Genomic DNA, 576,716 nt, shown 5'->3' with positions numbered 1-576,716 from the left:
ACACAACACATTGCCCCAAGCTTAGTGGTCTGAAATGCATTTTTTTTTTTTTTTTTTTTTTTTTTTGAGACAAGGTTTTACTCCCATCACCCATGCTGGAGCACAGTGGCACAATCTCAGCTCACTTCAACCTCTGCCACCTAGGCTCAAGCAATTCTCCTGCCTCAGCCTCCCGAGTAGCTGGGACTACAGGCACATGCCACCACACCTATCTAATTTTTTAATTTTTTTGTAGAGATGGGGTTTTGCCATGTTGGTCTCAAACTCCTGCAAAGTGCTGGGATTACAGGCATGAGCCACCATGCCCAGCCGGTCTGAAATACCTTCTATCTCAGTTTCTGTGGGTCAGGATCTAGCTATGGCTTACCTGAGTCCTCTGTGTCAAGGTCTCTTACAAAGCTACAGTCAAGATATCAGATGAGACCACAGCCATCTCAAGATTCAACTGGGAAAAGATCCACTTCCAAACTTACTCAGTGTTGTTGGCAGGAGTTCCTCCCTGGCTGTCGGCCAGAGGCTTTCCTCAGTTCCTGGTGGGTTGGGCCTCTCCACAAGACAGCTCACAACCTGGAGGCCTGCTTCATCAAGCGAGCCAGGGAAGGAGTATGGGCACTGGGAAGATGGAGTTCCTTTGTAACAAAATCATGGCAGTGCCATTTCTCCAAGCTAGGCTGGGAAGTCACATACCAAGCAAAGGGAACAGGAAAACCAGTCTGGGCTTAGACCAGTCATTCTCCTCAGCTGGTTTCTGTCGGCAGCTCAACTTTTATCAGATTACCAACTAAAGGTGCCCATCACACCAGGCTTTCTTCCAGAACACCAGGATTGACCAAGACGGATTCTTCGCCCTCAGCCTTGCCCCCAGCCCTGTATCTCCAGAGGAGACAAGTTTCAGAGTAAGGCAACTAAGCTACAGTTTGGGATTTCCACACACTGCAGCTCCATGCAAGAAGGGAGGACACTGAGTTTTCCAAACCAAGGCAACTCAGGCTTCTGCAAGACCAAGCAAAGGGCTGAGTTATGGAAAAGATTCACAGTTCCTATTCTGACTGGACACACTTTGGCAAGGGCTGTGCTGAGCTGGCCCCCTCCTACAGCCCATTCTGAGCCAGAACTTCAGGGATGAAAGCAGTGGGGATCCTTTCAGATCACCCCTTGGCAAGGCACATGAACAAGTCACAAGCAGAATTGGCCCAAAAATAAATCAGACCATATAGACCTGGGTTCAAGCCAAAACCAGCATGAGAAGGATCCGTGGCGTGTCTGAGCTGGAGGGATACTTGAGAGCCCTTACTCAGTGGTTCCCAAAATGTGTTCCATGGCACCTAAGGGGTTCCTATCCTTCTTCAACCAGGGAAGATCAACCTTCTCATGTTTAATCCATAAAATTTTTATGAAATATGTCATCTGAATAAAATACATTCAGAAAGAGGGAGGGAGGGAGGAGGAAAGAAGGGAGAGAGGGAGGGAAAGAGGGAGAGAGGAAGGAAGGGAGAGAAAGAGGGAGGAACATTCAAAGTCATAATCTTTGTAGAGATGGGGTTTCACCATATTGCCCAGGCTGGGAAGGAAGGAAGGAAGGGAGGGAGGGAGGGAGGGAGGGAGGGATGGAAGGAGGGAGATTTAGTTCATCCCACTGGTTTGATAGATCAGGTATCTGAGATTCCTCAAGAGGAAGCAATTTACTTCCTCAGGTATCTGAGATTCCTCAAGAGCAAGGAAGGAAGGAAGGAGAGGTTAGGGAGAGAGGGAGAGGTTAAGGAGGGTGGGAGGGAGGGAGGGAGAGTTTAGAAAGGGAAGGAGAGAACGGTTAGGGAGGGAGGGTTTAGGAAGGAAGGGAGAGAGAAACAGAGGAACATGCAGTTATAATCATTAATCAAAAGGTCTCATACTCAGAGTTCACAAGGAGATATTATGAGTAAATCTTCCTGATGTGGGTTAAATCATATCCCCCCAGAAGGTGTTGGAGATCTATCCCCAGTATCTGTGACTATGAAATAGGGAAATTTGGGTCTCTGCTGATAATTTAGTTAAGATGAGGTCATGGGCGTGAGTCCTTATAAAAGGGGGCCACGTGAACACACAGAAGATACCAGGAGAGCACCATGTGAAGCTGAGGGCACAGCAGATGATGCTTCCACAGCCGGGGATGCCAAAGATTCCCAGCAAAGCACCAGGAACTAGGAGAGAGGCACTCTTAGACTCCTCACCTCCAGAACCATGAGAGGATGCATGGCTGTTTAAGCCACCCCACCTGTGATCCTCTGCAGCCCTGGGAGACTCACCACCTCCCTACCACAGGCCTGGCACTGAGACAGACTCCCTCCTCCTGCCCTCTTCAGGCAAAATCTGGCAATAGAGAATCTGATGGAGGTGATCGCCGGAAATCTACAGTGGCAGGTGGCATCCCGGAGGTTGTTATCAGATGCCAAGACCTCACCTTGGTTCAGGGATGTGGGTTTAAGGATGAGACGCGAACTGATATTCAACCAATACACACCTGTAAAGGTGTTAAAATAATGACATACTCTCATACCTAAGTGGCTAGTTGCCACTATCCCAAGCCTGGCAAAGGCACTGTCCATCCCAGCTACCCTGTCCCCTCCCCAGCACCCCCAGACCACCCACCTCTAGCATTCAAAGGGTCAGTGTGTACCCTAGAAGGGGAATGCTAGGATTTGACCAGTGTCCCTTCTAACTGGTCACTACCTGCGCTGAATTACTGGTTTAATATTTGAATAGGACTCTGACCCCAAATGGGAGTGGAAGAACAAGTCCAGGTCTAGGTGCTCAGAGGAGCCCAGAACAACAGGATCCCGGTGCCAGAGCTCAGGACAGCCAGGGCCAGACTAGCAGCACAGATGGCAGGGCCAAGTCCCCGAAGACAGCCCTGAGGGTTTCAGTGCCCAGGTCGGGGCCCGGCTCGGCCTGCAGATTTAGGGAGAAGGGAGAAGAGGAAGGCCATGTGCCAGGCTGGGGTTGTCCAGGAAAGTCCTTCCCCTCTCTGGACCTCAGTTTCCCCAACTATAAAATCAAGAGGCTGGATCAGCAGACTCTTGACTGCTCTGTGGCCCTCAACTTGAAAATACAGAGAAAGAGCAGAGGCACCATCTCACCTCTCCTCCTCTCCTCTCCCCTTCCCTCCCCTCCCCTCCCTCCCTCTCTTCTCCTCTCCTCCCTCCACCTGTGGCTCCTGTTACAAGAACCTGCCCTGCATGTCATTTAAGAAACATGTCAATGTGTTTGTACTTCAAGAATAGATGTACATGAATAAAGACATCCTAAAATAATGAGAGTCACTGGGGCCTGGCAGCTTGGGTAAACTCCCACCCGGGCAGGTGTGGGGATGCCAGCCCCAAATTCCCAAGGGTCTGACAAAGTGTTCCCATCATACTTCATCCTACCACACTGCTCAGTGAGGCTGTCCAGAAAGGACGTTCTGGAGAAAGCACTGCAAATCCAGCCCACTGGTGTCCGTGGCAGCCTCCCTGGAGGCAGATGAAGCAGCAAGTGGGTGGGAATGGAGTGTCGCCAGGAAGGGTGAGGGCTTGGCCATTTGTCAAAGTGACTTCCAGAAAAGAAACTATTCTGTTTCAAGAGTATTCCCAGCACATACTAGGCACTAAATAAAATGTTATTTATTGTTGGTGAGTTTGGAGCAGTACAGCCTAGAAGAGTAGTTTTCAAAACACTTTTGGCCATGAAGTGTATTTCACATTGTGACACAGAATATACTTTATATATGTGCATATATCCATGTGAGTGTGTGCAAGTATATGAACCTAGGGTGTGTGTGGACACACAAACCAAATTTTTCAGAAACCAGTCTTTAGGGTTTGCCACAAGTAATGCACTCTCATCTTTTCTAGTCTATTCGCTTTTTTTTTTTTTTTTTTTTGAGATGGAGTCTCGTTCTGTTGCCCAGGCTGGAGTGCAATGGCACAAATCTCGGTTCACTGCAACCTCCACCTCCCGGGTTCAAGTAATTCTCCTGCCTCAGCCTCCCAAGTAGCTGGGATTACAGACATGTGCCACCAAGCCCAGCTAATTTTTGTATTTTTAGTGGAGATGGGGTTTCACCATGTTGGTAAGGCTGGTCTTAAACTCCTGACCTCAGGTGATCCACCTGCCTCAGCCTCTGAATATTCTAGCCTTTTTTTTTTAGATGAAGTCTCACTTTGTCACTCAGGCTGAAGTGTAGTGGTGCAGTCTCAGCTCACTGCAACCTCCACATCCCAGGTTCAAGCAATTCTCATGCCTCAGCCTTCCCAGTAGCTGGGATTACAGGCACATGCCACCAAGCCGGGTTAATTTTTGTATTTTTAGTAGAAATGGGGTTTTGCCATATTGGCCAGGCTGGTCTCAAACTCCTGACCTCAAGCTATCCGCCTGCCTTGGCCTCCCAAAGTGCTGGGACTACAGGCATAAACTACCAAGCCCAGCCTCTGTTCACCTTAAAATGATGATCATGATCTTCTATTTGCTTTCATAACCCACCAATAGTTAATAATCCCCAGTTTGAAAAATATGGGCATAGAAATTCACTGGGTTTGGGTTCAGACTCTGCTGCTTCCGAGCTGAGTGCCTTTAAGCAGGGCCCTCAGGCTCTGACTCTCCATCTGTAAGCCAGAGATTTTAATCCCACCTACTGGAGAAGGTAGGTGTGAAGATTAAACATATATAAAATCCAAAGCTTCACAGCTGGGCATAGTGAGCATTCAGTAAAAGGCAGAGATTGATATGATGTCACATTAGAAACTGAGACCCTCAGCAGAAGGAATGAAGATCCCTCATCTAAGCCTCTAATATCGTCATCCTCTCCACCCATCAACCATCACACGTGTATCCTTCCCTGCCAGTGGCTGACAGCAACAGGGAACTCACTACCTTACAAACCAGTCAGGGTGGCTGGGTCAGGTGCTGAGCCACATGCTTTAGAAGAGATATCCACGAACTGGGCACTAATCCTGCCCTGGAGGAGCTTAGATTCCAGAAATGAGTCCTTAATCCAATTAGTATATATATGGGTGGTGTCCTACACGGAGCAAAGGCAACAGGTCTGCAGTCCAAAGACGAAGGCTGTTCCTTCTAACTGTGGAGATCAAGGTAGTGCCCAAGGGCAGGATCCACGTCTACCTTGCTCAATAAAGGAGCCCCAGGTCTCACTACAGCCCTGGGCACGTAACAAGTGCCTTGTAAATACATATAGATTAAATCATTGAAGACGTCGAAAAGAAGATGGCCTGGGAAGAATCCAGACATGGAGAAATGGACAGAGGGAGAACATTCTAGACAAAGAATTCCATAAAGAGTCATTTTCAGGGAGATCCAGAATGACATTTAACTTAATGAATCCAAACCCATCCCAGGGAAATCCGAATTAATTGCCCTACCACCCGCTTACCACCACAGACCTGGATTGGCAAAGAAAAACTGAACACGGAAAATAGAAGTCCAGATGTTGGAACTTGGATGCCAGTCCTGAGTCTTTCCCAAACAATCCCAGTGACCCTGAGCAAGTTATTCCCCTCAGCCGTCAAAAGGATTTGGACAAGATCATCTCTAAATTTATTTTCAAGTTCATAGGCCCTTTTTTCCATGAGGCCCTTCTTCTTGCCCTCTCTCTCTTTCAGCTACCCAAGGACAGCCCATTCTGAATTGCTATTAGCATTTTGTTTGGCCCATAAATATGAACCACAAAGAGCTGGCTGGATACAAGGCATTCTGGTTACGATTGCTATGAAATAAATTAGTCCAACATTTAACGGTATAAAACAAGCAACAACCATTCTATTTTGCTCATGAATTTGCGGATCGGTAATTCAGAAAGGGTTTGATGGGCAGCCCTTGCTTAGGAGCCTCTCATGAAATTGGAGTCGATGCCAGTCAGAGCTGGTATCTGAAGGCTCAGTTGGGCTGGACATCTCTATTTGCTCAGTCACATGAAACCTCAGTCCAAGATGGCTGGCAGCTGAGGCTGGCTCTAGGCTAGGTGCCCAGATGTGCGTCTCCAGCACGGCAGTCTTGGGGTTACTGAACTCCATGCAAGCTAACTGGCTTTCTCCAGAGTGAGTGGCCCAAGAGAACCAAGCAGAAGCTCCATGGGCTTTTATGACCCACACTAGGGATCACAGAGCAAAACCTCTGTTGTATTCTATTGCTCACCAGAGAGTCACTAAGGCCACCTCAGATGCAAGGGGAGGAGACATAGATCTCACCTGTTCATGGGAGAAGTGTCAATGAATTTGCCAGACTTGTCTTAAGACTGCCACACCAGGCCTCAGTAGAATATGACAGAGCCATCTGTGGCCTTGGCCTTCCCTGCCTGCCCCCATCTCCACAACCTCAGTGCCCTCATGCCATCCTGAGCTACAATGGCCCCAGATCTTATCCTATTAGTTCCCGCTTCTCCTCTTCAATCAAACCTTGCCTGCCCCATGCCCTACTCCATTAAGATCCCAGTCTATGCAAGATCCTCGGGGATCTTAATAGATAACAGAACACCTGAACCTTGTTTAATAGGCTTGTCTCTGGAAGACCTGTCATTGAGTGACCCAAATAAGGCAATTACAGACACTGTGGCAGGTAAGGAGACGCGACACATATTTTGAATTCTGCTGTGTTTCTGATGTTCATTGACCCTGAGTTTGGAGTACACGATCAAATAAAAGACCCATCAGATCGATGGGGCTGCACATGGGGAAATATATCTGAGAAGTCTAGTTCCTAATTTCTCTCTAAACCTGCACATGATTTTAACACATGGTTGTCAGGCAGAATGCCCATCCAGATATGAGCTGAGCCAAACTGAGACAGCACTATTTCCATCAGCGATACTCCAAATTAGCATTTATCATATCTCCAGCCTCCTACCCAATATGAGGCCAGTAACTCAGATGGCTAAGCCAAGTCCAAAGAAACTAGATAGGAATGGGTGGATGGTATTTACTGGATACACTGTAATGTGTAACGTGGAGTAGAATGGCATGCACTGGAAGGGAATGTGCTCCACATTCGCTCCTCAGGGTCTTGATAATTGCTTCCCTTTCCAGAATGTTCTACCTCACATCTCCATATGAAGTGGTTCCTTCACTTCATTCAAGTCTCTGCTTAAACATCACCTTTCCTGATGACCCATGACTTTCACATCCCTTTCCCTGATTCATTTTTCTGATCTCTACCCATGAATATTCCTTTTTATTTTTATTTTTTGCTTATTTTCTGTCTTTCCCACACATGAACATAAGTTTTGGCCAGGTGCAGTGGCTCACACCTGTAATTCCAGCACTTTGGGAGGCTGAGGTGGGTGGATCACTTGAGGCCAGGGAGTTTGAGCTCAGCCTGGCCAACATGATGAAACACTGTCTCTACTAAAAATACAAAAAGTAGCCAGGCATGGTGGCACATGCCTGTAGTCCCAGCTAGTTAGGAGGCTCAGGTGGGAGAACTGATTGAACCCAGGAGATGGAGGTTGTGGTGAGCCAACATCACACCAATGTAGTCCAGCCTGGGTGACAGAACAAGATTCCAAATAAATTTAAAAAAAAAAAAAAAAAAAAAAAAAAAAAGAACGTAAGTTTCATAAAAGCTGGGTCTTTGTCTTTTCCTGTTTACTGCTGTATCTGCCCTTCCTAGACCAGTTTCTGGCCTACAGCAGGCCTTCAATAAATGCTTTTTGAATGGCTAAATCATTCAACAAAAGGGAAAAGATAGAATGGAATCAGCTGCATTGGGGTGCGATGGGGAGCCACAGGTAGTTCAAGATAAAAGAAAGAAAAAAAAATCTCAGTTCAGAGAAGAAAACTGGAACCATCTGGGGAGCTTTTATACCACGTAATGCTCAGGTCTACCCATAGATATTCGAAGTCAATTGGCCTGGGGTGCAGCCTGAGCACCATTATTTTTAAAAGCTTTCTCGGTGATTCATATTTGCAGCCAGGAGTGAGAAGCACTGTATTACCACATTCTGGTTACAGAAATAGGTTAACTTCAAGCTCAGCTGTAAGGCTTATGCATAGAAGAGATACCAGCCAGGACCCAGAGCCTCAACAGCATGTCTATAAGAAAGCAGGTTCACCCACAGCAGCAGCCACAGAAACTCTCTCGAAGTCTTCGCCACTGCCCAGCAGAGTGTGTTGTTCTGAGCAGTGCCTGTGTGGAAACTCTCATTTCTCAGCTGCAGTACCTGATTCTGCCACAGATCCAAGCTCTCTGCTGGGGTATCTTCAGTGCCCTGTCTGCACGCTGAATTGGGCAATTCTCAAGGTCATTCCATCTTTGCAGAGAGATGAATAGCACACCCTGGAACTTCCATGTTCTCCAAGACAGACCGTCCCCCCGTCTTTCTCCTGCTGTCCAGCTCATCGCAAAATCTCCCTCTGCTTTGGATCAAACTAAGCAAAATGATGAAGGAGACCCCAAGTCTGACTTTCACGGTGACTTCAGGTTTTCCTCTCCCCAATGCCCTGTAAGCGCCACCCCCCACCCACCAGCTTTTATCCAAATCTACTTCAGCTCTCTAGAAAAAATAATGACAATGATTCATGATGATGATGATGATGGCAAGTACCCTTTCGTGGGCTCTGACTGTAATAAATCTACCACACCTCGCTATGATGCTTACTTCACATAGCAATAGCTGGCCCTGACCAAGTGTGCATTATACACACCAGGCACTCTTCCTTTCATTTTGCATCTCTTAGCTTATTAATCAACTCTATGAGGAAGGCACCATTATATTATCCCCATTTAAAGAGGAGGAACCTGGGGCACAGAACGGTGCAGCTCCCTGCCCGAGAACACACAGCTAATCATTAGCAGACCAAGGCCCAGGTCCCTGGCTGCAGAGCTGGGGGTTCTTTGCATTATGTCTGCTGCCTCGGGTAATCATAATGTGTTTAGATATTGTTTCCTGATTTGACAAATGAGAAAACTGAGGCTCTGCTATGTCCTAGGACTTGTTCCGAGCTGTGGTATTGGTTTGGGGCCACAAATCCAATATTGTCCAATTCTAAAGCCTGACGGCTCCCAACTACCCTTCCACTCTCCCACTCACTCCTCACGCCTCTGAGCTTGGAGAAGTTAAGAGCAGCCTCCCCTACCCCTAGCAGGTGTAGTCTGAGCCTTCTCCTCATGGTGGGGAGTTTCTCCTATGGCAACTCAGAGAAGGTGCAGCCTCTGGATTTCTGGATTCAGACCCTGTGTGCCACCATTTGAAAGCAGCTACACTAGGCTGCACCCACCCTCACTTTCTCCCTGGACCCCAGCAAGTACAAGTGACTGCCCCGGATGGATGGAGTGTCCGGAGGTTCCAGGTGCCAGGCTCAGGTGGGTGAGGGAGGACCTTTGAGTCCCTGCAGCCCCCGCTGCCAGGCCCAGGCGACCGCACCCCAATACTTTGGAAATGTGTAATTCACACCCTCATCCTCCTCCCACAGACCTGGGGTTCGGGCTCTGCTGATTCATTTTGAGAAGCTCCACTTTCCACGGCAACATGAGGAAGGGCTGTCCCTCGCCAGAGCCATGTGTGTTTGCTATGATTCATCAGATGTCTGCAATCTCCTCAAAAATAGCCCTTACGCAATCCAGGAGCCGCTGGGAGCCTCTCCGTGCAGGGGCTTCCCCTCTGAGTCACCCTCTGGGCCTCGGTCCATTTCCACGCAGCCACGAGAACACAGAGGGACAAGAACATGCCCGAAAGAGGAACTTAGGGAATTAGCAAATGGGGTGAAGGCAGCCCCTCGGTGTTGGCAACTGCGATGAGGCAAGATCACAGCTGTGAGGATCCTGTAGAAGTGAAATGTGCACCATAAACAAAACCTCCCAGGGCCCAGGGTCGTCCCTGCCTCTTGCCCTCTGGTTGCGGGGGTCTGTAGAAAGGAAGAAGGGTCAGGGCTGATTTGCTCTTTCTGAAGATTTGGGGGTTTGGTGTGGGACAGGCTGCAGGCTGATGCAGCTAGAACCCTAGGCAAGAGGCAGAGATGGATAGAGTTGCTCCCAGCTGGTGCCACCCCTGCTGCCCTAAAGACCTTCCCACTCTTCCAGTGTTTCACTTCCCGCTGCTCAGAGTCAACTGGGTGAGCTTGGAATACACACAGTGCTCAGGCCCCCATTCCAGATATTCTGATTCAACTCACTGGAGTGGGGTCTGAGCAGGGGTACTTTTGAAAGCAGATATTGTAGGAGTAAGAGCTACTAGTCCAGCCTCTCACTTGCCTACAAAGAAACTAGACCCAGAGAGGGAAAGGGATGTACCCAAGGTCACACAGCATCTAATGACGAAGGTTAGACTTGAGCAAACTTTACATTGGCCTGCAAAGCCCTGCATGGTCTGACCACCCCATGACCTCTCTGGACTCTCGGACTTGGAGCCTCTTCTCTCAATCTCCCTTTCTCTCTCTCCCTCTCTCTCTCTTTCTCTTACAATCTCTCCCTTTTTTTTTTTTTTTTTCTTTGAGACAGAGTTTCGCTCTTGTTACCCAGGCTGGAGTGCAATGGCACGATCTCGGCTCATGGCGACCTCCGCCTCCTGGGTTCAGGCAATTCTCCTGCCTCAGCCTCCTGAGTAGCTGGGATTACAGGCACGTACCACCATGCCCAGCTAATTTTTTGTATTTTTAGTAGAGATGGGGTTTCACCATGTTGACTGGGATGGTCTCGATCTCTTGACCTCGTGATCCACCTGCCTCAGCCTCCCAAAGTGCTGGGATTACAGGCGTGAGCCACCGCACCCGGCCCACTCTCTCCCGCTTTTATCTCCCTCTCTCCCCTTCACTCCCCATCTCTCTTCCTCTCTCTCTGTCTCTCTCTCTCTCTCTCTCTCTCTCTCATTCCCTCTCTGTCTCCCTCTCATTCTCCTTCCATCTTTCCTCTCTCTGTTCCCCCATCTCTCTCCCTCTCTACCTCGTCTCTCCCTCTGCCTCACCTTCCTGCACCACTCCAGCTGCCTTGCTCAAACACACTGAGCACTCTCCTCGCTCAGGGCTCTGTACTATCCCCTCTGCCTTTACCCTAGCAGCCTCCTGACTCACCTCTCTCATCACTCCAGGCTCCATCCCGGTGTCAGCTCCTCACACCACCTTCCTTGGCCACTCTTCCAAGTCAGTGGCCCTCCCGTCACTCTGCATTCCCGCACCTGGCTTTCTTTTCTTTCCTGGCACTGCCTGACCTTATGTCTTTGTTTATTGCCTTGTCCCCCATGGGATGTTAGTCCCAGCAGGGTCAGGCTCTGTCTCCGGCTGCATCCCAGCACTAGCTCAGTGCCTGGCACGTGGCCTCTGCTTAGGACACACTTGTGAGACGCATGGATGGCACCCTGCGGTATTCACAGCAGTCCCCACGCCCCTGCCCCACACCCTGCCAGCCCCATGCGCCGGTTCTTGGCTCATCCCCAGGATCACACATTTCTCTTCATGGACCAGCTCGTCAACACCGCAAATCAAGCCCAGAACCCCAACCCTTTCTCAGCACCAACAGTATCTCTGAGACACTCCCAAGAAGAAACAAGGACTGCTTCCTAAGCAGCATATGGGGGTAACCACAGCCAGAAAACTTGTCCCAGCCCAGGAGCCTTTGGGGGAGGCTCTTCTAATAATGTTACCACTGACCCAAATGTGTTCAGACTCCCATGGGGGCCTGGCCTTCACAATCAGCTGGCCCCTACCTCTTTAACTTGCAGCCACCATCATAGCTCATGTATGTACAGCTGTTTATCCATCACAAAACGGTCGCACAGTAAACCCAGGAGCTAGGTGTCACCACCCTTCATTCTACAGACGAAGCTTCCGGGGCCTAGAAAAGTCGCCTCACTGGCCCCAGATCACACAGCTAAGGATGGGACCAACATCACCCCTGAAGCCAAGTCTTGGCCAAGTCTAGCCCTTCACTCTGGCCTCCAGCCCAGCTGTCACTGCATATGGAATGTGTTTGATCACCCAAGCTTGATACCAAGCTTTGCTCTGGATTGCATCTGGCCATTGGCAGCAACCAACCTCCTCCAGAAGATGGAAGGTTGCTGCATTTGAAGAGATACAAAAGGTCAGGCCTCTTTCAGCTTCTGAAAGAGTCCAGAAGAGGAAGTGGTGATGCCACAGGCAATCCCAACTATTTCAGCTTTTGCTCCCCAAAAGCAGAGCCTGAGACAAGGACCAGGATTCAAGCCATTTATTTAGGAGATGACCCAGAGAAGCAGGAGTGAGACTTGGGATGGTAAGTTGGGGAAGAGGAAAATCAATGCAAGTGTGCACTTTTTTTTTTTTTTTTAAGACGGAGTCTTGCTCTGTTGCCCAGGCTGGAGTGCAGTGGTACAATCTCGGCTCACTGCAACCTCCGCCTCCCGGGTTCAAGAGATTCTCCTGCCTCAGCCTCCCAAGAAGCTGGGATTACAGGTACGCACCACCCCACCCAGCTACTTTTTGTATTTTTAGTAGAAACAGGGTTTCAACATTTTGGCCAGGCTGGTCTCAAACTCCTGACCTTAAGTGATCCTCCTGCCTCGGCCTCCTATAGTGCTGGGATTACAGGCATGTGCCACAGTGCCTGGCCCTAAGTGTGCACTTTTGAAGTCACCCTTGTAGGCACGGAGACAGATTCTCTGGGAACCTCTGAGATCCCCGCTGTGCTTGCAGTAGGCTGAGTGAGTTCCCAAAGCCCAGCCTGAGGCAGAAAATCAGAGTCACGCGTCTCCAGCACCTGAGGTGGGAGGCTGTGAGCAGACGACTGAACTCAGAAGGAACCATCCGCCCACCTCAGATGCAGCTAAAAACTAGCGACAGGCAGAGGAGACGTGCCGCAGAGCTTCAGACGCATCTCCTACAGCAGCAGCGTTGGAATAAAGACTGTCCGCGGTCTCCCCGGTGACAACTTGAAAAGTAGTCCAAGTGTGTTTGCTTAAAAGGAAAAGCTGAGCACACCTCCCATCCAGTTATGACCATCAAAGAGTCACGATTATATATGTCAACAATTTCTCAGCAACTTCCTGTGACTAATAGCCAGAGCAAGGGGCCTTCCGCCAGCCCACAGCCACCCAGAGGGCTCCTGGGTCCCCTTTCTGTGGTCTCCAGCCCCTCACTCTAAAGCTCTCTCAGGTACCCAGCCTTCCTCAGTGAACCAAGACTCCGTCTCCATCAGGCTTCTCTTCCCACAAGGTCTTCCCCAAGCCCTCGATGCTCAGGCTCTGTGATTGGGAAAGCTCAAAAGGTGTGAGCCACTGCACCTGGCCGTAAGTCGAAGCCTTTCACCTAGACTCCTGGGGAAGTGTCCGGCCAAGGCCTTCCACAAGGTAGAGGTATCTGGTCCTATAGGCTTTTGTGCATAGATCCAGGACTAGCCACATAATTTGTAGAGCCCAGTGTGGGGCGGGGGGGGGAGGGAAGCAAGGCCCCTTGTTCAAAAATCATTAGGAGTTTCAAGATGATGGCAGCAGAACCAATGAAACCAAGTGGGTGGTCCTTCTGAGTGTGGGACCCTGTGCGGTCACATGAGTCACATGCCCATGAAACTGACCTTTGCAGACCTCAGCTCTCTCAAAGAAATTCCAAAGAGGCAGGATGGGCTACTTCAAAAGCGACAGCTTTCAAGCCAGATGATCTTGGTCAAAATCCTGACTTTCTGTCTCACATGCTTTGCAACTCTGATAGAAATGACTTCGTTCTGGGCTTCAGTTTCCTGCTCTGTAGAGTACGGATGAGATGGCAAACTGCATGTAAAGTAGGTGGCACATGAAAAGCTCTCAGCAAATGCAAGCTCACTGCTGTCCCTCTCCTCCTCCCTCCTATCAATTTCTTCTCTTTCAGGCTCAAACCAGGACACACACCACCGCTACAATCACCACCATCTTGGCCAAGGTCTTAGCCACAAAGTAATAGCTAGAGACATTTGCAGGGGACAGTGGCCCAGGAATGCCACCTAGGGTTGGTGTCCAGTGTGGAAGGGGCCTTGGACCCCAAGTACTCATTTGTCTCCACCCCTACCCAAGGCCAGGCTTTGTCAGGCTGGAACCATCAAGTCTGGATGCACCTTTCCCTCTCCAGGGAAAGGCCAGAGATTCCCAGCATTGCGGTTCTTTTTTACCCTCCATTTCTCAGGCAGGAAGGAGAACAAAGGCACAGCAAGCTTGCATTGGGCTTCCACTGACTCATCATGGCACCGTGGGCAGGTCACAAATGGTGATGCTGGGCCTCAACTTTCCCATCTCTAAAATGGGGCTAATGATGCCTGCCAGTGGCCCCGGTGACAGGATGTTGGGAGAGCATTCATTACAGCCGCTGCTACTGTCATTGTGCTTCAGCTAATAATATGCTGCCCTGATGAGGCCCCAGAGGGCCCTGGGAGCTTTGGGAAAACATTCTCCTCCATCTTCAAAGCATCCCTAGAAGCAGGTGGGAGGCAAGTTGTAGGTTTTGCAGAAGGAGAAAAGGTAGCCCAAGAGGCAAGCACCTGTGAGGCAAAGAGAGGGCTGGGGATGCGTGCCTGGGAAGGGTAGAGGAAGGTATTTAACCTTAGGTGATAGGCACAACCAAGTTCAAATCTCTCCTCTGCTGGGAGTAAGTCAGACAGCCTTGGGTGAGTCAGCCTATTTAAGCTCCATCCTGAAGTGGGAAGAGTGATGCCCACTTCTCAGAGTCATGGTAAAGATAAAATGAAAGCACATGAGTGCAGATGTCAGCACCTAGTAGGTGCTCAGGAAACGTGTCCCCTGACTGTCCTGTTCCTCCCTACGGAGTAAGGAGTATCACGTGCAGGATGACCTCAACTCAGTGTCCACACTGGATATCTCCTGGAACAGTGGTTTATGGAATCACCTCATCTTCAGAATTGCATTTGATATCTCCGTGAGGCCACACAACATACAACTCTGGATTCAGAAAGTGTGGTGACTACGGGTGACTGCGTTTTCGTGGTCCTCCTGGGAACACCTGGCTCTGATCTCCCTGCCCAGAAGAAATGCCAAGAGGTGGGGGTGGGGGGAGGAGAGGGGAGACCCGAACTCCCGTCACAAGAAAAGGCTGGTGCAGACACAGATATTTATGAAGTGTCTGCTCAGTTCCCTCGGCACCACAGGCCCCGCATACCCATCTGATTGACTCCTCTCACTTGAGAAAATGGTGGCCCAGAGAAGTTAAGTGACTTGCCCGAGGTCACATAGTTATTAAGAAGCAAAGCCAGGATGTCCCATAAGCCCATGACAATGTGACACCTGGGGCCAGAAACCTAGCTTGAATTGGCAGCAGGTTGAGAGACTGTCTTTCCCAATCTTTCAGCTTAAGGCTGAAAAAGGTTGCTCAGAGCAGACAGGGGTGACTAAAATCAAGCCCGGGACTGTGCTGAGGGCCTTTTCTTCTGCCTTGGTTGGGGTGGGCTTGGGAAGTGAGTGGGTGGGGCCTCTGGGACACTAACCGCAGACACGCACTGGTTTCTGGTTCAGGCACCCGGAGCAGCGGGATCCCCGTGAGTGCAAACAGGAGTGCCTCCTTCAATCCTAGCGAATGTTCTTTTTCTTTTTTTTGAAATGGAGTCTCGTTCTGTCACCCAGGCTGGAGTGCAGTGGCGCAATCTTGTCTCACTGCAACCTCCGCCTCCCAGGTTCAAGCAATTCTCCTGTCTCAGCCTCCCAAGTAGCTGGGATTACAGGTGTGCGCCACCATACCCAGCTAATTTTTTTTTTTTTTTTTTTTTTTTTGTATTTTTAGTGGAGACAAGCTTTCATCATGTTGGTCAGGCTGATCTGGAAAGCGAATGTTCTTTAGTCAGTCATCAGCCCGCTAAGCATCAACTATGCCAGGCTTTGGGGATGCCAACAAGAAAAACACATGTTTCCTCCAGGTGGATGGAGCTGGGGAGACAGAAACTCAGAGAGGTGATTGCTCCAAGGCCACACTGTGCTCGGTGGCAGAGCCAGGACCAGAATCCAGAGCAAACCTTGCATTTTCACCTCTACACTAGGTGTCACTGGGCCAACAGAAGAACTCCGGCAATTAAGAGAGTAACGACAACGAAGTAATCTATCGTCCAGACCGGTACCCCTTTGAGAATAAAAGGCAGTGTTACATAATTACACTGAGGCAACAGCACAAACCAGACTGTCCCTGAGCTACTGGGACTCATGCTTACACGAACCATGAGGCTGTGATGTGGCCCACAGAGTGACAAGAGCTTTGTCCCCACTGGATCCTCAGACCAGCCCTGAAAAGGAGATGTTAGTATTCTATCTCCATCTGACAGATTCTGAGCCGTGATAAAACCTGCTCAAGGGCTAGGAGCGGCAGTTCACGCGTGTAATCCCCATACTTTGGGAGGCGGAGGTGGGCGGATCACCTGAGGTCAGGAGTTCAAGACCAGCCTGGGCCAAGATGGTGAAACCTCGTCTCTACTAAAATACAAAAATTAGCCAGGCAGCATGATGGTAGGCACCTGTATTTTCAGCTACTCAGAAGACTGAGACAGGAGAATTGCTCGAACCCAGGAGGCAGAGGTTGCAGTGACCTGAGATTGCACCACCGCACTCCAGCCCGGGCAACAGAATGACACTCCATAAAAAATAAATAAATAAATAATAAACCTGCTCAGGATCCCAGAGCTAACAGGTGGGTGGACAGGCTCTGTGTCCTGAGGGAAGAAGGGGAAAAGCAGAGTGAACCATCAACAGGTCCAGTTCACCTTGGAAAGGAGTTTGTGGCTGCTGTCTGTTCACTGCGCAGGAGCGGTGCCTTTGGCAAGCTGGTTACTAGATATTTTAAGAATTACCCTCACTAGAAAGGGAGCCCAGGGCAGCCCAGGAGAGCAGAGGGCTCCCTAGGATCAGGGCAGAAAGGGTCTCGCAGAGCCGGGAGGGCCTCTCATTCCTGGAACTACAAGGGAGCTAGAAGGAGCTGCTGCATGTGGCTCAGCCCCCTTGGGTGATGGCCTCTCTGAGAAGGAAGTCCTTGGCTTCCTTCCTTTTTTTTTTTTTCTAAACTGGCTCGAAAGCACATAGTGGAGGGGTCTAAGGACCATGAGGGCACTGAGATGGAGCAGCCCCAGCTGCGGTGGACGGAAGGCCGTGCCTGGAGTCAGGCAGGGCCAGGGGAAGCACAGAAAGAGGTCTGCAGGCCAACCCTCGCAGGTCCGGCCAGACCCAGCCAGGGGAGGCCAGGCCAGCCCTCTGCCCATGGGAATGGAGGGGGGATCTGGGGTCTCCCAAGACCCCACCACAGTGCCCTGCAGTTTAGGGTCCAGGGAGCACAGCACCCCGCCGGCCCACCTCCCAGCCATTTGCTTTCTAACAGGAAGTTCCTTCCTCTTTCTATGTTTCCCCTTGGCTGTACCCAGCTATCCTCAGGCCAGAGCTTGGGGTGACTTTCAGGAACCTGTCATTGTGAAAAACTCAAACCACTCCCAACCGGCCATCTCTAACCACCTGGGGCAAGAGAGGTCCTGTGCATCCGGGCAACACGGCCACTGAGCTGTCAGGATGGCCCCCGACGACCAAAGAATAAGAGCTCGCGGTCATTGCAGCCCTCTCCCCAGCGCCTCTGAATCCCCACACACGCATTACACACAACCCAACTAATGGAAGGAGCCCAGGCGGGGAGTAGGGCAGAGCCTGGCAGGAGACGCAGGGGGCGGGAGCTGGGGTGTTAGCTGCAGAAATGAAGAGGGTGGACAACGGTGCCAACAGGACGTGGGACGGATTATATGAAGTTGCAGTATAGGTCTCTGGGTGGCCTTGGACTGACCGACTTCTCCCCACTTTCTTCCTGTACTTCTCAAGAATTCCTATAAAACCTAGATGTGAGGAATAAGGTCTAGGGTTCTGTAACCCTGCGGAGTGAATATGGTTAACAATAATTTTGTGTACTTTTCCAAACAGTTAGAAGAAAGGATTTTTAATGTTCACAAAACTGAAAAAAATAATCAATGTTCCAGATAATAGACATGCCCAGTACCCTGATCTGATCATTATACTTGTATTCCATAAATATCACACTGGCCGGATGCGGTGGCTCACGCCTGTCATCCCAGCACTTTGGGAGCCTGAGGCAGATAGATCATGAGGTCAGGAGTTCAAGAGCAGCCTGGCCAAGATGATGAAACCCTGTCTCTACTAAAGATACAAAAAAATTAGCCGGGCATGGTTGCACATGCCTGTAATCCCAGCTACTTGGGAGGCAGGAGAATCTCTTGAACCTGGGTGGCAGAGGTAGCAGTGAGCTGAGATCATGCCACTGTACTCCAGCCTGGGCAGCAGAATGAGATGCCATCTCAAAAATAAATAAATAAATATATATATATACACACACACACACACACACACACACACACACACACACGGTCAACAACAACAAATATATATTTTTTTTTTCAACAAAAAAAAAGAAAAGAAAAAAGAATAACTGGTAACTGTAGAATGTGCTGGGAACGCAGTATGTCTTCCATATATGTGCCTCCCTAACCCACTCCCTTTGACAATAAGCAGAAGACGAAATTCTGGCCCTAGAAACATACAGAGAAGAAAGGGCTGGGAACTTCCAGGGAAGGTTTCTTTGCTGATAAATAGACATTCCTGTGAAGAGACAGTCCCTCATCCTCGGCTGACCACTGTCATGCCTGTATGTGACACCTGAATCAGAAGCAGCCCTTCTGTGGCCATGAGGGGACATGGCCTAGGCCAAGCCTGAGGGCTGAGGGAGGCAGGGCAGAGGGACAGAAACTGAGATCCTGGCCGGGCAAGGTGGCTGACACCCACAATCCCAGCACCTTGTGAAGCCAAGGCAGTTCCATCACTTGAGGTCAGGAGTTCAAGATCAGCCTGGCCAACATAGTAAAACCCTGCCTCTACTGAAAAAAAAATACAGAAATTAGCCAGGCGTGTGGTGGGCATCTGTAATCCCAGCTACTCGGGAGGCTGAGGCAGAAGAATCACTTGAACTCGGAGGCGAAGGTTGAAGTGAGCTCAGATGGCGCCACAGCACCCCAGCCTGGGCAACAGAGCAAGACCATGTCTTAAAAAAAAAAAAAAAAAAAAAAAAAGAATGAAACTGAGTCCCTGGCAAAAGCATTGAGCACCATATTGGCCAAACTAGAAATACTCAACTTCAGGATTTCTTCCTGTATGAAGTGAGTTGAGGCTTTCTACAGCTTGTAACCAACAGACATCCTCATCCAATCCCCGACTCCAAATTTAGGCCACCCCAGGGTTCTGGATTCACACTGTACTTTCCTACTTCTATGCATGCTCTTCATGTGTGTGTCTGTGTGTGCATGTGTGTGTGTGTGTGTGTGTGGAGGAGTTTTGTTCTTATTGCTGGAGCTGGAGGGCAATGGCACGATCTGGGCTCACTACAACTACCGCCTCCTGGGTTCAAGCGATTCTCCTGCCTAAGCCTCCCAAGTAGCTGGGATTACAGGAATGTACCACCACGCCTGGCTAGTTTTTTTGTATTTTTAGTAGAAATGGGGTTTCACCATGTTAGCCAGGCTGGTCTCGAACTCCTGACCTCAGGTGATTTGCCCGCCTCAGCCTTGCAAAGTGCTGGGATTACAGGCGTGAGCCATCGCACCCAGCCTTCTGTGCTTTTCTTTGCATGGGTCTTTCTGCCCATCTGGGAACCTTGTCTTTCTCTCAAAAACCAACTCAAATACCTTGAACCCATGGACCAGAGGCAGCAAGTCCTTCCTCTGCACTTGATTTACAGCTTCCTCCTAGTGCTTTCCACTCCACCCCATTCCTTAGGCTCATTCGCATGATGTCTTAGTCCCACTGCTAGACTGTCAGCTCCAGGACAGGAGCGCTCACACGTTATTCACACCCTGAGAACTCGCAGCACTCTTAGATGTATCTACCTGCCACTTGATCAGCTTCTGACAGTCCCTTCTCCCAAATGTATTCTCTTTCTATCATTGCTGTAACAAATTACCACAAACTTAGCAGCTTAAAACAACACAAACTTATTTTATGACAAATCTGGAGGTCAGAAGTCCAAAATGGATTTCACCGGGCTACAATCACAATGTCAGCAGGACCGTGTTCTTTCCCAGAGGCTCTAGGGGAGAATCTGTCCTTTTGCCTTTTCCAGCTTCCAGAGGCCACCTGCCGTTCTTGGCTCATGGCTCCTTCCTCGGTCTTGAAAGCCAACAACCACATCAGTCCATCCTGCGCTTCCATCACCACGTCTCCTCCTCTGACTCTGACTCTCCTGCCTCGCTCTTCTAAGGACGCCTGTGATGGCATTGGAGCGATCAAGAACACCCAGGGCCATCTCTCCATCTCCAGATCCTCAACTTAAGCACGTCTGCGAAGTCCTTCGTGCCATATGAGGTAGCATATTCACGGGTTCCAGGGATTAGGATATGAACACTGGGAGGCGGGGAATTATTCTGCCCACTACACCAACTAGAACCCTCAGCTCAACAATCAGAAATTCATCAGACGAACAGGCTGGGTGTGGTGGCTCACAAACCTGTAATCCCAGCACTTCGGGAGGCCAAGGCAGGTGGATCACTTGGGATTAGGAGTTCAAGACCAGCCTCGCCAACATGGTGAAACCCCATTGCTACTAAAAATATAAAATAATTAGCCAGGTGTGGTGGCAGGAATCTGTAATCCCAGCTACAGGGAAAGCTGAGGCACAAGAATCCCTTAAACCTGGTAGGCAGAGGTTGCAGTGAGCTGAGATCACACCACTACACTCCAGCCTGGGCAACAGAGAGACTCTTGTCTCCATAAAAATAATGAGAGAAAGAGAGACGGAAGGAAGGGAGGGAGGGAGGGAGGGAGGGAGGGAGGGAGGCAGGAAGGGAGGAAAGAAAGGGAGGAAGGGAGGAACAAAGGAAGGAAAGGAGGAAGGGAGGGAGGGAAAGAAATAAACAGCATCCTCAAGATTAGGGCATAGTCTCAGCGTTAACTCAAGCTTCTGAATATTACAACACAAATTTCCAACTTCGCTTTCTCAGAATTCAGCCCAGTGGAGTCCATTTATCTTAGGTCATAAAAGAATTGGACCCAGAGTTGGGCCAAATAAAACAAATGGCAAGTTATGGGAGCTGAGGGATGGGGAGAACTGATGCTAAGTGTCCAATGCTTCAAATCTTAAACCTGTCATCTCCAGCACTGGTCCTAATACTCGGGCTGGGTTAAAGCGGCCCCCAGGAGAAGGCAGAGCAAAGGTGCGGAGGCCGGAAACTCAGCAGGACCTGTGGCATTCGGCACTTATCTGTCGTGCGCTACATGGCCCCAAGCCTTGCTTTTTGCTATCAAATAAGTAAGTCCACCGTGAGTGTCAGTAGCTAGTGACAAATTGTTCTCTTATTCATAACTTGGGTAGAAGTTTTCCAGGAAATAAGAGCCTTAGCCCTGAGCAAAATACCTCCCGTGGTAAAAATAGAGGTGCCATCTCAAGCTGATGGAGGAGCTATTTGGCTGCCCCAGGACAGTGTATTCGCATCAAAGCCCCCCACTCAGCTGGGCTGGTCATACCTAATGCTGGTCCCCTTGAGCGGTCAGAGCCATATCCGAGCCTTGGGACTCCCAAGGCTGTGTGCTCCACAGACATGACCACCATTTCCTCTGAGTGGGCCCCAGCCCAGCAGGGCACAGCGCCTGGGCACCCCAAGAAGGCCCCTTCATTCATTAATAAGCAAGCAAGAGAGAGAGGCAGTAAACACAATTTTACAAAACTTAAAAGTGGTTACGATCCAATAATCAAAGGCAAAACACGTTGCCTCCAATTCCCCTTTGAAGCTATTTCACAAACTAAATTCCTTTCCTTTGACCAACTTTCCCAATCCTCACATATTTACCTTGCGGGGGAGACTGGTAACATACTCAGAGCCCCACCCCCTGTGGCAGGACTCCACTAATCGCACACTCCTGGGGGCCACTCCCAGCTCTCCCCCAGAGCCAGCTACCCTCCAGCGGGACACGGGTTCCAACCAAGGAGCTGAAACTCTCACAGTCACCCTCTCAGCAGGGCACGAGGCTTCCATTTTACAGATGAGAAAATTGAGGTTCTGAAAACGTTAAAACCTTTCCCAAGTTTCACAACCAGCTGGTGATGGACAGGGCTGGAACTGGAGTCCAGGCTAGTCGTCTTCCACACCCCGGCCTGTGTCTTCCACGCGAGTAGCTCTCCAGCTCTCCGTCTGTACACTCTTCAATATGGCAGCCCACAACAAGCTTTATTTTTATGGATTATATCTACTGACATTTGCTGTATTCAAAATTTTAAATAAGAAATTTTTAATCTTTATTCATTTACTTAAAATAACAATGACGAGCCAATTCCACATAAATAGAAACTATATATATATATATATATATATATATATATATATTTTTTTTTTTTTTTCTTTTTTCTTAAAAGGGAGTCTCGCTCTTGTTGCCCAGGCTGGAGTGCCTCGGCTCAGTTCAACCACCACCTCCTGAGTTCAAGTGATTCTCCTGCCTCAGCCTCCCAAGTAGCTGGGTCTACAGACACGTGCCATCATGCCCAGCTAATTTTTGTATTTTAGTAGAGTCAGGGTTTCACCACGTTGGCCAGGCTGGTCTCGAACTCCTGACCTCAACCGATCTGCCCGCCTTGGCCTCCCAAAGTGTTGGAGTTACAGATGTGAGCCAACGCACCTGGCCAAGATCCTCTTACATAGCCTGGGCTACCTCTGGACCAACTACAGACCTAGCAAGTGAGGGCAGGCAACCGCATGGGTTGGCACCCACTGTATGCACAGCCAGTGTAGACCCTGGAAAAGCACGCCAAAGAAACAAGCAGTGTGGCCTGCTGTTCTTTGCTGTGCTGCAGTGTTTCTTAACCTAGACGTATTCTGTACTCGGGACATTTGCCAATGTATGGAGACACATTGGGTTGTCACACCTTAGATGTGGGGCAGCGGGGAAGCTACCAGCTTCCAGGGGATAAGAAGCTGGGGATGCTGCTAACATCCTGCAAGGAAGAGGCCATCCCCCTCCCCCAACAGCAAAAAAATTATCCTAAAATGTGAATATTGCTTAGGCTGAGAAACCCTAGTGTGATGAAAAGAATATGGGTTCTAATCTCAGAGGGACTGGGTTCAACTCCCAGCTGTGCATCTTTCTAATTCTGTATCTATAGGCAGGTCACTGACTTTGCTTCCCTCTTCTGTGAAATGGAGAGAATAATTCCTACCCTGCAAGACTGTTGTAGAGATCAAATGACAAGTGCTGTTTCTACGCTTGCCAAATGAAGACAGCGGCCCCGCCGACTCCGCAAGCTGTTAGCAGTAGCAATAATCACAGTAGCCCGTACCCAGTGTCTGCCATCGGCCGGCGCTCTGCTAGCTGCCGGGGAATGACATCTGTCTCTATTTCCTTTCCGGAAGTTCACAGAGCCCAGCAGCCAAGCAAAAGCTCCACGATCGCAGCTATTTAAGTCAACATGCATGTGAACAGAGAATGGAATGTTCAAAAATAAGAGGGCTTATGGGTGGAAAAGTAGGGGTTTTTTTCTCTTTTTTCCAAAAAAAGAAATCTTTCATGTTATTTTTATGTTGTTTTTTCCCATCAGAAGAAAAAAAAAAGGGAGGAAAAATGAACGCAACATGTTTTCAAAAAAGCATGTAAATGATTGGATACGAACAGAAGTGCCCCTCAGCTTAGACCTAATAGGGATCTTGGTGTAAATCTAATTTTCATGTCTCAAGTCATTTTCTAATGCATTATTGATATTTAGCAAAGGCAAGTAGCTGGGTGCAGCGGCTTACACCTCAAATCGCAGCATTTTGGGAGGCCAAGGCGGGTGGATCATGAGGTCAGGATTTCAAGACCAGACTGACCAACATGGTGAAACCCCACCTCTACGAAAATATAAAAAATTAGCCGGGCATGGTGGTGCACACCTGTAATCCCAGCTACTCAGGAGGCTGAGGCAGGAGAATTGCTTGAACCCGGGAGGCAGAGGTTGCAGTGAGCCGAGATCTCACCATTGCACTCCAGCCTGGGCAACAGAGCGAGACTCCATCTCAAAAAATTAAAAAAAAAAAAAAAAAGCAAAGGCAAGTACTGGACCTTTGGGAAAGTGAAGAACAGCCCCTTCATTGGTCTGCTATGAACATCTGCACTTGGCTATTTTGTAAAGCTGGACCCACCTACAGAACCCAAGTTCTCTCTAAATGCCAATCGGTAGCAGGTCTGTGGAAGCAATCAAAGAAGGCTTCCAGGTAGAAGCGAGGTTTGTGCCAGATTTCTGAAAGCAGAGATTCATGAGAAAGAGGGAAGGCCACCTCAGGGCTGAAATGATGCAAAGACTCTGAGACAGCAGCTACAGGGAGGCCAGCCCTGGGGAAGCCTTTGAAGTCACCTTCTGAGCAAGGGCTCCCAGCAGTGCTCAGGCCCCAGAACTCACAGAGGGAAAAGCTGGTGGGTCAGACAGAAATGAATCACAGAGGGCCAGACGCAGTGGCTCACCCCTGTAATCCTAGCACTTTGGAAGGCCGAGGTGAGCAGATCACTTGAGATCAGGAGTGATCAACTGACCAACATGGCGAAACCCCATTTCTACTAATAATACAAAAAGTAGCCAGATGTGGTGGCGTGTACCTGTAATCCCAGCACTTTGGGAGGCTGAGGCAGGTGGGTCACCTGAGGTCAGGAGTTCAAGACCAGCCTGGCCAACATGGCAAAACCCTATCTCTACCAAAAAATACAAAAATTAACCAGGTGTGATGGTGCATGCCTGGGATCCCAGTTATTCGGGAGGCAGAAGAATCACTTGAACCTGGGAGGCAGAAGTTGCAGTGAGCAGAAATTACGCCACTGCACTCCAAGCTGGACAAGAGAGACCCTGCCACCAAAAACAAAGAAAAAAAAAAAAAAAAAAGAAATGAGTCACAGAGACTTAATCTCTGCAGTGTCCTTCAGAGGAGACTAAGGCAAGGCCACTGCTGTCACCTCAGTCTCCTCAAGGCCCATGCTGAGAAGCTGGGAGCCTCCCCTCTCACCCCCTGGTCTCCATGCCTGGCCCACGCTGGAGGCCTCCCTGCCTTGCTGACTCTCCGCCCCCGGCATGCCCTGGATTCTCCTCTGTGCGCCGACCCCGGCGTGCCCTGGGTTCTCCTCTGTGCCCACAGTCAGGAAGCTGGGGCATCCTGGGCAACTCATTCCCACTTGCTGAGCCTTGGCTTCCTAGTTTTTTGGGTGAGGTTGATGACAGATTTACCTTCTAGGTCTGTTGGAGGAACCTCAAGATCCTGAGGAAAGTGCCCCTGCCTGGTACCCACTGGCTCTTAAGGAAAGATGCGTGCAACTCCCCAGCTCCCCAGCGCCCCACTCCCCACTCCTACGCCCCTTCTGGCTGCCTCTCCCACACTCAGGGGCCAAACACCACCACCTCCCTCACAACAAACACTTTGGGGAGACTCTGCCTTAAACACAAAGACAGAAGGACCCAGGGGGTTAAAGCTTGTACAGATCATGCTTTAATCAAGATAGATGGATGGATGGGCACGGTGGCTCACGTCTACGATCCAAGCACTTTGGGAGGCCAAGGGAGGTTTATGGCTTGAGGACAGGAGTTCAAGACCAGCATGGACAACATGACAAAACCCTATCTCTATTTCAAAAAAACACAAAAATTAGCCTGTATGTGCCTGTAATCCCAGCTACTCAGGAGGCTGAGGCAGGAGAATTGCTTGAACTCAGGAAGCAGAGGTTGCAGTGAGCCGAGATCACACCCCAACCTGGGTGACAGAGTGAGACACTCTTCATCTGCTATGAACATCTGTACTTAGCTATTTTGTTATATATATATATATATATATATATATATATATATATATATGGAGGAAGCCTTTGAATCCCCCTCCCTCCTTGCTAAGCCCACCCACAATCCCACAATCCCCCACATACAGTCACACAAAGAATAAAAATAAATCCATTTCTGCGTGCCTACTAAGTGATAGGGCCCGTGCTAAGCATTGCACACACCAGCACATCTGCCCTTCGAGGAAGGCACAGACATGCACGGAAATCAAAGCTTAGAAAAAGTGAGTAACTTGCCAAGGACTGGTGGCTGGCAGAGTTCAATGCATGATGTCTGTTTCTTCTGCTAGACCACCTTTCTAATCTTCTCACCTGCCTGCAACCCTCCCCCACGTGCATGTCAATCTCCCCATTCATGGCAGCATTGGAGTTTGGCCCATCTATGCCCTGCCCACCCCCAACCTCCTTCTCCCATGTCCTCCTCTATTAGAAAGGCTGGGAAATTAAATTCGCAGCTTTCCCCTCTCCCTTACAGTAAAGGGTCACCATGTGGCCCAGTCATGACCATCAAAATCTAAGCAGAAGTCTACTGGGAAGGAAGAGGCATCTGGGAAAGTTTACGACTTTCCCAATAAAAGTAAACAGCCCCAGCTGGTGTGATGTCCTGCTCCTTCCTTCTGCCTTGTCTATGGCCATGAGGCCTGTGGGTACAGCAGCCCCTTCCCGCAAGGATGAAAATCAATACTCTATGGTCCTACAGCACAAGATGAAGAGCCTGGATCTCGGTGCCATGGTTGAGTTTCTGCACCAGCTCTTGCCTACCTCCAGATTTCTTGTTTTATGAGGAGAACAATCCTCTAATTATTTAAGCTGCTGGGGACCAGGTTTTCTGCTGAATGCACTTTTTTTTGAGACAGGGTCTCACTCTGTTACCCAGGCTGGAGTGCAGTGACACGATCACGTCTCACTGCAGCCTCTACCTCCCCAGGCTCAAGCAATCCTCCTACCTTAGCCTCCCAAGTAGCTGGGACCACAGGCATATGCCACCACACCCAGCTAATTTTTGTATATTTTTTTTTTTTGTAGACACGGGTTTTGCCATGTTGCCTAGGCTGGTCTGGAACTCCTGGACTCGAGCAATCTTTCTGCCTGGGCCTCCCAAAGTGCTGGAATTACAGGCTAAGCCACCACATCTGGTCTGAATGCATTCTTCACGCACTATTCAAATCCTAATCCTACACCCCAAACAAAACACATATATACCCCAAGTCTCACCTAAGCACCGTGTAATACCACTGTCTTATATAACACTCTCCCACTCCCCGCACCCCCAAGAACAACCCCCACTAACGCCAGCGTCCACTGTGTGCATCCACCCCTAATCCTAATGCTGGCTGAAGCATTTATTCTATTATCCACTGCGGTTTTACAAGTCCTCACCACGCAGAACCCAGCAGCCTCTTCCCTTGCCCTCCCTACTTCGTAACTGAGCTTCAGAAACCACCTCCACCATCATGCAATTACTTTAGGAAGAGAACTGACCTCTCCTGAAGGCCAGTGAGAGTCTAGCCACACTTCTTCTTTCTGAGTTAGGACAGATTTATCTACCTGAGATTGCACACCCCTCTCATGATGCAAAGAAATTCTGCTCTATGGGAAAAACAAAGAAAACAAAACAACCACCCCCACACAAAAAAACTTGCCTTTGCCTTCTGTTTAAAAACTTCATTTCAAAACATTGGACCATGTGGATCATTTGGCAAACATGGTGTTAGGCAATGCCTCCGGGGGCCAAGAGACACCCAGGGAACATCCTCCGTCCAGGGTGAGCTAATCAGGGTGACCAGTGCCTCTGAAGAGGCTGGGCCAGGCTCCCTCAATTAGATGAGAGCAAGGGAACTGGAGAACGTGTCCAGACACTCAGACCCAGCACCAGCACCCCTCTTTCTTTTGTTTTCTTACAGAGTTTTGCTCTTGTTGCCCAGGCTGGAATGCAATGGCGCGATTTAGGCTCACTGCAACCTCCACCTGCTCGGTTCAGGTGATTCTCCTGCCTCAGCCTCCTGAGTAGCTGGGATTACAGGCATACACCACCACACATGACTAATTTTTTGTATTTTTAGTAGAGATGGCCTTTTACCATGTTGGTCAAGCTGGTCTTGAACTCCCAACCTCAGGGGATCCACCCACCATGGCCTCCCCAAGCCCAGCACCCTTCTTTCTAAAGCCGCTGCCCCTCATAATTAACACACACCTTGCCCTGAAGACAGCATGAGTCTCTGCTGCCCTTGGGGTGGAATGGGCTCAGACCAGCCCCCTTCCACCACTCTACAGTACCATGTCTCACCACCAGACACCTCTGGGCGTTGCATCCAGATCCCGGACCTCCATCTGTCTACAGAGCAATTTCATGACCTGTTACCCAGGAAGGAATCTACTCCACTCACAACTCTGCCCTGCCAGTGGAGAACTGGGCTGCTGGGCACAGACCCAGACCAAGAAGCCTTGAAGAGAGGGGAGGAAAACCAGGGCAGACCAGGGCAGAGTTGCATGACCTCTGAAAAGGTACTCTGAAGGGATTATACATGCCTGATAGCTACTCAGGAGGCAAGGTGAGACCGGGAGGGGACTTGGAAGATTTACAGTAACCAGGGAGGTGCTGGGCAATGGGAGGGGAAAGGAAAAACCCAGAAAATCTTCAGGAACATCTCCTAAAGTTTCAAGTTCTTGGGGATTTGTGACATACAGAGACCAAAGAAAGAGCTATGAGGTTGCACATGGAAAGAAAAAAAAAAAAAATCCTGGGAGAGCTTTGTAGCACCATGAGCAAAGAAATGGAGGATTTGGTCCAGGCACGGTGGCTCATACCTGTAAGCCCAGCACTTTGGGAGGCTGAGGTGGGTGATCACCTGAGGTCAGGAGTTCAAGACCAGCCTGGCCAACATGGTGAAACCTCATCTCTATTAAAAATAAAAAATTAGCCAGGTATGGTGGCAGATGCCTGCAATCCCAGCTACTTGGGAGGCTGAGGCAGGAGAGTCACTTGAACCCAAGAGGCAAAGGCTACAGTGAGCCAAGATTGCATCACTGCACTCCAACCTGGGTGACAGAAAGAGACTTCTGTCTCAAAAAAAAAAAAAAATGCATAAAAGACATGGAGGATTCAAGAGATTGGCTCTAAGGAACAAGCACATCATTTGACAGTTGGAGAAATGGAGGTGCTATCAAAGTGGCTGAGGAGGCAGTCACTGAGGTGGCTGGGCAGGGTCATGAGCATTCTCTTGGGCTGGGACAGTCAAACTTTGCTTAATCACACAGCCCATGGTCAGAAACACTTTTTCTGCAGTGACCCAATATCCACACATAGACGGTGACCTGTGTGCATACACGTGTGCCTATCTACATACAAAAGAAACGAAATGGAGGAGATGGATTGGAGCTGGAGTTTGGGGCATCTGTGGCAACTTCATCTGGCCCATAAGGGGCAGGATGACTTCCCCACGACATCAGTTACACACAATAACACAAAGAACATGCTCAGAACACCCCCCGGGTGCTGTATCCGCCTGTCTTTGTTCCTGTGGGTCATGCAACCGTATCTGGGAGCCTACAAGTCCTCCTGTTCGCGTGTGTGTATCTGTCACTGTTTGCCCCTGTAGGCCATGAGGGAGGAAGCATAAACTCCTGGTATGAATGTTTTCACAGTTCTTTCTCCGCATGTCTGGGACCTTCTGTGTCATGGGTCTAAGCGGAGCCTGGGCAGAATTCTGGCTTTGCTCTGGAATCAGAAAACCTTAGAACTGAAAAAGACCTTGGAAACGCCATGGCCCAAACACCCCCTTTTAGAAATCGAGAAAAGATGATGTATATGATGGAAGAGCAAAGAAGCCTTGCGGAAGGATAAAAACATCAAGAATTGTGTCTTCCCACACAGCAGCCACTAGCCATCGATGGCTGCTGAGCACTTAAAATTTACTAGTCCAAATTGAGATGTTCTCTAAGTACAAAATATGCCCCAGACTTCAAAGACTTGAAATGAAAAATGTAAAATTGCTCAATAATATTTATATTGATTGCATGTTGAAATGATATTTTTGATCTATTAGGTTAAAATATAGTATTGAAATTAATTTTACTTTTTAAGTTAATTTTTAACTTATTTGATTAATTTTACTTTTTAATTTTTAATTACTTTTAATTCAAGGACTTCATATGAAAAAGTATGTAAAATTGCTCAGTAATTTTTATATTGATTGCGTGTTAAAATAATATTTTTGATCTATTAGGTTAAAATATATTGTTGAAATTAATTTTACTTTTTAAAATGTCAAATTACGTATGTAGCTCTCGTTTCTGGCCCACTTTCTATTTCTAGGGGACACACTGACTGAGAGAGTCTTGCCTCAAACATTTAACGTCTCTGAGTCTCGATTTTCCCAGGTATAAAGTGGGTGTCATGATGCTTATCTCTTGGAGTTGCTGTGAGGATTAATTGAGAAACCATGTGAAAGAGCTTTTAAATCTTAAGAAGCTATTCAGATACAGGAGGATATGGTGGTGGTGATGATGGTGATGGTGGTGGTAGTGACTGTAACTCAGATCTTGGCCAAGAGGAAAGGGGTGAAAGGATAAAGGATTTAATAGCTTGACCTTCAGGAAAATACCCACAGGGCCAGCCATATGCATGCTGTCACCCACCCACCACGGTTTTGGTGCTGGAGAAACAATGACCACTCCCAAACTCATAGAACCATTACCCAGACCAAGCCTTTCAAAAGCCCAAGTCGCTATATTCTTGCTCAGAACCATACCACGCTGTCCTCTGCTTCTGCACATCCAGCCACCCCTACAGCCTCCTCTGACACCGGAGGCTGTCTCCTCTCACGGTAGCATGAAGCCTTTCTCCCCAGGGCACCCTTCCTTACAAGGACAACTCCACATCTGAGCCGGATTTCCCAACAATGCTTTTTCTCTGCTCTTTGCCAGAGACCCAGGGTCCCAGAGGACTCCAGAAAGAGGGAGATAGCCCCAAATTTGGCCTGAGGGGACCAGCACCTTCCTGGGACCATCACCCAGGGCAATCCCTGTTGCAATGGTGGTCTCGTAACAATCGCTTACAAACCCGGTTAGGCAAGCTGCTTTTGCGTGATGGGCTATCTTGAGTAAACAGCATCCTATGTCCCCTGCCGGTCACTTGCTCAAGACATTGCTGGACATTGCATTACAGCCACTGACACACAGAGTTTTGAAAATGAAAACAGGCCCTCTGGCTTATGATCAGATAGCATTTAACTCATTTATGATTGCACCAAGTTTTCCCAAGACCCAGTGGCCACAGAACGGATATTGTCACAAATACAGACAGAAGGTGCCGAGGACAGTTGGAGCCTCAGGTCACCTACAAGATGAGGCTTCCAAAGGCCAACTGGGAGGTGATGTCTGCAGCGTCCTGGGTTCAGATACCCAAACATGGGCATCTGGGGCTATTTGGCTTCTTAGGCTAACCTGGGACACAGGTTCAACCTTCAGGGCATTGGCAGAGTTAGTGTTCCACTTCATCTATTTTACCCCTTATTCTGGCTACCTTCCCTGCTGATACAGATCGGGAATTGAAAGGGGTGGATAAGGTCTATTTCTGATATCTATTACCATGTAACAAACCCAAACATACTGGCTTAAAATGACAATTTCTTATTTCTCACAATTCTTCTGGTTGTCCAGACAGTTCTTCTGCTGATTCTGCCTGGTCTCACTCACACGGCTGTATTTGCTGGATGGTCAGTGCAAGGGACTCTGGTCAGAAAGTGAAAGATAGCCTCACTGAGTCCAGTGCTGGTTGTTGGCTGGGCACCTCAGCTCTCCTCCACATGGTCTCTCACCTTGCAGTTTGCTAAATGCCTCCTCTACCTAGTGGTCTCAGGAGAGCCTTCCAAGAGGTGAAGTTAAAAGCCACAGAACCTGCTGGTCAGAGCAACTCAGAGGTCCAGCACAGGGTCAAGAAGAGGGAAACAGGCTCCGCCTCTTGATAGGAATTGCCAAAAAATGTATTTTTCAAGCTACTACAAGGCAAAAGAGTATAAATGGCTCCTTGGAAAACTCCCCAGCATAGAAAATAATCTGGTAAAGTTGTATTTTCTGCATCAACAATCCAGAGCCCCAGACTGACAGAGGTCTTCCCTCCAGTTCACAAATGTGTATACAAAGGTGAACCAACAGGCTCATAACGAGTTACTGAGTCCCATGTTTCTCAGCCCTGGGTGAATATTAAAGTCACTTGAGGAGCGTGTCCAAATCCTAATGCCCTGCTGAATGAGAACTTTGATTGGGATGGTGAAGTGGGAGGGGATTGGGCCTGGTAATCTGCATTTTCAAAGGCTTTCTCAGTGATTCTGATCCACAACCGAGATTAATAACTGCAGGACTAGCAAAAAAGCTCTATGGGAAATAAGATCAAGGCAGGATATCTAGAATTGTGGGTCATGACCCTATCTATCTTTTACAAATAGGCTCCTCTTAAATCCAATTTAACACATCATCATTGGAGCTATCAGACTCCAACACTAGGATGTGAACTAGACACATGCCCTGCTCTCGAATTACAGCTGATACTCACCATGGACCAAGCCTTTTTCTATGGACTTTCTATGCTTGAACTCATTCTCTCTCCACAGCTCCATGAAGTGGACACTATCATAAGCCCTATATTATAAATAGGGAAACTGAGGCTCAGAAAGTTTACATGATTTCTTCTAAGTCACACAGCTGCTAAGATGATAGGGTTGGAACTGAAACTCACCTGGCTTCAGAGTCCATGCTCTGAGCCACTAAACATTTGCCTCAGAGCACGCTGTCTGGGGTAAGAAGTTGGGGACTGACACCAGACTATGAGCATTCGGAGGAGAAAAAGGAAGGGGCAAGAGGAGGGCTGTCTGTTTTCTTGGCTCATTGGCTGTTCTCAAAGCAGTGGTTTTTCACTTTGTTTGCACATTAGAATCACCTGGGGGAGCTTTTTAAAAATAGGGATGACCCATCCGCAAAGATCGTATTAACTTGCTTTGGGTAGGGTCAAGTCATAAAAGGTTTTTAAAAGCTTCCTAGGAAATTGTAGCACATAGCCAGAGTTGAGATCATAGGCTCCATTCTTGGGCAGGAATTTCTCATTCTCAGCAGGGAGGAGGATGGTGGCCCCCGTGTTGGGGGCCAACTGTGACCACCATAACCCATGAAATTCCTAAAAATCAAACAAGCTAAGCCAAGAGAAACCTTTTGTATCACCTGGATCAGATATTCCCAATCCTGATTCCACATTGGCAACTACCTGGGTAGCTTATAAATGACCCTATTGCCTCACCCCAGATAGTCTGCTTGAGCAGTTCTGGGATGGAGCGGGGGCATTGGCATCTCCTGTATCCATCCCCTCAGGTTGATTCTTTTTTTTTTTTTTTTTCCCAGACAAGATCTCACTCTGCTGCCCAAGCTGGAGTACAGTGGTACAATCATGGCTCACTGCAGCCTTGACCTCCTGGGCCCAAGCAATCTTCCTACTTCAGCCTCTCAAGTAGCTGGGGCTACAGGTGAGTACCACCATGCCTGGCTAATTTTTGTATTTTTGTTTTGTTTTTTTTTTTTCAGAGACAAGCTTTCACCATGTTACCCAGGCTGATCTCAAACTCCTGCACTCAAGGGAGCTGCCCACCTCAGCCTCCCAAAGTGCTGGGATTACAGGTGTGAGCCACCGTGCCCAGCCCAGGTTGATTCTAACATGTATCCAGTTTGGGAACTACTGATGCAGTCCCAGAGTCTCAGTTTACAGATGAAGAAAAAGGCTCAGAGAGGAGCAGTGACTTGCCCAAGGTCACACAGCATGCTTGCTCCAGAGGCAGGGCTGTTTCCATGCTGTGATCGCTATGGTATGCAAAATTATTTCACATCTATGACCTGGTTAGTCTACACCTTGCCAGACTGCATTGCTTCCTGCTGCCATCCTCTCATTTCACAGCAGTTGAGATGGGGCACAAAGAAGTGACCTCCCCAAAGCCACACAGTTGTAGAAGCCAGAAAAGAACTCAGGTCTCCTGACTGCAGATCGTGGGGATGGCCTCACCCCACAATGCCCATGGCCAGTCATCTGCCTGCCAAGTTCCAGCATGTGAGGTTTTCCTGAGCCTTAACACCAGGAACTGAAGGTCTAGACGCCTCCTGAGGCCAGGCTGTGCAGAAATCTCACAGCAGACAGTTGCCTGGTGCCCTGGATGTTCCACTCACCGATAATCCCTTGCCCACTGTTCTAAACATACTGAGATTTCCTGTTTACAACACATTCACATCTATGATCTCCAGTGGTGTGTTAATGACAATTCCCATTTTACCAAAGGTCAGACTTAAGCTCAGAGAGCTTCAAGGACATTGTCCCAGGACCAAAGCTAGGCCTAGAACCGGAATCAGGTCTTTGGACTCTGAGTGCCATGCTCATTCTGCTTTAGGCCAGCCCCTGGGGCCTGGGGCATAGGGCCTGGGGGCCTGGGGGCCTGGGACCTGGGACCTGCCTGCTTTGTGAAAGTTTTCCCACCCTGCCTGAACTGATGGCCAGAAGAGCTTAAACAAGAGATTGGACAGGGCGGTGCGTGTGTGCACCAGGCAGTGCCCCAGTTTGACCCACTGTGGTTACCTGTTGCCAAAAGACAAATATTCCCCAAAGTGGTAGGTGCAGGAAACAGACCTTATTTTTTACTTAAGGTAAAGCCCAAAGTAGGCAAGCCATCTCTACCTTCCTCTTTTTCTCATCAAACCATCTGAGGATGACAGTGATTAAACACCTGCTTTCTGGCCAGGCACAGTGGCTCACACCTGTAATCCCAACAGTTTGGGAGGTCAAGGCAGAAGGATCATTTGAGGATAGGAGTTTGAGACCAGGCTGGGCAATATAGTGAGGCCCCATCTCTACAAAAAAAATATATAAAAATTAAAAATAAGTCTTGGCACAGTGGCTCATGCCTGTAATCCCAGCACTTGGGGAGGCCAAGGCAGGCAGATCACTTGAGGTCGGGAGTTCGAGACCAGCCTGGCCAACATGGTGAAACCCTGCCTCTACTAAAAATACAAAAAAAAAAAAAAAAATAGCCAAATGTGCATGCCTGTAATCCCAGCTACCCCTGAGGCTGAGGCAGGAGAATCGCTTGAACCCAGGAGGCAGAGGTTGCGGTGAGCAGAGATTGCGCACTGCAGCCTGGGCAACGGGGTGAGACTCCATCTCAAAAATAAATAATAAAAGTCTGCTTTCTCCCTGTCTACACCCAATGACAGTGCCAGTCATAGGGAGCTGGGCCTTGAGGAAAGGCCCAGGATGACCCGTCAGTTATTTTGCTTCCCAAGCACTGATACAACTCACTGTTCCAAGTGCTCTGAAACATTCATTAACTCATTTCACTTTTCACAATAGCCCTATGGGATGGGGGAGGGCACTGCTTCTCTCCCCACTTTAGAGATTAGGAAATAAAATACAGACAGGTTAACAGACTTGCTTAATGTTACACAACTAGGAAGAGGCTGAGCCGGGATTTGAACCTAGGCAGTCTGGCTCCGGAATCCACGTTCTTGACCAGTGTGGTTTACTGAGCAGCATTTGCCTGAGTATCTGGTGCTAGACCAGTCTCCCTAGGGAGACTTCTACACACAGTGCAAAGTGACACCTCATGCCAGACTGCTCTTAAATCCAGATGAAGGAGTCTAAAAGACTAACCATTCTCTGGGATTGTCACAGCGCATGCAAGTCCACATGGATGCCCATTTGAGGACCTTGACACTGCCTTCTACCTTTCATCACAGCAGTGAATGCACAAACAGAGTCTGCACACCACCTGCATCCACCCTGGCAATTGGTGTTGTAATCTCCCATTGCACAGCTGAAAACACTGAGGCTCGGGGAAGGCGTACTCCACCACAAAGCTAAGAAGTGGCAGAGCTTGGAAGTCAATCCCCCACTTCTGCTCAGCACATCATTTGAGTCTTCCCAAAAACCCTCAAGAGGGATTCAGGAACTGTGGCCGCTATTCAGGGAAACTGAAGGGAGGAGTCATGTGATCGGTATGAGGGTCCAGGCTTCTGAACTTCTGAGCCGATTCTCTTCCGCCTCCTGCTTCCACCACATGTCCAGGTCCACTGCCTCCATCCAACATCTCGGTTCTTGGAATGGAGGGACACATTTTACTGTTGAAACCTGCTCAGTGTAGACTCCAGAGCCTCCAAATGGCCCAGTGAACCCTCAACCCAAAGGAAAGAAGCCAAGTCTTGACCAGAAACTATTTTAAGTTCTGAGAGCTCCCCCTGCCCATCTCTCGGGGTGTCGGGTTGTCCGAAGAGCCAGTTTTACCCTCCTGTGGGTGCACGATGGGACCAGTCACCAAGGGAGGCAGCGTGGGGTACAGGTGGGCTGTGCTCTGATGGAGCTGTTGGGTGGCAATGCCAGCCACAGAGAACTCAGTAATGACAGGAGCCAGCATAGGCGAGCACTCACTAGATGCCAGGCATCCCTCTACGAACCTCAAGCCCACAACCACCTGGGCTGTGGGCTCTACGGGGCCCTCAGAGCTTCGCTGCCCTCAGAAGTGATGAATCTGAGGAACGCCTATCACCTAGATTGGCAGGGCACTGGGCCATGGCCTTAGGGTCTGCTGGGGTCCAACCCTAGCCCTGAGATCCTGGGTCCTGCCCTCTGCACCCTTTCCCAATCTCCATTTTGCAATCCCTCAGCCTGACCCAGTAAACATCTGTAGCCCGAAGAGAACCCATCTTCCCGACCCTTTTCTTTGTGTTTCGAAAAAGAACCGAGGGATGTGGGGGAGGGAGGGGGCCTCAGCCATCCGATGGGAGGCTGGGAGAAAGATACTGAGTTCTGGTGGGCTGCCTGAGTACCAGCCACATCACCAAAGCCTCATGACCAGTACCAAACAAAGGAAACAGAATCCCTGGAGAGGAAACTAGAAAGCGGTCTTGTCCATGGCTTATTTGTTGGGGGGTAGAAGGGTGCAGGAGGGAAGGGAAACTGTAGGTCAAAGTTCAGAGAAATATTTTCCAACTGCCTCTGGCTGGCTGTGCAACCTTAGACAGGTCACTAAACATCTCTGGGGGAGTTTTCCCTTTTGTAAAGTGATAGATCATCCTGGCCCCCTCCCTGTTTCACAGGATTAATGCCGCACTGCTCTCACGTTATTTCCATGAGAGCTCCATGAAGTATACAGGGTATATTATAGCTTCTTCACTGTACGGTTGAGGAAACTAAGACACAGAGAGGTTTATTCCTTCCACCAAACATTTCAGAAGGATCCACCAGGTACACGGGATTTGGGAACACTTTGTGGGAGCCCAGAAAAAAAAAAATGAATAACTTATTAGAGGCACCAGGTAGAGAAATCGCTGGAAGAAGACCCAGCCTCTAAAGGGACGACCTCCCTGCAATGGCAGGTCCCAGGTTGATGGTGGCATCAGCCTGCTGGCACTGACACAGCCCTTGCTGCTCTGAGCACTCCGAAATGTTCATGAACTCATTTCAGTTTTCACAATAGCCCCATGAGAGGGGCAGTTCTGCCCTTCCCACTTTAAAGATGAGGAAATTAAATACAGAGGGACAATCAGATGGCCTGAGCGCAGGAGTTCGAGACCAGCCTGGGCAACATGGCAAAACCCCATCTCTACAAAAATCACAAAATGTAGCCTGGCGTGGTGGCACATGCTTTTGTGGTCCCAGCTACTTCAAGGATTCAGGTGAGAGGAGGTTCACTTGAGCCTAGCGGGTCAAGGCTGCAGTGAGCCAAGATAGTGCCACTGCACTCCACGAGTGACACAGTGAGACCGTCTCTAAAAAAGCAAAATAAAATAGAGGGGCCCACTAACACTTCCCTCGTCCATCCATATATTACTACGCTGTGGCACACTTACTGTTCAGACATCTGTTTTCCTGAGTTCTAGCCTCTTTGAGGGAAGGCCCATGACTTTTATTGATTATTCTCATGCCTGGGGCCTGATAGCTAATATCTAGTCCTTTGTGAGTAGTATTTAATAAATGCTTGTTGTATGCATGCATGCATGAACGAATGAATGAACAAATGAATTGCAATAAGGGAAAGTGCAGGAGGGCATTCTAGTGGAGGAAACTGAGTCAACGTAAGTGTGGAGATGGGAAAGCCACAGCCCACCTGAGTAGAGCTCTCCCCTCCCCCATCCCTGGGACACTACATGCTGCTGCCTTGAAAAGGCAGACCACCCTGCCTGAGAAAAGGCAGGGAGCTGATGCAGGACCTGTGCCCGGGAGAGGGAGCAGCTCTGCTCGGTTCATCACCCTCCCCTTTCCCATGCCAACCCCCTTCTTTAGATGAGAAGATGAAGGCTATACTTAGAATGTGTTGATATTGGCCTAAGATCTTCTATGAGCCTGGTGTTAGGGGCTTTACATGTCTATTTCATTACTGTTCTTCCTAACACTTCATTGAGGTTGGTGAGACATTTTTAAATCATCATTATTATTACAAATGCAATACGTGTGTTTTTTTTGTTTTGTTTTTGTTTTTGTTTTTGTTTTCGTTTTGAGGCAGAGTCTTGCTCTGTCACCCAGGCTGGAGTGCAGTAGCATAATCTCAGCTCCCTGCAACCTCCACCTTTGGGTTCAAGCCATTCTTCTGCCTCAGACTCCTGAGTAGCTGGGACTACAGGCATAATGCCAGGTTAATTTTTGTATTTTTTGGTAGAAACAGGGTTTTGCCACATTGGCCAGGCTGATATTGAACTCCTAACCTCAGGTAATCTGCTGGCCTCGGCCTCCCAAAGTGCTGGGATTACAGACGTGAGCCACTGTGCCTAGCCGCTTAAGAAATTCTAATAAAGGCCAGGCATGGTGGCTCACATCAGTAATCCCAACATTTCGGGAGGCCAAGGTGGAAGGATTGCCTGAGCTCAGGAGTTTGAGACCAGCCTGGGCAACATAGTGAGACTCCATCTCTACAAAAAAAAAAAAAAAAAAAAAAAAAAAAAAAAAAAAAAAAACTTATTTTTGAGATGGAGTCTCGCTCTGTCACCCTGGCTGGAGTGCAATGGCATGATCTCGGCTCACTGCAACTTCCACTTCTTGGGTTCAAGCAATTCTTCTGCTTCAGCTTCCTGAGTAGATGGGAATACAGGTGCATACCACTATGCCCAGCTAATTTTTTTTGCATTTTAGTAGAGACAGGGTTTCACCATGTTGCCCAGGCTGGTCTCAGACTCCTGAGCTCAGGCAATCGACCTGCCTCGGCAGCCCAGAATGCTAGGATTATAGGCGTGAGCCACAGCGCCCAGCCCCCAATTTTTTTAATTCTAATAGTGGAATGGAGGGAAAGCACCATGCCAAAGCTAACACAACTTCAGCCTGGTGACCAGGGCAGCGAGAAGGTGTGTGGGTCCCAGACCTTCTCTTCACACCTGCCTCCCTAACATGGGTCTCCATCTCCCTAGCACCACCCCCGACCCAGCCAGTCCCAGGAGGTCCAGAATGGAGCAGGATGGTCCATACATTCTTCACGGATGTCACATCCATCCCACAGAGGCATCTCACCACTGATACTAAGTTATATTTGACACAATAGGGTAGCCCACTGTACTATCAATTGGCCTAAACAGGGATCAAGATTCCTGAGTTCTAGCCCCACAGCTCTGCCAAAACCTTACCGAGTGACCTCAGGCCAGTCTCTGAATCTTTCAGGCTCTATGACATCCTTACCAGCACAATGTTCATTCTAATACCTCTTCCCAAACTAACTTCACATGAAGTTAGAGTGATTTTAATTTTGCGCTACAATCAAGCTGTAAGCAGTTACTAATTTTAGAAAGTAATCCCAGGACAATATTAAGCAAATAGTCTGCAGTGCATCCTGTGAATAGTGACGGAGGCATTTCTGTATTCCAGGACTTCTTGGGTTTCAGAATGGGGTTATATGATTTCCTTTTTTCTTTTCTTTTTTTTTTTTTTTTTTTTTTGGTAGTTTTATTTATTCTATCATTCTTTTAAACAAATGTTTATTGCTGCATATTTTTCTAGTGTATCATTGTTTTACTGTCCTTGTAGTACTGAAATTTAGATGGAAGAATAAAACATTTACTTCTAAAAAAAAACAAAACAAAAAAAAAAAAAGGCGGCCAGGAGTGGTGGGTCACGCCCGTACACCCGTCATCCCAGGACTTTGGGAGGTCAAGACAGGTGAATCACAAGATCAGGAGGTAGAAACCATCCTGGCAAACACGGTGAAACCCCGTCTCTACTAAAAAATACAACAAATTTGCTGGGCATGGTGGTGTGCACTGTAGTCCCAGCTACGCAGGAGGCTGAGGCAGGGGAACTGCCCGAACCCGCAAGGCGGAGATTGCAGTGAGCCAAGATCACGTCACTGCACTCCAACCTGGGTAACAGGGCAAGACTCCATCTCAAATTTAAATTAAAAAAAAAAAATAGCACAAAACAACTAGTTTGCCTTAAAAACATATAAAGCGTAAAACAGTATCAACATTTATGAAATATACTTGTCCTCTCCATAGGACAGTCCACCAATCCTTCTAGGCAGAACTTGGAATCAGGAGTGACATGATCTGATTTCTGTCTTTGAGGATTCCTTGGCCTGCTGTGTGGCTTTTACGAGGTGAGGATGGGAGTTGGGACCCCCGTTAGAAGGCACCATAACAGTCTAGATGGAAGTTAAAGACACCTGGGGCTAGGCTGGCACTGTAAAATGCCATTTGCAGCTTTGTGAATGGTGCTGAGCTTTAGTTTTATATATATATATATATATATATATATATATATATATATATATATAAATAATATTTTGTATATTATATATGTATTTGTATATATATTATATATTTTTATATATTTTATATTTTATATTATATATTTTTTATGTATTATATATTTTTTGTATATAGATAACTAAAGTATGTATATAAATACATACATACATATATATAAATATATAGAGAGAGAGATGAAGGGCTGTATTCTGAAAGTGAAATTGATCGAATCTGCTGGTGGTTCAAATGCAGGATGTGAGAGAGCTAAGCCCAGGACAGCTCTTTGGTTTGGGGCTTGAGCCCTTGGGTGTCATTAACTGAAAAGGGGAGCATGTTTGTGGAGGAAAACGCAAAGTTTGCTTCTTAATATGTTAGGCCTGAGGAGAGTCTAAGGTGTCCAAGTGAAGCTGTCAAGACAAACGCGTTGGGAGTCATCGTGTGTACAGGTGATACTTAAAACCAAGAAGCTGGATTGGATCATCCGGAGACATTATGCAAACACAGAAGATGAGGGCTCAGGACTAAGCCCTGGGGCACCGCAACATGAAAGCAGAACGGTGAGGAGGACTCAGCAAAGGTGGTGGAGAAAAAACACATCAGTAACAGGGTAAGAGAAAAAGAGAATTGTGTCCTAGAAGCCACGGGAAAAAATGTCCTTAGAAAACAGACAAACCAAGCGCTACCAAGACCCTGACCTGTGCCTCTTTTTCTAAACAATGTTGCTTCTGAGACCACCTGAAAATGTTGCTGAGTCCCTTCGATTCTAAGACGTGTGATTTGTTTCTGAACCCTAACATTGCTGAAATCAGGGTACCACTTACAATCAATATTTGTCCCGATCACACACACCAACCTTGCCAAAAAATAAAGGCTGTTAATAACAGTATGGCATCTTACAGTCCATCAGCGGGGAGATACGCTGTCATGATGATGAGAGATCAGGCGCCAAAGAGAGGCAAGAAGGTAGCAGCATTTATTTAGCATCTACTGGAGACCAAGAATCATCGTGCTGAAGGCTTCACGTTTGGCCTCATCTAACAGCTGGAGAGAGGAAGAAACAAGGGAAGGAGAAACATTTTCCAGCCTAGCATGATAAAGGAGTTTGTAGTGCCTTATCCTCAAAAAGCAATAGGCTCTCCAGCTCTAAAAGAGGAGAAAGCCAAGTTCATTCTGGTTTGCACATTCCTTATCCTCATTCCCCTGAAACACCACCAAAGCCATAACAATTTCACCCAATGCAGTGCTTTATCAAAACTTGTAAAAAAAAAAAAAATTTTTTTTTTTTTTTGAGACAGTCTCACTCTGTCACCCAGGCTGGAATGCAGTGGTGCAATCTTGGCTCACTGCAACCTCTGCCTCCCGGGTTCAAGCAATTCTCCTGCCTCAGCCTCCTGAGTAGCTAGGACTACAGGTACATGTCACCATGCCTGGCTGATTTTTTGTATTTTTAGTTTCACAGTGTTAGCCAAGATGGTCTCGATCTCCTGACCTTGTGATCCACCTACCTTGACCTCCCAAAGGGCTGCGATTATAGGCGAAAACCACTGCACCCGGCCACTTGTAAAAAATTCTTAATAGGTGTAAACACAAGTGTTTCCTGCAGTCAAAGATGCTTGCAAAAATTTAGGGAACAAAAAAAAAATAGGAGTTAGTAGATACCGCATGTGGTTTTCTAAAGTGGGCTTAGAGGCACTTTCCAAAGTTGGGGCTCATTTCTGCTTAACTGACTAGACATGATGACTGGCTTTTGAGCGAGTTTGCTCAAATCTCAAATCCACTCTCTTTGAATAGAAGACCCTACAAGCTTTGTGTAATGAAGGGAGAGATACCGAAAAATAAACCAGATTTGTTCTGCTAATTTGTAGTTGCTGATCCACTCTAAAATACCGTCAACAGCTTTGTAAATGGCACTGGTATTTGGTTTTCTTTTTTTTTAAGTCCCAACATGAGATCGTATGTTGACTGATGAAAGTTAGGTAGATAGGTAGGTACATGATAGATTGCTAGGTAGATTAATCAATTGATTGAAAAAAAGAAGGAAAATAGAAATTAGATGACAGCTAGGCATGGGGGCTCACAGCTGTAATCCCAGCACTTTGAGAGGCCAAAGCAGATGGGTCACCTGAGGTTAGGAGTTCAAGATCAGCCTGGCCAACGTGGTGAAACCCGGTCTCTACTAAAAATATAAAAATTATCTGGGTGTGGTGGTGGGTGCCTGTAATTCATCTATTCAGGAGGCTGAGGCAGGAGAATCACTTGAATCTGGGAGGTGAAGATTGCAGTGAGCAGAGATCACACCACGGCACTCCAGCCTGGGCAACAGAGCAAGACTCCATTTCAAAAGAAAAAAAAGAAAGAAAGAAATATAGATGATAAATAGACAGATAGATAGATAGATAGATACTTAGTCACTAATCCCAATAGGACTTTTTAGGTGTGTTCAATTACAGCCATAGGGAAAGGGAAATAGAACCCAAAGCTTTATTTCTTGCAGAGCCAGAAATGAGGCGAAGTCAAGATGGAAGGCAAAGCCGGACTCCGCATCTCTGGATCAAATGTAGTACCTGACAAAGACACATCCTCGGCAGTTTTCCTTTCTGTTTCCAGGGGGTGACATTTTCCTCCTTGCCTGGCAGGTGCATCTTTTAATCATTATCAAGCCATCTGTCAGCACCACTCTACCTGGTCCCGGCTTTCTCCTCCCAGAGGCCCCATCTCTCCCTCTGTAGCCACACCAAGATCATCCCAGAGATGCAGACTGTCACTCAGAGCAGCTGGGAGGGACCAGCCACTTCAGGAACTGGCCAGGGCACCTCAGCTTTCCCAGACAGAGCAACAGTGAGCACACCAGGGGCTGGGTCCCACGGGGCCTTCCCACTGGGACTCCTGGGGCCAATCCTATCTCCCATCTCCTGGTGAAGCAATCCACATAATTAGCCACATGAATATCCAGGCCATCTGAGGCTGCCTGTCTCAATCCCAACCTGGGCGCCTGTCGCAACGAGCACCTAAATAATTACTCAGCTCCCTTCCAACCAGCCAAGCAGAGAAAAATGGGGTCTCCCTCTAGGACAGTTGCCTAGTACCCTACACCCCCGGGCTAGACTCCATCTCCAGGACAGGTTTTTCCAGAAACCCGACCCCTACGGCCACAAGGACATCATTTTGACATGGCGGCCCTAGGGACTCTAGACTTTGCTTTGGGCTCTGGACATTTTTTGAAAGGCTATTTTGTTAACCAACATCTTTTGAGCCGTTTTTTAAATAGGCAAGGCCCCACAAGGGATTACTGAAATATACTAAAGAAAACGCTGACCTTCAATTTCCTATGATTTCATTGTAGAAAAAAAAAGACACATACACACCTGAAGAGATACATGGGTTGGGTGGGGAGCAGGGCTAATGCCTCAGTTGACTGAGTGCCCTGCTCCACACCCTTTAGTAAGCCTCTCTCTCTAGTCCACACAAGTATTACTAGCCCCATTTTAAAGGCTCAGATTGGTCAAGCACAACCAGGACAAGAATGCTCTGATAATAACACTCTGTGTGGCCTGGGAGATCTGCTTCACCTCTCTGAGTCTCTGATCCTGATGAAATCTAGAGCTCGTTAAGTCCCTGTCTTGGTTATTCTGCCAGATTCAATCCAGGTGGGTCTATCCCCAGAGCCCAGATGTCACCCAGACTCCGCTGGCCCTTCAAGAGCAGTGCAGGACTGTTCACAATAGCAAAGACACGGACCCAACTTGGCGCCCGTCAGTGATGGATTGAATAAAGAAAATGCGGTACACAAACATCGTGAAATACTACGCAGCCATAACAAGGAACAAAATCAGGTCCTGTGCAGCAACACAGATACAGCTGGAGGCCATTAACCTAAGCAAATGAATATAAGAACAGAAAACAAAATATCAAATGTTTTCACTTATAAGTAGAAGCCAAACACTGGGTACTCGTGCACATAAAGATGGCAACAATAGTCACTGGGGATTACTGGTAGGGGGAGGATGAAAGGAGGGTGAGGATTGAAAATCCACCTTTTGAGTGCTATGCCCACTACTTGCGTGATGGGATCGTTCACACCCCAAACTTCAGCACCACACAGTATATCCAAGTGAAAATCCTGCACATGTACCTCCTGAATCTCAAATTAATTTAAGTCGAACTTTTTTTTAATCACATAAGTGAAAAACAAAAAAGAGTGATGCTGGAAATGGTGTCCACAGCCAGTTCTGCACTGGTCAGGAGGGATAGGGCTGTCACAGACAGTGAGGGAACTTGATGGGCAAACAAGAATTGGATGGGGAGGGGGAGGGGGGCTGCATTTGACAAGTCTAGGCAACAGCAAAGGCTCAAAGTGGACGAACAGGCAGGGCAGATTCAGGGCAGAGCAAGGAAAAGCAAGGGACTCTCAGACCCGTGGCTCTGTCTCTCCAAGCTCCTAGAACCTTCCTTTTCAGAATTTTCCATTTCCTAAGAGTTGAGGCTCCATTGCTCAATGATTGTGCTCTATTTCTCACGGGTGTTCCAGGCCCGTTCTCAGAGATGATATCAGACGCAGGTCGGGGATTGCCACATGGATTCAAGTCAACAAGCATTCCCAGTCAGTAAGGGTGTGCAGGGTACCTTCTCCTTAGCTGTGTCTCCTGGCTGCATCCAGCTCCCCCTGGCCTTTTCCCTCCCAAAAGCCATTCTACATCCTGACCTCTGGCGTTACACCACCCTGCAAAGCAGCATGGCATCGTGGCTCTGTGTTCAAATCCAGACATCACTACTTAGAAACTGTGCCCTTGTGCAGGCTATTAGCCTCAGTTTCCTAATCTATAAAATTCAGGGAACCCTAAGACCTATTACAAACGTTTGCTGTGAGAATTCAATAAACTTAATACCTGCAGAGTCTCTAGGATTGCACCTAGGACAAGTCAATAGTCCACAAACTCGCACTGGCGATGACTAATCAGCATGTATGTAGGCTTTCTTGATTCCTTCCTCTGCAAATCACTGAGTCTCTGTATTAGCATAATGCCTATGCCAGAAGATGCCAAGGAAAGATGTGCTAAGTAGCTGATGTGACTTAAATTGGAAAGACTGAGAGGACAGCACCGCCCAGAGTGTAACGCACGGGCTTTAGAGTCCCGTGTTTGAATTCCAGGCCTGCTACTTACTAAGGATAACCTTGGCAATTACTTGATCTCCATTTTCTCATCTGTAAAATAAAGATTAAGAGAGTTCCTATCTGTAAGGGTTTTTATGCAGATAAACACAATGATACCATGAAGGGCTCAGCCCAGCACAGGGTTGAGCTGGGTTGGAACGTAGCGAGCTAGCACTGCTCTTGTTAGTACATGAAGTTGTTCTCTGAGAGTTCACCCACTCTTTAGAGAGCCAAGGCTCAGGCACAAGCTACAGAGAACCAAATTAAAAAAAAAGGGGGGTTCGGCCGGGCGTGGTGGCCCACACCTGTAATCCCAGCACTCTGAGAGGCTGAGGTGGGTGGATCACCTGAGGTCAGGAGTTCAAGACCAGCCTGGCCAACATAGTGAAACCCCATCTCTACTAAAAATATACAATTAGCCAGGCATGATGGTGGGTGCCTGTAATCCCAGCTACTCAGGAGGCTGAGGCAGGAGAATCGCTTGAACCTGGGAGGCAGAGGTTGCAGTGAGCTGAGTTTATGCCACTGCACTCCAACCTGGGCAATAGAGAGAGACTCCATCACAAAGAAAAAAAAAAAAAAAAAAAGGAAGGAAAAAGACATTCGGTCTTGGTATCTTCTTCCTCCTCTCTTTCTCAAACCTCAAAATTTAGAAGTAGTCAATCAGGTGGCTGTGCAGGAGGCAGCCTAGGTAAGAGGACAGAAGCCCTCGCTCTGCCTAATACCATCTGTGTGGGCCTGCGCAGGTCACCGCACATCTTCAAACCACCGTTGCTAATGAAACACACCGATTAAGTTATTCACATAGTTGGTCTACCTAACCCTTCCTTTCCCTTTGCCAAGGGAAGAGCGGGGGAAAAGAAAGACAGGTAAGAAGCGCCTAAGCTTTGGTTCCTGCACCTTTATTGATCACCACTGTGTCTCACCACCGGGCTGGGTGCTGGAGATACGGTGCACCCTAGGGTCTTTGGCAAGAGGGCGGAGACTTCGACAGAGAATTACTTAAAGAGGGCTAAGTGGTAACAAGTGTTGAGTGCTTACTCTGAGCAAGGCCCCATGCCAAGGGCTCCGCAGGGATGGTCTCTTTCCATTTTGCTGCCCTTCTGTATTATAAGTACAATTATTATCACAGCCATTGTACTGATTGGGGAATTGAAGCAGGTTATATAATGTACACAGAGTTACACTGTCAATCAACTGCTCTGAGAAAAGGAAGTGCAGAGGGGGAGTGTGGTACCGAGTGGGAGCAGAGGATTCATCAGGAGAGGAGGCTTCCTGGAGGAGGTGATGTCTGCATCTTGAAGCATGAGGATGAGTCAGCAAAGAGGCAACAGAGGGAGTATTTGAGAAGAGGGGACAGTAAAGGCAAACGCCGAGAGAAAGAGAGACCATAGCCCATACTAAAGGGAGGGGACACAAATGAAACAGATGATGGCAGGTCAGGTGACTAAGGACTTGATGGCTAAGCTACTGAGGGTTAGACAATTTACGTAGAAGGCAATGAGGGCCCCTTGAAAGGCTGTCAACAAAAGGAAGATCAGATTTACCATTCTGGAAGCTCTGTTCACTGCCCTCACAAACACCCAGGCTCCTTCAGGATCTCATCTCCAAGTTGGAGTGTGCCCCAAGCTGTGGGCACCTCTCAGTGCCAGCCCATTTCTTTCAATTCCATGCTGTGTACTGGCCAAGCAATGTAAAAATGACAGGTCTGGCCAGGAGTGGTGGCTCATGCCTGTAATCCCAGCACTTTGGGAGGCCAAGTTCGGTGAATCATGGTAATGTGTGGCTGTATTCTTAGCAGCTCGGGAGGCTGAGGTTGCAGGATCACCTGAGCCCGGGGAGGCAGAGGCTACAGTGAGCCATGACAGCGCCACTGCACTCCAGCCTGGGTGACAGAGATCCTGTCTTAAAAAAAAAAAAAAATTAATAAAATAAATATAACCTTTCTGCAGTAGGACTCTCATAATAATAAATATGGGATAACACATGCAAACGCCCAGCCCGGCACCTCCTACATGCATGTGCTCGGCAGAGGTGCTTCCTTCCTTCCTCGTCCTTTTCCTAAGCTGCATTTTCCTTGTTTCTACACTGAAAATAAACACTTTATGTGCATATGATCTGACTGATCCATGACTGATTGATTGGACCTTTGGTATTTTCTGCAAATCAGCAGTTTTGACTATTGATAAGCACCCCTGAAGGCCCCTGACACACAGTAATTTTGAATTTAGTGAAGCTCAGATTAGAATTGCAGGAGCACTAAGGCCTGCATCAGGCCTCCATGTGCAAGCCCAGACCCAGAAAGTCTAAAGTCCTGCCTGCCTCGTAGGATCAACCCCCACCCTCGCCTGTGTTATCATTATCCCTGATGCCCCAGCAGAGATTCCCCACATAAGCTTTCCCTCACCCCACCCTGCCATCTTAACTACTCTTACCCCACCCGCCATTGTAACTGAACTTATAGTAATATATACTCCTTGCCCCTACCTCCACCACTGTAACTGATCTTGCTCTGTAACTTTCCGCTGCCCACCCCAAACCTATAAAACCAACTCCTGTCCCACTGTCCTTTGCTAACGCCCTTTTCAGCCTTAGCCCACCAGCACCCAGGTGAATAAATAGCCATGTTGCTCACACAAAGCCTGTTTGGAGGGGTCTCCATTCAAGGTGCACGTTTTTAACAGCCTGAGTAAGAGGCAAGACGTTTATCAATTAACAGAGTCCGACCACATTAGTGAGGGTAAGACTGAGCTGCTATGACAAAGGGGTTCTAAAACGCAATAGCTTAAACAATATTAAGGTATCTCTAACAAAACAGTCCCAAGATGAGCTGTCCAAGTCAGCAGTAAGGCTCTGCTTCATGTGGTCATTCAAGGACCCAGGTTGCTGCATCTTGTTGCTCCACCCTTCCCTAAACTAGGATACTGCTACTGTCTGTGTAGTCAAAGGGTCACCATCACAGCTTGGTTCCAGTTGCAGAGCAAAGAAGAGATCTGACCAGTGATTTAAGACTTGGGCGCACCAGTGGCACACTTAGCTTCCACTGGCAAGACCTCAGGCACATGGCCATACTTAACTGCTGAGAATGCCGGGAGGTGGAGCCTAGCTAGGCATCCCTGTACCCAGCTACAATGCTAATAATAGGGAAAAGGAAAGAATGGATGTTGGTAGCCAACCAACGAACAGAACCTGCCTCACTGGCTGGACCATTTGCAGGATACTATTACTTCTTTGTAAGTCACAACAGGTGGTCCACAGATGCATTTTGTTCATCCAACACAGGGTTTACAACCTGGGGGAACTGATGGGCCGTTAGGCAAGATATGTTCTCTCCAGTTCAGCTACAGACCCCATGACCCACTATGTTTACATCCCAGGCCAAATTCACCCACTTAACGCTGTATTCTTGGCCCCTGTAAGCCACTGTATACCAGCATTTGCATCTAGGACTCTTTGTTCTAGAATATTAACAATAATAATAATGGTTATGAGACTAGAATATTATCGAAATGTCATAATTTGGATTCATACCTATTACCTTGCCATTTCTTGTGATCATTATGAGTCATATCCTTTTACCTTCATCTGCTTGCTGCTTACCAGAATCCAAGTTCTGCTCTTCACCCTGGGCACACAGCTAGACCAAATCTTCCAGCCTCCCCTGCATTGAGTTGTGGGCATGTAACTGGGTTCTCTTCAGTGTAATATGAATGATGGTAATACTTAGGCCTGGCCCATAAAGACCTCCATGCATCCTTTTAACATCTGGTTGGCTTGGTGGCTGATATCAGTCCCCAGGTTAATCTTGGAAGTGGCATATTTAAGATGGTAAAGCCACTGGAAGCCAGCACCTCTAAATGACTGCATGGTGCATGGCCACCTCCAACTTAGAACCACTTTAGATGGCTATGTGACCCAGTGACACACATCCTGAACCACGATACATTTCAGGTCTATTTGTTACAGTCGTTGGCCTACCCTAACCAATACTCCATTTTATAAATGTAGAGATGGACACACAGAGGTCCCTGGGAGGAATAAGCTTAGCCGTTATTCCTATGAAGTTGTCCATGAAGCTCGATGGCAAGGACATACTGGTCACATCAGTGTTCATCATGGACATCAAGGCCAACAGGAACCAGATCAAAGAGGCTATGAAGGAGCTCTACCCGCTTGACTGGCCAAAGCCCGCACTCTGATCAGGCCTAATGGCATGAAGAAGGTATGCATTTGCTCCCTGGCTATGAAGCTTTGGACATTACCAGCAAATTGGGATCATCTCAACTGAGTCCAGTTGCCTAATTCTAAATATGATAAACATTTTTAGCATCAGTTTAAAAGGTAGGTTTCCATTTTGTATTCTCACCAACCGTGTGTGAGAGTTCCAGTTGCACCAAATCCTCATCATCGGTTGGCACTGCCAGTCTTTTCATTTTATTTGAGACAGGGTCTCACTCTGTCACCCAAGCTGGAGTGCAGTGGCATGATCATGGCTCACTGCAACCTTGAACTCCTGGGCTCACGCTGGGACTACAGGCATATGCCACCGCACTTGGCTCTTTCATTGTTATTATTATTTTTGTAGAGATGGGGTCTCGCTACGTTGCCCAGGCTGGTCTCAAACGCCTGGCCTCAGGCAATTCTCCCACCTCAGCCTCCAAAAAGCACTGGGATTACCATAGTCTTATACCTCATCCAGAAAACTCTTTGCAAGATGAAACTGAATGACCTTAGCACTGGGATTAGCTTGCCTGGCCCAGTCTCTTCCATTTTAGAAATTTTAGCAGGTATGTATTGGTATTTCATTGTGGTTTTAATCTACATTTCTGTGATGACTAATGACGTTGAGCATCTTTCCACGTACTTATTAGCCTTTCATCTATATTCTTTGGTAAAGTATTTATTAAAAATCTTTTAAGCAATTTTTAATTAGATTGTTTGTCTGGCAAATATTTTCTCCCAGTCTGTAGCTTATCAACTCATTTTAATAGTGTCTTTCAAAGAGCGTAAGTTTTCATCTCAAAGAAGTAAGTGTATTCTTATCCTATATTTATTTTGTGGTTTGTGCTATCACTTTTTTTTTATGATTTAAAATAGTTTTATGCCTCATGCAGAAAACTCTTTGCAAGATGAAACTGAACGATCTTAGATTTTTACATTTAACATCAGAAGTTATTCTGGGGGCAAGGGGCTAGGTTTTCATTTGGTGTGTTGTGGCTTTCCAAAAACCTTTGTTTATGACAGCGGCTACCAGATGTGACAGAAAAAAATGAGGGTGATTCAAAAAAGCCGTTCAGAAGTCGTGTGAACACAAGACTCTCAGCGGAAGAGTGACTCAGGAGAAAGCCAGGAGGCATGCCTGTAAATTGAGAGAACTAAGAAGATTTGAGGGCAAACTCCCTTTGAATGTCAGGTGTCCAGGACAGTGTCTTTCTTAAGCAAGCCACAGTGTTAACAGAGGAAAGAGTGTTACTGAGTGAGCAGGAGAATGTGGCCGACAAGGTCCATGGACCTGGCACCAGCCACCTCTTAAACCCGAGGGCAGTCCTCCAACTCCCCCCACCCACCACCAGTGCTTGACCAAGAGAAAACTATTTCTGCTGCTTAACGAGGCTCCTGGAAGGGCCAATTTATTCCCTCCCACGTTGAGCAGACTTTAATAACTAAAGCATATGGCTTCCTGCAAACAGGCCCAGCCAGGAATTAACTCCTTCCTTCCTTCCCCTGCAGTTAGAATCAATTAGATCATTCGGGCCCAATGCACGTCCCAGCTCACCAGGAAGGAACCATGGCTTTCTCAGTGTGCTGCTGGCCCTGGATCTCCCTGGAGTCAGCCCAAGGTATTTCAGGGTTGACACTGCATGACATTCTATGGCTGTTTACACCCAAGCCTGCAACTGCTGACCCAGTCTAATTCGAGACAGCGTTCGTGCTGGCTGCGGTTATGGGCCCATGCTGCAGGTATTCCCATCGGGGTCCTGTCCCAAAAGACAGCATAAAAGGTCACCAGGTTTGGACTAATTGAATTTAAAAGGCTATCTGTTTGAATCTGGATTTTTAAAGAGAAAGCTATACAGCGTAATGAAAAAGAAAGTAACTGGGCCGGGCACGGCGGGTCATGCCTGTAATCCCGGCACTTTGGAGGGCGGAGGCAGAAGGATCACTTGACCTCAGGAGTTCGAGACCAGCCCGGTCAACATGATGAAGCCCCATCTCTACAAAACATACAAAAATTAGCCAGGTGTGGTGGTACACTTCTATAATCCCAGAGGATCGGGAGACTGAGGCAGGAGAATTGCTTGAACCTGGGAGGTGGAGGTTGCAGTGAGCCAAGATCTCATTACTGCACTCTAGCCTGTACGACAAAGTGAGACTCTGTCTCAAAAAAAAAAAAAAAAAAAAAAAAAGAGAGAGAGTGCCTGAACTTTGGTGTCAGTGACCTGCAATGAAAGGCCAGTTGTACCAATTACGAGCTGGGTGACCTAAGGTAATTTATCCCACCCTCCCAGGCCTCAGCTTCCTCTCCTCTAAAACAGGATTAATGAGATAAGGATTAAACGAGACACCACTAAAGTGCCTGACACAGTCCATTGCAGGCACATAGTAAGCTGTCAGTAAATAGCGCCCATTGCTGCACCTTCCCTCCCACAGCAAATCAAGCGGCATGCATCTTCTGAACAGTTGCATGACCACGGACATATCACTAATCCTCTGTGGCTTTGATTCCATGCTGGGAACAGAGAGATCTGGGCAGGAAATAGCAATCTGGGCAACATCAACAAGTGGAAGGAGAAGAAACTGTTCAGATGCACTATGTGTCAAGGAGAGAAATACAGCCAGGTGCAGTGACTCATGCCTGGAATCCCAGCACCTTGGGAGGCCGAGGCAGGAGAAGCGCTTGAGCCCAGGAATTCAAGATCAGCCTGAGCAACATAGGGAAACCCCATGTCTACATAAAATAAAAAATTACACCAGGTACGGTGGCTCACGCCTGTAATCGCAGCACTTCGGGAGGCCAAGGCAGGTAGATCACCTGAGGTCGGGAGTTCGAGACCAGCCTGATCAACACGGAGAAATCTCATCTCATCTCTACTAAAAATACGAAGTTAGCCAGGGGTGGTGGTACATGCCTGTAATTCCAGCTACTCAGGAGGCTGAGGCAGGAGAATCTCTTGAACCCAGGAGGCGGAGGTTGCAGTGAGCCGAGATTACGCCACTGCACTCCAGTCTGGGCAATAAGAGCGAAACTCCATCTCAAAAATAAGTCAATAAAATAAAAAATTAGCCAAGTGTGGTGGTAGGTGCCTGGGGTCCCAATTACTCAGGAGGCTGAAGTGGGAGAATCACTTGAGTTCAGGAAGTCAAGGCTGCAGTAAGCCATGATTGTGCCAATGAATTCCAGCCTGGGTGACAGAGGCCAGCATTGAAGGGTTAGCTGGAAGATGAAGTGACAGCTGAAGAAGATGAAAAATGGCTGGAGGAAGAGAAGGGAGGTACTTTGTGGGCCCCAAAGAGTAATATGGAAGCCATGAGAAGCAGCAGGAAGAGAAGACCTGGCCTTGTCGGGGTGCTTGGCCATTGGGAGGTCAGTTACTGCAGAGAAGTGATAGGGAATGAAGCCACATTGATGCAGGTGGATGCATGCGTTACAAACGAGGGGAAAGAAAAGCAGCACAATAAAAAGCCAAAGCCAGTGGAGTCAGGTGATAGCATCAAAGACCGGGAACATCTTGGTACATTAAACAGCCACAGGAACGAGCAGGGGAAAAATGAGGCCAGAGAGAAACAGAAAGAAGTCAGAAGCCAGGAGCTGCATGGGTCTGTGGATGGAAGCCAGCACCCAAGCCACAGTGGTATTTGGTGAAACCCTTCACAGGGGGCCACCAACACCGAATGAATTCAGAGAACTTAGACTCGTGAGTGAAAGAGAGCAAGGGCAGAGAGGCGAATAGCCCTAGTGCTAGGAGGTGGCCAAGGGAGAGCAGTGTGATAAATGGTATTTCCCCGAGTTCCAGAATCTAGAAGTGTGCTAAGGGCAGGGCGGGGTACAGGGGAGTTGGAAAATCGCTGCATTGGGCCACAGGAGTCTCAGAAGGAGGTGAGGGTGAAGTCCAGGCAGGAGCTGGACATGATCTCGATTCTTCCCTAAAATGTCTGAGTCCTCTTCAGCCATTGAGGGCAGCAGTAAGGAGGAGCAGACAATTTGAGATCTGAAGGGAAATTCTAGTCTTTTGAAATTTCATGGTCATGGCAGCTTTGCCTAATATTTGTCTTAATGCTTTGCAAAGTGCTTTCACTAACAGTTGTTTTCATTTAGAATGAGTCCTCTTTGACAGAATTGGGGGAAACTGAGGTTTAGAAAAGTTCAGTGGCTTATTCAAGGTGGGAATAGCAGGGCTGGGGCTGAAATTCATATTTCTGTGATTCAAGGTCCAACTCTGTCTCCCCCACCCAGAGAGCTGTTAAAAGCACCCGACCATGCGTTTCTTAAGCATCCCTGTGTGCTAGACACCAGGCTAAGGCATTGCCAGTGAATTTCACGCTAGCAGACATGTTTCTTATTTGCTCAACACCTGCTACACTCTCCTGATTTTACTTACCCAAAACAGCACAGAACTGGAAATCATTCATATGTCTGTTAGCAGGTGAGTGGAGAGGAAAACTGTGATATCTCCACACAGGGGAATGCTACTCAGAAATAGTAAGGAACCGTTTGTTGGTCTATACAAAAACGTGGGTGCATCTCAAAAGCATCACTTGGTATGATGCCTTTGGTACACCGCAGCACAGCCTCTGGATAAGCTGGCTTCCCTCCCTCACACGAGTCTGGGTACAAAGTAAACCAGTTGCCATCACACAGGCAGACCCTGGAAGAGAACAGTCACCTCTCATTCACCCAAAGGTCAATGGCATCTGAGAAAGGATGGGCCAGTCTTGGCATGATGCTTTTGAGATGCATCCATGTCTTTGGATGCAGCTCCAAAGACCACACATATAGGCTTCCATTTGTATGAGGCTGTCGAAGCAGGTAAATCTAACATGTAGTAGCTGAAAACAGATGAGTGGCATCCGAGACCAGAGTAGGATGGTGAACTGACCAGGAAATGATACAAGGGAACTTTGGAGTAATGGAAATGTATCCCGTGTCATTATGGTGGTAGTTACATGGGTATTTACATCAAACTGTACATGTAAAATGGATGTATTTTATTTTTGTAAATTATACTTCATTAAAGAAGACGATGCAAGGACCGGGCGTGACGGCTCAAGCCTGTAATCCCAGCACTTTGGGAGGTCGAGGTGGGCAGACGGCGAGGTCAGGAGATTGAGACCAGCCTGGACAACATGGTGAAACCCCATCTCTACTAAAAATACAAAAAAATTAGTCGGGCGTGGTGGCACATGCCTGTAGTCCCAGCTACTCGGGAGACTGAGGTAGGGGAATCACTTGAACCCAGGAGGTGGAGGTTGCAGTGAGCCAAGACGGTCCCACTGCAGTTCAGCCTGGTGACAGAGTGAAACTCCATCCCATCCCAAAGAAAAAAAAAAAAAAGACAGTACAAATTTAGCATTTGAGATGAATCACAGAGATAAATATAATACAAATATGTATAAAAAAAAGAAATGGAGGAAATAAAGGCTGAACTTAAGATGAAGCCAGAGACGAAGTGAATTTACAAAGCCCACATCAATCACTTAATTGAGGGAAGCTACAAATTGGGCTCTGAGATTCCCAGAAGCTAAAGCAAAAAAAGGTAAAGAAATATTCACAAACCTTTATATGCCTGTAAGAGAAAATCACAGTGTTCAAAAGATATAGTGGCTTGTAATATTATGGGAACACACAGAAGGAAGTGACTAACTCTGTTTAGGAAAGCAAGGAAATGCTACAGAGATAAGGGTTTTTATAAAAAAAAAAAAAAAAAAAAAAAAAAAAAAAAGCCAAACAAACAAAAAACCAGGGAATGCTGACTTCAGGGAGGTTGGATGTGAAAAGGGTGGGACTGAGCCACTGAATGGGAAACGATCAGCTGAACTCATGTCCTTGATGTCCTTCAGCTCTGAAGAGGTGAGATCAGAGGCTGTGGTCTCAGAAGCAGGAAGGAGGCTGGGGCCCAAGGAGGGAACCGTGGTCCCACAGCCAGGAGAGGCATTTAATATATTTACTTGCCAGTTTGCCACGGATCTGTCCATACCAGCATCAGGCCCCAGCTGGACCATGTCTGGAAGGCCTTGTCATGTGGGTATTAAATCTTTCACGGCTGGATCGTGGGGAGGTGAAGGTACCAGAGGACAGAGGCAGTTGGGGAGGTGAAGGGAGTTACTAACCCATAAAGAGCATGTTAGTATTTCAGCAACAACCCAGGCTGATCGCGCCCAGCTATCAGCGGTGGGTCACCCCTGCCCACACCTATGACCGCTCCTCCCAGCTGCCTTCCACAGTCCAAGTCATGCCTGATTATCACCAGCTAATGAGAATTCCTGGCCTTGGTCTACTGCCCACACTCAGGAATTCGCTATTCGTGAGAAATGTCAGCTTTACGAAAGTGGGCCCCGTGTGTCAGCTTTTTCCCACATTCAGGGTTTACAGCTGACAGTAGTTTGTTTCACATGATTTGCTGATGGGGGAAGAGGCCGTAATCCAGGAAACTGCTCTGGCAAATCACCCCTGGCCAGCAGAGCATTCTGGAACATTCTGTTTATGTCTCCCCTTAGAAATCATTTGGAAAGGGAAGTGTTGAGATTTAAACAAGGCTAGAGTGGAAGACTTTGTGCCTGAGGGAATAATAGAGTCAAATGCTGAGGCTGCCGCACCTCAAACTCAAGCTTATTTTCCTGGTGCACACGCAGAACGGCTACAGGATTGGGATGGACCCTTGGGGCTTTTGCAGGAAGCCCCGTAGAGTCCTATTACAACCCATGATATGATTTCACATTCATTCATAGGATTCAAACTAGAAGGCCAGCTTCATAGATGACAAATGCTAGTTTTCTGGCACTGGATAAGTAATAGACACATTTTCACAAAGCACCAGCCCGCTGGAAAGCACACTTCTCTCATCTCTAGTCACTTGACTTTTTTTTTCTTTTTCTTTTTCTTTTTTTTTTTTTTTGGACACTAGAGTCTTGCTCTGTCACCAGGCTAGAGTGTAATGGTGCAATCTCAGCTCACTACAACCTCTACCTCCCAGGTTCAAGCGATTCTCCTGCCTCAGCCTCCCGAGTAGCTGGTATTACAGGCACCCATCACCACACTCGACTAATTTTTGTATTTTTAATAGAGACAGAGTTTCACCATGTTGGCCAGGGCGGTCTCTAACTCCTGAACTCAAGTGATCTGCCCACCTTGGCCTCCCAAAGTGATTGGATTACAGGCATGAGCCACCTCACCCAACATCAAATGACTTTCTTCTTTTCCTCCTAATCAAACTGCGGGACCAACAGTTGACAAATTTCATGAATGAGGACAGAGGCGGCCCTATGGAAGGATGATTTTCTAGGGTACCAGACTGGGAAGGAATATCCTAGAATGCAAACTTCCTCAAACACAGAGACCCTGGATTTGAGGTGTTTAACATGGTGAACTCTGGATGGCGCTGAGCACAGGAAATATCAAAGAGCTGCAAATTCAGAGAGAACAGGAAGAGCTGGGCTCCCATTGGCCGCTTGACATGGCGCCAGCTTTCTACAGGGTCCCACCCCACCCTGCATGCATGAACCACATCATAGAATCAATGACATGCTCATGACTGTGAATATGGCACCGTGAGGTTCACACAGGCGCTCAACCAAGCCTTCCACCACCCCAGCAAGGAAAATTCAGGAGGCTTTACTGAGACTGGGAAACTGAGGCCCAGAAAGACGCTCTAAGACACACAGCTAGTCAAGGGGAAAACAGGCTAGCAGTCAACAGCTTGGTCTTGCAGTCAGAAGAATCTGCACTGAAGTCCTTCCTGGCTCCCCTCAGCTTGCTCCCTTCTCTGAGGTTGTTTCCTCCTCTGCAATATGGCACTCGCTTCTGGAACAAGCCTCCAGGGCCACCCCACCAGGGATCCTAGCTCCACCCCTTCCCAGCTGAATGATCATGGGCCGGTTACTTAACCGCTCTGTGCCCTGGTTTACTCATCTATAAAATGAGGATAATATCTGTACCCACCACACACACAGCATGCATTACTCTCACAGACATATGTTGAGAAAAAGAAGTTGGACCCAAAACCGGCACACCCTGCATGATTCATTTATCTGATGTTCAAAAACAGGCCAACTGAGCCGAGCAAGGTGGCTCATGCCTGTAATCCCAGCACATTGCGAGGCCAAGGCAGGCAGATCACCTGAGGTCAAGAGTTCAAGACCAGCCTGGCCAACATGGTGAAAGTCATCTCTACTAAAAATAAAAAAATTAGCCAGGTATAGTGGCAGACACCTGTAATCCCAGCTAATAGGGAGGCTAAGGCAGGAGAACAGCTTAAACCCAGGAGGTGGAGGTTGCAGTGAGTGGAGATCGCACCATTGTACTCCAGCCTGGGGGACAATAGCAAGACTTTGTCACAAAAAATAAAAATAAAAATAAAATGAAAAACAGGCCAACTATTTAACAGGAATGGAGCTTCCTTTTAGGGTGATAAAAATGTTTTGGAGATAGAGATGGTGGTTGTACAATATTGTGAATGTGTTAAATGTCACTGGATTATTTTCTTTAAAATGATTAATTTTATAAATAATGTGAATTTCACCTTAATTTTTAAAATAAGTTATTAATTTTGAAAGTGAGCCAAACTAATCAGCCATGCTGGAAGTCAAAAGCGGTTACCTTCTTGAGGGGAGGGTGGTGGTAATGACCAGGAGAGCCCGGGAGGAAGGCTTGAGGAAAAGGTCTACAGCTTAATCCAGGTGGTGGGTACCTGGGGACACATAGGTAAAAACTGATGAACTCTGTGCTTAATATTTTTGCACTTACAGGGCTATTGTGAAATTAAGTGAGGTAATCCATGTCAGGCTCTTTAAACAACTCTGGCACATAATAAATGCTCAATAACTAGTAACTCTGGCCAGGTGTGGTGGCTCATGCCTGTAATCCTAGTACTTTGGGAGGCCAAGGTGGGTAGATCACCTGAGATTAGGAGTTCGAGATCAGCCTGGCCAGCATGGCAAACCCCATCTCTACTAAAAATACAAAAATTAGATGGGCATGGTGGCATGCACCTGTAATCCCAGCAACTCAGGAGGCTGAGGCATGAGAATCACTTGAACCTGGGAGGTAGAGGTTACAGTAAGCTGAGATCACACCACTGCACTCCAGGCTGTCCAAAAGAGCAAGACTCTGTCTCAAAAATAATAATAAGGAGGGGTGCAGTGGCTCACGCCTGTAATCCCAGCACTTTGGGAGGCTGAGGCAGGCAGATCACCTGAGGTCAGGAGTTCAAGACCAGCCTGGCTAACATCGTGAAACCCGTCTCTAATAAAAATACAAAAAATTAGCTGGGTGTGGTGGCCTGCACCTGTAATCCCAGCCACTCGGGAGGCTGAGACAGGAGAATCGCTTGAACCCAGGAGGCAGAGGTTGCAGTGAGCCAAGATTACGTCATGGCACTCTAGCTTGGGTAACAAGAGTGAAACTCCGTCTCAGATAATAATAATAAATAAAAGAATAGTAACTCTTATTAGTGCCATGATCGCATACTCTTTGGAAGGCTAGATGAGGCAATGCACATTAGGTCCTGCGGCAGGAGTTTTGTATACGCCCCAACAGAGGCAATTTTCATTAATATTCAATCAAACCCAAACCTCTGGCTCAAGATTCAGAGCACTTTGCAAAGTGCTGTCCTGCCTACTCCTAGGAATGGGTTTGACATGTGCTATGTGGAAGAGAGCCAGGGATTTAAGGATTAGGGCTTGGTACACCGCAGTACAGCCTCTGGATAAGCTGGCTTCCCTCCCTCACACGAGTCTGGGTACAAAGTAAACCAGTTGCCATCACACAGGCAGACCTTGGAAGAGAACAGTCACCTCTCATTCACCCAAAGGTTGACAGTATCTGAGCCAGGACGGGCCAAGTTAAATCCTGCTCCTACCGTCCCCCGTCGGGTGGGACCTACCCTGCTCATTAATCTGCTCGTTTGACTGGCATCCTTTCCTGCCCAATTCCATTTGACCGGTGAAGTTCATGCAGACCCAAAAGAATAACCTTCCCTCCATTGGGCCATAGAATCCCAGGTACATATCCACCTCTCCGCTGCCTATGACGTGGGGCCGTGCTCAGACATCGGGTGTCTCTCCTTCTAAACCCCAGGCAAGAGCCCTGTTTCAATCAACTTTTCAGCTCAAGGATGGCTCTTAGAACACAGCAGGGACTAAATGTGTGAGGGAGAAAGTGACAAAGGGAGGAGCTCGCTAGTTGGGTAGATCCTTGAGAACAGAATCAGTTCCCTCCCTTCTGATTCTAAAAAGATTGGTTTGGGCCCGGCATGGTGGCTCTCACCTGTAGTCCCAGCACTTTGGCAGGCCAAGGATCATGAGGTCAGGAGTTTAAGACCAGCCTGGCCAACATGGTGAAACCCCATCTCTACTAAAAATACAAAAAATTAGCTGGGTGTGGTGGCGGGCGCCTATAATCCCAGCTACTCTGGAGGCTGAGGCAGGAGAATCTCTTGAACCTGGGAGATGGAGGTTGCTGTGAGCCAAGATCGCACCATTGCGATCCATCCTAGGCAACAAAAGTGAAACTCTGTCAAAAAAACATATATATGTATTTGTTTGGGTTGAAAGCACAGAAGCAGATAGGGGTTGAACATGCAACTGCTTCCTGGTTCTGAGTCAGTTCAATTCTGTTTAGAAAGGGCTACCAATATCCAGAAATTGCAGCGTTGTTGCTTTGTGGGTGGGAAAATGAAGTCAGGGGTGGAAAACATTTGGGACTTGGGGTAGGTGGGGGACGTGTGTCATTTTGCTTCATTTTGTTTTACATTTGGGGATTAAGTCCTCTTACCCCTTATCAGCATGGCAATTTCGCAAGCGTACTACGTCAACCACAGCACATTTTCATCTAAACTAATAAGCTCCATTTACATCTGAAAAATCGGTGCAGCTCTTGACCTCTGGGACTTCCCCCCGCTCCCCACTGAAAAACCCCTGACTTCAGTCTAATCATGAGAACGACATCAGGCAGATCCCAGTTGAGAGACATTGTAGAGAATATTTCAGCAAAGCACTCCTCCAAATTGCCAAGGTCACTCAAGACAAAAAAAAATCTGAGAAACTGTCACAGCCCAGAGAACCCTAAGGGGCACAGTGACTAAATGTAATGTGGGAATCTAGATGGAATCTGGAACAGAAAGAGGACCTCAGATAAAAGCTAAGAAAATCTAAATAAGCTGTGGACTTCAGTTAATAATAATGTATCAGTATTGGTTCATCAATTGGAGCAAATGTGCCACCCTAACCTAAGATGTTAATAATGAGAGAAACTAGCCGCAGAATATATGGGAACCCTCTGTGCTATCTTTGAAATTTTTATAAATGAAAATCTGTTCTAAAAAGTCAGATTTTGGGCCGGGGCACAGTGGTTCACGCCTGTAATCCAGCACTTTGGGAGGCTGAGGCAACAGATCACTTGAGGTCAGGAGTTTGAGACCAGCCTGGTCAACATGGAGAAACCCCAACTCTACTAAAAATACAAAAAAGTTAGCCAGGCACTGTGGTGGTCGCCTGTAATCCCAGCTACTCAGGAGGCTGAGGCAAGAGAATCGCTTAAACCTGGAAGTCGGAGGTTGCAGTGAGCCAAGACTGCACCGTTGCACTCCAGCCTGGGCGACAGAGCGGGACTCTGTCTCAAAAAAAAAAAAAAAAATCAGATGTTAGTGTTTGTTTTTTCCTAAATGAAGTACTGCAGAGCATTCTCCAAAATGTTAGTAATAGGCTGGGTGCAGTGGCTCAGACCTGTAATCCCAGCACTTTGAGAGGCTGAGGCAGGAGGAGTCTTGAGACAAGCCTGGGCAAGATAGTGAGAGCCCATCTCTAAAAAAAGAAAATTAATCATCAGGGCATGGTGGCATATGCCTGTTTTCCCAGCTACTCGGGAGGCTGAGACGGAAGACTCAGCCTAGAGCCCAGGTCATTGAGGCTGGTTCTCCCTGTTCCTACTAAAAATACAAAAATTAGCCTGGCATAGTGGCAGTCAGTTATAACGGCAGCTACTTGGAAAAATGAGGTAGGAGAATCGCTTGAACCCAGGAGGCAGAGGTCGCAGTGACTCCATCTCAAAAAAAAGAAGGTTAAGATGGTAAATTTTATGTCTTGCATATTTTTTGCAATTGTTTTAAAAGGACCAAGGAGTCTACAGCCATACCACCCTGAACGTGCCTGATCTTGTCTGATCTCGGAAGCTAAGCAGGGTCGGGCCTGGTTAGTACTTGGATGCGAGACCACATGGAAATACCGGGTGCTGCAGGCTTTAAAAAAACAAAAGAAAGAAAAAGGACCAAGGAAAGTGACTCATGCAGGTGGGAAGAGAAAGAGCCATAACTTGAGAATCTGAGTGCTGTGTTCTTTCTCTAATACAACATGGCTTCTCATCATGTCTGCCTCCATCTCTGTATTAACTTCACCCACGGTCACCCCGTGTGGAATATCTCCCCTCCCCAGCCCTAATCCTACTCAGTGGCTAGAATATAGTGTTCTTTGTCATTGAATCATTCATTCATTCAACAAACATGACTGGAACACTTATTACATGCCAGATACTCCTTCTACTCTAGGTGTCAGCCACAGAGTCCAGTCCCTGCTCTCCAAGGACTCTCAGGCTAGCAGCAATTTCAGTGTGCAAAGCATTGGGAAATAAAGATGAGCAGGAATCTTCAGGCACACGGAGGAGGAGGGCCTTAACTCTGCCTGGAGATATCAGGGAAGGCTTCAAGGTGGAGGGGACATTTGATCAGAGCCTTAGAGCACGAGTAGGAATTTTCCAGGAGGCAAAGGAGAATATATTCGATGTAGAGGGAACAGGGTGTACAAAGTCATGGAGAGAAGAACAAACAGATGGTCAAGGAATCCCGAGTTATCAAAGTTAAGCCCAGTATTTGGGAAGTTTGCAGAGATCACATCATGAGGAACACAGTACGCCAAGCTAAAGAGTCTAACTTTCTTCTTCTGGCCAACGGGGTATCATCATCAGATTTGCATTTTAGAAGGGTAGAGAATAGCTCATAGGGAGAAGTGCAATGACAAGAATATTGATAAAGCCCAGGCAAGACGTAAGGAAAGCCTGAGCCAGGGAAAGTCATGGGGGATGCAGATGAAAAGTAGAAATCATTTAGCGACCTCTCCCATGGGGTTCATCTCTGTTCTCTCCTCCCCTCTTTTTTGTTCCCACAGAACACTATGCATTCCTTTTTCAGCTCTTCCACACTACTGTGGTGCACTGCTTACTGGTGTATCAGTCAGAATGAGCTAGGTTATGCTGCATTAACAAACAGCCTCTAATTCCCAGTGGCTTACAATGACAAAGTTTCATTGAACAGATCAGTGGTGTCCATCACGCCACCAGAATATCAGCAGCCTAGGACAGGGATCTTTGCTGGTTTTAGTCACTGCTACATGCTCAGTATCTGGCACATGGTGGGGTCTCATACATATTTGTTGAGGGACCAATAAATATTTGTTGAATGGTCAACACCAGAGGTAACTAGGAGAAACAGGACTTAATGAATGCTGCAAGTGAGAAATAATGGGAAAAGAATGGAAAATTACTCCCAGGTTTTTGTGTTGAGCAATCAACTGGGCTAATGGCTGTGTCTCATCAAGCTAGGATAGCTGGTAACCCGAGAAGCGTTCAGTATGATGATGATGCTTTCAGCTTTGGTTCTTTGAGTCTGAGCTGAGACAGCTGTCATCCAGGTGGAGATGATACGCACCCAGGTGTATTAGGTTTACAGGCCTGGCGTTGGGGAATAAGATTTGGGCTGAAGATAGACACTTGAGAGGCCAGAGTGGCATTTGAAGCTATCTAAAGCAGGCTGTGCTCCAGGGAGGTGTGTCCTCTCCTCTGGAAACAGCAGGCCTTAACTTTTCTGCCAAATGTCCTTTTCAATCTAGGGAAGCAGTAGCATCCCTGCTATTATCCTCTCCCAGAAAAATCCCAGAGAAGACCTCACACACATGAGCCTCTTGCAGATTCGGCCTCCCAACCTCTGACCAAGCTTTTCCATCTTCAACACAGGCCTCTTGCTTGGCTTCCTCCTTCCACCTGCCCTGACCCCCAGGCAGGGCCCAGCTTTGTCCTCTGCCCTGGAGCTGCCTTCAGCCAGGCCCAGACCAAAGAATTCTGATCTTCAGGATTCCAGCACCATTTGCAGTGGACCGTCACCCCCACGCCCGCACCCTTCCACCACAGCCTTTAATGCGGAATTGCCCTTCTTTGTGATTTGAGCACATATCACAACTCACGGAGCACCGACAGCACCCACTGCATGCCAGGCCAGAGCCTGGGGCTAAGTCTTCTCTCCCACTGCCCAGCCCTGGTGCCGGCTGCCACCACCAGTGCCCTCTGGGGTCAGGACAGCGGCCTTCCATCCCTTCTCTCAGCTACAACCTTGTCCCCCCTCCTGCGTCCTCAGCCCTCCTACCAGAATCATCTGCCTAAACACAGGCCTCTCGGGTCTGCTAACATCACGCCCTTAAACCTCCAAAACCTCCCAGTGCTCACAAAGGCCACAGGACAAGGGCCAGACCCGACCCCTCGGCCTGACATGCAAACTCTCTTTCAGTCCTCCCCAGCCTACCGTTTTTTTTCAGGCGGAGTTTCAATCTGTCGTCCAGGCTGGAGTGCACTGGCGCCATCTTGGCTCGCTGTAACCTCCGCTTCCTGGATTCAAGTGATTCTCCTGCCTCAGCTTTTCAAGTACCTGGGATTACAGGCACCTGCCACCACGCCTGACTAATTTGTATTTTTAGTAGAGATGGGGTTTCACCATGTTGGTCAGGCTGGTCTTGAACTCCTGTCAGGTGATCCACCCACTTCGGCCTCCCAGAGTGTTGGGATTATAGGCGGGAGCCACTGTGCCTGGCCCCAACTTACTTTTTCATCTGACAGTCCACTATGCTGCCCCCACAAACACGAAGCTCCTGCTAACTCTGCTTCCTCCTCTAGAGCCTGAGTGTAACACCTGGCTCTAATACTTACCAGCTGTATGACCATGGGCAAGCTATTTAACCTCTCTGGGCCTCCATTTCTAGGTCTCAGTAGGATAAAGATCATAAAAGTATCTACATCTGGCCGGGCAAAGTGGCCCATTCCTGTAATCTCAGCACTTTGGAAGGCCAAGGTGGGTGGATTACCTGAGGTCAGAAGTTTGAGAACCAGCCTGGCCAACATGGTGAAACCCTATCTCTACTAAAAATACCCAAAAAAAAAAAAAAAAGCCGGGCGTGGTGGCAGGCGCCTATAATCCCAGCTACTTGGGAGGCTAAAGTAGGAGAATCACCTGAACCCAGGAAGTGGAGGTTGCAGTGAGTCAAGATCGCACCACTGCACTTCAGCCTGGGCCACAGAGCGAGACTCTGTCTCAACAACTACAACAACAACAACAAAAGTACATCCTAGGGCTGTGGAAGAGTTAAATGAGTTAATGTGTGCAAAGCACAACAAGGCCGGGTGCTCGGCAATAGCCGGGCTGCTGCTATTATTCCCACCACCAAGCTTCTGCTCAGGCTGTTCCCATGATCTCAGTGTCATGGCTGCTTCTGTTTGCCCTTCATCAGACAGCAAGGGCCTGCAGTTAGACACTGTCCCTCATCCCCCTCTGTCACCGCCCCCAGCACCACCTCCCACAGCCCCCAGCAGAGCTCTTGGCGCATCCTATCGCAATGTGATTAATAAAATGTCACAGGCTCTGGAGCCTGACAGTCTTGAGTTCACATCTTGGCTGCAACACTTACCAGCTGTGCAACTATGGGCAAGTTACTTAACCTCTCTGAGTTCCAGTTTCCACACGAGGAATGAGGATGCCCATCCCACTCTCACAGAGTTGCTGTGAGAATAAATCCGACAAATATCTGAAGACCGCGGCCAGTGTCTGACACAGCAGAGGCCCTCAGTGAAGGTTAGATTCTTTCTACCTCCAATACTTGCTGAATTCACATCTTCCACTGTTTGGCACGTAGAAAGCAGGGATTAAGCCTAAGTCCTGTGAATGAGAAAATTTGTGAGCTCTTTGGTAGCTGCTTGGCTGAAAGCAGGGGCTCACACCTGTAATCCCAGCACTTTGGGAGGCTGAGGCAGGTGGATCACTTGAGGTCAGGAGTTTGAGACCAGCCTAGTCTCATGGTGAACAACAACAACATGGCGAAACCCCATCTCTACTAAAAATATGAAAGAATTAGCCAGGCATCGTGGCACGCGCCTGTAGTCCCAACCACTCAGGAAGCTGAGGCATGAGAATCACTTGAACCAGGGTGGCGGAGGTTGCAGTGAGCCGAGATCATGCCACTGCACTCCAGCGTGGGTGACAGAGTGGGACTGTGTCTCAAAAAAAAAATAAAATAAGACCAGGCGGGGTGGCTCACACCGGTAATCCCAGCACTTTGGGAGGCGGAGGCAGGTGGATCACCTTAGGTCAGGAGTTCGAGACCAGCCTGGCCAGCATGGAGAAACCCCATCTCTAGTGAAAAATACGAAACTAGCCGGGCGTGGTGGTGGGTGCCTGTAATCCTAGCTACTCAGGAGGCTGAGACAGGAGAATCGCTTGAACCCAGGAGGCGGAGGTTGCGGTGAGCCAAAATTGCACCACTACATTCCAGCCTGGGAAACAAGAGGGAAACTGTCTCTAAAATAAAATAAGTAGATGCTGGACAAGTATCTGAGCCATGATAGTCCTGCGTGAAAGGAGCAGCCTCCTTGGTCCCTGGTTTGGGGTGGTGGAGGTCAACATCTAACTGGTCCTTACTAGAGGTCTGGCCACATGGGGACTGGAGGCAGGAGGTTAGCGTGAATTGTTATTTGTTGCTAACTTTCCCCTGGGCAAAGGCTCTGTAGTCTGCCTCCTTAAAGTGGAAAGAATTATGTGGCTCCCAAAGGCTCCCGGCTTCCCTCCCTGCTTCTACCTCCGGGGGCTGTGAGACACCAAGGAGACTCCGGAGGCCCTGTTTTCCTGGCACCAGCCACCAGCGGAATCTCACTCTGGCTGCAGCAGGGAGAGAGGAAGCCATCTCTGTCCTGGATCAAGCTATATTTGACTTGCTAGGCAAGGCCAGCCCCGCAGGCCACATTCCGTGGCCCCAAGCCAGGCTGGTGTGTAATACGCTCCGGCCACCCTGTCGTTACCTAATGCTTTCCTAATCTGCAGCTTACGCAAGAGGAGTACAAATCTCTGAGAACACCAAGAGAAACACCCCACCAGGCACCTCCCTGGCTGACCTGCGTGCTGTTTTCGGGTTGGTGGTTTCATCAGAGGTGCTTGCTGTCAGCTACCATGAGGGCCACCTCGGTAGGCCATTTGGAGCCCCACTTCTCCAATGAGGACTCCTCCAGTCTGAACCCCTCTCTGCCAACACTCACACTGCACTAGATATTCTATTTGACACAGAGCGGGGGATGAAGTCTTGCATCTTTCTGTCTTGCTATCTATGAAGCAGATCTTTCAACAAATGCTGCTGGAACAATTCGACAATTAATATTTAAAAAATGATTGACTCGGCCTGGCACGGTGGCTCACGCCTGTAATCCCAGCACTTCAGGAGGCCGAGGCAGGCGGATCACAATGTCAAGAGATCGAGACCATCCTGGCCAACATGGTGAAACCCCGTCTCTACTAAAAAAAATACAAAAATCAGCTGGGCGTGGTGGTGCGAGCCTGTAATCTCAGCTACTCGAGAGGCTGAGGCAGGAGAATTGCTTGAACCCGGGAGGCACAGGTTGCAGTGAGCCAAGATAGTGCCACTTCACTCCAGCCTTGTGACAGAGCAAGACTGTCTAAAAAAAAAAAAGAGATTGACCCTACTTCACATCGTATGTAAAAATTAACTCAAATGAATCACTGACCTAAATGTAAAACCTAAACCTACAAAACTTTTAGAAGAAAATAAATACGGGATATAATTTTGCAATCTTGGGTTAGGTAAAATTTCCAAGAATAGAAAATACATGAATACATGGCCCATAAAAGAAAAGTGTTGATAAACTGGACTTGGTAAAAATAGATAACCTTACTTCTTCAAAAGACACTCTTTAAGACAACGAAAAGACCAGCTATATACTGAAAAGAACTATTTGCAAAAACATATATTGGACAAAGAACTTGCATCTGGAATATCAAAGGAGTTTCTACAACTCAGTAAGAAAACCAACATCCTGGCTGGGCACGGTGGCTCACACCTGTAATCTCAGCACTTTGGTAGGCTGAGGCAGGCAGATCACCTGAGGTCAGGAGTTTGAAACCAGCCTGGCCAACATGATGAAACCCTGTCTCCACTAAAAATACAAAAATTAGCCAGGCATGGTGGTGTATGCCTGTAATCCCAGCTACTCTGGAGGCTGAGGCAGTAGAATCCCTTGAACCTGGGAGGCGAATATTGCCAAGAGCTGAGATCGCTCAAGTGCAGTCCAGCCTGGAGAACAGAGCCAGATTCCATCTCAGAAAAAAAAAAAAAAGAAAAGAAAATCAACATCCCAGTTTAAAAATAGGCAAAATACTTGATCAGACACTTCACTGAAGAAGACAGGAGGGTCCAGTCATAGTGGCTCACACCTATAATCCCAGCATTTTGGGGAGACCAGCCTGGCCAGCGTGGTGAAACCCCGCCTCTAGTAAAGATACAAAAATTAGCCCGGTGTGGTGGCATATACCTGTAGTCCCAGCTATTCAAGAGGCTGAGACAGGCAAATCACTTGAACCCAGGAGGCAGAGGTTGTGGTGAGCTGAAATTACGCCACTGCACTCCAGCCTGGGTGACAGAGCAAGACTCCCTCTCAATAAACAAAAAAAGACCAGAGAATAAACATTTGAAAAGATGCTAAACCTTAATTAGTCATTAAGGAAATGAAAATAAGACCACAATGAGTTACCACACACATCTACTAGGATGGCTAAACTATAAATAAATAACTAAATAAACCTGACATGCTGAGTGCAGGTGAGGATGTGGAGCAATTAGAATTCTCGTACATTGTTCGTGGGGAATGCAAAATGGTGCAACAACTTTGGAAAACAGTCCAGTGGTTTCTTATCAAGTTAAACAAATGGCTGGTGTGATGGCTCACACCTGTAATCCCAGCACTTTGGGAGACCAAGGCAGGAGAACTGCTTGAGCCCAGGAGTTCAAGACCAGCCTGGACAACATGGTGAGACCTCATCTCTACAAAAAATAAACAAAATTAGCTGGGCATGGTGGCGCACACCTGTTGTCCCAGCTACTTGGAAATTTGAGGCAAGAGGATCATGGGAGCCCAGGAGGTCAAGGCTGTAATGAGCTATGATGATGCCACTGCACTCCAGCCTAGGCAAGAAAAAAAGACCTTGCCTCAAAAAAATCAATGACCCAGCAGTGTTATTTCTAGGTATTTACCCAAGAGAAATGAAAACACATGTCTGCGCAAAGGCATGTACACACATGTTTGTGGCAGCTTTGTAATAATCTCCAAATGGAGAAAGGCAGATATCCTTCAACTGGTAAAGAAATAAACAAAATGCGGGGCCAGACACAGTGGCTCACGCCTGTAATCCCAGCACTTCGGGGGGCCGAGGTTGTTGGATCACTTGAAGTCAGGAGTTCAAGACCAGCCCGGGGAAAAGCAAAATTCTGTCTCTACTAATAATACAAAAATTATCCAAGTGTGGTGATGCACACCGGTAGGCCCACCTACCTGGGAGGTTGAAGTGGGAGGATCGCCTGATCCCAGGAATCAGAGGCTGCAGTGAGTCATCGTGGCACTACTACACTCCAGCCTGGGTGATGGAGTGATCAGAGAAAAACAAAATCCTCTCCACCTGTACACTAAACAAAGATGAATTTTATTACAGTGAAATTCTACCTCAATAAATATGACATTTAAACTCACATAAAAGCCGGGCCTGGGCAACATGGGGAAATCTTGTCTCTACAAAAATACAAAAATTAACCAGACATGCTGGCCCATGCCTTTAGCCACAGCTACTCAGAAACCTGAGGCCAGAGGATCGCTTGAGCTCTCCTTAAGCCCAGGAGGTCAAGGCTGGGGTGAGCCAGAGATTGCCCCATGGCACTCCAGCCTGGGTGACAGGGTGAGACCCTGTCTCAAAATAAAATGCGAATCTAATAGTACTGTCCTTCTCATCATGAAGATAAAATGACATCAATGATAGTCACAGCCAATGTGTCTCAGGCACAGTCCCAAACAATGTACAACATTGTCTGACTGAAGCCTCAGTTTTGCTGTCCCCAACACACACTGTTGGAAATAGATGCTCGGTGCCACAAAGAAAAATTAGCAATGAGACAAAGGATCTTTCGGCAAGGCAATTTTTACTTCCTGGGCTGCAGGAAGTGTACCCTCGTTAGCTATTGTGCCACAAGAGTACAATGAACAGACGAAAACACAGAAATTCATCCCTTACACATTTGGGGGTCATCCTTGCTGTGTCTAATTTCCATTGGCTGGAGCCAGAACTCACAATCTAAACTAAAACCTGATTGGCTAATAACTTAAAATTTTTCTAAACTGGTCTGGTAAAAGCAATGGAGAGCTGGGACCTGCCTGTGCGCACATCCAGCACAGATATCTTGGTTACAAGGACATAGAATATACTATGTGCCTGTAAGCATGGCATATCTAACAGCGACATAGGATAGGGCTTAACAAAGTTATTAGCACACTTAAGATTTATTCTTTAACAAGAAAGGAAACCTTAAAAAGGAACTTCTCTACTGCCCACACACAACAAGCACTTTCTGGCTCCAGGACCTTTACACCTGCTGAGTTCATTACCTGGAACTCTGTCTCTGACTCTCCTCAGGTCTCTACTCAAATGTCGTCTCCTCAGAAGAGGCCTTCTCTCTGCCATTCTATCTAAAATAGTGTCCCCAACCTGTTACTCTGAGTACTAGAGGTGCTGATAGCTGGACAAGATCAGAGAAGCCAGATTGCTCTCTTCATGTAAGCAGGAGGCTAGAAGATGGCCTGGCTTCCATGGTTCCGTGGCATGTAAAGCACGTAAATAAACACACAAAGCATATAAATCAGCAGGACTCTGGGCAGGAGAAAGGAACAGAATGACACTTTCTCTAGTGTTTCTCCTCACTCCCTCCATCCTGCCATCCAGTGGCACCTAGGGCCACTTGGAACACAGGTTGAAAACTACCACTGGCCAGGCGCGGTGGCTCACGCCTGTAATCCCAGCACTTTGGGAGGCCAAGGCAGATGGATCACAAGGTTAGGAGTTCGAGACCAGCCCAGCCAACATGGTGAAACCCTGTCTCTACTAAAAATACAAAATTAGCTGGGTGTGGTGGCAGTCACCTGTAATCCCAGCTACTCACGAGGCTGAGGCAGGAGAATCATTTGAACCTGGAAGGCGGAGGTTGCAGTGAGCTGAGATTGTGCCATTGCACTCCAGCCTGGGCAACAGGGCAAGACTCCTTCTCAAAAAAAGAAAAAAGAAAACTACCACTCTAGAACCTTGCTGATTTCGTGCTCACTTTGGCAGCACATCTACTAGAACCTCCCTGATTTAATCGTTACAGAAATATTCATATTTACCACCGTTAAGCACCATTCCTGGTACTAGGTGTCCAACAATATGCAAACAGATAGACGTGATGGATTTCACTTTTTTGGGATGACTTGCATGCAGTGAGTGCTTACCATGTGCCAGGCACTGTTCTGAGAGCTTTTCATGTATTATCTCATTTAATTCTCACCACAACCCCACAAGACAGCTACTGCCATTGGCTTCATTTTAGAGGCAAGGAAACTGAGGCCTAAGGAAATTAAGTAACTTGTCAAAGGTCATACACTAGGAAGTGGCAGAGCAGGATCTGAACACAGTTAGAAATCCTGCCTAGTTCTAGCTGATGTATGATCTTTCTTTCTTTCTTTCTCTCTCTTTCTTTCTTTCTTTCCCTCTTTCTTTCTTTCTTTTCTTTCCTTCTTTCTTTCTTTCTTTCTTTGACAGAGTCTCACTCTGTCACCCAGTCTGGAGTGCAGTGGCATGATCTCGGCTCACTGCAACCTCTACCTCCTAAGTGCAAGTGATTCTCCTGCCTCGGCCTCCCAAGTAGCTGGGACTACAGGCAAGCACCACCATGCCCGGCTGGTGTATGATCTCAGGAGGTACACGTGAGCCTGTCTGAGAAATGTAGCCCCTCTGCCTACCTCTCCAAGACTGGGCTCCAGGTGACACTGGATTTCATGTGACTTTGAGTTGATGCAAGTGGCATTTTGTGCCTGCAGACGCTGAAAGGCTCATCTCTGGGTATGGGATAATGTTCCGTCTGGCCCAGGTGCTGAGTTTATTCTGGTCACCGCTACACCGTTTCGTCTGCTGTTGGGAAGATGACTGCGTCCAGCAGTTCTGCTGGTGTTACTGACATGACAGGGTGAAATTGATATGTCTGCAACCAGAACCTCAGCACCAAATTAGGAAGCAGAGTGGGGACACAGCCAGATGAATGCTGAGTAAGAGTAGATAGCACAAATTCTTCCAGCAGGAGGAAGGGAGGGAGCTTGGAGGTCGTGTACATCCAAGCCACCCATTTTGCTAACAGGGAAGCTGTGGTCTCGAGAGAGGAGGTGGCTTGCCTAGCATCCTCTCGACTGTGTTCCCGGGCTCCTGCCATTGCGTCCAAGGTGGAGAACAGTGGTGGGATTGGAGGCAGGGAGGACAAGTTCTTCCCCACCTTCACCTCCGTGTAGCTGTGTGAACTTGAGCAAGTCACTTCACATCTGAGTCTTGGTTCCCCATGTGTACAATGGAAATGATAATATCCCTCAGGGAGGCTGTCAGCATTCCAGGAGGTGATTCATTCAACTGTGCCAACACCAAGCAGCTACTCAATCGTACCAGCTCCTTTCCACTCCCCTTCTCCTGGATTTACCCCAAATATACTGATCTTCAGGATATTAGCTCATCAGAACCAAGCCTTAACAGGTCACTGTTTGCAAATGGCTTTTGCTGGGCTTTGTGACTCACGCCTGTAATCCCAGCACTTTGGGAGGCTGAGGCAGGCTGATTGCTTGAGCCCAGGAATTAGAGACAAGCCTGGCAACATGGCAAAACCCCATCTCTACAAAAGATACAAAAATTAGCTGAGTGTGGTGATGCATGCCTGTGGTCCCAGCTGCTTGGGAAGGTGAGGTGGGAGGATTGCTTGAGCCCAGGAGGTCTAGACTTTGGTGAGCTGTGATCACGCCACTGCACTCTAGCCTGGGCAACAGAATGAGACCCTGTCTAGAAGGAAGGAAGGACTAAGGAAAGAAGGAAGGAAGGGAGGGAGGGAAGAAGGGTGGAAAGGAGGAGTGGGTTTCAACCTGGGCTGTTCTAATTGTGTTCTAAAGGCCAGCAGCAAAAGCCTTGCCCAGGAACTGGCTGGAAATGCAGAGTCTCAGGCCCCACCCCAGCCCTGATTAACAGAATCCTCATCTTAACAAGATCCCCCAGCCCTACTTACAGGAAGCACAGCCTAGCACATTTGTAATGAATTGACGCGTTGATTTTGACCTTCTTTGACCCCAGTTTTTTGTTTTTCAGTTATTTTATTTTATTTTATTTTATTTTATTATTTTTGAGATGGAGTCTCGCTCTGTCATCCAGGCTGGAGTGCAGTGGTGCGATCTCAGCTCACTGCAACCTCAGCCTCCCGGGTTCATGGGATTCTCCTGACTCAACCTCCTGAGTAGTTGAGACTACAGGCACGCACCACTACTCCCAGCTAATTTTTGTATTTTTAGTAGAGACAGGGTTTCACCATATTGGTCAGGCTGGTCTTGAACTCCTGACCTCGTGATCTGCCTGTCTCAGCCTCCCAAAGTGCTGGGATTACAAGCGTGAGTCACCACACCCAGCCAACCCCAGTTCTTGAAAGCCAACATTCTTAGCTGGGCATGGTGGCGCGTGCCTGTAATCCCAGCTACTCGGGAGGCTGAGGCAGGAGAATTGCCTGAGCCCAGGAGGCGGAGGTTGCGGTGAGCCGAGATCGCGCCATTGCACTCCAGCCCGGGTAACAAGAGCGAAACTCCGTCTCAAAAAAAAAAAAAAAGAAAGCCAACATTCACCGAGCACTTTGTACATGTCAGGAGTGTGGGAACTACTTTACAGGCATGATCTGATTTAAACTCCAAAATGATCTCAGGAGGTGGGAATTCTCGCCACCCATTTCACAGATAAGGCAACTGAGGAGGAAGCAGTTCATTTCCTCGGCAGGCAAGTACTAAAGCCACACTTCACACTTAGGGCCTCTGTGACGCCAGTGCTCTCACTTAACCACTTCTCCCCACAAGGAAGGTTTCTTAGCACTGGAGGTGCTGATGGCTGGACAAGGTCAGAGAATCCAGACTGCTCTCTGCTTTCCTGAACTAAGATCAAGGTCAGCAGACTCTCAGGCAGGGGAGGCTAGAAGGCTGCCAGACAGCCACGGTTTGGTGGCTCCTGGACACTGCTCTGCTCCCTGCCACTGTCCTCCCCTCCAAGCCACTGTGAAACAGTCAACAGTGACCTCCGAAAACCTGCACAGCAGCAGGAGAGACCAGGGGAAACAAAGGAGAGAGGGGAAAATGCATACTTAGGACAAGGACACTGACCGCTGACTGCCGTCCCAGATGAGACCCCCTCCAAACCAGGCCCTCAGCGTGTTTTATCACCAACCCTGCCCCTAGACCCCTGCAAAACACCCATTAATGATTATGTTCTCATTCTATGGATGAAAAAATCATGGGCCAGAGAGATGTTGCAAATTGCTGAAGGTCACAGAGGAAAGAACGAGCTGGTCTGGGATTCAAATCCAGGTCTGTCTGACTTTCCAGCTGTGTTCTTCCCACTTCTGAGGAATTTGTCTGAATTTCAAGCCTACTCCGTGGCACCTTGGACTGTGCATTACTCATGGAATCCTCACAGCCGCAGCTGTATAGGGTATCTGGTATTCCTGGCATTTCAGCTATTACTGCGCCTGAGGCATGGAGAGGTCACGTGACTTAATCTGGGTCACACGGCTGATTGACAGCAGCAGAGCTGGGATTTGATACCAGGTCTCTCTAGCCCTAAAGTTCAAGATTCTTTCTCTTTACTGACAGCTGCATGAGGAATTGGTGTTTTCCCCGAAAAGAGGTAAGGGTCTCGGCCGGGTGCAGTGGCTCACACCTGTAATCCCAACACTTTGGAAGGCTGATGTGGGCGGATCACGAGGTCAGGAGTTTGAGACCAGCCTGGCCAGCATAGTGAAACCCATCTCTACTAAAAACACAAAAAATTAGCTGGGCGTGGTGGCACGCGCCTGTAATCTCAGCTACTCGGGTGGCTGAGGAAGGAGAATTGCTTGAACCTGGGAGGCAGAGACTGCAGTGAGCCAAGATCACACCACTGCACTCCAGCCTGGGAGAAGGGGCAAGACTCCATTTCAGAAAAAAAAAAAAAAAAGAGGTGAGGGTCTCCACCCAGATAGACGGACATGATAGGACTTTAATTATGAGAATATAATCTGAAAGGCAGATGTTGGCCAGGCGCAGTGGCTCACACCTGTAATCCTAGCATTTTGGGAAGCTGAGACAGGCAGATTGCTTGAGCTCAGGAGTTCAAGACCCTGGGCAATATGGCAAAACCCTGTCTCTACAAAAAATACAAAAAAATTAGCCAGGCGTGGTAGCACACACCTGTGGTCACAGCAACTCAGGAAGCTGAGGCAGGAGAATCACTCAAACCCAGGAGGTGGAAACTACATTGAGCCAAGATTGCACCACTGCACTCCAGCCTGGGTGACAGAGCAAGACTTCGTTTCAAAAAAAATAGAGATCAGGCACAGTGGCTTACCCCTGTAATCCCAGCACTTTGGTAGGCTAAGGCAGATGGATCACTTGAGGTCAGGAGTTCGAGACCAGCCTGGCCAACATGGTGAAACCCCATCTCTACTAAAAATACAAAAACTAGTCAGGCATGGTAGCGGCACCTGTAATCCCAGCTACTTGGGAGGCTGAACCAGGGATAATCGCTTGAACCCGGGAGGCGGAGGTTGCAGTGAGCTGAGATTGCACCATTGCACTCCAACCTGGATGACAGAGTGTCTCAAAAAAAAAAAAGAAAGAAAGAAAGAAAGATGGACGTATACACAAATGACTGCAGCAATCACATGGTAAGAAAATATTCTTGGCCGGGCGCGGTGGCTCAAGCCTGTAATCCCAGCACTTTGGGAGGCAGAGGCGGGTGGATCACAAGATCAGAGATCAAGACCATCCTGGTCAACATGGTGAAACCCCGTCTCTACTAAAAATATAAAAAAAATTAGCTGGGCATGGTGGCACGTGCCTGTAATCCCAGCTGCTCAGGAGGCTGAGGCAGAATTGCCTGAACCCAGGAGGTGGAGGTTGCGGTGAGCCGAGATCGCACCATTGCACTCCAGCCTGGGTAACAAGAGCGAAACTCCGTCTCAGAAAAAAAAAAAAAGAAAAAAAAAGAAAATATTCTTTAGTTGACTCCCTGTGTTCAGATCTCATTTACTAGATGAGTGACCTTGGACAAATTATTTATTTATTTACTTACTTACTTACTTATTTTGAGGTGGAGTCTAGCTCTGTCACCCAGGCTGGAGTGCAGTGGTGCAATCTTGGCTCACTACAACCTCCATTTCCCGGGTTCAATTGATTCTCCTGCCTCATCCTCCTGAGTAGTTGGGATTATAGGTGTGTGCTTCCATGCCCAACTAATTTTTGTATTTTTGGTAGAGACAAGGTTTCACCATGTTGGCCAGGCAGGTCTCGAACTCGGAGGCTCAAGCTATCCACCCACCTTAGCCTCCCAAAGTTCTGGGATTACAGGCTTGAGGCACTGTGCCCAGCCTCGAGCAAGTTACTTAAACTCACTGGGTGTATGCTCACCTGTAAAATGTTTTTACAGGCCGGGCAAGGTGGCTCACGCTTGTAATCCCAGCACTTTGGGAGGCCAAGGCAGGTGGATCACGAGGTCAGGAGTTCAAGACCAGCCTGGCCAAGATGGTGAAACCCTATCTCTACTAAAAATACAGAAATTAGTCAGGCATGGTGATGGGTGCCTGTAATCCCAGCTACTTGGGAGGTTGAGGCAGGAGAATTGCTTGAACCCAGGAGGTGGAGGTTGCAGTGAGCCAAGATCTTGCCACTGCACTCTAGCCTGGGTGACAGAAGGAAACTCTGTCTCAAAAAAAAAAGGCTGGTCCAATGGTAGTGGGTTATCAGAACTTATTAACATTAGTGTCACTGAAGTTGGTATACAACCACCCACTGCTAAATTTGACTGGCTTTTTAAAAATTTTAAATTAAAATAAAGTTTTTATGGTTTTACATCTTTTTACACCTGTAAAACAGGGCAAATAAGAGTATCTTCCTCACACGGAGTTGTTGTGAGAATTAAATGAGACATGCTTGCAAAGTACCAAAATCAGGGTTGGACAAATAGCGAGTACATAATTCATGTGGATTCCTATCATCATTTTTATTATCATTATCTGTTTTGTCTGCTTCCAGTAGGCACAGGCTGTGCACTAGGGTGTCTCAGACAGACTGAGCGTTGGGGGCTGCCTATGAAATGTCACCCAGATTCTCTTCTGCAATGTAAACGTGAAAAAGATCTCAACCCGCAGGAGTTTAGAACCCAACTTAAACTCCAGCTACGGAGCAACAAAAACACGAATACAGAACAAGCATTGGCTGCAAATTGGCTGTTCTTTCCCCTCTCTGGAACTTGGCTCCCCATCTGTAAAATGGGAGGAGTGTAAACTAACCTGCTTCCTGGCCCCTGAGGGATGCCCCATCTCCCTGACCACAGAGGCGCCCTCCTGGTGAAGGCGGGAGCTGATCGCATGGTGTCTCTACCTCCCAGACCGCACAACCTCTCAGATTGGAGCTTAGATGAGAAATTGATTTGGAGTGTACGCAAGCCCTAACCCCTAACTCCCTTCCTCTTCACACTGCGGCCAGGCCCTGCTTGCTCCCACTGTCTCCTGGCTAATGAGGCGTGGCATGAAAATGCATGAGTGCATGGCACGTCCCTCAGACTGGCTCCCTGTGCTGTGGCTGACCGAGGCCGATGACTGCATGACGGAGCTGATGGAGACAAAGGTCAGACCTTGGAGCTGATTTTTCAAAATGCCATGTCCTATGTCGAGAAAAGTTTCTGACACATTCCATGGAAGCAGGAAGCACACTCACTTCATATGGCTCTAGCCACATTCTAGATCACTCAGATCATACCAACCGGCACCCGGGAAGTTCCAGCTTCAGGTGAAGGCCTGAGGGTGCTTACAGCAACTTGGCTAGTAATTTCCCAGTCTCAGCCTTAGTTTCCCCTGGCTGAGAAAGGGAAAAGTGCAAACTAAATCTCTTTTTAAAAATAAACTTTTGGCTGGGTGCGGTAGCTCAGGCCTGCGATCCCAGCACTCCGGGGGTGGGGGGCAGTTGGATCACCTGAGGTTGGGAGTTCGAGACCAGCTTGATCAACATGGTAAAACCCCGTCTCTACTGAAGATACAAAAATTAGCCAGCCATAGTGGTGGGCACCTGTAATCCCAGCTACTCAGGAGGCTGAGGCAGGAGAATCACTTGAACCAGGGAGGCAGAGGCTGTGGTGAGCTGAGATCACACCATTACACTCCAGCCTGGACGACAGAACTAGACTCCATCTCAAAAAAAATAATTAATTAAAAAGTAAACTTTTTATTTTGGAATAATTTTTAGAGTTAAGGAAAAGTTGCAAAAATAATATAGAGAGTGCCTGTATATACCTCATTCAGTTTCTTCTAAGACTACTATTTTACATTACCGTGGTACATTTGTCATAACTAAGAAACCAACATTAATGCATTATTATCGAACTCCAGATTTTACTCTGACTTCACCCATTTTTCCAGCAATGTCTTTTTTTCTGTCGCAGGATACCATATTGCACTTAGTACTAAATTATTTATATAGTTCACTCCCAGTTCTAAAAACAGACAGCAGTAGGCCTTCATTTTAAGCATATGTGCAATTAGCAAACAAACTCTGTGCTGTGTAACTTTGGGCAAACCACCTACCCTCTCTGAGCGTCAGTGTCTCTAAGTGTCTTTAGCTGCAAAAGGGGTATGATAACAGTACTGCATTCCGGCTGGGCATGGTGGCTCCTGCCTGTAATCCCAGCACTTTGGGAGGCGGAGGCAGGCGGATCACCTGAGGAGTTCAACACCAGGAGTTCAACACCAGCCTGGTCAACATGGTGAAACCCTGTCTCTATTAAAAATACAAAAAATAGCTGGGCGTGGTGGTATGTGCCTGTAATCCCAGCTACTCAGGAGGCTGAGGCAGGAGAATTACTTAAGCCCGGGATGTGGAGGTTGCAGTGAGCTGAGATTGTGCCATTGCATTCCAACCTGGACAACAAGAGTGAAATTATATTTAAAAAAAAAAAGTACTGCGTCAAGGGGTGCTGCGAGATTACCATTTTCTTATAATTTATGCAAGGCACTTACCAGGGCTCTTCGTACACTCCCTCAACATCTCTCACTGGTAGAAATCATAGACAGAAATCAGGGCTGACCCATCATACAGTACTCTCCCTAGTAAAAAAAATCTTCCAGCAAAATGGCAGCTCCAAAAAGAAGACATCAGCCAGCACAGTGACTCACGCCTGTAATCCCGGGACTTTGGGAGGCCGAGTAGAGTAGATCATGAGGTCAGGAGTTCGAGATCAGCCTGGCCAACGTGGCGAAACCCCGTTTCTACTAAAAAATTCAAAAATTAGCCAGGTGTGACGGCGCACACCTATAATCCCAGGAGGCTGAGGCAGAAGAATCGCTTGAACCTGGGAGGTGGAGGTTGCAGTGAGCTGACATCGCACCACTGCACTCCAGGCTGGGCAACAGAGTGAGACTCCATCTAAAAAAAACAAAAAGAAGACATCGTGTTGATGTCTGGCACATCAGACCCAGCACACAGGGCAGAAAAGGACAAAGATCTAAAGTCTTGCATGCTGGGGTTGGAGTTTCACCCACCCACTCATTTGCTCTGTGATCTTGGGCAAATTCTTCAGCCTCTGGATCTCAACAGCAACATCTGGTAAATGGGGACAAGGCATCCCCTCCACAGGGTTCCTGAGAGGGTAGAATGAGAAGCGTACCCCAAAACATCTGGCAGGATTAAGGAGTAATGCTTCTAGAACCACTGAGTTGTTAATTGCAATCAAATCCTTAGGGAATCTACTGAAATCTGATGTGGGCAGTTGCCATGGGTTAGTAATGAAATCCTGCTCCTCTTTTTTGGAGGGTGGTGGGGGATCCTCCTTTTCCAAGTCAAAGCTATGCTGAAAAGCCAACTCCAAAATCTTCATTGCTGCAATGCCTGATATGGTTTGGATATTCGTCACTGTCCAAATCTCATGTTGAATTGTAATCTTCAGTGCTGGAGGTGGGGCCTGGTAGGAGCTGGGGCCATGGAGATGGATCCTTCATGAATGGCTTTGGTTCATCCCCTTGGTGAGAAGTGAGATCTTGCTCTGAGTTCATACAAGATATGGTAGAGATCTGGCCATTCGAAAGTATGTGGCACTAGGCTGGATGGAGACAGTGGCTCATGCCTCTAATCCCAGCACTTGGGAGGCTGAGGCAGGAGGATCATTTGAGGTCAGGAGTTTGAGACCAGCCAACACGGTGAAACCCTGTCTCTACTAAAAATACAAAAAATCAGCCAGGCTTGGAGACAGGTGCCTGTAATCTCAGCTACTCGGGAGACTGAGGCAAAAGAATCGCTTGAACCAGGGAGGCAGAGGTTGCAATGAGCCGAGATCATACCACTGAATCCAGCCTGGGCAAGAGAGCGAGACTCTGTCTCAAAAAATAAAGAATTAAAAATTTTTTAAAAGATGAGCAAATAAGAACCAGGCAGACTGCTTATTCACAGTCACACTGCAAAAGAGCTTTGTAACTAGGAAGAGATCCTAGTCACAAGACTTTCACTTCTGTACCCTTAGCTCTCTGATGTAGAGGTCTGTTCACTCTGAGCTGCTGGAGAATAGCCATCCATCCACCTGCCAGTCCACTCACCCACCCACCCACCCATCTATCCATGTTGGCTTATTTATTTATTTATTTAATGTATATCTATCTGAAATAAAAATAGAGATGAGGTTTTGTTGTTGCCCAGGCTGGTCTCCAGCTGGCCTCAGGCGATCTTCCTGCCTTGGCCTCCCAAAGTGCTAGGGCTGAGATTACAGGTGTGAGCCATCACACCTGGCCCATGTTGGCTTTTGACAAATTTCTTGTGGAAGGCACTGTGCTGCTGCTGAGGAGCCAGGGAAGAACAAGACTGTCACAGTCCCTGACTTCCTGGAGCTTTCTATCCAGTGAGCAAGAACTGAGCCTCAGTCATCTATTTCCCAAGGGTCTACCCCCACATCTGGCACATGGTAGATGCCCAGTAAATGTTTGTTGAATGAATAATGGATGGCTCATCTTCCATAATGCCTACGCATTTATAATTGACATACTGGGCCATTTGAAGACATTTGTGGAGCTAAAAATTCAGTATTTGTATTTGTCCTGAACCACTTTCTCTCATCATTATTCTCACCAGGAGGCTTTGTGCGGTGGTGACAGACAGAGCCACAACACTGGGCACAGAGTCCAAAGATCTGAGTTCACATCCCAGCTCTGAGCTGCTTACTCATGAGTAGCTACTGAAAAGGCATTTGAACCTCAGTTTTTTCAGCTTCAGGGAAATATTTGACTTGCCTATTTCACTCATGTGCTGTGAATATAAATGGGGAGGAGAGGAGAAACTTCCAGAAAATGTGACATGAATAAAAGGTTATTGAGATGTTACTTGAATGACTTCCTCAAATGACAAGTATGTTGAGGATGCAAGGGAAAATAAAAGTGGCCAGCTTTTCAGCACACTCATGCTGACCTTACATAATTTAACTGGTTGCAATTGCCCCAGATTTGTTCCACTCTCAGAAAAGATTAAATGTATGGATTTGTGACATCACATGCCATCCCCGCCAGTGCCGGCCCATATCTTTGTCCATCTGGTAAATGCCACAACAGTACAAAGGGGTGTTATAACTTTAATTGCTTGCAAAGTATTTTGAAATCCTTAGATTAAAACCTTGGTGAAGTCCAAAGTGTTAGCATCCTGAATGCCCAAGTAGTCACGCTGAGCTTCGTCTGGGTTCACTGGAGCAGTGAGATGCTTCAACGTCTGTTGTGAGGTCTGCTTCAGGAACTTTGGGGTTTAAGGTCCTATTCATGGGATGGCCAGAGACCAACCCCCAACTTCTGAGTTCCTAAGCTTCCCCGGGCATTCGGCCATTTCCCACATTGCGTCTGAGATGCTTTTTAGATTTCTTAAGTTCCTGGGTCACAAGGCCTGAGCTGTTCTAACTTCAGTGTCATACGTCTGCTTTCCTGGGCGATCTCAGCCTGAGTCCTAAAAAAGGGCAATTGTGTCATCGCTACCTTCTGTCACCTCCTTCGTGTGAGTCCCGAGTTGATGAGTTCACCCTCATTCTAACCTATACAGGTTAGAGTTAAAATTCCATCCTATGATGGTTACACTAAGAGCAGGTACTAGGCAGAAATTGAAAGGGGCAGGCAGAGGTTCCTGAGGCCCTACCAATGTTTTGCTTTGCAGATCTGTTGGTTATGTCTGTGTGTTGTTTGTGAACATTCACTGATCTGGACACTTACATGTGCATTTTTCTGTTGTTACACTTTACAGTGTGAAGTATTTTTAAAAATCAATCTGGATGCAAATTTACTTCTTTATTTAGAATAGATCCTGAAGTGAAGCTATAAATAGTTAAGCTATAAACTCAATCAATAACCCTTTTCCATTCTCTACTTTTGTGATTCAAATTAATGTCACCTCAGTATTTTTCTTGCTTCCATTTCCATTTTCACACTTAAAGAAAAAAGTAAAAGAAAGAAAATGCCTTGCTTAGCCATTTTAATTAAGTCTAATGAAAGGGGACTGGTTCACAATCCGAAGTCCCAGGATACCTTTGGAGATCTGTGTGAAGCTCTGCAATGACAAAAAAAAAAATTTTTTTTTTGAAACTCTCACTCTGTTGCCCAGGCTGGAGTGCAGTGGCACGATCTCAGCTCACTGTAACCTCCACCTCCCAGGTTCAATCGATTCTCCTACCTTGGCCTCCCAAGTCGCTAGGATTACAGGTGCCCACCCCCACGCCCAGCTGACTTTTGTATTTTAGTAGAGACAGGTTTTCACCATGTTGGCCAGGCGGGTCTTGAACTCCTGACCTCATGATCCGTCTACCCTGGCCTCCCAAAGGGCTGGGATTATGGGCATGTGCCAGCGCACCCAATCCAAAATTTTGTTTTATGGCCAGGCATGGTGGCTCACGCCTGTCATCCAAGCATTTTGGAGGCCAAGGCGGGCAGATCACCTGAGGTCAGGAGTTCAAGTCCAGCCTGGCCAACATGGTGAAACCCCATCTTTATAAAAAAAATAAAATAAAATAAGTAATAAAAGACAAAATTTTTTTTTATGCATGTGACACTGTTCTCAGGAGTGGTCATAGCTTTCTCAAATTCCCAGAGGTCCATGGCCCAAAACAGGCAAGTTGATTTTTACAACTCAAGGTTAACTTATGCGTGCTTGTCTTCAAATATTTCTTGATTCTGATTCTGCTAAGAGCATAAAAAAATAGGCTGGGCGCGGTGGCTCACACCTATAATCCCAACACTTTAGGAGGCCAAGGCGGGTGGATCACAAGGTCAAGAGATCAAGACCAGCCGGCTAACACAGTGAAACCCTGTCTTTTAAAAATAAATAAATAAATAGAGCATAAACAAATAAAAAATGTTTCTTGAGTCTAAATCTAACCCAAAGCACCCACCAACTTGGTGTCACCAAATGGGCTTCATCCATGAAAATAAATTTGCCCACTGGAAAGACAAAGGCAAAAGTCCACCAAAGGTCATGGACGATCATCATCATCGTGTCTCCTTTTCCACCTGCCCCTTGCTGCCCACCCCCAACCAGATGGTAAGCCCTGAGGCCAGAGACCTTTGCAACCTCTGCGTGAAGTTGCAAAAGGCAAAGCAGACTGAACTCGAAAGAAATTCACCACGCCTATTTACGAAACCAGATTTATTAAAATGTCTCTACAAGTCAGAAACGGCCATCTCACTGTTCACATATATACACATATGTACACGAAGAACCTAGTGTTTCTAGCTTTCCCGGCAGAAGCGCCTGCCAACCCAGCGTCCTTAGCCGGATAATGTATCACAGATACAACAGTCGAGCAACCACGAGAGCGTTAGTGCGACAGAGGCCTCTGTCCTCCCTCTTCTCCAAGTCCCATGATTCTGTCAAGGTAATATTGCCAATAATCATTCACATTTCACGTGGTTTTAGACACGCAGGTTATCCAGACAGACACAGACAACAAAACAAGCCTCAAAGCCAGAACAAAACAAAACAAATCGGACATAGGTATAAAAGGTAAAATATATGTACAAAGTACACAGTACGTGAGGTATACACGGCATTCTCACAATGCATGTTAGTAGTTTGCCTAGGCGTAGCCCTTAAAGATGACTGCCTATGTTTGTGCCATTTCTCAAAATACAGTATGTTTTTGTTTACCCGTTTAACCACCTGATTTCAGCACTGTCCAAGACAGTTACTGATATTTCATCTGAACTTGCTTTTTAATGGAAGTTGCAGTTTCTCCATTAAAGCTCTGTCTTTTGGAGGGAGTGAGTTCCCATCTCTGGACTTATCGAACAGAGGCTGGATTCCCACCTATGAAAGAAGCCGAAGGGGGGATTTCTGCCTTGGGAGGTGGCAGAAAGAGGAAAGGGATTGGACCGGATGATTTTTGAAGTCCCTTCCAACTTTAAAGATTTGGGGTTTGCTGTTTCACTCCAGAAGCCGATTAGACAGATAAATTCAGAAACCACACATTTGAAATATTAACAACCCATCATGCAAATCTGCAGGTGCACACACAATGCCAGAGGCGGACCATATCTGGGAGGGGTTCAAGTATAATTCTGGAAGTTAGTCTGAGAATCAGAAGACTATCCGAAATTCACTCTCTTCAAAGCGCAGAGATGTTTAACGTCTGCTCTTGGGAGAGGCGGGTGGGAGCCTCCTTATCTTCCTCCTCCTAGACAGAACGCTCCACCCTGAGATGGTCTTGGGGAAAAAGTAAAGGGTGGGTCAAAAGGGTAGGTACTAACATATTTGGAAGGAACTTAAAAAGCGAATAGTTTCCAAGCACTCAAATTATTTCTTAAAATCTGGAGTCTCTCTGAGCTCAGAGTTCTGAAATCGTGGGGAGATGGAATCTTTTGTGATGCTGTTCCACGTTCGGCTGGTAAGTGCTTTTATAGCCAGAGGGGGAAGGTGTCAAGGTCAGGGAGAAGGCATTAGTGCGGATGAGGTCTGGCAGGAAACAGAGGAGAGTCTGGGTTCATGGTTCCATCAGGCTCCTGAGCAACTTAAAACAGTCTGCTCCAAAAACGGAGCAGAGTCACTGGTAAATGTGAGTGTGAAGAAAGGGTGAGTGTTAAATCAAAAAAGGAACCTTCCCATCAGAGAAGCAGCGGTAGCACGTCTAGCTACCAGAGATGAGTTCAAAGATGGCAGACTGATTGGCCCAATGTGTCACCCTGTTAAAATACGGTTATTGCCCAAAATATGTCATTGTGCGATCTGCTTTTTCTCCCATTTGAATGCTCGAGTTTATGACACACTTGACCACCGGGTGTAAGATGTCCATACTCCTGCCATCCACAAAAGGTGCGGAACTCCCAAACCCAGCAGAGAGAGTTGGCGAGAGTTCCTTAAGAGAAACAACTTTGAAGGGCAGCCAATCACAGCATATGCTGCTCAAATCAGTAAAGTCACTCCTCCCAACAGATAAGAGGTGGCGCCATGCCGAGTTCAGCAGCCTTCATCCTAAAGCAGTCATTATCTGGTTGATACCACGCCAAAGGGCCATCTTTAGAAATGGAAATACCAGGTGTAAGAATTATGAGGTTTCTGAGGTTTTGGGGATTAGCAGAAGAAGGAACTAATGTCACTGTCCTCCTGGTACTCTGGAACAATCTGGTCTGAAGTTCCTATTTCTGAGTCAACATACCCAGGTTCCAAGATGGACTCAAACCAGGGGTGCAGTAAGATCTCAGGGGCAGTGAGTCTCTCAGAGGGCTCCCGTCTCAAAAGACTGCGAATGAGGCACCTGGCTTTGGGGGAAATGTGTTCAGGAATGCAGAACTGTCCTCGCCGGATTTTGGAGAAAAGGGCACTGGGGTCCGAGTCATGGAAGGGGTATCGTCCAACCAGAAGGGTATAGAGCATCACCCCTAAGCTCCAGACATCCGCAGCCTTTCCAGAGTAGGTCCCGGTGGTGTTGAGGATCTCAGGGCTCACGTAGGCTGGGCAGCCGTGTTTGTCTGACAAAGCATCATCCTCCCCCTTGATGATGTGTGTGTCTTCCAGACTTTCTAGTCTGAGCTGGGTTCTGCAAGAGAGAGGAACCGAGCCATTATTTCCATACCAGCTGCTATGAAAAACAAAGCCTTCCCAATAACAGCGCCCACAGGCACTAACAGCAAAGGCTCAAGGAATGCTATTTACCCCCTCGCCCAGTAAGCAGCGCCTGCAACTGCTGAGGACTCGTGATTTCACAAACCGACACAAACTGCAATAAATGTTTGCAAAGTATCGACAGAGCGCCTGGGGTGGAGGGTATGATGCAAAGCCCCAAATAGTATTCATAATGCTAGAGCTTACAAGAGATATCCTAATAGGAGTTACACAATCTACTAAGTTCACATTGCAGAACTGGGAGCCTGTCTCGGGAGAGTGCTGCGTTCTCTACAAAAGCTATCAGGAAAGAGCAGCAGATCCTGCTTCTTCAGGGAGGGCCTGAGCATCCTACGAGCCCATCTTCTCTCTTATGCCACTGACTGCCAGGGCTCCCTGGACCCACACTGCATTACAGAACATGGAACCTGAAGTCACAGCTATTACACAGGTTTTCAGCAGGGGTGCCCACACTGATCCACGCGCACAGAATGAACTTTGTCCACCTGGGCCCAGGCTGTGACAGTTATGATGGGAAAGTTGCAAGGAATGTTAATTACATTTATTGGGGTGTTTAATTGCAAAGAACACTTTGCCTGGACAAAGAGGTTATGCCCACAAACAAAAGTACTAGGGATTTCAGGGAGGTGGGGCTCCTGAAATTCTTACACAGGGACTTAACACTCCCCTCGATGGCACATCAACATGTGGGCATATTTATTCTACAGGGGGGTCTGTCTTCAGGTAACAACTAAAGTCCCAAAAACCTCAGTCAAAGGCTCTCTTATGAAGCTGAAGGTGCCTCCTCATTCAGAACCAACCACCCAAGTCTCCTGGATCCCCTAAAGCCCAAAGCCAGTTGGGAAAGCTCTAATATCTGGTGAAACCCTGCCTCTGCCTGCTTCTCTGAAATCACCCTGTTTCAGTAAGTTGCTTGTGAAGTTAAATGCAAACATTTGGTACTAGCTGATGGGTCAATTCCTTTTCCTCTCAAAGGTCTGGTATTTCTTTTTTCTTCCTGCCTTCCTGTTCCCTGGAGTGTAGTATACATGTGCTAACTTCAGTGTGTCCTCAGCGTGACCTCCCTGTCGTTATGTAAAATACCCATTGGTTCTGTAAACGGAAAATATGACTCAACCCACACTGTCTGCCCCTGATTGGCTGCTACAGCACTAAAACCCTGCACCTGTGTTAGTTACACGAATAGCGTCAGCCTGACATTGCTTAACCCTCAGGTTGCCAAACCCCATGCCCATGACATTCGCCTGTGCAATGCAGATTTCAAAAGCTAGTAAGGAGGTGTGTAAGGCATGTTTCAGAAAATGCATCACCGTATCAAAGGAGCGTGTTCCAGGAATTAGAAACTTCTTCACTGCCAACAGTTTGCTTTTCTTTGCTAATCAGTGTGTTCCAATAATTATTGCGAGGTCAGATACCAACTCATGCTTTATGACAGCTCAACCCTGTACTGTTTTGTATGCTCTGGAGTCAAAGGTAAAAATGCACAGGTGAGATAAGCCCACTTCTTACACAAAATAACTCACTCTCACCTCTACAACGCTACAGCCTCACTGCTCTTAATCTTTCCACAAGGGATGTGGGCCCCAGCTCTTAAAATCAAGTGTGGTCTATCCCATGCGGCTTCCTGAATTCTCTAGTCTGAAACCTCAGCTTTGAATCTTAATGCCTCATTACCCTCTTATCAAGCTCATCTTGTTCTTTATGAGGTAAGCTATGATCTATATTTAGCAATCCATCCTAGCCAACTTCCATTTATTATTCAGTGCGGCTATTTTCTGAAGACGTATCCAAATAAGATGTCTAAAAAGTCACCAGAGAATGTGACGCAAGATGGAGGGCCCGGCCTGAGACGGGACAGGAATGCAGTGTGAAAGAAGAGGCTGGGAATTCTGCAAATATGACAGTCTCACTAGCTCTGTGAAACCTTCTAGGGACAAAGCAACACTTGGCATAAGCAAAGATTTGAACACTTCCTTTAGAAGGCAATATTGTAAAGGGCGGTCTAATATTTGTACCCCAAACAGCTGACCTTTCTGATAACAATGGGGAATTAACCTGATCCTGGCGGAGGAGAGGGGAGGGCGCCCTGTCAACACATGCCATCCCACAGAAGCGCCACAGTGCCCCCAGGCCCCGTCCAAGAGAATGCAGAATAAACCAACCTTGGCTGTGACTCCTGAGGAACAGAAGCTCTAAATACTAAATCTGGGACATATGAGCCCTTGACTTTGTTTTGCACCAGCACACAGCACCTCACTACATGACCTGCTCCTTCCATTTGGTTCCAAAAGGCCACAGGAGAAGCCGTGGCGGCCGCTCACCTCTCCTCCGTGGAGAAGACGAACTTCCTAAGCTTCAGGTCTCCCAGTACGATGGCTGACTGGTGGCAGTGGGCGACGGCGGAGACAATCTGCTTGAAGAGCCGAGCAGCCTCCTCTTCTCGCAGCCTCTTCCGGCTCCGCACATAGGAGTGCATGTCTCCAAAGTCCTTCTCAAAGAAGACGTAGGCCTTAGTTTCCCCAAGGATCACCTCCACGATGCCGGTAATGTTGCTGTGTGATGGCAGCTGGATGTAAGGCCTGATTTTGTCCTGGTAGTGTTTAATGGGGAACACCTGCAGAGAGAAGGGGGCCCATTTAGGGGCTAGAACAGCAAAGGTGGCTCCCAAACCCCTTACCGAGCTGAGCCATAGTTCTCAACCTTTGGGCTTAGGATGTAAGTTCCATTCACCTACTCCCTTTCCTCTGAAGCCTTACCTTCCGCAGCCACAGCTGCTCCCGACGCCTTTAAAACCAGTAACCCCTAGGGCTCTAGAGTTGCAAACACTGAAAGGGTTTCCCACATTCACGCAGATTATTTGAAAGAACTGTCTTCTGGCCGGGCGCAGTGGCTCACACCTGTAATCCCAGCAGTTTGGGAGTCCAAGGCCGGCGAAGCATGAGGTCAGGAGTTCGAGATCAGCCTGGCCAACATGGTGAAACCCTGTCTCTACTAAAAATACAAAAATTAGCCAGGCGTGGAGGGAAGTGACTGTAAACCCAGCTACTTGGGAGGCTGAGGCAGGAGAATCACTTGAACCTGGGAGGTGGAGGTTGCAGTGAGCGGAGATCGTGCCATTGCACTCCAGCCTGAGGGACAGGGCGAGAATCCTTCTCAAAAAAAAAAAAAAAAAAAAGAACTGTCTTATGTTCCGGTCTTCCATCAGCTCCTGACAGCTAAGCAAAGCCCCCACCCTCGGGGTGGCCCTGCCCTGTTTGGAGGCCACACTCGTGAGTGGCTGATACGACACCCCATTATGTCCAGGAACTGAAAAGCGGACCCTAGACATGCATATGCATGTGCCTCCTGCAGACCCAAACGTGCTCAGCACAGAAAGGGCACAGAATGTGGTGACTCTGCAGCCTCCAAGGGGAAGCAGGGGCCAGAAAACATGCAGAGTTGTCATTAATCAGAAGGAGCAGATGACTCCGAGGGGGAGGCAGGAACAATGCAGCCTTAAGCAACCTGCCTAGAGTCTGACTCAAGTGTAAGCAGCCTTGAGTTACAATTCTCACAGGACGGGTATGGGATCCCGCAAATGGCTTTTTCATTTGTTTGTTTATCCCCCCACACACCCGACCCCACCCCTAGAAATGAGTAGTATCTCCTCTCTTCTAGAAAGCTGGCTGGTCTCTTTAAAGGCCTTTTGTTTAGTCCAGTTACTCATATCCTAGACTCAACTGGAAACGGTGACACACGGGCTGTCACCATCTGGATTCAGCTATTATCTGCTCAGAGGAACTGGAAGGGTTGCACAATGGCCAGACTCACCCCACCTCTGAGGCCTGGCTGCTCTGGTACCAGCTAGAAAAAGCCCCTGTTGCCCCCTCCTCCCACCCCACCCCATCCCACCACACACACATGCCTCTCCCACAACAGCTCTTAACCCCGGCCATGAAGAAGAAAAGCCTTTTTTTTTTTTTTCTCCTATTAAACTAGGCTTGATCGTGCGTTTGAAATTTCATTCGAGTTGGACAGTAGGTGGCAGCAGCGAGCCCCGGGACGCGGTCCGGGTGTTGGGAGTGTCAGGTGAGTTGCGGAAAACCCAGAAGCGGCTTAACCGGAGGTGATCCTATCTTTCGGGTAAAAAGGAGCAGCCCGAGGGTGCTCTGGGGTGACTCAAACAGGGGTGTCAGGCTCGCAGAAAGTAGACTGTGGGAACGTTCTGCGTCTACGGGCGCAGGAGGAGGACTCAGCAGATCGTTTCTGGGTGCTCTGTCTCCTCCTGGATGGGATCCCTATGTTCAAAGGAAAAATCGCTGGCTGGAAAATAAAGTGAATCGAAGCGAGGGTTCCTGACCGGTGCGGGCTTTCCAAAAGTTCTACTCCGAACAGATTCCTCTGCCTCGGGTGGAAGACTCTGGGACTGCTCCCTTGGGAGGGCGTGTTCTAGTCGCAGCGCCGAGTCAATTCGGAATCCCCAAGGCAGTAGCCGGACACAGTCTTCCAGCCCCCTTACCACCCACAACTAAGCCCGGCAAGAGAGCTGCCAGCTGCTTCAAGCTCCTAGGAGGCACCCACTGCAGGGCGTCCTTCCAGGACATGGTGGGGCGGGGGGGAGCGGGGGGTTGCGGGAGGTGGAGAGTGAGGAGAATGAGAGAAGGGGAATGGCATGGCCCTGGAATCCATTTCAATTCCACAACTTATATGGAACGCCACGCGCTACACTGGGGCGCTAAGGAAAGGAACAGAGAGAAAGCAACTCAACACTGCACTTCCTCTAGGCGCCCCTTTATACCACTGCATGGGAAACCCCCCCCCAATCCACAAAAAGGTGAACCTGGTCAGTGGGGTCTTATCGGACCCAATCCACTGATCCGTCCTGTGTCCAACCCAAGCGTTGGCCGGACCCCAAAAACCTTTGCCGACCACCCTGTCCCAAGCCCCCGACCCCAGCCGGGTCCTGGCCCGGGAGCGCCTACCTTGCAGCGCAGCTCGCGGCCAGTGTGGATGCACAGGGCCCGGGACACATGCTCGCGCTCGGCTAGGGGCAGCAGCAGGTAGTCGGCGATGCGGCAGGGCCCCGGCGCGCTCCCGGAGCCGCCGCCGGACCCCGGCGCAGCAGGCGGGGGCTGCGGGGTGCAGGGCGAGCCGGGGGGGCTGAGGTAGTCCGGGGGACTGGAGCACTCGGAGAGGCGCGGGCACTTGGCCGCCACGGCCGCCGAGTCGTCCGCGTCCAGCAGGCGTTTGGCCGGGACACCTCGGGCGGCGGGGAACAGCAGGGCCGGACCGCGGGGCTGCGAGGCGCCGCTCATGGCAGAGCGCACCGGACCCACCCGCATCCCGTCCTGGGCCGGGGCAGCCCCGGCTTTGTAAGTCCCGGGATCCGCGCGGGAAGGCGGTGAGGGCTTGGCGCCGGCGCCGCGACTTCTTCCACCCGGGGGGATGGAGTTTGCAGACGGGGCTGGGCTCGGCCCCCACGAGGGGCAAAGCAGGAGCCGCTCCCCGGCGCTCGCGCTGCACGCGGGGACCACGCTGGCTGTGCGTCCGGGAAGCGGAGGCCGGCTCGGGTTCCCGGACCCCCGCAGGCAAGGGCTCCGGGAGCCTGGCTGGGGGTGGCCGCCACTATTGTTGCCGAGGCTGCCGACAGACAGTCCGGGAGGCAGAGGCGGCGGCTGCGGCGGCCGGCAATCCCGGGGTCCCGAGCCGCGAGGACAGGACTCGGCAGGCTCGGCGGAGCCACGAAGCAAATGCACTTCCCAAAGCGATGAGTCTCGAGCACAAGCCGGGGAACTTTTTCGCGGCGCTCGGGATCCTGCGCGCTCCTGGGCTCCGGGAGTGTGTGAGAGCGAGCGAGACGCGCTCAGAGAGAGTGACTGCGAGTGAGTGTGTGCGCTGCACCGATCCCGGCCAGTGCACTCCTCCTTCTCCTTTTCCTCCACCTCCTCCGCCTCCCGGTGACTCACGCTGTATACACACACACTCACAGGCCGGGCTGTGTAAACAGTTGGGAAGCCGGGTTGTGCAATGAGGTGGCTGCGACGACTCCGGCCCCGCCGCCCGGCAAGCAGTCTCCGGAGCGGAGGGAGGAGACTGGGGGGAGGGGAGAGGGAGCGGGAGTTGGGGGGATGGGGGTGGCCCGAGGGCTGGGGATGCTCAGGGCAGCGCGCGCTCGGGCGCAGGTGGTGCACCCAGGGCCGGCCTGGGCGCGCGCACACGCCCCCCGGGCTGGGCTGGGCTGGGCAGGAGGCGGTGCGCGCCCTCCGGCCGGCCCCCAGCTCAGCGCGAGAAGCCGAAGGAGGGGGCGGAGGAAAAGTTCCCGTGACGTCAGGGTCCCGGGAAGTAGGCGGGGGGGCGGGGCCTCGGAGGGAGAAGCGACCGCTGATTGGTGCGCGCGCCTCATTCACAGCAAGCACAATGGGCGGCGGGCGCGAGGCGGGAGCGCGCACCACGGTCCTCTGCACCCGCTGCTCGCTGCAGCCCGGCGGCGACGCCTTTGGCCCCGGGATCCCCCCCACCGCCCAGCGCCTGGGGAGCTCCGGTTGGAGCCGTGGGCGCCGCCGAGGCCCGGTTGCAGCCGGAGGAAGTCGGGGATAGGGAGGTGATGAATTCCAGAATCAGTCATTCACCCCCACGCGGTAGTTCCGGGGAAGACCTGTGCGTGGTAGTGGATGTGGCTTTTTTCCCCCTTTTCCTGCTCCCTCCCAGTTCTAATCCCCAGCGTCTGTTCGCTTCCACAAATAGAACCTTCTGTTGGATGAAAGAAAAGCAAACACTGGGCCTTCTGCGCTGCCTCCACCTCCACGCCCCCCCCACCCAATCCCCCGCGCCTGCCGCCCGCCCGGATTGCACGGAAATAGCTTCTCCTGGCTCCCGGGCCGCCCCTTCGCGGTGACTCGCAGAAAGAGCTTCCTGAGCCAGGGCCGGTGGGAAACAAAGGATGTGGAGAGCGGGCGGAAGGGGCCCACGTGGCTGCGCCGGATTCCTGCTCCCTCCCCAGCCTCCACACGCGCTGCTGGGTCTAGGTCCTGAGTGCCAGCCCGGGTAGGTGGGTAGGCTTGTGGAAGTCCTTCTGGCCACTGCCAGGGATACCGCCTGCAGCCGGGCAGCCCCGCCAGGTGGTGTGCGTGCATTCATGCCGCGTGATTTGGGTTAGCATGAAAGTTGTGCATGAAACAGCTTGGAATCTGTCGTTTTTCTTTCTTTAGAGAACCAGGTCAGTCTGGAGTCTCTGGACACCCAACAGTATAACTTATCAGAGAGCTAGCTCTTCCTCGCACTTCTGCTAAATACTTAATTTTCTAAAACCAGGTCGAGCCCCAAGAATAAATCAATTTCCTGATTAATTCTCCATTCATTCAACAAATACTAATTAAGCATCTACTAAAAGCTAAACACTGGGAATCAGAAGATGAAAATTAAAATAATAGGGCTGGGCGTGGTGGCTCACGCCTGTTAATCCAAGCACTTTGGAGGCCAAGGCAGGCGGATCACCTGAGGCCAGGAGTTCAAGACCAGCCTGATCAACATGGTGAAACGCCGTCTTTAAAAGAAAGAAAGAAAGAAAATTAAAATAATAATAGCCAATATGAATCGAGGCCTGCAATGTGTGGGGATACTATTCTTAGCACTTTACATATATTACTTCAGTTTTCCAACCACACCATGGGGTTATTTTTTGCCCCATTTCACAGGGAAGAAACTGAAGGCTTAGGAAGATGAAGTCACTCTAGGCAAGGTGGCTCCCGTCTGTAATCCCAGCACTTCGGGAGGTGGAGGTGGGTGGATCACCTGAGGTCAGGAGTTTGAGACCAGTCTGGCCAACATTGTGAAACCCTGTCTCTACTAAAAGTACAAAAATTAGCTGGGTGTGGTGGGGCACACCTGTAATCCCAGCTGCTGGGGAGGCTGAGGTGGGAGTCACTTGAACCCGGGAGGCAGAGGTTGCAGTGAACCAAGATAATACCAATGCACTCCAGCCTTCAGGACAGAGTAAGACTTAGTCTCAAAAAAAAAAAAAAAAAAAAAAAAAGGAAAAATGAAGTTACTTGATGAAATCAAATAGCTCATAAGGGATGGCACAGCCAAGCTCCTGAGCACGTATGGCGACTGGAAGGAGAGATTGCAATTTGCAGGGGAAAACAGGAGTTAGGGAGGACTCTCTGTGGAAGGCATTTGACCTGGGAGAGCTGCAGGACTGTGAGGGAGATGCTCAAGGGAGACTATGAGTGGTAGGAGGCCAGGCCAGCCAGGCAAGGGGGGTGAGGAAGGGCAGGGCTGGCAGGCTAGGGGAACTGCAAGGGTGGTGGGAGCTGAGCCTGCAGAGATCGCCCGAGACAATGTTGGGAAGGGCTTGAAGGGCTTGAAGGCCATGTTGCACTTGGTCCTGTGGCCAGAAGACAGCCCGCCTAAGGGTGGGTGGGTTGGTTGGTTGGGTTTCAAACAGAGTCTCCCTCTGTTACCTAGGCTGGAGTGCAGTGGCCTGATCTCGGCTCACTGCAACCTCTGCCTCCCAGGTTCAAGTGATTCTCCTGCCTCAGCCTCCCAAGTAGCTGGGATTACAGGCACCCGGCACCCCACGCCTGGCTAATTTTTATACATGTAGTAGAGACAAGGTTTCACCACGTTGGCCAGGTTGGTCTCGAACTCCTAACTTTAAGTGAAATACCCACCTCGGCTTCCCAAAGTGCTAGGATTACAGGCTTGAGCCACCATGCCCGGCCCCACTTAAGGTTTTTTTGTCTTCTAAGATAATTCTGTGCCAGAATTTAAGATCCATTGAGCTGCCAGTACTTGAATGGCAACGTCAGCATGGCCCTGGAGCATCTTCCTCTCAGACGTGTGCCTCCTTCTCTGCCTCTTCTGAGAGAAAGGCATGCCACCATCCACCCAGCCCCACCCACCCAGGGGCCAGAATCACAGGCACTCATTCCAGGTTCCCCTTCAATCTGGCTTTTTCCTCTCTCCCATAGTCCACCCTAGACCTACAAGCTCTCAGTGCTGCGCCCTACCCCACGCTGTTCAGCTCCCTGGGGCTGCCCGTTGCTAGCTCTGCTTCTCAGGCTCTCTTGCCCATTGCCCTCCAGCCCAGTTTTCCCAATGGGAAGCCCTGGAGGGAGATTGGAAGACGGGAGGAAGGAGAGACTACCCACCCGACTACTCTTTTCGTGGAGCAGCCGGCCACACCTCCTCTGGGGCTCGGGGAGGCAGCCCCTCTGCGTGGCTGCCAGATCCTGCTGCCCAACGGGAGAAGGCATCTCCCCGGCTGCTGGGAGTGCTTATCAAGAGCTGTTTTGGAAATGGCCTTGACTGAGAAGAGCCACCTTGCCAGAGTTCACACTCCCTTCCCCAGGGGTCCACATCTAGTGACTGCTGATCATGGGAGAATAAAGGTCCCCTTGTCCCAATTTGGGCCACCTCTCAAAGGCATCCCAGCTTCAGAGCTCCCAGACTGGGTCAACAGAGGCCTTCCTAAAACTGCATCACAGGCCAGCGTTTTCCTCTGCCCAATCCTGTTTCTTCCTCCCCTTCTTCCCATGGTATCCCCTAATAAACCTCCTGCAGGCTGGCCTGCATCTCAGAGTCGGCTTCCTGGGGAGCTCAACCCGTGGCACCCCCTCTTCATGGTCCAAGCTCACTCCAGGGACTCTGGCTTCTGGGAGCAGGTGAAACCACTTTTGTCCCTCCAGCCGTGCGGTGGCAGCGGCTTCCAGGTGCTGCTAACCTCTGGGTGGCCCCCAGCACCATGTTCTGTTCCGTTTTGTTTCTGCCCTTTCTAGACCTTTGTAACTAGTTCTCCACATAAATTCTTTTTTCTTTCTTTCTTTTTTTTTTTTTTTTTTTTTTTTTTTGAGACAGAGTCTTGCTCTGTCACCCAGGCTGGAGTGCAGTGGTGCAGTCTCAGCTCACCACAACCTCCGCCTCCCAAGTTCAAGCGATTCTCCTGCCTCACCCTCCCAACTAGCTGGGACTACAGGTGTGCACTACCATGCCCGGCTAATTTTTGCATTTTTAATAGAGACGGGATTTTACCACGTTGGCCAGGCTGGTCTCGAACTCTTGACCTCGTGCTCTCCCTGCTTAGGCCTCCCAAAGTGCTGAGATTACAGGTGTGAGCCATCACACCCGGCCCACATAAATTCTTTCTACTGAAATTCCTGGCCTGAGTTTCATTTTCCTGCCCAGACCCCGCCTAATAGAAACCCTATCCCTTTCCCACACGCAGACCTCTATAGTCCTAGTTCACAACCTTCCCCTGCATTTCTGCAGTAAGCCCATAACAGAGCCACTCATTCATCCCTTCAACAAACATTGAGCCCCTACTCTGTGCCAGCACCTACTAAACTCTGGAGACACAGTGATGCACATAATACAGTATGTCCTGTAGCCCCTTGATCCATTCCCACACAGCTGTCAGTCATTTTCCTAAAATCTGAATGTGATCACATAAGACACTCACCTGAAACCTTGCAGGGAACCCCACCCCTTGATAAGATACAAACACCGAAGTAAGGAAAAGTAGGCCCCCTTCCAGGCCCCACTTCCCTTCCGGCCCACACGGTTCTCGCCTCCTCCCCTCTATCCTACCCATGCCAGCTCCTGGCAGGGCCCCAAACTCATCTATCTGCCAATTCACACCTCTGCGCTCCAGCCTGTGCTGGTCCCTCCCACTGGAATTCCCTCTCTTCCTTTTCCAAGAAAAGGAACTCTTACTCATCCTTCAAAACACCATCTGGATTTCCCCAGCACCTGCAGTCAGATCTCAGTGTCCTATCGAATGCTGCCAAGTCCTCTGTCCAACCAATCCCACAACTCTTTCCACACAACTGTGTTCCCAGAGGGCAGGGGTTGTGTCTTGTTTATTCATGTTCATCCAGCCCCTAGCCCAGTGTCCATTATCAAAAAGGGACTAAGGCCAAGCACAGTGGCTCGCGCCTATAATCCCAGCACTCTGGAAAGACCAGTCAGGTGAATCAGTTGAGGTTGGGAGTTCGAGATCAGTCTGGCCAACATGGTGAAACCCCATCTCTACTAAAAATACAAAAATTATCCAGGGGTGGTGGCAGGGGCCTGTAGTTCCAGCTACTCTGGAGGCTAAGGCACGAGAATCGATTGAACCTGGGAGGGGGAGGTTGTGGTGAACCGAGATCGCGCCACTGCACTCCAGCCTGGGCGACAGAGCGAGACTCCATCTCCCCCCGCAAAACAAGAGGGGCTTAGTAAGTGTTAACCGAATAAATGCACTCCAGAGCAAAGGGTCACCCACAGGAAGAGCCTGAGATGACAGATGGAGAGGGAAAACTGGCCTTACAACAGAGATGGGGGCTGGAGAGTAGGAGTCAGATTTCAGAGTTTGAGGTCTGGCCCTGGAGAGGTAATGGGAGGTGGAGTGTCGGGGCTTACGCTTGGGGGGCTTCCAGCCTGCATGCAGGGGAAGGTGGACATGGACCTTTGGCAAGGCCTGAGATCAGGTAGGCCGAGGCATAAGTCAGCTAAAATGGTCTTGATTGCTTTGCAGAGGGCTTCACTAATGACAAAATGGAGACTGAACTTCCCTCAGACTTTTCACATACTCACCTGAGGAAGCCAATGGCTCTTCATGAGCGTCGGTTGTGTCACTGGTGAAATGGGCATAATAAAGGCCCAGTTTTCCTCTCCTATGCAGTTCTGTTTTGTTGCGGAGATGGGGTTTCACCATGTTGCCCAGGCTGGTCTCAAACTTCTGGGCTCAACCAATCCTCCCACCTCAGCCTCCTAAACTGCTGGGATTACAGGTGTGCGAGCCACTGAGCCTGGCCTCCACCCCTGTTACAGGCAAGGTGGCTCATGCCTGTCATCCCAGCACTTTGGGAGGCCGAGGCAGGCAGATCACAAAGTCAAGAGATCGAGGCCACCCTGGCCAACATGGTGAAACCTTGTCTCTACTAAAAATACAAGTGTTAGCCAGACATGGTGGCGTGCGCCGGTAGTCCCAGCTACTTGGGAGGTGAGCCAGGAGAATAACATGGGAGTGTAAATTAGTTCAACCATTGTGGAAGACAGTATGGTGATTACTCAAGGATCTAGAACTAGAAGTACCATTTGACCTGGCATTCCCATTACTGGGTATATACCCAAAGGATTATCAGTCATTCTACTATAAAGACATGTACACATATGTTTATTATAGCACTGTTCACAATAGCAAAGATTTGGAACCAACCCAAATGCCCATCAAGATAGATTGGATAAAGAAAATGTGGCACATATAGACCGTGGAATACTATGCAGCCATAAAAAAGGATGAGTTCATGTCCTTCACAAGGACATGGATGAAACCAGAAAGCATCATTCTCAGCAGACAAACACAGGAACAGAAAACCAACATTGCATGTTCTCGCTCATAAGTGGGTGTTGAACAGTGAGAACACACGGACACAGGGAGGGGAGCATCACACACTGGGGTCTGTTGGGTGTGGGAGGCTAGGGGAGGGAGAGCAGGGGGTGGGGGAATAGTGGAGGGACAGCATTAGGAGAAACATCTAATGTAGATGACGGGGTGAATGCAGCAAATCACCATGCCACGTGTATACCTATGTAACAAATCTGCACATTCTGCACATGTACCCCAGAACTTAAAGCATAATAAAAAAAATGTTTAACAAAAAGAAAAGAAAAGAAAATTCAAATCAACAAATAAGAATATCTAAATAAATAGAATGGCAATGAGGAAGTCATTCTTCCCATATTAAAGGGTCTCTACCAAGGGATGACATTCACAAGCTCCTCTGGCACATTTACAATGAGACTTGAAAGCCGGAATCATCAATGACCACGCATGTGTGTGTCCTGCGTAGCCTCAGCACGATGCTCAGCTGATACTGGATGCTCAGTACATATCCAACTGTGAGAAGATTGATTTACCTCTGACTTTTCAGGAGCTCACATATTACACAACATGGGGAAACCTGTATTGATTTTTTGGGCAAGGTTAGGCTGCTGAGCTCTGGCTTGATTCATTTTCATTCATGCCAAGGTAGGTGCAACATTAGGAAGGCTCTGAGTGTTCTACCCATTCTGAAGCGGAAATCCTCAGAGATCAGGGTCCCCAGTTTCCATCTCCCTGTCTCATGGCACATGAGGCTTTGCAGCTGCACACAGAAGTTAAGCGTCCAGTGCCTTATGCTTCCGACCCTACATTCTAAAAAAAAATGAATTAAAAAGTTTGAGGGCCCGGCATAGTGGCTCATTCCTATAATCCCAGCACTTTGGGAGACTGAGTCGGGCAGATCACTTGTGGACAGGAGATCGAGACCAGCCCGGACAACATGGCGAAAACCCATCTCAATTAAAAATACAAAAACATTAGCCAGGTATGGTGGTGCGCACCTGTAGTCCCAGCTACTCTGGAGGCAGAGGCAGGAGAACTGCTTGAACCCAAGAGCCAGAGGTTGCATTGAGCTGAGATTGCACCACTGCACTCCAGCCTGGGTGACAGAGTGATACTCTATCTCAAGGAAAAAAAAAATAGACCTGGGTTTGAGTCCTGATGTGCTGTTAGCTCACAGCAGGTCACTTCTCTTCTTTCGTCCTTTTTTTGTTTCCGGAGACAGAGTTTCTCTCTGTTGCCCCGGCTAAAGTGCAGTGGTGCCATCTCAGCTCACTGCAACCCCCACCTCCCTGGCTCAGGCGATTCTAGCGCCTCAGCTTCCCAAGCAGCTGGGATTACAGGCACCTGCCACCACACCTGGCTACTTTTTGTATCTTTAGTAGAGCTGGGGTTTCACCATGTTGGCCAGGCTAGTCTCAGACTCCTGACCTAAAGTGATCAGCCCACTTCAGCCTCCCAAATCGCTGGGATTACAGGTGTGAGGCACCACGCTTGGTTGCTTTTTTCCTTTTTTTTTAAATGAAGATGCTGAACTGGTGACATTCACACTGAGTTCCCTGCAACCCTAAAGTTATCATGGTGGCATCTGGGGAGAGAGCAGGAAGCTAGTGTGGGACTCTGAGCTACCCATCCCAGCTTTCATCAAATGTTCTAGATTATGCTTGTTCTGTAAGATCTTGTTAGAGAAAAGGCTTCCACTGCTCTTGAATTAAAAAACGAAGGCCAGGCGCGGTGGCTCACGCCTGTAATCCCAGCACTTTGGGAGGCCGAGGCGGGTGGATCATGAGGTCAAGAGATCGAGACCATCCTGGTAAACATGGTGAAACCCTGTCTCTGCTAAAAATACAAAAAATTGGCTGTGCATGGTGGCATGTGCCTGTAATCCCAGCTACTCAGGAGGCTGAGGCAGGAGAATTGCCTGAACCCAGGAGGCGGAGGTTGCGGTGAGCCGAGATCGCGCCATTGCACTCCAGCCTGGGTAACAAGAGCGAAACTCCGTCTCAATAGATAAATAAATAAATAAATAAAAATAAATAATAAAAAAAATTTTTTTTTAAATAAAAACCACTGACCTTGGTGGGTTCAGTGATCTCTGAGGTCCCATTCATCTCTGATACTAATTCTCTTATTTAATGTCAGAAATCAAGAAGCAGGAACTCACAGGCCAAATCCAGTCTTCAGCCATGTTTGTTAGCCCATCTCAGTGTTGGCAATTCTCTGGGAAGTGAGGTGTGCACTGTCCAGTTCACCACAGTCCCCACCACTCCTAACTGTCTAATATCCGCCACCTCTAATTTAGGTTGGCAGCCTAGACCCTGGTGACCTTTGAGTTTACTCCTCAGAAATGCTCCACTGGGAGCCTGTCTTCCCAGGAGACCCTCCAGATAGCAGAAAAGGGGCCCAGAGCCTGGAAACAGATGTCCCAAAACCTAGAGAGAGGACAAAAGGGGAGAGGGATGTTTAAGGAATAAGGGATGCCTCCTTTCCTCCCATCTGCCCCACCCAGAATACCCCTGTGGTCATTTTATTTTTTCATTATTTATTTATTTATTTATTTATTGAGACAGAGTCTTGCTGTATTGCCCAGGCTGGAGTGCAGTGGCACAATCCCAGCTCACTGCAATCTCCGCCTCCCAGGTTCAAGGGATTCCATTTCAGCCTCCCAAGTAACTAGGACTACAGATGCGTGCCACCACATCTGGCTAATTTTTTTCTATTTTTAGTAGAAACAGAGTTTCACCACGTTGGCCAGGTGGGTCTTGAACTCCTGACCTCTTCTTCAGACTTCCAAGTGCTGGGATTACAGGCATGAGCCATCATGCCCGGCCCCCCTGTGATAGTTTTAAAAATGCAATTGCAAATTCTTTGCCACTTTTCCCATCCAAAGGCGGAGTCTCTTGAATCTGGGTGGGCTTATAAGACTGCCTTGACCAATGTCACAATGAAAATGACACTCTGAGGCCAGACTCAGTGGCACAGGCCTCTAATACCAGAACTTTGGGAGGCCAAGGTGGGCAGATCGCCAGGTGAGGAGTTCAAGACCAGCCTGACCAATATGGTGAAACCCAGTCTCTACTAAAAAAAAAAAAAAAAAAAAAAAAAAAAGAACAATACAAAAATTAGCCGGGTGTGGTGACGCATGCCTATAGTCCCAGCTGCTCAGAAGGCTGAGGCAGGAGATTGGCTTGAACCCAGGTGGCGGAGGATGCAGTGAGCTAAGATGGTGCCACTGCACTCCAGCCTGGACAACAGAGTGAGACTCCATATCAAAAAAAAAAAAAAAAAAATGAAAGAAAGAAAGAAAATAAAAAGAAAGTGAGTCTTTCCAGGTTGAGTCATAAAAGCCCACGCGGCCTCTGCCTGGTTCCACTGGACACTTGCTGTTGCAGCCCTGAGCAACCAGGTAAGAATCCCCTCTACCCTGAGGACATGGTGCGTAGAGGCCATGGGTGCCCCTCCAGATGACAGACTCAGCTGAGCCTGTCCTGCAGCAGTCCCAGCCCAGGCACCACACCGGTGGGTGAGGAAGCCTAGGAGCAAATGATATCACAGAGCAGACAAACTCCATCTCACCCCAACCCTGCCTCCTCACCCCTTGTTCTGTATGGCCTGACCCACAGAACAGCTTTATGGCCCAAGTTTAGGAGTAGTTTGTAACACAGCCATAGACAACCAGAACAACACTCTGGACCTCTTCCAAATGAGTCAGGAAGTCTGACAGACAGAGCCTCAGCCCATAGCACACCTTTCAGTGCTGGCTAGAATAGGGTGCCCCGCCCTCTGGATGGGTTGCAGCAGGGTACAGGTAGCCCCCACAGCAGGGCAGAGGGCTTGGCCAGCAGAAAGCAGGCTGGATTTCAGCCCTGTACAACCATATGCCAGGGGGCCCTAGAGATGCCCTCTTCTGTCCTGCCAGGATCAGTGTGAGCCGAGCTGAAAGGGAAAAAGCCATTTTGTAAACGCTCATACAATTGCCCTCCAATCCCAGTGAGCATCTCCCAAGACTCGGAAAGGTCCCTGTGCTCAGATCTTACAAGCTCTCCCACACCAGTGAGTCATCTTGGCACATAAAGCACTTATCGGCCAGGCTCGGTGGTTCACGCCTGTAATCCAGCACTTTGGGAGGCCAAGGTGGGTGGATCATGTGAGGTCGGGAGTTCAAGACCAGCCTGACCAATATGGTAAAATCCCATCTCTACTAAAAATACAAAAATTAGCCAGGCATGGTGGCAGGCACTTGTAATCCCAGCTACCTGGGAGGCTGAGGCAGGAGAATCGCTTGAATCCAGGAGGTGGAAGTTTCAGTGAGCCAAGTGGAGCCATTGCACTCTAACCTGGGCAACAGGAGCGAAACTTCGCCTCAAACAAAGAAAAGAAAGCACTCATCAAAAACATATACATGCACACACGTATATCCACAAATTGCATTTTCCTTTTTCTTATTAAAGAAAAGAGTCCTCACCCTACCATAATCTGATCTGAGGTCTACAGGCTATTTTGAAGTAATTTATCTTGCCCCTTCAAACAGATTATTTTCTCTCATTAAGCCCGCCAAGACCATCTGCCTTCATTCTTAAATGAAGCCAGCCCAAGCAAAGGACCATTTGGACTCTAGGCTGGTGGCTCATCTGCAATATTCGTGAGGGCTGCAGACCATGAATGAAAGATAAAGTGGGTGGGGCATGGTGGCTCATGCCTATAATCCCAGCACTTTGGGAGGCCAAGGCGGGCAGATCATCTGAGGTCGGGAGTTCGAGACCAGCCTAACCAACATGGAGAAACCCTGTCTCTAATAAGAATACAAAATTAGCCCGGCATGGTGGCACATGCCTGTCATCCCAGCTACTTGGGAGGCTGAGGCAGGAGAATTGAACTGGGAGGCAGAGGGTGCGGTGAGCAGAGACTGCACCATTGCACTCCAGCCTGGTCAACAAAAGCAAAATTCTGTCTCAAAAAAAAGAAAAGGAAGAGAAAGGAAAAGAAAAGATAAAGTGGGCCAGGGGCAAATCATACCAGGTCACCATCATTCCAGGTCACCAAGAGTCTGAGGCATAGAAGTCTTTTGTCCTCTGGACTGAGTAATGGCTGCTAGGGCCTCAGAAGCCACAGCTGTTAAGATACCATGATGGTGTTCACAGACACTAAACCTGACTTTATGCAAACCTGGCAGACAACAGTCTGACTTTCTGTGAAGGATTGCAGAGGGGCAATTTTCCACAGCGCCTGTGGGTTTAGGCAACCTCTTGCCTTGGGAGGATGTGTGGTCATTTGTCTTTGTTGAGGAAAGAAACCTGCCAATGCTGAGCACTAACTCAATGTCACTTGCTGTACTTAGTATACATTATCTCATTCATCCTCGAAACAGCCCTCAAGTGGTTATTATTATCTCCATTTCCCATCTCAGGAAAGGGAGGCTCAGAGAGGCTAAGTCACTTTCCCAAGGTCACACAGCTAAAAAGACTGGGGGTCAGTGGGCCAGACACAGTGGCTCATACCTATAATCCCAGCACTTCGGGAGGCTGAGGTGGGACCATAACTGGAGTTCAGGAGTTCAAGACCAACCTGGGCAACACAGTGAGACTGCCCCCCCACCACTCCCGCCATCACTACAAAAAATTTCAAAATTAGCAGGGCATGGTGGCACACACCTATAGTCTCAGCTACTCAGGAGGCTGGGTGGGAGTATCACTTGAGCCTGGGAGGTCGAGGATGCAATGAACCATGAACCGTGATCATGCCCCTGCACTCCAGCCAGGGCAACAGCAAGACCCTGTTTCAATCAATCAATCAATTAATAAAAATAAAAGACAGGGAGTCAGGATTCAAGCAAACCCCAGGTTGGCCCACAGCAAGACACTTGGAGTTCCCTCTTCTCTCTCTCCGCTTCCTTCCCAGGCTTGCTTTTTTTTTTTTTTTTTTTGAGACAGAGTTTTGCTCTTGTTGCCCAGGCTGGAATGCAATGGCGCCATCTTGGCTCACTGAAACCTCCGCCTCCCAGGTTCAAGCAATGCTCCTGCCTCAGCCTCCTGAGTAGCTGGGATTACAGGCACGCACCACCACGCAGGGCTAATTTTGTATTTTCAGTAGAGACAAGGTTTCTCCATGTTGGTCAAGCTGGTCTTGAACTCCCGACCTCGGGTGATCCGCTTGCCTCAGCCTCCCAAAGTGCTGGGATTACAGGTGTGCACCACTGCGCCCGATCCAGGCTTGCTTTCTCTTCACTCCACTCCTTAGGAACCTGAATCACAAGTACCTCTACCTAAGTACTGTTTCAGTGAAATTACACGTGGCCTCACCTGTTGGTTGGGGAGGGCTTACCTAGCTATGATACAACACAATTCAATTTACCAAAACTTGTTTGTGTAAGACCTTTTGTGTATTGGAACAAACGTGGACCGGGCTCTAAAAGGCATCCTTGTCCTTGGCCCAGAGTCATTTGTCCTTCGGCCCACATTTATTGAGCTTCTACTGTGTGCCAAGCATCCTATTCAACACGGGAAGTAGGGAAGTAAACATCAGCCTTGTCCTCTGTGTCCTCACTGCGCGATGGGAAAGGAAGGGCCCAGAGAACTGAAGGATGAGAAGAATGAAATGGATCCTAGAAGAGGGACACAGGAAGGAGAGGTCAGTTCTGCCACAAAACCCCTTATGGGCCAGCCCCGGGAACATGAGGTTGTCCCTGTGGAGAGTGGAGCCATGTCCAAGGCAGATTCACTTGAACCGGTGCCTGGAATTTGATAGACAGCGAGAATCACATTGAGACAGGCAGACATCCAGCAGGCCAGGATGTCCGCATCAGCCGATCAATGAACACATTCTCTTTGCCCAGATGAGCCACCCACAGGAAGCCACATTATCAGAAAGTGGATTGTATAAACGGAATCTGCAAATGTGGCGGATATTGGAAAGTATTTTGTAGCCAGGGTAGCTTGAAGCCATCTCTGTCTCCAAAGGGAAAGTCATCCTAGGATACAGTTCTGGCTCAGTTTGGGCTGGCAGGACTCCCTTCACTCTCTACAGAGCACAGATGGTGTATTAGTTAAAGCATGGCTCTGCTGCGATAACAAAGACAGCCCCCAAAAAAGTGGTTTAAGGGATGCAGAAGTCTGTTTCACACCCCCTGTCACTTTCTGAGGGGACCATTCCTGGCTGGTGGAATTTAGGGATAAAGACTCCTTCCATGTGGTGGCTCCAGCATCCCATCTGCACCATCAAGCCCGGGTCTCAGCCATATCCAGGTTCCAGCTGGCTGGCAGAGGACAAGAGCATGAGGCAGGCACGCCCACTCGGCCTGGCAATGGCACAGAGAGCCTCCACTCCCATTTATATTTCCCGTGTCAGCGAGGACACGTTCTCACCCAATGACAAGGCCAGCTGGGACGTGAGCCCAGGAAGCCAAAGAGAGCAGGCATAGGTGGACCGAGTTCAGGAGCTCAAGACCAACTCAAGGAGGTGGTCTCTGCTTCAGATGGCAGTTGGGCTGTTTGTAGGTGTGACCAAAACCCTCACTTAAAGGGCCGGGCATGGGGACTCACATCGGTAATCTCAGCACTTTGGGAGGCCCAGGTGGGCGGATTGCCTGACCTCAGGAGTTCAAGATCAGCCTGGACCACATGGTGAAAACCCATCTCTACTAAAAATACAAAAATTAACCAGGCATGGTGGCACACATCTGTGGTCCCAGCTATTCGGGAGGCTGAGGCAGGAATATCACTTGAACCCTGGAGGCGGAAGTTGCAGTGAGCTGAGATTGCACCACTGCCTGGGTGACAGAGTGAGACTCTGTCTCACAAAAAGCAAAACAAAACAACACACACACAAAAAAAACAAGCTTCATTTAAATCAGCTTAACCCCACAGGACAGCTTGGAGGAGGCTTCACAGTTGGTTGATTCACCACCTCATCTCCATCCTAGGCATCAGCTCCGCACTCAGGCGGCCTCAGCTTGGCTGCAGTGGGTCCACTATCACATCTCAACATGACAATATTCAATGAAGGAGTAGAGCCTCTTTCTGTGCTTTCCCTTAGGAAAGAAGAGTTTCCCCAGAGGCTGGCACTCTCCCGCCCCAGCAGATATCCTCTCTCCTATCATTGGCCAGATGTGGGTCACATGCCCACATCTGAGTCAATTACTGAAGCAATGGACTGAATGCCTCCCTCCCCCAAGCCCCATATTCATATGATGAAGTCCTAAGCCCCAGGGTGACTATATTCAGAGATAAGGCCTTCAAAGAGGAAAAATAAAATGAGGTCATATGGGTGGGTCCTAATCTAGTCTGACGTCCTTAGTTTAAAAAAAAAAAAAAAGGTGGTTAGGACACAGACAGCACAGACTGAGGGATGACCCTGGGAAGACAGAGGAAAAAGACACCATCGAGCAGTGAAGAGAGACCTGCGAATTAACCAGCCCTGGCCAGGTGTGGTGGCTCAATGCCTGTAATCCAAGCACTTTGGGAGGCGAAGGCGGATGGATCACTTGAGTCCAGGAGTTTGAGGCCAGCCTGGGCAACATGGAGAAATCCTGTCTCTACTAAAAATACAAAAAAATCAGCCAGGCGTGGTGGTGGGCACCTGTAATCCCAGCTACTCCGGAGGCTGAGGCAGGAGAATCACTTGAACACGGGAGGCGGAGTTTGCGATGAGCTGAGATCAGGCCATCGCTCTCCAGCCTGGGTGACGGAGTGAAACTACATCTCAAAAAAAAAAAAAAAGGAAAAGAAAAGAAAAGTTTGTTGGGTGTGGTGGTGTGCGCCTGTAGTCCCAGCTGATCACCTCGGCCCGAATGCAGAGGTTGCCGTGAATGGAGATTGCACCACAACACTGTATTCCAGTGGCCGCAGAGCAAGACCCTCAAAAAAAAAAAAAAGAAGTAACCAACCCTGCCAACACCCCCACCTCCATCTTGAACTTCTAGCCTCCAGAACAATGAGGAAAATAAATTTCTGTGGTTTCAGCCGGGCACGGTGGCAAGTGCCTGTAGTCCCAACTATTCGGAAGATTGAGGGTGGAGGATCGCTTCAGTCCAGGAGTTCTGGGCTGTAGCGCGCTATGCCGATCCGGTGTCTGCACTAAGTTCGGCGTCAATATGGAGACCTCCCAAAAAAAAAAAAAAAAAGGAAAAAAAAATATATATATATATGTATGGTGACCTCCTGGGAGTAGGGGACCACTAGGTTACCTAAGGAGGGGTGAACTGGCCCAGATCTGAAATGGAGCAGGTCAAAACTCCCATGCTGGCCGGGCGCAGTGGCTCAAGCCTGTAATCCCAGCACTTTGGGAGGCCGAGGCGGGTGGATCACGAGGTCAAGAGATCGAGACCATCCTGGTCAACATGGTGAAACCACGTCCCTACTAAAAATACAAAAAATTAGCTGGGCATGGTGGCGCGTGCCTGTAATCCCAACTACCCAGGAGGCTGAGGCAGGAGCATTGGCTGAACCCGAGGCGGAGGTTGCGGTGAGCCAAGATCGCGCCATTGCACTCCAGCCTGGGTAACAGGAGCGAAACTTTGTCTCAAAAAAAAAAAAAAAAAAAAAAACTCCCATGCTGATCAGCAGTGGGATCACACCTGTGAATAGCCACCGCACTCCAGCCTGGGCAACATGGCTAGACCCCGTCTCAAATAAATAAATAAATAAATTTCTGTTGTTTCAGCCGGGCACGATGGCACGTGCCTGTAGTCCCAACTATTCCGGAGGCTGAGGCTGAAGGATCAATTGAGTCCAGGAGTTCTGGGCTATAGTGAGATATGCTGATCTGGTGTCTGCACTGTTCGGCATCAATATGGTGACCTCCTGGGAGCAGGGGACCACCAGGTTGCCTAAGGAGGGGTGAACGGGCCCAGGTCCAAAATGAAGCAGGTCAAAACTCCCGTGCTGATCAGTAGTGGGACCGCACCTGTGAATAGCCACTGCACTCCAGCCTGGGCAACATGGTGAGACCCTGTTTCTAAAAAATAAATAAATAAATGCATGAATTTCTGTTGTTTCAGCCACCCAGCCTGTAGTACTTTGCTTTGGCAGCCCTAACTGGCTAATACAACCGGCACTAGGAATGGATGCATCTGGTCCACAATAGGGGTGGACGCAGTGCAGCACACAACTATGTGAAAGAGGGAAGTCAGGGTCTGCAGAGAGGAAGGCCATAGGGCGGGCAGTTGGGCAGCAAAGCCAGTAAGAGGTGGGCCTTGCCGGTCAGAGCAGTTCCCTTCCTGTTCCCACCAGATCAGATCCTTCTCTGTCTCCAAACAAGCATCGGGACAACTAACCAATTAGATTTCTGCTTTCCAAATTATAGTCACTCTTCAGTGCTTTTTCTTTTTCTTTTTTTTTGGGGGGGGGATGGGGTTTTACCACATTGGCCAGGATGGTCTCGATCTCCTGTCCTCGTGATATGCCCACCTCGGCCTCCCAAAATGCTGGGATTATAGGCGTGAGCCACCGCGTCAGGCCTTTTTTTTTTTTTTTTTTTTTAGACAGTCTCACTCTGTCACCCAGGCTGGAGTGCAGTGGCAAGATTTTGGCTCACTACAACCTCCGCCTCCCGGGTTCAAGCCATTCTCCCACCTCAGCCTCTCTAGTAGCTGGGATTACAGGGACCCACCACTATGCCTGGCTAATTTTTGTATTTTTAGTAGAAACGGGGTTCTACCAGGTTGCCCAGGCCAGTCTCGAACTCCTGGCCTCAGGTGATCCACCTGCCTCAGCCTCCCAAAGTGCTGGTATCACAGGCATGAGCCACCTCGCCCAGCCCACTCTCCAGTTCTTTATCTATCTGGTTTACCTTGATAGGTGTTTGGGGTGCTCTCCCAACCCTTCTCTCACCCTATGGTCTGCCCCCGGTTTCCTCCACCAAAGGCCAATCATATCCCCTGGAGATGGGATTTCTACTTTAACTCTGACAGCAACCTCATTGCCAAGTTCTTGGGAGCAGGAGTGTGCTGGTGAGTGTGTGAACAGCTGGTTCTGGTGGCAGTGTTTGCCGATTTGCTTGCTGGAAATACTCCCACCCTGGCCCATTTGAAGCTACTCGAGTGAGGTCAGTGCACAGAGTCAGGCAGCTCCGGCACACACATCCCTGCCTAGGGGGCACCTCTGCATTGCCTTCGGCAGTGACAATGGGCAGTCTTTCATTATCTATTCTGAGCTTACATCTCAAACGATGGAGTTTTTCTGTTTGTTTTTTGAAATGGAGTCTCACTCTGTCACCTGGGCTAGAATGCAGTGGCACAGTCTCAGCTCACTGCAACCTCTGCCTCCCCAGTTGACTTGATTCTCCTGGCTCAGCCTCCTTAGTAGCTATGATTACAGGCTCGTGCTGCCACGCCCAGCTAATGTTTATATTTTCAGTAGAGACTGGGGTTTCACCATGTTGGTCAGGGTGGTCTCGAACTCTCGACCTCGGATCCACTCGCCTCAACCTCCCAAAGTGCTGGGATTACAGGTATGAGCCACTGAGCCCAGCTCAAATGATGTTTATGAGAAAATGGCTCACAGGGTAGGAGAGGGTTAAAAATATGTTATGTCCTCTGGGGGCGGGGTGGGGGCAACCTGTGAGCAAACAGAGGGCATGGGAAAATCTTGGGGGTGCCATGTCCTAGAAGGATCCCCGCTTGTTCCCAGGCTAGGAGGATGAATGCCCCCGTGGATAATAAGTGGAAGTAGGGCTCGGCTGGACTCTCACTGCCCTCTCCCGGAGGGGCCCTCCCCCCTTCACCCCTGCACAATCGCTTCCTCTGTTCCCGGAGCTCCAGCGCTCAGCTTCCCTCAGAGTCCCATCCAAGCTGGAGTCAGGATAAAAACCACCATTGACCGGCACTTCCTCTGCACCCCACACTGGACTGGGTCCTTCAGACCCGATTTCCATGGAATTCATGCTACTGCCCACAGGCTTGGTGGGCATAGTCTCATCACAAAGATGAGGTTTAGGGAGGTCAGAGGAAGGGTTTCAGGGTCCCAGTGGCAGGGTTGGGATTTCCACAGTGCTTCCAGGGTCAGATAGGGCACGTGGAGTCACAGAATAATAACAGCAATGGCCATGGCTAGTGTTTACTGAGGACTTAATTTTCTTTCTTTCTTTCTTTATTTTTTTTTTAGACAGAGTCTTGCTCTGTCACCCAGGCTGGAGTGCAGTGGCACAGTTTCAGCTCACTGCAACCTCTGCCTCCTGGGTTCAAGTGATCCTCCCACCTCAGCCTCTCGAGTAGCTGGGACCACAGGCACGTGCCACCATGCCTGGCTAATTTTTGTATTTTTAATAGAGACAGGGTTTTACCATGTTGGCCAGGCTGGTCTCAAACTCTTGACCTCAAGTGATCCACCTTCCCTGGGCTCCCAAAGTGTTGAGATTACAGGCGTGAGCCACCAAACCTGGCCTGAGGACTTAATTTTGCAAGTGAGGATGTACATGCTTGTGGGCTGACTGACTCCTCATCACCGCTCTGTGAGATATTATGGTTCCCAATCTGCAAATGAGAAACCCCAGGCTCCAAGAGGGGAGGCATTGTGAGCTCCGTTCCAGTGGCAGGACAGGACTGAGAACCCCTTGGAGTGGGTGGGGTAGGTAGGAGGCTTGCTCCCCAACTCATTCATGCACCCCACTCCCCACCTCACTTCACAGTCTAGCTTTGGTTCCTGGGGTCTCCCTAGCCTTCCAGAGGACAAGCACTTTCCCTAGCGGTGTTTGGGGTAGATCCAAGGTCCCGAAGTTCCTGCCACAGGCTCTGTCTGCGTGATAGGAAAGGAAATCTTTATCCTTCCCCTCCATGCCCAGCCTCCCGTTGGCTAAGCTGGCACCTGGGCGGGGAAAAGGGTAGAATGAGGCTATTCAGAGAGTTTTCCTGATGCAATAACTGATTGCAAAACCCTCGCATCCCTGAGTGTTTTATGGAGGGTGGTAATTCTAAGCAGCACCAGGAAATCCCAAACTCACCCGGCTGCCAGAACACAGCCCTGCAGCGCCGTGGATAGGGAAGAAGAGCCAAAGCTGGGTGTCAGATAAACAAAGGGAACACCAACAATAGCGCCATGGGGATCCTCCTCTCAGGTGGGAGGAGCAAACCCAAGTCTCAGTTCACAGATGAGGACATTGATTTGTTCAAGGTCACTGGCTAAGTAAAGGATTCTGGGCCGAGCGCAGTGGAGGCTCATGCCTGTAATCACAGCACTTTGGGAAGCTGAGATGCACAGATCACGAGGTCAGGTGTTTGAGACTATCCTGGCAAACACGGTGAAACCCCATCTCTACTAAAAATACAAAAAAATTAACTGAGTGTGGTGGTGTGCGCCTGTAGTACCAGCTACTCGGGAGGCTGAGGCAGGAGAATCGCTTGAACCCGGGAGGCAGGGGTTGCAGTGAGCCAAGATCACGCCACTACACTCCAGCCTGGTGACAGAGAGAGACTCCATCTCAAAAAAAAAAAAAGAGGATTCAGACTTTCAGACTCCTGGTCTACTGTTCATTTCGCTCCACAGTTAGGAGAAATGAACACTAGACAGTAGTCTGAAAGTCCGAATCACTGGAGGCAACAGGTAATGCTATTAGAAGGGGCCAGAGAATGGCAGAGGTGACAGGAGGACAGCAAACATAAGGGGTCTGCAGCCAGACTGCCCCAAGTGCAAATCATGGCTCAGCAGCATCAGGCAAGTCACTTAACCTTTCTGAGCCTTCCTCCTCCGCTGGTGGGACAGGAAGATGACGGTTAAGAGTTTGGACTCGGAAGTTAAAATGTCAGGATTGTAATCTTGGCTGCCCTACTTATAGGTGAGGCTGTGTGACCTTGGACAAGTCACTCAACCTCTCTGTGGCTCAGTTTCTTTATCTGTCAAATGAGCCTTTTAAAAACCGACCTATAGGCTTGCTGTGAGGATTTTCTTGTTTTATTTTATTTGATTTTTTTCTGAATAGCTTAATATTTGACCTTCTGAAAATTTTATTTTTTTAAGAGATGGGGTTTCACTGTGTTAGCCAGGATGCTCTGGATCTCCTGACCTTGTGGTCCGGCCACCTCGGCCTCCCAAAGTGCTGGGATTACAGGCGTGAGCCGCCGCACCGCACCCGGCCTTGCTGTGAGGATTTTCTTAACTAATACAAGTAGGGTTCTTAGCATAAGCCTGGTATATGGTAAATATGCTATTAATATTGCCTGCAAAATGGAGAAGAGAGAGCTTTGTAGGCTCTGCGTGGTAGCTCACGCCTGTAATCCCAGTACTTTGGGAGGCCGAGGCGGACAGATCTCTTGAGATCAGGAGTTCCAGACCAGCCTGGCCAACATGATGATACTCCATCTCTACTAAAAATACAAAAACTAACAGTGTGTGGCGGCCCATGCCTATAATCCCAGCTACTCAGGGGGCTGAGGCAGGGGAATCACCTGAACCCCGGAGACAGAGGTTGCAGTGAGCTGAGACCGCTGCACTCCAGCCTGGGCAACAGAGTGAAACTCTGTCTCAGAAGAAAAAAAAAGAGCCTTTGTAAATTAAAGGAAACAGCACATTTGGGGGCACGGGGGTAGGGTGTGGTTGAGGGGAAGTACAGAAGAGTTCTCCCTCCACAGATTGAATTGGAACCTTCCAGAAAGGAGAAAGAAACATGGGAAGGGGACCCAGGCTGGCCCTGGGCCGGCTGTGGGATATTTCCTTTTGAAGCACCCATGTGGCCTTCACCTTTGTGCTCTATTCACTCTTCCTTGAGTGCAGTCCCACCTCCTTCAGCCATTCCTCCCTCCCAGCAGAGATTCCCTGGGGAGAATTAGCTCAAGCTGGAAATCTTCCTGCTCAGGGTAGTGAGAGGGCAAAAATGTAAATACACATTGGCCTTGGAGTTTCATAACTGCCGTGAGTCACTTCCCTTCACAGAAGACATGGCAGAGGGACAAGCGCTCCCAGTCCGATCAGTGAGGGTGGACTTAAGTGCCTTTCCAGGCATTCTTCACTCGAGTCCACTCCAAGTTCTCTTCACCGGAAGGATGTGCTTGGATGTTTGTGCTGAAGGCATGTCAAGGTTCAGAAGAGGGAACAGAACCCGCTTGGACCCAGGTCACAAATTTCCCTCATCAAACATTGTTTCTGTCTTCTTCGTTCTTGGCCACTGAAGATCCTCTGCCAGCTGCCTCAGAGGCCTGGCAACTCGCCACGTATTCATTAGAAATTCTTCAGTTTGCAAGTAACTGAAATTACAGTATTATAATAAATAGGGGTTTATTTTCTCACATTAAAAGAAATTCAAAACAGAAGAACAGTTCTTGCTTTTTGGCAGCAGAGTGATAACAAAGCCAATCATCCCACGATTCCGTGGGCCTTTCCCTCAAGGTTGAAAGATGGCTGCTGCTGCTCCACATGTCACCACCACTCTCAAGGCAGAAAAAGGAGAGAAGAGCATAAAATGGTGGTGCTGTTGGTGTCTGTTCCTATATCTATTATCTATTGTTGCACAAACTACCATGGCCAAGTTTAGAGGCTTCAAACAGCAGTCCTTATTAGCTCACAAGTCTGAGAGTCAGCATTTTGGGTTGGAATCAGCTGGCAGTTCTTTTACTCTTTTTTGTTTGTTTGCTTGTTTGTTTTGTTTTGAGATGGAGCTTCACTCTTGTTGCCCAGGCTGGAGTACAATGGCACGATCTGGGCTCACCGAAACCTCCACCTTCCAGGTTCAAGCGATTCTCCTGTCTCAGCCTCCTGAGTAGCTGGGATTACAGGCATGCACCGTCACACCCAGCTAATTTTGTATTTTTAGTAGAGACGGGGTTTCTCCATGTTAGTCAGGCTGGTCTCGAACTCCTGACCTCAGGTGATCTGCCTGCCTCAGCCTCCCCAAGTGATGGGATTACAGGCATGAGCCACCGCACCCGACCATTTAGTTCTTTTACTCTTAACCAGGTTCACTCATGCAACAGCAATCTGTCGATGGCTTAGTGGAGGCTACATTGTCCAAGATAGGCTCACTCACATATCTGGTGTTGGACTCTGGCTGTTGGAAACATGAGGGCAGAAGCACAGAGCAGAGTGATGCCATTGCTGGAAGCATTTCAGGAGCCAAGGAAGGTTGGGGAAGGCAAGGAATGGCTTCTCCCCTGAAACCTCCGGATGCAATGCAATCTTGCCAACACCATGATTTTACCCCAGTAAGACCGGTTTTGGCCAGGTATAGTGGCTCACACCTGTAATCCCAGCACTTTGAGAGGCTGAGGCAGGTGGGTCACCTGAAGTCAGGAGTTCCAGACCAGCCTGGCCAATATGGTGAAACCCCATCTCTATTAAAAATACAAAAATCAGCCAGGCATGGTGGTGCAAGCCTGTAGTCCCAGTTACTCAGGACGCTGAGGCAGGAGAATCGCTGGAACCCAGGAGGTGGAGGTTGCAGTAAACTGAGATCACGCCATTGCACTCCAGCCTGGCCAACAGAGTGAGACTCCACCTCAAAAAAAAAAAAAAAAAAAAAAAAAAAAACCTATTTGGTCTTCTGAATTCCAGAACTTCAGAACTGTAAGATAATTGATTGATGTTGTTTTAAGCCACTAAGTTTGTGGCAGTTAGTTGCAGCAGCCATAGGAAACTATACCCCTCCACCGCTCTCTAAGACAGGGCTTAGCCAACTATGGCCCACCACCTGATTTTGTAAATAAAGTTTTATTGGAACACAACCACGCTCATTCCTTTCCGTGTTATCTATGTTTGCCTTTCTGCTAGCACAGTAGCCATGACAGAGATCATGTGACCTACAAGACCAAGGCTCTGGAGAGCCACCATAGCTGGCTCTTTACAAGAAGTTTGCCAGCCTGAATTCCAGGATGCTAGCCAAGGCTTCCTTGCATGGTGGTCATGGGGGAGCAAAAGAGCAAGTGTTGGTTTCAAAGTTTCTGGACACCTAGGCTTAGAAGTCCCAAAAAGTCATCTCCGCCACATTTATTTTGTTGGTCAAAGCAAATCACAAGGCCAGCTCAGATTTAAGGGGTGAGAAATAAACTCTTTCTCTTGGTGGAGAAATGGCAAAGTCACATTGCAAAGAAGTGTGTATTCAGGGATAGGTCAGACTTCCACGTTGAGCCGCAGTGTACCTCTGGCTGTGGTGAGAACCTGTTTCCCGGGATCTAATATAAGAACACAGGCTTTAGGGCATTATGTAAAGTCAGATTCCCAGGTGGAGGAGAGGGTTTGACTCCATCCAGCCGGTCATTGGATGCTGCTGTCCGCAAGCCAGATGTTGGGGTACAGAGGCCAACTAGACGTGGTCAGGCTCCTGGCTATTTGTGGGGAAAGATGCTTTGACAGGCACTTGGTAGAGTGCAGAAAGATAGAAGCAGGGGATTCTGGGGGCACGGGGCAGGGCTACCTCATAAATCCAGTTGAAATTAGGGAAAGCTTCCTGGAGAAGGTGGCAGCTGAAATGCCTGCTGGATGTCACGCAGAGAGACTAGGCAAGAGAGGCTGCTTGGGTTCCGGAATGCTGAGTAGTTTGGAGAGGGGAGCAGAAAAGGCCACACGTGGAGGGGCTTGAGTACCAGAATAGGATGTATAGACTCTGTTCCAGAGGCCCTGGGGCAGGCGTCCCCAAACTACAGCCCTGCGGGCCGCATGCAGCCCCCTGAGGCCATTTATCCGGCCCCCTGCCACACTTCAGGAAGAGGCACCTCTTTCATTGGTGGTCAGTGAGAAGAGCACAGTATGTGGCGGCCCTCCAACGGTCTGAGGGACAGTGAACTGGCCCCCTGTGTAAAAAGTTTGGGGACACCTGCCCTGGGGAGAAGGCAGGGAGGTTGGCATGGCTGGCAATGTGATTCCAGGTGCCTTTTTTATTTTATTTATTTGTTTATTTTTATTTTACTTTAAGTTCTGGGATACATATGCAGAACGTGCAGGTTTGTTACATAGGTATTTATGTGCCATGGTGGTTTGCTGCATCCATCAGCCCGTCATCTAGGTTTAAAGCCCCGTGTGCATTAGGTATTTGTCCCAGTGCTCTCCCTCCCTTAGCGCCCAACTCCTCTGACAGGCCCTGGTGGGTGATGTTCCCCTCCCTGTGTCCCTGTGGTCTCCCTGTTCAACTCCCACTTGTGAGTGAGAACATGTGGTGTTTGGTTTTCTGTTCCTGTGTTAGTTTGCTGAGAATGATGGCTTCCAGTTTCATCCTTTTTTTTTTTTTTTTTTTTTTTTTGAGACAGAGTTTTGCTCTTGTTACCCAGGCTGGAGTGCAATGGCGCGATCTCGGCTCACCGCAACCTCCGCCTCCTGGGTTCAGGCAATTCTCCTGCCTCAGCCTCCTGAGTAGCTGGGATTACAGGCACGCACCACCATGCCCAGCTATTTTTTTTGTATTTTTAGTAGAGACGGGGTTTCACCATGTTGACCAAGATGGTCTCGATCTCTTGACCTTGTGATCCACCCGCCTCGGCCTCCCAAAGTGCTGGGATTACAGGCTTGAGCCACCGCGCCCGGCCTTCATCCATGTTTTTGCAAAGGACATGAACTTGTTCTTTTTTTATGGTCAAGGGTGACTTTTTTTTTTTTTTTAAGACAGCGTCTCGTACCCCAAAACCTAAAATGCAATAAAAATAAATAAATAAATAAATAAATAAATTTAAAAATATATATATATGAAAAAAAAAAAAAAAAGACAGAGTCTCTCTCTCTTGCCAGTCTGGAGTGCAGTGGCTCGATCTTGGCTCACTGCAACCTTTGCCTCCCAGGTTCAAGTGATTTTCCTGCCTTAGCCTCCGAGTAGCTGGGATTACAGGCATGAGCCAACACGCCCAGCTAATTTTTGTTATTTTTCACCATGTTGGACAGGATGGTCTCAATCTATTGACTTCATGATCCACCTGCCTTGGCCTCCCAAAGTGCTGGGATTACAGGTGTGAGCCACTGTGCCCAGCCAAGGGTGAGTTTTTAAAGCTATCTTTTAAAATTTGTTTTAAGAACTTTTGTGGAAACAGGGTCTTACTCTATTACCTAGGCTGGTCTAGAACATCTGGGCTCAAGTAATCCTCCCACCTCAGCCTCCCAAAGTGCTGGGATTATAAGTATGAGCCACTATGCCTGGCCTATAACTTTTTTTTTTTTTTTTTTTGAGACAGAGTTTCACTCTTGTTGCCCAGGCTGGAGTGCAGTGGTGCAATCTCAGCTCACTGCAACCTCTGCCTCCCAAATTCAAGCAATTCTTCTGCCTCAGCCTCCCGAGTGGCTGGGATTACAGATACACACCACCACACCTGGCTAATTTTGTATTTTTAGTAGAGACAGGGTTTCACCATGTTGTCCAGGCCGGTCTGGAACTCCTGACCTCCAGTAATCCACCCGCCTCGACCTCCCAAAGTGCTGGGATTACAGGCATAAGCCACCATCCCTAGCCAGAATTTTTAAGAAGAGTGAAGGCTAGGCAGGGTAAATCGCTTGAACCTGGGAGGCAGAGGTTGCAGTGAGCCGAGATCACACCACTGCACTCCAGCCTGGCGACGGTGCAAAACTCTGACTCAAAAAAAAAAAAAAAAAGAAGAGTGAAAGGGTGCCCCGCCCCCACATCAAGCACTGATGAGGATGTGGGGCCATGGGGACACTCATCCATTGCTGGTGGGAGGAGACACACGAACAGCCACTTTGGAAAACCAGCTGGCAGCATCTACTGAAATTGAAGGCACACAGCACCATGCACTCAGCACGTGATGAGCACTCAATGAACAGCCATCGAATGCAGGAAGAAAGCGAGGAATACTGACCTTCACGGTGCAGGCAGAAGAGGAGCAGCCAGAGAGGTGGGCGGAGAGCCGGGTGGCTGCTGTGACAGAGGGAGCGGGATGTGGAACTATTTGCATTCTTCCTTGTGATCCTCTTTCCCATACTCATTCATTCTTTTTCTTATCACAAACATGCACTTCCTGTGTCCCAGGCGCTTAGGCTGGCACCGAGTATCTGTCAGTGGACAGGAAAGGTCCCGTCCTCATCCTTATGAAACCTGCAGGCTGGGATAGAAACAGAGAAACCAGTCACCCAGCACAGACATGCAGGGGACACATCCCCACTTGGGTGTCTTCCTGGATGCTCCTGGGAAGTGGATCCTATCAACGAAGGTCAGAGGAATGGGGACCTGCCCAGGGTCACACGACCTCTTCATTCTGGCTGCCACACCCCAACCATGAACCCATTCTGCAGCTTGATTAAAACCTTGGGGGAGCCGGGTGCGGTGGCTAACGCCTGTAATCCCAGAACTTTGGTAGGCTGAGGCAGGAGGATCGCTTGAGCTCAGGTGTTCAAGACCAGCCTGGGCAACAGAGTGAGACCCCCGTCTCTACTAAAAATCAAGAAAATTAGCTGGGTATGGGGTGGCACACACCTATAGTCTCAGCTACTCTGTAGGCTGAGGGAGGAATCACTTGAGCCCAGGAATTTGAGACTACAATGATCTGTGATGGTGCCACTGTGCTCCAACCTGGGCAACAAGAGTAAGACTGTCTCAAAATGAATAAATAGGTTGGACGAGGTGGCTCACACCTGTAATCCCAGCACTTTGGGAGGCCGAGGCAGGTGGATCACCTGAGGTTGGAAGTTCGAGACCAGTCTGATCAACATGGAGAAACCCTGTCTCTACAAATAATACAAAAACTAGCCAGGCGTGGTGGCACATGCCTGTAATCCCAGCTACTCGGGAGGCTGAGGCATGAGAATTGCTTGAACCTGGAAGGCAGAGGTTACAGTGAGCCGAGATCGCACCATTGCACTCCAGCCTGGGCAACAAGAGCGAAACTCCATCTCAAAATAAATAAATAAATAAAATTAATTAAAATTAAAATTTAAAAACCCTTGGGGCAAAGTATGTAAGAAAGCTGCAGGGGTGAGCCCTGGCTTGCGGCTTTGTATAATCCCTTGTTGTTCCAAGCAGCACTGTAGCCAAGCACTGGGCCAGGTCAGTGGGACGGAGCAGGCTTGGTTGCATAGGCACAGGAAGGACAACCTGGGTCCCTGCACCGTGGCTCACACTTATAATTCCAGCACTTTGGGAGGCAGAGGTGGGTGGATCACTTGAGGCCAGGAGTTTGGGATCAGCCTGGCCAACATGGAGAAACCCCGTCTCTATTTAAAAAATACAGAAATTTGTGAGGTGTGGGCCAGGTGCGGTGACTCACGCCTGTAATCCCAGCACTTTGGGAGGCCAAGACGGGTGACTCACCTGAGATGAGGAGTTCGAGACCAGACTAGCCAACCTAGTGATACCCCTGTGTCTACTAAAAAAAAAAAACAAATAAAATTAGCTGGGCGAGGTGGCAAGCGCCTGTAATCCCAGCTACTCAGAGGCTGAGGCAGGAGAATCGCTTGAACCTGAGAAGCAGAGGTTCCATTGATTGGAGATGGCAACATTGCACTCCAGCCTGGGTGACAAGAGCAAAACTCCGTCTCAAAAAAAAAAAAAAAGAAATGTCAGATGTGGTGGTGCATGCCTATAATCCCAGCTATTCAGGAGGCTGAGGCAAGAGAATAGCCTGAATTTGGGAGTTGGGGGTTGCAGTGAGCCAAGATCAGGCCACTGCACTCCAGCCTGGATGACACAGCAAGACTCCATCTCAAAAAATAATAATAATAACCCAAGCCGGGCGCGGTGGCTCACGCCTGTAATCCCAGCACTTTGGGAGGCCGAGGTGGGTGGATCACGAGGTCAAGAGATCGAGACCATCCTGGTCAACATGGTGAAACCCCATCTCTACTAAAAATACAAAAAATTAGCTGGGCATGGTGGCGCATGCCTGTAATCCCAGCTACTCAGGAGGCTGAGGCAGGAGAATTGCCTGAACCCAGGAGGCGGAGGTCGCGGTGAGCCGAGATTGTGCCATTGCACTCCAGCCTGGGTAACAAGAGAGAAACTCCGTCTCAAAAAAAAAAAAGAAAGAAAAGAAAAAATAATAATAATAATAACCCAAAAAACAAAAAACAAAGAAAGGGCAGCCTGGGGCCGAGATCAAGAATGTGGACAGCAACAATGAGTGATGAGCTCACTGCACCCTCAGAGTCCTCAAACACCCCAGCAGCCATCCCTGCATGATGGATGAATCAAGGAGAGGGAAGGATAGCAGCAATCCCCTCCTTCCCCCTCAATGGTTTGGCATAGGTGCCAGAGAACAGAAACAGATCTGGAATCTGGATGAGAACTCATCTCTTCTGCTTGCTGGAAAAGTGTCAACCACCACCCACAGCCCAGAACCCAACCACTGCCCATTAACCCCACACCGAAAGCCTCCCAGCCATGAAAGGAGCCCCTTCCTGCACACATTCTGCAGCAGACACAAACCGGACACCCTCCCTGTCCACACTCTTTAAAATATCTAACAAGCAGCCAGGCGCAGTGGCTCATGTCTGCAATCCCAGCTCTTTGGGAGGCCGAGGCAGGAGGATCACCTGAGGTCAGGAGTTCAAGATCAGCCTGCGCAACTGGGGAAACCCCGTCTCTACTAAAAATACAAAAATTTAGCCGGGCGCGGCAGTGCACACCTGGGATTTCAGGTACTCAGGAGGCTGAGGCAGGAGAATCACTTGCACCCAGGAGGTGGAGGTTGCAGTGAGCTGAGATCACAGAACTGCACTACTGCACTTCAGCCTGGGTGACAGAGTGAGAGTCCACCTCAAGAAAAAAAAAAAAAAAAGAGAATAGGACAATGAGAGAAGCACCTAGCAAGGAGGGAAAGGTCTGGGCCATTGATTGGCTTGGGCAGGGCAGCCTCCAGGGTGCAGGGGGTTGAAAGGCAGCCCCCAGAAAGATTTGTCCACTGATAACCTGTGGCTGTGACCTTATATGGACCAAGAATCTCTGTCAGTGTGATTAAGTTAATAAACTGTGGATGAGATCATTTTGGACTATCCTTATAGGTCCTAAATCTGATGATGAGTGTCCTTATGGAGACACAGAGGGGAAGGCCACGTGAAGATGGAGGTGGAGACTGGAGTGAAGAAGCCACAAGCCAGGGAGCACCTTGAGCCACCAGAAGCTGGAAGAGCCACAAGGAACAGCTTCTAGAGCCCTCCAGAGAGTACGGCCATGCTGGCACCTGATCGAGGACTTCTGGGCTCCAGAACTGTGAGAGAATACAAAACACAAAACAATTTATCAGTTTTTTTTTTTTTTTTTTTGAGATGGGAGTTTCGCTCTTGTTACCCAGGCTGGAGTGCAATGGTGCCATCTCGGCTCACTGCAACCTCCGCCTACTGGGTTCAAGCAATTCTCCTGACTCAGCCTCCTGAGTAGCCGGGATTACAGGCACGTGCCACCATACCCAGCTAATTTTTTGTATTTTTAGTAGAGATGGGGTTTCATCATGTTGACCAGGATGGTCTCGATCTCTTGACCTCGTGATCCACCCACCTCCGCCTCCCAAAGTGCTGGGATTACAGGCTTGAGCCACCGCACCCAGCCCCGATTTTTTTTTTTTTTTTTTTTTTTTTTTGAGACGGAGTTTCGCTCTTGTTACCCAGGCTGGAGTGCAATGGCGCGATCTCGGCTCACCGCAACCTCCGCCTCCTGGGTTCAGGCAATTCTCCTGCCTCAGCCTCCTGAGTAGCTGGGATTACAGGCACGTGCCACCATGCCCAGCTAATTTTTTGTATTTTTAGTAGAGACGGGGTTTCACCATGTTGACCAGGATGGTGTCGATCTCTCGACCTCGTGATCCACCCGCCTCGGCCTCCCAAAGTGCTGGGATTACAGGCTTGAGCCACCGCGCCTGGCCCCGATTTTTTTTTTAATTATTTTTTTTTTTATTTTTTGAGATGGAGTTTTGCTCTTGTCACCAGGCTGGAGTGCAGTGGTGCAATCTTGGCTCACTGCAACCTTCGCCTCCTGGGTTCAAGCAGTTCTCTTGCCTCAGCCTCCTGAGTAGCTGGGATTACAGGCATGTGTCACCACACCCAGCTAATTTTTATGTTTTTAGTACAGATGGGGTTTCACCATGTTAGTCAGGCTGGTCTCAAACTCCTGACCTCGTGATCTACCCAACTTGGCCTCCTAAAGTGCTGGGATTACAGGCGTGAGCTGCGAACCCAGCACATTTCTCTTGTTTTAAATCATCAAGCCATTGGCTAGCAGCCCTAGGAAGCTAAGGTATGGTGATGCAGGTTTCCCGGGGCTCAGAGACCCAGCTCTGCACCTTCACATCCACATTTCCACGCCTCTCTGTTCCCAGCCTGCAGACCCAGACAGGCAAGGCTGCAGTGGGAAAAGCTCTCACTCCAACCCTGCCTCCTGCTAAAAAAACAACCTCCAGTATGTTGCCACATGAGGATTAGTCAAATAATTATGAGCTCTGACTTCCCCTGAGTAATTCTGCCAGGCTGACGACTAAGGCTTCTGGAAGGGTGAGTGGAGTCGTCACCAGGTCAGTCAGGAAAGGCAGCATCCAAAACCTACCAGAAGAGGCTGATCTCCGTGGGAACCTACGAGAAACCCAACAAGGCTCACAGATGCCACATCCCAAACATGAACCAGTTGGGCAAATTGTGAGGCCACTAGCCAATCACTAGGCCAACACTCACTCCATCAGGTGAGCTCCCGGCATCTGGGGCCACAAGCTCTCATCTCCAGGGACCCAGGAGCAGGGCTTGGGGCAAAGGGAGAGCTTGCCGCACTCTCTTGTCTCTGCTGTATGGGGGCCTGGGAGGGGAAGGGAAGGTTGTCCTCACATTACAGGCTCAGGGAGTTCAGTGTGGCCATAAGCTCAGTGTCTTAGGAATCTCGCTAAGAAGCCAGGTTCAAATAGCCGGGCGTGGTGGCTCACGCCTATAATCCCAGCACTTTGAAAGGCTGAGGCAGGTGGATCACTTGAGGTCAGGCGTTCGAACCCAGTCTGGCCAACATGGTAAAACCCCTTCTCTACTAAAATGCAAAAATTAGCTGGGAGTGGTGGCAGGCACCTATAATCCCAGCTGCTTGGGAGGCTGAGGCAGGAGAATTGCTTGAACCCAGGAGATGGAGGTTGCAGTGAGCTGAGATCGCGCCACTGTACTCCAGCCTGGGTGAGAGAGGGAGACTGTGTCTCAAACACAAAACAAAACAAATGCCAGCACCACTTCTTAAAAGCTGTGTGTCTCTGGACAACTTCAGTCATCTCACTCAGCCTCAGTTTCCTCAGCTCTCAAATGGGCAACCCACAGTGCAAGATTGCTTAAAAAAATTAAATGAGCTGGGCAGGGTGTGGTGGCCTCCACCTATAATCCCAGCATTTTGGGAGGCCAAGGCAGGAGGATCACTTGAGCCCAGGAGTTTGAGACCAGCCTAGGCAACATAGTGAAACTCCATCTCTACAAAAAATACAAAAATTAACTGGGCATGGTGATGTGCATCTGTGGTCCTAGCTACTTAGGAGGCTGAGGTGGGAGGATTGCTTGAGCCCCGGAGGCTGCAGTGAGCCACGTTCAAACCACTGTACTTCAGCTTGGGTAACAGAGAGACCCTGTTGAAAAAAAAAGAAAGAAAAAAAGAAAAGTAAGAAAAAAAAAAAAAAAAGAAATTGGGCCGGGCGCGGTGGCTCAAGCCTGTAATCCCAGAACTTTGGGAGACCGAGGCGGGTGGATCACGAGGTCGAGAGATCGAGACCATCCTGGTCAACATGGTGCAACCCCGTCTCTACTAAAAATACAAAAAATTAGCTGGGCATGGTGGCACGTGCCTGTAATTCCAGCTACTCAGGAGGCTGAGGCAGGAGAATTGCCTGAACCCAGGAGGCAGAGGTTGTGGTGAGCCGAGATCACGCCATTGCACTCCAGCCTGGGTAACGAGCGAAACTCCGTCTCAAAAAAAAAAAAAAAGAAATTAAATGAGCTATTAAATGCCAACTGCCTAGCACACAGTAGGCGCTTCTGTCAGTTGGTAAACACTTATTGAACACCTATTGTGCGCCAAGTGAACAAGCAGGTCACTGTTCTCATGGAGCAGACAGAGCCCAGCATGGGAAGGTTCTGGCCAGAGGGTTGGAGGTGAAGAATTCCAGAGTAAGAGATGGTGAAGGTGGCCTCTTATTTCTGTTGGACTCCAAGTCATACGGCAAACAGTGGCAAGGTTCGTGCTCAAACCCAGGCTTCAGACTCCACACCTCCCAGGGCCCCAGGCAGCCTTAGAGGGTCCAGGTGAGTGGGATCGGTCAGCTCTAGGTTAGAGTCAGCCCAGCAGTAACATCCCTGCCCGGAGGCTTCCAAGTCTCCAACCCAGCGCACTCCTCAGGGGCTTCAGCCTTGGCAGCTTCAGCTGCTTCTCCATTCACCTGCTGATGGTCATTTTAAATATTTCTAGCTTTGGGTTACTATAAATAAAACTGCTATGAATATTTGTAAGCAAGTCTTTGTGTGGACATATATTTTCATTCCCCTTGGGTAAATTCCTAGGAGAAGAGCTGAGTTGTGGTAAGCATACATTTAACTTTTTTTTTTGAGACGGAGTGTCACTCTGTTGCCCAGGCTGGAGTGCAGTGGTGTGATCTTGGCTCACTGCAACCTCTGCCTCCTGGGTTGAAGCAATTCTCTGCCTCAGCCTCCCAAGTAGCTGGGATTACAGGCATCTGCCACCAAGCTCAGCTAATTTTTGTATTTTTAGTAGAGATGGGGTTTCACCGTCTTGGCCAGGCTGGTCTCAAGCTCCTGACCTCCTGATCCACCCACCTCGGCCTCCCGAAGTGCTGGGATTACAGGCGTGAGCCACTGTGCCCAGTCACATTTAACTTTTAAAGAAACTGCTAAACTGTTTTCCAAAGTAGCTGTACCACGTTCTGTTTTCACTGTGTTCCCTAACAGCACTTAGTATAGTCAGTCTTTTGAATTTCAGCCAACATAAGAGATGTGTTGTGGTGTCTCACTGTGGCTTCGATTTGCATTTCTCTGAGGATTGACAACTGTGAGCATCTTTGAATATATTTATTTGGCTTCTGTTTATGTTCTTTGGTGATGTGTCTGTTCAAATCTCTTGCCCATTTTAATTATTTATTTAATAATTTATTTTGAGATGGAGTCTTGCTCTGTCACCCAGGCTGGAGTGTGGTGGTACAGTCAGCTCACTGCAATTTCTACCTCCTAGGTTCAAGTGATTCTCCTACCTCAGCCTCCTGAGTAGCTGGGACTACAGGGGTGTGCCACCACTCCCAGCTAATTTTTGTATTTTTGGTACAAATGGTGTTTTACCATGTTGAGCAGGCAGGCTGGTCTCAAACTCCTGACCTCAAGTGATCCACCTGCTTTGGCCTCCCAAAGGGCTGGGATTACAGGCATGAGCCATTGTGCCTGGCCTATCTTGCTCATTTTAAAGAAATAATGAGGTTGTTTTCTTATTATTGAATTTTTTTTTTAACCTGCAACTGTCTTGACTGAGTTATATATTATTGAATTTTAAGAGTTATTTCTGGCAAGGCATGGTGACTCCAATAGCCCTGGTTCTTTTTTTTTTTTTTTTTTTTTTTTTTTGGTTTGTTTGTGTTTTTTTCTTTTCTGAGACAGGGTTTAGCTCTGTCACCAAAACTGCGGTGCAGTGGCAACATCTTGGCTCACTGAAGCCTCTGCCTCCCTGGCTCAAGTGATCCTTCGTCCTCAGCTTCCTGAGTAGCTGGGAGTATAGGCATGCACTGCCACCACCATGCCTGGCTAATTTTTGTATTTTTGGTAAAGATGGGGGCACGGTTTCACCACGTTGCCCAGTTGAACTCGGCACCATTTGTTGAATATCTTTTCTCCATACGATTGCTCTTATGCTTCTGGAAAAAAAAAAAAAAGCAGTTATTCATGTATATGTAGATCTATCATTTTCTGGACTCTAATCGCTTCCATGTATCTATTGGTCTGTCTCTGTGCCAATGCCACACTGTTTTGATTACTATAGCTTTATAACAGGACTTCAAATCAGGTAGTATTGGTCTTCCAACTTTTTTGTTTTTTGAAGTTATTTGTTCTAAGTCTTTTGCATTTTATTTGTTTTTTTTTTTTTTTTTTTTTTTTTTTTTTTTTTTTTGAGACGGAGTTTCACTGTTTCACTCTTGTTACCCAGGCTGGAGTGCAATGACGCGATCTCGGCTCACCGCAACCTCCGCCTCCTGGGTTCAGGCAATTCTCCTGCCTCAGCCTCCTGAGTAGCTGGGATTACAGGCACGTGCCACCATGCCCAGCTAATTTTTTGTATTTTTAGTAGAGACGGGGTTTCACCATGTTGACCAGGATGGTCTCGATCTCTCGACCTCGTGATCCACCCGCCTTGGCCTCCCAAAGTGCTGGGATTACAGGCTTGAGCCACCGCGCCCCGCCCAGTCTTTTGCATTTTAATATGAGGTTTAGCGTTAGTCAATTTCTCAAAACAAAAATATATAGTAGGCCTTTGTACCAAGTAGTCGCTGAGGAAGTAGTTCTGGACTTCAATCTTGATTATTAGCACTTCTACTGTGCTTTGTGGTTTGCCAAAGTTTTTCCTACCTTAAACTTAACTCTCTCAACAAATCTGTGATGTAAATGAGCATGGTGTAGCTCATGTCCCCTATTGTACAATAAGGGAAACTGAGGCTCTGAAAGACAAACGCCTTTCCTTATGGTCACGCTGTTAGTGAGTGGCAGAAACAAGTTTTGAGCGCATGTCCTCAGACTCCAAAACCAGGGCTGTCCTGTAATACCCTGCTCTGAGTAGGGGGTCTCCAATGTATTCTTACTATTCCCCAAATTTAATAAACTGGGCAAAGAGGAGCATTCGTGGTTGTAGTTACCTTTAAAAAAAATCAGTTTCAAAGATTTGCTGGTGTCGTGCAAATTTGCTGGTGTCATGCAAATGTATTTCCGTTGCCCTTATTTGAACGCTTTCCTCTGGCTTCCCTAAAATGTGGGTGTCTGTCTTAATAGAAAAACCATATGCCTTTGTTCCCTTTTAACTTTCTTTCTTGGCAAGAACACAGCTCCAGGGAGGAAAAGGGAGAGGAAGCAGGGACACATTACAGAAGGAGGGATTCCGGTGTTGAAGTGAGGAAGAACTTCCAAATGGTGAAGGCTGCCAAGCACTGGATTAAAATGCCAAAAAGAACTTTTTCAGCCTGGGAATCCTGAGGTCTCAACACTCCCCACGGTGGGGGTGGATGGGCTAACTATGGGCTTGAATCTCTCTGTCCTTAAAGGTCATTAGAATTCAATCGTTTGACCTCTCAATATATTCCTCCAGGTCCACAATGACAGGTATAGGTTCCAAGGCTAGCCCACACCCACAGCAGGACCCATGATGGAGCTGACATACAGAGTATGTAGCAGTTGTTTATTGATTTATTTGTTTATTTATTTTTTGAGATAGAGTCTCCCTCTGTCACCCAGGCTGGAGTGCAATGGCGTGATCTTGGCTCACGGCAACCTCCGCTTCCTGGGTTCAACCAATTCTCCTTCCTCGGCCTCCTGAGTAGTGGGGATTACAGGAATGTGCCACCACACCCGGCTAATTTTTATATTAACAGTTCTGAAATACTGGTTTGTTTTGTGTCAGGTTCTCTGGACACAGTTCCTGAGATGGAGATTTGCGTGGAGGAGAGTCGGGGAGGTGCTCTTGGGAACAAAATCATGAGGTGTGCAGGAAGCTGACTGGGAAACGGGGATGCAAGAGGGACCACAGCCTGAAGAGCTGGTCCCTTTGTAACCCCCTCTCATCCAGTCATCAGGTGCTGCCCCCCCCACCCCGCCCAGGGAAGGGAGCGGGACTGGCTGGCAGCCCACCCTCCTGGCCACTGGAAAAATAAGTTTCTTCATCTTGGAGGTGCTTTGGGGTGCAGGTTCCCGCACGTCTACTACAGGGACCAAGATGAGTTCAAGCTCTCCTTTATTCTTCACCGTTCCATGGGATCAGGCCTCTGATGTCCCCATTTAGAACAGCAGGCGAGGATGCTCACGCCTGTAATCCCAGTACTTTGGGAGGCCAAAGTGGGTGGATCATGAGGTCAGGAGTTCAAGACCAGCCTGATCAACATGGTGAAAGACTCTCTCTACTAAAAATACAAAAATTAGCTGGGTGTGGTGGCGCACACCTGTAATCCCAAGTACTCAGGAGGCTGAGGCAGGAGAATTGCTTGAACCCAGGAGGTGGAGGTTGTGGCCAGCCAAGATTGCGCCACTGCACTCCAGCCTGGATGACAGAGCAAGACTCTGTCTCAAAAGAAAAGAACAGCAGGAGCGCACCTCCAGGAGCTCCTTGGGAGACAGTAAATCCGTGATTGGCTCACCCTCGGAAGAGCAGAGTAAAAACGATGTCAATGCAAAAATATCAACATCTTGAGTTTCTTTTTTCTTTTTCTTTCTAGTTTTTTTTCTGGGCTTTTGCTTCCATTTTCAGTACTCAGAACTTCTTTGATGCTGATGAAAGAGAAGGTAATTCTGGAACTTGGTGATTTCTTTCATGTCACCCATGGTGGATGGAAGAATTCCTTCGCAGGCCAGGTGCAGTGGCTCACACCTGTAATCCCAACACTTTGGCAGGCTGAGGCGGGTGGATCACTTGAGGTCAGGAGTTCAAGACCAGCCTGGCCAACACAGTGAAACCCCATCTCTACTGAAAATCCAAAAAAAATTAGCCAGGTGTGGTGGCGCGTGCCTGTAATCCCAGCTACTCAGGAGGCTGAGACAGGAGGCGGAGGTTGCAGTGAGCCAAGATCATGCCACTGCACTCCAGCCTGGGTGACAGAGTGAGATTCCATCTCAAAAAAAAAAAAAGAAAAAGAAAAAGAAAAAAGAAAAAAAAAGAGGTAAAAATAATTCCTTGGCTGATTCTTTAACCAGGTAACTGATTAACCCCGCCCCAAGAAAAAAGGCCCCTCCCACCCTCACTCCTCCACTACGGAAGATTATGCTTCTTCCTCCACTTATATGATCAGGAAGCTTCTGGAAAGAAGAGGAAATGCTGCCAGAGTGCCCAACCCTGAAGGGACAAGCTTCACCTGGGTCTCAGCGGTGGGGGTGAGGGGGTGCGGTGGTCATGATAGTGATCCTAAGAGAGTAAGCTTATGACAGGGGAGTGGTTGGGAGGAAGAGGCACCTTCCCACTTTTACATGTTCCTTTAGCAAATATTCGTGGCATGCTTCCCATAGGGCAGCACAGCGCCAGCCCCGCCCTGCAGTGACATGTCATCCTGTGTGAAATGCTATGATGGGGCAGGTAGAGGCTGCAGCGGAGAAAGCGCCCAGGGCAGACAGCAGGGTGGGGATCGGGGAGTCAGCAAAGACCTGGGGGAGGAGAGGGTGGCTAAGCCGAGACCTGGAAGAGAAGGAGGAATTGAGGGAGAAAGGGGCGGAGTTGAGAGCGCAGGGAAGAGTCTGGGCGAGGGGAACGGCACCTGTCAAGGCCACAGGCCGGTGACAGCCTCAGAGCTTCAAGGAAGGCACAACATTCTGTGTGGCTCAAAGGCAGAGGGCTGAGGAAGCCAAGGGGCAGAGGAGGGCAGAGCTGGCTGTGTGGGAGGGGCCCGAGAAGAGAATAAACAGTTGATGCCACCAAGACCACCAAGACCACCAAGGCGAGGGGCATCCCCAGGAAGAATTGGAGGTCCTGGGAGTGAGGAAATGATCAACTGAGACAAAGCCAAGAGCAGCCCCTTTGGGAATTACCCAGAGTGGCACCCCGTCTCCCCTAGCCCCAGAAGATCTGGTGGCAGCAGCCGCAGCGTGGGGGCTCTCTTTCTGGAACACACCTCCCCACCGTGGCGTGGCTAGGCTGCTCACCTCTCTTTGCCTAAATATCACTTTTCTCCTAATTACCCTATTGCAACTTCTCCCGCTCTTTCCCCGGCCCTGCGCTGTTTCTCTCCATGGCTCTTATCACCATTCTCCCCCCAGCATTTCACTCGCCTGCCTGACATTGTCCATCTCCTCTCACTGCTTGTGTATGTGGTTTTGTTTGTTTGTTTGTTTGTTTGTTTGTTTTTTGAGAAGGAGTCTCACTCTGTTGCCCAGGCTGAGTGCAGTGACGCCATCTCAGCTCACTGCAACCTTTGTCTCCCAGGTTCAAGCGATTCTCCCGCCTCAGCCTCCTGAACAGCTGGGATTACAGGCTTGTGCCACCATGCCTGGCTAATTTTTGTATTTTTAGTAGAGATGGGGTTTCACCATGTTGGTCAGACTGGTATTGAACTCCTGACTTTGTGATCTGCCCACCTTAGCCTCCCAAAGTGCTGTGAATACAGGCACTCAGTAAGTATGGAATAAAAAACTAACAATTGCTTTTTTTTTTTTTTGAGACAGAGTCTCACTTTGTCATCCAGGACACAGGGCAGTGGTGCGATCTTGGCTCACTACAACCTCCATCTTCTGGGTTCAAAAGATTCTCATGCCTCAGCCTCCCAGGTAGCTGGGATTATAGGCACCCACCACCGCTCCCGGCTAATTTTTGTATTTTTAGTAGAGATGGGTTTTCGCCATGTTGGCCTGGCTGGTCTTGAACTCCTGACCTCAAGGGATCCACCCACCTCGGCCTGCAAGGTGCTGGAATTACAGATGTGAGCTCCTGTGCCTGGTGGATCTCTCCCGTTTAATACTTAACAATGTACCAGACTCAGCCTTCACATTTTGCAAGCATTGTCTCATTTATCCACACAACCACTCCCATTTTACAGATGAGTAAACTGAGGCCAAGGGACACACGAAAAAGTTGTTCCAAATCCACACCTACTAAGTGGCAAAGCCGGGGTTCAAACTCTTAGATTGGGCATTGTACAGTTGCTGCTGCTGAGTTCCCTCTGGAGAATGGATTTAGCATCTCCAAGAATAGACAACATCTAGGAAGGGCATGTGTTTTTACATCCCTTCCCACCCTGCGCACAAGCACATATTTTAAAAAACAAATTCCAACAACTCCATGTTCACATTCAGAGGGCAGATTTGCCAGAGTGGTGGCATTGGTGGTTACTGGCAGAAACCTCACAGACGTGGGCCATGAGTGTGCTGGTGAATCTGTTGAGTGGAACTCCTGAGACGGGGATGCACCTTCCCACGGCCTGTGTGGGGTGGCTCCCAGGCTAGCCCAGGAAGCCTGTTAACTCCCGCATCCTTCCTGAGTTCAGAATGAGCCTCAATGCCAAGAATCTAGGAGAGCCAGATGGGAGGCTGCTGGTGGGGGAAACTGACAGAGAAAACGTGTTTCCTCCCTGGGAGCCCACACTCACCACCATGCAAATAAACCACATGGACCGACAGAGGGACGCTGACTAGGGCCCTGTATCCTCCCACCCTGCAGCTGCCCCTGGAGGGTGCCGGGTGTGCTCTCATCTCACCAATGAGGTCCTGAGGCTGAGAGAGGTCAGGGACCTGCTCTGAACCCTGTGGTCTCAGGGCTCCAGGGACGGGGACTCTAGTCCAGGACACCAGCCCCCAGAGCCTTGTTCTGTCCACTATTCGTTTGGGAGAGACTGTTACCCAGAGAGGGTGAGAAGCTGTTGGCCAGGCTGCTGTCCATCTTGAGCTCCGATGCATCTCTTGCAAATCACTCCTGAAGCTGCGCCTCCCAGCTCATTCATGAGTGGAGAGAAGCCAGATTTCAGGACAGGCGCCAGGGCGGCTCCTCAACCTTTTCCCCCATCAGCCAATGTCTCCCAATTCTGAGTGACTCTTTGTTGATTTCCTGGGAGGAGAAAAGGATGATACTGATGACTGTATCTTTTACTTCCCAGACCCTGCCCAGTGTCCTTTTAACATTCGGAAATTTTATTAAATCCCTCAGCTCAGCTTCATTCTACGCTTTCTGTGGTTTAACTCTCCCTGGGTCTTTTTGCTTAGGGGTTGGCTTTTGGTTTTTTCTCTTCAAACGTGAGAGTCTCTCTCTTCTTTTTTTTTTTTTTTTTCTCCATTGTTTCTTAAATGAGTTTAGTACTAACATTTCTTGGTTTTGTTTTGAGACAGAGTCTCACTCTGTTGCCCAGGTTGGAGTGCAGTGGTGCAATCTTAGCTCACTGCAGCCTCCTCCTCTTGGGTTCAAGTGATTCTCATGCCTCAGCCTCCCCAGTAGCTGAGGTTACAGGGGTGCGCCACTACATCCTGCTGATTTTTTGTATTTTTACTAGAGACGGGGTTTCACCTTGTTGCCCAGGCTGGTCTTGAACCCCTGATCTCAGGTGATCCTCCCACCTTGGCCTCCCAAAATGCTGGGATTTCAGGCATGAGCCACCGCACCCGGCCTACATTTCCTTGAATTTTTTTTTCTGAGACAGGCTTTTACTCTGTCACCCAGGCTGGAGTGCAGTGGTACGATCTTGGCTCACTGCAAACTCTGTCTCCCTGGTTCAAGCAATTCTCGTGCCTCAGCCTCCGGAATAGCTGGAACTAGAGGTGCCTGCCACCACTCTCAGCTAATTTTTGTATTTTTAGTAGAGAAGGGTTTTTGCCATGTTGGCCAGGCTGGTCTTGGTGATCAGCCTCCCAAAGTGCTGGGATCGCAGGCTTAAGCCACCGAGGCCAGCCCCAAGTACTAACATTTCCAGTATTTGCTATGTACAGAACTTGAATACTGGACGCAGGTGTACACTGACCTGGCGTCCGTCCAGTGGATCCCTCTGAGCTCGAGTTTCCCACATGAATCTGGGTCTCCTGGGCCTGCCTCCCCTCTCCTTGCAATCTTGCCCCTCTGTGATCCTGCCTCTGGCCATTAGCCCCTGCAAGAGAAGGCCTTTGCATCTCACCTGTCCAAACTGGTACCCTTCTCATTACCCAAAGCAAGTTCCCCTGGCCCGTGAAGCCTTTTCTGACCACTGTATCCTGAGCACCTTCCCACTCCTGCCTCCTGAAAGGTTACTGCCTGCCTCACTGATCTGATGGCATAATGTGACCCTCTATAATTATCTTGAGAAAGACTACATTAATAACAAAGACATGAATAGCATTTTAGAAGAATTAATTACCCTGGGGCCGGGCGCGGTGGCTCATGCCTGTAATCCCAGCACTTTGGGAGGCCAAGGCGGATCATGAGGTCAGGAGTTTGAGACCAGCCTGACCAACATGGTGAAACCCCGTCTCTACTAAAAATACAAAAATTAGCTGGGCGTGGTGGTGCGCGCCTGTAATCCCAGCTACTCGAGGAGGCTGAGGCAGGAGAATCGTTTGAACCAGGGAGTGGGAGGTTGCGGTGAGCCGAGATTGCGCCACTGCACTCCAACCTGGGAGACAGAGTGAGACTCCATCTCCAAAAAAGAAGAAAAAAAAAAAAAGAAAGAAAGAAAAGGAAAAAAAAAAAAAAAGAAAAAATTAACTACCCCACCACCTTCCATCCTGGTCCCTTGCCACCCCCAGTCACCCCCAAGCGAATTCATTCTGAGACTGCTTGGTGCTTTTTGTTATTTAATCTTCATGCATTCCCATGCATTTAAATAGGCTGTAACTGCCCAGAAGCAGGAACAGAGGCTGCTACGTCCCAGGCTCTCGCGGGGGTGCAGCCAGGTAGCCCCCTCCCCTGCGTGCTTGATTCCTGCCCGCCGAGGAAGGGATACTGCCCAACGGTTCAGCGTCTCTGGGATGAGGTGGCCACTCCTTTTCACAGGTGAAGGCACCAAGGCGCGGAGAAGTGACTGCGAGTCACCTCAGGTCACAAAGCTGGTAAGAAAGAGTGAAATTGGAACTCGGGTCTTCTGACATGTCTAGCTGTTCTGGGAAAAATGCTGGGGGTGTTTGACTTCCCTAAACCTCACCGCCTGAGTGCCTGTCTCTGCAGAGCTGAGGTTAGCTAAAGAGCTGTTGCAATCCCTCGTTGTTCGCCGACCAGCCAAGCCCAGGTTCCCATCCTCGGCTTGATCCGTGCCCTCGGTGGCAGCCCCTCAAAACGCGTCTGTAGGTCGGTGTCCGCTGGAGTGAGTCACTAACCATCTGCCAGCTATCACCTCACCTTTAGCGCAGGGTGGTGGGAAGCTTGTTGTCTTTGGCTGGCATTAAACAGCCACCTCTGACACGTGGTTGGATGCGGGACATTTGTGGCGTCAAAGGCAGACAGACCCCACAGGAAAAGTAGATGTGTAGCATGCAAATCTCCCGGGCCAAGAGCCGACTTCTTCAGACTCCCAGGGCTGGCAGGGATGTCACCTGCTTCAAGGAGACAGATGGGGACATGCTGGGGAGCTCACGCTTGGTGGCTCGTGGGAGCAGCGGGAACGCTTGGCTGAGCTGTGTGGGTGTGACCTGGGATGGCAGCAGAGGCCTGGGAAGCCTGGGCCCCAGCTCACACTTCTCCTGTGAAACCCAGATCTGCTAGTCAGCACTGCCGCTCGGGGGCTGTCCTTTCTGACAGTCCATGCTGAAATCCTAACCCCAGTGGGCGGGCGGGTATGCCTGGATGATTAATAGCCGAAGCTTCATGCTGGTGTCGCCATGCTCTCCCAGGACTTCTTCATTTCAATGCTGGGCAGTGTGGGGGAAACTTAGAACACTAGAGAGTATAGGAAGGCTTTGGGCTCCGGCCGGGGGCCCCGCCCTGCTCCAGCAGCAGCCTCCCAAAGGGTCACCTAGGATGCTGTGGAGCTTTAAGAACAACAGTTTTGGCTGGGCACTGTGGCTCACGCCTGCAGTCCTAGCACTTTGAGAGGCCGAGGCGGGAGGATCACCTGAGGTCAGGAGTTCGAGACCCACCTGATGAATATGGAGAAACCCCCTCTCTATTAAAAATGCAAAATTAGCCAGGCAATGGTGGCACATGCCTGTAATCCCAGCTACTCAGGAGGCTGAGGCAGGAGAATCGCTTGAACCTGGGAAGCAGAGGTTGCGGTGAGCCGAGATTGCGTCATTGCACTCCAGCCCTGACAAGAGCAAAACTCTGCCTCAAAAAAAAAAAAAAAAAAAGAAAAGAAAAAGAACACAAGAATACCAGTTTCAGCCAGGTGCAGTGGTTTATATCTGTAATCCCAGCACTTTTGGAGGCCAGGGCAGATGGATCTCTTGAGCTCGTGAGTTCAAAACCAGCCTGGCTTACATGGTGAAAGAAACCTCACCTATACAAAAAAATACAAAAATTAGCTGGCGTGGTGGTGCGCATCTGTAGTCCCCGCTACTCAGGAGGGCTGAGGTGGGAAGACGGTTTGAGCCCAGGAGGCAGAGGTTGCAGTGAGCTAAGATGGCACCACTGCACTCCCGCCCCGGCAACGAAGTTGTTTCAAAACAATTTTGTCTCAAAACAAACAAAACCAAACCAAACAACAAAAAAAAAACCACTCGTTTATTTTCATTTAATGTTACATATTGACTTCAATGTATTTAAGGACATACTTAGCATATCAAACTCATGATTTTATTATTTAGGAGAAGGCTGAATTAGAAAAAATTCAGCAAATAACCGTACAGGCCACAGGTGGATATGGTGAAACTGACAGGGAAATTAGAACATTTGGAGTTTGGGAAATGCTGCTTTCTTGGAGAATCCAGTATTCATGCCAAAAATATCAACTGAGCCTTGCTCTAGCTGAGCAGATGGTAGAGATCTCTCTCTGAAACAGCGTTAGCCCATTTCCAAGCTTCCGACACATATGAAATCTAGATTGGTTAGAATGAGAGGTTTTTTTTGTGTGTTGGTTTGTTACAATCAAGACTATACCACGTAGCGGGCCCTTGGGTATAGAGACAGAATGTTAAAAAGAAAAGGAAAAGAAATACAACTCTGTACATTTTTGTACAAAGTGCATCTATGGTCTTTTTTGAGCTTTTTGCTTAAGAATATGGTGTGTTAGGCCGAGCCTGTAATCCCAGCACTTTGGGAGAATGAGGTGGGTGGGTCAAGAGGTCAAGAGATGGAGACTATCCTGGCAAACATGATGAAACTCCGTCTCTACTAAAAAAAATACAAAAATTAGCTGGGTGTGGCGGTGCATGCCTGTAGTCCCAGCTACTCGGAAGGCTGAGGCAGGAGAACTGCTTGAACCTGGGAGGTGGAGGTTGCAGTGAGCCGTGATCACGCCACTGCACTCCAGCCTGATGACAGAGGGAGACTCCATCTCAAAAAAAAAAAAAAAAAAAAAAAAAAAAAGTGGTGTTTTAAATAGCTAAAACTATAGTGTGAATGTATGTTTTTCTGCTTGGCTTTATGAATTAAACATTAATGCATTTGGGTTTTTCCCTTACATGCGAGGTGCATCAGGTACAGCGTCCTCGCATGGGCATGAATTAGAATTGAAACAGCTAGGCAGGAAGGAGTCCCCAGAGAAACTCCAACCCGCTGGCTCCCTGGGAGGAATGCGCACTGGGGTGGAGCCATGGAAATTCATGCCATGTACAGTGGGGAGAAGCCTGGCCTTGCCTTTTCCTAGGTGGAGCCTGGGCTTCCACCTGCCAGGCAGGAAACACACTAGCAGGACCCTGGCTTTGTGGAGGGTCCCTCTTTCCCATTTTTTCCTTTTTGCCCAATCAATTCTATCATTCTCACCCTTCGAATTGTCTGCGAGCCTAATTTTTCGTGGCCATGTGACAAGGACCCAGTTCTTAGCTGAACTAAGGAGAGAGTCCTACAACAGAATCACCTGGGAAGCTTGTTAAAATGCAGAATTCCTCCCAGGATTCTGACCCAGCCAGTCTGGTCAGTGTAAGATCAGTCTAGGGTAGGCCTGGGAATATGCATTTAAAAAATTTTATCTTTTGAGACTCCAGGCTGGAGTGCAATGGCGCGATCTCGGCCCACTGCAACCTCCGCTTCCTGGGTTCAAGTCATTCTCTTACCTCAACCCCCCGAGTGGCTGGGATTACAGGCGCCTACCACCACACCTGGCTAATTTTTGTACTTTTAGTGGAAACAGGATTTCACCAAATTGGCGAGGCCGGTCTTGAACTCCCAACCTTAGGTGATCCACCCACTTCGGCCTCCCTAAGTGCTGGGATTACAGGCATGAGTCACCGCCCTGGCCAGGCATATGCATTTTAACCAGCTCTTCCGGTCGACTGATAAAGGCGAGCCTGGACCTCACTTGGAGAAACCCTGATGCGTAGGGGAGAAACATGACTCAGACATGGACTCCATCCTGAGGAGAACACAGCCAAGGAGGCAGATGAGACGCCTACAATAACTCACACAGTAGAAAGTACCTAGTGAAGTAGGAAAATATGAAATGAAGTGCAAGGCAGTTCTAAGGAGGGCAAAACTGCTTCAAACGACATGTCCCTCATGCACTCATGCATTGCTCTGCTAATAAACCTCGTTATTTTTTGACCTTGACTAGTGAGAAGTCGTCCTTTCAGGGCGGGATCTCAGTTTTGGTCATCTTTTTTTTTTTTTTTTTGAGTGAGAGTCTCACTCTGTTGCCCAGGCTGGAGTTCAATGGCACTATCTCTGCTCCCTGCAAACTCTGCCTCCTGGGTTCAAGCAATTCTCCTGCCTCAGCCTCCCAAGTAGCTGGGATTACAGGCACCCACCATTACGCCTGGCTAATTTTTATATTTTTAGTAGAGATGGGGTTTCAGCATGTTGGTTAGACTGGTCTCTTGGCCAGGCCGGTCTCGAACTCCTGACCTCATAATTCGCCCGCCTCGGCCTCCCAAAGTGCTGGGATTACAGGTGTCAGCCACCGTGACTCGATTCCGGGTCTTGGTCATCTTTAAGCTCGGTGTCTAGCACATAACTAGGACTGCAATGGGACTGACCCATGGCTGGCGGGAGGGACAGACAGACAGGTGGAGGGAGGGAGAGGAACTTTTTCCAAGGATAAGGTCTTCTTTTTAGATGGTGTTTGTTCATCTAACAAATCTCCGTGAGATGCATGGGGGGTTTTGTTTTACGGCAGGTGAGTTGGGGAAGGATGGTCTAAATAGACTTTTCTGGCATTCATCTCTCTCACCACCACCGCCCACACACCCTTGGGTGCTACAGCTTGACCCTCTGCTGAAGGTTGCACATTTTTGCATGTTGTATGCCAACCGCTTCAGAATTATTTTTTCACAGTATTACTCCTACATCTAACTGAAGAATCATTTCAGTTCCGTAGGATCTTCTCTCTCCTTTTGTTGAAGGGTAGTGGGGAAAAATTTCCCATTACTTGTCTTAGATATCAGAAGTCAGATGCTAGCTGCAAGAACTTGTAATCTTTCTAAACAGCGTGGCTTTTTGTGAGGTGCTGCTGAAAACAAATACAGCCTCCCAAGACCCCACCCTTTCTGCTTATCAACAGAATCAAGAAACACGCCCGAGGAAACCTTTGAAGACAGGCTGTGAGCAGCGAAGCCAGGGCCAAGAGTGGAGACATCCTCTCCCTGTGCTTTCAATTCCCCACCACCACTGCTCCTCCTAGAGTACCCGTGTGCTGTGGTTTGAACATGTCTTCCAAATTTCATGTGTTGGAAACTTGATTCCCAAATTCATGTGTTTATGTTATTTGAAGGTGGGGCCTTTGGGAGGTCATTAGGACTAGATAAGGTCATCAGAGTGGGGTGCCTATGATGGAACTCGTGGCTTTATAAGAAGAGAGAGACTTGAGCTGAAACACTCTTGCCCTCTGGCCAAGTGATGTCCTCCTTCACGACTTTATACTGGGGCACGAAGGCCCTCACCAGACGCTGGCACTGTAGACTCTTTGATTTCCCTACCTCCAGAACTGTGCGTAAAATACATTTCTTTTCTTTATAAATCACCTAACCTGTAGTATTGTTATAACAAATAACAATAGTAGCAGAAAATGGACTGAGACACCCTGATATAAATTCACATTAAGAAAAAAGAATTAGGCCCATGTGTTAGAAGAACCTGGCGACTCCTCTGAGAGGATCAGAACCGCTAAGGACTTCCTGCACTGGCTCCACGGTCTGACCTAGAACTTGATCTGTCCGGCTTAGTGGGGCTGTTTTGGCAGGTTCCAGTCCTCCTGGCCTATCACTCCCTGGCTCACTACAAACTCCATCTCCCACGTTCTAGTGATTCTCCTGCCTCAGCCTCCTGAGTAGCTGGGATTACAGGCATGCACCACCACGCCCAACTAATTTTGTATTTTCAGTAGAGATGGGGTTTCTCCACGTTGGTCAGGCTGCTCTCGAACTCCTGACCTCAGGTGATCCACCCGCCTCAGCCTCCCAAAGTGCTGGGATTACAGACATGAGCCACCACACCTGGCCAGTTTATTATTTTTTTAGAGACAGGGTTTTGCTCTGGTACCCGGGCTAGAGTGCAGTGAAATGATCATAGGTAACTGTAGCCTCAAACTCCTGGACTCAAGCCATCACAAAGCACTAGGATTACAGGCATGAGTCACTGCTTCCAGCACATAACTGGAACTCTTTGATTGGATGTCAGACATTGTGAATTTGACATTGTTGGGTGCTGGATTTGTTTATTTATTTTGTATTCTTTTAAATATTTTTGAGCCTTGCTCTGGTACACAGTTAATGAGAAACAATTCAGTCCTCTTGATCAAAGATCAGCAAGTGTGCTGGGTGAGGTGGCTCACGCCTGTAATCCCAGCACTTTGGGAGGCTGAGGTGGGCGGATCACCTGAAGTCAGGAGTTCAAGACCAGCCTGGCCAACATGGTGAAACCCCATCTCTACTAAATATACAAAAAAGTGGGTGCCTGTAGTCCCAGCTACTAGCTACTTGGGAGGCTGAGGCAGGAGAACGGCTTGAACCCGGGAGGCGGAGGTTGCAGTGGTCCGAGATCACACCACAGCAATCCAGCCTGGGCAACAGAGTGAGATTCCATCTCAAAAAAAAAAAAAAAAAAAAAAAAAAAAGTCAGCAAGCTATAGTCCATAGGCCAAATCTGCCCCCGCCTACCTCTGTTTTTGGATGGCTCATGAGGTAAGAATGCTTTTTGCATTTTTAAGTGGTTGAAAGTATCAAAATAATAATATTTTGTAGAAGGTAAAAATTAAATTAAGTATTCAGTCTACAAATAACTTTTTATGGAACATAGCCACTCATGCATTTACATATTGTCGTCATTTCATGCTACGAGGGCAGGGTTGAGTTGCTGCAACAGAGACTGTATGTCCTGGAAAGCTGAGAATGTTCACTTTCTGGCCCTTCACATATAGTTCCGCTGCCCCTGCTCTGGAGGCGTATCTTTTTTTTTTTTTTTTTTTTTTTTTTTTTTAAGACAGAGTTTTGCTCTTGTTGCCTAAACTGGAGTGTAATGGTGCCATCTTGGCTCACTGCAACTTCCGCCTCCCAGGTTCAAGCCATTCACCTGCCTCAGCCTTCCAAGTAGCTGGGATTATAAGCATGCGACACCAAACCTGCCTAATTTTGTATTTTTAGTAGAGACGGGGTTTCTCCATGTTGGTTGGGCTGGTCTTGAACTCCTGACCTTAGGTGATCCGCTTGCCTTGGCCTCTCAACGTGCTGGGATTATAGGCGTGAGCCACCATGTCCGGCCTGAAGGCATATCTTTAAGCATTGTTAAGCAGTACGAGAGCATCCTTTAGTCTAGGGCCAGTTTTCCACTCTACCTGATGCCTCATCAATTATGAGGCTTTCTACTCTAGGTTGGTGGAAAAAGGAACTATTCTTGGGTCTGCGTGAGCTCCAGATTTCGTTACCTCTCCACCACTGTGTGGCCCAGGCTGGAGGACAGTGGTACGATCTTGGCTCACTGCAGCCTCCACCTTCCATGTTCAAGAGATTCTTTTGCCTCAGCCTCCCAAGTAGCTAAGATTACAGACGTGTGCCTCCATGCTCAGCTAATTTTTGTATTTTTAGTAAGGATGGTGTTTCACCATGTTGGCCAGGCTGGTCTTGAACTCCCAACCTCAGGTGATCTGCCTGCCTAGGCCTCTCAAAGTGCTGGGATTACAGGCCACCATGCCCAGCCTCCTCTGGTTCTTTCCCAGCCTCAGGTAGTTTCCTCACAGGCACATGCTGATGATGACTCCGCTGCAGGCTCCCCAGGACCCCTCTGCGCGTCTCCGGGGCTGGCTGAGCAGCTCTCTCCTTTTCAGTGCTGCCCTGCGGATTCCAGCTGCTGGGCCTCCTTCATCAACTCTGTCCACTCAGCGCAGACAGACCAGCAGGCCCACCTGAACAGCCTTCGCTCTACAGTGACCTGGGCACTCTCTGGACAGCAAGCAGTCATTGGGCTTAGCTGGTTTGTTTCCCTTCTCTATCACTGTCCTGTGCTACCTGTTGTCTAATGGCTGAAAAACACTGTTTCATCAATGACATCTGGATTTTTAGTTGTTAAAGGTGGGAGGATCAATCCAATCGCTGTTAGTCTGTAATTGCAAGAAACAAACTAAGTAATGCATTTTATAACTGAGGATAAATTTATCTCCATAGCAACAGTAATATAATTTGAAACCATGGCTTTTTTTCTTTCTTTCTGTTTTTTTGAGATGAAATCTTGCTCTGTCGCCCAGGCTGGAGAGCAGTGGTGTGATATCAACCTCCTCCTCCCAAGTTCAAGCGATTCTCCTGCCTCAGCCTCCGGAGTAGCTGGGACTACAGGTGAGCACCACCATGCCCAGCTAATTTTTGTATTTTTAGTAGAGACAGGATTTCACCATATTGGCCAGGCTGATCTTGAACTTCTGACCTCATGATCCACCTGTCTCGGCCTCCCAAAGTGCTGGCATTATAGGGGTGAGCCACCACGCCCGGCCTATTTATCACTTTTGTTAGTGATAAAGTCACAAGTACTGCTAATTCTATTGGAGTTCATTGCCTATATTCAGAATTGTGGGAGATGCTAAATCCCAACTACAGGTTAGTAAAGGAACAAGTTTTTCCCCACATTGATTCATAAACTTCCTGAATTTTATCCATAGTTCCTTGGGAGTCGACCAGGGTCCCTGCACGAAACGGGGTCCCTGCATGAAAACGCCAATTAAACCCTCTTTGAGACTCAGAAGAAGGAAAACTTGGCATGAAGGCTGGGGTATAAGTAAGGAGCAGGCAGTTTATGCTAAGTTCTCCTTCTTCTGAGTCTCAAAGAGCGTTTAATTGGCATTTTCATGGTACAGTTAATCGTGTTGTGGCATATTCCTGACACAGTCCCATATTTTCTTTTTTTTGAGTCTCGCTCTGTCACCCAGGCTGGAGTGCAGTGGCATGATCTCGGCTCACTGCAACCTCCGCCTCCCAGGTTCGAGTAATTCTCCTGCCTCAGCCTCATGAGTAGCTGGGATTACAGGTGTGTGCTACCACACCCAGCTAATTTTTATATTTTTCAAGGTTTCACCAAATTGGCCATGCTGGTCTCTATCTCCTGACCTCAAGTGATCCACCTGCCTAGGCCTCCCAAAGTGCTGGGATTGCAGGCATGAGCCATTGCACTGAGCCAAAGTCCCATATTTTATATAAAAGAAGCCTGAGTTTTTTTCTCTGTGGGGAAAAATGTCTCAGTTCTTTTCAGCATAGCATCCAAGTTTTACCATCCCTAAATAGCCTTGTTTATGCTGCTCTCTGGACGAATCAGCGTCTTCACATTCTTTGTGAACTGCAGTCACCATAACTGGCCTAAAAAGTCACTTCTGAGCCTCAGGCAGGGCCTCGTGGCCCATCTTCCTGATGGCACAGTGGCCTTTTCCATACATTCCAGCAGCATGCGGAGTCGTTTCTTAACAGCACTGCTCTTCCGGTTAGTGTCGTTTATGACAAAAGATGATCCTTGAGTTGCTTCCTTTCATAATTGTATACTGCTTTTTGTTTCTGTTTTAAAACCAATTCGGTATTTGTCCACCAAATAGAAAGAAATCCTGGCCAGGTGCGGTGGCTCACACCTGTAATCCCACCACTTTGGGAAGCTGAGGTAGGGTGGATCGCTTGAGCCTAGGAGCTCGAGATTGGCTTGGGTAACTCGATGCAATCTCAGCTCTACAAAAACAAACAAACAAACAAAATAGCTGGGCTTGGTGGTGCACACCTGCAGTCCCAGCTACTGGGGAGGCTGAGGTAGGAATATTGTTTAAGTCTAGGAGGTTTAAGCCTGGGAGGCTGCAGTGAGCCAAAATCACACCACTGCACTCCAGCCCGGGCAACAGAGCGAGACCCTGTCTCAATTAAAAAAAAAAAAAAAAAAAAAAAGAAGGCTGGGCTTGGTGGCTCACACCTGTAATCCCAGCACTTTGGGAGGCCAAGGCAGGCGGATCATGAGGTCAGGAGTTCAAGACCAGCCTGGGCAACATGGTGAAACCCCCATCTCTACTAAAATACAAAAACTTACCTGGGCATAGTGGTGGATGCCTGTAATCCCAAGTACTTGGGAGGCCGAGGCAGGAGAATCACTTGAACCCCGGAGGTGGAGGTTGCAGTGAGCCAAGATTGTGCCATTGTACTCCATCCTGGGCAACAGATCGAGAATCTGTCTCAAAAAAAAAAAAAAAAAAAAAAAAAAAAAAAAAAAAAAAAAAAAAACCCGAAAGTACTGAATTCAATGAGATTTGGTGAATTTAGAGTTGTGCAAGCTCCACCACAATCCAATGTCCCTTACCCCCAGAGAGTCCCCTGTGCATTCCCTCCCCTTTGCCACCCCCACAGCAGCCCGCCACTAATCTTTTGGTTCCTCTAGATTTGGTTTTTCGGAACATTTCGTGTGAGAAGATTCATAGCTTATGTGATCTCTGTGACTGGCTTCTTTCACTGAGCCTGTGTTCCACTTCAGTATGAGCTTCACTCCTACTCACAGAAACAGAGTAGGAGGGAGGTTTCCAGGGTCTGGGGTAGGGAAATGCGCAGACATGGGTCGAAGGGTACAAACTTACAGTTATCAGCTGACCTAATGTACAGCATGATGACCACAGTTAATCATAAAGCATTGTACACTTGAAATTTACTAAGAGAATAGATCCTAAATACTCTCAACACAACACACACACACACACACACACACACACACACACACACACACACACACACAGAGTTATTTTTTCTGAGACAGAGTTTTGCTTTTGCTCTGTCACCCAGGCTGAGTGCAGTGGCACATCAAACCTCAGTCGGGCTGAAAGCCGTGCTGCTCTCAGACACTGCCTGCTTCAAGCTGAACACTCTGTGTTTGAAGTTTTATATAAGGTGAGAGATAAATTATCTCTTGTAGTTTGTAGTAATGTGTTACTTATTTATTTATTTTGAGGTGGAGTCCCGATCTGTTGCCCAGGCTGGAGTGCAGTGGCACCATCTTGGCTCACTGTAACCTTCTGGGTTCAAGTGATTCTCCTGCCTCAACCTCCCAAGTAGCTGGGATTACAGGCACACACCACCATGCCTGGCTAATTTTTTTGTACTTCTAGTAGAGAAGGGATTTTACCATGTTGGCCAGGCTGGTCTGGAACTCCTGACCTCAGACCATCTGCTTGCCTTAGCCTCCCAAAATGCTGAGATTACCGGTGTAAGCCACCATGCCCGGCCATGTGATAATATTTTAAACGTGCTAATTGAAAGTTTCTTAAAATATTACCATTTAAAAAAAATGCCCTGTCCACACAATCGTCCTAGTCATAAATCAGTCATAGCTGAAAAATTATTTAGTTGCAATTGCTACAATGTCTCGTGCAGTTTTCACATGCCATTCATGTGGCTTTGGAGTAATCTCACATAGGACTCTGGGTTTGTCCTAGGAAAAGAAGAGCTGGAACACCTACCTCCTCTTTGACTAGAACTGCTCCCCTTTAAACTATCTTATATATTGGGTTACTTAAGATGATGAATGTAACTGTACTTGAAGAAAAAGTTCCATTTAAAAAAACTCCTATAACAGAAACTTAATAAATATGCCAGATTGGGCCAGGTGTGGTGGCTCACACCTGTAATCCCAGCTGCTTGGGAGGCTGAGTCAGGAGAATTACTTGAACCCAGGAGGTGGAGGTTGCAGTGAGCTGAGATTTCACCACTGCATTCCAGCCTGGGTGACAGAGCGAGACACCATCTCGAAAAATAAAAATAAAATAAAAAAAGAAAAGAAAAATAGGAAAAGCTACTAAGATGTCAGATTGATAGTAACAATCGCTAGACAAATTTATGAAGCATGGTTTCTGAAGGCTAAAGAAGGGAAAAATTTCAGAGGATATAAATATCATACCTTTTCAAAAGTGAAATACTGTTATTTTGCATTTTTATAACTGGTATTGGTACCCATACAAATATTCCATAATTCTCTTTAGAAAGAGTTGGGAAAAATGCAGACCCAATCTTGGGAGGCATTTCATGCTTACCCCTATCTGTTTAGTAAGCACACTTTCACAAAAGAACTACATTCCACGAAAAGTATGTTTGTTCTGGCTTAAACACAATCATCTCCTCTGTAAAGTCTGATTCAGATAAAGCATGTTAGGAAATTCAAAAGCACTTAGTTTGTACACAAATGAACGTCATACTACCATCTGAATTCCATAAAAGTGCTTTCAAAATTCATTCTACCATGTTAGACTATGCTTTTAAACCCAAATATATGTTGTTATTTAGTGGCTTTTACTGCCCAGTAGATGTTAAATTCAGTTATTTCCTGCATTTAAAAAAATGTAATTTCTTTTTCTTTTTCTTCTTTTTTTTTTTTTTTTGAGACAGTCTCACTCTGTTGCCCAGGTTGGAGTGCAGCAATGTGATCTTGGCTCACTGCACCTTCTGCCTCCCAGGTTCAGGTGAATCTTGTCTCTCAGCTTCATGAGTAGCTGGCATTACAGGTGTACGGCACTGTGCCCAGCTAATTATTTTGTACTTTTGGTAGAGATGGGGTTTCATCATGTTGGCTAGTGATATGGCTTGGCTGTGTCCCTACCCAAATCTCATCTTGAATTGTAACTGTCACAATTCCCACGTGTGGGTGGTGATTGAATTATGGGGGCAGGTTTTTCCTATGCTGTTCTCGTGATAGTGAATCACGAGATCTGATGGTTTTAAAAATGGAGTTTTCCTGCACAAGCTCTCGTTTTGCCTGCTGCCATCCATGTAAGATGTGCATTGTCCCTCCTTGCCTTCCTCCATGATTAGCAGGCCTCTGCAGCCATCTGGAACTGTAAGTCCGTAAAACCACTTTCTTTTGTAAATTGCCCAGTCTCGGGTATGTCTTTATCAGCAGCATGAAAATGAACGAATACAGTAAATTGGTACCAGTAGAGTGTGGTGCTGCTGAAAAGATACCAGAAAATGCGGAAGTGACTTCGGAACTGGGTAACAGGAAGAGGTTGGAACAGTTTGGAGGGCTCAGAAAAAGACAGAAAAATATGGGAAAGTTTGGAACTCCCTAGAGACTTGTTGATAATGATATGGACAATGAAATCCAGGCTGAGGTGGTCTCAGATAGAGATGAGGAACTTTTCGGGAAGGGGAGCAAAGGTGACAACTTGTTAAATTTTAGCAAAGAGATGAGTGGCATTTTGTCCCTGCCCTAGGGATCTGTGGAACTTTGAACTTGAGAGAGATGATTTAGGGTATCTGGTGGAAGAAATTTCTAAGCAGCAAAGCAAAGGTGACTTGGGTGCCGTTAAAGGTATTCAGTGTTAGAAGGGAAACAGAGCGTAAAAGTTTGGAAAATTTGCGGCCTGACAATGGAATAGAAAAGAAAATCCTATTTTCTGAGGAGAAATTAAAGCCAGCTGCCGAAATTTGCATAAATAACAAGGAGCCAAATGTTAATCACCGAGACAATGGCGAAAACGTCTCCAGGGCATGTCAGAGACCTTTGAGGCAGACCCTCCTGTCACAGGCCCAGAGGTTTAGGAGGAAAAAACAGGTCTGATGGGCTGGGCCCAGGGTCCCTCTGCTGTGTGCGGTCTAGTGACTTGGTGCCCTGCGTCCCAGCCACTCCGGCTGTGACTAAAAGGGCCAAGGTACAGATTGGGCTGTTGCTTCAGAGGGTGGAAGCCCCAAGCCTTGGCAGCTTCCATGTGCTGGTGGGCCTGCAGGTGCACAGAAGTCAAGACTTGAGGTTTGGGAACCTCCACTTAGTTTTCAGAGGATGTATGGAAACACTTGAATGCCCGGGCAGGACTTTGCTACAGGGCTGGGGCCTTCATGGACAACCTTTGCTAGGGCAGTGTGAAAGGGAAATGTGGGGTTGGAGTCCCCACAGAGTCCCTACTGGGGCACTGCCTAGTGGAGCTATAAGAAGAGGGCCACCATCCTCCAGACCCCAAAACGGTGGCACCATGTGCCTGGAAAAGCTGCAAATACTTTACACCAGCCCATGAAAGCAGCCAGAAGGGGGCTACACCCTGCAAAGCCACAGGGGTGGAGCTGCCCAAGGCTGTGGGAGCCTACCTCTTGTATCATTGTGACCTGGATGTAAGACATGAAGTCAAAGGAAGTCATTTTGGAGCTTTAAAATTTGACTTCCTCACTGGATTTCAGACTTGCATATGCCTTGTAGTCCCTTTGTTTTGGTCATTTTCTCCCATTTGGAATGGCCATATTTACTCAATACCTGTACCCTCATTGTATTTAGGAAGTAACTAGCTTGCTTTTGATTTTACAGATTATAGGCAGAAGGGACTTGCCTTGTCTCAGATGAGACAGGCAAGTGGACTGTGGACTTTTGAGTTAATGCTAAAATGACTTAAGACTTTGGGGGACTGTTGAGAAGGCATGATTGGTTCTGAAATGTGTGGACATGAAATTTAGGAGGGGCTAGGAGCAGAATGATATGGTTTGGCTGTGTCCCCACCCAAATCTTATCTTGAATTGTAACTCCCACAGTTCTCACAGGCCATGGGAGGAACTCAGTGGGAGGTGATTAAATTATAGAGGTGGGTTTTTTTTTTTTTTTTTTTTTTTAGGTAGAGTCTCGTTCTGTGGCCCAGGCTGGAGTGCAGTGGCACAGTCTCAGCTCACTGCAACCTCTGCCTTCTAGGTTCAAGCAATTCTCATACCTCAGCCTCCTGAGTAGCTGGGATTACAGGATCACACCAAAGTTAATTTTTGTATTTTTAGTAGAGATGGGTTTCACCATGTTGGCCAGGCTGTCTCGAACTCCTGACCTCATGATCTGTCCGTCTTGGCCACCCAAAGTGCTGGGATTACAGGCGTGAGCCACTGTGCCCAGCTAAGTTGTATATTTTTAGTTAAGACAGGGTTTTTCCATGTTGGCCAAGCTGGTCTTGAACTCCTGACCTCAGATGATCCGCCCACCTTGGCCTCCCAATGTGCTGAAATTACAGATGTGAGCCACTGCACGTGGCCTTCTTTCTTTCTTTCTTTCTTTCTTTTTTTTTTTTTGAGACAGAGTCTACTCTGTTGTCCAGACTGGAGTGAGGTGGCGTGCGTGATCTCGGCTCACTGCAACCTCCGCCTCCCAGGTTCGAGTGATTCTCCTGCCCCAGCCTCCTGAGTAGCTGAGATTACAGGCATGTGCCACCTTGCCCGGCTAATTTTTGTACCATGTTGGTCAGGCTGGTCTCGAACTCCTGACCTCATAATTATTAAAAGCACATGCGACAGAACTCACGTCCCAGTGAAATAGAAGACGAACTCAACTGAATTCAGTGAAGATGTAGAAGAAGTTCTAAAAAGTAACACTGTGAAAGTGGAGACAGAGGCCGAAGACGCTGCTCTGGACTGCTCTGTGAATTCCAGGACTTCTGTGAAGCACTCTGTGGACAGCGTCCTCACTGCCCTCCAGGACTCCAGCAAACGACAGCAGCTGGTCGGCGATGGCCAGCTAGACTCTGTCCCCAGCGTGTGAAGAGGCGGCGGCTGATCCCCGAGGCACTCCTAGGAGGCATGGGGAACCGCGGGAACAGCTCGCCATGCCACGGCAACGGAGGGCCGGCTGGCAGGGGCAGGAGCTTGGGCTCTGTATGGCCAGGCGAAGAGGAGCCCTGCAACGTGCCACCACACCTTCCTACAAGAAGCCTCCGTATGGCATCTCACACAAGATCATGGAGAAGAAGAACCCTCCCTCAGGGGACCTGCTAAACAAATACGAACTCTTCGAGAAGGCAAAAACCAGCGACGGCTCCTCGCCACTGCGGCTCCTGAATGAGCCACAGAAGTGGGACTGTGGCAGCACGGGGCAGCCACCGACAGCAACCCCAGCATCTACTTCCTGATCCAGAAGATGTTCTACATGCTCAACACCCTCACGTCCAACATGTCCCAGCTGCACAGCAAGGTGGACCTGCTCTCCCTGGAGGTGAGTCGCATCAAGAAGTAGGTGAGCCCCACTGAGATGGTGGCCAAATTCCAGCCGCCTCCGGAGTACCAGCTCACGGCCACGGAGCTCAAGCAGATGGTGGACCAGAGCCTGTCAGGCGGGGACCTGGCCTGCCGCCTGCTGGTGCAGCTGTTCCCCGAGCTCTTCAGTGACCTGGACTTCTCCCGAGGCTGCAGTGCCTGTGGCTTTGCGGCTAAGCGCAAGCTGGAGTCACTGTACCTGCAGCTCATCTGCAATTATGTGGAGGTCTACTACCCCTCCGTGAAGGACACGGCGGTGTGGCAGGCCGAGTGCTTGCCCCAGCTGAACGACTTCTTCAGCCGCTTCTGGGCCCAGGGGGAAATGGAGGACAGACAGCCCAGTGGCCAGGTCGTCAGCTTCTTTGAGGCGGAGCAGGTGGACCCCAGCCACTTCCTGGACAGCAAAGACCAGGAGGACGCCCTGTCTCTGGACCAGAGCAGCACCATCGCCTCAGACCACGTGGTGGCCACGCAGGACCTCACCGAGTTCCTGGACAAATCCTCCTCGCCAGGCGAATCTGCCGTCTTCCTCCTCCACCGGCTCTTCCCGAGCTCTTCCACCACCGCAAGCTGGGCGAGCAGTACAGCTGCTACGGGGACGACGGCAAGCAGGAGCTGGACCCGCAGCGGCTGCAGATCATCCGCAACTACACGGAGATCTACTTCCCCGACATGCAGGAGGAGAAGGCCTGGCTGCAGCAGTGCGCCCAGCGCATCAACCACAAGCTCGAGGGCCTGGGGCTGGACGCGGGCAGCGAAGGTGAGCCCCCGCGCGATGCCTGCTACGACTCCTCCAGCCTGCCTGAGGACATCTCAGTGGTCAAGGTGGAGGACAGCTTCGAGGGCGAGCGTCCGGGGCGCTGCTACAAGAAGATCTGGCTGGTGCCCATCGACTTCGACAAGTTGGAGATCCCCCAGCCCAACTTCGAGGTGCTCGGCGCTGACTGCCTGTTCAGCAAGGAGCAGCTGCGCAGCATCTACGAGAGCAGCCTGTCCATCGGCAACTTCGCCTCGCGCCTGCTGGTGCACCTGTTCCCCGAGCTCTTCATGCCCGAGAACCTGCGCAAGCAGTACAACTGCAGCGGCTCCCTGGGCAAGAAGCAGCTAGAGCCGTCCCGCATCAAGCTCTTCCGCCACTACGTGCAGCTGCTCTACCTGTGTGCCAAAAGCGACCGCGTCTGGACCCTGGAGTTCGTGGGCAAACTGGACGAGCGCCGTTGGCGCCGGAACACGGAGCAGCAGCGCAAGGTCCACGTGCCAGGCCCCGAGTGCAGAGACCTGACTAGCTATGCAATCAATCCCGAGAGGTTCCGGGAGGAGTTTGAGAGACCCCCCGCTGCTCCCCCGAGAGGAGCAGCAAGGATTTTTGCAAGATCCTCCTGGATGAGCTGGTGGTCCCCTCGCCCGACTTCCCGGTGCCCTCTCCCTACCTGCTATCCGACAAGGAGGTGCGTGAGATGATGCATTAGAGCCTCTCCGTGGGCAACTTTGCCGCCCGGCTCCTCGTCCGCCTGTTTCCCGAACTCTTCACTGCCAAGAACCTCCAACTACAGCACAACCATTCCGGGGCTTGCAACAAGCAGCAGCTGGACCCCACGCGGCTGTGGTTCATCCGCCACTACGTGGAAGCTTGTCTACCTCGTGGAGAAGATGGAGGAGGTGTGGCACTACGAATGTATCCCTAGCATCGACGAGAGGTGCCGCAGCCCCAACAGGAAAAAATGCGACATCCTCAAGAAAACCAAGAAAGCGGAGAAGTGAAGGACTGTGGCCTGCCCAGAGACTCAGGGTCACCAGAGACTGAGCGATGGGCATCCTTGGGACTGAGCAATCCTTGGGAGCACGCCTGTGTCATCCACAGACAGGCACCTTATGTCCCTGGGGAGTGGCTTACTACATTTGCACACGTAAACACCCACCCAACTACAAGAACGAAGCCTTGAGTTTGGTCTCTTGTACTTACTTCTGTCCTGCTATGCCCTGTGGGGGCAGCCTGAGTGTGGGGAGAGCAAGCTGTGAGGGCAGAGCCCAGAGGACAGGGGTCCCCTCTCCCTGGCTGTGCCCTCCCCAGCCCCTAACAGCTTAACATGCGAACTCAGCTACTCTCTTGCTCCTCTTCCCATATTTTACATCATCCATTTTTTAAATTAAAAAGAAACCCTTAAAAAATTTCACTGGGCTCTTTGAGGGCTATTTTACTTAGAAAAAAAATCTTTTTAAAAGTGCCATGTTCGTGCATAGTGGCTAATCATAGCTTCACGTGGCATGGATACTGATTTTACTAACCTTGTCTTTGACATCTGATTTTGGAAAAGTCGAGATGCCCCTTGGATGGCAGTAGAGGGGATGGAATAGCGTGAAGTCCTTTACGACCATGAGCAAGGTTCCCTTCTGCTCTGGTGCCTGGGAAGGCTTCCGTTCAGCTTGGCCTGTCCTTCAGGGGCGCTGGTGGAATGATGCGCTCACTCTGTAGATGAGAACACTGGATGATGATGATATGAATGTAGACAGTGTGGAAACACGTTCACAGTGTCTCCATCTGAGCCATGTCCTTCCACCGCCCCCATTCCCTCTCCATACATGGTTGCTCGTTGGAGGGAGCAGACACGTTTCCTTGGAAAACAGTTCGGGGGCTTTTGGCTTCTTGTTAGATTTAAGGGTGGGCCTCTTTGGATTCACCATGAACTGTTTACTTTTCATGTATGTGTTTGTACATGATCCAGGTTCTGGGAGCTGTGTGGTGACTTCCCCAGACCTCAGTGTTAGCTCCTCCGGGCAGCACCACAGCCTCGTTCCCCAGGGTGGGCCCAGGTCTGGGCGGCTCTTGGGGATACCAGGCATTGGAAGGACACAGGCCATCTCAGATGGGGCACCCATGTCCCTTCCCAGGGGCCACTCTGAACTTTCCCCTGGGACCCTCTAGAAGGTCCTGCTGTCCTGCACCTGGCCACCCCCTGCCTTGGGGGGCACATGTCTTCGTTCCCCACTGACTGGGAGTATCAGGCTCTTACAGGCCAGCTGCATGCTCTCCAGGAGCACCAACTGGGAAATTCCCCAACAGGTAAAATCCTTTAAAATGATACTTTTACCTACCTAACTTTGGGGGCCAAATGCCTGAGAGGGAAAGGAAACAGTCAAATGCAAACAAGATGTCAAACTAGAGTCCTGGAAAATGAATAGAATCACATAGGGTGGTCCTAGAACCCCCTGAGGGGTGGCTTAATACTTTGCTACTTTAAAATGCAGAGATAATAGAAACAATCTGAATTTTCTTCATTCAGCGGATAAGGACTTCAGTGCCAGTGGCTGTATGACAAAATTTTGCCTGTACCCAGGAGCATTTTTTAAAATATAAGATTTTAAGCAATGTTAAGTTGCTGATCTAACTAGTAAATTTGCTCTCAAGTGTCATTTATAGGTTATTTGTTGGAACTGCAGACAGATTGAGAAAGGCACAGGGACTGAATGACACACACAGCTACTCACGCACACATGCACTGCTTACTAAAAGCTCAAGTGAGATGAAGGGAGCCTACAGGAATAACAAGTTCACCTTCTTTGTGCCTCGAAAGAAGGGACTGGAACAGCCAGGATACTCACTTTCCCCCTTCGCTTGGGCCCTTCTCTACGCCTTCGTCTCTCCGGCACATGCACACAGCATGCACACACACATACTCTACCCAAAGACAGCTGTGGCCCCCTCCTACACCCTTCCCCTGGCCCCGCTGGTTGTTGGGGGCTGGATCCGGGAGGTCCCATGGAATTTGTTCTGGTTTCTAGGATGTAAACAAGAGGACTCCAAGCCATGAATTGCCCTGCGTTCTAGAGGGTGGAATGTTGACCCTGCAACCTTAGAAGCACAATCATTTATTAATAATTTTTTTGAAACTCCCATCTACCCATGTTAGAGAAATCAACAGGTTCTAGGAATTCAGTATGTCTCTTTCTAACCTAGAGCATGTTCAGTTTTTGGAAACCATTTCAATGATTTTCTGAATGCCTTTCACGTGTAGGGCTTCTTCCCCCAGAATCTTACAGTCCCTTTCTGTGAGAGAAGTGGACACACCTGGGAACTATTCACTCCCCTGGACTGTGGTCAGGAACGCCTGCAGGGCCTTGTCCTGTCTGTATGGTGTCCTCACTTCTCCATCCATCCAGGTGGCTCCAGCGGGCATTTTTTTACTTTAAATTTTTTACATGAAGCAATAGAAGTACAAAATACTTATTTTTTCAAAATGTAATGTGCTCCATGAAACCTGTTGGCAAGACCTTTCCTTCCCCACCCCCTCATCTAAATCTTTGGTTTTTACTTTTTTTTTTTTTTTGCCTTGTATCCCAAGGACTAAAAAGTTAGCACAGACACATTTGATGTTGAGTGAACTAGTAAGTCACAGTAGGTGGTGATCTGCATCAGTTTCTCTGTGTAAGTTTTTTTTTTTTTTTTTTTTTTTTTTTTTTTTTTTTTATTTGAGACGGAGTTTTGCTCTTGTTACCCAGGCTGGAGTGCAATGGCGTGATCTCGGCTCACCGCAACCTCCGCCTCCCGGGTTCAGGCAATTCTCCTGCCTCAGCCTCCTGAGTAGCTGGGATTACAGGCACGTGCCACCATGCCCAGCTAATTTTTTGTATTTTTAGTAGAGACGGGGTTTCACCATGTTGACCAGGATGGTCTCGAACTCTCGACCTCGTGATCCACCCGCTGCGGCCTCCCAAAGTGCTGGGATTACAGGCTTGAGCCACCGCGCCCGGCTGTGTAAGTTTTTAAAGAATGTATGAAGATGGTCATGAATGTACTGAGTGTTCGCATCCTGCTTCAGTTCACCTTGGCTGTGTCTACACAACAAATGTTTGACAGGGAATAAAGTCATGTCTGGTGTCATTTGCGCTAGTGTGCCCCTCCCCTTTCACTGTTGGCTCCAAACCTTCCTTCCCTTTTATGTTTGTGGGGAGGGGACCACCTAGCAGCAATCATCAACCAACCAACCAGTGGAATCTACTTAGTGGTGAATGGATTGGCTATTTAATTGGTAACAGGCGCTGGCCCGACCACACCACAGCGTGGCCACTGGGTTCCTTTAGAGACGGCCTCCGTTTCCAATGTTCCCCTCAAATGTTTGCTTCTTGCCCAGTCAAAATGGGATCTTGAGACTCCCAAGTGGAGGTCGTGAGCTTGCACCCTGCCTGGCGGTCGATAGACTGTATAGATATATGAAGTGGGGGTGGGGGCCAAGGGGCTATCACTGCTGCTTGGAAACACTTGCCTCCCATAAATCCAGCCTTAATGTTTCTCTGACATCCCAGTAATAGCAAACCCTGCACAAAGTGGATATCAGAGTTAATACTGTGAGGATACAAAATAATGAGAATAGTTTTACCAAAGATATGAAATCTCGCATTGTGTCTGCATTTTACCATTGATTGGAGTGCGTCCTTAGAAAACTGAATGTTAACAAAAACCCAGGACATTTTTGGAAATTATATGCTCTCTAGCAACTTTGTGTGAATTTTTATACAAACACTATTTTATGAGTTATATAAAATGTTATAAAAATAGAAAAAACCCACAGGCTTTGAATGAAGAGACCTCTCCAAACAGGCTTTGTGTGAGCAACATGGCTGTTTATTCACCTGGGTGCTGGTGGGCTAAGGCCAAAAAGGGCGTTAGCAAAGGGCAGTGGGACAGGAGTTGGTTTTATAGGTTTGGGGTGGGCAGTGGAAAGTTAGAGAGTAAGATCAGTTACAGTGGTGGGGGTAGGGGTAAGGAGTATATATTACCATAAGTTCAGTTACAATGGCGGGTGGGGTAAGAGTAGTTAAGATGGCAGGGTGGGGTGAGGGGAAGCTTATGTGGGTGTTGAGGGGGAAGCTCCGCTGGGCAATCAGGGATAATGGCAAACACAGCGGGGGCGGGGGTGGGGGGGTGATCAGCCGAGGCAGGCCTCCCAAAGTGCTGGGATTACAGGAATGAGCCACTTTGACCTGCCTCTTCTTTAATAGAGATGGGGACTTGCCATTTTGCCTGGGACGGTCTCAAACTCCTGGGCTTAAGTGATCCTCCTGCCTAGGCCTCCATTTTAATGACTTTTTTTGTACATGGACACACACAGACACACACACACACACACACACACACATTGTTTATTTACAAAAGCTTTGGTTTCTAAATGTGAGCTTTGAATATATTTTCAGATTCTAAATTAAGTCAGTAGAGAGGAGGGCAGTATGGAATTAAAAGTGGAGATTTTAAGACTGAGCTCTCCAGATTCTGCTTCCAGTTTAGCCATCTCCTAGCTCTACGACTTTCCGTGGCTGGCTTCGCTTCTCTGTGCCTAGTTTTCCTTATCTGTAAGAACTGTACCTCTCTCAATAGGCTATGAAGATTATAGGAATTAATATATATGCAAAGCACTTAGAATAGCACCTGATATACAGTAAGTACTCAATAAATGTTAGCTATTATTGGCTATTCTTGGTTTTCCAGTGTCACCAGGGTTTTGCTTCATTTGGTTTAATTAAATAGTAAGCTTGATAAAAGGTTGCTAATGGGGACAACAGATTGGTGCTCATCACACAATTAGAATGTAATTGAAGACATTCAACTTAAAGATCCTGCTGGTGTTAAGTCCACAGAGTCTCAGGGGTCATAGGACATTAGAGAGCATCTTGTTAAACACCTTCATTTCGTGGCTGAAGACACCAGCGCCCAGGGGGATGAAGTCACTTGCAGCCAGCCATCCAGAAAAATAGAGAGCAACTGGAATGTAGTTACTGTTGATGGTAGTTTAGGCTCTTGGAGGGCTGCAGCAGAGTTCCATTATAGGCATCAATCATCACTGTAATGCACTGATAAGCCAGTCACTGGAGCATTCTATTCCATTCAGAATGACACTAAAAGCATTTACATGTTTGGAACTGTCAATATGCAATGTAAATACAGGAAAGTAAAGTGGCTTTGCTTTATAACTCAATGCTATTATTTACTATACTCATAGAAAATGCTTTGCAATAGGGGTGTTTCTATACGTTTTAATTTCAAATATCACTTGAAAGACATTCTTTTTTTTTTTTTAGATAGTCTTGCTCTGTCGCCCAGGCTGGAGTGCAGTGGTGTGATCTTGGCTCACTGTAACCTCTACCTCTTGGATTCAACGGATTCTCCGGCCTTAGACTCCCAAGTAGCTAGGATTACAGGTGTCCACCACCTCACGTGGCTGATTTTTGTATTTTTGGTAGAGATGGAGTTTCACTATGTTGCCCAGGCTGGTCTTGAACTCCTGACCTCAAGTGATCTGGCCACCTTGGCTTCCCAAAGTGCTGGGATTAAAGGTATGAGCCACCGCACCAGGCTGAAAGACATTCTTTAGTCAAAACTATTATAAAAATCCGTCTGATGTCCTTGAAATGGCAATGCTTGCACCTCTGGAATAATCCATACATTAGGAGGTGTGCAAGCAGGACATTGCAGATGATCAAAGTTTTATTCAACATTATAGAACACTTAAAAATAAACAATACGCTTGCATTTCTGTTGTGTAACTTAGAAAAATGTTTTCAAGCACACATAAAAGCATCCAGTTTTACCCCAAACAAGTATGCTCTGCAGCCAGTCCCTAACTGCTGGGTTCAGCACTGCTCTCAACAGATGGCTGGGGTCGGAGGTAGGCTGCGGATGCCCTGCGGGCAGGTGGCTTTTCCTACTCGGAATGACGATGTCTTTTCTTGTTATGGTTCTCAATCGCCCTTCTAAGTGCTTCATCCTGGACGAGATCCGACATTCTCATATCCGTGTGGCTACAGCCAATTTTAGGGCAACTGTGAGGGAGAAAGAACGTCTGGTCAGTTCTCTTTACTGTTTTAAGCAGAAACTTCTTTTATACTCAAGTATTTAAGTGAGGCATTCTACCAGAAAAGGAAAAGCGTTAAAAATCAGGACCAAAGTGTGCTTATTCATTTATTCACTGAGTCCCTCCCTGAACCAGGCCCTGTCCAGGTGCTGGGGACACAAGCAATACCAATACGTGAGTAGTGCCTATCTCATCATGGACCTAAATTTCTTTTTCTTTCTTTCTTTTTTTTTTTTTTTTTGAGAATGAGTCTCACTCTGTCACCAGGCTGGAGTGCAGTGGCTTGATCTCGGCTCACTGCAACTTCCACCTCCCAGGTTCAAGCAATTCTTGTGCCTCAGCCTTCTGAGTAGCTGGGACTCCGGCTAATTTTTGTATTTTTAGTAGAGACGGGGTCTCACCATATTGGCCAGGCTGGTCTTGAACTCCTGACCTTGTGATCCGCCCACCTTGGCCTCCCAAAGTGCTGAGATTACAGGTGTGAGCCACTGTGCCCAGCAGTTTTGTGTACTTTTAGTAGAGACAGGGTTTCACCATGTTGGCTAGGCTGGTCTCGAACTCCTGACTTTAAGTAATCCACCCGCCTCGGCCTCCCAAAGGCTGGGAGTTAACAGGTGTGAGCCACCATGCCCAGACTTGGATTTTATTTTAAATATGAAGATAAAACGCTGGAAAGTTTTGAGATGGAGGAGGGGTTTCGTTTGGTTTATATCTGGAAAATGTTTCTCTGGCTGCTTATGGAGAACACAAAGCAGGGAGGTAAGAGAGGGGCAGGGAAAATAGTGTGGAGGATCCCACAGGTGCAGGAGAGAGAGGAGGGCGGCTCGGCTGAGGGTGGCAAGGCGATCAGCTTCAGGACATGCTTGACTGTGGAACCCATAGTTCTGGCCGATGGAGCTGCCGTGGAGCGTAAGGGAGAGGGAAGAGGCGAGCTTCATCTGGGCAGATCAGTGACTGGTACTGCCATTTATCATGATGGGAAATGACGGGTCAAAACCAGCTGCGGCACAGAACCACAGTCCTGGTTGGTATCTGTTTCCTCTGGAATGGATGCCCAGTAGCCCTCCCAGAATAGAGGATGAGTGGGCCATTGGGACTTGGTGGAAAGGCTGTGGCCAAAGAAATCAGTGTGAGTCACCCAGAAAGGGGTGGAACTTAAGCCACAGCTCTGCTCAGATGTGGTCTTAACTGGAGGCTGGGGGCTGGATGAAGTCACCTGATTTCTTCTCAAAGAATTTGGTTCTCAAAGTGAACCAAATTTTGGTAGATTTAGAAGCCCAGTGTTTGCAGTCAAGCTAACCTACGTCTGAATTTTCTCTCTACCACCTACTTGCTAGTTATGGCAATTCACATAACCTTCTTTCTTTGTTTTGAGATGAAGTCTTGCTGTGTCGTCCAGGCTGATGGGGTTTCACCATGTTGGTCAGGCTGGTCTTGAACTCCTGACCTTGTGATCTGTCCACTTTGGTCTCCCAAAGTGCTGGGATTACAGATGTGAGCCACCATGCACTGCCCCACGTAACCTTCTTGAGCCTCTCTTTCCTCTGATTTAAAATGGGGAGAGAACTCCTCTTTCCCAGGGTGACAGGCAACACAGTGCTCAGTAATGTTCATTCCCTTCCTGATCCCTTGTGACTACCATTTGTTCCCTCATCATCATTCTTCCAAGAAGTTTTAAAGCTCAGGATCTATTTCTATCTTGCATATATCCAACGCATGCATGCACCCACTGAGGCATTAACTGACTCTTCTAGGGATCAGCCCTATGCTAGGTTCTAAGCATGCAACTATGAAATACAAATATAAGTCCAGGTGCAGTGGCTCACGCCTGTAATACAAACATTTTGGGAGACCGAGTTGCGGGGATCACAAGGTCAGGAGTTCAAGACCATCCTGGCTAACACGGTAGAACCTGTCTCTACTAAAAATACAAAAAAGTGAGCCAGGCGTGGTGGCATGGGCCTGTAGTCTCAGCTACTTGGGAGACTGAGGCAGGAGAATCACTTGAACCTGGGAGGTGGAGGTTGCAATGAGCCGAGATCATGCCACTGCACTCCAGCCTGGGTGACAGAGTAAAACTCGGTCTAACAAAAAAAAGAAATAGAAATATACGGTTCCTGCCCACATTCAGCTCCGGCCCAGTGATCCGAGATAGCACTCCGTAAAACACAGCATATTAAGGCCAAAAACAACAAATATGCAAACCACACTAAAGATGCAAACCAGAAGGAAAGAAATTGCTCATGGGAGCTCCAGTGTGTCTAGTGGTAGGAAAGAGGAAGTATTTCTTGGCCCTGATCTGTGTGGATCAAGGAGTCTTTACATTGGAGGGGCATTAATCAATGAAACAAATAATATGCTTAGTAACATCACTTATTTATTTATTTATTTATATATATTTTTGAGACAGAGTTTCACTCTTGTTACCCAGGCTGGAGTGCAATGGCGTGATCTCGGCTCACCGCAACCTCCGCCTCCTGGGTTCAGGCAATTCTCTTGCCTCAGCCTCCTGAGTAGCTGGGATTACAGGTATGCGCCACCATGCCCAGCTAATTTTTTGTATTTTTAGTAGAGACGGGGTTTCACCATGTTGACCAGGATGGTCTCGATCTCTTGACCTCGTGATCCACCCACCTCGGCCTCCCAAAGTGCTGGGATTACAGGCGTGAGCCACCGTGCCCGGCCCAACAATATTTATTTTAAATATATTAAAACATGTCCACGTGCAGTGGCTCACACCTGTAATTTCAGCACTTTGGGAGGCCGAAGAGGGTGGATCATGAGGTCAGGAATTTGAGACCAGCCTGGCCAACATGGTGAAACCCCATCTTTATTAAAAATACAAAAATCAGCCGGGTGTGGTGGTGGGGGCCTGTAATCTCAGCTACCAGGGGAGGCTGAGGCAGGAGAATCGCCTGAACCTGGATGGTAAGGTTGTGGTGAGCTGAGACAGCACCACTGAACTCCAGCCTGGGCAATAGAGTGAGATTGTCTCTCAAAAAATTTTAAAAAGTGCCCTGTATACTCAGGTCCGGGATGTGTTAAATCATAATTATAGAAAGGCAATTATATGAAAGCGGTTCAGGATGATTTAGCCCAGGTATGCATCGTTTTGATGATTTGGCTTTGCATTAGGGCAAGGCTGGAGAAATGTTTTACAGCAGTTTAAAAATCTGTTTTTTTTCCTAGCCCATCCCCCTATACTGTGAAGTCTCAGAGTGAATTGTTCTTCTTTTCTTTCCTTCTCTCCTTCCTTCCTTCTTTCCTCTCTCTCTTTCTCTTTCTCTTTCTTTCTTTGACAGGGTTTCACTGTCACCCAGGCTGGAGTGCACTGGCACTGTCTTCGGTTACTGCAACCTCTGCCTCCCAGGCTCAAGTGATCCTCCTACCTCAGCCTCCTGAGTAGCTGGGCCCACAGGTGTGCACCATTATGCCTGGCTAATTAAAAAAAAAATTTGATAGAGTTTCGCCATGTTGCCCAGGCTGGTCCTGAACTCTTGAGCTCAAGTGATCCACTGCCTCAGCCTCCCAAAGTGTTGGGGTTACAGGCATGAGCCACTGCGCCTGGTGAATTATGTCTTTAAGCATGAAAATAAGCAGCTAAGGTCATGAAAAGGATACAGACACTTTTGTGACTAGAAAAGGCAAGTGACATAACTTTGGCTTCCATGACATTGAAATGGAACCCTAAGTAGGTGGCTGGGATGATCCTCCCTTATACATCAACCTGGAACATCTACTTGGGACTGCCTGACCTTGGTCTCTCCCACTCCACCGAGCAAAGGTCTTAACTCTGATTGCCAGACAGTGAATAAGCCGTGGATAGGGAAGTGGAGAGTGAGGTGGTGAGGACTTCCTGATGACATCATGGTTTTAGTCAGTGCATGAGAGCACCACGCTGAGAATGTCTGATGGACTTAACCACACACTCAGGGGCAGAGCAGGCGCCCACCTTCATTTCAGTGGGATGGAGTCCAGGGTAAGCCATGTCAAATAACGAGGTCTGAGCTCACGAAGAGGATGGACTCTGGTGGTAGGCGCCTGAACCAAACAGCCCTCTCAGGCTGGGCACGGTGGCTCATGCCTGTAATTCCAGCACTTTGAGAGGCTGAGGTGGGCGGATCACGAGGTCAGGGGATTGAGACCATCCTGGCCATCATGGTGAAACCCCATCTCTACTAAAACTACAAAAATCAGCTGGGTGTGGTGGCACATGCCTGTAATCCCAGCTACTTGGGAAGCTGAGGCAGGAGAATCCCTTGAACCCAGGAGGCAGAGGTTGCAGTGAGCCGAGATTGTACCACTGAACTCCAGCCTGGGCGACAGAATGAGACTCCATCTCAAAAAAAATGAACAACAACAAAAACAAACAAAACCAAAAAAAAAAACCAAAACAACAAATATCCTTCCCAAAGGGAGCTGGATGGCCTACTGACGGAACTGCAGGCTCAAGAGTGAGAAAGAGCTCTGCTTAAACCCCCTGGCTGTGTCACTCTGGGTACGGGACTAAATTCTCTGTGCCTCAGTTTTTCCCTTTAAGAACATGAAGGCAGAGCACAAGGCTGTCATACAAGGCTGAGAAATAAGCAGGCCAATGTGTGTCAAGGACTGGGGAGTTCACGCCAGGTCCCACCATGTGCCAGTCCCTACCCTGGTCCACAGCTTCCGCTGTCAAGAAGCTTGTGGAGAGGAGCCAGCCGCTCTGACAATGTTGAAGGCCATGGGGTGCCCACGACATCGTGTCCAGCATAAATAAGGGTTCAGGGAAGACTTCCTGGAGGAGAGGCTGAGGCTGGAACCGGGAAGAACCTAGTTTCTCAGTTCATCTCCAATAAGCAAGTTTTTAAAGCAGAAAGGACAAGAGAAGGCCATCATGCCACAGCGCTGAATCAGGGCATGCCCCCCCGGAGAAACAACTGTCTCTGTAAGCATTCGGCATTAATCCCACGACATCCTGGTGAGCGAGTTCGGTGTGGCAACACCCGATCTTCAGCTGCTGCATCATCACTGTGCAGGAGTCAGACCTTCAGGCCTCCATGGAGCAGCTGGGTCCCCACCTCCAGGCACTGCCTGGCCAGAACATTTCACCGCAGTACGGGGTAAGCACAAAGGTGACTGCTGAGCAAAGGGAACTGCGATTGGGGTCCCACAAGGCTGTGGGGAACCTTGGTCTCTGCAAACACTCCAGAGGACATGATTCTGGGAGTTCCTGGATCTGTGTCCCAAGTCTTAACAGTTCCTAGAGCTGGGTCCCAAAACTTCCAACGTTTAGCCCGCAAACTAGAGAGAGAAAGTCTATAGATACCTCTGGAAACCTGAGTGGGAGGGATTCCTGTCATACCTCAACACAGTCATTCTGTCCTACACCCCCTGAGTCTAAAATCATGTGTCACTAAGCGGCACAGGCAGTGATAACAACTCTATCAGTCTCTGTCTCCACAACCCTACTGCTATTTGCTTAGCACTCTCCACTCCCCAAAGAGCTTTCACCTAAGTGCTTTTATGTCTCTTCTGCCAAGAAATGTGCTAGTCCAGACCTAGAATGGAATTCCCTACCATTTCTTTGCCCCTGAAATGCTGTGAAATGCTGATGTTATTTCCATTTTACAGATGAGGAAACCGAGGTGGGAAGGCTGAATGGCTTGTTGGTTAAGTGTTGAAACAGGAATTCCAAAGCACAAAGCTGGAGTTCTGCTGTCAAATGACCCATTTCTATTCAATCCACTTTATTCTACATGCTTTTTTTTTTTTTTTTTTTTTTTTTTTTTGAGACGGAGTTTTGCTTTTGTTGCCCAGGCCTGAGTGCAATGGCGTGATCTTAGCTCACTGCATCCTCCTCCTCCTGGGTTCCAGTGATTCTCCTGTCTCAGCCTCCTGTGTAGCTGGGATTACAGGCATGCCCCAACCTGCCTGGCTAATTTTGTAGTTTTAGTAGAGATGGGGTTTCTCCATGTTGGTCAGGCTGGTCTAGAACTCCTGACCTCAGGTGATCTGCCCACCTCGGCCTCCCAAAGTGCTGGGGTTACAGGCATGAGCCACCACGCCTGGTCCCTCTACATGCTCTTAAATGTGACTTTTTAAAAAACCTTTCCTGTTCTCAAACAAACCACCCCCCCTAAAAAAAATGTGGCCAAATTGGAAATAATACTATGTGAGAATCATAAGGTTGGGAGGCCAAGGTGGGCAGGTTGCTTGAAGCCAGGAGTTTGAGACCAGCCTGCCCAACGTGGTGGAGCCCTCTCTCTACTAAAAATACAAAAATTAGCTGGGCATGATGGTATGTGCCTGCAATCCCAGCTAATTGGGAGACTGAGGCACGAGAATTGCTTGAACCTGGGAGAAGGAGGTTGTACTCCAGCCTGGGAGACAGACTGAGACTCTGTCTCAAAAAAAAAAAAAAAAAAAAAAAAAAAAGAAAAAAAAATCATAAGGCAGCTTTATTTTTAAGATAATAAACAGGCTTATTGTTAACAGATATATTTTAGGAAATTATTCTAACCACTGTGCTTGGCTGGGGCTAAAGTCTTAACAACATTATCCTGACTCGGGCCAGCGCAGAGAGGCTTCCCAGGGCCTGAAGCTTGCACAGTGAAATTCAGGCAGTGGCCAGAACACAATGGACCTGGAGCTCCCGTCTAAACAAACAAACATAGCTAGGACAATCTAGGAGGAAGAAATGAGACGATGTGTCATGGACATTTCTAAACAAAGAGAACCCAGAACTACTCATCACTCTAACATGCATCATGGGAAATGACACGACTTTATGCTTAATCAGAAACCTCTAGAGTCAGTTTCAAGAAGGCCCTGAGTTCTAATCTATTGCTGCTCAAATGCACCTGGTCTTTGGAACCCTGCTTATCCCGCCCATAAGTTCCCATGAGCCTCTACTCCTTATCACTCCTCCTGGCTCCTGGCTATGTTTTAGACTGGTTTGCTAGGGTCTTCTTCCACTGACTGATCTTTTCTGGGGTCAAAAAAGTACTTTTTTGAGGGTTGGCATCAGGCTGTGTGCCAAGTGCTGAGGCATCACAGTTAGCAGAATGCAGCTCTGGCCTCCCGGAGCTCGGGCGCAGGCCTGGGTCCTGGCTTGTTGTTTCTCTGCTGGCAAATGCATCTGTTCCACAGGTGCATCTGATGCCAACCCTCAAAAAAGCACTTTGTTGGCCAAAGGACATTAGAAAAACAAAGTGTGTAATAAAGAGGATGCATCTCAACGTGATGTCCCTTCTGGGAGTTACTACTCCCCATCCTGCAACTTGGTGGTGAGAAATGTGCTTTGTATCAGTCCCTGCTCTCTTCACATCTGACTCGAGGAGAATATCACATACTTTAAGAAAGAAGGGCTGTTGAACAAAACAAACTAGGAATACCTATTCTTAGCAATGATTTTGCTTTTCAGAGAATGAACACAGAATACATTCAGTAGAAAGAGAAAGCTGGAAGGCCAGAAGCCAAGAAAATTATATTCACAGGGAACATGACAGGTTCACTAAAGAAATCTGACATTTCGGCCGGGCGCGGTGGCTCAAGCCTGTAATCCCAGCACTTTGGGAGGCTGAGGCGGGTGGATCATGAGGTCAAGAGATCGAGACCATCCTGGTCAACATGGTGAAACCCCGTCTCTACTAAAAATACAAAAAATCAGCTGGGCATGGTGGCGCGTGCCTGTAATCCCAGCTACTCAGGAGGCTGAGGCAGGAGAATTGCCTGAACCCAGGAGGCGGAGGTTGCGGTGAGCCGAAATCGCGCCATTGCACTCCAGCCTGGGTAACAAGAGTGAAACTCCGTCTCAAAAAAAAAAAAAAAAAAAAGAAATCTGACATTTCAACTATAAGTCAGAAACTCAAAACAGACCAAAATGTACTAAGAATGTCTATATTTTGCAACAATTAGGCTGCAAAGCCACTATTCTTCTAGAATAAACAGGATAAGTTACTAACCTTAATGACCATCAAGATAGCTACAGTCTCTAATATATTATCTCTAAGTCCACACCCAGATGAGGAGTGCTGGGGAATTCCAATTCTAGGTCCAGCAAATTTCTCAGCAGTGGACAAGCAAGACACACATCAAAGGAACTGTTATCAGAAGTCAATTGAGAACTAGTCACACCTGCAATTCCATTCCTGCAGCAAACCCATGATAAGAGCAAAAGAAATGTCAAACTGAGTCAATGCCAGTCAGTCTGGCTAACTCAGGATTCTATGTTATTACAAAAACAGAGCATGGTCCTCTGTGGTCACGGGAAGAAGGGAAGGAAGATAAGATATGTATGTGTGTGTGTGTGTGTGTGTGTGTGTGTGTGTGTGTGATGTATAAAGATAAATAATATGATATTCATATAAAATAACATAGTATGTAACATATGTATATTTTTAAAGATTCTTTAAAACTTCCAATTAAAAAAATAATTTATTATCATGAGTTATCCATGAATTTACTGAAACCTTGTTTTTTGAGACAGAGTCTAGCTCTGTTGCCCAGGCTGTAAGTGCACTGTCACAATCTCAGCTCACTGCAACCTCTGCCTCCTGGGTTCAAGAGATTCTCCTGCCTCAGCCTCCCAAGTAGCTGGAATTACAGGCACCTGACACCGCACTTGGCTAATTTCTGTATTTTTAGTAGAGACAGGGTTTCACCATGTTGGCCAAGCTGGTCTCGAACTCCTGACCTCAGGTGATCTGCCTGCCTTGGGTTCTCAAAAGTGCTGGGATTACAGGCGTGAGCTACCATGCCTGGCCTTATTCTGTTTTGAGGGTGTGGTTGAAGTTCCCTCAGCTTCTTCCTGAACAGATTACTAATTTTTTCCTCGTGTATTGTTTTTCCAGAAAGCCCACTTCCATGTTTACAGAATTCGGGAGGTGAACGGAACTTAGAGACACTGAAGTGTCTTTTCCTCTAGTGTGAGCACCCATCTCTGAGTGACTACCAGAAGGAAAGGCTCCACTTCCTTCTCCGCTCCACTCACCATGCCTTTTTCTTCCGCCTGTGCTTGGACTCAATCATGCGAACAATGGCTTCCTCTTCGTAGGTGTGGCCACACACTTTATTTTTCACTGGCTTCTTCATTTCCAACTGTAATCAAGGAGATGCTGATTTCAGGAATGTTAACGATCAACTTCCAGTAGCTGTTTTTTCCTAGTCCTGTGCTATGTTTCACCCTCGCCCCCTTTCATGGCTTTAGATAATGATCAGGGTTTAGAAAAGGAAAAGCAGGGAATCCAGTCAGCACTGTCACTTGGCCTGTGGGCCAGGACTTTAGTCCCAGATCCTTAAGGGCACCATTGGCTGACAGCTCTCTCCAGACCAAGAACCTCGCACGGATTCTCTTCAACCCCCAGCCCTTTTCTTTTCTCCCTCTTTCACTCCCTAAGTGAAATCAAACCAGAAAGCAAACAGGAACCTTTCTGCCTCTGTGGAGTGACTTGTGTTTCTTTCAGGGGAAGGACGAGGAAGCAGTACCTGTGTAATGGGGCAGATGAAGTTGGTCTGACTTTGGGTCACAATCATATCTTCATCCACTCCTGTTCCGTCAGCCTCTCTGTCAGCTTGAAGACCACCTGGAGGAAAACGGAGAGTTGGTTAACCTCTCTGGTCTAATGTCAAGAAAAGGAAGGAACAGAAGGAGGGGAGGGGAGGAGTTTCTGAGGGTGCATTTGGTGTTGGCCCCATGTAGGCACTGGATGAACAGAAACTCTTTTTTTCAGAGGACACTACAGGGTACCACATTCTGAGGTTCACAGCAGTACAGTTACAGAGAAAGTGACCAAGAGTGTGGCTTCAGAGTCAGAGAACAGACCTGGTTATCTCTTTCTTGTCCAGCGATGAGACCCTGGGCTAGCAAAGTGCCCCACTTTTAAAAAGCCTCTGCTTTACAGACTTGTTGCAAAGATTAAAAGAGATGAAGAATGTGGTATGCTCTGGACAGCTCATAGTACAAAGTAATAGTCAATAAATAGTCATTACTATTCGGCATAGTACAGGGCTTCTCAAACTTTTTAGTTGTAGGTATGAATTCTTTAAAGCCTTTTCTATGTGGGTTATATCTATCAATATTTAGCATATTAGACATTAAGACTGAGGAATTTAAAATTTATTAGAAAATAATAATAATCCCACTACATGTTACTAATGTTACTATAAACGACATTTAAAAAGTTCAAATTGGCTGGGTGTGGTGGCTCACGCTTGTAATCCCAGCACTTTGGGAGGCCAAGGCGGGTGGATCACAAGGTCAGGAGTTTCAGACCAGCCTCACCAACATGGTGAAACCTCGTCTCTACTTAAAATACGAAAATTAGCTGGGTGTGGTGGCAGGCACCTGTAATCTAAGCTACTCGGGAGGCTGAGGCAGGAGAACCTCAGCCTTGAACCCTGGACGTGGAGATTGCAGTGAGTGGAGATTGTGCCATTGCACTCTGGCCTGGGCAATGGAGTGAGACTCCATCTCAAAAAACAAACAAATAAACAAACAGAAATAAAATGATATTTAACAGGGAGTGTACCATGTTATAGTATGTTTGCTGTGGGATGGGGTCTCTGGAAATTATATTGCTCATGCCTAGATGAGTTTTCACACTTCTCAGGGCCTGTCTGTGGTATTCATAGTGCAAGAGTTAGACTCCTAAGGGGGTTCCTTTATCAATTCATTGACTCTTCACCATGGCTCGGTAAAGTTGAACCTGTAAAGAAAAAAGCCAGGGAACATGCCAGGAGCTGTCCGTCTCTTGGATTCACTTTTTAAAGTCTCCTGTGGGCTGTGGCCTCCCATTTCTGATCGCGTGTTTGGTAGTAAAAATAGAAGGATCTCTTTGCTAATTTTGCACACCATTTATTCTGAACGGATGGCTGGTTTCTGACTGTATACGTTATACCATAGAATTCACCAGAAAATCTGTTAGATGAATAACAGAGTTCAGCTGATGTGAAAGACTGTGGGTTTGTTTGCTATTTTCTATTTTTAAATTTCAAAAGGTAGAGGAAGTAAGTAAGCACAACTCAAATACAATGCCAACCACTGGCAAAGGCTGAGTGGGGAACTTCAAAATTGTAGGTGGCTGCCAGCATCAGTGATCACGAAAGAAGAAGGTAACAAAAGTGAGACTGGGGAAGAATGTCACCAGTGAGTAAGAGACCACAGACCAAGGGTCTAAAAAGAGAAAGATACTCAATAGGTAAACTTCCCTAGAGACAGAACATTTCCTCACTCTCAATCTATATTTATAGAAATTGACATTAGCCTTGGGATTCTCCAGTGTGCTAACAAAAGGTCACATCTGGCAACAAATACCACTTACACTGATTTAGATGACCCAAAGACAAAATTCTGTGATAAGCCTGGTAAGAGGAAGATGGGGGAGAAAATACTGATCATCTACTAGAATCATGGAAGTTTTAAGTCAAGGTTGTCTATCCTAAGTCTGGCATTTACCTGAGAAAATCGAGATCCAAAGAAAGTGTAGGTTGCGTCCAGTCACACAGGAATTTAATAAATCAATGTGCTGTTCTATTTTCTTGGACTCATTCATCTGAATATTAAAATCTATGTATTGGTTCTGGGAGCTCCTCTGCTCCCAAATCATTACTTCATTGATAATAACACTTGAAATGTATTGAATGTTATATAGCAGTTACTATGCGAAGCACTTCATATACATTATTTCATTTATTCATATACATTTATTTCATTTCCTAACAATATACGCATGAAGAATGCCTATATTGTTATTCCTATTGTGTAGCAAGACAATTGAAGCCCCACCATATATATATATATATATTTTGAGATGGAGTCTCACTCTGTTGCCCAGGCTGGAGTGCAGTGGCACAATCTTGGCTCACTGCCACCTCTGCCTCTCGGGTTCAAGTGATTCTTGTTCCTCAGCCTCCTGAGTAGCTGAAATTATAGGTGCCCACCACCACACCTGGTTAATTTTTATAATTTTAGTAGAGACGGGGTTTCACCATGCTGGCCAGACTGGTCTCGAACTCCTGACCTCAAGGGATCTGTCTGTCTCGGCCTCCCAAAGTGCTAGGACTACATGCGTGAGCCACCATGCCCAGCCAACCCCACAACATTTTTAAGGCAAATGTAGAAAATGTTTGCCTTACAATGAAACAATAATTGGATTAAATCAGTTTAATCTTTAGTAAAGAGATTATAAAATTTTCCTAACTCTAAGTAGAAAAACAGCAAAGTAGTCATATTATTTTCTGTATACATAGATGATGTTGTGAGAAGCATATACTGGCTGTCAACTTCTGACTGATGGATTGATCTTGGACCTTTACTTGAACTCCAGATGCCTGGGCCCAGGGTGCCCCAGCACTGTGCTGAGGCAGGAAGCCTGCACAAGAACTAACATTTACAGTGCACCCATGAGGGATGGAGCAAGGTAGAGTTAGGTGACTTGAATACGTTTTTGTTGTTGTTTTTGGTATCACGAAATGAACATCAAAAAGGAGAAACCATAGACATGTTTGAAGCAGTTATTTTCAAAGGTCTGTAAATGTGCTCCAGTGATGTAAAGTTGGGTGTGAGGCGTAGTGACGACATTGGACCCCAAGATGTAAGTTCCCAGTTTCTGTGGCTCATCAGTTATGACTCAGGGAAGAGCCAAGCAGCTCTGCCTTTGGTCCTCTTCTTCTCAGTCACCATCCATTGAGTTGTTCAAAGCCAAAGCCTTTGGAATCTTTCTTGGTTATTCCCTTTTCTTCATTCCTCATATCCAATCCACTGGCAGGTTCTCCCAACTCTGGTTCTAAACCATATTCCAAATCCAACCCCTTCTCCCATTCTCTACTTCATGCCTTGGCCCAAACCACTACTGCCTCCCGCCCAGCCCTCTGCAGTTGCTTCCCAACTAGTGTCCCTCATCAAGGGCCACCGCCTCCCACGTCCTCCTCTTGCAGTGGCCTAGACAGCGCTGTGTAACTGTCCCTGACAACCTAATATGGTTTGGTTGTGTCCCCATCCAAATCTCATCTTGAATTCCTGTGTATTGTGGGAAGGAACCGATGGTAGGCAATGGAATCATGGGGGCAGATCTTTCCAGTGCTGTTCTTGTGATAGTGAGTAAGTCTCATGAGATCTGATGGTTTTAAAAAGAGGAGTTTCCCTGCACAAGCTCTCCCTCTCTTTGCCTGCCACCATGTAAAATGTGACTTGCTCCTCCTTTGCCTTCCGCCACGATTGTGAGGCTTCTCCAATCATATGAAACCATAAGTCCATTAAACCTCTTTTTTTCCCCAGTCTCGGGTACATCTTTATCAGCAGCAAGAAAACGGACTAGTAGACACAACCTCTCTGCTCAGTTGCCCTGTCTCCCACCATGCTCAAGGCACACTGGCCTTTTCTGTTTCTGGAACATGCCAAGCTCCTCCTGTCTTTGAGTCTTAACACTAACTTCTCTGGAATGCTCTTCCTCCTGCTCTGTGCCTGTCCTATTCTTTCTTGTCATTTTAAAATGTCAGTTTAAATGTCATCTCCTTGGTGAGGCCTTCTCTGATGTCCCAAGCTAAAGAAGCCACACAGACTTTCTCTATCACACCACTCTTGTTCTCTGCATAGCACGTCCCTAAGTGCTCATTTTCTGCCTTTCTTCCCCGCTACCCCCTCCCTCATTCTCTTCCAGGAAAGCAGGGCCTTCATTCTCTTGCTCATGGATGTTTCCTAGAGTTTAAAATAGTCCTTGGCATAGAGTAGTAGGTGTTCAATAAACATCTGACAAGCAAAGTGCCTCATCCAACAAGGCAGGAGTGGGCATATTTTTCACAAGATTACACTTAACATATTTAGCAGACGTGGCAACAAAAACACATACACACATCCTCACACAATGATGATTTTATAGGTTTTAGCCAAATAACAGAACTTCACTCTTGCTTGGGGCGCAGCCCTGGACCCTGAATTACATGTCAAAGGCAGGAAGTAAATATAAGCTTGAAAATTACAGTAGGCTGTGTGGTAATTACAAAGGAGAATCCAGACATGGTCTTGTGGTCAGAAAATACATTTGGTACTGGCCACACACAGCCCTAGCATTAGTCATTTATCTGTCTTCAGGCATCCCAAATTTGGCTACCAGTTAGAAAGTTGTATGCCAGCTGGGAATAAAATTTAATTGCTATGTACTTTTTCAATTAGGCTGGAACATTTTTTTCTTTCTTTTTTCTTTGATAGAGACAAGGTCTCACTGTTGCTGAGGCTGGTCTTGAACTCCTGGACTCAAGGGATCCTCTCCTACCTAGGCCTTCCAAAGTTCTGGATTGTAGGCATGAGCCACCATGCCTGGCCTAAGCCTGAACATTTTCCTAAAAGCACTTTTCTCTTGAAATTATGAAAGTAGCATATGAAAAAAACACTTTACATTGTTGCCTACTTGAAATGCTTACTTGACTGCCCATGTTATTTTACTTGCACTATTCCAAAGACAGTTTATTTGGAAAGGCTGAGCTGGTGCATGGAAAATTTGGGGGCCGTGCTGATGTGCAAAAGCACATTGATTCCAAGTTTGAAATTCTTTAGTTATAGTGTGTGAGTATCTATCTGTGCCAATTCCTGATTTGTTTCTCCTACTTAGTAACCTATAGCTGGGGCTACCAGTGATCCCAGCTGTGGACTCAGACACATCTTGGACTCTAAGTGTTAAGAGATATTTAGCAGGCTCAGTTCTTTTGGTTTGGAATTAAGAGCTGTGGCTGTGTGCACGCATGTGTGTGTGTGTGTGTGTGTGTGTTTTGCTTTGAGATCCACTCCTTGGTACACTTGGGTGTTCAGCTTTGTACCTCAGTTTCTTCATGGGACTGGCAGCCTGTCCTGACTGCCAGCTGTCTGGTTGGGCCAGATTACCATTTTCCCTTCTGCAGAAAACGGAATCTTAGGTTTCTGTATTAGTCTGTTCTCTCGCTGCTAATAAAGACACATCCAAGACGGGGTAATATTTAAAGGAAAGAGGTTTAATGAACTCACAGTTCCACTTGGCTGGAGAGGCCTCCCAAACATGCAAGAAGATGAAGGAAGAGCAAAAGGATGTCTTACATAGCAGCAGGCAAGAGAGATGAGAATCAAGCAAAAGGGATTTCCCCTTATCAAACCATCAGATCTCGTGAGACTTACTCACTACCACGAGAACAGCAGGGGGAAACTGTCCATGATTCGGTTATCTCCCCCTGGGTCCCTCTCACAACACATGGAAATTATGGGAGCTACAATTCAAGATGAGATTTGAGTGGGGACGCAGCCAAACCATATCAGTTCAAATACTCCCTGGCACCAGTTAAGACTCTGCTGCATGTGAACAGCTTTTGCAGGATTCAGATGGAGATCATGATCAGACAGGGCCTACATAAAGAAAGAATCCCCGGCCGGGTGCGGTGGCTCAAGCCTGTAATCCCAGCACTTTGGGAGGCCGAGGTGGGTGGATCACGAGGTCAAGAGATCGAGACCATCCTGGTCAACATGGTGAAACCCCATCTCTACTAAAATACAAAAATTAGCTGGGCATGGTGGCGCGTGCCTGTAATCCCAGCTACTCAGGAGGCTGAGGCAGGAGAATTGCCTGAACCCGGGAGCCGGAAGTTGCGGTGAGCAGAGATCGTGCCACCGCACTCCAGCCTGGGTAACAAGAGCGAAACTCCGTCTCAAAAAAAAAAAAAAAAAAAAAAAAAAAAAAGAAAGAATCCCTAGATGTGACCACCCTCACTAAATGGCAAAGTTCAACAAACATAAACTCAACAAAAATACTTGATGAATACTGGTTTAATTAATATAATGTAATCAGAAAAATGGCTAGCACATAAGGATCTAATAGGTTACTTATTTTGTACATATATTTATTAAAATCAATGTTATATACTTCTGTAATTACAAAATTGTTACTGCTATTATTATTATTTTTACCACTGTTATGAGCTAGGCATGCTTGGTCTTGGCAAAAAGTAATCCTGGCCTTCAGGGAGCTCAGTCACACAGAACAGACACCTATAAAGCAAAGTGTTCTTGTGAAGGTCAGGCATATATACAAGATACTGCAGAGGGAAGGTCTCCAGAGAGAACAGGGTCAGCCTCTCTGAGGAGCTGATGTTTGATCTGGGTCAACGAGGAGGATCCGTCATGTGTATTTTCTGAACAACTCTACTGCCCCCTTAAATGTGAGCGTTTTATTCATCGCCACCTCAGGGCAACATTCTGATCAATGTCCTTCGTCCTTTTCTTCTCTCAACTATAACCCATCCTCATCTCAGAGTTTATGTACGAGAAGAAGCTATCTCTATCTGGTCTGACCCAATGCAACTCAATCCGCCCAACCCAATCTCCAAGGCCAATCTCCCTTCTTTGAAATTTCATCATATCCATGGTCTATATCACCCTCTTAGCTTAATTTTCTTTCTTATCTGTTGTTTCAGGTGAATGGAACTTTCTTTTCCAGATACACCAAAAGCTCCTTGAGGACAAGCACTGTGTGTTCAAGTGAAGCTAACTCAACTAGACTTGCATTTATTGAACACTTGCATCAGATTCCAGGTATAGATACAAAAAGGACTAAAATCGGGTCTGGTAGGAGAGACAGACACAAATATTTACATCCTGTGCGATAAGTGAAATATATACATTTTGTACAAAGTACAAAAGTATCTCTGGAGATAGGGTGAAGAAGAGTCAAGGTGAACCTCCTAGAAGAAGGTAATGACTCAGCCAGCCTCTCCAGGGAGGTGTGATGAGAAGAGGGAAGGATATTGAGGCAATGAGAATGACAGTATTTAGGAACATGGGCTCTGGAAACAGGCCTGCTTTGATTTGCCTGGTTCTATCATTTTATAGCTGGGTGCTCTTGGGGAAATTACTCCATCTTTCTTTTTTTTTTTTTTGAGACGTTGTTTCGCTCTTGTTACCCAGGCTGGAGTGCAATGGCGCGATCTCGGCTCACCGCAACCTCCACCTCCTGGGTTCAGGCAATTCTGCCTCAGCCTCCTGAGTAGCTGGGATTACAGGCACGCGCCACCATGCCCAGCTACTTTTTTGTATTTTTAGTAGAGACGGGGTTTCACCATGTTGACCAGGATGGTCTCGATCTCTTGACCTCGTGATCCACCCGCCTCGGCCTCCCAAAGTGCTGGGATTACAGGCTTGAGCCACTGTGCCCGGCTACTCCATCTTTCTTTGTGTCCATCTTCTCAGCTATGAAATGGAGCTACGAATGGTACTTACTTCATAGTACTGTCTGAGGATTAAGTGAGTTAATGTCTGAAAAGTTCTTAGCATGGTTCCTGGCAAACAGCAAGCTGTAGATAGCTGACACAGCACTATCAGCATCTTCAGTTTTTTTGCTGTCTGCTTCCACTTCCACGGCTCTTTCGACACACTCTTCTGAAGATCTCAAAAGTAAACTGAATGAAGCGTTTCCTCCAAATGAGCTGACATTTGAGTAAGATATACCCTTTCGTGTTATCATGTGCTTATGATTTATCTACTGTTGTTTCAGACATGTCCTTTGTCCTCAACTGACATGTTATTAATTTGCCTCCAGCTATTAAATACTGTCCAAATATTAGGTTTAAAATAATCAAAACCCAGTGCATTCAACTGATAGGACAAAAATCAGTCAGTTAAGATTTAGTCATATGATATCCACTTCAAACTGTAATACTAAAAATACTCCCAAACTGAGCACTTGCATTTAATACCTCTTATAAAAAAGGGCCTGATGATTATCTCTAGGTCACCAAGCAAAAGAAAAAAATTGAATGCACACATTCTATTTCTTTTCTTTCTTTTCTTTTTTTTTTTTTTTTTTGAGACGGAGTCTTGCTTTGTCACCAGGCTGAAGTGCAGCGGTGCAATCTCGGCTCAACGCAACCTCCACCTCCTGGGTTCAAGTGATTCCCCTGCCTCAGCCTCCTGAGTAGCTGGGACTAAAGGCACATGTCATCACGACTAGCTAATTTTTTGAATTTTAGTAGACACGGGGTTTCACCATGTTGGCCAGGATGGTCTCGATCTCCTGATCTTGTGATCCGCCTGCCTTGGCCTCCCAAAGTGCTGGGATTACAGGCATGAGCCGCTGTGCCAGGCCCATTCTATTTCTTTGATCTGAGTAACGAACTAGGAAAACCACATAATGGGAAAAATCTGATCAGCTAGGATTAAGTAGGTCTACAACTTTCCATTATTTACATCCACAGTAAAGTCTGAAGAAAGCAAAGATCAGAAGATAAGGAGCCCCCTTTGTACTCATCTTTTTACGTTCTCTTCTTTTAGAGAGTAGTAAATATCACCTGTGCAGGTACCCAGGACAGTACATGTAAGCTGCTCATATACCTTGTCCATTCTCCATCTTTATCTTGATTGTGTCTCCTCCTCTTCGGTGCCACTGCTGCTGTTCTACTTCAAACCCCCAGCATTTCCAATTTGGATTACGGAAAAAAGTTCTTTATTCATTCTCTGCCTCAGTCGCCCCAGTCTATTCCTTCTATTCCAGCTGGTCATCTTTCTAAAACTATGGCCTTTGGCTGGGTGCAGTGGTTCACTCCTGTAATCCCAGCACTTTGGGAGGCCAAGGCAGGAGGATCACCTGAGGGTGGTAGTTCGGGACCAGCCTGACCAACATGGAGAAACCTTGTCTCTACTAAAAATACAAAAATTAGCCAGGTATGGTGGCGCATGCCTGTAATCCCAGCTACTTGGGAGGCTGAGGCAGGAGAATTGCTTGAACCTGGGAGGCAGAGGTTGCGGTGAGCTGAGATTTTGCCATTTTACTCCAGCCCGGGCAACAAGAGCAAAACTCCATCTCAAAATAATAATAATAATAACAGAACAAAACCATGGCCTTCTAAGCATAACAGCAAGCCTATTCATTAGTTAATCCAGATTAAGTCTCCTCATCTCCTCTCTACTCACTTCAATCCTATGCCCCACATCCATCCTAGACTAACTACAGTTCACCCACATCTGCCATGTTATTTTGTGCTTCTCCTGTTATCTCTTCACCTAGCAATTTCTGACCACCCTTCAGGACTCAATTCAGGCATTTCCTCTGTGACGTGCGAAAGCAGAGGTGACTCCTCCTTAGGACTCCAAGGTACCTTTTGAACCTACTGTCATCATTTGTTTACTTCTCTATCTTCCCTACCAGAATGTGGATTCCTTAAGGGAAGGAACTCTGATTCAGCTTCACATTCTCAATGAGCCAAGCAATGTACAGGAACTTCATAAATGTTTGATGAATGAATCGTTGCTGAAATAAGAGAATGCTTTGAATACTGTCATGTACAAATTTATCACAATAAGAAGATGAAAATAGTGAAGAGGATTGTTTTGAAGACAAACATCTTAGAATAAGACAGTTTGGTCCTTGAGCTAATTATTGCTTTTCCAGAAAGAAAGTCACATTACACCACGTAGGTCATACCATTGTACATTCTCTGTTCCACTTCTGTACAAAAGCAAATTACCAAAAAGAAAGATGATGGAGGTCATAGTAGTCCAAGAAATAAATTACTCCACATATGTCTTTAGATCATCTCTGATTCTATTACCTGGCCTGCAACCATCTATGTCCCCAGAAAAGTACAGTAGTAATCAGTTGCCAAAATGTGTGTGTGTTTTTTTAAGTTTGTTGACTTTGCCAAGGTAAGAAAGACATTTGATTACTGTTGTTTTTATAATAGAGAAACACTAGAGAAGTATAGATATCTGACAGACTGAGAATTTAAGAGAACTAGAATTATGACTCACAAATCTAACAGTTTCTCTAGAATTTTCTTGGGTTAAAAAAATCTGTTATTAAAAATAATCATCATGAGGAAATGCTTATATTACATGAGGTAAAAAACTGAAATTAAAATGCACATGTAGTACAATTAAGCTTTAAAAAATTTTTTTGAGATGGGAGTCTTGCTCTGTCTCCCAGGCTGGAGTGCAGTGGTACAATCTCGGCTCACTGTAGCCTCCACCTCCTGGGTTCAAGTGACTCTCCTGCCTCAGCCTCCTAAGTAGCTGGGATTACAGGCACCTACCACCACGCCCAGCTAATTTTTGTCTTTTTAGTAGAGACGGGGTTTCACCATGTTGGCCAGGCTGGTCTCGAACTCCTGATCTCAGGTGATCTGCACACCTCGGCCTCCCAAAGTGCTGGGCTTATAGGTACAGATGTGACAACTTAGTAAGACAGGTACTTCCTCCTTCACTGCACTTTATCTCAAAATAGAGATCTTCAGAGGTTCTTTACCTTTTATCATTAAAGGAAATGAGAAGCTTTAGAAAACAAATTATGATATCAGGCTAGCTTCATTCTGTTATTTAAGTCTCACATTCTATATAAGCATTTTATTATTGTTTGTCTAGGACTCTGGAATTAGAAGAGACAGAAGAAAACATTATATAAATTTAAAGTATAAATTACTTGGGCATGGTGGCATGTGCCTGTAGTCCCAGCTACTCTGGGAGCTCAGGTAGTTGGATGGCTTGAGCCCAGGAGGTTGAGGCTGCAGCGAGCCCAGATTGTTCCACTGCACTTCAGGCTGGGTGACAGAGCACCCTGTCTAAAAATGAAACTAAAAAAAATTAAAGTATGACATATAACCTTGTAGGGGATCCAAGAAGTTTAAAATACCACAACTGCTTTAAGGCAATACATCTAGAAAATGGAAGGGATTAAAATGCTGTCATAGCCCCTATCTTACCCAAAATTGAAACGCTGCAGTTTTAAAGTTGAGCAATTGTAAATCTTAAAGTTCTCTTTTTTACTATTATGATCTCTGGACTTTATTTCATCATTTGTTTCGGTTTGACTAATTGAATAAACAAATCCATCCACCCTCATTGCCATCAATCCTGCTTAACTCATCAATATTACTTGGTCTCATGAAGAGTACTAGATATAAGAAGCTCAAGCTAAATAGTTAGGCTCCAAATATCTCAGAAATCTTGGTTCCTTTATTCCTAGTGCAAATATACAGTAGTTATGTCACCCACACAGGATGGACTACAACATTTCATCATATATTCCTTCAATCTTTCTTCTCTATACCATTGTTTAAGATGAATTATGGCCAGGCGAGGTGGCTCACACCTGTAATCCCAGCACTTTGAGAGGCCGAGGCGGGCAGATCACGAGGTCAGGAGTTCGAGACCAGCCTGACCAATGTGGTAAAACCCCGTCTCTGCTAAAAATACAAAAATTAGTCGGGTGTGGTGACACATGCCTGTAATCCTGACTACTAAGGATGCCGAGGCAGGAGAATCTCTTGAACTGGGAGGTGGAGGTTGCAGTGAGCCGAGATTGTGCCAGTGCACTCCAGCCTGGGCAACAGAGTGAGACTCCATCTCAAAAAAAAAAAAAAAAAAAAAAGGAAGAAAAAAATTCTTCTTTCTAGTGGCACTATGTCCTCATGTTTTAAAAAAGTCAGGAGAACAATCCCAAAAGGATATTCAATGTGGAAGAAGTTGAAAAGGTCAAAGCCCGAAGGTGCAAATCTAGTGAAGCCTAACAGTCCTGACAACAATGTGGGTGAACCCCCCCCCAAATGTAGCTCATCTCCACAGCCTGGCAAAGTGGTCAGAGCCAACTGGGGGCAGGGCTACCTGAAATTCCGGGAGTAAGGGACCCTCTGATCTGTGCTGACATCTGTACTTAGTTTTCAGGGTCTGGTCTGAAGTCAGCCTAACAGAAAACATACCCCACAAAATCCTGCTGACTGGAAGGAAGAAGTAAAATGAAAGTGAGAGACAGGGAGGGAAAGAGGGAGGAAGAGGGGAGGGAAGGAAGGAGCTAAAGGATGAGGAAAACCTTTATTTCTGCAGAGCCCAAGGGAACACACCACTGAGTCAGTGTCCTGGAACAAAGTCCCTGGGCCCAAGCCTTCCTTCCTCTCACCCACCCACTCCTTGTCCACTTTCCATCCTCTTTAAAATCCTCCCCACATGCAAAGGAAGACACATGACTTCAAAATCAGGATCAGCTTAGGACACAGCTCTTGTGAATGTGTACGACAGATCTGAGTCATTTGTTCATTTTGTAAACATGAAGAAATCACACTTTTCAAACTTCCTCCTTCATGACATTCACAGCGCTTGACAAAATGCTTCCCATGGAACACTGACTCTTTTCCTTACCCACGCCCAAAGGTGTCAAGGGGGACAGACGTTCTTTCTCAGTGAAAGCTCACATATTCCAGGGCAGGTGACAATTATGAGTGAGCACAAGAAGAATTACAGAGAATGTGATGTCTGTGAGCCTAGGCTGTGCCACCCAGAAATACAGAGGACTGAGAAGCAGTCCAGGAGGGCATTTTATCAAGGCCACTGCCTTCCTCTGGGAAAACTTCTCATTCAGGGGCCCCCAGGGTCTCCCTTTAACTCCCCCACCACTAGAGACAATTAACATATCAAATACATCATTCAGAATGATCTGTATGGCTGTTTGCCCCATGAATCTGTAAGCTCCATGGGCAGAGACAGTTGCTTTTTTTTTTTGAGATGAAGTCTTGCTCTGTCATCCTGGCTGGAATGCAGTGGTGCGATTTTGGCTCACTGCAACCTCCACCTCTTGGGTTCAAGCGATTCTCATGCCTCAGCCTCCCAAGTAGCTGAGATTACAGGTGTGTGCCACCATGTCTGGCTAATTTTTTTTGTATTTTTAGTAGAGACGGGGTTTCACCATATTAGCCAAGATGGTCTCAATCTCCTAACCTCATGATCCGCCTGCCTCGGCCTTCCAAAGTGCTGGGATTACAGGTATGAGCCACCGCGCCCAGCCTGAGACAGTTTTTTTTTTTTCATCTCTAGATCCCCAGTGCATTGCACATGGACTCCCGATCCTAAGGGGTCCCTGGTGGCTTCAGATTGGTTCTGCCCACTTTCTACCTCTTCTGCAAAGGAGTTAAAGGAGTGCTCTGCAAGACCCAGAGATAACTGTTCTGTACTTTCATACAGGCGTGGACTTCGGGAGGGTAGGTTAAGCCTGGACCTTGGCTCTACCATAAATTGGGGGATAGGTGTTAAATTTCCCATAGGCTATCACTTTCTTCTTCTCTGTATCATTAGGATACTGTCAAGATGGGATCAAGTGCTTCTCCCTCATGAGAGGGAAAAAACCTAATAAATGAATCAAGGCAGTAACAAAAACCACATAAGGAGAACTCTGGAAATAGTTCCTGAAAGGGCAAGGCAGGGTGACTGGTTGATCTTGCCTTTCATTTTCAAAGCCTACGGGCCTGAGTGCTAGCACTACAGCATACACTCTCCCAGCAGTCGTGAGCGGGGCAAAACAGAGGAAGCAAGAAAGGAGAAAAAGAGAGAAGAAAAAGACTCTCAGAACTTGCTTTATGGATTCTACAGGAAAATATAAAGATCCCAAATGGTGACCTTCCTGAGCCCACAATGAAGAAGATGCGACTGGGTCACTAGCATAGTCTGCAGCCTGGAGTGTGGATGACATCTGGGTCTTGCAGTAGGCAGTCAGCCCGCACCACGTAATGAGTGCTCCTCCCCCAGCACCGCAGCAGGACCAGGCTGTATCTCGGCTCTCAGATGCCTCTAACTACACTTTTATGCCTTAGCTAAAAATTCCCTTCAGACAAAACAAAACAAAACAAATATGGAGAGGCGACTGGTTAAAGGGATTGGGAAAGCCTCTCTCTCCATTTGGGGCCCTTGACCACAAGCCCAGTGAGCGAACAGGTAAGCAGGGAATTCAGGAGCAAATAAAGGAGGCAGGCTAAAAATAAATGAAGGGTGAACATCAAGGAGGAAGAGAAATTATGCAGGGGATGTCATTAGCACACTAATTATCAGGGTCATAATTAGGAGCAATGAAACGAAATTAAGAAAAGGAGAATTTTAATTGTCGGAAAGACCTTGTGAGGGAGAGATGAGTTTCTCATCCTCTTCACCCAGACTGAGGCCTGTTCATCTGAACAAAGCTGGTTCAAAATGAGCTAGCAATTATTTAAAGAGAATTTTATTTTTGTTACCAAAAGTAGATTAGGTTACTTGATGACACAGTGGCCTGTTGTATCTAATTTTATCATTCTGTCCTTTATTCTAAATTAAATAGTAAAATAGCTAGTGATAAAAAAGCCAATGACTATTTTGTTCCAAAAATATAATTCAGCATCTAAGGAGATAAAAATGGCAAAGCAGGAACGAGTAAAGCAAATGAAATACAGTCAAATATGTTCAATTTACAATAGATTTATAGATGAGAAGGGAATATTTAAAATAGGACTTGTTGGCCAGGCGCAGTGGCTCACGCCTGTAATCCCAGCACTTTGGGAGGCCGAGGCGGGCGGATCACGAGGTCAAAAGATCGAGACCATCCTGGCCAACATGGTGAAACCCCGTCTCTACCAAAAATACAAAAAAATTAGATGGGCGTGGTGGCACGCGCCTGTAGTCCCAGCTACTGGGTAGGCTGAGGCAGGAGAATTGCTTGAACCCGGGAGGCGGAGGTTACCATGAGCCGAGGTTGTGCCATTGCACTCCAGCCTGGTGCCTGGTGATAGAGTGAGACTCTGTTTCAAAAAAAAAAGAAAAAAAATAGGACTTGTTTCTCATATTTTTTAGAGTTAATTCAGTTATTTTATTTTTCAGAAGTAATACAAAGACGGCCATGGAACTTAACTAACCATTGTCACTAAACGGTAAAGAGCATTAGCTCTGAAATTTTAACTTGGTTTCATAATGACAGTTGAGTGGCATTTTCACAGTGGTTGGATAACTGAAACTTGTAACCCTAAATATGGTCAAATGTCAGGCTGTATTAAAAAACTACAGTGTTTATGATTTCCCAGGATCAGGAGCAAAATTTAAAGAAAATTTATTTTCTCTTCCTCATTCAGGAGCCCAAGGTATGACTCACGCAACTTTCATTTAGTAAATGTCTGCTGACCACCGACCGTTTCCTAGGCACAGAGGATGGGGTTGAAATAGACAAGGAAACCCATGATGTGGCACTGTATGATGGGCGCCAGGAGAGAGGCAAGCTTAGGGGACCATGGGAACTCACTGGGGGCTTCTTAAAATGACTGGAGGCACAGTGACAGTGGGAGGAATCCTGAAGGAGAAGGAGGTAGGAGGAGCAAAGGTGAAAGTGTGAGAGAAAGCAGGGTTGCTGCTCTGCCATTCTTAGTGGAGGGATTTGAAGGCAGCAATCAAATGCCTCATTATGTCCATTATGATACACTAGGGAATAAAAGCATCTGAAAGGCAGCTTTTCTAATGTTACTGGATATTTTCTCAGGATTATGGTTATTTAAATGTCTCCCAAAACGTAAGCTACACAGAAGCTTGCCTGCATACTTCCTCTTCAAACCACCCGCCCACCACTACTAACTGTGGGCCTCTCATGCATGGTAGGTTCTGCATACACCAAGATTAACAAGACAGAGCCCCCAGTCCAAAGGACTCCAGTCTAGTGTTAGCATACATGGGATAAGTTCTATGAGCTTCTGCAGTGGACTCCTGAGAAAAAGGACTGTTCCAAGCAGCGTGGGAAGCTCACTCTCACCCCCAAGGAGAGAAAGATTACGTGCATTTGGAGAACTGTAAGCTGGGGAGAGAAAGTTGAGGGTGGACAGGACTCAAGGCAGACCTGTCACAAGACACAGCAGGGCAGTGACTCTTCCTTCAACAGCAACGAGGTGCCAGAGAGCATTTTAAAACACATTCTCTCCCCATGTGAATTACCAACATAGAACAGTTTTGACAGGATGTCTCAGGGTAAGGCACCTCTTGTGATGATGAGACACTTTGTGCTCTCACGGCCTGCTCATCCTTGACCTTCATGTCAACTGTAAATCTAGGGCAGAGCTTTAATTTAGTTTTCAGGGAATCCTTTAGAAATCTTTGGCCTAAACTGAGATGCTAGGATGTCAGAAGCACCATGATGGCCTAATTCGGTCCTTGTCAAGAAACGTTTTCCATAGTCATTCACTTTTATCATGCATATCGTATTTATTACTCCAGGAATAAATTTCATTTGTAACCCAACTGCTGACAACAGATACTGAATTTTGAAAGGGTAGGCTGCCTGCAGACAGATCCAGAAGTAAAGTAGAGTTTACAGCCGTAAGGATTTTATCATGCCAGGCTTTCATCTTGCGCGATGTTAGCTGTAATTGCTAACTTGATTTTTCTTTTCTTCTTTTGTATTGCTTCTGAGGTTATGATGAAATGTTTGTTGCTACTGCTAAAGAAATTCAGAAAAGGACCACTGGTTTTTTACACCACTTGGGAATTTTGATGCAACAGATGCTTGTACACTGCTGTCAGGATAAACAAGATTTATTTTTCCAAGGTGCAAAAGAACAAAGCTTTTTAAAAGAAAAGTGAGAAGGTAGTTCAAGCCAAGAGGACTTTGGGAGATCCTGCAGGAAGATTTTTTTTTTTTTTTTCAACCAACATCTAGGTAGAAAAAGACAGTGCCTTCAAGACAACTGTTTGCCATTTAGAAGAAAATAGTGCTTTGGTGGGAAGAGCATGAAAATGATTGAAAGTCCCGGCGCTGCCACTAGTCAGCTATGTGACCTGGGAGGTCACCTCATGTATACCATCTGTCTCCAACCTTGTTTCCTCTCCAGCCTGAAAAGGGTTGAGAATTAGCCAGTAGCCCCTCTAGCCTCGAAAATCTGTTCCAGCTTTAAGTGCTTTATCCTTTGAAGCATTGTCAACATTTTATCCTGAGAGGAATCAGACTATCTTCAAAAGAAAGAGACATTTTTATGAATACTTCGTCAATTCAAATGACTCCTTATACTGGTATCTCCGGGCAAACCTGTTGTTTTCAAGAGTCAACAGACACTACTCGCAAGTCAAACTTGCACAACGTTCTACCTTATGTTCCAGAAATAGGTGGTCATTAGTAACCTGGCAAATAAAATTTGGATTTCAAGTGATGAAAACATGTTTCACTATGACCAACACTGAGTAAACTGAGCAGCCGAGATGACTACCCAAGTAACATTCTGAAAATTGTATTCAGGAAACCTTATAATCACAGCATTATTTTATAAGAGTCAATGGACTACAGAGAAGAATTATGTTCAGAACTGTCACAGACTTAGACTGGGAATAGGGTTGCAAGTCAGCAACAATAACAGAAGTTAAATCAGTGGCTGGAGTATGTTTTCCCAGTGAAAGGAAACAGACTTCTTCTCTCTCTCTCTCTTTTTTTTTTTTTAAAGATGGGATTTCACCATGTTGGTCAGGCTGGTCTTGAACTCCCGACCTCAGATGATCTGCCCGCCTTGGCCTCCAAAGTGCTTGGATTACAGGCGTGAGCCACCACGTCCGGCCCCAGGAAACGGACTTCTTACTGTGCTATGGACTCTTACCTACTTTAAAAGGCAAATGTTTGCTGATTCTTCTTTCTGTACCTCAAGACTACAGAAACCTAAGGTAGGCTAATCCCATTTTCTCAAATTATAATTATTTTTTTCAAAGACCTCTACCATTAGTTGCAATTCATGCAAACCCATGATTTCACAAACAATAAGAAGCCTATGTCACTGAAAAAGGCCAGAAGATCAGATGCTGGGCTATTACTGAATGCAGATGACCAGATCACATTGTTAGTTGGAGGAGAAGATTCTCATCGTTCCCAGAAGGGAATGAATGTATGAATGTTTATGCTGCCAACAGGATGGTCAGTTTAAAAATGTGAAAAATCACCCACTGGAGTCAGTATTTTTCTTGGAACTATAAACTGAAGATGCATCAACCTGGAAGCCCAACTATGTAGACTAAAAGTGGCTTGCAAATAATTTGTTCAAAAAGGAACTCACAGTTCCCAAAAAGGAAAATTAAGTGCAGTTAATATTTAATCTTCCATATACCAGGCAGTAAAATGCCACACATGGTAGATGACACTGTGAACCCAACCACGTGAATTTCCTTGTGGCCAACTTCTCCCATTTCTACCCTGCAGTAGTATCACCCAACAAGGCCACCCGTATCCTCATCACTTCTCCAAATCCACTCTGATCCTCACCATCCTCTCATAGCTTCTGACTCTGCATATAACCAATCCTCCCTTCCCTTCTCCAACTGCTGGCTGAGGCGGTGTGGTAAAAACAAGCAGTTCAGAGTCAGACCTGGGGCAATCCTGCCTCCCTTAGCTGTTTGATCTTGGGAAAATGACCACCTCCCAGAGCCTTAGTTTCTCCATCTGTAAAATGGGACAACCCTTAACTGGCAGAACTACTGTAAGGACTGAGTATTTAACTGAATATCAAATTTAATTTAATTGAGTAATTGATTAATATGCCCAGCACATAATAAAATGCTCAACAGGTCTGCTCTTCCTTTCCTTTTCTTCTTCCCTGGATTTCACAATACTAGAGGTGCTTGCTTTTACATTCTGCCTCAATGCTCTGTCCCTCCTATCTTCAAAACCATATAAATGGTCCATTTCTACTGGGAGTGGGGTGCTGCTAGGCTTACCTTTCCCTGCGCTTCTCCCTTTATTACAAGGTGCCTTGTGAGAACATATGGCTTCTCCTAGTTTGTAATTTTCCTAATTCTTTTTTTTTCTTTTAGTAGAGATGGGGTTTCTCCATGTTGGTCAGGCTGGTCTCAAACTCCTGACCTCAGGTGATCTGCCCACCTTGGCCTCCCGAAGTGTTAGGATTATAGGTGTGAGCCACTGTGCACAGCAATTTTCCTAATTCTTATCTATTCGCTTCCCTGCTACAGTGTCTCAGTACAATGCTATATGTACACAGGTCCAAAAGTGATGTTTTCTGAGGCTCTGTCTCACTTGATGATACAATATCATCTCTTTAGATGACACACCAACTTACCTATTCACTTTGAACTTTCCCCTTTGGTTGAGCAATGCCTAGTTCTCAAATAGCCTAATCATCAGTAACTCTTACTATCAATGACATACGCTTATCTCCCTTTGGAGATCCTCTCGTCCATCTCACTGGGTCACTGATCTGCCAACTAAGGAACCTTAGTCATTTTCTGCTCATCCTTTCTTGGGCATAATTCAGAACACTGAGAGAGCCTGTGAGGCTTCCTCCACCTTACTGTATGGAATATCACCTCCATTTTGCTTTTTTTTCTTTATAGACAATAATGAAAATTTTTAGTTACCTCCTGGCTGACTTTCCATAACTAGCTCTAATATTCTTTTTTATTTTTATTTTTTTGAGACGGAGTTTCGCTCTTGTTACCCAGGCTGGAGTGCAATGGCGCGATCTCGGCTCACTGCAACCTCCACCTCCTGGGTTCAGGCAATTCTCCTGCTTCAGCCTCCTCAGTAGCTGGGATTATAGGCACGCACCACCATGCCCAGCTAATTTTTTGTATTTTTAGTAGAGACGGGGTTTCACCATGTTGACCAGGTTGGTCTCGATCTCTTGACCTCGTGATCCACTCGCCTTGGCCTCCCAAAGTGCTGGGATTACAGGCTTGAGCCACCGCGCCCGGCCTAGCTCTAATATTCTTAGAGAGGCCTCAAGGTGTAGCAGACAGATTTGGAAGGACCCAGCAGGGGCTTAAATACTGCCTTCTTCAGTCCCTCTGTGTTTTTGAGCAAGCTACTTAATTACCCTCAGTGCGTTTTGTCACATTACAGGGGAAACACCTGTCTAGATGAAAATACCTGTCTGGCAGGGCTGTTCTGAGGAGAAAGGCATTTTATGTAAAATGCTAAACACAGGGCTTGGCACATAATTCCTGTTTAAAAATGGTAGCAATGATTCCTTAACCCTCTAGAGCTGCTTCCCACCCTACTCACTCCATCAAGCGCCATCACAGCCCCTCCCTTGGCAGTAATTCTGAGTGGTTGGCTCCTTCGCGGAGTCCTGTCGGGACTTTGCTCTGTGGTACAAAACACCCTCAAGAACCATATCCACTGCTTTAAGACTTCTTTTCAGATTGCTTCAATATGCTTCGCAATCTGGTCGGGCACTGTGGCTCATGCCTGTAATCCCAGCACTTTGGGAGGCTGAGGTGGGAGGATTGCTTGAGGCCAGGCGTTTGAGATGAGCCTGCACAATATAGTGAGACTGCACCTCTACAAAAAAATAGAAAGATTGGCAGGGTGTGGTGGTGTACATTCTGCAGTCCCAGCTACCAGGAGGCTGAGGTGGGAGGACTGCTTGAGCCTGGGAGGTCACTGCACTCCAGTGTGGGTGACAGCGAGACTCTGTCTCAAAACAAAAAAAAAGATACTTCCTAATCTTTTTTGGCCCAATCCTTCGTACACATAGTCTTGCCCACCATCCCCTAAGCCATCTTCTGAGCTCCAAAGGCCTCCCTCCTTTCTTTCTCTTTCTTTCTTTTACTTCTTTCCTTCTTTTCTTCCTTCCTTCCTTCCTTCATCCCTCCCTCCCTCCCTCTCTCCCTCCCTCCCTCCCTCTTTCCTTCCTTCCTTCCTCTTTTCCTCTCTCTCTCTCTCTTTCTCTCTCTCTCTCTCTCTCTCTCTCTCTCTCTTTTTCTGACAGAGTCTTGCTGTCACCCACGCTGGGGTGCAGTGGCGTGATTCCGGCTCACTGCAACCTCCGTCTTCCAGGTTCGAGAGATTCTTTTGCCTCAGCCTCCCGAGTACCTGGGATTACAGGTGCACACCACCATGCCTGGATATTTTTGTATTTTTAGTAGAGACGGAGTTTCACCATATTGGCCGGGCTAGTCTTGAACTCCTGACCTTGTGATCCGCCCGCCTTGGCCTCCCAAAGTGCTGGGATTACAGGCGTCAGGTGTGAGCCACCATGCCTGGCCCTTAAAGGCCTCATTTCAAGATATCCTTAAAACCAACTCCAAACTAAAGCCTTTCCAGATTGACTATAATGGACACTTGCCACATTCCAACCAGCAGGGGAGGTGGGCAGGACTCTGCCTGGTTGTGTCACACATCCTGCTCTCAACGTGCCATGTAACCTGAGCTGCAGCCGTTCCGTTCTATAAGCCAGGGGCGCAGAATGGGTGTCCCCATGCTCCTTCTAGGCTCTCTGAATTCAACATTCATGGATCCCCTGTTCTGTTGCTGTGTGAACAACCTTTATGTCTCTTGCCTCAGTGCAGTTCTCAAGGGCAGAGACCATTATCTGGGTAACAGCCCTCCAGGCTGTGCTACAGACGGTACTTAACGCATGCATTTAGATGACAATGATCAAAGCACCTCCAGTGAGGCACAGACAGCTGCCACTAGATGACTCAGAGCTCTCTGCAAAATGGCTTAATTTAGCACCCTTTCAGTTGTCTAAAGAACAGACTCTGAGTAAAGGACAAAGTGAACTGAACACACTTTAACTAATATAACCTCACAATGGCCCTTTAAGGTCAGGCGTTATTAGCTCTACAATACAGATGAGAAAGTACAGACACAGACAGTTTCGGCTGCGTATCCCGAGTCAACAGCGGACCCAGGAGCACAAAGGAGTAGTGGAAAAAAACCTGCACTGACTGTGAGGGTGTTCTGAGTTCTGGGCGGGCCTCTGCCATTCATGAGCTCAGTGTGCCAATGACTTTGGAGGAGACGCTCCTCCCCTTCAGCCTCATTTTCCTCATCTGGAAAATGGCATGGCTCCCAAACTTGGTGGTATCAGAACTACAGGGAAAACTACATTAGAAAGAAATCCAGGCCTGCGTGGTGACTCATGGCTATAATCGCAGCACTTTGGGAGGCCATGCAGGCAGATCACCTGAGAGGTTGGGAGTTCAAGACCAGCCTGATTAACATGGAGAAATCCCGTGTCTACTGAAAATGCAAAATTAGCCGGGCATGATGGCACATGCCTGTAATCCCACCTACTTGGGAGGCTGAGGCAGAAGAATTGCTTGAACCCAGGAGGCGGAGGTTGTGGTGAGCCAAGATGGCACCATTGTACTCCAGCCTGGACAACAAGAGCAAAATGCTGTCTTAAAACAAAAACAAAAACAAAAACAAAAAACAAAACTAGCAGGGCATGGTGGTTTGCACCTGTAATCTCCTTGACTCTGGAGCCTGAGGCAGCAGGATCACTTGAGGCCAGTTCGAGACTAGCCTGGGTAACTTAGTGACATCCTGTCTCTAAAATAAAAAATAATAAAAATTACCCAGGCATGGTGGCATGCACCTGTAACCCAGCTACTTCGGAGGCTGAAGGAGGAGGATCACCTGGGCCCAGGAGGCAGAAGCTGCAGTGAGCCATGATCGTGCCACTGTATTCCAGCCTGGGCGACAGAGCGAAACTCTGTTTCTAAAAAAAAGGAAGAAGAAGAAAAAAGAAATCTAGATTCTCAGGTCCATTCTTGGAGACTCTGATTCTGCAGGTCTGCAGTGGGGCCCAGGTCACCCTTATTTTCTGTATGCCTCCCCCGCCATTTGGGAACGAAGGCCAGTGGCAACAATCATGTCTGTGATACTGGGTTCACAGCTTAGTGTTACACTCAGGCAACTTTGTTCCTTCCAAGTTCCAAAACCGATTAGATCATCTTATCCCTCTCTCTTGAGGAGGTCCCAAACGGGATAATTTCCAAGCACATTGCAGGGTAGCTTGCCACATTCACGAGAACTCAGAGAATTCTGAAATCAAAGGTTGGTTCATAGACTAAATGGCTTCTCACAGGGTCAATTAAAGAGGTAATCTTGTTTTGACAGAATCCAAGCTAAAGTGCAGGAACCTCTCCCTGAAGCGTCTTGTAACTAAAATGGAACACTGACCGGGAAAGCGGAAAGGAAAACGGAGTAGGCTTGCTATAGCAACCTACGAAGCATTCTGTTTAAAAGAAAACCTGTAATATATCTGGATTAGCTTGACTAGAGCTTAACTATTCAGTCAAGATCTTAACAAGGAAAGAACCTAAGAACCTGTTCGTTTTGTAATATGAAAACGATTCTTTACTGAAGGGTTAATATGCATCAGTTTCTATGCTAAGTATTTTATAGACATTGCACCATTTAATTGATACAATTCTGATGCAAGTACTATATTATTCACATTTTAATGAAAACTGTAGTTCACAGAGCTAGCCAAGCCCAGGTATATTTGACTCTGTAAACCAGACAATACTATTAGCATGGCCTTACTTCCTCATGTATGTAAGGTCAAAATTTCTAGAATATCTAGCAGTGAAGAGGAAGGCTCAGCAAACCTGCCAGTTTTCTAAGAAGCTATTAACTGAGGCCGGGCGCGGTGGCTCAAGCCTGTAATCCCAGCACTTTGGGAGGCCGAGGCAGGTGGATCACGAGGTCAAGAGATCGAGACCATCCTGGTCAACATGGTGAAACCCCGTCTCTACTAAAAATACAAAAAATTAGCTGGGCATCGTGGCGCGTGCCCTATAATCCCAGCTACTCAGGAGGCTGAGGCAGGAGAATTGCCTCAACCCAGGAGGCGGAGGTTGCGGTGAGCCGAGATCGCGCCATTGCACTCCAGCCTGGGTAACAAGAGCGAAACTCCGTCTCAAAAAAAAAAAAAAAAAAAAAAAAAAAAGAATCTATTAACTGGAGATAAGTCTGCCCTTTATAGAATTCTCAAATTTTGGCTTAGCATTGGTGACTGGTAAAATAAGGAACTCTCAAATTTGCTTGACTTTGGAGAATGTATTCACATGGGAAGAGGATAATAAATAAAAGTTAGAGTCCAACTCCTGTTCTTGATGTCGATTTGCTTGTGCCCTTGAAAAGCCAGTTTTCATATCTGGCTGTGGGCTTCATATCAGCAGAGGGAGGGTGATAGCAGCTACTTACATGGCAGGGATGTTGTGAGAATTAAATAGATTAAGTCCACAAAGCAGCTTTGATCTCCTTAGAGAAAGTGCCAACTAAATGAAATATGGAACTACTGTTTGCCCTCGCACAGGCTCTAGCTGACTGAAGCTTACCAGAGTGCCCTGGAGACCAGACTTCTATTGCTCTCCACACTTTCTGAATTTTACCCCGTGAGTAAATCTGTGATTTCAAGAAGTGGACCAAGCTCTGCACTGAAACTTTACTGCTGACTGCCATTTAAAGACAGTAAGCTGCTCTGACATTCTTTGCTGGGGATTTGGGTTCTGAAGCAGTGAAGTAATTTCTAACAATATGGTCGAAGGCAGTCCCTCAAATTGTGCTATTCTAAAGCATTAAGAGAAAAGTGTATAAGAAGAATTCAGTTATTTTCTGTTAAAACAAAAACAAAAACATCATTTCTAAACTTCAGGGAGGAGAAAATCTCTAGTTTTCATCTTTCCCATGCTACCTTTTCCTACCCTGTCTGCGGTTACTCTTCCCCATTACTCAGCACTTGACATTTACACAGTGCTTTACAATCTTTTTATTATCTAATGTCCATAAGCACCCTACGAGGGAGGGCCCTGAGGACTGATAACCATTTTACAGGCGAGGAAACAGTCACAGACATCTAATGACTTGTTCAAAATTATGAGAAACTTTTTTTATGTTTTAAAACAATCATTATCATTTTTGTTATTTTGAGACAGAGGCTCACTCTGTTGCCAGGCTGGAGTGCAGTGGCATGATCTTGGCTCACTGCAACCAGTTCAAGGGATACTCCTACCTCAGCCTCCACAGAGTAGCTGGGACTACAGGCATGTGCCACCATGCCCAGCTAATTTTTGCATTTTTAGTAGAGACAGGGTTTCACCATGTTGGCCAGGATGGTCTTGATCTCTTGACCTTGTGATCTGCCCGACTCAGCCTCCCAAAGAGCTGGGATTACAGGCATAAATCACCCCCGCCCCCAGCCCGGCCACCTTTCTTTCTTAATATATGACATGTTACCAGCTTTTTCACATCATGTATGTGAAAGAGGTGGTAACAGAAAAATCTAATGCATAAAGGGAACAAGGTTTGGGTTTCTCTTTTAGTGGATTCTGCATTACATTAAAACTGAAAGGAGCTGTGGTCACCTAGTCCAAACTCTGTGCTTCACAGCTGGGGCCTAGAGCGAGGTAAATGCTCCTGGCCACGTGCTTGGGAGAGGCAGTGTCAGGGGACCATGCTCCTCCAAAGCCTTCTGCATTCCCCACCCATCCTGCTTCTTATTGGGAAGCTCTACTCTAAGTTCTGTTTTCTTTAGCACCTAGTGTACATACAAGGCTTAAAAAATAAAAGTCATTAGACATGGAATGAAATCTGGAGTCACCCAGGTGTGGGCTTTTCTTTGGTCCATTCATTCCTTAGAGCAGATAGGTGTTTCTCTGAGGTAGCCTTCCTCCTTGAGGCTGGAGTTGTCAAGAGGGCAGGAGATTTCTACACTTCTTCATGGTGTGTCCAAAAGCTAGTTCTAGGGGCTGGGCATGGTGGCTCACACCTGTAATCCCAGCACTTTGGGAGGCTGAGTGGTGGATCACCTATCAGTTGTTCGAGACGAGCCTGGCGAACATGGTGAAACCCCCATCTACTAAAACATACACAAATTAGCCGGGTGTGGTGGTGCATGCTTGTAATCCCAGCTACTCGGGAGGCTGAGGCAGGAGAATCACTTGAACCTGGGAGATGGAGGCTGCAGTGAACCAGGATTGTGCCACTGCACTCCAGCCTGGGTGACAAAGAGAGACTCTGTCTCAACAAAACAAAACAAAACAAAACAAAACAAAAAAAATCTGTTTTCCCCTAACAAGAAGGCAGCCTTCTTTCCATCCTTCTGAAAGCAACGCACCCAAATCTGTAAAGCTGCCTATTCCCTCCCATTCCTAGATCATCCTCCTTCCTCCTGAAGCTTACCCAGCTTTGGCTTTAACTACCAACCTCAGAGTCAATGGTTGTAGGTAATGACGGTTCTTTCAGAGGGGGCTGGAGAGAAGTGATAATAACAAAAACAACCACTCTTACTACATGGTGTCACCACCACCACTTCCATGGCCACCTGTCAGTTTACTGAGTGCTAACTATCTACCAGGCCCTGAACTGAGAGAACACTGTGTGAATTAATTCACAATGTGTCTCACAACGACTCTATGAGGAAGGTTGTGAATATTATCCGCATTTTACAGATGAGGAAACCGAGGTGCAGAGAGGTAAACTGGCCTGATATTTGCCAGGTAGCTAAGTCTGATCCCAGAGGCCATACTTATCACTGTCTCTATTGTGATGGAGCCACAAGATAAAAAAGGGTCCCCAGACTTAAAGGTTGTCCCAGGATATCGGAACAAGCTAGACAGGTGTGCGGCTGAGGACTAAGATTGAGGTTGTCTATGACCAAAGGCAGATGTGGATTCCAAGGAAAACATCAACATAAATACCTCACCATCACTGAAAACAAAACATGACGCTTGTTCAAAAGGAAATCTTCTTGGTAACTAAAAAGAAAGGAAACAGGATATCAAAACACAATAGTCGGGTTTTGTGACAGCTCTGAAGAGCCAATCTGACATGAGCCCTGCTCACAGCCAAAAGCTCCTGTAGTGGAGCTCCTGCTGTCAGATTGAAAAGACCTGGGCTGAAACTCCAAGGCCGTGCCAGGTTTTATACATCCAACAGAATCCTAGTTACAGTCTCACCGAGATAATCTGGTAATAAGGATGCCTGCCGCTGGGGACTGGGGTCAGGCTGGTCTTGCTGTCATTCAGACCTGGTTTCCCAGGTGGGGGATTTTACCAAGCATGGGGCTGTACCTTGATGTTTCTGCAACATGATTCGAGGGTGGGTTTTTGTGCATCTTTTTTGAGATGGAATTTTGTTCTTGTTGCCTAGGCTGGAATGCAATGGTGTGGTCTCGGCTCACCACAACCTCTGCTCCTGGGTTCAAGTGATTCTCCTGCCTCACCCTCCTGAGTAGCTGGGATGACAGGCCTGCACCACCACACCCGGATAATTTTATATTTTTGGTAGAGACAGGGTTTCTCCATGTTGGTTGGGCTGGTCTCAAACTCCCAACCTCAGGTGATCTGCTCACCTCATCCTCCCAAAGTGCTGGGATTATAGGGGTGAACCACCACGCCTAGCTGTCTCTGCTTTTTTTTTTTTTTTTTGTGAGATGGAGTCTCACTCTGTCACCTACCCAGGCTGGAGTGCAGTGGCACAATCTGGGCTCACCGCAACCTCTACCTCCCTGATTCAAGGAATTCTCCTGTCTCAGCCTCCCGAGTAGCTGGGACCACGGGTGCCCGCTACCACTCCTGGCTAAGTTTTGTATTTTCAGTAGAGATGGGGTTTCACCAGATTGGTCATGCTGGTCTTGAACTCCTGACCTCAGGTAATCCACCTGCCTCGGCCTCCCAAAGTGCTGGGATTACAGGCGTGAGCCACTGCACCCAGCCTCTGCATTTTAACTGATACAGTAGCTGTCTCAGCTCTAAGCCACAACTCAGTCTTGGATGAGTCTGGACAGCACCGCTCACATTTCCTTGGTCTGCAGACTGTCTAATAGGACAGGCCTGATGCAGGCAGCAGAGAAGGTGCTTAGCTGGGGGCCAGGAGTTCCGACTTCAGGTCTCACTGAAACAGTGACTAGACATTTCCTCATCTCTGAGAGGGCTGGAACTAAAATGACCTTGGATATTATTTCTAGCTGTGACATTTTAAGATTATAACTCCCCTGCCACTAAAAAGAAAAAAAGAAAAAACCAGAAAGTGGAAACCCAGATGACAGGAATGAATGAAAAGGCGGATACTGTTTCTGAGGAAACACTGATGATGGATAGCAAATCACTGATTCATGCCAGAAATGAAACACTACGCATTGAGAATTTGTGCACCCGCCTGTGAATCATGTGGAGAATCCTCAAGACCACATTTCTGAAAATCCCTGAGTTGGGCTCTCATGAGAGAACTACTCATCCTCTGGCTTGGCAGCAAATTCTGAAACCAGCAGGGCTTGGTGTCCAGATCCACTCCAGTGAAAATGTTGTTAAGATACTCCTTGTGCCTGGCACAAAACTCAATCTAGGCCCTCGAGGTGCTCAGTCATTTACAGTCATAGCTCTCCATGTGCTTTTATAAACCTTTCTTTTATTCTCTTTCACTAGACTCTGATGAGACAGGTATGGAAATTGATTCTTAAATGGAGAATACAGTTATTATACTTAGCTCCATCCCATGACCTTATACATAATTAAAAAATTTTCCAAAGGCAGAGGCATCACGAAGATTCATACATCAAGTTTAGAATATTGTTCCTTGTGGACATGATTCTGATCATCAATTTCAATGTCATACTTAAGAATCTGTAAAAAAAAAGTGGCTGGGCACGGTGGCTCAGCACTTTGGGAGGCTGAGGTGGGCGGATCACAAGGTCAGGAGTTTGAGACCAGCCTGGCCAATATGGTGAAACCCTGTCTCTACTAAAAATACAAAAGTTAGCTGGGCATGGTGGTGGGCACCTGTAGTCCCAGCTACTCGGGAGGCTGAGGCAGGAGAATTGATTGAACCCGGGAGGCGGAGGTTGCAGTGAGCCCAGATCGCACCATTGCGCTCCAGCCTGGGCGAGAGAGCAAGACTCCATTTCAGAAAAAAATAAAAATAAAAAAAAAAGGCCAGTCAGAAGTCTTTGGATGATGCCTGCCTCTTAAAAGTAACTATCCAACCTGGAAAAATGACCAGTGCTATTTCCTTAAATGTTAGTCTCACTAAAGCAAATAGTCTTAAAAAATGTATTTCCTTGTGCTAGAAAACCTCACCCATAATTATGATAGTTCCTGAATATGGCAATGTTTTATTGAGGGGGAGCTCTTTAATATACAGTATACAAATCTCAAAAGGCTCAAAGGGAGTTCCCAGATTACCTCCATATGAATCCATTCAGAGCCATTTAGAGATGTCAAGAATCTCTGTTAACCCATTCCTGATAATCCACATGGTAATGACTTACCTATATAGTCATGCCTTTAAATCCTAAAACAACTGCATACATATTTTTTGTGATTACTTATACTACATTGCAGAAATGGAGTACTTTAGGTCAAACCTTCATGTCTTGTAATACTCCTAAAGAAATCCTACTTTTAACACCTTTTATTTCCTTACATTCTGGCCCAACACCTGTATGGACAAAGACTTTGAGTCCTCTCAGTTCTATACCTGCTCTCTTATCTAGCTTTCACATACTACAAAAAGACAGATGTTTTAGATCAAATTAAAGACTTAAAAAAACCACTCTCTTCAGTCTGATCAAGAAATGAGGCATCAAATATTTTAGTTATTTGAGATAAGCCCATAACATCAATTTCCTGACAGAGAATTATCTTTAAAGCCTCCTAAAAAGATGAAAGCTATTCAAATGAATAAATAAACTGGATTATGTTTCAATCAAATAGTTTTCAATTGGTAATGATACTATATTCATTCAGTACTTATATTTCAATTGACTGTTCCCAATTTTGGTTTCTATCTTTTTTTTTTTGAGTTGGAGTCTTGCTATATCACCCAGGCTGGAGTGCAGTGGTGTGATTTCAGCTCACTGCAACCTCCGCCTCCCAGGTTCAAGTGATTCTCTTGCCTCAGCCTCCTGAACAGCTGGGATTACAAGTGCTTGCCACCACGTCGGCTAATTTTTTTTGTATTTTTAGTAGAGACGGGGTTTTACCATGTTGCCCAGTCGGGCCTGGAACCCCTGACCTCAGGTGATCTGTCTGTTTTGGCATCCCAAAGTGCTGGGATTACAGGTATGAGCCACTGCGCCTGGCCGTATCTTTTTTTTTTTTTTTTTTTTTTTTTGAGATGGAGTTTCCCTCTTGTTGCCCAGGCTGGAGTGCTGCAGTGGCATTATCTCGGCTCACTGCAACCTCTGCCTCCAGACTTCAAGCAATTCTCTTGCCTCAGCCTCCCGAATAGCTGAGATTACAAGCGCCTGCCACCATGCCGGGCTAATTTTTCTACTTTTAGTAGAGACGGGGTTTCACCGTGTTGACCAGGCTGATCTTGAACTCCTGATCTCAGGTGATCCACTTGCCTTGGCCTTCCAAAGTGCTGGGATTACAGGTGTGAGCCACCGTGCCCAGCCTGCCCTCTCTAACTTTTTAACCTGTCTTCTTTTTAAAATTATAAAAGAATATGCATATATATGGTTTTTTAAAAAATTCAACAAAAGTGAGTAAAATCAGAAGTCCTCTCTCTCTTTTCCAGAAGCCCCAAAGCCCAATTCTCAGAAACCACTACTGTAAGCTTTTGTGTATGCTCAAGAAATCCCTCACACACACACACACACACAATGTATGTATATAAACAAACTATGTACATATATAAACAGACACATACATACATATCTACAAAAACACACACACACATATATAATGCCTATTTTTACTCAAAAAGGGGTATGTTAATATATATTGTTTTGTACCTTGCATTTAACATCTAATAATTTATTTGGGGGATCATTTCCTATTGAGATATACAGGTTGACTTCATTTTTGTTTATTTATTTAATTTTTTGAGACGAAGTTTCACTCTTGTTGCCCAGGCTGGAGTACAATGGCACGATCTTGGCTCACTGCAACCTCTGCCTCCTAGGTTCAAGTGATTCTCCTGCTTCAGACTCCTAAGTAGCTGGGATTACAATTACCCGCTACCATGCCCAGCTAACTTTTGTATTTTTAGTAGAGTGGGGATTTCACCATGTTGGACAGGCTGGTCTCAAACTCCTGAACTCAGGTGATCCTCCTTCCTTGGTCTCCCAAAATGCTGGGATTATAGGTGTGAGCCACTGCGCCTGACTTCATTTTAAAAAATAGTTGCTTAATCTAGACACGGTGGTTCATGCCTACAATCCTGGCACTTTGGGAGGATAAGGAGGGTAGATTGCTTGAGCTCAGGAGTTCAAGATTAGCCTGGGCAACATGGCAAAACGCTGTCTGTACCAAAAATACAAATTAGTCAGGTGTGGTGGTAAGTGCCTGTGGTTCCAGCTTCTTGGGAGGCTGCAGTGGGAGGAGCACTTGAGCCAGGAGGTGGAGGTTGCAGTGAGCTGAGATCATGCCAATGCACTCCAGTCTGGGCAACAGACCGAGACCCCAGAATTCATCTAATACCCCTAAAGATATACATTTTATTTTATATTATTTTTTTAATAGAGATGGGGTTTGGCTATGTTATCCAGGCTGGAGTACAGTGGCTATTCACAGGTGCTATCATAGTGCACTGCAGCTTTGACCTCCTGGACTCAAGTGATCCTCCTGCCTCAGCCTCCCAAGTAGCTGAGACTATAAGAAACATTTAAGTAAGTAGCTTCCTGTCCCCATCTTTCCTGCATAATTGATATACAATTAACTATGCATTTAAAGGACATAATTTGATAAGTCTGACATATGTACGCATCTGTGCAAATCATTACCACAATGGAGACAGTAAACATATCTTGATTGTTCACAAAGTTGCCTTGTGCCCTTGCACCTTTAGGCTCCTACTGCCTACCCTGACACAACTGATCTGTTTTCTGACACCCTACATCAGTTTGCACCATAAAGAATTTTATCTAAATGGAATCACCTAGGATATGCTCTTTTATTGGTCTGGCACCTTGCTGCATGTATCAATAATCTGTTCCTGATTTTTTTTTTTTTTTTTTTTTTTTTTTTTGCTGAGCAGTATTCTATGTATATGACATACAATGTCTATTCATTTATCAGTTAGGGACATTGGGCTTGTTTCCAGTTTGAATTATTAGAAATAAAGCTGCTAAAGAAAAAACAAAAACAGAAAAAAAAAGAAAAGAAAAGAAATAAAGCTGCTAACAACATTTATGTAGTAGAAGTCTTTCTATGGGCATATGCATCCAATGATCTTGAATAAATATCTCAAAGTGGGATGCCTAGGTAATATATATTAAACCTTTTAAGTGGTTGTATCATTTTACATTTCTACCAGCAGTGTGAAGGCTCAGATTCTGCATATACTTCCCAACACATGACATGATCAGTTTTTGTTATTTTTTTTTAAACTGTAACCATCCTAATAGGTGTGTAGTGGTATTTCATTGTAGTGTTAACCTGTATTTCCCTAATGATTAAAAGAGGCTGAGCGTATTTACGTGTGCTTCTCACATACATTTTAAGTGTCTGTTCATGTCAGTATTTTTTTGTTCATTTCAGTATATTTTCAAAATCTTTTTTCCATTTTTGGGAGTGCTTTCTTCTTATTGAGTTTTGAGAGATCTTTTGGCATTCTGGATAGAGGCCCTTTATCAGATTTGTGATATGAAAATAACATTTCCCAGACTGTCACTTGGCCTTTCTTTCTCCTAAGAGTATCTCTTGAAGAACAGAAGTTCCCAATTTTGATGAAGTCTAAATTATAATTTTTCAAAATGTAGATTGCTCTTAGCCTGAACCAAGGTCACAGTTTCTCCTATGTTTTCTTCTAGGGCTTCTATAGTTTTAGGTTTTATATTCAGCTCTATGATCCACTTTGAGTTAACTTTTACATGTGGTGTGAGATCTGGTTCAAAGTTTGCTTTCTGAATATATGCATATTTGATTGTTACAAGACCATTTGTTGCAAAGGCTGTCCTTTTCTCACTGCATTATCTTTGCATGTTTGTGGAAAACCATGGAACTGTCTTTGCACATATGTAGAAAATTAATTGCCTGTCTATGCATGGAACTATTTTGGGACTTTATTCCATTCCACCGATGTATTTAACTGTTGTCTATCTTATTAGACTATCCTGGTTACTATAGCTTCATAAGTCTTGAAGTCAGGTAGAATAAGTTCTCTAACTTTGCTCTTTTTTTCAAGGTTATTTTGGATGCTCTATGTCCTTTTTGGTTTTATAGAAATTTCAGAATAATCTTGTCAATATCTATAAAAACTCCTGCTGGGATTTTGATTACGGTTTCTTTGAATCAACAGATCAGTTTGGTGAGAAATGGCATCTTAAGTATATTGAGTCTTCCTATTCATTAACATGGTATATCTCTCCATTAATTTAGGTCTCTGATTTCTTTTTCTTTTTATTTACTTTTACTCTTAATTTTTCTTTTTTTTGGGCATTGGTCAAGACGTTAAGCCCTGGAAAACTAAAGCAATTAATTCATCTGATTTCTCACAGTTTTCCTTCAGTTTACAGTTTTTGCACACCTTTAGTCAAATACATCAATAAGTATTTCATATATATAAATATATTTTGAGACTGAGTTTCACTCTGTTGCCCAGGCTGGAGTGCAGTAGCATGATCTTAGCTCACTGCAACCTCTGCCTTCCGGGTTCAAGTGATTCCCCAAAGATCTCATGTAGCTGGGATCTACCAAGTCCAGCTACTCCTTGTGTTTTTAGTAGAGATGAGGTTTTGCCAGATTGGTGGTATTTCATATTTTTGATGATATCATAAATGGCATTTAAAATTTAAGATTCTGATTGTTGCTAGTATATAGAAATATAACTGGTTATTTTTAATTAATCTTTTATTTTACAAATTTGCTACACTCACTTATTAGTTCTAGCAGCTTTTTTTTGTGGATTTCATTGGATTTTCAGCACAGATGATCATGTTATCTATAAATTTTACTACTCCTTTTCCAATGGATGCCTTTATTGCTTTTTCTTACCTTATTGTACTTGTTCAAACCCCAGTACAATGCTAAAAAGAAGTAGTAAGAGTAGACAACCTTGCTATTTTCCTTAGGGGACATGCTTTCAGTTTTTCACCATGAATTTAATCTTATATGTAGGCTTGTCATAGATGTCCATTAGTAGAATTAAGAAGTTCTCTTGACTGGGCACGGTGGCTCATGCCTATAATCCCAGCAGTTTGGGAGGCTGAGGTGGGTGGATCACAAGGTCAGGAGATGGAGACTATGGAGACTATCCTGAGCTAGACTCCCCCGGAAAAAAAAAAAGTTCTCTTCTATTCTCTTTTGCTGAGGTGCTTTTTTTTTTTTTTTTTTTTTTTTTTTTTTTTTTTGAGACAGAGTCTTGCTCTGTCTTCCAGGCTGGAGTGCAGTGGCACAATCTCGGCTGACTGCAACCTCTGCCTCCCAGGTTCAAGTGATTCTCCTGTCTCAGCCTCCTGAGTAGCTGGGATTACAGGCCTGTGCCACCACACCTGGCTAACTTTTGTATTTTTAGTAGAGATGGGGTTTCACCATGTTGGTGAGGCTGATCTCGAACTCCTGACCTCAGGTGATCTACCTGCCTTGGCCTTCCAAAGTGTTGAGAGATTACAGGCATGAGCCACTGTGCCTGGCTGAGAATTTTTAAAATCAAGAATCAGTATTGGATTTTGTCAAATGCTTTTTCTCTGTCTATTGAGATGATCATATGATTTTCCTTCTTTCTCCCTCACTCCCTCTCAGACTGGAGTGCAGTGGCACAATCATAGCTCTGCCAATTTGTGGGTTCAAGTGATCCTCCTGCCTCAGGCTCTTGAGTAGCTAGGACTACAGGTACCCACCACCACACCTGGATAATTTAAAAATTTCTTTGTAAAGACAGAGTCTCACTATGCTGCCCAGGTTGGTCTCAAACTCCTGGGCTCAAGCGACTCTCCCACTTTAGACTCCCAAAGCGGTCAGTCTGAGCTCATATCCAGAATATAAAAAGATCTCTCAAAACTTAATAATTAAAAAAACCAGAAAAATGGAAAAAAGACCTTAAAAGATATTGAAATGAACAAATAATATTGATGTGAATGAACACTTAAAAGAAAATATGTAAGTGACAAATAACCACACATAAAGATGTTCAACCTCCAGTGTCATTAGGGAAATGCAGATTAAAACCATAATGAGATACCACTACACACCTGTTAGGATGGCTAAAGTTCAAAACATAACAACAACAACAACAACAAAAACTGACCATCATGCCTGGGATTACAAGCAAGAGTCACTGTGCCTGGCCTGATTTTTCTTTTTTTGGTCTGTTAATATGGTGGATTACACAGATTAGTTTTTCAAATGTCAAATCAACCTTGCATTTCTGGAATAACCACCCCCCTCCCCTTGGTCATAATGTATTATCTTTTTTTGTATATATTTGGATTCCATTTGCTAAAAATTTACTTAGAATTTTTGCATCTATGTTTATGAGGGATAATAATTTGTGATTTTCTTTTCTTGTAATAACTTTGCCTGGTTTTGGCATCAGGGTAATGATATCCTTGTAGAATGTTTTGGGTAATATTTTCTCCTCTTCAGTTTTCTGACAGAGTTTTTGTAGACTTGGTATTACTTTTTCCTTAAATACTGGGTAGAATTTACCATGAAACCAGTTGTCTGAGCTTGTATAGTGTAAGAACCTTAAAACAGTATAATTCCATTTCTCCCTGCTAGTCTTACTGCTAGTGTCATACATTTTACTTTTACATATGATATAAACATTGATATTATTTTTGCTTGAAAAACTCAATGATTAAGGAGGTTAAAATATTAAGAAAAATAATCCTGTGTATACCTATGTAGTTACTATTTATGATATTCTTTATTTCTTTGTGTAGATCCAGGTTTTGATTTGGTATCTGATATGGTTTGGATCTGTGTCCTTGCCCAAATCTCATATTGAAATGTAATCACCAATACTGGAGGTGGGGCTTGGTGGGAGGTGATTGGATCATGGGGGCAGTTTCTAACAGTTTAGCACCATTCCCCTTGTGCTGTTCTCATGATAAAGTTCTTGTGAGATCTGGTGGTTGAAAAGGATGTAGCCCCTCTCTTTTTCCTGCTCTGGCCATGTAAGATGTCCCTGCTCCCACTTTGCCTTCTGCCATGATTGACTGTTTCCTGAGGCCTCCACAGAAGCTGAGCAGATGCCAGCATTATGTTTCCTGTACAGCCTGATGAACTGGGGCAATTTAATTTGCCTGATGAACGTGGGCAAATTAAACCTTTTTGCTTTATAAATTACCCAGTCTCAGGTATTTCTTTACAGCAGCGTGAGAATGAACTAATACTGTATCATTTTTTTCTTCTTCTTGAAGGGTTTCCCTTTAATATTTCGTCTAATGCAGGTTTGCTGGTGATGAATTCTTCTATTCTTTGTATGTCTGAAAAGATCTTTATGTCTCACCTTTTTTTAAGAAAAGATATTTTTGCTGGGTATGAAATTCTAGTCTGAAAGTTTTTTCTTCCTTTCAGTACCTTAAACATTTCATTTCACTGTCTTCTACTTTACTTTTAAATTTTTTTTGAGAAATCTGCTGTCAACTTCATATTTGTTATTTTATACATAAGGTGTCTTTTCCCCTTTTGGTTGCTGTTTTCTCCTTATCACTCATTTTAAACAACTTGATCATAAGATCCCGTGGTGTAGTGTTTTTTTCCCCATATATCTTTTTTTTGAGGGTTTGTTATATCTGAAAACTGTGGATTCACAGTTTTCATGAAATTTGGAAACTTTTCAGCCATAGTTTATTTACTTTTCTTTGAGATGGAGTCTCACTCTGTTGCCCAGGCTGGAGTGCAGTGTCACAATCTCAGCTCACTGCAACCTCCACCTCCTGGGTTCAAGCTATTCTCCTGCCACAGCCTCCTGAGTAGGTGGGACTACAAACGTGTGCCACCATGCCTGGATAATTTCTATATTTTTAGTAGAGGTGGAGTTTCACCAACTTGGCCAGGCTGGTCTGGAATTCCTGACCTCAGGCGCCTTGACCTCCCAAAGTGTTGGATTATAGGTGTGAGCCACCATGCCTGGCCAGCCATTATTTCCTTAAATATTTTTTGGTCTCCTCATAGCTTTCTTCTTTTGGAGACTTCACTAAAAACATATATTTGACTTCCTGAAACTGTCCCACAGTTCACTGGTGCCCTGTTCATTTTTTTAAGATTTGTTTTTTGTTTCATTTTGGGTAGTTTTCACTGCTATTTTGTCCAGTTCACTAGTCTCTTCTTCTGCAGTGTCTAAGCTCTCATTAATCTCATCCAGTGTACGTGTTTTATCTTTTTAAAAATTTCAGCCACTGTAGGTTTCATCTCTTTGGGTCTTTACATATGTATACATATACACACTCACAAACACACACCATGTCTATCTTCCATGTGTCTAATTAACATGGGCAATCCTTCTTCTAGTTTTCTGAACATATGGAATACAATCACAATAACTGTTTTAATGCCTTTTCCTATTAATTTTTATATCTGTGTCATTTCTAGGTCAGTTTTGATGAATTGATTTTCCTTCCCTTATTATGGGTTGTATTTTCCTGCTACTTGTTTGCCTGGTAATTTTAATTGGAATCTAGACATTCTGGGTACTGTTTATTTTTGTCTTTTTTATAAACATTCTTGAGTTTTGTTCTGGGATGTAGTTACTTAATTCGAAACTACCTTTTGATGCTTTTGGGTCTTATTTTAAAGTTGTGTTCAGGATGACCAGAGTAGTGTTTAATCTGTGATTAATTTTTTTTCTACTACTGAAGCCAGACTTTAACTAATATCTCTGAATTATGAATTTCTTTTCTTTCTGGCTGTTGAGAACAGGTACTGTTTTCATCCCTGTGTGAGTTCCAGGCACTGTTCTTTCTAATCCATTAGATAGTTCTTTCCCTGGCCTTGGGTAGCTTCTTCACATACATGTGCTCATCAGTATTCAGGAGACCGCCTCATATTTCCAGATTTCTCTCTTTGTGTATCTCTCTACTCTAGTCTATCTATCTTGGCTTCCCTGGACTCTTTGGTGTATTTCCTCCATTCAGGGAGACCACGAGGATCCGCCTAGGATCCCCCACCCTGTACAATGGCCTAAAAACTTTCTTAACAGTAAGCTGGAACAAGCATAGGACCCATTTCATTTGTTTCCTGTCTTTAAGGATCATTGCTTTTCCATGCCTGATGTCAATGCCCTGAATGTCATGGTTGTTTCATATAGTTTGTCTTCTTTTTTCCGTTTTTTTTTTTTTTTTTTTTTTTTTTTTGGAGGGAAGTTCAGTGTGGTCCCTGTTATTTTATTTTGATCAGATGCTTAATGTTTGCTTCTAGTTTTTGGCTGTTATAATAGATATTGCCATCAACATCACTGTATACATACCTTGGGTCTATGTGCGGACTTATGTGTTGAATAAATTATTTAAGGTGTCTGCTTCCCCATACATAGACTACAACACTGAACATTATCAAAAGTGTACATCTTTTCCAATTTGATAGGCAAACATTATTTTATTTCTGAGACAGGATCTCACTCTGTCACCCAGGCTGGAATAAAGTGCAGTGGCATGATCTTGGCTCACTGCAGCCTCAACCCCCCAGGCTCAAACGATCTTCCCACCTCAGCCCCACTAAGCAGCTGGGACTACAGGCACCACATCTGGCTAGTTTCTGTATTTTTGGTAGATACGGGGTTTCACTGTGTTTCCCAGGCTGGCCTCAAACTCCTGAGATCAAGTGATCCACCTGCCTCAGCCTCCCAAAGTGCTGTGATTATAGGCATGTGCCACCGTACCTGGCCTTATTTTATTTTCATTTCTTTTGTAAAGCTGAACATCTTATATTGTTATTGGTGATTGGTACTGCTTTTTCTGAAACTATTTATGTGCTTTGATTTTGTAGAATGTTAATTTGTCATTTTCACATTGATTTGTAAGATTTTGTGCAGAAAATTAATCCTCTATCACATAAATTACAATTTTCCTCTTCAGCTGATAGTTTGTCTTTTGACTTTACTGAAGGAATTTAAAAATATCATAAATAATTTTAAAAAATTTAACTGGCATTCTAGTCTGATAATTTTTATTATTTTATTTTATTTTTTGAGATGGAGTCTTGCTTTGTTGCCCAGGTTGGAGTGCAATGGCATGATCTCGGATCACTGCAACCTCTGCCTCCTGCGTTCAAGCGATTCTCCTGCCTCAGCCTCCTGAGTAGCTGGGATTACAGATGTGTGCCCCCACGCCTGGCTAATTTTTGTATTTTTAGTAGAGACAGGGTTTCACCATGTTGGTCAGGCTGGTCTTGAACTCCTGACCTCATGATCCATCTGTCTTGGCCTCCCAAAGTGCTGGGATTGCAGGCATGAGCCACTGCACCCAGCTAATTTTTACTTTTATGTAGTTTAAATTATCAATCTTTTTCTGCATGGCTTCTAGATTTTGCATATTTTCTGGATTTATATGTACATGATATTAGTAAGGCTGTATATCTCAAATGAATAATTAATAAGTGAAATATCCTAGCTACTTTTCTCCCCTGTAACCTAGAATCAGATAATAGTGTTGCTATACTGAATTCATGTTGGCTTATGCTGACCAAGATCTCTGACAAACAACTGTCTTTGATTAATAAACATGGAAGACAAAAATTATTATGTGTAAATACAATTTGGTAGGAAAGAATTTCAAAGCATGGAGGAGGAAGTACATATAAAAAAAGAAATCTTGGTCGGGTATGGTGGTGCACACCTATAATCCCAGAATTTATGGAGGCCAAGGTGGGTGGCTCATTTGAACTCCAGAGTTCGAGGCCAGCCTAGGCAACATGGTGAAATCCCATCTCTGCAAAAAACACAAACATTAGCCAGGCATGGTGGCATGTTTCTGTAGTCCTAGCTACTTAGATGCTGGGGTGGGAAGATTGCTTAAACCCAGGAGTTTGAGGCTGCAGTGAGCCATGATCCCACCACTGCACTCCAGCCTGGTTGATAGAGTGAGACTCTCTCAAAAAAAAAAAAAAAAAAAAAAAAAAAAAAAAAGCAGTGGGGAGATTTTAGGGAACTACTGACTTTAAATCATAGTCTTATTTTTTCCCAAGATGGACTCATCTTTAGCGTATTCTGGGAAGTTGGAGTGATGATGTGAAATCAGAAACAATGGGCCAGGAGTGGTGACCCAGCCTGGATTCCCAGCACTTTGGGAGGCCAAGGCAGGTGAATTGTTTGAGATCAGAAGTTCAAGACCAGCCTGGAAAACATGGTGAAACCCTATCTCTTAAAAAATACAAAAAAACAAGGCTGGGCGTGGTGGGTCACGCTTGTAATCCCAGCACTTTGGGAGGCCGAGGTGGGCGGATCACAAGGTCAAGAGATTGAGACCATACTGGCCAACATGGTGAAACCCTATCTCTACTAAAAATACAAAAATTAGCTGTGCATGGTGGCACGCACCTGTAGTCCCAGCTACTAGGGAGGCTGAGGCGAAAGGATCACTTGAACCCGGGAAGTGGAGGTTACAGTGAGCCAAGACTGTGCCATTGCACTCCAGCCTGGTGACTAAGCAAGACTCCGTCTCAAAAAAAAAAAAAAAAAAAAAAAAAGCAAAAATCAGCTGGGTGTGGTGCACACCTGTAGTCCCAGCTACTCAGGAGGCTGAGGTGGGAGATTGCTTGAGCCTAAGAAGTGAACTGTGATCATGCTACTTCACTTCAGCCTGGGCAACAGAGCAAGACCCTATCTCAAAAGGAAGGAAGGAAGAGGAAGGGGGAGGGAGGAAAATGGTTATTCTAAGACCTGCTGGTTAATCATAACATAATTCCTAAAGTCTGGAGCCTCCCCTGAAAATTCCAGCTTCCGACTAATGCACGTACTGCCAGTGTCATAAACACAGTTGGAATAGACTTTGTACCTTGCCATATACTTTCTTCATATTGTTGCCTAATTGTTTTCTGGAAGTTCTATTTTCCCAAGAAGGCCGTTAGCTACTTGAGAGTAGAGCCTTGGGCCACATGCTTCCCACGATACTTAGCTTATATATAGAAGGTGAGTTGTTCTAAATTGAGTTATACTGAGCTTAAGTATGTGTTGTTGAAGGTAAGAAAACTGTATAGAAACTACCTCAAATTAGGAAACTAGAATCAAAAAAGAAGACATGCCATTCACTTGTTTGACCTGGGATGGCATTTGTTATCATCAGGTATTGATAAGAATCAGGCTAAACCAGGCGTAGTGGCTCATGCCTATAATCCCAGCACTTTGGGAGGCTGAGATAGGAGGACCACTTTAGCCCAGGAATTTGAGACCAGCCTGGGCAACACAGTGAGACCTCATCTCTGCTAAAAAACAAACAAAAAAATACTTAGCTGGGTGTGGTGGTGTGTGCCTGTGGTCCCAGATACTCAGGAGGTAAGGTAGGAGGATCGCTTGAGCCCAGAAGATTGAGGCTGCAGTGAGCTGTGACTGCACCACTGCACTCCAGCCTGGGTGACAGAGTGAGACACTGTCTTTAAAAGAGAGAGAGAAAAAAGGCTACCAATCAAGGAAAATGAATGTGGTGAGCCTGAATGGAAGACTCTCCATGGACAATATAATTGCGAAAAAGGTCACACTCTCTCTTACAGTTACAGTGAATAAATTACCAAAGAATTTAAAACTGCAAACTCTCATATTTCCTTAGGGGAAAGGGAACTAACCTTTAGCAAGGTTCTATTAGAAAGAGGGGGAAAGCTAACACTGCTGACCGTGTACCCAGACCTGTGCTAATAAACACTTTTCATGAATGAGCTAGTTGAATCCTTATGAGCCCATGAAGGAGATACTATTATTCCCATTTCACAGATAACAAAACTGAGGTTTTGGCATGCAAGATGCCTTGGCTAATACAAGAATTCAGTGTGATTTGAAAGCAGGTCTGTCTGAATCAAAACCCAGCCCCTTGCTGTGCTACAGTGCACCTCATTTCACCCTCAGAGCAACCCAAGAGGATGCTTACCCACTTTGCAGATATGGAAGCTGGGGCTCTGAGGTAATGAACAGCCTAAGGCCCACCCAGGTCTTTCTGACACTAAAGCTCATACACTACTCTGTTTGGGACTTGGGGCCTCACATTCCTTACCCATCTACTTCTCCCGTCCCTACCCCTCTATCCCTGTAACTCCTCCATCTGTTCCTAACACACAAACACACATGAAAAGAAAAAAGAAAAAAGAAAAAAAAGATTCTAGTCAAGGAGAAAAGTCATGATGAAGAAAATATGGTCTATGTGGTTATTCTGTGTGTGTCTTGCTTCATGTGATTCTCTGTGTCTAATTATATCTTCCTCCTTTAAACCCTTCAGTGTGAGTCTAGTTACATCTTTGAGGTCCTCCTTGATCCCCACCTCCCTCGCTGGGATTAGTTGCTCCCATTCCACCCTGACATCTCGCTTTGTTTACTTCTCTGCTATTCTAGTACTTCTCACACTTTGCCCATCTCCCCATAGGGCCTCATCCAGCATTTTACTTAATTGCTGTATCACCAACAGCTGGCACACTGCTCAGGCAGGGTGCACAATGAATGAATGAAAATAGATTGAAGGAAAGCCTGCAAGTCTCTATACGGCATTTACATCAAGAAGGAAAGCTACTGGCAGGATAACAGCTCCACTTCCAGAGGTGTGAAAAAATATTACTGGTAGACAACCACCACCTGGCTCAGTTATTTTCAGGGAGTGGTTGAATGTCTGAAAATGCAAGGCTCATCTGGGCGTGGTGGCTCACATCTGTAATCCCAGCACTTTGGGAGGCTGAGGTGGGAGTTCGAGACCAGCCTGCCTAACGTGGCGAAACCCTGTCTCTACTAAAAACACAAAAAATCAAACAGGTGTGGTGGTGGGCACCTGTAGTCCCTGCTACTCTGGAGGCTGAGGCAGGAGAATTGCTTGAACCCGGGAGGCGGAGGTTGCAGCGAGCCAATATTGCGCCACTGTACTCCAGCCTGGGTGATAAGAGTGAAACTCCATCTCAGAAAAAAAAAGCAAGGCTCCTTGAGAGGAAATTGGAAACCTAAAAAGTACATTACTGATACATGGGATTTGTATAAGCTTTTAATGGCTGGGAGGAATTGGCCTGCTGCTTAGATATCCACTTAAGCATTAAAGACTTTGCTTCTAGTTGCTAAATTATTTTAAACAAATCATCTCCTACATTCATTCAATTCAAATCTCTGCATGTTTGCTACCCTATTTGATTACCGGTCTTTGAAAAACACATGCCAATTTTTTCATTTTCCATTATTCTTAATAACTCTCCTGGAAGTGGCAGATAGCCTAAAGTTGCTCATGCAGGGCTTTCTGGGGGGTCTTAGTTGGTTGGAAGATAGAGTGAGAAAGTATCAGTTGCTTTCTGCCGCTCTTTTGTTGTAATAGCTGGTGGACTGAATCTCAGATCTATCACTTTGGCTCCCTTTGATTTTTCATTTTGTTCCGCAAAGCCTGTTGAAAGATGAAAAGTAAAGTTCTCTTTCTTTGTTTTCTTTCCTTCTCAGCCACCAGACTGAACAGTGTCACGCTATGCCCATGGAGGAGTACTGGGAGTAAGGGAACTCTCGGCAGGTGTAACACATACATGGGGTTGAGGGCAGGCGCAGGAGGCACAGGGTGACCGACTTTGAGGACACTTTTCCTTTGCTTCAGTCTCCTTTGTTTTTGTGGAAGGTGACAACAAAAGAGCGAAGCTGGCAGGTCGTGAGGTCCTTCTCTTTCTAAGAGTTACCAAGAGTGACGCCTGTCTGTCATCAAATCCAAATTTGGAGCCTGCAGCTGGTTGAGATTTGGCATAGGGACCCTTCCTTCTTCTTTAAAGGGATAGATTTGGCATAGAGACCCTTCCTTCTTCTTTAAAGTGTTCTCCCCATGCCATTTTAGAATTGGGATGATTCTAAAACACAGTAAATGAACTCAACTGTTAACTTTTTCTCCCCATAGTTGACTTTTATCAGGGCTGCCTCTTCCTACCTTGTAGCTCTCAGCCTCACCACTCTCTCTCTATGCTCTTGGTATACCTGCCTTCTCACTGTTTTTTTTTTTTTTTTTTTTTTTTTTTTCCCTTTAAGTTCCAGGATACATGTGCAGATCATTCAGGTTTGGTACACAGGTATACACATGTTGACCCATCTTCTACTATTGACCCATCTTCTAGCCACTGTTTCTTTCTTTCTTTTTTTTTTTTAATTGCATTTTAGGTTTTGGGGTACATTTGAAGAACATGCATAGGTACACACATGGCAGTGTGATTTGCTGCCTTCCTCCCCTTCACCTATATCTGGCATTTCTCCCCATGCGATCTCTCCCCAACTCCCCACCCCCTAGTGAATTGGCAACCAACAGAATGGGAAAAAATTTTCACAGTCTACCCATCTGACAAAGGGCTGATATCCAGAATCTACAAAGAACTAAAACAGATTTACAAGAAAAAAAAAACAACAACCAAGCGCATTCAAAAGTGGGCAAAGGATATGAACAGACACTTTACAAAAGAAGACATACATGAGGCCAACAAACATGAAAAAATGCTCATCATCACTGGTCATTAGAGAAATGCAAATCAAAACCACACTGAGATACCATCTCACGCCAGGCCAGTTCGAATGGCGATCATTAAAAAATCTAGAGACAACAGATGCTAGAGAGGACATGGAGAAATAGGAACACTTTTACACTGTTGGTGGGAATGTAAATTAGTTCAACCATTGTGGAAGACCCACTGTTTCTTGATAATCAAATTCACTCTAGCCCCAGGGCCTTTGCATGTGCTGTTTGCTTTCTGTGCACTTGCTGAGCTCTTGGCTGTGCTCTCCCCATGCTGGTGCAGCTCAAAGGTCACTTCCTCAGAGAAGCTTTTTAAGGATTCTTCTCCAAGGGATCCCTACTCTTTATCACACTAGCCAGCTGTCTCCTGCTCACCCCACCCCATCCTGCCACTGGATAGAAGGCTTGTTATATATCCCTTGCACTTGAAACAGATCTCTTAACTTCTGTCCTGGTGAGTCAGCTTTCTACCACATCAGCCTGCTGCCCTTGTTCTAGTGGCACTGTGGATGCAACACGCATTTATAAAAGAAGCTTCTGTTAACCTCGAGTAATTGGAGAAATTAAATTTAAAAACTGTTTCCTAAGTGCCTGAAATGTTAATATTTCTCTTTCAGTTTAGCTCTTATAATGTAACAAATCTTTTGAAAAGCACAGAACAAAGACATTAAAGTTTATTAAATGTTTTAAAGAGTTCATTATTTCTATGGTTTTTACTATTCTTTCTGCAACCCTATCATTATCTTATTTTCAAGAAAACTATCATTTCTTGATTCTATTTCACCATTGAGTTTCACATGAATTATTCCAAATTTCTTAATTTCCAAGCAACACATTAAATTCTTCAGATTTCTTCCAAAATGGTTAAGGGGGAATCCCTGATGATTTCAGCTGACAATTCCTTAATCAGGAAAAGATTTTAAATGCTAGTCATCGGAAAAGTTACAATTTACAGGAAAGAAAGGGGAAATGCTGACATATTGCACAACATACCCTGAATAAAGCACGGTTTATTAATTCAATGGCATACTCATGCTGATAATTTTATCAAGAATTTCTAGTGACATCACAAACTATGTTAGAGCAAATGAAATGTTATCATTGTCTATGGTTTTGAATATCAAAGGTGAAAATAAGATTCCTTCTTTGGAGATTTTAGGGGAGAATGAAAACATTAAACAATTTGTGCATTTCCCCCCTCCCATTTCTACAAAGATTCTGGGTTTTAAATGAAGCGGAGAACTGAGTGAAAGGGAATTCTTCTTTGATGTCTAATTTCACCCATTATTGAAGAGAGTGGTTTTCTTCATGGTTTCTATTATTTGGTAAAATAAAGGAACTATATGCTTCTGCTTCTGGCTGTGGGTGCGCAGACCCAAGTCCGCTGCGGGTGGCAAGGGCAAATGCCTTGCAGGGTCCCCAGAGTAAAATCTTCCCCCACGTTACACAAAGACAGTTTGAAAGCAGTGATTACTGTGGTGTAACTTTGACCCCCAATTTATCTGATAAAAATCAGTTCGGTTTCAGTTGGAGTAATTATCAAACATATTAAAAGTGAGATCATCATTAGCACTGGGTTTTCCCCCTTGCAATCTAATATATTCGTCAATAAACCATATTCTTTATTAGTTTTATTGCAAGTGATCACAAACATAAGGCATTTCATAAATATACCTCGTGAATAAACATGTCTCAATGGTTACATGGTAATTCAACAGCAGATGCAAACATCATACTCCCCAGTAAATGAGCAGGAAGAAAAAAAGAGCTCCAGGAAGCTGAAACAGATCACAGTGATTCAGTCCTAAAGTCAGCCTAAACATTCTTTGTTCACATTTGATCTTGAGCATTTATTCATTGGAATGGTATTGGCTAACGGAGGAGAACATTACAGGAGAATGGATGAGGTACTTGTAGCTACGCAGAGGACAAATAAGAGAGGCTTCAAGTAACTGGGGATTTAAATGTAGTTAGGAGAAACAGCAATAAAACTATGAGTTAGTGGTCTTTATTTTGAAAACCATATTGAACATGACAGACAAAAAACTATTACCCATTTCTCTTTCACTTAACTGCAATTGCTATCACTGCTGGGCACTCATCACATGGTAGGTGCTGTTTCAAGCATTCTCCACGCATTATTTCTTTGAATCTCCATGACAATCTTGTAAATGTTCCAATTCCAATCCCCATTTTAGGGATTAAAAAAACTAAGGAGCAAAAAAGGTTAAATAACTTGCCCCACATCTGACGCTGATGGGCTGGGAATGGAACTCACTTCTGTCTCACTCTAGTCTGAGTTATGCATTTTCCATATTTTGACATTTTGGAGTTAGTCTTCCTAGGTGCCCGTCCGGACTCTAAGCAAAATGTTTCAACTATTTTCTGAGGTTTCATCCTGCCAGTTACATAAATGATTAGTTTCCCAATAGAAAGATACCATCTATGGTTTCTGTTTAATCACAGCTAATTTTGCTTCAGTGTCTCTGTTTAGCTAGGATGAGGGTCCCCCCACATCACAGTAGAAATGAGAAAGAAACAGCCTTCCAGCTCACATGCTTTATGATCTTGAGTTTCTCACAGCAGAGCTTTAATATTTCCTTCTTAAAAACCTTTTGACCACAGACTGGTGCTTCTTGTTTTGACAGTCCAATCTTATTAGATCATGTTCTAGCTCAGTGTAGGCCTTGCTCAATACTCTGAAATTTCAGACCTATTGAAGCTACTAAAAACTTTTTGACTGAGAAGTCCATGACCTCAAGTGAAACTGGAGTCATGGGAATTTGAACAAATTAATAAAACTTTTTTTTTTTTTTTTTTTTTTTGAGATTGGGTCTCACTCTGTGCCCAGGCTGAAGTGCACTGGCATGATCATAGCTCACTGCAGCCTTTATCTTCCTAGCTCCTGCCTCAGCCTCCTGAGTAGCTAGGACTGCAAGCATGTGCCACCACGCCTGGCAAATTTTTTTGATTTTCAGTTGGTAACAGAGGTCTCACTATGCTGTCCAGCTTGCTCTCAAACTCCTGAGTTCAAGAGATTCTCCTCCGTCGGCCTCCCAAAGTGCTAAGATTACAGGCATGAGCCACTGTGCCTGGCCTTATTAAAACATTTCTATGGTAAAGTGAGACAATGATGGCAATAAAATAAATGACTAATATTCACATACGACTTTTTCTCCAAAGCTCCTAAAGCGCTTAATGAATTTTTATACACTGATTAAGCTTCTACAATGCAGTAACGACACTCTGTGATTTCACAACACAATTCTTTCATGGACAACTGCACACTGGCCCCATGTTACCAAGCTCAAATTGTCCTCAGGCAGCTGGCGGGGGGTAAGGAATATGCACTTGTCCATCTACCTTGGGAATAAGGAAATAATAAAAGTGGGGGAAGAACTTGTGCTGGGGCAGATTTCACCAACTTTTCCTCATCGGAATGGGGGGCCTGCAGAATCTCAGGGGCTGGGCTGGCCAAGTGGCTAGAAAAGGGGGAGGCAAATGACTTCCCAATAAAAGCAATTTGCAAATACTTTTGTGTACATCACCTTTGTATCGTGTGGCCCCATGACTCAGTTTTCAACTCTGTGGAAGTTAAACAGGTAACTTATTTCCTCTGTAGATCTCCATGCTCCCTTCCCCAGATGCAACTTACAGCAGCAAAAGTCGTTGACTAAGGACAAGGCCAGAGGGTCAAACTTTGGGTTGTTGTTTAGCCTGTATTGCTGGTAGTAACCAGAATAGCGTAAAATGCTACCATGAAAAAGGTCAAAGGAAAAAGACTTCTCTGACTCAAGAAGACCATTAGGCGAGGATCACTGCCAACTGTGATTTTTAAATAAATGACAAAAAAAAAAAAGTTGTTACTTGGGATTTCCGCCCCCCCTCTCCCCGCCCAAAGATCCAGAGAAAATACTTCAGATTTTTTAGCTTAAATCAAAGAGCAAAGGCCTGAGACTCAGTAGTTAGCATTACATTAAAACTAGGTCAAGGAGTATAATAAGAATTTTCACTTTTCAGTTGGGATTATATTGCAGAGAACTCGGCACCAGGTTCTAATAGAAGATTATATAAACTCCCAGGCCTCTGAGGCTAGGAAACAAACGGAGTGGAGGAAGTGGGCCAGGTGAGGACTATGGCAAAGAGTAGGGACTGGGGCCACCGTTACCCAGACAGGCGGACTGTTTCCACAGGGGATGGAGGGAAGACACAGTGTTGTCAGATTTGGCAGTTAAAGAAATTGGAAACGCAGATTTTTATGTGAAACCCCCCAATTTTTGTATGTTGCAACTAACTGACATATGCATATACAAGTACGTGGGCCAAGCCAAACACATCTGTGGGTGAGATCCAGCTCACAGTGCTGGTGTCTGACCTCTGAGACCACAGTAATAGTTTTTTAACTCTTAAGCAATTGAAAAGAAACAAGAGCTGACACATCCTCCAGGGAGTAAACGACACTTGCTTAGTCAAAATCCCTCTACTTTGTGGGGTTTTAGAGGCAGGTTCAAGAAGTTGATGAGTTTCTTCCATTAACAATATCAAGCCTACAACCCTGTAGCTTCCTGTCGGAAGAAAGGAGGTTTTCTGAGATCTCTAGGGCAAGCTAGGGGAAATGCTCAGTGAGGGTGATGTTCAGTGGCGTCACAACAAGGTGCAGAATCTGTGGTTTGTTCTTTGCTGCCACTCCAGACAGATGGGTCCAGAGATGTGTCAACCAGGGTCTTCCAACTGGCAATTCAACAAGACTGATGGAAAAGTTCAGCCACAGAGAAAAGCATCATATTCCCTTCCTGATCTGACAACACATTATGAAACAGACAATACGATGGCTGGCTGGCCGTCTGCCTACCTTCCTTATCATACACTAGGCATCTCGCCATACACCATGCTTTCAGTTACCTTCCCAGACTGCTCCTGGAAGATTTCTAAACATAGCCATTGCACATGTGACTGGAAGGAAGGAGACTTCTATTTTAAAAAGAAAAAGTTTCCTTGTCTCTAGCTATGGGGCTTAAAATTACTACCCACTAAATCTACCATGGACCAGTATCTGCAATGTCAACAGAGGGGAAAAAGAAACAAATGCCGGACTCTTTCCTCTATGTTAAGTGAACAGGGAGCTGATCTGTGAGTGATTTACAGTGGGCTGGGGAATCTGTCCTCACAAGCCAGTGGCTCCCATCTTAACACGCTATTTTATCCACTGGTATGATTCAGTAGAAGCATGAATATCGAACATTTATAAAATGTTTACTCTATATATGCCATGTATAGTTCTAGGCATTTCACATGTATTAACTTATGATTCCTCACATAGTGCTAAGGATGTAGGTAATATCATGATATCCCCATCTTACAGATGTGAAAACAAGCACAGAGAGGTTAAGTATTTTGCCCAAGGTCACACAGTTAGCAATTGGTAGAACAAGAATTCAAATCCAGACAGTCCAGTCCCCAGGACCTCTACTTTTAACCATTATCCTAGATAACTTCTCAAAATAAAAACTGGTTATCAAGATAAAGGCCAAATTTGAGACTGATTACTCACTGTACAATAGGAAAGCTTGGGAATTTTCTGTTCTGATGGTCAGTGGGAAAGAAATGTGCTATTTTCACAGTTTATGCACGTCTCCTAGAGCACTTACGTGTTCAGGAAAAGAATCTAAGACATTTCAGTGAATACATTTGACTGCCATATTGTTACATGGAGCTGCACCATATCTCCTTCTGCAGGAGGAAGGAAGTGGGGAGAAGAGAGAGAGAAAGAGAGAAATTTAAATTGGGCAGTAGGGCCCAAGATGGGACAACAAGAGGCCAAAACAGCTGTTGCTCAGTGTTTTGTTTTTTAAATATAAGCTTTTTGTTTTTGTTTTGTTTTGAGACAGGGTCTCTGTTGCCCAGGCTGGAGTGCAGTGAAGCAATCATGGCTTACTGCAGCCGCGACCTCCTGGCTGAAGCCATGATCTTGCCTCAGCCTCCCGAGCAGCTGGGGTTACAGGCGCGTGCCACGACACCTGGCTCTTTTTAAAATTTTTTATAGAGATGGGGTCCCCCTATATTGCCCAGGCTGGTCTTGAGCTCCTGTGCTCAAGCAATCCTCCTGTCTCAGCTTCTCAAAGTGCTAAAATTACAGGCATGAGCCACCGGGCCCCACCAAGTATAAACTTATTCCATACTATGACCTGTGATTCTAATTCCCTGGCTATTGACTCTCAAGTCTGGCTTAGGGGCCAATCTTATGCAGCGTCCCATAACAGCACCCTAAAGTAACATGTAGCTGATTACTGCAACTGATTGTTACTGTTGTTTAATGGCTCTTCTATGAAGCCTCTCCACTAGACTATAAGCTCTGTGAGGGCGGGGCTCAAGCTCTAACAGGGAACTCTCAATACCAAGCTGACTAAACATTTATACACCAAAGCACAAGGGTATACTTTGGTCAAGCATTTCTAAACTCTTAAACTGAGTATGTAGGTATATGAGTTTCTAAACCAGGCTAGCATCCCCCTTCTAACCTTCATTTACTCAGGATCTGTTTCTCTTTAACCATACACTTCTTGCTGAGTGACCTTACTCACTCCCCAACACCATAAGCCAGCAACACCCATATTTTTAAAATTTCCCCCCACCCACCCCTGAGCCACAGGTCTGATTTTCCAGCTGCCTTCAAGATATCCCTGCCTGACTGCTTAACACTTCCAGAACTAAGATTTCTCTTTATCCTTGTGTCCCTTCTCCATTTCTCCCCTTCCAGAGTGAGGACTTACTCACTGCTGTAGTCTAAAGTGAGGCTTTGGTATCAGACAAATCCATGTTAGAATCCTAGGGAGACACTGACTAGCTCGAAGACACTAGGCTCCTCCAAGTTTAGGCTTTCTCAGTAGTAAAATGGCCATGATACTACTTATTATTTAGGATTATCATGATGACTAAATCAAATAATGTATTAAATTTCTTAGCTTAATGCCAGGTATATTGTTTCAGCCTGATGTAAAACAGTACCTTTTATTATTTTTTGTACCAGTTAATTTAATATCTCCATTTATCCAACTTCTGAAGCTGGAAAACATAAAGCCATTCTTCACTTGTGAAGATCTTCCCACCCCCTTTTACTTCAAATAGTCTCCAAGTTGTAGCAATTCTACTTTTATCTCCCGAAACGTACATGGGTCATGTCACACCTCTGCTAAAAGCCTTCAAAGGCTCCCACAGGTAAAGTCTACATCTTTACCTACTAGGAATTCGGTGGCGACTATCACATATTATATGCTAAATATCTTGTCAGGATCTTTATATATATTATTCATTTAATCATTACAACAATGCTAATGAAATGAATATAAGTATCTTAGTTTTATAGATTAGAGTTGAATAAGGCAATCATTAAGCACTAAGGGAAGTCAAATAACTTGTCCACGGTCTAAATTAGTCAAAAACTGAAATTCACAGCCACGTTGGACTCTACACTGTACATCTGTCGGCACAATGAATAAATATCTTATGTAGAGAATAAACTCTAAAGTCAAAGCATAAGATGAAAATCTCATGTATGTCAAAGCCAAGTTGACAATTTCTTAGAAGGTCAAACACAACCAGGACTTCTCTATGCACTGGGAAGAACAGTGTTTTTTTGGCCAGCACAAGAAGTCAGTGACATGCGATACGAACAATGTGTATCTTGAAACACACAATCACCCTTGATGCAATGAAACTTTACACCATGAGAGCAATAAAGAAGCTGAGAGCAACGGAGGGAATCACGGCTGCATCCCTGCCATCTAATGCTCAGTGTGGGACTGGTGGACAAAATTAACTGTACTATTTAAATTTCCTCTCTGTTTTACTCTCTCTCCATTTTTGTTGAGTATGTAGAGTTGAATTTGTGTGTAGTAATTGGAATATACAGTTAATAATACTTACAGTATACCATAAGTACTTATAAATTATCTCCTTTTCATACACACTCATTTTGACATTCTTGGCACCAGTATTATACTTTGCACAAAATAGGCAGCTAATCTATATACTTATGGAAAAAAACCGAATACGCTTGCCCTTTTATTTTAGAGTTTAGTTCCTTCGATGGTCATCACAAACTTCAAATTAGTGGAGCATGAGTTAAGAGGATTATTGGGTAGGTCCTATTTAGTCCTGCAAATAGATTAGAATTAGAATTCCACAAGAATTCTGTATGTTCTTCATGTTCTGCACTGCAGATTGGTCTTGAACACACAACTTGACTTAGGGTGTGTCCATTCAGTTGAGAACAACAGCTTGCAGATGAAGGAGTCTGACAGTTCCCACAGGCTCCCCTGAGTCAAAGCTGAACTGCAGGTTCACAGCGGGAGGCAGCTGCTCTGAAAGCTGCCTCATTTTCTGGTCTAGTGTGGTCAGTAACAGGAAACTGAACCTTTGGTATTTTGGGCTTTGATTCCACCCTGCCCTTAAAAGGCACTCAGAAACACTGAGTCTTTAAATATGGAAAGAGTGAGGCGTTGAAACTCTCCACTTGCGAAACAGAGATGCCGGGAGTGTGGAGCGGCAGCATGGACACTGCATCATCCTGCGTCGTGCCCTGGGGAAAATGCGTGTGTGGTGCCTGCTGTGCGCTCAGATTCTTTGTCCCGGATTCCCAGAGTGGTTTGGAAGCACAGACACCAACTTCCTATCTGGTTCCTGGGCAGTGGTCTTGCAGAGTGGTCAAGTGGAGGCTAAGATTAGTCTTGCTACAGCAATCTGGTGGCAAGCACATGCTGATATTCATTAAACGACAGCATGACATCAGGAAGCCACATAGATCTGGGTTCAAATACTACCCCTGCACACTCTCCAATCCCTCTGTCTCAGTGTCCTCCCTGGGGACAGTCCATTTGCCTTACATCATTGTTCTACTCTGCTGGTTCTGCTTGAGAAGGATAACACAGGTCAACCACTTAGCACAGGGCCAACTATCTTCTATAAGCTCAGTAATCAGCAGTAGTTATCATTCTTCTCTCAGTTCTCACCCCATATTAACCTCTAAGTAAAAGCCAAAGTCCTTCCAACGGCCTGAGAAGCCCTGCGCCATCCACCTTGTTAGCTCTCTGATCTCATCTTCTACTTTCCTTTCACTCACTCATTCCATGGGAACCTCTTTGTCACTCCTGGAACGTGTGTCAGGCCAACTCCAACACCAGGGCCTTTGCATGGACTGATTCCTCTAATGTATCCCCAGTGCTTTGAACAGTGCCTAGCACATAGGAAACATTCAATAAGTATGCGTTAAAAATGTAAAAAATAAAAAATAAATAAATAAATAAATAAATAGAAAGAAAGAAATTGGGGCTGGGCATGATGGCTCACGCTTATAATCTCAGCACTTCAGGAAGTCCAGGTGGGTGGATTGCTTGAGGCCAGGAGTTCAAGACCAGCCTGACCAACATGGTGAAACCCTATCTCTACTAAAAATACAAAAATTAGCTGGGTGTGGTGGCACATGTCTGAATTTCCAACTACTTGGAAGCTGAGGCATGTCTGAATTTCCAGCTACTTGGAAGCTGAGGATCAATCGCTTGATCCTGGGAAGCAGAGGTTGAGTGAACCAAGATCACGCCACAGCATTCCAGCCTGGGTGACAGAGTGAGACTCAGTCTTAAACAAAACAAAATAAAACAACAACAAAAAAACAGGTGTGGTGGCTCATGCCTGTAATCTTAGTACTTTGGGAGACCAAGGTAGGGGATTGCCTGAGCTCAGGAGTTCAAGGTCAGCCTGGGCAACAGGGTGAAAGCCCATCTCTACTAAAAATACAAAAAATTGGCCAGGTGTGGCAGCACGTGCCTGTAGTCCTGCTACTCGGGAGGCTGAGGCAGGAGAATTGCTTCAATCTGGGCAGCAGAGGTTGCAATGAGCCGAGATCACGCCACTGCACTCCAGACTGGGTGACAGAGTGAGACACCATCTCAAAAAAAAAAAAAAAAAAAAATTGGTTTGTATCGAAAACTCGTGTCGTGTGGAGAAAGGGGGCTCACTAACTATAGAGGTCCTGATGCCATGCCTGGGTCCCCTTCTGAGGGAACTGGGACTTTGTCTCCTAACAATTAACAACAAAAGCTTCCAAGTACTTTCGGTGAATATGTTCATTTAACCCTTACCACCACCCCACCACCACCTCCAAGTACTGAGGTATCATTGTTATTACTTATTTTATAGAAGACCAAGCACTGAGAGGTGAATTTGTGAAGGTCACAAAACTAGTTTGTGACAGATGCTGGATACCATGAACCACTGCATTTTCCTACCTTTGGCCAGAGAAACCTTGGGTTGGATGACTACTTGGGACGCTGCTTCCTGTCCCGCTTCTGCTGGTTTTCCAACCCCTACTGGATGACAACTATACAGACAGATTTTCCTCAGGCCCCCTTTCCCACCAGCCTGTGCTGCTGGGGTTCTAGCACACTCCCCAGCTAATCCTGCTCAAGTTATGATAGAGGTCAGGCTAAATGGGTCATACAGACTGTTCATTTCAGGGACAAAAAGGCATGGCTCAAAGTTTTTTTTTTTTTTCCCTCTTTGTAGCCATACTTCACAAAACGAGTTAATGACTGTGACATAGAAATAATCTAACAGTCAAATAATGAGAGGATGGGAAGTCAGTGAGTCAGAAAGGACACTATTTGGAACTGAGATGACCGCTGGTTGGGTAGGATGATTTATAAGATTGCTCAAGGGGTTGCAGAGCCCAGGTGGAATGGCTGTTCTTCCAGCCATTCTTCACTTTGCTAGCATCAATCCATCCTTTAACATTCATCTCAGTATTTTCCCCCACCAGAAAGCCTTTGCAGACCAGCCCCTTCCCGTCTTTCTTCCTCCCTCCCCAGGCTACATCAGGCGACCTTCCTTTCTACTCTCAAAGCACCCCGTACCTCCTCCACCATAACACACTTGCTGAACTTTACCGAAACCACCGGTTCCTCCCCGACCGCCCACAGACGGTAAGCTTCAGTGCAGAGACAATGTTCTTTGCATCTCTGTACCTCCACTGCACAGCGAATAACAGATGCTCAATAAATGACTGTTGAATGGAACAGTGCCAACTTACTGAGATACCACAATTAATCTCTGAATCTGCCTTGTCACTTTTGATCTGGCTTAGAATGAGGTCTAAATGGGACAGCCAGGAGTGATGATTCATGTCTGTAAACCCAGCACTTTGGGAGGCCGAAGCAAGAGGATCACTTGAGCTCAGGAGTTCGAGACCAGCCTGGGCAATATGGTGAAACCCCTTCTCTACTAAAACATAAAAAAATTAGCCGGATGTAGCTCCAGCTACTTGGGAGGTGGAGGTGTGAGAATCAATTGGTCCTGGGAGGTTGAGACTGCACTGAGCCATGACTGCACCACTGTACTCCAGCCTGGGTGACAGAGTGAGACTTGTCTCAAAAAAAAAAAAAAAAAAAAAAAAAAAAAAAAAAAAAAATAAAAAAGAGGCACAGCCCCTGAAGTGACCCACTTCCAGTATAAGAAAGCCAAAATTGTCCAGGTAGGGTGGCTCATGCCTGTAATCCCAGCATTTTGGGAGGCCAAAGCAGATGAATCACCTGAGATTAGAAGTTCCAGACCAGCCTGGCCAATATGTCGAAACCCTATCTCTACTAAAAATACAAAAATCAGCTGAGCATGATGGTGCATGCCTGGAGACCCAGTTACTCAGGAGGCTGAGGCAGGAGAATCATTTCAACCCAGGAGGCGGACGTTGCAGTAAGCCAAGACTGTGCCACTGCATACCAGCCTGAATGACAGAGTGAGACTCTGTCTTCAAAAAAAAAAAAAAAAGTAAAAATTATGAGGGTCAAGGCAATAGTATTCAAATGACATGGCGTTCTCTTTCCATAAGCCAAAAGTTCTTAGGTTATTCTCAGTGAAATTAATTGCCCACACTCCCGATAAATAAATGCATGAAAGGGATTGTTACATTTTCCTTAGAGGTGCTTAATATGGTTTGGCTCTGTGTCCCCACCCAAATCTCATCTCAAATATTGAGGGAGGGACCTGGGAGGTGATGGGGTCATGGGCACAGTTTCCCTCATGCTGTTCCTGTCATAGTGAGCGAGTTCTCATGAGATGTGATGGTTTTAAGGTGTGTGGCAGTTCCCCCCACCCAACTCTCTCCTGCTGCCATGTAAGACGTTCCTTGCTTCCCCTTCACATTCTGCTATGATTTTAAGTTTCCTGAGGCCTCCCCAGCCATGAGGAACTGTGAGTCAATTAAACCTCTTGTTTTATTAAATAAATTACCCAGTCTCAGTTGGTTCCTTATAGCAGTGTGGAAACAAACTAATACAGTGCTCCTTTCTTGTTAAAAAGGGAACACATTGACAAAGAATCTCCTCTTGATTGACAAGAATCCTGTATCAACTAGATTATTGATAACCTTGTGCATTTCACTGTATATAGATTTAAAAATACAAAATATTTGTAGATGATGTTATAAAAATACTTTAAAGGTTTACTTTCAGAATGGTTCACTGGGTCACAGTAAAGGAATTATCAAATACAGAAGAAAATAACAAAACACTCTTTTCACTAGCATCAACTATTCATAAAATGTGCTACCTTGGGTATGCATGCAGATAAATGTTTCAGCAATAAATGGGGGCAAGGAAGTTCATTTTAAGGATCAGAAGAACAAATACTATGGGATTTTGAAATCAGACTTTAATGTCACCCAAAACTTAAATCCCATCAGTGCTGACTAACATTGACCTGAGTTTTGTAGTTATCAAGAAGATGAATTTATAGAATCACCCTGCTTATTCTGAACCAGTGTTGACATGAGTCTCAAACTGGTGACAACAAACCACATAGTATTTAAATGAATCAGAAGTTCCTGGTAGGACCCAAACTGGAAAAAAGCAAAACAAAACAGAACAAAAAACAAAAACCCACAGACGAATTTGATATGCAATTCCTGCTAAGAACCACTGGTCACGTTCAATGATATTCCATTTAATTACTATAACAACTCTGACTATTTTTACAGATGAGGAAACCAAAATGAAGATGGTTTAAGTAAATTTCCTGCATCATCCTGCTAATGTGGCACAGCATCAGTACTGGAAGACCTGGCTGTAGGTCTGCAGAGCTAAGGGATCAGGAAAACTGCTTGACTGTAAATGCTGGATCTCACGTTTACTGGCTGGGTGACTGAGCAAGTGTTTAACTCTGTGTCTCAGTTTAAGGGCTGTGGTCAGGATAAATGAGTTAATTTATAGAAAGTACTTGCAACAGTGCCTGGCATACAGTCAGCACTATTTTAGTTATTTACTTTTTGAGATGGAGTCTCACTCTGTCACCCAGGATGGAGTGCAGTAGCATGATCTCAGCTCACTGCACTCTCTGCCTGCCAGGTTCAAGTGATCCTCTGGCTTCAGCCTCCCTAGTAGCTGGGACTACAGGTGTGCACCACCACACCCAGGAAAATTTCTGTATTTTGTCTTTATTTTAATTTATTTTATTTTTATTTTTTTTAAGAGACAGGGTTTAACCATGTTGGCCAGGCTGGTCTCAAACTCCCAACCTCAGGTGATCTGCCTGCCTTGGCCTCCCAAAGTGCGGGATTACAGGCGTGAGCCACTGTGCCCAGCAATTTTTTGTATTTTTAGTAGAGATGGGGTTTCACCATGTTGGCCATGCTGGTCTTGAACTTCTGATCTCACGTGATCCTCTGGCTTTGGCTTCCCAAAGTACTGGAATTACAGGTATGCACCACTATGCCCAGCTCAGTCAGCACTATTTTTGCTACCATGTGACTTCAAAGTCCATGTTTATTCATCCACATTAATTTTTTTTTTTTTTTTTTTTTTTTTGAGACGGAGTTTCGCTCTTGTTACCCAGGCTGGAGTGCAATGGCACGATCTTGGCTCACCGCAACCTCCGCCTCCTGGGTTCAGGCAATTCTCCTGCCTCAGCCTCCTGAGTAGCTGGGATTACAGGCACAAGCCACCATGCCCAGCTAATTTTTTGTATTTTTAGTAGAGATGGGGTTTCACCATGTTGACCAGGATGGTCTCGATCTCTCGACCTCGTGATCCACCCGCCTCGGCCTCCCAAAGTGCTGGGATTACAGGCTTGAGCCACTGCACCCGGCCTCATCCACATTAATATTATGGAGCATATGTATTCATATTCTGATACATTTCATAATTGCTTTGCATATTGTAAAAGTCATCAATAATTTTTTTTTTTTTTGACAGAGTTCTACTCTGTTGCTTGGCTCAATCATAGCTCACTGTAGCCTCAAATTCCTGGGCTCAAGTGATCCTCCTACCTCAGCTTCCCAAGTAGCTAGGACTACAAGCACATGCTACTGTGCCTGCTTTAAAATCTTTTTTTTTTTTTTTTTTTTTTTTGTAGAGAGACGGTCTCACTTTGTTGCCTGGGCTGGTCTTGAGCTGCTGGCTTTAACTGATCTTTCTGTCTAGGCTTTCCAAGTGCTGGGATTACAGGTTAAGTGTTTGCTCATTAAGATATTTCACCCTAATTTTTACTGTGTCTCATTCCAGAAGGAAGAGTTATTGTGGAGAAGCAGGCCTTGAAGAACACGAAATTTGGCTAAACAAAGGAAATCATCTCCACCATTCAGAACTATATAAAAATGGAATGAGCTACCTGTCCCAGGGGCTCCCTCAACCAAAGATGACTTCTTCATAGAGACTTTACAGAGCAGGTTAAAGCTTGCCTTTGTAGGGGAGGAGAAAGACTGGGTAAAAGAAACTGCAGATTGGATGTATTATCCTGGCGATGACTGCTGGCTTGGCATTTCGGCCAGGCATTTTTATAGGAATGTAGCTTTAGTTACATTATATTCAGACATATACTCTAACTGAAAAGCATGAAAATATGAAATAGACGTTGTTAAAAATGGGTGTGTGAGTGAATGTGACAGAGATGTTAATGAATTCACTAATTTTAGGATATCTCATAGTAAAACGGCCCAGTGAAGTTATTTTAACAATTTAATTGAATAAGTGACTATGAATAACTTAATGTTTGCAATGAGAAGGAAAATATTTCCTGAATTTCTAAATATACTCTATATCTTCTATGCAAAATAAGTAATCAGAGGTATTTGGCTTCTTAAAGTTAGTACAAGCAATGTTCCTTTTATTCTAATTTCTTAAGAGAAAAAAATCAGCAAATTCTCTGACCCATATTTGTTCTGTGAAGTACATCTTGGCCATTTTCCTGCAGGAATGCCCCACCTTGAGTCTGCTTCTCAGCAGTCATTGCCTTATGTTTGTAAGCAACAATATGAAAGAGGAAAAGGAAATGTTAACAGCTTTCTTAAAAATTACCATGGCAGGTGGAGCATGGTGGCTCATGCCTGTAATCTCAGCACTTTGGGAGGCCCAGGAGGGCAGATCACTTGAGATCGGGAGTTTGAGGCCAACCAGCCTGGCCAACATGGTGAAACCCCGTATCTACTAAAAATACAGAAAAATTAGCCAGGCGTGGTGGTACATGCTTATAATCCCAGCTACTAGGGAGGCTGAGGCAGAAGAATCACTTGAACCCAGGAATTGGAGGTTGCAGTGAGTCAAGATTGTGCCACCGCACTCCAGCCTGGGTGACAGAGAAGGATCTGTCTAAAAAAAAAAAAAAAAAAAATTACTGTGGCAAAATCAACAACAAAATTTGACAAACAGCAAAACCCATCAGTTTGCTTCCCTGTTTGGATATGCTATCTCTTATTCATTCATGCATATTCTCTTTCTTTTACAAACATAGTATTCATTCAATATGTCATGTACCTAGCGGAAGTTGAGCGTTGGAAGTTAAGGGTGCAAACTGTGTATGACAGCACTAAATTTACCTCAGTTTGTAAAAAGAAGACAATAACAGTACCTGTTTCATAGGGCCATGGAAGGAATTAAATGAGATAACCTATGCAAGGCTATTATTATAATGCCTAGCATGTAGTAAATGTTCCGTAAGTGCTAGGTAATTGGTTTTTAAATTAATCTAGAGCTAATCATTTGCAAAAATCAGAATCTAAGCTGTAATTCCTACTCATACTTTAATAAATATTAGTTATTTCTTCTTTGATAGTTGTGAAGGCACATGGTTCAGGATTGTGCAGTAGCTTAAGATCTTCAGTAGAGGCAACAGTTATTATTGGGTCACAATATGCTTCCGTTTCATGCAAAATAAAATTTTAGTGAATAGAATGCTCAAAACAGAATTCACTAGAGTTTAAAAGACAAACAAAAAAATTCAGCTCTATAAATGTATAAAGTTGTTGCTGCCTTTTACTTTGGGGAAGACAAAATTCAAGCTCCAACTATTCCCCAACCGAGTCACACAATCACACACTAAAAGTTAGGAAACCAGAGGCAGAACATAAGATGATGTATTACGAAGGGTTAACGCTCCACTCTCAGTTCTTAGCCCCCTTTGTCCCTCTTAGAGCTTCCCAAAGCTGTACTAAGTGGAGACAGGGTGTGCGGCCCAGTAAAGAGAATTTTGACCTGTATGTTACTCTCTCCGTGGGTCAGAAAGGATGTTCAGTCTATTGTTAAGGCCTCTTTTCTGGGGAAATTTCTGAGAAACCCAAAGCACTTCTCTGAAGAAAGCATCCTCTGAATTCTCTTCAACTTTTAATTTTTTTTTTCTTTTCTCATCAAATGGCCTTTTTGGATGCTGTTTCTATCTGCTAGTTGGTCAAACCAAGATGGTGAAACTCTGCCACCTTCCAAGCCCCGTGTCATTTTCTTTCTTTGACAGAAAACACAAAAGTAACTGGATTAGGGGCTCCAGAAGGTAAAGTGATGGATGGAAAAACTGCTTCAGAAAATAGTCTACTTACATTAGCAAGGGGCTACAAATCACAGTGCTTTTACTGTATCCCTTTTACAAGGAATACAGAGGCAACTAAAAGTTATAAAAAGTTTCTTTCCCTTCTGCAGCCAAAACCCCATGTCATCACAGCAAGAAAGTCCAACCTATTTTAAGTAGTTTCAGGTGACAGATTATTGGCCCGCAATGAGGCACAGCCTCATGGATCACAGAGGAGAAAAAGTTCACTGCACAGTGAACCACCACTAATCTCAACTGATAAAACCAGAAGAGACACACATCTCCATTTTCAAGTGTTTACTGGGTGACATCACACTGTGGATTTAACCAAAGTGCTGTCTGGATTATCCAGTAAATGTCACATAGTAGTACTTGAGTAGCTCAGATAAAGGCCTGGAGACACTGTGAATGAATTCATACTGCAAAACAAATTTTCCATAATCTTAACTCCATGTCGTTTTACTTTATGTTTTTTTCAGATATAATTCTAACCCCATAAACGACATTCATTTTGTATATGGTTTTGTTTGAAATGAACTATGGTTTTGTTTCAGAAAGTCAATCCAGTAATGTAAAACAGTTTCTACTGTGTGCGTAAGAAAGTATATGATCGAAACCTCAGCCCTAGATTGGTAAAATAAATATTACAATATTAATCCATCCAAGTGCAAATCAAAATAATGAAATACCACTTCACACCCACTAGGATGGCTACAATAAAAAACAGATAATAATAAGTGTTGACGAGGATGTAGAGCAATTGGAACCCTCATACACTGCTGGTGGGAATGTAAAATGGCGCAGTCTCTTTAGAAAACAGTCTGGCAGTTCCTAAAAAGGATAAACATAGAGTTACCATATGATCCAGCAATTACATTGCTGGATAAATACCACAAGAAATGGAAATAAAAACAAATATCCACTGTACATGAATGTTCACAGCAGCACTATCCATAATAGCCAAAAGACAGAAATGATCTGGATGACCATCAACTGAAGAATGATAAATAAAATGTGGAAAATTCATACAATGAAATGTTATTCAACACTAGAAAGGAATGAAGTACTGATACATGCTACAACATGGATGAACCTTGAAAACATTATGCCAAGTGAAAGAATCCATTCACAAAAAACCACATATGCATGTTTATATAAAATGTCCCAAATAGCAAATTACAGAGATGGAAAGTAGATTTAGTGGTTGCCTAGAGCTAATAGGAAGTGAATGAAATACAGGGTTTCTTTTTGAAAATGTTCTAAAATTGATTGTGGTGATGGCTGCATAGCTCTGTGAATATACAAAAACAAAAAAAACCCCAGGCACTGCATACTTCAAGTGGGTGAACTGTATGGTGTGTAGATTACATCTTAATAAAACTGTTATAAAAAAGAATATTAGCATATCATATAGTAGGAGATATAACTGTCTAACTTGGGATACTAAGGCCATCATCTTTCACAACATTCAGTTTAACTCATCATCTAAAGGTTCAAGACCTACAGGATGGTCTTCAAAAGTCTCAGTGACCTCATAATGTTTAGGGTAATCCCGCTACCTCGATACATCAGTATGCTTGATTAACTAAGCCTTCCTCCTGTTTGTGTTCCTTATAATAATTAGCATGGAGCTTTCTACAGAGTGGATGCTCAGTGATCATTTATTGAATTGAGTTCAAATAAATTTCAAAATTAACCCACTGGAGTCAGCAAATAAAAATAAACAAAGAATACTGTGCTCTATATGGGGAAAGCTGGTCAGCACAACATCCATTTGCCAAATGAAATCTGAGGCATCTAAAAATACAATTCCTTCAAATTTTCATCAGTCCTGGTTTTACCAATAAGAACCATAACCTGGTTATAACAGTAAGAATAAACTGCCAAGTTTGTATCTCCCTTGATAAACTTCCTGGGCAAGGGTAACTTCCAGTGTGGATTAATGGACAAGATCCCTGAGAGCGCAAGGAGGAGCAGCATCCTATTTCTCGGACATGAGCATAACAGTAATAAATGCCACATGGATTCTCATGAGGAAATAAAATTCTTAGAATGGTACACAGAATATAGTAAGTGCTCAATAGTGTAAGCTATTGTTGTAGAATTTAAATTTGCAGAATCCCTGAAACAGAGCTGGGACATACCTACGTTACCATGGACAAGAGCATATGGTATCATACCTAAAAGAGGCCCCCTGGGACAGGTCTAAGTAAAATTATAAAATTACACTCTCCTAAATTCTTGATTGGGAAATGAAGCTCCAGACTAAACGGGTCTTCAACAAGTATAACCTGTCAACATTTGAAACTCATTCATGTTGAGGAACACTCCTAGAGGAGATGATGATAGGCTTTGATGGGCATGTAACTCATAGTTATGCTTTGGAAGAGAAGGCACGAACTACCACCATTCTGATTAGATGACTACTTTTCAGAATCGATTTGCTATTATTTTTCTTCTGAATTTTCCAGCACTGACAGAACCAGGGAATCATATGTAATTTGCCAACAGCACTACCGGTGGTAAGAAGCTTTTGGAAAGAGAACTTATCTGAAATGATCTCAAATTTTAGCAACAGAATTCTTTTGAAGCTACAAAGAGCTTTTTTACAATACTATCTTTTTCACGTTTCCCATAGCTTCTTTTTTTTGAGACAGAGTCTCGCTTTGTCACCCAGGTTGGAGTGCAATGGTGCGATCTCAGCTCACTGCAACCTCCACCTCCTGGGTTCAAGTGATTCTCCTGCCTTAGCTTCTTGAGTAGCTAGGATTACAGGCATGTGCTATCAAACCTGATTAATTTTGTATTTTTAGTAGAGATAGGGTTTCACTATGTTGTCCAGGCTAGTATCAAACCCCTGACCTCAAGTGATATACCCACCTCAGCCTCCCAAAGTGCTGGGATTACAGGTGTCAGCCACTGTTACTGGCCTCCTATAGCTTCTTCTTCTTCTTTTTTTTCTTCTTCTTCTCTTTCTTTCTCTTTCTCCCATAGCTTCTTGAATCTACATACATATTGCCAGTGTGGCGGACACTGAGAATAGTCACTAATACTCTCTTTCTCCTGGGTCCCCAACTATACCTCTGTCCAGCCATCCTTGTAGGTAGGTGTGGTACTTGTGATTCAATCCTGGCCAATGAAATGAGAGTGGAAGTGATGTGCATGCACTTCCTGGTGTAGTCCCAGCCCAATCTCATTCTTTCCCCAGGGACCAGCTTGAATAAATACAGTACAGGAGGACAGAACCACAAGATAGGAAGAGCCTGGGTCCCTGAATAAATTTATGGAACAAACACCCCTTTTACCTGCACTGAGCTTTACACTGGAAAAAAATCTACAGTTTAATAAGCCACTGGGGTTTTGGAATTGTTTATATAGAAACTCCTGTTAGTTACTCTAATTAATAAAGCTAGGTAAAAAGCTCTGCTAATTATTGTTTAGGAGTTCTGGAAACACTGTTAGATGCTGGCAACAAGAACACTAATATAACTCCAGAAAAACACATTTCCTAGATCCCTCCTCTTCTATCTTTTACCATCACTAAGATTACTGGAAACAATCTTTCCATCACACTGAAAAACACATCCAGATGTATCATCTGATCCTGCCTGATCCTCCTTTAGAGAACATGTCTTTCACATTGTGTTATTGGTAATCTTAATCTAAATCTCCTTGCAGCGTTGGCCAATGTATATCTCTTATTGTGCACTTGATTAATCACTGACCAGCTCAGAGAACTGTTATATAAATTACATTGAGATCTGGGCTAAGAATTTACCAGTTGAAAAATGGAAGATAAAAATGAAAAGATATCAGCAAATATTAATTAAATTTATTTAAAGTTTTATATGGTTCTTTACAACAATCTTTTAGCAACCTATGCTTTAATGTAAACTACATTTTTTAATGAGTTAAAATGATGAATGAAACAAAATATAAATGGAATCTTTCATGATTACCACCTCTAGCCTCTTGGGATGAATAAGCAAAGTTAGTACAAATACCTTGGGTTTTAACACCGTCACCTACCTTCTGAAAGTTTCTGTTGTAGTTTGTAACCCCTCCATTACCCCCTCCCCGTTTTAACTTTCTTAGTATTTACCACGATTACATCTTTTTATTTGCTTGTTTGTTTACTGCCTGCTTTCATGACCAGACTATAATTCCCCTGAAGGCAGAGCTTACATTACTTTCTGTTCATCCAATATTTACTGAATGCCTATTGTTGGGTACTGCCAGGTACTAGAGAATTAAAACATAAATATAGCGTCTGACCTCATGGTTGGTACACATGGTTTGGTGGAGGAAAAAGGCAATCAATCTATAAATAATATATACTGAGATTAAGTGCTACTACACTGTCCTTTTTACTTTATACTTCCTTGGTTTTTGGTGTTGGTAGGGGTTGTTTGTCTAGCTCATGATAGCCCATCCTATCTGAGAACTGTCTCTTTGCATTCAGACATGTGCCAAGGTAACCATATTTGTGTCACATGGGTCTGTCTCCTTGACCACAGTTGCCTGGACCACGCTGGACTTGTGACCTACCTATGCTGCCATGACCAACTTCTCTCTTCTGTGAGGCCGGAACTGCAGCTGAGAGATTCTAATTCAGTCTGGGCTCTTTAGGTGAACTGAAAGAGGATCCAGAACCTAGAATGCTATGAGGTAGCTACCTTCTACCAGATGGCCAGGCAAACTGAGCAAGCTAGGCTGAGAGAAAGAAAAAAAAAAAGCAAGTCACGCAAAGAAGTAGCAATGAGAAATTTACGGTCTGAGAAAGACCAAAAGGGCCTCCTTTTAGAGTCTCGTTCCTAGACCCTTTTCCCATGAGACACTCCTTTTTCCTTACAGCTCATTAAAAATTTTTTCTACTTGTTTTTTCTTTTGCTAAAGCTTCCTTGTGTTAGTGTCTTTTGCTTTCAATCAGGTTTTGACTGAGATATTTCTACTTAATATGAATATTAACAGATTCTACTTAATATCATTCATTTTTATAACATAAGGCATATGGGCTACTTACCAGAAAGTGGAACTGCTTTTAATGTCATGAAAGATGCATCTGTTGGATTTTAATGCTCAGGAATTCTAATAATGCTTCTCAGGTGCTTGCCTAGAAGCTCCCCATTTTCCTCACTAGTGATTTTGTAATACAGACTCATTTCCATTCAAGGGCAGAACATCAAAGGGCAACATTCTTTAAACTCCATGAAAAACACTATCACATGTGTACACCAGCTTTTGTGGCTAGTTAACATTCAGGGGAGAAAACAATTCTTCTTAGAAACATCAATGGTATGTTTGTACTCATAAACAAAAAGGCTTTGATAATAAATGCTTTGATTTAAGACCAGTAGTTGATCAGCTAGTGTGATTAACAACTGCTAACCGAGACATCAGAATTTGAATGCACCCAAAATACATGGCTTTTAAGGTCCTACTCAAGAAAGGAAACCTAAGCTTTATCTTCCAGGTGGGTGGGGGTTTCAGTAACAGCATACCCACAAACATCTGCTACTTTTAAAAGTATGTTCCTTCATTATTCATCAAACATTTAATAAGCAGAGCCATGTCAGGCACTGAAAACGTAAGAGAAGCACGACTTGGTCTCTGTTCTAAATGTGCTCACAGTTAACTGGGGACAACAGACAAGGAAACAGGAAACCCTTTGATAACAAGAGTGCCCTCTGATAAATGCCCTGCTAGACACAGCAGCATGGATCAGAGGCCTCTAACCCATTCTGAGGTGGGCCAAGAGCTGAGTCCAAGAGAATACGCAGGACTTGGGCAGACTGAGAGCAGAGACAAAGACAGATTGGGTGAGAGAGAGGGCCACTTAGCACTGTGCGTTCAAAGGCAGAGATGGGAAACAGAAGAGAGTCTACATGTTAACATACAGGAGTCCTGCAACAGCTGCATGAGTGATACTTTGGATAACTGCCTATATTTTTCCTCCAAAGTTCCCATTTCCAATGCTTTTCATGTGCTCTGATTACTCTAGGAAGTATGATCTGGTTCAACAAATATTTATTGAGGATGTGGTAAGTTTTAGGTACTGCTGTAGGCCTTGAAAGTAAAAAGATGAATTAAAGACTGGGGAAAAGGCCAAGTGTGGTGGCTCACACCTGTAAATCCCAGCACTTTGGGAGGTTAAGGCAGAATTGCCTGAGCTCAGGAGTTCCAGACTGGCCTGGTCAGCACTGACTATCTCTAGAAAAAGTCAAAAAAATTAGGTGGGCATGGTGGTATGCATGCCTGTGATCCCAGCTACTTGGGAGGTTGAGGTGGGAGAAGGGTTTGAGGCTGGGAGGTTGAGGTGGCAGTGAGTCAAGATCATGCCACTGCACTCCAGCTAGGGTGAGAGTGCACACCCGGTCTCAAAAATAAAAATAAAATTATAATAAAAATAAATAAATTAAATAAATAAAAATAAATAAATTAAAAAAAATAAAGCCTGGAGAAAAGACTTAGGCAGCAGCATAAAGGTGAGTGTGGGAGCTGCAGTGTGATAATAAACAAAATGACAATAGAAACTCAGTAGAAAGAAAGGCAATTGGCCAGAATGAGGATCTTAAAACATCAGCCAGTATGGTGGCTCACACCTATAATCCCAGTGCTTTGGGAGGCTGAGGCAGGAGGATCGCTTGAGGCCAGAGGTTTGAGACCAGCCCAGGCAACATACTGAGACCCTGTCTCCACAAGAAAAACAGAGATAATCCTAAAAAGTCCTATTTAGGTGTGGATGCAAGAGTTAGTTGAAAAGGATCCCAGACAAAGGAGTAATGAGTACCTGGGAGCATCGAGTCGTCAAAAATTTTAAATGGCACAAAGAGACTTAGGAAGATATGGACTCGAAAACCGGGAATGCGCAGGTCACTGGAGATACTCTGCAGAAAGGGTTCACAGGGTGGTGGAAGAGATCAGGCTGCCCACGTAAGGAGGAAATGGAAGTGAACAGTGGTCCCTGGGGAGTCAGACCACTCTTAAGACAGGAAAAGGAGAGAAGGGGCATTAGCTGGTTGCAGGGCTAATCTCTCTCTCCTTTCTGTTTCATTTTAAAGGCTTGAGTGGGTTGGCAGCCTCAGAGGAAAGCCAGCAGAGACTAATGACATGAATGATATGGAAGGAAGAGATAACGGAAGGGCCAGGTCCTGGAGGAGAAAGTTGTCTTAGTTAGGTCATCTATTTTAACATGTTTTAGCTTCTAGTCGTCTCTAGCCAGGAGAGCTGTCAAGCAGTGTTATGTCCCAAAGGCAGGCATCTGTGGAGAGCAGCAGCAGCAGGCATGAGACAGTGGCACTGAGCTTGCAGCAACTCCAAACAGCTGGAGGCAAATTCTGTATTTTATTTTATTATTTTATTTTTTTGAGATGGAGTCTCGCTCTGTCATTCAGGCTGAAGGGCAGTGGTGCAATCTCAGCTCACTGCAACCTCTGCCTCCCAGGTTCAAGCGATCCTCTTGCCTCAGCCTCCTGAGTAGCTGGGACTACAGGCGCCTGCCACCAAGCCTGGCCAATTTTTGTAGTTTCAGTAGAGATGGGGTTTCACCATGTTGGCCAGGCTGGTCTTGAACTCCAGACCTCAAGTAATCTGCCCCCCTCAGCCTCCCAAAGTGCTGGATTACACGAGTGAACCACCGTGTCCAGACAAATTCTGTATTTTATTAATGTGAAGGCTTGTTACATGTGTGGTAAAACCCTACAGAGGAGGCATGTTATAGTGAGATCGGGGGAAGTTCACCTCCCAGTCAGTGTCTATTGAAGTTCTGAGATAAACAATCAAACACAGCCCCCAATCCAGGGGATTACAATCACCACACACATAAGATTTTCTTAGGATGCAAAGGAACCAGAGCTGAGTTGGAATCCCAGGTTTGCTGGAAATTAACTATTGGCTTTCGGCAATTTTTTATTTTGCTCTAGGCTTCAATTTCTTCATCTATAAAATGGAGAAGTGATGCTATAAACAAGGCTTGGTGAAGCTTAAGCAAGTTCATGGACATGAAACTGGCGTGTAATATATAATACTTAATTGAAATACACAGTATATCATGGACATAGAAGCTGTTATTTGGGCTGGGTGCGGTGGCTCATGTATGTAATCCCACCACTTTGGGAGGCTGAGGCAGGTAGATGGCTGGAGGTCAGGAGTTTGAGACCAGCTTGGCCGACATGTTGAAACCCATCTCTATTAAAAACACAAAAAATTGGGACGGGCGCGGTGGCTCACGCCTGTAATCCCAGCACTTTGGGAGGCCGAGGCGGATGGATCATGAGGTCAAGAGATCGAGGCCATCCTGGTAAACATGGTGAAACCCCATCTCTACTAAAAATACAAAAAATTAGCTGGGCATGGTGGCGTGTGCCTGTAATCCCAGCTACTCAGGAGGCTGAGGCAGGAGAATTGCCTGAACCCAGGAGGCGGAGGTTGCGGTGAGCCGAGATCGCGCCATTGCACTCCAGCCTGGGTAACAAGAACGAAACTCTGTCTAAAAACAAAACAAAACAAAACAAAAAATTAGCCAGTCATGGTAGGGGGCACGTATAATCCCAGCTACTTGAGAGGCTGAGGAAGGAGCAACACTTGAACCCAGAAGGCAGAGGTTGCAGTGAGCTGAGATTGCAGCCACTGCACTCCAGCCAGGTGACAGGGTGAGACTCCATATATATTAATTATATAATATATAATATATTACATAATTATATAAAAATATATATCATAAATATATAAATATATATTTACATATATAATTATATAATTTTTATATATTATAATATATAACCATATATTTATATATTATAATTATATCATATATTATATAATAATTATATATTATATAATTATATATGTATATATTATATAATATAATTATATATGTGTGTGTATATATATATTATATATATATATAAAAAGATCTTGTTTGGAGTCTGAAAATTGGGCAAATCTGAAAGAGATGGACCATTGGATAATTTTTTGGTGGTGATGTTGTCACTGTAAAGGCATATCATCAACAGAAAGGAAAATACATACTGAAGTAAAGACCTTTGGCTTTCACTGATGATTAATTCTTTTTGATTTTCTGGCAGTCTTGTGATCCTGAGAAGAGGCCCCAAAGGTAAGGTGTTGAGAGTGGTGTGCAAATTAATTCTCCCAGGCCCTGGAGGGTAGAGAAACAAGTGCCGCTAGTGGACTGTTCTCGGGGGTAGTGTATGGCAATGGAGGCTGTAAAAATGGGATTCCAAGGTACATCCTAATGGCTAAGGGCTCAAGTTTTGGTCATGTCAAATCTGAATTCAAATCCTGGTCCAGTCACTTAGACATGCATGTAACCTTGGACAAGTCAACCTCACCAAGCTTCAGTTACCTCATCTGTAAATTGGAGTAATATGATGTACCCTTGGAATGTTGTAATGATTAAATACAACTGTGTGTATAGCTACGTGTGTGTGTGTGTGTGTGTGTGTGTGTGTGTGTGTGTGTGTGTGTATGAAGAATTCTTGGCATACTTTAGGTGCTCAATACATGCTAGCTATTATATTGGATCTGCTATTACAGGCTTCAGAGATTCTTGCATTGTTTTCACATACAGCTGTTATTTATTGATACTATGTCCCAGACACTTCTTAGAGAGCTTTATAGTACAATATTACCTAAATGCACATGTTTAAAGTAAAATATCTGTTATGTCACATAGTCTTCAAAACCCTACTAGAGTAGAAATTGTGTCTACCCTATTCCTATCTGGGTACCTAAAAAAATAACCAGCAAAGAATGAGCATGTTAAGTATTTGTTAAAAGAAGGAAGGGAGGGAGGGGAGGAGGGAGGAAGGGAGAACTGTTGAGAGCTGCTAACTCAGGCTCTATGAAATTCAAGAAGTGAGAAAAATAGAAGCAAGGCACCCCTAAGCCATTGAACGCGATGAAAACTTCTTGTAAAAAGTCACTTTCTTGTGTCGATATGATTTATTTTTACTCTAAGCTCTGGTATAATCTTTCTCTCCATCTGGCAAGTGGGAATGGACCAGTTATATTTCAAGTTTGCTAACAAAGACTGCTTAAGGTAAATATTTGTTGCTTTCCAAAGCAAACTGTACCATTTTAGTTTTAGGTTATTTTAATGGTAAGCTCCTTCAGATCTAGTTGAATTGATACTAGTTGAATTTGTACTGCAGCAGGAAAGTACATTTGCCTCTAATTCTGACTATATTTAGAATCCTTTTCACGCTGTATCATTCAAACAGATGTGGGCCCAGCTGTTGCTATTCTTTCCTAGAATCTCACTAAGATGTGGATTTTCATAAGATTTTAAAAAATAAATTACACAGGTGTTATCTCTGAGGCAATTAGCACATTAGTTATAAAAAGAATGCCTATAAATTAGGTTCTCTTTCCATAAGCTCAGAGAAGGGGACAGGGTTTTCACTGTTTTCATTAATCTATTTTCAAATGGTTGTATTATTTTTTCACAAAACAAAAATTGTTATTGTTCTTAGTAGTTACTTCAGTATTATCCCAGAATAGTGATCCAGTAAAGCCCTTTTTTTAGATTCAGATTCAAGTACTGAACATGGTGCAGAAACGCTACGAGTGCTTACAGATCCGCTATGTCATTTTCTTACAAGTGATTTAAAAACACCTAAACAAATTTGAATGGCATATCTTTGAAAATGTGAGAAAGTCAGAGAAATAACAGAAAATCCTGAATACAGCCGAGTCCATAAGTATCTTAGGGTAGGGGAAAGGTCATTGGTTGAACAATCCTCGATAAGGACAGAACCTCTCTGGCTGTTCCCTCAATTCTGAAACAAAGACCAATGAGTTGGTTGGTCTCAAGCCCCCATGTGGCGCTGCTAGAATCCCTCCTTTTTTGAAGTGGATGGCAGCCTTGGCTGTATCTTAGTATGCCACCCCCTCGGCCACAGTTTGGAACTCTTCCAAAGCAAGTCTAATAAAGAAGCTGTGAGAGTTGAAGACATGGCCAGGCGAGGTGGTTCACACCTGTAATCTCAGCACTTTGGGAGGCCGAGGCAAGTGGATCACCTTAGGTCAGGAAGGAGTTCGAGACCAGCCTGACCAACATGGAGAAATTCCGTCTCTACTAAAAATAAAAAATAAAAAATTAGCCGGGAGTGGTGGCCCATGCCTGTAATCCCAGCTACTCAAGAGGCTGAGGCAGGAGAATTGCTTGAACCTGGGAGGTGAAGGTTGCAGTGAGCCGAGATCAAGCCATTATACTCCAACCTGGGCAACAAGAGCAAAACTCCATCTCAAAAAAAAAAAAAAAAAGAGAGAGAGAGTTGAAGACATACTCTGTCTTTTAGGTTTTTTTTTTTTTTTTTTTTTTAAACAAAGTGGCAATATTAAAATTTTTTTTTTTTTTTACTCTCTAAATGTTGACTTTAGTCATTCTAAAGCCAATAATAGTTCAGTGCTGTGCTGTGGACCAAGTGCCTGAGTCAAAACAGAGGCAAAATGGGCCTTGGGTTCCTCTAGGGTTTACATATTAACTGTGCTGTATCATGAGGGCAGTGCCCCCTCTCCAGCTAGATAGCCCTCCCTGCCACCGAACAATACCTTTGCTTTGTGCATTGCTTTATGTGTCTTAATACATAATTACATTTAATCTTCATGATATCCTGATCTTATTGATATTCACAGAGGTTAATTAAGCAATTTCTAGTTGGTCACAGTCACTAAGAGGCAAAATGGTGCCTAAACTGAGATCTCTTGATTCTTTTTTTCTAAGATGGAGTTTTACTCTTGTTGCCCAAGCTGGAGTGCAATGCTGTGATCTTGGCTCACTGCAACCTCCACCTACCAGGTTCAAGTGATTCTACTGCCTCAGCCTCCTGAGTAGCTGGGATTACAGGCATGTGTCACCACACCTGGCTAAGTTTTTGTAGTTTTAGTAGAGACAGGGTTTCACCATGTTGGCCAGGCTGGTCTCAAACTTCTGACCTCAGGTGATCCACCCACCTTGGCATCCCAAAGTGCTGGGATTACAGGCGTGAGCCACCGAGCTTGGATGATTCTTTTTTTATTTTTTTCACACAAGGTCTCACTCACCCAGACTGGTGTGCAGCGGTGTGATCTTGGCTCACTGCAACTTCCACCTTCCACCTCAGCCTCCTGAATAGCTGGGACTACAGGTGCAGGTCACCACAAGTGGCTAATTTTTGAATTTTTTGTATAGGTGGGGTTTCGTCATGTTGGTCAGGGTGATTTTGAACTCCTGGACTAAGTTATTACCCGCTTAAGCCTCCCAAAGTGCTGGGATTACAGGCACGAGCCACTGTGCCTAGCCCCAGATCCCTTGATTCTAAGTTCAGTGCTTTCTTATTTAAAAACAATAGCAGCAGAAGTAGCTAATAATTACTTTATATCAGGCCTTGTGCTAAGAGCTTTACATAGAAAGTTATCTTACTTCATCATCATCATAACTCTACGATGTAGATATTATTACTCTTCCCACTTACGATGTGAAAAATGAGACCACAGAGAGGTTACATAATATACTGAAAGTCAAACAGCTGTCAAGAGGCACAATCAAGACTCTAATCCAGGCAGTTTGGCTTTACGACTTGATCTTTCAACAATTATGTTAGACTACCTTCCTACAACTAGCATAGATGCTCCCATCAGAATGATTCTCACAGTTTCTGACCATAATTTTGGTAAAAATATTTTCAAGAAGAGTCCAGAACTGCCCAGTAGGGCTCTATACTGTGTTACACATGACACTGTATGTCTACTCTTGCACAGACAACAGATATTTTGAAGGGATAAGCCGTGTGGCATTATCACTGGTACTCAAGCACAGTATGTTATAGACAGACAAAGGGAAGTTAACTGTGTCCTGAATTGAATGCAATGGAAATTACTAAGTCTTCATTGACACAGTCTAAAGTACAGCCTTTCTCTAGGTTAGAGCTATTTGAAAATTAAAAGACAAAAGCCCCAAACCAAAGAACAAGTTCTAACTCTTAAATCAAAGGAGTTAGTGGAGCAGAGGTAAATATGCGACCCACCAACCATATGTAGCCTGCAAATAGGTTTTGTTTAGCTAAGCGCTGTATTTCAATTTCAATCAATAGACAATATTTAAAAATTAAGAGATTCTGCCAGGTGCAGAGGCTCACACCTGTAATTCCAGCAGTTTGGGAGGCTGAGGCAGGCGGATCACTTGAAGTCAGGAGTTTGAGACCAGCCTGGCCAACATGGTGAAACCCCAGCTCTACTAAAAATACAAAAATTTGCCAGAATGTGGTGGCATGCGTCTATAATCCCAGCTACTTGGGAGGCTGAGGTAGGAGAATCTCTTAAGCCTGAGAGGCGGAAGTTGCAATACGCCAAGATTGTGCCACTACATTCCAGCCTGGGTGACAGAGTGAGACTCTGTCTTGAATAAATAAATAAATAAATAAAGGGGTCACATTAAAAAATCCAAACATTCAATTTCTCTAGAAAAACTGGAAGATATAAGAGTAGACAGGGTATTTGCTCTCTAGCTCACCAATTTCAACAGGGCCAGTTTTATCCATTTACTTCCCTCCCGAGCCCCTATAGGATTTAGAGTTTGCAAGCTACAAGCTAGACAGAGCATGGAGGGAGATTGGGAAATACATTGGAGCCTTCTAAGATTCTTAAATCACCCTTTTAGGCATGGTTGCTCATGTCTGTAATCCCAGCACTTTGGGAGGCAGAGGTGGAAGGATTACTTGAGGCCAGGAGTTCGACACCAGCCTGGGCAACATGGCAAGACCCCATCTCTAAAAAAAAAAAAAAAAAGTTATGGCCATGCATGGTGGCTCATGCCTGTAATCCCAGCACTTTGGGAGGCCGAGGTGGGTATATCACTTGACGCAAGGAGTTTGAGACCAGCCTGGTCAACATGGCAAAACACCGCTCTACTAAAAATACAAAAATCAGCTGAGCATGATGGTGCACTCCTGTAATCTTAGCTACTCAGGAGAGTGAGGAAGCAGAATCAGTTGAACCCAGGAGGCAGAGGTTGCAGTAAGACAAGATTGTGCCACTGGACTCCAACCTGGGTAACAGGGCAAGACCCTTTCTAGGAAAAAGAAAAAATCACCCTCTCAATATACCCAATGGTCTCTTCTGGCAGCCTTGCTGTATAATGTATTAAAATTTTAGTCATTTAGTGACTGAGCTTTTATCTTTGCCTCAGTTGACAAAATAAACTAACAGATCAATCTCAAATTGATTCTGTCTCCAAAACTAGAATGTCTCCAATATTAATGCACTACCACAAAAATTACAAATTGGGCCAATATCCTCTTTTATTGGCTTCAAGATGAATGATCCCTGCTGTTGTTTTGCAGCGCTCTCCACAGCTGGGAAAGTAGCTAGCTATATCTTTCTCATGTGTTTTAAGGAAGAAAGACTGTCAGTGGCAAAATCTGAATTCTTTCAAGCTATCTTAATCAGCTAATAAAGGTCACAAAAATTGTAGACCAAAAGAAAAGGTGACATTTGCATTCATTGACCCACTCTGGAAAGGCAGGCAGAGTTTTCTTCCTGAAAACATCTGTGGTCTGTGCGGCTGTGCTACTATTCAAGAAGACAGGAGGTTTGTAGTGCAGCAGGCAGGGAGACAAGCGTGCATTTGAGAAATTACTAAAATGTTTATTCAACCCAAATATAGTTACAGATGAACTACACCAGTTTATAATGAGATTTCCCTTACCAAACTTTAAATTTTATGTGATAAAAATACTTCCTCCATTAGTCAGTGAATTGCTACTGAATCCTGCACCTATGCCTTTAAGAATCTATAGGCATTTAAAAGGTTTCTCCTGTCTGGGACCTAAACAAAAAAAAACTAAAAGTGTATGAGAGGTCAAAAGCATTGCTAGAATTACACATTCAGTATCACTTTTATTATAATCAGCTGGACTTCAAATGCTTTTTTTTTTTTTAAAAAAAAAGATTAATAGGATCATTTCTGAACAAATGGTTTTAAAACTAAGTATGATGATAAGGAATATGTAGTTTCTCTCACTGTTAAAAAACAATCCTGTTTTTTAGAAAGTTCACAGTCAACTCAGCTTTATTGCTTCAAAGAAGCAGTTTGCACACAGGACAATAAAACTGTTTAATAAAAGAATATAATAGGCTTGGCAGATGTTGCAATCATAGAACATTTTAGGTAAATGGTTTAGAAAGGACATTTCATTAGTTTAGAAACACTCTGGAAAATCAAATTCTGTTGCTGAATTTATGGAATGTCTCTCTGAGGAAGGATTTGGGTCTATTTCTCTCTAATTATAAACATAAGACTAAGTTTACAATGAATCAATTTCCACCAAAGGCAGGGAAGAGGGAGTTGTAACTCTTCTAACTAGCTCATATTATCCATGTTCTTGCTTATGTTAATAAAGACAGCTTTTAAAAAATCTTCTTTTCCATTTGCTTACCGACAGCTTTTGGGGTGTCAAAGAAAATCATCACTTTCTTAGCCATGAGTTTGCCAACATTTGGTTGACAACCGCTAGATGAGAACATAAAGATGGTTCCTGCCCTCGAGGATTTATAGCCCAAAAGGAAAACAAAAAAATGACAAATAAAAAACATGCTCATTGTTACGTGGTTCACACCATTTCTTACTAATTGATAGAGACGACAGACAACTGTGCTGAGTTTACTAAAGCATTCCTCTGCTAATAACAAAGCAATGAAAACAATGCCACTTTATAGGAGCAAACTTAAGGCTCAAAGGAGGAAAACAGTGTTACGATTTTATAATGTTACTCAACAGGCAATCCATCCACTAAGATGATAGGCAAGTATGGAACAGTCAACATTATTAATATGGATGCTTATTTCCTAATAACAAAGATCACACCCTTGATTATTTTAATAAATTATAAGCTATGATTCAACTCAGCTTCAAAAAAAAAGAGAGAAATCAAAGTAGCAATCTTTCTGTCTTAATGCATTTCTCTTCTGCATTTTGCCACTTATAACCAGATAAATACCCTAGCCCCAAACACTTCCATTATATCTGACACAAAGTTAAGCAGACTTGACCTTACTTACCCCAGTCTGCTCAACTGATTCTAATTAGTACTCTTATTTAACAAAATGCTCATATTGTAACATACCCCATTATACATTTATTTGTGAGAGAAGTCTTAGTATGGTCATTATCATTATCATTCTCAAAGAACAAGATCATTTCTCATAAGGAAGCTACTTTTCTGAGAGCCACACGTAATGGAAAACGTAATGTTCATGCTATCATAATCAACCATTTGCAATTTATATAAGGAAAAAAATTCACCCTTGCTGTATCTCAGTGCTCCATCTGTGCTAACTGCCCCAGGCTCAGCCATGTCTCAGCCCCCAGGTGCACTGAACCACATCTATCAAAATATTTATCCAAAATAGCTTTGTAATGTGAGTGGAATGTCCTTTTGGATGATTTCCTTTGAAAAATACATATGTATTTAACCGGCAACTCTAAACTTTTGGAGATGGCATATCACATGAATTCACTTATTTAAACAACTTCCCTTCGTGGTGGTTATAGCTGATCTAATATAATGTTAATACAAACACAATATATTTAATATGCTTCCTATTTTCACATTTGACTATGGCTCGTTACTCCAGCTGAATATGCTTCCGTTCCAATCCCATCCTGGTTCTAAGTGTGAGTTGAATACTGGCTAGATAGTAGGAAGATAATCTTAGATATAAAATTTCAGCAGCAAGGGCACATCAATATTATGCATAGCAAGTAAAAGCATTAAAGTAAGTCTACAACAGTTTTTGAACAGGTGGACGTGAATCTCAGCTTCTGGGATGGCAATTTATATTACAGAAAGAAAACCAAAACGATATTCAAAAGACAAAAAGAAAGAAAAACGAAGACCCTCCTGAACGAAGCAAAAGCATATCAAAAATCTACCCAACTTTAAACATTCAGCACACATTGCTGAGGAAATACCTCTACCATATCGTCAACGTGTTCGTTGCATAAGCAGTACCTAAAACAATGGGTCAGCACTTTGAGTCACCCTGAGTGTGAAGGGCAAGTGGAAAGGTCAGTTCCCTCATGCCTCACAAAAGCACATGCTCTGCTCTGCTGGCAGCACCTGGCAATGGCTTGCCTTTGCTCCCTCTGCACTAGCATTCTGCCCTTGGGGCTTCTGTGCCACCCCCACTTCCTACACTCTGAAGGAATCAGACAGCGTGGTGAGCAAACCTGAGAGCAGGGCCAGGACAGAGTGCTCTGAAGAGCCTTCCTGGTGCCATTCAAGGGCCCCAAAGATTGCTCAATATTTCCACAGGAATGTGGCACTCATTCCACCTAAGCTGGGAAAATTCCCTTAACCCCATTTTCTTTTTATAAATAAAATAAAATAAAATAATAATGTAGAATACACATGTACCTTTCCTTCCACAACAAAAAAAAGACCATCATCATTTAACTGGAATCAATTAAAATCCAGCAAATATTTCATGGGCTATGTGCACAGCGTTTTGGACCCAGACAGTTTATTTCTAGGATCGCAAGTATGTTCATTTTCTGACGCCTCTCCCACTGATATCATACCTAACATATTAAAAGTTGTATTCATACCCAATTACCAATAATTTTCTGCCCAAAACACTTTTGAAAGATTTTTTGTATCATTGTTTTTGAGATTATTTGGTTGCTGGTTATTCATTTAATTTACAGTTTGCTATGATTTCTCAGTGATGACTGCTAAATTTAACACTTAAAGGAGATGACAAATTATTTGCTTTTATCTTTGTGCAAACACTTATATTTGATCCTGTACCTTTTTGTGTTTCAAAGCCATTTTTTTTTTCTGAGATCTCTAAAATGTTTTAGGTCCCTGAAAAGTACCATACTATTTAGTCATTGTGCCTCCAGTGCCTAAGGAATATCATGGCCTTCATTGCAAAGAGGTGATTTGAGGAGATGCCTCCCTCAGAACTAGCAAGAAAGATGCAGGGTGAGCGTGGGGGGAGGGAAGCCTCGGTGAGGAAAAGGATGGTTGATAAAACCCACGTCACAAAGCCTCAAACTCAGTAAACCAGCAGAGAGGATATCTAACCATTCAACAGTCCCTTTGTGTATAACTAGCAGGGGACACAAAGACGAAGAAAGCACTTTCCCTTCCTTCAAGGAATTCATAACCTAGTAGAGAAAACAGGACTTGAGTGCAGGGTACAAGGCAGAGTAAGAATACTGCTGTAAGAAAGATCTCATGTGCAAGTGATCACCAAGGCCACCAATCGCACGACTCCAGGGGAAGCCAATCACACTGTCATCTGTGTGAATGATGCCCCCACAGTTGTGCAATGCAGTGGTCAAGGAAGGTGGGATAACAAAAGGCTTTTCAGAAGAGATAGCATTTGGGAGGTCAGTGAAAAATAGGAAGCTCCTCCACTTACTAGCAGAGTGACCTCCATGAGATTCCATTTGCTTATCTGTAATAGGAATAACACTAACTTCACTGGGTTCTTAGGATGAAACAAAAATACGTCTGTATACAGCATAATACCTGTGCCAAATCCATCCTTCTTTCCCTTTCTCCTTCCTTCTTTATTCAAAGGTTCACAGAGCTTCTGTATGTCACACACCGTATGAGACACTGTATATACAATGAGAGATAATATCTATATGCGTCTGCCTTTATGAAGTTTACACTCAAATGAGACTATTTCTACAATCAGTGATAGAAGGAAGGTAGGGCAAGCAGAAAAATCAGTGTGAGCAAAGACAAAGTAAAAGGAATGCTAAAAATACAATCAGTCCTCCAGTTTGTCAAGAGTAAGGGAGAAAAGTTTTAGGGCATGAACAATGCGTGGTAAGACCAACAGAGAAGAGCAGGAAAACTGCGTAGCAAGAGCAAGCTGGAAACAAATCAGAGTGCGAAATAGATTTAATCTACGGTTTCCATTCTGTTTGATTGGCTAAGAGCTTCCTGGAAGGCTATACTGACAATGAACTCATGATTGTCAATGCTGGCCCTGGGCAATGCAGGGGCTGGGGTGCTATGTGAGTGGTGAACTGGGCTTTCTTTGTCTAAATGAAATAAGAGTATCCGGTCTTTGTAAAAAGTCACTTCTGGAAAAATCTCTGAATTTCTTTGGCACAGATCTTGAGCACTATAGCAGGACAGAAGACCCAGTGAGTGAGGCAGACCTCTGGCTAACTGATAGTACAGAAGGCTGTGAGATCAAAGGGATATAGGGTGCTGGTTACTTTTAAGAAATTGGCTAAGCTTGGAATTTAGGTTGGGCTGAAGACAAAACAGTTACTGGACTGGAAAAAGCGAAGATGCTTGAGTTTTGTAGGCAGAGCGTCCTGGGTTTGAATTCCAGCTCTTTCAATTACTAGCTCATTATGTCACCTAATCATTCTGAATCTCAGTCTCTCATGATAAAAAATATGGATATTAATATTTATTCATAGAATTGTGCAAATAAGCAAAACACCCCATACAGTATTGAAAACACATGAGGTGACTCAGTAAATACTACTTCGCTTCCTCTTTTCCTGAAGTGAATGGAGGTCCATACATAAAGCATTTTCTAGGTCCATACATAAAACATTTTCTAGGTCAATTAACCATTGATTGGTTATCCCCAGGGCATGGTCTTACGTGCTGGATACCATGTCCAGGGAGGGATAAAGTGTGGCATTCCTTTAGTGGAGTTCATAGCCCACTCTGGACAATATAGTTTTTAAGCACAAATTATAATGAATAATGATGTGTGGCTAAGAATTAGGTACAAATGACATGGGAGGGCTGGGAGACAGGATGAGGTATGAGGGAAATTGGAGAAAGTTTCACAGAAGCTGAAATGAGAGTTGCATCAAAGGACATCAAATGTTTTCCAAATGGAGTGAAGGAAAGACATTCTCCCACGGACAGGAAAAGGATATGGAAGGAAAGGAGTGTGTGAAGAGTTTTAGGGGCCTTGACATCACCTGAGACGTGAATATCGTATAGGATAAAAGCAGGAATGGGGAAGATGGGTGAAAAAGGAGTCAGGCGCTGAAGCCACCTAAGATAACTTATTCTATTTTCTATTAATATTATTATCATCATCTTCAGATTGTCCTGAAAAATTACAAGACTACTCAAGAACAAATAGGTTTTTTTTTTTTTTTTTTTTTTTTTTTTTTTTTTTTTTTTTTTTTTTTTTTTTTTTTTTTTTTTAGATGGAGTCTCCCTCTGAAGCCCAGGCTGGAGGGCAGTGGTGCAATCTCGGGTTACTATAACTTCTGCCTCCCGGGTTCAAGCGATTCTCCTGCCTCAGCCTCCAGAGTAGCTGGGATTAGAGGCATGTGCCACCATGCCTGGCTAATTTTTGTATTTTTAGTAGAGATGTGGTTTCACTATGTTGGCCAGGTCTTGAATTCCTGACCTCTGGTGATCTGCCCTCAGCCTCCCAAAGTGCTGGGACTACCAGCATGAACACTGCACCTGGCCTCAAATAGGTCCTTACCATTAAAATTCTATCCTTTGTCAGTGAAACTGAAGATGCATTTCTCCTACCTAGAAAATAATGATCAGGCTGGGTGCGATGGCTCACACTTGTAATTCCAGCACTTTGGAAGGCCTAGATGGGTGGATCACCTGAGGCCTGGAGTTCAAGACCAGCCTGACCAACACGGAGAAACCCCGTATCTACTGAAAATACAAAATTAGCAGGGCGTGGCGGCAAACGCCCATAATCCCAGCTACTTGGGTGGCTGAGGCAGGAGAATCACTTGAACCTGGGAGGCAGAGGTTGTGATGAGCTGATGTCACGCCATTGCACTCTAAACTGGGCAACAAGAGTGAAACTCTCTCCTAAAAAAAAAAAGAAAGAAAGAAAGAAAGAAAAGAAAAGAATAACCTAATTAGGCAAATAAAAACGTAAGGAACTGGAAATGTTATGGATCATATACAAAAAATTATCTAACTGGGATCATATACAAAAAAACTTATCTAACTGAAAACTGGTAGGTGACATGGAGTTAACGGAGATTAGAGTTTGACTCACAACTTAGAAAGCAATTCATTTTTTAAAAGCTAATATTATCTTGAAAATAATTAAATGGAAATTCATTAATTAAAATTAAAAAATCACTGAGGTGACAGGAATTAAAATGAAATTAATATAAGGAACACTGATTGGATTTTTAAAAATCCTGTTTCACTAATTTACTTTGGAATCCCCTCCTGTTTGGTAAATAAGTAAAAACAGGGTTTTTGTTTGTTGTTTCATTTTCCATATTTTTCTGTTTCAAAGTCTTGAATGCTTAAAGCTTTCTTTTGCACTTGGGATCTCCAATCTGCCAAGCAGTTAAGCTTCGCTGTCTGCTGGGAGTGAGTGGAGAGTGGGTGCAGAGCAAAACAGTCTGAGAGGCCCTTGTCTCAAGAGCTCTGAAGTCCTCTGAGGATGACATCAGCATTCAGGTGAATCATCTGCAGCACATTCCACCTTGCAGAAAGAGGTGGTAAACGCAGCACAAGCTCCCCTGAGCAGGACGAAGGAGGCACCTGGGAGAGGGAGGCTTGAGAAAAGCCTGGTTACCTGCTAGTGCCAGGTCCCAGCAGGAGATATGCAGATGATCCAGAAATGACTCCACTTGTGTGATCCTGACACTCTAACATTTATACAGCACCTCAAACTCACAGGTATACAAACAAAGTCTTATGAAGCACACCTGTTGACCCCAATCTGCAATATGAACAAGGAACAGGGCCAGGATTAAGGCACTGGTCTCCAACTTTACTGTTCATTTCTTAGGTTACTCTACCAAACCCCAAGAGGAATTCAGAGGATAATCCAATGAATCATTATCATAGTGTAGTATAAGTAAAGAATTAAATAAAAGCCAGTTGTAACCTCAAATATGTCCATAAACTGTAAGTTGGAAAGGTAGTTTTAAAATACACTTTCCAATTCCTTTGAACTAAAATCAAATTTAGGACGCTGTAGGAAGGCAGTTCAAACAAAAGCTAATTTTGTTTAATGAACTAACCAGGAAGGCATTGTGAAAGTATTGTGCAACTAAATGCTTAGCTAATTACTGTGAGATCAAATAACTGTTACCATAGTTACTGCACACTGTTTTCCATAATAACTTTTATCACTTCAATAAATCTTTGTGACGCAACAAATATAAAAAGTTTACTGTAACATGACTATAATGTTTTGGAAGACACACACTGATGGCTGACCTACTGAAATTACCTTCCCATATTTGTCAGTGAACAAGGGATGGTATCAGTATCTGGGTGACTCAATACCGAATGTCTCACTGGCGTCTTTAATAAGCTGTAACACCTCAACAGTTGAATTTACCTGGTCCTGACTTTCTACAAGGAAGTCACTGGCCTTTTCAGTATTATACTTGGTCTCTGAATGAGAAAAAAAATAACAGCTACCATTTATGAAGCAAAAGAGGATTTCAAAAGAGATTTCAAGCTAGTAAAGTCTAGCTCCAAAGTCAGTTCTTCCACTGTATTACACAATCATATATATATATACATATATACACATATATATATATATACATATATATATGGCAATTTCTATAACTGCTTTATTGCCGCAGTATAAAGTGTTAAAGTTGTACTAGAATGTCACAGGATACTCCGTGACACAATGACTGGCTGGTCTGTTAGCTGAAATGATGTCACAGCTCCACTGGAAAAGAAACAATCTTTTAGTTGAGACCTAGTGACATCACACTCTGTCCTCATGTGCTGGGCTTACTCATTTGGTCACCTCCACTTTTTCCTGTATCTTGTATGTCCTTTTCTGATCGAAATGCTGAGATTTTTGAATAAAAGGCAAATATGATGTAATAAGATGGACAATAAACTTCTAGTGTAAGTGTGATAAGATAAAGAAACTGCAGATTCATAATTCAATTGTCAATGTAAGGGCAAACAGCCTTGGGCAAGTCACCGAATCTCTCTCGGTTTTCCCACCTGAAACATGGAGCAATGATCCCCACCTACTAATTCACAGAGATGTTATGCAGATTAATTATTTAATGTTGCTGAATTCTTTGAAGATATAAAGTGCTAAGTATAATAACCATTCTCGAGATGAAACAAAGCATATACATGATTACAGAGTCATTAAAAAGCATGAGTGAAAAACAGTATCAAAAGCAATAAAATCAAGCATGCATCCTCCAGAACACTGATACTGAAACTCTAGGAGCTCCTGCCCATGAAACCTGATTCATACCTATTCAGCACCGTTCCAAAGGTCTCAGTTTTAAGGGGCCAAAAGCCATTTCATTATTAGTTTCAAAGACGAACAGCTAGGATTCATGTCAGGGACTGAATCAGGCTTTGATGACTCAGCTGCTGTAATCTTTCATGTTCTAGATAGCCAAGGGCTGACATTAGTCCTATGTACCCGCAATGCCTGAGCATTTAAGCCGAAACTTATCCTTGAGTCTACCCTGTTTCTTATTCCCACCTATCTCTTCCACTCAAGTGATTATCACAACATTCCAAATACCTTTCAAATTCAATTGTTTCTCTCAAATTCAATTCCTCCTCTGTATGTCCATTTTGATGGTATCTTAATTTAGACCTCCCTCACTACTTACCTCATCAATAGAGTAATCTTATACTGGCTTCCCTGCCTCCACTTTTCCCTCCGCTTTATATTTCTTCTTCTTCTTCTTCTTCTTCCCCTTTCTCCTTTCCCCTTCCCCTTCCCCTTCCTCTCCTTCTCCTTCTTCTTCAGAGATGGTGTGTCACTATGCTGCCCAGGTTGGAGCGCAGTGGCTATTCACAAGTGTGATTTCATTTCTCAGCAGCAAAGTTTTCACCTGCTCCATGTTCAACCTGGGCCAGTTCACCCCACCTTAGGCAACGTGGTGGTTCCCTGGTCCTGAGGGGTCACCATATTAATGCTGAACTTAGTGTGGACACCCAATCAGCATAATGCAGTACAGCCCAGAATTCCTGGCCTCAAGTGATCCTCCCATCTCAACCTATTGAGTAGCTGGGACTACAGACGTGCACCACTGCACCTGGCTAGGTCTGTCTTTTATCCTACTCAGGATATAACACACCAGTGACCATAACTTGTTTCTATTTAAAGCAATTCAACACATGCCATTGCCTACAGGAGAACATTCAGATTCTGTTTGTTTTTTTTTTCTTCTTCTTTTGAGATGGAGTCTCACTCTGTCGCCCTGGCTTGAGTGCAGTGGTGTGATCTCAGTTCGCTGCACCCTCCACCTCCTGGGTTTAAGCGATTCTCATGTCTCAGCCTCCTGAGTAGCTGGGTTTACAGGTGCCCACCACCGCTCTCCACTACTTCTTGTATTTTTAGTAGAGATGGGGTTTCATCATGTTCCCCAGGGTAGACTCGAACTCCTGACCTCAAACGATCCTCCCGCCTTGGCCTCCAAAAGTGCTGGGATTACAGGCATGAGCCACCATGCCCGGACTTTTCAGATACTTTAGTAAGTCATATAAGGATGTTCATAATCTGTCTCCTGTATACTGTCTCCAAGTTCATTTTTTACCTCTTCTTATATTCTAGCCACACTTTCTCTCTTCTTATAGTTCCTTATGCTTACTGCTACTACAGTTACAAGACTGTATCGAAATTCTCAATATTTGTAAAGAGACTAGTCCTGAGAAACCATAAGGGCCATGCTTGTCTTTTAGTTCAACATGGCATAAAGTACATATGTAATCAATAAATGTTAAATGAATGAATGAAGGCTTCCAGAAGACAGGCTAACAAGTTATGTTTAGCTTACTTTGTTATACTCTCAGCTCAGTAAAAGGCCCTTGAGCAATTAACTTCATTGATGTTGTTAACTATTGATGATGACTGATTCAGGAGGTCCTATTATTGAGACCCAAGTGAAGTAAGTTATCCTTTGCAATACAGACTTAAACGATTTGCTTTCCAAGCTTATAGGTTTAATCAGATTCCATGAACTATTGCCAAGAGGCAAATACTCAAAGCATAAAACAATGATCTTAATGATCTTGTAGAAAGCTATGATCATTGAATATTCACATTTATCAGATGCCTGCTGTAAAAAACTTCTCTTCATCCAAGTCATGATAGGGACACAAATTAATCAAGCAGTGAGCAGATTACAGAGGAGTGTCATTTTACAGTGGCATGGTTTTGCTCCATAGATACAAAGCTAAACAGTATTTTAAAAACCAAAACATCCATATATGAACCAGCTTCTCTTAATCAAAGTTAAAGAGTTGGCCAGGTGCGGTGGCTCATGCCTGTAATCCCAGCACTTTGGGAGGGTGAGGAGGGCAAATCACATCAGGTCAGGAGTATGAGATCAGCCTGGCCAACATGGTGAAACCCCGTCTCTACCAAAAATACAAAAATTCGCTGGGTGTGGTAGCATGTACGCATAGTCTCAGCTACATGGGAGGCTGAGGCAACAGAATCACTGGAACCCAGGTGTGGAAATTGTCAAGAGATTGTCATGAGATCGCGTCACTTGCACTCCAGCCTGGGCTACAGGGTGAGACTCCGTCTCAAACAAACAAACAAAAAACAAAGTTAGAGTCAAATATATCTTAATCCGTTTTGGGTAATAAGCAAAGATAGCTATGCCTGAGTTCATATTTTGTAAAAATAAAAAAAGAGAATCACTTAACTAAACAATATATTTTTTTAAAAGTCATGATCTCTTCCCCAATATGTGCCAAATTAAAAAATTCCTACTTTTTGACGCTCTTCCTCCTCCAAGATCTCAATTTGCAATTTCTTTCTTTCTTTTATTTTTTTGAGATGGAGTCTCGCTCTGTTGTCCAGGCTGGAGTGCAGTGGCGCAATCTTGGCTCATCGCCTCCTGGGTTCAAGTGATTCTCCTGAGTAGCTGGGATTACAGGTGCGTGCCACCATGCCCAGCTAATTTTTTTTGTATTTTTAGTAGAGACAGGGTTTCACCATGTTGGTCAGGCTGGTCTCGAACTCCTAACCTCAGGTGGTCCACCTGCCTCGGACCCGCAAAGTGCTAGGATTACAGGTGTGAGCCACTGCGCCTGTTCTAAGCTTAAGACTACTCCCATGATTACTCATGAGTTTTGATCTGCAGGGTCAAGCACTGCCGACAATACCACTATTCCTAAAATTACTTCTCTTGGCTCCTGCACTACTGTGGGATCTCATGCCTCATCCATCTCAGACCATTCCTCCTAGGGCATCTCTTTCTCTTTCTAGACAATGGATGCATGTGCATCTCAGCACTATCTTTTGTTTCTACTGAAATGTCAACATTAAGTCTGGATATGCAATTCTGAAACAGTTCATTTTTAGCCCTGATTTTTCTCTCAGAGTTCAGGTTTGCATCCCCACCAACTTAAGGGGTATTTTAATTGCTCATCACACCATTACTTCAAAGGTAGGTTTAAAACAAAATATACCATGTTTTCCTTTACTCTCCAAATAGTTCTTTTTGCTTTGTGTTTTTGTTAATGGATTGAGGATTCTCTCAGGTGCCCATGATAAAACCTTGGGATCCTTTTCTCTCTCTCTGTCTTTGTCTTCCTCCTTCAAACAACCAACAGAAGTCCCAGTGACAAGGCCAATTTCCTTTGCCACATATGTCAAAGCTTTCCTTTCCTTTCTAATTTCATTAAGTACATGCTGACCTTCTTAAAACATACTTTTATTTTTATTTTTCTTGAGACAGTATCTTGCTTTGTTGCTCAGGCTGGAGTGCAGTGGTATGATTCTGGTTCACTGCAGCCTTGACCTCCCAGGCTCAAAAAATCCTCCCATCTCAGCCTCTGGAGTGGCTGAAACTACTGGTGGCACCATCATGCCCAGCTAATTTTTTTAAAAATAGAGATGAGGGTCTCACTATGCTGCCCAGGCTGGTCTCAAACTCCTGGGCTTGAGGGATTCTCCCATCTCACCCTCCCAAAGTGCTGGGATGTGAGCCACATCCCAGTATGGCCAGTCAAAACATACTTGTTTTTATACATGGGTAAGTCCTCTCTCTGCCTTCTCTTTACTTTCTAATGTCACCAGATTGAACTTTTTGATATATGAGTTTGATGAGGCCATCTCCCACTCAAAAGTCTTCCATAGTTCAATGTGACCTATAAGATGAAGTATTGATTTCTATATTCTGAGACAGGGTCTCACTCTGTCACCCAGGCTAGAATGCAGTGGCACGATCTCAGATCACTGCAGCCTTGACCTCCTGGGCTCAAGTGATCCTCCCACCGCAGTCTCCCAAGCAGCTGGAACTACAGGTGTCCACGACCATACTTGTCTAATTGGGTGACAGAGCGAGACTCCCTTTCAAAAAAAAAAAAAGAACAGCCTGTCCTGTCCTGGGCCAGGCGCTGCTGAGAGTGACAGACACAAATGGGACTCCACAGAGTATATACACAAGGCATATGTTCTCTTTTAGGGTTATCTTTTTAAAGGGATATGAATGGAATACAAACTCAAAAATAAACAGAAATGCTAAGATAAAAAAAAAAGTCAATGGCCGGGCGCGGTGGCTCAAGCCTGTAATCCCAGCACTTTGGGAGGCCGAGGTGGGCGGATCACGAGGTCAAAAGATTGAGACCAGCCTGGCCAACATGGTGAAACCCCGTCTCTACTAAAAATACAAAAATTAGCTGGGCATGGTGGTGTGTCCCTGTAGTCTCAGCTACTCGGGAGGCTGAGGCAGGAGAATTGCCTGAACCCGGGAGGCAGAGGTTGCAGTGAGCTGAGACTGTGTCACTGCACTACAGCTTGGCACCTGGGGACAGAGTGAGACTCTGTCTCAAAAAAAAAAAAAAGAAAAAAAAAAAGTCAATGAAATTCATACTCACGACAGTCCACTTTGGGCTATGCCTCAGACTCCCTGGGAACAAGGACATCTACTGCTTTTAGGGCTTACTCTTGGGAGAGACTCCCTCATGGACCTGGGTTAAGCTTGTTTCTATGTTCACCTGAGAAAATTCAGAGGGCCAGTTATGTGCCAGACATGGGAAATCTGAAGATTCATAATGTATAGTCCTTGTCTTCAAGGAGCCATCTATCTGAGACATTAGAAGAGTTGAAGAACTCTAAACACTGAACAGCAGCTTTCATCCATTTCAACATTTTCAGTGAGTGCCGGGTGTTAGGAATGGTTCTAGGCACTGGGGAGACAGCAGTTGAGTAAAACACAAAAATCTCTTTACATTCTAGAGCTGATATTTGAGAGGGATTCTTGAGTTAGTCCAGGATTAAATCTACTCTAGGTCACAACAGGCCTCTTCTTTCTTTTCTTTTTTATTTTTTTAAGACAGTGTCTTGCTCTGTTGACAAGGCTGGTGTGCAATGCCACGATCTCAGCTCACTGCAACCCTTGCCTCCGGGGTTCAAGCGATTCTTGTGCCTCAGCCTTCCGAGTAGCTGGGATTGTAGGTGACAGGAGCATGCCACCATGCCCAGCTAATTTTTTGTATTTTTAGTAGGGACAGGGTTTCATCATGTTGGCAAGGCTGGTGTCAAACTCCTGACCTCAGATGATCCACCTGCCTCAGCCTCCCAAAGTGCTGGGATTATAGGTATGAGCCACTGCGCCTGGCCTTCTTGCTTCTTCCTAGAACATGAACATGGTAGACCTAGGACCTAGAAGTAAAATTAACATGAAGCTAGAAGTAACTTTTCAGTTTCTTCCTAAGAACATCTGTTCCATGAGCCAATAGGTATAACTGAGTATTCCAATGTCTAAGAGAAGACCCCTACAAATGTTATAGAACCAGACTGACATATCTGGGAAATGGCAATTAGGTAATGATTTATATTCAATCACTTGGAATTTTTAAATCCAAGTCTAGGCTTCTTGAAGACAGATGCCATCTCCTACCTTATCCCTCTCTCTGCTCCCTGAATCACTTAATCATTACTTGCTGATTTAATGCAACGTATGGATTGAATACTATTTTCTAAATGAGTTTCATTTGCCATAGTTATCACCCCCCCAGCGACCTCATTATGAGGTCCCTGCTACCGGCACAGGAAGTGGAAGAAATGGTAAGGCTGACCGGCATAAACATACAGACCTACATCTAGCTCAAGAGAACAACATAAAGGCACTCATTTTCAACCTTTTTTGCAGAGACACTGAAATGGTCAAAACCACTGCCACATTTACAAGAATACTACTTGCTTTACATAACACCTGGGACTTCCAAAGCTCTTTCAAAACCATCATTTCATTTCATTCTTACATCAAACTATGAAGTAAATGGAGTGACCAATACAATTGCAGAAAGGAGGAGACTGATACAGAATGTGTCTCACCTAAAGTCACACAGCCTATCAGTGAGTTCAGGAAAAAACTAGACTTCCACTGTGATGTTTACCCCATGACACCAGATTGTGCAGCTAAAAGCACTGAGCTCCAAATTTCAAAGTGCCAGGCACACTGACTGTCTTATTTATTGTTGCAACCCTAATGTCCAGAACAATTTTTGGTGAATGAATGAACAATAAGTGGATAAATACTAATAAATGGATGAATGAATGAAAGTAAAGTTTGAATCACATATTTTTTGCAAAATTATATACATTTTATATTTTATTTACTTTATTTTGAGATGGAGTCTCATCCTGTCACCCAGGCTGGAGTGCAGTGGTGCGATCTTGGCTCACTTCAACCTCCGCCTCCTGGGTTCAAGTGATTTTCCTGTCTCAGCCTCCCAAGTAACTGGGATGACAGGTGGGCGCCATCACATCTGGCTAATTTTTGTATTCTTAGTAGAGACAGAGTTTCACTGTGTTGGTCAAGCTGGTCTCAAACTCCTGACCTCAGGTGATCCGCCTATGCTGGCCTCCCAAAGTGATGGGATTACAGATGTGAAGCACTGCGCCTGGCCCATAAAACCGATTTTAAAAAATGTTCTTCAAAAGCTTCTAAGCAGTGGTTTTTGTTTTTTGTTTTTGTTTTTTACTTCTTTACCTGATTAGCTTTTAACCAAAGTAGATATTTTCCCTGACCTATTTTCAAACCTAATTTTTAAATCCCTTGGTTATGAAATCTTAAGGATTATGTTCTGTAAAAATGTGTAATGGTTCAGTTACGAAAAAATTCAAAGTTTAAGTATGCTGATTAAATTTCCAGAATTCAAGATGCTAGAGTTTTATTAAAATGCCTGAAGTGTGCTGAACCTCCAAAGAGAGAATTTAGTTCTCAGTATTTCAAAAGTGACGAAAGTCATACCCCAAATTACCTGAGAACAGCAACCACAGAGCATAGAAACCAAACTGAAAAAGTAGTAAGAGCAGATGCTTCAATAAACAATAAAGGCTTCCTGATATGAATCTAGACTAAATTGGAATACGGAACTAGAGTTTTCTGGCGGAAAGCAAGAGCTTTAGCATTTCCAACCTTGCAAATTTGAGCACAGTTCCATTCTTTCCCTGGATTAACACAGCAGGGGATTAGCTTGCATAAACTTGCTCTCATAGTATGCAGCACAATAGCGACTGGCAGTAAGTGTTAAACAATAAACTTTGAACAATTCCACAAAATAAAATTACAGGTAAATACATGCTTCTGTAATGACTATGCAGTACTTTGGTGGACTTACAAGACAGTAATTTTCTCCCCATTTTCACTGACATGTAAATATTGAGGCTTCTTTTCTTAGAGTGATTATATACTTTTCTCGGTAGGCTTCATCCAATACACTTATGTATTGCATAAGTTACCCATGTTTGCCTTAAAATATCTGTTCCATAGGATATATTTGAAATTAAGAAATTTGGCTAGGCACAGTGGCTCATGCCTGTGATCCCAGCACTTTGTGAGGCCGAGGCAGGCAGATAACCTGAGGTCAAGAGTTAAAGACCAACATGGTGAATCCTGATCTCTACTAAAAATACAAAATTAGCCGAGTATGGTGCTGCACACTGGTAATCCCAGCTACTCCGGAGCCTGAGGCATGAGACTCACTTCAACCAGGGAGGCCGAGGTTGCAGTGAGCTGAGATCATGTAACTGTACTCCAGCCTGGGTAACAGAACGAGACTCCATCTCAAAATAAAATAAAATAAATAAAATGAAATGAAATTAAGGAATTAAACCACAATCAATTAAGAAGAGGCCCAAGTAGATCCAAACTCTCATATTACTGAGGAAACTCAGGCCCAGAGAAGGAAAGTGAATGGTTCAATGTTTCCTAAGTGAGAGAGCCAGCAGGGAGGGCTAGTACCCAGATCTAGTGGGGAAAGCAGCCACTACACACAAAAGTATAGAGATATATACAGCCCCAGTGAATCAAAATGAACTGCCCCACATTGTAATCATCCTTTAGCTAAAATGCTGTCTTGGTGGAGAACTGCTATGCAGATGAATTCATCTTTAATTTTACCCTCCTGATTTTATTCTGAAAAACACATTTTTACACTGGGCTAACACTAGTGACTTAGCCTAAAGAACCAGATTCTTCCAGGTAGTCACATTCGGGGGCCACTCCCTTCCACTACTCTGACTCATCAGAGATATGTCCTCCCATATTTCTTGATTTGAAACCCAAGCCCAAGAGACCAGCTCTGGCTTCAACACTGACTGTGGCCACTAGAAAGTTACTGAACCTTTCCGTAACATTAAAAGATTTTTTTTTTTTTTTTTTTTTTAAGATGGAGTTTTGCTCCGTTGCCCAGCTAGAGTACAATTACTGCAACCTCTGCTTCCCAGGTTCAAGTAATTCTCCTTGCCTTAGATTCCCGATTAGCACCATCATGTCTGGCTAATTTTGTATTTTTAGTAGAGACGAGGTTTCTCCATGTTGGTCAGGCTGGTCTCGAACTCCCAAACCTCAGGTGATCTGCCTGCCTCGGCCTCCCAGCAGGTGTGAGCCACCGCATCTGGCCAAGAGATTTTTAAATAAAATATTTATCCCAGAATATCCAACCTGTAATATCTGCCTTCTTTTTGTTTCACCAGGCTGCTGTCTCAGTTGCTTCATCTATAAGACAAGAGGTTGGATTAGATGAGCCCAGTGCAGGTTCCAGCTCCAAAACTGCAGTGTGGCATAGCTGAAAAGAGCTATAAGTCAGAAGATCTGATTTCTATCTTTATCTTATCCAATTTATTAGCAGTATGACCTTAACCTCTGAGATTGATGCTTTCTGACCCATGAATGAAATAACATTACCTGCCCTGTTTTAGAGTTGTTGAAAGCATCATTTGATAAACATAAAGCCATATAAATATAAGCTGTTGTTTATATGATGATTACTACTGTTAAATTTGTGGGTACTGCAATAACAAGAGTAGACCACAAGGGTAAGATGCTGCTGCTCCACAACTCTATGGGAGACTCAACCAAGTGCTCGACTGCAGTGGTCTCTAACCTTTTTGGGGCCACGGGCCGGTGTTGTGGAAGACAATTTATTCACAAACTGTGGTGTGGTAGGGTCGGGGGGAGGGGGAACATGACAGTGGTTTCTGGATGAAACTGTTCCACCTTAGATCATCAGGCATTAGTTAGATTTTCATAAGGAATGTACAATCAATAGGGCTCATACTTCTTTTTTTTTCTTTTTAGACAAGAGTCATGCTCTACTGCCCAGACTGGAGTGCAGTGGCATGATCTCAGCTCACTGCAACCTTTGCCTCTCAGGTTCAAGTGATTCCCCTGTCTCAGCCTCCTGAGTAACTGGGATTAGGTGTGTGCCACCATGTCTGGCTAATTTTTGTATTTTTAGTAGAGATGGGGTTTCACCATGTTGGTCAGGCTGGTTTTGGCCTCCTTACCTTGTGATCCCCCTGCCTCAGCCTCCCAAAGTGCTGGGATTACAGGCATGAGCCACCTCACCCAGCCTAGGGATCATGCTTCTATGAGAATCTAATGCCACCGCTGATCTGACAGAAGGCGAGCTCGGGTGGTAATGCTTGCTCGCAGGCCACTCACCTGCTATGCAGCCCAGTTCCTAACAGGCCATGGACTGGGAACCCCTGCCCTACTGTAAATTCTGTGGCTGGCAGCGTTCACTCAGAAGGAACCCATCTCTGGCTAACACAGGACTCTCACTTTCTCTTTACAAAGTTCTGTGAGTGGGCTGGGTGCAGTGGCTCATGCCTGTAATTCCAGCACTTTGGGAGGCTGAGGCAGGCAGATCACCTGAGGTCGGGAGTTCAAGAACAGCCTGACCAACATGGAGAAATCCCGTCTCTAATAAAAATACAAAATTAGCTGGATGTGGTGGCATGTGCCTGTAATCCCAGCTACTTGGGAGGCAGCGGCTGGAAAATCACTTGAATGCAGGAGACAGAGGTTGCGGTGAGCCGAGATCACACCCCTGCACTCTAGCCTGGGCAACAAGACTCCATCTCAAAAAACAAACAAACACACACACAAAAAAACGAAGCTCTGTGAGCAGACTAGAAACTGCTAGGGACCATTGGTCAGTTGTGTGACCACATGTCTTATACCAAGGAAATGTCAGGCAATAGCTTCCAACCAAGTCTATCCTTTAAGTAACCTCCAGGGACTAAATAAGAAGCAAATCACATTGCCACTCCCATAACCCCCCACCTTTCTCCATTACCCTCATCCTCTCACTCCTCTGTGTTTTCTTATCTGTGGCTTTTCTCATTCTTGAGTTCCTTCTAATCTCTTCTATTTTGCTTTCTGGAACCCTCATACCATTATAAAAAACAAGCCATCGTCCAGTTGCACACAGAATGCTCCATCTTGCCTTACACAAAACTTAGCTCTTGCCCAGGCTGAGCTTGCTCTCCTCTGGAGGCTTGCCCATTCTCCCCGCCTCAGTGGAGCCTGGAAAGTGGGGGTGAATGGGATGGGGGTGAGGTATTCCCTTGAATAAAAGCACTCAACTATGCAGATGATTACTAGTATAAGACCATCATCTCCAGTGTCAGCTGGGCCTCTGGGTCACCTATCAATCGTTCGTGCCTCTTGTGAGCTAGCCCTTGTTTTCATTTTCTTAAAAGATTACTCTAAGATTCACCCGTCTTTAATACAGCTACCAATCCCTGCTATACTCCATTCCCTCAGCAAACAAACTTGTCTCCTGTTTCCTAGAAAAAAATTAAGTCCATCAGCTTTAATCTTCAGTCTCCTGCCCTACTCTTATAAAATTATTGACATCTCTACCCCCACTTACTGGATTCCAAGAGACTGCCCTTGACTCTCTGCCCTTCTGTCTCTGAATAGATGCTACTGTGTGAATCACATCTTCTCTTTCTTCTCTCTTCAACCTCCTCCTTTTAATAACATGAGCTCTTTGGGTCATAAAACTATTTACACATATTCTGTCCCTACAAAACCACCACCACCACCACCACCTTCTCATGCTCCTGTGTTCTTCTCTAGCTATTCTTCATTGCCTTGGCTGTACCACTGGTTCTATGTTCTTACTTCCCATGCACTTATCCACTGAAATTGGGTTTTGCCCAGCCTGGCTAAAGTTACCAATGACCCCTCCTCTAACCTCATCTTACTGAACTGGCTGTCTACATTTGACACAGATTACCCTCTTTTTGAAACTCTCTGCCTTTGGTTTTTGAGATGACTCCTTCTTGGTTCTCCTGGAACTTCTTGGATCATTCTTTTCCCATCTCTTTTGTGGGCAAATTTTCCTTTACCCGCTTTTTTTGTTTTGTTTTTTGAGATGGACTCTCACTCTGTCGCCCAGGCTGGAGTACTGTGGCACAATCTCCACTCACTGCAACCTCTGCCTTCCAGGTTCAAGTGATTCTCCTGCCTCAGCCTCCCAAGTAGCTGGGTTTACAGGCACACACTACCATGCCTGACTAATTTTTGTACTTTGAGTAGAGACGGGGGTTCACCATGTTGGCCAGGCTGGTCTCGAACTACTGACCTCAAGTGATCTGCTTGCCTTGGCCTACTAAAGTGCTGGGATTACAGGCATGAGCCACCACGCCTAGACTCCTTTAACTAACTTTTACATGTCAGGGTGCTCCCAGAGCTTCACCTTCAGCCCGCTTCTTTTTTAAATGAACATTCTTCCCCTGAGTGAGCTTATCTATTCATAATTTCATCTACTGCCTTCGTGACAATGGCTGCCAAATCTTTACTTGCGGCTGAAATCTCCTTTAATTTTTGACATGTATTTCTAACTGTCTCACTGATATCACTACAAGGATGCCAGAGACTTTACAAATCCAGCGTGTTAAGGCTGTACTCCTTAGCTTTGCCCCTGCGTTATCCTCCTCATATTCTCCCTCACTCCTTTCTGGTGCACTGGCATCTAGCTTTTATCTAACTTAGAAATCTGAGGCTTCAGGCCCGATGCAGTGGACCACGCCTGTAATTACAGCACTTTGGGAGACCGAGGTGGGCAGATCACCTGAGGTCAGGAGTTTGAGACTAGCCTAGCCAGCATGGTGAAACTCTGTCTCTACTAAAAATACAACAATTACTGCAACAGCTGGCGCTGCAAAGAAAAAACAAACAAACAAACAATTAGTCAGGTGTGGTGGCATGTGCCTGTAATCCTGGCTACTCGGGAGGCTGCAACAGGAGAATCACTTGAACCTGGGAGGTAGAGGCTGCAGTGAGCTGAGATTGCACCATTGCACTCCAGCCTGGGCAACAGAGCGAGACTCCACCTCAAAAAAAAAAAAAAAAAAAAAAAAAAGAAAAGAAAAGAAAAGAAAAAAATCTGAGGCTCCTCTTTCACTGTCTCCTTCCTTCCCATAATCAGTATTCTTTTTACCCTCTAGATACTTCTTTTTAAGACCATCTATTGCTTGAATCTAGTTTCTATTCCCCATCTTCACCTTCGAAGTCTTAATTTAGGCCTCATTGACCCTGCCTGGACTGCTGCAATGGCCATCTGACTGGTCTTCATGCTTCAGGATTCATACCCTGAAATCCACCCTCCCCACTGTTGATAGCAGGATTTGTTTAAAACACAAACTGGATCAGACTGCTCCAATCCGACATACAATAAAACAGTAATGAAAACAACAAGTTGTCTGTACATAATATGCCTTTACCTGGCATACAAGGGCCTCCATGATTCAACCTTTGCCAGTATCTCTGGTTGCATAATTAGTATTTCCTATTCCAGCTTTATGCTCCAGCAACAGCTGAGTGCTCATAATTCCTTCTGCAAACCATGCTGCTTCCTTCCTCTCTGTTCGTGATCACACTTTTGTCCCCTCTGCCTAGAATATGCCACCTTTTATTCTGCAACCTGGTTAACCTGAGATTCAGTTTAATTGCCATCTCATTGAGGAAATCTTCCTTGATGATGAAGGAAGGATTAGGTGTCTCACCTCAGTGTTCCTGTGATACACAATACGTATCACTGTCATTGTAATTCTGCATTGCTTCAAAATTGTTTATGTGTCTACCTCCTTGTTCAAACAACAAATCACTCCTAAACTCTATGGCTTAACTCAACAGTCATTTATTTTGCTCACAAACTTGGGCAGGGCGCAGTGAGGATGGATGACTGATGACTTTTCTCTGTTTCATGTAGCATCAGCTGGGGCAGCTCTCCTGGAGCTGGAGAATCCACCTTCAAGATGGCTCATTCATACAGCTGACAAGCTGGGACAAGCTGTTGGTTCCTCTCTGTTTGGGTCTTTAGGCTTCATCAGAGCATGGTAGTTGGGTTCTAAGAGTCAGCATACCAGAAGATAGGAAGTGGAAGCTGCTAGGTTCTTACGGTATGGGCCCAGAAACTGATACAATGCGTCACTTCTGCCACATTCTATTGGCAGGCAGTTACAGAGCCCAGATCCAAGTGGCGGGGGCAGAATCCCACTTGTTGATGAGAAGAGTGTCAAACAATTTTGGGGGCCATATTGTAAAACAACTACATTCCTTTAGGACATCATGAGCTCTTTCAAGACTCAGCTAGCATGGCATGTGTTTGCTGAATGGAAGGGTTCATTCCTGGGCCAAACTGCTTCCAGAGAACATCACGATCTCAGCCGGTCATTTGCACCAAGGTGGTTGATTCCAGACAACTCAGTCACATCAATTAGCAAGAGGATTAGGGTTCAAAGGAAATCAGGCTTAAAGTCTTGCAGCATTTTAGAAATGGGAAGAATTTATAAGCCAATCAAATTATAGTCCTGTATTTTACCAAAGAAAATCTGAGGTACAGAGAGAACAAGAACAAGTAAAGAATCCATGTGGGTCAGTTACATAAAAAATGGCAGTGATTCAGAATTTGCTATCTATGGTGAAGTACATACTATTTACTTGTTCAATTTCTTTCTTTGAGCAAGTTAGAGCTAATTAAACTTCAGAATCTGAATGAGAATGGTTAATTTTCTTTCTTATAAAAGGGAACACTATATACTTTTGTAAAATGGGTCCCATTTACAGCTACCATTGTAATTCAATTATTTGATGATGCACCTTTTCTTGGTAAAATGTTTTGTAGCACTCTAATGACTCAAATCCTATGCACTGACATGTATCCAGCCATTAAACAGAATAGGAAAAATGCAAAAGACCTTTGTTTTTAGACATCTTCAAGCACGACTGAAACAAAGTGTTTCAACAGATATTAGAGTTTGAATTATTAAATGTAATTATTAAAGTCGAAAGAGAATACTTTGACACCAATAACAATCAAATTACAAGCCTAATTTAAAAGGTAAATTTTGATCGAATAAAAAGAGATAGTTTGCTGAATTAAGAGAGATGCTTGGTTACAGACCTTAGAAACACACTTAGAAAAATATTTATTATCTTCTAGGCCTTTTGAGGAGTGTCCTGAAGACTGGGATAATCTTACAGGAGAAGTTATGATGACTATGACTGCCAAAAAAGGTTTTTGTGGGGGAGAACTGTCATTTAACCATATGTGGTAGCATTTTACCAAAACAAAGAAAACTGATTTTTCATCAAAGGAATAAACATTTTTTTCCCCCAAATTCTTCTTGCATGGTAGAACATTCAGGAAATAGAATCGTAATTATCTTTTAAATCAGGCTGCCTATATGACTTCATTTTAAGCTTCCTAGAGGAAATGCACAAAACTAATTTAGCAGTTCCATAATGAAGATAAGTCACATGAGATGCTGCGTTTACAAGACAAACTAAGATGAAGATTTATAACATTATCTGTATTCTCAAACTAATGTTTATGCAGTTACTACTTTTCATCCAGTATAGTAGCTGAGAAACTACAAAATCCCCTGGAATGGATCAGTTACAGTGGAAAGTAGAAAGTAAAAACAAAGCAAACATAAAAATAGAACCCCACCCAAAACTCTCCATCTATCTAAGATATACTGCAGAAATTCCCCAAACACCCATCTACAGATTGTATCTTTTTTGCTCAGGGTGTGGGGAAGGGAAGCCTGCCCCCAGGGTTTAAATGTTATCAGTCAGTACTTTGTTATGCATTCAGCACGGTCAAGGCTTTGGGCTGAACACAAAAAAGGCTCAGAATCTGCATACACCGGCTAATTCAAATTATCTAGCAGATACCACAGTTTAACCTTCTTCAAGAGAAGGTAACATGTAGCTCCCATAAATTTATATAAACTTCCATATTTGCGTATTTCAGATATAATCTAGCTTTACTTAAAGATAAATGGCAGTACCCTGGGGTGGGATGGGAAGGACACTGATTTCTTTCAAATTGGAAATAATGAGAATGCCTATCACTGATGAAGAGCTTACCATTTACCAGGCACAGTGCTAAGTACTTCACATGTAACTATCTCATTTAATTCTTACAACAGTCTTAAGAAATAGAGACTTTTAATCTGTGTTCTACAGGTAAGAAAATTTAGGCTTAAGGGAGTAAAGAGTTTCACCCAAAGAATCCAGCTGGTCGGTAGGTGAGGACACTGAATAGCCTTGGCTCTTTCCAGAGCTTGTGCTCTTAACTCCGCAACTACCCACCTAACAGGTAACAACTATTCCTTTAATCTAATCTATGCATTGCTGAAATAGACTATACAAGTTAAATGTGTGCTTTCATTCTAAAATAATTTAGAAATGGATAAGCATGATTGGTTTTTAAACCATCAACTACCAAATTAAAATATTCCTTCAGCTATAAGATGTCCCATTTATGTACTACTAATTTATGCACTGCCAATTACAAGACCTCATCGATAATAAGACACATGTCCATTTTTGAGGTATTCAAATGCAAGAAAACACAGATCTTAACACTGATGAAATAGGGGTGTGTTATTTTACACGTTTGCTTTTCTTCCTTCAATCTGTCATCTCTTTCCAGTCTCATACATTAGTTTCTCTTTACTAGCCTTTTAAAAGTTCATGTTCCCAGAATTGGTGTTATCTTCTTTTTGCTGACTACTCTCTCCTGGGCAAGTTCAGCTAGGATTACAAGGATTCACCAATCTCCAGATGACATCTGTAAATACATTTTCAGCTGATTATTTCTTCAGACTCCAGACCATATTTCAGTGGTTTATCTCCAAAGTGATATTGTGTAAATCTCTTAGATTCCGCATGTTAAAAAGCCTAACCCTAGGCCTGCTTCCCCTTCTGAGGTCCAGGTCTTATGGTGGCAGTATAATGCAATATACTTAGTGGGGAAAAAAGATGTTAGACTACAAGTCTAAGTTCAAATTCCAGCTCTCACATTTAGCACCTGTAAGACCTTGAGGAACTCATTTAGCTTTGCTTTACAAGCCTGCTTCTTTATTTAAAAAGTGGAGTTAATGAAGACAGCTTGCAGAAGGTGGTAAAGATTAAGCCAGCTAATTATGAAAATAACTATGATGTTGTCTAAGACATAATGGGCATCCAATAAATGGTTGCTATTTTTGTTACTATTGACATCTTCTGCTCAGGAATACATGCTGGAAACTTGGAAACATCAATGTCAGGTTTTGAAAAAAATTTGTTTTCTAGCTCTCACTCTCAATGAGTAGACTCTATGTCTACTCATATTCACTAATTGTACTTGAGAAAAACTATTCCTTCCATTGTATGTAAACTCTAAGTTTCCTTTTTTACATGAATATTCAATCATATTGAAGTCGCTCCCATTTAAAAATCACTGTCTTCCCATTAAGACCTGTGTTCTAATTTTCCATTATTTCAAAGATCTCAGAAAAATTTAAGTTTTCTTTTTGAAGAGATTTATATATTTTCTTCAGTTCATTAGTGGGCATTTTATGTATCACGTCATTATTGAGAATGGAATTTTTGTTTGCTTATTTATTCTGTTGCCTTCATATCCATGATACTTTCTAATGGGTATGGTTAGTACATAGGAAATCTACTGACATTTATCTACTCTGTCCTATAGCTGACTATATTATTCTCTTATTAAAATTTTAAATTATGGAACTGGTACACTTTTATTTATTTTATTTAATTTTATTTTTTAGAGATGGGGTCTTGCTAGGTTGCCCAGGCTGGAGTGCGGTGGCTATTCACAGGCACGATCCCACTACTGATCAGCATGGGAGTTTTGACCTGCTCCATTCCTGACCTGGGCCAGTTCACCCCTCCTTAGGCAACCTGGTGGTCCTCCGCTCCTGGGAGGTCACCATATTGATGCTGAACTTAGTGCGGACACCCGACTGGCATAGCGCACTACACCCCAGAACTCCTGGACTCAAGTGATCCTCCAGCCTCAGCCTCCCGAGTAGCTAGGACTACAGGCACGTGCCACCACACCCAGCCACTTTTATTATAGAAATTTTTTTTTTTTTTTTTTTTTTTTTTTTTTGAGACGGAGTTTCGCTCTTGTTACCCAGGCTGGAGTGCAATGGTGCGATCTCGGCTCACCGCAACCTCCGCCTCCTGGGTTCAGGCAATTCTCCTGCCTCAGCCTCCCGAGTAGCTGGGATTATAGGCACGTGCCACCATGCCCAGCTAATTTTTTGTATTTTTAGTAGAGACGGGGTTTCACCTTGTTGACCAGGATGGTCTCGATCTCTTGACCTCGTGATCCACCCGCCTCGGCCTCCCAAAGTGCTGGGATTAAAGGCTTGAGCCACCGCGCCCGGCCATATTATAGAAATTTTAAACATACATATAAATAAATTTCAGATCATTTGCAGTCCTATCATGAAAGACAACTACTTTTGATAGCTGCATATACACCTTTTCTGCATGGCATATCATAAATTATAATATATTTTATAAAAATAGAATCACCTTGCCCATGTTGTTTTACTGTCACCTAGTAAAGATTTAGTGCATGTAGGTTAATATTAATGTTATAATCAACATTATTATCAACTGTCAATATAAGTGTTCCTGTGTAAGTATCAGGATTCAGACTGATTGAAAACCTGAGAACTAAGAAATAGGCTGGGTGTGGTGGCCCACGCCTGTTATCCCAGCTACTTGGGAGGCTGAGGTAGGAGGATCTCTTGAGCTAGGGAGGGTGAGGCTGTAGTGAGCTATGCTGACACACTGCACTCCAGCTTCAGTGACAGGACAAGACCCTGTCTCTTAAAAAACAAAACAAAACAAATCCTAAGAAATGTCTGCAAGAGACATATGACAAAGTAAGAATTGGATGAAATTACAGCTATAAAAATTAAGACGAATCTGAATTCATGAGAATATAAGTGAAACAAGCAAAATAAGGTTGTTTTTAGTTAATAAATGTTTACTTACAGTAAGGAAATAGTAGCTGTTTAATGCTATGAACATTTCCACAGCAATATATCAATAGAGGCAGTCTAACCTTAACAGGCTATAACATATCTCAGTCTTTTGTGGATTAGTTAAAATAAAAGTAAGAAGGCTAGAAAAATCTAGGTGGATGAAGGAAGCTTTATTGTTATTTTTAAAAATACATTATGAGCATCTTTACATTTCTATACCAAAAATAATACATGTAAAACAGTGCTACCGGGCATGGTGGCTTTGGGAGGCCGAGGCAGGCAGATCACCCAATGTCAGGAGTTCAAGACCAGCCTGGCCAACGTGGTGAAATCTCATCTCTACTAAAAATACAAAAAAAAAATTGGCTGGGTAGGGTGGCTCATGCCTGTAGTTTCAGCTACTCGGGAGGCTGAGGCAGGAGAATCACTTGAACCCAGGAAGCAGAGGTTGTAGTGAGCCAAGATTTCACCATTGTACTCTAGCCTGGGCGACAAGAGCAAAACTCCGTCCCATAAATAAATAAATAAATAAAAATAAAACAGTGTTTCCCAATGTTTTTTCCTTTTTCTTTTCTAATTCCTCCCAAGAGCAGCTGGTAATTTCTGAATGTTTTCAAAAGTTCACTCCACCTTAAATAAACTTAAAAATTTCAGGCCTGCCTTTAATGCTTGAAATAATAATCATCATCATCGTCATCACCCCAAACCTAAAACAATGTGAGATTTTAGGAAAAAAATATTTTTGCTTAGGAACTTTGATCGTGTGATGCCCACATAAGCACTGTGCATTCTCGCTTGACGGAATCTTGTGCCCTTCAATCAAACTGGTGTGGGAAAAGAACTCAAAGTGGACCAGGCTGATTGAATTGCTTTACTTTTAGTCACAAATGGAGAAAAACCAGCTCTGCAAATGTATGTTGGTGAAGTGAGTGGGTGGCATTCAAAGTCCACTCATTTGTTTTGGAGTAAACAGAAAAATCTTTTGCCCAAAATTTTTTCAAAGTGATTTTCTGGAAGTTATTTTGTCAACTGAATGAAACTTGAGTCCCAAAGGCTTCCCATGAATGTCTCCTGGCAAAGACTGCCTGTAGGTGAGAAAACGATTCTCACAAGCTCCAAATGGACTGCCAGCTGTGATGTGAGGATGCTCATCCAAATTTACTCTTGAAGCAGATGAAGTGAAATTTCTCCCCTCTCTGAATTCATCTTAAGGTACCTGTTTGTTGAGATCTTTAAAACTAAGAATCATGTTTGAAACAGTATAATACAGTGGACTCTGGTACAGGATTGAATTTCAATCATGGCTCTGCCTTTTTTTTTTTTTTTTTTTTGAGACAGAGACTTGCTCTGTCACCCGGTTTGAAGCAATTGGTTTTGTCCTTATTGTCTCAGAAGTAGGGCAATATTATCCTTCAGCTCATAAATCTTTCCAAGCACACTTCCTTCTGACCTGACTGAAAAGGTCCGACAGAACATAAGGTAATAAAAATACCATGGACTGTCTCTTTTCACACTTTGGTTTCAATTTTTAATGTTAAAGTCTTCAATTCATTTGCAATATATTTAAATATAAAGTATAAATTTTAGTTTAACATAATTATTAAGACATTAATCAATGGTTTCAAAATTTTTTATTGAATGAGCAACTTTTCTCCATGGATTTGAAAATCTAACATACACCAAAATCTTTCATGCACTTACTATAATAGTTGTCTGTTTACTGTCATTCTCCCATTGGAACTTAAGTTTCACAAGAAAAGTGATCACTTTAGTTCATTGCTGGTTCGGTAGCACCTACAGTAATATTACAGTTTGTCTCATAGTAATAATGACTGAAAATGGCTTTCCTCCAGATCTCTTAATGTGATGACCTTTCTCCGGAATTTCTAATGATGAACAAATACTACATCAGTGAGACAAATCTTAACTGATCACATTTAGGATTCTTTCTATTTTCTGCCAGATTTTATTAATATTTGCTATTTGACTTAAGATTTCCTAAATGTGGTTTAAGTGGAAGCGTTCTTAACTGCTTTTTTTTTTTTGAGACAGTGTCTCATTCTGTTGCCTATGCTCAAGTGCAGTGGCACGAACATGGCTCACCGTAGCCTTGACCTCCTGGGCTCAGGTAATCTTCCCACCTCAGCCTCTTGAGTAGCTGAGACTACAGGCACAAGCCACCACTCCCAGCTAATTTTTTTTTTGGAGACGGGGTTTCACCATGTTGCCCAGGCTGGTCTCTAACTCCTGGGCTCAAGCAATCCCGCCCAACTCAGCCTCCCAAAGTGCTGGGATTACAGGTGTAGATGTAAGTCACTGCGCCAGGCCTCTTAATTTTTTAAGAAAGAAAAAAAAAAAAACATACAGAACTTAATTACAGTGAAAACAATGTGGCTATAGTTAACAATATTGTATTGTATACTTGAGATTTGTTTGAAATACTTAAGAATGCTGATCTTAAGTATTTTAACCACACACAAAAGAAAAAGAAAAAAAAACGGTAATTACGGGAGGTGTCAGATATGTTAATTAGCTTGATTGTGGTGATTATTTCATAATGTATATCTATATCAAACATCAAGTTGTAGACTTGTATATAATGTTTTTAGTTTTCAACCATACTTCAGTAAAGATGAGGAAAAAATAATTTGGTCATAGATAGCCTAGCTTTATAAAATAAAATGCAAAGTTTCCCAAGATATTTCCATGTTTTGAAATAGCATAGATTAGATAGCATAGGACATTTGTGTTCCTTCTTCAAAGTTTGACAGAATTGACTGATAAATATGTCTGGAATTTGCATTTTTAGGTAGGGAGGAATCTTTCTTTAAATTCTGCTTTGTCAATGTCATTTATAGTTGTCAGCCATTTTAGGCTCATTTTGGTCATTCAAGAAAATATTTTTGGGGCCGGACAAAGTGGCCCATGCCTGTAATCCCAGCACTTTGGGAGGCTGAGGTGGGTGGATCACAAGGTCAGGAGTTCGAGACCAGCCTGACCAATATGGTGAAACCCCGTGTCTACTAAAAATACAAAAATTAGCTGGACGTGGTGGCACACACCTTAATCCCAGCTACTTGAGGCTGATGCAGGAGAATGGCTTCAACCCAGGAGGTGGAGGATGCAGTGAGCTGAGATTGCGCGATTGCACTCCAGCCTGGGTGACAGAGCAAGACTCTGTCTCAAACAAAACAAAACAAAACAAAAAAACCCCACATTTTTGATCATTTATTTTGCAGATTGAATTGTCACAGAGTTAAAATTGAATTGTCACAGAGTTAAAAATATACTTTTCAATTTAAAAAAAAAAAATTCCCAAGGTATCTATGGTTATATACCTCTTTTTATTCCTAATTTCCTATTTTCTTTGAGATGGAATCTTGCTCTGTTGCCCAGGCTGAAGTGCAGTGGTGCAATCTCAGCTCACTGCAATCTCTGCCTCCCAGGTTCAAGCTATTCTCCTGCCTCAGCCTTGTGAGTAGCTGAGATTACAGGTGCCTGCAACCCTATGCCCGGCTAGTTTTTGTATTTTTAGTAGAGACGGGGTTTCATCATGTTTGCCAGGCTGGTCTTGAACTCCTGACCTCAGGTGATCTGCTGCCTGCCTGGGCCTTCCAGAGTGCTGGGATTACAGGCGTGAGCCACAGTGCCAGCCTTCATATTTTCTTTTGATCTTAATTTTGTTTCAATTTTCAGTAAAACAGCTCTTAGATTTATCATTTTTTTCTACTTTTCTAATTCATATTCCTGCTATTATTTCATTTTTCTATCAATTTTTTTTAAAGATTTTTCCTTGCATTGCTGCAATACTTATGTTTATGCTATCTAGCTTAATGAGGCAACAATTTTCCTCTAATTTTGATAAACCCTCTTCCCACCTACACATTTTGATAAGTCATGTATGTTCTTGCCATTAACTTCTGAATCATTTTCTTTTCTTTTTCTTTTCTTTTTTTTTTTTGAGAAGGAGTTTCACTTTTGTTGCCCAGGCTGGAGTGCAATGGCTTGATCTCGGCTCACCACAACCTCCGCCTCCTGGGTTCAAGTGATTCTCCTGCCTCAGCCTCCCAAGTAGCTGAGATTACAGGCATGTGCCACCACACCCAGGTAATTTTGTATTTTTAGTAGAGACGGGGTTTCTCCATGTTGGTCAGGTTGGTCTTGAACTCCTGACCTCCAGTGATCTGCCCGCTTCAGCCTCCCAAAGTGCTGAGATTACAGGCGTAATCCACCATGTCCGGCAAAGCTGAATCATTTTTAACTAGAGTTTTGATGTAGCCTTTGACTTGTGTTATAAATTTCTTTTTTTTAATTTCAAGTGATTATTAATTCAGTTAATATTTGATGTAAATGTGTATTTGTCTGCATTACGGTCAGAGAATGTGGCAAGTCCAATTTCAATGATTACATTTATTTATTTATTTATTTAGACAGAGTCTTGCTTTGTCGCCCAGGCTGGAGTGCAGTGGCGTGATCTTGGCTCACTGCAACCTCTGCCTCCCAGGTCAAGTGATTCTCCTGTCTCAGCCTCTGGAGCAGCTGCGCTTACAGGTGTCTGCCACCACACCTGGCTAATTTTTTGTATTTTTAGTAGAGATGGGGTTTCTCCATGTTGGCCAAACTGGTCTTGAACTCCTGACCTCAGATGATCTGCTGCCTCAGCCTCCTGAAGTGTTGGGATTACAAGCATGAGCCACAGCCCTCAGCCAGTTTCGACATTTAAAATCCTTTAAATTTCTCTTTGTGGCCAGTATAAATCTTGTAAATATTTAATTGACCTTGTAAATTACTTTCTGAAGCATACAAAGTACAATGCGTTATTAAGCTTTGAGCAGTCACTCCTCTGTATCTTTTTTGTGTGTAAGAATGTTCATTTGCACTGAAAAAGAAGTCCAAATTATAAATGTGTTCTGATAGGATAAAAGTTTTATGAGGATTGCTCTGCCAGTGTTTACTGAATTTTTAACAGTAAAAAATAAGAAAGTTGCACAGTATAATACTTTTGCCTCTAATTCAACAGCAGCACTCAAAATGTTTTGGTTTGTTGTCTGGTATTTATTTCCAACCTCTCCATTATTGGGTTTTTCTTTCTTTCTTTCTTTCTTTTTTTTAATCTTTTCTTTCCACCTGGTGACTTTCATTTAATCCATTATTGTTTTTTAAAAGATGTGCCTTTGGATCATACAGTGGTTGAATTGTTTTTTAAAGTCAATTTGAATCCTTGTCTTTTAACAGCATAGAGTAGTCACTGTATGGTAATAGATGTTTGGTTTTAATTAATTAATTTTTCTTTTTCTTTTTCTTTCAAGACAGTCTTTGCTCTGTCACCCAGGCTGGCGTGCAGTGGTGCAATCTCAGCTCACCGCAATCTCTGCCACCTTTTCATAGTACTTTAAGCAATTCTCCTGCCTCAGCCTCCCCAGTAGCTGGGATTATAGGTGCCTGCCACCACACCTGGCTAATTTTTGTATTTTTAGTAGAGATGGAGTTTCACTGTGTTGGTCAGGCTTGTCTCAAACTCCTGACCTCGTGATCTGCCGCCTCAGCCTCCCAAAGCTCTGGGATTACAGGCATGAGCCACCGTGCTGGCCTGGTTTTAATTTAAAGCTATATTTTGTTTTTCTATGCTTCTAGAATGGCTTATCTCTCCATCTCTTAGCCATCTAGATTAAGAAGTTCCCTTTCCCCTTAGCCATATTGATTAAAAAGTTTTTCCCCCTCCTCTCTTTAATCAACAGAATTAGTAACTTAAGAAGTTATTCATCCTATTTCTACTCTGCTACTGCTCAACTCTCAACTTTCTTTATCCTGTATTTTTTAAAATCAATGCTAAATATAAAACAACCATTTTTTACTGTCCTTGCACTCTGTTGTCTTCATCTTGCCTAATTGTTGAGAAACATTCCGTAACTGCAGATCCCTGCTACTAGTCTGCTACATTATTCCTTTTTGAGGAATCATTTATCATTAGCATTATGGCTCACCACTATGTTAACAACTGCTAGTCGCAATTAATTATATCAACAGTGAGATTGTTCTATCAACAGTGTTGTGGGTTTTTAATAAAATCTTTTAGGTTCCAGCAAAAAAAAAAAAAAAAAAAAAAAGTGACTGCAGCTCAAGGATGAGTCTCCTCTCCCTGCTATCACTGTGACGTACAGGCAGCTAGGCAGCTAGCACTGTCTCTTGTGCAGTTAGCCTGACCTTGCCTACGTAACCAGGTGAGAGTTCTGAGCCATCGCATGGGTATGTGTTTGTGCTGTGAGTGAGGGAATCTCTTCTCTACTACCTATGTAATTACCAGAGGCTCCAGATATTTCATGATATGTTCCTCCTCCTTTTCCACAACTATTCTGCAGTTCACCCGGTCTCTAGCTCCCGCTGTTGTAAGGTGAAGGGTATTTGTGAGCACTGGTCAGATGCCCCTCCATTTACTTTCCAGACAAGGTCCCCCTTAGCATGGGATGAACCATAAGCTAACAGTTCTTGCCGGAAGCAAGTTTTGTTAAGCTAGGAATTTGCATGGTACCTTTTCCTGGTTGTCTGCAGTGATAAAGAACTTTTTCTTACTAAATCCATTTAGACATTGCAGAGGTGATACAACTGGAGTGGGATGGTGGTGAACATGTGGCGTTTCATATGTAAGCTCAGGTCATCACCTGGAACCAGAAGCCCATCCAATATACCCTGCAGCTGACTGCTGCCGCCATATTGCTTTTCTTCCCTTTAATTCTACTGGTTCCATCTTGGAAAATACATTACATTCTTTATACTCTCCTGATTTCCCCATCAAGTTCCTCTTCTCTCTCCATGGTTTTGCCAGGTTCAATTCTCAGTCATCCTTTCCTCTCTTTCTACATACATTTCCTGGGTAACATCCACTTCCTTGCTTCAACTATCACCTATAACACATAGGCAGGGATTTACTTAATGTTATCAAGCCTTAGGGTAAAATTACTAAAAAAGGAACAAAAATCAGAAGAGTTAGAGGGCTGCAGAAAGACTGACAAACAAATGATACAGAATTTAGAAAGAGCATAACAGAAGGAGAAAAGTTACCTCTGCTTACTCAGCCATTTTATACAAGGTCCTTGTGCAGCCAGTATGTGAAAGATTGTTCATTATAAAGTATGTCAGTGTTTGAAGATAGTACTGTAATTCTGAAAACTGCAGGCCAGGCGCAGTGGCTCAAGCCTGTAATCCCAGTGGTTCTCAAACTCCTCCCCTAAATATGGTTTATGTAGAGATACACTTCATTAGACACAGTGATTCTCAATCACAAGGACATCTTGATATCTCAAAAGGAGCATTAAAGAAGCAGTTCTCACGTCTGGGGATCTCTGGTCTGAGACATCTGTCTGTTCCATTTCTGGTGTGGCATCATCATCTACTGAAACTGTCTACTCCAAAAGCCCAGAAGTCAACAACACTAGACTTGAGGACGGAGAGGGTGTCTCTCTTGTTCCCCACCATATCTAACAGAATGCCCTAACACACAGCAGCTCAATGTTATTTGTGGAAGGAATAAATTCAATTACTAAATTTTGTGATTCCCAATTCTTATATTTTTAACTCATTCATTTCTTTTCATCTTACACTATCAGTACTTTTGTTAATATCATCACTATTGTTTATCTATTTACCTGGCTTACTACCACACAGTTTCCCAACCTCCAATCCTGCTTCCTTCAACCTACCTCCATGTTACAGTTATCTTTTCTAGTTATAGATTAATGCTCATTATCCTTCAATGCAAGGTCCTTTAAAATCAAATCCAAATTTCTCAATATGACGCATAAGTCTGTAACTTGACTTTAAACACAGCATTCCTTCTTCTTCAGAAAATAAACAACTCAGATGTAACTATAAGAATTTCTTGATGCCCTACAGCCTACTTAAATACTCATCTGACATGCTCTCTATGCTCTCTTAAGTATATGTACTTCCACTATTATTGAATGTATTCCCTGTTGTAATTGTACATTTGGTTGCCTGTCTCCTCAACTGCATTACACATTTTTACGGGTAGGACAGTGTCTTTTTTACTATGTCTTAGTGCCTTGCACATTTTCTGGCACACAGTAACCATTCCGTGAGTATCCGATGAGTGAATGTATTTCCAAATTCAGGTTGAGTACCCCTAATATGAAAATACAAAATCTGAAATGCTATAAAATCCAAAGCTTTTTGAGACTGACCTAGTGCTCAGAGGAAAGTCCACTGGAGCGTTTTGGACTTCAAAGTTTCAGATTAGGGACGTTCAGCCCGTAAGAATAATGCAAATATTCCAAAATTCAAAAAAGTCTGAAATACAAAACACTTCTAGTCCCAAGTATTTTGGATAAGGGTACTCAGCCTGTGCCACTAGTGACCATAGAAGCTGCTAACTTTGAAACTACATAATGGGAAAGAGATCTGAATCCAGTTGGGATCCGAAAATAGGTACCGGGGTCCATGAATACCATGCAGTCGTTCCTAACATGTTGGGCTTATATGCCTTTTTTTTTGAGGATGATTTTCAGGCTGTCAAGAACTAATCATTCTAAAAATTTAAGAAATATTACTGTTGGTGTTTATTTGATTGGACAGGAATATGCTAAGTGTATTACAAATGGACAAAAACAAAATATAACCATTACACACAAGAAACAGACACACATGCAGGGATTTACTTAATGCTATCAAGCCTTATGGTAAAACTCCCATAAAGGGACAAAAATTAGAAGAGTTAGAGGGCTGCAGAAAGACTGAGGAAGACCAGATGATGCAGAAAAACAGTTTGGAAAGGCAGAACAGAAGGTGAAGTTACCTCTGCTTACTCAGCTATATTATACAAGGTCCTTGTGCAGCCAGTATGTGAAAGACTGGCTTCATTATAAAGTATGTAGTGTCTGAAGATAGTAATGTAATTCTGAAAACTGCAGGCCAGGTGCAGTGGCTCAAACCTGTATCCCAGCACTCTGGGAGGTTGAGGTGGGTGAATAACGAAGTCAGGAGTTAGAGACCAGTCTGGCCAATATGGTGAAATCCCATCTCTACTAAAAATTCAAAAATTAGCTGGTGTGCTGGCGTGCACCTGTAGTCCCAGCTATTTGGGAGACTGAGGCAGAAGAATTGCTTGAATCCGGGAGGTGGAGGTCGCAGTGAGCGGAGATCGCGCCACTGTACTCTCTGGCCTGGGCGACAGAGCAAGGTTCCATCTCAGAAAAGGAAGAAAACTGCAAACTTCAGCTTGTCCTAATGCTGCCCAACTTCAAGATAATTCTGTTCTACAATCTAGTTTCTTTTCAGTTCAGTTCAGTGAATCCCTGTTTAGACCCTGACCTTCAACAGTAGGAAAGAAAAAAAAAAGACTGACGGTGGCCTCGGCAATGAGTAAGAAGGGGCAGGATCACACTCCCTAACTTCTCAGGTGACCATCTTTCTCTGACTCATTCTACTCTTTTGTCTTTATTTATGGCATACGTTATATACTTTTCTATTTGCAGGAATCTTGATACCATCTCATGCACTTCGGTAAAATGAGAAAATGTACGTTATTTCTGAAAAATACAGGTAGTTTTGAAAATTCTAGGTATATTTTTATAAACGTTGATTATGTTCAGCCTCTCCTCATTAATTATTTATTGAAGAATGTGAGTATCATTTTTCTTTTAAATTTGTAAATTTTTGTATTCGCACATAACATTTAATACTGCCCGGTTTGAATTTTTTTGGGGGGTGTGTGTGTGTGTGAGACAGAATGTTGCCCTGTCACCCAGGCTGGAGTGCAGTGGCATGATCTTGGCTCACTGCAACCTCTGTCTCCTGGATTAAAGTGATTCTCATGTCTCAGCTACCTGAGTGGCCGGGACTACAGGTGTGCACCACCACATCAATTTTTGTATTTTTAACAGAGATAGGGTTTCACCATGTTGGTCAGGCTGGTCTCGAACTCCTGGCCTCAAGGGATCTGTCCACCTTGGCCTCCCCAGGTGTTGAGATTACAGGAGTGAGCCACAGTGCTCGGCCTAATTTTTAAAATGCTATATATATCAAGCCTGTAATCCCAGCACTTTGGGAGACCGAGGCGGGTGGATCACAAGGTCAAGAGATCGAGACCATCCTGGTCAACATGGTGAAACCCCGTCTCTACTAAAAATACAAAAAATTAGCTAGGCATGGTGGCATGTGCCTGTAATCCCAGCTACTCAGGAGGCTGAGGCAGGAGAATTGCCTGAACCCAGGAGGCGGAGGTTGCGGTGAGCCAAGATTGTGCCATTGCACTCCAGCCTGGGTAACAGGAGCGAAACTCCATCTCAAAAAAAAAAAAAAAAAAAGCTATATATATGTATTTTTGGGTATCGTAAGTTGTGGTTTAAAATCCACTAAGGGATATCAAATACTTTGAGTTTCTTCTTAAATATGGTGATAGGCTTGATTGTGAGTGTTTCGATGCAACCTAGCCTAACTTCCATTACCATAAAGTCTACAGAATAACTACTGATTTTACATGCAAGGTGGCTCAGTCCATGAAACCAACCTTGCCAAATGGGATGAAAACTGAATCTCTTCATTAACATCAAAGGAAAGCCAGAGGGTGGAAATTTTGTCAAAGGCAAGAAGTCACTGACTGGTTAATCAGCATCTAAATAATCAAGGAATGGTCTGTAATTATCTGAATAACAATTTGGCCCCATATCATTAAACATCAATATTCAAGAACAGCTCTGTAATAATAACAGCTCTGTACAGGAATAGGAGCCTCATGAATGTGCTTTATGTACTAATAAGCCCACGGTGTCTTACTGCAGAACTCCAGTTGTACACATAAACACAACTGTGATTGTTAGAACAATTAAGAATTTTTAAGAAGGAAGTTTATAAAAAATAATTCTTTTCAAGGTTCTGTATTTACCTATCCTATCTGAAATTTCTGTGGTCTTAATCTACTCTTTAAAAATATATTATTTTAAATCTTAAAATAAATGGAAAACTATTGTGGGTAAATTCCCAGTACCTTCATGGTGAGATGTAGTTATCAATTATCCTGGCTGGGGGCTGGTGGGAAAGGGGGAGGAAAAAGAAAGAAAGGAAAAAAATTCTCTTTAACAAAGTCCCAGCTAACAGTGCACTTACTTGATACACTATTCAATTTTTTAAAGCTTCCAGGATTCGCTTAAGAGTTATAATGGGTTTGCCCTGCTATCTATGCTGATATCCTTCTTGGCAAGGGATTGCTGTTAATAATTTATTGAAATATGGTTTCAGTTCCGTTATATTCATAGATAAGCTGAAACATGTCACAGAGAACTTTTGCTTTATTTTTTTTCTATGACTTACATGGAACTTGAAACTCTTTGAAATGCTATTGGGACTGTTTTGAGGAAAGAGAGAGACAGATAGAAATGGAATAAAAAGTCTGTATAACCTCATTCATTGCCTGCTCTACTTGCATCCTTACCCTTAATCTCACTGAAATCACTGTGTCTCCCATCTTCTTTAGTTTTCACTGCTGCAAGAGAGACCCCGGTTAGGAGGGTACTTGAATATAACGCCAGGGTAAAGGCTGACAATGAGATGAGGACCAGAAGAGGCTGTGAAGCCAGGACTAGAAATGAGGGGCTGGAAGTCCTCATGACCTAGCATTCATAATATATAGTCTCTTCATCCATACAGGTATGGATTTTGCAAAACCAGATAATACCCAGAAGAAGAGGTCAACTGTCATGGGGTAATGTAACTTAGTACTCTCTAACTGGAATGTGCACATTATTAGGGAGTTCTTCACGTATCACTTCTGAGAAGAATTACTGCTTTAGTGTGGAATGGAAAGGAAACATGACACACAATGATGCAGATGGGCATCACATGGATCTGTGCCAACACATGGCCACAAGGTAGTATTTACTTTGATGAGTCTTGCAGACTCTGATAGCTGATCTCCCTGACTGGATCCGGGAATGTAGACTCATGCTAACAAAATTCACAAGACACTGATGTATCGAGAAAAAAAGAATGTGACTTTATTAATTCACAGTGAACAGTGGAAGAATAGAGCATAAATGAATTACTGTATCAGCCTAATAGTGAATCATCTTCTCGGGAAGGCAATTTCCAGAGGGAAGCCTGGTGTGTGGATGCAGAGCAAGTGGAGTTAGTTACGCAGGACTCCAGTGCCACATGGGTTAGACATCTGAATGCTTGCCTCAATCTGGCAGGTGCTGCTGATCTGACAGCGCTTTGTTAGGAATCATAACAATGACATTAAGGGCTTTACATTTTCTCTGTTTTAGAGACAGAGAAACTGCTATTCCAATGGAGACTGTGTGAGTGTGTGTAAGAGGTCAATGACCTCAATTAGGTTATGTAAAAACCTTACTCCCTAAGGAGTCTTTATGTCTCTTAAGATTATGTTGCTTCTCTTGGCCTTAACCTATTAGGTGTTCACTTCTCAGTTTAATTTTCAGAGGGTAATTCATGTCCCTGCTGCCTGGGATCAAGAGGGGCACCACATGGTGAACTCCACATTTGCCTACAGTTCCACAAAGTGTTGCTGAAATTCAAATCAACCTTTGCTGACTATGCCAACTTTACGCTCACTGCTGTGCCAGGTACAGAAGAATATTAAAAAATGTAACAAGAGCCTCAGAGGAAATGTTTATGTACTGAGTGCCTATAGCCCTTTGTTCTACTTAAGGTACATTTACTTACTCAGTTTTCAGTAGTATTTATAGACCCTCAACTATGTACTAAGATTTAGTAGGTACAAGAGATCTAAAAATAAACATGACAGGTCTTGTTCCTTTTAAGAGCCTATAGTCTAGTAAAGGAGAAAGATTAAAAAAAAAAAAAAGAAAAAAAGAAAGGTACTGTACCAAGTGATACAGAGTATGGAAGAGGGAGTACTTTTCCATCAGTGGGCAGAGATGTTAGTCAAATCTTTTTAGAAATCTGATTTTAAAACACACTAAATGATGACAATTATTTAAAAATTTAATTGCAGTAGCATAAAGCAAAAAGTGTAAGTTCCTTCCTTGCTCCTTCCTTGTGCCCTGCCTGTCTCAGAGATGCCCTCAGTGAGCAGTTTAGTGAGTACCTCCACGGTTTTTTTCCTAAGTACCTGAAATACATACATGGAAACATTTCCATTCGCAACACACACACATTTATATACACATACACATACATTTATATAAGTATATAAGTATATAAATGTATGTGTATGTGTATATAAATGTGTAAAATTTATATGTTACAGACTCCTATTTACATAATACACAAACACACACACTCATTTATATAAAATACACGTGTGTGGGATCATACTATAGGTATAGTTTTGCAACTCATTCTTAACATTTACTTCTTTGTTATAAATTATAACATGTACATAGAAAAGTACACAAAATATATTCGTTAAATGTAGAAAATAATTATCCTGTACAGCTATCACCAGGTCTACAACTAAAAATTTCTGAGCACCCCAGAAACTCCCTGACCTCACCACCTCCAAATCATTGTGCTGAATTCTATGTTAAGCACAAAAAGTTTCAGTTCTCTAATTCTCTCTGAATTCTCACTTGCCTTCAGATTTTAGCCTATAATTCCTCCTCTTTTCAACCCTTTGCTGCTTTGAGGATGTTTTCTTATAAATACTCAACAGTTTGAATTATGTTTCAGCAAGAAGATTGTTTAAATAAACGAACTGCCATATTTCCAGGAATAGAGATGTGTGTTGCTTCTCAATTCCTTCCTTGTGTTAACATTATATGTAAAAATGTGGATTCTTACGTACTAAGTCATAACTCCTTCGGGATTACACGGCAAGCATCTTTCATTTCCCACAGCACAAATAGTGAAATATGCAATAAATGCACCAAGAGTAAAGAATAATGGAATGGCAAAGAGAATAAGTATGTTAACTACTCCTGCTCTTCAGGACTTTCCATTTTCTTTTCCAAAGCAAGATAAGATGTGTATCAATAAAATAATTTGACATGAAACAATTTGAGGAAATAAAGAGATATATTTAAACACAATTGTTTGTATTCACTGACATGGAAAGATTTCCGATGTATTTTGAAGTGAAAACAAATGGCGTAGAATGGTTTATGTGTATAAAATATAACTCTATGTATCTATATATACATCTATATATAACCTCTCATGTGTACACAAGTACGGATGTATGCATGGCTATGCGTATTCTTGTTTATGCACAGAAAAATGACACACACTTCTACAAACTGGGATTGGGGTCAGAGGAGTTATCTTTTCACTTTCAAATATCCCATATAATATTTTTGCCACAAGCATATATGACCTTTGTAGTTAGGAAGAAAACATATTAAGAAATATGTGTTCAAGGGCAAATAGATATGATAAAGGAAATCAAGAAGAAAAAATGCAGGAAGATACAAATACTTGGGAAAAGCTTTTAGGGTTTTGTTTTTGTTTTTTAATTGAGATGGAGTCTCGCCTTGTCACCCAGGCTGGAGTGCAGTAGCATGATCTCAGCTTACTGCAACCTCCACCTCCCGGGTTCAAGTATTTCTCTTACCTCAGCCTCTTGAGTAGCTGGGATTATAGGCACGTGCCAACACACCTGGCTAATTTTCGTATTTTCAGTAGAGATGGGGTTTCACCACGTTGGCCCGGGTAGACTGGAACTCCGGGCCTCAAGTGATCTGCCTGCCTCAGCCTCCCTAAGTGCTGGAATGCTTGAGCCACTGCACCTGGCCAGGGTAAAGCTTTTTGGAAAAGGCAGGACTTGAAATGGGCTCTGTAGGACTGGCACAGTTTAGAGTAGGCCTTAGGGAAGAAATAAAAATGGTATCTGAAGAGGGCCATAAGGAAGCTGGCTAAAGCTAGCTCCAAGTTTACATTGAGAGAGATGACTGAAAGGGCATAATAGAGGCACAGCCGAAAATGTGGAACATCATCAATATTAAGAGTTTATAACTCATTTGATGGGAAACAAAAGTCATTACAGACAAGGTGTATATGAGATAATATAAACTTTATGGGGTAGTTTCTATGGAATGAGACAAAACGTGAAAATCCCTGGTATATAATTTGCCAGTAATTATAGGTTTTATTAAGTTATTATAATAAAAGTTACACTTTAGGGAGATTATCCTGACATTCTTGGATGGAATGTATTACAGAGGAAGACAGACTCAGAGCAAGAAGGTGCCTTCACAGTGTAATACATTTGAAACAGTCTGCCTAGTTTTCACAATCTGAAAAATACAGATAACTGTCTTAACTCACAGGATTTCTGTACGGATTAAAAGCACATAAAATGGTATGTCCAAAATGTATTTGTTCATTTCTTTTCAACTGCTATTAGTCTAGATGAATGTTGATAAAAGTCAGAACTTATACCCTGGTCAAGAACCTGGAAAAGACAAAGCCCAAAGATTTTTCTAAATAAATAATCAATAGGGATCTATTTATTAGATGTAGAAAATGAAAGAGGAAAAGGTGAAGATTTCTAGGTTTCCAGGAAGGGAGACTGGTGGTCTCTGACAGAAATGGTGATGTCTCTGACAGAAACCAACCTAGATCTGTGATTACAATATATTTCAGAGTTATGACAATCTTATCATGAGTTTCCTCTCCTCTATCTGTTTTCCCTGCTCCAACTCACAACCTTCCTTGTATTAATACAAAGATGTTTTGGAATACTTTAAAATGAAAGCGCGTTTACATTAATTTCATTTTGAAAAAAAAATTCAAGCACACTTAAAAACCTTAAACTAATTGAGACAGACAAAATTACTATATATTCAATTTATTGCAGTAGGTAAAACGTACCAATACCTTGCTAAAAATAAAAAACTCTACATATGACCCTAAGTAATAAAAATCCTACATAAATAAAATCTTTAACAGAATTAAACATCTGTAGGGTTTAAAATTATGTGTATTTGTTCTTATGAGAACCAGAATCATAAAATTATGAAAAACTTAAAAAGATCAATAAAAATCACATAAGTGGTTCTGATTTACTGTGCTTTAAAAATTCTTTTCTTCTAAGTGGATTCCGATGTCTAAATTAAATGTTATGATCCCAGAATGTAGCTTAAAGCAGGGTTTGTCACGGCTTTACAGTATTCCCAAAGTCTAAGTTACATACCTATGTTGCCTAGCTGGAGGACAAAAAGTTTTAGTACTATTACATGATAACATGCAAAAACCGGGAAAGCTTCAAAGTGATCTGCCATGCTTCAGATTCCTTACTTTTCAGTAGGGTCACATCCCTGTAGAAGATGACAGAGCTGGCAATTGCGTAACTAAGCCTCCAGAGCGAGTTACAACCCTGGAATGTGACCATTCTTTGGCAATGGAGTTGGTCACCATCATATGAAAATCTTGAGAAATAAAATATCCTGTTTACCTGTTAGTTCCTTTCGGAATAACTCATTCACATAACAGTCCTTTAGTCTCAACTACCAACCTACCTTTTCTTAGTACTTATGATTCCATTTTTAAAAGAACACTAAGAGTATTTCTACATATCTGAAAACGTTAAAAAAGAAGAAGAAAAGAAATACATCTTGGCTTTATAACATGAGAAGGGGCAGGTGAGAGAGGGTAGCGATGAAACAAAATTGGCTATGAGTTGCCCAATACTGAAGCTGGGGATGAGTACGCGGAACATTCTACTGGGCCTATTTTATATGTGTTTGCAATTTCCCATCGTAATTTCCTTCTCATCTAATTTTTCAAGATTGTCTCCTAACTCTACACCGAAAAAGAAACATTACAGTACTATTAATAGTATGGTAATAAATGTGTCATCTTTAAAATACTAAGATTCTAAAAGCACCTGAGGCTTATTCACTCAACAATAATAACAAAAACTATGTCAGACAACAATTCTTATTATGTGCACAGTGCTTACAGAGAGCACTTTTATGTTCATCATCTCAACTGATGCTCAAGATAATACTGTGGGATACAGCGGGTAACATTCTAATTTATGAAAAAGAAACACGAGGTTCAGAGGAGTCAGGTGACTTTCATTTCATTCATTCATTCACTCATTCAGTACACCAGCATATACTAAATACCATGGACCTGTCCTAAGTGTTAAAAAGAAAGAGATAAAGAAAAATTGTAGCATGGATGATATCATCATGCAGTTATCAGTTTATAAATCTCTACTATACTATGCACTTCCTGAAAGAAGTTTATAAATCTGTTTTAACAGATTTATAAGGAAAGAAGTGCATAGTATAGTAGAGGGAACAGATTTATAAACTGGTAACTACATGATGATGTCATCCATGCTACAATTAAGTGTTTCCAAAAATTGTTTTTACTATGACCTGCAGCAAGAAATATATTGTATATCATAACCCAGTATATATGACTATATGTTTAAGTGAAAAAAATTTTCATGAAACAATATTTTTTCTGTGCATGATACACACTGGTATTTTCTAATCTACCTTTTCAGTATCTTTTAAGAAAAATACTGTGGGTTGCAACCTCTAATGTGCAAAAGTGCTATGGTGAGTATGACCAGAGTTCTATGGTAACACAAAAGGAAACACCAACTCTCTTCCAGGGACCAAGGACAGGTGTTAAAGCGGTTTGCCTCTGAGAAGTATCAATATTAAAGTGGCAGAACTCGAACAAAGGTCTTCAGATGTTTGTTCTTGCAATAACTGTGTTATGTTGGCCAAATCAAAAGTAACAATAGACTGTGAACTCACTGATGAGCTATGAAGACAAGTCATTGTCTTGAAGGGATGTCAGCAGCCATTTAATCACATCTACTGAATCCTCATTATGTGGCACAGCACTTCCTGTGTATTAGCTCACCCTATTACTACCTGTAAAACAACTATAAACATCTTTTACTAATATATCACATAATTAATGCTTCCCTCTGTGACTATTAAGGTTTTTTCTACAATTAATAGTCCTAAGTATTTCTTCTCTCAAAAATTCTATAAAGACTTGCCAAGTAAGAAACCAGAATAATATATATTAGATAGAAAATTCGATACAATTTTTTTTTCATTTTTTGGATACAATTTTTAATCAATCACCAATCTATACTGTGATTTTGTTTAATGTCTTCATCCTCCATCAGGGTCTCTAAAAATTGTTTTTGATCCAGGGCAGTTGTACCTACTCTGTAGAGTTCAGGGAAGAGTTAGCAAACCCTGATCTGCCTACCTGTGCTAGTATCTCATGCTGTTGCCCCCTACTGACAGAGGCAAGATCTGGAAGATGATTTTTCTTTGCCATTTCCTCCATTAGGAATGTTTCCATTTTTAGGTATTTGTTTTGCAAATCTATTTTGCCCAATTAGTGACCTTGACCTAGACTGGTAATTTCTTTGCACCTTTTAGCCATTAAACAATAAGAAAGAAAGGTGTTTTTCCTCATCAGCATACAGTCAGCTTATAATAATACTATCATTCATTGGGTGTTCAATAAAAATTCATTGAAGATACTGATATTGAAACTGAACAGAAAAGAAACAAAAGAAAGCTAATTGGATTTCAAGAGATACAGAGGAACTACAGCTGTTTCTCATTCCCACTTCCCCAAGGAATGTTCATGCTTTGAACAACAATAGTAAATGATTTTGGTGGCTGAAGGTTTTTAAAAAATCATATTCTTAATTGAAATCAAGCAAAACTGAACCAAACCCAAAACACCAATCAGGACTTGTGTCTTTAATTATATAATTGTAGGGCCTTGTTAAATTGAAAGGATTCTGGGTGAGGCTTTATAGGTATTAGCTCAGTAACAGAGGGTTGGCCAGAAGGAAATAAGAATTGTAATTTGAAAAAGTTACTGAAAAGCATGAGCCATTTGTAAAGACATTCTGATATTTGAATGATTCTCTTTGTCTGAAAGACATGTTTAGGCTTGATAACGCAGAATGTTCCAAAGAAATCTAAATACATCAATGAACTACGTACAATCTGCAAGGTTTTCAAAAAGATCTTTGTGTTATATGCTACATAAAAGATCTATTTTAAGAGTATTCTTTAACATTTTCAAAATTAAAACTAAAATTGTTTTAGTGTCTCATTTGATTCTCAACTAAATATTTATAGATTTTGAAAATTAAAATTTTAAAATATATTGTATAAATAATGCTTCTCTGAGACTACAAGGTTTATTCTCAGTTAACAGTCCTAAATATTTCTTCTCTCAAAAATTATATAAAGGTAAAATAAAATTTAACATTGAAAACTTTTATCAAATAAGTCATCACTTAGCATCTATCATATAATAAAACACTAAAACAATCAACAAAAGATACGTAGCTAAAAATGATATAAAACAGACTCCTGGCTTTTTAATCCATAATTATCCTTATACACAAAGTAAAACTGGGGAAACCAGACTCTATTTTGAAGATAGACTGAATTTCATCTAGAACATAAGCTTGGTGTCATTGTATTTCCTAAAATTTTTTAATACCACTTCCAACTTTGTATGAAGCATCTTCAAAATGTCAATACTTTTTTAGCTATCTTAAACTCACAGGATGACCAAAACCAAACTCAGATTCTCCTCTACCCTTTCTTCCTGGCAACCCCTTCCCTCATTCTTCTAAATAATTCCAGTGTCCTCTAAAATGAGTATACACAAGAAAATGCACTGGGGGAAAGGAGGTTAAAATATTAAACGTTTTTTACTGGATATGTGCTCAAAAATATTTTACTATTAAGGATGTATGATAAAAAAAAGTTGAAACTACAAATCTAATGTAATATAGGCTTCCTTCACTGCTTTTAGTGCATCCATCTATTAAGTGCTTAGATTCTTTCTCCAAGTCTCTTGCATCTCTCTTTTCTTTCCCATTTCCATGACCACTGCAGTAGGTCAGGTTCTCCATGTCTTGCTCAGACTTCTGTGATGGTCCTCTATCTTGTCTTGCTTCCTGTAACATTTTTTTCTGACTCATCCTCCTTCCTTCTACCACTAGAAGTATCTTCATTAATCATATACCAGCACTGATTAAAACCAAACAGCAACGAATGTTAAATAGGCCCAACACCCTAACAGTTTTCAAGGTTTTCTGTATCTTTTCTCAATCTGGTATAATGAAAAAAGCACGGATTTCAGGACTGGTCTGTCTCCTACAAGCTTTGTAACTTGGAAACACTCAGGCATTCTGAGTTTCTACTTCCATCTGTAAGTGGCCATATACATAGTTCACAGGACTATCAAGTGAATTCAATGAGATAAGTTACATATGAGAAGGAGCTTAGCACAGAGCCAGGCACATATGAATTGATCATCTTGCTGTAGGTTGACTGGCTGCGACCACTCTCTGCCTTGCCCCCTTTACACTTGACCACCATATGGCATGTAACACACCTGGCTCTCTGGGACATTCACTTTTCCCAAACATGACATGTGCTCTCAGCCCCCTTTGGCTCTGAATATACTATGCTCTCAGCTTCAAATGCCCTGTACTGCCTTCCTCAGTGAAATTAAATGGATACTTTAAGGCTCAGCTCAAATGTCAGCTCTTCCAGGAAGTCTTCCCCTGATTCTGCTGGTCAAAATTCCATTTTCCTTCTGTGTTTTCCCAGCACCCTGCTTGCAGCTTTATTTTAATATTTATTTCTTTGTGTTACATTATCACATGTTTACACATATGTTACCAGCGCTGAATTGTAAGCTTCTCGAAGGCAGAAAGCATTCTTTTCTTCTTTTTATTCTCACCAATTAACACCTTGCACTGGAAGGAATTGAATAAATGTCTGCTGACTGAATAAATAAATGCATCAAAATGCTTTCAAAAGGAGATGCTTTCAAATTTTTTAAAATTTTACTTTTCAAAAGTAAAATTTTACCAAAACAAACACCAATCACTTCAACTTTTGAAATAATCTTTACCTGAAAAATATACCATAATTTTATTTAATCTTTATAATTCATAAATAGAAGTAACAAGAAATAATCTAAAAATTAGGCAATTTTGATACTTAAGACTGAATACACAGTACAAGTTACTACTTTTTAACTATCAAACTGACTTTAAAAATTGATAATATCAACTGCTATCCACTGAAAGATAACCAGTGCATGTAACAGTAATAGAGGACAATGACTCAAAGAGGAATAAAGCAATGGCACATACATAAAATATTAGAAATTAATTTAAAATCAGGTTTTTCAAATATTTAATGAGCTCACATTATACTGATTGAAAAAAACAGGACACGAAACTGATCTCAGTTTTGCAAATATATGTTTTAAAGAAAAAAAAGACTAAAAGAAAAAACAAAATGTTAATATGTAATTATCTCTGGGAACTAGGATTATAGATAATTTTTATTTTGCCCTCTACATTACCTGAATCTTTTATAATATACAAATTTTTATAGTCAGAAAAGTAATTAGAAAAGACTGAATATAAAGGAATCCTAATTAAAGCTTCAACAGATTTGCAAACACCAGAAAGAGTTTATTAGCAAAGTAGAAGGCTTCCTGATTTTTAGTATTAATTGCAATACATTTGTGAGGATGTAATTAAAAACCGAGAGTTAACGCTATAGCTTAGACAAAGATGCTAATAAAAGTTGTCCTTAATTCTAAACAGAAAGCAAAGGAAAGAAACATTTGATCGTTATTCGGTAGGCAGCAAAGCAGTAGCTCTGGTGGGGAAGGCCCTGGTTGGCATGACTTGCGCTCTGAGTTGCAGTCACTCTACCGAAGAGTTAGGGACACTGTGGTTGCCCACACCTTCTCATGGCTGTCTAAAGGACAGATGGAGACACTGAGCTACCATTCATAAAATCTTGACCACCATGTCAGGGACGTGGCAGGCCTGCTCCTGCTTCTCATGTCCTGTGGATCTGGAAGCTGTCCCCCCAGTTTGAGGTTGGGCAAGGTCAAGGCAGGAGTTCATTCTGACTTAAAAGGAACCTGCAAAGTCTGGTTAGGTCTTTAGAATAGGCTAATTCTAATACAGACCCTGAGCGGCCTCAGGTGTTTCAGACTGCACCAGACAGGGCTGTGAATGTGACACTCACTTGGTGGGTCCCTAGGAAGAGGGGGCGGGGACAACTAAAGGAAGTGAACTGGGCTGGTGGGTGACATAGGAGTTAGGGAAGGACACAAAAAGACGAGGCAGAGGGATGAGAGAACACGTTTTGGAGAGCAGTTCCATGAAAGGGATAGAGAAAAGAGGAAACTAAAGGAGAAAGCAGAAACAGCCAGACTGCCGAACAGGGAGGAGTAAGGGGAAGAGAGAAAGTGCGTTCTTCCTCTGTCTTCCTTCTTGTTCTCCCTCCCCAACTTACTCTTTATTCATGCTTACTTCCCTGCATGTCCCTCTTTTCCACATCCCCTGACCTCCCCTCTACACCTCTTCACTATCCAAATCATGTTTTTCTTCTCAAGAATCACTCCCACTCCCTCTCAGACAAGTAGCCTTTCATCCTCCAGGAGTCAGAAAGTGAGAACCCCGGGCAACACTCATCCAAGCAGATCACAAGGCCTGAGCTGGCTTCCCAAGCCCCCAAGGCCCCCAAGCATCACGAATGAGATCTAGACTGATCCCGGCTGCAGATATGAGGGGTACAGTGCAAGGAGAGCAGCTGTACACCTCTCCACTTTCCGTCCCCGCCACCCCTGTCCTCATTTGCACTAGCTTCAGTTACAAAGGATGCACTGTCTTCAATTACAAACGACCCACGTGAAAGTCCCATGATTAGAATTTATCATCTGATAACTGCACGGTCACCTTCCTTTCCTGGTGAATTTCTAAAATGTTATTTTAAAATGCCAAGACTGGACATGTTTAAAAGCAAATCCACACAATGACTGGGCCATGAGAATATTTAGTTCAAGTCATGAGGTCCTCTGGGGAGGAATGTACTAATTCCATAATGCATTATCTTGGTGCCCAATGTCAGCTTAATACATCAAGAAAAAGCTCAAAACAAGACGTTCGATTACTAGAGTTTTTGTGAAGAAAACTGTATGCATTCATTTTTTGCAAAAAGACATAAAGGTTGAATTTAATCAAAAGTGTAAATAATTGTTAAGTGTCACATATGCAGGTGTGAAGTGGGGGCAACTTCAGAGATTCAAAGATCCACTTCGGTTAAATGGTAGAAGTCCATTAAAATTCATCTTTTGGAAACTATTACTTGAAAAAGAAAAGAACGGTAATATTGTATCTGGAAATGTGTTCATTCTTCAGTTAAAGTGTGTTATTTGACACCTCATCAAACAGTACGATATTTTGTCTACAATTGCCAAAAGCAATGGTGCTTGAAGCAAAAAATAAAATGTCCTTGCATATAGCTTTGCTTTGTTCAGCAGATAAGTATAATTTGCTCTCATGTTAAGAGAAAACATTTTCTTATAAAATATATCAAGAAATAAAAAGGCAATACCTTCCTGAATAAAAACAAATAAACCCCAGAGCACCATGTGAAACAAACAAGCTATTGGGAGACTCCCTGGAGAGGCTTCTCTGCTCACTGTACTCTTAGACCTTGAACTTTCTCAGGGGGTGCTGGCAAACTGCAGGATATGCAAACAGGGTGAGCTGATGATTTTCACTTCTTCAACCTCTTTCTGCAGCTCTCTCAGGAACTTAGACAAAGCCAAGAATGAAATGAGAGCTGCAGGGCTCTGAATAACTGTTTAGCAGTGTTGACTATAAAAAAGAACTGTTGGGTTTGAGGTGAATGGAGTTGAAAAGACAGAAAGAGGCTGTTAGAGAGCTTAAAAGAGCCACAAGATGAAAGGAAACCCAATGTTGTCGATGGAAGGAAAGCCTTGCTTTTAGCTAATTTGTTTCTTGGCATGGCCCCCACAGTGCCTCTCTGAATGGCAAAACCCAACACTGGTTTAAGAACTGATTTCAGTCTCAGAGGTAATATGTAAGAACATTAAGTTCTCAGACTCAGCTCACATTAGGGATTAGCACATATAGCCTAAGAAAGATATGCTGTATATGTGGTAAATTCTCAGATTTAGCCTACTGGATGAAGCCACTTTGTTTTAGAAACATAGACTTTAGCAAAAGTACTCCAAAATAATCACTAATTTAAAAAATCTAATGTCATACAAAAGAGATCACATTATCACTGCTGTACTGACTTCCCATTTCCTCCAGCTTCTAAGAGTTTTTCTTTTTCCTCAACAAAGTCAATCAACAAGAGGCAACAAGTAATAGTTAAGGGCATGGACTCTCCAGCTTGATTTCCTGGGTTTGAATTGTAAAGTTGGGCAAATTGCTCAACCTCTTAGGATCCTCAATATCCTCCTCTGTAAAATGGGGATAACACCATCTACCTACCTTATTGCACCTTAAATAGAGCTGGGTACATAGGAAGTAATCAAAGGTCGATAGTTGTTATTAGTTAAAACAACAACAACAACAACAAAAAACTGGTACCACTCACCAACTGGTGGAACAGGATAGAAAGCCCAAAAATAATCTATGAATTTATGCTCAGTTGATTTTTGACAAATGTGCCAAGAACACACAATGGGGAAAAAACATCTCTTCAATAAATAATGTTGGGGAAACTGTATATACACATGCAAAAATGAACTCAAAATGGATTAAAGACTTAAGTATTTAAGACCTGAAACTGTAAAACTACTTGAAGAAAACTGGGAACAGCTCCACAACACTGGGCTGAGCAATAATTTCCTAGATATGACCACAACAGCACAGGCAATAAAAAAATAGACACATGAATTGCAACAAACTAAAACGCTTCTGTACAGCAAAGGAAACAATTAACATAATGAAAAGATAATTCACTGACTGGGAGAAAATTTGTGAACCATACAAGTGATAATAAGCTAACATCCAAAATACATAAGGAATTCAGACAACTAAATAGCAAGAAAACAAATAACCTGATTTTAGTAATCCCAGCACTTTGGGAGGCCAAGTCAGGAGGATTGCTTGAGCCCACGTGTCTAAGACCAGCCGAGGAAACAGCCAGACCTCATCTCTACTAAAAATTTTAAAAATTAGCCAGGCATGGTTGTGTGTGCCTGTAGTCCCAGCTACTTGGGAGGCTACAGTGAGAGAATCTCTTGAGCCAGAAAGCTCAAGGCTGGAGTAAGCTATGATCATGCCACTGCACTCTAGCCTGGGCAACAAGGCAAGACCCTGACTCAAAAAAAAAAAAAGGGGGCAAAGGACCTGAACACACATTTCTCAAAAGAAAGATATATAAATGGCCAAGAAATATATGGAAAGAATGGTCAACTTCTCCAACAATCTAGGAAACGCAAATTAAAATCATGAAGAGATATCACTTCACATCTGTTAGAATGGCTATCAGCAAAAAGACAAAAGACAACAAGTACTGGTGTGGACGTGGAGAAAAGGCAACCCTGGTACATTGTTCGTGGGAATGTCAATTAGTACAGCTATTATGAAAAACAGTATGGAAGATCCTCAAAAAACTACAAATAGAGCTACCATATGATCCCACTTCTGGGTATACATCCAAATGAATTCAAATTGGTATGAGAGAGAGATTTCTGCACTCCCACATTCACAGCAGCATCATTCACAATAGTCAAGATATGGAAGCAACCTGAGTGTCTACCTTTTTATTTTTTTGAGACAAGGTCTTGCTCTGTTGTCCAGGCTATAGTGCAGTGGTGCAATCTTGGCTCATAGCAACCTCTGCCTTCTGGGTTCAAGCAATCCTCCTACCTCAGCCTCCTAAGTAACTGGGACAACAGGTGCACACCACCATGTCTGACTAATTTTTTGCATTTTTTTGTAGAGATGGGGTTTCACCATATTGCTCAGGTTGGTCTCAAACTCCTGAGCTGCCTGCCTTGGCCTCTCAAAGTGCTGGTATTACAGGTGTGAACCACAGTGCCCAGTCTTTTTTATTTTATTTTTGAGACAGGGTCTCACTGTGTTGCCCAGACTGGAGTGCAGGAGCATAATCTCAGCTCACTGTAGCCTTGTCAGGGCCCAAGTGATCCTCCCACCTCAGCCTCCTGGGTGGCCGGGACTAGAGGCATGCACTACCACACTTGGCTTTTTTTTTTTTTTTGGTAGAGATGGGGTTTTGCCATGTTGCCCAGGCTGGTCTTAAAATCCTGCGCTCAAGCAATCCACCCGCCTCAGCCTCTCAAAGTGTTGATATTACAGGTTTGTGCCACACACATATATATCACTTTTTTATCCATTCATCAATTGATAGACACTTAGGGGCTGTGTGCAGTGGCACAAACCTGTAATATCAGCACTTTGAGAGGCTGAGGCGGGTGGATTGCTTGAGCTCAGGATCTTAAGACCCGCCTGGGCAACATGGCAAAACCCCATCTCTACAAAAAAAAAAAAAAAAAAAAAAAAAAGAGCCAAGTGCGGTAGTGTATTCCTGTAGTCCCGGCCACCCAGGAGGCTGAGGAGCCCTGACAAAGCTACAGTGAGCTGAGATTATGCTGCTGCACTCCAGTCTGGGCAACACAGTGAGACCCTGTCTATATACACACACATATATGTATGTGTGTGTATACACACACACACACACACACACACACACACACACACACACGTACTAGCTAGCCTTTAAAAACAAATTCTGTCATTTGCAACAACATGGATGAACCTGAAGGGTGCTATGCTAAGTGAAATATGCCAGGCACAGAAAGTTGAATACATGATCACACTTACATGTGTAATCTAAAACAGGCTAATTCATAGACATTGAGAGTAGAATGGTGGTTAGAAGAGGTAGGGGGCAGGGGAATGGGGTTAGGGAAATGGGGAGATGTTGATCAAACTACAAAGTCTCAGTTAGACAGAGGGAATAAGTTTTAGTGATCTATTGCACAGCATGGAAATCCCAGTTATTAATAATGTATTTGTATACTTCAAAATTACTTCTACTAGTTTTCAAAAGTTTTCACCACAAAATAGTAAATGAGGTGACAGATACATTAATTAACTTGATTTAATCATTCCACAATGTATACATACATCAAAACATCACACTATATTCCATAAATATATACAATTATTTCTCAATTAAAAAATTTTAAAAATCATTCCTACTTTAAGGCAATGGCATCCTTGTACCTAATCTTTTTAAAAAGCATATGATTAATATCTTCAATAATTTGCACACCTGACTTTTCAAGTGAAGAATGTAATTCTTGAAGGCTTATTAATTTGTCTCAAATATCCTATAGTTTCTGGCATATAATAGGAGTTTGAAAAACGAGTGTACACATAATAGAGAAAAAGAAGACTTGCAGACCAAATAAGGTGAAATATTTATAACAGAAATTCAGATTTAATGGGCTTTTTAATTGAGTTCCTACTTTATGCTACCCTGTGTGAAGACTTTCACATTATCTCATTCATAGGTTGAACATCCTTAATCTGAAAATCTGAAATGTTCCAAAATCCCAAACTTTTTGAAAACTGACACATTGCCACATGTGGAAAATTCCACACCTAACCTCATGTGATAGGTTGCAGTCAAAAGGCAGTCAAATCTTTGCTTCATGCACAAAATTATTAAAAATATTGTGTAAAATTACCCTCGGGCTATGTGTGTAAGCTGTATATGAAACATAAGTGAATTTTGCATTTAGGCTTGGGTCTCATCCTTAATATATTCATTATGTATATACAAATATTCCAAAATCTAAAGAAATCTAAAGCCTGAAATCTGAAACACTTTTTGGTCCCAAGCATTTCACATAAGGGATACTCAACCTATAATATATCTACGGATAAGACACATCTGACTGGGCACAGTGGCTTATGCCTGTAATCCTAGAACTTTGGAAAGCTGAGGCAGGTGGACTGCTTGAGCCCAGAAGTTCATGACCAGCCTGGGCAACATGGCAAAACCCTGTGTCTACAAAAAATACAAAGCTTAGCCAGGCATAGTGGTATGCACCTGAATTCTCAGCTACTAAGGAGTCTGGGGTGGGAGGATCACCTGAGGGAAGTCAAGGCTGCAGTGAGCCATGATTGTGTCACTGCACTCCAGCCTGGGTGACTAAGTGAGATCTCATCTCAAAAAAAAAAAAAAGACATATCTATGTAAAGGAATTAATAACACAGTGGCTACTGGGCAATGCTGAGACTCATTTAGACTAGCCCCTTTAGTTTACAACCTGACATGGGTTGGTTACTTAACTTTGGTGAGCTAATTTTCAAGCCATATGAAAAACTCATTTATATGACTTGGAAATGTAGCAGTAGAAGGTAGACATGACCATGATACGGACAACGCTACTGCAGGACTAGTATTCTATCCTCTAGCTCTGAGGAAGGGTGACTTTATCCCTTTGGGACATAAAAAATACCTTGGAGATATTTTTAGCACCCACACAGCCCAAGTTAGAAAACCCTGCTATAAGAAATCTTTTTAATCACAGAATAAAGAACTATAGATTACAACATCAGACTTGGCAGCAACTCAAATTCCAAATGTTAGTTTTTCCTGCAATCATCATATATTTAATGGAAAATTTATATCCATCTCAGCTCTTACTTTACTAGGAAGAAAATTCTAAGCTAGCATAAATGAATAAGTGGATTTCAATCTTCTGAAAGGGTTTTTGGGTGTGGCTGAGATAGCTAACTTTGAAAACTTAGCAACACAGGATACATTATGAGTAAGTTCTTTACTTTTTTTTTTTAAATAATGATGCTAACTCACCAGATCCTTCTCAAAGAGTCCTTTTATTAATTTCAATGAAGTCAAGCAGAGAACAAGTTGTAATATGAAACACACTTTATGCAACTATGTTGAAATTCTCTGACAGAGTCACACGTTCTAATGTAATAATTTTATGGTAAAACAATTTCAAAATAATATCAAGAATTAGGTTAGGCTCATTTTCGTTTCAGGCTGTTACAGGAAAACTCTTCCTATACAAATCATTAAAATTCTAAGAAAAATGATAGTGCCTTAATTTTTTTTTTGGATCATGTTCCCTACAGTTTAAAATTAAACAGCTGAAACTAAACCTCATTTGAAATTATACTGTTAGGCAACTCCAAAAGCTAAACACAAAAACATGTTAAAATAAAGATTGCAACATCAAGAGAAAGCCATCCTCATATATATAGTTTTAGATTCTTAGCCATTTCTGACTCCTTCCCAGATGAGGTCAACTGATCCTTCATAGGTTTTCCCACAGTCAGCCAACAAGCTACTCACTATTTCTCAGCCACATGGGTTTACTCAGAGAAATGGATGCAATACATTTAAAGGGCCAGTAGAAATCCCGTGGGTGGGTTTGGTCTGCCTTTCAAAACCAATGAACTTCCCATTATATAATCTTTAATAGCAAGAGGGAAGTTTACAAGTCATACACCCAATTTAACCATAAGGCAGGCTACGTGGCGTGCCTCATTGTATTAGGAAAGAAGAAGAAAGTAAAAGAGCTTTCTGAATGGCACAAACCATCTTGTCCGGTAATATCAGAAAATTAATGAATCCTGACAGTACTACCAGGTTCTTTTTCACAATAATATTTTAGTTCATGTGGTGTTTTCAATCAGAAAAGCCCAAAGTGCCTAAAACAAAACTCCTATGACATTTTATTAATTCTTTATAAAATAGAGTAAGTCTTGTAACCACAGGAGAATTCTGAGAATCTAGCTTTTCCAGAAAGCCCAAGAAAAATAATTCAGTTTCACCATTCTCAAATTCATTTGACTCTGAAACAAAATAAACATATTACTCTATTTAATATAGTTGCACAAGCGAATTCACAAGAATGAAATGTGTTCAGAGTTCCTAGAAAAAATGTAGCAATACAGGCTGCCAACTTGTTCAATGTCAAGCTCTAGGCAGTATAGCAGCAGCCGCAGTAAATGACTCAGAGTGAATCACGCTTAAGCTATTTTTGCTTTTAAAGTACTGCCAGGCCCTGTGTTAATATTCAATCCAGAGTAAATTTAGCCCAACGAGAAAACAAGTGTTTCCATGGTTGCTTCTTCACAGTGTTTATGGTATATACGCAGCCATTAGGCACAGGAATCCAGCCAGATAAATTAAGTAGAAATGCTCATCCTTCATTTATATCCAGGCGTTGGAACACTGAAAGTCCTAAAGTCAACTCAGGCTTTTCTTCCATCTCTTTCTGTCTTTCTGCCTCCTCAGACCCCAAATAGCAAATATGTGGAGTATATATTAATGGTTAATGTGGAATATATATTAATGGTTCATTTAAAAGTTTATCCCATTAAAGCAGCTTTAGTGGACTGGTATTCAGATTTTATTTGGCTCTATATTAAGAATCACAACCGGCCAGGCATGATGGCTCATGCATGTAATCCCAGCACTTCGGGAAGCCGAGGGGGGCGGATCACCTGAGGTTGGGAGTTCCAGACCAGCCTGAACAACATGGAGAAACCTCGTCTCTACTAAAAATAAAAAAATTATCCTGATGTGGTGGTGCAAGCTTGTAATTCCAGCTACCTTCCTGGGGGATATTGGAAGCTGAGGAAGGAGAATCCCTTGAACCCGGGAGGCAGAGATTGCGGTGAGCCAAGATCACGCCATTGCACTCTAGCCTGGGCAACAAGGGCGAAACTCTGTCTCAAAAAAAAAAAAAAAAAAAAAGTCACAACCACTCACATTTTTCTGACAATGTAACCACAGGGGACTAAAGTGGGATACATGCACCTCAGAGTACATGCAAAATCTCAGAATTTTCTGTTTATAATTAATTTTTATTTTAAAAAGGAGAGAAAATAGGTTCCACTAATAATGCATATACTGATATTATGCAGAATATGTACAAACATGAATAAACAAATTATCAGGAGGTTCATATGACAGCAACAATTTAACAAGTGTACAGAGAATTCTGCTTTAATGACCATAAATGCCTGAGTTTTCCTGTCCTTGTCTCTTTATTTTCTGTCCTAGTGTAATTTTTTTTTTTTTTCTATCTAGACGGTCACTGCCACTAAGGAAGTACAATGGAAAAGGCTTGGTCAGCAAGCAACTGGAGAAGATAGAGAAATGGTAATCTGAGCAAAGCAAGTCTGGAAAACAGCCATACAAAGTACCTCAGCACAGCTGTAATAACAGGACTGGGCACAGTGACAATCACACAAACCATGCTAATCGAAGACTCATGCTCTGAATTTTAAACGTGATCAGCTTTCTTATGAAGAGCTCTGGACCTCTACAACTCCCTGAAAATTGTAGTGGAGACTCAAAAGCTATTTTCAATATTCTGAGAAAGCCTAGCACAAGCATAATATGTAATAGACAGGATCTTTCAAAACACATGGCTCCTGGGGAACAACTGTCAAAGAGGTACCTTGATGGTAACAAAGATGGAAACTCCTAAAATAGTCTAGCTTACCTCAATGGAATCTTTGTTTCCTATGGAAAGTATCTAGCACAGGGCTTGGATATAGTATAGCATACATCTTTGTGGAATAAATGGATGCAATATATAACTGCAGCCACACAAATAATCTTATCTGAAGCCAATGCATTCTAAAGCTCTGTGTTTGTTACCTGTACGTTAACTGTGTAAGTAACTTTCAAAATCTCAAAGCCTAAGGGACTATCAATAATTTACCAGAACATCTTACTTTCCCTTGATCACTGATTTTACTAACACATCTTTACCTGAAAGTTCCAGGTTGGAAGTATAAACAATAGTTAAATGTCTAAAAAAAAGAACATTAAAACCTAAGTAGAGGCAAAGGTGGGAGAGTGAAGAATGGTTGAAGCAGAGTTTTTGGACAGTGAAACTCTTCTGTACTGTGGACACATGACATTATGCATTTGCCAAAAACCCATAGACCATTTGATTCAGCAATTTCACTTCTGACTATATACACACAAAGAGCTCAAAGCAGAAACTCAAACAGATGTATGTACACTGATGTTCATAGCAGCATTATATGCAAAAGGTTAAAACCCAAATGTCCATTGACAGATGAATGGATCAACGAGATGTGGCATATACCATGGAATATTCAGCCTTAAAAAAGAATGAAATGGTAATACATGCTACAACATAGGTGAACCTTAAAGCCACCATGGGAAGTTAAATATGCCAGAAACAAAAGGACAATTTTTTGTTTATTAGTTTTAAGAGACAGAGTCTTTCTCTGTTGCCCAGGCTGGAGTGCAGTGGCATGATCATGGCTCACTGCAGCCAAGACCTCTAGGCTCAAGTGATCCTCCTGCCTCAGTCTCCCAAGTAGCTAGGACAACAGGCAAGTGCCAACACGCCCATCTAATTTATTAATTTCTTGTAGAGACAGGGACTCACTGTGTTGCCCAGGCTGGTCTCAAACTCCTGGGCTCAAGTGATTAAAGCACAATTATTGTCCAATGCCACTTATATGAGATGCCCAAAATAGTCAAATATATAGGATAAAAGGAACAGTGGTTACTGAGGGTGAGGGTAGGGACATGGGGAGTTACTGTTTAATGGGTACAGTTTCCATTAGGGTTACTGAGAAGGTTCTGGAGATGACTAATGGTGATGGTTGCACATTAGTGTGAATGTACTTAATGCCACTGAACAGCACACCTAAAAATGGAAAAAATAGTAAGTTTTATGTAATGTAAATGTTGACACACGAACACACTCCCCATAAAATATACAACACAGCATAAACCCTAATGTAAAAAAATGAGCTTAACTCATCAATAGTGTATCAATATTGGTTCATCAATTGCAACAAATATATCATACAAATGTACAATGTTAAAAACAGGAAAATAGGGGAAACAGGTGTGTGAGGGGATGGTGGGAGAAGGTGGTATCTGGGAACACTCTGTACTACCTGTTCTATTTTGTTAACCTAGAAACTAAAGTCTATTAATTAAAAAAAAAAAAAACATTCTAAGCAGAGGCAAAGGGGGTTCATCTGTGGCAAACTCCTTTATTTCATGTAGTGTCCTGTACTGCCCCCCTTCCCCTCAGAGACCCATTTCCTTGTTGAGACCGTGAGCCCCCATGACTCAGCCTCCTTGCCTCCCAATTCTGATCTCATTCCTTTAATGCTCATGCATTTACTGGTCCTAGAGGCTTGGACCTGATGCTCCTGATCCCATGGGCAGTGGATGCTACTGCTATTCCCTAGTCTGTCCACCTTGCTCTGACCTATGACTTGTCTTGACCTTAGTGTTTATGTATATTCTGCCTTCCAGGGACTGGCCTGCTATTGACCCTTGGTATTCTAAACCTTGACACAGTTCCCTAATTTTGCCTACAACCTCGTATTTATCTTGCCCAGCCTAATTGTAATTAAATGGGAAGAGTAGTTAGGGGAATGACATTGGTATACAATTATAATATTTGAAAACATTTCTTGATACTATAAGTAAGAGTTACTTGTTTAATGTAAATTGCTTCTTAAAGGCAGATTTTATTCTACCTTCTAATTTCCTGCCTTAATTCTGTGTTCACAGTGTCCAGATACAAAGTGAGAATTACAAACTGGAAGGCCAGCATGAAAGACAGCTGAAGAAGACCAGATATAAAACAAAAGGGAATGGTCAGAATAGTGACTAATGGAAACGAACAACTCTTATCTAAACACATTTGAAACACAACAAGTCCCAAAACTGTGTGAGCCAAACAAAACTCACATTTCAGAATAGATGTGGTCTATAGACCTCCAGGTCTCTGTACAATCTGAAACAGGAGGAGAGGGGAAGGGAAACATGGGTGCCTTAGGTAAACTACCACTTAATACACTAAATTTGAACTAAATCACTCCATACACACATATATTTACTAAAATAACAAAGAGAAGCTTAGGCCTACGACTGATGCAGGCAGTGAAATCACATTTTAGAATAGCTAACCCTTTGGCCAAGAGAGAATGCAATTAATAATGTGACTAGTTTCCTGTACACTGCTGGCTACAGAAACCCCAAGAAGATCTAGAGGGCATTCTCTGATGGCATGATTCATTTTGCTTGCAGTGTCCTCAAAGGGGAAAATCTTATAACAGAGAAAAAAAGCTTAAAAAGAAACAGTACAAATGTTTAACATTTCTTTTTCATACAGGCCTACTCTTTCAAAGCCAAATATTTAAGTTCTTTTTTCTTTTTCCCATTCTCATTTTATAAATGAGAATTAAATGGTGACCAGTCATCATTTACTGCTGAATATACTTTTTGGATCAGAAAATACTATGACGGTTCCTTGGAAGTTGGCAGGGCGGGGCTGAAGGCTAGCAGACGGAGCAATCGTGTCGCACAAACAAATTTGCTATTCAGACAAATACGACGGCGAGGCGTTTGAGTATCAGCATGTCATGCTGCCCAAGGACACAGCCAAGCTGATCCGTAAAACCCATTTGATGTCTGAATCTGAATGCAGGAATCTTGGTGTTCAGCAGAGTCAGGGCTGGGTCCATTACATGATCCATGAATCAGAACCTCACATCTTCCTGTTCTGGCACCCACGACCCAAGAAGTCGAAGAAATGAAGCTGGCAAGCCACTTTCAGCCTCAAGCTTTACACAGCTGTCCTTACTTCCTAACATCTTCCTGATGATGACTGTGTTGCCTTCTTGTTTCTCACTTTGATATTTAAAAGATGTTCAATACACTGTTTGAATGTGCTGGTAACTGCTTTGTTTCTTGAGTAGAGCTACCACTACCATAGCCCAGCCTGATGAGTGCTCTGTGGACCCACAGCCTCAGCTGAGTGTGATCCCAGAAGCCACAGTGTGCTGTGTATCTAGAACGAACTTGGCAGATGGAGGAAGCATCTGAGATTAACACCATGGCTGTTACAGGGATCGTGTAAACTTGCTTTTGTTTTTTTCTGCCGGGTGTTGTACGTATGGTGAATTGTGGATTTATGTTTCAGTGTACTGGAAACTTTCCATTTTATTCAAAAAATCTGTTCATGTTATAAGCCTTGATTAAAGAGGAAGTTTTTATAATCTAAAAAAAAAAAAAGAAAGAAAATACTATGACATATTGATTTTTTTTTAACAAATTAGAGGATATTCTTCACATTAAGTCTACAACATATGAAGCAAAGAGAACAAGGCCTCCACTTGCCTACCCTGAATATTTGAATTAGCAGATGAAAAAGGCACACTTTTCTTCAGGCATACCACCAGGTACATGCCTCGGTGATTAGAACCCGGGCTGGAATTTAGTCTCCCTCTGCCTCCTTAGACAGGTGCTTTTGTGTAGTACCTAATAAACTGTGCAACTGAATACAATGGACCGATCTTATCGTACATTAAAAAAATGTTACGGTAATCAATAAATTATTTAGATTCTGCCAGTCATTGCTTTCTAGCCCACCACGCCTTTTCATCTGATCAACAATCCCTAATTTATAAACTCTTTAAAATGTCAAAATAATTAATACTCTAGCAATGACTTTCAATGGTTTGGTATTGAATATGTACATGAACCCTCCACTCAAACCCCAGCCTGGCTCACAACTTCGCTGCCCATTTCGCTCTTTTTACTTTGTTGTTCAAGAGGTTCCCACAATAGTCTGGCCATGAACAAAACCTCCTGCACAGTTACAGGATCTCATTGTCTCGGCTCTAGGAGGACACTCCTTTATATTTTTTGAGATGAGTCTCGCTCTGTCACCCAGGCTGGAGTGCAGTGGTGTGATCTCAGCTCACTGCAACTTTCACCTCTCAGGTTCAAGCAATTCTACTGCCTCCGCCTCGTGAATAGCTGGGATTACAGGCACACGCCACCATGCCCAGCTAATTTTTGTGTTTAATAGAGACGGGGTTTCATCATGTTGGTCAGCTGGTCTCAAACTCCTAATCTTGCGATCCTCCCACCTCAGCCTCCCAAAGTGCTGGGATTACAGGCATGAGCCACTGCAGAGGCTACCCTTTTAACTTAACCAAGACCCTGAGTCTCCCCTACTATCCCAGGACGGCATCTTTTTTGAGATTCTTCCCATCTAACTCAGCCAGCTCTGCAGAATGAACCCAGAAAGACTCTATCCTGGGCTACTAGAAAACAGGTCATAAAATATTATTGATACCTTTAAATGAATATGTGTTCACCTTGCTAACAAGGTAAAAGTTGGCAGCAAAGAGGCCGAGTTTGAACACTGAGAAAGATTCACACATGTAGTAACAGATACTGACAATGTGAAATACATGAATTAACACAAAGGCAGAAACTAATAAAAAGTATTTAGAAAGCAATGACTCTCTCTTGTTCAAAATTACAGAGAAGATGGACTTTGCCACTTAGGCTAATCAATCCATAAACATTTACAAAGCACTATGACATGTAAGTAACTGAGGGTACCTGGTTTGACAAGTAAGTACATGTTAATGGAACAGAATATCAGAAACTAGAACTCTCCTGGAAGTTAAGGAAAGTCAATGAAGATATGATTATCTAAGATTGTAAAGAGCTACTGTAATGAAGGGAGGCAAGACAGAAATATTCTAAAGGATGGCAAACTGTATGAAGCAGAATTATAAGTTGATCTGGGACACATAAGCGGCAGAGACCAAAAGGTTTAATAACATACTGAGTTGGCAAGTGTGAGGAAAAGCGGGCTCTCACACATTGTTGATGGGGTTGTAGATTAATAAAATCCCCATAAAGAGCAGTTTGTCTTTCAGAGTAAAAATCTTAAAATGCACAAATTCTTTGACTCAGTAATTCCACCTATTTACTTGAAAGATACAGGCCTACTTGTGTGGACTTCTGTATGTGTACCAGTGCACACTGCAGTGATGTCAGTAACAGTCACAGAATACCACTAAGCCCACCATCAAGTGACTGGTTAAAAATGATAGCACTATTTTATATAGCCGTTCAAAAGTGCTATATGTACTGATATGGAATATTCAAAGTATAGTATGTGAACAAAGCAAAGTGGAACAGAGTATCCAATATGCTACCATTAAAACACATGTGCAAGCTGTGCAACGCCATGACTGTTTCTGCAGGGATATGTAAAGAATTGGTAGGGTAACTGTCTCCAGGGAGGCAGAGGTCCACTTATCACCACAGTCTTTTGCATTTCGTGAAGTTTGTACTATGTACATGTATCATCTAATCAAAAGGATAAAAAACTTTAAAGACGAGCAGAGAATATATAGTAATGCTATTATACATGCATATATAAAAGGTATAATAGAACAGAAGAGGCTGTCTTGGGCAGAAGTGATTAATGAAGCTTCCCACAGAAGGTACATGGAATCAAATCCATATAGGAGACCAGGTGTGGTGGCTCATTCCTGTAATCCCAACACTTTGGGAGGCCAAGTTGGATGGATCACTTGAGGCCAGGAGTTCGAGACCAGACTGGCCGACCCAACATGGTGAAACCCTGTCTCTCTAAAAAAAAAAAAAAAAAAAAAAAAAAATTTAGGCGGGTATGGTTGTGTGTTGGGGCATGCCTATAGTCCTAGCTACTTGGAAGGCTGAGACATGGGAATCGCTTGAACTCCGGAGGTGGAGGTTGCAGTGAGCAGTGAGCTGAGATGATGCCACTGCACTCCAGCCTTGGCAACAGAGTGAGAACCAGTCGGGGAAAAAAAAAAAAAAATAGATGAGATTCAGTCCTCATTCTCAAGGAGCTCTCTTTCAGAAAAATGCAAAACCAGGAGAGTACAGGAAGAATTCCATAGAGAAAAACATGATTAGCATATATCAGGAAGTAATTATCTATTCTGCATGATGTAGTGATAATGACAGTAATGATGAGAATAGGTAACACATAACATTTCCTGCGTGCCAAAACACTGTTGCAAAAGACTTTCATATACTAATTCATTGAATCGCCACAACAATCCTATGAAGTAGATATACTACTAAAACATCATTTTAACAGACAGAGGAACTGAGTTATAGAGAGGTTTAGAGACTTATCCTTGATTACAGAACTAGTAAGGGGCTGAAGCTAGACTTGATCTCAGACCACGTGGCTCCAGATTCTAAGCTATGAACTATGACTGTTCTACAGAGACCTTGAAATAACAAATACTAATCTCAGAACAATAATATCACCTTACACTTATTTGCACAGGACTTTGCAGTTTACAAAATATTTTCATGTGTAATCTCATTTTCAATTTGTGATCATCCTGTGATGCATTCTCTTTGGACTGGACATATATTCCAGCTATTAAAATACATTAAATGATAAAAGCTATTATAAACTCCTCCAATTACTTGTCACTGAAAATAACTGAGATAGTAGGAAAGTTTCCCCTAAAGAATTATCTAGAATTCATCACATGGTAGCAATTAAGTTAGACAATATTAGTCAAATATCACTGCTTTTAGGAAAGGCAATGATAAACTAGATAAAGGGATTCATTCATAATGATGTTTTAACAGGGAAAAACTACATTTAATTTACAAAAATAAAAATTATGATTCTTCTTTTACTAATTATATATAGTTACATCAAGCACTTTGGAAGTTGGTATATGTTTAAATATGGTACTATTCAATTAGCATTAAATAAAACACATTTTAATTGATCCTTCTCCTTCTCAAAACAGTTTAAATATGAGCAACTAAAACAGAAAGTGTGAAAAGCAAATTTACCTGTCAAATTTAGGAAAGGAAATTCCCCAATTATTTCTACCAGTTTAGTCCCTAAACAGACCCAGATATACTTGTAGAAAGTACCAGTTGACATTACTTAATGGGGGTTTCCTTACTTATCTGAATGTTGTACTTCTTTGTCTGCAGAGATACACATTATTTGTTTCTATTTTTTTTTTCAATCAATATATGGCTACAGAGTACTATTCAGTAAAAGCAAAATGTGTGTTTCCCTTATAAAATAACTATTCTTTACTCAATCTTCCAATTAAAGTACACAAATAGCTGAGGACAGAAAATCAAGTCAGTCGCGGTGGTACACGGCTGTAGTCCCAGCCACTCAGGAGATGAGAGGGATATGGGCTCCTCCTCATCTGAGCCCAGGAGTTCAAGACCAGACTGGGCAACACAGCAAGACCCCATCTCTAAATAAGTTTTTTTTTTTTTTAAAGAAAAAGAAAAAAAAAAAAAAGACTTGGCACCATTGGAGAGGAAAAAAACGTTGCCAGCAATCTTCCCAGTATAATGCTTTCTAAAGAGTCAGAGTCTTTCTACAGTCATGTTATCACATGCTCTTTAATACTTGCCACTTGAAAAGACTCTAATTAAATAATTACCTTCTTGGCAAAACAACTCAATTCTAAATTGAGTAGGATTCCTACCTCTCCACTTATTCAAATTCTACCTCTTCTTCAAAGTCTTGTTCAAGACTCATTTTCTATATGAAGCCATCACCCTCTGGTTTCAAAGATGTCGCCCTTCTCAGGCGTTAATTATATGAATCACTTACGCTGGCGCTCAATCATTTGCCGCCTCCTCTTCTTTTTCTAATTCAACAGCACTCAGTTGGTATTTCTCTCATGCTTTTAATTATAGTTATTTTAAATATCTATTTCCACTAAAAGGACTAGGTCATATCTATCTATGTGCTACTTTCGATTAACGCATAGTCCTTGGTACATTAATAAATTATTTGTTGGGGATAAATACTACTCATGCTATAAGCATATAAACTTCTTGAAAGTAAGGACTATGACCCATGTTTCTTTTTCTCTATTCCTATACATCTAGCCTACTGCCAGGCACAAAACAGTCACTTTAAAGATATTTAACAAATAATGTATAAGTAAACGAGCTGTAGTTTTATTGTATTTATGTTACATTCTATTTTCAAGTTGCTTTAATATCCGAATAAACAAGCATGTCCTTCACCAAACAGATGAATCAGAAAAGTGAGATTACGTCAAATACCTCCTTTTGCAGAGGTAATATATTGAAAAAAGAGGATGAATGAAACACACACACACACACACACACACACACACACACACACACACACACAGAGTCAATGCTGTTGTTTTGGCAGTTAAAAACTGGTATCTGAGTATTCAAAATGAACAAATGAATATGAGTTGATATGGCTGACTAACAATCTGGCCGCAATACTTTCTACTACCCTCCCATCATGAAGCAGAGTCTATTCCCCCACCCTTAGAATCTGGGTTGCCTTGTAATTTATTTGACCAAAAGTCTGGCAAAAGTTACACTGTGAGATTTCCAAGCCCAGGGCTCAAGAGCTCTTCAGCTTAGGCTCTAGAGGCTCTAGCTTACCCACTGCCACCATGTGAACAAATCTGAACTCATCTGCTGGAGGCTGCAACCACATAGAGAGGGTATCAGCTTTCCTAGCTGAAGACATTTTAGATGCAGAAGCCCCCAGCCACTCTGGCAGTGTGAGGAAGCCCCTCTGAACCGGCAGAAGACTCATCCAGCTAAACCTCATCCAAATGACAAAGCCACATAATTACAAGCCAAATAAATGGTTGTTATTTTAAGCCACTATGTTTTGGGGTGGTTTGTTCCACAATAAAAACTAACAGAGCTGGAAACTCATCACCATTTAATTTAAAACTGGACACATAAATGGTGTCACAATACTAATTTCTATTCCACAGCAGATTTGAACCACAGCCACTGAAACTCATTCTGTTTAATATTTATATTTAAATACCTTAAAAATAAAATTATGATTAAATCACAATTTCTAAATAAAAAGTAATTGCTAGCTTTTGGATGAAATGATTTTTAAAAATATCTATTATCTAATAAATGTGTATACCTCATTTCTTATCCCTTTATGTGCTACGAGAACTTTTTTTAACTAAACAATGTGTTTCCTGCTTATAAAATTCAATAGAAGAAGTCAGGTATGACCTTTACTCTTTAAATATCAATTTCTGGGAGAGGAAAAAGAAGCTATGAAGGAAACTCTTAACAAATACTACCAATGGGGTAGAAGCAGAGAGAAAAAAAAACTGGTGAATTCTATCCCTCTGGCCCCATAATCTTACGAGGTAATGGAACTTAGTTTTTGATTTTTTGAATATGAAAAGTATGAAAAATTTCATATGCATACTGTATGAGTATAAAATGCACACATTCTATACTCATTTTATACTCACACATGCATACATTTTATACTCATACAGGACTCAGAAATGTATGCATCCTTGGTAATAGGAAATTCAACTAAAATAAGAACATGATACTAAGAAGACAAAGTTTCTCCCTTTAATGCTTTTTGGCCCATAAGCCCCTTGGTCCCTCTCCCTGTACTGCCTGCTGGCTCTGCCTCTTCTTCTTCTCCTTAGGCTCTCTCTTCCCCTTAAAGAGCTCATCTGCTCCTAGAACCGTCACCTGGGAGCAACTGAAAAGCCCTTCTCTCCCATTCTCTTAAGCCATAGTCTTACACTCCACTTTTCACTGCCAGCCATTTGTTGAAGATTTATACCAAAACCCAGCACCTTAAATTCAGTATGCTTAATATTCATGAAAGTCACCTTCCCCACCTAAAGACCAGCTCTTCCATGAGACAGTCTACTACTACTTTTTAATGGTATCACCATTTCCCCAGTTACCCAAACTAGAAACCTCACGGCCAACTTCAACTCCTTGTTCTCCTAATTCTACTTTATCTGAAATGTGTTGATAAATCCTGTAGATTCTACTTCTACAACACTTCTCGCATTCACTCTCTTCTTTCCATGGTAGTCAGGTATATCATCAGCACTTGACTAGACCAATGTAACAAGATCTCTTCCCATATCAACTTATCCTACATACCACAACCAGACTTACTTTCTTAGAGTTCAAGTCTAATCAGATGGCTCAGCTAATGAAAAACTTGTAACCCTCCCCATTACTTATTAATGAAACTATCCTATTCAAGGCAACAAGTAACTTCATCAATCAGTCCCAACCTACCCTTGTAATCTTTTCTTCCCTATACATATGATCTGCTCTAACTGGATTACTTGCTGTTCCTCATGTCCTGTGACTTCTGTTCTATTTCTGCTCATGGCTTACAGTATTTCCTTACCTGGTCATGGTGGTCAGAATACATATAAATATTTATACTGCTTTAAAATTTAACAGTATATGATAAAACATTTTCTGAACATCTCATTTTATAGATAATTTTCACAAAGCTCTTGATTGATGCCCAAGTTGCTTGCTGAATATCACAGAGAACTCTCTGTATATAAAGCATTTACATTTTGGACTATCATATTAGAAGTGATTCCCAAAAGCACACTTAACAGGACAATATATTAAAGAGTTTTGGCACACATTTGTATCTTTCAACTTCAACGATTATAATTATCTTAAATTATCACTGTATTGTGAAAGCTTAAATTTGACCATAAGAGTTAGTGCATTTTATTAAGTACAATGCTAGTATTTACAACCTAGAATTCTACCACTTTTTCCTCAACGCTCTGTTCCTTCAGGTCCTCCTCCTTCCCTCCCCTGCTTCAATCTCCAGCCACCAGCTGAGGTGCTTACTAGGTCAATGGTAAACAAAGAGTAACAAAAACAAAGAATTGCTAGCTGCTTCTCGAAGCTTGGTATTTTGAAAACATAAGAAGACACTTTCTACTTTTTGAAGCGGGGTCATGGGGGAACTTATTATTTGAATCCAATGAATCAGTCAAGAGAGAAGGTTCATGTATTTCAGTCTGTGTGTCTGCTGGCAGGCACTGTCACCAAAAGCAGTGGATACAGAACATTTTACTGATGGTTAAGGGACAGTAGAATGCATGCCAAATATTAGATGACTTGAATATCTCAGTTTGGGGTTCCATTTAGTACATTATTTAAATGAAATAATTAAGATATTTCAAAGCTACCATAAAATTTGCCCCAAATCCCTTTTCTTGCCAAGCACATACTAATTTCCCTAATTTTTTTAATTAGATATTCCTCTCCATATGAAAGCTTCTTTAAAGGTCTTGCACTGTAGACATGCACTTGCTCTACCTTAGGGAAGACTCCCTGAAGTCAGTGATGTCTGCATTGAGGCAGAAGGAGGCACCTGTCTTAACCAAGGGAAGAAAAAGAGGGGTGGAATAGTCCATGAAGAGATCAGCAAAAGTGAACATCTAGAGGTGAAGAGAACACGGTACTTTCTAGGAATGGTAAGTGGATCAAAGGGCTAGAGAGAAGAGTGGCGAGAAAGTGAAATAGGAACCTGGAGCCAGAAGGGTCAAAGGGAGCCATGGAAAGCCCATGCCCTGCTTGACTCCTGCCAGCTTCCTATGAGCAAGCATGACCAGATATATACTGTGGAATTGTCACTCTGGTAGAAACTGGCAGGACCAAGTCTACAGCTGGGAGCATGGAGGAGGCTGATAGTAAGATCAGAAGTGGAGCAGCGATAGCAGTGGGGGTAGAAAGAAACAGAGAGGGACTAGTAGGGATTTTTAGGAAGGGGACTAGACTTTTAGGAATGGGTTAGACAGCATATCTTATTGAATGGCATAATTCTTACCCATCGCTGCAGTAGGAATTTCTTGCTTTCGGTAATTGTAAAATAAAACCCTGTGCTCTAAAGCATTAGGAAAATACACATAAACAAGCTACTCCTATATTTTCTTGCCTCCATACCACTATCAAAGATAAGAAGTATGGTCAACTTAATACTTTGCGTAGGGGGAAAAATTAATGCTTCCATATAAAGGAAAGATGGAGGTTGTTAAGGCTGATGATTGGAGGAAGAAATTAAAAGTTCTTGAATCTAATGTTAAGTTTCTTACCTTAGGCAATGGAAGTGAAGTTAAAGTATAGTGTCCCTTAGGGAAAGAGAAAGGAAGTCCCTTTTATAAGGAAGGACCCAATGGTCAAACTGGGTAAGGAAGGTTGTCAGGAACTCTGAGAACACCTCCGGCTAACTGGCAGCCACGCTTTGTTAAGAGTGCAGCTGTTGCTCAAGTCCGCCAAGGTAACCTTCGCAAAAAGGGTCTGGCCCTATCTTTTATTCCCAGGACTACTATGTGTCACAGTGTTTGTCATGAAATATTTGTCCCATGGGGAAAAAAGCTCCCATGAACTAAGTTATAACACCCTTCTATAGTCCTTCATTTATTTCTCAAATATACACTACGCACTGGTTCCGTGACAGGTACTGTTGTAGACACAAGGGATACAGCAGATGAAGGCAGACAAGCACCTGTTCTCACTGCAGTGGCATTCTAACCAAATGTAAATTACATCATAAGGACTAAGGAATCCCACAGGAAAGCCAACTGACTAATACATCTAACCCTGATTACTTTTAAAAATTCTTTTAAAAAGTAATCTTCATCTTTGTTTTAGAGTTATAAAGAAACATATTTCCACCAAAATACTGTAAAGTGAGTTGATGCTAACTGCCAGAATGTAAGCTCCACGAGCACAGAGACTTGAAAATTTTGTTTACTGCCATATTCCCAGCATATTCAACGAACATCTGTTGAATGAATGAATGCTAAGTACAACATGGAGTTTTAAAATCAGGCTCTGAGATACAGGTAAATGAAGTTAGTTTATATACAAAACCAGAACACTAAGTACAATTTAATTCACTAGGTAATCACTAAGTAACATATACGTATGTGCTTATGACTATGCCAAGATATGTTTGTATAGATCCTCCCTTTTAAATAATAAGCTGCATTAGGTCTGGAATTGGTATCAGATTTATATCCTTTAGAGTGCCTAGTAAGCAACTTTTAGTAGATTATTTTCAACCTTCATGGTACATTAGCATTTCCCCGAGAATGTTTAAAAAAAAAAAAAAATGCCTGTGGGCCTACTGCCAGAGTCAAACTAAATTGGAATCACTGAGGTAGAGACTGCACCAACAATGCATTTCCATACAAGTAGCTCTGAATTTCTATATGCAGTTTTTCCCTATATAATTGCTACCATATACATATAAAATTCGATTACAGCTGCTTTATAAAGCCAAATTATAATATTAACATAATACATTTCATCTGACCTCAAAATTTCAGAATGGTTAATGAGCAAACCATGTCTACTTGCTATACATACAATAACACACCACACACGAAGCTGCCAAAATTCTAAAGTTTCTTTCCTAAAAAACATAAACATCTTTTAAAAATTAAGTAGAAACAGAAAGAAATGCTTAATAACTTTGCCTGAAACTTCCAGTATATCTAACAAATATAGCACTTAAATCATTCCAACTTCAGGAATTATAACTTGACAAGATAATTAAGTATAATGTAACGTCATCTCTGGGACACTTAAGACTTGGTCCTCCTATTCCAGATTCAGGCTACTTTCTGAGCATGGATGGTTTCATACTCTCTTAAAATAAGTCACAATGAGAGAAACACCCATAGCTCACAGTTTGTGTTTAAACTTGCAGCTGACTCATTTGTCCCTTGATAACTGAACCTTTCTTTACTAACTTTAATTATAGCTATCTCTCATTCTAAAACTTCCCCTTCCCTTGTGAACGTATTTGCTATCCTTGTGGCCTCCTGACTGTGAGACATTGGGTAAATATGTCACCTCCAAGATTCTTATTATATGGTGTTCAGTCTGCTAAAAACAGAACTCATACTTTTCATGCATTCCTTTCCTGCATGTGGATGTTGTAAAGATTACGTGAGATGATGTATGTGCAAGAGATTACTGTTGTTATGTTTGAAATAAATTTCACGGAATTTGTTCTAAACTTGGGATGCCATAAATATCCTACTCCTCTCTGCCATAACACACCAACTATTCACACCAGAAACATCACTCTTAAGCACTATATTCTAAATAAATTGCCAAAACCATGGGATCTGGAAAAGAAGGACTGCTATGTAATGTCTGGTATCATTCCTACTCCCTAATCTCTAAATGCAAGTGACCAAACAAGATTCTCTCTCAGCTAGATGAAGCTGATTCCTCCAGCATCATCAAAGTACATCAATGCAGTTCTATGATCTAGAAGATCCAAACAGGTGATTCACTCTTCAAGAGTCCTATTAAAAGTCTTTTTTTTTTTTTTTCAATAAATGAATGGTATGCTTGAATTGAGAGAAAGAAAAACACATGAAAGTGTTTTCAAGAGTTGATGTGGTACAGGGTAAAGAACATGGGCTTTGGTGTCACCCAAACCTGGGTATGAATTTCGGCATCAGGATTTTAGGCAAGTTATATTACGTCTCTTTGCTTATTTTCCAATCTATAAAATAGATACAGCCATCTTACAGAGATGAGAAAAATAAATAATAATGCACATGAAGTCTCCAAGTACTATAGCCCACATAGGTAAGCACTCAAACAATGTTGGCTGTTATTCATTAATTCGACAGGCACTCACTGAGTGCATTATACAAAGCTTACCTGTGACCTGTATTGTAACTATCTTCCAAAAGGAAAAACGCAAACCTAAGATGAATGCAAAGTAGATGAGTGTCTTTATTGTAAAACATAAAGGACATGTAGAAAAGTTAATTTCTCACTACAAAATAACTCCTGGACAGCTTAATGACCTGATTAAAACGCCACCATTATGGAATCAATCCTTTAATCTGAATTAATCTTTTTCTTAACTTAATTATTTATTTGGTCCCCCAAATCTCCTAAAAAGTAACAGCTTTACAAAAGAGAAGAAGTAGAGTAGCTATCCTTCTCTCCAATGCTTTCTCTTCATCCCTGGCATCGTCTGTCTTCTGGTTCTACTGTTCACTAGCTCTGTAGTCTTGGGGATGTCACTTTACCTCTCTGAGCCCACTTCATCATTAAGATGGGGATGATACTCTTCAGCTGCAATGACGTAAGTCAAGATTCATGGAAAAGAGAAAATACACAGGGTGGGAGGCACAAAGAAAGCAGAAGGGAGGAAAGAGATACACAGAAAAGACAGACACTGACTCAGAGAGGAGGAAAGAGGAGAGAGGCAAATACTCAATAAAACATTTGTTTAGGGCAGAAATTTCACTCAATGAACATAAGCTCTCAGGCCACGGATACAATCCAGCCTGAAAAAATCCATCTTGGTTGTGACATTTAAGGTTTTCAGCATTTCCCAACAATTAACAGTTACTCAGCGAGTGAATGGCAATGGCTTCATCAACATCTTTAAGGAAAAAATGAAGACCCACTGAGAGTCACAGAGAAGGTGAAACCATAGAAAAGCCAGCAAACTTCATAAACTGGTTTAAATGTTCTAAGCAGTCACACTTAAGTGACTTAAGCCATACTCCATGATATTAAAAACTGTTTATTGCTATATATACTATACATATGTACCAACATATCATTGTAAAGGGTTATATACACAAAATTATATATTTACTTTTGTTGAGCAATTTAAGGTATTTTCAAAGACAATATAAATTTTTAACCTTGTCTGCTAATTTCAGATATCAACCCTACAAATGCTTATTTTTGTCCTCTATTTATTCTCTTCCTTACTGATGATGTATTGAAGGGAAAAGGATTTTTATCATTAGACTGCCTTAACTAGGTTCTGAGCCTCTTTTTCTAGGCAGCTTATCTGATCAATTGAATGAATCTGTTCTATAAATATTAACTGAGCTCCTACTATATGAGAAATAAAAAGAACACAGAGATTAATAAGAAATTATTCCTGCCTTACGCAGTCTTGGGCTTTGGTTCATAGCAGGCCAGTAATTCACATCATTTGTGAAGTGGGATAGACAGTTGTACCTTATGACAAAGCAAGAAATTTGTAGGTTGAATAGTATCAGAACGAAGGCAAGTTGGTCAACTTTTTGCCCAGTTTAAATGCACTCAATATATTTCTAGGCAAAGACAAGTATTTTCCCGGTTGGCACTAGCTTTATTTACTTCTCATCTGTCTCCTTCCAAGTTTCAAGACTCCCACATACCTTTCCGATCACCAGTCTTCCTAGAACCACGCTATTCACCTGCATCTGGATGAGGGGGCTCCCATACCTGGCCCCCCTCACAAACCCCCACCTGCTTTTTCAATAGAACCCAACAGGTTTCTACGATATCCATTCCCAAATGAAGTAAACTGCACATAGTGGCCTTAGTCTGCAGAATCTTGAAAGCAAAACCATCCACTCTTTTGAAGAAATCACAAATTAACAGTAAATTAAACGACCGCTGTCTCTCATTGAAGTGCCTAGTAAGGCACTAAAAATGGTATTATGAGAAGGTAAAATCAAAGGTTACAAACTAAGAGTTTTATCAGAACAGTGTTTCAAAAATCTAGTAACTTAGATTTCTGAGTTTTCTAAAAAAACCCAGAAGATCTGGCAACGCTGGGTCCACACCCACTCACAGCAACAATAGGCTGGCAGGGGTGACAGGTGTCTTCTTTCAGTAGCACAGAAGCTCTCAAGCACATGATGGTTTTCCTGAGGACTCTTGTGACCCTCAGGGACCTGTGCTACGGTAATACTACACTGTGCCTAGGTCTCATGCTGGAGTTCAAGGAATACAGCAGTAAGCAAAACATAAAAACTCTAACCCTTGTGCAACTATACTGTGGTTTTGAATAGATGGGGAATGAGATGGAAAAGCCACCAACTAAAAATAGTAAAGTGAAGGTGTTCTAACATTCCTGAGAAGGAACTCCCTACTCAATGGTATCTTTGAGGGAATCCTTTTGTAAAGTGAATGTCGCCTCCCTCTTATCAGTTTTTAGATCTAGATTAGTGTGCTTAAAGTGAATCCATATTAATTGCTAGATTACAGTGTCAATTCCTATGTCTCTATATGTCTGATACAAATATCACTGTCACTCAAAATGATTTATAAGCTTCACTCATAGACACAATTATCTCCATACCATATATTCTATATATAACAGTGACCCGAATATACTGTCTGATTTTGTCTAAATTTGTGGTGAAGCTTTTCAGATTAGCATTTTTTCATTAAAAGATATGTTCTCCTTTATGCTTAGAATTTAAATTTACTAACAAAATTATATTGCACATTAAATTAATACAAAAAATTTCAGATTCATAGTCAATTCTATTTTTGACCATAAGGCAATGCCCTTATATTTGAAAAGTTTCTAAATCTCAGTCTTAAGACACTTTCCAAATATAAGGGCTTTGTCAACTGCCCTCGATTTCTGCCTTTGCTGATGTACACTAAAATCTACAATGCCCGCTAGTTATGTAACAGGTAAATGAATAAAAGATGCCAGAAAGATTGCTTGATGACTCGAAAAAGTGTCTATACAGAGGAGTTCCCACATTCTAATTAAGTTCTCCTGATGTTAAAATTGCAAGAAACCGTGAGCTGTAATAGTGAAGACACTTTAAGGCAAGGAGAACAGAAAATTATCCATATTGTTTAGCTAAATTAAAATTATTTCATCCAAGAAAGTCTGGTTATGTCTGCCTTAAACCAAATCATATTGTTTCATTTCACAACTTGGGTTAGCAAGAATATGATTACTGTTTAAGAAATTCTTCTCTGTGAAATTGTTCCCTAACTCAGTTATCACCACCATCACTATCCTAGGCCTCTTGTTTAGAAGTATAGATGTTATCTTCAATCAAAAAAATGTATGACTCCAGGAATTAGAAGTATCTAAAATGGGTGGTATCTGAAGGGAGATCAGGCTATTAAGTGACTAAAATCCAGGTCTTCTGGCTGCTAAGCCATATTCTTTACATTATGCTGTACTAGCTCTTCCACAATAACTTAAATCTAAGGCTTTTAAAACTAGCAGAGTCCGTATCTCATTTAATCTTGGTAATGACCCTGAGATGTAAGCTGAGGCAGACGTAATTATTTCTAACATACAGGACACTGGGTACCTAAAGGACAAAATTCTTTGTTCAAAGATGTTATATCTAATGCCTAGTAATATCTATAAGACATAACTATTGGGAAAATTATTGTGTATAACTGAAATATACTACATTTAGAGTAATGATATCTTTAAATGAGTGTAGTGTATCTATTAGGTTTGTATTCTGGGAATGGTAAATACTAGACATCTGTACTGCCCTCTCCTTTCCCACTGCTATCTTTTAGCATATTCTTTCCTACCAGAGCTGAACTCAGCCTCAGAATCTTTCTGAACTTACTGCTTCAGAGAGCCCCTATCAGCTGACTGGTACGGTATTCCTGTTTTGACTCTCCTCACTTAGGTCCACATTGTATAACATTTGTTTCTGATGTTTTTCTTTGCTATTTGTTATTAATGGTTCTCTATTATATCATGTTTGTATACACTGTCTTCTCCATGTACAGATTCCTGCTTTTTGCTTTTTATTTATTTCAGAGCCTCAACTGTAGTAATTCATACACAGTGAATCCTCCAAGTATTCTGAATATACCTGAGACAAATGGATGGTATTTAGGGATAAATCTAAAATTAAAAAAACAAAAACTGCCATTATTTCCCAATATAATTTAGATCAAGGGTCAGTAGACGTTTACTGTAAAAAGTCAGATAATAAATACAATAAGCTTTGCTAACCAGATGGTCTGACACACCCACTCAACCCCGCCATGACACTGTGATAGTACCCACAGAAAATATGTCAACAGGTGAGTATGCCTGTGTTCCAATGAAACTATTTATGGACACTGAAACAGAATTTTCATGTCACCAAATATTATTCCTCTTTTGATTTTTTTCTTCCAACAATTAAAAAATATAAAAACAATTGTTAGCTTGCAGGCCATAGAAAATTAGGAGGCAGGCTGAATTTGGTCCATGGCCCAGTTTGCCAACCCCTGGCCTAGATCTAGAATTGTCAAAGTGAGAGCTTCTGGTGGTCTGCAAGATCTTTTCAGCAAGTTCAATGACCAATGTGTGAGACAAGATTTTCTTTGTGTACATCAACAAAATAGATACAAATATGAGGATCTAGCTGCCTTCTATTAAACAAGCCAGAAATTGAAGAGACTGGCAAAAAATGTAAACAATGCCACTCTTCTCAATAATTTTTCTTTTATGTTTGTAAAATATAAAGTGGTATTTCATATCAGATACTGTTTATGTTAACATGTAATAATAGGCTTATTTTTAATATGTTAATACTTTTAAAATTCTTCAGTTTTGATTTCTAATATGATAAATGTCAACTGATATAACCAGTAAACAAAAGCTCTTTGGGGGCTCTCAGTAAATTTTAAGAACGTGACCACACATGGTGGCTCATGCCTGTAATCCCAGCACTTTGGGAGGTCGAGGTGGGGGGATCACCTGAGGTCAGGAGTTCAAGACCAGCTTGGCCAACACAGTGAAACCCCATCTGTACTAAAAACACAAAAATTAGCTGGGTGTGGGGCGTGCACCTGCAATCCCAGCTACTTGGGAGGCTGACTGAGGCAGGATAACTGCTTGAACCTGGGAGGTGGAGGGTTGCAGTGAGCCAGGATTGCACCACTGCACTCCAGCTTGGGCAACAGAGTGGGACTCTGTCTCAAAAAAAAAAAAAAACAAAAAAACAAAAAAACAAAAAAAACCAAAAAAAACAATTTTAGAATGTAAAGGGAGCATAAGACCAAAAAGTGTGAGAACCAGCTGCTGAGCCACAGCTAGATTAACTTACAGCTGGTGCACTGCCAGCAGGGTGTACCTAGGCCTGCCCATGAGACAAAACCACTTGGGAGACAACTTCATTGCATTTCCATCTTGGCCTTTCCACACCTAAAAGATTTCTGGCATTTCTCTGATTAGTTCCTGATTGGTCAAATGTAATCCCATGCATTTATGTTCTTACATAATAAAATTAGTGAAAACATGGTGGTTATTTTCATAAAAGAACCCTTTGGATCCATGTAGATCATAAAAGCACTTTCGCCTTTACTCTGTCAAAACAGGCAATTATAAGCAAGTCTCTCTCCCTGACCTCTATTTTCTAATCTTTAAAAACAAAAAAATTATTATTGCTATTCCCTGCCGCCAGCACATATCTCAAAATAGATTCATTAGCTCATTTATATATCATTGTGTACCTTTGACCTGGCTACACAAATATTGTGGGAGCCTGGTCCTAATTTAACACCGCACAGTAGTGTTAAACCTAAAGAAAGAAAATCCACTAGACACAATACAAGTTCAATTAACAGTGCTAATAATGTTGCACTAAAATTACATTTTGCAAGTAAGGCATACAGATCTTAGAGTATTTTTAAAAGTATTAATATTTTGCTTGTTCCGTCATTTGAAATCTATAAACTTTTTAAAATAAAATTCTAGGGGAAATTTTTATTTTAATTATTTTAGGGGAAAGTTATTTTAATTCCAGTGTTACAATATACAGGGAAACCTTATATAAGGAAGTATTTCTTTCAATATAAATACACACAAGCTTTGACTGTCTATACAAATAATGTGTACTGGTAGCCTGAGGAAACATTTTCTTCCCCCCACCCCCATTTTAGAGAGATTTAAGAAATAATAGCCACGATTTCAACATGTATCATTTCGTTGAACTATATGTTTTTAATTAGAAAGTGTTTCTCCATGAGTATATGATTCTAAAATTGTTCATCATTTACCTTATGGAATAATAACTTTGTGAACAATAACAAAAGAAGAAAATTTATATTTTTGAATATTTGTCCTTCAACCAGTATTGTAAAATTTCTTAAAAATCACAAATTATGATTGGATGCTAAGTCTGCCACAATTTATGAATACTGGCTCCAAACAGTCAAATAAAATACATTTGGCTACTTAGACGAACACCAAAACTGAAATTCACTAGCACCTTTTTTTTTTTTAAGATTGAAAAATTGCTATTTATTTGACAGAAAACTTTTGCATTTAATAAATATAAATAACTGATACATACGTTAGTTCAAAATATTTTCACTAAGCACCATACAGAATAGTTCCTAGTCCTTTCACTGAGAACACCTTTGAAAAAATGCCTAAAACAATCAGTTTACTTAGGTTTTAAATCAAGAAATCTAAAACTGCCAATCAGTTTCTAACTACCATGAGATGACCAGGTAAACAACCTAGAGGTCATATAATGTAAGCTTTTAAAAGCTGTGTTTAACCTATACATCCCAAACAAGGGAATTTGTTGGCCTCAGGCCACAGGTCCATGTGCCAGATACTACACACACACACACACACACACGCACACATCTCTGAGTAATAAGGACCACAGATAACAGATAAAGACTATATGGCCCATGTATATTTAAGGGGAATAATGTCTAATTCTCATGGCTGTACAATTAATTCACTAGCATATTTACGATCAGAAAGCCACCGGCAAATTATTATCTCTTTCGGGTATTATCAATCATTTGAGGGAATAGTGAAAAGTACATTAGAAGTATGTTGGGAGCTGTGATATTCAAAAAAGAACAAAAAATAGACTTAAAATATGGGGAAAATGCTTACTGGTTAAATCTACAGTAAAAACAAAAGTCTCATCATGATTGCAAAACGTTCCAAATTGTGAAACTTAAGTTATTTGTACAATAGACAAAAGTGAAGCAGCTTCCTCAGTCATTTTTTGAGATCTCAGCATCAATTTAAAGAAAATGCTTATATTTAAAAGAAAGCCTATTTCAAAATACGAATCCCTACATTAAGCACATATAGGGACATGAAGTAAATTTACGTCTCCTATCATACAACATTCCTGCTCGGTGTGTAAATGAAGTCAGAAAAGGGAAAAGGCTGCTTGCTTCACTATTCAATTCTTTAAGAAATACAAGAGTCTCAATCCTAAAAGAAGCAAAGACTATAGGATGAAAAAATCAACTTACATAAAATTGGTATGTGGACCACATGGAAGAACAAGAAAAGAACGGGCATATGTACTTTACTGTGCAGAAAAGATAATATTATTTCTGGTAAATATTCTTTACAAATTTTTTTATATACCAAAAAATTCAGTTCCTGCTCCAATTTTTAAGTCAAATTATGTCCACTAAAAACCCTGAATGTGATAGTTTATTTAGAAGGCAACAAATTATAAAATCACATGGAATTTACACTACTACAATGCTAAAGTGGATCAAGGAGATTTTGGTCCATAGTTGAGAAGATAAAAGTGGTCTTCTGAGAAAACACAGCTAATATTACTCCAAAGCAGCACAACCAGAATCAAAGTATGGTTATTTTAAAGCTTGGCACAGCAGTTTAAAACTTGAAAACTACCACTGTTATTTAAATAAAATAGTTTTCAGTTTTATTTTGTTTTCCCAATTCCCTTCCCCAGCAATGGGACAAATACATAAACCTAGCTGCTGGGAAATTTTCAAGAGCACTCTGTGGAAACTGTTGGCTTTCAGGAATGAACGGGCTATTTTGAACCAAAAATTAGACGAAATACAGAATTGCAACAACACTAAAAAGCAACTTAGAAAGAGGATCAAGCCAAGCAGATAAGCGAACTTTATAAAATCAGTTTTCTGGGGCTGTTCATCAAGTTAGTTCCCTAATTTCAAAAAGCCGAACCAAAGCAAAGCATGTTGACTTACATTGCTTCTTTAGTTCTTTCAGCTGTTGTTTAAACTGTACAAATTTTTCATTATTTTGAAAGTCTGCATCAGAATTCTTGTTCTGTAAGGCCAAAAATTTCTTCTCCACCAATAATTTTAAATTTGGTATTTTTTCTGGGCGTTCTTCTTTTACCTAAGGGAGACAACAAAATTACCTGAGTTAAATGCTAACAATAACAGTGTTAACAAAGTTTTACAACATTGTTTTTATCTTAGATAATTCAAAGCAAAAGATAGTGAGGTTGAAAACAATCTCTTGAACAAAGCACCGAAGAGGTTGGGACATGTTCTAGGACAGACTGCTGGCAAATACTGAAGGGAATCATTCATGTCAACTTGCCAACTACTCATTCTATTTTTGCTTCCTTAAGCTGGTGGCCCTTCAATGATCCTACTAACTTGTTTTTGTTTTTGCTTTGTCTTTGAGATGGAGTACTGCTTTTGTTGCTCAAGCTGGAGTGCAATGGTATGATCTTGGTTCCCTGCAACCTCCACCTCTGAGTTCAAACTATTCTCCTGCCCCAGCCTCCCGAATAGCTGGGATTACAGGTACGCACCACCACACCCAGCTATTTTGTATTTTTATAGAAATGGGGTTTCACCATGTTGACCAGGCTGGTCTTGAACTCCTGACCTCAGGTGATGCCTGCCTCAGCCTTCCAAAGTACTGGGATTATAGGCATGAGCTACTGTACCCGGCCTGATCCTACTAACTTGTGGTCTTCTGGTAACTACCAGGGAAAATCACAAATGTGGCAACTTCACCAGACCTGAGCATCAGCACCCAGGTCTGCTGAGTCCTCTCTCACACTCACCAGTGGTTATTCCATCCTTCATGCTCAACAATCCTTTTTTTTTGGCCCTCCACCCAAGCAGGTGGGAGTCACTTCTACTTTGCAAAAGTGGCTAGGGCTTTAATCTTGACTTTCCCTAATGTCCTGCCATGCCAAGAAATTAAGTGCCCTCTGGTTCTGTTCAAGGTTAAATTCTCAACTCATGTTCTTCTCCACCCTCAAAATTATATAATTATTTCTTAATATTATAAATTTTCAAATATGCAGAAAAGTTGAAGTATATTGTGAAGACTCATTCATCTACTTCCTAGATGTCACGATTAACATTTTGCTGTGTATGTTATCACATATCTATCCATCTATCTCTCTATCCATTCTCAACCCTATTCTTAATTACATCTTCTTCATCTCCTTTACAATGAACTTTCCTCTCTACAGTCTCTTTTCCCAAGAACCTTTACAGAGGCTCTTCACACCCATATTTTAAAACACACAGCCTCTTATCATCCTGGCTCCCTGCCCCCAGTTATTTTCTGTTCATATCCCACCTCCTTGGGGGAAAAAGGAGCCACCCTTTCCACTTTCTCATCCTCCAGCTTTAGCCATTATAGTCAAGCTGCTCCCCACCACTACGCTGCAGCTGCTCCACATCAGGCCTTCATAATTGCTCCCTTTCATCACTGGCCCTTTCCTGATGTTCCTGCTGCCAAGCAAAACTCACCAACCTCTCTATTGTGCCCTCATACACTTAAGACAGACCTCTACCACCATGCCAGGAATATTTGATTGCTTATTTTTATGCCTCTTTCTCCTAACAAAGTGTAAACTCCTTGAAAGATGTCTGATTTATCAGAGTATTACCAGTGCCCAGCACAAAATAGGGAGTACTCAACATGTATTTCAAATCAGTTAATCTTATTAGTTCCAAATATACTTACACACTAAAAGCCACAATTTACTGGCTGCCACTGTTATTAGAATACAGTACAATTTCTAGGCTGGAAGACAGAATAGAGATAATCTAATCTTAATCTCCTCCCCCCAGTTTCACAAATAAATAAAATGATTTAGAAAGAAGTCAAATGACTTATCTTCTATATCCTACTAGTCAGATGTAATGCAAAGATTACAAGTTAGATACAGAAAATTCCCGATTTTGGTTAAAGTCAGTGGAATATATTTCTAATCTCTCTGAATCTGAGTTATCAATGCATATGAAGTCAAAAGATTATCTGCAAAGTATCTGCTTTGATAACCTTTTGTCATAGAGGAAAAAAATATAATCTTCTTTTGCTTATTTGCTATGTATTTTGATTACTAAATAGAAAATGAGAATTAAGCATGAAACCAAAATGTCTAAAATTTATATTTATAGTAGCGTGTAGGAACTGCCTGCCTTCTTGTATTGCTAACCCCCAAGTGCTGGATTCACCATTAAAGAGAGTTGTAGAAACATGGAGACGCTTTAATGACAAGTGCTATATGTAATTAAGGATTTAACAGAAGTTCTGTAAGGCTAAAGAATAAAACTCAATTTGGAAAAGAGAAGACAGAAAGCCAATTTAATTATGTCTAGTATCTCAAGAATAAGAGCTACTGGCCAGGCACACTGGCTCATACCTGTAATCCAAGGACTTGGGAGGCCCAGGCAGGTGGATCACGAGGTGAAGAGAGCAAGACCATTCTGGCCAATATGCTAAAACCCCATTTCTACTAAAAACTCAAAAATTAGCTGGGCATGGTGGCATGTGCCTTTAGTCCCAGCTACTCGGGAGGCTGAGGAGGGAGAATCGCTTGAAGAGGTGGAGGTTGCAGCAAGTCAAGACTGCACCACTGCACTCCAGCCTGCTTGGCAGCAGAGCAAGACTCTGTCTCAAAAAAAAAAAAAAAAAAGAGCTATTATACACACGACTAACTATCCTCTACCTCTAAATAACAGAACAAGATGCAAGAAGTTCAAAATCATAGCATGAAGAATTGAGAGTAGACTGAGAAAATAAATTGCTGGTTCTTAGAAAGGATTATAGGCTCTCTTTCTGGATTTATGCAATAAAATGGACTCACATCCACCTAAGATATTAACGATAGCATTATAGGAAGGAATTCAGGTGAGCCTTGTCAAGGTGTAATCTGTCTGAAATTATTTTGGAATCTGGGATGATCTAAGTAGATATGTAAAATCTGAGTATTGGTTTCCAACAGAGTCTCTAACACAGTCAACCTACTTAAATCCCGCAGTTCCACTACAACCACTGCTGAGGAGGTGAAGGCTGAGTAGGGGGTTTGGGCAGTCAGGATGGAGGCGAGAGGCATTTTGAGGTCTGACAACATGACAACCTGAAATATGACTAGGAAAAGCTGAATACACCACATTTTTAGTGATTCACTGTATTTTTCCCCCAAAACCAGAACTTTAGAAAACAGCTGTTTCTTGAAACAGCAGTTTAGAAAAGTACACATAAATTCACTGCTGCAAATGTCTTCTCTGCAGGTTTGATGCTACAGTCTGCAGGGCTATTCATTGCAAAGAGATCTTACTGTATTCTAGCTATCAAAATGAAATTTAAAAAAATTCAACTCACTATTTAAATCAGTAAAATAAATGGGCACTATTTTTTTTTAATGATTTCTTGCTTTGTTTGAATATATAAGAGAAACAGATTATTGAGAGGAAAAAATTGAATGGCTTATCATATAGTATGAAAAAGATGAAGATGGCTCTCTTTTCCTAAGAGAATTTTTTATGTTTATTTTTATTTTTTAAATTAAAGAGACAGGATCGGGTTCTGGGTCATCTGGATTGGAGTACAGTATTGCAATCATAGTTCACTGTAACCTTGAACTTCCTTGGACAAATTTCAAATACCTCAAAGAAGTGTGAGATGAAAGGAGAGGATCTATTAGATTAGGTCCATCCTTTTCCCAAGAATAGTCTCCCCAGATATAGGACTTAGAATCTCAGTGAATTAAAAGATACCAGGTCTATTAATTTACTAGGACTGCAATAACAAAGTACCACAGACTAGGTGGCTTAAACAACAGAAATATCTTTTGTCACAGTTCTGGAATCAAGAAGTCCAAGATCAAGGCGTCAGCAGGGTTGGGTCCTACTGAGGTGTCTCTCTTTGGTTGGTAGGTGGTATCTTTCTCTGTGTCATCACATGGCCTTCCCTCTACACAGGTCTGTGTCCAAATTTCCTCTCACAAACACATCAGTCATATTGGATGAAGGCCCACTTACTGACCTCATTTTAACTTCATGATTTCTTTAAAGACCCGATTTCCAAATTCTGAGGTCCTAGGGGTTAGGACATCAACATACGTATTTTGGAGAAACACAGTATACTGGATTAATGTTTCTACCATTATAATTTAAAAGTGAGAGAAGCTACTGAGAAGTAAATGGCAGGTACCATACTTAACATGATAAAAATTTACAACTGCCCTTTGAAGACAAAAGGTCAGATTTTTCTGTGCCACCCACTTATCCACTATTCTGTGAGTGCACTCTATGTGCTAAGCACTGTAGCTAAAACGAGAGAGGACCAGAAAAGTCGATCAGGGGCAGAGGGTGAACAGCCCTGGAAGCCAGGTTATAGAACTGAGACCGGATCCAATAGGCAGCGAGAAAGACACTACAAGATCTTTGCATTGTGGAGTAGTAAAGTGACAATGAGAATTTACAAAAAAAAAAAAAAAAGATTACTATCGTTAATGCCTGGAGGACACACAACCGACAGGAAGGGAGAGGGCAGTGGCTGCCACATGTTAACTAATGGGAGAGGTGCTGACAGCTGGGTCAGACCTCCATGCTGTTTTTGAAGCAGAATCGCCCACTCTTGTTGTGAGAATAAAATAAGGGAGTAATGATGCCTCCAAGATATTTAATGTGGACATCTAGTTAGATGCCATTGTCTTGAGGAAAACAGCAGAAATCACTGAATCTGTAAGACATCGAAGTGAAGGTACCTAGTATGCAGCTAGAAACATTTAGAACAGGCGCCCCCAAACTTTTTACACAGGGGGCCAGTTCACTGTCCCTCAGACCGTTGGAGGGCCACCACATACTGTGCTCCTCTCGCTGACCACCAATGAAAGAGGTGCCCCTTCCTGAAGTGTGGCGGGGGGGCTGGATAAATGGCCTCAGGGGGCTGCATGCGGCCAGGGGGCCGTAGTTTGGGGGATACCTGATTTAGAATGAAGGCATGGGTAGGAAAAGAAGAGAGATGCAAAAGGAACTCTGCAAAACTGAAGAAGAAAACCGGCAGTGAGGAATGCAACAGAAGAAAGGAAAGAGAACATTTCCATTAGAGAAGTGCTTGTCCTATGGGAAAAATGATGCAAGTGAGCTTAAGTAAGAAAAGGGCTAATCCTTAAACCCACTGGATTTAATTACAAGGCATTCTGCACAGAGCGCTGGAACTACTGCTCCATGAAGCTTCTCTCAGCCAAGGGTTATGTCCCCGGTGTCTGGCATGCTGCCTGTTGCACAGTGGATGCTCAGAGGATGAGGGTGAATGAGTGAATTAGGAAGGCTAAATTATACTGCGTTGATATGAGAAAAGGGGTTAACAGAGTTCTGTGTGAACTAATGAATAAAGTTTGGTGGCAAAGGAAGAACAGGATAAGAAGCAGATCATGGGAATGAGAGCGCTAGAGAGACTTGTTTATTTGTACACAGGAATAGGAGTTAGAAGTTGTTATGATGGAGGAGAAAAAAACTTGGAGCTCAGGATCAGACTGATCTGAATCCATTCTGGGTATGGATCTTGAGACAATCCCCTGGGTCTTGAACTTTACTCATCTCTTAATTAGGAATCAGAAACACCCATTTCAGTGCTACAAAGATTTAAATAAATCACACCTGTGTTGAATTCTGGCCCATAGTAAATGACCAAAAACTTTTATTCTTTTCCTTCTAAGTTCAGCAAAGAAACTTCAACATAGCCGAAGAGACTTCAACATAGCTGTGGGCTGTGGAGGAGCTGATAAAGAAACCTAGCATAAAAAAACTATTAAGAGAAAGCAAGTAACAAATTTCATTTGAAAAAACCATTCCAGTCCTAGGGCAGAAAACAGAGAAGTCTGCAACCAGCTGGGAAAGCCCATTGGTAGTCCTTACAGGTGTCAGAAATGCCCGTGGGGCTAGACAAGCAAGGATAGAAGGAAACTCACGATAAGTGCAGCTAATAGGAAGTGGTGAGGACTGTGCTGAAGTAGATGATTCAAGCCCCAGGTAAGGGGAAAGCTGTTACTCAGCTGCTGATGCCTGCTGCCAGGTGAGAAGGCAAGCCCAGGCCTTCCCAGGACAGTTAGAAATCAGGATTTTTATGAGACATTTTTCTGTTTTTTAAGTGAATGTATAGTTTTGCTGTGAGGTAAATAAATGAAGCAATAAAGCACTCACCTGTCTGATGCAGAAAAGATTCAATAACGAGTAGCTGGTAGTATTGTTGTTACTATTATCATTTCATATATATGTATGTGTGTGTGTGTGTGTGTGTGTGTGTGTGTGTGTATTGCCAATGTTGCTGAATATACAGGTCTGTAGCTCATCAAGACTGACATAAAAACAGTCACATGGAGCAACCAGGATACGGAGTTATTTATTTATTTATTTATTTTGAGATGGAGTCTTACTTTGTCACCCAGGCTGGAATGCAATGGCTCCATCTTGGCTCACTGCAACCTCCGCCTCCTGAGTTCAAGTGATTCTCCTGCCTCAGCCTCCCGAGTAGCTGGGACTACAGGTGCGTGCCACCATGCCTAGCTAATCTTTTTTTTTTTTTTTTCCAGTAGAGATGCGGTTTCACTGTTTGCCAGGATGGTCTCAATCTCCTGACCTTGTGATCTGCCCCCCTTGGCCTCCCAAAGTGCTGGGATTACAGGCCTGAGCCACCTCGTCTGGCAGTGTATGGATTTTAATGGAAACCATTGAAATAAATGAATAAATAGACTGAATAAATAGAAACAAAAGAAAGGATCGAGACCAAACTATGGAGGATATCACATTTTAAGGGCAGCTAAAAGAGTTTAAAAAGAAAAAGTACAAGGGTTAAGAAACAACCAAAAGAAAACATCCACAAAGTTTAGGAAGGAATTTCAAGATCTGTCAAATGCTGTAGAGAAGTCAGGCTATTTTAAATAAGAAGTGAAAAGTGTGCATTAGACTTTTGAGTCACTAGAGACTCTAGCAAGAGCAGACATATGCACAAAGGCTGACTCCAAATATCCAGGTCTTTGTTTAATGAATTGCTTCAAAAAGAAGGAAACAGTCACAGGGAGAAACACACAAATCCCCTGAAATTCCACAAACTCTTCAATGAATTGCCCAGTTTAGCTCAAAATCACCTGTGAATACTTAGCTACATGTAATTAGAACCCAACACCTCTGTGACTGCAACATTTCTCTATCTCAGCAAAGAGAAAGTAATCAATGAGCTGACTGTTAGCAACTAAGTCAGGCCTCCAAATGGCTCTGTCCCTATAAACAGAGGCTTGTTGTTTAAGGAAAACAGATAATGGGTAGAAACAAAAAGCAGAACTCAGTCCTCATCCAGGCTGAAACTACATGGTATTTTCGCCGTATTTTAACACAAATATTAAATGTATTTATATGATAATATAACTCATTTCTTTCAAACAATATTGTATGCATATGTAATTACTTAAAGTGTGTCATTTTATTGCCACAGGGCAAAGTCAAAGTCTCCACCTCTTCCAATTATCAGTATGGCCTTATTGCCATCGTTTCACTGGGGGTGGGAGGGATGTTGATCACAGGAGCTAAGGATATTAATGAGCTGAGTCATTTACACACTTTTTGAATTATGTGAGAATCTAGTATAAAATTAGTCATTCCTGTAACTGAACCAAGACCCAGATAGATTTATTTTCTCCAAAACATCCATTGTTAGATGTCTGCCTCCCAAAATAACACATGCCCAGTGATTTTACATTTTGGAAATGACACGGCCTTCAGAAGTTTATTACAGGCACATACTAGTGATAAGCTATTTGCTTTATGTTCTGCTTAGTATAAGCCTTCCAACTTTTTATTCCAACTTTTAATTCATAGTGATCTAAAGTTATGGAACTGCTCTCATGCTGGAAATCCTGAGGGAATTGCCTCAATTGGTCCTAGAACATTCATTCAACAAATCATTACTGAGTTTCAGTTAGGTGCCAGACATTATGCTAAGCACCAAGACATTTATGGAAGTTGGCCCACACTTAATGACACACCACCAACCTAACTGGTCATGCACAGGGTAAATTTATACAGGCCAACACTGTCTCCACCTTTATATAGCAAAAAAAAACTTGGTAAAGTTTTTATTAAAAGGCATACCCAAGCTGAGAATCATCATGTTTTCACTGGGTATAACCTAATGGTGTGTACATATGGACATACTGTATTTTCTAGAGTTTAGTATATTGCCTCTGCCCTATTTAAAAATTACACACACTAATGATAACCAGCATGGATTATACCCCTTCATCTCATGCCAGTTTCTGTTGCCAATTATACAACCTACACTGAAATCTATTGGACCAAATTATCTGTAGCTGAGTGTGTTTCCTAGTGCCATTATTTAGCATGGGTTTGACTTTTGGCAAAACACTTAAGCAAGAATACTTCCTCGTTGAGCGTTATGACACATCAAGTGGACTTTAGGAGTTTGCCAAGGTGTTGTAACACACTATTATTAAGTAGCAGCCAACCAAACATGGAAACACCTTTCCTCCTTCAAGCCTTTTGGGAAAAGTATGAAAATGAGTAAGGTTAAACATGGGTAAGAGTGCTATTTGTCTAGTTCTAATGGACCAGTCTCATTAGACAGTTGTCTAACAGATGGAAGCCAAATGAGGCAACCCGCCATCCATGTGCATCTGTTACTAAACATTTCTGCTGTTAAAAATTACTCCAATACATTTCTCATGGCACCATGCCCACTATAAGATGATGACCAACCGGAATGATTTATTTATACGGAATACAGCATTAGGATCCCCATACTGGTGGAAAAGAAACTGAACTGATTTTACATCTCTGGGTTTTTCATATTGTTTTGGCAGAATTCTAGAAACATGTATTATTTATTTCTCCATTTATTCATTCAGTAAATATTTGCTGAATGTCTACCACACGTGGGAACCATGCTAGGCCTTGGAGATGTTATAATAAACAGACTAAAGTGGTCCCCATTGTCCTCAGCGGCTTTTGGATCTAGTGGGGGAAACAACTATTATTCAAATAATCAAGCAGGCTATCACAAACTATGAAAAGTGTTGGGAAGGAAACATATGGAGTGCTGTGAGAGCACATAGCAGCAACATAACTATTCAGAATACCATTTCACAGACGATTTTTTTTAACAGTGCTCAGTTTAAACACAGGTCATACTGAGGGCAAGGTGAGAAGAGGATTATTATTGCTGTTGTAACAAACACTTTTCACTTGCACAGCACCTTTCGTCTGACTGGTTCAAAGCCTTTAATACATAAAAATACCATCATCCCAATTTCACAGATACGAGGAACAGGCAGCTTGCAGTAGTTAAGCGTCTTGCTCAAGGTCATAGTGAGTCAGTGTCCGCCAGTTTCAACTCATTCAAACCCCCGTTCACCTTAAATGTCTTGCTTTGCTTGTGCCTCCAAGTAACAACTTAGAATGGACTTAATTTGATGAAAACACACATGATTTCAGACATACGTCCTAACTTTTAGGGGCCACATTTCGGTCTTTCTACGAAAAGGCACATATTCTGAATATGAAACTGCCTTTCCTGCGCACCACACCTCTGCCATCCACAGAATGACCCAATGTCTCATTCATCGCCACAGTATCTCACTCAAGATTGAACAGCAAACGAGTACAACAATGGAATGATGCTAATGGGATTTGCTGTTCTTACCACATACCCCATCATCTACAAGATCATCTTTCAGAATGCTGAAATCATCTTCTGAAGATTCAGTTCCAAATGAAATTAGATAGGGTGGTGTCTCCCAAGATGCTCAGAATCAGTGAATAATACATAACATTGTTTCTCCCCCAGCCGTAACACAGGACCCAATAACCAAGGGGCAGAAGCAGAATTAGTTACACATCTCCCCGTCATCACACCTAATGATCAACTTGCAATTCCCCCTCACTGTGACTCTGGTTCTGCTGGTTTAAAAGTCTCAGCACCCAAGCAAAGAATGATTTCACCAAGGGACTCAACAATGCTTCCACTGATTTGGAAGCTTAAACTGCAACCTAGCAATTCTGAACTCCTCACGACACAGAACAGAGACAAAAAGGAAGGCGACAGAATTGGTTGTGTTAATGAATCTTGATTATCAAGGGTAAAGAAGATTGCTGCAACAGAATGAGACAAGGGAGGTGTGTGTCTGAAACCTGGAATACCTCCCGGTTTGACCACATCAAGCGGTAACAGATAATGGAAGACAGAAACAACTCCATACAGGCAGGACCACCAAGGATGCAAAGCCCCCTCCCCTACCCCTACGAATGATAGTCTACAGTGTTGTCAGATAAAAGTGACTCAGATGAAAATCTACAATTAGCTGAGAGCTGGCTGAGGGCAAAAAGAACATGGAATGAATGTGTAGTGGAGGAAGGGAATGAAAAACACCAACTTTGGATTCAGACCCAACAGCAAAAGCTAAGACTGAAGTATCTACGTACTCATATGTCTTCCTTGGCCTGACATAGACACACTTCTGTTTTTAACTAATTTCCCCTTCTCCTTTTCTCCTAATATTTTATAAAAAGAAGTTGGTGGCTCACTAGTTATAGAGTGACATAAGGGAACCTCAACAAAAGGAACAAGCTCAGCCCAGGCATCCTGGACTTCAAGCTGGAAACAATACCTGGTAAGATGTGTCATTCCCCCTTTTGGGGAGGGAGACAGCATGTTTTTTGCTTTTAGGAAAAATAGCTGCAACACGTTAGGAGGAAACATTTTGTTGTTGCTGCCACTGTTTTTGTAAATTTAAGTCTGGGAAAAAGTGCACACAGAGGTTGAGTAGCCAAGCTTACCTGTCTAGAACTGTTTGAACACTTATCCTAAGTCTGGGAATTTCTCACCTTGGGAGTGATTGATATTTCACTGCAGTAAGAACCAGAAGTTCACTCTCAGCTTTCCCTGTAGCAAGAAGACAGATATGCCACCTTGGTCCTTTGCCTCTGAGATTTTAATTCTTGAGAATGACTCGAGGGAGGTGCAGTATAGAAGGTGCTGGCCACAGACCCTGGAACCAGATTATCTAGGTATTTAACCTTTAAATCCCAGTTCTGCCTTGTATTAGCTGTGTAATCTTTGGCGAGTTACTTCACCACACAGAAAATCAATTTCTTCAACTATAATCTCCTTAACTCTTGAGTACTAAATGAATTAATGTAGGTAAAGAATTGAGAGTTTTAAAATCCAATACAGAAGCCACTAGCTATCCAGGGTCATTAAAATCTAAATTAATTAAAAGTAAATAAAATTTAAAAATTGAGTTCCTCAGTCACACTGCCAAGTGCTCAATAGCTGTACGTGGCTAGTGACGACCACTCTGGACAGAGCAGAACATTTCCATCACTGCAGGAAGTGGCACTGGGAAGTGCTGACTTAGAGAAAACTTTCTAGTATTCAGTAAGTACCCAAATGATAACAGCTGCTATTATTATTATTGGTATTCTTATGGTCACATTGTTATTATTACTATTATTATTATAGCAAGTTTAAGATGTAGCCAGACAAAATCTGGTAGAAGAGACGAACAAGTAAGAAGGAATTTAAAAGCTGTAATCTGATCAGAATTAACAGAAGTATTAGTAGCAGCAGCTGCTCTCTACTGTTTATTATTGGAAAGGTACTGAGGTAAGCACTTGATAGAGATTATTTTATTTAACCTTCTCCCAAACAAATAACATTAGAATGAATACATCCTGCATGACTGATTAGAAACTGAAGCTAAGGGGAGGTCTAACTGCAAGGGATCAGAAAGCTCAGTACTGGAGCTGGGAGTCACCACTGCATTAGCAGGTCTGTTATATCACTACATCCATGACATAACTACTGCCCTAGCTTCAACTATTTACTTAGCGCCTATTAGGGGTCACACAAAGCTCCAGATGCTGGGAACACAGCAGTCAAGAGACCAAGTTGCTGCCCTTGTGCAGGCTGTATTCTACTTGAGTAGAATAATAATAAGAAAATACTTAACTAGCCAAATGGTAGTAAGTGCCACGGACAACAATTAAACAGAGTGGAAATGAGTGAGCTCTTCTATGATGCACGGTCAAGGCAGGCTTCAATAAAAAGATGACATCTGAACCAGAGACCTAAAGAAAATCAGGGGGTGAGCCACATAGTTGGAGTCTCAGAAAAAGGGGAGGCAAGTAATAGGAGACGAGGTCAGAAGTATTAATCAGAGTGTGAAGTGGGACAGATGATGGAGTCCTTTAGTTTTTACTCTGAGAGAGATGTAAAGTTTTGCACAGAGGGGTGAGAAGTTTTGATTTGCTTTTTAAAAGAGGATCATTCTGGCTGTTACGATGAGAACTACTTTTGGGGAAGAGGAGCAGAAGCAGGAGACTAGTCAGTAGGTGCTGCAGACATCCAGGCAAAAGGTGAGGATGGCATGGATTAGGGTGATGGTAGGAGAACCAGTGAGAGGTGGTCAGACTCTAAATACATGTTGTAGGTGGCTCACGCCTGTAATCCCAGCGGAGGCCAAGGCGGGTGGATCACCTGAGGTCAGGAGTTTGAGACCAGCCTGGACAACATGGTGAAACCATATCTCTACTAAAAATACAAAAATTATCCTGGCGTGGTGGCGCATGCCTGTAATACCAGCTACTCAGGAGGCTTAGGCAGGAGAATCGCTTGAATCTAGGAAGCAGAGGTTACAGTGAGCAAGATCATGCCATTTGCATTCCAGCCTGACCAACAGAGCGACACTCTGTCTTTAAAAAAAAAAAAAAAAAAAAAAAAGAATAAGGTTCATTGATGGACTGGATATGGGCTGTGAAAAAATTAAGGAACTAAGGACAAGTCTGGATTTTGGTCTAATTAAAAATGGAATAGTAATATTGCCATTTTCTAAGATGGGGAAGTCAGGAGAAACAGCTGGTTTTGGAGAAAAATAAGAGTTTCGTTTTGGAAGGTTAAATGTGCAATGCCTATGAGAATGAAAAAGCGAAAATGAAAAGAGAGTTACATGTCTGAGATGTGGTTTAGGAGGACTGGGTTACAGCTACAAATGCTATGAAAAATGATTAACTTCATGATGTTATGAGAGCACATGAGAGGAGTCCACTTGGCAAGCATAGGTGGGATGATGTCAGTGAAGGCTGTAAGAAAGGAGCTAGCCTCAATCTGTGAAGAGTGAGAAAGAGTCAGTCTTTGGAAATGAAAAAAAGAGCACTCCCAGTAGACAGTGCGTGCTAAGGCCAGAGGCAAGAGGATGTTCCAAGAACTAGCGTAAAAGAATAGCGCAAAATGAGACTTGACAGGTAAGGAGGGGTGTATCCCATGTAAGGAAGTTTGAGCGTAATGCTGAAAGCAACAAGGAAAAACTGAAGAACGTAAAGATGTGGAAAAGGCAGGCAAAAAAAAAAAAAAAAAAAAAATCAAATTTTCACTTTCGAAAGACCTCATGGGCTACTAGATAAGAAATACAGACGAAGAGAGCAATTGTCTGCAGCCAGTTCCCAAGGGGGCTGAAGACTATGAAAATGGGAAGGGAGGTAGGTGAATTAATTTGAGAAGCAGGAAAATTTGGAGATTGGATATAAAATATGAGGAGCTAGGATAATGAGGATGACAACCAGATTTCTGATAGAAACTGGGTGGATGATATTACCATTTACTAAGTTACGGAATCCCAGGAGAAAATCAAGGAGAAAACTTCACTGTGGGACATTGAACTTAAGGAGCCTACAGCACATTTAAGTGGAGAACGTCAAATCTGTCATCACGTTCATGTGTGTGGCTCTCAGATGAGAAATCTAGAATGGAAATAAGATTTGGGACTCAGCAGCATAAAGAGAGCAATTAAGTTATGAGCATAGATGTTCTTTCTCAGGAAGAGTATGCAGTGTGAGAAGGGAAGAAAATCAAAGAATGGGTAGAAATAGCAAGCTTTGGTGGGTGAAGAGATGAAGCAGGATCTACCAAAGAGATTACGGAGGAGTGACCAGAAGCTAGAAGAAAAAAAACAGATGTGTTGTCATGAAAGTCAGGGGAAAATAAAAATTCAGGAAGGAAGGAGCAGTTGTCAGTAGCAGAGAGGTCAAATAAGAGAACAACTGAACAATATTCTCTGGATTTGTTACTAGGTGTGTAACCCTGGGTGAGTCACATAACTGTCAGCCTTAGCTTCCTCATCTACACAAAAATGCTCTTATTATCTACTATACCCTGGTTGAGAATACATGGTAATGTGTATAAAGCATCTCAGTGTTAGACACACTAGGCACTACAAATAGGCTTCATTCCTATTACCATGTATCTTGTCTGTCAGACAGGCAGGCCGAAGTAACAAGAAGGACAAGGGTTGAAAGCACCAGCGTACACCTGCAGTCTGAAAGTCTGTGTGCCCTCCAAATTCATATAATGAAATCCTAACCCTCAAGGTGATGGCATTAGGGCGTGAGGCCTCTGGGAAGATATAGAGCCCAAGGGTAAAGCCCTCATGAATTGGACTGGTGCCAAGATCAAAGAGGCCCCAGAGAGCTTGTCTGCTCATTCCATCTTGTGAGGACATAGCCAGAAGGTGCCACTAAGAACCAGAAACTCGGACCCCACTAGATGCTGAACATGCTAGCACCTTCATCATAGATTTCCCAGGTTTCGGAACTGTAAGAAACACGTCTGTTGTTCATAAACTACCAGTTTATGGTATTCTGTTACAGTAGACCAAATGGACCAAGACAAATGGAGTCAACAGACAATTTGAGAAAGGGCAACTGGGAGAAAAGACTAAATACAGTCTTTTTCCTTTTCTTCCACTCGCCTCCCAGTGTTTCCATTCTCACTCCTTCTAAATGCAGCTTATAACACAGAAATTCCCAAGAGCTTGTCAAGGAGACCTATGTAAGCATATCTTAGTATTTATAAAAATACAATATTTTGCTGACATTCACTAGAATCTTCATGAGCTTGTGATGACATTATGCTCTTAAGAAGAGGCAGCTTAAACTCATGAGCAGTCCATAAAAAAATAAAATAAAATCTTTCATAGATATTAAAGCCATCAACTAGTGATTTCAAATATTCTTCCAACTGGTTTTGAAATGATAAGCCAGGTAATGTTTATCAAATGAAATACCCTAACTATATGATTACAGAGACCTTTGAACAATCAAACTGACTTTCAGCTTGGTTTCGACATTGACAAAATGAGTCACAGAGAAGTTTCCCAGATGGCATTCAACATATACTTTCCTATCAAGGATTAAAGTTCTGTCTACCCTTTCCTGTCCTCACCTCCTCAAAGACATCACATCATGTGGAATTGAGAAAACTTCCCCCAATGCTTGCATTTCTAATATAGAAAGCATGTTTCCTAAAATAAAAAAAACATTCTTAAAAGAAAAAAATAAAAGAATTCCACTGATTTTTCCCCCCACGTCTAGCCTAACTATTCCCATCCCTTTAGCATAATTTCTTTCATAGCCTCTTTGCCTTAGGATTGACTTTGCAATTCTTTTAATACAACTTTCAATACACAAAGCCTGTATTATGTTCTATGTTCCCTTTCCTAACTGCTTATCCTGTTTTATATCAAATTCAAGATTTCTATCAATCAAATTTCTAACTAACGAGAATCTCAACTTTCTTCTACATATTTAGATAAACCTTTTACTACACAACTCAGTAGTGGTTGTTCATACCAAAGCTTATCTGGTGGTAAAGAGCCATCTTGCACTAGAATCTAAACAATTAGTTACCAAAGGCACAGTGAAAGAAGTCTGCTTTGCTCCAGTCTTTGTGTGAGATTATATGTGGAGGGAAGATGAGGTGGGAGACAGTGGAGGAGGAATCCACATACATGGTGCTGTTTTGTTGTTGTTGTTGTTGTTTTGAGACAGGGTCTTACTGTCACCCAGGCAGGAGTGCAGTGGCACGATCTTGGCTCACTACAACCTCCGCCTCCCAGGTTCAAGCAATTCTCCTGCCTCAGCCTCCCGAGGAGCTGGGACTACAGGTGCGTGCCACCATGCCTGGCTAATTTTTTGTATTTTTCTTTTTTAGTAGAGACGGGGTTTCACCATATTGGTCAGGGTGGTCTCGAACTCCTGACCTCGTGATCCGCCCACCTCAGCCTCCCAAAGTGCTGGGATTACAAGTGTGAGCCACCGCGCCTAGCCACATGGTGCTTTTTTTGAGACGTCTTGCTCTGTCACCCATGTTGGAGTGCGGTGGCACCTTTTTAACTCACTGCCTTCTTAAAACTCCTGGGCTCAAGTGATCCTCCTGCCTCAGCTTCATGAGTAGCTAGGACTACAGGTGCGTGCCACCAGGTCTGGCCAACTTTGTGTTATCTATCCTGAGGAACGTAAAAGACTTGGGAGGAGAATGGAGATGAAATAGTGCTAAGTTTAACGGAAGTCTTTTCTTACTGAGGCACTCTAAACCAGGAAGACAGCTGGGATCACTACGGAGTACCCCAGCTAGATGGTAGCAGAAGCATCTTCCCTAGGTTCTCCAGTCACACCCTCCATGAACTAGAGGATCTTAAGAATCCAAAGAACTAATTCAACAAAAAGACAGGAAAATGGGAATTGTTTTCCTCCTTCTGTTCTTGCTAAGCATCCATTAAAAAAAAATCTATTTAGGGCCAGGTGCAGTGGCTCACACCTGTAATCCCAGCACTTTGGGAGGCCAAGGCAGGCAGATCACTTGAGGTCAGGAGTTTGAGACCAGCCTGGCCAACATGGTGAATCCCTGTCTCTACTAAAAATACAAAAATTAGCCAGGTGTGGTGGTGCACACCTGTAATCCCAGCTACTTGGGAGGCTGAGGTATGAGAATCTCTTGACTCTCTCGGGAGGCGAAGGTTGCATTAGGCTGAGATCGTGCCACTGCACTCCAGCCTGGGTGACAGAGTGAGACTTTGTCTCAAAACAACAACAAAAAACCCAAAGCAACAACCACCACCACAACAAGAAAACCTATTTAGTATGACTATAGTAACTGAAAAGATAAGCAAAAATATCTATTTTGAGATCACAACATTTTTTCAAATCTATGAATTAACTTCCAAAATGCCAGGAGTTTTCTAATAAATAGTAAGTCTAATTTCAAATCCCTTGTATTTACACTATACCACGTGTCTACAGCCCAGAACGAGGGCAATCGAAGGATATGAAGCTGAATCCCTTCCCTGTTATCTCATCTCACCCAACACAATAAAGTCTATGGAATTACCAATACTCCATCAGTTTATTAGTGCTCTTTATCCTTTACCTGCTCTGTTCACTCTCATCTAGCAGCCTATTAAATTCTCTGGCACTGCCTTCTCTATAATTAATATGGCTTCCTGATATTTGATGTTACTTCCCACTAGCACACCTATCAAGTTGCCTTTCGCCTTCTAATTCTCCTCCGTTTAGAAAGATTTCCTGACCAAATGAAAATAAATTCTAACTATCACAAGCCTAATCAAAAAACTGCTGTATTATACATAAATTAGAACAATAAACAATATAAAAACCACATTTAGATACTTCATAACCTGTAGAGTACTTTTGAAAATAATGTATATAATTTTGATAATCAGTGATTAGAGAGATTAAATAACTCCTCCAAACCAAACAATAGGTGATGGAACTGAGACTATAGTGTGGCCACCAACTCTGCAAATAGGTAATACTATTTCATAGGGCATTGTAAGATAATATCATCAAACCACTGTTTTTCTGGATATGATAACCACCCAGTAAAATCCAGATCTTCTGATTATAATCCAGTTTCCTTAATTCTTTCATATATTTTACTCCAGAAGTGCTGAAGAAGGCAGCAGTCATTGAAAAATACCGTCTTATATTAGGATGACATTTAAACATTTTTAAACTGGCTTTCATATTCTGTTTTCCAATTTAATTTCACAACCACCTTGTGTATAAAGATGAAAAGAGGCAATTATTTTCTGAATGCCTGCTACGTGAGGCCTCATGTCTTTTGAAGGAACAAATTAAGTACTTTACCTAAATTATTTCATTTAATCCTTGCCACAGCCCTATGAGGTATCACTGTTCCCTTTTTACAGATAAGGAAAAGTGAAGGTTTCTGAGGACAAGTCACTAACCCACTATCAAAGTGACAGGCAGCGGAGGAACAAAGGGAAGGCTAGGTCTTCTGACTCTAATTGCAGTATCCTTTTCACTGTTCAGTGAAACATTTTTACAAGTCCCATATAATGCCACATACGGACCTTATCACTGTCTTCTGTCATGGAGACTTATCCCTCACTACTTCTAAGACTTGATCATGAGCAAATCTGTAGGCTAACTTGGCAAGAAGGAAACAATTATTCAACCAGATAACTGAATATGGCCTGGCTCATCGCAAGCACTGGAGACATGTCAGCTAGGCTTCAAAGGGGTGAATAATGCTGGCTATTCAAAAGTTTTTCTTTTTGTAAATATAACTGTTACATATAACAATATTCTTTCCTTCAAATAGTTCTTTACTTTTAATAGAATCCCTCTCCAACACATGCCACATCAGCATGGAGAGTCACTTTTTATTTATTTTATTAATTTTTTATTTATTTTTATTTATACTAAATTTCCCCAAACGTTACCTTTGAGATATTTACAATAAGATATGTACAAAATCATAAATATACTTTATAACCAAGACTCCCTAAAAACATTCTTACTCTCAACTGAAAACTACAACTCAAAGTGATTTCAATGAATAGCATCCACCATGAAACAGAAATGTCACGAAGAGAGCCTTGACTTACACGTCAAAACACTGAGGTTCAAGTCTCACCTCTTGAGACTAACCAAGCAATCTGAACAAGTCCCTTAATCTTCTTGAGGCTCAGAGTCAACAACAACCACCTTTTCTAACTTTGTAAGGTCACTGTGCTCATTAAAGGGACTGGGGACCTTAAAGGGCTTCTCACCCTTTCACTGAGAGAAAGAAAGTTGGTTTAAACATTTGAGTCAAAGGGCCAGGAGACTGAAGTATGAACTGACGATATTTACAAATCTGGCTTAAGCAAGCCTTGTGCAAATATTGAATAAGTGAGGAAGCTAGAAGAGAGGTGGATTCACTATGTTATCCAGACCTGGGCTAAGGCCTCTAACATACTTGAAACAAACACCAAGCTAATATTCATACTACAAGTGGGCTTTGTTAACAGCTTTATAGAAATTGGATCATGATGAACAATTTGTGGTTAAATCTCTTTTTTCCTTTTTATTGGCTAGTCTGGAAACACGGCCACTGAATGTTATTTTTGTGGGAAACTGTGTTCCATAATTTGATTCAGAAATCTAAACACTGGGAATGTACTTTTCCTCCTCCAAGAGCGAACAGAGACTCCCTTCCCATCCTTGTTGGTAGAATCAGGAAGTTTCTTTCACTCTTCAGTCTTGTGGCCTTTCAGATATGGGTTGTCAAGTGAGGACTGCATGTGGTAACTATATAACCACCTTTCACTTTTGGAGGTGGGGGCAGTCGAAACATTCCTATCTACAATCTTGTTTTATCTACAATTGCCCAATGAGGTGTGTAGGACAAGTACTATTATTACTCCATTTTAGAAATGAGGAAGCTGAAATACAGAAGTTACGTGCCTTGTCCAAGGTCACGGCCTGGTAGAACATGGATTAGAAGCCAGACCTTTATTTCCCAGGTAGACATGCTTATCAATCAAACACCAACTGCTTACAAATGGGGAGAGGGAAGGAAAGGGGATTATGGCTTATTCAGGCTTTATTTTTAAACTCATTATATATGGCTTTGTGAATTTTTATTAATTTCATTTTTTCATTGCAGTCTAATGAGTTAGTCATGAAAACCATCAGATCAGAAAGTTTACATTTTAAAATTACTTATTTACTTTTCCTTTTTTTTTTTGTAGTTTTTGTGTTTTTTTTGTAGAGTCAGGCTTTTTCCGTGTTGCCCGGGCTGGTCTCAGACTCCCGGGCTCAAGCGATCCGCCTGCCTCGGCCTCCCAAAGTGTTACAAGCACAAGCCACTGAGCCTGGCCTTAGAAAGTACAAACTGTTTAACATTATTTTGTCATTTTATATACGGATGTTCAAATTTAAGTGCCTCATAATAAAGTGACTCAGTGATGAAGCAGACCTGGTCTACACCAGTCATTTTTGAACCATTACATGAGATTTCTGCAGAACTCTTAGGGGGCAGGATGATAGACAAGAATAAACCTTTAGGAAAAGGATGACTAAAGTCAAAAGGTAAATGTGAATCTTATACACTTTTTCCTTCCAGTTTAAGCTGTGAGTTGGGAAAATAAATATAAGGAAAGTTTATCACCATTTTTCCAAGTTTAGGTGGTTTGGAAGAAAGAGTTCACCAACTGAATGAAAACAGCCCGTGGCATATATTTTTGTGGTAAGAGAAAAGAAGTTAAAAGTTAACAGGACACAACAGTAAGACCTTGCCCTTACATAGCACTCTTACCTCCCAAGTACTTTCACATAATGTTATCTCATTTTTTTAATCAAGAAATCACTTTAAGACAGGAGGGGCAGATATTATTACTAAGTTGATTTTGCAAACGAGCAGTCTATGAAAATTGCTTATGACCACACAGCTATTCAGTGGGGAGGCATAGAAAAACACCCATTAATTAAATTTGACTCTAACATTAGACAGTTTACCATTGTAACAGGACCATATATGACACTTTACGTTATAAAGCCAAAACAGTTTAATTCTATATTCTGAGACAGCAGTTCCACTACTATTATAGAAAATGTAGTATAACATATTCTGTTTCACCTACATTATTTATAGGTGCTTTAAGCAGTAACAAGAATTGCTTCCAAGAGAAAATTGAGCATATGATGCTTTCGCTGAAGCTTTTAATTTTTAAACAATGTTAAATTGTTTAATTGTTAGTAAAAACAATTTTTTTTTTTTACTAACTTCCTGAGAAGTATTGCTGTAGTGTTTCAAAACATGGCCTAACTATACTTCATGTGTCAAATTCAATTTTTTATTTTGCAAGAGAAGAACTCTCTGCATATATCCAGAATTTATTCCACTTAAAGTTCCTATTTAGTATTTCAGTTGGGCTTCTGTTTCATATACGGGGCTAAAATAAACCTTAGGGTGACAGAGAGTGATCTGATAGGTTGAGAGGACTTGATTTGGGGTCCCAACAGCACTCCAAGAACCACAAATAGCTGAGGCAACTGGAAGGCAGGCAGAGAAGCATGTGAGACCTTGCAGGTGTCAGTCAAGGGGAAGGTAAAAAGCAGGCAAGTCAGAATGTCTGGAAATCAATCGTGTGGTGCAATCATATTCTACTATTTCTGGTTATTGTTTCCAATTTTGTTTGTTTTTTTTTTTTTTTTGAGACAGACTCATCTAAGCTGGAGTGCAGTGGTGTGATCTCAGCCCACTGTAACCTCTGCCTGCTGGGTTCAAGCAATTCTTATGTGCCAGCCTCTAGAGTAGTGGGATTACAGGTACGTCCCACCATACTTGGCTAATTTTTGTATTTTAGTAGAGATAGGGTTTCACCATGTTGGCCAGGCTGCTCTTGAACTCCTGACCTCAGATGATCCACCCATCTCCCAAAGTGCTGGGATTACAGGTGTCAGTCACCACGCCTGGCCTTTACTGTTTCCAATTTTAAGTAATACTGATTTGGTCTTTCTGAATATCAGTTTCCATAAGAAGATAATTAAATGGTTATTTTAAGATGAAAGTTAGTGGGGAAAGGCCTAAACCTCAAGCTTTTCTACACTTATTAATTACATGAAAAGTGTGAGGATGGAAGAAGGCTAATCTGACGATCTAAAATAAGGGTTTAATGCTGTAAGTGGACTATGTCCAGTGTCAGAAATAACCAGGAGTTTGCCGTGTTATGGAACATTCATATTATTTGGGTAATTCAAAGAACTAGCTGCTAGGATGGCCTGGTACCACCGAAGTAAAGAGTTTAATAATCACACTGGGCACCTTAGTGCCTACCTGGAGTACTGTGGTGAACCTGGCCCTTCAAAGGTCTATAGGCCTTTCCTACCCATTCTGCTGCTGCTACGTGTCTCCTTCCTCTTCTGTACGCCCCTCTCTTCATTTCCTTTCAAACATTTCCTTCTCTCTTCTTTCCCGTATCATCACTGCACGGAGGGGTCTTCTTTGCTTCAAACACAGCAATCACAGCATGTTTTTAAAAGCTGTCCCTTACTCTTTTTCACTGTTGGAGGAACGCAACGGTGAAAGGTGAAAGGCCCTTTCCTGACCTCCAACATAAAAACATCTTTAAAGGGCCAGATGCAGTGGTTTGCGCTTGTAATTCCAGCATTTTGGGAGGCTGAGGCAGGTGGATCACCTGAGGTCAGGAGTTTCAGACCAGCCTGCCCAACATGGTGAAACCCCAGCTCTACTAAAAATAAAAAAATTAGCCAGGCGTGGTGGCAGGTGCCTGTAATCCCAGCTACTTGGGAGGCTGAGGTGGGAGAATCGCTTGAACCCAGGAGGCGGAGGTTGCAGTGAGCCGAGATTGTCTCACTGCATCCAGCCTGGGCAAGAAGAGCGAAACTCCACTTTAAAAAAAAAAAAAATTCAAAACATTTTTAAGGGTCATACAGGGAGGGAGTCTGACATGCTCCTCACTTTTCTGGATGTCAGAAAAACTCTACCACAGACTGCTGGACCTATCTTATAGTCTCCTTCATAAAATTAGGGGGCTGAAACTACAGCAGCACTTCCCAAAGTGGGTTCTGAAGAATATCAGTCCCTCTTCCAGAGAGATTTTCTAGTTAACTAAGTTTATAAAATTTCTGAATATCCTCTTCCTTGGGAGAATCACGCTGCATAAAAGCACATTAAAGGCTTTGGAGTCTTTAAGGAAATTCTTTTAATCAAGCATTCCCCAAACTTACTTGACCACAAAATCCTATTCTATTATAGTTATTCACATCCTGATTAATTAGTATTATGGAGCAAACTATTGAAAATGCTGCACTAGAGGCATGTTAAGGCCCAGTAAAGTGTAACTGTTCATAATTCTGATTAAAACTCAACATTTAATAACTCCAAAACACTAAGATGGATTTCTATAAAATAACCTGAAAATCAGTCTCAATATAACATATTTTCACCTATTAGGAGCTATGTTACTTGGTAACCTAAGACATTTTATATCTAGATTATTTTTATAGAGGCAATTCAATTAGTGGAACACTATATTTAGAACTAATTGTCTCTATCTCTGTTTATTAGGCAAAACGGCAAAACGTTACCATACACAACCTTAATTTGAGAATAACTATACAGGGAGTTCTAAACCACTGAAATAGAAGTTAATTACCAGTAATCACAGAAATAGACACATTCCAAGTGGCTGAAGAGTGAATACCTAAAGTCAACTTTCTTTTTCTGGTTAATTTCCACACCTGGGCAATGTCCCTATAGATGAAAAGGTTCATATATAACTCATTTGAAAACTTTTGACAAGAAAGATGTAAGAGTTTCCATCACTGTAGAATGCCAGATGCAGGGAGTAGAGAAGAGGTGAGTCTCCCAGTACTTTCCCCTCTGGCTCGAAGAACTTTCACTAATTTCACTTTCCTGTCACTTCTTACCTTCTTGCTATTCTGCTGACAACAGTAATTTATCTCATGCTCAGGAATCTTCTGTTCTCAAATTTTATAGCCACTGAATGAATTTCCCCAACCTTCTTCTTTTGTCAATGATTCACAATGCCTAATAGAGTGGGGTGTATTCTTACATTCAGTCAGTAAGTGATCATATATAATAGGTTATATCCTGTGGTCTAGAACTGCTTTCAGACACTATAAAATAAATTATTAGCTTTCTAAAGGAGAAATTCTTCCCAAATTTGGTTTAACTAAAATGGTAGCTTCCAACCTGCACGCTGCTCTCTAGGATTTCACGTTAAAGCAGTGGGTATTAAGGTAAGTGTACAGTAAGAAAAAGGCACAACTTATCAGGTGATGAAGGGTGAACAGCAAGGAGGCACAGGGAAGTGCTATGTCAAAAACAGTCAAAACTGGTTGCATAATGACAGAGCCGAGATAAACTCTACCTTTGACCCACCATGTTCCTTTATGATATCTAAGATTGCTTTGGTTTCAACAGCATACTCAAATACATTTCTTCTCTTCTAACTCTCAACATACTAGTTTTAAAAGGCATATGAAATGTTCAGGTTATCATATCAAGTGAAAAACCACACTACATGGGGCATACCCATGAACCAATTTACAAAAAGCAATACAAATGGACCGATCTAGCACCTACTTGCTCCAGTTAAGAAGAAAAATATTCTGCCTCACCAGGCTTCTGGTAGGAATTGCTCTAAAACACTGACTTAAAGAACAAAAACAAATATGTGGCTATAATCCAATATAAATGCTTTAAAATCTTCTATAATCTATAAGATGCAAGTAACATAAAAGAGGGTATTAGAGGAAAGTGAAGACAGACTTAGATTTTCCAATAAATTAACATTCAGAAGCAGTAAATACCAAAAGAACAAAAGGTATAGGTAAAGTCTGAAAATTCTTTTTTTGAAACATCTTTTTGAAAATGTTTTTAAGAGATAAAATTTCTTAAAGTAAAACTACACAATTAAAGATCATAATAAAAAACAATAGACATTGAAGTATAATGTGACTCTCAAGCTTTATTTTTGCTAAACCCTGAGACTATACTTGTCACCAAAATCATGAGAGGATGTATACTTTTTTTTTTTTTTTTTTTTTTTTTAAGAGATGGAGTCTTGCTATGTCATCCAGGCTGGTCTTAAACTCCTGGGCTCAGGCGATCCTCCTACCTCAGCCTCCCAAGTAGCTGGAACTACAGGCTTGTGCCAACACACCTAGCTGAGAGGGTGTATATTTCACCATCAATTGCTAAATATATGTGACACTAATCTCTGAACTTGCTGGGTCATTCTCATTTTGCTACATTCCCATCATTTTCCTTGTGAGAATTAAGGTTATAAAAACATTGCAAGGACTACCCCCATGATAATGGTTGGATTTGTCATCTCTTACTTGAAAAAGCACATACCTAGAAATAGATGTGAGGATTCTCTGAACTAAACTGGTGTTCACTCTCCAAACCTACCCTGAGCAATTTGAAGCCCACAGTTTGGAACTATAGGTTTAGTTTAAAATAATCAGAAACACATAATCAGAAACACACAGTACTACCGCTGGGTTTATTCAATATTTAGTAAAAAGTCTCATTTCAAAAGAGAAAACACCTGTTTAAGAGGTAGAATATTAATAATGAAATAATTCTATGCCTGTAATCCCAGCACTCTGGGAGGCCGAGGTGGGCGGATCACAAGGTCAGTTCAAGACCAGCCTAGCCAATATGGTGAAACCCCATCTCTACTAAAAATACAAAAACATTAGCTGGGCATGGTATCATATGCCTGTAGTCCCAGCTACTCTGGAGGCTGAGGCAGGAGAACTGCTTGAACCTAGGAGGTGGAGGTGACATTGAGTCATGATCGTGCCACTACACTCCAGCTTGGGTAATAGAGTGAGACTCCATCTCAAAAAAAAAAAAAAAAGAAATAATTCTTAATTCAACTACTGCCATGACTTGCATAACTAAGCATAGTTCCTGGCATATAGTAGGCACTAAAAAATCTATTAATAAATGAATCACTGACCAACCTGAGATAGGTTACTCAACTATTCCATAAACATTAACTTTCTATATATAAAGGTAGGCCTTTTCTGGGCTAATTTTCACAATAAGTCTTTGAATTGATTAAGGCACTCTGAAACTGAATCATGACAATCAGAAATAAGGTGCTTCCATTTCATGCAAAAGTCACAGAATATATCATACTCCCCATGTTGAGACTCATCTGACTTGAATCTTAAATATCATTTCCTCCAGAAGGGGTCTCCCAATTCTTCCCTGCCCTGAAGACATTATTGCCCCCTGGGTTATTAATTCTCCCTGAACGCTTTATTTTTAATTTGTAGCACACACCACAACAGTAATTAAATAACATTTGTAAAATATTTGTCCTCTGTTCTGTACTTCGCATATCCTGAGGTGAGGTCACATGGACCTTGCTGATTGACTTCCTATTTCTTGCAACCAGAAGTGCCTGGCACATGGCTGTTCAGTAAATATTTATTCAAACACTTACTTGAACATTTATTCAAATGTTGATAAATTTATTCATTTATTTATGAAAACTCAAAAACAAAATGCCAGCCAATAGTGTCTCTTCAATGTACTGAATAAAAGCACAGGAAGCAAGGGAGGAAACATTAGGTCATCAGAAGCCTAGCTAGTGTTCAGAACATCACTGTTCTCAGTATGAAACTGAGAAAAGAGTTTTTCCGTGGCTGTAATAGTGATTTTTAAAAAGTATGTATCTGTGTACCATCTTACAGCTCTCAAAACACTTTTATGATGTGTAGTCTCATGACTGAAAAATATCAAAAAAGTTCATATAGAACTCTCTGAGGATCTAAATGAAGTTTTTAAAGAGTTGTGACAGGTATATAACCCATTTAACCTGAAAGTTTTTATAAATGACTTAGAGACTGTATGAGAATGTAAGTGTTCACTTCATAATATTCTCTCAACAAATTAGCTGGAACGAAGTCCTTTTTTTTTTTTTTTCAGTTTCAAAGGACTAAAATAGACGCCAATACCAAATAAAATCTTCAGGCACTGCGGACTATAGGAGCTCTATTTTCTTGAGAGGCAATGGAAGGCAATCCGAGAGCTTCAGCTAATTGCCAAAGGGACTTCCCAGGGATTGTTGGTAAGGTGACCCACACCTCTAAGGTTCCAAAGTAAACTTCCAAAACCTTTTCGAAAGGAGCTTAATCTTCAGAACTCTAAGAAGATGAGAGTGGGAGAGAGTGTCTATTTAAATAATAAACTCAAACGCTCTTTAAAGATTATAGAAGTTTTAAAATCAGCTTTCCATGACTACATAAAAATTCATGAACAGAAAGACCACAGGGTAGATCCAAATCTAGGCACATATTATAGTAATGGAAGTATCGCAGCTTGCAGAAGTCTATGACAGAGCAGTGGGTTACATGCGACCTGTATGGGTTCCCATTATGTGCCTTTAAAAAAAAATCTTATTTAAAACAGCTCATTCACTTTAGAGGCTATGAACACCTCGTGCAATAACTTAAGTAGCTTACACTTAATCCTATATGACTTTTGAATTCCACAATAGGACAGGTCAAAGCCAAAAAAAAAAAAAAAAAAAATACCCTGAAATAAAGCAAGCAAAACAAAATACTTGCTTTTTAGAAGGTTTTGATCCATTTCTCTAAGGAGTTCTGTTTGGAAATCTGAGTTTGCAATAACATGTTATCTTATAACCCCATCAAATCTTATGAATGCCAAAGTGTTTTGCTATACATTATCTAATCTGATTCACATAACCATTCTGTGAAATACACAGGGCAGGAATGTTACAGACAAAGAACATGAGGTTTCAGGAGGTTAGGTTTCTTGATCAAGGATCATAACTTAGAAAGTATAAGAATCAGGGCTGGAAAAGCTTCAGATCCCTAGATCATTGCTGTTTCTGAACAACTGTAGCATCCTGGCCCCTAGCCGCTGTTCACTCTTCATCCCTCACCAACACAAGCAGTAAGATAGCAGTACCCTTAGCTTCAAGAACATAAAGTGGTGTAAAACATTTCCCTCAAAATAATAGTCATATGTCGATATAATGTCACGTCTTAGAAACCTTATGAAATGATGATTTATTATTCTTGGTCTGGTAATCAGCTTGCTTAGAGAGCATACCTTTGCATCATAAAAGAAAAATGTTTTTCTTCCTATAAGACCAGGGACCTTCCTGACAAGCATTGGAATCACTAAATCCAAGATGTTCCAGTCTATTCTAGTGTAAGGTTAGGGCTGAAAACTGAGATAAAATAAATGTTGCTAACTACTGAGTGTGGGAAAGGGAGAGAATTTTTAAACTTTTTAAATGAGTGACTCAATGTCCTGAAGGGGAAAGAATTCAAATTTTTTTTTTTTTTTTTTAAATACAATCTTGCTCTGTTGCAGAGGCTAGAGTGCAGTGGTGTGATCTCAGCTCACCGCAACCTCTGCCTCGCGGGTCCAAGCAGTTCTCCTGCCTTAGCCTCCTGAGTAGCTGGGATTACAGGTGCATGCCACTACATCCAGTTTATTTTTGTATTGTAGTAGAGATGGGCTTTTACTATGTTGGCTAGGAATCTCAGGTGATCTGCCCACCTTGGCCTCCCAAAGTGCTGAGATTACAGGCGTGAGGTGCCACACCCAGCCAAGAGTTCAATTCTTTAGGTAAAAATACTTTAAGTCTCTGTAAATCCTACAGTTTAATAGGAAAAAAAAATCAACATAAAGTTCTTTGACTTCATGAAAAATCTTGTTTTCTTATCTATAATATACACTGTGCTACTGCATTTGCACGATATGAAAGTTAAAGATAGAAAGGCTTATTAAGTAAGCCCCACAGAATATAAGGGTCAAAGCAAGACTGATCCATATAACAGCACTAACTCTAATCTTTGGTAGTAAACATTTGTCTTATTCTTTTAAGTCAGTGTTTTTCACCCTTGAATACATATTAGAATGAGTTTTTAAAAAATACTGGTGCCCTAATCCTGCTTCAGAGTAATGAAATCAGAATCTCTGAGAGTTCAGAAACTGGCTGGTTCTAGGGTTCAGCTGAAATTGAAAGCCTCTAGTCTGAGTGCTATTCAGTTTCAAATATGATGTCAACATGACGTCACTGCCATATTTTCCTATAGAAGAAATATGTAAGACCAGGACTAACAGTCACAATAGCCAGAAATATCAAAATCTTACAAGCTGAATGAGTTTATTACCTGGATATAAGGAGATATTCTGAAAGTTGGTCAAATACTATACTTAAATACAAACCATTAAAAAAAGCTTACTGGCCAGGCACGGTGACTCATGCCTGTAATCCCAGCACTTTGGGAGGGTGAGGTAGGTGGATCACAAGGTCAGGAGCTCAAGACCAACCTGGCCAAGATGGTGAAATCTTGTCTCTACTAAAAATACAAAAATTAGTTAAGCGTGGTGGCGGGTGCCTGTAATCCCAGCTACTCGGGAGGCTGAAGCAGAGAATTGCTTGAATCCGGGAGGCAGAGGTTGCAGTATGCCGAGATAGTGCCACTGCACTCCACTGTGGGTGACACAGCAAGAGAGACTCCGTCTCAAAAAAAAAAAAAAAAAAAAGAAAAGAAAAGAAAAGAAAACAAAGCTTACTATAACTATATAATGCTCATTTCATTGGCTTAGGTATTAAACTTTATTTAAAAATGTATCTTACACTGAGTAGTTGCCGATCTTGTAAAATACTTGATTTTTGGAATTTTCCCATAGCTGTAAGTAAGAAAAGGCAAATAAAGAAACCAGAAATACAAGACACCCTATTACATAGGTATACAAAATCAGTTCAACGGGGAGTTTCCACTGCTCAGAGGACAAAGGACTTCTCAGAAACATTACTGCAATCGTATTGCTCATTTCTTACTCAACACAGTACTACTGAAAAGGATGTTGCCATGTTCCCACCTTAACTGTCTTATGTGTGGTTCCTGTGACAGCTGGAGTCAACAAAGATAAGTTTGGCTTCTGGAAAAACCAAAATACCGATCTTCTTTATTTTTAAACTTGCTCTAAAACCTTCCATATTATCTGATTCTAAAGAATTTGGCAATAGATGGGTATTAGTTAGAGAATGAGTAACTAAATCTGGCCTCAATTTTAGGCTTAAGCAAATAACAATAAAAACAAGTTGCATGCAATTTTTAGCATTTTATAAAAATCTACTCACATTCAAAGAAGGCTTAACTAAAATTTTGAGACAAAAAAATAGATTTAATATGCTAATCAATCTAAGTAGCCTAGCCAGGAAAATATTTAGAATTTCAATTTTATGAGACTTCCAAATTAAGAGGAAATTAATAGCTGCTACACTAAGGATGAGGAAACATTAAAGGATAGAGAAGAATTTTGATTTTGTGTTTCTATTTCTTGGTCAGTGCGTAATAAACAAATATATAATCAGTGAGTGGCATAAACTTACATGATTTATCATAGATTGAACAGCCTTTACATAATGGTTTAGTTGCCGATCCATTGCAGCAAATTCAACCATCGCCTTGTCCATACTATATTCACTACTCACTTCAGCTGAAAGAAAAAAAAAAGCAATTATTATTTTCCATTTAAAATGCCATATCTGGAAAAAGTTGCATCAATATAATCTACATCGGTCAATGTCTAAATATCTTTGTAGAGATATTACATCTTTTAAAAAAAATCCCCTTACCATATGGTGCTTCATTCAAAATTCTAAGAATATACTCAGTAGAAGACAGCTCAAAGGCAGCTGCAGGTTGGAAAGAAGACTTGTACTCAGGAGTTCCAGGCTGCACCCTTGCGGATATGATCTTACGTCAATCACTACACCTCTCCCAGCCTCGGTTCCCTCATCCATTACAGCAGCTCAGTCTTATATCTGCTGCATAAACCGTGAAGGATTACTAAAGGGCAAATAGGGAAGATTTCCCACTTTTAATAACAGTGAGCTAGATTATTTGGACCAATCTTCCTAATGAAAACAACCAAAGATAGTGGCCGGGCATGGTGGCTCACACCTTTGGGAGGCTGAGGTGGGTGGATCACTTGAGGTCAGGAGTTCAAGACCAGCGTGGCCAACATGGTGAAACCCCAACTCTACTAAAACTACAAATTTAGCTGGAAATCGCTTGAACCCTGGCAGCAGTGGTTGCAGTGAGCCGAGACCGTGCCACTGCATTCCAGCCTGGGCAACAGAGTGAGACTCTGTCTCAAAAAAAGAAAAAACAATCAAAGATATCAGATAAAGTAGAAAAAATAAATAAATCTTAAAAACAAGAGTCACAGGATAATAAGAAATAACCAGGGCAAAATCTAGAATAAAACAAAAATGAGAAATGGGGCCACAGAATGTCAAAGTCACATACTCTCATGTAGTAAGCTGAGATCCCAACTCTTTGTATAAAGATGAACCAAAAGTAATCCCTCCCAGCAGCCTGGGATTGAAGGGAGGTTAGCCTTGGCCATGAAGCAGAACAGGGAAGGGAAAACAAACTTGTTTCCGAAAAACTGGCCATAAGGCAACCCTCCTGGATTTGCAGCCTGGGCTCCCCTAACCTGAGTGATCCAGAGACCCCAGTCTCTGATCTTGGTGGGAGGTGGTCTCAAGTACTCACAGGCATCTGGCAGAAGCAAACATAGCTACCATCTGGAGAAGACGCTCTTAATCTAGGTGTCAAATAATCCCTACAAATAATTTTTGAGAATGAGCAGATCACAGGAGAAAAAGCTAAAACAAAAATAAATATAAAAACAAAAAACCTTACATACCTATAATATACAAGAAAACAAGCCACTAAGAGTAAGAATCAGCAGAAACAGATCCACAAATATTTCAGTTATTGTAACTATATTAGTCAGCATAAGAAACAACGATGTTTTCTATGTTTAAAAAATTAAAATACCCTCAGGGAACAGGAGTCTAAAAAAAGGAACTGGCAAATAGAAGGGCCAGGTAATGTTGTTAAAAGTGCTTTTAAACTGTTTCTTCAAGCTCTAAACATAATTTCATCGATTAGGAAAAGATAGTTAACACAGATCATTAAAATTTCAACTAAAAACTTCGAATTTAAGATAACTAAATGAAAAGAAAATAAAGCTGACTTTCTTAAATCACATTTGGGAATACACCTACTCAGACTGTCCATTCAAATACCTTAGCACAGACAAATGTCAGCTTTTCTTGTCTACTCTGAAGAATAATACCACAGGTCATTCCAAAGCCATGAAATAATGGTAAGTCCAAAACATATACTTTAATTTTACAATAGTCACTTATAAGTATTACATAGACTATCTCCTGGGTTAATATGCTTCTGGTTCCAAGACCTTTTAGCTTTTACTATCTAGGTGGCACCCTCCCCCGGCCCCCAAACTTACATTGAGATATATATATGTAATGTTTAAGAAAAATCTGTATTTAAGTTCCCTAAATTAAATTTATGTTTAACAAAATGGCGCGTGAAAAAAGGCTCAGGTCATATTCCAAATAAAACCGTTAGATCATTAGAGTGAGAGTTTATTATTTTGAAAATTTCTGAATGTCAACAAAATGGACATGCTGCTTAGATACTGCTGGTACCAACATGTTGATATTGCTCTAGATACAGCAACTGTTTGTTAAAAATCATATTGTTTGATGATAAAGAAGTGAATTTTAAACAATTTATATCCTAATGTAATGGATATTTTGTAATTTATTTAGGCATTTCATTGTACTTACAGTTACATTTCAGTAAATGGATTAGGGGTTAGTTTAACCTATATTTTATTTTTTTCATTTAAAATAATGAAAAATAAACTACTGGTTTCATATCAGCCTTATCTAGTTAAAAGAAAGCATTGTTTTGTTTTGTTTTTCTTAATGAATCAGTATATTTTATAGATATTAGATTCTGATACTGAAACTGGTCAAAAAAGTGGGTAAAGCTGGTAACCTGAGCAAAGACTAACATCATAAACTGCTTTTCCAAAATTCTGAATAATTAGAGGTGCCCCAAAACTAAATAGATACCCACTAAAGTATCTGTTGGGAGCAAAAGTCTAAAGCAGGCGTCCCCAAACTTTTTACACAGGGGGCCAGTTCACTGTCCCTCAGACGGTTGGAGGGCCACCACATACTGTGCTCCTCTCACTGACCACCAATGAAAGAGGTGCCCCTTCCTGAAGTGCGGTGGGGGGCCGGATAAATGGCCTCAGGGGGCCGCATGCGGCCCGAGGGCCATAGTTTGGGGACACCTGGTCTGAAGCATAAGAAATGAAAGTCTTTAAGGGGCTGAAATCAGTGGAAACAGAATGTTAGCAATCTCCCTCTGGGATTAAATGAGTTAATTTTTGAAAGTACTCAGAACGTGCCTAAGACCATTCAAAATGCTATAGAAGAACTGCAAAACAGAATAAATAAAGATGATAGTTCTCATTTACAGGGTCCCATATATGCTAGGAAGACCTCTGGTTCAAGGCCAAAGAGACCTTCCTGCAAAGGAGGAAATGGGCAAGGCTTGGGTCAGTTTTGATGACGTAAAGCTTAAGTAAAGAATCTTTGAAGCCTAACTGTGGCTCACAGGCTGTCTCAGTTCAGTCTCCAGGGCCCAAGAATGTTGGGACAAGCTGCTGAAGATCACTAGTGAAGAACAGTGCAGCCTAAGCAACAAAAGGAAGGGGAAACACCAGAAGAGATCAGGAAGGTAATTTAAAAAAGAACTGAGGATCACAGCACATCTGGAAGCAGGGCCCAGTCAGATAACTGTAGTCAGGGGGTCTTGGTCTGCTGTAGCAAGGAGCTGACAGACCAGAGACCTAAGATGAGAACTAGAAGAGCTCCCACAAGAGTATCTTGAAGACAGGTCATGAGAATGTCCCTATCAAGTAACAACCTGCCACAGCCATTTTAATATGATTTTTGTAATTCTTTTTGTTCTTCTTGTTAATCTTTATTTCCTGACTGCAGTAATAAGAACCTGACTTGCATTTATGTTTCTGAAACAACAGACCAGGGAAGGCATAGGGAATCTGTGTCCTGTTCTATAAAAGAAATGAAGTGGGGAATGAAGAGTACAGTGTTTCATGAAAAAGGCAAACAGGTCAAATAAATCTTAGAGACTTTTGGAGGGGGGAAAAGGGATAAATACACAAACACAGAGCTGGTTACTGACTAAAAAGATGCTGGGGGCTGGGGTGGTTGTGGAGGGACTGATCAGCTGGGGGCTGGGGTGGTTGCGGAGGGACTGATCAGCTGGGGGCTGGGGTGGTTGTGGAGGGACTGATCAGCTGGGGGCTGGGGTGGTTGTGGAGGGACTGATCAGCTGGGGGCTGGGGTGGTTGCGGAGGGACTGATCAGCTGGGGGCTGGGGTGGTTGTGGAGGGACTGATCAGCTGGGGGCTGGGGTGGTTGTGGAGGGACTGATCAGCTGGGGGCTGGGGTGGTTGTGGAGGGACTGATCAGCTGGGGGTTGGGGTGGTTGTGGAGGGACTGATCAGCTGGGGGCTGGGGTGGTTGTGGAGGGACTGATCAGGGGCTCCCTTGATTCCACAGTATATCTTCCCATCATCAAAATTCTCCCACTTTCACTGAAAGCCCTTTTTGAGAATATATGCCAAATTAAATCCTACACATCCATCAAGGGCTGAGCTCAGGGTTTACCTGCTTTTAAATGACACCAGCCTAGAAGAATATCCTCCGTCACTTAATTTGTCTTAACACCTACACTACTACATTTTGGCACCATGATCAATCTTGCCTTTCTTATCTGCATGTTTCCTTTCACCAAAGAGATTTTAATCCATTTGAGGACAAGAATGATTTAGTGTTCTTGGGATCCAACAAAGAATTATAGCAACTCTTCCTTCGATATTCTTCTAAGGCCATTATATTTTCATAAATTTGAAAATTAAACTTTCACTAAAATATAAATTGTCCTATCGAAGAGATTCAAAAGAATTAAAATGTAAGAGAGAATATGTGGTATCACTTCACTTGCCTATTTTATATTTTCATTGTGATTTTCTCATAGGAAAAAAGATGGTACCAGCACTGGGGTGGTGGGTAGAAACCAAGAGCAATGCTCAAATTCACAGAATGATGACTCCAGAGAGAAAAGCATTGCTATACAACACTTCTGCAAGTCTGGCATTAGGGAAGTTTAGTGCAGATGATAAAACATGGGAAGTAATGACAAGGATTTTATATGTATATACACATATATTATCTGTAGCTAACAATTAGGGAACACTATTATGTACCAGCACTTCATACTTACATCAAATCTCAGAGCAACGTAAGTTAGGTAGTTTTATTTCCACTTTACATATGAGAAAACTGCAGCAACTTGCTCAAGGCCTCAAAGGTAGTAAGCAGCAGTGTCAGGCCTCCCACTCTGGCTTTCTAACTGCAAAGTCTGTAAACTTGCCCACCTGTGCAAAAAGGTATTTAAACACAAGGAGAAGAACAAGCACCTCCAACTCCTCCATGAATATCCGGGGAACAAACCTTCAGGCAGGAGAAAGTCAAAGACCCAGAGCCTCAGCTCAGCTCCCTGGCGATCTGTTAGCATAGAACATTTCCAAAGGGGACACGAGGCAATGCCACTCAGTGGCTATCAGACATGGATCTGGAAAGCTCTTTCCAAATTCCTTAAAGAATCTGATAACAAAAAGAAAAGGATTTTCCCCCTTTTCAAAGATGAGTAAGTTTTGACATTAGTGAAAACTGACCTTTCATATCAGCAAAGCTAATGTGAAGTGCTGTAAGAGCAATCAAGTCATCCAGAGAATGCTAGGAGAATAACTAAGTCAACTTCAGCTGCTAAGAGGTCAAGCCTGTACTAGGCCAAGAGTACCAGCAGCAAGAGATGAAAGCAGCTACAGACTGACTACCAGACAGCAAATGAAGAGCAGCAGGAGAGAAATGTTCAGGGGTAGGGAAGTACTGGAAGGCTTCAGGTTGTAGAATTACTTCTGAATACAGCTCGAAGTCAAAAATCACTTTTATCAGCCACACATTTGACTCCCGCCCCCCGCCGTCCCATACCCTCTGCCCAGCTCTGCCAAGCAGAGTCTGGGAAACTAGGAATATTCATTCCTTCACTGAGTCATTCTGTAACATTTATTTGAGTCAGCCCTTGCTTTTGTTAATCAAATGAACCTAAATGATATATATAAACATTAATTTACAAAATAAATACATGGAGAAGTCTCACAGTGCCTTGGTGACTCTGTAAGACCTGTCACCTGATATACCAATTAAGAAACTGTTGCAAGAAGTTAGTACAGTAACTAGCTGCCCCCCCACTGCCATCCCAGAAAATCAAGTTCAAAGGACACAGATAATCCCTGATTTACATGGTAAAATTCTAGGTATTTCTGTACGTCAGTGCCAGGCTGTCCTCCTATTAACCCTGCATGTCTGTCCCCAATGACCCCAGTCATAAGCACAATGCCAAACCACTGTGGACTGAAGTGGGCCACTGAATTAAACCCATCCTTTAAAGATAGTTTCTATTTCTTTTTTTTTTTTTTTTTTTTTCCTATTGAGTAGCAAACCCTGGAAAAACAAAGAACAATCATCACTGAAGGAGTGGGTTTCTTTTTAGACTGAAGTGCTCTAATACTTATACAAAAAGTCTCTAAATGGCCTGCATATGATTTCCCTAAAGTTAAACAAACCTATAATTATGCAATCTAAGCAGCCACACTATTCATTAGACATGTCATCTGTTACTCAATGTCAAAACGCACTAACAGCAATATTATATAACTACCTTACTATTCTCTTTTTGCAGTGTTGAATAGGCATTAAAGTTCTATGATCAACAGAACATTAAGCAGAAATGGGTGATTTTGTGTTATAATCAAATTCAACTCAAAATTCATGAGACTTCAATGAGAGGAGATGATGAATGAGGCAGGAACAAGTATGAAAGAATGAAAGCAATGCTGGTTATCGCAAATGTGAAGGGCCAGGGGCAAAATGAAGGAGAAGGGATCGTCTAAGAAAGGAAAGGGAGGGAGGGAACAAACTAGCTATTTTTATAGATGTAGACTCTCAAGCAAGACCAACTCCAGGTCCTTTGCGCCTAAGAGATGTAGGTAGTAAGCCTGTAGCAATACAATCCTTATGTAGTACAGCATGGACTCATGAGTTTATCTGGTGTCAGTTCCAGCATTGTCTATTCATATCCTGTTTGTTCAGTATAATGCTACTTTCTAGGCCACAGGTTTAAAAGCAACAGCAGATGGGGGAACCGAAGATTCTTTCTCTTGGCTTTTCCAAGTCCAGGTGGGTATGGCCAACAGACCAATCAAACTTTCATTCCAGAGCAGCCACCAGTTCTGCAAGAAAGGGAGGGAAATAACGTGCTTTTTGACCAATTATTCTAAATAGGGCCCTTCCCTAACCACATCTGTCCTCTAGCTGTAGCCTAAGGCATTCACTGGAGAGAATCTCGGGAGGCCCAGCCCTGAGGCTTGGGAAACCAAGATGAAACAGGTCCTGTAGCATATGATACCCAGAGCTAAATGAGATCCCTCATCATCCCCCAGGGCTTCAGTAGAACTGCCTTTAACGAAAATGAGACACCTTCTCCCTACTCTTTTCCCTATCATATGCATAAACATTTACGTCTACTACTTCATTACACTGCCAGATATCTTTTTGCTTTGCTCTGCTGTTTCTTATGATCTCAGCCATGAGGTCCTTTTCCAGAATCCTCCTTAATCCCCAGAACAGAACCAAACACTTCATACCTAATGGGTCCATAAAACTTCTTTACTTTACAACTAGGGCACCTATATGTGTGTCTGTGTGTATATGTGTCTGTTAGGGAGGCACACCCTCAAGACAAATTTCACCTATTTATTCCTTCCAATTTTATGTCTCTGATTCCACTGTATAATTTTGGCCATGGCCAAGCTGTTTCCTGAAATTTGGTCCTAAACAAATAAAAACTGCAGAATCAAGTGTTTTTTAATTCTACAAAGCCATGTACGGGCATGTCTGATCAGGAACAACACCAATTATACAGAGTGGATTAAATCCAATTCCACGCATTTTATTAGTAAAACACTAGGCTAAGACAAAGCAGACATTTAATGTTCTTAAGGGGCTGCTGATTCTAATTCAACATGATTCATATACTCAGAAGACTCTGATAAATATTAAATATCATAAAGTACATATGTCCATTTTGGCAAGGAAGAAGGAAAAAAAGGTGGTGAAGGATTGCCTGATTGTATTTTAAATTTCTTAGAATAAATGGGACATATATTGGGAGATTTTACTTTCTGAAACAGAATACGAGTATTTCCCAATCTCTTCAAATTAAAACATGATTTTTTGATATTTTGTAAACAAGACATCTATTTTTTTTGGATAAAATAAAACAAATCACAGTATCAAGCATATCTCTGACCCCTACCCACTACAACGTAACACACAAAACAAAAAAACACACTTCTTTTCTACTATAGCTCCAACTGTCTCTAGCAGCACACATCTACACATGCACCTACCTCTATGAGTGTGTGTGTGTATGGGGTGGGGGGTGTCCTGGAAGCCTAATGTTAAGCAATCATATATTCATCAGGAGTTGAATTTAATGACTTACTCACTCCTTGAGCAATATTTAATAGGAACTTGGTTACTTCTCACTACACTGTACTTCGAACTTATAATTATTTTTCCACATAGATATTAGTGTGACAAAATTAAAACTGAATACACAGCTGAACGCAGTGTCTCACACCTGTAATCCCAGCACTTTGGGAGGTTGAGGTGGGCGGATCTCCTGAGGCCGGGAGTTCGAGACCAGCCTGACCAACATGGAGAAATCCTGTCTCTACTAAAAATACAAAATTAGCCAGGTGTGGTGGTGCATGCCTGTAATCCCAGCTACTCAGGAGGCTGAAGCAGGAGAATCACTTGAACCCGGGAGGCGGAGTTGCAGTGAGCCAACATGGCACCACTGCACTTCAGCCTGGGAAGCAAAAGCAAAACTCTGTCTCAAAAAAACCAAAACAACAACAACAAAAAAACCAAAACTGAACACATGTTTTATAACTGCCATCCACCAGAAACCATAGTGAAGAGTGTTAACAGTGCAAGACACAAGCTAGTGTCAGGGCTTCTTTACAAACACAGTGACTATGGGAGAAATCCTCAAGAAATAGTCACCTTTATAGTCATGTATACCCGCGAACACAATTCCCTCATCATGGTGATAGAGAAGAGCAACGATGTAATACGGTAACCAACAAAGCCAGCTCTGGAATTCGATTTCATTCAAATCTAGGCCTTATGAAATTACATACTAGCTAGGTAGTCTTTGGCAAGTCATTTTACCACAGTCTCAATTTCCTTTTATATATAATGGGAACAATAACGGTATCTCCTTCAGAAAGCTGATATGAAGACTAAATGAGATAATGTAGGTAAAATGATCTGCACAGGGACTGGCTCACAGTAAGCACTAACAAAATATTTGTCATTATTATCATTATAGAATGGATAACTACTCTGCAAACGTAATTAGTCTAAATACTGAAAGTGCTTTGCGCTTGGAACAAAAAAGTAGCAAGTGAAAACCATCTTCTTAGCTCTCTTGGCTGTTACTACTAACTTCCAAAGCATGAAACTGAACTCACAAGACTGCAGTGCTCCATGAGAAGTTTTGTAAACACCACACCCCTCCCCCAAGTTCAGAAACTCATTTGCCTAGCAAACGCTTATTGACTGACACACATGTCAGGCAGAGGGGGAAAACGTTTCAAAGCAAGCAGGGGCAGCTAACACTATCTATAGAAAGTAGAACAGGTTTAGCTGCTGAGGGCAAATTTGAACTGTGTCTTGAAGGATGAGAAAGTGTTCATCAGATGTTGACCAGACTGAGGTAGAGCCTAAATGAATGCCTCACTCCTCTCCACAGAGACTGCGTTAGAGTTAAAACCATCAAACAAAAACACTTGGGAATGATGGCAGAAGGAGGACATCGATTTTTAAAACGGAACAGCTCTTCACTGAGCACTGAGTCCATGCCAGACACTTTGCACCTACCACCTTACCCAGTCCTTTGTTTCAACAACATGAATTCAGTATTATTAAACATATTGTAGAGATAAGGAAACAGATGCTCCCAGATGCTAAATTTGCCCCAGGCCACATAGTTAATAAATAATGGAGTTATGACTGATCTCAAGACTGACAAAGTTACCATGGAAGGCACAAGTCAGCGTCTGGACTACTACACAGAAGTAAATAATACACACTTCATGCAAAAGTCAGGGAGTAATGAATAATCTGTTCTGTACCTAAAGGAATTCTCCTAAACATTACTTTCTTTTAGGAAAGAGAGAAAGTGAAGGAGAGACTGATTGATTTAAATAAATAGTTCTACCTCAGAGTGATGGACACCACCAGATCTATAGACAGATATTTCTTTAGAATGTATGTTAATATTCTATAAATGACCATGATAGTGGTATAATTCAGTATACTGTTTGAAATAAATTATATGATGAATTCAATTAATAAAATCATAGAATCAATCTTTGTCAATCATCAAAAGCATTATGAATCTCAGGCTATGGAAATCTGTCATTTTAAAGCATATCCACAGACCCTCTTTGGCTACCTAAAGCCTCCAAATCTTCATGGTCAGTTGTCTTTCATTTGACTTATCTTTTCTCCATTCCTTCTTGTCCATTTCTATCTAATCTCTGGTAGACTGGAAAGAAAGTGTGAATTTAAGGCCACAAGAGTATTTCATAAACAACATAATTTCAACAACTGCCATTTCTCTCTGGTCTTCAAGTCCTTGGCTGTACTCAAGTCTTATCTACAGTTGCATGACTTAGAAACCCAAGAGGCTTAAGAAATAGAGCCTGGCTTTGACCAAATACCAAGGCTCTTGCATGAATTTGTGGCAGCAAAGACCAATAAATAAATAAATAAATAAGGCTTAAATCTCATATGATTTTTTTTTTTTTTGGAGATGGGAGTCTCGCTCTGTCATCCAGGCTAAAGTGCAGCAGTACAATCAAGGCCCACTGAACCTCAGCCTCCTGAGTAGCTGGGATTACAGGCACCTGCTACCATGCCCAGCTAATTTTTGTACTTTCAGTAGAGATAGATGGGGTTTCACCATGTTGGCCAGGCTGGTCTCAAACTCCTGACCTCAAGTGATCCTCCCACCTTGGCCTCCCAAATTGCTGAGATGACAGGCGTGTGCCACTGCATCCAGCCTTCATATGATTATTGAGAAAGTTAAATGAGAACGTAGGTGAAGTACTCAATATGACGCCTCAAACACAGGAGAGTCTTAATAAATGGGGGTATTTTGCTGTATTAACTGTACTTAGCAATATTCCCAATACAAATCTTCTTCTCCATTTAAGCGAGAATTTTCTGAATCATTTTCCCCACTCACTTAAAAGACGTTTTTAAAATTAATAAAGCATATGGCTAAAAAAGTAATCAAGTGTATGACTGAAAAATTCAAACAGTACTAGCATGTGGAATCTCCAATCCCCAAATGCTCTCCTTAGAGGCAACTACTGCTATGAGGTTCTTGGGACAGTAATCCCACAGAAATATTCCATGTATAAGGCATCCCTTTTAAAAAGGACTATAGAAATTAAAATACTTATAGAAACAGCAGAAATAAATTTAAAAATGGCTACACCTGAGGAGAAACTACTCCCAGGAAGTTTCACAGTGAAAATTGTATCTCTGTGCTCTACCCTTTAGTAAGTGTAGGTGAACAGATAGAAAAGTGTCTGGTTCAGTTTAATGACAAAATTTCCATTCTAAAATAACAACATAAGGACAAATAAATACAGGTGGGAGGATGATAAGGTTTTGGCTGTGTCCCCATGCAAATCTCATCTTGAAATGTAGTTCCCATAATTCCCATGAATCATGGGAGGGACCCAATGAGAGGTAATTTAATCATGAAGGCAGGTCTTTCCTGTGCTGTTCTCCTGAGAGTGAATAAATCTCACAAGATCTCATGATTTTATAAAGGAGAATTCCCCTGCACATGCTCTCTTACCTGCTGCCAATCAAGACATGACTTTGTCTCTCCTTTACCTTCTACCATGATTGTGAGGCCTGCCCAGCCATGTGGAACTATGAGTCAATTAAACCTCTTTCCTTTATAAATTACCAGTCTCGGGTATGTCTTTAATAGCAGCATGAGAACAGACTAATACAGAAGACAACACATACCATATTAAAAACAAAAAAAGAGTGATGCTAAACAAAGATTAGAATATGAGTGTTAGTGGAGGAGCTTCCATTTGCTCATTCAATTAATACTTACCAAGCAGACCATATGCCTAGCAATGTACAGGGTGCCCTGAACACAGTGGTGAATAAGGCAAACACTGTATCCTCTCTCAAAGAGCTTTTACAAACTTCTACTCCATGTAAAATTTCCTAAAAAGCCCTGATGTAAATCTCTGGTCTTAGTTTGGCTCTTAGTGTGATGGGAAAGCTTGTTCCACCGCTGAACAGTTCTGTTTATTAGAGTCCTTCCAAAGAGAGAGCTGATTCAGCACCTCCCTAGAACACTGCCAGGCAATGACAACAATAAATACAAATTGCTCGTTCACATGCATTGACTTATTTACACCACATAACTTCGGCACAGAGTGATTTTATTTTCTGCTTCACATAGTTAAGGAAATTGAGTCTCAGAGAGGTTAACTACTTCCCCTCAATATCAGAAGCAGGCCTTAAATTCTGGTCCTCTACTTCAGAGCGACAGAAGAGCTACCTCCTGGGTCAAACAGAAAGTCTCAGTTCTTTTCCAGATCCCAGTGCTTCACAGATCTGAAGGTAGCCATTAAATATCTCCTCCCCTGCAAATCTTTGCTTCCCAGGATAAATAACAATCATCAAATTCCTTTGACCAAGCTGCCCTGCCTTACTTAAGCGTGCTTCATTTGTCACTTTAAAGATGAACTTCAGAATAAAAAGCAATAATTATAGCCATAAGTTAAACAATGAAGACCGTGATAATACTACCATTACATCTGCACCACTTGATCACACACTGGCCTTGTCAATTAAAACAACAACAACAACAACAATAACAACAACAAAAACCAGCCAGGCACTGTGGCTCACATCTGTAATCCCAGCACTTTGAGAGGCCAAGGCAAGAGGATCACTTGCGGCCAGAAGTTCGAGACTAGCCTGGGCAAAAAGCATGACCCCACCTCTACTAAAAATTCAATTAAAAAAAAAAATCAGCCAGGCATGGTAACATGCACCTGTAAAGTCCCAGATATTCAGGAGACTGAGATGGGAGGATCACTTGAAACCAGGAGTTTGAGGGTATAGCTAGCTATGATCACACCACTGCACTCCAGCCTGAGTGAGAGAGACCAGGGCTCTAAAAAAGAAAATAAATTTAGAAAGAAAAAACTCAACAAAAAGTATTATTAAGCCAGATCTCTCCCATCTATATTAGTACTGCTGAATTTTATAACCTAAAATTAAAAACTTAAGACTATCATATTTCATGAATCTGAAATCTGACACTGCATTTCATTCAGGAGTTAGAAAGAAGGTCTTTCTGAATTTCAATCTGTCATCTAATTCATTGGCTAGTCTCCCTTATTTTCTGTGATACATACATTTGACAATGTTATTTTTCTTAGTTTTCTGTCAGGAAGTTAAATAAATAGCAAACATTTATTGCGTGTGTACTATGTGACAGACATTACGCTAAGCAATTTACATGCATCATCTCATTTATTCCTTACTACAATAGCTCTGTGAAGAAGACATTATCACTATCCCCATCTTATGAAAGAAATACAGGCTCAGAGAGGTTATGTACCTTGAACTAAAGTCATATAGTAATAAGTTGCAGAAGGAGGACTTAAATCAGCACCTATTAAATAACAGAGTCCATTCACCTAACTACCTCAATCATTACCATCCTTTGGGCATAAACCATTTCTAGGTCATAAAACCTTGTCAAATTCGCTCTTAAGATTCATACATGTTAGATCAGAAAAGATGCCGACTGTATCAGATAAACCACACCAGTAAAAAAAAGGGTCAGGGGAGAATTAGGGGGATCAAGAACAAAAATATCAAATAAGTTCATAAATGAGATAGCTACTCAAAAAAGGTTAATTATCTTTAGCTTGCACGTGGATAGCAACTGCGTGAGATTAGTGTATCTCTACACTTATTTTAAATACGTTTATATCGAGAAAAAGATATGAATAGGATCAGCCTGCTTTAAAATAGAAAGTTAATGAAGGAACAGTTTAATTAAACAAATCAGTCCCATAAGCATTAAGATTCCAAGATATCTGACAAGAAGTTTATCAGGTTATAAGATCCATGATGACAGACTAATCTCTGTTATTTACCTAACTCTCAAATGTCCATCTAAATGAGAAGTATTTTGTGGGGAGAAACACTTCTTTCAGGAAAGAGTGGAAGTGTCACAATCACAAAAGGAGGAAACAACTCCATTGCACATTCCTACCTGTTGGAGAATAATTTCTATGATTATTTTTGGAAAGTAAAAAAACAAACTTTGATTTCATGAAAATAACAGCAAATAATCTTTTAAAATTTAAATCACTGACACTACTAAAAAGTAAGTTATCATAATTTGCTACAAATATAATTATACTTATCCCATCCAATTTGCATATCTCCTTATATTTACACTTCCACACACTGCAGGTTTCTGAAAAGATGTCTCATATTTTAGAAAGTAATTTTTATTTTTTCCTTACTTATATTGACATTTTAAAGATATTTTATTTTCAATTCAATTGACTGAAATAATCAGTGACTTCCAAGATTGTTTGTTTTTCCATCTTTAAAGGTTTTCTTTGCCAGGCGTGGTGGCACATGTCTGTAATCCCAGATACTCAGGAGGCTGAGGCAGGAGAATTGCTTGAACCCAGGTGGCGAGGTTGTGGTGAGCTGAGATCGCACCATTGCACTCCAACCCAGGCAACAAGTGCACAACTCTATCTCAAAAAAAAAAAAAAAAAGCTTCCTATAAAAAAAAAGAAATCCATAAACACTTAAACCTACTAGAAGCCTCAAAAGAAATCTTTGTTGAGTGAAGTAAACTACTTCTATAACGGGAATAAGCACCCACTAATGTATCTGCTTTTGGAGGACAATTATAATGAACTGTAAACTAAGAAATAAAGAACTATTAATATGCACTGAGTAACTGGTTCTGAACTCCAGGGTATCAATTCTAACACTGCAGAACTATTTATAAAATGGGAGGTTCCAATCAATAACATCCCACATACAGACATCTAATCTCTGCAATCAAACAGAACCAAATTACATGCAAAACCTAAAACACAAAGTCATCTCAGACTCCTCGCTATTAGCGTCCTCCGCATCTAGTCACAAAAGTCTATCTGTTCTGCCTGCTCAAGTCAACTATTATTTCCTTTCCAACTATAGCTGCCTTAATTCCAATCTTTGTTTCTTCCTCAGATTATTGATTTGCTTCCTTAGTGATTTCCTTTTCCAATCTCTTTCCCTTTAATAGTTCTTCCATGTTGTTGTCAATTCTCTTTCTCAAGTACAAGTCTAGTGTTACCCTGTTGTTTATCAAAAACCTGTCATAATACTTCCACTGGCCATTAACAGGGGCTAGATTTGTCTCCTGCTTCAAACAACCAAAATAAACGAAAACTAGAAAAAGTTTTTAAAAAGGTTTGTAAGACATTAGACATCATCATGCAAGGAGAAAAGGAGAGTGACTAGAAGCATACTACGTAAGATGTATAAATGCCCCACCTTAGCATCCTGAGAGAGCTTCCAGGCTGCAAGGCATACAATATCAATAAAAACCTCGGCAGTCTTCTTTGTAGAAATTGACAAGCCAAGTCTAAAATTCACAAGGAAATGCAAAGGACCTAGAACAGCCGAAACAACCTTGAAAAAGACAACATTGGAGGACTAACACTAGCTAATTTCAGGATTTATCATAAAGCATCAGAAAATCAAGATAGTATGGTATTGAAGATAGAAAAAGAGAGCATTGAATCGAGTCCAGAAATGGATACATACCTATAGGGACAACTTAACTGACAAAAGTGCAAGGGCAATTCAGCTGAGAAAAAACAGTCTCATCAACAAATGGTGCTAGGACAATTGGCTATCCATATAAAAAGAAAAAAGAGAGAAAGAAAACAGTAAACTTTGATATACCTGGTACCTTATGCCATAAACAAAACGTCAGTCAGAAAGAATCGCAGACTTAAATACAAAAACTAAAACTACAAAACTTCTAGAAAAATAAAGAAAAAAATCTTTGGGAACTTGGGTTAGATAAAGATTTTTTTAGATACAAGAGCAAAGCACAATCCATAAGAGAAAAACCTGGTAAACTGGATGTCACTGAAATTTAAAACTTCTGTTCTTCAAAAGAATCTGTTTGGGCCAAGCACAGTGGCTCAAGCTTGTAATTCCAGCTACTAGAGAGGTTGAGGTGGGAGGATCACCTGAAGCCAGGAGTTTGAGACTAACCTGGGCAACGTAGAGAGACCTGTTCCGAAAAAAAAATCTTTTTTAGGTTGGGTGTGGCAGGTCACAACTGTAATCCTGGCAATTTGGGAGACAGAGGCAGGTGGATCACTTGAGCTCAGAAGTTTGAGAACAGCCTGGACAATATGGTGAAACCCTGTCTCTAAAAAAACACAAAAAATTAGCCAGACATGGAGGTTGGCATATGTGGTCCCAGCTACTCAGGAGGCTGAGGTGGGAGGATCACTTGAGCCTGGGAGGTGGACTTTGCAGAAAGTGAAGATTGAGTCACTGCATTCCAGCCTGAGTGACAGAGTGACAGAGTGGGATTTCGTCTCAAAATTCTTTTTTTATTAGCTGGGTGTGGTGACATATGTCTGTAGTCTCAATTACTCAGGAAGCTGAGGCAGGAAGATGACTGGAGGCCAGACGTTAGAGGCTACAGGGAGCTATGATCATGCCACTGCACTTCAGCCTAGTCAACAGAGCAAGACAGCGTCTCTTAAAAAAAATAAATAAATAAAAAGTTATCTGTTAAAAACAGGCTGGAAGGAAATACTCACAAATCATATATCTGATAAAGAATTTGTATTGAGAGTACACAAAGAGCTCTTACAATGTAATGATTAAAAAACTGGTCCAATAACAAACGGGAACACAAGATTTGAATAGATACTTCACCAAAGAGGTAAATGCCAAATAAGCACATTAAAAGGTACTCAATTTTAATGATCATTAGGAAAACCCAATTAAAACCACTATAAGATAACACTGCACATCCATCGGAATGACTAAAACTAAGAAGACTGCCTGTAGCAAGGGTTGACAAGGATAGGGAGTGACTACAGTTACTCTACACATAGATCCCATATTTTCAAACCTGCCGTAATACTTCCTTTTCTAATAGTAGCTCTATTACTAAAAAAGCACATTTAACTATATAATTTAAACCACACTTAATGTAATGAAATCTCGTCATGACTCAGAAGTCTTCATAATATAATGCCTTAGTGCCCTTATTACGGTTTTTCTGTTAAGTATGAAAACACTCATTAATACAAATTTTTTACCTAACAAATATCAAAGAAACCAGCTTGTAATGTATAATCCCCTCACCAGCGTATGATTGCTTTGTACTATAATTTGCTTTCTCTAATCTAGTCATTCTCAAAGTGTGGTCATAGGCTGGACTAACAGCACCATCTCTATCACCTGGGAACTTGTTAGAAATGCAAATTCTTAAGTCCCGTCCCAGAGGGTTGAATCTGAAACCCTTGGGTGGAGCCCAGCAACCTGTATTTTAACAAGTCCTTCAAGTGATTCTATTAGTGATAAAATTTGAGATCCGCTGTTCTAATGTATGATTTTCTCTCTGTTTTTTTTTTTTTTTGAGATGGAGTCTTGCTCTGTCACTCAGGTTGGGGTGCAGTAGCAAGATCTTGGCTCACTGCAACCTCTGCCTCCCAGGTTGAGGCAATTCTCCTGCCTTAGACTCCTGAGTAGCTGGGGAGTTTTACAGGTGCAAGCCACCATGCCCCACTAATTTTTTGTGTTTTTAGTAGAAACAGGGTCTCACCATGTTGGCCAGGCTGAACTCAAACTTTTGAGCTCAAGTAAATCGCCCACCTTGGCCTCCCAAAGTACTAGGATTACAGGCATGAGTCACCGCGCCTGGCTGAATTTAAAGACAAAAATAAACTATTACTTCAAATCAATGTTTTCAACAAATCTAGAACTCAACCAGCTGTTTTCCCATTTTACACCCCTGGATTATTTTAGTCTTTCATTAAGATAGAAACCAAAACTGGATGTAAGATCCCAAAATAAAGCATTCCATAAAAATGTTTTAAAACAAACTTTTCTACTTAAATAATCTACTCATTTACTCACTATTTTTGCAACTGCACTGAATACTTCTTCTAAATTTACTAGATTTGCCTCTAATTTCAGCTACAAATTGTCATCCTCTAGTGAATATTTGCACAGTTTTTAATTAGGTACATCTAAATGAAATAGATTTAAAAAATCTAATTAATAAATGTTTTAATCATTTCATAGAGACACTGAAGATGGAAGCAGAATGAAAGTGGAAATTATATTGGATTGAATCAGGATGTCTGCAACTGTCAATAATTTGCTCTGAGACTTTGGGTTAATAACTTAATCTTACTAGTGCTCAGTTTCCTTATTTTTAAGAGAGAGTTGGATTAGATGACCTGTAAAGTGCATCTAAGGGTCTATAAATCTACAGTCTTACTCTCATGTTCTATGTTACTGTACTTTTAAATTCACATGATATTGCCAAATTATTTCTTAAGTATTACATCCATTTTTAACAATTTAAAAATTGGGCTGAGTGCAGGAAGGTCACGTCTATAATCCCAGCACTTTGGGAGGTCGAGATGAGTGGATCACTTGAGGTCAGGAGTTCAAGACCAGCCTGGGCAACATGGCAAAACCCCATCTCTACCAAAAATACAAAGACTGAGCCGAGTGTGATTGTGTCTATCTGTAGTCCCAGCTACTTGGGAGGCCGAGGTGGGAGGATTGCTTAAGCCTGAGGAGGTGGAGGTTGCAGCAAGCTGAGACTGCACTAGTGCCCTCCAACTTGGGCAACAGAGTGAGATCCTGTCTCAAAAAAAAAAATATTTTTTTTAAATTGCATTTTAGGTTTAGGGTACAGGTGAAGAACATGCAAGATTGTTGCATAGGTACACACGTGGCAGTGTGCTTTGCTGTCTTCCTCCCAATCACCTTTATCTGGCATTTCTCCACATGCTATCTCTCCCCAACTCCCCACCCCTCACTGTCCCTCCCCTATTCCCCCCCGACAGACCCCAGTGTATAGTGCTCCCCTCCCTGTGTCCATGTGCTCTCAATGTTCAACACCCATCTATGAGTGAGAACATGCGGTGTTTGATTTTCTGCTCTTGTGTCAGTTTGCTGAGAATGATGGTTTCCAGGTTCATCCATGTTCCTACAAAGGACATGAACTCATCATTTATGATGGCTGCATAATATTCCATGGTGTATATGTGCCACATTTTCCCTGTCCAGTCTATCATTGATGGGCATTTGGGTTGGTTCCAGGTCTTTGCTATTGTGAACAGCGAGCAATGAACATTTGTGTGCATGTGTCCTTGTAGTAGAATGATTTATAATCCTATGGATACATACCCAGTAATGGGATTGCTGGGTCAAATGGAATTTCTATTTCTAGGTCCTTGAGGAATCGCCACACTGTCTTCCACAATGGTTGAACTAATTTACATTCCCACCAACAGTGTAAAAGTGTTCCTATTTCTCCACATCTTCTCCAGCATCTGTTGTCTCCAGATTTTTTAATGATGGCCATTCAAACTGGCGTGAGATGGTATCTCAATGTAGTTTTGATTTGCATTTCTCTAATGACCAGTGATGATGAGCATTTTTTCATATGTTTGTTGGCCTCATGTATGTCTTCTTTTGTAATGTGTCTGTTCATATCCTTCGCCCACTTTTAAATGGGCTTGTTTGTTTTTTTCTTGTAAATCTGTTTTAGTTCTTTGTAGATTCTGGATATCAGCCCTTTGTCAGATGGGTAGACTGCAAAAATTTTTTCCCATTCTGTTGGTTGCCAATTCACTCTAATGACTGTAAGATACATGCCTCTTCTTAGGATTCAAGAACACTGCTATCACATTGCTTTCTAGAGAGCCAAACAGAGAAGAACATGAACAGGACAGGCACAGGGGCTTATGCATGTAATCCCAACACTTTGGAAGGCCAAAGGGAGAATTGCTTAGGGCTGGCCAACACAGTGAGATCCTAGCTGTACAAAAAATATTTTGAAAAATTAGCCAGGTGCAGTGGTGTGCGCTTGTAGTCCCAGCTAGTCAGGAAGCTGAGGCAGAAGAATGGCATGAACCAGGAGTTGGAGTTTACAGTGAGCTATGATTGTGCCACTATACTCCTGCCTGGGCAACAGAGCAAGATCCTGTACCCACCGGCCTCCTACAAAAAGAAGAATATAAATACACATATATTTTTAGTTGCTGAAACACCAAAATGGCAAATCTTTCTTGGCTTAGTTAATTTATCTGTGAAACTCTAAGGATGCATGACATGAATCCCCCAAAGCAAAGCTTTCACAATGTTATTAACATAGAGTCTGGAGAGAGGCTGGCCAAGTTTGAATTCTGGAACTTAAGAACTTTTACTTATCTACAAACACAGGTTGCACCTGTTTGTACAAGGCATCTCACCATTCAAAGTGAGGGGATAGGGCTCTTGAACTTCAGGATGTATCAGCATTACTTGGGATGCTTGTTTAAAATGCAGATTTCTGGGCTCTGCTTTCAGAAGCTCCAATTTTGCATTTTTAAAATTCACATCCCAGGGACCTCTAAGACTCCAGTTTAGAAACATTTCTGTATGGGTGTTGAAGAGACATAATCTCTCCTCTCAAGTACTTACTATCTCCAGGCATTTTTTTTTCACTTTAGAACTCAATGCAAAGCTACCATGGTGTTGCACCTGTTGGCTGGGTAAGGTGTACATGTTAAGTTCCAGTATCTATATCCTGATGCAATGATGTAACTCAACTCTTGGCCTCATATTTGAGATCTGCCTCATTCTCTAAACCCAAGCATCACCAGGCTCCTGCCTACTAAAGGTTTGTTATACATGAGTGAATTCTGACCTCAGAAAACAGAACATCTTTAACTCTGATTGCTGACCCATAAATCCAACCGTAGCTTCATTCACTGCCCTGGTCTTACCCTTACACTGCTGCCAGCAAACATCCTAGTATGTCTTCAGTGCATATAATTTCAAAGTACATATATATTTTCAAAAAGAGATTGCAGTATGTTAAGACCCATGTAAACTTAACTCACAAAGAATTATAATGTATACAAAAACAAAAACGACAGCAATGCAATAATCAGGAATGAGGGGATCCTGTAATAGAATGCAGACTACGACAAAACCATGTAACTGTACTGCAAATGTATGCCAAATGTCACTAAAGGGAGTGGGGGACAAAGGGAAATGACCTAAGTAACCTTGAAAATGGTGTTTTGATTGAAAACCATAACACTAAAGGCAAAAGAACTGTCCATAAACCCTAAGCTAGCTGATGAAGTTGTTTGTCACAGAGGTACAGGTTAATCATTCTAAAAATGCTTTACATGTATACTGGAGGCACACACAGAAGCAAATGTATGGTGGATGGTGAAAATCCAGTTTCTTAATGTTGGTGAGGGAACTTACAAACGAGCAGGGGAAAAGAGTAGAATTTAACCACGTAGCACTAGATTGGAGTTGAAGATAATGATGTGAACACATGTTCACCTTAATGTAGATACAGATGAAAACATATACAGCCAGGCGCGGTGGCTCACGCCTGTAATCCCAGCACTTTGGGAGGCCGAGGTGGGTGGATCACAAGGTCAAGAGATCGATACCATCCTGGTCAACATGGTGAAACCCCGCCTCTACTAAAAATACAAAAAAAAATTAGCTGGGCATGGTGGCGCGTGCCTGTGATCCCAGCTACTCAGGAGGCTGAGACAGGAGAATTGCCTGAACCCAGGAGGCGGAGGTTGCGGTGAGCCGAGATCGCGCCATTGCACTCCAGCCTGGGTAACAAGAGCGAAACCCCATCTCAAAAAAAAAAAAAAAAGAAAAGAAAACATATACAAATGACAGATATGTATGTACACATACATTAGCCTACATACACATATTTCCTAGCTCTGTCTGCTGAAAGGGCTTTCAAGCAGTCACTTTCTGGTAGCAGCAAGCACATCCGGAGCCCAGATCTTGGCTTCCAAACACCACTTTCCAATCAAAAAGTACCAGGGCCCTTGGAAAATAGCTTATCCCAGGGCAAGGGCAGAGGCAGAGAAAATAAAACTCTTTACAGGATTCTGAATAATGTATGTATATAATTACTCTTCCAGAAGGTAGAGTTTAATTATGTCCCCTTGAGTGTGGATACAGCAAGTTACTTGGTTCCAAAAAACAATATGTAGAGCGAAAAGAAATTAAAAAGTTTCTTTCTAGTAAAGAAACCTGACAGATACTACTGGGGCCAGGCGATCAAGGCTGACATTACTGGTCATGTTGATGACTTGCACTAGCTTTGATATGATGTGGCAAGAAGGGCCCTTGACCCCTGTGCTCTTCTTTCCAAAAACCTGTAAGGCAAGTCTAATCATGGATAAGACATCAGACCAACTCCAGCTGTGAGACATTCTACAAAACACCTAAGCAGGATTCCTTAAAACTGTCAGGATTATAAAAAAGAAAAAGTGAAGCCAACTAAGGAGCATCTATGAAGATGATGATTAAATACAATGTGATATTCTGGATTGAATCCCAGACAATGGCTTTAAAAGGACATCAGTGAAATCCAAATAAAGTCTGGAGCTTACTATTTAGTTTAGTCAATAGTAATACACCAGAGTTGTTCCTTAGTTTTGACAAATGTACCATGGTGGTATAAGATATTCTTAATAACTGAGAGAACTGTGTGGGGGTATATGAGAACTCCACTATCTACAACTTTTGTAAATCTAATATCATTCCAAAATAAAAAACTTACTGAAAAAAAAAGGACAGAGAGAGATTGCAAAATGAGGTGAAAGAAACTGCAAAAACAGATGATGTTGCATTTAGAAAAGTTTCTATGATTTAAAAAATAATTCTTAATCCTATTACTTAGTATAAAAATTTTTTTACTTGCAGGTAAATAAGGCACCAGTCAGACATTATTCCAGCAATTTGCTCTCAGTATTCAGAATACCAATGAAACACACACACACAAACACGCAGCCAAACATTTTGTAACACTATCTTCAAAATGAAAAGATTTAATAGACCCAGGTTGCAGGTTGGCAAATAAACTGAAGTAGGAATAAAGAAGCACTTCTATTAACTAGTTATATAGTCTTAGAAAAGTGACTTCACCTCTGGGCCTCAATTTCCTAATCTGTGGTTTAGATCGATGTTTAAGCATCCTTTCAGGGCAAACAGACAATAGTCTACAAAGATCATTACCAACCTCCTTAAAACCAAATTCCTCTAGATTTCCTCCTCCCCTCCAGTGGCTCCTTCTCAATCTCACTACCTGCTACTTTACCTAAGCCCTAAGGACACTGACCCAAGCCCTCTTATCATTTCCCATATTTCCCGCTCACCGCCCCCCACCCCCGCAGCAAAAAACATACATTCATTCTATAGCTTCAATTCTCATGTATAAGCTTTTGTCAAATCTATATCTTTATCCCAAGTTCAAAAACCAGTAGTTTGTCACCTCCACTTGGATACATCTCTAAAACTAAATGCATTTCCTCTCTAAAACGTGTTCTCATCTGCTGTGAGGAGATTAATGGCCCTCCAATAATCCTCCAGTGCTACAGTTATGTTCTGTGACATGGAAAGGGGGAATTAAGATTATAGATGGAAATAAGATTGTTAATCACCTGACCTTGAAGGGAAGAGAGAATCCAGGTTTATCCTGGGGGACCTAATGTAATCACAAGGCCTGTTATTAATGAAAGAGAAAAGCAGGGAAGTCATGTCACAGCGATGGAGGATGAGAAAGACTCTACGGGCCACTGCCAGGTTTGAAGACTAAAGACGCTAGAAGCCAAGGAATATGCATTGCCTCTGGAAGCTGAAAAGGCAAGACAACGATTTTACCTGGAGCCTCCAGAAGGGCACACAACCCGGTCACATTTTGCTTTTATCCCAATAAGACTCACTTCAGGCTTGAGATTTGTGTTGTTTTAAACCACTGAGTTTGTGGTACTTTGTTCCAGCGGCAATAACAAAGCATCACACCACCTTAGAAAATGGGGCCTCCACTAACATAGATGCCTAGGTCAAAAATTTGAGTGTCACCACTGACTTCTTCCTTTTCCTCAATTTCCATATTCAATACACCATCAAGTTTTGTCAGTTAGTCCTCCTTAGTCTCACAAATTAATCTGCTTCTCATCAATCCCTTACCACCTTTCTAGTCCAAGTCACTATTCCCTAATACCTGGGAACTATTGCAACAGCCTCCCAGCTGTCAGGCCAACCTCCAGGCTCATTCCTAGGAAGGCATTTCCCACATTATGGCCAGAGAATAATGCAAAATACAAATTATCCTATTCCCATTTTTTAACTCTTTAATACCTTCCCATTGCCCTAAAGTCAGAGCTTCTTAATTTGACTTACAAAAGCCTACTACCACTTGTCTGGCCCTCTCCTAGTCTCTCCAGCTTCTGCTTAGAGCACAACGGCATGTCTATTTTAGTCAATGCTATATTTCTAACACAGGTGAGCAACCCTAATCTCAAAATCCAAAATCTGCAATGCTCCAAATTCCATAACTTTTTTGAATGCTGACATGACACCACAAGTGGAAAATTCCACACATAAGTACTTAACACAAACCTTGTTTCATGCACACAATTACTTAAAATGTTGTATAAAATTACCTTCAGGCTATGTGTATACAAAACATAAGTGAATTTCAAGTTTAGAGTTGGGTTCAATCCCCAATATATCTCATTATGTATATGTAAATATTCCAAAATCTGAAATCTGAAACACTTCTGGTCCCAAACATTTCAAATAAGGGATACTCAACCTGTATTATAAGTTTCAGCCAGGACTCCAAACACCTCATAAGCTTAGCACTGAGAAAACAAAGAAAAGGCAGATACAGGGTAATGCTCAAAAAAGTCCAGAACAACCCAAGAACTCTGGAAGGCTCCATTCCAGAAGAGAGAGAGAACTAACAAAACTGTGTCTTCTATGTAACATATTACATAATCTTTCTTTGTTAACTGGTTTAAACATCTATTTTAGTCTATCCCACAGGAGCACTCATCTTGTTTTTGCTTGAAATGAAATCCCATACTAATTTTTTAAAAACTAGAACACACTTCTGCTTCTTAAACCGTATCATAAATGTCATTTTTTTCCCATTAAGAAGACAATGTTCCCCGACACAGAAACACACATGGCCCTCACTATCATGTACTCCCCCTGACCTCCGCACACTTTCACAGTACCATCCCCCATCCTAACATTAAGACATACACTTTAAATCGTTTTTCCACTAATTCCCTTTGTAACTAAAGCAAGCATTTACAGGCTGACCAGCCAAGGTGAGAAGTAAAACATGCAAAACAAAGCATGTTAACTGTTTCATCAAACCAGGAACAACCATGAAAAGGAGACAACAGGCCAGGCGAGGTGGCTCACGCCTGTAATCCCAGCACTTTGGGAGTGAGGCGGGTGAATCACCTGAGGTTTGGAGTTCGAGACCTGCCTGACTAACATGGAGAAACCCTGTCACTACTAAAAATTCAAAATTAGCCAGGCATGGTGGCACATGCCTGTAATCCCAGCTACTTGGGAGGCTGAGGCAGGAGAATCGCTTGAACCCGGAAGTGGAGGTTGTGGTGTGCCAAGATTGCGTCACTGCACTCCAGCCTGGGCAACAAAAACAAAACTCTGTTTCAAAAAAAAAAAAGAAAAGAAAAAAGAAAAAGTGATAGTGTCCATGTTTTTCATGCAAGGAAAAGAATGTTAAAGAAGTAATTGGCTAGGTGCAGTGGCTCATGCCTGTAATCCCAGTACTTTGGGAGGTTGAGATGAGGGGATCACCTGAGGTTAGGCATTCGAGACCAGCATTGCGAAAATGGCGAAACCCCATCTCTACTAAAAATATAAAAATTAGCTGTATGTGGTAGCATGCACCTGTAATCCCATCTACTCAGGAAGCTGAGGCAGAAGAATCACTTGAACCTAGGAGGCAGAGGTTGCAGTGAACCGAGATAGCGCGATTGCACTCCAGCCTGGGCAACAAGAGTGAAACTTCATCTCAGAAAAAAAAAAAAAAAAAAAAAAAAAAAAGTGAGGTAATTGGTTTAAACTAACAGAGCTAGTAGATAGCAGAACTTGCATTTTAACTCATGGCTGCCTGTATTATGTACACTATCAATTCTGAGCCAAAAGCTCCAAAGCATCCACCTCTCTCACCTGCAAAAGATACAAATATTATAACCAAAACAACTAACTGATAAAATGAGAATGCTGTGTGACAAGTACAGTGAAAGCATTTTATATACAGTATTTAATTCTCATGTCAACCCTAAATAAGGTCAGAATAAGGGAGATGTATGTGGGTACAAAGTTAGTCACTAGATATTAACTGCAATTTTTACATTATTATCCCCATTTTACAAATGAGAAAAGCAACACTTACGCAATGCTAATAATTGCCAGAGCTGATTCTGAACCTAGTGACCTGATTCCAAAATTGGTTCTGAAAGCTCAAGGTTATTCTGCCTAGCCAACTGAAGTACTATAGCGCCCTCTTTGCCAAAAAGGGAAAGAAGGAACCCAGAAGCAAGTAAGACTTTCTTGCATCAACAAAGGCACTACATCTTCTTCTTCCTTTTTTCTTTTTTGAGATGGAGTCTCTCTCTGTCAACCAGGCTGGAGTGTAGTGGTGCAATCTCGGCTCATTGCAACCTCCACCTCCCAGGTTCAGGTGATTCTCCTGCCTCAGCCTCCTGCAGAGGCGCCCACCATCATGCTCAGTCAATTTTTGTATTTTTAAAAGAGACAGGGTTTTCACCATGTCGGCCAAGCTGGTCTCGAACTCCTGACCTCAAGTGATCTGCCTGCCTTGGCCTCCCAAAGTGCTGGAATTACAGGCATAAGCCACTGTAGCTGAATGACTAACTGCCCTTTTATAGTTTTCAAGGATGCCTGTATGAAAGACTGAAGTTGTGCCTCCTTCTATATCAGAGGGCAGTACAATAAGATGATGTCTTCCTCCATGGCAAAGGTCAGGCAAGTTTACTGCTCGTTAAAAAATCTAGGTCCCCTAGGCTCCACGTTCCTCAGCTGTGACACACACCCTCCATAATATCACCCTGGGCCCTTCCTCACCAACATAGAACTTGGGACAGAGGGGACAACAAGGTGAACTATGATACTGACACTGTTTGATGTGCAACAAGTGAGAAAGACCTTTGTCTCTGACTCATAAGCTCTTATCTTCTGCCAGCATCCTGCCACACTGTGGCAGACTAACCTGTTAGCTTTCATAGATCTGGACACCAAGCTGTTCACAGCTCTTCTCATCTTTCCTACCCTCAGAAACACCCTCTCCCACTCTCCAGGGAATGCCGACTCATCGTTAATGTCATCATTTCCAGTACAGAATTTCTACTAAAGGTCCTCAGCTAGAATTGACCACTAACTTCATGGTGCCTTCAAATAGGTTTCTATCACAGCACTTTCACCGTCTGATTCCACTTGCTTATTCATGTTCTGTGCCAGTTATCAATTAATTGCTTCTCAGCTCAAAATTCACCCTTCAATACCTGCTCTGTGATAATAGGTGGAACCGCTTAAAGCACTTTCTCTTACAGTGAGCATGATGTGAAGCTTTCTCAACACAGGGTGTCAGAAGGCCACTGCAGGAGGACGGGAGCTCTCCAGCTAACATTACACTAAATAATGAAAGATGCTGCTGCCCTAAGATCAGTAACAAGGATGTATGCTCTTGACACTTAACATTATACTGCAGGTTCTATCCAGGAAAATTAGGCAAGAAAAAGAAAAAAGGGTATCCAGAATGGAATGGAAAAAATAAAACTATCTCCATTCACAGATGACATGATCTTACAAGCAGAAAATCTTAGCTGGGCTCACACCTATAGTCCCAGCACTTTTGGAGGCTGAGGCGGACAGATCACTTGAGGTCAGGAGTTCCAGACCAGCCTGGCCAACATAGTGAAACCCCATCTCTACTAAAAATATAAAAATTATTCAAGCATGATGGTGGGTACCTGTAGTCCCAGCTACTCGGGAGAATGAGGCAGGAGAATCGCTTGAACCCATGAGGTGGAGGCTGCAGTAAGCCGAGATCATGCCACTGTACCTGAGGCTGAGCAACAGAGTGAGACTGTCTCAAAAAAAAAAAAAAAAAAAAAAATCCTGAGGAGGCTGGATGCAGTGGCTCATGCCTATAATTTCAGCACTTTGGGAGGCCAAGGCAGAAGGATCACTTGAGCCCAGGAGGTCAAGATCAGTCTACCCAACATAGCAAGACCTTGTCTCTACCAAAAAAAAAAAAAAAAAATTAGCCAGGTGTGGTGGTGCACGTCTGCAGTCCCAGCTACTCAGGAAACTGAGGTGGGAGGATTGCTTGAACCTAGAAAGTCAAGGCTGCAGTGAACTGTTAATCACTCCACTGAACTTCAGCCTGGGCAACAGAGTGAGACCTTGTCTACAGAGAGAGAAAGAAAAAGAATTCTGAGGAATCTACTTCAAAAAATTAAAATATGAGAACTAATTTTTAAATGAGTTCAGCAAAGTTTCAGGATGCAAGATCAATATACAAATGTCGATTGTATTTTTTTTTTTTTGAGATGGAATTTTGCTCTTGTTGCCCAGGCTGGAGTGCAATGGTGTGATCTTGGCTCACCGCAACCTCGGCCTCCTGGGTTCAAGCGATTCTCCTACCTCAGCCTCCTGAGTAGCTGGGATTACAGCTCTGCGTTGCCACATCTGGCTAATTTTTTGTATTTTTAGTAGAGACAGGGTTTCTCCTTGTTGGTCAGGCTGGTCTTGAACACCCAACCTCAGGTGATCTGCCTGCCTCGGCCTTCCAAAGTGCTGGGATTACAGGTGTGAGCCACCGTGCCTGGCCAAAGGTCAACTGTATTTTTATACACTTGCAATGAACAATCTAAAAGTGAAATTAGGAAAAAAATTCCATTTATAATAGTATCAAAAATAATAAAATGTTTATGAATAATTTAAAAGAAGTATAGTGGAATATTATTCAGCTATAAAAAGGAATAAAATACTGACTGAAACATGCAACATGGATGAACCTTGAAACCCTTATGTTAAGAAAGAAGACAGTCACAAAAGACGACATATGACATTACTCCATTTATATGAGATGCTGGGAATAGGCCGATCTACAGAGACAGAAAGTACAACAGTGGCGCCTTAGGAATGGTGAGAATGAGAAAATAGGAAGGCAGTAGCTAAAGGGTACAGGGTTTCTTTTTTTGAAGTGATGAAAATGCTCTAAAATTGACTGTGGGGATGGTCATGTATCTCTGAATATTCTAAAACCCACAAAACTGTACGTTTTAAATGGGTGAATCATAGCTCAATAAAGTTGTTATTTTTAAAAAGTCACCAAATAAAAGAATAAAAAAGCTAATGGAATTTAGAGGGAGTGACTGAGAGGAATTAAAAAAAAAATGAGGTGAAATACTATTAAGAAGAATTAAAGGTGATTAAACACTAAATTAATTATCTGCTGAAATGAATTGCATTACAGCAAAATTGCATCCTATAATGAGGAATTCTTTACTTAATGTTCCAAACTTAATAGCTCTACATATAAAGGCAATTAGGATTGCAGAGGACATGCTGATGTACACCAGATGCACACTAGTGTGTGTGCGTGCGCATGCATGCATGTGGATCAGCATGGCAGAAGATATTCTGGATGTGAGTAGCATCTCAAACTAAACTTTGTGACTTCAGGTAAGCCACTTAACCCTTTGAGCTTCGGCTCTTTCATCTGTTAAGTGTCTCCTTCATTTTCATAGGATTGTTAAGAGAAAATAACCGCAATAAGATCTATACATTTGTTGAGTAAAATCTTTATATTTTTATATTTCAGAGAGCAGGTGCTTAGTAAATATTGTGAAACTAACTTCAGAAAATGTAAAGCGCTTTTGGAAATGAGGAAACTAAAATATAAACTTTATTATAAACACACCTGAGTCTTGGAGAACTTTACATGTAAGGTTTTTCAGTAACCCATGATAGAGAAGCTGTCAAGGCTTATATTGTGATCTTTGTAAAAATTATTTCCTACCAGTCATTTAATCACTTGGCCAGTTAAAAAAAAATTATTTGCAAGACCCATTTCTGCTATCTTTCCCATAATCTCTTTTCAGGTCTCACTTTATATTTTGATTTCAGGAAATTTTAACCCATTTTTAGCCTTTAAAGACATGAGACAAAACTATCAAAGAATGACTCTTTTCTAGACCAGGGATGAGTAAAATACAGCCCACTATTGGTCAAATCACATGCAATTGTTAACATATTGCTTAAGGCTCCTTTTGAGTGAAAATGGCAGAGGTGAGTAGTGCAGCAGAGACTGGAACACAAGGCCACAACTTGACTGGGAAACAGGATATTATTAACTGGTCTTTTCAAACCCCTGAATCTAGTGGTGAGAATACAGACTTATAAACAACCGAATGCAAAGAAGTGCTCTATTGTTTAGATGGATGAATGTACAACAAACACAGAGGAACCAAAGAAGAGATCAGTTTGGTTTGGGTGGGAGAGGAATGTCTGCAGAAAAAAGATGATACTTAAGCTTATCCTTGAAAGATGAATTGGTGCCCTCAAAGCACTCAACAGAGAAAGGGCATTCTAGGGAGAGGAAGTCATGTCAGCAGAGGCTTAAAGAGCATATGTCATATAATCCCAGCACTTTGAGAGGCCGAGGCAGGTGAATCACTAGGTCAGGAGTTCGAGACCAGCCTGGCCAATATGGTGAAACCCTGTTTCTACTAAAAAATAAAAAAATTAGCTGGGTGTGGTGGCAGGCACCTGTAATCCCAGCTACTTGGGAGGCTGCGGCAGGAGAATTGCTTGAACCCAGCAGGAGGAGGCTGCACTCTAGACTGGGCAACAGAGCAAGACTCCTTCTCAAAAAAAAAAAAAAAAGCATATGTTGATAGCACCTAGACCCAGGCTCCATGACTGGATTATATAGAATGTAAGGGGATGTAGCCAGTGACATCATGCACCTTCTGTAAATTATGCTCAAGGGTTTAAAATAGCTGTAGAAGGTAATAACTACCATTTTTCAGGGAGCAAATGCCAGATGCTTTGGTTATGGTTAGAGAACCAATCAAACAAGAATGATCTAACGAGGCAATTAATGTTAATCAAAACTTCTAGTCCTAGTGAGGATATATAGATTTGTTGAAGTATCTTCATGTTTTTTTATTTCTAGCATAGTACCATAATACATTTCAGATAACAGGCAGCTTTTTTTTAAGCTCAACTGGAGAACTTTCTAAGTCAATCATCAGAGTTAGCACAGAATGGACTCTACAAATGGTTTTAATGAAGAACTAATCTTCAGGCATAATGGTGTCAGAGCTCTGCAAAAGAGCTATCTACACTGAGCAGGGCCTAGGTCAATAATGAGTAGATAAGAGAACTTATCTCAGAGCTCACTGCAACTGGGAAGGGGTTAGGGTTACAAAGGATGATGGGTGAGAATATGCAAGGAGTAAATAAAAACCCCACTCCTTCAGAGATACAGTACATAGTCCTTGTTCAACCTCAAGGCTCAGTTTACTCATATGTATAATGGTAATAATACCTACCTACCCAAAAGTGTTTTTGTAAGTATTAAACGAATGATACACATAAGGCACTTATAACATGCCAGGTACACAAAAAGCATCACGAGTTGGCTATTATTAAGTTGCCTATTAAGAAGAGTCTACAAAAGATATATGCCTATGGGATACAGAATTAGGCTGCTCGGTCATAAAATGTAAAAAGTCATTCACAGATTCTTGATTGGGACATACAGACTCACAGTCTCCTCATCTGGCACATATCACTTACACGTCATCCTCCTGATCCTTGTATGTATACCTATTTGTCTTATCTGCTAACTAAATTATTAGCTTTTTGAGGGCATAAGCAATAATAATTGCTGGCTGATCAACATAAAATGCTAACAATTACCTAAGAATAGTGGCAATCCACCAACCTCAAAGAAATGTTTGAATCAGTGTTGTACATCAACGGGACAAAATTACCTTGTCCAAAATTACCTGCCCAAAAGAAGACAAAGCACAAATCTTTGTCTTGGAGTAAAAACTGCCACTGCTGCCACCACCAGTTTAAAAAGACAGTAACTCTGAATTTTATAAATATTCTCTCTTCCCTTCTTTCATCTACTGAGCACACTACTTACAACTTCTCACATGTATATATACAGCTTTTCCAACTAACGTTTCTTTCTCCTCACTTATTCAGGCTACTTTCTTCTGGATCTATTATAATAGTAGTAATAAACACAAAATCAAAAGAATTAATAAAAGATCCTTCCAAGTCCTTTTTCAACAAATTTAAGAAATACAGTGAAATAGTGATGAAAATGACCGTGTAGCATTTTAAAATCAATCTTGGTCATGGCAGATGTGCAGCAGAATGAAGAGGGAAGGGTAAATTCAAAGATAATAAAGCTTCCTCTCAGCTTTAGGCACACATGTCTGATTCTACAAGGCCTTCAAAGAAATTCATGCAAGGAATGCGCCTCTTGCGACTTGGTCACATGCAAAAATGAAGCACGAAGCACATCTGTTTGGAGCTTGCCCCAAGTGCCTCAAGTTCTCCAAACTAGGTTCATAACTCCCACCCACAGAGAGAAAGCCAGTGCCTGAGGCAGCACCCAGGGACAAGCAAATTAGCATTTCCAAGGTCAATTGCTGACAGCCCTAATTGTTTATAGTAACTAAAAAGTACAGTATTCTAGCTGCTGAAGTTAAAAGGCTTAACCTCTGGCTTGCCCAATACCATAAGAAACTAATTTACCACATCAGCCACAAAATATGAAAGCACTGTAGATGTGGATTCACATTATCATGACATTTCAAACAGAAGCAAATGTTAGCAGGATCCTCAGAAGTAAGTCATTTTAAGCTGACTAAACTATTTTTAAAATTGGTGTTTTAGACATTAAAATACCAGTCACACCTAAGGTAGAAAAGTGACAAATACAAAAGAAATCAGCAGATAATAACTCGTTTTACCAACTGGTTTGATTTGAATACCCTCCGAAACTTCTAAAATGTTCCATAATAAACCGATTGAAATGCCCTTACGATTTCTTACCCTTCTCTGACCCAGTCACTGACAAGTGAAATAAGCTATGTATTTGCTATTACCTAATACAGTACCCCTTTCCACACATGGCTACTAAATATATGAAATATGGCTAGTCCAGATTGACATGTACTGTAAGATTCTAATTTTACTATCAAAAAGACAAAATAATATTACTAACTTTCATAATGATTGTATGTTAAAATATCTTAGACATATTTGTTTAAATAAACATTTCTAAAAGTAATTTTTCCTCTTCTTACTTTTTGTAATGAAGACAGCAGAAAATTTTAAATTACACATGTAGCTAACACTATACTTTAATTGGATAGTATTACTATATATAAATAATGCTTTACATTTATATAAATCATAAATAATTTCATTTATAAAGTACAGAAAGGAGAGAGAAAAAAATAAGTATGGATAATAAAATAATCTTCTCTAGAATAATCACGTTGGTTTAGTTATGTTAATTGCTAACCTACAAAAAGCTCCTTTCTGCTTACTAGAAGACATGAAATTTTATGTCTTTTAGAAAGGAATCTGATGTCTCAAAAATAATCCTAAAGTCTGTTCTATCTACTTCTATAGCTGTCATCTTTGCTTAGCATTAAACTAGTCTCAATTACGTTTTCAGTGATCAAAGATACATAATAAAGTGCTAGTCTAATTTTTAATCTGATCGAGTGACTCCAATTCCGTTTTTTCTGTGGTGGTCATTTTCAAACCCTGTTAGGTCACTGAAACCTAAACCAAGCTTCAGCTCCAAAGATAAAAAAGCAGAATTAATAGAAAAATTATTCTCGGGGTTCTAGAAAAACTCAGATGGTATTCAGATACTATACATACTGTTTTAAAAACTAAAAAGTGACTCATTTACTGTTTCACAAAGTGACATCCTAATGTGAATGGGAGAGCTTAGCAAGCAGGGGAACACAGCAAGCAATTATTTCCACACACGCCATCATGTGGAGACACCATGCCAACTTTCAGGTTGTTACAGTCAGTGGAGGAAAGAAAATCTGGAGGTGTTGGAATGATCGGAAATTTGTGGAGTGAGATTCCACGGTAACAGGAGGTTAGGTGAGGTGAACAGCAGCCAAAACTTTCCTCTCAATAGCTCTTAAAAAGGAAACGACTCAACTTTCTGACTAAGAAAGTCAATAGGAAAGCACATTTCACCCTTTTTGACATTCTAAAACTGTCCCAAATACAACTGGCCTACTGGAGGAAGGACAAAATTACAAGAAATTTATGTGCACAATATGTGTAAGTCTTTTAAAAGTGGTTTTTAAATGTAATCGATAACAAAATCAGGAGCCATTAACTTAGAAGAATAAACATTATTTATATTTATGATTCATATGAAATGTTTATTTCTATTTTGTGAAAGAATCTGCATCAATCACTGGTAAATGAAACTAATTAACCCGCACAACTGAAAATGGAAGCCGCAAAGGTGAGAGGGATCGTCCTCATTCCTGGAAGAGTTGATCTCAAAATGTAACCTTAATAGTCCTGTAGTTTCTCTGGTCTAATAAAAGCAACACATTTTTATTTTTTTATATACATGAAATAATTCAGGCTCCAAATTCCAATAATTTAGTGATTGTATCTTTTATATAATCCTAAACTGTGCAATCAACAGACTGTTCAAAAGGCCAATAGCTGCTTCATAAGAAGTGTTCTGGTGCCACCTAGTGGTACATCCTACCAAATGGAAAATACTGACTTGAGCAGGGTTCTCAAAGTGTACGGCAGACCTGGGAACTTTTCAGAAATGCACATTCTTAGAAATGCACATTCTTAGACTCCTTCTAGACCTACTGACACTCTAGTGGCAGGGTCCAGCAATGTGTGTGTGTGGGGTGAGCTCCGCTCACTGCAACTTCCACCTCCTGGGTTCAAGTGATTCTCCTGCTTCAGCCTCCTGAGCTGCTGGGATTATAGGCGCCTGCCATCACACCTGGCTGATTTTTGTATTTTTAGTAGAGATGGGTTTCACCATGTTGGTCGGGCTAGTCTCTACTCCTGACCTTGGGATCCACCCACCTTGGCCTCCCAAAGTGCTGGGATTACAGGCTTGAGCCACCATACCCAGCCATATATATATATATATATATATATATATATATATATTTTTTTTTTTTTTTTTTTTTTTTTTTTTAAGACAGTCTCGCTCTGTCACCCAGGCTGGAATGCAGTGGCGCAATCTTGGTTCACTTCAATCTCTGCCTTCCGGGTTCAAGTGAACCCAGACTTCTGAGTAGCTGGGACTACAGGTATGCACCACCACACCCAGCTAATTTTTATATTTTTAGTAGAGATGGGGTTTCGGCATGATGGCCAGGCTGAGGTCATCTGACCTCAGGTGATCCACCTGCCTTGGCCTCCTAAAGCACTAAGATTACAGGAGTGAGCCTTCTCCATGCCTGGCCCAGCAAGCTCTCTAAAATGATGCTGATGCACCACCAAATTTGAGAACCTCTGGCTAAGACACTCCATACACAAAAATTAAATTCAAAAATTAACCTTACTTTCTCATTTCTGAAAGTAACTTTCTATATTCTTGATCCAGATATTTGTATTATGAGAACACAGTCTTGAAAGCCAGTTACTAACACATTTAGATATGGATTCAACCCCTAACAGGCATTAAATAAGTCCCAGCCTCTGAAGACATCAGATGAACACACTGAGATCTTTGTCCTCAGGAAACCCAGTTAAAAGGGAAGACCAGTGTGATCAGCCTGGGCAATATAGCAAGACCTTGTCTCTACAAATAATAAAAAAATTAGCTGGGCAAGGTGGTGTGTGCCTCTGGTCCCAGCTACTCTGGGAGGCTGAGCCAGGGCAGTAGAGGCTACTGTGAGCTTGGGTGACAGAGTAAGGCTCCATCTCCAAAAAATATATAAAAATAAAAAACAAAAATGGTATAAAGGCAAAAAGCCCCATGGAACAAAGAAAAATGCACTAAATGCTATCAGGATATCAGGATATGGAGACATGGCAAATTACAGTATCTTAGGAAGGAAGAACACTTACTTGGAAACACACAAAAAGGCAGAGAGACTGAAGGCCGGGACAGTGGCTTACACCTGTAATCCTAGTATTTTGGGAGGCTGAGGTGTGAGAATCACTTGAACCCGGGAGGTAGAGGTTGCAGTGAGCTGATATCGTGCCACTGCACTTCAACCTGGGTGACAGAGCGAGACCCTGCCTCAAAAAGAAGAGGTTAAATATTGGTGATATTTAAAATTAAGCATCAGCTACCCTAATGATAATAGACACCACTGCAAGTCTACTGTATATATCTGTTTTGTGTAATTACATTATAAAATAATCAATAAAAAAGCAAGTCTGATAAAGCCCTGCTAAATTCTTTCCTTTCCATTTAGGTCTTAGAAGAGAGCGCCTTGGCTCCTAGCTACTTGGGAGACTGAGGCAGGAGAACTGCTTGAACCCAAGAGGTAGAAGTTGCAGTGAGCCAAGATCGCGCCACTGCCCTCCAGAGTGGGCGACAGAAAGAGACTCCATCTCAAAAAATAAAAAAGCGTTATATGCTTAAACAAAAAAACTGGATCAAGAGATATATCTTCAGTATGGCCACTGGCCCACACAGCGATAATTAAGCACTATCCCTCGCTCTGTGGCTCAAACTGCAAACATATCACTTAGAAGAAAACAAATCACCTCTGAAAAGCTAGCCTTGCAAACTCAAGCCTCCATTACAGGTAACATCACAGACATTACTGCCAATGACGTAAGTAGGTTAAGGAATTTCAAAGACTTGCTCTATTGATCAGTTTTTATTTTGTCCTTTCAAAACATAACCTTACACACTCCCACGCACACCTACGCACACGCATGCGTGTGCACGCATGGGGCTGGAGTCGGGCAATCTGGGTCCAAATGCAAATTCCCAATTTGCAACTTGGGTGTGTGCCTTATGGTAAGTTGTTTCAACTCAGTGAGCCTAATTTCCCCTTCCGTGGAGTGAGGATGAGGATACTGACCTCTTTCAGTGATTTCTACAACATACAACTTTATTTCACATTTGCCTATTGTAAGCTATGACCAGCTCCCTTTTCTTCATCTACTTTGGCATTTTTGTAAACAGTTGCATCAGTAAGCATCTCCCAGGTCAAGATTAAACAATATACTAATGGCCATGAAAGACTGATTGATTGATTGACTGACTGATTGAGATGGGAGTCTTGCTCTGTTGCCCAAGCTGGAGTGCAGTGGCACAATCTCAGCTCACTGCAACCTCCGCCTCCCAGGTTCAAGCATTTCTCCTGCCTCAGCCTCGTAAGTAGCTGGGATTAACAGGCACCTGCCACCATGCCTGGCTAATTTTTGTATTTTTTCTAGAGATGGGGTTTCAACCTGTTGGCCAGGCTGGTCTCAAACTCCTGACCTCAGGTGACCCACCTGACTCGGCCTCCCAAAGTACTGGGATTATAGGCATAAGCCACCATGCCTTGCCTGAAAATTTTAACAGAAACATCTCACACACATCTCCAAGACGTAAATCAATGTACATGGAATCCCACTGGTGGAGAAAAAGGGTGATACTGAAGCTCCTCCAGTATGCAGGCTTTGTTATCTTTACAGCTCTTTTCCAAACTTGTCTGCCAAATGCAGACTTGATCCAATGTCAGATACGCCCAGGGGTGTGCTGGTCATTGCTTCACAATCAGATCTCCAGTTGCTGGGGAGGGTCCAATTTGTGACATTTGCCCATTTCCATAAGTGGAGTCTATATTCCTACTGTGGCTTCTACAATCCATCACCCAAGTTTCTTAGCTACTTGTTTGACCGACTGGTTCATTCAATAAGCATTGAAAGAGGACCTAAAACCTACAAAGTCCGCTGCTAATCTCTGAGAGCCGGGGCATGAGGATGGCTATACAGGAATCCTACCCTCAAGGGCCTATAGTCCAGCGAGGGAAATCAGACACATAAAGAAACATAAAATATAAGGGGAACACAAGGATTGCTGTCACCTCTGAAAATAAGGAAAAGCCTTGACCTCCAGCAAAAAGAGCAATAAGTATTATTTACCTAAAGAACCTTTAGTATTGCCTATGCTTTCTATTTCTAAATTTGAAAAATTCTCTAAGTTGGTTTTTCTTTTTTTATTTTTACCAGTTACTGTGCATATGTGCACACGTATGTATGTATACATACATTAGTGTGTGTTAGTTTCTCAGCCTCAGCACCACTGACATCTTAGGCTGCATAGCTCTTTGTTGGGCAGGGGCTGTACTATTTGTTGAAAGCTGTTTAGCAGCATCTGAACACCTAGAGGCCAGGGTCCACACACTCCCCACACGCAAGTAGTGACAGCCAGAAATGTCTCCAGACACTGCTGAAGGATCCCTGGAGGTCAAAATCACTCACTGCTGTATATACATATATACGTATGTATGTATACATGGATATAGATGGGGTATAGTCATGGAGTGCATATATAATCCATGAACGTGGTTGTGGCTATATATGAATAAATCAGTTAGACAATCAGAGGAAATTTTTATAGTAATTTTCCTCTTAGGTTTTAAACATATTCATTCATTTATTGAGTGCTTACTGTGTACCACATACCTATGGGCAATAGCAGCGGGTAGGGGCTTCTGACAAAAGCCCCTGCTGTCACGGAGTGTACTTTCAGGGCAGAGACAGACACTAAATAGCATTAATAAAGCAATTATACAGTAGGTTAGAAAGTGAGGCAGTGGTGAGTATTAAATAGTCGAGAGAAAAATAAAGCAGAGAAGTGGGTAAGAGATTCTGAAAGGAGTGGGATGAAGGACATGCTGCAATTCTAAATTTCAAGGGCCTGGACATACCAGGCAAAATATTTATGTTCTGATTTTCAGAAGATCATGTGCTTATAGGTAACTTCTGGAGCATACAATCTAAAAACAAGTCTAAATCTAATTAGATTTAATCTTAATAACTGGGAATTTACTTATTTTGGTTCACAACCAAAGGGAGGAGAACCCTATGCAATTCACAGGAGTAGTTATCACACTACTCCTCTACCCTCTGCCCAATCCTAGAATCTGCTAAACCTCACTCACTCTGAAAAGCTCCCATTCCCTGAACAACCAGTGGGCAAAAGCATGCATGAGAGATTACCTAACCACTAAGGTCCCTTTCAGAATCAAGATGGTATTAACAGATCATCAATATGAACATGGTGGATACTGCTAATGAGACAGGAGAGGATCCCAGGGGAACGAATTATGAATTTTATGAATTTTATTAATCTTTTTGCAGGCCTAAACTGATGTTGAAAGGTTGGTTTATACTTTATTGTGTGCTGGTTCTAATCGATGTCATTGTGAAAATTTTTCTTGTGATTCTTTTTATTAGCATGCTTTAATCTCCTCCTCCAGAAATATATTTCTCATAAGGTGTTTCTTTCCCGCCCCCCCCCCCACCATTTAACTATATGTTTTTACTTAATTAATTTTTAGAGACAGGGTCTTTCTCTGCTGCCCAGGCCCAAGTGTAGTGGTATAATAATATCTCCCTCCATGCAGCCTTGAACTCCTGGGCTCCTCCCTAACTCAGCCTCTGGAGTAGCTGGGACTAAAGGTGCACGCCACCATACCTGACTCATTTTTAAAAGTTCTATACAGATGTAGTCTCACCATGCTGTGCAGGGTGGTCTCAAGCTCCTGGCTTCAAGAGATCCTCCTGCCTTGGCCTCCCAAAGCACTGGGTTTATAGGTGTGAGCCACCACAACAGTTCTTGGCTTAACTATAAAGTCTACAATGTTACCACTAAAATGAACACACAAACACAGTCCTAAGAAACACAAAGATATCAGCAAAAATGAACTGAGTTTTCAAAAGCTAGATTTTTCATATTCTGTAGGCATTCACTCACATCCCTTATTTGTTTGTTAATATATAAATCTTCACTTTACAATTTATTTTTGACACAAATTAAATAGATTTATGGTGTATATATATTTTTTTAAATATGTAAACGCTATGGAATGGCTAAATCAAGCTAATTAACATGACCTCACATACCTATCAGTTATTAGTAGTGAAAACATTTAAAATCTACTCTCTTAGCAATTTTCAAGTATATAAGTTATTAACTATAGTTACCACATTGTACAATAGATCTTTTGAACTCTTTCCTCCTAAGGTCCTTTGACCTACATTTCCCCAGTCCTCCCACCCTCCCCATCCCAAGTAACCATCATTCTACTCTCTGCTTCTATGACTTCAACTTTTTTTGGATTCCACATACAAGTGATTTATTATATTTATCTTTCTGTGGCTGGCTTATTTTGCTTAGCATAACAGCCTCCAGGTTTCCCTATGTTATTGCAAATGACAGTATTTCATTCTTTTTCAAGGCTGTATAATACCCATTGTGTGTATGCAACACAATTTTCTTTATCCATTCATTCACTGATAGACAGTCAGGTTTGCTTCCACATCTTGGCTATTGTGAATAACGTGGCAGCGAATATGAGAAGGCAGATACCTCTTTGACATACTGATTTTATTTCCTTTGGATATATACCCATTACTGGGATTGCTAATCATACGGTAGTTCTGTTTTTAATTTTTAAAGGAATCTCCATGCTGTTTTCTATAATGACTGTCCTGATTTACATTCCCAGCAACAATACATAAGGGTTTCCTGTTTCTCTACATCCTGGTGTAGGCATTGCCGTTGACTTTCAGTACTACATACAGCATAATTAAGTACATATGTTTAATAATCATCACTTACTTAAGTTATAATGCTATTTTGCTTGTATAATTGGCTCCAGTTATAAACGCTGTGTAAGAATGTGAACATCGGCTTCTTAGGGCTGCTATTTTTAGTATCATTGTGGCCACCACCCTCCACTAGAAATCACCTACTTCTAGTTACGGCTTCTATTCAGTAACTCTGAAACAAAGGACAGGAACAAGGTCAAAAAGAAACCTCCCCGACTTTAACTAGACTCCTAATAACAAAAAGTAGTGCTACAATGAAGAAATGTATCGCAACACAGTGAAAAATCCAGAATGTGAGTCTTCCTAAAAAAAAAAAAAAAAAAAAAACACAAACCCTGAAAATGTCCGGTTGGTTGTATTTAGTATTGACATATCAAATTATAAAGTAATTTTCAAAACATTTTTTTTCCTTGAGACAGAATCTCGCTCTATTGCCTAGGTTGCAGTGCAGAGGCATGACCTCAGCTCGCTGCAACCTCTGCCTCCTGGGTTCAAGCCATTCTTATGCCTCAGCCTCCCGAGTAGCTAGGATTACGGGCACACACTACCATGCCCAGCTATTTTTTGTAGTTTTGGTAGAGATGGGGTTTCACCATGTTGACCAGGCTGATCTTGAACTCCTGATCCCAAGAGATCTGCTCACCTCAGCCTCTCAAAGTGCTGGGATTACAGGCATGAGCCACTGCAACCGGCCTTAAAACATTTTGAACATAAAAGATTTAAGCAAAATGCTTATCCTTTTTTCGTAAAATAAGGTGATGGGTGATAGGGTTATATATAATCACAATTTTCTGGGAGATTTTTTTTTCACCCATACTTAAATTTCTAGATTTAAGAATGTCTTATTCAGGAGTAAAACTAGAATCTTAACGCCAAAGAACCCAGATTCAAAACTATTCTCTCAAGGAAATGCTTAACATTTGCAAATGTGAAAGGTCAGTTATTCATGAGGGCAGTAAAGGTCCCTGATCATGTAATTTTTCATTTGCTGGTTGTTTTTTACTCATCATAAACTCTGAAGTAACTGTCACACAGTGAAAACTTTGTTTTTTTGGCTTGGTGGGGACTAAGGCAAGAAAAAAAGGAACTAGATTGAAAAGGGTTATGATTCTTAGCCAGAACACAAATTGTGGATACATGTAAGACCAGACTCTCAGTCAATTTGACATATCACTCTCATGAGTCAGGACTGTAGATGCAAGGAAGAGCAAACATGACAGCTATTGCTTAGCCAGACAGGAGTTTTTTCCCTGCCATTACAGCAACTGAAAGTAGACAGGCTAGGGTCAGTACAAAGGCCCTGAGAGGTCCCAGCTCCTTCCCCCCATGACCATACATGACCTCCATGACAGGATGTTTCAGAAAAAGCATGCAACCTCATTGGGTATTTAAAAAAAAATCAGACAATATTGTCCTCAAAAAAACAACCTAAATTATCTAAGCAAAACATGGCTAAACGTTATTTGACTGCACAGGTCATGATACTGGCACAATACATTTTTTATAAAGTGTAATGGTGCCAGGCACGGTGGCTCACGCCTGTAATCCCAGCACTCTGGGAGGTCGAGGTGGGTGCATCACGAGGTCAAGAGATCGAGACCATCCTGGTCAACATGGTGAAACCCCGTCTCTACTAAAAATACAAAAAATTAGCTGGGCATGGTGGCACATGCCTGTAATCACAGCTACTCAGGAGGCTGAGGCAGGAGAATTGCCTGAACCCAGGAGGAGGAGGTTGCGGTAAGCCGAGATCGCGCCATTGCACTCCAGCCTGGGTAGCAAGAGCGAAACTCTGTCTCAAAAAAAAAAAAAAAAAAAAGAAAAGAAAAGAAAGTGTAATGGTGAAGGGCAGAAACTATGAAGTCAGACTGCTTATAATCAAATCCCCACTCAAACACTTACTAACTTTGTGACCTTAAAAAGAGCATGTAACTTTGCTAAGCCTCAGTTTTCTCATATGTAAAGGGGACAGCAACAGTCCCTACTTCACAGGATTAATGTTAGGATCAAATGAGATATCACATGTAAAAAGAATACCAGTAAATAATGTAACAAATTCATCATCCTCACCATACTGTGGCATAGCTCAACAAATATCCAATTAACTGCCTGACCATAGTAACTATAATCTTTCTGTTCTATAGCTCCAAAGTCACAGAAGGAAAAGCAATACATAGAGAAAATTTTAATCCTTTACTTCTAAATGTTCCCAGCAAATATTTAGCACGAATCTGCTAGAACTTTTAATTATCATGCACATACAGTTTTGTAGAATTGTGGAGCATTAACCAAATCTCTGAAGCCCATCCAGACTTGCCCTGGCAGAGAGGCATAAGGAGAGGACACATCTTTGAAAACTACAAAGATCTAGTTTACATCCTTGAGGTTACATTAACATTTTAAAGAAGGGACATTCCTCAAATTTGCTTAACTAAACCTAAGGAACTTATTAACACTGATTAAAGATGGTTTAAAAATAATTATGGTTAATTAGGTCAGTATATTCTGCTTAACATAGCAGAAAAGTACATAATAAACTCAAAAACCTGAAAAAATAAGCTTCAGTAGTCTGAAAAAAATCTCCTAATGTAATAAATCTCATTTCCCAGTTTGGTCAAATAAAGAAGGTAATATCAGAATATCAACAAATTTAGAGAAAAATGAATAAACATGGCAGTGTTGAACCTAAATGCCTGGACACCATATATTCTAATGTAACACAGGCAAGGGTGATCATTTCGAATAAGCTAGAAAGTTGAACAGGGACAAACACCTGGTATAGGAATTAGGAATCTGCAACCAAAAAGAAAACAAAACACACCACCATCCCAAGTTCTTGGGAGCAAGAATCTCCTTTATCAATCACTTGATAATACAACAGCAAGAAAATTTTAGGGCAAAGTGAGAAAATGATACCATGTGATCATTATCATCTGGTTTATCAAAGTTCACTCTGATTTGAAATGAAATCAGCAACCCCAAAAAAGTCAACAATCTCATAAGACTAAGGAAAACAGTATTTTGGTTCTGAGATAATCCATGGAATTCCCACTTGCTCTTCTGCACTTGAACTTCTCCCAATCCATTCACTGTTGTCCAATACACCCGTCAACTCAAACTCAAATGCACACCAAATTTCTAATAACAAGCTAACATTTACTGAGCACTTAGTACTATTCTAAGTAATCTGTAAAATATGATCTCACTAATCCCCACAATAATGCCTTTTATAAGTGAGAAACCTGAGGCAAATGCAGGATAGAGAATTTGCCCAAGGTCACAAAGATAAGGGATGGCACTGGGATAGGAATCCAAGCAATCATCTACTACACTATTATGCCTGTATTACAATGAGGGTATAAGATACAAAGCACACAAATCAAATCCTTTTTATCTTAGTTGTAATACCATAGCCAAAGTTATTTTTTCACTTGAGCTACGGACATAATCTCCTCTTTGGCCACCTGAAGTCTCTCCCTCTTCCTCAGTACTGCCATGGGGTTTATCTTTCTAAAACTGGATCTTACTATATTCTTTTTCTACTTTAAACCTTCCAATGCTAAGGTTCAAACTCCTTGGCAAAGTGTCATATTATAGGCAATCAATGTCCACTTAATGACATATATATATTTTATTTCCTAGCTAGACTGTAAACAACTCAAAGGAAGACACCTTTATTTGTCTTTGTAGTTTTGACTAACATATCTGATGAATTAGTGACTTAGCTGGACTCAGTCTTAAACAGACTTCCAAACTCATCCATCTTTGTTAACCTCTTCAGATCACAGCCCTTTCTTCTAAGTTCCAACCCTCAAATTTTACTAATTGCTGGTTATCATATATGATAGCTACTGAATTAACACTGTGGCTAACTGCAGTTAACATATATTATCTTATTTAATCCCAACAATCTTATGAAGCTGGCATTTTAATCCTATTTAACGGATAAGAAATTAGAAGCTGAAAGGAGCCAGGTATCTTATTCAAAGTTACAGAACTCATGACAGAGTTAGGACTGGACTCAATATCAAGCTTGCACTTAAGTACTGATACTGGCTGCCTTAGTACTGGCTGCCTTGGACAAGTCTTTCATCTACTGTTACAGGCTGAGCTACCTTCCAATTTCCTTAAACACCCAGTGCTTTCCTACTCTTCAGTAGTTTCCTACTCTCCAGGTTCTCCTACAGCACCTCAGTCTGGTATCACATTAACACTGCTCCCCTAACAAGCTCTTGCTGAATTACCCTAGTGGGAGTGGTTGTCCTAGGCTTTCTCTCTGCAGAGGATTTCTCATGTCATCTACCTCCTACTCATAAGCAGTCAAACTCAGTTTCATTAGCCAGTGGTTCTCATTGTGGTCTGAGCCCTTTCAGGGAGTCTGTGAGTCAAAACTATTTTAATTATAATTTTTGTTGTTTTTGTTTAGACAGGGTCTGGCTCTATTGCCCAGGCTGGAGTGCAGTGGTGTGATCTCAGCTCAGCTCATTGCAACCCCTGCCACCTGGACTTAAGCTATCCTCCCATCTCAGACTTCTGAGTGGCTGGGACTACAGGCATGCAACACCATTCCTGGCTAATTTTTGTTTAGTTTGCCGTGTTGCCCCAGGCTAGTGTCAAACTCCTGAGCTCAAGCAATCTGCTCACTCTGGTCTCCCAAAGTGCTGGGATTACGGGTGTGAGCCACCATGCCTGGCCTATTTTCATCATAATTTTAAGATGCTATTTGTCTAGGTTGGTTTGTTTGCTTTTCCTTTTCAACTGTGTTGAACATTTGTACTGATGGTGCAAAATCAATTGTGGGAAAAAATGCTGGTGCCTTAGCAAAAATCAGACCAGTGGAACCGAACTGTTGTACTCTCACAGATCATTGTATTCTTCTCCACCATGCACTCATAGTAAAACAAATGCTAGTTTCATTTAAGAATGATCTTGATGAAACAGTACAATTTAGAACAATTCACAGATAAACTATGGCTATTCAGGTTTGGTTATCTGAAAGACATTTTCTTAAAAATGAAGAAAGTGGGCCTGCGCATCTGTAATTTCCAAGACAACACCTAACAGCATTTGTTGCTAATGATACAATGACAGTTTTTCCTTTTTTTTTTTTTTTTTGAGACAGAATTTCACTCTTTCACCCAGGCTAGAACGCAGTAGCACGATCTCGGCTCACTGCAACCTCTGCCCCCCAGGTTCAAGCGATTCTCCTGCCTCAGCTTCCCGAGTAGCTGGGCTTACAGGCATCTGCCACCACGCCCAGTTAATGTTTTGTATTTTTAGTAGAGATGGGGTTTTGTCATGTTGGCCAGGCTGATCTCAAACTCCTAACCTGAGGTGATCCAACTGCTTCCTAAAGTGCTAAGATTACAAGCATGAGCTATCACACCTGGCCAAAATGAAAATTTTAAAGAAAAAAATTAGAACTTTGAAAAATGTGTGTTCACCATTATAAATTTGAGAGCGTATGTCTTTTCTGATAAGATCAGCAGTGATATTAATTACTTGTGGCTTTATAACATCTTTTCTGTTTTCTCATTGTTCTGGTATTTTAATATGTGCTTGTCTTCCCACTAAGATGGTAAACTCTATGAAGGGAGGAATTACTTAATACTTGTTTATGTTCTCTTTAAAACCTAGAGCTGAATCATATGCAGAATAGTCACTGGGTAAGTTTATGTTAACTACTTTGTTATTCCGACTCTTGGTATTAAAGTGTGTGTGTGTGTGTGTGTGTGTGTGTGCGCGCGTGCACGCACGTGTGGGAATGTGCACATGTATCCATATATGTATTGAGTTCATAAGTATTCTAGGCTCCTGGTGACTCTATCTGTCCAAGTTCTTTAGTCACTTTTTTCCATATAATTTGCTCAAATGTTTCCTTTTTTTTTTTTGAGACAGAGTCTTGCTCTGTCACCAGGCACCAGGCTGGAGTGCAGTGGCACAATCTCAGCTCACTCTCCAACCTCCGTCTTCCAGGTTCAAGCAATTCTCCTGCCTCAGCCTCCCAAGTAGCTGGGACTACAGGCACATGCCACCATGCCCAGCTAATTTTTGTATTTTTCAGTAGAGACGTTTCACCATGTTGGCCAGGTTTGTCTCGATCTTTTGACCTCGTGTTCCGCCCGCCTCGACCTCCCAAAGTGCTGGGATTACAGGTGTGAGCCACTGTGCCCAGCCTCAAATTTCTCTTTAGCTTTTTTTTGTAAATGCAAAACCAAGTATTTGCTGTAAAATTAATCCAAATAACAAAAATAAATCTTTCTTTTAAAAGATGCTTAATGACAAACTGTGGCACTAAAGTAGGGGTTGACAAACTAAAGCCTGTGAGCCAAATCTGGCCCACTGCCCATTTTTGTAAATCAAGTTTTATAAGACCACAGCTATGCCCATTCATTTACGTACTATCTATGGTGGCTTTTGCACTACAACAGCAGGTTGTGACAGAAACCATATGACCCACAGAGCTGAAAATATTTGTTATCTGGCCCTTTATAGAAAAACTTCACCAACTTCTGCTTTAGAGCATGAACCTTTCAAAAATGATATTTATATTCACTTTAAATTGCACAAGCTATGTTGTACTTTTACACCAAAAAATTCTTATTTAAAACAAACAAAACTAAGAGAAAAAAAAAATTCTGCAGTTAAAACTCTGAGGAGTCTTCAAAGAGAATCCTGAAAAAAACTGATATAATCTCCCAAAGCAGTTACGTTCCAGTCTTTTCTCTTATGGTTTATGATTTTATTGTGACTTTTATCCAAGCCTACCTATCAAAGCCAAATTACCTATCATCACCAAAATTATACTCCCAAACTAGGTAGGGTTAAGACTTTTGGAGGCCACCCACTAAAAAGATTATGGGTGATACCTGCTGTCAGCCATAAATGAATAACTAGGAACTGGTCCTCCTGCCATGAATGACTAAAAACCAAACAAAATATATGAAACAACAGCCTTAGACAGTGGGACAAAGGCAGGGTAGGACTGTAACTACTGCAAGAAGGGAAAACTGGGAAAGTCTTGCAATGCCTTTTTCCCTTCGCAAGGGAGGAGAGATCCAAGGGAATTTTTTTTTTTTTTTTTTTTTTTTTTGAGACAAGAGTCTTGCTCTGTTGCCCAGGCTGGAGCGCAGTAGCATACCTGGCTCACTGCAACCTCCGCCTCCCAGGTTCAAGAGATTCTCCTGCCTCAGCCTCCTGAGTAGCTGGGACTACTGGCATACGCCACCATTCCTGGCTAATTTTTGTATTTTAGTGGAGACAGGGTTTTACCATGTTGGCCTCGAACTCCTGACCTCAGGTGATCCTCCTGCCTCAGTCTCCCAAAGTACTGGGATTACAGGCTTGAGCCACCATGCCTGGCCTAGCACAGCAGTCTTGGAGAATTGAGGAGACAGAGACTGGAGTTCAGGGAGGCTGAGGCAACCAGCAGGGGTTTGCAAGAGAAAGCACTGAGAGGGAGCTATGCAGATAAAGTGCTCCAGGAATCTGCACTAGGGTCCTCTTGAATCTGATGCTGAATCCTAACATGCTGAGGAACAACTGCTGACAGCTATAAAGTGAAAAACTACCAGAATATGGAGATGTTCAGTTACATAGAAACTAGCACCAGGAGACACTGAAATTCCATCCAGCCAGAGTAGAGCTATCTCACTGAACCCTTGGGGAAATCAACAGAGACTCCAGAAGGGCCATGCTTTGTAACAAGGCTAAAATTAGCCCCAATATAAAGGCTACACTAGACTTGCCCTAACAAAGTTTAACAACAAGCCTGGAAAGGATCAGCCTAATCCACAATCACTCAGCTGCTGACCAAAACGAACTCCAACACTGTTTAGAAGAAGACAATAGGCTGGGCACCATGGCTCATGCCTTAATCCCAGCATTTTGGGAGGCCAAGGCAGGCAGAGTACCTGAGGTCAGGAGTTCGAGACCTGGCCTGGCCAACATGGAGAAACCCCCATCTCTACTAAGAATACAAAATTAGCCAGGTGTGGTGGTGCATGCCTGTAATCCCAGCTACTCGGAAGGCTTAGGCAGGAGAATCACTTGAACTTGGGAGGCAGAGGTTGTGGTGAGCCAAGATCACATCATTGTACTCCAGCCTGGGCAACATGAGCAAAACTCTGTCTCTCCCTCTCTCTCTCTCTCTCTCTCTCTCTCTCTCTCTCTCTCTCTCCCCCTCACACACACACACACACATACACACACACACACACAAACAAAATCCAAACACTCAACAACATAATACACACAGATATGACAGAATTAAAATTCAAGGATATTAAAATAGCTATTATAAACATGCTCCATATACTCATGAATGTAGAGGAAAACATGGACACAATGAAGAAGAAATGGAAAACTAAAAAAAAAAGATTCTACTTAATTCTTTCTTATGTCTTCAACAATTAAAAATATAATATCTGAAATTTTTAAATTCACTGAATGGAATTATCAGATTAGACACTGCAGTAGACAAGATGAATGAACTTAGCAATAGAAATTATTCAAATTGAAGTTAAAGAGTAGAAAGACTGGGAAAAAACTATCACATCCCACTGATTTATGGGACAATATCAACGCATCCAACATGCATGAAATGTGAGTGACACACAAGAGGAGAGCGGAGGAATATACAAATATATTTGAAGAAATAGTAGCAGAATTTTTCCAAATTTGATTCAAAAACTATAAGTTGACAGATGTATAAAATTCAAACAACATCAGACAGGCCAAACAAAGAAAACCACACCAAGGCACGTCACAAATTAATCAAAACTTATGCCGTTAAAAACAAAAAAAAAGGGATTATGCTGCTCCTCTGGCTCCATATGTAAAATAAAATAACAATTCTACTTCAAAGAAAGCAAATAATATCTTTTTTTTTTTATTTTTTTTTTTAAGTGGAGTCTTGCTCTGTTGCCCAGGCTGGAGTGCAGTGGTGCAATTTCAGCTCACTGCAAGCTCCGCCTCCTGGGTTCAAGCAATTCCCCTGCCTCAGCCTCCCAAGTAGCTGGGATTACAGGCACCTGCCACTACACCCAGCTAATTTTTTGTATTTTTAGCAGAGATGGGGTGTCATCATGTTGGCCAGACTGGTCTCGAACTCCTGACCTCATGATCTGCCTGCCTCAGCCTCCCAAAGTGGTGGGACTACAGGCATGAGCCACAGTGCCCAGCCTGCAAATAACATCTTTCTAGATCTTCCTGATTGGACAAATGTAGGTAAAATTCACTGAAATTGAACTTTTCTCATTTTTGTTGAGGTCTTCCTTTGCTGGTATCCCTAGCATAAGCTTCGTCTAGTTACTGGGAAATCAAGTATTAACAAAGTAAAAACTACTGGAAAATAACAATATCACAATAAATTTATATACCTTACAGTTCACAAATGTCATATACTTTAGATTGTATGTTCCTTGAGGTCAGGATCTTCATATCTTTGCCCATAAATTTCTACTGCAGTTTATAGCAGAACTTAACTGAACATACATAAATGAATCAATCTCATTTCACCCTCAGTACCTTGCTGCGGTATGTAGAACAAGATGAGAAAACAGATGCCTAAAGGGGTTAAATCATTACCCCAAGGATACTTAAAAGGTACCCCTAGACTGATACCACCACACAGTGTTACCTCAAAGTAGACACAAAAGAAGTCTTAATTTTACTTACTCTGAGTTTCCACAAGATCCAAAGCAACGCTAGAAGCCGTGTCCATACCAGAGTTGATACAGGCTTGGAAGTTTTTCAAGGAGGAGAGAGCAGACTCTACACCACTGAAGGAGATGAAACCAGTTGATCCTGAATTTGAATTGGAACGTCCTGGCATCTTGAAATTATTACCTATATTTTCAAACAATAAAACAAGTTTCGTAAGTCAGAATAACTGCATTGGAAAATATTCATAAAACTGCTGTAAACATTCATACAAATATATCCAATATCCCATAAATGTATCCCACAAATATCCCGTTAGGTATAGCCTGTAGAAAAGACACCAAATCATTGTGCCACCCACCTGGCCACAAAACACAGATGGACTCAATATATGTGGAAGGTAAGTATCCTCAGTTTTTGGAGGAATATTCCCTCTTCTAAAAGAGAGCCTGATTCTGTGAAGAAGTCAACAACAGCACCATTCTTAAAGGCCAACAAGATAAACGGGTTAGAAAAAGTACACCACTCATATGATGCAATTTTCCAAAAGGAAAAAAATACTAATAAAATAGTTGATTAGTAAACTATTTTGAAAACTCATAATTTTTAAACTATCCAACATATATGTGTATTGAATTCTGCAAACTGTAAAAAAAAAAAAAAAAAAAAAGAGAGAAAATCTGTATTCCTGCCAGTTCCTCTAGCTTCAAACAGATTAATAGACTTGGTGAGATCCCAGAGTCAGTAAAAGCAGAATTTTTCTATATACTTGTCTTCTGGTAGCACATCCACTGTAACAGTTTCAGTTATTACCTTCATATTTAACACTTCCTAATCTCTATCTTCAACCACATTTTCTTTAAGCTTAGTAAAGCAATGTAAAGCTGCCTACAAAAGGACATCTTTGCTTAATTCAGAGGCCATTTGAAATTCGATCCACTGAAGCCAACCAGAAATGTGGGGAGAATTAATAGCTGTAAAGGGATGCGAGGGCTATTATCAAGGCTGCATGGCAGCAGAAAAGGGGGTATTTTCATGGAATCAGATAGACATAACATGAAAACTGCTAACCATCTCTGAATCTCAAGTTTACCATCTTTAAAACGGGAAGGAATAATCATGGTATGGTATAGCACACAGTACACAATTAATTATCATTAGAACCTTCCCTTCTGCCCCACCTAAGTGGGGAACTGTGCAGTATCTCTGGCATTTTCATCCTCATCATTGCTATCACCTTCATCTCACAGCTGAACTACTATTGTGGTTTCTCTGTTATTAGTCCTTTTAAACTAGGTTCATTCATTCATTTCACTCATAAGTATTGCGTACCTACCACGTCAATCATGAGACCCATTCAAAAATACACAGGATATGAAAATAGAAGGGCATAGAGACACGTAAGATACAGAGATACATAAGATTTCTAATTTGAAGTGTTTGTTTACCGCAAACACCCAGAGTACAACTCATTGTCAATTCAAATATTTAGTATCTCCTTAAGTGCCAGACACTTCCTTTAGCATGAGAATATCACAGTTTTCAAGATGAGAAAGGCTTTCCTTTTAAAGCATCATTTTGTTATTCTAATTTGATGAAAACCTATCATGAGCCAGGCACTAAAGATGTTCAGTCTCTGGGCAGGCACGGTGGCTCACACCTGCAATCCCAGCACTTTAGGAGGCCGAGGCAGGACAATCACCTGAGGTCAGGAGTTTGAGACCAGTGTGGCCAACATGGCGAAACCCTGTTTCTACTAAAAATACAAAAATTAGGAGGGCATGGTGGCAGGCGCCTGTAATCCCATCTACTCAGGAGGCTGGGGAGGAGAATCATTTGAACCTGGGAGGCAGAGGTTGCAGTGAGCTGAGACCGCACCACTGCACTTCAACCTGGGTGACAGAGCAAGACTCAGTCTCAAAAAAAAAAAAAAAAAAAAAAAATCAGCCTCTACTCCCAGGGGTTCACCATTGAGCAGGAGAGACAGACATAAAACAAACTCAATAATTAAAGCAACATGAGAGTTACTGTAAAACTGAGGTACAGATAAGAAAATGCTCAACTTTGCCTGACCAGATCAGAGAAGGCAACATAGAACCAAGCTTAAAGGATAAAGGACGAAGTTTAACAAATGGAAGAGTAATGGAGAAGGGCATTCAGGCAAAGGAAAAAGCAGGTAGGAATGAACAGCACAAATCGTTGCAGAGTACGTAACTCAAGACAATACTTGACTTTTCCTGATTCTGTTATGCTCCTTTACGACTCCACTCACTACAAACTTCCAACACCTCCTCCTCCCTCTCAATGAAAGATCTTGTTTCCTAATTTCCTGAGGAAACAGAAGCAGTCAGAAGAGAGATTTTGCAAGCTCCCACCACTTACCTCCCCACCTATCAGTATCAGTTCTCATACACTCTGCCTTCTGTCCTGTTAAAATGAATAAACTGTTGTTCCTAGATAAGACCACCTCTACTCCAGTTACCCACTAGATCCCAGCTCTCCCTCCCTACTCCAAGACATTCTCCCAGCAAGTCTCCCCGCTTTCCTGCACCATTACATTTTCCCTCTCCACTGAAACATTCCCTTCAGCAAATACACCCTTACTTCTCCCATCTCAAAAACATCCTCCGACTTTCCTCCCACCTACCCCTCTGGTTACCAGCCCCATTTCTCCACTCAGCCTTAGAGCAAAACTCCTCTCTAGGTTTGTCTACATTTGTCTCCACATCCTCTCCTTCCATTCTCTCTTGAACCCACTCCCACGAGGTTTCCATCTCTACCACTTCACTGCAACTGCTCTTGTCAAGGTCACTTGACAAGACCTAATGTTAAATTCATTATCAATGCTCAGCCCTTATCTCCTTTGACCTATCAGCCAGCAGCATGCAACAGTTAATCACTCCCTGATGCACTTTCCGCTCCTGCCTCCCTTGTTCTTGTTCTCATTCTCCTTTACTGGTTCCTCTCCATCTCCTAGAGCTCCAAATGCTGGAGGGCCCCAGGATTCAGAATCCAAAATTCAGAATTCTTCTCCTTCTATCCCCAAATCAAATACAGCCCTGCCTCAGGGCTATGCCGTCCTGGTTCCCTCTGCCAGGATACGTGTCCGCTAGATATCTACTAGGTCAATTCCCTGACTTCCCTAAGGTCTCCCTTGGAGTATCACCTCATCAGTAAGGCCTTCCCTGGCCTTCTGATATACCATGCAAGCCCTCCGAAACTCCACCCCCAGGCATTCCCATCCTTCTGCTTCTGCTTTATCTTTCCTCAAGGTAGGAACACAACATTCTTTTATTTATTAGGTTTATGGTCTCTAGTCCCCAGTTACACTGTAAGTTCCTTAAAATTACAGACTTTCAGACTTTTTCTGTTTTGTTCACTGCTGTATTCCAAGCACCTACTACGCATGCCACATAGTGGCCATTCAACAAAGGCTTGCTGAAAGAAGGAATGAGTAGAATACTGTCTGTGTATCCCCAGCACCTAAAACGGCGCATCTCTCCAAAACCATAGTACAGGTGGCACGCCCAGGGCTCAGTGCTCTGATCTCTCTTTTCCATCCTCTCCCATCCACCTAGTGTTCCAGGCTAGGCCCATTCCATCTAAATACCATTGGCAAGATCACTCCAGAACTTAAAATGTCCAATATGGAAGGCCCATATTCCTTCTCTCCTGCCTTACCCCTCTCCCAAACCTATTTCTTTTGCAACCTGCCCCATCTTACAAATAGCAACTCCATCCTTCCATTTCATGGACCAAAAATCTTGGTGCGCACTTGATCCTTCTCCTCCTCCCCTCATATCCTATACCAAACTCACCACCAATTTTGTCATCTCTGCAGTCAAAATGTCTCCAGAATCCAACCCCTCTCACCAATTCTACTGATACCACTGTGATTCAAACCATCATCTCCTGCCTGAATTACTCCAACAACCTCCTACCTGGTCTCTCTGCTCTCTGTCTTGCCTCTTCCACCCAATTCTCAACACAGCAGCCAGAGTAACCTTTGAAAATGTACATAAGATGATGTGACTTCTCTGCTCAAAAACTCCTAAGGATTTCCTGACTCACCAGGAGCAGTGGCCAAAGAGCTTCATAATAACCAACAACAATGGTTCCCCAAATGGTTCCTGACCAAGCATCACCAGTATCACCTATAAACTTCAGAAATGAAATTCTCAGGCCCCAACAATCTATGTTTTAACAAGTCCTCTATGTAATTCTAACTCTGAAATATCTAGGAGACATGCAGGGTCAGCATATTAGAATCACCTCATGGGCCCATTAAAACACTGATTTCTGGACCTCACCCTCAGAATTTCTGATTCAGTATGTCTGGGGGGGACCTCAGAATCTGCATTTCTAACAAATTTCCAAGTACTGTGGATTTTGCTGATCCAAGAACTGCACTTTGAACACCATTGTTCTACATATCTGGCCATTGCTAGTCCTTCAATAACCCAGGCATGCTTCCACCTTAAGGTCTTTGATCTTGCTAATAAGACAGAGATGCCAGTAAGAAAGACGGAAAAAAGTAGGAAGGATTGGTCTTAACTCCCTGCTGCCTACATAATAAAATTCAACATAATCAGCACAGTATCCAAAGCTTTCTACAATACAATGCAAACATATTTTTCAAACCACAGATTCTACTTTTCACCGAGACAAAACATACATTTCACATATCCTTAACTATCTGATATTTTACAATAAATGCAACTCCTTTCTGTCACAACTCCTCGAAACAAGCTTGGCAGAGAACAAGTGCCATATTAAAAGTACGAACCAAGTACTATGGAGTTGAAAAAAGAAGGCGATTACACAACCCACCAAACTATGATGTTCAAAAAAGGAAAGGATTATAGGTACAACAGGCTTTGTGGAAACAAAGGCACTTAAGCCGGACCATAACAGGTATTCAGGATTTGGAAAGGTCTAAATTATCAGGGAGAGCCATTCAGATGAAGGAAGCTGTAAGACAGTAAGGTAGTAAACTATGAGATGAGTTCTCTTTGCCTGGCACACAGGGACAAAGGAATGGGATGATAAATCGATTTCATTCTTTTGATCTAGGAGTCATCACGGGACTTTGAGCTCAATGTATTTTTAAAACTTCATCTTGGGGCCGGGCGTGGTGGCTCACGCCTGTAATCCCAGCACTTTGGGAGGCCGAGAAGGGTGGATCACAAGGTCAAGAGATCGAGACCATCCTGGTCAACATAGTGAAACCCTGTCTCTACTAAAAATACGAAAAATTAGCTGGGCATGGTGGCGCGTGCCTGTAATCCCAGCTACTCAGGAGGCTGAGGCAGGAGAATTGCCTGAACCCAGGAGGCAGAGGTTGCGGTGAGCCGAGATCGCGCCATTGCACTCCAGCCTGGGTAACGAGAGCAAAACTCCGTCTAAAAAAAAAAAAAAAAAAAAACTTCATCTTAAAAATCAAGACCTGAAACAAATATGGCAAAATGTTAAAGATGTTAAACTCTGGGTGATGAAACAAGGGCTCTTGTGTTCTTTTCTGGGATTTTATGGTTTCACACCAAAAAAGAGAATATACGAATAGGAATGAAAGCCAATGATAATTTTCAAACATTTGCATTTTGGAGAAAGAGACTGCTTGTTTACAACCTCACTTTATTATACCAAACAAGTTGAAACATTTTACACAATATAAATATAAACATAAACCAAAAAATGGAAAAAAAAACAAAGTCAGAAAAATCAGGATCAAAATACAGAAATTTAAGGGCAAACCAAGCACATGAGGAAGTTATAATGCAGTCATACACACTTTGCAATTCTACACAGGGGGCCTGGGGTGGTGGTTCACCCCTGTAATCCCAGCACTTTGGGAGGCTGAGGCGGTGGATCACTAGACGTCAGGAGTTCAAGACCAGTCTGGCCAACATGGTGAAACCCTATTTCTACTGAAAATACAAAAATTAGCCAGGCATGATGTGATGGTGCACACCTGTAGTCCCAGCTACTCGGGAGGCTGAAGCAGAAGAATTGCTTGAACCAGGGTGGCAACGGTTGCAGTAAGCTCAGATCACAGAGCGAGACTCCGTATGGGGAAAAAAAAAAAAAGGATTCTACACAGTACTATACTTGTATACACATTCGGCAGTGAGCTTCCTAAAAATCAAAACAAAAAGTGACAGTTACTTTTTCCATAAAGAAAAAAGTACACTAGGAACTCAAGAAAATATTAAGCTTTCCATGGCAATCAAGGCAAGTATGGATCATCATATATGAGATAATGAGTTATACTGAAAAAATAATCCTCACAAATATTCTTACAGTAAATGCAACAGCAAACTGCTAGGACTGTTTCTTGAGACTATTTCCCAGGGCAGGCTAAAGACCAAACACTCGTAACAAATGCTGGTTAGGTGCCCACCAAACCCATTTCCTCTTCAACCTAGTCATATACTTATACATGCACCACATTTTGCAGCCTTCCTTGACGTTAGATGTGGCCCATGACTGCACCCAAGTTAATAAAATGTGAGCCATTTCCAGGCTTCATTTATGAAAACCCACACTTTCCCATTTGATAGCTTGATGCAGGCAAGCACAATGACCTTAGTAAAGCTACATACTGACAATGGAGAATTACCAGATGGAAGGAGCCTAGGGCCCTACATCACTGCTTGCAGGAAAACTACTCACCTATAAGGCTCCATGCATGAAAGAAAATTCAACTGGGCAAAGCCATTTAGATTTCTGGGGTTTATCTGTTGCAGGACTATCTATTAATCAAAAACCACATACCTGCAAGGACCAAATGATATAATTCAAATATTCAGTTTTCTTTTCTTTTCTTTTTTTTCTTTTTTTGAGATGGAGTTTCGCTCTTGTCCTTCAGGCTGGAGTGGCAATGGTGTGATCTTGGCTCACTGCAACCTCTGCCTCCCAGGTTCAAGCAATTCTTCTGCCTCAGCCTCCCTAGTAGCTGGGATTACAGGCACCCACCTCCACACCCAGCTAATTTTTGTATTTTTAGTAAAGAGGGGGTTTTACCATGTTGACCAGGCTGGTCTTGAACTCCTGACCACAAATGATCCACCCACCTTGGCCTCCCAAAGTGCTAGGATTACAGGCGTGAGCTACCATGCTTGGCAGAAGTATTCAGTTTTCAAGTCACTCTTGATTCTAGTGTAAGTCTAAATTGACTAGGTCAGCACTGTCCAATAGAACTTTCCGTGATGAAAACGTTCTATAGTCTGCACTGTCCCACATGATAAGCACTAGGCACATGTGTACTAATTATGTAAGATCTGGTTAGTTTGGCTGGACAAGGTGGCTCATGCCTAGCCTATAATCTCAGCACTTTGAGAGGCCAATGTGGGGATGGCTTGAACCCAGAAGTTCAAGACCAGCCTGGGCAACAAAGTGAGACCCTGTCTTTACTGAAAATAAAATGTTAGCTGGGTGTGGTGGTGCATGCCTGTAATCATAGCTCCTTAGGAGGAGATGTGATAGGATTGCTTGAGCCGGGAGGTTGAAGCTGCAATGAGCCATGATCACGCCACTGCATTCCAGCCTGGGCAGCAGAGCGAGACCCTGTCTTGCAAAAAAAAAAAAAAAAAAGAAAGAAAGAAAAGAAAAGAAAAGGAAGAGATGCCAGGGATTGCTCTATCTCTCTGTCCCGACTACGTGAAGACACTGAAAGAGGGCAGTCATCTACAAGCCAAGAAGAAAGTCCTCACCAGAATTCAACTATGCTGGCAACCTGATCTTGAACTTCTGGCCTCCAGAACTGCAAGAAATAAATTTCTGTTGTTTAAGCCACCCAAACTATGATATTCTGTTATAGCAGCCTGAACAAAGACATAATATCTAAGAAGATTAATGCAATTCAGTACAAATGGAAAGTATCTACCAAATGGTGGCTGTCACTATTTGCATGAATGCAAAACTCACATTCCTTGAGTGAAACTTCACTCTTGCAGAGGACCAAGGAAAAAATGATCCTGCTCTTCTGTAATTCCGGAGCAGGGAAAAGATTAAGACTGAGATTGGATTGAGAAGCAAAGACAATGGATGGTGCAGAAAGATGGAATAGACATACTTTTCTCAATTTCTCCCAATAAATACGCTAAGTACAAGGCAAAGACAACTCTGTTCTCTGACTCTACCAGCACCTTCTTTAATATAATTAAAGCCTTTGGCATTCACTCTACTTTGTTAGTGATTATCTTGAAAGATGTTCACTGTGCTTCACAGCTAGTGCTCTGAAAATAGTCAATAAATGAATAAACTGTCTGCCTCAGTCAAATGCACAGCTCTCTTCTTTCATTCTCCCATTCATACCCAACAGTCTTAATCCGAGCTCCACACTTTGTTCAGGCTGGGCATGGTGGCTCATGCCCATAATCCTAGCACTTTGGGAGGGCAAGGGAGGAAGATTGCTTGAGGCCAGGAGTTCAAAACCAGCCTGGGCAACACAGCAAGATCCCATCTCTAAAAAAAAAAAAATATTTAAACTTACACAGACATGGTGGCTTGTACCTACTGTCCTAACTTCTTGGGAGGCTGAGGTGGGAGGACACCTAGAGCCCAGGAGTCTGAGGCTGCAGTGAGTTATGATCACACTACCACACTCTAGCCTGGGCAATAGTGAGATGCTGTCTCCAAAAGGGAAAAAAAGGACTTTGTTCATCCTGCTCCCACTGTGAGAAAACCTTCTCTTCAATTTTCTTTTCTTTCTTTCCTTTTTTTTTTTTTTTTGAGGCAGTCTTGCTCTGTCACCCAAGCTGGAGTGCAATGGCCTGATCTTAGCTCACTACAACCTCCACTTCCTGGGTTCAGGGGATTCTCCTGCCTCTGCCTCCCAAGTAGCTGGGATTACAGGTGTGTACCAGGACATGCTGGTTAATTTTATTTTTTTGTATTTTTAGTAGAGATGGGATTTTGCTATGTTGGCAGGGCTGGTCTTGATTCGCCCGCCTCGGCCTCCCAAAGTGCTGGGATTACAGGCGTGATCCACCATGCCTGGCCCTCTTTTCAGTTTTCTATCTGCCCACACCTCACCCATATGTTAAAGTCTTAGTGTCACCCAAAATTTATATGTTGAAATCCTAACTCCCAAGGTGATAGTATTAGGAGCTGGGCTTTTTTGGGAGGTGATCCAACCCACCTTCATGAGTAAAATTAGTGCCCTTTTAAAAGATGCTCCAGAGAGCTGCTTTGCCATCCCACCATGTCAGGACACAGCCAGAAGCCACCTATGAACCAGGAAACAGGCCCTCACCAGACATCAAATCTGCTGGCACCTTGACCTTGTATTTTCCAGCCTCCAGAATTGTGAGAAATAAATTTCTGTTGTTCATAAGCTACCTAGTTTATGGCATTCTGTTATAGAATCCCAAATTGACTAAGACACCGTCTTTCATCGCTTGGTTTAAGTGGTTCTCAACCAAGAAAGATGTTTACCCTTCTCCTAAGGGACATTTAGCAGTATCTGTAGACATTACGGTTGGCATCTAGTAAGCAGAGGCCAGGGATGCTCTTAAACATCCTACTGTACACAGGACAGTCCTCATCACAACCCCACAGCAAAAAAGAAATCTAGCCTAAAATGTCAAGAGGGCGTCAGGTGAGAATAACTGGTTTAAATCAATCTCTCTTGGATACCTCCCCAGCTAATAACACTAATCTTTTCTTCCCAGTACCTATGATCTCCAAGAAAGTTTAGAACAAGGCTGTGCATTTCCTGAGTTTTTTTCTCTGCATGTTATTTATAGACAGTATGTTGATTTCCTTTAAATCCGTGGGAGCCTTGTACAAGTCAGCAAAAGCTGTCTCTCCTTTTTCAACATGCAAGGATATACCCCTCTCTCTGAATCCTTCTCTCATACAATCGCCTGTTCCTACCCTCATGCTACCATTATCCATATCACGTGCACATACACACAACATACTCTTACTATGAAACACATCACAGCTATTTGTTCACATGTCTGCAGCTCCTTTATTCTGAGAACTTCTTAAAACTAGAACCCTGATATATTCTATTGCATATAAAGCAGTTTCTTACACAAAATCGGGGATCAATAAAGATTTGGCAAGTAACAAAAATAACAACAGACATCATCATTTCTAGGTCACCTAGAATGCCATAAACTGGTGTCCCGGCACTTCATTCTCCTTATCGCCAATTCTCAGTGCAATCTACATAAGCGAAGAGGAAAGAGGTCCATAGTTTATTCAAATGACCTGCCCGTGGCCTTGCTTTTAAAGTCAGTTCAAACTAGATCTATTTGGATCAAAAATCCGTGGTCTTGCCCCTACCCTCCGCACCTGGGGGTAAAGGATGGAGATGGCGTCTCGGACTGGAGGGTAAACTGTCCCAGACTCACTATTGTGGCGTGAAAAGTGCCACAACCATGACCCAGGTCGACGGACTCCCGGCTCTGGGTCCCCGTGGAGCGCCCCTGAGGGAGGCGACAACTCCCACCACCCTCCCCAACGCTGCCCCCCGCTTTCGCCCTACCTGGCTGCCTGAGCTGTCTCCGTCTGGTGCCACACCAACTTCCCCCACCTGGACCCACCTCCTTTCCTCATCCCCCTTCGCCTATGGCTGCAAAGTGAGCGCGGGCTCTTGCGTCATCAGCCGTCGCCGGCGAGTGATCACATGACGCCCCTGCCTGCTCCCCGCCGCTTCGGTCATGTGACAACCTTCGGCGTCAGGGGGCGGAAGCGGTACTCGGACCCGCTCCCGGTCGGGGACTGTGGAAAGAAGAGGACCGTCACCGTGAGGGAGGTGTGGGACCCAGGTGCAGACTCCGCGCGCGACCGCCTGCCCTGCGCCTGCGCCGCTGGCGCGGCCCTGCTGACAGGTGAGTGGGGATGCAGTGCGCGCGCCCCGTTTTTGCAGTGCCCCCTTCCCCTCCCCGCTGGGCCGCGCTAGCCACTGGGGGGTTTGCAGCGTCGCGTGCAGCCTGGATGGGAGACTTGGGATGGAGGGCTTAGGGGTCTTCTGGGGCGGGGGCTGCAGTCCAGCTCTTCGTCTCCGCTCGGGGGGAATCATTTTGCACTCCCCTTCCTCGCTTTAGGAAGCACCTTTCCGCTGCTTGGTCCGAATCTCACCCTCCCAAGTTTCCGGGAACACTGCTGTGTGGATATCGTCGTTATTTCTCTATTTGCTATTGAGAAAACTGAAAAGCTAGTGAGGACTTTTACAGTCTGACGGGCCCAGATTTGCATTCTAGTTATGCCATGGGCTGTGAGTTTGGGCAAGTCATTGCTGTTTGCTGCACCTTAATGCCTTCACCTGTGACGGACTCATGCCAAAATCCTTTTCATTTTTGGGGAGAAAAATGTTCCCAGGGTCCTGATTCCTCTATGATCGGACAGGAAAAAGAAAAAAGTCACAGAGCCATGCAACTGAGTCTCCTGATTGCAAGTGCATGGAGCTCCCTCAAACATCAGTAAGCGGTAGTGAGCGAGAAGTTTTACTTACTGTCTTTGTGCACAGCAAGGGACACCTTCTCTGATTGTCCTTCACCTGCCTTTCCCAGGATTTCAGGATCAGCCTCATTTCAGAACTTTTCTGGAAAACATATGCAGCTTGCATTTATCTTGATCAACAACCATTATATTTTGTTTGTGATAATGGATTTATGGGGATTAGTGCTTCCTTTATGGAACTGAGGTTTTGCGAAAGGCTTAAAAATAAGAACTGCCTTTTTTAATCCTCTGAATAGGGTAAACAGTGTCTTCCCACGGCAGTTGGATATCCTTAAGAAATATTGTTCTGTACTCAGAGTAATTGGTGTAATGATACCATGCTTCATTCTTGAAAGCTTGTCTTTTGATTAGGATTACCTCCCAAGCTGAAAATCACAGTTCCATGCCAAATTCTTAAAAATGAAGTTGCCAGCACTCTTTTAAAAGAAAACATAGTGGGATCTCTGGTTCCATTTGATGCCAATGGTGATATAGCCTGTATTGAGAAAACGGATCTTTCAGAGTTTTCTTAATCCCTAGCACCAAGAGAACCTCTGAAAGGGTAATTTAGCATTGCTTGTTCTACAGTGTTTATTTGGACCTAATTCTAAAGTGATTTTTTTAAGACTTAACTGAGTCATAACAGTTTGTAAAGCTATCCATCTACTTCTTAGATAGCTACAACTTGCTTAGGCTTTTTTTTTTTTTTTTTTTTTTTTTGAGATGGAATCTTGCTCTGCCACCAGGCTGGAGTGCAGTGGCATGATCTCTGATCTCGGCTCACTGCAACCTCCACCTCCTGGGTTCAAGGGATCTCCTGTCTCAGCCTTCTGAGTAGCTGGGACTATAAGCATGCGACACCATGACCAGCTAATTTTTATATTTTTAGCAGAGACGGGGTTTCACCATGTTGGCAAGGATGGTCTCAATCTCCTAATGTGATCTGCCCACCTTGGCCTCCCAAAGTGCTGGGATTACAGGTGTGAGCCACTGCTCCTGGCCAGGCATTTTTAATGATGATTCTTAGATTCTGTTCTTCACCACCAGTACTTCAACCAACAGAGGGCTATTTACCAAATACTCTAGCCAATTATATTTGTGCAAATTATGGAAATTCCATTTGTTGCATGGAAAATATAACTAGTCCAGGTTAGGAGGTCTAGTACATAAAATATAACTAAGTGATTTCTTTCTTTCAGTTAATCTTGTTTTAACTCCTTCCATCTTCAAAAACTTAGCAGGAGATACTTGCATTATTAGGAATAGAAAACACAAGTGCTCTTCATGGGGCAAAAGAGATTACAAGCAGTGAGTTCATTTCAGTAAAAGTATGTTAAATATAATTCATATTTTGCTTTGGCATTAAAAAATTTAATATAAAGTTTATATATAGAATTTTAGAAAGGCGATTCACCTAGGTAATAAAGACCCATAATATTTGTTTTACTATTGCCAAACATAATTTGATGATTATTACCCTTCTCATCTTCCTTTAAAGTCGTCTACAGTATAATTCTAGAGTAAGGGCCTAAGGATTAAAATAAGAGCTTCACATATAAAGGTCTTGATCTCTGTCATTATCCCAGACTGAAGCTTCCCTGAATGTGTGCATGCAGGTACTGAGTCTGTCTGTCCTTCTGTATGTTGGGAGAGAGTAGAGTCAAGGGCAGGTAAATGTTACTTTGCTGTAAAATGTTTTTCCCAGGGACACTGTTGCCCTGTCATGTTATCCAAAATCTGGTAGCCATTGGACCTGTTCATCATAGCTTCCCCTCCTCTTCATGAGTCTAGATCAAGGGTTTCCAACCCAAGGCCTGCAGGCCACATGCGGCCCAGGATGGCTTTGAATGTGGCCCAAGACAAATTTGTAAATTTTCTTAACACATTTTGAGTGTTTTTGCAATTTTTTAAAAGATCATCAGCTATTGTTGGTGTTAGTTTATTTTAAGTGTGGCTCAAGGCAGTTCTTCTTGCAATATGGCCCAGGAAAGCTGAAAGATTGGACACCCCTGGTGTAAAGTTTCATCCTACTTAGACCTGGGTTAGTTTGGTGGTCTTCAGAGGGCTTTAGTAGGTGACTGTTTTGCCCATTGTCCATTATTTCCCCTTTCCCTCTCTCCTTTCCCGAGCCAGACCATATCCATGCAGAAAATGAAATTTTCTGAAATTCAGCCTGTTGTGGTTTAACAAGTAAGCATCACAGAGGAAACTAAAAGAACTTGTTAATAATGTATGCCTTAATATATATTAGCAGATAGCTAATATACACTCAGGTGGTTTTGGCAAGCCCCAGTTCCTTGTCATATGAGCTCCTCCACAGGGTTCTTTCACCTGGGTATGTCAGATGGTCAGCAGCTTCTAAAGCGGTCCCTAATGATCTCTGGCTCCTGGTATTCATGTCCTATGTAGGTTCCTTCTCTTGAGTATAAGCTAACTTACTGACTCTCTCCTAAAGGAGAGAATAGGGCCAGGTGTGGTGGCTCATTCTTGTAATCCCAGCATTTTGGGAGGCTGAGGCAGGAGGATCACCTGACGTTAGGAGTTCAAGACCAGCGTAGCCAACATAGTGAAACCCTGTCTCTACTAAAAATACAAAAATTAGCCAGGTGTGGTGGCATGTACCTGTAATCCCAGCTACTCAAGAAGGCTGAGGCAGGAGAATTCCATGAACCAGGAGGCAGAGGTTGCACTGAACTGAGATCGCACCACTCACTCCAACCTGGGTGACAGAGTGAGACTCCATCTCAAGGAAAAAAAAAAAGAAAAGAGGAAATAGGATAGAAATGAAAGATACCACTTCTGAGATTAGATAGCAGTGGGGTACATTGAAGCCACACATGCCCAGGGGTTCCTTCTCGCTAGCTCAGTGATGAGCTATATCATACCTTTTTCTCAAGAGGAGAGGTGACTAACATGTTGAAGAAGAGGCCAAGAGTGTCAATCCAGCAAAGTCCCTCCACATGACAAATGTGAAGAGTAAAGGATAAATACTCTTTACCCCATAAAGGAACTCATTATTTCTTACAATTTTTTTAGTGAGTTTTGGAGAAAAATGTTATGTGTTTCATATGGGTACACATGTTCTTCCTTAAATTGAGATTTCCTTTTTTTTTTTTTTCTTCTTTGACACAGCTGAGCAAACCTGCAGGAATAAATTGAGATTTTCATACTTTTTTTTTTTTTTGGATATAGGTTCTTTAATGGAGCAGCCAATCTCTCTGCACACCTGGTTCCATCTAATAATCTACAGACACCAGCTCTGAGGCCAGTTAATCATACCCAGTGTCCAGGCACGGAGTAGTCAGTCCTGCTCACAATGGTGGACTTTCTAGCTGAGAACAATCTCTGTGGCCAAGCAATCCTAAGGATTGTGTCCTGTGGTAATGCCATCATTGCTGAACTTTTAAGGCTCTCTGAGTTTATTCCTGCTGTGTTCAGGTTAAAAGACAGAGCTGATCAACAGAAATATGGAGATATCATATTTGATTTCAGCTATTTTAAGGTAATCTTCCTCTGGCATTTTTATGGTTGTCTTTTCTGCAAAAGCATGTTTTCTCTGGGAACCATGAAACTCAGTTAAGGATAGGTAATTATGGAAAAAGCTAAAGAGAAAAGCTTTTGGACTGAATTTAATAACAGCTACTAACTTGAAAGTAAGTTGAAGATATTGTGTGAAAGCCCTAACACAATATAATTGTATTTTTAAAAGATAACTTTGATATTTCACATGGAAGGGCCCCATACTCAAAGCATGCTACTCTTGGTTGCAATTCAAATTCACTTTTCTCAAAGGAATTTTATATCTAGGCTTTTGTTATCTTCATTGCTTTCTGTTGCTCCGCTTTAAGTTTGAGATATTTAAGAACATAAGAACAAATTTTTAGAAGACTCTGTAGAAATTGTCACCAACAAGTATGCTTTTACTGACATTTCCCATAGATGTGTTTTTTTTTTTTCCTTAGGGTCCAGAATTATGGGAAAGCAAACTGGACGCTAAACCAGAGCTACAGGATTTAGATGAAGAATTTCGTGAAAACAACATAGAAATCGTGACCAGATTTTATTTAGCATTTCAAAGTGTGCATAAATATATTGTAGACTTAAACAGGTACTGGTCAATTTAGTAATAGCTTATTCTGGTAGTAAATAGTGGAGAGGGAACAGGACACACAACAACATGTAAATCTCTCTGAGTTACTGTACAATTTCCTAGTTTATACCATATATAGTTGTCTTGTTCTTCCTGTGGCACTAGTCATCTTAAGAATTTTAAAGTTTTACTATAATGTCCTGCTCTTGTGAGGTATCATAATAAACATAGTTTATGCCAAGTCATAGAGCTTCCAATCCTGTCATTTATTATCATATTCTAGTGTATTATATGTGAAAATTGGGAAAAAGAACTTATTTTTATCATTAACTTTCTGTCTCTTCTATATTTCTTAAGAATTCATTACTCATTAACTTTTAAACTAGATAGATATTCCATGTTTTTCTGCCTTTACTCCTAGATACTTGTAATTCATAAATCAGGATTAGGGAATATTTGTGTTATTTGTAACAGCCGTAAATATCAAACGGTGGCCCTAAATCAGTTTATAAGACTCCATTCTTAAGAACATGAAGGACCATGAACTAGTTAAAGGCCAGAATGCCTGATATCCTGCCTCATCTTTGAAAAATCTTTCCTTCTTTAAAGATGTTAAAGTTTCTATTATAAATTAATAACTTGCTCTGGGGTTTTATTTCTAGATATCTAGATGATCTCAATGAAGGGGTTTATATTCAGCAAACCTTAGAAACCGTGCTTCTCAATGAGGATGGAAAACAACTTCTGGTAAGTAATAGTGATTATTTAAAATGAAATTCAAGAATAGCAAACTTAGTACCACTTCTTTTTCCCTTTAATTCACAAATACATATGAAATACCATTCTTTAAAGAGAAGCGAAATGAGCTTTTAATTATCTTCGAATTGGCAGGTCCATATCTGAGTTTAGAACATGGACTTTGAACAGAATTCAAAACAATTAAAAGTTATGTGGAAGTTATAAGCGTCCTCGTTGTAAGAATTCTGTCTTACTTTCTGCATCCCAGGCATCTTTCCTGGTGCCTAGTACATACTGACCATTTGAGAAATGCTTATTGAATAAGTGAATGACTTTATGATGAAGAGGTATTCATAATATTGGGATACTGTTTTGGTGTCCCAAGCAAAAGAGCCAAAATAGGCCAACTGAAAGATTATCACTGGGAATTAAACTCTATTTCACATAAACTTCAAGGCCCATTTTGCAAGAAGGTAAGAGCTCTTTGAAGGAAACCTACCTTTTCCTTGAAATCTGAAACTTTTTGCAGAAATGTGATATTTTTAATGATTACCAACTTTACTCCCTAAGGATGTATAATCCTGTGATTTTGGCTTTTGTCCTCTTCTCAGTGTGAAGCACTGTACTTATATGGAGTTATGCTGCTGGTCATTGACCAAAAGATTGAAGGAGAAGTCAGAGAGAGGATGCTGGTTTCTTACTACCGATACAGGTATTCCTGGGCTAGGATTGTACTTCCAAAACACTGCTGTTGGTAAAATGCAGTTTACGTTCCCATACTCCTTGTACTGTGAACAGCAGTAATAAAAAAATGGATAAGAAAGTATACGATTCCAGCCGGGCATGGTGGCCAGCACTTTGGGAGGCTGAGGTGGGCGGATCACGAGGTCAAGAGATTGAGACCATCCTGGCCAACATGGTATTTTTGTGCTAAAATACAAAAACTAGCTGGGTGTGGTGGTGTGCCCCTGTAGTCCCAACTACTGGGGAGACTGAGGCAGAAGAATTTCTTGAACCTGGGAGGCAGAGGTTTCAGTGAGCCAAGATCGCGCCACTGCACACCAGCCTGGCGCCTGGCGACAGAGTGAGACTCTGTCTCATACAGTTCGGCTAAGTGCGGTGGCTCATGCCCACAATCCCAACACTTTGGGAGGCTGAGGCAGGCAGATCATCTAAGGTCAGGAGTTCGAGACTAGCCTGGCCAACATGGTGAATCCCTGTTTCTACCAAAACTACAAAAATCAGCGGGGCGTGGTGGTGGGTTCCTGTAATCCCAACTACTAGGGAGGCTGAGCAGGAGAATTGCTTAAACCTGGGAGGTGGAGGTTGCACTGAGCCAAGATCACACCACTGCACTCTCTAGCCTGGGCAACAGAGCAAGACTCTCTCAAAAACAAAAGTGTAAGATTCTTATCTCTTCTGAGCATATTTTAGGAATATAACAATTATGCCCTATTATATTTCATAATAGATTATAGATTTTAAAATCTATATATTACATATAAAATATTCTATATATTATAGATTATTATAGGTATGGATTATACCATCCCTAATGATAAATACAGTTTTAAAAAGGAGTCTATATTGTGAACTTTCTTTACCTTGAGGCTAAATTTCAAAGAGTCTTAGAAATCTAATGAAGGTCATTTTTGTTTTTGTTTTTGAGTAAAAGCAGCTAGAAATTCCTTGGCAGATATAAGGAATCAGTGTACTTTCTGTTGTCATTTTCAGCTTGATGACTTTGAAAAGTTGTCATTCAGAGGCAGGTTGAAAATGAATCTCTCAAATATTTGCATAGAAACAAAAACAAATCAAGCAACAGCACACATCCACAATTATTTGTTGTGTCTATCTAAACAGAACTGTGATTCTTCAGGAAGTAAGGTTTTGAAACCAGGAGCCACCTTAACCAGCTTTTTAATTTTAGTATCTAACACACAGGTTTTCAATTTGTGGAATGAGCTAAAAATGGAATACCAGGTCAGTGTTGGAAATAGTGAAGTTTCAGAGAAAAAACTGTCACTAAGAAGGAGTCAATTAGGAGCTTGAGCTAAAGAGAGAAGGAGTAGAATTAACATTTTCAAACTTAAAAATTAGAACAAACAGGCAGACTCTCAAGGAGAAGGGGTTCTTTGGGGACGTTATACTTTTGCAATACCAGTTACTACTGTGTCCTCAGCAGGAAATTAATCTTAGGCTCCTCAACTAGACTTTTCCTTTCAGCTGTATCAGTATTGGAAGGGAGTTTTCTATCTGTGATCATTCATGTCAGTTTGACCAAGCTGTATTTCTTTTTTTGAGATGGAGTCTCGCTCTGTTGCCAGGCTGGAGTGCAGTGGCATGATCTCAGCTCACTGCAACCTCCCTCTCCCAGGTTCAAGCGATTCTCCTGCCTCAGCCTTCCGAGTAGCTGAGACTACAGGCGCAGGCCACCGCACCCAGCTAATTTTCATATTTTTAGTACCGATGGGGTTCCACCACGTTGGCCAAGCTGGTCTCGATCTCTTGACCTTGTGATCTGCCCACCTCAGCCTCCCAAAGTACTGGGATTACAGCCGTGAGCCACCGCACCTGGCTGACCAAGCTGTTTTTAACACCCCTGATTTTGAAAATGAGATTTGAATGGCCTTTCCTATATTTCTGAGAGTACCTGGAAAAACAAAAACTATAAATAGTCTAAAGAAGAAGAAAAAAATATTGGCTTATCAAGCCCAGTTTGAAAATACGGCTTTACAACATCTAATTCATTAGAATGTGAGCATTCATTATTGAAGTGACACTGAACACTTCCAAGTCACAGTCATGGCAAAAGAGATTCTTACAGCAAATAGGAGATCATCTCCAAGTCTCAGATTCTTTGAATCTAGTTCATTTCTTTCAGAGCTTACTATTCCACCCTGAAAATCACAGACATGTATATTAGATCTCTGTAGAAAGAACAGCCTGCCAAGAAAAAAGTTAGTATATATTTCAATTTGAATTGACATAATAAATGTCAGGTTCACCTTCTTTATCCACGATTTTCAAATCCAAAGAGCTGTGAAAAAACATATATTCACAAGTACATACACAACACACATGTACATATATGTAGTAATTCATTTGGCAGCAAAACCTGGTCTAACTTGTAATCATTTGGATTCAAAACTTGCCTGGAACAGATATGAGGCTATATATAGTCTTCACTTATCTCACTTTTGTAAGTATTCATAAATTTTCCTCCAGAATTATTCACCTATGTTGATCATGGGATGCCAATTCAGACCCTGCTGGAGTGTTATACTGTATATAATATATATTGTATATGATCTATGTGCCATATTACTTTCTTATATTTGAAAAATGCTGTATTCTGAAACAAATCCAGTCCCACAGATTTTGGAAAAGGGATTATGGACCTTTACATAGTATGAATACCCATCTTCTAAACAGGCTTTCAAAACTATAATTTTGAGGCCAGGCACGGTGGCTCACACCTGTAATCCCAGCACTTTGGAAGGCTGAGGTGGGCGGATCAGTTGAGGTCAGGTGTTCAAGACCAGCCTAGCCAACATGGTGAAACCCCATCTCTACTGAAATACAAAAATTAGCCAGGCATGGTGGCAGTTGCCTGTAATCCCACCTACTCGGGAGGCTGAGGCAGGAGAATTGCCTTAACCTGGAGGCAGAGGTTGCAGTGAGCCAAGATCACGCCACTGCACTCATGTGTATAAGTGTGTGTGTGTGTGTGTGACACACACGCGCACACACATAATTTTGAATCTTGAGGATATAGATGGATCTATGGTCATATCTAAAACTGTATTGAGTCGAAGTAGAATGGAATTCTTGTCTTTTTTGGACTTTTCAGTTTCTAATATGTGTGGTTTGGGCCTTTGTTTCCCATTGTGAATATGACTCAGTGCTGCGCGATCTTCTGCTGATTCAAATATGGATGATATTTGTAAGCTGCTTCGAAGTACAGGTTATTCTGGCCAACCAGGTGCCAAAAGACCACCCAACTATCCCGAGAGCTATTTCCAGAGAGTGCCTATCAACGAATCCTTCATCAGTATGGTCATTGGTCGACTGAGATCTGATGATATTTACAACCAGGTGGGAATTAAATCTGTTAAGACCTATTAAGACAGTTTAACAGACTGATTTCACTTCCCTCTTTAATTACTCCTTTCCTTCTTTCTTTTCCAAAAGAGTGAAAGCAGCTAGAAACTTTTTAAAACCTTTTGAGCTGTGCTCCAGGATGATAAAGGAAAGAGGGTTATTAATTTTGGCAGAATTAGAGGTTTCAGGGAGAAGATGGGATTTGAGCTATTGGGAAGAAGATGCATTATTTTAGTCATTCATTCAAGAAGTAGTTGTTGAATGTGTGATATGTGCCCATTCACATGCCAGGTGCTGGGGACCCATCACCGAAGAAGCCTGGCCACATCCCTACTCATACTGAGCTTGTAGCTTAGGAAGGACAGATGACAAGATTATAGTAAAGCAGGATGGGTGTTATCTTAGGGGAAGCAAAGGGTGCCATTAGAGCATGCAACAGTGACAGCAAGGTCACAACAGGTGACAAAAGGAAGGTAAGAAGAGTCCAGGAAAGGAGGCAACCTGAGCAAGGCTGTAAAGATCAAGCAGCATTTGAAAATTGTCCCAATCCCCTTGCCAGTATGTGTAGTATTATTCACTTTCTTTAAACAATACCAAAGAAAATTACCATTTGACTTCATTGTTCTGAAGAAAACATAATTTTAAATGTTATATTTTTAAATATTTGTAAAAATTATTATTAGGGAGTAAAGAGGCCAGGTGCGGTGGCTAACACCTGTAATCCCAGCACTTTGGGAGGCCAAGACGGGCAGATCACCTGGGGTTGAGAGTTCGAGAACAGCCTGACCAACTTGCAGAAACCCCATCTCTACTAAAAATACAAAATTAGCTGGGTGTGGTGGCACATGCCTGCAATCCCAGCTACTTAGGAGATGGAGGCAGGAGAATTGCTTGAACCTGGGAGGTGGAGGTGTTGGTGAGCCGAGATCGCACCGTTGCACTTCAGCCTGGACAACAAGAGCAAAACTGTCTCAAAAAAGAAAGGTGGGGGAGTAAAGAGGCCTGTGATAACTGTGGATATCATTTATCACAGAATGAACCTGATCTTTGCAGTTCTTTAGGTAACTTGTTAGTTTTTTGTGTGAATATGTTAAGTATAAATAAGAGGGTTTTTTTTGGTTGTTGTTTTAGGACAATTCAAAATCAGCAGATGCCAAGTCTCTGTAATAATTGTTGCCTTTCACTGAGAATTCAGTCCAAACCAGCCACAAAGGAGGTTTTTGTTCCTATACCATTTCTCTGTTCCTCACAACAGCCCTGTAAAGTAGATGGCATTATCCCCATGTTGCTGTTGAGCAAAATAAGACTTGGAGAGCTTAAATAATTTCCTCGAGTTCCTATTACTAAGTAGCAGAGCCATAATTTGAATTTGGTCCATGTGAATTCAGAGTGTCTCATTCCTGATCACCTCTTATTCCACGTCTTTCTGAAAGCAAGTGTGTTTCTATTTTCTCCTTGCCCCATGACCTTTATTATTTATTAGCACAAAGGTTCAATTGTGGTTGTTCTATGTGTTCACCCCACTCTCTGTCCTACACCTCCCCCATTCCTGGTCATAGCTGATAGATCAGATTCTCTGTCTCCGGGTAATCTGGAATTGGGTCTGAGAACCAGTTTCTGGAATGGAGTTTACCTACAATATGCAAAACTGGGAGTCTGCAGGCAGCCTCATTCTGCCTTGTATATGGAGAGTAGCCTGGAGGGAGAGAAAAGTTGGGCCCACACATCAGGGGGAGAAAGAAGGCGTTTTGGTTTCCAGTCCTAGCCACTGCCTGTGGCCTGGCCACATTGCTGCCTGCAGGTTTCATGTGACATGGCTATGTCTGTCCTTATAACAATGTCTCTCCTTCTTGCTTATGGGAGCTCAAGGTAATTAATATATGCTGTGTGCGGCCCCAGATTTCTAGTACATGAGGGGATGGACCCCTAGGGAACAACTGCATTAGAAGATAAGGACCCAGCAAAGGAGATTGAGAAGAGAGAGTGGTATCTGGGAAACCAGAGGAGGAGAGGGTTTTATTCCTCAGAGAATTTAAGTGGGAGTCCTAAAAGAAGCTGGCAAATTGGATAGTTGTGAGGTCGTGAGCGACCTTAGGGAATTCCACGGGGATGATGTTGGAGGTCAAATTTCAGCGAGTTGAATAATAAACAGAAAGTGAGAAAATAGCAACAGCTGGTAGAGCCTATCAATTCTAAGAATTGTCTCTAACGGGAAAGATACGACAAAGGACAAGTGGTGGGAGACACAGGGATGGGACTTTTTTTCTTTTTTTTTCTTAAGAGAAGACTTAGATTTGCAGTAGAGTCAAGGGCTGGAAGGAAGAGAATATTATGGGATTAAGGATAAGAAGGAAGATCTTGGCAAGCAGTGGCACAGTCTGAGAATGGCTTCCAGTGTCCAGGATCCTGAAAGGTGATGGGCTTTGGAGAAACTGATGTGTCCTACAACCAGAGAGTTTAATTTGAGCATGTCTACACGCAAATATTGCCAACAGCTCCCTCCTGGGGTTTTGTCTCAATATTGCAGGTCTCAGCGTATCCTTTGCCGGAGCATCGCAGCACAGCCCTGGCAAACCAAGCTGCCATGCTGTATGTGATTCTCTACTTTGACCCTTCCATTCTTCACACCCATCCAGCAAAAATGAGAGAGATCGTGGATAAATATTTTCCAGATAATTGGGCAAGTATTGCTAATTTTTTTCCCCTACAGTAAATGTGTTAGAGAACTAATTTCCCTTTCTTTTGGCCTTTAACCCAGAGGTTGTAATGTTGTAAATAACAAGACATAACATCACTTAGGTAAAGTTGCTCTAAGTGTATTGAAAATTTTGTAATTGTAACATGAAGGAATATATGAGCCAGGAGATATCCTGAAGAACCCATTAGTCTTTTTCTAAAATGGATGCTCTCAAAATTAAACCATTTATTAAAATTTATCTTGTTTTACCTTCTGAGATTACAACTAAGTTGTGTAAGGATTTGTTTATTATTCTGTTTTCTGAATGTAAGCTAGCTGAATTCATCTAATTCATCACTTTGTGAATAGGAATTTCACTTTTATAATAAAGTTTTACCTATAAGCTAACTGTGATGAGTTATTAAAGTTTATATTATTGCAAGGATATGCTTGTATCTTTGTAAGCATTGTTTCATTTTAAAATATATATATTTTTGAGACGGAGTCTTGCTCTGTCGCCCAGGCTGGAGTGCAGTGGTGCAATCTCAACTCACTGCAACCTCTGCCTCCCAGGTTCAAGTGATTCTCCTGCATCAGCCTCCCTGGTAGGTGACATTACAGGTGTGCACCACCATGCCTGGCTAATTTTTGTATTTTCAGTAGAGACGGGGTTTCACTATGTTGGCCAGGCTGGTCTCAAACTCCTTATCCCAAGTGATCCACCTGCCTCAGCCTCCCAAAGTGCTGGGATTACAGGTGTGAGCCACCATGCCTGGCCAAAAATATTCTTATAGGAATAAAACTTGCTTTATACTTAATATATGTGAAATGTTTTCTTTACACAAAGAGGCTTTCACAAAATTCAGTGAGTTGTATCATAATTGTAGGTAGCAGATTTTGTTCTGCTTCTATATCAGCTTTGAATCACGTTAACTGTCTGTTATGAGGGACCTTCAATTTGTTGGTAGTATGAGGACTGCCTACGTTAGCAAGTGATGGTTCCTGGCCAACTGTGAATCATATTACTGAGCTCGGAGTTGAGCAACCAAGAGGAAAACACTGATAGTGTGGCTTCATGTTCCTGAGTTTAATAAAGAAGTTTTGACCATGACACTATAATTAAAGACATACTTATTATTGAAAAAGACCAAGACTGGGTGCAGTGGCTCATGCCTGCAATCCCAGCACTTTGGGAGGCTAAGGCAACAGGCACAGGCACATTGTCTGAGCTCAGGAGTTTGAGACCAGCCTAGGCAACACAGTGAAACTCCGTCTCTGCTAAAATACAAAAAATTAGCTGGGCATGGCTGCATGTGCCTGTAGTCCCAGCTACTCCAGATGCTGAGGCAGGAAAATAGCTTCAACCTGGACGATGGAGGTTGCTCTACCTGGCGACAGAGCAAGACTACTATCTCAGAAAAAAAAAGATCAAAATCGATTTACATGAAACATATAAGATACACATCTAAAAAAATGCCCTGGCACACTGAAAGGGATTTTTAAAAAGATATCCCAGGAAAATGCCAACCAATAAAACAACTGGTGAGAAAACATTAATATACATTAATATTGTACGATAGAGAATTTCAAAAAGAAACATTAATAGGTATAAAGAGGCCTTTATTAACAAGGGGGAATTAACAATCAGGAACACTTACTTAACAATCAGGAACACTTACCTATACATTTGGAAAATCTTGATTTTTCGTTGGAATGGAGTTTAACCGTGAAGGAGTGGGTATTGTCTTCTGTAACTTTTTACGTATCCATCCCCTTGCCTTGAAGTGAGTAGGAAGTTAACAAATACTGAATGAATGTCTCCTCTTTCAGGTAATTAGTATTTACATGGGGATCACAGTTAATCTAGCAGATGCTTGGGAACCTTATAAAGCTGCAAAAACTGCTTTAAACAATACCTTGGACCTTTCAAATGTCAGAGAACAGGTAGGTTCTAATCCAGGGACATTCTCCAATAATTGCAGGCCTGGTTTATGAAGTAGCAAATAAGCTAAGTAGATTTCCCAAGGAATTTGGAAAATAATCACTTAGACAATTTAATGCAGTGATTAATAAAAGGCGAATTTCGGCCGGGCGCGGTGGCTCAAGCCTGTAATCCCAGCACTTTGGGAGGCCGAGGCGGGTGGATCACGAGGTCAAAAGATCGAGACCATCCTGATCAACATGGTGAAACCCCGTCTCTACTAAAAATACAAAAAATTAGCTGGGCATGGTGGCGCATGCCTGTAATCCCAACTACTCAGGAGGCTGAGACAGGAGAATTGCCTGAACCCGGGAGGCGGAGGTTGCGGTGAGCTGAGATCGCGCCATTGCACTCCAGCCTGGGTAACAAGAGCGAAACTCCGTCTCAAAAAAAAATAAAAAATAAAAATAAAAATAAAAGGCGAATTTTATAGGTTAGAATAAGATAAGTGATCGTAGGTTTTTAAGTTATATGGCATATGTAAATTGAAGATTAGGATTCTAAGGAAGATTCAGTACCCTCAGACAAAGCGTGGCTTATGCCCCAATTGACTCAGTTTACTTTTGCTTAAAGACTGTATTCTTATGGCCAAAGCTGGTTTTACCAATAGCTGGAATTAACATGCTTTTATCAGTAGGATGAATGAAGATGGTAACTGAATGCATATAATATGTCCTGTCACTGTAATTTAAATTTGTCATTTCCGATGTGCCAAATAAGCAACAAGACTCAAGACATTCATCTTAAAGTTTAAATGCTTATATTCTATCTCTTTTGTTCTTACACAAGGCAGAAGGAAACATCCGAGTAAGTAGAGGAATAAAGATAAAATCTTACTGGGGAGCATATTTGATATTTCTAAATGGTTATGTTCCTCATCCTGGCTCAGTTACTGAGTTTCCTGTGTGGATAAAACAATATTGACTCAAAAAAACTTCATCATGTTCTATTCAAATAAATTGAATTCCATAAATAATGCACAAAGCAATTTCAATGTTGGCACATCTCCTAGAACTATATTAGAGAAAGTGGCACTTGTATACTTACCAACATCAGAACATTAATTTTTCATTACTAAAATCCCTTTCTAAAATTGCATTTTCTCATTTGTGACATTTTTAAGAGGTTTCTTGATACCATAGATTTAAACTAACTTGACAAGGTTAGTGATGTTTAACATTTGACTTGCTTAAAGTACAGCAGAATGACCAAAATTTCCAAAAAGCTGGTTTGGGAATTCATTTTTGATATACTAAGGTGTATTTTTTGCTAAGCTCTCATAAACCTGTAGAAGAACTCTTAACTTTGAAGTATTTCTGCTCTGTTCTGCCTTCTTTGTCAACAGTATTAACAAGAACAAGCAGTTGAGCTTCTGCCTTCGTTTCTTTTTCATCTAAGTTAAGAATAGAAGAGTTCTTAGGAACTACTTGGTCCAAGTCTTTGTTGGAAATTTGAAGAAACCCATACACAGGGGTTAAGCCCCAAGTCACACCAAAGTTTATCCACAGCCAGAACTAGGAAGTAGTCTCAGAATTCTAAGTCAATTGCTTTTTTAAAATATGTTCAATAAGCCAGTTGTCTTTGAGCCCTAGAACTATAGTCCATATGTTATTCATCTTATATAGAAACGTTGTCTTCAAGCCCTAGAACTGTAGTCCATATGTTATTTATATAGAAATTATATGGAAATGTTCATGTTTGAGCCCTGTAACTGGAGTCCATATGTCATTCATGTTATATAGAAATTTTGTCTTCGAGCCCTATAACTGTGGTCCATGTCATTCATGTTATATAAAATGTTGTCTTTGAGCCCTATAACTGGAGTCCATATGTCATTCATCATATATAGAAATGTTACCATTTGTCAGTGGATTCATTTGAATGTGAGTTATTTTCAAGATAAATGACTCTTTAAATGTAATTGAAGTTTTTGACTTTTCCAGGCAAGCAGATATGCTACTGTCAGTGAAAGAGTGCATGCTCAAGTGCAGCAATTTCTAAAAGAAGGTTATTTAAGGGAGGAGATGGTTCTGGACAATATCCCAAGGCTTCTGAACTGCCTAAGAGACTGTAATGTTGCCATCCGATGGCTGATGCTTCATACAGCAGACTCAGGTAATGCACAAAAGGCATGGCTGTTCACATTGCTTCACATCAAGACTCTCAGAATCTGGACCTACTTCACAGTGCAGAGTGGTTTAGCAGGGAGAGGGGCCTTGGATGAGAATCAAGTTGCTTTTTAAAGGTAGTCATTTTTGTGTCAACTTGGATTGGCCACTAGCACACCTGAAAAGCTCTCCCCTGTCAGGTACCGTTAGGTGCTAGGGAATAAGGGGACATTTTGCTCTCATGTTCAAGGAACTTGAGACTCATCAGACTGGAGAGATCAAATGTAGACATATGAAAAAATAGAACTGCCCATCTGTGGTAGGCAGAATAATCCCTTTCAGCCCATTCCCAAAGATGTTCATGCCCTAGTCCCTGAACCATTAGATATATTACATGAAAAAGGGGGATTGAGGTTGCCTATTAGCCGACCTTAAAGTAACGAGATGTTTCTGGATTATCCTGGTGGACTCCATGTAATCATAAGGGTCCTTGCTGGGCGTGGTGGTTCATACCTGTAATCCCAGCACTTTGGAAGGCCAAGGCAGAAGGATAGCTTGAGCCCAGGATTAGTGGCACTGCAGCCTGAGCAACAGAGCGAGATCATGTTTCAAAAAATAATAAAATAAGAGTCCTTTAAAAATTTTTTTTTTAATTATTTTTTTAGACAGGATCTCAGGTCCTCCAGGTTTGCGTGCAGTGGCACAATCTCAGCTCATTATAACCTTGGCCTCCTGGGTTCGAGTGATACTCCTGCCTTAGCCCCCCTCAAGCAGCTGGGACTATAGGCATGTGCCACCACACCTAGCTAACTTTTTTGTATTTTTTGTAGAGACAATATTTCGCTGTGTTGGCCAGGGTGGTCTCAAACTCCTGAGCCCAAGCAGTCTATCCACCTCAGCCTCCCAAAGTACTGGGATTACAGGCCTGAGCCACCATGCCCAGCATGTAAATAGAAGTCCTTAAATCAGGAAGAGGGAGGCAGAAGTGTCAGAACCAGAGAGATGCATTGTGACAAAAAACTTGACTGGCCATTGTTGGTGTTAAAGATGGAACAGGCCACAAGCCAAGGAATACAGGCAGGCTCTAGTGGCTGAAAACAGCAAGACAACAGATTTTTTCCCTAGAGCCTCCAGAAGGAGCCCAGCCCAGCCAACACCTTGATTTTAGCCCAGTGAGCCCCATCTCAGATTTGTCACTTCTAGGATGATAAGAGAATAAATCTGTGTTGTTTGAAGCCACTGAGTTTATGGTAATTGTTAGAGCTGCAATGGGAAACTAATCCAAGGCCCAAGGCAGTAAACAGAGACCAGGTGTGTCAAACAGACAGTTGGTGTGATTTGAGTCCAGAGCAGAGAGGGAAACAGCTTGGGTTAGGGCAGCAGAGGAGGTCAGGAAAATCCCATGCAGGAATCACGAGCCAACCAAGCCTGTGATGAGGTTTTAAAGCAAAAAGCAGAAGAAATTCTAGACTGCAGAAATGATGGAATAAGTGTTACGATTTTGGAAATAACAGAAAAATGTATGGGCCCACTGAGTTGATGGCCTGGCTGGACCAGAGTGATTATTTAAGGTAGATTGGGTCTTAGCCTTTTATGGGTCATGGTCTCCGAGAACACAGTATGACCATCAAATTCAGATTGTGAGAAACACCTCAACCTTTGGTTTAATGGTAGAAAAATAAGTGAACTAACATCTCTGAGCTTGTTCAGGGCTGGCACAGTTTCTTATTCTTAGTAAATGCTGGATCAACACTAATGAACCAGTGCATTCCCTCATCCAGAGCTGTATACCCCAACCTCTAAGAGGTTGTCATTCAGCAGGCCTGTGAGGCCCTCTGCTTTTTGTTTTTCACTCAACAAACTTTCCTTGAGGACCAACTCTGAGACAGGCAGTGCGTGCAGCACTTCTTTGTTCTTTCAGATAACACTGTGTCTCTAAAAAAACTGTGCACACCAGATTCCTCTGTAGCCTCCTCTTGTAATGCAGCCCCTGTCTCACAGCTCCTCCAGCCAGGATGACTTACAGTCCCTCTAGCTACCGTCTGTTTCCACTTCCTGTGGGTGATCCACAGCGAAAGCAACAGTGGGACTTCTTCATCCTTCATGTCTTTGAAAGTGTCTGGAGTTTCCCCTCAGCCTTCTCTCCAGCTTCTCAAACCTTTATCCCGAGAGCTGCTTTCCAGTTTGTTTCATCAAATGCTTGTTGGCCAATATATCCTATATTCATACCCACAGTATGAATACCATGGCCGAAGTTTTTAATCACTGGGTCTGTTTTTAATTAGTTGAGTTTATTTTTTACATAAACTCCAGTTCTAATTTGAGGATTTTACTACATTGACTCAGCTTTTAATCTTCTTTACCAAAAGTCTTATATTCACAAGCGTATAAACAACTCAAGCCCTCACTTTATCCTGTCATAAAACCAGCTGGGGTTTTCTGGTGACTCAGCCTCATCTTCATCTTCTGCGTGACTCTGCCTGACAGCCCTGCCTGTGTTCAGAAAGCCAGTAGTCTCCTGAATTTGCACCCGTGCCACGGCCAACCTTGGCATGCCACAGGTCTATGGTTTATCTTCAGCCACATTTGTCTTTCATTTTTGTGCCTGGCAATTGCCTGACCTGATTGCATTGTACAGGATCATAGCTTTTTTTTTTTTTTTAGACGGAGTTCCGCTCTTATTGCCCAGGCTAGAGTGCAATGGCGCGATCTTGGCTCACTGCAACCTCCGCCTCCCTGGTTCAAGTGATTTTCCTGCCTCAGCTTCCCGAGTAGCTGGGATTACAGGCATACGCCAATGTGCCCTGCTAATTTTGTATTTTTAGTAGAGACGGAGTTTTTCTCCATGTTGATCAGGCTGGTCTTGAACTCCTGATCTCAGGTTATCCGCCTGCCTCAGCCTCCCAAAATCTTGGGATTACAGGCATGAGCCATACATGCCCAGCCCAGGGTCATTATTTATCAGAAACAAATGACTGGCCTATCTGATTGTGAGTCACACATAGGAAAAGTAACTGCTTACTTAACTTCTATGGAATTTCAGTCATGCTGTACAGAAAGGCAGGCATATTCTCAGATTGCCTCCTATTGAGTTCCTGGAGGCATTTCCTAGGCATACGATGCTTGTACAGAACCTTGTGAAGAAACATTCTCTTAGGAAATACTGGATGAGGAAGGCTGGCTGGCTACTGAAGTTTGACCTGAAAATTCTGATGATTCTGCAGTTCTCTGGTTATGAATCCTCAAGGGTCAGATCTGAAAGAGATGGTCAGGCCCTGGGAACATAAGAAGCTCCTGGTTTATACGGAGTAGCTAAATGTTAAAGCACATTGAGGAATATGGAGTGTTTGTCCAACAACTGGGTACTTACATTCTCTCTATGCAAATAAGAAAGCAGATTAAAATCAGAAGGTTTCTAGTTGAATTAAAATTAATATAAAGACAAGTGGAACTCCTCAGTTTGATTTGTGTTTAGTTAGGTCAATATGGAGCTGAAAATTTTCTCTTTGTGTAATCATTGTCACCAATTCCAACATATTTCTTCCCAGATAGTTCTGGAGAATTCATGAAAAATCAGAACTCTGTAGCTTCCCTTGAAAACTGAGCCTCTTTTCCAGGTTGTCATGAGTCTCTCTTCCTGATGGAGTAACTTAGAAATCAGCATATAAAATGACCTTCCACAGGCAATATCATAACTAAAGCACCGAAACCACCCATGACATATACAGCATTGTTGTTCTATACCTGCCAGACACCTGAGATGTTGATGACAGGAGGACTAGGAAGACAGGAGACTCAGCTTCCTTCGATTTTTACTGGGGGCTTCTCACCTAGTAGGTAGCCTCTGCTCAGCATGTACCAAAATTCCAGACTTCCAGAAGGAAAGCATTGTTTGTACAGACAGTTAAGGCTTAGTGAGCTGATCTTGTGACTTCTCAAAATGATGGCAGCTCTTCATGAAATTCAAGTTCCCAGATGCCAACCAAGAGCCAGCCTTGCAAACAGGCCTCTCTAGGGTTAGTAGGCCGCAACTGAATGGCAGGGATCAATGCCTAAAGCAAAGCAACTCCAAACAGACAGGACATGAGGAAGCCACCCACCTCTGAAGTGGTACAAGAAGACTGCCCCCCTTCATTTTGGGCAGTTGCTATAAACAAACTGCAGAAAACTCACAAAATTTGGACACACTGTTTTGCAGCTGATTTTTTTTTTTTCATTTAACAATCTTTCAAGGATGATACTCCATGTCAGATTCAATTGTCCTTTTAACAGTTTAATTGTACTCCATTGCATAGATGGACTATATTTCACTATCTTTTATTGCTATACATTTTGCTTGTTGCTTTTTAAATGCTTAAAATGAAGGAAAGTATTTTAAGAATTTATCTTATTTTTATAGATATTTTGTACACATTGTACACATTTTGTAAGCAGGTAACACTTTTCCTGTTTCTAGCCTGCGACCCAAACAACAAACGCCTTCGGCAAATCAAGGACCAGATTCTAACAGACTCTCGGTACAATCCCAGGATCCTCTTCCAGTTGCTATTGGATACTGCACAATTTGAGTTTATACTCAAAGAGGTAAAAATATTTGAATGAATATCACCACAGTCTTAGCTTTTTTATGCTTAAAAATATTTTTTTAAAAAGTCTAGGATTGCTTGCTCCATCTCTGATTCAAGGTACAGATTTCAGCTGTTGAGATAGTTCTTACAGTAAAAGGACAGATATAAACATTTAACAAGCATGTAATACCTCCTTTCACTGGGGGTTTAGTAATGGGGAAAGGTACATGAGATCGTAGAGGTTATAGCCTAAAGAGGACTATAAACATTAATCAAAGACTCATACTAGGCCAAATGCAGTGGCTCATGCCTATAATCCCACAACTTTGTGAGGCTAAGGCAGGCACATCACCTGAGGTCAGGAGTTCCAGACCAGCCTGGCCAACATGAGAAAACCTCGTCTCCACTAAAAATACAAAAATTTGATGGATGTGATGGTGCACGCCTGTTGTCTCAGCTACTGGGGAGGCTGAGGCATGAGAATCACTTGAACCAGGGAGGCAGAGGTTACGGTGAGCCAGGGTCGCACCACTGCACTCCAGCCTGGGCAATAGAGTGAGACCCTCTCTCAAAAAAAAGAATCACACTAATAAAAATGTAAATACAAACTCAGATATTTGCTCTGAAGGAAAGGAATATAGTTCTCCAAGTACCTAAAATAAAGTATTCTTTTGCAGCCTGGGAGACTTCCATGAGAATAAAAGCAAGAGCTTCTGAAAGGACCTGGAGAAGGGGTCTGTGAGTGTTAGCTAGACAAAGGTAGGGATTCCAGTCAGAAGAACATTCCAGTGAGGAGAAGAAGAATATCAAGTCTTGGGTGAGGAGGAGCACAAACAATTCAAAGACCTGAAAGACCAGTTGGCTGGAGGGGAGGGAAGGAGAGAAAGGTAGTGTGAAAGGAGGCTGAAAGGTAGGCAGGAGCCAGCCCATGGTAGGCCTTGTAGGACTTTGGTCTTTATTGTAAGAACCGTGAGAGCCTACCAGAAAGGGATTAAGTGGGATGGGTAATTTGCATTTGTACAAGGTCATCTTGAGAACTTTAAGGCATCTGAGTTCACTGAAGGAAATGCTGAGATTACTCTTACCTCCAAAGAAGCTTATATGAGCATAAATGCTCAATAAAAATGATAGGTACCTGGGAATACGCAGGTCTTAAAACCAGTATCCCTAGGGGTTTGGATCAGGCGGGTCAGGAATAGATCGGATATTTACACCCGTTTAGAACAGATCCTCCTTTTGCTTCAGTTTGGTTAGTGGAATACTAGAGTTTATCTTCTAGGTGTCTGAGGACACTATATTCCCCATTAAGTAGTTCAGAAAAAGTAGATGCTAACTGCTAACATAATGATAATGCCTGTGCTGAGTGTTTTCAGTGATTTGTCTGGGTATTACTTTATCAAATCAGGTAAATGCTGCTCCTTTTTGATCTATTAATAATTTTAATGATTTCCCTCTGAATAGCAAATAGTTATTGAGTATCTACTCTGTTCTTAGGTACTGGAAATTTAAATATGAACAAAGTGTCCCTATCATCTAGCAGCTGTCAGTATATTAGGGGAAGAAAGATTAAGCCAAGATGAGAAACCATGAAAGATCCAAGAACAGGAACCAAGTCAAAGCAAAAGTGGCCTTTCAAAGGCAAGTGAAAAAAACGCCCACAGGGAAGAAATGCCCAGTCAGGCTGCAGTGGCTCACGCCTGTAATCCCAGCACTTTGGGAGGCCAAGGCAGGTGGATCACCTGAGGTCGGGAGATCAAGACCAGTCTGACCAATGTAGGGAAACCCCAACTCAACTAAAAATACAAAAATTAGCTAGGCACAGTGTGCACGCCTGTAATCCAAGCTCCTCAGGAGGCTGAGGCCGGGGAATTGCGTGAACCCAGGAGGCAGAGGTTGTGGTGAGCCGAGATTGCGCCACCACATGCTGGCCTGGGTGACAGAGCAATACTCCTCAAAAAAAAAACAAAGGAAGAAATAGCCTGAGGCCAGTTAGAATCATGAACTGGAGCCCCAGGGACCCAAGAGTTCTATAGATAATATATAGTTCAGCATTGTCTGACTGACCAACCCTACATTTCTAATGATAAGTCTGTTCTCTGGAATCTATGGAAACCAAATGGACAGCTTCCTTCTGTCTATTCAGGTAGGCAGGAAACAAGACAGCATAAAGGAGTACAAACTCATTAAAGGTCTTTGGGAAAGCTCTGGTAAAAGGAAAAAAATAAAAATTGAGCAAAGAAGTGATAGATTTGAATTTCTGACATTTCGGCGTTTTGTTTGTTTGTTTGTTTTGTTTTGTTTTGAGATGGAGTCTCGCTCTCTCACCCGGGCTGGAGTGCAGTGGTGTGATTTTTACTCACTGCAGCCTCCACCTCCCAGGTTTAAGTGATTCTCCTGCCTCAACCTCCTGAATAGCTGGGATTACAGGTGCCTGTCACCACGCCTGGCTAATTTTTGTAGAGACAGGATTTCACCATGTTGGCCAGGCTCGTCTTGAACTCCTGACCTCCCGTGATCCACCCACCTCGGCCTCCCAAAGTGCTGGGGTTGCAGGAACAAGCCACAGTGTCTGGCCTTCAGCTTGGTTCTTTAACCCATGCTTCCTCTCTTTTCTACTTTCCATCCTTCCTCTTTCTTCTACTTCCCAATCACTTTCTGAGTCTCCTATAGACACAGTAATTGGACCTGTGTTTCTTCTAATCTTTATATGACAGTACATTTCCTAATTCAGGGACCATCCCCTATCCCAAATTCCATCCTGTAAGATATGAAACCTGCGAGTTCATGTGAATGCGTGTTGGGAGGGGCTGGAAGCCATGTAGTCGCTTACGAAGGCCTCAGGGTGCTTGTTTATGTCATTGCTTTGCCCTTGTCAAATGGCATTGATTGATCTGAGGCACTCAGAAAGTTAGGGTAGACTCTATAAATAATTCCATTATTCCTCATCCTCTTCCTCATTATCTTATTGATTAGTCATTTTCTAGATCACTCAGATTCTTCCTCCACAGAGCCCTGATTCTCCACCTGCAGATGGAGTCTCCCTAGCCCATCACTCAGCTTTTCAAGATTCATTATGATGCTGGCAAGTGAGGAATTTCTTAAGCAAGGAATCAGTGTTTCATGCTTGTTTACTTTGTAAGAGCCCAGTGTAGTGAACCGTCTACCCTTGTCTGAGATGGCATGTCCTTTAGTGAGAAATAAGTATGTTTTAAAATTTTGTTTCAGGTAAAAAAAAAAAAAAACCCAGCCCTGAGATACACCCTTTTCTTCTCTGCCCAAGACTTTGTAGCATTTAAATTTTATGAAGGAGTGCATTAAACAGAATTAAGGTAGTACATTGGCTCATGCCTGTAATCCCAACACTATGGGAGACCAAGGAGGGAGGATCACTTGAGACCAAGATTTTGAGACCAGCCTGGGCAACATAGCAAGAACCCCATCCCTGCAAAAAATAAGAAGAATAAAATTACCCAGGTGTAGTGGTGCATGCACATAGCCCTAGGTACTTGAGAGGCTAAGGCAGGAGGATCACTTGAGCCTGGGAGTTCAAGGTTGAGTGAGCCATGATCACCCTACTGTACTCTGGCCTGGGCAACAGAGTGAGACCCTGTCACTAAAAATAAATAAATACAAAGAAACAAAATTACTTGTATAATAAATAAATAAAAATAAACAGAATGAAACTTACATGATAAAACGAAGAACTTTTGTAGGTGATTTAGTTCATTCCCCAGTCATTGGAGAAGGTAATATGCAAACTGTCCCTGACTATTTAAGTTAGAACTGCAGACATTGTTGTCTAGAAAGAACCACAGAGCACTGGTCACAAATTTAATCTCATGTTAAAAATGCTGATTTCTGGCCCTATTCAAGACTGCCTGGACCAGAAGCTTTAGGGCTGGGCCTTGGGATTCTGAAACTTTAAAGCCCTCCTGGTGGTGCTTATGTGCAGTTGGTGTGAGAACTACTGTTTTGGAGGTGGTCTAGCTTTGTCCCTGAATTTCTACAAGGAGATGACATCAGGGTCAATATTAATATATAATGTAGCTTCTTATTTAAAATTTAAATTGGGTTTCCTCAAGCTCTCTTCATAAACTGCCTACTCTGGATTTTCTCATAAGTAAATACATCTTTTTTTTCACTTCAACAGATGTTCAAGCAAATGCTTTCAGAAAAGCAAACTAAATGGGAACATTACAAGAAAGAGGGTTCAGAGCGGATGACTGAGCTTGCTGATGTCTTTTCAGGAGTGAAACCCCTAACGAGAGTGGAGAAAAATGGTAATTGCTGAAGGGGAAATACTGTTGTGTTTGAAATGTAGGCATAGGTTATTTGACACCTTGGGAAAGGCTTTATGTTCTCATTATTGTATCCTATGATAGTCCCTCCTTAGTGTTGCTAATAAAGATCTGACGGTTACTTTTGGCTGCTTCTAGCTTTCTGCTCTCCTGGGCAATGTTCATGTCCATTCTAGAGTTCAGGTTTTAAATCTTATCTTTGAAATGTGAGGTTAGGCTAAACCAGGGGTTTTGGTAACTCCAGTTCATAGACAAGTTTAGAGTCATAGTTGGCCTCCACCTCCATGGTATGAAAAACTAATGAGTCAGTTTATGTGCATTTGGGGAAAGGGAAGAAAGGATCTGAAACTCTCATAATCTTCTTAAGAAGGGTAAATCACCCATGAATGTCAGTAGTCTACTAACATGGATGATATCTAAAATTCTGATCTTTCTCCGTTCTTGTTCACCAGTGCACCTGCTATCTAGTGGCAGAAGAGGGTACTGCAGACTATTTTTGGAAAAAAACACAGCCCCAATTTTACTTTAATGATTTTGATCCTACTTCTTCTAGGAAATTTTATTTTTAGGAAAATTCTGGCACCATTTCAAATTTTTATAAATAAGAAATTTTCTAACTGCTCCCCAAAAGCTTTCTGAAGTTTTTCAGAATAGTGAATAGTGACAAACTATTTTTTTAATGCTTAATTTTGTTTTAACTATCCAATTGATTTCTGATGAAATTAATGATACTATAGAATTGCTTAGTAGTGTTGCTTCTTGTTTAAAAACTTTGTTATTTTTCATCAGTCTGAGCTTGTGATTACTGTATTTTGGCTTTTGTTTATTTATTTGATGCTGAGTGGTTGGTCAAAAATGTATTTCCAAATTGTATTATTGTTCCTATAGGGAAAAATCAGCCAATGTATAATGACGTAATATAAACTGGAAACATGCTTTGCAGGTCACCATATTGTGATATGAAACCTGAAGTCTAGAATGAATATTATGGTTATATTGTGATCTGGAAAACAATCATGTGTAACAGTCTGACCCAGTTAGCTGTCTAGAATCAGTACATTCATCTCTGTGATTGTTTCTTTTAGGCCCTTACAAATACCAGCATTGTTTCAGAGATGAAATAACAATTTTACATTTTTTCTGGGCTGTATAGTTTATTACAGCTTAGAACATACTTTCGCAAAATTTTCTCATTTGATCTTTACAACCCTGTAAGATACACATCTTGATCTTTATTTTATATATAGGGAAACTGAGGCTTAAAAACATAATCATTTGCCAAAGGTATGAAGGTACAGAGCCAGGGTCTCACTCATCTCAGACCTGAAATGTCATGCTCTTTCTACTCCTCCAATTGCTGCCCCTCAGTCCTACAAAAATCTACAAGATTATGAGTGTTTGTCATGCCAATTCTTGAAATAACTTAGATTATAAGTCATTAAGTCCTTTTAATAATGTGGAACCACCCTATTGATTAAAAAAAAAAAAAAAAACAACAAAAAACTAGAGGACCAACTTGGTGAGATAAAGAACACAGAGTTTTTGAACCTGGACAGACAGTTGTTAAGTCCTGGCTCTGCCATTTAGTAACCGTGTCACCCTGCATAGTATTTTCAGTTTCTCTGAACATCAGCCTCTTTATCTGGGATATAGCTAACAATTTCTACCTCCCTATATTGCTGTGAAGATTAAATACTTAGAACTTTGTCTGACACACTGAGGGTACTTAGAGCATGTGGACACCCTTCTCTTTCTCCACTGTATGAAATGTCTGCTGGTTCATAAATGCAAATGGCACCCCCTGAACTGTTCAGACATCCCTGTGACTCACCAGTCACACCTTACACTTTTGTCGTATTGGTCTCTTCTTTCCCCTCCAAGATAGGCTCTTTTTTGTTGCGATTATCAGACCAACTTCTGATGAAGTTAGTTATACTGTAGAATTGCTGTAGATGTACTGTAGACATCTGCCCTGATGTCTCTGCCTGTGTCTGCCTTTCATCTAGATACAGTATACCCTTCTTCATCTCTCCGACGATCCACATCTTTACCTATACTCGCTTCTCCGGAAAACTCCCCCTGGGAACTAGGGACACCCTTCAGTTCCTTTCTGACTCTTCTCCACTGCCACTACCACCTTCGCACTTACCCTTGATAGCATGTACTTGGGCCTGTAGTATTTGTCTGCCAAGTGTTATAGACTAAGCTGTTTATGTAGAAAGTTTATTCTACGATGTTGCATGCTCCAGGCACTTCTGTCATTTGGAAAATTCCTAGTGTTAGGCCCATGGTAAAAGCTCTGAAGAACTGAATTTGTGAAAGATTATATAATTCAATTCAAAGCCACAGCTACAGGAATCCAAGGATTTCAGTAATCTTTTCTTATTTCTGTATTCTAGAAAATCTTCAAGCTTGGTTCAGAGAGATCTCAAAACAAATATTGTCTTTGAATTATGATGATTCTACTGCTGCAGGCAGAAAAACTGTGCAACTGATACAAGCTTTGGAGGAGGTAAGCAAAGTTTTAAAATGAAGATGCTTAGATTATGAATCATACCTTATGACCCACCCAGCAGTGTGTTCTGTAAATATATCTAAAGAGACTATTTCATCAGAAATAAAAGCAACATTAATTAATATGTTTCCTGTAACACTTAGTGTCCTAAATTTGGGGAAATAAATGACCAATATGAAGAAAATGGTAGCAAAAATGACAATATTTTAACTTGAGGAAACATGTAATCTTAGAAACATAATTATAAAAATAATATAGAAACATTGGGCAAATTGTGATAAGGAGGTAAAAGCAAAACCAAAATTGCATGTGTATATTATTTTTAGGGTTGCGAAAAAGTGTGTGCCTTGGGGGAAAAAACACACAAAAATGAAAATAATTATATAATGATCGTATGCCTACAGTGGTATATTTTCTTTTCTGAAAAAATAGTTTGTTTTTCTATCAACTAAAAATGATTGTACCAAAAAAATTATACCTCACCACTCTTAAATTTTATTTGCGTATTTAACTAGATTTTAAATGGTAACTAAAAGCATCAGAAAAATAACCATAAACTTTTTTTTTTTTTTTTTTTTGGTGTGATGGAGTCTTGCTCACTCTGTCGCCCAGGCTGGAATGCAATGGTGTGATCTCAGCTCACTGCAACCTCCACCTCCTGGGTTCCAGTGATTCTCCTGCCTCATCCTCCATGGTACCTGGGACTACAGGCACCCGGCACCACGCCCAGCTAATTTTGTATTTTTAGTAGAGTTGGGGTTTCATCATGTTGGCCAGGCTGGTCTCAAACTCTGGACCTCAAGTGATCCACCCACCTTGGCCTCCCAAAGTGCTGGGATTGCAGGCATGAGGCACTGTATGCCCAGACAGCTCTATTATTTAAAACATAATTTTTACTCATTATCTATAACCCTATCCAAATGGTATGATTATATATTTGTAGAAATGTAATTAATACTTTTTTCCCTTGGAAGATTTTGTTACAGGCTTTTTCTTAGTTCTGCAAGATTTTTAGGATGGTCACTATAAACAGCAGCACAGTAAAATATTCTTACCAAAGTTTCTTATTCCAGAATAAGGGCACACTTGTATTATTTCTACTTTGCTTGTTTTTGTTTTTTTTTAGTCTACAATACAATTGTAAATAACTTTGTAAATCTCAAATGTTTTTTATCATTTGCCCTATTTATTTTGGCATATAACCCAGGCATCTTGAGTTAAATACATTAAAATTTCAAGACATTGTAGAATCATTATTTTGTTTTAAAAGTGCATCAGAAGAACTTAATAATATTACAAGTGCCAACATACTGGTTGTGATATACAGAAGAATAAGCAGTGGAACATTTTCTAATCCTAGAAACTTGTGCATTTTTTAAATAGCTTGGCTAACATATTTCTGAAATTATAATTTGAAATAAAATTTTATTAAGAACTTGTCAGAAGTAGTGTGCTTTATTTGAAGTGTTTTCAAGAACAAATGAGCACCATAGAGTCCATTCAGGATTTTTAAATGAAGTATATTTCTGTAACACAGGTTCAAGAATTCCACCAGTTGGAATCAAATCTGCAAGTATGTCAGTTTCTTGCCGATACTCGAAAGTTTCTTCATCAAATGATCAGAACTATTAACATTAAAGAGGAGGTTCTGATCACAATGCAGATCGTTGGGGATCTTTCTTTTGCTTGGCAGTTGATTGACAGGTAATGTAGACAGCCTGACATTTGCCCTCGATAGAAGGCCCTGGGAGCATCTTCTTACCATTTTTCTGTTTTTACAGTTTCACATCCATCATGCAAGAAAGCATAAGGGTAAATCCATCCATGGTTACTAAACTCAGAGCTACCTTCCTAAAGGTAAGCAAAAACAATGAGATTCTCTGTTACTAGGAAAGAGTTGGCCTTCATTCATACCTCATTCATTAATTCAGCCCAGGATTTATTCTTTTAGGAAGGTAAATAATTTCAGTATTTTTATAGACAGAAATTTTTAGCAATTTTTCCATGATAGCATAGTATCAAAGATGCTAGAAGTATTTAAAGTTTGAATTAATAATATAAGTTGGAGTGTCTTCAGGAATACTATTTTTAAGTGAAGAATAGTATTTTTTTTTAAGTTTTATCTGTGTACTAAAAATGCAAGACCTTTGCATCCTTTATTCCCTAGGCATGAATTAAGCTATTTTACTTATTCATTCCAAAAATTCTTACTGAGCCTCTGCTACAAACTAGTATTAATATCTACAATAATAGAGAATAGTGGTGAATAACAGGCACGGCCCATGCTCTCGTGGTAATTTCAGTTCATGGTAAATGAACAAAGAATCTACTCAATGTCTTCTTCCTTTTTTTTTTTTTTTTGAGATGGAATCTCCCTTTGTTGCCCAGGCTGGAGTGCAGTGGCATGATTTGGCTCACTGCAACCTCCGCCTCTCAGGTTCAAGCAGTTCTCCTGCCTCAGCCTCCTGAGTAGCTGAAATTACAGGCATTTGCCAGCACGCCCAGCTAATTTTTACCATTTTTAGTAGAGACGGGGTTTTACCATGTTGGTCAGGCTTGTCTCAAACTCCTGACCTCAAATGATCGTCCTGCCTCAGCCTCCCGAAGTGATGGGATTGCAGGTGTGAGCCACCACGCCCGGCCTATTCACTGTCTTCTGACAGAGCTACCATGCACCGTATATATCAATTCTGAAATGCACTTTTTTTGGGGGGAGTTGGGGATGAGGGGGATGGGTTTTTACTGAGTTGCCCAGGGTAGTCTCAAACTCCCAGGCTCAAGTGATCCTCCTGCCATAGCCTCCCAAGTAGCTTTAATTATAGGTGTGCCCCACTGCGCCTGGCTACTACACTGTTTTTCGTAAGTTAACATTTCTGTAACTGGGGATGGGTTTTATAATTGATGGTATATCATAGTTTAGTTGTCAGCATTTTGTTTTTTTCTGAGTGGCACAGAAAATAATGGCACTTTTTAGACTTGACTGCATTATTAGATTGGACAGATTCAGTAGCGCATCAATCAGAATGTCTTGATTTCCACACAGGAATGACTGTCCTCTGTGGCACAGTGGCTCTGAAACTTGAGCGTGCATCAGAATCACCTGCAGTGCTGGTTGTAACACAGATTGCTGGGCCCCACTGCTAGGGCATCTGACTACGTCATTGTGGAGTGGGGCCCAATAATTTGCATGTCTAACAAGGTCATGCTAAAGCTACTGGTCCAGGGGGAACAGTTTAAGAACCACTGCCAGCCAGGCGTGGTGGGCTATGCCTGTAATTCCAGCACTATGGGAGGCGAAGGCGGGCGGGTCACAAGATCAGGAGTTTGAGACCAGCCTTACCAACATGGTCTCCATTAAAACAAAAGTTAGCTGGTTGTGGTGGTGCGCACCTGTAGTCCCAGCTACTCAGGAGGCTTAGGCAGGAGAAATGTTTGAACATAGGAGGTGGAGGTTGCAGTGAGCCAAGATTGCGCCACTGCACTCCAGCCTGGGCGGGCCACAGAGCGAGACTCCACCTCAAATAAATAAATAAATAACCACTGCCATCACAGTTTAGTAACTAGAGTTTTTCAAAAAGTATATTGTCAGAAACTATCAATGATATGGATGAGATTTGGTAGTTGTTGCCCTCTGTTGGGTAAAGCTGAAATGTTTTGTTGTATGTTACATTTTCTGGAAACAAAGATTTCTAGGACTCTTTCTGAAACAGAGAAACAGATATACCTTATTTTTCTTCCAGCTTGCCTCTGCCCTGGATCTGCCCCTTCTTCGTATTAATCAGGCAAATAGCCCTGATCTGCTCAGCGTGTCGCAGTACTATTCTGGAGAGTTGGTATCCTATGTGAGAAAAGTAAGAAATGCATCAGGGTGATATTTACTCTTACCAGATAACTGTTGTTTTAATACAAAAGTATGCTTAGGCCCCCAAAAGTACATTCATGTCTCTTTTCCTGTTTAGAATTTGATTCCAGAAATTTTCAACACCTAAAAATAAACTTATTCTTATTGCTACTCTGGATGTACAGCTGTTTTTACAAGCCAGGAACTTTTATTTCTGTTTTAAATGTTGGTGGTATTCACCTCTATTTTTTAGATGTAGAAGCAGAAATTATAATAGTTTCTTCTAAATCGCAGAGCCACATCTAGATCCAACATCTCCTGGTCAGAGCACAATTCAGGTTTTCATGGGAATTTTGATCCTCATTTTAATAACTTCTTATAGAACATGGAGCCAGACAGGCCTGAATTCAAAATTTAATGGTGTCACATACTAGCTGAGTCCTCTGTAGTGATGTTACTTAACATTTTTGAACCTCGATCTTTTTAAGGTGTGTAACATGGAAATGATACAGTCTTTTGCAGCATTTTAGAATTAGCTTTATATTCTGTAAGCAACTAACGTTTAAAGCAGGTGTCCCCAAACTACAGCCCGCGGGCCGCATGCGGCCCCCTGAGGCCATTTATCCGGCCCCCCTCCGCACTTCAGGAAGGGGCACCTCTTTCATCGGTGGTCAGTGAGAGGAGCACAGTATGTGGCGGCCCTTCAGCGGTCTGAGGGACAGTGAACTGGCCCCCTGTGTAAAAAGTCTGGGGACGCCTGGTTTAAAGGAATGGAGCCCTGTGCCTGCTAGCAGTTATTAAAACAGCTCTTTTAAGTTTTTCAGCATCCCCTTTACAGACAAATTGCTGTTTACTGTCATCCTAATATTTGTCAGCCAAGAAAAGTAAAACGGGTATTCATTGCGTTTCCTCCTTTCCTTTTCATTGAAGGTTTTGCAGATCATCCCAGAAAGCATGTTTACGTCTCTTCTAAAGATCATAAAGCTTCAAACCCATGATATTATTGAAGTGCCTACCCGCCTGGACAAAGACAAGCTGAGGGACTACGCCCAGCTGGGTCCACGATACGAGGTGCGATGTCCCTCTGACTTCTGCCTTTTCATATTAAAGACTACCAGTCATGAAATATCACAGGCCTGTGTCACCTGCCATGTGCTGGGGACCCACCAGACCAATTCTGACTTGTTTTCTCACATTCACAGTGATAAACATGGTTTACCATTTTAGTAAAATCAGACCTTTTATTCTTGATATTTTCCTGGTGTCATTTAAGGCCTTGTTTGCCTCAGTATGCGCAGGGGAAATGGAGCTCACTCAGCTGGTCCCTTTTTTCTAGAGTAGTCTTGGTAAAGCAGCCCTTGTTCTCTTTGAGCTAGATTACCTGACTTTTCATATTCATGTTCCTGCTTTTTGAGCAGCTCAAAATAATCCATATTCTGTTAACTGTTTCCTATGGGCGGATTTTAAGCCCATTCAATAACAGTTCAGCAGCCTCAGAGGTTATTCTCACCAAACACCTCCGGTTTTTTTCTCCCTGAGCTTATAATTTAAAGACATCAAAAGTAAAATCAAGTGAAAATAGAAAATATGATGTACATTGTTAATTTCCTGTTCTGACATGAGTTCAAAAATATGTCAGAGACTTAGATGATCAAACTTGTTATTTCCACATTTATTCTGATTGAACAGTATAGCTAGCACCTGTCTACCATATCAATATCTGCTGGAGTAGCTTGCAAATAATGGGAGGCTAGTGAAGGGGAGGTTGCCTTCTCAGTCTCATGGTCTTTTCTAGCCGGAAGGGCCGATCTAGATCATTGAGTTATGCCTTAAATTTTATACATGCGAAAATGAAGCCAAAAGAAGAAATGCTTTGTCAAATGTGAAAGAATGAACTGATGTCTTCTGACTGAATTACCCACTATATGTAACAGTGGGCATAAAAGCCACATTTCTGTCCAGAACATGTGGACACAGGTATCCTAAAGCTACAAGTTCATTTCCTGTTATCTTTGCCCATTCCAGGACTATTAGCCAATAATTTCTGATTTCCCAGAAGTGATGGGTCTTTTATCTGAAGTACTTTTCATACCTCTTTTTCTTTGTTAAAGGTTGCCAAGCTTACTCATGCTATTTCCATTTTTACCGAAGGCATCTTAATGATGAAAACGACTTTGGTTGGCATCATCAAGGTAACAGTTTTGTTAGTCAGTGTGGCCTCATACCATGACTCTGTTTGGATTTTTGTGGTAATTATCATGTGTGAAAAAGGGAGTGACATCATCTTGCTATTTCACATTCCAATTTTGGTCTTCATTTTATTCATTTATTTTATTTATTTTATTTTTTGAGACAGAGTTCTCTGTTGCCCAGGCTGGAGTGCAGTGATGCGATCTCGGCTCACTGCAACCTCCATCTCCTGGGTCCAAATGATTCTCTGGTACTAAAGGCATGCAACACCACACCTGGGTAATTTTTGTATTTTTAGTAGAGACAGGTTTCACCATGTTGGCCAGGCTGGTCTCGAACTCCTGACCTCAAATGATCCGCCCACCTTGGCCTTTTAAAGTGCTGAGATTATAGGCATGAGCCACTGTGCCCAGCCCATTTTACTCACTTATTGATGGAGGAAGAGAAAGCATTGTAATTTGTATTTCTCTTAATACTTGAGGGCAGTGGGAATTTCTTTACCTTGCAGTTCTGCAGAAAATGTGTGGTGCTATTACGGTTTTACCAAAGAGTTGTTTAAATCTAAGAAAAATATATTTTACTGAATTGTGGGAAAAACAAAAAAAACAAAAATTCAATTTCCTTAGGTAAAATTGCCTTCTTCTTTTTCTCTTTTCCTTCCTTTTAGTATTTTTATTTCATACCCCAGGTACAGAGAGCTAAGATAATCATATCCCTCTTTTCACAGACCACTGTCATCACTGGGGCATGCAAGCTCCTCTCATCTTTCGTTTGTTTGTTTGTTTGTTTTCTTCTTCTCCTGGTTCCTGCTTCCATTTCCATTGCCCATGGCACCAACTATGTGTGTTTGGTTACATATAGATAAATGTATGTGATATATATGCATGTGTCTGTGTGTATATGTATAGTATATATGTGTGTGATATACCTGCATGTGTCTCTGTACATATATATGTATATGATTTTAGATTTTTGAAATTAAATATATGTTTAAGGATGAATATTTATGTATATAAATGAATAGAGAGAAGTCTGGATGATCCATATGATAACAGTTACTGTTGTGACTTCAGAGGAAGGGAATAGAAATGTGAGGAAGGGGCTGTGTGAAGATGGCTTTCTCTTAGCTGTGAACACTTCCACAGATGAGTGAGAATCCAGGAAGGATTAGAGGAACCACATGAGATCTTTAGATTCATGAAAGCACTGGACTCTTTCACTAAATCTGTTCTTATAAGGAATATTTCTTTGAAAGCTTCATGATACTTCTTTGATTCTGTACTCTTTGATTATATCTTTATAATTTACCTTTTTATTGTATAGTAAAGCATAGATGCTGAAAACTAAAGAAAGAATGATGTAGCCTGTTGGATTATTACAAGATAAACACCAGTCGTTCTAACTACCACCTAAGTCAAGAAATAGGATTTAGCCAGCCCCACTCCTGAAAGCCCCCTCATGCACCCTGAGCTAATCTTAGGCCTCCTGTGTATAGTTTTATTATCCAATGAAACTATGTCATTAATTTCTAGACTATAGCTTAGACTTGCCCGTTTGAAAAAAATACGTCTTTTAAGTCTTTTTTTAATCTGCAGATTTCTCCTCCTTTCCTTTCTTTCCCTGTAATTCATCTGTTGAAGAACATAGGGCCTTTCACCTTTAGTTGGTCTACAGTCTGGATTTCCCTGATTGAATGGTCTTGACATAGCTTAGATTGAATGGTCTTGACGTAACTTAATGTGTTTCTCTGGATTTTGTGTTTTTGCAACTCCCACTGCAGTTGTCTTATTTGAAATTTAAATATAATCAAAACCAGATGGAACCTATTAATTGCCTTTGTGACTTTTTAAAATAATGGTTCTTTACAAATTAAAAGTAAAAGAAGCAAGTCTCTGGGAATTCAAGGGAGTATATAAAGACCATTTAGTGTTTTATGGAACTGATAAGAGACTTTTTTAAGGAATAACAAAAGCTTTTTCATTATAGAATAATTAATTGGCAAAATTAATAAGATAAAAAGCTTATAGGGTTAGATAGCAGATTTGCTTTCCTATTTTATCTCCCTAATTACAAGTAGCATTCCAAGAATACTGAAAGAAAAGTGAATTATTCCATTTACAGAGTGGTCCAACCTCAAATCTGAGTTTGCTCACATGGATATAGGGTGCCCTGAAATAAAATCTGATGGAAGACCATGCATCTATAAATTTAACTGGAGGTCCATCCTCCCACCCCTCCTGCTGATAAGAAAAGGCACTTTTTACTCTTAATGCATTAATTAGAATGTGAGGCCATTTAAAACTTGCCCTATTCACCGTCTTTCAAATGCCATGTCATCAAATTATCGTCATGAACTTTGCTGAGATAAACAGAGTCCTAAAAAAGTGACAGGTTTAATAATTCCATCCAAGCTGTGCAAGATCACAGGGGCAGGAAAGAAAAAATTTCAAATTATTTGTGAGGAGGTAGGAAAGTGTTCCCCTGCAGGGAAGCCATCTTTCTTCTGGATTTCATCAGGACTGAGTTTTTCATAAATATCATTTAATACTTTTGATTGGCATTTAGGTGGATCCAAAGCAGTTGCTGGAAGATGGAATAAGGAAGGAGCTTGTGAAGCGTGTTGCCTTTGCCCTGCATAGGGGACTGATATTCAACCCTCGAGCCAAGGTACCCAGTGACCAAAGCGGGCCTGTCCTCTTTTCCACTCAGCTTGCAGAGTGGACTAGAATACTGTTTTTAACCTGTCGTGAACAAGACCTTACCTCCTAGCTAATGTATATCTAATATGTGATTTTCAGCCTAATCCATTCATATTATAAATTCATAGCATAAATGTGAAATTTAGATTTTATATTTAAAAGTTCATATTTTTAAAACCAGTGCATCTTTTCTCTACCTATTGAGCCCCATTTCAGAATTAAACTGATGTGTATGATTCAGAATTACTTCTTATAGTTAAAAGAATTTGCTAACCCTAAAGCAGATAGGAACTATAAAGGTTGTAATTTTTTATTTTGCTTTATCTGCTGGGAATATGGTAATTTTTCTCAGGAGAAAAAAAATAAGCCTGAAATTTCTATTTAAGGTATTTATTATAGTAAATTCAATTTAAAATGTTTTAAGTACTCTAGATATATTCATCAAATGACAGAGAAATCATAGTCATTTAATTTTTTATATTCCCTTATATGAGGCTTTCTTCCCAAATGAATGAAATCCATTCTTTGGTGAATTTCTGACATCAGTTATTACTCATCCTAGGTGAAGTAAAAAGTAATTCCAAAACTTAAAGTATGTCTTAAGCTATGACTATGGTCTCTTAACTGCTGTACTATTTATTTATTTTTTGAGAAGGAGTCTTGCTCTGTTACTCAGGCCGGAATACAGTGGCACGATCTCAGCTCACTGCAACCTCTGCCTCCTGACTTCAAGTGATTCTCATGCCTCAGCCTCCTGAGTAGCTGGCATTTAGGCTCCTGCCATCATGCCTGGCTAATTTTTGTATTTTTGAGGGGGTTTCACCACGTTGGCCGCGCTGGTCTTGAACACTCGACCTCAAGTGATTCCCCCATCTCAACCTCCCAAAGTGCAAGGATTACAGGAATGAGCCACTGTGCCCAGCCTTTTTTTTTCCTTTTTTCTTTTTTTTTGAGATGAAGTCTCGCTCTGTCATCCAGACTGGAGTGCAGTACAGCCCCCACCTCGCAGGTTCAAGCAGTTCCCCTGCCTCAGCCTCCCGAGTAGCTGGGATTACCGTTGTGCACCACCACTCCTGGCTGATTTTGGTATTTTTTTTGTAGAGTCGGGGTTTTGCCATGTTGGCTAGGCTCGTCTCAAACTCCTGTCCTCAAGTGATCTGTCCGCCTTGGCCTCCCGGAGTGCTAGGGTTACAGGCGTGAGCCACCACACTCAGTCTGCTATACTATTTAAAGTCTAGTGTAGATATTAGTATTAATAGTTGACAGCTTACTCCATTCTAAGAGCTTTATGTTTCCCCTTTTCCACAGCCAAGTGAACTGATGCCCAAGCTGAAAGAGTTGGGAGCCACTATGAATGGATTCCATCGTTCTTTTGAATACATACAGGACTATGTCAACATTTATGGGCTGAAGATTTGGCAGGAAGAAGTGTCTCGTATTATAAATTACAATGTGGAGCAAGAGTGTAACAACTTCCTAAGAACAAAGGTATCTAATAATTTTTAAAAATTTTTGACTATATGTGTTATTTCTCATGTTTAAAGTACACACCCCAAACCTCAGAAATGCCAACAAGAAAGTTTATTTTCTAAAAATCTGTAAACACTGGATAGTCTCAGTACATTCAGAGTACCTTCAGGAGCCAGGAGGGTTGCAGAGGAGTAGACATGGCACCTGGCCTCTGGGAGCCCACTGTCTGAGAAGGCAGACATCATTAAATGGCTACAGAATGAAGCTGTTTGTTGTAATTGTTATAATACACGTGACTGAGAGTTTAGAAGACTTTTAGGACTCCTTTGGGTTGGGTTTGGCAGGTATATACTGGGACCTATAATGGGTAGTTCTGTACCACAATAATGGCGCCATTTTACATGCCCAGCAGCAGTATACGAGGGTTCCAGTGTCCCCACGTCCTAACCGATGCATGTTATTTTCCATTTTTTTAAATTATAGTCACCCTAGTGCACATGAAGGTATTTCATCATGGTTTTGATTTGCATTTCTCTAATGGCTAATGATGTTGAACAGCTTATTGGCCATTATATGTCTTCATTGGGAAAATGTGCATAAAAAATCCTTTGCCCATTTCTTTAATTGGGCAAAAAAAAGCACCAAATGCACAAAACCCTTACTGAGAAGTTGATTTTAGTAAGTAATGAACAAGGAGCCACTCTGCAAGTGTTTATGTGGGAACTGACATGATTTGGGTGACATTTTCCAAAGTGTAAGTCTATTCCAGCCTTAGGATTTTTTGGATTTTTACATGGATGCATGTCAACTTACAAGGCTGAAAGCCAGAAGTTCCCATGGCTCATCTTCTCACTTCTCCTTTGTCACTTCACCTTGTCACAAACTTTTTTTTTTTTTTAAATAAATGTTACATGTGGCATTTCTGGGAGACTATTATTAATGCAGTTTTAGAAGTTTCCTCTTCAAAACCAAGGGACAGGCCTAACATAGGAGCTCTTGCCTGTAGTCCCACCTACTTGGGGGCTGAGGCGAGAGGATTGCTCGAGCCCAGGAGGTTAGGATGCAACAAGCTGTGATTGCACATGGTATTCTAGCCTGGACAATAGAGCAAGATCCTGTCTCTAAAATGAAAAACAAACCTGGCCAAGCACAGTGCCTCACACCTGTAATCTTAGTGCTTTCAAGGCCAAGGCAAGTGGATCACCTGAGGTCAGGAGTTCAAGACCATCATGTCTCTACTAAAAATACAAAAATTAGCCAGATATAGTGGCACATACCTGTAATCCCAGCACTTTGGGAGGCCAAGGCGGGAGGACCACTTGAGATCAGGAGTTCAAGACCAGCCTAGCCAACATGGCAAAACCTCATCTCTATGCTATTAGCTGGGCATAATGGCAGACGCCTGTAATCCCAGCTACTCTGGAGGCTAAGGCAAAAGAATCGCTTGTACCTGGGAGGTGGAGGTTACAGTAAGCAGAGATCACACCACTGCACTCCAAGCAAGACTCCATCTAAAAAAAACAAAAAACAAAATACCAAGAACTTTTATTGTTCATCTTTATGCAATATGCTTTGTAAAATTATGTGGAAAAAGGATAACTAGGTTATCTTATCAAAGGTGTGCTAAATATTGATGGTTTTGTTTTCTAGATTCAAGATTGGCAAAGCATGTACCAGTCCACTCATATTCCAATACCCAAGTTTACCCCTGTGGATGAGTCTGTAACGTTTATTGGTAGACTCTGCAGAGAAATCCTGCGGATCACAGACCCTAAGTAGGTATATCTGAATTCTGCGGAGTCCTGAATAGCATAGGGAGTCTCATCTGCAGCCCTGTCCCTGTGGCACAGCCTCTGTTCCAGTCTTGAGGGTCCTGCACTTGTCAACTCGTATTCTGACCCTTTAGGACAAGGGTCCCTAACCCCTGGGCTGCAGACTGATACTGGTCTGTGGCTTGTTAGAAACCAGGCTGCACAGCAAAAGGTGAGTGATGGGCAAGCAAGCATTACCGCCTGAGTCCACCCCTGTCAGATCAGTGGCAGCATTAGATTCTCATAGGACCACGAACTTTGCATGTGAGGGATCTGGGTTGTGCGCTCCTTATAAGAATCTACTCTCATAGCACTTTTGATAATAACAACTAATGTTTATGGAACACTTACCTATGCATTCTTCCCAGCACATTATACATATCCAGTCATTAACCCATTTATAGCAATCTTATGAGATAGGCATTATTCTTATACCCATTTTAAAGATGAGCTAACTGAGGCACAAAAAAGCTTAGTCATTTGCCCAGCATTACAGGTAATAAATGGTGGACCCAGAATACACACTAGGCCCCTTGACTTCAGAGCCCAGCTCCTAAGCACTGTACTGTGAAGGGCAGACTGCATAGCTTTATATACAGAAATCACAGTCTACATGCAGGTCATGTGGGTTCTACCTTCAGCAGTAACTGGATGAAAGTCTCATTTGATTAAAACTGCTCCTGAGAATATTTTAGGTAAGCACCATGGCAGAGACAAGCATGCTGCCTCTAGTAAGTCCAGCTGAGCCAGATTTCCTCCTTTTTCTTCACTGGAGCCTCAGGAGAAGCTGTTGGTACTGAAACCAGTTCAGGGAAGAGCAGGTTCTCATGTCTACCCCTGGGCACGGGCTCAGTGAGCAGAAGGGTTGGTGGGATTACCCAGGGAAAAAGCGATTCTCTTTGTTCTCTGTCCGCCCAAGCTTGTGTAGTTGACCTTGTGTGAGTTAAATGTTCTTAGGACCTGGATCCTTTGTACGGTCTTCTAATCCAGGCTTATTTTGTCCTTCAAAACTTATGAAAGTTGACAAACTATATATAAACTGCTTCCAAAATTTCCAGCAGAAATAAGGAATTTTGACTCATGGGACAAAAAGAGTAAGTGATTCAAAAGTTGTATAGCTCCTTCTTTCTTGGTACCCTTCAATCACTGAAGCCTTTTTAGAAAACTACCCAGTGCCCTATTAATACAGGCAGAGCAGATTAAGTGTGACCAGGATTTCCACATCATATATAAATTTTATCATCAGAATCGGGGACCTCTTCAGTGATGTATCGAAGTATATTTGGTGGCAGAAGAAGTCTCTGAAGCAAGCAGGTGAAGTTGTATGCAGTTTGGGAATCCTTTTGTTCTCCCCATTTGCTTCCTGGTTTAAACCTCCCTTGCTTCTAGGCCCCTTCAGCTCCTCAAGCCTCCTTCTGGTAAAGGTATGTGGTGGCTTTGGACAGTAGGTTGTCACCTGTGGAGCTTGCTGAAAATGCAAAGGCTGAAGCTCTCCCCCAGAACTGCTAAATCAGATTCTCCAGGAGTGGAAGCTGGGCGTCTTTATTTCAAACAAGCTCCACCACGGATTCAGGGTTCCTCTCTCAGTGTTTGAAAACCATTGAAATGGTGGTTAAGGGTGGTAGTCAGACCTATGAGAGCCTCAGTTACCTCATCTATAAAATGAGGATAAAATAGTTTGTGTTCCGGCTGGGCGCGGTGGCTCAAGCCTGTAATCCCAGCACTTTGGGAGGCCGAGGCGGGTGGATCACGAGGTCAAGAGATCGAGACCATCCTAGTCAACATGGTGAAAACCCGTCTCTACTAAAAATACAAAACATTAGCTGGGCATGGTGGCGCGTGCCTGTAATCCCAGCTACTCAGGAGGCTGAGGCAGGAGAATTGCCTGAACCCAGGAGGTGGAGGTTGCAGTGAGCCGAGATCGCGCCATTGCACTCCAGCCTGGGTAACAAGAGTGAAACTCCGTCTCAAAAAAAAAAAAAAAAATAGTTTGTGTTCCACAGAACTATCATGAGTATGAAATGAGATAACACATGAAAAGTTCTTAGCACACACAGTACCTGGTGCATAATAAGTGCCCAGTAAATACGGTTGGTTGGTTATTGTCATTGTCATCATCACACTTCTGAATCTACAAGGAATTATTTGGAGATGACCAGAAGATGTCATCTGCAAGTTGAAGGAACTGAGAGGAAAAAGCAAATGGCTTTGTTATCATAGTCTCAAATGTTAGGTAGCGTGTGGAGATTCTAGGTTCCTTTTTTTACCAAATGGAAATGGCACAAGGCCTTGTTTTTGCTCCAAACTGGAAATTTAAAGGAAGGCCACGTAGAGAGATAAGTGGGCCCTAAAGGATTCCGGCCTGACAGCTGAACCTGACCTTGTCTTCTCAGCATGATTCCAAGTCAGCAGCCTAACTCAGTAGAAAGAAGTGACTCAAACCAATGATATGATGACACAGGGCAGGAAGAGGGGGTCCGACTGAATTTTATCTTCCTGTTCCCTTGGGCGGTCACTGGGACGATGCATTGGGTGCCTGAACACGGAGGTTAGAAAGCACAGATCATGTAACTGCCATTCTTCATAATTTGGTACCCCATGTCCTGTTGAGTCCTAACATCTCTAAGGTTGAATTCTGAGCCGTTCTGGGATTTTTGCATTGTTTTCATTTTAGAATAACATGTCACATAGACCAGCTGAACACTTGGTATGATATGAAAACTCATCAGGAAGTGACCAGCAGCCGCCTCTTCTCAGAAATCCAGACCACCTTGGGGACCTTTGGTCTGAATGGCTTAGACAGGCTTCTGTGCTTTATGATTGTAAAAGAGTTACAGGTGAGCCTTTTGACTTTCATGCCTGTTTTCTGCCACCCTGGGCAGAGGCAAGAACATAACTTACTGGGCAGTTTGAACTCATTTAACTTTTCTCCCATGATTTCTTATACTGGCTTTAGACATATGATACCTATTGCATAGGTAAGAGCTGAGAATAAACTAAAATTTCTTTGGCCAGTATAGTTCTTTATAGGATTAGACTGTTTCTGCGAGTTTCAGCTTGGGAAGATAAGATTTTTTAATCTTTGAAACCAGTGACTTTTTCTAGCAAGGGATGTTTCTAACAGGAACCTGAAGTTGCTTCTTTTTGCTGTCATCCTGTTTAGAGGTTTTATGTGACTTAGGCCCAGTCTCTGTTCTACATAGCGTTTTAGGTAACTGGAGTATTTGTTTGATACATCATGTTTTGTTCTTTGACCATGCGTTTTTGTTTTAGAATTTCCTCAGTATGTTCCAGAAAATTATCCTGAGAGACAGAACTGTTCAGGACACTTTAAAAACCCTCATGAATGCTGTCAGCCCCCTAAAAAGTATTGTAGGTGAGTCTCCTAAAAACTAGCCTGAGGTGGGGATGATCCTGTAGCCTTTTTGAATATACTAAAGAGAAAATTATGTTTTCACCTTTCAGCAAATTCAAATAAAATTTATTTTTCCGCTATTGCCAAAACACAGAAGATTTGGACTGCATACCTTGAAGCTATAATGAAGGTATGTTGTGGGAGAGAGGGTGACCGTCAATACTTACATTTTTTAGTTTTTCAATTTCTTGTAACTTTGTTGCCCAAAGAAAGCTACTCTTCTTTCTTTTGTCATTAAATAAAAGTAGTTTCATACTTCAGTTACTCATTATTTTAAAATTTATTTTGTTTATATCCCTTTCTGGAGCTGTTCCTTGACTAGGCTTTTTAGAAGCCTAGCATTTTCCTTTTGTTCAAGAAAACTGGCATTGTAAAATACCTTTTGGCTAGAGGTGCTTTTATATATGAAAATGGAACTTTTCCTTACACAGTAGTACTCCCTCCGTATATAACAAGTTCATTTATCTCATCTGCTCCAGGCTGCTGTTAGCAAAGAACATTGTCTCTCTCCCGTCTTGTGTCTGCATGGTTGTTAGGAAGCCAGGTTCTTTGGGGCATAAATTATCCTTATACTATGCATAAAGCACTCTTACTTTGGAAATGAATAAGAAACACAAATGAAGAGATTAATTTGCTGGGAGGAAATCGGACTTATTTTAGAATCCAGCCACCTACTTTCTTGCCTTTACTCAGTGACAAGAGCTCCCAGAGACCCCTGCATCTTCTGTGAGTCTTCTCTTATCATCTGATGATCTGAGATCATCAGCAACCCATTCTCACACATCCATTAAACCCAGAGCATTTTCAGTTGTTGTGAGAGACAGGGTTAAATGAAACACAACTGGTCTCCTCAGAAAGCAACTCACCATCCAGTAGAAAAGAGTAGACTTCAGGTGGAAAACTGATTTGCAGTTAAAAGTATCACATACTGTAAAAAAGTCTAGAATTCTAGAATGCTAAGGGAATTTTGAAAAGTTCCATTCTCTGATTCCCAGTTATGTAAGTTTCGTTGAGACAGCACTCATTGATACCTCAGCCACATTCACAATATATTTCCCATAATTTTGGTGAGTAGTTTTTGTTATTGTTCTTGTTATTTGGATCACTAAACAGAACGGGTAAGGCAAGGAGCCCGTGGCTCTGCTAGATGTCCTCTGGTGATGTGAGTCTGCCTTCCCCTCGCCTCGTGATTGTCACATATTGAGCGAATCCCAGGCCAAGTTTCTAATTGCTGGAAAACGTTTTAGGAGGAATAAAAAATCACCCAAGTTTGGACAGTTGTGAGTCCCAACTCTGTAGGAGACATTAGGGGAATTACAGGGATTCTTCCAAGAAACTGGAAGATTTTCCCCTTGTCCACCAGAGGGTTCTCAGTCCAGTAGCTGAGAGGTTCTCAGTCCAGTTACAGACCCTTATTGGTTATAGTTGCCAGTAATTAGTTACAGCCACGTGACTGTGTCTGAGTCAGTGGTCTTTAAATAAAGGCCCCAAGGACAAATTTGTGTTTTTGTCTTGAATTAGGGTGCTTGCAGTCACTGAGCCAGTGTTAATGATCAGGAACGACAATGGAAATGTTCTGTGCTATTTGATGATGACAGCAGCTCCTGGCGCTGTCTAGCTGTTGAGCTCGTGAAAATGTGGGTTGTGGGACTGGGAAACACAATTTTTAATTTTATTTCCTATTAATTTAAATGTAAATAGCCACATGTGACTAGTAGCTGCTATACTCAACAGTGCAACTCTAGAAAAGTCTTGGAGAAAGAATGGTATGCCAGATATCTTCAAAGAGGCAAGTGAGTAGGTAAAATAAGTTTCTCGTCCATCCCAGGCTCCTTAGCCTCTCCACAGCTTATTAAAGCTTGAAGTTTGTGAGTACCAAAAATGGAAAATGTCACTCACAAAGACTGATTGTGCGTTAAACGAGAACAAGTTATATTAAGCTGACTTTATTTCTATTTCCAGTTCTAGATTGATATTTTCAAGAGGACCTTGACATAGAGTATACTAGACATAAAAAATTAAGCAAAGAATTATATGGGCCAGATGCAGGGTTTCTGGGTCATTTTTACATAACCTGAAAGAACCTACTATTTTCTTCGCTTTGCTGCATTCTAATTTTTTAATAATGCTACTCTCTAAATTTAAAGAATTCTTATAAATAGCATTTTTGGATTGACATTTTTCACATAAGTAGAATAAAATGTATGAATAGTGGTGAAAAATAATACATCTGAGGTCATTTAACACTTTTGACCATTACAAGCTCCATTCAGCTAAATAACTTTTGTTCACTCTTAGAGAAGTCCACTCTTTTTTTCTTTTCTTTTCTTTTTTTTTTGAAACAGTCTTGCTCTGTCACCCGGGCTGGAGTGCAGTGGCACAAGCTTGGCTCACTGGAACCTCTACATCCTGGGTTCAGGCAATCCCGAGTACCTGGGATTCTGGGATTACAGGCACCCACCACCACACCCAGTTAATTTTTATAATTTTAGTAGAGACAGGTTTTACCATTTAGGCCAGGCTTGGTCTCAAACTCCTGGCCTCAGGTGATCAGCCTGCCTCAGCTTCCCAAAATGCTGGGATTACAGGCGTTAGCCACTGTCTTTTCCTTAACTCTTCTCTGCCCCCAGCAACTCAGAGGAAATATGTTTATTTCCACCTTATTGTGCTTGCATGATAATACTGGCTTCCCTCCTCTCCCCTACTCCCTCACTCCCCTTTGCCAGTCTTTCAGGAATACTTTGTCTAGAGTAGAAAATAAGACATTTATAGGCAGAAAAAGTTAGAGTTTGCTATTGACCTTATGATGTAGACAACATTATGGGGTCAAACTGAACTCTCTCAGCCCTGACCCAAAGATCGCTTCCTATCATCCAACCATTGTAGATAATCTCCAAATATCATTTATGCTCATAGCTACTTTTAAATTACCATAGTTAATCCACCATGTTAGCATAACTCTGTATCATAGATTTGTTTTTTGAATGGTTAATTATATTTTATTACAATTGGCTTCCAGTGTTACCCTCTATTGTTTTATTTTGTACATTCAAAAGCATTATTCTGAAATGGTATCCATAGGCTTCACCAGATTCCCAAAGGGGCCCAAGGCTATATTAGTCAATTCTCACATAATAAAGACATACTCAAGACTGAGTAAAGGAAAGAGGTTTAATTGACTCACAGTTCAGCGTGGCTGCGGAGGCCTCAGGAAACTTACAGCCACCGTGGAAGGGGAAGCAATCATGTCCTTCTTCACATGGCAGCAGGAAAGAGAAGTATGAGCAAAAGGAGAAAAGCCCCTTATAAAACCATCAGATCTCATGAGAACTCACTGTCATGAGAGCAGTATGGAGGTAACTGCCCCCATGATTCAATTACCTCCCCCTGGGTCCCTCTCGTAACACATAGGATGGGAACTACAATTCAAGATGAGATTTGGGTGGGGACATAGCCAAACCATATCAGATATAAAATATAAGAACCCCTGGATTAAGGGGCTATCATTGTTAAAATTTTCATGAAAGATTTTATGTAGATTATTTTGTAATCCAGGTAATTATATAACCTATAATCCTCAGTGGCATGGACAGACTTAATATTCACCCAGTTTGAGAATACTGAGGTCTAGTGGCATTCTTAGGACTTGAGAAAGTTCCATTTAGGGTAAAGAAGGAAGTAAGGTTTCTCACAGCAGCTACTAAACGTGGAGCACTTATTCCAAAAAGTCAAAAATACAGCTTCAAAAAAGACACCATTGATACATGAACAACTGAACATTAATAGATCACTTTGTTAATCTAGACTTTAGGAGTATTTTGAGGTTGGGGTATGGGAGTCCATCCAGACATTCCTTGAAGGGCCTCTGGTACTCCATCACGTCCAGTGCTAGTCTTAGCCAAGAGATCAGTCCAGGAAATCCTTATTTTTTTTTTTCCGTAGAGTGTTGTGAAGGCCCAGAGAAGAATTACCATCTTTGTGTTTACCTCCTCACTGTCACTCTGAAATGCTTGAATATACTACCTGTTCTTTCTCTTGCTTGTGCACAGGTTGGGCAGATGCAGATTCTGAGACAGCAGATTGCCAATGAATTAAATTATTCTTGTCGGTTTGACTCTAAACATCTGGCAGCTGCTCTGGAGAATCTCAATAAGTAAGTGCCAGCGTTTGAAACAGCCATCTGTGGGCTTGGATTGTTCATCATCTAAGCACAGTTCTTACTCTTTTAAGTTACTTTTAGGTGAGAGGTCTGAATTTATAGGCTTCCTTGCCAATGGATAATCAAATCTGTCTTTAGGAGCCTCTTTCCTCATTATTGTCCTCTCCGTGTACAGTATCTCTGTATCTCGCTCACTTTCTCTAACGGACTCATTTATTCAGCTGACATTTACTGATCACATGATTCAATACATGTCAGCTGAATAAATGAATCCATTAGAGAGAGTGAGTGAGAGACACACCAGACACTGCTACATACTTGCACAGATTTTAGAAAGCAATTAATACCAAAATCTACAACTGGCTTTCTACAGGGCTGATCACTCATCATCCGGAGGGCAGTTGGAAGTATGTTGATTACCACAAGTGGTTACGGAGGCCTGTCCCAGAGGGAACTCATATCCTCCGCCTCACCAGCAACCTGCTGTCATTTGAGGCTGCCTACTTACAGATAAATAATCCCTGCTTCTCACTCACTAAGTCAGTGCTTTTGACAAAGCAGGTATTAAGAACAGTTCAGTCAATTCATGAAAATTTGAACAGTGAATGCATTTAATTGAGGTTGATTCCAAAAGATAAAGTAATTCTAGGTCAAATTTTTCACTTCAAACTAATCACAGGCATGGATTGAGAATTAAGGGGATCAAACTCTCATTTTACAGATGAGGAAACTGAGGCTTGAAAAGATTACATCATTGGCCTGAATTAACTCTTGTTTAAATTTATTTAATCACTAATGTTTATCTCTGGGGTTTTTCTTCGTTTAGGGCTCTCCTAGCAGACATTGAAGCCCACTATCAGGACCCTTCACTTCCTTATCCCAAAGAAGACAACACACTTTTATATGAAATCACAGCTTATCTGGAAGCAGCTGGCATTCACAACCCACTGAATAAGGTGAATAATTGAAATATATAATGGTAGGGGTAGGGGAACAGAATGGTGCAAAGGGGATTTAGCCCAGGTAACAGATCACTGGGCAGAGATACCAGGAGAACCTGGGTTCAGACCCCAGAGCCTTCATTCCATTCGGTTCCCTCCCCTTTCTAAGCAATCATCACATTTCCCGCCTGGCTCAGGTCTGTGAGAGTCAAGTGCGATAGCGCTAGTGAAAGCTCCTGACAAAGCGAAAAGTGCTGCATCAGTGTAAGAGATTAGTTTTGGGTTTCACTGGAGTTTGCAGTTCAGTCATCAAGACCCAGCAAACCCAAAATGGTAGCATTGACCCGTCTTGCCCAGAGGTGCTTCCCCTTGGGGCTGCCACTAATCCCAGTCATCATAGGAGCTACAAACTCTTTCCTGCAGTTCTGAGCTTAGAAAACCTTTAAGAACTGAAAGTTTTTCATAACTCGGTGCCAGATCTCTTTGGGTGGCAAAATCTGTCCTGTGCTGACATAAGGCTGTTTATACTATTTATCTTCCTTTCTATAAACATTCAAATGTTTTGATGCAGACTTTGATTATAGTGACTTTGATTATAGTGCATCACCCTATCCCCTATATTATCTTTCTAAAATCTATAAAATTTGAAATTCTGGAGGCTGAGGCAGGAGAATCACATTGAACCCAGAGGGCAGAGGTTGCAATGAGCTGAGATCACACCATTGCACTCCAGCCCAGGCAGCGGGAGTGCCAGACTCCACCTCAAAAAAAAAAAAATTATAAACCTGAATAGTAGCTAATGTCTTGAATATTTACTACATAACAAGTGTACTCTGTTAACCCTCATCATGGATTATCTCACTTAATCTCACAACAACCCCTGTGAAAGATGCCATTATGAGGTGAGGAACCTGAGGATCAGAAGCTAAGTAGCAAGTGGAGGAGCCAGACAGTCTGACCAGAGCCCGTGCTCCTGACCCGTGTGCTACCCTGTCTGCTGTGGAATCAGCCAGCAGGGAGTCTGGACCTGGCTGTGTACTCCCTGACTATAGTTTCTGCTGTGATATCTGAAAGAGAGACTGCTCTGTGACATTGCCCATTGCCCAGGGGACAGCAGATGACAAAGAAGAATTTTGCTCTCTTTCTGCTTAGATACCACCACCCACTGCTACACAGATCTTTTCCCTTCACTCTCCCTCGTCCTCCTCACCTTCCTTCTTTCCATCTCTCCTTCCTCTTCCTCCGCCTGCACTCCCCCGGAATTCCCCTCCAGCTCTGCCTCCACTGCTCTTCATTTTGCCTTCCCCTCCCATTCTTGCTGATCACTCATTCCTCCCTCTCTTTATTAGTGACATTAACAGGATTCAGGGGGAATGTCACTCTAAGCAAAATTGTTTCTGGCAAACTGTGATACAGGTATTTATGTGAGTAGGGCCAGGTGTGTTAAATAAAACTCTGAAGGCAGCAAATGAATGGAACCATCCATGTTTCAGGAAGGCCGAAGAGCAAATTGAAGTAAAATTGAAGCTTTTCACTTGGAAACCTGTTCTGTGGTACTGTGCAGTATGAATTAACCATCCATTTTTCTTACCTTTCTCTTTCCAGATATACATAACAACAAAGCGCTTACCCTATTTTCCAATTGTCAACTTCCTATTTTTGATCGCTCAGTTGCCAAAACTTCAGTACACCAAAAATTTAGGTACGTATGACATTTATTCTTTGCGGTGAGTAACACTACCAGCAGATTTACATCTAACTAAAAAGCTTTTTGTATAGAATGCCTATGTCAACTATGAGATCTTTTCTTAAGTTAAATTTGTGTTTATGAAATTCAAGTCTTTATGCTTCTGAAATATGATGCCCTTTTATGAACTGTAGACGATGGATTTATTTTTATTTATTTATTTATTTTTGAGATGGAGTTTTGTTCTTGTTGCCCAGGTTGGAGTGCAGTGGTGCAGTCTCGGCCTCTGCCTCCCAGGTTCAAGCGATTCTCCTTCTTCAGCCTCCCAAGTAGCTGAGATTACAGGTGTGCACTACCACACCTGGCAGATTTTTTTGTATTTTTAGTAGAAACAGGGTTTCACCATGTTGACCAGGCTGGTCTCAAGCTCCTGACCTCAGGTGATCCACCCACCTCAGCCTCCCAAAGTGCTGGGATTACAGGTATAAGCAGCCACACCCGACTACATTTATTTTTTTTTTAAGTATACTTATTTATTTTGTTTTATTTATTTTTTGGACCAGATCTCATTTAGTCACTCAGATGTGGTACAGTCTCAGCTCACTATGGCCTCGACCTCTCATGCTCAAGAATCCTCCCATGTCAGCCTTCTGAGTAGCTGGAACTATATAGGCGCACACCACCATGCCCAGCTAGTTTTTTTTTATCTTAAGGTAGAGGCAGGATTTTGCCATATTGCCCAGACTGGTTTCAAACTCCTGGGTTCATGCGATCCACCTGCCTTGGCCTCCTAAAGGGCTGTGATTATAGGCATAAGCCACCATGATAAGGGTTTAAAATATGGTACACCTTGGTAAGGATTCATTGTCCAGGTTATAGAATGTGAGGGATCTTTGTTTTGATTCTCTTCTTTAATGGTTAGGTAGCTAATGATGGAATAAAGGAAACTTCTTTTGGTTGATGTTCTGTTCTTAGATGCATGTGCCATCTGTGTATTCTGGAACCATGATGGGAAAAGTAACAATATCATTAAGGACATGAGACTAATATGAATATGCAAACATCTAATATTTTATGTATGATTATATGTCAAAATACTCAGTACAAACAAGAGACACCAAAGGCTTTCATTCTCCAGGAATATAACCCTAATTTATTTTTGTCATTGGTCAGAATATTTTTGTAGTTACATAATAGGTATGCAAGTGTTTCCTCTGCCTTCAAACTTTGTATCTAACTGAATGAATTTTTTAAAAATCCACTATAGACTTTAATTTAATTTAAAAAACATTATAAGAATATTTCTACAAATGTAATCGTTATTTTTTCTTAACTAGAGATTCCTAAATATGTTTCTTCCTTATAGTGCTTTCCTATTTCATAAGCTTTTTCAGGGTGAAAATGTGGAATCTCTTTAATGTTTTTATTCTCTCATTCAAAAGTAGTCATTGATTCTAGAGGTTTCATGACAATGCCTGTGATTGTCACAGGAGGTAGGGAATGATCTCCTCAATAAATACTTGCTGTAGGAGGGAGGGAACAAATATGTGTTTGGATTCTGGCCCCACCACTATGTTACTTTGGCCAAGTTACCCGCAAAGTGAGTGCCCAATAGGTATTGAGTCCCTTTCTAAATATTGGCCAAAATAAATTGAAAGGACCATCCCAAGCATAATGTAAAGGTTCATCTCAAGATTCAGAGATTTATGTTCTCTCTCTGTTCTCTTTATGTTATTATTCAATAGGAATATATGATTCTTGATAATGAAGAATTGTCAGTACAGAAAGAATCTTCCTTTCATTAAAGAATAACTCTTTGTTAACTATTCTCATTCTAAGATAATTTTTTTTTCATTGTGTATATGATTCATTGCTTTCCACCTAGGAAGGATTATTTTTCTATACAGAGTCCTGTTAGGATTATTCCTCCATGTTCTGAATTGCCAAGGCCTGCGTCTGGCACCTTGATTGTAAAGCTGCTTATGGAAAGTAGCGCACTCCATGGAATTCCCAGATCTTAAAACGTAACACAACAAAACCTTTAAGTATCCTAGAAATGTGGTATTTATAACTGACTAATTCTTCTCATCAGTAAGACTGATGTGTTAATGTAGGAACTAAATTACAGTAGGACTGAGGAAGGAACAATTGTTTGGTATCTTTGTGGATATTCAGTTGCTCATATAATGGTGGGACTGCCTCTAGATTCTCTATTCTGTTCCATTAATCTGTTTATCTTTTCTTATGCCAGTACTGTCTTGATTATCAAAACTATAAAGAGAACCTTGAAACTGTATATCCTAAAAACATGTATTTAACCTTATAAACACTGTTCTCAAGACTGACCTAAGAAATGCATACTGGGCCTGGTGTTTGTTGTTAACATCACTTTTGCTTTCCACCTGGAAAGGATTCTTTTTTTTTTTTTTTTTTTTTTTTTTTTTTTGTGAGGGAGTCTCGCTCTGTTGCCAGCTGGAGTGCAATGGCATGATCTCAGCTCATTGCAACCTCTGTCTCCTGGGTTCAAGCTGTTCTCCTCCTTCAGCCTCCCAAGTAGCTAGGATTACAGGTGCACGTCACCACTCCCAGCTAATTTTTGTATTTTTTTTAGTAGAAACGGGGTTTCACCATGTTGACCAGGACGGTCTACAGCTCTTGACCTCGTGATCCGCCTATCTTGGCCTCCCAAAGTGCTGGGGTTACAGGAATGAACCACCGCACCTGGCCACGGATTCTTTTTCCATACTGAGTCCTGTTAGGATTATTCCTACATCTTCTGAATTGCCAAGGCCTACGTTACGTAATTCAGGATCACCTGTTTAGGCCTCTCTGGTTTGGGGAAGAGATTTCCCAGTCTTCACAAGAACCCAAATATGGGATCTGAGGGTCTGTCTAACCAGTTAACTTGATAAGAAACTGCCAACCCTTTGTTCAAAGTGGTTGTGCCAGTTAAACTCTCACCAAGAGTGAGTATATGTATACTCCACATCCTCAACATTATTTGGTGGCATCAGTCACTTTCATTTTAGCCATTTTTTTTTTTTAAGACAGTCTCACTCTGTCACCCAGGCTGGAATGCAGTGGTGCAATCTCAGCTCACTGCTGCCCCCGCCTCCCAGGTCCAAGCAGTTCTGCCTCAGCCACCTGAGTAGCTGGAATTACAGGATATAGGTGTGCATCACCATGCCCAGCTAATTTTTGCATTTTTATTAGAGACGGATTTCATCACGTTGGCCAGGCTGGGTTTGCCCCCTTATTACGGAGTTGTAGGAGTTATGTATATATTATGGATACAAGTTCTTTGTTAGATATATGTTTTTTTTGTTTGTTTGTTTGTTTTTTGAGACCGAGTTTCACTCTTGTTACCCAGGGTGGAGTGCAATGGCGCGATCTCGGCTCACCGCAACCTCCGCCTCCTGGGTTCAGGCAATTCTCCTGCCTCAGCCTCCTGAGTAGCTGGGATTACAGGCACGCACCACCATGCCCAGCTAATTTTTTGTATTTTTAGTAGAGACGGGGTTTCACCATGTTGACCAGGATGGTCTCGATCTCTTGACCTCGTGATCCACCCGCCTCGGCCTCCCAAAGTGCTGGGATTACAGGCTTGAGCCACCGCGCCCGGCAGATATATGTTTTGAGAATATTTTCTCACAAATTGTGGCTTATCTATGTATTTTTTTTTTACTGGTAACTTCAATGAGCAGAAGTTTTTACTGTTGACAGTGTCCAATTTGTTCATTTTTTTCCTTTATAATTATTTCTCTTGATCTTGTCTAAGAAATATCTCCCAGGCTGGGTACAGTGGCTCATGCCTGTGATCCTAGCACTTTAAGAGGCTGAGATGAGAGCATCATCTGAGGTCAGGAGTTTGAGACCAGCCTGGTCAACATAGTGAAACCCTATCTCTACTAAAAATACAAAAGTTAGCTGGGCATGGTGGCATGTGCCTGTAATGCCCGCTACTCGGGAGGCTGAGGCAGGAGAATCACTAGAACCTGGGAAACAGAGGTTGCAGTGAGCCAAGATCGCACCATTGCACTCCAGCCTAGGCGACATAGTGAGACTCCGCCTCAAGAAAAAGAGAAATCTCTGTCTTCTCCAAGATCACAAAGATATCTTCAATATTTTTTCTAAAAGTTCTGTAGACTTTGCTTTTACATTGAGGTCAGTGGTCCATCTCTAATTGTTCTTTGTGTACAGTGTGAGGTAGGGGTCAAGGTTTATTGTTCCCCTATAAGGCTATCCAGTTTCAGTGCCATTTATTGAAAGATTTATCTTTTTAAAAATTATTTGGTATATTTATGGCTATTCAATTACTCATATGAGGGTGGGACTGTCTCTAAACTCTCTATTTTGTTCCATGGATCTATTTGTCTATTCTTATGCCATAGTGTCTTGATTACTGAAACTGTATAGAGAGCTTGAAATCAGACAACCTAAGTCTTCCGACGTTATTCTTTTTCAACATTGTGTGGTTTCCCATGCAGTCATCCAGGCAGACTTCAGGGTCTCCACATTTCAGCAGAAATATTTAGTGTAGAGCCAGGTACAGTGGTACACACCTGTAGTCCCAGCTACTTGGAAGCTGAGGCAGTAGCATTGTTTGAGAGTCAGTAGCATTGTTTGAGCCCAGGAATTCAAGGCTATATTGTGCTATGATTGCACCTGTGACTAGCCACTGTATTCCAGCCTGGGCAACGTAGCAAGATCCCATCTCCAATTAAAAAAAATCTTTAGTGTAAAGGTCAGCTTTGATACTCATTCACTTTGTGACTGTCCTTCTTTCACTGTCTTGACTTCTGCAGATTCTTTTATATATATATAAATAATATAGATTATATATAAATAATATAGATTATATATTTATATTAATAAATATTATTTATTATATATATAAAAATATATGTAATATATCTATTTATATTTATATATTATATATAAAATACTCAATATTTGTTTAAGGATACTCTAAAAATATTTTATCCAGCTTTTCACTTAAGATAGTAGTCCAGGGTATCTATTATATTATGTCATGGTACTGTTAACAGAAGTCAGTTACAGTGATTTTTTTTTTTCTAATTTGCGTTTATCTATATCTTTAAAATTTGCTACAATAGTATATGTTAATTGAATAATTCAAAAGAACCAGTAATGATAATTACAAAATTTAGTAACTGTTTTATTGGTTTTGAATCCTTCAGACCACTGGAATGCCCCACCAGTCCTGCGGCTAATTCAAAATCTGGCCCAGAGTTGTCATTCCTTCCAAAAAATCATCTGCCAGTGAGGATATGGGCCCCAAACATTTTGACCTTCCCAGCGTTAACATTTAATATGTCAATAATTAATATTCATGTGCTGTTGCAATTTGTTCCCTTGCAGGGATGGTCTGCCGAAAACCAACCGACCCGGTCGACTGGCCGCCGCTTGTTCTGGGACTGCTCACTCTGCTGAAGCAGTTCCATTCCCGGTACACCGAGCAGTTCCTGGCACTGATCGGTCAGTTCATCTGCTCCACGGTGGAGCAGTGTACGAGGTACAGAAGACCAGCCGTGACTACAGGGGACTTCATGTCACAAAACCTAACTTAAACCTCACATTGCCAAATTCCCTTTCTTAATTGCCTTCATAGAGCTGGGAAATGGTTGCTCACCCTTCTCTGTAAAGCAAGTCAGGGCATATCTCCTTGTTTAGAGCAATTATAGCTGTGCCCATCCTTAGTCACCTTGCCAGGGGAACTCCATTAGGTATACTCCCAGTGATTTTCCAGGAGTGACTCAGGACTATGATTAGTAACTGCCATGGGAAGGAACTGTAGCCCTGTTCCTCTGCCCTCTTGCATCCAGTTCTTCCATCTCAGCGAGACCCTGAACTCCTGCTGGGATGGTTCCACTCCAGTGGGAGTCATAGAACATGTCAGTGTCAAGCCTGGGCAGTGTCTGCCTGTAGAGAAGCAAATTTCACAAGAGTCGCTATTTGATACAGTACTTATAAAGCTTTAATTCCTGCCGGTTCTTTCTCCCTGCCCCTAAATGTGGCTTTTCTGGGATAAAGAAAAAAAAGTTATTTCCATGAGATGCTGGGTCCTGAGCCTCCTTCTCTGCTATCCTAAAGTGTCAGCCTGGCTAAATAACCTTTTCTGTCATGTCCACTTGGTCATTTTTGCCACTATAACTTAAAAAACTAGTTAAAGCAGCTGGTCACAGTGGCTCAAGCCTGTAATCCCAGCACTTTGGGAGGCCAAGGTGGGTGGATTACTTGAGGTTAGGAGTTCAAGACTAGCCTGACCAACATGGTGACACCTTGTCTCTACTAAAAAACCCCACAAAAGTTAGCCAGGTGTGATGGTGGGCACCTGTAATCCCAGCTACTCGGGAGGCTGAGGCAGGAGAATTGCTTGAACCCAGGAGGCCTCTGAGGGTGCAGTGAGCCGAGATTGCACCACTACACTCCAGCCTGGGCAACAGAGTGAGACTCCATCTCAAAAAAAATAAAATAAATAAAATGAATAAAAGCAATCTAAGTCCACACAAAATACTACTGACTCCTAGAACTGGAAATGATTTTTGAGGTCATTTAATTGACCTCCCACTAAGTGCATGAGTGAGCTTTAAGACATTCTTGACATGTCGTCATCCAGCTGGTGCTGGAACACTCACCCATGGGGCTCTTGCTACCTCTCCAGGCCGCACAGTTCACTGGCTAAGTGTGGTTCTCATTAGAAAGTTCCCGATTGTGATTATTAGAGCCTACATCTCTGGATATTTTACTCACTGAGCTTTTCTCTACCCTTTGAAATCATACGGAATAAATACAGTCTACCTCCTTTGCAACGTTACTTCCAATTTGGTATGCCATCTGTCTTAGGTCTTCTCCTTGTTTAGATAAGCCCCTTCCACCTCTTCCTGATGTGTTGCAGTTTAGAGGCTACTCACCATAGTGAGTGACTTCTTCTGGGTGTTCCAGTCTGTTATTGACAATCTTAAAATGTGGCTTCCCAAACTTATAGTGAGATTCCAAGCACAGCCCTCCCCTTGGCACAGAGGGGTATTACACTTCTTCTTTCTGGGCCCTCTGTGGACAGTAGAGCAGCTGTAATTGCAATGGTGGGGTTTTTGTTGTTGTTGTTATTTGAGAAAGAGTCTTGCTCTGTCACCCAGGATGGAGTGCAGTGGAGGGATCTCGGCTCTGCAGTGATGGCTTCTTGACATCCAGTGCACACCAGTGGCTCATACTGACTTTGTATTCTTTCTAAATTCCAGTATTTCTTCCTCCCATGAGATGCCATCAGGCTAGTTCCTCCTCATCTTAGTTAATGAACTGAACAACAAACACTGGTGTTTTCCTGGGATATATGTTTGGACTCGCTTCAAAACCATAGTTTTTAACAATTGAAAAATAGAAGAGAATTCAAAGATAAAATCTCAAAAATGAAATTGTAACAATCACAAAGTGAGATCAGTTGACAAGGAAAGCAGTAGGCTCATATAAACCTAGCGCATCTGGCTCAGGATCCTGGAGAGGAGGCGAAGGACTCCAGGTCAGGTTGTATGGGGATGATTAGCCAGTAACCTCCACACAACTGGCTATCCCAGTCATAGCTCCCTGCTTGTCAAGTTGGACAGGTCCTTATTCTATTTCTTTTTCACTAATGGCAGTTAAGGCTTAAGTGTGATTCAGCATGTTACTGGCAACCATGAGGGTAGTGATCAGGCTACAGGAGACCAGCTGTGGCTCAGGCTTTTTAATCTGCAGAGCTAAGTAACCCAAGGAACCTGTGATGCATGGGGGCTCCATCCTTTCTCTTGCTCCAAGCAGAGCAAATACAGCCCTGGTCACAGACAGAAAGACTGAGAGCAGAGAGAACGTTTCTAGGTGCAGTCACTCTTAACCCTTCCAAAGGCAACAATTCATCAGCGAAATTAACCAGTAATCTATTAATAGTACCAAAAATTATTTGTTCATTAGAAAATGCCAGTTGGTACAGAAGTTGGAAATAGTTTTAACACCTAAAAACTCATTTTGATGTAAACAACAGGGAACATTAGCTCTATAAAGAGACTGGCATCTACTTTGCTTGTGTTCCAGTTCTGGGATAGTCCTTGGGACTGCAGTTGCTGAATAAATGAATACATGAGTAAAATCCCATATGAAAAATTGCTAGACGCTCTATTTATTTGATACCCTCAAATAAGCAGGACATGCCAGGCACAATTCCAGATGCTGGAGATACGAAGATGGACACATGACCCAGGCCCTTGAGGAGTTGATACTCTTGTCGGGAAGCCAGCACACAATTGAAAAAATCAGAGGCTTGGAGAATGCTACTAAGTATTATGAGAGCCCCGGAGAATCAGGGAGGATCCCACAGGAGAAGAAGTCCCCAACCTGGGACTCGAACAATGTCTAGAAATTTACTTTCAAATCAGAGTGCAGGGATGGGAAACTATGGGACCTGCTAGGTGTTGAATCATGTAAACAGAGGGAGATGAGTCTGGGCAGATAGCAGGGACCATGTTGTAAAGGCCCACGTAAACCATATAGAGAAGCTCACATTTACCCTATAGGGTAAGCTCCTGAAAATATGTGAGCAAGGTTAATGACTTGATGGGAATCAACAGCATGCTTACTGTTTTTGTTCATCTTTGACTTCATGAGATAATCTGTTGGTAATTTAGTCTTTCAGTATTCTGACCAAGAGCTTATCATGTGCAGAGCAGTTAATTGATTTATCTGTTACAGCCAGAAGCTACCTGAAATACCTGCAGATGTTGTGGGTGCGCTTCTGTTCCTGGAGGATTATGTTCGGTACACAAAGCTACCCAGGAGGGTAAGTGATAGATAATACAGAACAATATTGGCCGGGCATTGTGGCTCACTCACAACTGTAATCCCAGTACTTTGGGAGGCCAAGGTGGGTAGATCACGAGGTCAGGAGTTTCAGACCAGCCTGGCCAAGATGGTGAAACCTTGTCTCTACTAAAAATATGAAAATTAGCTGGATGTGGTGGTGGGTGTCTATAATCCCAGCTACCTGGGAGGCTGAGGCAGGGAATTGCTTGAATCCAGGAGGCGGAGGTTGCAGTGAGCCGAGATTGTGCCACTGCACTCCAGCCTGGGCTACAGAGACTCCATCTCAAAAGAAAGTATAATAGTAATTGCCCAGTTGTAAAAAGATGATAATAATAGTGGGCCTGGATTCACTGGGAGTGAAGTCCAGTGCGCCATTCACAGCAGATGCCTCTGCACCTGTTGTCACTGCTCTGCCCCCAGCGCTGAAATGCCCCTGCCTTTTCCACCATGGGAAATGCCTTGCAGAGTTTAACACAATGCCCCTCCCCACCGTCTTCCGCTCCTCCATGTACTGCCATCAGCAGTTCACCCGGTTCAGGAGTTAAGTGAAATGGGCAAGCCAGGAGAGAGTTCCGTAAGTGGCCAGGGGAGAGAAAGAATGGTGTGTGGTTCGTTCTTTCTCTCTCCACTGGCCTGGTTCTCACAACAAGTACAGTCGAGTTCATGCCACAAGTAGACGCATGTGACTACTGTTTCCAAAAATGACAGGCTACCTTTTACCTGCTAAGACATTCTTTCCTCTTCACTTCTCATTAGTAATTCCACTTTGTTAAATTTATCTCAAAGTAGAGAGCTCGATACTGACATATAAAAGACTTTGAGTAGATACTGAAGATCATTTCTGATTTTTAAATATTTGTAGATTAGGAATCAAAGATACTTTCTTACAACACGAGCCAAAGATACACTTTTAAAATTAACTAGCAATGTTAGTACTTAATAGCGAAATGCTAGTGGCATTCCCCTTAAAACCAGGACTGTCACAGTGACATGACAATGATACACACTCTTGCAACGACTTTTGTTATATAGGTGCGAGACCATAAGAAATGAAATGAAAATGAAATGCACTTTGGAAAAAAGACTATTATGTGAGATATAATTGTCTTCCTTTTTTGTTTTATTTTTCCATAAGTTACTGGGGTACAGGTGGTATTTGGTTATGTGAGAAGTTCTTTAGTGGCGATTCATGAGATTTTGGTGCACTTATCACCCGAACAGTATACACTGCACCCTGTTTGTAGTCTTTTATCCCTCGTCCCCTCCCATACTTCCCCCCAGGTTCCCAAAGTCCATTGTGTCTTTCTTTTCTTTTCTTTTTTTTTTTTTTTTTTTTTGAGACGGAGTTTCACTCTTGTTACCCAGGCTGGAGTGCAATGGCGCGATCTCGGCTCACCGCAACCTCCGCCTCCTGGGCTCAGGCAATTCTCCTGCCTCAGCCTCCTGAGTAGCTGGGATTACAGGCATGCGCCACCATGCCCAGCTAATTTTTTTGTATTTTTAGTAGAGATGGGGTTTCACCATGTTGACCAGGATGGTCTCGATCTCTCGACCTCATGATCCACCCGCCTCGGTCTCCCAAAGTGCTGGGATTACAGGCTTGAGCCACCGCGCCCGGCCTCATTGTGTCTTTCTTATGCCTTTCGTCCTCATGACTTAGCTCCCACATATCAGTGAGAACATACGATGTTTGGTTTTCCATCCCTCAGTTACTTCCCTTGGAAGAATAGTCTCCAGTCTCATCCAGGTCACTGCAAATGCTGCCAATTCATTCCTTTTTATGGCTGCATAGTATTTCATCATATGTATATCCCACAGTTTCTTTATCCACTCATTGATTGTTAGGCATTTGGGTTGGTTCCACAATTTTGCAGTTGTAAATTGTGCTGCTATAAACATGCATGTGCAAGTATCTTTTTCAAATAATGACTTCTTTTCCTCTGGGTAGATACCCAGTAGTGGTATTGTTGGATAACTGTCTGCCTTGAATACCCAATAAAATCATGTGAAAAACTATTAAAATAATACAGAGTTCAGAAAACATGCTGGCTACAGAATAAATGTACAAAATAAATACACTAATCAGTTAAAAAATACAGTGTGAAAAAGGACCTATTCACAGAAATGACAGGGAAATAATAAAGCTAAGAATAACCTCTATAAGAAATATGAAAGAACACTTTATTTAAAAACTATAAAAATTTTAAATGTAAAATTTGGAAGTCCATGTTTCTGAATGAGGGTCCTCGAATATTATAGAGATAACAGTTCTTTCTAGTTTATAGTTTTACTGCAGTTACAATCAAGATTTCAGGTACTTTTTCAACTTCAAAGAATATATTTTTTAAAATTTCATAGGACTTAGGCAAATACTTTTAAAAAAGGAAATTAAAACATTATATAAGTATTAAAACATTGTAAAACTATAAAAACCAAAATAGGCCGGTACTGGTATGCAACCAAATAGAAGGAATAATGAACAAGAATATGTAGCCTAGAAACAAATCCTATGCATACAATGGTATATAAGGAAAAGTAGTGTCTCAAATTAAGGGAGAAAAGGAATATTAGTCAATAGATATAAGTTCATCACACAGATAAAAAATAGCAACTTAGTCCCTTTTACATCTGCTATGTTATCAAAAGTAATTACACATAAAGGGTTAATGTGGGCCGGGTGCAGTAGCTCACACCTATAATCCCAGCACTTTAGGAGGCCGAGGTGGGTGGATCACAAGGTCAGGAGTTCAAGACCAGACTGGCCAACATGGTGAAAGCCCGTCTCTCCTAAAAATAGAAAAAATTAGTCAGGCGTGGTGGTGCGCACCTGTAATCCCAGCTACTGCGGAAGCTGAGGCAGGAGAATTGCTTGAACCCAGGAGGCGGAGGTTGCAGGAGCGGAGATCCTAGAACAATCGAACGACAGTAATGAACCAGTTGTAAAAAGATGAATAAGGGCAAGGATATTAATAGGCAGTTTTCAAGAAAAGAAATACAAATGACAAACATTTAGATTCAAGGGACAAAAATCCAAAGAATAAGAAAATGACTTTCCACCCATTAGCTTGGTGAAAAGTAAAATGTTGGGCCCCCATTACTTAGAAGCATTTGGAGAAATGGGACTTCTCAGTGCTGTTAATCAATATGTATATTAACAGCTTTTTAGGAGGGCAATTTAGCTTTATTTATTTATTTATTTATTTATTTATTTATTTATTTGAGATACAGTCTTGCTCTGTTGCCAGGCTGGAGTGCAGTGGCGTAATCTTGGCTCACTGTAACCTTTGCCTGCCGGGTTCAAGAGATTCCCCTGCCTCAGCCTCCCAAGTAGCTGGAACTACAGGCGCATGCTACCATGCCCAGCTAATTTTTTTGTATTTTAGTAGAGACGGGGTTTCACCATGTTGCCAGGATGGTCACGATCTCCTGACCTCATGATCCACCCACCTCGGCCTCTCAAAGTGCTGGGTTTACAGGTATGAGCCACTGCACCCAGCCACCTTTATCTATTTTTAAAAACATTTGTAATATATTTACCCCAATCCCAGCAATTCTACTACTATGAATTTACCTGCTGGATATATGTGAAAAGTTCACCAAGATATGTGCACAAGGATGTTCATAATATAACATTTAGCAGAAATGAAGGACACGATATGTGATCCTAATTTTGATGTGTGTGTGTGTGTGTAAACTGGAAGAATTCAATACAAAAGTTAACCAGTTTTTATTTTCTCTAAGGGATTAAGATTTAAAAAAAAAAATTTTTTTTTTTAATTTTAAGCTCTGGGATACATGTGCAGAACGTGCAGGTTTGTTGTATAGGTATGATACATGTGCCATGGTGGTTTACTGCACCTATCAACCCGTCATCTAGGTTTTAAGCCCCACATGCATTAGGTGTTTGTCCTAATGCCCTCCCTCCCCTTGCCCTCCACCCCCTGTAAAAATAATTTTTATACTCTTTTGCGTTTTCTAAATTTCCTCTAATAAGCAGGTGATACCTTTATGATCAGAAAAAAAATTAAACACTGCTTCTAAAAAATACTCATCTCCAGACTTGGAGATCACCTAGCTCTACATACTTACCCAGTTCAGCCCAATTTAGTCTTCTCAGGGCTTTGCCTAACAACGGTTCAGGAATGCATGCCTCTGAGGGCCATCCTGCTCTTCCCCTTCTGGCCTTGGTGTCTCATTCCTGCCCTCCCCTACCTCTCCAGCCCCATCACTTGCTAGACATTTTGTTTTTCCTTGGTTGGCCATTAGTTAATAAAGTGTATTAGGTGACCTGACTACTTACTTCTTAGTACTTCCCAGAGGTGTGAACATTCCTTGCAGATCGAGGTGCCTTTCAGAGCCAAGGAGCTCACGTTTGGAGGTGGGAGAGCTGTACTGCATCCCCTCAAATGTTAGCAGCGCCAAGAAGTGAGACTCTAGTCCAGAGGGCACCGGAAACAGAAAGGGGCTGTTTCAAGGAGTAGTCCACCCATGGGAGTCTCCGCTTCCCTGTAATTCACCTTGCTCCAAGGATATCTTTTCTTTTTCGTATAAAGATTTTGAAATTGTTCAAATATAACACTATAAGTAATTTAATTCTTTTAATTTTTCAGGTTGCTGAAGCACACGTGCCTAACTTCATTTTTGATGAGTTCAGAACAGTGCTGTAACTTTTTTCTACTTCTTCAATGGAAGGATTGTCCTTAGATCTTCCCACCATCACTAAGACAAATTTGAAAATGAAAAGAAACTCCGTTGCTCATATAACTGCGTTTTTTGCCCTCCATTATCAGAAACGTCAGACATTCTAAGATATATCTCATGGCATTAGTCAATACAACTGATATTGTTTAAATCATGATATTACATGCAATTTCTATCATGTAGAAGCAGAACATTTTGTACTGCTGCTCATAAATGCTGACTGTAACTGTTATGTATAAATCCATGTAGTTTTATGTTCTAAAGAACTATTTGTGCAACTCCAGATTTTCAGTAAAATCGTATTACCAGTACCCAAAGTCATCTCTGCTTATGATTCAAAAATTGTACATGCACCCTGTAAAAACCCCTATTTGGAAGCTAAGCGATGATTCTGCTAGTTACGATAGCCCACCCTCAACAAGCTGGCAGGCACGTGGTGATTGCCAGACTAGTAGCAAATGTAGTGGCCACACAATCTGTGTCATGTACCGTGGAAGTTTCTTGGTGTCTCTCCATCCTCTTCCAATCCGAGATTTTTTTCGCAGCATTCCTTCTATAGGACTTCCTGACAAAGCTGCTCTCCTTCCAGTATCTTCCTCAGCAACCTGAGTCCTGCCCCAAGTCCCCAGAACTGTATCATTATCCATAAGCCTTTTTGGTAATAGTCTTGCCATAAGCTTAACTCCCTCGAAATCCTAAATCATTTCTGCATGAAAATGACCCTGAAAAGGAAGCTGCCTGTATCGGTCTGTTGTCACACTGCTATGAAGGAATATGAGTGGGGACACAGAACCAAACCCCGTCACTACCATCCTACTGTGGCAGCTTGGAAATCAACAACTTGGATGAGAGCAAGAAAGATGTTTCCACCCTGAATCTGTCCTCCTCTGGAGAGAAGAGGAACAAACCAAACCAAACCTGGAAGCTAAAATCTGTTTTAACAGACAGTCATTTTGCTAGTGGTGGGGAAAGAAGCCTTGATTTGTGGTCAGGAGACAAAATTTGAGTCCTGGTTCTGCCACAAGCTCCACCTTGTCGCAAGCCATCCCATTAGCATCATCTATAAGGTTAAGACTAAAGGATTTCTCAGGTTCCTTCAGTTTTCTCATTTTACGATGTTACTTCTTTTGTCTCAAGGCCTCAAATTCTGATATTGAAGGGAAGAAAAGACTTTACAGGCTTTGATTATTTCACTGTCATAGTAGAAAGGATTTTAAAGGAGTCTCAGTGGAGAACAAGGAAGGCCTCGAATCCTGGCCACAAGGGCATTAAGCCAGGGCAGAATTTTAAGGAAATGTTGCTTGGTATGTAGGGAGCTTGGAAGTCTCACCCGCTGCAGAGCTGGTGTGTGGGAACATCTGTATCTCAAAGGTAACTTTTTCATTTGTAATCTTGTTAATATTAACCGCTTGAAGTGAGATCTTTAGTTCTCTAAAAAGAAAGCTAACTGCTAAAAAGGCCAGATCTAGGAAAGTAAGTTTTTAACCAGAAAATAGAAGTTTAGGGTCAGTTAGATAGGAGTCTCATGAAACCAAGCAAATGGGTCCACCATGTGCTCTGCCACAAGAAGACTGTGATGCTTGAAACTGATTTTGCTAGTGATTTGGCCTGTGAGGTATTTTTCTCAACTGAAAGAATTTAAAAATTGAAATTTTTACTGTAAAAGCTTTATAAATTATTTTAGCCCTAACTGTTAGAATTTCAAGTAATAACTTAATTTGACAGGTTATATTTTACTGCTCTTTCAGGGGTAACAATTTACTTTCAAGATATTTGGAGATTTACTGAACTTTTGTGATACCCTTTGAATATCCAGTCTCTTCAAATTAACTATAGATATACTCAGTAAATTCTAATGGATCTTAAGGTGTTATGCCGGGTATTACAAGTATTCATTCACTCACTGTTTATTGATGTCATCCTGGCCTGGTTTATTAATGTTACAGTGTAACTTATAAAGCCTTTAATTGCTTTTTCTGTCGGAATCTGATATTTTCAGAACTCAGCAAAGATCCTTTCGGTTCAAATCTGAGTCACAGCCCCACAATAAAATAAATAGGTTTTTTTTTTTTTTTTTTTTAAAGAAAAGAACCGTGTCAAATTTCTTCACTGGACAGATGAGGAAAACAGGTCAAGACACGGCAGCTTCCCCAAGGTCAGCGCTGTTTAGTAGAACACGTTTCCCTCTGCACCTTTCATCCCACTTCGGTTTTCTCTCTCACTGTCATGAAGCCATGTAAAGGCGTCCGCAACAAGAAACAAAAAGACACCAAAGTTCACCCTTCATTTTATTTGCATTTCCCAACAACTCACCTCAGATACAAATTCAAAAGAAAAACTGAAGTTCCTCAGTATTAGCACTAATTTATGGTAACAATCATTTCTTTTCAATATCTAACTTATTTTACCCTTCATTTTAAATTGCAAATTAAAGCATGTATTTACATATTTATATACAAAAAACTTTCAAAAACAAATTAATCCCAATCTTGGTCCAAGAGTTTCCACTTTAGAAGTGTATGGTACTATACTATATATATCCCTTCCTAAAGTCTCTTAGGACTTGGTAAGTTCCAAATATTCGTTCACAAATGGTTCCCCTTTAAGCTTAATGAACCGTAATACTTCATTTCTGAGTAAATGAGAGGAAATATTACAGAACAAGCTTTGTACAGGACAGCACCGCTACTGAGAAGGGCTCGAGGTTTTGTAATCCAAGGTTCCGACTTAAAGCAAAAATAGACGGCGTATACTGCAACAGCAAAGAAGTGTCCAATTAGAACGAGAGGGTTAGGAGACAATCTGTAACAGAAAAAAACACTGGTAAGAATCCACAACTAAAATTGACTCCAAACGTTCCAATTACGTATCATCTATGAAGCTCAACAAACATCCTACTTTTTTTTTACCCAAGCACCATAATTCTGTATCAAATGTTTTACATTTTAGAGGACTTCACAAAATTATGTCTAAAAGTTAAGTATGATGGCAGGAGTAAATCTTTAAAAAAAAAAAAAATACTTAGAATGTATCCTTTCAGGGAAGCTAGTAACTCCTGTAACTCCAATTTACGTAAGTCATATATTTTTAGCTGTTTTCTTTACTCATCCTGAGATGCCATGCTGAAATACCTAGATGGCCTGGTCTGTTGGGGTGTAGGGCTTTTAAAAATATCAGTATTGATGTTCAGATTATAGATTAATGAGAAATGACTCAAAGGATCACTTTGCAGATGAGAAATAACTCGAATGATTTCACTTTGTAGACTTTCCAAAAACAGTTCCACATATGTCTGTACTGTCAGAAGTAAAACTGGGTTTTATAAGTCCCTGTACTTCAATGAAACTAATTTTTAAATTAAAAATTTTCAGTTATTCCTGCCTCTCACAGATCAGAACATATGGATAAATCCATAGTCAAAAAAACAAGCTTCTATTTTAATCAAGGGTTATAGCTTCCTCTACCACCACCTTTAACTGCTGTTCCCCAGAAAGAAAACAGTACTAAATATTGCCTTTCTTCATTTCTTTGGGCTACCTTCTCATCGGGATACTAAAAGATAATAAAATGACAAAATGTGTAAGGAAGAAAGATTTGCAGTAATTCATCAACTGAAAAGTCGTAAGAAAATCTGGCAGATCTGTATCATCTGTGCCATCACAACTTACACAGAAAGCAGTCCAACAGGACCCGCAACACATTGGCCACCAAGTTTGAAATAAAGAAAACATGCTTTTCTTAGTTGATGCAGGGAATCTAAAATAAAATTGTAAAAGTAATCAAATATGTGTACACACTTAACGTAGGTGCTAATATGTCAGAAAAAATTAGAAATACATCTTGCAGATAATTTTAAAATAGTCCTAGAATTTCAACAACCAGGACTTCTTTTAAATTCCATAATCAGCATTATGGAGAGTAATACAAATAACAATAAACTTTTTTCTGTTAGAATATAATGATACATTTCTGTAAAATTTATTATAGAAATATATTACTATATTCTAACAGAATATAATAACATTTCTATAACTATATTTCTGTTAAATATATTACTAATATTTAGGTCTTGGAAGAGTTGTTTAAAAGGTACTTCCTTGATTTTGTTGTTAATTCTTTAAGTGATGCAAAATACTTTGGAAGCTATTTTTATTATAAAAAAAAATTCTAGAAACCAAATTCCCAGTCTCTAAGATGCCCAACCCATTATCTCTTAGCAATAAATTACCAAGTAAAAAAGAAGAGCCATGAATAGCAATCAATAATAATTCCTTGTATCTATAAAGTTTTAAATACCTTTCAAAGTAACTCATAAGAACCTCACAACATAGTATAATCATCAATAACCTTTTTAACCATTTAGAATCAACATTCAATTCAGGTATGCCTAGATTTTTCTTTACAACAGATTTTAGAAAGTAAAGAATGAAATAGGTAAACTTTTGCTCTAATAAAGGTCTTTCCTCCTCCAATCTTGCAACTTTTAAAAAACGTTGTTTTGTTGGTAGATTCAAATCCATGATGTAAGAATTCAGGAAGTTAGAAAAACTTAGAGAACTCAGAAAAACTCTAAACTTAGTTCTTTTTATTTGCCCAAAACTCAAAACTTAGTTACTTTAATTTGCCCAGCCAAACATTTTAACTTCAGTGCCAACCCAGCAAGAGAAATTTGCTTGGAAAATCACAAGCAGTGAGGTTGGTGGGTTTTTGTGTTTTTCCCTTAGGAAGAGTTGATGGTTATAGAGGCAACATAAAGCATTTTTATTGTGTCACCTTTTGTAATTATAACCACAGCACTGATCACTAGGGCCTCAGCCACATCATACAAATAGCTATGTTGCAAATATACTAGAGTTAACGGGATTTTTAAGTAATATTTATTCTTGAAAACTGAAAAGTCTAGTTTCATTCACCTACTGCTAAACTGATGTGTAGACTGCTGTGGAAGGAGGTGACACAGTTGCTTATTTTTTGTTTGTTTGTTTGAGAAGATGGAGTCTCACTCTGTTGCCCAGACTGAGTGCAGTAGCACTTCATATTGCTCACTGTATGTAGCTCACTCCATTAGCTCACTGTGGCCTCTAACTCCTGGCCCTAAGTGATCCTCCCACCTCTGCCTGCCAAATAGCTGGGACTACGGGCACATGCCACCATGCCTTGCTAATCTTTTAATCTGTTGTAGAGATGGGGTCTTGCTTTATTGCCTAGACTGTTGTGAAACTCCTGGCTTTAAGTGATCTTCCTGCCTTGGCCTCCCAAAGTGCTGCGATTACAGGAATTAAGTCACTCCAGCTGGCCTCTTTTCCTCTTTTTCTCACACTGCCTCTGCTAAATTGCATTTTCTATAATATGTACATTGACCATGACCTCTCTATAATATGCAAACAGAAACAAAAGCACAAAAATACTTCAAATAAGTAAAGGGTGAATGCATTCTGTTACTTGTGCTTTTTAACAGGGACGAGATTAACAGCTTGTATTCATTTTATAAACTACTATAAAAAGAACTTGAGTGTTCAGGAAGAAAAAGGACTATACTGCCTTCTAATACATGGCGAAAAACACCTTCCATCACAGTCTTTTGTGTGGGGTGAAATGCATGATCTTGTCTGGACCACAGGAATTCAAATAACGCATACGTTACTGAGGCATCGCTATTAATGTTGTCTAAGGAAATTCTACTGCCTTCCAAACTAAAACTAAAGTTTGTCTTCCAAACTAAAACCAAAACTATTGCTCAAAATGGAACTTTTTAAAAAAACTACCAACTGACCGGGTGCAGTGGCTCACACCCGTAATCCCAGCACTTTGGGAGGTCAAGGCAGGCGGATCACTTGAGGTTGGGAGCTCGAGACCAGCCTGACCAACATGGAGAAACCCCGTCTCTATTAAAAATACAAAATTAGTGAGGCACGGTGGTGCATGCCTGTAATTCCAGCTACTTGGGAGGCTGAGGCAGGAGAATCATGGGAGGTGGAAATTGTGGTGAGCCGAGATCATGCCATTGCACTCCAGCATGGGCAACAAGAGCGAAACTCTGTCTCAAAAAAAAACAAAAACTACCAACTTGGGAGTTAGCAAACTCAGGTAACATTTTGATTTTTGGACTAATCACTAACTTTTGTATTCTTCTCCTATGCCAAAAATCTGCAATTGAGTAATATTCACTAAAAAGCATCTATACTTACCATCTGTGGCAGAAAATAATTCATAAAGAGCCTGAGCAAGGATATTTACGACAAAGGAATGAGATGTTTTTCTTGCCCAGTAAAATGATTTTTTGGCCTAAAAAAGAAAAAAACTCATTTATTAAATAGGATAAAAAAGCACGAACTGATATTTATAACCCCCTCAAACATTATTTATCCTAAGTACTATCTACAAGTAATATTGCCTGATGTTTATCATTTAAAAAAAAAAAATCACCTTCAGAGCAATGGGTTATATGACATTGAAGCTAAATTTACAACCACTATGAGCTAAGTGGCTCATAGCAATCCAGTGTTACATAATATTCAAATTTAGAAATTCTCTAAGATTTGCAGGTTACAAGTCAGGTTCTTTAAGCTTAAGCAAGATGCCTAAGAGCTATTCCAAAGCATCAGGTTCCCTGGTACAGATCTCCCCATCAGAGCCCCAATGCTCTTAACTCCCAGAAATAAATCCATTTTGCGACATTTTTATCAAAATAATTGATCTTACCTCAAAAATAGCTGCATCATCATAAAGGTCAGGGATACCCTTTAGCAGTTTCCTCCATAGTTTTATATCTTTAAATGCAACAGTCATTCCTCCACCGGTAAGCGGATGCCTCATATTATACGCATCTCCCAAAAGAAGAACACCTGAGAAGACAGGTAATGAAGACTTTATCTTAGAGCGTCCTTTGAGACAAAGAAAAAAATGACTACTCGATGTATAAAGATTACTGATGTAAGCCTATAGTAAGAAAAATGTGAAAATACACAGAAACAATGATTAAAATTTGCTGAGGCAAAAATTCAAGAGTTGTTTGAATCAATATTGGGTGCCTAACAGATGGCCAGGCACTGAGGATACGGCCTCTGCCCTCATGAAATTCATATAGAAACCTACTGATCAGTCCAATGTCAATACAGTTATAAGGCCTCTTTATGAAGAAAATAAAAAGAATCTACAGGTATCCAGGCATAAAAAGCAAGTCCTCTAGCGATCATCCCCCTCCCACACAGGAATGCCAAAATGAACAACTATCCACACAGGAAAGCACCTTCGTAAGAACCAAAAATCAGCTTGGGTACCAGCTTGGCCAGTGCACCAAGTGGGCTCCTGGGGTCCCTGATTCCAGGTCTTGGCACATGGATAGCATTTTTGGACCCATCCTGGGCGAGGGGAGCCCACTGTCCTGAAGGAAGAGACTCAGGTCTAGCAGCGTTCACCACAAGCTGACTGAAGAGCCCTTAAGCCCGGAGATCAGTAGCAGCCAGGCAGTACAGGGAGGCTCCTTCTGCTCGAGGAAAGGAGAGGGAAGGATTATGTCTTGAGGTTTGGGTGCCAGCTCAGCTGCAGTAGAATAGAGCACCAAGCAGATTCCTAAGGTTCCCAACTCCAGGCCCTGGCTCCCACACAGCATTTCTGGACCAGTTCTGGGCCCCCAGGAGCTCTCTGCCCTCAAGGGAGGGACAAAAGCCTGGCTGGATTTGTGCTGACTGTAGAGCCTTTGAGTCTTGAGGGAACATCAGCGGTAACCAGGCAGTCACCAGCACAGGCCTTGGGCGACACCCGGCGCTGCACTGGCTTCAGGTCTGACTCGGGACAGTCCCTGTGGTGGTGGCCACAGGCATATTTGTGTCACCCCTCCCCTAGCTCCAGGCAGCTCAGCAGGGAAAGAGACTCTATTTGTTTGAGGGAAAGTAACGGAAGAGAATCAAGAGTTCTTTTCCTTGGCAATCCAGGGAATTCTCCTGGATATTACCCAAGACCACCAAGGCAGTACCTCTACGAGTCTGCAAGGGTCACAGTGTTACTGGGCTTGGGGTGCCCCCTAATGCCGATATGGCGGCAGTGACCAAGGACTTATATCACAACACTCACTTCCATTTGAATACTTAGAAAGCCTTCCCAAGAAGGATGGGTACAAACAAGCCCAGACTGCGATGATCACAATAAACACCTAACTCACCAATACCCAGATATTGACAAACATCCACAGACATCAAGACCTTCCAGGAAAACGAACTCACTACATTAACTATAATAAATAAGGCATCAGTGACCAATCTTAGAGTAACAGAGATGTGAGCTTTCAGGGAATTCAAAATAGCTGTTTTGAAGACGCTCAACAAAATTCAAGACAACACAGAAAAGGAACTCAGAATGCTATCAGATAAATTTAACAAAACAATTGAAATAATTAAAAAGAATCAAGCAGAAATTCTGGAGATAAAAAATTCAATTAACATACTGAAAAACAGCAGAATCTCAACAGCAGAACTGATCAAGCAGAAGAATTAGTAAGCTTGAAAACTGGCTATTTGAAAATACACAGAGGAGACAATAGAAAAAAGAATAATCAAGAATGAGATACACCTACAAGATCTAGAAACAGCTTCAAAGGAGCAAATCTGAGTTCTTGGCCTTTAAGAGGACGCAGAGAGAAAGATCAGGATAGAAAGTTTATTCAAAGAAAAAATAACAGAACTTCCCAAATCTAGAGAAAGACACCAATATTCAAGAACAAGAAAGCTATAGAACACCAAGCAAGGATTAGTGATTAACTTAATCCAAACAGGACTAGCTCAAGACATTAAATAATCAAACTCCCAAAGATCTTCTGTTTAGAAGATCCTTAAGGCAACAAGATAAACAATAAACAATGGGGCTCTAGCATGTCTGGCAGCAGACTTAGTGGGAATCTTATAGGCCAGGAGAGAGTAGCATGACATGCTGAAAGTGCTGAAGGAAAAGAACTGTTATCCTAGAATAGTTTATCCAGTGAAAATTATCCTTCCAACATGAAGGAGAAATAAAGACTTCCCCAGACAAACAAAAGCCAAGGGACTTCATCAACACCAGACCTTTCCCACAAGAAATGCTGAAATGAGTTCTTCAATCTGAAAGAAAAGGACATTAATGAGCAATAAGATATACACGAAGGTAAAAAACTCAAGTTAAAAAGCAAGGAGGATAAAGTTAAAGTGTAGAGTTTTTATTAGTTTGCTTGTTTGTTTTTGGAATCAGCTGTCATCAGTTTAAAAATAATGGGTTATAAGATGTGATCTGCAAGTTTCATGGTAATTTCATATCAAAAGCCTACAAGAGATAGGCAAAAAAATAAAAAGCTAGAAATTAAAACATACCACCAGAGAAAATTACCTTCAAAAAAAGGAAACAGGAAGGAAGAGAAGACAGCAAAACAACCAGAAAACAAATAACAAAATGGCAGACGTACGTACTTACCAATAACTACACTGAATGTAGGTGGACTGAACTCTGCACTCAAAGGCATAAAGTGGCTGAATGGATTGGAAAAAAAAAGAACCAATGATCTGTTGCCTACAAGAAACACACTTCACCTATAAAGACACACAGAGACTGAAAATGAAGGGATGGAAAAGATATTCCATGCAAATGGAAACCAAAAAAGAGCAGTAGTGATACTTACATCATATAAAATAGATTTCAAGACAAAAACTATAAAAAGAAGCAAAGAAGGTCATTATATAAGGATAAAGGGGTCAATTCAGCAAGAGGATGTAACAGTTATAAATATATATGCACCCAATACCAGAGGACCCAGTTATGTAAAGCAATTATTAGCACTAAGGAGAAAGACAGACCCTAATACATCATGGGTGGAGACTTCAACGCCCCACCTTCAGCACTGAATAGATCTTCCAGACAGATAAACAACGAAGAAACATCAGACTTAATCTGCACTATAGGTCAAACAAACCAAACCCCAAAACATTTCATCCAACAACTGCGGAATACACATTCTTCTCCTCAGCAAATGGATCATTCTCAAGCATAGATCATGGGTATGCCACAAAACAAGGTTTAAAACATTTTTTAAAAAATTGAAATATCAAGTGTCTTCTTTAGCCACAATGGAATAAAACTAGACATCAGTAATATGAGGAACTTTGGAAACTATACAAACACATGGAAATTAAACCATATGCTCTTGAATGACCAGTGGGTCAATGAAGAAATTAAGAGGTAATTATAAAAATTTCTTGAAATAAATAAAAATGGAAATACAATATACAAAACCTATGAGATACAGCAAAAGCTATACTTAAAAGGAAAGTTTACAGCAGTTAAGTGCCCACATCAAAAAAGCAGGAAAACTTCAAATAAACAATGTAACTGCATCTTAACTAGAAAAGCCAGAGGAAACCAAACTCCAAATTAGTAGAAAATAATAAAGATCAGAGCCAAAATAAATGAAAAAAATACAAAAGATAACAAAATGAAAAGTTGGTTCTTTGAAAAGATAACATCAACAAACCTTTAAACAAACTAAGAAAATGGAAAGAAAACCCAATTAATTAACTCCTTTCCCTATTCCTGTGTCAGCAAATGTCTGGCAAAACTATCTAGGCCAGAAACTTAGAATTTACATCAAGAGATTTCACTCTCTCATTACAATATACAATTCATTACCATGTTTTGTACATTCTACATCCTAGATTATTTCCCAAATATATTACTACCTCTCATTTTACAACCCTAGTTCTAGCCCTTTATCATCACTGACATAGAATAATTAAATAATCTTAGCATATGTTTTAGTCTGGACTTTCCTCCAAATCATTCTCCACAAAAATGTCAGAGTATATTCCTGAAATAGAAGTCCAATCATGCCACTGCCTCATTTAAAACTTTTCAATGAACTACTATAATAATAAATTGCTCAGCAAGATTTAAGATACAAGATAGAGCAATCTTAAAATGAAATTAAGAAGATTCCATTTACAACAGTATCAAAAGAAGTAAAATACTTAGGAATAAATGTAACAAAAGAAATGTAAAACTTATACTCTGAAAACTACAAACAATTGTTGAAAGAAATAAATCCTTACATTTCAGTCAAGGGTATTTTGACAACAATGACAAGACAATTCACTGGGGAACAAATGGTCTTTTCAACAAATGGTACTGGGACAACTGAATATCCACACACAAATCAAGTTGGACCCCTTCCTCACAACGTAACAACTCAAAATGGATCAAAGACCTTAATGTAAGAGGTAAAACTATAAAACTCTTAGAAGAAAATATAGGAGTAATGGGCTAGCCATAGACATGGTGGCTCACGCCTGTAATCCAGCACTATGGGAGGCCGAGGCGGATGGATCACCTGAGGTCAGGAGTTCGAGACCAGCCTGGCCAACATGGTGAAACCTCATCTAAAAATACAAAAATTAGCTGGGCGTGGTGGCAGGCACCTGTAATCCCAGCTACTTGGGAGGCTGAGGCAGGAGAATCATCGCTTGAACACCGGAGGCGGAGGTTGCAGTGAGCTGAGATCATGCCATTGCACTCCAGCCTGGGCAACAATAGTGAAACTCTGTCTCAAAAAGAAAAAAAACATACAGGAGTAAATCTTTTTGACTTTAGATTGAGCAAAGCCTTCTTAAATGTGACATCAAAAGCGTAAGCAACAAAGGAAAAAATAAACATGAAAATTAAAAACATTTGTACTTTAATGGAAACCATCAAGAAGAGTGGAAAGAAAACACACAGAATGGGAACAGTTTTGCAAATCACATATCTAATAAGGGACTTGTATCTAAAATACATAAAGGACTCTTGGAACTCAACAATAAATATTTAAATCTGCCCAATTTTTAAAAATATGCAAAGTCTAAATATACATTTCTCCAACAAATGGCTTATAAGCATATGAAAAGATGTTCAACATCATTATGAGAAATGCAAATCAAAAGCACAATGATAAAAGGCCTGGTTCACAGCTACTAGGATGGCTACGCACAGATAATAATACAAGTGTTCACTGACAAGGATGTGGAGAAGTTAGAACTCACACTGCTGAAGGAAATGTAAAATGGGACAGCTATTTTGGAAAACAAGTCTAGCAGTTCCTCAAAAAGTTAAACATGAATTACTATACAATCCAGCAATAACACTCCTGGGTATATACCCAAGAAAAATGAAAATATATGTCCACACAAAAACTCATACACAGATGTTCATAGAAGCATTGCTTTTAATAACCAAAAAGTAGAAACAACCCAAATGTCTATCAATTGATGAATGGCTAAACGAAATGTAATACAGCCATACAATGGAAGATTATTTGGCCATAAAAACAAATGAAGGACTGAAACATACTACAACACGAATGAATCTCAGAAATACTGTGCTAAATGAAAAGCTAGTTACAAAGGGCCACATATTGTACAATTTCTTTAGGAAACATCCTGAACAGGCAAATCCAGACACAGAAAGCAAATCAGGGGTAGCCTGGGGCTGAGTGTTAGGAGGAAATGAGGAGTGAAGACCAATGGGTATGGAGTTTCTTTGGGCACGATAAAAATAGTCTCAATTTGATTGTGGTGGTGATGCGCACACCTGTGAATATACTAAAAAAAAATCACTGAATTGTACACTTTAAATGGGCAAACAATGATTTGTGAAAACATCTCAATAAAAAACTTTGAATGACTTTCCACTGTCTCTAAGATTAAATGTTAAACATACAGCCTATCTATCTACCACTCTGACACCCACCCTGCGCTCCAGCCATAGGAAACTCCTTGAGTTCCTTGAAAGTGCCACCACTTCTTATCCCTTGGCAGTGTTATTCCATCTACTCAGAAGTTTCTCATCTTACTGCCCACCGTGAACTCCCACTCATCCTCCGGGTCCAAGGTCCTCCGTTTCCACTGTTCCTGAGCAACGTCCTCCCTAACTACCCCTCCCATTTCACAAGCTTCCCTCTCTGCTTTGCACACTCCTTGACACTGAATCTGTGGATTTTATTACAGAATTTATCAACAGTGTTGTAAAATTACCTGTCTACATTCCTAACTAGAAAATTGTCTTCTCTTGGTCAAGGTTAGTTTTTTAACTGTTGTTTCGCTGACTAGCACAGTACTTCTATACACTCAATGTTAATAACTAAATAGATAATTTTGACATTAATAATGCAGTAATCCACAATAACAAACTGTCCCAGATGCTATTCCTAACAGTATACATTTAACCATATATTTATCATTTGGAATACTGACTCCTTTTTAAAATAAGCCCCAAAAAATAATACCTCGTTTGTTCACTGGTGAAGGAGGAAGAAAGCTTGCTGGCATGGACCTCAGACGAGAACTCTCAGTGGCTTCTAAGAATGGTTTTTTCAGGTGATCTGCAATTAATCCCACCCACCCAAAGAAATGGGTTATAACACTTCAATTTTAAATTATCACATATATTCTTATCAAATATAAACAAATGCCTACTATACATCTGTTATGGTTGTTACACGTATCTTTTGTGATAAATCAAGAACTGTTTATTAACAAAATTATTCATTAAGCACAGCTATTAATACTAAGGAATGACTAACGAATCTAAGAAAAAGTTAATATAAATATACATACAACTGAATGAAGAATGAGGCAAAATCAGATGAAATAAAACTGAGAAAACCACCCACCTTTCTTCCAAATGTTAACAGACTGCTGTCATATTTAATATTTAATGTATTATAATCAATATATTCTGGTAATAATCAGATGAAATATACTACCAATGCACAAACAGCAGGGGGGTATGTACACTAGAAAAAGAATTAGATTTAGAAGCACAGGCCAGCCCTAGCTCTCTGAGCTTTAACTTCTTCATTCATGAAAATGAAATGGTCAGATTAGCTCATCTCTGAGATACCTCCAAGCAAGCTTTAAATTTCTGTGCCACTTATACAGAAAATGAACTGTAAAAAAAAAGCTAAAAATATCAGGTAATAGCCAACCCTTTTCATAATTTCCCCATCTGAAAGCTTCAAAAGTGGCTTAACTAAATGAAAATTGATATGTTTACATGTACATATGTTGAAAATGTCATTATTTAAAATCTAAGCTTGCCCACTCCATTTCTGTTAATAATTTGTTATTAAATAAAGTGGTTCACTTAGTTTAAAAAATAACTTGAAAAAAACAGAATATTTAAACAAAACGTACTCATACCAAAAATAGTTTCTTATTACTCTGTTATAATTGACAATCAGGGTTTCCCTTCAATTTAATCAAAATTCTTAATTTTTTTTTTTTACACTTCTTTCCTACATCTTCCCACTCTCAAAAAAAAAGATCATACAAACTAGTACCATAAAAACAAATGTTTGTACAAAGCTATCTAAATCTCATGAAGCCTTTTTATACAACTCAAAACTAATATGACCCTGACGATTCCTTACAATTCTCATGTTCTGTGGACAGGGCATGTCTGTTCAAACAGGCACGTATGAGCCAGGCAGACCTGATACCAACCTTGGCTCTGCCACTACTAATAGTTTATAGTTGGAGGACCTAACTCATCTCTCTGAACCTTAGTTCTCCCATCTGTAAAACGCAAATAATGACAATGCCTACCTCACAGAGTGCTTACATCGATTAAATGAAATTATGTTTGGCTATCATTACTACAAAATCCAAGTACATTTAGGAATTAGAGACAAAGAATTTAGAGATAGATTCCTGTACAGACTACCTTAAAAAATACCATATATACCAAGAATTATTCTAAAAACTATGCTATTAAATGACAAAAACATATTGCAACTTTTTTTTTTTGAGATGGAGTTTTGCTCTTCTTGCCCAGGCTGGAGTGCAATGGAGTTTTGCTCTTGTTGCCCAGGTTGGAGTGCAATGGCACAATCTCAGCTCACCGCAACCTCCACCTCCTGGGTTCAAGCAATTCTCCTGCCTTAGCCTCCCGAGTAGCTGGGATTACAGGTAGCACCATCACACTCGGCTAATTTTGTATTTTTAGTAGAGACAGGATTTCTCCATGTTGGTCAGGCTGGTCTCAAAACTCCCAACCTCAGGTGATCTGCCCACCTCAGCTTCCCAAAGTGCTGGGATTACAGGTATGAGCCACTGGCGTCCAGCCAAAACTTTTTTTTTTTAATTTGGAGTTTGTTTTTTTTATGTGCTAGTTTAAATAGTTCAGTTCCAGCATATCTGGTTAACTAGATGAATGTTTCACCTGATGTCTTATCTCTGGCCTACATTAGACACAGCTTTTGTAAGAACTGAAGATGCTATTTCTTACCAGGTACTTGTGGGTAAATATTTTCAACCATGTATTCTTTTAAATTCCTTGGCATTTCTCCTCTAACGTCAACAAGTACTCGAGTTTCACTGGATGAAATCTGGTAGATGAGAACTGGACTTGGGTTAGCTAAAATAAGTTCAGCATGATTTGCTTTAAACTGTGGTGCATTCTAAAAAAAAAAAAAAAGAAAATGTTTTAATAATTTTCAAATTTCAAGTTGCTTTTACTGAAATTACAATAATATACTTCAATAGTACCTTCATAAGAAAGCCAACAAAATGAGATGATACAGAAACTTTACTGGAGATCAGGCTTTTCCTGAACTTGGAGAAAAGCCCATCTGCAACAACAGTCAATGCAGCATGGAGTTCCTATAACAGAGAGAAAGACTACTCAGTATAGTAGTGAGAAATGCACAGTAAAAAAAGCCATTCTTTAAAAATGTGCATGAAGAGATTTAAATATATTATCAGATAGCATTATAAAGGGTAGTTATGGCTTCAGATAACCCATGAGCAATGTTCAGACACTTCCTCTGAGTCCCTGGGGATCATCTCCCTTTGTAGCCCTCCCGTGCAAACCATGTGGGATTACTCTCCACTTTTACAGACAACAGGGGAAGCAAATACAAGGCAGGCACATCAGAGCAGTGACTCTCATTACAAATTCCAAGGACTAGCCAGATTCTTTCACTCTAAAATTTTTTTTTTTTTTTTGAGACTGAGTCTTGCTCTGTCACTCAGGCTGGAATGCAGGGGCACGATCTTGGTTCACTGCAACTTCCAGATCCCTGGTTCAAGCGATTCTCCTGCCTCAGCCTCCCGAGTAGCTGGGATTACAGGCACCCACCACCACGCCCAGCTAATTTTTGTATTTTTAGTAGAGACAGGGTTTCACCATGTTGTCCAGGATGGTCTTGATCTCCTGATCTTGTGATCCACCTGCCTCAACCTCTCAAAGTGCTGGGATTACAGTTTTGAGCCACCATGTCCAGCCTCTAAAATTTTCTAATCTCATATAGTGCTTTTAGTCAGCAGCTATGGCTTAGAAGAATTTTTGTACAAATAACTGCATGTATTTATACTACAATGTAAGCAGAGAAAATATTCCAGTCACCCTCATTAGAGTCCATTTTTTAAAAGGTGGTAACCATATAGGGAGCAGTCCAGAATTATGTGTTATCTACTAAAATAAATTTTTTTAAAAAAAGGATAAATTGTTTTTAAAAAGATTCTTTCTGTTGCCTTTCTGAGTTAAACAATGGCTCATTTTATCTGAATCATTTATTTTGAATCTTGCCTTCTTCCTCCTGCTACCTCTGCTTCTCTGCTAATGTGTATTACTCAGTTTCAAAAACTATTCATATTAGTTTTGTTTAAAAAGTTTTTTGTATAGCATTCTGAGGTCCTCTAAAGAACAACTGTTGCAATCTGAAACCCATCCTGTTGCATAGGGCTTAGAAAGAACTCAGTCCATTTGATAACACAGGCTGAGTCTCTAATCCAAAAATCTGAAAGCCAAAACTTTTTGGGCAGCAATGTGACAAAGAAAATGCTCATTGGATCATTTCAAATTTTAGATTTTTGGATTACAGATGCTCAACTGGTAAGTATAATGCAAATATCTGAAAAACATCCAAAACCTGAAACACTTCTAATTCCAAGCATTTCAGGTAAGAGATACTCAACCTGTAAACTGGTAAGCCTACTTTTTTTAAAGGGGTAAGTGAAAAAGAAGGAAAAACAACATCTCTTAGGAAGAGGTGACATTTGTTATTTCTTACCTTGGTATCTCCAGTCTCTTTATCCTTGTACTGAACTCCCATTACAGCATCATCTTCCTCTAATAACTGCAACACAACACCTTCAATAAACTTTGCACTAAAGAATAAAAAAAAAAAAACACACACACATTTCTAAAGCAGCACATTTCAGCAATTTAAATTCAATACAAACTCCTTATCTCTAGTTTACCCATATAAACTGGACATGCATGTAGGTGCAAACACATGTCCAATGTGTGGTTTTTATTTTCTAATTCATCAACATTCAATACATACTTCTAATGTAATGATTTTTAAAGGATCTAAAAAAGTAACATTGGATTTTTATCTTTATTCATTAAAAAATAAAATATAGGCAGAGAAACTTTACATACCCTCATACGTTCATACACAGAGGGGAAAACAAGAAATTTGCATGCATCCACCAAACTGTTAAGAGCAATTATTTCGGCTGGGCACGATGGCTCATGCCTGTAATCCCAGCACTTTGGGAAGCTGAGGTGGGCAGATCTCCTGAGGTCAGGAGTTCGAGACCAGCTTTGCCAACATGGTGAAACCCTGTCTCTACTAAATATATGAAAACATTAGGCGGGTGTAGTGTCATGCGCATCTAATCCTAGCTACTCGGGAGGCTGAGGCAGGAAAGCAGAAATTGCAGTTAGCCGAGATTGCACCACTGCACCCTAGCCTGGGTAACAGAATGACTCTGTCTCAAAACAAAAAAAGAGAGCAATTATTTCTAGTCAGAAAGATCACAGTCAGAATGCATCCACCAAACTGTTAAGTGTAATTATTTCCAGTCAGAAAGATAATCTTTATATTTGGGAGTATTTTTCCATTTTCATACAATGAACATATTCTTCAATGGTATCAAGTCCCTTCAGTCCTAAGAATAAGTCCATTTACTTCTTCACTTGCTTTGTCAACATTTTAGTCTGTGTCAATCACATAAGGGTTCTCACGCTTAAAACTTCTTCAGTTACAGTGTTTAAAGGCTACCGGTAAATATAAGTTAATAATCAAGAGAAGAAGCCAGTACTGTCAGACTAGGTCTTTAGTGAGAATGAAACAGAGATTTCTCGTTGCAATGTTATGTCCCGACTTTTAATAGAAAGTATCATAACAGCAAACTCAAACTCCAAAATGTACACAAATGGACTTATGCCTTTGTTACAAATATCTCCTCTAAATTCCAATCACATAAAAATTATATAATTTTCACTTAGTCAAAGGAGAACTCTTCATAGTTCTACATCAAAGGAAAATTCTTTATATGATATTCTTAACAAAAGCACTGAATATCTTAATATTCTTTTGATAGTTTATTTTAATATACATATGTTCTATACTATCCCCAAACAATTCATTAAAATTCATAAAATCTTATTTGTACAAAGGTCAAATTTAAATGTATTGATTCTTTAGTTAACTATATATTTGAAACCGTGGTCTTACTTGGGCTCTGCCATAGCTGCTTTCCGGAGACTCATGATGAATCTTCCATGATGGAAAGCTCTTCCACTCTGCACTTGATTGTTTTCTGACAGGGGGAAAGGAATCTGAACCTCTGATTTGCTTTCCTGATCATGAATCATGTAGCCATTTACAACCTGGGCATCAAGACCTTCTACTGTATCTGCAAAACAATACAATTCAAAACAATCAATTCTGTTAACACACCCAGAGGTAAACTAAGAACCAAGGAAGACACACACACATCAAAAATGAGTCTCTATCTTCAAATCTGGAGAATTGAACAAACCTAATGTAACTATTTGAGAAACCCTGATGCTTCTGGAGGTCAATGAGAAGCCTAGCAAATCTGTAATATTATTTAAAGATAACAACACAACTATTTTAGGTCTGTAATTCCACTTCACTTCAGAAAGAAAATGCAACATGAAATAAACCATAATCCTCTCCTGAGTAAACCTATTCCACCTAAAGGCATAGGAACATACTCAGTACATCTGAACACTTTTTTCAATGTAGGAACATGTAGATTTGTCACCAAAAAAGAAATAAAAAGAAAATAAAGCCAGCATGGAAACTAAAAAAAAGAACCCTAACTAATACATAAAGATGGAATATATGAAAAAGCAGATTTTCCAAACCAAATGAAAGAGTAGAATTATTTCCCAACTGTTGATGATTACATACTATCCATCAAAATAGACTCAGGACAAACTCAGGAGAACTTTTTAGTAAATCAGATAATTTAAATGGCAGCAAACAAAACAGTGAATTCATCAGATTCACGTAAAAATTGCTTTCTTAAATTTAAAGCAGTAAAAGAAGTTGGAAAAGAAAAAAATTTCAATAGAAAATATAACATTAATTTTAAAGTGCCAACTGAAAATTAGTTCAAAATTTAATTTTAAAAGTAAAAACTAAAATAGTACTTTGGGAAAGTCATATCAAATAGAACAAAAGATTAATATGCACATATATAATAAAATTTACTCCTTAAAAAACACTGGAAAAATATTAAGATCCCAATAGTAACAGACAAAAACATGTATACATGATTCACATAAAGCAATAAAGAAACTGATCAGAAAAAATGTTCAAACGATAAAAAAAAAATCAAGTAAAAATTGAAACAATAGGACACCATCAAAGTCACTGATGAGATTATGGCAAAGCTGATGAATTCACGTATTACTGGTGATACTATGTACTAATGTTTATTTTAGAAAATATAACAATGATTTTCAAGAACCATGAAGAAATTAGCATTCTTTGATGTAATAATCTTAATCCTGGAAATCCATGTAAGAAATTCATCCTAAAGACATAATATTTAATAATCTTTAAAGGTACATGCAAGAATAGGTTCACTATAGTGTCAAAAGACGGTAACTGAAAATAACGTAAGCATTCACCTAAGTTTGAAAAGTGAAGTACATTATGAAGTCAGCTGAAAAACTACTATGCTTGGGCTTAAAATATAATGCTAAACAATGGTTAACAGTATGAGAAATACGTTTATATCAAGTGAAAAAGTGGACTTTAGTATGTTTAATAAAATAGTGACATAAAATGTTTAAATATGGTATTGACTAGATGTTTGGGTCCTCCCAAAATTCCTAAGCTAAAAGTCTAATCCCCAATGTGATGATACTTGGCGATGAAGCCCTTAGGAGATGACTAGGTCATGAGGGTAGACTCTCATGATAGGATTAGTGTTCTTGTAAAATGAGACAGGAGACAGCCTGCTTCTTTGTCTCTCTCCCACCTTCCCCATCCCACCCCACCACCCTTTCCTCACACAAAGAAGGCAGTGAACAAATATTTCCTAAAGGAATAGCCAGTGCTTAAAAAGCACTGACTGAATACATGAATGGTGCTTAAATAGAAGATTCTCTGTAGTAACACTGTAACAAGTATACAGTATACCCTCTACAATGACAGTTACCTTCACCTTTCACAAAATTTAATGCCCTCATTCTAGGATTTTCCAGTCCTTAATGTTGACCATTACAATCTTTTGGCCATTTTCTTATATCTCATTAAGTCTAATTCACATGTAATCATACTATTAAATGCTTATTTTATCCTTTGCTTTCATTTTCATGCAAATTTATTGGTAAATGAGTATAGAAAATTTTGTAAATGAAAATAAAATGGAATACTTTCTTACTGGTCATAGGATGGTCTAAGTGAAGAGTGTTTGCTTATACCACATAACTCTCCTGAAAATCAGTAGGAACCTACCTCCAAGACCAAGGTCTTCAAGAACTTGATAACCACCTGGCTGCAGGAATTCTCCAACTATTCTGTCAGGCTCTTTTAAGTCTCTCTCAATGACTGTCACCTTTCTTCCATCTCTGGAAAGCACAGCTGCCAAAGCAGAGCCAAGTATGCCAGCTCCCACGATGATAACTTCTGGATCATTTTGAGAAGATGTTGATGTAGAGGTAGCTGCTCCTATTAAGGTTGTTTCTGAAACACTGGTTCCTTTTCTGCGCTGTTTAAAAAAAAGGTAAATTACATATTCAAATTTGTTCGATTTAAATCATGCTACTACTATGTAGACACATTGGACTTTTGCATCCTGGCTTAGAGCTAGATACTAAACATGATCAAACCAAACTAACCGTTACATTTTAAAATCGAGACAATATATAAAAATCACTATCAAAATATTCATTAAATAGAAGTTGTCAATAAAATTAAATATTTACTGTTTTCTAAATATATCATATTTTCCAAATATGATATCTGGAAAATGTTATACAGACATATTTAGAAATCTACACGGGGCCAAATATAATAAATGTTCATAAAGGGCTTCAAAGACTTATAGTACAAACTGTATCACTGAAAACTAAATTCTTCAAATATATCCCAGGTATGTCAAGATACATATCACTTACAACTTCTGATTTGACTTCATGTTACAAACTATTCAGCATCTTTTTCCTTTTTTGATACGGAGTTTCACTCTTATTGCCCAGGCTGGAGTGCAATGGTACCATCTCGGCTTACTGCAACCTCCACCTTCAGGGTTCAAGTGATTCTCCTGTCTCAGCCTCCCAGGTAGCTGGGATTACAGGCATGAGCAACCACACCCAGCTAATTTTGTATTTTTAGTACAGACAGGGTTTCTCCATGTTGGTCAGACTCGTCTTGAACTCCCGACCTCAGGTGATCTGCTCACCCTTGCCTCCCAAAGTGCTGGGGTTACAGGCATGAGCCACCCCACTCATCCTTAGATATTTTCATTATTCACCTGTATTTTCCACTTCTGGATTTCCATTTGAAAAATCTTCTTAATATCTCTTTTATATGACAAAAAGATTGTCAAATCCTGGCTGCCAATCTATTAATTGAAGATTATTTAAATAAACAAAATTACAAGAAAACAAGTAACTCTTACTGACCCTTAGGATTTGACTTGTTTACAATTTTGGTCCTTAACGTATAAGCACATATTTAACTTATCCCTCCTTTTTCCCCATCCTGATACTCCATGAGATCCTAGTCAAACAGTTGGTCCCCAAAAAAGGAACAACGAAAAACGTTAAATTTGCTGGCTGAACTGACAGCAAAACTTCACTTTTGATCATAAGAAGATGCAAAGTCTGGCCTTGAGAGATTTATGCCCACTGAGAATATAGTGCACACTAGCTTTTTCAAATGAATACTTTTGTAATAAGTATTTCTTCTTGGTAGGTGGATTCACATATTTGAATACATTTCAGATACAGAATTGCAAGGAACCACCTTCCTTGAGTTCTCTGACCTTAATGACTAAGGTAAGACTAAATGCCATTTGAAGGGGTTTTTACAAAATAATCAGGCAAAAAGGAAGAAGACGAAGCCTAAAATCCTTTATAACTTTTACTGTGATTCTAATTTCCACCCAGCATTCTTTTCCTTCTATAATGGACTGGGAACTTGTCTATTTTTTTTTTTTTTTTTATAATTTATCTTAGAAAAATACTTTTCTGTCCTTTACTACAAGAAGGTGTCAATATTCTACTCTTCCCATTAGTATTTATTAATGGCCAGAACTGACTCTATTTAAATTACTGTAGTGGGGGAAGACAAGCCCCTTTTGTCAACTTAACCAAAAATGTGCCTCTTCATTAAGTTTTTCCTGTTTGACACACACACACGCACGCACGCATGCTGAAAGGACAGCTCTGGAGGAAAACAAACCTTGCAAAGCCTGGTCAGTAGAGAAAGCACGAATGGGAATTCAATAGATCACAATCTAACGACTCCATGGTTTACAAAAAATAAAGACAAATCCTGAGGCATTCACAAAAATGGAACCAATATTGATGCTGGTAACCCAATTTTCCTACTCCAAAATTTCTCTACATACCATGAAAACAGGAACAGCATTCCAGCCACCTGAACTAGAGTTTAGTGACTAAGGGAAATTATCTCAGATCACAATACGAAAGAGTTCAAATTGAACAGGAAGGATTCCCTTCTTCAAACCCATTCACCATGTCACCGAACTAAGTACTACTCTTAAGGCTCCTCCTAAGAGATGTATCCTACCTCTAGACTAATATTAACAGCTACTATTATTTATTAGGCAGTTATAGACTAGTATTAACTACTAGAAAGGGTGGTGCCATTCCTATCTAATGGAAGAGGTAACAGATTCTCCCAGAAATTAAGCAATTTGCCAAAGGTCTCACATTCAGAAATGGTGGCACAAAAATTTAAAAAGCAAGCCTGGGTCTGCTGCTATAGTCTCTTGTCTGATATCCCTGCTTCCATTCTTGTACCCCATCAACCCATTCTCCATAAAGCAACTGCAATGTTCTTTTTAAAAAGTAAAAGGCCTGGCATGGTGGCTCATGTCTGTAATCCCAGCACTTTGGGAGGCCAAGGCCGGCAGATCACTCAAGTGATCAAGACCAGCCTGGCCAACATGGTGAAACCCTATCTCCATAAAAATACAAAAAAAAAAAAAAAAAAAAAAATTAGCCTGGAGTGGTGGCCTGTACCTGTAATCCCAGCTACTTGGGAGGCTGAGGCACAAGAATTGTTTGAACCAGGGAGGCAGAGGTTGCAATGAGCTGAGGTCAGGCCACTGCATTCCAGCCTGAGCGACAGAGTGAGACTTTGTGTCTCAAAAAATAAAAATTAAAAAAAAAAAAAAAAAAGGAAACATCAAAGAACGTTACTCCCATGCTTAAAATCCTCCAGTGCTCTTGGGAGAACTTTTTTTTTTTTTTTTTTGAGACGGAGTTTCGCTCTTGTTACCCAGGCTGGAGTGCAATGGCGCGAACTCGGCTCACCGCAACCTCCGTCTCCTGGGTTCAGGCAATTCTCCTGCCTCAGCCTCCTGAGTAGCTGGGATTACAGGCACGCGCCACCATGCCCAGCTAATTTTTTGTATTTTTAGTAGAGACGGGGTTTCACCCTGTTGACCAGGATGGTCTCGATCTCTTGACCTCGTGATCCACCCTCCTCGGCCTCCCAAAGTGCTGGGATTACAGGCGTGAGCCACCGCGCCCGGCCTGGGAGAACTCTTGGGAAAAAAGTCCAAACACTCCTGGCCAACAGGCCCTAAATAATCTAGCCTGAAGGACTCTTCCCACTCATCTCCTAATGCCCACCTCTGCTCCCTCTGCAGGAATCCGAACTCCACCAGTATTTGAAGACCTGGCCTTTGCTTTAGGACATTACTGCATGCATTTACTCGATGCTTCAGTATTCGGGGGAGGAGACCTTTTGGGCATTTTCCTTCTGCCTGCTTTCCAAACTGTTCTGTCACTTTCAACTGTCACTTCTTACAAGCAGTGGACTTACCGCAGCGCGTTTCTTTATCCCTCAGGCACAAATCCAATCCTTACCCAAGAATTCTTTTTGAACTTTTTCATCATGGAAAGTGGTTGTTCTTCATCAAAACGAAATTCTAACATTTCGTTCCATCTTTCATCATCGAATCAATATCCAACCTCCATCTGAGGCTCAACCGATGCTAAATGAAACAAATGTTTTCACTCATCCTTAAGAAGGTCGAAGATGTAAGTAACCAAGGCACAGTAAAGAGTTTAAAAAAAAATGAGAATTTATACAAGCATCTAACCTGCCACCTTTAACCCTTTAAATAAAACTTAGATTTGAGCGAACCCAATCCTACTCCTAAGTAAGACACTCAATCATCTGATCGCTTTGAAATCAACCTACCCTCCTGGCCTCGAGCTGCTCCTTATTTTCTGATCCAGTGGGGGACTTGGCCCAGAAGAAGCCAATGAAAGGCAAGGCAGAGAGAATATCCGAGAAGAGGGCGAACTGAGAGCCGCTCTGCTGGCGCCCGAGGAGGCCCCCGTTTCGGTGGCGACAGCGGTAGGAGAGCACCAGGCCCAGCGAGAGGAACACCAGCATGCACAACAGGAGCTCCCTGTTGGCCAAAGTGATGACGTCTCCGCATTTCTTATAAAAATAGGTGAAAGTGGCAATGCCCAAAAAAGTCCACATGGTTCCAAGGCTTCTTTGGTGGCACCAGTCAAGGCAGAGATTCTCTTCTCAGGTGTGTTTAAGGTTTTCCCCAAAATGCGATATCAAAAGGACACCGAGAGCCGTCCAGACTCCAGTAAACAGTGTCCCAGGACGAGAAGTCCGATCAGACCAGTTTTTAAAAATCATATAAAGTTAGTGTAAAAGTATGTGAATCCAAGTTGTATAGGACGTAGAAAGCAATATTTAAAAATTGCTTGCTGTAACAGCTCCCGAGCAGACTCGCTCCTCCGCGCCCAGGAAATCCAGATTTCCCTTTTTTCTTTTTTGGTGGGGTTCCTGGGGCTGTTGCTGGGGGTGGGATATTCTGATGCTGGCTCTTCGTGTTGTAATTTATTTCTTTTCTCACCAGCAGCAGGTGCCCTTTCAGATGGCAATGGAGGTGGAGGGAGAGTCACAGAAACACCCAGGCACTGGGGGAAATGCGGCGTCGCCTCTGGCGACAGCGACTGCGAGCAGTGGCCAGAAGGCACGGAGGCTGCGGGCCGACGCGGGTTCAGAGGCTTCTTTTTCCGCGGACGGCGATGCTGCACAGCCCACCCTCGGCAAAACGCCTGAGCCGCCGCCTTCTCCAACAAAAGATGGCCTCGGACTCGAGCGCGGCTCCAGGGCAGCGGAGCCCCAACCTCAAGATTTAGCGGCCTCCCGCTTCGCCGGCCCCCGAAACCGCCAGCCGCGACTACGTTTCCTCACCGGTGAAAGGCGGTGTCCAGGGGGGCCTCCTTCAGACGGCTGCAGCGGCTCCCGACGGCCTCCTCACTAGCATCCCTCGCGGGCGGCAGCTGTCCCCAACGCGGCGCGGTCGCAGTAACCAGAGTAACCACCGCGCGCCGCCGGGCTCCACGCGCCTCCGCCGCCCCGGCGGGCTTGGCCCTGCGAGGGACCAGAGGGCGGGGCTCAGGCGCCAGTGCGCCTGTCCCGCGCGGGCCGCGGGCCGGCCCCGCCCCCCGCCCCTGCTCCCGCCGCCGCCGGCCAATGAGGGCGCGCACCGCGCGGTAGGCCGAGATGGCGCTATGCCGCGTTTGGCCAATCGTAGGCGGCGCAGCCTGCGCGGCGACGCCCCGAAAGACGCTAGGGCGATGTTGCGTGGTGTGGGGTGGGAGCGTGGGGATGGGCGCGGGCCGGCTCTGGCGGGGGTGGGGCCGGGGTCGCCCGGGACGCTCTCCGTAACTGGGGTCGGAGTCGGTTCACCGCAGCAGTCCCAGCTCCTGCGCCCTCCCTGGACAGAGGTGCGCTTGCGCTGTGGGGAAACGTGGGGTGATCTGCTGCCTCGGGCCGGAACGTTTCCATTGATTCCGCAAGCACTTAATGAGCGCTTATTATGTGTCAGTCCCCGGAGTCCGAAAGACGAATCAGACACAGTTTCCCTGCCCTGTGTATGTGGAGACGGCGGTAGGGAGAGCCGTGAGTGCGTGGAAAACCTGCCATTCAATATATAGAAAGGTCGATCTCTAAGAAAAAGTTTATCTGGGAATGTGCAAGAATTGCAATTCAGGACACTCAGACCTGGGCAGCCCCTGTATGTGTCCAAAGAACAAAGGGAATGGCTGGAATTTTATTGGGAAAAGGAGGAAGGTAAATTGTGTTGAAAGTAAGTTCATTGGTGCTGGCAGTGAATGGCAGGAGCTGGCAACTTCTGATTGATGAGTGGCAGCAGTTACCAGGTAAGATGTAATCTTAGAGCCACAGGTAGGTCACGGTGGGTTTTTTGTTGAATTGAAAAATAGTTTATGGAACAGGTGTATGGGAACGGGGTGCCCTTTCCTATGCCTCTTTACTCCATTTTAGTTGGTAATAACAAGAACGACTCCATTTTATATAATCAACTTTCAAGATATGAATTTTTAAAACTAGAAAATATTCACTTGCTAAATCAGAGTTGAACCTGGTCTCAGATTTGGGGTACCCCTCCTTTTCTGAAGTGGGTGGCAATATATATTGAACTAGCCAGCCTCTTCCTCAACCAGTCTTCCTCTTGGCATTTCAGGCTGTGAGCCTTGGCTCACTTCCCTGGTTCCTGGAGTAGGTCCTAGTATATCCACTGGAATTGTGCTGAGGGCAGTAAAAGAAAAGCCAGAGTAATTATTTAAATGATTCAACCCAAGGTGAATCTCAGCTGATCTAAGCCAAGGAGAAGGGAAGTGAGGAAGAGGAAAAAGATGATCTAAAAAAGCTGCCTTAAGAGGTTTTTATCATATTAATATATTGGCCATGAATTACAATAATATGTAATTTATTTACCAATTATTTGTTGTTCTCCCCCTCTCCCCTAAAGGGTTTAACAAAATTATTTAAATTGGTAAAAATTCTGGGAAGTAAACAATATGCCTTTAAAACAATGTATTCCCTTTGATTCAATAATCCTAATTCTAGGAATTCACCTGAATTAGTAAGGGTTCTCCAGAGAGACGGAAGAAATAGGATATATGGAAGGGGATTTATTAGGGGAAATTGGCTCACACTGACACAGAGATGATGTCCCAGCATAGGCCATGTGCAGGCAAGAGCATCAGCAAAGCCAGTAGTATGGCTTAGTCTGGAAGCTTCAGATGATGCAGCCCCCAGTTTGAAAACAAAAGTCTAACAATCTTGGGAAGACACTGGTGCAAGTCTCAGGCTCCAAAAGCCAAAAAACCTGGAGTCTGATGTCCAAGGGCAGAAGAACAAGCATCCGATCTGGAAAGCAGACAGAGAGCAGAGAACAAGGGTCCCCCATCTTCTTCTTTGTCTCAGCCGGCCCTCGGCTACCGGGATGGTGCCTGCCCACATTGACTTCAGGTCTTCCTCTCTCAGGCCACTGATTCTTGCATCAGTCTTCTCTGGAAACACCCTCACAGACACATCCTGACATCATGTTTCACTAGCCACCTACGCATCCCTCAAACCAGTCGACACCCAAAATTAACAATTGCAAGTCCACCACTTGTTAAGCTATCACCCATACACATCTCCAAATAAAGACAATAAAAGGTCATAATTCCACTTAACGTGACACAACTATCCTGTGTACAACCGAAAATGCACAAATCCCATCTCCAGAAGAGGAGGTGAACTTCTTTAGTGATGTTTACTCCTCTGATATCCCATAACTTAAATACTGTGAGGTAAAATTAACAATACTTCAGCACTAAAATAAAGTCAATAAGTTATATGTTAATGCTAAATAAAAGGAAAGAAAAGCAAAGATATCTGTGTAAGATGTATGTCTCTATGCATGAAGGTATTAACAAAATAGGGAGGAAATAGTCATGACAATTACAGTCCTCAATTCTGTTAACTGGTCATGTGGGTATAGCTGGTATTTATAACTACTTTCTTCTATTGTATATGCTGTATTCCCTTTGCCTTCAACTTCAGCAAGAACCTTAGCTGGTTGTAGTTCTCTACCTGGTGGGGTGACACAAACCTTCATTCCTAAAGAGTCTGGGCCATTCATAGTCCTGCCTGGATTCAGTTATTGTATAATAGTTTGCCATTGACCTTAATCAAAGGGCATGGTAAAACTAAGGGATTTCCTGTATTTCACACAAATTCTTCCTTACCTCCATTGTGGAGTAATAAATAGTCCAATTTCACCCTTGGTAGTGCAGATCAATTGCCCCAGCCAACACCTTAACTCCCTTCTTAGCCTATTGACTCAAAGGCATGTAGAGACCAACTGGCCAGGTGGCAGTTTTAAACTTCCAATTTAATGAAATTACTGTTATGTCTGCTGGTAAAAGTATTCCTCCCTCTGGAACTAACGCCTTTAGGCCAGCGAAACAAGTCACTGTAACAGAAAACAAACATTTTGCTGGTGGGTCACTAGGAACAATGGTGAGTGGTACCACTCCCATTTTCACCTCTTGATTGCTGGACCCATGAGTCCTGGCTATGGGAAAAACAGTATCATATATTGGATGCTGATTCAGAGTATATACAGCCTCCTAAAAACCTTGTTCCAGTCCTTCACAGTATTATCACCTAGCTAGCACTGGAACTGTGACTTCAGAAGGTCATTCTGCCATTCTATCAAGTCAGCTGCTTCAGGATGACGGGAAACAAAGTAAAATCAATGAATTCTATGGGCATAAGCCCACTGCCACACTTCTTTGGCTATGAAATGAGTTTCTTGGTCAGAAGCAATGCTGTGTGGAATAACATGATGGTGAATAAGGCATTCAGTAAGTCCATGGATGGAGTTTTGGCAGAAGTCTTGCATGAATGGAAGACACATCCATATCTAGAGTTAAGTGTCTATTCCAGTAAAAACATACAGCTGCCCCTTCCATGATGGAAGCAGTCCCCTGTAATCAACCTGCCACCAGATAACTGATCACTTACTCTGGGGAATGGTACCATATCAGGAGTTCAGTGTTGGTCTCTTGCTGGCAGAATGGACACTCAGGAGTGGCTGTAGCCAGGTTGGCATTGGTAAGTGGGGGTCCACGTTGCTGAGTCCATGTATAAGCACTATCCCTGCCACCATGGCCACTTTGCTTATGAGCCCATTAGGCAACAACAGGGTGGCTAGGGAAAAAGGCCTACTGGTATCCACAGAACAGGTCATTCTATTCACTTGATTATTAAAATTCTCCTCTGCTGAGGTCATTCTTTGGTGAGCATTCATATGGCACACAAATATCATCACATCTTTTGCTCAGTCAGAGAGGTCTATCCACAAACCTCTTCCCCAAATTTCTTGTCACCAGTTTCCCAATCATGTTCCTTCCAAGTTCTTGACCATTCAGCCAGTCTATTCACTATAGCCCGTGATTCAGCATGTCATCACACATCTGGCCATTTTTCCTTCCAAGCAAAGTGCACAACCAAATGCACTGCCTGAAATTCTGTTCACGGAAGGATTTTCCTTCACTACTTTCCTTCAGGAATGTTCTAGAAAGGGGCTGCAGTGCTGTAACTGTCCACTTTCAGGTGGTGCTTGTGTATATGAAGCACCATCTGACAACTAGACCCTAGTCTTCTCTTCCTCTGTCAGCTGGTCATAGGGTCCTCCTCATGAGGCCATAAGTGCAGGTTGGGAGAGAGAAGAGAGACTGTAGCAGGAGGAAACATAGGCATTTGGGTCCCTTCCTCAGGAAATCTCTTACCTTCAGGACCTGCTCAGGCTGATCAAGTATACCCCACTTCCATTTGATGATGGAGTGCTGCTGTAATCACCCTACTTTATGGCTTGCTGGGTTAGATAACACCCAGTTCATGATAGGCAGTTCAGGTCACATGGTAATTTGGTGGCCCATCATCAAGCATTCAGTGTCTACTAAGGTCCAGTAGCAGGCCAAGAGCTATCTTTCAAAAGGAGGGTAGTTATCTGTGGATGATGGCAGGGCCTTGCTCCAAAATCCTAAAGGTCTCTACTGTGATTTACCAATGGGGTCCTGCCAAAGGCTCCAAACAGCATCCCTATCTGTCACTGACATCATAAGTACCATTGAATCACCTGGATTATATGGCCCAAGTGGCAATGCAGCTTGCATAATAGCCAGGATCTGTTGCAGCCCCTCTTGCAACTAGAAGCTTTTCCAGTCACTCAGTATATGGGCCAATGCAACATACCCAAGTGAGGAAAGTGTTGCTTCCAAAATCCAAAAAGGCCCACTAGGCATTGTTTCTTAGTTACAAAAAAGGCCAGATGCAAGAACTTATCCTTCATCTTAGAAGGGACAGCTCAACAGGCCCCAAACTACAGGACTCCTAGAAATTTCACTGAGATAGAAGGCCCTTGAATTTTAGTTGGATTCATATCCCACCCTCTGACACACAAATGTTTTACCAGTAAGCCCACAGTGGTTGCTACTTCTTACTAGGAACAATCAGCTTAATGTCATCAATGTAATGGACCAGTGTGATATCCTGTAGAAGGGAAAGGCAATCAAGATCTCTGTAAACTAAATTATGACATAGGGCTAGAAACTTGATATACACCTAAGGCAGGACAGTGAAGGTGTTTTGCTGATCCTTATGGACAGGTATAGAGAAAAATGCATTTGCCAGATCAATAGCTGCATACCAGGTACCCAGAGATATGTTAATTTGCCCAAGCAATGAAACCACATCTGGTACAACAGCTGCAACTGGAGTCACCACTTGGTTAAGCTTACAATAATCCACTGTCATTCCCCAAGATCCATCTGTCTTCTACACAGGGCAGATAGGAGAGTTGAATGAGAATGGATGGGGAACCACCACCTCTGCATCTTTTGAGACCTTCCTGGTGGCACTAATCTCTGAAATCCTTCCATAGATGTGATATTATTTTTGATTTACTATTTTCCCAGGTAGACGCAGCTCTAATGGCTTCCATTTGGCCTTTCACATCATAATATCCCTCATTCCACAGATGAGGCAACCAATGTGGAAATTCTGTTCAGTATGCTAAGTATGTCTATTCCAACTGTGCACTCTGGAACTGGGAAGGTGACCACAGGATGGGTTTGGGGACTCACTGGACCCACTGTAAGTCAAACCTGAGCTAAAACTCCACTGATCACCTGACCTCTAAAAGCTACTACTCTGACGGGAGGGCCACCATATTTTGGGTCTCCTGAAATCATTGTCAGTTCAGAGCCAGTTGTTAGTAGTTCCCTGAAAGTTCTGATTACTTCTCTTTCCTCAATGCACAGTTATCCTAGTAAATGGGTGTAGGTATTAACAGTATAAATGTTTGGTAGTATACCCAAATAAAGGGTAGTGTTACCTTTATTCAAGGGGTTTTGGGTCTATAAACTGGTTCAAGTCTGGAAATTGAGCAGCCATTATTATTTTTTTTTTAGTATTTGAGTTATCGACTTTTGTTTACTTGACCTGGAAGTTTTCTGCTTATACAGATCAAGTAAGAACACAGTAAGCTTCCCATCTATTTCACTTCTAGGAACACCAAGATTAATTAGCCAAAGCCAAAGGTCTACATGAGTTATTCTGATTGTTGCTTTGCCTCTGCTATTCCTTCATTAGGGTAACTATGCCCACTTTGCCTTTGGCAGTTGACTTTTGCCACTTGGACCCTGCCACCTTGGAATCCAATTATTCCCATTCTTTCCCAATCAGTGCCCTCACTTTAACAGTAAACATCCTGTGAGGCTGAGTGCACCTTTCTTTGTAGGTAAAAATAGTTGCATGATCAGGGCTTGCATTTGGGTTTTGGTAATTTCAACCCTAAGGCTGTTGGGGAGAAGATTCTCCTTCAGAGAACACTTAGAAGTTTATGGACTATTTATGTATACCTGGAGCTGAGAATTCAAATCTCTGAGCTCATCTTTTTCTTTCATTACTTTGTCCAGCAATATTAGTAGCAACCAACCAATGTCATTATGTTTCTTGATTTTCCACAAATGTCCTAAAATATCATGTACAGAATCACCAAGTGCATTGCTTCTTGTAAGTGGTGAATTAGGAGTGTCACAAGCATTTATTTTGTATACCTCTATAAACAGCTCAGCAATGGACTATCAGTGCTGACTGTTAGAAATCAGTCTCTAGCATTTTTAGCTCTAATCAGATTAGAGGGCCAATTCCAGAAATCCCAAAACCAATTAAGAAAATCCACCCTTAAAATTCTGTTCCTCTGGAAGTACTCCTGGTATCAAACCCTCATCTTATTTCCCTAGTTCTTAAGGCAGTTCTTCATGATGTTCCTTGAAATTATGCCGGGGCAGCAAAGGGAAAAATCAAAGTAATTCTTAAAATGATTCAACCCAAGGTGAATCTCAGTTGATCCTAAGACCAAGAGAGGAAGAACAAGACTATCTTTGAAAAAAACCATCTCAGGCAAGGTACAGTGGCTCATGCCTATAATCCTAGCACTTTGGGAGGCCAAGGCAGGAAGATCACTTGAGCCAGAAGCCAATAAACCATGGATAAGGGTGGCCTACTGTAATGACACTCTTGTTCTTACCAAATGCTATGGTTTCAGTATCCGCACTAAAACTCATGTTGGGACTGTAATTCCCAGTGCAGCAATATTGGGAGGTGGAACCTTTAAGAAGTGGAGCCTAATGGGAGGCATCTGGGTAGTGGGGACTCCCTCTGCCCTTATGGGCAGCATGCTGCCAATTCTTGCGTGAGTGAGTGACCTCTCTCTCACATGAGACAGGAGTAGTTTCTGAGAGTGAGCTGTTAGAAAGTGATTACAACTCTCATGTTTTGCCCCTCTACAAATGTTCTCTTCCCCCTTGACCTCTGCCATGTTATGACATAGCACAGAAGCCCTCACCAGAAGTCAGGCAGATGCTGCTCCCTGCTCTTGGACTTTCCAGCCACCAGAATCACAAGCCAAATAAACCTCTTTTCTTTATAAATTACCCAGCCTCAGGGATTCTATTATGGCAACACTGAAGAGACTAACACTGTGATTTCAGAAAATAAGACTGGCTGAGATGCATGTATCAGATTAACGTATAAAAACAAGTCACAGTACTGCTGAACTCCACTACCTCTCACCATCAGTGAAGAAACTTCTACAGCACTAAGGAGAAGGCCCATTTGGCAGACCCAACTTGGATGACTTGGGATGATGGAGGTAATTCCAAGTAGTAAACAGTAGATCTTAGTTACAATACGGATTTATGGTCACATGCCCTCTGATAGGCTGTACAGCAGTTAGGGAATGAGTTCCCTGCTATAGTTGTGAGTACATGCATTGACATGGCTCTTCCTATGCAATGGCATGGAAAATATACAAGAGCTCCTTCTTTGAGTAGGGAAAATATTCATATAGGTGTCTTCTATTTAATTAAAAAGAAACTATGAAATAAAGCACTCATAAATAAAGAATGCTCTCTTTATTCACATGTTGAATCCTTTGTGCTAGCAAGAAAAATAGAGACTATAGAATATGTCTTTCTCATGGAGCTAAACAAAGAGGTTACTTGCTGATTAATGAAACTGAGATAAAAGCATCCATATTATGTTTGACTACGTTATATCTTCCATCATAAGGTACAAATCTTTCTTTTGTTTTCCTCATTTTCAATCCAAAGAGATAAGGATTTTTGCCAAATTGTTTTACTAATGGAGCCCATCTTAACCCTTCTAAGATGTGAACATCTTTTTTCTGGTTGACATCAAGGTTTGTGAAATAGGTTTTATATATTGCCAGCCATCATAGTACACTGTACAGGTGACGGTGACAGGACATAAATTGTACCTGCTGTTAATCTCTTCAGGTGCAAACTAAATTAAACTGAACTTTCGACTTTGTTCTTTCCTAATTTAAACCAAATCCTTTGTTTCATGAATAAGAAGATAATTTAGTAAAATTTCCTGTCTGTTATAGCTGCTTACAGAGTGAATAAAAGTGTTTTAGACAGTCTGCCAACAATATAGTCCTGTGCTTTTCCAGCATTTTATCCCTTAAAATTTCTGAAGTTGATCATAAAGAATCTACAAGTAAGGTACGTTTGGGGCTATAATACTATTTTTAAAACATGTAGATAACATTTTTTTTTCAGTTTGTTTCAATTAATAAAAGCAGCAACTAATTACCATTTACTGATACCCTGCTATGTTTAAGCACTGTGCTATATGCTTTGCAAACATTTACTTAATGTTTATAGTAACTCTGTAAGGTAGACATTATTTTTGCTTTACAGATGAGGGAACTGAGGCTCAGAGTGGTTACCTGCCACGCAGCATGTGATTGATTTTTTTATCACCCCAACTACTGCTTCCTTGCAACTGAATTTCAGCCTCAACAGCAAAGCCCTAAGTTTAATTATCAAGCATTAATCAATTATTTACTGTAAAAATTTGTCCCAAAATATTACAATTTAAGAAAATGTGGGCAATACTATATAACATACAAAGATAGAAAGATACTCAGGTGAGGTCACATAAAAGGCTAGGTGTGGTGGCTCACACCTGTAATCTCAGCAGTTTGGGAGGCTGAGGGAGGAGAACTGCTTGAAGCCAGGAGTTCAAGACCAGCCTGGGCAACATGGCAAGACCCTGTCTCTACAAAAATTTAAAAATTAGCTGGGTGCAGTGGTGTGTGCCTGTAGTCCTAGCTACTCAGGAGACTGGGGTGGGAAGATCCCTTAAGCCCAGGAGTTTGAGGCTACAGTGAGCTATGATGGTGCCATTGCACTATCCTAGTCTGGTGACAGTGTGAGACCTTATCTCTTAAAAAATTTAATAAAAAAATAAAAAGCCAACAATGCCCAATGTTTTCCCCATTTTGAAAGCAGAAAATTTCCCCCAAATTCTTCAAAACTTTATTTCCTAGCTTTTGCTTTATTTTTGTAATCAAATAACAATACAAAAACACACAAATGCCTTGCCAGCATCAGGTGCACCACAATCATGAAAGATAAAATAATCCTGAGGCAATTAAATGACCATCAGCTACAGCCCTTTGCATCAGCTACAATGGACCCATTCTGGCTTCACATTCCTGATATGTGTCTCTGCATATGATTCATAAAATATATTCTGAATCCAAAAATTAGCTGACCTTCCTACTTATCTACCTGTTGCACTAGCAGGAAAAAAAATGGGAGGAAGGAAATAGGATATATCTAATACTTTCCAAAGCATTGTTCCCATATGAATGAGTAGGGAAGATGGGGCCTCAGTTATCAGATCCATATACCAATTATGTCAAGAGGCAAAAGAAAACTGTCAGTACTGAAGCTAAGAAGTCTCAGTCCTCCTTAATGGCAAACTGTCCTTGAACACTAGCTCAGAATTAGTGAGCTAATTATTAGAAAAAGAACCCAGTTCCTGAGCTGACCAAGAATTACATAATGGGATAACTTGGGGAAAAGACTCTTCATTAAAAATTTTAAGATAGAATTCAGGAATCCTTCCTCCTATCCTGGCTTTGGTCAAGACAGTGAGATCATATCACTAGATAACTCAGTTGGCTGCACATAAATTAGAACTCACAGTCATTAAAATATCCAATCTCTAAACCCAGTGTCTTCAAAACTCTATCCCAATTCTACTCTACAGTACAATTCCTTCTGGAGCGCAAACCCTTCAGAGCACATTTCTACAGTCTTATAGAAAATATTTATGGGTCTGTCAAGAATGATGATCTTGAATGAATGAACCTTGTATAATATTCAATACAGCAGCCACTGGTCACACAGAGCTACTGAACACTTAGAAAGTGGCTAGTGTGACTGAGGAACTGCATTTAAAATTTCAATTAATCTTAATACAAATAGCTACATATGGCTAAAGGCTATGGTGTTGGACAGTATAGTTCTAGATGCTATAATAGTTCATTTTTAGTGACTAAAAATGAAAAAAAAAAAAAAAAAAAAAAAAGAATCTTTCTTGAGCCCCAACAAAATAGCCAGGAAATCACATTTTTTACTCAAAAAGACCCTTTCTCTGGGTAAACCCTTGAGGCCAGTAATGATGTTTATCTATCCAATAAAGCAGGTGTCCCCAAACTTTTTACACAGGGGCCCAGTTCACTGTCCCTCAGACCGTTGGAGGGCCGCCACATACTGTGCTCCTCTCACTGACCACCAGTGAAAGAGGTGCCCCTTCCTGAAGTGTGGCGGGGGGCCACATGCAGCCCTGTGGGCCATAGTTTGGGGGACGCCTGCAATAAAGGAAGAGAAAATAATTCAGTGGCATTTGTAGCTTCAGTTTCTCACAGATTCCTTTGCTTACTCTCAGGATTACTCTGTAGGTGTTCTTTTGAAGCTATTACTATCTTACCTTAAATCAAAAAAGTCCTCCTTTCTTCATCCTTGGTGGATGAATCTCTTGCTGGACAGATCCAATAACCTGGTGATTGGGGTCTTCCCATCCTTTAAACTGGGAGGTTGACTTTTTCCAAATGTTTTGACAAACACACCAAAGAAACTTTATAGCACAATAATCAGAGAATACCTAAACTGTCATGGTCCAACAAGAAAGAAAAAATCACCAGGCTTTGGGACTCAGGAAGATGTATTTGATACCGAAAATGAAGGGATGAGGGGCACTTCCCCTGAACAGTTTTTCCAAGTCCATTCATGAGGAAAATCCCCAACATCAGGAGACTCAAAAGGTTTTTCTACATGAATTTTCCGATGCTGATTGAGGTAGGCACTTCTGCTGAAGCATTTCTCACAGCTGGTACATTTGTAAGGTTTTTCCCCTATGTGGGTCCTCCGGTGCCTGATAAGGTTAAAGCTCTGACTGAAGCATTCACCACAATCAGGACATTTATAAGGTTTCTCTCCTGTATGTGTCCTTTGGTGAATCATCAGGGTGGAACTCTGACTGAAAGTTTTCCAGCACTCAGAACATCTGTAAGGTTTTTCTCCTGTATGTGTCCTCTGGTGTCTAATGAGATGGGAGCTAAGGCCAAAACTCTTTCCACATTCAAAACATCTATATGGTTTCTCTCCTAACTGGATTCTGCAGTCTTCTATCACACTGCAATTCTGATTAAAACTTTCTTCATATTCAGAACTTTCATAGGATTTCTCTCCTGTGTGCGTTTTCTGGTGTGTAATAAGGTTTGAACTACGACTAAAATTCTTCCCACATTCTGGACATTTGTAAGGCTTTTCTCCTGTATGTATTCTCTGATGTTTTATTAGAGTAGAATTACAACCAAAGCTTTTTCCACACTCAAGACATTTGTAGGGCTTCTCACCTGTGTGTGTCCGCTGGTGGCGAATGAGGCTGGAACTCTGACTAAAACTCTTCCCACAATCAGGGCACTTATAAGGTTTTTCTCCGGTGTGAGTCCTCCGATGTTCTATTAGGACATAACTGTGACTGAAGCCTTTTCCACAGACAGAACATTCATATGGTTTTTCACCTGTATGTGATCTGTGATGCTGAATAAGGTGAGAGCTGCTGCTGAATCTCTTCCCACACTCGGGACATTTATAGGGTTTCTCTCCCGTGTGAGTTCTCTCATGGATAATAAGATGGGAGGTATTGCTGAAGCTTTTCCCACATTCACCACACTTGTAGGGCTTCTCTCCTGTGTGCATTCTTAGATGCTGAATCAGGTGAGAACTGTTACAAAAGCATTTCGCACACTCAGAGCATTTATAAGGCTTTTCTCCTGAGTGGGTCCTCCGGTGAGTACGCAAGTGAGAACTATTATTGAAGCTTTTCCAACATTCGGAACATTTGTAGGGTCTGTCTACAAAGGATGAATTCTGCTGGACAGAGGCATTGGTATGTTCTCCTGGGTCCCATTCCTGGTGATTGGGTTTTTCCACCTCTTTAGCTATAGAGTTTCCCCAATTCTCTGACTTGCCATCACTCTCATAGGAATCATGACAACAAATCTCATCTTGAACCCATGTCAATGGCATTTCTTTTGCATCCTCATGCTCATAATGTTGTGGTCCATGTCTTTTACACCATTCTGAAGGTTTCTCTTTAAGATGATCTGCCTTAGGATTGTTGTGGTGAACAGTTTCCAAATTATTCATACCTTCATCTCCTGCAATAATAAACAAATATTCTAACCATATTCCTGAATCTCTGCCAGAGAAATAAATTCTAAATTGCAGTGGAAGAGAGGAAATAACAATGTGAAACCTCATAAGTAATTACATATAAAAAAGTTTTTAAAGACAGTTTTACTTCTTTTCCTCTGTTTACCAGAAGCAGGTGGATGTTTTTTGTACTTAGCAACAACACTAATGAATTATTTGAATCATTATTGGCAAAGGGAACATCAAACTAAAAATAAATGCATTAAATTTTATTCTAGAAGACTTAAGAGAAAAAAACAGGATTGATAAAAACAGGAGTGACATTGAACAGAATACCATCTCAGGTAAAAACTAGGCAACAGCTTTCTAAAATCTAAGCAAATACTATACAAATAACAATAGCCACTATTTATTAAGAACAGTAGCTTTGGATGTGGTATCTCAGTAATCCTAAAATAAATGTGAGACAGATACTCATTTTCTTAAAGATGAGAACAATGAGGCTGAAATAATTAACACAGCTTTTAAGTGACAGCACAAAGAAGTAAATTAAAGTTTGTGTCATTCCAGGGTCTTGTCCTTTCTACATCAAGTTTCCTAAGGATTCGTATCCTTTTCTTGATCCCTCACCTGTGAAGGGGCTTTTCAAATTCTCCCTCTTCATGAAGCTGTTATAGTCTGAGACCAACAGTTCTTTTTCTTGCTCCATCACAATGATCACAGCCACGTTACGGATCAGAAACCCTGTGAAAGGAAATAAATTATGTTTGGAGGTATTTGTTCAAGCTTATTCTTCTTCCTTCCTTACCAACCATTCCAACATACCAATAGGAAGCACAGAATGTTCATGAACCATACTGAAAATAAGAAACACAACTCTTAGCAGCCCTTTTAGAAAATCTTATCTCTGATGCAAGTGTTTAGAATTAAGGGTTAACCCAATTAACCTTTTCTAAAGAAATAACAGTGCAAAAAATTAAATCTCCACATTAAAGGTTTGAAGATCAAGCTTCAAAGACAGAATACTGTCCAAGCATAGCTTAGAAACACTTTTAATTTAAAAAGCAAAGTATTTTTTTTAAAAAAGACACCAATAAAATGTATAAAGACTTCAAGGAATCAATACGCAAGCATAAGAAGCAGCTAAAGAAAAAAAAGCACTCTGTTTAGTTTCAAAAGAATAACTTGGTCTTGACAGAAGGAACCCTTTGAAGTCAATTTCAAAGGAATGTTAGGATTTATATAAATTAAAGAGAAATCGGGACAAAGCAGGGGTGGAATAATTATAGCCAATAACCATGAAATATAAAAAGGAAGCTAAAGAGGGGCCTCCTCCTCCTTGCTCTTAGTTTCTGAGTCTATCATATTCACAAAATCCATTTCAGCCTAACCTTTGTCTTCTGGAGCCAACAATCATTAACCTATTTTAAGGGACTAGAAAATGTGATCTACCACAGGAAGGCGGCGACATACGGACTTTTGGCATCCATTTCAGAATATGAAGAGTATCATCATTTGGGAGAAAATAAGGACCTAAAAGGATATGCAAATGCACATATTTTAAAAACAAAAATAGTATCTGTACTTATATTGAATTTTCACCATTACTGCCTATTATGTGCCAGATGGTGAATGAAATAATTTGCATATATTTGTCATTTAATTCTTAAAATAGCTCTCTGAGGTGTATGAACAACTACCAGCATTTTACAGATGAGTTTAAAAGGTATTAAGAAATTTTCCTAAGGTCACCTAGAAAGTGGTAGAGCACGATTGAGCTCCAAGTCTGATTAGATGCTGACGTTTTTTCACCCACTTACTTATTATCGTAAACTAGAACAAGAAGCAGGGCTGAGCATAATCCCTAACTGCAAATAAACCTCAAGAGTCCCTGTATTTTATAATATATTGGCTGGCGTTTTAGAAAACAGATCCGCGTTCCTAAGCCTTGTAACAAAGTGAGTTGACATTCGGTAAGCACACTCATCAGCAAGCAGATTTGTTCTAGAGAAACATGAAACTGTCTATATTACTAAGATCCCAGTGTTTGAATGGGAGGTGGGGAACCATACACCTGAATGCAGAAAAAGGGAGGGGGTGGAGTTGCTCGAATGGAGTTACGTATTTTGCTGTCCTAGTTACATATTGCCATCAAAGCATTTACAAAAGAAGCATGAGTCCTAGTTACGTGTTGTAATCAAAGTATTTACAAAAGAAGCATGAAGGAACAGTGAGTTCCTTCTGGGTAACACATTACCATCCGACCATTTTCCCTACTAAAATACTATTAACTTTGGCAGCAAAGGAGCCCTGGGAACAGTGGCTCAGCAAAATGGTGGCAAATTCAAGGCCATAAAAGGCTGCCATTAAGATGTCACTCCACGGGGAAGGGCTGTTTTCACTGTTGTAGAGCAAACAGGTGATTAAGGTGGGGCCGTGCTTCGATCAGAAAGCCTTCAAAGCAAATGCACTGCCTGAAGCCTCGTTTTAAGAACCTCTAACAGGGGCAAGTTGGAGACACTGGGGGGTGAAGTTCCAGGATACCAGACGGTCTCCGGCAGACGAGATCCTTTAAGGCACCTGGCAGGCAAGGATGACGGTGGCCCGCCGGCGGGAGCTGCTGGGCCTTCGCCCCTGGCAGCAGCGGGATCTCTCTCCCGGAGGTCCGCTGCAGCCTGGTCGGAGCTGTTTCCACTCCTCTAGCCCGCAACCCTCGGCTCCCTTCCCCCAAAGAAGGAACTCACTGTTCTGGGGGCTACACCCAAGGCGCCTGCACCCCCAGCAATCCGGGAGAAAGGAGCCCCCACCTCTCTGACCCCACCAACCCAGGTTCCTAAACTCTCAAACCCGGAAGACAGAAACAGGAAGTTACCCCATCTCCCCTGGCGGCTTTGCTGAGGCCGCTCTAGGAAACAGTGATGGCCAACTCTCGTTGATCTTAACCCTTAGGGTCCTGGACCAGAAGGAGCGTGAGGGTGGGTTTCCTTTCCTAACTGCGAACCTCCGTCCTCACTTCTCAGGCGGCTTACGACAGGGGCTTGATTGGAGCTTATATTTTTCCTTGCCATCAGAGCATCATCAGATTAATTATCATCACGATTAGAATCAAAATCAGTCTAGTATTTATTAAACACCTACTGTTTCTGTTCCCACCGCTGTGAGAGTGGATATACATTTACTTATCTGTGAAAGTTAGAGAGCTAAGGCATCATAAAACAATCCGTTTACTTAACACTCGGAAAAGTAGTTAATCCCTCCTCTTTCATTGCAGAAAAAAGAGAAGGCAATCCCTTCATCTCACTTCTACCAAACAGAAATCTACTCAAGTCGGCACCCTGCCATTTTCTTTCTTCCCTCCTGTTACAACAGAGTCCCTCTTTGGCATTTTAACAAGCCCTTTACTGGTACTCACTTTCCTACCCATCTTCTTGGAAACTTTACACTACCAACTAAACTCTCAATCCCTCCACTCCCACCCCCAAATAGTCCCTCTGCTTTGCCTTTTATACTCACAATGTTTCCGTTTCATCAATTTTCCACTAACCTTAACATTTCTCCTGCAACAACAAGAAAAAATCACTGGCATCACCAGTGACCTCCATGTTGTTAGTACAACTGGTATTTTTTAGTTGTCAGGTCCCTTTTCAGGGGGTTTGACGTGGCTAAGGACTCATTTTCTAGAACACTCTTTCGAGGTGATACCACATTCTCCTCCTTTTCTTCCAACATCTCTAGTCAATTCTGTTAGTCTCTTTTCCAAGTCAGTCCCTCAAGGTCATCCTATCCCTCTCCTCTTATTACTGAATGTTCTCTGCCTAGGCAATCTCATTCATTCCCACATTTTCAAACACCACCTAGACAGACAACTCAAAAATTTTCTTCTCCAGCCCAAGCTACATGTCTGAGCGCCTCACTTATAACCATGGTCTACTTGGCATCTCATACAGCAAGTCTCAATAACAACTCAAAACCAAAATGTCAAAAATCAAAATCATAATCTATCTTTTCTCTCACTGTTCTTCCCCATATACACATGTAAACACAAAATAAAACAAAATAAATCTGTTTCTCTTCCAATATTCTTTCAACCGTCCATCCAGTTAGATGGAAACTCAGAAGTCCTTCTTTTAACTTCCCTTTCCTTATCTTCCATATACAATTTATAAACAAGCCTCATCTATTGTGTAATAAATAATTCTCACATGTAGTTGTTTCTTCTAACCACCAGGGCTACCCCTAATTCAGGCAACCATCACCCCTCACTTGAAGAATTTCCATGCCCTCCTAACAGTCCTATAGATACTCATCCTTGCTCCTCTCATTCACTCTTCCTTGTTGAATCCAGAGGGATCTTTTCCAAAAATGAACCAGATTCTTTCATGTTCCTTTACCTAGTTGAAGCTTACTCATCCTTCAGATTTCAGCTTACACATCACTTTCTCACAGAAGCTTTCCAGCCTCTTCTATATGGTCTTCTCCTACCATATTTTTTTCCCATCGTAGCCCATGTCATGACTGCAGCTTTATGTTCGTGTAATTGATGCATTATTTTGCCTCTCCATTCACAGCAAACTCCATGAGAATAGGACCTGCCTCCATTTTGCTTATAATTTTGTTTTACAACTTAGCATAGTGACTGATTCCTTCATTCATTCATTTAACAAATATTTACTGAAAGCCTACTGTGTGCCTGTTACTGTGTTATCTTCAGCACTGAGGATACACCAGGGGACCAAACAATGTGGGGGGGACCACAAATGAACATCAACAAAAAGTAAACAAAGAAATGTATGTTAAGCAGTGATGAGGATTAGAAAAAGAAGCAAGTTAAAGAAACAGACATGGTAAGATGCTGAAGAAAGTGTACTATTTCAGGTAAGGAGGTCAGGGAAGTCCTCTCAGTAAGGAGGTATTTCAGCAGAAGTATGAAGGAAGAAAGGCATGGGCCTCTTTGTTATTTAAGGGAGGAACAATTAAGACAGGAACAGTAAGAAAAAGACTCTGAGATGAAAACTCAAGAAACACTAAGGAGCAGTGCAAGTGAAATGAAGAGTACTTGGAGATAAGATCAGAGACGTTTCAAGAGGCCAGATCATATAGGCCGTTAAGTGACAGACACAGCAATGCATCACTCAGACTCCAAGGAAGTACATGTTGCCCACCTTTGAGAGCGCTTTCTGGAGCTCATGCCCTTTCCAAGGCAGCTCACATCTGGTGACTGATCAAGGCAGAAGTATAAAAGCCTGTCCACATTGCCCAAAGCAGGATAACTCTTAAATGCACATTTCAGCTCCTGAGTGTTGTTTGTTTGTTTGTTTTCTAAGATAATCTTGCTCTGTCACCCAGGCTGGAGTGCAGTGGCACAGTCATGGCTTACTATAGCCTCAACTGCCCAGCTTCTAGCAATCCTCCCATCTCAGCCTCTTGAGTAACTGGGACTACAGGCACGTGCTACCATGCCCTGCTAATTTTTAAATTTTTTTGTAGAGAGAGGGGTCTCACTTTGTTGCCCAGCCTGGATGTGAACTCCTGGGCTCAAGCAATCCTCCTGCCTTGGCCTCCCAAAGTGTTGGGATTACAGGTTTAAGCCATGGTGCCCAGCCAACTCCTGAGTTCTTGATGGCCTTGATGAAGGAATGTGTTGTCAGGTCCAAATTGCAGGTGTTCCCCCTCTGCTCAATCCTGATTCTTTTCCCACCCTTCCACAGGTTTGGATGCCAAGGCCATTTCCTAATCAACACCCTGGACACTAAACTTGGTCTCAGAATCTGCTTTCTCAACAAACAAACAAATGAACAAAAACCTCCAAAATACGTGCATAAAATGAAATGTCTTCTCTCACCCTGGCCCCAAGCCATCCAGTTCTTCTCTCCACTGGGGCAACCAACGTTGTATGTTTCTTGTGTATTATTCACAGATATGCCAAATGTGAGCAAATACCTACCGAACTACTTACATATATACATACTGTTGGAAACAGATGCTTGGTGCCACAAAGAAAAAATTAGCACTGAGACCAAGGATCTTTCAGCAATGCAACTTTTACTTCCTGGACTGCAGGAAGGGTACTCTTACTAGCCATCTTGCCACGAGAGTACAATGAACAAAGGAAAGCAGACATATTTATCCCTTATGCACTGGGGGTCATCCTTACTGCTGTGTCTGATCTCCTTTGGCTGGAGTCAGACCTCACAATCTAAACTAAAACCCGATTGGCTAACAACTTAAAACTTTTCCAAACAGGCAAAAGCAATGAAAAGCTGGGACATCCAGCACAGATATCTTGGTTAAGGTACAAGGACACAGAATGTACTACGTGTCTGTAAGCATGGCATGTCTAACAGCTACATAGGATAGGGCTTAACAAAGAGTTATTAGCACACCTATGATTTATTCTTTAACGAGAAAGGAAACTTTAAAGAGGAACTTTTCTACTTCCCAAACATACATACATATACACATACATAGGTAATAAATAGATGACAGGTATTCATTCATTTATTTTGCTACACATATGGTAGTAAACTATTTGCTTTGTTCTAAATGTTAGTTTGTTCACTTAACAACATATCACAGAGAGTTTTCTTTTCTTCCTTTTTTTTTTTTTTTTAAATTTTTGAGGCAGGATCTCACTCTGTCCCCCAAGCTGGAATGCAGTCGTGTGATCTCAACTCACTACAATCTCAACCTCCAGGGCTCAAGCAATCCTCCCACCTCAGCCTCTCAGGTATCTGGGACCACAGGTGTGTGCTACCACATCCAGCTAATTTTATTTTTTGTAGAGACAGGGTCTTACTATGGCCCGGGCTGATCTCCAACTCCCGGGCTTAAGTGATCCACCTGCTCCAGCCTCCCAAAGTGCTGGGATTATAGTCATGAGCCACTGCACCCAGCCATATAATAGTACAGACATTTATCATAGAGCTCCCTGTATGCTTTTTTAAATAGTTTCATAGTATTCCATTGTGTCAATATACCAGTATTTATTTAATCTGTTTCTTTTATTGCTTCTGAATGTTTGCTATTACTATTATTTTTTAAAGCTGTGGTGGATATTGTGAATTGGTTTGCTCAATATCCATTACAACTTTCTTTCATTATGCTTTCCTGCAGAGAAGAGTTGATGTTATGAACTGAATTGTGTCCACCAAAAATTCTTTTTTTTTTTTTTTTTTTTTTTTGAGATGGAGTCTCACTCTTTATCCCCCCAGGGTAGAGCAGAATGATGCCATCTTGGCTCACTGCAGCCTCTGTCTTCTGGATTCAAACAATTCTCCTACCTCAGCCCCGGAGTAGCTGGGATTATAGGCATGCACCGCCACAACCTGCTAATTTTTGTATTTTAAGTAGAGACGGGGTTTCATTATGTTGGTCAGGATGGTCTCAAACTTCTGACTTCAAATGATCTGCCTGCCTCAGCTTCCTAAAGTGCTGGGACTATAGGAGTGAGACACCATGCCTGGCCTTCAGCCAAAATTCTTATGTTGAACCTGTAATCCCTAGTGTAGCTGTATTTGGAGACAGGCCCTCAAGGGAGTGTTTGAGGTCAAATGAGGTCATAAGAGTGGGGCTCTAATCTGATAGGTCTGGTGTCCTTGCAAGAAGAGGAAGAGACAACAAGACATCCCTGTCTGTGTACACACAAAGGAAAGGCCAGGTGAGAACACAGCAAGAAGGTGGCCATCTGCAAACCAGGAAGAGAGGCCTCATGGAAACTAACACTGACCATACCTTGCTCATAGACTTCTACCTTCCAGAAGTGTGAGAAAATGAGGCCATGCATGGTGACTTACCCTTTTAGTCCCCATACTTCAGGAGGCTGAGGCAGGAGGACCACTTGAGCCCAGGAGTTTGAGACCAGTTTAGGTAATAGTTAGTGAGACTTCATCTCTACAAACAAATAATAATTTTTAAAAAAGCTTTGCCTGGTGGCATGCACCTATAGTTCAGCTACTCAGGAGGCTGAAGTGGGAGGATTGCTTGAGCCTAGGAGTGCAAGGCTCCAGTGAACCATGATTGCACCACTGCACTCCAGCCTGGATGACACAGTGAGATCCTGTCAAAAAAAAAAAAAAAGCAAAATCCAAAAAACCCCACAACTCTGAGAAAATGAATTTCCATCATTTACGCCACTCAGTCTGGTATTTTACTATGGTCGCCTAAACAGACGAATACAGTTGAAAAAGATAAATATTATATTTCTGAGATTTCTTTGAAGCTATAATAGCCAAGCTGGAACAGCAGCTTTGATTGACACTCCTGGAAGCTCGCCCTTTTCCTCAGTTCTCCTGGTGATTCAGAAAGTCCTTTAATCCCTGTAATATATCTTTTATTCCCTATGTCAGCTCAAGTGAATTCTATTCTCTGTCACTGACTAGAGTTAGTACACAGCTAAATTGCTAGGGAGGCTCTAGATTTGGGGTTGAGGGCACACAGGGAAAGTGTGTGTGTTCCCTGGAGTGACCAGCTTGCACACAGAACTTCCAGCTGGAGGATGGCTATGTGGTGTGTGTAAACAGGCTGAGACTGGCATCACAGGTCCAGCTCGGAACTGAATGAAGAGTGACGTTTGCCTTCCTACTATCTACTCTAGCTGTGAGCAAACTGTTACGGGAAGATGGAGGAAAGGAGTCCTTGTTATGGCAGAAATTTGGCAACACTGTCACCTGTGCGAACATGTAGAAAATTAGAAATGCACCTAATCAACTCGAACATCTTGGTCAGGGGTTGGAAAATTCATTTTATAAAAGGCTAGAGAGTAACTATTCCATGCTTGTGGGCCGCATGGTCTCTGCTGCAACTGCTCAACTCCTCCACAGTAACTCAAACGCAGACATATGCAAGACTAGTACACAGGCATGGGTGCGTTCCAGTACAACTTTACATATGAAAATGAGCAACCGGGAGCCGTGGCTCACATCTGTAATCCCAGAACTTTGGGAGAGGGAGGTGGGCGGATTATTTGAGGTTAGGAGTTTGAGACCAGCCTGGCCAACATGGTGAAACACTGTTTCTACTAAAAATACAAAAGTTAGCCAGGTGTGGTAGCACATGCCTGTAATCCCAGCTACTCAGGAGGCTGAGGCGGGAGAATTGCTTGAACCCAGGAGGCAGAGGTTGCAGTGAGCCGAGATCGTGCCCCTGTTCTCCAGCCTAGGCAACAGAGTGAGACTCTGTCTCAAAAAAAAGAAGAAAGGAAGAAAGAAAGAAAGAAAGAGAAAGAAAGAAAGAAAATGGGCAGCTTGCCCACCAGCTGACCTCTGTGCTAGCTAAGAGATTTCAAGGTAGAATATTAAGCATGCCACTGGCTTCTTCTCATTGCCTTTGGTAAAATGCAAGAGAAAAGAGATAAGCTAAAGAACCAAATCCTTGAATATATAGGAGCTAGAAACTGCTACATTGGAAACAATTTTTTTTTGCCACATCCTGGCTTCTCCAGATGGCTAATAATGTTAAAATTAAGAAATGGCTTCTGAGAAAAGATCAAATATTGGGCACTGCTAGGAAAAAGTGTTCTAAGTAAGTGTCAGCAAACTACAAAAGACCTGTGCAGGTCTTCAGAACATGTCTTGAAGAACTTCTGTGTTAAACAGTGGAATACCAAAGAGCCCAGACCAGAGCAACCACATAAGGAAGCCGGGGGAGAAAAGGGCTTATCTCACGACATCTGTGGGCATGCCTTTTGTCTAACAGAGTGAATGATATATCAACACACCGAAAGCCTCAAGGTTTCTGAAAGTATTCTGTCAGCATGGACTGATAGGCACAGAGACAGTACAAAGCAGCAAGAGGTCTTCAGAACCCCAAACTTCTACTAAACTGGCAGGAAGCAGACCGAGCAAACTACTCAGGCACAAATACGGGTTACTATCATCAAGGTACCTAAATTTCGAGACCTTTCTGTTCTGGCTCATCTCTGACCACCATGCTCCTCCCACGAGATGCAAAACTGCTTGTTTGCAGAACACAGAACACAGCCTGCTCTTCTGCACCTCTGTGTCTTACCCTCTGCCACCATGGCACTGTCCCTGTCACTCCTACGCTTGCCTCTTCCCCTACCTCCCATCTATCTGTGTCGCAAATGTCCCCTCCTTCTCTTCTCACCAGAAATATCATCTCACCAATTAGCCTCCGTTGACTCTTCCCAGGAATACTTAAACCTTTTCTCCTCCCACAGCTTGCAACCATGTATTCTACATGCCCAAAGGTTCTGAACCATTGAGAAACCTGTTGAGAAACCAATGGAGACTTTCTGGCACAGGTATCAAAATGACCAGCTTTGTGGCAGATAAAGCTGGATTGGAGAGATAGCCTGGGGGCGCGGGCCTCCTACTTCATCCCCATGCGTTAGACCAGCTGATTGTCTCATTTCCATGGAAGAAAACCCTGCCAAAGAAATTGTGCTGACCACATGCACAAGAAGCCGAGAGCAGGTAGCAAATGCTCTGTGGGTGGGAAGATCGTAGAGAACTCAAGGGGGCCTAAACCACATAGGCTCAGTCTTTCCTGCCCCATCTCACCCATCATAGAAGTCAGTCTTCATGATCCTATAGATGGGTAAGGGGTAAGGATGGGGCCAATGAATGAAGGGCAGAGGTTACTTTCTATTTATTTATTTATTTATTTTGAGACGGAGTTTTGCCCTTGTTACCCAGGCTGGAGTGCAATGGCGTGATCTTGGCTCACCGCAACCTCCGCCTCCTGGGTTCAAGCAATTCTCCTGCCTCAGCCTCCTGAGTAGTTGGGATTACAGGCACACGCCACCATGCCCAGCTAATTTTTTGTGTTTTTAGTAGAGACGGGGTTTCATCATGTTGACCAGAATGATCTTGATCTCATGACCTCGTGACCTACCCGCCTCGGCCTCCCAAAGTGCTGGGATTACAGGCGTGAGCCACCAGAGGTTACTTTCTACTATTTCCAAGAAAGCAGTTCTTCTTTTATGGGGCTGTAGTAATGTGGGCAATGGGAAAGAATGACTTTCTTTTATATCTATATGCTTCTTTTTTTTTTTTCAGACAGAGTCTTGTACTGTCACCAGGCTGGAGTGCAATGGTGCAATCTCAGCTCTCTGCAACCTCCACCTCCCAGGTTCAAGCAATTCTCCTGCCTCACCTCCCAAGGGAAGGTGCAAAGGGGGCTTTCTTTTCACGTGCCTCTCTCCTATCAAGGAGAAACATATTTTCAAAACCCCCCAGTAGATTTCCCCTTCTGTTTCACTGGCCAGAACTTGATCACACGCCCACTGACTAGACTGATTACTGCCAAAGGGGAATGGAAGTGCTGTGATTGGCTGAGGCCAATTGTGTTTTTATCTTCTGGAACTGAGCACATTGCTCCCCAAATTGAATCGGTAAAAAGGGGAGACTGACAGCTGAATTAGTAAACAACCCTCTTCCACAACAGACATGAGCAGAATATAGCAGAAGCCTCTGGGCTGCAGTATCCACAAGCTCTTTGAAGGGCATGGGCCTGGGATGACCCCTTTATCTAAAACACAAATTCTTTCACCCATGACCTCACTCTTTTGGAGCACAAATGAAACCACCCCCACAGGGTTGACAAAAATGGCATGCTGGGTTCTGGACACAAATATAGTTATTTGTAATGAATGCATTCATCAGCTGCACTTTGGCGCACTTCCTTGTTTCGAGAAGTCACTAGATAGTGACCATTTATATTCCCTTTGTTCCTATAGATAGGATCTCTGACATTAGAATCCTGTCTTTTGTTTAAGGATTGCTGAAGATGTTTTTCAGACCCCAAATTCTAGAAACCAGGTTGAAGATCCTCACAGAGGCACAGAAGCAGCATGAGAACACAGCTTCATTTCTGTGTCCCCAGCGATCTCTCCACTTCAGCCCACTCCAAAACCCTAAAAACCCGAACCCTAAGTTCCTTGGGGGCAGATGGATTTAAGGTATTCGCTCATCTTCTCAGTTGGTGACCCTACAATGAATTCTCTTTCTCTGCTGCAACCCAAGGTGTATTGTCTGGCTGTGTGCATCAAGCAACGGACCTCTTAAGGTTCACAGCTTCTGCCAAACTCATCCTGAGCTTCCCCTCAAGGAACACTAAATAGACTACCCTGGATGTGATTACCATGTGTTTCATTTGCGGTGCGTTTTTAGAAAAGTTATTATAATGTCAAACCCATGGAGAAAGAGGCTGGCAGACAGGGCAGCTGGAAGCCCTGCAGGCTGAATTTGGCCTCCGTGAGAGCCTCTGCTCCATATGAGCAGATTCCAACTGTGCTACATTTGCACAGGTGACTGGCTCACCCTGCTTAAGAGTCAGAACATTCTGCGGTGCTTACAGCTTCTTCGCTTATCTTGACTACATATGCGCTCCAGGACTTAACTGATGTAACACTTTCATTGTTCTACAAACCTCCTCATCCCTGCCTTTTTCTTCTGATCTGCTGTTGTGCACACAACACCTACAAGGACAGCTGATGTTGGGAAAGACTGGTGTGTGAATAGGAAAATTACAGCATGATGTGGTAAACGATGCAACCGAAATTAAGAAAAATATTACTTTGCCCTCCTAGAGAGCAGACTAACTCTTTACCTTCAAGAGCAAGGGAAACACTTTGGAAAAGAGATCAACTGGCCTTTGAAGGATGAATGAGTTTGGTGGATGCTGGAAACAGATGCTTGGTGCCACAAAGAAAAATTAGCATTTAGACAAAGGATCTTTCAGCAACCCAATTTTTACTTCCTGGACTGCAGGAAGGGTACTCTCACTAGCCATCTTGCTACAAGAGTACAATGAACAAAGGAAAGCAGACATATTTATTAGCTGGGCATGGTGGTGTGTGTCTGTGGTTCCAGCTACTTGGGAGGCTGAGGTGGGAGGATTGCCTGAGCCGGAGAGGTCAAGGCTGCAGTGAGCCAAGATCGTGCCACTGCACTGTAGCCTGTGTGACAGGGTGGGACCCTGTCTCAAAATAAATAAATAAATAAAATAATAAAAAGAACTAAAGTCATGGCAGAGTAGATGAGTAGCTGAGCATGGATTTCAAATACATATTAACGGAGAAGTCATAGGATTTGGGGACTGATTCATTGCGGGAGGTAAGGGAAAGAAAGGAATCAGTGATGACTGCGATTTCTACCTTGGGAAACTAGCCCAGAGATTTAAAAAAATGAGAAACCACAGGAAACTGCCATGTGGTTTATGTTTTTATTTTTGTTTTTCCCTCCACACACTCCTGACATGAAGTCCAGAGGGAGTGGCGGCTGGCCACAATGAACTTTTTGAATTCTGGGAGTGATGTAAATTTCAAATGTAGAACTGGGAAGATATATAAACGATCCTGCAGAATGTCTCTCTGGCTCACATTTCCCAGTAGAATACTTTTTCCCTTTTTATCATCCAAAATTTATACAACCTATGGGGCTTCTTTTGAGGGTGACAAAAATGTTATAAAGTTAGATACTAGTCATAGTTGCAAAAGTCTGGGAGTATACTGAAAATCACTGAATTGTATGCTTTATAAGTAACCTTTTTTTTTTTTTTTTTTTTTGAGGCACAGTCTCACTCTGTTGGCCAAGCTGGAGTGCAGTGGCACAACCTCTGCTCACTGCAGCCTCCACCTCCCAGGCTCAAGCAATCTTCCTACCTGAGCCTCCCAAGTAGCTGGAACACAGGCATGAGCCACCACACCCAGCTTCGGGTACATTTTATGATGTGGGGATTATATCTCAATAAGGCAGTCATACAAATTTACAGGGTGGGCCAAGCGTCGTTACTCGTGCCTGTAATCCCAGCACTTTGGGAGGCAGAGGTGAGAGGATCACTTGAGCTCAAGAGTTTGAGACCAGCCTGGGATATACGGCAAAACCCTGTCTCTACAAACAAACAAAAAAATATCTGCTTGTGGTGGTGCATGCTTTTAGTCAGCTACTCGGGAGGCTGAGGTGAGAGGATCAATTGAGCCCAGAAGGCAGAGGTTGCAGTGAGCCATGATTGCACCACTGCACTCCAGCCTGGGTGACAGACCAAGACCCATCTCAAAAAAAAAAAAAAAAAAAAAAAAAAAAAAAAAAAAAAAGTTTATAGGTATCTTAACACATTTATGTGGGAAAATACACATTTATATTTTAAAACTTTACACAACAGTTTTAACCAAATGACAGGCAGGAAGGTCTTGAGTTACATTCCAAATACAATTTGTGAAACATCGGAAATATTGTCGATGGTGCATCCTCAACAGTGGTGATACAGCCCCCAAGGTGACAAAAGGGTTCTTCAGGGGGAGGGTGAAAAAAATACTCTTTTCATGTATAAAACACAGACGTACATCATAGAAGACTTAAATAGTTATACAGTATATTTGTGGTGTGTTAAATGTTAAAAGAGTGGGAGTGGTTAATGAAAAAGGCCTGAAAAGATGGGGTGGGGGATGACAGTGAAAAGAGGGTTGAGAAGCACTGCTGTAGGTATTCTGAAGAGCACATCCTATACCAGCAGACAAGATACCCCATGTTGATGCTGGGCAAGGTGGCTCACGCCTGTAATCCCAGCACTTTGGGAGGCCGAGGTGAGAGGATCACTTGAGCCCAGGAGTTCGAGACCAGCCTGGCAACTTACAAAAACATTTTTAAAATTAAAAAAAGTAGCCAGGCATGGTGGCACCCACCTGTAGTCCCAGCTACTCAGGAGGCTGAGGTGGGAGCATCACCAAAGCCCAGGAGGTCAAGGCTGCAGTGAACTATGATCACACCACACTGCACTCTGGCCTAGGTGACAGAGTAAGACCCTGCCCACACTCCCTGCCAAATGCCCATGTTTTAAGATGAGCATGAGAGAGGCCATGTTACTGTCAACTAAACAGCTCTTTCTTAAGAATCGTATTGTTTGGTGATCACCAAGCAAAGTTTAAATATTTTATATTCTAACATTGTAAATATTCATGTTCCTTTTATAGTTGAGTTACACTTTAGGAGGTTATTTGGAGGTTTGGGGTTGAACTGCAATGCACTGTAATTTTCCCTACATAAAATAGTGAGAAATCGGCTCCCGGTTAGCATTGGCACCCAGAACCTCTGATTATCAGGAATAAATGTGTTTGAAGTTCCATCAGAAGAGAAAGAGAATATGGATTTAATGAGGACTTGGGGTGTAAATGGAAGAAGGTTCTCTGGGTGGGATATAAAGCCAGGACTTCTGAAAATTTTATTGGCAGGTTCCTCTGCAGGTATTTGATAAGAGCCATGGACCTTTGCGCTGTTTATTTTTAATCTGTTCCCTCCAAATGTGTTCTCTGACCTTTTCTACGCCCAAAGAGGCTGATCTTTGCAGGCGGAGACTGAGCTTTATGGACTGTGTTACCCTGACTCCTTTCTCTGTGTTTGCGTTAAGCCAATGAGAAGGCTTTGCTGGAGATGGGAGGGGTGTGCCTGTTCACTGGCCCCCTCTCAGCCAGTTGTGACTTGGCGGAGGCTCTGTGCCTCTACCCAAGTTCACACCTGTAGTTGGGTGGTCCCTATCTCAAGGCTGCAATTCCCTGGGTTCTGACAATGGCTTTCTCTCCATTCCCCTGCAGGCCTTCAGGCAGAATGTCTTCACAACATTGCCAAATCCTTGGTGCCCTTTGGTGCACAATCCCGCTCACAACTCTGCAAACAGTTCAGTAAACTGGCTTCTGTTACCCCTTTGCATGGGAAGGGGTAATACAGGAAACTGCTTCTCCGTCTTTCAGTATGCCATCTGTTTCCTCTTAAGAACCTAGCTGACAGGATACTCTCTCCAGAAAACAAAATAGATGGACTTATAAAAGCTTTGCATGTAAAATTAAGGGCTCCTCAGACCCACTCTGAAGCACAGCCAAGGATGTGGGAAGGCAGAGGACTCAAGGATCCTCAGTTAAAAATCTCTTCTTGGAATTATTAAGCCACCAACCCTGCATTCCCGTACACATTACAACCTAGCATTTGTGGGTGAGAGTAGTGGATACACTGGGTGGTGAGAGGGGTTAGAGAGTTGCCTTATCTTCCCCTCCTTCTCCTACCTTTTTTTCTCAGAGACAGGGTATGGCTCTGTCACCCAGACGGGAGTGCAGTGTGGTACAATCATGGTTCACTGTAGCCTCAAACTCCTGGGCTCAAGGGATTCTCCTGTCTCAGCCTCCTGAGTAGCTAGGACTCAAAGTCTAATCAAACAAGTGGCATTTCTAGTGTGGCCAGACCCCACCCTGAGTCATCTCATTTGTGTAAACTCTCCAGGGGCGCACCAAGCGTGGCCTCATGAGCATAAATGCAAGTGAGGTCTGAGGGGCCCCCCATGAGTAACAATGGAGGCTCCTATCACTTGCGATATTCCAAGGGTTGAGAGGCCCCTTTCTAGGAACCAGTGACAAAGACCAACCAAATTCTTTACTGTATAAAAGTAGCCCTCCTGTCTACCAATCGGATTCCCTTCCTTGCACCTCCTGCTTGCTTAAGATGACAAAACCACCACCAGAGGAAAACAATGAGAATCTCTCCTCCTTCCTGCAAGCCCAGGAATTCCCCTGTCACTAAGAGATGGGTTCGGTACTGAGCTGACTATACAATCAGAACAGCTCGCAGTAAGTTGTCAGTTGCCAGTAGGTTTTATCTTTCACAGGGATATTTGCATTTTAAGTGAGGAGGTGGCTAAAATGATGAGTGAGGCCACTAATTGGCAGGTGGTGCAAAGCTGTGTAATGAGGGGCAGCGTTAATGTCATACTGTCAGCAGTGGCCAATCTGTACAGGCCTGCAACAACTTCAATTCTTGCCCCCTCAGACGAAAGAATTCCACCCATGGGCCTAAGGCAGAGGGAGAGGCTGAGGCAAGTTTTGGAGCAGGAGTGAGAGTTCATTAAAAGATTTCGAGCAGGAATGACTGGGCACAGTGGCTCACACCTGTAATTCCAGCACTTTGGGAGGCTGAGGCAGGGAGATCCTCTGAGGTCAGGAGTTCGAGACCAGCCTAGCCAATATGGTGAAACCCCATCTCTACTGAAAATACAAAAATTAGCTGGGCGTGGTGGTGTGCGCCTGTATTCTCAACTCCTAGGGAGACTGAGGCAGGAGAATTGCCTGAACCCAGGAGCCGGAGGTTGCAGTGAGCTGAGATTGTGCCATTGCACTCCAATCTGGGCGACAGAGTGAGACTCCATCTCAAAAAAAGAAAAAAAAGTTTAGAGCTGGAATGAAAGAAAGTACCCTTGAAAAAGAGGGCCAAGGAGGCGACTTGAGAGATCACGTGTGTGGTTTGATCTTTGACTTGGGGTTTTATATGTTGGCATGGCTCTGGGGTCTTGTGTCCCTTCTCCCCTGATTCTTCCCTTGGGTGGGCTGTCCACATACACAGGGGCCTGCCAGCACTTGGGAGGGGAGCATGCGCAGTGTGCCTATGGAGTTGTACATATGCTCAGCTGAGGCATTTTCCCCTTACCCAGGCATTTAAACTCAGCCATTTTGCCTCTTACTGACTTGTGGAGTTTTCTCTCACCAGTTGAGTGTTCCCCGAGGAATGTCATACACCATTTAGATTCCAGCATTTTGCCTCTTAGTGACTTGAGGTGGTTTTCCCTTACCAGTCACGTGTCCCCAGAAGGTCATATACCAGTTAAACTCTGCCGTTTTGTCTCTTAGTGAGCATGCTTGAGCCCACTGGCCCAACTCCTGAGATCTTACCGGAAGCTGCTGATCACCAGTTTCAGGTGTTTCTAGTTATTGGGAGACCGCGGTTCCCGGGTGCCAGCTGCAACCAATTATCATTTTAACGAGGCAGTTTCACAACTGCCTATCACATGACGGTCACCTGGCATTCCTGGCTGGGTAGTGGGGGAGGGGGCGCTCTCCTGCCCTGCTCATGTCTACCTACCTACCTACTGTAACAATAATCAGGGCAAATTCTTTGCCTCAGAAACAAGATCTGTGACCCTTGACCAGGAAATTGAGTCTGTGTAAGCCTCAGTAACTTGCATAAATACTCACGTTCCAGTTATGGGGTTTGCTGTGATTAGTTTTAGTGTCAGGCTTTCTGGTGCTTGCAGGAGATCTCCGCCTCTTTTTCTTCTCTCCAGCCTCTCCCCTCCCTCTGCTTCTTGCTGTCATTTGACCTGGAAATGTACACAGAGAATTGTTACTGAAATGATCACTGCTCTAAGTACCTTTGAACCTGACTCAGCACCTCTAGGGTGGAGCGAAAGAGAGTAGAGGCAAGGCTTAGGTGGTGAGTATGGGCTGGCACAGAGCACCAAAGCTGCTGGAAGCCCAGGAAGCGTAGAGTCTGGATGCAGAGGCTTGCCTATGTTGAAATGGGTCTCTTTTGAAGGTGGCTGGGAGAGTGGGTGTGGGCTTTGGGAGGGGAAAGAATTGCTCGAGATGATTTGACTCCGGTGCGACAGCAAACCCAGGGGATCGATCGAGTGGGCTGGAAAGCCGTAGCATGATTATGGCTTCTCTCTGGTTAGCTTGGGATAGCCCTTTCCTTAGGTCAATTCCACGCTGTGCCAGCAGGTGGCGCCAGAGGCAGCCGTTTGGTAAGACAGCCACAAAAGGAAAGGCTGCGGAGCAAACCAACCCTGCGTAATCTCCAGGAATCTTTTATGCAAACATAAAGCGATATTTGTACCAATTAGATTTAACATGAATAAACGCGATGCAACAGAGGATTATGAGCATGGATACTCTCTGATGTGAACCATTTGGAATTCATTACTAGAGAGAGAGTGCCTAGATGCCAAATGCCATGCTCCCGAATGTTATGGGTCACTTTTCCTCCTGGGCCACAGATTTTCTCTAAAGTTAGTTGTTGTCAAGTCTTCTCATCTTGGCACCCCCATTTCCCCTCACTCCTACCTCTGCAAGCCAGGCTTCCTCCAGAAAACAAAACATCAAGATTAGGCAGTTCTCATTCCTGGCTTTATACGAGAATTCTGGTGCTTGGGGGCCAGTTCTAGTTCTTGGTGCCACAAAGCTGTGGAAACCTACAAGACTAGTTTCAGGTTATGCAGGACCCTGAGAGAGGAGGATACCCATTGGAAACTCTTGAGTCCATGTTATGAAACATGGCCTGAGAAGAGTGCCTGATGCATTTCTAAATATACCAAATGCTGGAAAGCAGGGTGCTTGCCAAACTGGGAAAACAGCAACATTTCTCCAAGATATCTTTCTGTACTCTCTTCTGATGCCAGCACCCTACCCCCTACCTTCAACTCTGCACCTGCTTTTCGATTTTAGCTTAATCTACCATCAGTGAGCACCCACCAGGCGTCACCTCCTTTAGTCTCCTGTATTTTATTCTTTGTCTCTTAACTCTTCCTTGGAGAATCTGATATTTTCAAGGATTAGGTTGAATGGCATTCGTGGAATTATATAGATCTAGAGTTGGAAGGAGAAAAGCAGGTGAAGGAGAGGAGTATTTGGTGAGTGTCTTCTGCGACCCAAACACTGTCACATCCGTTCCCACCTCACAATCATCCTGTATGAGGAAGGGATTCATATTTCAGTATTTCACTTTTGAGGAGATAGACAGAAACAGCTTGAGGATAATCACAATACCACTAGGAGGTAGAGGAGCAAAGCCCTCAACAAAATCTTCTCCTGCCCAGGGGGCAGCCTGACCCATCTCTTGAATTCATGGACGTTCCCTCTCCTGTGTTTTGTACTACTGTGAATGGCATCCCCAGGCAATGACCTGCATGAGACCATAACCTGGGCACCACCTTTGACTATGCTTTTCCCCTTATCCCATAACGAACCACGCACCAAATTCTGTGGATATCACCTCCTAAATAACACTCAAGAAAAGTCCCCTACTCGGCATCCCCACTGTCACTTTCCTAGGGCACCTACCACTGTTTCTCGCTCATGCCTCTCTCTGCTCCAGGTTGGATTAAGAGGTGTGTATGGTGGGATGGGGAGGCGTGTTGAAGAATAGTGAAGAGCCACAGATGTATCCTTATATTTCACTCTCCCTTTCACAATATTAAATCAAACAGCAGTATATATGGAATGTTTAGAGCGTTGTGCTTAAACTCTGTGACTGCTCAGTACAGGGGATGAGTATTAACAGGGAAATTACATGCAAATGACTTCCGGGTTAATGTGTTTATTCATTCATGCATTCGTGTATTTATTAGAGACAGGGTCTTGCTCTGTCACCCAGGTCAAGCTTACTGTAGCCTCGAACTTGAACTCAAGCGATCCTCCCAGGAGCAAGCCACTGCACCTGGCCAGGTTAATGTATTTAATATCGTAAGTGCAGCTCCGCTGGAGGGTAATGCTTTCTCTTCTTCCTCTATCAGGAACCCATCTTTTAATTCTTCCAAGACTCTTCCTTCCTCTAAATACTGTATTAAATTCTTTTTATACTAGGTGTCAGAACAGAATGTTATTGACTTTTATAATACTCACTTGTCAAAAAATGTATTCGATTCAGGGAGACACACATAAATACCAACTTTAAATCTTTTTGCCTTGTTAATAGTATATTGTTCTACGGCTAGCAACCTCTGAACAGAGAGATATTGTCAGCTTTATCTAATGATGTAAGTAATGCATTGGATTTCCCAGAGTCCATTAAAAAGTCACTTTTCTCAGAGAAATGTTTCTCAGAGGAATGTTGTCAGAAAATGATAGCCAAATTGGCAGGTGCACAGGCATTTGTAATTTTTTTTTTTTTTTTTTTTTTTTTTTTTTTTTTTGCGGTGGAGTTTCGCTCTTGTTACCCAGGCTGGAGTGCAGTGGCGTGAGGCATTTGTAATTATTTAAAGAAGATGTGGAAATTCTGCACATTGTGCATCAGAATATGAATTCTACTTACAGTGTTAGGAAACATCTGAGAATGTGTGGGACTGTGTTATTCTTGATCAGTGCTATCAGGAGTTAACTGGCAAGTGTTTGAAAATTCATATATTGACGTCCTAACCCCCAGTGTGACTGTATTTGGAGATATAAAGAGGTAATCAAGGTTGAATGAGTTCGTATGAGTGGATCCTAATCCAGCATGATTGGTGTCCTTATAAGAAGAGGAAGGGATGCGTGCGCAGGGGAATGACCACATGAGGACACAATCAGAAGATGGCCATCTGCAAGCTAAGGAGAGAGGCTAGGCTGGGCGTGGTGGTTCATGCCTGTAATCCAAGCACTTTGGAGGCTAAGGTGGGTGGATCACCTGAGGTCGGGAGTTCAAGGAGAGAGGCTGCAGGAGGAAACAGATTGGCCCACGCCTTGGCCTTAGATTTCTAGCTTTTGGAATTGTTAGAAATAAATTTCTGTTATTCAAGTCACCCAGTCTGTAGTAGGTTGTTATGGCAGCCCTAGCAACCTAAGACAGTAACGAACAAGAATGCCAAAGACCCTGCAAAGGACAGGACGGCAGATTCCGCACACTCAAAAGTTGTCCTGCCCAGACTGAACACGGTGGCTCATGCCTGTAACACACACACCGTGGGACGCTGACAGGTAGGAGGATTGCTTGAGGCCAGGAGTTTGAGACCAACCTGGGCAAAAAAGTGAGACTTTGTCTCTACAAAAAATACAAAATTAGCGAGGCATAGTGGCTCATTCCTGTAGTTCCAGCTACCCAGGAGACAGGTGAGAGGATTGCTTGAGTCTAGGAGATCAAGGCTACAGGGAGCCATGATTACACCACTGCACTCCAGCCTGGGTGGCAAGGTGAGAACTCGTCTTAAAATAAAAAAATAAAAAAAATAAAATAAAAAATCCTGCCCAAATGCAAATAGTATCTCCTTGAGAAACATTAATCTGGTCCCAACCCTTCACATTATAGATGACCCCATTAGACTTCTCTGTGAGGGAAGACACCATATTTTCTTTATCTCTCTCCTGCCAGTGGCTAGCCTTGTGTCTGCCGCTCAGTGGAAACTTAGTAATTGGGAGGGCATGATATTTTAAAAATTATGCATGTGTCTGTGCATTTTACCTTTCATCACGGTTCACCTGAGCCACACATCTGCTTGGGAGGATATCATGCAGGACTTATTACCGGAGGACAGCAGAGACAGAGTGCGATACTAGTCAGCTTTTAACCGAGAAAAATAAGATTTTGCTGCAAGACATTAGTGGCATTCTCTGCCAAGCTATTGTCTTGAGAAAGAACTGTCTAAAGTTCTTGAACACATCAAGGGCCTGTCTGGGGCTCAGTCAAAGAGTTCTTCCTAAGGGAGTTCCAGAAAGACAAAATGAGTGGATAGGGGTTGGGGAAGTCGCTTGACTGAAGGTGAAGAACTTTAGATTTGAAAAAGGTAACAGTGGGAGGGGGAGCTATTGTCCCCCTTCTGCCTTTTTAGTCATCCTGTCTAAAAATTACACCCCAGTCACCTATGGTTATTTGACATTTTGTTTTATATTTGTCCATTTCTTTATCTTTCTCTTTGACTAGGAGGTTAACTCCATGAGGCAGTTCTTTGTCTAATTTCTGCTGTATTCTCAGCATCTAAAATAGTACCTGGCAGTTCAATACATCTATTGAATGAAGACACAAGTTTCTTTTCTCCTCCTTTCCCTGCACCATCTAAACAAAGGGAAGAAGAAATCATTTCGTTGGAGAGCATATCTTAAAAGCTTTTGCTTTTGAAGCCATTCACTGGCTTTTCTCTACTTCAGAGGAAATCTAGAAACTGGCCTAATAAAATCTCATCCTGAAAGATCTAAGGACAGGAGCATCTCTGACTTGTTGCTCATTGTTCTGCACACCACGTTTACTCCTTTTGAATTCCTTTACGAAGTTTATGGTGTGACACATGGCATCTGTAATGGCATCGGGCCACTAATTGCTCAGAAAGTGCACGATAAAATAGAGTCAATGCCCTGGGCGCTTGCCTCTTCCTGACAGGCAAACCTGGGAATGCTTTCTGTGATTGGTGACCCCTTCACAGTAGTAGAACCTCACGGATTCCTGGGTCCTCGTGGGGCTGCCGAGAGCAGCATGTTATGTCACTGAAGGAAGCTGTACCTCCTTCTTGTGCATCATCTCTGCAGGAAGTACGTAGGGGTGAAAAGGTGAAGACAAGATTCTGCATTAGAAAACAATTCTAGCAGGAAATCCTGTGCATTCAGGTCACTGAGTTTTGGCCATGACCGTTGGGACTAACACACACACACACACACACACACATACACACACAGTCCTGGGAAACATCAGGCCAAGTGATCAACAATACACATCTTCACAAAGGGTTGTAACCATCAAGGTCTTTGTCTGTTCATGTCCAGAAAGTTCAACCACGTTCCTTTGGGATGAATTACATGAAATTACAATGACATGAATTACAACCCACCTGCCTTGGACTCCCAAAGTGCTGGGATTAAAGATGTGAGCCACTGTGCTCGGCTGCATATACTTTTTTTTTTTTAAACAATTTTATTTTATTTTATTTATTTTTTTGAGATGGAGTCTCACTCTGTCACCCAGGCTGGAATGCAATGGGACGATATCTTGGCTCACTTCAACCTCTGCCTCTTGGCTTCAAGCAATTATTATCAGAGTGGGAGAAGGAAGGAGGAAGGGGAAATGCACAAAGGGAGTGGCAGTTTACAATGGGACAGCTGCATAATGTCAAGTTCACATACAGAACAAGTCATTTGTTACCTGGAAAAGGAACTAATCTAAAATGGATTATCTTCACCTGCACAAAGGACAAACCTATTGAAAAATAGGATTTTGTTGCAAGACATTAATGATATTATTTACCAAGCTATTGTCTTGAGGATAATAGGATTGGATAATAGGACAAAACAATGGGCTTCTGATGTATGTTGTCATGATAAGAAGGACTTTCTTCTGTTTGGTGGTGCTAAGCTGACCAAGTGCTTTCATGCCAATATGCTACCTATTCTCATCACGAGTTTGTGAAAGAAAATACGTCCCTTCAACAGGCAGGAAAACCGAGGCTTCTGAGAGGGGGAAGTGGGTTGCCCAAGCCGGTGGAAGCAGTGATGGTGGCGGGCCTCGGGTCCTGGTCATCCAGCCCCGTGATAGTGTGTCTTCCACTGTGCCGGAATGCAGCACTCCATAATAGGTGCTAAGAAGAGTGACCATATGACTTATCACTGAAACCAGGACCCTTTGGAGATTAAAAGAGGCTCTATGAATAATTACCCTGAGACAATAACTGGAAACCCGGACTCTCCTGTGAACACTTAGTTGAATGGATGTCTGCATCACGAGGACAAAGCAGAGGGGCCCTGCACACCTCCCCGCTCATCTGCTCCAGCAGGGAGACCCCTGTCGTGGCTCAGAGGCTGTCATTTCTTTCCTTTGGCAGGAGACATAAATCTTCACCTCTCTTTTGGAAAGCGAGTGGCTTTTCAGCTTTGAGCACAAAGGTCAGTGAGCAGACGTAGTTGGGAGGAGCACGGTCATGAGGGGCCAGTCCTCCCTTCGTTCTGTGCCACTGCATCTGACTAGTTTGGACCCAAGGCTCCAAAAATATGGCCAGTGCTTGGAAGATACAACCAAGAGTAAAGGAAAGAAAAATGACTCAGCTCCTGTAGAATAAAGAGCGAAGCCGATGAGAACTGTCAGAGGAGACAACCTGGGCAACTTAGTTCCGACAGCTGGGCAGCAAGCAGCTTGGGCATCGCCATCAGTCTGGGGGCCTCTGCTGGGAAAGGCAAATATTCTCATGTGGATGAGGTCATGAGGCTTCCCAGAGTGGGGGTAGACTACCCCACCTGGCTAGCTAGACCATTTGTTTTCTACAACTAGTGTTGTTTTCAGTCAACACTAGTATGTCAGTGGTGACTGCAGTATCTGTTATGGCAAACACTTGCTCCTGGATTTAGTTGCTGCCATAGAAGAGCAGGATGAAATGATTTAGTAATTTTCCCTCCCTCTCTCCCTCCCTTCCTCCTCTCCTTCTCACTACATTGACCAGGTTGGTCTTGAACTCCTGGCCTCAAGTGATCCTCCTGTCTTGGCCTCCCAAAGTGCTAGGATTACAAGGCTGAGCCACTGCACCCACCCAAATCTTTTCTTTTCTTTTTCTTTTGAGACCAAGTCTTGCTCTGTTGCCCAGGCTGGAGTGCAGTGGTGCCATCTCAGCTCATCACAACCTCTGCCTCCAGGGTTCAAGTGATTCCCTTGCCTCATCCTCCCAAGTAGCTGGAATTACAGGTGTGTGCCACCACACTTGGCTGATTTTTTTGTATTTTTAGTACGGATGGAGTTTCACCATGTTGGCCAGGCTGGTCTTGAATGCCTAACCTCAAGTGATCTCCTTGCCTGGGCCTTCCAAAGTGCTAGGATTACAAGCATGAGCCTCTGCACTTGGCCTATATTTCTTTTTCATTTTTTTGAGACAGGGTCTTGCCCTGTTGCCCAGGCTGGAGTACAGTGGCACAATCATGGCTCATTGCAGCCTGGATTTCCTGGGCTTAAGTGATCCTCCCACCTCAGCCTCCTGAGTAGCTGAGACTACAGGCACACACCACCACACCTGGCTAATTAAAAAAAAAAAAAATAGTAGAAATGAGGTCTTCCTATGTTGCTCAAGGCTGGTCTTGAACTCTAATTGTATTCTAATGATAGCATTTACCATTGCAGAATGCTTTATTATTTTTAATGTTTTTACCATTGCTTTAAGTTCCAAATAAAGTGCTTAAAGCAGTGCCTGCCTGACATTAAGAAGTGCTATGTATTTTCTATTATTATTGCTATTATTTCATTTGACTCACAAATAGTGTACAAAGTAGGTTGAACAGTTATGAAAGCATGGATTGGCCAAGTTTATTTTTCCTCATGACTCAGCCAGTCTCTTTCAACAGCATGACTCTGGTCACGATTCTATAGGTTCTGTTGAACACAGTATCTTCAATCTGTGATCTCAGACTATATCACAAAGCAACTGACACTCCAGGAACACTTGGATTCTCAGAACTCTGAAGCAAGTTTGCCTGCTGCCACAAGCTCACTGGTTTCCTGAGGCTGCAGTGTGACTGGGTGATTGGTTGTATCAGTGTGTGCTGTCTGACTTGTGTTCTATCACCAGTGCAGTAAAAGCAATGTCCCATCAGAGGCCCCACCTTATTGAGCCCACTCTCTATAGCTGTCCTAGCAAAGACACTAAGGGACCAAGAGCATCTGTCAGAATACATTTTTACTGCGTTAAAAAAAAATGCTCATAACTCAATGGGCTAGGAAAGAATTGTCCTCTCTCAGTAACCTAGGGCATTGCTGATTAGCTTTCAGCATTGAAAGTGGAGAAGTGAAATCAACACAAAATCAAATTGAAGTTGTTTCTAGTGTACGTGTACATAGCCTGCCAAAATCATATCCTTAGAGTAAAAAAAGCATCAGAAGGAAAGGTCACTATGGGTCCACCCACAGAGAAAGATGAGATCTGAGTGGGGTTAATTCAACATTGTGGGCCAGCTCAAAGTCAAAGCCATTTGAGAATTAGACATGGAAACCAGAGTGTTTTGTGATTGACTCTGATGATATCAAAAAGCAGGTGACATCTTGCTGTGGGTGTCCCTGGAAAGGCCCAGACTGTGGGCCTAGAGGTAAACCTTGGCTAGTATTAAAGGTGTATCTGAAATTATGAAGAGTTTCATCTGGAAACTATTATAAGCAGAGTTGATGATCCTGACATACCCATGTAGGGACACATGCCGGAGCCAAGGCGTCTTTGTGGAGTGCTAAAAATTGAGAGACATAAAGGAAATTAAGATTATGCATCAGCCCACCAGAGGGAGTTGACATTGCCAGAGAGCATTGCTGCATCCCTGGGCTGAGAGCTGTTCTTTATTTAGGACCATTTAGAAAGCAAATTTTATAATTGGGCTCTTTTTACTGCTAAAACAATTAGAAATTCCAAGAAAAAGATTGCGTCCAAAATTTCATCAATTATCACAGCAATTATTATTTCCTTGTTCCCTCTAATTTTTATTCATTTGCATGTAAGATAAGCTTTTTGTTTTTGTTTTTTAAAATGGAGTTTAGCTCTTATTGTCCAGGCTGGAGTGCAATGGCACAATCTCAGCTCACTGCAACCTCCGCCTTTCAGGTTCAACCAATTCCCCTGCCTCAGCTTCCCTAGTAGCTGAGATTACAGGCACACACCACTAATTTTTGTATTTTTTTTTTTAGTAGATATGGGGTTTCACCATGTTGGTCAGGCTGATCTCAAACTCCTGACTTCAAGTGATCCACCTGCCTTGGACTCCCAAAGTGCTGGGATTAAAGGCATTAGCCACCGTGCCCGACCACATACACATTTTTTTTAAAGCAATTTTATTTTATTTATTTTTATTTTTGAATAGGAGTCTCTCTCTGTCATCCAGGCTGGAGTGCAGTGGCACGATATCTCGACTCACTGCAACCTCTGCCTCTTGGGGTTCAAGCAATTCTCCTGCCTCAGCCTCCTGAGTAGCTGGGATTATAGGCATGCACCACCACACCTGGCTAATTTTCGTATTATTAGTAGAGATGAGGTTTCGCCATGTTGGCCAGGCTGGTCTCGAACTCCTGACCTCAAGTGTTCTGCCTGCCTCAGCCTACTAAAGTGCTGTAATTACAGGCATGAGCCACTGCGCCCAGCCTGCATACCAGCTTTTAATATAGTTGTAGTCAAACTATGTAAAATATTGTGTTATACCAGTGGTGGTCAACCAAAGGCAAATTTCCTCCCAGGGGACATTTGGCAATGTGTGGAGACATTTTTGATCATCATAGTGAAGGGAGGGAGGTGGCATGTAATATGACTTCTAATGGGTAGAGCCCAGGGAGGCTACTGAACATCCTGCAATGTACAACACAGCTCCCTATGACAAAGGATTATCTGGTCCAAAATGTCAGTAGTGCTGACATTCAGAAACTCTGTATCATTACACTTTCTACAACTAATTTTACTTAGTATACAGTGCTCAATATTCCTACATTGCCTTTGAACTAATTTAATCTGTGTCTTAAGTTATATGCCATGCATACCGAATGAAACTTAATGAGTGTATAATATTCCATTGAGTTAATATGAAATCATTTATGTAACTATCCCCTTGTTGTTGGATACTAAGTTTAAGATACTTTGCTACTGAAAATAGCTCTCCAATGATCATTATGCAAATGTCTTAATTTGAAAGCATTTCCTTTGCATTAATTTCCAGTTGTGATGTTACAGATCCGCTGCAGACAGAGAGGCTGGTAAGGTTCTGCGATTAATATTTTATTTTTTTAATTTTTATTTATTTATTTTTGAGACAGAGTCTTGCTCTGTCGCTCCGGCTGGCGTGGCACCATCTTGGCTCACTGCCACCTCCACCTCCCAGGTTCAAGTGATTCTCCTGCCTCAACCTCCTGAGTAGCTAAATTACAGGTGCCTGCTACCACACTCGGCTAATTTTTGTATTTTTAGTAGAGACAGGGTTTCACCACATTGGTCTAGGTGGTCTCAAACTCCTGACCTCAGGTGATCCGCCCGTCTTGGCCTTGCAGTGTTGGAATTACAGGTGTGAGCCACGGAGTTTCACTCTTGTTACCCAGGCTGGAGTGCAATGGCATGATCTCGGCTCACCACAACCTCTGCCTCCTGGGGTCAGGCAATTCTCCTGCCTGAGCCTCCTGAGTAGCTGGGATTACAGGCACACACCACCATGCCCAGCTAATTTTTTGTATTTTTAGTAGAGACGGGGTTTCACCATGTTGACCAGGATGGTCTCGATCTCTTGACCTCGTGATCCACCCGCCTTGGCCTCCCAAAGTGCTGGGATTACAGGCGTGAGCCACCGTGCCCGGCAGCATTGTAATTTTTACAACTAATTTTACTTAATATACAGTGTTCAATATTTCTACATTGCCTTTGAACTAATTTAATCTGTGTGTTAGTTTGTTGTACATCATGTCTACTGAATGAAACTTAATGAGTATATAATATTCCATTGAGTTAATATGACATAATTTACATAACTACCCCCTTGTTGTTGGACATTAAGGTTAAGATATTTTGCTACTAAAAATAGCACTACAGTGATCATTATGCAAATGTCTTAATTCACAACATTTCCTTTACATTAATTTCCAGTTGTGACATTGTGTAGATCCACTGCAGAAAAAGAGACTGGTAAGGTTCTGCAATTAATATTATATATTTTAAGTTCTTGAGAACAGTAACTTGCCTTATTTAATATCTTAATAATCCCTAAAATTTAACATTATCTTGTATATGCTATGTCTCAATAAGTGCTTATTTAATGTAAATTTTCTTTATCATGTTAGTAAAGTATTCCTCAAAGTCTTGTTTTCTAAGAACTTTCTAGAAGCCGATAATTATATTTTTTCCTTTGATCTATTAAACATGATTTATTTATGTTAACCAATTACCCAGTATTATTCTTTTATTCTTGAAATTAACCATACTTGACTGTGGGTATTATTCTTTTTATATATTGGCTGATGTGAGCTGTTGGTATGTCATCTAAATTTTATTTGCAACAGAGCTTGGTTTATCATTTCACTTTTTTGTGCAATCTTTGCCTAAGCATGTATAAAGAGAATAGAATGGTGGCATAATGTTGACACAGCTAAGCGAGTTAGTCACAGAAGAAAGCAGAGGAGATGATCATGTGAAGAAATAAATGTATAGGGGAGAAAAGCAATAAATCATAACTTCAACACATGGCCTTTCTTCTTGGTTTCCTTAAAGACAGAATAGGCTGGGTGCCGTGGTTCACGCTTGTAATCCTAGCACTTTGGGAGGCCAAGGTGGGCAGATCACGAGGTCAGGAGACCAGCCTGGCCAACACAGTGAAACCCCATTTCTACTAAAAATACAAAAATTGGCTGGGTGTGGTGGCGGGCACCAGTCATCCCAGCTACTCGGAGGCTGAGGCAGGAGAATCACTTGAACATTAATCTCTGCAGGTGGTTCTTTCTCTGTCTTCAAGGGGTTTCTTCTATGTATGCATTAATCATTACTTAGCTGCATATTCAAGGGGCGCCACCTCCATAATTCTCTCTCTGTACATCTCTCTCCTCTCTGGTACTCCGTCCTTATTTGCAATTTCTGGTTCTCTTCATTCATTCCTGTAGATTTCAATAACTCCTTCTGGCTTGATGTCATTGTCCTACTCTGATACAACTTTGCTCTCACCCACTTCTGTGCTGTTATTGGCAAATAAGTCATATTTCAATATGTTAGAATGAAACAATTATCTATATATTGTTTTATACAATTGCTTTTTAAATCAGTTGACAGAAGAATAGAGAAAGAATATTCGTGTGTATTATCTTTTATAATTGCATAATTACTTTTACTGATGCTCTAAATGTATGTATGTGTGGATTCAGATAACTTTCTGGGATCATTTGTTTTCAGCTTAGAGAACTATCTTTAGTACTCCTTGTAAGATACACCTACTAGCAATAAATTCTGTTTCTTTATTAATTGAGAAAACTCGATTTTTTTTTTTCATTTGGAAGCTTTGCTGAATACAAGATTCTTGATTGACAGTTTTTCTTTCAGCACCTTCTATCTGTCATACCATTTCCTTTTGGCTCTACTGCTTCTGATGAAAAAATCAGCTGTTAATCTTATTGAGGTTCTTATATGTGATAAGTCATCTTTCTCTTGCTGCTTTTAAGATTTTCTCCTTATCATTGGCTTTCAGAGTTTTCCTATGCTTTTTCTGTGTGTGGATCTCTTTGCATTTATTCCACCTGAAGTTTGTTGATTTTCTTGAATGTTTATTTTTTTTTTAAATCAAATTTGGAAAGTTTTCAGCTATTATTTGTGAATATTTTTTCTACTCCTTTTTTTCCTCTCTTTTCCTTCTGATACTTCCATTGTTCATATGTTATCATGCTTCATGGTGTTCCACATTGAGGCTCAGTTCATTTTTTCTCTTTGTTCTTCAGGCTACACACTCTCTACCAATCTAACTTCAAGTTTGCCAGTTTTTTCCTTCTGCCAATTCAAATCTATTGTTGAGCCTCTCTAAAATTTCTATTTTCAGATAAAAAGAATTTATTTTTTGGGCCGGGCGTGGTGGCTCACGCCTGTAATCCCAGCACTTTGGGAGGCCGAGGTGGGTGGATCATGAGGTCAGGAGATCAAGACCATCCTGGTCAACATGGTGAAACCCCATCTCTACTAAAATTACAAAAAATTAGCTGGGCATGCTGGCACATGCCTGTAATCCCAGCTACTCAGGAGGCTGAGGCAGAAGAATTGCCTGAACCCAGGAGGCAGAGGTTGCGGTGAGCCGAGATCGTGCCATTGCACTCCAGCCTGGGTAACAAGAGCGAGACTCCATCTCAAAAAAAAAAAATTGTTTTTCAACTCCAAAATTTTCAATTGGTTTTAACTAATTTATGTCTCTATCGATGGTCTCTATTTGATGTGACATCATTATTATATGGTATTTCACTTGTTTAATTATAATTTCCTTTAGTTCTTTGAACATATTTATAGTGGCTACTTTGAAATCTTCATATACTAAATCCAATACCTGTTTCCCCACACAGATAATTTCTGCCGCTTGTTTTTTGTTTTGTTTTGTTTTGTTGTTTCCCTGTGAATAGGTCACACTTTTCTATTTCTCTGCACGTCTCATAATTTTTTGTTAGTGTTGATAATTGAACATTTCAGATAATATATGACAATTCTAGATTTTCCCTCCCCCCTCACACTTGTTATTTGTTTTGTGACTTACTGAACTATTTTAGAAAAGTTCATTTTCCCCTCAGTGTGACTGCTTTGATGTTGCTCTTCAGAGGACTCAGACTTGGACATGTACACAGTCATTTTGGGGTAACGGTGCTTTTTTTTTTTCTCCAGGTCTCTATTTGTCTCTTCCTCTAATCACCCTCGTTTTTAGGCTTCACGAATTTCCAGCTGATTGCTCTATTGTTTTTGGCAATGCCCTGGGGGCATACATTATTCAACAATTATCCAGTCGATCCAGTCAAATGTGGGCTCCTTTGCAGAGGTAGTTTTCAAGGTTAGTGTTTGAGGTTTGTACCGACCCCAGGCAGGCTCTTCTTAGCTGTCTCTTCTCTTTATTCTCTCTGGCAAACTATGTCGCCTGTGATTAGCCTACACCTTCCATGGAAAATCCAGCCTTCTCTTAATTGCTTTCCATCAAAACCTCCATTATTTTTTAGAGTGCTTGTAGATTTGAACTTCCCCACACTTGATTTCAGATAAAGTTAGTTCCTAGGGGAGAGCTTCAGAGCTGTTTGATGGGTTAACTCCTATTCTGACAGCAATCTCTGAACTATGGTTCCAGAGTTGGGTGTAGGGACAATGGTGCACTTCTCTCTGAGTGATACCCCTGCTTTAGGATCAGATACTTCAGGGAGGTGCTGGCCTTTGTTCTTATCGGCTTACCTCTCCTGGCATAAAACCTTTGCTTTATGAGCAAACTAGGGTGAGGGTAATTGTAACCCTGGAATTTTCAGCACATCGGACCTGTCTATGAGTAGGGGCTAAGTGAAACCAGGGAGCACCAGACCTCTCAGATGCACTCACTTGTAATGAAGTCCCTGCAACAGGCAGCCATGGGCAATGAAAAAATGCTGATGGCTTGGGCATTCAGAGAAGATACCAAAACCTTGACTGAGAGCATCCTCAAGATCCTATTGACTCTTTCTCTACTGTGTCTTATTCTTAGCCTCCATCCCAGTTCTGACCCCACCTTCTACTTGAGTCATTACAACAGCTTTCTACCGATGTGCTGCTAATTCCTTAACAATAATGCAGTTAGTTCACTTATTTCAAAAACTCAATCAGGGCTCCTCCAGAAGGTGTGTACACTCAATCTTTGTTTATCACTCTTTGTGTTTCATCTTTATTGTTCTGCATTTCAATCCCTCTGTGTCTAACAGCATGGAAGATGTAATTATTACTGAGGGTTTACTACGTAGCAGGCCCCAGGCTAAGTGCTTTCCATGCAACAGCTCATTTAGTCCTCACAGCAACCCTACAAATTAGGTGCTTTCTTCATTTGACAGATGATAAAATGAAAGCTTAGGAAGGTAAAGTAATTAGAACCATCTCTTACAGCTAGAAAATGGTAGAGACTACGTTAGAAATAGAAACACAGAGTTTCTGACCTAAAGCTTGACATCTAATTGGAATAATAAGACCAACGCATGTGAAATAATTAGCAAGTGCTTTAAGATGTTGTGCTAAACTACTTTTCCCCTAATTTTATTATAATTTATGTCCTCTGTTTTCAAATTATAACTGCATCCAGAACAAAAATATTGTTTTCCACTATTTGTATCTTTCAAAACACTTGGTGCTCTGCTGGGCATAAAATGAGTAGTTGGTGTATTGGTGCCAGAGGACAGTGAGTGTAGGACTGAGCACTTATGGAACAAGTAGAAGGTCTGGAATATTAAGTTTAGGTTTCATTAAATGCTAGCCAGAAAGAGAATCTGAGACTCAGAGGGGAGATGATGCCTTCAAGGTCACAGAGTTTGTTAGAGAAGGACTAGACAGAAACCAGTTCTCCAAACTCCCTACCCGGTATATGTTCCCCCAGAGCCCACTTAGGTCAGCCCAGTGCATGTGCTATTCATACCATGGGACTAAAAGGCCCTGTATCCCATGTCTCAAAATATACTGCTTTTCTCCTTGCAGAAACAGATGGAAACAGGTGAAATGAAACAGGGTGTCCCTTCATTTCACATGTATTTGAGGGCCTCCAGCATGCTGTTTGCTGCTGGGAAGACAACACAGTAAATGCAACAGACACAGCCTTTGCCCTCATGTGGAAAGTACAGTCCAGCAGGGGAAGTACGCAATCTAAGACAAACACATGAGCAAGCCAGACAGTTTCTGAAAGTGGGTAAGTACTTCGAAGAAAATAAAAGAGGGAAATAGGACAGAGAGTGGCTGGGGTGGTCCAAGAAGGTCTCTTTGAGGGGACGACATTTTAGTTGAGACCCATAGTATGAGAGCCAGCCCTATACATGGGGTATGCTACAGTGAATGATTAGCCAGTACGAAGCTCCTAAACCAGAGAGACTCGGGATGTTCAAAGCATGAGAAGAAAACCAGATTGGGCTGGAGCACAAAAGGTAAAGAGTGGCAGAGATCAGGCTGAGGAAGAGCAGAGACCTGATCACAGAGGACCTGAAGGCCTGGGCAAGAAGAAAGGAGGTCCCATGAAGCATAATGGGAGGCCACAGGAAGGCTCTGAGAAGGGGGTGATATGCTCTAGTCTGCATGTTGAAAAGATTATCTGGGTGGACGTCAGGTTAGGAGAGGGCATGGTGGATGCCCATCTTCAGAGCTGAGTCCTGCTACCCAAGGGTGCTTCCAACAGACGTTCAGGTAGGAGTCATGAGCTACAGACAAGGAGCTGTGTTGGTAAGAAACTTGTAGGCTTTTACACTTCCCTATGCTGTTTCTGTAACCCTATATTCTGTAAAATCTTATGCCTTGTAGATTTGTCTTTGGAGAATGGAGCTATAAGGTGAATCCAAAGATAAGGAAACCAAAGGTGTGGAGTGGGAAGATGCAGCAGGTCCAGGAGCCAAGGCTCCCCGGATGCAGCCAGAAAATTGGAAGGAAACCCCAAAACCAGCAGGTCTGGACTTGAGAAGCAGAAAGGCCTGTGAAGCAGACAGAGAGAGAGAGAAGGGGAATGTTACATGTCATTACGCCCATTTACTTCCATAGGCAGCCCCTTTATCACAATGCATTTTATAGCTCAGCTCTTTCAACAGCATCTAATTACGCTGCCTAATGACTACCTCTACAACACCTACCAACATTTAACTCACTCTTTCCTGATTTCGGCAGCAGGACCCTACATGGACAGTGGAATTTATTGGCAATAGGGGGCCAACTTGAGGTATTTAAGATGTGATGATGAAAAGCAGAGTTGACAAAGATTTTATCCCAATAAGTTGTAGAAATTTCTGGATGCAGAGAGATCAGCTAGAGAGCAATCTGGCTATGAACTCATGACTCTGGCAGTTGTAAAAAGGAAACCAATCGGAATGCAAAGGGAAGGCAGGTCTGAGAGTCTGTTCTTAATTTTCCCCTTGGTCTTTCTACCTGGATCTCAAATACTGCTCTGTGAATTTGAAGACACTTTGTGTGTGTATGTGTGTGTCCAAGTTTATGAATGCTGTGCTCAGCACGTGCTATTACTCTGTGAAGGTTATGAAATAATTCTTCACGAAAGAAATAGGCCATACACTAACTGGGTGAGCAAAAGTAGGTCATGACATGAAGATAGAAGGGCTGCTCGCCAAGACTGTGGAGCCAGAAGGCAGCCATCTGCTAGGACACAAGGCAGCGCCCATCCGCACTGCTCATGGTCCCTGCCATGAACCTGTGATAGGAAAATTGTGCTGAACATGGCCACAGCTTCTTACCTCTTTGGGAAAGGAACATCTTTCTGTTACTTAGCCACTTTAAAAGGTAGAATTCCATCTCAGTGTCAAGTCTTGGCTTACTAGCTCTGGAATATTTGGCAAGTCACTTAATTTTTTTGAATCCCATTTTTTTTTCCTTTGTGACATAGGAGATGCTAATACTTACCCAGGGTTTTCTGAGAGTTCAGTTACAGAATTAGAGACTCAAGCCCACAGGTACTCGATGAATGTTCCTTTCCATATAACAATGTGGTGACATCATGGGATACCCCAGTTCTGCCTCTCTGTAATCGCTCAGAAAGCTTGCCACTTGGGCGAGCTCTGTAACACCTGCATGCTTCAGTTTCCCTAACAACAATACAAGAACAATCAGTCAAACCTATCTCATGGAGTTGTAAGAAGAAGTGAAGGAGTTCCACACTGGGAATTCTGTGAGCGGGGCTGGCACACAGCAAGCTTGAGGGATTAGATTTTCTTCTTGTTGTTGTTCCCAGACTTCTGTGTCCTGTTCCCCCGCACCACTTCCCAGTTCATCGCACAACTCACAGCTTCTAAGGGAAGGATGAAGCAGAGAGTCCCGTACTCAGCCCCTGGTAGTTAAGAGACTAACTGCAGCAGATGTGGCTCAGGACAGAGCTGGAGAGAGGCAGCCTCACACAGGGGGCAGCCAGTGAGGGGACCTGGCAGGAGGAGCTTCCATACACATCTGCAACTTGGTGGAACCACCTCAGGAAAGAGGCAAAGTCTGGGGATCTTAATCCACATTTTTGTCTGCAGTGTCCAGCCATGCACAACTCAGCACTGCGCTGTTGGGGACATCATTTTTTACATAGTCTGTCCATAGCATCCTTTGGAGGAAGGAGATGTTTGAGCCCATAGGTGTCAACTGTGACTTGGAACAAAAAACCAGGGGAGAAAATCATGCTGGAATTTGATCTCGTGGGGCAGGAAGGAAGAAGACGGAATGAATGCTGCTTTGGCTTCACCTGGGACAGCAGAAAGAGCTGTTCGGGTTGTGGTTTAGGAGGCAGGTTTCAAGGATGGAAAGTTCCCAATGAGTTTGGAGGACTTTTGTGATGCAGCAAGTGACAGCTGACATGTCTTAACAGTGCAGGTCAGGTTTTCCCATAGCAGATTCTGGAGACACACATTGGGACATTGTCAGAGCTGGAAGAGGATGATGGGTCATAATAGGTCATACCTCACAATAGATTCTTTCAATTTGCATATTCTGGCTTCTTGGTCATGATCCAGCAGTTTCCTGAACGCAAGAGTCACAGCAAACAAGCTGTTCTGCTGAAAGGCTGAAAGCATGACCAGCGACTTGGAGAGGGGAGAAGGGGTTCAAGAAACGGATCTTTCTGCACTAGCCAGCACTCAGTGACTGATTGTCACAGGGATATGAAGGCATGATCATCTTGGCTGAACTTGGGACAATTCTGAAGGGCCATCCTAGCTCTAGAGTTCCCCATGGCATCAATGCCATGTCAGTGGTTTAATCAAGATCCATTTGCTGAAGATCTTTCTGAACCTAGAGACCACACTCTATGCTATTTTGCTAGCGTGAAACAATGCAGAAGACAGTGGGACAAAGAAACATCACAGGTGTGTTCTTGGTGAATGGTTGGCCCAAGAGCTGTTGCCGAAACCTGCGTTTCTTCCACTCACAGGAGCACAGTGGGCTGGAGGGTCAGCCATACTTAAGGTTTTGGGGATAGGGCAAATAACTATTGTGCCCTGTTTTCGATTGGGTTTTACTGGCTAGGCAGCACAAATTGCTGACTCATGGAGAAAAATAGCAAGATCCAAACATGATATTTTAGGAAGGGTAGATTTGGATGGTGGGAGATAAAATGTTAATCAGCCATATCCTGCAGTATCATTTAGAGAGCAGTGGAATTAATGAACTCAGCACAGAGTGACATCCATGTGAGCATTACTGATGCATGGTTCCATCCCGAAGGAACTGTGCTCCATTTTGAACTCACTATTATTTTAAGATACTAGGAGAGTCACTCATCCCTCCTTCTACCCAGCCAGCCAGTCATGGAAGATTCATTTGGTACCTATTGGATGCCAGTCTGCCGGGTTCTGGGATTTGAAGACAGTTAAAGAATAGTACCTGTTCACAAGGAGTCCAGTGCCCTGTGGGGTTGTCAGATCTTTCCAATACAATGGCACAAATGCTAGAGTCTCTTGGTATAGGTTAAATTATGTGGCAAAAATAAATGATCCCCCAAATCTCAGTGGCTTTCAACAACAAAGGTTTGTTTCTCCCACACATTACTTAATCTTTAGAAATTGGCTATATCTCTGCTTCACATCTTTTTCTTTTGATTGAGACGGAGTCTCACTCTGTCGCCCAGGCTGGAATGCAGTGGTGTGATATTCGCTTACTGTAATCTCCACCTCCTGGGTTTAAGTGATTCTTCTGCCTCAGCCTTCCCAAGTAGCTGGAACTACAGGTACACAACACCACACCCGGCTGATTTTTGTATTTTTAGTAGAGACAGGGTTTTGCCATGTTGGCCAGGCTGGTCTTGAACTCCTGACCTCAGGTGATCCACGCCCCCTACCCCCTTGGCTTCCCAAAGTCCTGGGATTACAGGCATGAGCCACTGCGCCTGGCCTCCACATCTTTTCCATTAGGGGCCCAAACTAAGACAAGCAGCCTCTATCTAAAATATGCAGATCTCATGACCGGAAAAGAGAGAGAGTGGAAATTGGCAATAGCTTTTCCAGCTTCCGCTGGTAGGTTGCACATGTCACTTCTGCTCACATTTCATTGGCTGGAGCAAGTCATATGGTCAGGCATGACATCAGCAGGGCAACCTGGGGCAGTTAACAGTTGGCAGTTAACAGTTGGGAGGGTAAAACCCATTCAGTCCTGACGCCGTAACAGAGTGAAGGAGCCGGCGTTAAGCACAGACAGCCTGCAGAAAGGCAGCAACATTTTGAGCTCTTTTTAGTTCTCTTTATTGATATATTTTAATTGAACTCAGTTTTGTTTTGTTTTGTTTTTCTGTGTAGCCCTTAGAGACAAGCTCTGCCAGGCTCATATAGCAGAGAGAAGGTCTTGAGATTAGTGTTACTCAGCGTTTCTGCTACTGGAGACCTGCATAAAAATTTAACAAACTGGGAAGCAGTTTTCGTGACAACCCTTCTGGTGCATAGATGTTACTAAGGGTTTGGGGGTGTCTTTATGGAAAAGCCATTAGGCTGGAAGTCAGACACACCTGGGTTTGAGATCTGCTCTGCCATTTAGTACTCGTGTGGTGTTGAGGAGTCATTTGGCCTCTTTTCAGGTTTTAGATCCTTCATCTGTAAAATGAGGATGGTTGTGAGAAAGGGAAATTGCTCTGTAGACAGTGAAGCACTATTCAAATGCTCAGGCTTTGTAGAAATTGGATGGAAAATGTCATAAGAAGTGGGCAGTTCTGGTTTTCTTGCATTGCTGTGGGATGCTGGCACACACAATAAGAAAGTTTATTGACAGCAGCTGAGAAATGCTGAAGCTGGTAATTATCTTCAAGACAGGCTGAGTTTTGATTGTATGTAAGGGAGCCTGGTAGACCTATCAATCCGACATGTGCCTTGATGTAATGCTGACAGTCTATTTACACAGAGGCAGCTGTGATATTATAAAAGAATGAAAAGCATGCTGAAGGTCTAAGTTGTTATGGAGGGTGTGACTTCCGTTTATCGCTGTAGCTGATTGTTGCAGGATGGTTAAAATCTGGTGTGAACACGAGCGAAAGAGTTTCTGAATTTTCATTATGATCCAGCATTTTAGAGATGTATGGAAACTTAGCAATGACTGAATTCAACCCCTTTTCCGAATAAATAAGGAAACTGACACCCATTGATGTCTGAGTGGCTATTAATGCAGAGAGAAACACTCACCTGTCTTTTACTAATGGGCTAATTCATTAATCTGTAAACAATTAACCCTTCTTCTAATATTTAGCATTTAACATTTCTAAATATTTATTCACTATTTACACATAATCAGCAAAAGCACAAAACTTCACATTAAATCTCCCCAGACATTTAAGCATTCATTACAAATTTGTAATCAAGCTCTTAGATAAACAAATAATTAAAACTAGGACTCTAATAAATTGGATTTTTTGGCATGCTCTAAACACCTTAAGAAGCAGACAACACACGCACAGAATGCCACTTTGATTATAGAAATTATTATACTATGGGGAAATGGCTTGCCAAGACCCTGAAGAGCCAGAGAGAAGATACTGCTCGCAGATGTGAAGGATACACACTCTGTTTTCTCCTCCTTCTGTAGGAGAGAGCCTGCTGATGCTGTGTGGCTCAAAAAGTATGAGGTGTCTATGAGTATATTTTCAATTAAGTGCATGAGTTGTCGGCATAAATTCTTTCTGAAATGATGATACAATTCCATAGCAAAACCAGGCTATAGTACAGTGGAAATGAGCACCTTAGCTGTTAGTCTCCTGTCTCAAGGACTCTATTTCCAAAGCGGGTATATTTATTTTGGGAATTCTGGGGGCAACAGCTTGTTGTGTCGTGAATGTGCGTTGGTACTCCAGCTTCTTATGGGCCCAGATTTCTGCTCACATTCTGCATCCTTGGTTAATTCTGTCAGAAACTTTACAATGAAAAGGAGAACGAGAGTGAGCGCGCAAGAGTAAGATCAAGAAAGGTCTCTTCTCACCAGGGCTATAATCCACCTGAAAAGCTGTATCCACTTGCACTGCTAAAACCAGTCATAAAAGTGCTAATACAGTACACTATGAATTTAAATTTGTGTCTTTATTCTCTTCATTCTAACTTTTACTGTTTAACTTTATAGCTCCCCAAGGTTATTAGTACCTTTTCAGTATCACAGTAATTTTTATAGGGTATATTTCTATACTTTCCCAGACAGAGTTGCTGAATTTACAAAAGCCCCCAAAGGAAAAAAAAAAAAAATAGGACTTCAGAACAGCAGCTGAGTTTATAGGTTTGGGAGTTTTGACACAGAACTGGCCGTTCCTGGGACTGTCCTTGTCTGTGTGGTTGAAGATGGGCACAAGCACATCTGAATTCCAGCAGCAGGGTGAAGGAAGGGAAGGGAAAGGGAAGATGTGCCTTTTTCTCTGAAAAGCATGACCCAGAAGTTTCTCTGTCTCTTCTGCTCATTTTTATCTGGGAACCTGGCCACACCCAGAAGCAAGGGAGACTGGAAATATGCTGCCCATGCTCAGACCAAAAAATGGGGTGTTTTTTGTCAAAGAACACAGAGACTACCTCACACTCATTAGGACAGCTACTATTAAAAAAAAAACACACAAAAAAAACAGAAAATAACAAGTGTTGGCAAAGATGTGGGGAAATTTGAACTCTTGTGAACTATCGGAAGAAATGTAAAATGTGGAAAAAACATAATGATAGTTTCTCAAAAAAATTTAAATGGAATTATAAGATCTATCAATTCTACTTCTGGGTATACAACCAAAACAAATGAAAATAGTGTCTCAAAAACACATTTTAACCTATATACGTAAAAGCATTATTGATAATAGCCAAAAGGTGAAAGTCAATCAAGTGTCCACTGGCAGACAGTGGATAAATATGTGTTGTGCACATACCATGGAACATTATTCAGCCTTTAAGGAAGGAAAATCTGACACAAGCTACTTGAGGACATTGTGCTAAGCAAAATCAACTAGTCCCAAAAGATAAATGCTGTATTATTCCACTTACATGAAATACTTAGAACAGTCAAACTCGTAGATACAAAGAGTAAAATGGTGGTTTCCAGGGGCTCGGGTAAGGGGAGAATCAGGAGGTTTTAATGGATCTAGTTTCAGTTTTGCAAGATGAAAAGAGTTCCAGAAATGGGTTGTACAACTATGTGAATGTACTGAATGCTACTAAACTGTATACTTAAAAATGGATAAGATGGTAAATTTGATTTAATGTGTATCTTATCATAATTTTTTAAAATAAAAGAACATAGACTTCTAAAAAAAAAATGGGGTGTTTTTTTAGCCTAAAAGAAAGGAGGAACTAGCTCTGAGTGACATATAACAGTGTCTGCCCCTGTCCATGCTTTTGGCCACCAAATATTTGTGGGTCCTCCTCACAGGCACACCTACCCTTTCTCTGAGGGAGACAAAGGCCCAAATGCCTCGACTCAGTGTAAAGACCAGGAGCACCTTTGTGAACAGCACTCGGGACCAGGGGGAGGTCCTGGAGGAACTAGATCACCCCATCACCCCCAAGCTCTCCCATGCCCCTTATGTAACAGTGGTTATGTATAGGAAAATTGCAATAACATTGCCCATTCTGAAAAAAAGATAAGAAAACACATGTAAGTTACTCAGGTCTATAGCCATGCTCAAATCTTGCTGAGCAAGAACTGAAAAGTCTTTTTTCTGTGTTAGCAGGCGAGTCTCTTGGTCAGCCCATCTGGCAACCCCGGCTCTACTTTCCAGGAGAGTCCCCCTTGGCTAGCATGCTTCTGAAGATTCTCCGTTGCCCATCTGAGGCAGGCATTAGGGTGATGGCCCTGGGAGGGGCGGGGAGGGCTGCAGAGCTTTTACAGTTCCTTCCTGCAGGGGCATGACTGGGGCCCAGGCCACCCCCTGGCTCCAGTGCTTTGTCAAGTCAGACTCATAGTTTCCCGGGCAGTAAAATCCCCTAAGAAACCCACGTAGGTTTTAAGAATATTTGCTTCCAGTCCATTTCATGCACAAATAACTAAAGACAATATCTGGTTTGGCATGCTTTTTGCCTAAAAACTTCATTTACTGACGTCCACGCTCTGCTTAGCCCCAAGGTCTCAATGTAAATGCAGTTGTTCTGAGTCTATCTGAAGAAACAGGCTTGGATGAGAGGCAGCATCCTTGATTTGATCTTTGCTGTTGTTACGTAGCAGAGAGCTCTGGACAGTGGGCTTGGAAGGCTTGAGGACAAAGTCTGATGAGCCTTTGCTAAGGCCCTTTGGAGCTTCCTTGAGAACTCAGTGTCATGAGTTTCTCTCTCTCTCTCTCTCTCTCTCTCTCTCCATCTAAACACTTTGAGAAGCAGACAGAGCTTCTGTTACCTGACAGAGAGCTCTGGATAGCAGTGCTTGAGGAAGGCTTGAGGACAAAGTCTGAGCTTTTGCTAACACTCTTTGGAGTTTCCTTGAGGACTCTAATGTTGTCATGAGATCTCTCTCTCCCTCCCTCCCTCCATCTCTTGGCTGTGCTGTCCTCTGGGTCTAACCTCACCCAGGTAGCCTTCATCGATATTCCTAAGACTACAAAGTCCTTACCACCTCCGATTTTTCGGGGAGCTATACGTAGGCTCCTTCAACATCTACATGTAAAGGATTAGAAAAGTTCCTCGTTGGCCCAGTTGACATCCAATACCCACCTCAGTTATGAGGCCAATAGGATGGAGTTCTTTGGCTGGCCTGGGACATCTGACCCCTGCAGCATGGAGCGTCACGGCAGGGATCTGATTTGGGACCACGTAAAGTACACAAGAGGTGGCCCTCTTTTTCCTCCCAAAAGAAATAGAAGGAGGTGCTGTCGGACAAAAGGGGGCGGTAGGCTTGGCAAGAAAAAATGAAAGGCACCCGAGACATCTGGCCACCAGCAGGGGCCACAGTCCTCGTAGGGTCTGGATGGCTTAGTAAAGATGGGTGGAACTACGCAATCGTACTTACTTTTCAATAAGGTTTGCTAAAATCTGGGCCATCTCTCTGCAAGTGTCCTTTGCAAGAGCTCACTGTTGGTTCAGATGCCCAGAGCAAGCCAGGGTGGAGACCACATGGAGACAAAGCAGCATTTCCTCCGCAGAACTGGGCTAGTCTAGTCCAAGTCTGGTGCACTCCTGCCCCTGGTCCTGTTCCTGCTAGACAAAGCTCAGAACGAGATGCCGTTCTCCTCCCTCTCCTCTTTCTCTTTGTTCTCTCTCCAAAAGAACCTCTTGCTGGCATCCTTACCCTGATCAGGTCCCTCCGCTGGCCTCTGAGGGTGGAGTGAAACTGAGCTGTACATCAAGTCGGTGATATAATCATGCCGGGTAAAGAACAATTTCTTGGCTGAAAGCGAGGAGTGCGGATATGAAGTCATTCACTGCTGGTGGCAGGTAGCTGAGGGCAGAGGCCAGTCACCTCCCATACCAGCCTTGCTGGCCAAATCTGTCAGCAGGGAATGAAGTCTCAGCCTGTCTTCTCTCCCTTCATCATCTTTATGAGTGTGTGGACCCATAGAGCCGTTAGCAAAATGGAACCTAAGAGCAGGACTCTTCCACTCATAGGAGTGTCTCAGCCTGCAGGCCCCTGCCCCTTGTCCACAGGCCCTTCACTCCTCCACCATGATCCTACCTCAAAGTCCCAACTGGCTCTCCTTCACCCACGTATCCATCCTAGAACTTTCTGAGCATGGGCACTGTGCCTACAAAGCTGCTTGTCCACATATGTTTTGAGAAGCTGCTGGAACAACAAAGCACTCAGGCAAATTTGTTCCTTTGCAATTGTGACCCTCCATCCCAGCATTCTTCCTGTACTCCACTATCCCTGAGTTCCTGGTGCAACAGCTTCCTGATATTTCAGATTCATCACCCCATTCTGACCACAGAGTGATTGATGGAGTGGCCCTGAGGGATGCTTTCTTGGCCCTGCTGCTTCTCCCTCAGCAGCAGCTGTAGGCAGCACTTTCCGGAGCACGGGGGCCTCAAACTCAGTCTTCTCCAGTGCAGAGATTGCTGAAAATTTCCCTCTCAGCTGCCCACACACTCATAACACCCTCGGGGGAAATGGAAGTGTGTTTGCAAATCAGGAGACACTCGGAGAGTTCTGGAAGCCTCTTGATGACCTAGAAGAGTTGATTAGCTAATGTCAGGTGGCAAGTGGGTTGGGAATTTGCCATTCCTTGTTGTTTCTGGAGTCAGAAGCCCTGTTTGAGCCATTGATGGGGAGGCTGGGCCCTGCTCTGTTATCCACCACCTCACTGTGGTTGATTGTATTTTCCAAGGTTGGCCACAACAATATGTCCTCTCCAGTGTAGCTTCCTGAACTGTGACCTTGCCACTCTTCCATCAAGAGGTGGTGTCTGTTTCACCATCCCTTGAAACTGGGAAGGCCTTGGGATTGCTGGGCATGCCCTGGCAGTGATGCTGTGCTACTCCCAGGCAGAGCCTTTCATGGGCCTGGTGGCTTTCCTTTCTGCTTCTTGGAAGCCAGCTACCATGAAGGAAGTTTGTCTATACCCTGAGACCACTATGCTGTGAGCAGCCCATGAGCCCACTGGAGAGGTCATGCAGGAGGAAATGGCCCATGGAGAGAGGGAGAGAGGCCAAAGGTCATGAGGAAACAGACACAAGAACTTTTAAGATTGCAGAATTTTAACAATTTCTCTGATTCTTTGCTTGTATCTCTCCTATGCTCAAGATCTAGAATTCCAATGCTATTCATTAACATAATAACTGATTTACAACATATATACAATACATATGCAATAAATAAATAAATAAATATATATATATATGGTAAATAAGATCACGGATCCTACAATATACATCTTATTACATATATGTATTTGAAATGTTATTCAAATATTACTATTTGAAATATTATTATTATAAAAGACCACTGCTTTATGACTATACAGTCAAAATACTGAGACTTACAGTGTTTTGGAATTATTTCTTTTCCCTGCATGATTATATCACCAACTTGATGTATAGTTAGGTTCATTTGTTTCCATGGTTTTCAGGTTTTAGATATTGCGTCTTCTTAAACATGTAAACATGTACATTGGTCCAAAGTCAAAATACGTCCCCACGTAGTTTGTTTGATTTAATTTTGTTTTTCAGCCATGTAAAACATATTGAATAGCTGATACTATCCAAAAAAGTCGCCATTCCATCTCTCCATTCTGTTTCCTCCAATCCTCTGTAATAATCATTTTCATTAGTTTTGGGGTTTATCCTTCCACTGTTGCTTTTCAAAAATATAAGCCAATATGTATTTACATGTTTATACATCTATTATATTTATTACCCCCTTATGAAAATGGCTGCACACTATAAACACTGGTGTGTATATGTAAGAGCTAGAGTTTCTGTGTATCTGTATTAATTGAAGTATCTGAACGGCTACTATATGCAAAACTGGGTGTTAGGCACTAAGAGTCAAGCCTTTGATGGAGAAGAAACACTGATATACCAGGTCACTTCTATGATTCAATGTCAAATTTTCAAGGTTTCAAATCCTATGGCTGACTTCTCCCAGGCGATTGGGAGCCACCCTAAATCTGACCTCTGATAAAGCTCTTGTTTCTGGGGATAAATGTGCCAAGAAGTCTTTCATGTATCCACAAATGAGGATGTTCTTGATGAAAGAAATGGCTGAGGTGAGGCAATTTACTTGAGACCACAGAAAGTTCCTTCAGAGAAATGTTCCCTGACTTGCCTGGGGTGTGTTCCTAAAGATGCTGCAGGTGAAGATTAATCAAGTGTAGAAAAGGAATGGACTGACCCAGACCTAGACTCCCTGCCCTTGTACTTTGTATTAGCTACTCAATTCCATTACATGAATTCTCAAATTTTTTAGTCATTTTTAGGCATATGTGATCTCTGTATTTCCTATCAAAATATCTATGGGTCAATTTTACATATAAATTTTTACATATACATATAAACTTATTTTTACATATAAATTTGTTACTTTTTATTCTAAAAAATTTTAAACATAAACAAAAGTAAAGAATGCAATGAACTATGTAATCACTGCCCAGTTTCAACAACCATCAACATGTTGCCATAGTTGTTTCATCTATCCCAACTTTTGTTTCTCTGAAGTGTTTTAAAGCAAATTCCATATATTAGATCACTTTGATCTTAAATAGATTTTCTAAAAAAAGTAGGTGGTGAGGGGTAGGAAGGGGTATTTTCTTATATAACTACAAGGTCAGTATGTAAACGATAAAATAGCATTTTTTATTATCATCCAATATCCAGTCTCATTTCAGAATTTTCTATTAAAAAAAAAAATCCAGGAAGCCCCCAAAACCTGTTTTTGCCATTAGTTTAAATCAGGGTTTAAACAAAGCCACTCATTGAACATGGGGAGACTACCGTAGGGCATGAACTGACAAAAAGTGTGAACCCAAAGGAGCTTTTTCACCAAAAGATAAAACAGACTGTCAAGGACAGCCACCAGGCTAACCCAAGGATGGTTTGATCTCCCGAGCTGGAGGGTTATTGAAGGCACCTCAGATTTTTCTTCTCCAAGTTCACATTCTCAATTCTTTCCATTGTTTCTCTTATGACATGATTTGTCTCTTCCTTTCTATTCTTCTCTTAGTGTGCTCCAGTTGGTGAATGTCTCTAGTAGACGTATTACAAGGGAGCTCTATCTTCAGTAATCAGAGCTTGGACCAGCACTGGTGCTTCTATTTTAGAATAAAGTGAGCTAATAACTTTTATAGGCAGGTGGGTTGGTCTTGAGCTCAGTGTTAGTTTTAAATGCAGATCTGGCCCATCAACTCAGAGCTTTGCCTAATTCTCATTTTCCAGATATGAGCAAGCCCTTTTGATTCTAACCACCCTTTGGTTCCTACTAAAATCCTGTTTTACCACTTAGTCATTTGCAAATATCCAGTGGTCCATCCAGCAGAGCATGGTTAAGAGTGTGGGCCTTGGAGTCTTTAAAGCATGGCTTCGTAGTTAGATTGCATAGACTTTCCAGCCAATCTTCCCAAGTTCAAATTGCAGGTCTGCCAACTATGAGCTGGCAAATTATTGATCTCTGTTTCTCCATTTGTTTATCTATATAATGGGAGTGGCAAAAGTATCTTTCTCAATAGGTACTTGTGAGGACTAAATAAATAGCATCAAAGTCTGTAAAACGTGCTTGATAGAGAATATGTGTTTTCTATTTTTATCATCCCACCTCTACCACTGAGATGTTGTGAGGCCTTGAGCAAGTCATCTAACTAGAATATGTTTCCAATTCTTTATCTCTATCTTGGGGATTACAATGGAACCTACTAATAGGAAACTTGCAAAGATTAAAACATATAATTCACTAAAAGATGACAGTATCTAGTACACAATACACACTGAATAAATATTAGCTACTGTTAGATACTGGGATGTGTTCCTAAAGATGCTGCAGGTGAATATTAAGCAAGTGTAGAAAAGGAATGGAGTACTTTGTACAAATCCCAAGCCAAAAGTCAGGTGTGCCAGAAATGCTGGCACCTCTGTTTTCTGTAAATCAACTTTATTTCAACTCCAAGCCTTCATACTGCCTCAGCTATTCTTGGAATTTCTCTTCCCTGGGTCCTCCAGAGTTTGTGGCAGGGATCTGAGATTTGACATAATGCCCAGGTTTCCAGAGAGTCTGGCCTGTTAGCAGTCCCCCATCCACTCAGATGTCCATTGTCTCATCCCAGGAGGTCCCTGCGCCTTCTGTGCCACACTTAGGACTCTAGGTCTTGGCTAAACCTGGAGACTTCAGCCCAGGACCAAACCTCCTGGTGCATCATTTCCAGCCACAGCCTCCGAACACTCCCAGGACCCACCAAACCTCTCTTCTAATTCTTACTCGAGTCTCTGGAAATCTCTTCTTAACCCAGAAAAAAATCATTTTGTTCTTAAATCCTGTTGACCTCAGTGGATTTTTGGAAACAGAAGTCAGGTCACAAACCTCCCCAGAGGCAGAGAAGCAGCACAGAGCCTGCTAACTATGTTCTTGAATGGGAGGGGACAATCATAGATTAACATCTCATAAAGCTCTCTGTCCCCCACTTTTAGGAATACATGAGCCATCACACAGAAAATTCATCTCTCAGTCAGCAGGTGGACACCCACAATGTACCAGGCACTCTGTGAAGCACCAGAAGAGAATAAAGAGCTGAACTAAACATGGACCCTGCCCTCAATGAGTTCTTTCTCTAGAACAGAAGTCCTCAACCAGGGAATATTTGGCAATGTGTGGAGACATTTTTGGCTGTCACAACTAGACAGGAAGAGGGGAGTATTACTGGCATCTATTAGAGGCCAGAGATGCTACTAAGTCTCCCACAATACACAGTACAGCATCCCCGACTCGCCCCTGCATCCCAAAATGATCTAATCCAAAATGTCAGTAGTGATGGACATGAAAACTGTCATGCAACGCAGAAGAAAAGCAATGAGGTGACTGTGCCAGAGGCTCATCCAACCAAGATCTGTGAACAGAAAACTAACTGGGAGGACGATTCCTAGGAAGTTTTCACAGTGGAGGGGTGACCTGGGATGCCATGGAGCCGAGACTTCAGCTCATGGCCTTTCCACACAATTGCAGACAGCGATTGTCTAGACAAGACAGTACTAACCAACACAATTGCCAGCTCCCTCCGCCTGGCTCGGCTCACTCCTGAACTGGAGCAGGCTGTTGTGCTTGAGGTCCTGCCAGAGAAGTGCCTTTTCCGTGGGCCTGGAGGCTCTGGTGTGCAGCTGAGGGCTGCACTTCTCCATGCAGGTCTCTGGCGCTGTCTTCTCTCAAGCGACCAGTGACTTGTGACCAGGTTAGTCAGATGAGGAAAACCAGTTCCTTAGTCAGGGGATTCTGATAGCTTGAGAGAAGGTCCCAGACAGGGACTTTAAAGGAAACAACTATAAAAAACTCCATGGGTCATTCTAATGTGCAGGCAGAATTGTGACATTTATTTTACCAAAAATCACGTCCCATTGCTTTTGCTATGGAACATCATTTAGAAAGACATCCATGTGCCAAGACTGCCTTGGGCAGGCAAGGAAGAGCCGGTGGAGGGAGGTGGGGTCTGTGTCAGGTCTGAAAAGACAGGTGGGCTCCGGTTTAGAGAGTGGGGACATGCTTTTCTGAAGACTTTGACCCATCCATAGAGGGCATGGGATTAAAATCATGGGATGGGGCAATGCCCTGTTTCAAATCTCAAATGTTTCAAATGAGTCCTGTTACCTGAGATATGAAGATTTCCATTTAGAAAACTAAACTGTCCACCTAAGAGTCTATTATTCACTTTCATCTTCAACCATGTTTGGAGCAGAGAAAATGAAGTTTAATTTACAGAAAACCTGGCATTCTTAACGGTGGATACAGCCAACAACTTTAAGGTTCACTTTATTTTCTACTCTGGTTGTGGGGTGAGAGGAGGCCTCAGCCTGCCCTGTCAGATATTTTGAAGGGTTCTTGTATTAGTCTGTTCCCACACGGCTGATAAAGACACACCTGAGAGGGGATAATTTATAAAGAAAAAGAGGTTTAATGGACTCACCGTTCCACATGGCTGGGGAGGCCTCACAATCATGGCGGAAGACAAAGGCACCTCTTACATGGCAGCAGGCAAGAGAGAGCTTGAACATAGAACTCTTCGTTATAAAAGTATCAGATTTTGTTAGACTTATTTACTATCACTAAAACAGCACAGGAAAGAACTGCTCCTATGATTCAGTTGCCTCCTTCTGGGTCCCTCCCACAACACATGAGAATTGTGGGAGCTACAATTCAAGATGAGATTTGGGTGGGGACACAGCCAAACCATATCTGTTCTATTCTTCCTGTCTTCAAGGCTGCACACCGCCCCTGAGCCATGGCGTTTGCTGCCAGCTCTGTGCTGCTGCCTGTCACTTCTACTCCCTACCAACTTCTCCAACCATGAACACCTCACTGCTTCCTCCTGGACAGTCAACATTCTCCAGCTTGACATGTCAATAACCATGGAATCATTCCCCTTTCTGATCTCCCACACTGTCTGTCATTCCCATCTCAGTGACTAGCAGGCAAACCCACATTTTTTCCTTCTCCCTCACCACCCTCATTTCCCAAGAGCCACACATTCCAGATGATTCTTTGCTCTCAGTATCTCCTGATGTATCCCTCCCCAGGGAGGGGCCTCCATGAGACCATGATCACTTGACACCTGGACTGGAGCAATAGCCTCCTACATGATCCCAAGGGCTCATCCTTGTTCTCTTCTTTATTCTCCACCTAGAAACTAGAGTGAGCTTTCTAAAATGTACTAATGCTAATGATTTATTATTGTTATTACAGCTATGACTTGTGGAGTATTTACTATGTGTTAGTCACTATGCTGAGTTCCTTACATGTATATAATGTCCTTTAAAAGCTCCCTAAGCACCCTATAAAAAGATATTCTCACTATTCCCATTTCACAGATATGGAAACTGAGGCCCAGAGTGGCTAAATATCTTGACGGGGTTCCCATATCCATTAAAAGGGAATGTCTAGTCAAATGTTACTCTTCAATGACCCCAAATCTTGACTTTTTGGGAAAAATGCACACCTTTGGTTTGGTCACAGGGTCCTTTGTGACCTAGGCTCTGCCTCTTTGTCCTCCACCCTGAACCCTAGTCTTGAGCCTCAGGGTTCCCATGTCATGCTGCTATCTTTGTTCAAGTTATGACATTTCTTAAAATGCCTTCCCATGCAATCTATCTGGCAGACTATCTCCTAAGGTTCAGCTGAAAAGGTGCTTCTTCAATGAAGCCTTTTCTGATTGCCTCCCACCTTCACCCCTTGGAGTACTGACCTCTTCCTTCCTTGGGCTTTTCTGTGGCCAGGACCCCACGTTATGACCTAGTTTGTCACCGTGGGTGAGGGCGGGGACCAGATCTGATTCTTCTCGGTGTGCTCGTGCTCTTTGGGTGTTTGTGGCCTGATTTCTTCATGCCACCTGGAGAGGGCGATAATAATTGGGTGTGACGTTAATGTCCCTCAGTGTACAAAAGAGTGTCTTGGTGGCTGACTGATGCCGTTGGATTGTAGCATGGCTTGGGGAACAGAGACCCTCAGAGCCCAGGGAGCAGCCTCTCTGGGACAGCAGAGAGCCCAGGAAAGGTAGGAAGAGCCGTCTGCTGTCCTTTGGGTTCTCAATTCCTCAGATTCCCAAAGGGATCTGGTGAGACTGGGGCTGGCCCACTGCGCGGTGGAAAGTATCAGATTCCAGTGGCTCTTCATGAATGCCTTGCAGCATTGCAGAGCAGGAGTGCAGCCCTCATGCCCCTTCTCAGGCCACTCTGCTGGGGCTCAGCTTCCAGGCCATCTCCAGAGGCCCCTCCCAACCCGTCCTTGGTGGTCCGCCGCCTACCTCCCTCCTTAATTCACTGTGCAGGTAAGTTGGCCCTGTCCTGGCTTCCTCCTCCTTCCTTTGGAAACGAAGAATGACTTGCTCCTCCACTCGGCTTATTTGGTGATGGGTACCAGGGGAGGATGCCTAGGAAGTGCTTTCATTTCCTTAGGGATACAGATGCAGAATAAGCCACAAAAAGGAGCACTAATATTAAATCATAACTGAAGGCCCGACCATCTCAGGCTGCAGCTCTGGGTGCTTCCTGTCTGCTCCCCGTCTCTCTCTCTTTTCTCTCCCACATCTTTCCAGCCCATGGACTCAGAAAAGCCTCATTTCTGACATTGCTGAAGGTGGACAGCAGGCTGGAGGGGCGTTCAGACCACCCTGAAGCAGCTCTTTCCACACCCCCACTCCCACTCCCACCCAGCTCATCTCCACCTGGGCTACCAGATTCACAGGGAAGGACCCACCGGCCTCACAGTAGGTCATAGGGCATGGCGGAAGGGAGTTGTGCAATGAGTTGTATCTTTATTGACAACAGACCAAGTTGATCTCTTCGATTTTCTTAGGCCCAGATGTATAGCTGGTTTCTCCTCCAAATGGTTGTAACAGTGCCCTCCTTTGGCCCTCTGGGTCCTGGCTATGTGCCTTTTCCCAGGTACTTACATTTTGACTCTGATTTGTATCGTCATAATTTGTGGGCAGCCCTTTCCCTTCCCCCTCGTATCCTTTGCTGCTTAGGAGCAAAGGCTCTGTATGTTATTGATCTTTTCATCCCAAGCACTTACCAAGAGCCTGGCCCTGGCAGGTGCTCTATGCTTGTTGAACCGAAACAATTGTGAGAAAATAAACTCAAGAGTACATCATCTCAGCATTGGCTTTCAATTCTTGTTTCATCATTTTATTATGATTGCCATAATAAAGGCACTCATGGAAGTCTGATGTATATAAAAGAGAGACGAATTCGGCCTCAGATGCTGCCTGTCACCCTCTCCTTATCTTCTCAAGCTCGTGGCTCCCTCTCTTTCTTTGAACATTTGCATGTGCTGTTCTCTCTTTTTCAGAACCCCCTTCCTGTCATTCCTCACCTGATTCACTTAACTCACCCTTCAAAAGTCAACCCACATGTCACCCTCTGCAGGAACTCTTCCCTGATCTGGATTTTTAGGCCATCTTCTGCCACAGGACACCGAATGATAAATGCCTCTTTGTGTGTTTGTCTCTTCCACTCGAATGCTGGCTCCTTGGAGGCAGACCTGAGTCCCTTACTATGCGTAGCCCAGTCCCATCCACTTGCATTCATGCATTTAACAAATACTTTTTGAATGCCAACCTCATGCCAGGCACTGTCATTGTGTTACACTGGTAAACTGTCATTGGGTGGCCCAACCTCCAAAAGGCTCGCAGCAATCTTTGCCTCCTGGTATTCATGCCCTTATATGGTTTTCTCCCGTCTGAATTGGAGGTAGCCTAAGTAACCAATCAAGTGTGAAGGAAGTGATGATACATGACTATTGCCATGTGGCATGAGACTAGATCATCAAAGCATTTTCAGCTTTCTTTGTGATGTTTTGGGTTACATACTCTAAGGAAAGCCAGCTGCCAAATCAGGAAAGCAGACCACATAGCCCCATCAAAGGGACAGCAGAAAGGCCCCCTTGGGCAGCACCTGTCAGCCATGTGAGTGAGCCACCTTGAAACTGGATCCTCTGGGATCTGCTAAGCCCTGAGGGGACTGTGGTCCAAGAGAGCATCTGAGGTGCAACCTCAAAAGAGACCCTGAGACAGAACTGCCCAACTGAGCCTCTCTTAAACTCCTGATCTACAGATGCCTTGACTACTGTTTTGAACCACTAAGTTTTGGGGTGATTTGTAATGCAGCAAGAGATAAATGATGCAATTCTACTGTCATGGAGTTTACATTCTAGTGAAAGGGATGAAATAAGTAGAATTGATTTTCTTTGTTTATTCAACACCACCAGGTACTGCTGCTGAGAATTCAGTGGCAAACAAGACACTAGACAGAGTCCCTGCACTCCTGATGCTTAAGTTTTAGTGAGGGGAATAGGAGATAAAGCCAACAAGTAAATTAGATAAAATGCTAGGTCAGAAATGCTAAGCATAAAGGAAAACTGAGCAAGTTGGATAAAAGGGCCCTTACTGTAAGTCAGATTCCTGATTTTGTACTAAGCGATTTTCACCTTTATCTCAATTAGTGCTCTAAGATTTTTTTGAGGTTGGTGGTTTATTCCCATTTTACAGATGAGAAAATTGAAGATCAGAAAAGTGAAATGAAACAGCCAGTGCCACACAGTTGGTATTCAGCTCCGCCAGAGTGTAGCTCAGGCCACTAGGACCCCGAAGTTAGTGCTCTTTGCTGAACACCAACCGGATTATCATTTGGGATTTCATTTGCAGCCCTCACCCGGGGGCTCACCCTTTGGTACAGCCCATACTTGGGGTTGACTAGGTGCTTGTCACACGTTGGTAGAATGAAGGCACCAAAATGGCCTTCAGCTAGAATGCCAGGGGCTGGCAGGGACGCTTAGGCCTTTACTTTCTCTAACTCTGGAAAATGCCAGGTTACATACAGACCCTCTCGCAGGCTGGGAATATCCACCCAGATGGATATTCCTTAAATCCTCATGATCTTGACCTAAACCTTAACTTCCCTAGTTGTCTGTAAAGGGCAATGCCCACTTCCCACAAGCTCTCTGTCTATATCCACTTTATTTGCCCTACATTGAAGGAGCTAGAGCTCTTTCAGCCAAGCTCAGCTCACCGCCCCTCCCTGTCCATCCTTGATTCTGGGGTGCCTCTTGACTCCTGTTATTTATTCTTTTCTTCTTTTGCCTTCCTTTCTTGTGCCAAGACCACTAGATGGAGATACACAAGTACTTACTGAGCACTTACTATCAATGCCACGCACCGTTCCGAGTGCCTTTCCTAAATGATTTTATCGAATCCTCACGACAACCTTTTGTGGAGGTTCATTCTTTTCCTGACAGAGCTTAAGGCTCAAGGTCATTCAGCTGCAAGGTGGCAGAGCTGGGATTCACAACCTTATCTCTTTGAGTTCAGACTTCATTTGTTAGCTAAGATCACATACTAAGCTGGAAGAACTTTGAACCTGGGTGATTTCCAAGATCATCTTGTCCATTTTTTTTTTTTAAACCCCTGGGCAGGACTGAAGCCAGATTATCAGCAGAGGATTGTAACTAGACATCTTCATTTAGTGCTAGAGAAAAGAAGAAAAAACCCCATCCCTTCACAACTCATTGCAGCATGTACAAGGATTTGCAGGTTTAACACTCTTACTAATGCCTGGCCCAAACTATTGATTTGCTGACTGTTTAAGTGCCTACTATGTGCTGAGCTCTATTGTGTGCTGTGATAGACTTGGACCTGAGTTATCACGGCAGTACAGAGAGAAGCACCAAACAGATTGGCGAGTTAGGGATGCCCACCAGGTGATGCTAAGCTGGACTCTGGAAGTCTTAGAGATTCCAGGCAGACAGATGGAACAACACGTACAAAGTCGGGGTGTGGCTGAGGACGGCTTGCTCCAGCATATGGCTTGCTCATCTAATGAGAAGTATTAGGGAGGGGCGAATAAAGGGATTAAGAGATGGGTAGGAGCCAGATCAGTGCCAAGGGAAGGAATTTGCTTTATATCTGGAAACCAATGGAGAACGATTTAAGAGTTTTAGGCAAGGCACTGATATAATCAGATTTGCATAATAGATTATTCCATCAGCGGCATGGATGATGAATGGGAAAGACCAATTAGGGAGGATTGCAATGGTTAGGCAAGAGATGATGAGCAGGGAAGACAGAGAGAGGTGGAAGAGATACATGGGAGAGATTTAGGAGGAGACTAGTCAAGACTCGGCAATTGCTTGGGCGTGGGGTGGGTGAAGAAGGAAAGCACTGAGGCTGATTCATTCAGGTTCTTGGCTTGGCTGTGTGGGTGGCTGGAGGCACCATGAGTTGAAATGGAAATAACCAGGAAGAGGAGCAGGTCTAGGGGAGAGATATTGATACCGTAATATCCCCAGACTCCTCGGGGGGACCCGTATTTCAGATGAGAAAACAGAGTTCAAAAAGTTGTTGTGATTTGCTCAAATGGACAATGGGCAGAAGAGTGTTAAGAGTGGGACTCAGACCTGGATCTTTCTATTTCTGAAACTATTTCCCCATACCTAAGCAGATCTGTTTTGTAAGGAGCATAAAGAGGGCTCAGCACGGAGGAATGTGGCAAAGCAAACACTGACCCAAGTCAACCTGCCATTTTAACATTCATTCATTCATTCATTCATTCAACACGATTTATTGAGCACTTACCACATGTCACACATGATGGATGAGATGATGAACTGTGTAGGCAAAGACCGCACCCACATTGAGCGAGCCTACAGTCCACTTAGGGAGGCAGGCAATATACAGATATACTAAGACCAGAGTGATGAAGGAAAACCATGCAAAGACCTGGGAAAAGAGGGTTCCCAGTAGAAGAACTTAAAATTCAAAAGGCCTGATCAGGTAGGAATAAGCTTGGATATTCAAGAAATCACAAGAACTGACAAAACGTCATATCCAGGGAGTTCTTTCTATCGGTTTGTGAAGATGCTTCTGCCTGATCCAAATCCATCCAGTCTGAGGCTGCTTTTGAATTCCATGCTTCTATCTGCCAGAAGAGTCCTTTACAGCAAAGAAACTTTGGTGGGAGGCAATGGAGCGTCTAGCTGTTGTCCAAGGAATGAAAGCACGTGCCTCCAGATAAGGCCATGTCCCATCAACATAATTCCTATAATCAGACAAAACAGTCTATGGTCCTCTTCAAGGAAGATTCCAAATTCATTCCAAAAGTGACTCCTATTAGTCCAAAGAGCTAAAGAGAGGAGGTTCCTATGGTCAGCTGTAGATTCAATCTCATGATCACATTACCATGGCTGTCCAGATTGATGAAAATAATACTTTGTGAATCATCAATTAGTACCCTAAGCTCCAAAACTGCATTGGAGAGATCGTCAGCCAATAAGAAGTTGTTTTCCAGCAGCAGGTCCATTTCTTCTGCTTGGTCAATCCCAGTACTGCTCTTTTCAAAGACTTGCGGGTCGCTCCATTTTGATAGACAAAGCTCTTTAGTAACTCTTCCTCATCCAAGATCTCCAAAATTGACTCTTTGAACATTTTAATATCTGTTTCTGATAGATTTTTGTCATTCTGAGGCAAAATATGCAGTTCACATCTGTCTAGAGAAGAATGTTTAGGGTCCACCAAAGCTTCCAAGTTCTCAAGGGTCAGTGGCTGCAAAATGCTATGTTTCTGCTAAAGGGTGTTGATCCAGTATGGCAGGGGTGCTTCCATAGCTCTAAACTCAAAAGATAAAGGGTATGTAACTAGTTGACCCTCTCTGACAACTGTGAAGGGAGTTCCCAGAACAGCCATTGCTCTAAGCTGAAATGACAATAATCTAATATCAGGAGACACGCTGAAGTTATCACAGCTTTCAAATACTCCAGTCTCATGATAAACCTCTTGTTTCTGGTTGTGATACTCATTACGTGCTGAAATCTCAAATCTCTGGCCTGAAGACCTAACTCTTGGTATAAGTCACTCTTCTTCCTCTCAAAAACGGTAACATTTCCCTGTTTGTCATAGTTGGTTACAGTAAACACTGGGGCTACACTGGCTAAAGTGGCTTGACAGACGAGAAATTCTAAACTGGTGCATTTCACCTGCCACGCGGAGCCCACACAGGTCAGATCTGATGCCAAGGCAGGGCAAGCTCTGCAGGCATTCATGGGGCTGCAGCTAGGAGCAGGCAGCAGCCAGAACCCAGGCCTTCATGCTGGACTGTGGCGGCTCAGTGTGCAACACTTGCCTGGCACTCTTGTGCTCATTTTCTATGTTTTACTTTCTAACAGTTTTTTCACTGTTCACTTTGATAATTTTTTAAATATATTCTAGACACAAGTCCTTAGTCAGATGTGTGACTGGCAAATATTTTATCCCAGTCTGTGACTCGTTTGCCTGTTCATCTTGCCTCTTGCTGAGCAAAAGCTTTTGATTTTGATGAGGTCCAATAGATCAAGTTCACCTTTTATGGATTGTGCTTTCGATGTCAAGTGTAGAAACACTTTGCCTAGCCCTGGAGCTAGATTTTCTCCTGTGTTTGCCTTGGAAGGGGAAAGAATAAATTGACTGTTTGAAATGGGTTTATAACGTGGGGAAGAATCCACACCAAGACAATGTATCACTCAGCAAGGCTAGTTTACTTCCTGCAGGAAGGGTGCAACTCACCAGCAGAGCACGACAGCACACCTGAACAAAGGAGACAGGGACATTTATAACTTCCATAACCTGATGCAGTCGCCCTACTGCTGTGTCCAGTTTCCATTGGCTGGAACGGGACCTCACATATGCTTGATCTGATTGGCTAAAAACTTGGAAATTTCCTGAATAGATAAGGGGAAATAAGAGGAGAAAGAAGACAAGGAATAAGAGAATGCTAGTCAGGAGAAGGTCAGGAGGGTTTCCAAATAAGGAACGGCATGCACCAGGGTTTGGAGCTTGCCCAGTCCTGTTCAGACATGCTGGAGCGAGTCAAAGTAGCTGATTTAAGACGTGGCTGATTTAGAAAATATACACATGGGTATATGTTTATGCTAATAGTGGATAGTGGCCATAGAGCAAGAGATATAACTCCTTATAATGCAGTCTAAGATAAAAACTTAGAAGAACTTTCCTACCTCCCACGTCAACTAAAGCAATGTAGTCATTGTTTTAGTCAATGTGAGAGGGCAGACCTGAGGGGTCACTAAAGGCAAAGGAATGGGAGAGGGAAGAGGCTTCAAGATTATTTCTTGTCACTGGAGGGGGGTGCTATGGGTAGCTCCTTCCCCTTCTAGCTTAAGTTACGTGGGCAGAGCAGATGGTCATCTTGGCAATATGACCGGAGGTTTAGGGTTCTTCCTCCCCCACGATACTCACAGACCCTGAACGAATTGTCTAGTTCTTTGATTTACCCAGTGCTTTATCGATAATCATATGTTTTCACTACATTGTCGTGGCTGACTTCTCATAACAGCTCTGTAGGGAAGACATATGATTATCCCCTTTTACAGAAGATACAACTGAGGCCAGAGAAGGCATGGGACTGAACACAAAACTCCTGATATGGAGAGGAATGATTGTTCTTCTCTACCAGCTGAATCTTGAATTCCACCACCAGCTATTTCGTAAGGCCAGTGTTTCTCAAAGGATGATCCATGGGCCTCCTAGGGATCCCTAAGACCTTTTCAGAGGGTCCCCAAGGTCAAAGCTATTCCCCCAAAAATGCAAAACATTATTTGCCTTTTCTCCATGTTGACATTTTCACTTACAGTGCCAAAGCAAAGACAGGTAAAACTGCCTTAGTGTGAATCAAGGCGGTGGCCCTGTTTTCTTCATTTCCTCAATCACTCACACTAGAAATAATAACCAGCTTCACACTGATTTCTCAATAAGCGGGAAGTACACAAAAAGCATTTCTGCTGCATACCAAAATAAAATGGTTGTCTTGAGGAAAAGAGCTTCCACAATTATTTAAGTTGCAAGCTAAACTATTCCTTTTTTTTTTCCTTTTTTGCATGCAATACAAGTTTTACTTGAGA

At 42.8% G+C, this 576,716-nt stretch overlaps 5 protein-coding genes and 3 pseudogenes across 8 annotated transcripts; 3 read left to right on the top strand and 5 right to left on the bottom strand.

Annotated features, from left to right (window-relative positions):
- The first annotated feature begins 62,005 nt into the window (after positions 1–62,005).
- On the top strand, positions 62,006–62,124 carry LOC120362462 (5S ribosomal RNA; annotated as a pseudogene).
- A 21,812-nt stretch (positions 62,125–83,936) lies between these two features.
- On the bottom strand, positions 83,937–92,586 carry TRIB1 (tribbles pseudokinase 1). The gene is made up of 3 exons (XM_010344245.3): positions 91,398–92,586; positions 88,758–89,050; positions 83,937–86,350 (listed from the first exon to the last, which is right to left on the bottom strand). Exons 1-3 carry the CDS (start codon positions 91,755–91,757, stop codon positions 85,885–85,887), a joined length of 1,119 nt encoding a protein of 372 aa, XP_010342547.3. The 5' UTR covers positions 91,758–92,586; the 3' UTR covers positions 83,937–85,884.
- Positions 92,587–137,950: 45,364 nt separating this feature from the next.
- NSMCE2 (NSE2 (MMS21) homolog, SMC5-SMC6 complex SUMO ligase) lies at positions 137,951–415,492 on the bottom strand. 4 transcript variants are annotated; one of them, XR_012514171.1, is made up of 8 exons: positions 415,388–415,492; positions 404,905–405,075; positions 354,427–354,533; positions 324,305–324,458; positions 167,085–167,182; positions 166,591–166,697; positions 143,837–157,587; positions 137,951–141,887 (listed from the first exon to the last, which is right to left on the bottom strand). XR_012514171.1 is itself a non-coding variant. In XM_010344246.3 (7 exons), the coding sequence occupies exons 2-7, from the start codon at positions 405,059–405,061 to the stop codon at positions 157,470–157,472; spliced, it is 741 nt and encodes a 246-aa protein (XP_010342548.1). In that variant the 5' UTR covers positions 405,062–405,075; positions 415,388–415,492; the 3' UTR covers positions 137,951–157,469. The 4 variants fall into 4 exon arrangements, 2 of the variants coding, with proteins under 2 accessions (XP_010342548.1, XP_074243214.1); XR_012514172.1 differs by having other exon boundaries at positions 137,951–143,974; positions 152,062–157,587; XM_010344246.3 differs by having other exon boundaries at positions 137,951–157,587.
- On the top strand, positions 144,351–151,536 carry LOC101037074 (BEN domain-containing protein 3 pseudogene; annotated as a pseudogene).
- Positions 415,493–415,552: 60 nt separating the features above from the next.
- Positions 415,553–479,506, top strand: WASHC5 (WASH complex subunit 5). The gene is made up of 29 exons (XM_003933716.4): positions 415,553–415,733; positions 419,536–419,845; positions 420,306–420,451; positions 421,096–421,180; positions 421,783–421,883; positions 425,077–425,269; positions 427,803–427,955; positions 429,783–429,896; positions 431,877–432,048; positions 436,498–436,625; positions 440,760–440,889; positions 443,307–443,419; positions 444,960–445,126; positions 445,204–445,279; positions 447,163–447,273; positions 448,194–448,334; positions 449,375–449,455; positions 452,019–452,120; positions 453,461–453,640; positions 455,273–455,397; positions 458,108–458,270; positions 458,707–458,809; positions 458,899–458,978; positions 462,898–463,001; positions 463,834–463,963; positions 465,554–465,650; positions 471,018–471,171; positions 474,378–474,465; positions 479,099–479,506. The coding sequence occupies exons 2-29, from the start codon at positions 419,660–419,662 to the stop codon at positions 479,153–479,155; spliced, it is 3,480 nt and encodes a 1,159-aa protein (XP_003933765.1). The 5' UTR covers positions 415,553–415,733; positions 419,536–419,659; the 3' UTR covers positions 479,156–479,506.
- A 1,958-nt stretch (positions 479,507–481,464) lies between these two features.
- Positions 481,465–505,131, bottom strand: SQLE (squalene epoxidase). The gene is made up of 11 exons (XM_003933719.4): positions 503,914–505,131; positions 499,969–500,221; positions 497,707–497,887; positions 496,252–496,348; positions 494,726–494,839; positions 494,466–494,637; positions 492,463–492,558; positions 485,892–486,034; positions 485,378–485,474; positions 482,858–482,945; positions 481,465–481,991 (listed from the first exon to the last, which is right to left on the bottom strand). Exons 1-11 carry the CDS (start codon positions 504,202–504,204, stop codon positions 481,775–481,777), a joined length of 1,749 nt encoding a protein of 582 aa, XP_003933768.1. The 5' UTR covers positions 504,205–505,131; the 3' UTR covers positions 481,465–481,774.
- Positions 505,132–515,483: 10,352 nt separating this feature from the next.
- On the bottom strand, positions 515,484–520,483 carry ZNF572 (zinc finger protein 572). The gene is made up of 3 exons (XM_003933720.4): positions 520,391–520,483; positions 518,277–518,390; positions 515,484–517,651 (listed from the first exon to the last, which is right to left on the bottom strand). The coding sequence occupies exons 2-3, from the start codon at positions 518,353–518,355 to the stop codon at positions 516,141–516,143; spliced, it is 1,590 nt and encodes a 529-aa protein (XP_003933769.2). The 5' UTR covers positions 518,356–518,390; positions 520,391–520,483; the 3' UTR covers positions 515,484–516,140.
- Positions 520,484–573,668: 53,185 nt separating this feature from the next.
- Positions 573,669–575,421, bottom strand: LOC101037401 (magnesium transporter MRS2 homolog, mitochondrial pseudogene; annotated as a pseudogene).
- Between the last annotated feature and the right edge of the window lie 1,295 nt (positions 575,422–576,716).

This window comes from Saimiri boliviensis, chromosome 15 (genome assembly GCF_048565385.1).
Source record: "Saimiri boliviensis isolate mSaiBol1 chromosome 15, mSaiBol1.pri, whole genome shotgun sequence".
NCBI lineage: Eukaryota > Metazoa > Chordata > Mammalia > Primates > Cebidae > Saimiri > Saimiri boliviensis.
Note: the sequence above shows the minus strand (reverse complement) of the source record. Positions and strands in the feature narration are given on the sequence as shown.

What these genes read in the sequence shown, in the direction of transcription:
- WASHC5 (XM_003933716.4), top strand. Translation starts at nt 419,660, where the DNA reads ATGGTGGACTTTCTAGCTGAGAACAATCTCTGTGGCCAAGCAATCCTA. An exon ending in CTGATGATATTTACAACCAG is followed by an intron (nt 425,270 to 427,802) that starts GTGGGAATTAAA and finishes TCAATATTGCAG; the next exon opens with GTCTCAGCGTATCCTTTGCC. An exon ending in TGATACAAGCTTTGGAGGAG is followed by an intron (nt 443,420 to 444,959) that starts GTAAGCAAAGTT and finishes TCTGTAACACAG; the next exon opens with GTTCAAGAATTCCACCAGTT.
- TRIB1 (XM_010344245.3), bottom strand. Translation starts at nt 91,757, where the DNA reads ATGCGGGTGGGTCCGGTGCGCTCTGCCATGAGCGGCGCCTCGCAGCCC. An exon ending in GCCGCGAGCTGCGCTGCAAG is followed by an intron (nt 89,051 to 91,397) that starts GTAGGCGCTCCC and finishes TTCTCTCTGCAG; the next exon opens with GTGTTCCCCATTAAACACTA. An exon ending in GTCTTCTCCACGGAGGAGAG is followed by an intron (nt 86,351 to 88,757) that starts GTGAGCGGCCGC and finishes TCTCTCTTGCAG; the next exon opens with AACCCAGCTCAGACTAGAAA.
- SQLE (XM_003933719.4), bottom strand. Translation starts at nt 504,204, where the DNA reads ATGTGGACTTTTTTGGGCATTGCCACTTTCACCTATTTTTATAAGAAA. An exon ending in AGCAGCTCGAGGCCAGGAGG is followed by an intron (nt 500,222 to 503,913) that starts GTAGGTTGATTT and finishes TTTTTTAAACAG; the next exon opens with CGCAGAAAAGGAACCAGTGT. An exon ending in CCTGTTGGACTGCTTTCTGT is followed by an intron (nt 481,992 to 482,857) that starts GTAAGTTGTGAT and finishes TTTCTGTTACAG; the next exon opens with ATTGTCTCCTAACCCTCTCG.
- ZNF572 (XM_003933720.4), bottom strand. Translation starts at nt 518,355, where the DNA reads ATGGAGCAAGAAAAAGAACTGTTGGTCTCAGACTATAACAGCTTCATG. An exon ending in TTTGAAAAGCCCCTTCACAG is followed by an intron (nt 517,652 to 518,276) that starts GTGAGGGATCAA and finishes TTATTATTGCAG; the next exon opens with GAGATGAAGGTATGAATAAT.
- NSMCE2 (XM_010344246.3), bottom strand. Translation starts at nt 405,061, where the DNA reads ATGCCAGGACGTTCCAATTCAAATTCAGGATCAACTGGTTTCATCTCC. An exon ending in TTCAATCTATGATAAATCAT is followed by an intron (nt 324,459 to 354,426) that starts GTAAGTTTATGC and finishes TGTCTCCCTTAG; the next exon opens with GTAAAAGAAGAACGCCCAGA. An exon ending in GAAAGAACTAAAGAAGCAAT is followed by an intron (nt 167,183 to 324,304) that starts GTAAGTCAACAT and finishes GTTTTCCTCCAG; the next exon opens with GTGGTCTTCAAGCTGACAGA.